This window comes from Miniopterus natalensis, chromosome 21 (genome assembly GCF_054644295.1).
Source record: "Miniopterus natalensis isolate mMinNat1 chromosome 21, mMinNat1.hap1, whole genome shotgun sequence".
In the NCBI taxonomy this organism is placed as follows: domain Eukaryota; kingdom Metazoa; phylum Chordata; class Mammalia; order Chiroptera; family Miniopteridae; genus Miniopterus; species Miniopterus natalensis.
Window position 1 is genome coordinate 2,206,020 of NC_142101.1, and position 576,716 is coordinate 2,782,735.

Consider the following 576,716-nt stretch of genomic DNA (forward strand, 5'->3'; position numbering starts at 1 on the left):
CCACTGACGTTTCCTCTCCCTCTCCCTCCCTCTCTCTGAACTCAATAAAAATATTTTTTTAAAAAGTCACAGCAGGTGAAACAGAGTCCAGCGCCTCCCAGATGCCCTTGCTGCCGGAGCCTGTAACTCTCTGAAGCGGGCTCGCCTGCAGGAGGCCGGCGCCCAGCAGGACTTCAGGCCAAACCCTTCGTCCTCCTCCGGCCCTGGCGAGCCCGGGGCCGGGCGGAGAAGCTGGAGCCCGCCAGGGGGCGCAGTCCTGAGAGCGGAGCCCAGGCGTTTACTAATCGCTCGCCTCACCAGCCGCAGATAAGCAGCTTTCTTCCAGGCCCCGGGAAGCTGGAGGGCGAAGCAAGGCTGTGAAAGGTGCGATGCCTCGGTGGGTCCATCACTCAGAAACGAAATACATTCCGAGAGCAGACCAGGGGCAGGACGGGCCGGACTGGGTCGCTGGCCCGGCCCCAGGACGGCGGGCACGGCTGCCCCAGGACGGCGGGCACGGCTGCCCCAGGACGGCTGGCACGGCCTGCCCCAGGACCGCGGGCGCGGCTGCCCCAGGACCAAGGGCATGGCCTGCCCCAGGACGGCTGGCACGGCTGCCCCAGGACCGGCGGAGCTGCTTGTGGCATCACAGGCGTTGGGCCACCTGGTCGTCGGGCTGTGGCTCCCGAGGGCGGGCTGCGGACCCCCCCCCCCCCCCGTTGCCCCCGCAGCTGCGGCCGCCCAGGTACCGGCTCCTCACGGGTTTGTGATCACAGCCGGGAGGGGGGCGCAGCAGAGTTTCCGGGGCGACCCACTGCGCTCCCACTTTTGCCAGCAGTAATGGAATAAACGCTCACATAGGGTTCAGCCCTGTCTCTGCTTCATTCGGCTCGTGGTGACCGGCGCCTCGACCCCTTGCGCCGGTTGCAGCCCCTGTGGCTGGACGGCTTTGTCCACGGGAGGCGGCGGCCCCTTCCCTGGGCCGAGAAGCTACCGGCGCAACAACTCTGAGAAATAAAAAGTGAAACGGCCCAGGTTTCTGGGAAGCATCGCCCGCCTGCCCAAGAGGGAGGTGCCCGGGCCCGAGCGCGCAGCCCGGGCGCCGAGGGGCCTCGCGGCGGCGGCTGCTCCTGCTCGGGCAGCAGCGGAGGCCCAGGGCTCGGGGATCCGGGATCCGGGATCCGGGATCCGGGATCCGGGATCCGGGATCCGGGGAGCGCCCCCCTCCTCCGTCCCCCGAGCCCTCCGCCCCTTCGGGAGCCCAGCCGCCGGCGCTGGAAGCCAGCCCTCCAACTGCGCATGCGTAGGAAACCGGCCGGCGGTCCTCAGAGTGCGCCCCCGTTGCTAAGCGATGATGAGTCAACAAACGCTAGGGGAGCTGGCGCGCCCTCTGGTGGTGGGCAGGCGCAGGCTCAGGCGCCGGCGCAGGCTGGGCCGGAGCTCCCAAGGGCGCAGGGGAGGTGTGTTGATGGATGGACAGAAGAGAGGAAAGATGAATGGGAGAAAGGAAGGAGAAAGAAAGAAAGAAAGAAAGAAAGAAAGAAAGAAAGAAAGAAAGAAAGAAAGAAAGAAAGAAAGAAAGAAAGAAAGAAAGAAAGAAAGAAAGAAAGAAAGAAAGAAAGAAAGAAAGAAAGAAAGAAAGAAAGAGAAAGAGAGAGAGAGAGAGAGAAAGAAAGAAAGAGAAAGAAAGAAAGAAAGAAAGAAAGAAAGAAAGAAAGAAAGAAAGAAAGAAAGAAAGAAAGAAAGAAGAAGGAAGGAAGGAAGGAAGGAAGAAAGAAAGAAAGAAAGAAAGAAAGAAAGAAAGAAAGAAAGAAAGGAGGGAGGGAGGAAGGGAGAGAGAGAGAAAAAGAGAGAGAGAGGGTGGGTAGATGGGTGCTTTGGGATTCCAAGAGTGAAAGAAGCTTGGGCTGCCCAGGCTGACCAAGCAAGATCAGAAGCTCTGTGGCAGTAACTCTCCTGAGACTGGCCTTGAGGATGTGCCTGACACTGTCCCCAAAGGGACCTGACCTGTGACCCTGAGCTGGGATTGCCTTGTTCTTCTGGGCGGGGTTCCTCCCTCATGGGCCTCAGTGCCTGGAGTCCCACTGGGAGGAGCTGTTTGCGCAGGTGGAGGGATGTGGCGGCACCCCTGGGTCTGGGTCTTAGTGAGGTGCCTGTTCTCTCCAGGGACCTTGGGGCTGTGTTGCTGTGTTTGGGTGTGGCTGACTGTGACTTCTTTTTTCTCTCCATGTCTTTGTTTCTGGATGTTCCTGAAGGTTTGCCACTACTTATGGGAAGCCCCTCTCCATCCTGAGAGGCCCTTGCCAAATACAAGAACAGAGGAACACCTTATCAGGAACTCATTTTAGACTGAGGAAACCTAAAGGTCAAAGAAGGTGGTCATAACACTAATTCCCAACACATGCACACACATTTCCACCAGTGCTAAACACTTACCTCCCCATAGAGCCATGATGAGCAACAGGAAAACCCCTCTGGGAAAGTATGCGCCACTCCACTGTGGACTTCACGGTAAACTCACCAATGGTCCACTTCGGTTTAGCTGCCAGTCTTGACCTAACGGCACATCCCCTTCTGACTCTCATTTAACTGGGAAGTCATTCTAGGGGTAGGTGTCCAGTGGGCAAGGTTGCTGCTTGGAAAGTGTCCTGTCTCTCTAGTTTCTGTTTTTCTCACCCAGACCCTGGTTTGGTGCGCAGCACATTGTCTCTGAGGTTTAGAAAGTTACTGGGGCCCTGCCAGGCGTGGCTCAGTGGTTGAGCATCAACCTATGATCTTAGGAGATCGCGGTTCGATTCCCGGTCAGGGCACATGCCCAGGTTGCGGGCTCAGTCCCCAGTAGGGGATGTGCAGAAGACAGCCGATCAATGATTCTCTCATAATTGATGTTTCTCTCTCTCTCCCTCTCCCTGAAATCAATAAAGATAGATTTTTAAAAAAAGAAAAAGTTACCGGGAGCCCATCAAAAACTGGGCCCTGGGAGTCCCCCTCCCTGGGCAGCCCTCACTGGCCTGGGCTCATGCCCACATCTCCAAGGAGTTGGGGGGACATCCAGAGGCCATGCAATGACCAGACTGACCCAGGATCTGGGCTTGATCCTGAGTGCCCTCTCAGGTCTCCCTGGCAGGCTCATGGCAGTGCCTCCCTTTGAGGAGAACTTAGAAACATTTTTGGAGGTACACCAATGACTGGGCCCATGCAGCACTGTAGCTGTGCCCACTCCACCCTCCCCTGCTTTTCTGTCTGTCTGGGCCAGCCTCTGCCAACAGAATGGGACTTAGGAGCACTTGAGCAGAGGCATCCGATGGCCAGGACCCTGGTGGGACTGTGGCAGGGCCCAGGGCTCCTCCCCAGAACTCCCTGGCAAGCTATTTCCACCTCAGACACTGGAGGGAGATTGAAAAAGGTTTAGGGAGACACCTTTATACTCTAGAGTCACATAGGCACCAGCCCAAGTTAACAGGGAGGCCCGAAGGGGCACCCCAGTTCTGCCATGGTCCCACTTGCAGACTAGAGGCTGGGTGCACATTTCAAAAACGTCTGTCTCCAAAGGGTGGGATCACCTGGGAGTCTAGGATGGCCACCTGGGGGCTGCCTGGGAAATGGTCTTTAGAGGCCCCCTCAAAACATTTCTAAGTCTCTCTCTGGCATGGAAAGGCCTGGGCAGGCCAGGGAGGCCTGGACTAGGAGCCTGGATGGGTACAGGATGGGGGCCCTACCCAAAAAGTTTCTAAATCCCCTTCAAAGGGCAGTACCAGCCCAGTTAGTACAGAAAAGCCTGGAGAGGGCACTCTGGGCTGGCCACAGTCCCACATGAGTCCTGGCTATTAGCTGTATCTCCCCAAAACATTTTCTTTTTTATTTTAAATATGTTTTTATTAATTTTAGAGAGAGAGGAAGGAAGAGGAAGAGAAAAACATTGATCTGCTGCTGCCTGCATGTGAGGATCAAGCCTGCAAACCAGGCATGTGTCCTGACCAGGAATAGAACCAGTGACCTATTGGTTCCTTGATGCTAAACCAACTGAGCCACACTGGCCAGGGCCCAAATGCATTTTCAGTTTTCCCTCTACAGGTGGGCATCACCTTGGGCTGGCCATGTATGAAGGAAGGATATTGCACCTCCCCAAAAATTGTTGTTTCCCATGGAAACCAGGATGAACTTGGCTGGGCATGTAGGTCTGTGGTAGGCATCCCCAGACAGGCACAGTCCCATGTGTGACAGAGACACCTCTTAAATACTTCTAAGTTCCTAAGAGGGGAGCATCAGACAGGCTGGACCAGCACTGTGGGAATGGAGCCTTTGGCTAGGCTGCAGTCATGCATGGGGCCTGGTCGTGGCCTACACACCCAGAAGACTTATCCAAGGGCCATTGGGAGGGCTGCACTGACCCAGGCCAGCAAGGGACAGATGGCAGTGTGCCCAGCCTCTTTGTTGTCCTGTCTTCATATGTGCTTCCCAAAAATGTTTCCATCCCCCCTGCAGAGGGGGTGACAAGCTAAGACCAGCCTTAGAGGCCTACAGAAGGTATCTGTAGCCCTGTAGTGTTTTGAATGGGGCTCATTGATCAGAGGCATCTCTAGAAAATGTTTTCAATTCCCCTTCCAGAAAGAGGACACTGGCCCAGGTTAGCCAGGGAGGCACAAGAGAGGGACTCAGTGCCTAGTGGGTCTGAGTCATTGGCAGCACTCTGCAGAGTTCTCTAAGTCTCCCTCCAGAGGCCAAGACCAACCAGTTGGATGGGGAAGTGGAGGAGATGCATGTAACTATATGTACATACTTTGATTTTCTTTAAATTTTTATTTATTGATTTGGCAGAGAGAGATCGATTTGCCATTTCACTTTTTTATGCATTCATTAGTTGATTCTTGTATGTGCCCTAACTGGGGATCAAACCCACAACCTTGGCATATCTGGAAGATGCTCTAACCAACTGAGCTACCTGGCCAGGACCAACATCACACATTGATTGGTTGCCTCTGGCATGCCCTTGACCAGGAATTGAGCCTGTGACCCTTCGGGGTTTGGGCTGATGCTCTAACCACTGTGCTAGGTAGGCTAAGACCATACCTTGACTTTTGAAGCAATTTTATTACGTATTTGGGATGCTAAGAAAAATGTGAGCCCTGGCTGGTGTGGCTCAGTTGGTTGGGCACCTGGGGGTTGCCAGTTCCATTCTTCGTCAGGGTACACAACTGAGTTAGGTGCTCCATCCCCAGTAGGCAGCATGCAGATGTTACGCTCTCACATCGATGTCTCTTTCTCCCTCTCCCTTTCTCTCTAAAAATCAATTTTTTAAAAACGAGAAAAATGTGAGCTATAATATTTGAGTTCTCATGCAGATGGTAGTGGAAACTGGAGAGGGTATAAATTCCCCTCCATAGGATCACTTCTACTGCTATGGTTTTCTCCTTTTAATGGGAGTTGTGCAATTGTGTGCAGTCTATGCTTTAGATAGATGCTGTGGTCTGAATGTCTGTGTTCCTCCAACATTTGTATGTTAAAATCCTAATGCCCAATGGGCTGGTATTAGGAGGTGGGCCTTTGGGAGGTGATTAGGTCATCAGGGTAGAGCCCTCAGGAATGGGGTTAGTGCCCTTATAAAAGAGGCCCAACTGAGTTCCCTCACCCATTTCACCAGGTAAGGACACAAGAAGTCAGCTCCCAGGAAGAAGGCCCTCTCCCAACCATGCTGACAACCTGATCTCAAAGTCCAGCCTCCAGAACTGTGAGAAGTAAACTTCTGTTGTTTATAAGCCCTCAGCCCAAATGAACCAAGATATTACCATGTCAGCTGTTTGTAAAACAAAAATCTTAATTTATTTATTTATTTATTTATTTATTTAATTTTTTGACAGGAAGTACAGTTTACTGGTGGGTGTTAGATGGGGGCAGCACCAAGACTCTCAAGAGTCCAGGGAAACACGATTAGGGATGTTTGTCTCCACAGCCATCTGGGATGAGCCGTTTTTCAGCCGCCATGTCTTCAGACTCATCCGCATTAAAGTTAGTAAAGCTCCACTTCTTGGAGATGTGGATCTTCCTGCGGCCAGGGAACTTGAAGTTGGCTCTGCATAGGGCCTCAGTCACATGCTCCTGCTTGCAGCTTGGTGCTGATGGTCATGACTACTTGGCCAATGTGGACCCTCGCCACTGTGCCCTGGGGCTTCCCACAGCTTTTCACCGTGTACTTGTTGGCACAAATTCGGGCAGCATCCAGGGCTTTGGAGGAGAGCTGCTTATATTCATCTGACACCATGTGACCACAGAGTGGGAACTTGTCCACTTTTGCCTTCTTCCACCCTAAATCAAAGATGCAGATCTTGGCATCAGGGACACCTCAGCAGAAGCGAGACTTTGGGTATGGCTGCTCTTACCATACCGGTAACACTGGGCCGGGTGGCAGCCCATGGCAACACCAGGATCTTCAGTGGCACGCAGAAGAGAAAGAGCTGAAAATCCTTTTAAAAGAATTTATTGAGCCATGTGCTAGCAAGGAAAAAAAGACCAGGTCCTGGGGCATGAAGTCTAAACCAGCAGCCCCAGCGCTAGGTGGGAAGGCAGGATGTTGGCCTTCTTGGAGTTGATGGGCTTTTTCTATACCTCAAGTACAAGTACTGGGAAGAAAGGTGTAAGTTGTTTTGAAAGAATTTACATTGGCTGCAGGTAAGGGGGGGAAAGATGAGGCAGGGCAGTTTTCTGAAGGGGGGAATAGTTAGTACTCTGCTTGGTTACAGACAAGAGTCAATAAGTTCGTGCATTTGTGGGATGCGGTGGCCCACACAGTGGTGTGGATTCAAAGCTCTAACTTATCTTCAGGAAGGTGAGCAGTCTTTTTGTTTTTTAAAAAAACATACCTTTTTTATGGAGAGAGAGAGAGGGAGGGAAGGAGGGAGAGGGAAACATCCATTGGTTGCCTCCCACAGGGATCAAACCCGCACCCTGGGCATGTGCCCTGACCAGAAATCAACCTGCGACCTCTGGGTGCGGGGACGCCGGTCACCCCGCTGCGCGCAGATCGGGGCGAAGGCGCGCTGCCCGCAGCTCCCGTTACCTGGCCGGTCGTCCCCGCCTCTCCCTGCGCGGCTGCTGCAGCTTAACTTAGAACATCTCGGGGTTTTATCTCGTCACGTGACCACAGCAACGCAAGGTAATAACCCACGGAAACCCAGCAGATCCCGAAGAGAAAAATCAAGGCGACAGGCTTCAGAATGGTTATGAGCAACATCCAACAGGATCAAAGGGGCAGCCCTGGCCCACGCGCGTACAAAGTCCTCCTCCGGCTACCGGAGCCACAGGCGGGGGCGCGCGGCGACCACCCGCTGCCGCCACCTGCCGTCGCGGGGGCCGCGGCGCGGCTGCGGGGACGGGCGGGCCCCTGGAGGCCGGCGGCGCCCACGGCGGGGGGGACGCGCGAAGGACGGGCGCCCCCCTCCGGTTCCCGGGCAGGCAGGTGCCGGCGCGCGGGTGGCGGCTAACCGGCTGCGCGCAGAGCAGCAGAAGCGGAGCCCCCGCCGACGGTCCCCGACACCGATGCTGGCCGGACGCGCAGGAACGTCCAGCCGGGCCGCTCCCGAACGCGCGCGGGGAAGACGCGAGCCGCGGCCCGGACCAGCCGCGCATCTCGGCGCCGCAGGAGCAGGAACTCTCGCGAGAGCAGCCTCGGCCTCAGAAACTACGCTGTGGGGGCGCGAACTCTCGCGAGAGCGAGTCACCCCCGCGCGTTCTCGGCGCCGGGAGTAGGCGGTCCTGGGGCCCGCGGGCCCCGCCGCAGGAGCGCGACGTGCGCGAGCCCGTGCGCCGTGTGCGGGCCCCGGGACGAGGCTGGCCGCAGCTTCCAGCTCCCGGCCCAGCTTCAGGGGCCCGGAGGGGGTCGCACGGTGCCCTGGTGCCCGGCTGGGTCGCGGGGGACGCGCGCCCGCGGAGGCGGACGGCGGGCGGGGGTGCGCTGCGTCTCCCGTAGCCCGGCCCGCGCTGACTGCGCTCGCAGCTCCGCACCGCGCACGGTTTTGAAGCGACGGGTCGGTGAGCTTTAGCGCGAATTGGGGGCCACGCCCTATTTACAGCTGCGTTCCCCGCCTCGCCGGCCCGGCCGGGGCTGTCGGTCGCCCGCACCCCGATCTCCCTTTCCCCTCCCCAGGGCTTAGCGCGCGCGGGCAGAGCCCTGGGTTCACTGGCGCCCCGCCCGCCCTCCCGTCGGAGGTCAGTTCCGCGAGGGCGGGGATCTTGGTCTGTCCCCTTCCCTCCCTGCCTCCCTGCCTCCCTCCCTGCCTCCTTCCTTCCCTCCCTCCTTCCTTCCCTCCCTCCTTCCTTCCCTCCTTCCCTCCTTCCTCTTTCTCTCTTTTTCTTTCTCTTTCTCTCTCTCTCTCTCTTTCTTTTTCTTTCGTCTTTCGGTCTGTCTTTCTGTTTCTTTATCTTTATTGTCGAGAATATTCCAGATGTCCCCTTTTTATCCCCATTGATCCCCTCACCCCGCATCTATCCCACCCCCAGGCCCTCCCCACAACAATGCCTCTGTCCGTGGGTTATGCTTATAAATATATAAGGTCTTTGATTAATCTCCACACCCACACCCCCGCCCCACCTTCCCTCTGAGATCCTTCAGTCTGCTCTATGCTTCTACGTCTCTGGATCCATTTTGCTCTTCAGTTTATTTTGCTTATTAGATTCCATATATAAGTGCGATCATGTGGTACTTGCCTTTCTCTGCCTGGCTTATTTCACTCAGCATAATACTCTCCAGGTCCCTCCATGCTGTGCCAGAGGGTAGGAGAGCCTTCTTCACAGCTGCATAGTATTCCATGGTGGGAATGTCCCACAGCTTTTTTATCCACTCATCTACTGATGGGCACTTGGGCTGCTTCCAGATCTTAGCTATTGTATATTGCCCTGCTGTGAACACGGGGTGCATATATTTTTTCTGATTGGTGTTTAGGGTTCCTTAGGATATATTCCTAGAAGTGGGATCACTGGGTCAAATGGCAGATTCATTTTTAATCTTTTGAGGAAACTCTATACTGTTTCCTTAGTGGCTGCACCAGTCTGCATTCCCACCAGCAGTGTACTAGGGTTCCCCTTTCTCCACACCCTGGCCAGCACTTGTAGTTCATTGATTTGTTGATGGAGCCATTCTGACAGGTGTGAAGTTGTTTTGTTCATTTATCTCAACTAGGAGAACAGAACAACTCTTGCCACGTTGTAACTAAGCCGCCTAAATACACTCCTGATACAGTTTCAGGCTTTATCTAGTTTAAATACTTAGATGAAGTCAGAGCTCCTATTTTTCTTTATGGGAGATGTAAATTAGACAATACTGTTATGATCATTACCAGCAATGGAATTCTATTACTAAAAGAATGTTAGTGTTAATATTCTACCAGTTTAATGTCAGTAGAAATCTTTTAGAATACTAAACAGTTTTTCAAAATCAGTAATCTTGAGGTTCCATCTTAATGATCATACATGAAGTGCCTCCTTGGTTTACAGTGAGAATAGACAATGAGGGAAAAGCCTTCCAAGTTTCTGAAATAATAAATTCAGTTCTTAAATGTAACATAAATATAACAATGTTTGAATAGGTCATATAAAACACAATGGTTTTTTTCCTACAGATTGAATTATTTTTTGCTTTTTTTAATTTTAATTTTTATTGAATTTATTGAGGTGACATTGGTTAATAAAACTATATAGGTGTCAGGTGTACAATTCTATGATACAGCATCTGTACACTGTATTGTGTGTTCAGTACCCCAAGTGAAGCCTCCTTCTATCACCATTTATTCCCCCTATACCTTCTTCTACCTCTCCCCTTATTTTTATTTTTCAATTACAGTTGACATTCAATATTATTTTATATGAGTTTCAAGTATACAGCATAGTGGTTAGATATTTATATAATTTAAGAAGTGATCTCCCTGTAAGTCTAGTACCCACCTGGCACCGTACATAGTTGTTGAACATTATTGACCATATTTCTGTGCTGTACTTTACATCCCTGTGACTATTTCGTAACTGCCAGTTTGTGCTTCTTAATCCCTTTCATCTTTTTCACCCAGCCCCCCAAACCTCTCTCCCCTCTGGCAAGCATTAGTTTGTTCTATGAGCTTGTTTCTATTCTGCTGTTTGTTTACTTTGCTCTTTATTTTATTTTTTTAAAATATGTTTTTATTGATTTCAGAGGGAGGAAGGGAGAGGGGGAGAGAGAAACATCAATGATGAGAGTTACTGACCGGCTGCCTCCTGCACGCCCCCTACTGGGGATGGAGCGCACAACCTGGGCATGTGCCCTGACGGGGAACTGAACCGTGACCTCCTGATTCATAGGTGGATGCTCAACCTCTGAGCCACGCTGGCCAGGCGATCATTTTACAGTTGGTAAAGACATTAGAAGTTACTGTCTCCTTTTACACGTTGAGAAACTAAATTATAATAGTGTGCCACTCAGCCATTTAGGGGATAGAATTAATGTTATTTAGTAGTGTACTTTACTCCTTTTAAATTTAGATTGTTGCCTTTGATACTAAAAAATGGAAAGCGAGTGAGTGAGCTGTACTATAATTGTATAGTGCTTTAATCCATCAGGAAAATGAACAATTTACATGCTTTTGAAAATCTGTGGTCATGTTATAGACCCTAGAAATTTAGAGATAGGTGAGATATAGTCTCTATCCTTAGGGAAGAAAGAGGCAAAAGTTGATTATATATGATGAGAACAGGAGTTCTGAACGTGAGGGCCTGAAGATAGAATTCAGGTATTCTGAATTTGGACAAGAAAAAATTTACACTAACATCTAACTAAAAAGTAGCATTTCTTTCCATTATGAATGAAAGCAACAAGCAATATTCACTTACCTGTGAGTATGTCACATGTAGAAATCACGTTTCATATCATATAGTTGTTGCAGATATTTATAAATATTGTTTATGTCACTTTAATGGCAGATCTTGTTAGTTAATGCTTTAATAAAGAAATGTCTCTCACTATATCACAAACTTTTAAAAATACTTCACAACTGTATTTCGCTATACTTGGTTTCCTTTGTATTTTATGATTTAAAAAAACATTCTGAGTGCCCTGCTGGTGTGGCTCAGTTAGTTGGGCGTCATTCAGTGCACCAGGAGGTCGCCTGCTGATCCCTGGTCAGGGCACATGGGTTGCTGGCTCAGTCCCCAGTAGGGGACATGCAGGAGGCAGCCAATTGATATTTCTAGCTCATCAATGTTTCTATTTCACTCCCTCTCCCTTCCTCTCTTGAAATCAATAAAAGCATATGTTTAAAAAGAACATTCTGAGAAGAGGTCCTGAATCTTCACTATGGCATAAAAAGATTAGGAACAATACAGGATGTGATATGCTGGGCTTAGGTATGGGGCATTATGGGAAGACAGAGGAGCCAGGGGACAGGTGGGGTTGGCTCAGGATGACCTGTGTGTCCTGCTAAAAGGCTGAGCGCTGGCTCTCTGAGGCGCAGTGGCTGTTCGCCTGGATGGCAGAGGTGATACAGTGAGGGAGGTGCACTCCTGAGTATAGCTGAGTGTAGGGTGTTCTGGGATGTGGAGGGCAGTGATACCAGTCTGCTGAGCTAGATGACACGACTGATGGAAAATTGCACTTTGTCTTCTAGATGTCATCATTTCTTGGATGTCAACAGTCACAAAGTAGAAAAGACAATATAAGAGTAAGTCAGTTTTATATGTAGGTATATATGTACATACTCAAAATACATGTATTTTTATAGATCTTTTTATTATAACTTTATAATTATCAGTTGATTTTAAAAAGCTTATGAAAAATTCATTCATTCTGATCTCAGTCAAGCTGCCAGTTGGAAGAGATCAGCTGAGGAATTTCTAAATGCATGCCTTCTGAACATAAAGGAAGGCATTATATCATGAGATCTCTGTGGTGTATTTTACATTTCCAGTCTGATTATTGTCAACTCGTTTGTGTTAATTAAACATCCATTTTCTCAGTATTGCTCACTGGCTAGAGCAGAATACCCTAGAGACTGACTGACTGAAGAGTTGCCATGAAGCCCAGTGTGCCTCAGGCTCGAGATGAAAGATGCTCTTGTTTAGTCATCTCAACCCAGCCTACTGTGAAAACAGAGATCAGATGGGCACATATAATAGCAGTCTTTTATTTATTTATTATTTAATGTTTTTATTGAGTTGAGAGAGAGAGGGAGAGGGAAGGAGAAGCGAAAGGGAGAAGCATCTATCAGCTGCCTCCTGCATGTGCCCTGACCAGGAATGGAACCAGCAACCTTTTGGTGCGTGGGACGATGCTCAGCCAGCTGAGCCACACCTTAAGTGTTTTATATATTTTGTTAATCCTCACGCAAGGACATTTTCTCTACTGATTTTTAGAGAGTGGAAGGAGGGGAAAGAGGGGGCCGAAGAGAGAGAGAGAGACATCCGTGTGTCAGTTGGTTCCTCCTGCACACAACAGGGATGGAACCTGCAACCCAGGTACCTGCCCTTGACTGGGAATCAAACTCACAACCCTTTGGTATGCAGGCCAATGCTCTACCCACTGAACCACACTGGCGACCAGGACAGTCTTTTAAATGTCTTCTCAGCACTTGGTAATAAAAACCTCCTATAAAAGACTCACTGGATGGCTAGGTGCTGTTGTAAGCACTTTTATATTCAGTCATGGGTCCCCAAGACCACCCTTGGCTCGAGAATTCGCTAGAGGGATTCACAAAACTTACAAAAAGCTGCTTTCCTCACTGTTACGGTTTATCACAGTGAAAGGATACAGTTAAAAATGAGCAAAGGGAAAAGATGCCTAGGGTGAGGCCCAGGAGAAACCAGCCACAAACTTTCAAATGTCGCTTTCTAGTGGAGCTGCATGAGAGTGCCCTTAATTCGCCCAGTGACAGTGTGTGACAGCACATGCCAAGTGTCTCAGACCAGGGAAGCTCGCCTGACCCTTGGTGTCCAGGGTTTCTGTTGGGTGAATCACATGGATGTGCAGTGATAGGAGCCTCACTTTAGCAACTCAGTCTCCAGCCCCACAGAGATCAAACCAAGACCTCCGGCGTTCGAAAACGGGCATGTACCATGTCACATTGTTAGCGTACATGGTCTGGGGTATGGCCCAAAGCCTCTAGCATACAAAACCCTCTTCTCGCCCTGGCCAGTGGTGCTCAGTGGTTAGAGCATCAGCCTGCCCATCGTAGGGTCGTGGGTTCGATTCCTGGTCAAGGGTACCTACCTGGGTTGCAGGTTTGATCCCCCGCCCTGGTTGGGTGTGTCAGGGAGGCAACCAATGGATGTGTCTCTCTTACATCGATGTTTCTCTCTCCCCTCCCTCCCTTGCTTCCACTCTCTAAAAATCAATGAAAACCTCAGGTGAGAACTAAAAAAAACACCACACACAAACCCTCTTCTCTGCAGGATATTCCATGGGCTCAGGTTCTCTCTTGGGAGCCAGTCAAAAGCCAGTCCTGAAGACCGTTGAGGTGTTCGCAGTTTGGGCGGCCTAGGCCTCCTGAGTTAACTTGTTTAACCTTCACAGTAACTGTTATTGATAGGTGACCCCTTTGTCTACACTGTGGGAATTGGTGTCCTAACGAAGAGTACTTTAGACAATTTAAAGAAGGGCTATAAAGGTATTTCTGGAAAAGAGAGAGCTGCAGTCTTCGAGTCCGTGCCAAGAGGGTGAGAAACACACCGCATGTATTATTCCTCCAAGAGAAGGAGGCAGATCTTTTTTTTTAATTCTCACCAGAGGAAATCGTTTCCATTGCTTTCAGAGGGAGTGGAAGGGAGAGAGAGAGAGAAACATTGATGTGAGAGAGACACATAGATTGGTTGCCTCCCACATGTGCCCCAACAGCTGAGCCCGAGCCTGCAACCGAAGTATGTGCCCTTGGCCGGAACTTAACCCAAGACCTTTCAGTCCTCAGGCCAACACTCTAACCACTGAGAAGACCAACCAGGGCCTAGGGCTAGATCTCTTCTTTTTTAAAAATATGTATTTTACTTATTTCAGAGAGAGAGAGGGAGAGAGAGAAACATCAATGATGAGACTCACTGATCGGCTGCATCCTGCACACCCCCTGCTGGAGATTGAGCCCGCAGCCCGGGCACGTGCCCTAACCGGGAATTGAACCTCGATTTCCTGGATCCTAGGTTGATGCTCAAGCAACTGAGCCACGCTGGCCGGGCTAGATCTCTTCTTGATTACATTTTGTATAGCTTTCTCGGTAGCTTGTGGAATTTAATAAACAATCCCTATGACACCATAATATTAATAATAGAAATAATGGCAGATGTTTTAGAGCGCTTAGTACATGCCAGGCACTGCTGGTCCATAACCACCACTTTTAGTAATTACTGTTACTCACTTGGGGAAGGCAAATGCCTTAATTGCAATTTCATCTTTACAATGAAAATGTCTATATTGTGCAGAATAATGAAATGAAACAGTGAGTGTTGCTTCTGATTTTTGTTTGTTTTTTGTTTATCCTCACTGGACAATATTTTTCCATTGATTTTATAGAAAGTGGGAAGGAGGGAGGGAGAGAGAGAGAGAGAAACATCGATGTGAGAGAAATATCGATTGGTTGCCTCCCAGGCTTGGGATCAAACCTGCCACCCAAGTACATGCCCTTGACTGGGAATCGAACCATGACCCTTTGGTGGGAGGGTCGATGCTCTAACCACTGAGCAACACTGGCCAGGGCACGCTTCTGATTTTTACTTTCACCTTTTCATTGCCACCTCCAGACATTTTTCTGTGCAGCCCTGGCAGCAGGGCTCCCTGAACTCAGCGGAACTTCATCCCCAGCTCCGCTGTGGCACATGCCTGGTGCTGCCCCCGCAGGCCTCCCCTCCCCTCCTCCCTGAGCCATCCCATCCTTTGTATTAACCTCAGGTATTGTCTCCATACATACTGTGTATTTCGCTTGTTTGTCATGTTCATTATTATTTCCCGTGTCTCCCTTTAACGTGAGTTTTACAATTGTAGGGCTCTGCCTCTGGTTTGTTCTTAGGCACATAGAACAGAGTACGCAATAAATATTTGTTGAAATAAGTCTGTGTGATCCTTTCTGCCTCACTGTTCCCCTCTGCCCTCTGCTCCCACCCCAGTTACACAGGGATCATAGGTCGACGCTCAACCACTGAGCCACGCTGGCTGGCTGGACCGGATTGCATTTTTTTTAAAAATATATTTTTATTGATATCAGAGAGGAAGGGAGAGGAAGTAGAATTGCTGACTCGTGGGGTCAGCTTCTGTTTAACCTTTTGCAACACTGCCAAGTTATTTCCCAAAGTGGCTGTATCATTCATGTTCCCACTAGCAAAGTATAAGGGCTCCAGCGTCTCCACATGCTTCTTTTTTCCTCTCCAGAGGATATTTTTTCTGTTGCTTTTCAGAGAGAGTGGAAGAGAGAGAGAAACATCCATGAGAGAGACACATCAATCGGTTGCCTCCTGTATGCACCCTGACCAGGGCTGGATCGAGCCTGCAACCAAGGTACATGCCCTTGGCCAGAATCAAACCCAGGACCCTTCAGTCTGCAGGCTGACGCTGTGACCCCTGAGCCAAACTGACTAGGGCTCTACATACTCTTGCCAACACTTATTGTTTGTCTTTGTGATTACAGACATCCTAGAGAGTATATAGTCATACCTCACTGTGGTTTTGATTTACATTTCCCTAGTGACTAATGGTGTTGAAAATGTGTTTTTTTTAGCCTCTGATATGTCTTCTATAATGTTCATTCAAGTCTTTCATCCATTTTTAAAAATATATATTTTATAAATTTTAGAGAGAGGAGGGGAAAGGGAGAGAGAGATAGAAACATTAATGATGAGAGAGCCATTGATTGGCTGCCTCCTGCATGCCCCTGACTGGGGATGGAGCCCACAACCTGGGCATGTGCCCTGACCAGGAATTGAACCATGACCTCCTGTTTCATAGGTCGACACTCAACCACTGAGCCATGCCAGCCGGGCCAAATTTTTATATATATACTATCTTATTTAACCTTCACACGAACCTTATGAGTTTTGCTGTTGTTATTTTACATGTTAGAAAACTGAGGCAGCAGCCGGTAGCTAAGTGACTTGCCCACTAAGTAAAAGGGGATGACCCGATAGGACCATTCAGCTGTCAGGCCACTGCCTCACGTGACAGGTCAGTGCTGGCCATGGGCTGGGCCACATTCCTGCCCCAGTGGCCTTGCCCTCCAGCTGGCTGCGCTGGCCGCCTTCGTGGTGGTCTTGGGTGGTCTGAGGGAGCTCCAGGCCTTAGGGACCCTCACTTTCTCCACATGCTGCTGTTGCTCAGACTGAGCCACGGGCCAGCCAGGTTCAGGAGTGGGAAGTAGACTCCACCACTTGATGGGCAAAGTTATGTGTTTTCAAACTGTTACACTGGCCTAGCCCCGAGCAGGCTGCTCACCAGCCCTTCCTCCCTGCTGAGCCGCTGGGCCAGGGCTGTGAGTCACTGTCTCTAAATGTGGTAGTGCTGAGACCCACCTCCCACCCTACCAGGCGGTCCTCGTTCCTTGCTTAGCTCCCCTCCCCTTCCCCTTCGACAGAAATGAGGATAATAGTTAATGTGGGTCACGTGCCACTTGAAAGCTTAATTTTCCTCACAGCCATGCTGGTTACTGACCATCCACTTCTTAGCAGAAGATAAAAGCATTCCTTTTACCTTTTTTGTTAATTCTCACCTGAGGATATTTTTCCATTGATTTTTAGAGAAAGTGGAAGAGAGGGAAGGGGAAAGAAACATCGATGTGAGAGAGACACAGCCATTGGTTGCCTCCCACACATCGCACACTCCCCAGTCAAACCTGCAACCCAGGTACATGCCCTTGAGCAGGAATTGAACCCACAACCCTTTGGTCCACAGGCTGGCGCTCTAACCACGGAGCAACACCAGCCAGGGCTCCATTGTGTTTTAATTAGGTAAAACAGCCATGTGTTTCTCAAGTTGAAATAGTTGGCACAGAGGTACATTCAGAGAGATCTGGCTCCCGTTTCTGTTTCTGCTCACTTTCTGCCTCCCCTGTAGGGAACCGTTTCTGTTAGATTTTCTTTTATCCTTGTTATGATACTTTTTGGAATGGAACACGTGTGCATGTATTCCTTTTCCTCTTTGCACGTTACATAAAATGCAGTACAAGCCGGGCTTTCCAACACCTGCTTGATTTTTTGTGGGTAAAGAACATGCCCAGCTTTTTCGCAATGGGTTTGCCGCCAAAACACAGGTGTCTTCAAAACCACCACTAACAAACCCAAAATGGGAAAGGAAAAGACTCGTATCAACATTGTCGTCATTGGACACGTAGATTCCGGCAAGTCTACTACTACTGGCCATCTGATCTACAAATGTGGTGGGATCGACAAAAGAACCATTGAAAAATTTGAGAAGGAGGCAGCTGAGATGGGGAAGGGCTCCTTCAAGTATGCCTGGGTCTTGGATAAACTGAAAGCTGAATGTGAGTGTGGTATCACCATTGATATCTCCCTGTGGAAATTCGAGACCAGCAAGTATTATGTGACCATCATTGATGCCCCGGGACACAGAGACTTCATCAAAAACATGATTACAGGCACATCTCAGGCTGACTGTGCTGTCCTGATTGTTGCTGCTGGTGTTGGTGAATTTGAAGCAGGTATCTCCAAGAATGGGCAGACCCATGAACATGCCCTTCTGGCTTACACACTGGGTGTGAAACAACTGATTGTTGGTGTTAACAAAATAGATTCCACTGAGCCACCCTACAGCCAGAAGAGATACGAGGAAATTGTTAAAGAAGTCAGCAAGAAAATTGGCTACAACCCTGACACAGCAGCATTTGTGCCAATTTCTGGTTGGAATGGTGACAACATGCTTGAGCCAAGTGCTAATATGCCTTGGGTCAAGGGATGGAAAGTCATCGTAAAGATGGCAATGCCAGTGGAACCATGCTGCTTGAAGCTTCGGATTGCATCTTACCACCAACTCGTCCAACTCACAAGCCCCTGAGTCTACCCCTCCGGGATGTCTACAAAATTGGTGGCATTGGTACTGTCCCTGTGGGCCGAGTGGGGACTGGTGTTCTCAAGCCCGGCATGGTGGTCACCTTTGCTCCAGTCAGTGTTACAACTGAAGTCAAGTCTGTTGAAATGCACCATGAGCTTTGAGTGAAGCTCTTCCTGGATACAACGTGGGCTTCAATGTCAAGAATGTGTCTGTCAAAGATGTTCGTCGTGGCAATGTGGCTGGTGACAGCAAAAATGACCCACCAATGGAAGCAGCTGGCTTCACAGCTCAGGATTATCCTGAGCCATCCAGGCCACATCAGTGCTGGGTATGCACCTGTGCTGGGTTGTCAAACAGCTCATACTGCTTGCAAATGTGCTGAGCTGAAGGAGAAGACTGATCGTCGTTCTAGGAAAAAGCTGGAAGATGGACCTAAGTTTTTGAAATCTGGTGATGCTGCCATCGTTGATATGGTGCCTGGCAAGCCCATGTGTGTTGAGAGCTTCTCTGACTACCCTCCTCTAGGCCGTTCTGCTGTTCGTGACATGAGACAGACAGTTGCTGTTGGTGTCATCAAAGCAGTGGACAAGAAGACAGCTGGAGCTGGCAAAGTCACCAAGTCTGCCCAGAAAGCTTGGAAGGCTAAATAAATATTGTCCCCAATACCTGCCACCCCAGTCTTAATCAGTGATGGGAGAACAGTCTCCGAACTGTTTGTCTCAATTGGCCATTTAAGTTTAATAGTAAAAGACTGGTTAATGATTACAATGCATCGTAAAACCTTCAGAAGGAAAGGAGAATGTTTTGTGGACCATTTGTTTTTTTTGTGTGTGTGGCGGTTTTTAAGTTATTAGTTTTTAAAATCAGTACTTTTTAATGGAAACAACTTGACCAAAAATCTGTCACAGAATTTTGAGACCCATTAAAACAAAGTTTAATGAGAAAGAAAAAAACAAAACATGCCCAAGGCTCAGCCCCTCTGTGGCCAGAGCGTGCGTCCTGACTCCTCTCCTGCTGACCGGCGTTCCGTGTCTGTGGATGGGCATCGGGTTTCTGATCCTTGCTCTGCATGTGTAAGGGGCTGAGCTTACACATTTCGCTCCAGTGTGACCTAGGAAAGATTTCTAGGACAGGGTGCAGGTGACAGGGTAAACGTGTGTGTCCTGCTGCTCCCACCAGATCCCTCAGCACCGAGGCGGTGTCTTCTCGATTCCCAGCAGTGTACAGAGTGGCTTTCTCCACAGCCTCACCGTGTTCACACTCATTTCCACACAGTGTGTCCACCTGCACAATGTGTCCACACTCACAACGTGTCCACCCGCACAGTGTGTCCACACTCACAATGTGTGTTTTTTTGCCCATCTGATAGAAAGAAATGGTATCTCAGTGTAATTTTAATTTACATTTTTTAAAATTATGAGTGAGCCCAGCCGGGCGTGGCTCGGCAGTTGAGCATCGACCTAGGATCCAGGCGATCGGGGTTTGATTCCTGGTCAGGGCACATGCCCGGGTTGTGGGCTAGATCAGTGACTCTCTCATCATTGATGTTTCTATCTCTCTCTCTCCCTCTCCTTTCCTCTCTCTGAAATCAATAAAAATATATTAAGAAAATAAAAATTACGAGTGAGTTTCGTCATCTTCCCAGATGTTTATTTCTGCATTTCTCTTGAAAACTTTCCACTTCTTTTGACACTATTTCTACCAGTATCAGGTGGTTGGTCTTTACTGTTGTTTTCATTTTTAGCAGCTCTTTAGTTCGGTTTCCCACTTTGACATTGGTCTTGTTCTGCTTATCGTATGACCGTTTTTTGTTGCTGTTTTGTCATGTAAATGTTTTTTGAGTTTTATAACATAACAGTCTTTCTCTTACTACTTCTGGGTTTTGAGTCATAGTTAAGAAAGTTTTTCTCCCACCCTGGCTGGTGTGGCTCAGGTGGTTGGAACAAAGCCCCACACACCAGAAGGCTATGGATTCCATCCCTAGTCAGGGCACCCGCTAGAGGCAACCGGTCGATATTTCCTTTCTCTCTTGCCCTCTCCCTCCCTCTGTCTCTAGAATCAATGAACAACTTATCCTCGTTGAGGATTAAAAGAAAAGGGTTTTAGCCTGGCTGGTGTGAGCATCAACCCAGGAACCCAGAGGTCACTGGTTTGATTCCCGGTCAAGGCACATGCCCTGGTTGCAGGCTCCATCCCCACTAGGGGGCGTGCAGGAGGCAGCCAGTTAATGTTTCTCTCTCTCCCTCCCTCTCGCTAAAATCAATAAAAACACTTTTAAAATTTTTTTAAAAGAAGAAATCTTTCCCACATTTATTTAAAATATCCCTTTATCTCTAAATTTCCATATGCATTTGGGTTTCTTTGTAGATTTTTCACTATTTCATTGTTCTGTTTACTCAGGTACCAGTAGCGTTTAATAGGGTTTTCCTGGCTTGTCTTGCTTATTTGTTTTTCTAGATGCACTTTATCTTCAAGTGTCTGGCTCCACCAAAACACACACCTCGATGGCATTTTTACCTCGATGGCATTTTTATTCAGATGTATTCACTCATAGGTTAATGAATTAATTAGGACAATGAGCCACCTCACTCTTCCTGCCGTGGCTTCCCTGAGTTCTAAATGTCTGTCTGCACCCTCAGGCTCCCTGAGTCCCAGGGAAAATCCTGGGTTCAGCACCAAGGCCAAGGCTGCTCTCCGCCTCCCCAGTGCCCCTTGCCCTCCTCCCACAGTGCTCATGCCTGGGGCACAGCCCTTCTCTGCTGATGGCTTCAGGGACCCCTGGTGACCTGGAAATTGGCGGTTTGCCCAGTGTCTGCACAGCCAGCACCTCTGACTGTGCTCGAATGTCATTGCATCCCTTTATCTCCGGGTTGTGCAGTATTGCTCATCCGAGAGCTCCTCTCCTACACCTCCTGACAGCTCAGCTTCTCTCCTTCCACTGCCCCCACGGCCCCCAAAGTGCCTGGGTAGACCAGCAGCCCCTGCCCCACATGCAGGAACCCGCTGTGGAGAAGGGGTGCTCCTTGCTGCATCTCAGTCCTCTGTACACATGGAGTCCTCCTCCCACACTTTCCACCTTGGGGGTGCAGGACTTCAGGCTTCCCAAAGTGTCCACGTCCTGCAGTGAGGTTTCCCATTTGCAGGGCCTGGCAGTGGTCTGCTCTCCTACAAAGCATTATGTAGTCTGGATTGGGCAGCATCCTGTGTCTCTCAGTGACAGGAGGGTGACTTGCATGGTTGCTCTGTGCAGTGAGCCCCGGGAAGCAGACAAGGGTTTTGTACGTCATCTGCTTAGCTTGGCACCTGATGAGGTATTCAGTAGGCGCCTAGTCAGTGCTTAGTGAATGCTTGTGTAGCAGACTTAGGAGCTAAGAAATTGTGACTAGGGCCTGGGACATGGAATGAATGGGCTAGTTCATAAATCGCAGGCTGCTGGCCCTGCCATCCACGTAAGCCTCGTGGTCTGCACCCAGGCTCATCCCTCAGGGCCCCTGTACCCTGAGCGCTGTGTGGTTTCTCCGTCCACTGGCAGGACGCTGAGGAGTGCGGACGTGAGACGCTATGTGCCCTGCACTGCCTGGCATGGGCATCCCCATGCACTGTGGTAGTTGCTTTCTTTCTGTTGAGAGTCACATTCGAACCACTGTTAGCAACATGTGGATAAAATGTGCGGGACACCTTGTCTTAGAAGCAGACCCTGCCCTTGTCGCTCACACACACTCTCAGGGTGAGTAAAAGTTTGCTTCTGAGCCTGTTGCCTGAATTTTTTCAAAATGAAGTGTCCTGCCTTCGTCTCTCCCTAATTAACCTACTGCCACCCTTTAGTGTCTCCTCTTTTACAGCTAAACCCAGTATTTGAAAATGTTTCCCTCTTTCTTATTTCTAAAACCAAACTCCTCTCCTGGAGTATATGCCAGGAAGTATGCTTTGTTGGCATATTTACACTCCTTTTGTGAAATCCAGGGTCTTGTTTGGGATACGGTGTAAATAAAATAGATGTGAAAGTGACCATGTTGTTTTAAAACAGCAGTTTTATATGAGCATAATATTTTCACAAACTAAAACGGAAACTTCTTTATCTAGTGTGTCTGTATCTTTTGAGAATGTGGACACAGCTGAGAAGAAACTCCCTGTTCATATCTTAGATGGTCTGACCCTGAGCTACTAGGTACGTGCTGACCCTCTTTGTAAGAACATTGTTTTCTGTTAAAATTGAAACGTGTGTGTAATGGGCTACTTTCTGTTCCGATTTTCTGTTTTTGTTTTCTTAGGTCCTATAGCCCATGGACATTGTTATAAGTTTGGAATGTCAAAAAATTTATAATCAGATGTTCCTTCTCTTACTACAAATAAAGTGGGCAAAATATAGCCTGAATGTTTTACTATTTGGGGGTAAGATTTGTTTTCAGCAGGTAAATGATAATTTAACCCTAAAAAAGAGGTGGGTGGTCTGGTCATTTTTCACGTATATACAAGTACTAAAATGACATGTATTCACAGCAGCACTTTTACAGATGTCAGAATTAATGTCCCAGAATGAAATACCAGAAGTTGTATATACAGTTAACCTGAAATACAATAACTTGATTAGGAATTTAGCAGAATAATAATTCATCTTAGGTTATGTGGAAAATTATTTATTTATTTATTTATTTATTTATTTATTTATTTATTTATTTATTTATTATTAATATGTTTTTATTGATTTCAGAGAAAGGAAGGGAGAGGAAGAGAGAGAGAAACATCAGTGATGAGAGAGAATCATCGACTAGCTACCTCCTGTATGCTCCTACTGGGGATTGAGCCTGCAACCTGGGCATTCGACTGGGAGTCGAATCAGTGACCTCCAGGTTCATGGTTCAACGCCCAACCACTGAGCCACACTGGCTGGGCAGTTATGTGAAAAATTTTAATGATAAGTTTATGTGACTTTCCCTTTAAATTTTGCCAGGGAAAAGTTCTTTATACATCACAAAACTCATCACATCCAACATACTAAACATACCTCTTTCCTAAACTGAATTATCTATCCTCTCATACCTACAGCTACAGCAGATGGTGAAACAGTCTTAGCTCCTCCCCAAATACACCCAAAATGTAACGCTGAAGGCCCGTTTCCCTCAGTTCCTTTCACCCAGTAAGTAAGTGGGTCACGTCCAGCTTTTAACAAAGAAATTACACAGTGTACTAGAGGACAAAAAACCAAGCAGCAGCAGCAGACTCAGATTGTACAGAGGTGTTGGAATTATCAAACTGGAATTTACACTGATGAGGATTAACGTGCTGAGGGTTCTAATGGAGAAAGTGGACACATGGGGGAGCAGATGGGCAACGTGAGCAGAGACAGGAGCCAGCAAGTGGACATTTATAAATTACTTCAACAGACTACACCTCAAGCCTACAGAACATTCACCAAGATAGGCCACATTTTTGGGCCATAAAACACACCTTGACAATTTTGTTGTTAATTCTCACATTGATTTTTAGAGAGAGTAGAAGGGAGGGGCAGAGAGAGAGAAAGAGAGAGAAACATTGATTGGTTGCCTCCCTCACGCTCAACCCAGGTATGTGCCTTTGATTGGGAACTGAACCCTTTGATGGGTAGGCCAGTGCTCTAACCACTGAGGAGCAGTGCTGGCCAGGGACACCTTGACAATTTTTAAAAATAGAGATGATACAAAGTGTGATCTCAAACCACAATGTGATTAGAAAACCACAGGTGCTGTGTGGGGTAGGCTTGTGGTGACCAGAGGTTGGAGTGACCCCTGGTTCCCGAAGAAGGATGCGATTGGCTCGTTTGGGTAATGCTGAGGATGTTAGGTAGAGGACAGGTGGGGGAAGTAGCTGGGTGGGGGATATATCTGGAGAGCGAGGGGCCTCCCAGCCTTCCTGAGGCAGCACATGAGGTTACAGGCCTTAGAACAGGTGTGAGGAAGGATCCAAACCCATTCTCACATGTGGATGTCCAGTGGCAGCAAGATTTGTTAAAAAGACTACTGTTTCCATTATATTGTCTTAGCATGCTTGTCAAAATCACTTATGTCTGTACCCTCAGGCCTATTCCATTCATCTCCGTCTGTTCTCAGGCCACTATCACGATGTCATGACTATTGTAGCTGCATAGTACGTTTTGAAACCAGGGAGTGTGAGCCCTCCAATTTTCTAATTTGTTAAGATTGTTTTCCATATTCTGGATCAGTTGCATTTCTGTATGGGCCTTATGATCAGCTTGTCAAATTTTGCAAAAAAAAATGATTCCAAGATAGCTGCAGATTGAATGGAAGCTACACTGACACTCTTCCAGGACCAAACTGGAATTACAACTAAAATAGAGGAAAACCATCCTGAATAATCAGCTGCAACTGAAGATGAGCTGGAGAGCACCCTTATAACCAAGGTCCTAAAGTGGAGACCACATAGAGACGAGTAGGAAGTGTGGAGGCCAAGAGGGCTGGCTGGGTTCCCACAGGCAGCAGCTGAAGGTCTGGAGGGAGATCTCAACTATGGAGGTTCCTACTGAGGACTCTGGGGCCTAGACCCCAGGCTGGGCTTCCCAGCGCAGAGCACCAGAACTGAGAAAGTTGCCCACATAACATCTGGCTGCAAAATGCAGCCGGGTTTCTGTCTGCCAGGGAGAGTCGGCTGGAAATGCAGGTAGTCTCTTAAAGAGCCAACACATAAAGTTTTGTGTGCAGCCACTCACCTTGGGCTCTGGCAGAGGGAGGGCAGAGTAGACTAGAGCAGTGTCAGAAGAATCTGGGGTTTCGGGCTCTGGAGATGGAGCTCAGAGGGCGGCCATTTGGATTCCTGTGCTGAGAAATTCCCCCATACATGCAGAGGACATCTTTCTCAGGCAGACCTTTGGTCCTGTCCAAATGCACCCAGCCGCAGCAGAGGGAACAACAGCCAGCCCAGCAGAGGGAACCACAAGCCTTGGGTTGTTGATAGCTCCAAATGGCATGTACATAAGGCCACTCACAAAATGTGTCTGACATTGGCCTGCACCAGAGATCCACCTAATACATAGAAACAACCCAAGAAACATAAAAACAAGCCCCAAGTTAAAGAATAATAGAAGTCTCCAGAAAAAGAGCTAAGTGAAATGGAGATAAAATATTTATCAGATATAGAGTTCAGAATACTGATTGTAAGGATGCTTAACAGCATGAGAAAAGATATGGAAACTATGAAAAATGACCAGTCAGAAATGCAGAATGACATAGCAGAAATAATACAATGGAAGGAATAAACAGCAGATTAGAGGAAGCTGAGGATCGGATTAGTAAATTAGAAGACAGGGTAGGAAAAAAATCAATCAGACATCCAAAAAGAAAAAAAACAATTAAAAAACAGGAGGACAGTTTAAGGGAGCTGTGGGACAGCATTAGCATAACAATATTTGCATTATAGGAATGCCAGAAGGGGAAGAGAATAAGCAAGGGATAGAGAATTTGAAAAACAATGGCAGAAATTTTCCCTAACCTCGTCAAGGAAAAAGTCATACAAGTCCAAGAGGCACACAGAGTCCCAAGCAAGAAGAACCCAGAGAGGCCCACATCCAGACACATCACAATTAAAATGCCAGAAATTCAAGACAAAGAGAATCTTAAAGGTAGTAAGAGAAAAGCAATCTTTTACCTACAAAGGAGCTCCCATAGGCTGTCAGCTGATTTCTCATGAGAAACTCTATAGGCCAGAAGGAAATGGCATGAAGTATTAAAGGTAATGCAAAACAAGGATCTGAAACCAAGACTACTCTATCCAGCAAGGCTATCATTCAAAATAGATGGTGAAATAAAGAGCTTCCCAGACAAAAAAAAAGGCTAAAGAAGTTAGTTCATCACCACCAAAACAGCATTGCAAGAGATTTTAAAGGGACTGCTGTAATAATAAGATGAACTAGAGAGAAACAGGCATAAAGAATTAAAATGGCAATAAATAAGGACCTATCAATAATAACCTTAAGGACTTTAAGGAAGAGATCAACTGTCAGGAACCAGCCTGAAAGATGAACAAACCTGAGTTCGAGCGGTGGGAATGAAACAGACAAAGTTATGGGATCAGGAGGACTGCCCTCTAATGAGGAACAGCACCAAATGGCTTCAGCGCCTTTATTATATAGTAAGTAACAAACAAATGATAATGCGGTGAGGGTGATACAAACTAGTTCCTTCAAAGCTGCATAAACACTCTTTCAGAGTAAATATCCTGCCTCCTGCATGAGCCCAGACCTTGGTAATTTCTTTATCTCGGCTCCTCATGGGAACTTGTGGGGAGGGTTGAGTCCTTGGCTCCAGGCCCTCAGGCTACGTGGACCATGTCCAAACACATAGCTGGCTCCCAACATTAAGGGTAATTGGGAGGGTCGAGTCCTTGACTCCAGACCCTCAGGTGGCATGGACCATGTCCAGACAAGTCACCGGCTCCCAACAATCAACAGCAATACAGTCATAGTCGGAGACTTTAACACCCCACTGACTTCACTGGATAGATCTTCCAGACAAAAAGTCAACACAGAAACAGTGACTAAATGGCACACTAGATAAGATGGATTTAATTGATATTTACAGAACATTTCATCCCAAAGCTGCAGAATTCCTCTCAAGTGCACACAGGACATTCTCAAAGATAGATCACATCTTAGGACACAAAACAAGTCTACAAGTTCAAGAAGAGTGAAATATCAAGCATCTCTGATCACAGTGGCATGAAATTAGAAATCAACTACAGTAAAAACACTCAAAAACCTTCAAACACATAGAGGCTAAATAACATGTTACTAAACAAAGTATAGGTTACCACCACGATCAAGAAAGAAAGAAAAAAGTTCCTGGAAACAAATGAAAATGAACACACAACCACTCCAAATCTATGGGACACAAGAAAAGCTGTCCTAAGGGAGAAATTCATAGCACTACAGGCCTACCTCAAAAAGCAGGAAAAATTTTTAGTAAGCTCTCTAACCCTACAACTCAAAGAATTAGAATGCTCCCCTGTGAAGCCATCTGGATCAGGGCTTTTGTTTGTGGGGAGTTTTTTTTATTACTGTGATTTCATCTGTTGTTACTGGCCTATTCAGGTTTTCTGATTCTTCCTGATTCAGTTTTCCATGATCTCACTCATATGTGGAATCTAATAAACAAAACAGACTGAAGAACCAAATAGATCCAGATTCACAGAAGCATGGAACAGACTGATGAATCTCAGTGGAAAGTCAGGGGGAGGGGAATGGGGGGAAGACATTAATCAAAGAACTTATATGCATATATACATAACCCATGGACACACACAATAGTGTGGTGAAGGCCTGGGGGCACAGATGCGGGGTGGAGATCAATGGGGTGAAAAAGGGGGATATCTGTAATACTTTCAACAATGAAGAAATTTTTTTTTTTTTTTAATATATCTTTATTGACTTCAGAGAGAGGAAAGGAGAGAGAAACATCAATGATGAGAGAGTCATTGATCAAGCCTGCAACCCGGGCATGTGCCCTGACCGGGAATCGAACCCCGATCGCCTGGATCCCAGGTTGCCGCTCAACCGCTGAGCCACGCCCGACAGGGCAATGAAGAAATTTTTTTAAATTCTGCAAAAAAAAAAGGATGTTGGAATTTTGATAGAGATCGCACTGAATCTGTAGATGAGTTGAGGGAGTGTTACCATTTTCTCAATATTTAATTTCTAGCCCATGAACATGGGATGTCTTTGTTTTTTATTTAGGTTTTCTTTCTTTTTTGACAATGGTTTTTTTCTTTTTAAGTATACTAATCTCTTATTTTTGTTAAATGGTTGTTTTTTTCCTTGATGCTATCTTAAGTGGATTTGTTTTCATTTCATTTTATTTTAAAAAATTAATTCCCTAATTCTACCACCCCTGGTCAATGTTTTAAAAAGGTTTTTTAAATCGATTTTTTAGAGACAGAGGAAGAGAGAGGGAGAGAAAAAAAATGAATATGAGAGCAAATACCAACCAGCTACCTCTTGCACCCCCCTCCCCCCATGGATCAAGCCTGTAACCCGTGGTGACCTGACAAGGAATTGGACCCACAACCCTTTGTTTCACGGAAGGACACTCAACTGAGCCACACCAGCCAGGGCTCCATTCTATTTTCAATTAGTCATTGTTTGTATACAGAAACTGATTTCTGTATGTTGATCTTGTATCCTGCAACTTTGATGAACTTGTTTACTAGACAAGATCATGCCTTCTGCAAAGAGATCATTTTCCTTCTTCCCTTCCAATCTGGACGACTTACTGCATTTACTAGCCTGATTGTCCTGGCCAGAACCTCCAGGGCAGTGGTGCATGTGGATAACAAGAGAAAATACTCTTGAAATCAAGAAAAATTGACATTACAGTTAATATAATGCAATTATGGGGGGGATCTTCATTAAAATAATTGCTGAAATCACTGCAAGAAAAAAAAGTGAAATAAAGATGTGAAGTTGTAAATTCTTTTTGCCTCTGTGTTCTTACCCAGCACTGCTTGCTCTTCAACAGAATTCATTCAACATGTGTCCTAAAGTCGTTTATATTTTGCTCACTTCCAGTTTTGTTGTTATGAAGGCATACTTGTCAATGTAAGGAGAACACACTCTACTGTTACTGAAACGCAGGCACCCAGCTCTGCGGGCCTCTTGCGCAGGCCTAATTCCGCCTGACCGGCAAAACACCTTCAGAATAAAAGGTGCTCCCAGTCCAGCCCCTGCCTCTCGCTTCCTTTCAGTTCTTGGAATGAGTTTTGTCAGCTGTCCCTAAGACTCCACGACTTCTGCCCAGCGTCGTGGCCCAGTGCTTGAGTATCAACCTAGGCTCCAGGAGATCGGGGTTCCACGCGCCTTTCGGGCTCAGTCCCGGGGAGGGGGGTGCAGGAGGCAGCCGGCCATTGCTGTTTCTACCTCGCCCTCTCCCCTCCTCTCTCTGAAGTCAGTAAGATGTGTATTTGTTGAAAAATTTACGATTTTTAAAGCATATTTTAACCAGCATTTTCCGTCGTTTTAAATGAAGTTTGTTCTGAACCCAGCCTGCCAGCCCAGACCCGCCGGCCCAGCGCGAGGTGCTCGGGAAGCGGCCCGGGAGGCGCCCGCCGTCGGTGGGCGGCGCTAGTGCGCGCGCGACGGTTTCACACTATTAGGAAGCTCGGAACGCGAAGCGAGTGTCCCATACAACTGCCCACCAACGCGCGCGCGGAAGGCGCCTCCCACCCAAGATTTTAAAAACTCTCCGAGCCCCGGCTGGGCGGCCGTTGGCTGGGCGCCCAGGGCACGGAGGTCGCCAGCTCGGTGCCCGTCGGGCACACGCCGCTTAGGGCTCCGTCCCCAGCGGGGCGCGGGCGGGAGGCGGCAAAAGTAATTTAGAGGACGTGGCAGGAAGGGGGAGGCGAGAGGAGAGGGAAGGGGGAGAGAAAACAGCCCGCGCGAGAGGCCGCCCCACGCGAGCGGTCACTCGCCATCAGCCCTAGCTGTGCGCCCACACCCGTTCCTTGAGGCGGAGGGGGCGCCACCCCGAGCAGGGCCAGGGCTGGGGCGGGGCTCGTGCTCAGCTCGCGGGGGCGAGGCCTGCAGGGCGCCGGGGGCGGGGACGCGCCTTCACAGGACCCGCGGGGCCCCCGGCGCGCATGCGCGACGCCCAGCGGGCCGGCTTTGCCCACGCCCCGCCTCCGGCGCGTCAAGCCCCGCCCCTCGGCCCGAAGCCCCGCCCACGCCCGCCCTCACGGCTCCACTGCGCAGGCCCAGACTCCGCGCGGCCGCTCGGCGGGCCTCAGGGCTGCGGGGGCTTCCGGCCCGCAGGAGGCGGCCCCCGGCTCCGGGCACGGACGCGCGGTTCCCCTCGGCACCAGCGGCGCCTGAGCCCCGCGCAGTCCGGTCATGTCCACAGCCTGAGGCCTGCTCAGCACACCTTCCGTGGGACGCCTGAGCCCGCGGGGCCGCCGCCGGCGCCGGAGGGGAAACTGGAAGGAGCTCAGGGTCTTACTTGACCCACGGCCCCGGGCCCTCCCGCGGGAGCCCCCGGCTGTGTTGCGCGGCAGGCTCTTCGCGGGTAGAGAAACGTCGTGTTTCGTAGGAACAGCTGCGCAGCTCCTCACCGAAGGGAAAGAACCCGCGGGATTTGACTGGGAGGGGCGGGGAGGGGAGGAGTCAGGCCGGCCTCGGTTATGGCGCTGGAGCCGGTTCGGGACGCGGGGGACAAAGGGGACGGAGCGGCTTTGGAGCGAGGGAGGCCGAGCGGCCGAGGTGCGGGCCGCGGCTCTGTGGGTCGGGCCGTCGTCCCGCCTGCGGGCTGCGGGCTCCGTTCCCCATTCCCCGGGCTGGGCGGTGCGGGGCAGCCGATGAGAGCCTCGCTCGCCTCGGGAGGACTTTTAAAAGTTTTACTTGCAGCCGCGAGCCTGGCCGAGAGAAACAGCTGGGAGGGGCGCGGGAGCGGCCACGGAGAGGGCTGGACGGGCAAGGTGGGTCCTGGGCGGCCGTGGGGCGCCGTCCGGGCCGGGGGAGGGCCCGGAGCCGCCGCCCGCGCGGCCCCGCCCCCGCCCCCGCCCCCGCCCCCGCCCCCGCCGCCCTGGCCCGCGCGGCCCCGCCCCCGCCCCCGTCGCCCTGGCCCGCGCGGCCCCGCCCCCGCCCCCGCCCCCGCCGCCCTGGCCCGCGCGGCCCCGCCCCCGTCCCCGCCGCCCTGGCCCGCGCGGCCCCGCCCCCGCCCCCGCCGCCCTGGCCCGCGCGGCGGCTGACGAGGGGTGCGCGGGGCGCGCAGGCCCGCCCCGAGGCGCGGGGTGCCGGGGTTCTGTGTGAAAGGAACGCGTAATAAAAACTGGTATGTTCTCCCTCAGAAAAGCAAGCGAAGAAACCAGCAGGCCTCGCGCCTCCGGCCTTCCCCGGAGCACCGCAGGACGCCGCGGGCCGCCAGCTCTACGAGGCAGGGAGGGCGGAGGCGCGATTGCCGCCGCAGACTCGTGGGCCCTCGCCCGTGGTTTGGCCACATACCGCGGACGTGGAAGCAGCGTGACGAACCAGGAGACACCGTGTCCCGCGGGGCCGCGCAAAGGGTGTCGCAGAGACGGCAGTGGGTCGGACATGGGGCTTGGGAACACCCTCCCAGTCCCAGGGCTCCCTTTTTCTCCCTTGACTGTGTCACTGTCAAGTCCAATGTCATGAAATTTTCCTCATGTTCTTCTGGGAGTTTTACTTAAGGTAATGACCCGCTCTTTCCTGTGGGTGTTACCCCTCGCCCGGCATTTCCCCATTGATTTGGGGCGGGGAGAGGCATCTATCAGCTGCCTCCCCGCCTGCAACCAGGGAGTGTCCTGAATGGGAATCATGCTGGCAGCCTGTTGGCACCAGGGGACACCCAGCCGACTGTGCCGCGCCAGCCAGGGCTATCCAATTTCTTTCGTTAAAAATTACAAAAAAATACATGTCTTTATTGATTGCAGAGGGAGGAAGGGAGACAGAGAGGGATGGAAACACCAATGAGGAGAGTCATGCATGGGCCGCCTCCTGCACGCCCCCTGCTGGGGATGGAGCCCGCAGCCCTGCCTGTGCCCTGACCCCGAATTGAACCTCCATCTCCTGGATCCTAGGTCAATGCTCAACCGCTGAGCCACGCCTGGCCAGGCTGATTTTTTGATTTTTAGAGAGAAAGGAAGGGAAAGAGAGAAACATTGATACACTGATCCACCACCTCCCATAGGTGCCCTGACCAGGAATGGAACCCATAAGATTTTGGTTTATGGGTCAATGCTCCAACCAACTTTTCTAATGAAAACTTTCTCAGCTAACATTTCTCTTAGCCCTTCTTTCCCTCTGTCTTCTAAGTTTTGGTAGGCTGTGTTTTCATTTCCATTTCTTTCAAGGTGTTTTCCAGTTTCCCTTTTTTTTTTTTTTTTTAAATATGTCTTTATTGACTTAAGAGAGAGGAAGGGAGAGGGAGAGAGAGAGAAAGAGAGAGAGAGAAGCATCAATGATGAGAGTCATTGACCTGCTACCCATGTGCCCTGACCAGGAATCAAACCCCATCTCCTGGATCCTAGGTCGATGCTCAACCACAGAGACACACCGGCTGGGCTGGTTTCCCTTTTGATTTGTTCTTTGACTCATTGGTTAAGAGTGTGATTTTTAGTTCTACATATTTGTGAATTTTCCTACCGTACTTCTGCTACTGATTTCCAGTTTCATTTCATTGTACTAAAAAAAGATGCTTTAGCCCAGCCAGGCGTGGCTCAGCGGTTGAGCGGTAGTCGGCCTAGGATCCAGGAGATGGAGGTTCGATTCCCAGTCAGGGCACATGCCCGGTTGCGGGCTCGATCTCCGGTCCGGGGTGTGCAGGAGGCAGCAGACCAATGACTCATCATTGATGTTTCTATCTCTCTCTCCTTGTCCCTTCCTCTCTCTGAAATCAATAAAGATATATTTTAAAAATAATAATGAAATAAATTTTAAAAGATGCTTTGTATGATTTCAATCTTTTAAAATTTCTTAAGACTTTTTTTGTAGCCTAGCATATGGTCTGTTGTAGAGAAACCTCTGTACGTGAGGAAAATGTGTATCCGGTGTTGATTAGTGTTCTGGATGTCTTTTAGGTCCAATTGATTAAAAAGACTTAGCTCTGGCCAGTGTGGCTCAGTTGGATGGGGCCCGTGCACCAAAAGTTTGCCTGTTTAATTCATGGTTGTGGCGCATACCTAGGTTTCCTGCTCTGTCCCCAGTCGGGGGCATGTGGGAGGCAGCTGGTAGATGTTTCTCTCTCCCTCGCCCTCTCCCTCTCCCTTCCTCTCTCTCTCAAAGTCAATTTTTAAATCTTTAAAAAAAACTTATTACAAAGTTACAGTAATCAAAACATACAGTATTCATAAGTATGGTCCTGGCATGAAGACAGACATACAGACCAATGGAACAGAATAAAGGGTCCATAAATAAACCCTCACTTAGGTGGTCAAATGACGTTTAACCAAATAAGGAAACAGAGTACTTGAACAAATGTCCTTAGCATATTAATTAGTTTAAAAAAGTGTGTGATCTGATAATTCCAACATGTCTGCCAGTCCAAGTCTGGTTCTAATGCTTGCTCTGTCTCTTAAAAGTTTTTTTTTCTCTTTGGTATGCTTTGTAATTTTTTATAATGTTTTTTTAAACTGATTTTAGAGGGAGGGAGGGAGAGGGAAAGGGAGAGAGAAAAATCATAGGTCAATGCTCAACCGCTGAGGCACACCAGCTGGGCACATTGATTTTTTTAAGAGAGATTAGGAAGGAGGGAGGGGGAGAGAGAGAGAAACATACATGTGAGAGAGATACATTGATTGGTTGCCTCCCACAGGTGCCCTGACACAGGCTAGGACTCAAACCTGCAACCCAGGTATGTGCCCTTGTCACTCTAACCACTGAGCCACACCCATCAGGGCCTTGCAGGAGTTTTTAACTCTCAGACTGGTTCACGCTGAACCTTCAGCTATTTGTCAGTTTTTGTTTAGGTTTTCTTACCCTGGTGTTGGCTGCAGTAGAGGTTTCTGTTCATAGGTTTCTGCTCTGTTAAGTTCTGATTCTCTGTAGCTTCCTGTTTGTCTCTCCAGTTTATGTGTCAGCAGTTTGCCCTGTGACCTCACTTCCTTAATGGACCTAAGAAGAGCTGTTGGTTTTCAGTTCATTTGACATTTTACTTATTAGGACAGAGTGACAAACTTCAAGTTCCAGACTTGAAACTGAATCTCTATAATCTCTGTCTTTGTTGATATTCTCATTTTGTTCGTATAGGAACCTGTCAAAAAAATTTTTTTTTCCTGATTTCCTTTACTCCTCCGTATGTGTTAGTCTAATGTAGCTCATTGACCATATTTATGACTGTTGTTTCAAAGTCTTTGTCAAGTAAGTCTGAAGCCTGTGTTTCTTTAGGGTGAGTTTCCTGAGATTTATTGTGTTCCTTTGAAGGAGTCAGATTTCCCTGCTTTTTTGTATATTTTGTGATCTCCCATTCAAAACTGGGCATCTGAAGAAACAGGTACATTTCCAGTCTTTGTGGACTGTTCATGGGGGTGGGGAGTGGGAAGCAGGGAGACCTTCACTTATGGGTGCAGCATGAAGGCTTAAGGTCTTCTCAGGGCTTTTCTGGTCATGCATCTTTCTCGAGCCTGTGTGTATGTTTTTTTGTCTTTCCCTCCCAAATTCTCCTGTATACATACACAGCTGCTTTTTTTTTTTAAAAAAAATACATATTTTATTGAGTATTTTTTAGTGAGAGGAAGGGGGAGAGAGAGAGAAACATGGATCATTTGCCTCCCACACTTGCCCTGACCAGGGATTGAACTGGCAACCTAGGTATGTGCCCTTCCTGGGAATCGAACCCACCACCCACAGGATGACACGCCAACCAACTAAGCCACAGCTGCCAACACTACACAGCTGCTTTTTAAAAAGTCTTATTTCCTCGGGGCCTTAGATGTTCTATTGTATTATTCTACCCATAATCTCTTGCCCCTGCAGCTCTCCACCATGCTCTGGCACCCTCCTGCTTTCATTAGCCTCCAACCTGCTATTCAAACTGATCTGCCGTCACCATGAGCACTCTGAGTCACACAAGACAGAAAAGTCCCAACAGCCCACAGAGAAGTCAGAGCAAAGAACTTCCACTTTTTCCTTCCACCCTGAGGAACCAGAAATCGAGTGGCTCCCTCCTGACTGTTGTTCCATGCCAGGGAGGCAGTGGGCCTTGAAGTTTTTGTTTGGAATATTTTGAGCACAACTCTTTTCTGGTTGTGTGTTCACTTAGTTGCTACAGATCCTTCACTGGTTTCTAGAGTTCTCACAAAGCTGCTTCAGCCAGCACAGTGTTTAGCTGGTTTCTGTGGTGGAACGAGAGCCTAGGGTTCCTACTCTGCCACTTTGCCCACACCAACCAGATGTCCCCTTTTCTCCCCCATTGACCCCCTCCACCCTGCATCCGCACCACCACCAATATGCTCTCTTTTCCTCTAGTAAAATTATGTAATAATTTTGAGATTCATTCATTTTGTCACAATACTTGGGTCATTCTTTCCTTTGTATTAATAATATTTCATTGTATGAATGTGCTATGATTTGTTCATCCATTTTCCTAGTTGGAGTTATTTCTAGTTTTTTACTGTTATGAATAAAACTCATAAGAATATGAGTTTTACAAGCCTTTGTGTAGAGATAAACTTTCATTTGTCTTGGGTTAGCGCATGGGAGTAGAATTACTATCCCATAGCTTACACAGGGGCACCTCGGTTTTTTAATGTAATCCGTTCTGGAAGAACATTTGAGTTCTGAAATGTTCGAAAACTGAGGCGCGGTTTCCCATAGAAAGTAATGCAAAATGGATGAATTCGTCCCAGACCTTTAAAATCAACCTCTAAAACAGCAATTTAACATGAATTTTCCTATCTAATGATACCACAGATCCATAAAATGATACACAATGAAAGCAATAAACACAACATACTGTAGTGTAAAAGCAATAATAAACATAGTGTAAAAACAGTACTGTACTATAGATGATAAAAATGAAAATGTAATTTTTTCTTACCTGCAATGATGATAGTCATGGTTTGGATGGGGGGGGTCCCCTTCAGTAATCACAACAGGTGACTGCTGCTCAGGTGTCTGTGGCCCTCTTCCAGAATCATTGTAGGTGACTCCTCTCCTGCCATTCCTTCCCTTGATTTTTTTATATCAATGACCCCTGGTTCAGAGTCGCTGGCTCTTTTCCTCACTAAAAATTTTTCAATTGACACTTGCTTTTCCCAATGGATTAAAATTTGTCTGAAGAGAGAGATAGAGCATTATCATTGACAGTGTTAGTGCCATGACTTACAGCAGCTTTATCAGGGTGATATTTTCCAACAAAAACTTGCACTTCAACCCACTTTGCACACATTTCTCTGATCAGTGCAATAGAAACACTTTCTCTTCCCTCCTCCTCTGAAGACAATTCCTCAGTTGCCACCTGTTGCTGCTCCGTCAGAACGTTTGGAAGTTCTGTGGCGAGTTCAGTCCTGTGGTCCCCACTGACCCCTCCACATCATCACTACTCACTTCCAAGCCCATGGACTGTCCCAGAGACACAGTATCCTCAGCAACAGGAGCATCCTCCTCAACACCCTCAAGTACACGTTCAGGGACAGCTTCTGGCCACAGTTTCTTCCATGCTGACCTCACTGTTCTGTGAGACACATCCCTCCCTGCTTTGTCTATGAGATGTAAGCAATGTGGGATATTGAAATGATTCTTCCAGACCTCTCTGAGGGTTAACTCTGTGTCTGAGGTCACTTCAAAGCTCCTTTGGAACAGTACTTTGGTGTAAAGCTTCTTAAAATTAGATATGACCTGCTGGTCCATGGGCTGGATGAGTGGAGTTGTGTTGGGCAAAAGCTTTACATTGATAAAGCTGAACTCTTCCATCAACTCGTCCTCCAACCCTGGAGGGCGAGCTGGAGCAGTATCCATAACAAGCAGGCACTTCCCCGGAAGATTTTTGTCTTGGACGTATATTTTTACACTTGGCCCGAACACTTCATGAACCCATTCAATAAAATATTGCCTGGTTACCAAGCTTTCTTGTTTGGTCTCCACATCACATGCAATTGGCTTTTTATGGCATTGTTTTTCTTAAATACCCTGGTTTCTCAGACTGGTAGACTAGCAAAGGGTTCAACTTGAAATCCCCACTTGCATTCCCACAAAATAAAAGGGTTAGCCTGTCCTTCATGGGCTTGTGTCCTGGCAATGATTTCTCCTTTGTTATGTAGGTCCTCTTTGGCATTTTCTTCCAAAAGACACCTGTCTCACCATAGCTGAAAACTTATTGGGGAAGGAAACCCTCTGCCTCTCCATAACCTTTAAGCTCCAAAACAAATTGTTCGGAGGCGTCTTTGTTGGCACTGGCAGCTCACCATGTCTCGCCAAACGTTTCAAACCGCCCTCTACTTGCCTCGAAAATATCATGCTCAGCACTTATTCCATGGGTGTTTTTGTGATGAGGTCAGCATGCAAATGAAAAGCTTTTTCACAAATCATGCTCTCAGAAATGCTGTCACCGGCCAACTGTTTTTCATTTATCCATATGAAAAGCAATTTCTCCACTTCTTCAATTGTCAGTGTTCTTTGTCTTCTAAGTGTTTTAACACCTCTTGCAACATTAGCTCCTTTAATGGCTTCTTTATTTTTTAAGACGGTACAAGTTGTAAATTTGGCCATACCAAACTGCATTGCCAGCTCACATACATGGACACCACTTTCATGTTTGGAAATAATTTCCTTCACCTCTATTGTTCTGTTCATGATTCTCTTGGCTTTGCAGCTTTCATCCATTTCTCACAACAAGGGGCGATGGGCAGAGGGCTCCTGAGATGACATGAACACAGATTGACTGCACACAGTCACAAAAACAAATTGGTTGCAAGACTGCTCCTGAGATGAGATGAGATGAGATGAGCACAGATTGATTGCACACAGTCACCAAATAAGCCCAAATATCATCTCCGTGTTGCGCGGGTGCTTAGGACTCAACAGCTGACACTGGGTCTCAGGATCTGCCCTCAGTGGGAGCCACGTGGCATATTGGGCTTCCGAGGCAGTTCGAAAACTGAAGCATCACCATTGGGGTTTACAGCGTTGGTAACCCGAAATGTTCGCCAACGGAGATGTTAAAAAACTGAGGCACCACTGTATATATGTCTAACTTCACAGGAGACTACCAAAGTGCTTTCTTTTTTGAAGTGTCCTGATTTTGGGGTGTGTGTGTCATTTTATTGTTGATTTGTAGGAGTTCTTTGGGTATTCCTTTTTAAAAAAATGTTTCTAATGGTTTTTGGAGAGGAAGAGAGAGAAACTTCCATGAGAGAGAAACATCATGGGTCTGCTGCCTCCTGCACGGCCCCCACTGGGGACTGAGCTTGCAACCTGGGCCCAGCTGTGATCAAACTGGCGACCTCTTGGGGCACGGAGAGATGCTCAACCAACTGAGCTGCATCTGCTGGGCACAATGTTCTTGATACAACTCCTTTGTCAGTTACGCAGATGCAATATTGTCTTCCAGTCTGTGTCTTGTCATTTCACTCTCTTAACCTTTGTCGGGCGAAAGGGAAATTTAGTTCTCAGCAAGGAGAGGGTCCCGCTGGCTGAATGGGAACTTTTGTTCCCACTTCGAGTTATTTCTCGCTCCTTCTATGATGATGGTTGGAGTGCGTAATGATGTCAGGACTATTTATCTCTTTTATTTATTTATTTATTTATTTATTTATTTATTTATTTATTTATTTATTTATTTATCTCTATCTCTTTTTATCTGCCGTCTTTTAAAGGTTAATATTGTCTTTTGATGAGAAGCTATACAATTTTGATCAATCAGTTTCTCATTTTTTTCCTAAAGATATTGACCAGCCCCAGTCAGTTTGGCTCAGTGGTTAGAGCGTCAGCCTGCAGACGGAAGAGTTGCGGATTGGAATCGGGTCAAGGGCACGTACCTTGGTTGCAGGCTCAGTCCCCGCCCTGGTTGGCAAGAGAGTGGGAGGCAGCACATCCATGTGTATGTCTCTCTCTCTCTCCCTTCCACTCTCTCTGAAAAGCAATGGAAAAAATATCCTTCAGTGAGGATTAATAGGTAAATACATACATTGACTCAAGAGGTTGGTACATTTCCTGTTCTATGAAATCTTTCCCTACTTCTACCCTAAAGTTGTAAAATTATTCTCTTACATTTTCTTCTGGAAGCTTTGTATCTCTAGCTTTCACACTTAGTTCCATAATCCATCCTGAGTTAATTTCTGTTTGGTGTGGACAAGGGGTCAAGGCTCAGTTTTTTCCACATGGCTATGCAGTTCTCTAGCAGCATTAAGACAGGACTTTCCCTTCGCTTTGAAAGACTTCCTCTTCCTTGATCTGGAAAGCCAAAGATCAAGGCGCTGGCAGACTTGGTCAGAGCCCACTTCCTGCTTCGTAGAGCTGTGTCCTCACACGCCGAAAGGGTGCAGAACCCTCTGAGGTCTCTCTTCTATAAAAACATGAATCCCATTTATGAGGGATCCATCCTTATGACCTAATCATTCCCAAAGGCCCCATCCCCAAGGACCAACACAGGGGTGTTAGGTTTCAACAAAGGAATTTTTTGTTAATCTTTACCTGAGGATATCTTTTCCATTGAATTTTAGATGGTGGAAGGAAGTGGGGGTGGAGGTGGGGTGGGGCTGGGGATTGAAACTGCAACCCAGGTGTGTGCCCTTGACACTCTAACCACTGAGCCACACTGGCTAGGGCTTTTACATTGATTTTTGGAGAAAGAAAGGGAGAGGGGGAGAAACATTGATATGAGAGAGAGAAACATCCCCTCATGCTGTGAGGGGCATTGGCTTGACAGGGATCGACCTGCAGCCTGGGCATGGGCCCTGACCCAGAATGAAACCCATGATCCTTTGGTGCCCAGGATGACGCTGGAACCAGCTGGGCCACAGTTGCCAGGGCTATGAGTGTATAATTTCATTGTGGTGGTCACAGTGGGGTCTATATGATTTCAACCCTTTGAAATCAATATATTGAGACTTGTTTTATTTCCTCCATATGGTATATTTTGTGAATGTTACATATGTATTTAAAATCTTTAATTCTTCTTAGTAATACCTTGAAAGTTCAGTATAAAGACTTTGAACACCTTTCATGAAATACAATGTGTTGTGTATTGTTTCCTGGGGGTATTATTTAGGTCAAATAAGTTAATTGCTTTTTAAATTTTTCTGTATCTTATTTTTGTGTCTCCCCGTCCTATCAATTACCAAGAGAAGACTGTTAAAAATCTCTAATAATGAGTGTGTGTTTGACTGTTACTCCTGGTTCTATCCATTTTCCCCGAGTATTTCAAAGCTTATTTGGTGTATGTATACGCACTATTACTTTTTCTTAATGAATTGCCCCCTTATCTTCATGAAATGCCCCTTTTTAGTTCTGGCAACACTCCCTGAAGTCTACTTCGGCACTGACGGGGCCACTCCAGCCTTCTGCTTAGTCTGTGGGGCGGGGAACCAGAGCCTGCAGGCCCAGGTCGCCCGGGAGCGCGGGGCCTCGGGAGCGCACGGAGAGCGCCCTGCGGGGAGACAACAGCCTCCGTCCGCGGAACCTGCCCAGTCCAGGGGACGCCGGGGTCGAAACCACACCTCCTGCGGTTTCCACAGTCCAGCGGCCACGTTAGAAGACCCGCCGCACCGCCGCGGTTCTCCGTGGAGCCCGGCGTGGGCGTGGGCGTGGGCGTGGGGTGGAGTGGGAGGGAAGCTGGGCGCAGTTTCCCCCAAAGCCTGCTCGAGACGCGCTCCCTCCCCTGGCGTGTCCGTGGGACGCGGTGCTTCGCTGGCCTCCGAGTTTTCTGCGTGCAGGCCGGAGTCACCGCCTCCTCCCCGCCGCCCTCACGAGCCCGGGCTCGCGGGGGCCCCGGCCCGGGGGGACGGTTGTGCCGCGATCTCTGCGGGGCCCCGCGGGAGCCGCTCCCCGCGTTAGGCTCTGACCCCCGGGGGGTCGCCCGGTGCCCGCCGCCCGCCGCGCTCCGGCCGCGGAGTGCCCGTGTGCGCGCGCTCGGGGTCCCCCGAGTCCCTTCTGCGGCTCATCCCACGCACCGCCGTGACCCCGCGGAGCCCCGGGTCAGGGTGCGGAGCCCCGCGGTCCCGCGCGGAGCTGCGGCGGCCGAAGCCTGCGGGAGCCCCCGGGGCAGCAGGACCCGGCGCGCGTCCGCTCCCAGCGCGCGGCGGGGCCGGGGGGAGGAGCGCGGGGCCGAAGGGGCGGAGGCCGCAGTTTCCCGGCGCTTTCCCGGCGCTTTCCCGGCGCATTCCCGGCCCGCCCGACGGACTCACTGCGGCTGGAAATTCCCCGCCCCGCGCGGGAGCCGGGAGCCAGGAGCCGGGAGCCGGGAGCCGGGAGCCGCAGGCGCCGCCGCCCCATCAGGACCCTGCCGCCGACCCTGCGGCCCCGCGGGCTCCGAGCCGTCCTCGGGGCCCGGAACCCGCGGGCGGCCGGGACTCGGCCTCCGGCGGCGCGGCCTCCCCTCCGCACGGCCTCGGCGGCCCGCACGACGCCCTGGGCCCGCGATCCCGCGGCCGCGCGCGGGGGAGTCCCCGCGGGGAGGGGCGCCGCGTGCCGCGGTCATTGTTGGAGAGGGAGGCGCGGACCGCTGGCCGTCGGGGGCAGAGGGAGCGCCCGGCCCGGCGGAGCAGTGCTGTGGTTCCGGGAGACCTGGGCTTTGTTGAGCGCGGGTGGGGCGCGGGGGCCGGTTCCCCTGACCCGCAGGATCCGCGCGTCTGGGGCGCCCGGACTTAGCCGCGTTTCCTTTCCAGGGGGACCCGGTCCCAGGGCCCCGGACAGCGTCTCGCTGCGGCGCCGCGAGCCCGCGGTGCGTGTCGCCCGCTTCCTAACCCGAGTCCTTAGCGCGCCCGGGTCGGAGCCGCAGCGACCCCGGGACTGGAGCTCGCGTCGCTCACGCGGGGCCAGCTGTCCGGCCGGTTCCCCCGCGCGGCGGGCGCGGCCAGGTGAGCGCCCCGCCGGCCCCGAGCCCGCGGGGACCCGGCTCTCCGGGCGCGGAGCGGACGTGCGGGCGCAGAGCCCGCAGAGCCGCGCCCGGTCCCCGCGGACCCCCAGCCGCGCTGCCGGCGTCCGTGGAAGAGGGGGGTCGGCTCCACACCGCGCCCGGTCCCCGCGGATCCCCAGCCGCGCTGCCGGCGTCCGTGGAAGAGGGGGGTCGGCTCCACACCGCGCCCGGTCCCCGCGGATCCCCAGCCGCGCTGCCGGCGTCCGTGGAAGAGGGGGGTCGGCTCCACACCGCGCCCGGGGCGTCAGCTCTGCGCCCGCGACGGACGGGGAGCTGCGGCGGGGACGCTTCCTGCGCTCGGCTCCTGTTTGTGCGCTGATAGGTCGCTCAAGGAAAACCTACCCCCCAAGTTTTGTGGGGGGTTTGTATGTGTTTACTTGAATTTATTTTTAAACTTACATATAGTAAAAGTCACTTATTTTCGTTGTGCAGCTCAGTGAGTTTTGACACAAATGCACCGTCTTGTGAGTGGCCCACCAGTCACGATGCAGAACAGCCCCGTCGCCCCCAGAGCTCCTCCCGATGCCCCCTTGCAGCGGGGCACCGCTCCCCGGCTCTGGACTCCGGGCTGCGGGCCAGCGGCCCCCCCCCCCCCCCCCCCCCGGCTGCTGCCTCCCGGCCCCTGCGCGGCCCGAGTGCGGCTCTGCGCGCAGCCGGTGCGCTCGGGCCTCGCCGCAACCCCGCTCGCCCCTGGGGTGCAGACTCAAGATCTGAGACGTGTGCCTCTAGGACGCACCCGGGAATATTCAAAGAATATGTATATATTCTTGTTAATCCTCCCCCGAGGATATTTTCTCCATCGATATTTAGAGAGAGTGGAGGGGAAGGAGAGAGAGAGAGACATCGATGTGCAAGACGCATCAAGTGGTGGCCTCCCAAATGCTCCCTGATCAGGACTGGCCGGGGATCGAACCTGCCACCCAGGTATGTGCCCTTGACTGGGAATCAGAACCCCGGACCCTGTAGTCAGCAGGCCAGCCCTCTCACCACTGAGCACACCACCACAGCCAAGTCATTTTCAAAAATAATATTTTTTATTTATTAATTTGAGAGAGAGACACGATTTGTTGTTCCGCTTGCTTAGGCATCATTGATTGACCCTTGTACATGCCCTGGCCAGGGGTCGCACCGGTATCGGGACAATGCTCTTACCAACTCAGCTGCCCGGCCAGGGTGCCAAGTCATATTGTTAGGTCATGAGAAAAATGTCAGAACTACAGCTCTTTAAAAAATATAAACAGTACAGAACTAATTACACTAAAAGCAAATTCCCTCAGCACTTCGATCATAGTACTTCAATCATGCCTTTTCTGTGCATACACGGAGTTTTGCGTGTGTGTTATTTTGGAAACAATGAGATTGTACTGGATATGTCAGCAGACCTTTTACGTGATCATCTTGGCTCCCACGAAGATCTTAGAGATCTTGCCCAGGCCAGTTTGCTCAGTGGTCAGAGCCTCGGCCCTCGGACTGAAGGGTCCTGGGTTGAATCCCGGTCAAGGGGGTTGCAGGCGGGATCCCTGGCCCTGATGGGGGAGTGAGTGGGAGGCAACCAATCCACGTGTCTCTCTCACATCATGTCTCTCTCTCTCTCTCCCCCTTCCACTCTCTCTGAAAAGCAACGGAAAAAATACCCCTGGGGGAGGGTTAAAAAACAAGGTCTTGGGGATCTTTACCACTGCCGTATACAATGTCTGTACTCAGACTGCTCTCGTTCTTTGTTGTTTTTCAATCCTCAGCCAAGGATATTTTTTCATTGCCTCTCAAAGAGAGTAGGAGAGAGAGAGAGAAAGAAACGTCTACTGGTTGCCTCCCACACTGGCGGGATCCAAGCCCAGGATGGAGTCTGCAACAGAGGTGCATGCCCTTGGGTGGAATCGAACCTGGGACCCGTCAGTCCACAGGCTGACGCTCTAACCACTGAGCCAGAATGGTTAGGGCTCCCTTATTCTTTTTAACCGCTGTATAGTATTCCATAATTTATTTAATCCCATGAATTGACATTGTTATTTCGCATGTCACCACCATAATCGTTGCTGTGTCTAGGTATCTTTGTGCACACACTCAAGTTCATCATTCTGGAAGTGAATTTGTGTTTAAATAACAGCTCACATTTCTTCACTGTTCCTTTTGCTCCAGCATTGTTTTAAGCTGGGGTTACTTTTCCCTTGGAGGTCCTGACAGTGAAATGTACGTCTTCGTGGGCCATGCGGCTGCTGTCACAACTACCTATTGTCGCATCAAAGCAACACAGACAGTATGTAATGAGTGCTGTGGTCCTGTTCTAATAAAACTATTTACAGAAACAGGCAGTGGGCTGCAGTTTAACTCCTATTCAGAGCACTTTACATACTAATTGTTCTCACAGCCCTCAAAGGCTGGTGCAATTATTATTCCCACTCTGTGGATGCGGAAATTGACAGAGATAAAGTAGGTGTCCAAGTTTATGTGGATGATGGGTGGCAGAGCCAGACTTTGAAGCCAACCATCTGACTTGCACATTCCAAGTTAAAAATTAGAAAGAAGCTGTTAGACTCCAAATTTTAGACCCTGGGACCTGACGCTCATATACTTACTGAGTCACTCACCTGTGATTCTTTGAAGGCACCGTGCTTGCTCAGGTACTGTTCCAGGAGTACCTGCTGGCTCCCAGGTGGGCCAGTGTTTCCTCTGTCCCCCTCACTGTGTGACTGTCTGTGCCCTGCCTTTTTTGGTGGTAGTGGTTGTCAATCCTCATCTGAGGATATTTTTTCTATTGTTTTTTAGAAGAGTGGAAGGAAGGGAGGGAGAGAGGGGGAGGGAGAGGTAGAGAGAAACATCAATGTGAGAGACACGTTGATTGCTTGCCTCCTGCAGGCAGCCCAACCTGGCCCAGTATTAAATCTGCAACTGAGTTATGTGCCCTTGACAGGGACCCTTTGGTTTGCAGCAGATTCTCTAACCACTGAACAACATGGGCCAGGGTTGTGTCCTGGCTTTTGCTCGGTTTTATTGGTATCAGCTTGAGGTCAGCTCAGCCAGTGCCTGGGGTCACCCCGCTAGCCAGTGGGAGGAAAGACAGAGACTTGGGCAGGTGGGATCACATTGGGTCAGCTGTTGTTAACGTGCTCCAGCATGGTCACCTGGGCCAGGTGGGCACGTGGCTTGGCCTGCCTTGGCTCATTTTCCTTCTTCAGCACCTGTTAGATTGTTATGAAGATGAAACGAGATAATACAGGAAAGGTGCTGTATCAAGGACAGTTACGTTAGAAAAATATCTTTTTGTTTGTCAATCCTCACCCACGGATATTTTCCACTGATTTTTAGAGAGAGTGGAAGGGAGGGAGGAAGGGGAGAGAGAGAAACATTGATGTGAGAGAGACACATCGACTGGTTGCCTCCTGCATGTGACCCCAACCATGGCCTGGAATCGAACCTGCAACCCAGGTATGTGCCCTTGACTGGGAATCGAACCCATGACCCTTTGATGAGCAGGCCAGTGTTGTAACCACTGTCCCACACTGGCCAGGGCAGAAAATGTCTTTAATAGTGTGAAATTTTAAGTCTCCAAACTGTCCCATCTACTCTCAATTTTTTTGCTACTAAAATTTAGCCAGCCCTTAGCACCCACAGGTTTAATGGATTAATTACATCTTCCTAATTTAAAAACTTTAGCCAGCGCAATAACGTCAGAAAAAGAAATAAAGGATAAATAAAGCTGTCCGTATCTGCAGGCAACATGATTATCTGCATAAAAAATCCAAGGAATCTGAAAAAACTGTTAGAACTAGTAAGTAAGATTAGCACGGTCACAAAAGAAAGTCGACACATGTAAGATTAATTCTGTGTATTAGCAACGTACAACTAGAAAACAAAGTTGTAAAAAATATGATTTCTGGTTGCTTCAAAAAAATCAAATACTTAGAAGTCTAATAAAACATGTATAGGATCTGTATGCTAAAACCATAAAATGGCTCTGGACGGTGTGGGCCAGTGAGGATTAACAAAATAAAAAACCTCACCTGGACTTGTATTGTGAAATTAAAAAGAAAATAGTAGAGCTTGAAAAGCACACAACTGAGATGGAGGAGGCAGTGGTTTGCCTGTTGGCTGTGGCCACCCTGTGGGAAGTGCCCTCCCCGGCACCTGGGGGGAGCCAGCAGTCAACTAGCTGGGTCTGGGGCTACTGGTTCTCCTGACTTCCTCCATCCCAGGACCAAACCTTTCCAGAGGATTTGTGTATGAGTCTTGTAGGGCTTTTGTGACAAAGTACCACAGACTGGGTGACTTAATGGAAATTTGTATTCTCTCAGTTCTGGAGGCTGGAAGTCCAAGATCTAGGAGGCGACAGGAGTGGTTTCACTTGAGGCCTCTCTCCTTGGCTTGTAGACGGCTGCCTGCCTTCTGTGTCCTCACATGGCCGTCTCTCGGTGCCTGACTGTGTCCTAATCTCTCTTCCTATAAGGACACCAGCCCTTTTGCAGTAGGGCCACCCAATGGCTTCATTTTACTCTAATCATCTCATTAAGTCACAATCTGAGGTCCAGGGGGTTAGGGCTTCAACACACAGGTTTGGGTTGGGGGACAATTCAGCCCACAGCAGTTCATTTAGTTCAAACTTGGTATCATTAGCATTCCCCAGTCCCCTAGGCTGGCCCTTAGAGCCGAGGGCCCCGCTGCTACTTGAGGACACTGGCCAGGGGCCAGGTGTGTAGCTGTCAGGGTGGCTTCATTCCTCGTCCTTGGGGAAAAATACTGTTGGTCTGTGTTTTCTTCCATCATTTCAGAGGATTTTAGGGTGCATCCACAAGGACTGGGGAGACTGCTGCCTGGAAAGAGTTTCTCAAACTGTGGGCCAGAGACTCAGAATTGAGAGTGTATGTGCTGGGATGGGTGCCCAGAGCAACCCAGCTCCAGAGTCGGGGTGAGGTCTGAGAGTCGGCATCTGTGCTCAGCCTTCCCGGGTGGGGGGGTCTGTAGTAAATTGCAGCCATCTGGGTGCTGGGCAAGAGGAGCCCCCTCTCAGGATTTTATGCTTCTGAATAAAGAACTCACCTCACTGTCTCTGTAACAGCCCGAGAAACTGCCTGTTTACAAAATAATTCTTACCTTTTTAAAATTAAAAAAAATTTTTTTAAACATATCTTTATTGATTTCAGAGAGAGGAAAGGAGCGGGAGAGAGAGAGAAACATCAGTGATGAGAGAGCCACTGATCGGCTGCCTAGCCTGCAACCCCGGCACATGCCCTGACGGTCTCCTGGATCCTAGGTCAATGCTCAACCACTGAGCCACGCCCGCCTGGGCCTTACCTTTTTTTTAAAATCCTCACCGGAGGATATTTTTTCTATTGCTTTTTCAGAAAGTGGAAGGGAGAGAGAGAGAAACATTAATGTGTCAGATCCCCAACTGGGGTGGAGGATGGAACCTGCAACCGAGGTACATGCCCTTGGCAGGAATCGAACCCCTGACCCTTCAGTCCGAGGCTCTAACCACTGAGTTGGCTAGGGCCAACTCTTACCTCCTGAATACTTTTTTGATTACCGAAGGGAAAAAAACGTAGACAAGTATAACTAGACAGGGAGGAACTTAAAGAGTTGGAGCACCATCCTGTACACCAAAAGGTGGCGGGTTTGATTCCCGGTCAGGGCACATACCCAGGTTCCAGGTTCAATCCCTTGGTGCGCATGCGGGAGGCAACCGATCCATGTATCCCCCCTCCCGCTTCTAAAAATCAATTAAAAATTTAAATAAATAAATAGTGGGAGGGGCAGCCAGGCCATCTGCCGGGTCTCAGGGCCCCTCAAGTTTGCAGGTGGAATTACTAGCTGCTGCCTCCAACCACAGGGACAAGGGAGTGACTGCACCTTCTAGCGCAGCCCCAAACTTGAAATCAGGAATCTTACACACAGGGTGGGCATAAGTAGGTTTACAGATGTGAGCACACAAAACAGTTTATTCTTGTATTATTTTCCATACAAACAACTATAAGCTTGTTTGCCCCACCCCCTGATGTATATATGTATACATGTGTGTACATGTGTGTATATGCATGTATACATATATATGAGTATATGAAAAATGCTCATTGTGGGCAATTCCACAATGTGCAGAGGCACAGAAAATAGTGTTAGTCGAACCCTCCACAGTGATCTTTGCTCATGAGAAGCAAGCCCCAAACGCAGCTTTTCATCTCAGTCATAAACATGCACGTACATGGTGTCTGCCTGCTTCTTTCTTCGAGCACAGAGAGAGAAACATCGATTTGTCTTCCCACTTATTCATACATTCATTTGTTGCTTTTTTTTTTTTTTTTTTTAAATGTCTTTATTGATTTCAGAGAGGGAGAGACAGAAACATCAGTGATGAGTTGTCACTGATCCTCAGCCTCCCGCGTGCCGACTGCTGGGGACGGAGGCAACCTGGGCCTGTGCCCTGACCAGGGATGAACCACAATCTCCTGGATCCTAGGTCGGTGCTCAGCCACTGAGCCAGGCCTGTCCGGGCCATTGGTTGCTTTTTGTATGTGCCCTGCCCCGGGCGTCAAACCCGCAAACTTGGGGTGTGGGGACGGCACTCTAACCATGGAGTACCCAGCCAGGGCCCAGTGTGCATACATCTTAATGATACAATAGCAGTGAAAAAAGTATAGCATGCTCTCCCTTTCATAAAGACTAAAATTTTAAAGTGCCTTTTAAGAATATGTGTAGATGAGATACAACTTGTAGGAAAGAAAGCAGGGGGTCGATGCCCTGCTGGGGTTCCCTGGTGGGTGACAGGCAGGACCCTAGCCTTTGCCATGGCTGAAGGCCTGTCTGTGTCGTTATGAAGCATAACCAAGTCCAGAGCAGGTCAGGGTATAAGAACTACTGTGCCTCTGAGGTCCAATAAAACAATTCCTACCATCAGTCAGTTTCCTGAACTTCTTATGGATCTCAGCATTCCTTCTAAGGTATATCTTCTGAGGTTACCTGTTGCCTCAGAGCTCCTTCTCAGGCGGGGTTCAGGGTCTGATGTGCGCGGGCCAGCGGTTTGCAGGGCGCTGGAGTGAGCCCAGCTCCGCGCCTGCAGGCCTGCTGCTGCTTCTGGGGACTTGCAAGTGAAAGGGGAAGGGGCTGAGAAGGCTCTTGTGGCAAAAACTTTAAACTGAATTTTCTCAGAAAAAAGCACGTGACATAGGCAAGTAGTCTGAGCTGGTGGAGACTGTGACACGGTGTGACTGTTAATATCTTATGTAGTGTGTCTGTGTGAATGCCGGGTCCTGGCGCAGGACCACAGCCCTACTGGTGCCCCCGGGCATGGCCTGGAGCCTTGGTGCGTGTCTGGGAGGGGCAAGGAGAGAAGGGTGCGTGCAGCCGGCATGGGGTGTCGGCCCGGTGGCATCTGTGGGCCTGTGGGCCCTTGGACATCTTGTATGTGGGAGAGCTGAGAAGACTGGCACCTGGGATCTGTACCCACTGCTGCAGGGCCAGCCTGTCGCTGTAATGAAGTTTTAGACACTTGTAGAAATATGTATACGATGCGGATGGGGAAAACTGTAGCACAATTTTCACTGCTAAAGGAAACTCCTGCTAACTATGTAAAACATGTTGTTACATTTACCTTCTGTCAATATCATTACATTATAATACTTGACAGAATATATGAGCATTCTACACATTGTTTCTGTTGTGTATTTCTTCAGGGATTGAAACATATTCCATATGTTGTGTGTATTATTCAATGATATAACTGTAAAATCAATACATTCATAAATCTTAAGAGCAAAACAACATTGGAACAGTGTAGTTTTAGGGATTCAATGAGCAGCTCATAGTGTAAAACTTGCTTGACCATTGTGAAATTAATTCGTACCAAGCAGGACTTTGGCAAAGTTTCGAGCATAGACTAAAGTTAATAAATAAGAAACTAACTACATAAAGAATGTCTGAACATACTTCTCCAGTAAGTTCCATTATATTAAAATATTTCACAGAAGACCTGAGCACAGGAATTCACCTCTGTATTACTTCAAAGATTGAAATATTTTCTAAATAGTTAATGTGTGTACTAGTCTCTGAAATAAACTAAAATCAATACATTTGTACATGCTACCTGCAAAGTCTATTGAGAAAAGCCTAGTTTTAGTGTTTGAATGAGTTCTGCACTGTTTGAACCTTTAGTGAAGTTTTTGTCCACTCTTAGAATTATGTGTACAAAATGTATTGGAAACACTGTTTTTAGCACTATCATAATTACTAAATGAAACCCCTAATAACTTTGTAACAATGTAGTAACATGCACCTTCCATAAACATCTTTATAATACAGCCCTGTACTTCACAGAAGATAAGAGCATTCTACCCAGTATTTCTCTTGTGTTTCTCTTCAAAGATTGAAAGATAATCCAAATAGTGCGTCTATTTTCTATGACATAATGTAAAATCAGTTCATTTGTAAATGGTAATGGCAAACCAATATTGGAACCGTGTAGTTTTCCAGTTTCAAGATAAGAGTATTCCACACAGTAATTCACTTGTGTATTACTTCAAAGCTTGAAGCATATTTCACAGTTAATGCATTTGTTAGCCTATGACATAACCTAAAATCAAGACATTTGTACATGCTACTTGCAAGGTCTATTGAGAAAAGTCTAGTTAGTGTATGAATGAGCTCTGCATTGTTTAAATCTGTAGTGAAGTTTATGTCCACTCTGAGAATGAGGAATACAAAGCGAATTTGGGACAGTTTTTAGCACAAACTGTAAGTTCTCAATGATACTCCTAACTGTGTGATGTGTTCCATGCTCTGCAGTAAATGGTGTTACATTATAACAGCTAAGGGAAGCCGTGAGTATTCTCTACATTAACTCACCTGATTGAACCCTATGCCAGGTAGTTAATGCGTGTACTAATGTGTGACGTGACATACTGTAAAGTCAGCACTTTTGTACGTGCTCCTAGCAAACTGTTGAGTAAAGTCTGGTTTTAGTGTTTCAAAAAGCTCTGTGCTGTTTGAGCCTGTCATGGAGTTTTTGACCTCTCTCAGAATGATGTGTGCAAAGCGAATTTGGAAACACCTTTTACCCCAAACTATAAGTACTAAATGAAACTTCTAACTATGTAGCAAATGTTCTTACATGGTTCTTCAGTAAATGGGATTACATTATAATACTTCACAGAAGATACAAGCATTCTACCCCATAATTCATCTATGTATTACTTCAAATATTGAAACGTATTCTAAATAGTTAATTTGTGTATTAGTCTATGACATAATGTAAAATAAATACATTAGTACATGCTGCTAGCAAAATCTGTTGAGAAAACCCAGTTTTAGTGTTTCAATTAGCCCTGAATTGGGTAAACCTGTAGTGAAGATTTTTACACTTTGAAAGATGTATGCAAAATGGATTTGGAAAGCCTCTTTTTAGCTCAAACTATAAGTACTAAATGAAACTTCTACTAATGATGTAATAAATATTCTAACATGCTCCTTCAGTAAATGGCATAACATATAATACTTAACAGAACATATGAGCATTCTACACAGTATTTCACCTGTGTGTTTCTTCAAATATTGAAACATATTCCAAATAGATAATGCCTGTTTGTCTATGACAAAATGTGTAATCAATACATTTTTAAATGGTACTAGCAAACCAAGATTGGAAGTTCAGTTTTAGTTTCCGTGTGCTGCTCATTGTGTAAAACTGATAGGGGCATTTACAATTTCCAAAGATTGAGCACCTGAATAAATCTGAAATATAATTATATTACTTACGAAATTGTAGAACACATATACTTATGTAAGCAGGGATTTGAGTTTTATTTCCCTTAGGCTTCTTTCTCCCAGGCCTTTGCACCCTGCACTCCCCTTGATCCAGAACTGAAGCAATTGAGAAGGTGGCGGGCACAGCTGTGAACAGCGGGTTACGATATCACCTTATGGAGACATCGCCAGGCGAGGAAGATCAAAAGAATGGCGTCCAGGGCTGCAGTAGCTGCAGTCCATTCCCAGCCTCAGTTTGCCCCATAGAACTGGATCCCTCAGGCCACTCCGTCAGCCAGGTTTTGGATGCTCATAGGCTCCCAGTCTTCTTGGTTGGCTGGCTTCGCAATAAAGGCCTTAGGTGATTCGACCCTGCCTCTGTTGAATTGGAGACAGCCGCAGGCAGTCCGAGCCCTACTGGGGTTTCCCGGTAACTGGGTTGCCCACCCTGGCTGATTTGGCTCAGTTGTTAGATCATGAGCCCACGGACTGAAGGGTCCCAGGTTGGATTCCAGCCAAGGACAGGAACCTCAGTTGCAGGCTGCATCCTTGGCCCTGGTTGGGGCGTGGGCGGGAGGCAACCAATCCACGTGTCTCTCTCCCATTGATGTTTTTCTGTCTCTCCCTCCCTTCCACTCTGAAAAGCAATGGAAAAGTATCCTCAGGTAAGGATTAAAACAAAACAAAACTGGACTGACCATTTAAAAATTAATTTGCCAAAGCAGATTTTGGCAAACTATGCAAAGGCTAAAATTATTAAATAATATAGTAACTATATAATGAATGCTCTGTTAATGTAAGAAACATCCAAACCTGTGAAGAATTTTAGTGAGTTTACTTGAGCCAAACTGTCCACACCTGCCGGGATGCAGAATCCGAACGGATTGAGAGAACGCTCTGGGGAATGTCACATTCGCACCTTGCTTTGCAGATTACAGTCCCAGGGGAGACGTAAATGGGCTACATGAAGTCTAGGGGTGATCAGTTAGGGAGACGGGGGAAGCAAAGCAGGGGAACCTCTGGGGCTGGGTAAAAAGCAAAGTGATAGACACACCTTCTTTTACTTAGCTGGGTGCGGGATCCTTAACAGTCAACAGTTAACAAGATAATAATGACAATTAAGGGGGTTTGTGATCTCAGCTCCGTGCTTTGAGGGCCTGGAAAAAAGGGGAAATTGCTTTGTTAATCAGGTAGGTATGTTATCCTAGATGCAAAAAACATCCTACAGGCTTAGTTAAGGTGAAGATCTTTGTTAGGGAAAAATACTGCCTTAGGACATGACTACCCACTAGAGATGGCTTTTAGTTAAAAAAGTTTTAATTTCAGACCATCCTATCCTATGTGGTTATTTTAGGTCTCTGAGTTTGCAAAGCTGTCACACAGACCTCCCCTGAGCTGTCAGGTTAGCATGTGGCCCCTTCTCATCCACAGGTACTCCTTAGAGAGGACCCAGAACACACACTGTACACATGTGCAAACACAGACTCACCATCTGTGATGGGAGAAGCCCTCTGCAGAAAAAACATAAAAATAGCTCTTAATTATACAGATCTATATGCACACATGTGCGCACACACGCACGCCCCCCCGGTATTGGCTGCCAGGCTGCCTCCGTCGCCTGCTCCAGGTCTTAAGCACACACACCATTTGGTGTCTAGAGCTTTCTCCAGCCCTCAGCATCCCTCTGGCTGAGTCCACTGTGTCTTCAGATCTCAGAGCGCCATGACCTTCTCTGGGGCTCCCACATGGAGTTAAGACCCTACTGACTCTGATGGTTCATGATGCAATGTGTTATCACCGCGATGCATGGTTATCATCGAGGTCAACGGCTGTGCCAGGACAGAGGCTGGGTTTTCATCTCTGAGTCCATGGTACCTGTCTTAGTGCATGTTCCAATTGAATGTCCTAGTGAGAATCTAGGCCACTGTGATGCCACTTGTTGGACAAGGGACAAGGAACTTGTGACTCTGACCACAGAATCTTCCGAAATCCTCCCAACAGTCTGGTCAGGTAGAGGTCACCTTACAGGTCCAGAGAGTTTAGTCACTTGTCACACGAGGTTATTTACATCCAAGCTGGTTTCCTCAGAAGCCCAGGTTAGTCCAGCATAACAGTCATCTCCACAGCATTCCTCAGCCTCAGGCAGTCACATCAGGCTCTCAGTGACTGAGAAGATAAAGGGGACACATGAGAAACTGCCTACGGTGGCCCCTGGGGGCGAGTCCTTAGGAGTGGGCTCCTGAGGGTGTCTCTCTAAAGGTGAGTCCCTGGGAGTGGGTTCCTGGGGCGAGTCCCTGCAGATGGGCCTCTGGGGGTTAGTCCCTGGGGGTGAGCTTCTGGTTTCTCAAGGGTAGTAGGGCTCTCTGTCACCCATCTCTGGGCCACATGTTCTTCTGGGCTGGCTCCTAAGACTCTTAAATAATTCCCTACATGGGGAATTCTCCCTAAATACTCAAAGTGACTCTAGTGTTCCTGGTGGTTGCACAGGGAAGAGAACATTTGAAAGGAGGTGTCAACAGCCCTCAGTGCTGTGAGAACTGAACAGGAGCCTGGGTGAGGAGAAGGGGATGAGTGTTTTATCCAGAGCTGCTCTGTGCCTGGTGACCAGGGGAGGCCGTGTGTGGAGAGAACCGGAAATGCAAGGAAGGACAGGCCACTCCAACAGGTTGGTTCTCTTTTCTGTGGGGGGAGGAGAGAGGAAGAAATAATGATCAGAAGACAGGCTCCTATTTCTGTTGTGTTTATTTGCATTCTGTTTAGGTGGCAGCCTGGAGCATGTGGAAGCACACGGGGTGTGTGAAGGGGAGTCTGGTGACACAGGCACCTGAGCCAGGAGGAAGAAACAGGATGCAGACTGGATGGGCTTCACACACGACACAACAAAGGGGATGGGGTGGCAGATTCCCATGGGTGGGGGTGAGTGTTGGGGAGCAGGGTTATGACCTGCAATGTGGAGTGTGCACCAGCCCGGGGTTGAGGTCACCACGTGAATCATCCCAGCGTCACTGTCCACACAGCCAGTGTGCAGAGGGACCACACCTCTGCAAGGGTGAGAGCCCTCTCCACTCAGAGTCGCTTGTCTGTGAGGGAGGTGTCTCTCTCCTCCAAGTGATGTTGGTTCAGGGGGCAGATGTGGCCTCAGGCCTCCAGGCAGGAGCTCCGGACCCAGCTCAGAGCAGGACAGGCATCTGGGCAGCTGATCAGGGTGAGCTCTGCCTCTGTGCTCATGACCAAAGCCTTTTGGACCTTCTGTCTGTACTCCTAGTCTTGGGGGCTCCCTGGCAGGTGTCTGGGCTAAATCATCTGCTCTGTGAGCTCACCCCTTCCCCAGCTTCTCTGAGAGGCTCCAGATGCAGGTGCTGATGGCCCAAGTGGGATGAGAGCCTCAGACAGTACTCAGTGTCATGCCCACTGACTGGAACTGGCACTGTGTATGCCTGGCTGGCCTTGGAAGGTGAGCAGTCATCAAATTAGTGTAGCCACAGTTCAGGTCACTGAGCTGTTTTCACAACCCCACCCCCAACTCCCAAAGGCCAAATGGCCTTCAACTCACAGTAACACCTGGAAGTGTGGGTGGGCTCTACCCCTGCCCCAGGAGCACCTGGGAAATTGGAGGTGGGCAGAGGTAACAGGTGATGTAGATGGAGCACATGTGCTGTGAGTCATGCTGCCTGGGCTTCTTTGGGGCTTTCCTTTCTCTGTAAGTTAAAGCCTGAGAAGTCCCTGGGGAAAAAAGGTGGCCAGGGCACATGCCTGGACACCAAGGTCATCCTGAGACCAGATTCCACCTATTGAGGAGACAAACTGAGGGTCCCACCCATTTCTTGCTGCAGGACAGGGTGCAAGGGTGCACATTCCACTGCCCCTTGTTCCTCTGGCTGCCAGAACATGCCAATCCCAGTCCCCCTGGTTCTCATGGCCTGGGATTCTCTGAAGGTGAGTGATGCCTTCATTTTAAAGACTGCTTGGGTTTCTTATAAAACAAAAATACGACAGGGCTGCAAGTTGTGACACAGGGCTGCTCTCAAACTTTTGGAATTCCCTGGGATCATACCTCCAAGGCCTCCTGGGCCAAGCCCACCAAGCCAGAGAACTAAGTCTGCTGTGAATTCTGCCCCAATGACCCACAGCACCCTACTCTGCCCAGGAAGCTCACTCAGAGGCAGACCTGGCCCACACCGGGGTCTAGAGTTCTCATTGTGCAAAGTCATTTCTCACAGTGAAGGAAAATCTGCCATTGCCATCAACTTACAAATAGCTATTACATTCTTAGGATGGTTAATTTATGCTCCCACTTGGCTGGGCTATGATCAGGTAAGTTGATTATTGGGTCAGGCCATGATCAGGAGGGTCGATGCTCATAAGGTTCATGCTTAGAAGTGATTATTCCCAAGATTCCAAGTTCAGGAGGGTCCATGCTCAGGTCATTCATGCTCAGGAGGTTGCACACTCAGGATGTCCATGCTTAGTGGTGTTCTTTCAAAGGAGTTTTATTCTGTAAATGAATCCATACTCAGAAAAGTCCATGCTCAGGAGGGCCGATGCTTGGGAGGGGGCTTCTATGGTCTAGGGGAACATAGTCAGCTAAGTCCCTACTCAGGCCTTCTATGCTGAGAAAGTACATATTCAGGGTTTAATCATGATCAATAAGGTACATGCTCAAGTGGCACTAAAATCAGGGTAGTTTATGTTCAAAGTAGCCCATGATCAGCAGGGTCTCCAATTAGAGGTCCCATGCTCAGAATGGTACAGGTACAGAGATTTTTAAATAAAGTCATGGGGGTACATGCTCAGGGTAACCTATCTATGATCAGGAAATTGATTATTGGGGCATTCCATAACCAGAAGTGTCTTTGCTCATCAGTAGTTCCATGCTTAGAAATGATTACACTCTGTGATTCCGTGTTTAGAAGGGTCCATGCTCAGGTTGTTCATGCTCAGGATGTTCCACACTCAGTCCATCCTCAGAGCGGTACATTCTCAGAAGGGTTTTGCTTAGGGTGGTCCTTGCTCAGCAAAATTTATGCTCAGTGGGATCTATGATACAGGATGAACATAGTCAGTTGGAACCATACCCAGAAGGTCTGTGCTCAGGAGAGTGCATATTCAGGGCATATATATTATTAAGGGGGTACATGCTGAGAAAGGGCTCTGACCATGAAACTGTAAAATCAGGTCAGTCTGTAACAAGAAGGACCACCCTTGTATAGTTACTGCTTAGAAGTGATAATGCCCAGAGATTGCATGTTCAGGAATGTCCATGATCTGGGTGTCCATGCTCAGGGTGTTATTTCTCAGAAGGGTTCCATTTTCAGAGAGAATCCATACTCAGAAGGGTCCATGATCAAGGTACCATGCTTAGGTGGGGTCTATAGTTTGGGAACAGATAGGCAGCTAGGTCCACATTTAGGCCTTCTATGCCCAGAAAAGTACATCTTCATAGTTTATACATGCTAAAAGTGTGCTAAGATCAGGGTAGTGTTAACCAAAGCAGTCCATGTCAGGAGGGTCCATATTTAGGGGTATCATCCTCAGGAAAGTATATGTAGAGGGGTTATACATAATAAAGTTGGTATATGCTGAAAAGGGGCTATCACTAGGGAAGATGATTCTTAGAGTAGTGCATGATCAGAAATGTTGATGCTTATAGAGTTGAGGTTTTGAGATTGTGCCCAGGGATTCTTGTTCAGGAGTGTCCATTCCCAGGGCATTTATTTTCGGGATGTTCCACACTCGGGGAGCATCCATGTTCCATGCTAAGTGGTATTATTTCTCAGAAGAGTCCCATTATCAGAGTGAATTCAAAGTCAGGACAATCCATACTCATGAGGGTTCATGCTCAGAAGGGGGGTTTATGGTCTGAAGGAACATAGCTAGGTCTATGCTGAGGCCTTCCATGCTCAGAAAAGTATATATTCAAGGTTTATACATGGTCAGTGGAATACATGCTCCAGAGGGGCTAAGATCATGGTAGTTCATAATCAAAGAAAACATGATTAGGAGGGTCTACAATTGGGGGTTCCATGCTCAGGAAGGTACATGTGTAGCGGAAAAGACTCAGGCTGTACACCGGAGGAGGCAAAAGGAGACCTTTATTTAACGCATGCGGTCCCAGAGGAGGCAGTCTCCAAATTCTGGGCCCCGAACAAAGGGCTTGGGTCAGCTTTATAGGGTCAGAGGTCGGGCCTGCTTGTGGCGCGAAAATAGTGGGCGCGGTTACAGAGGTCAGATAAGGTTACATATACATTCAGGCAGGTAAGCTGATACCTGAAATGGGGAATCTTCCTCAAATGGTGGCGGGTCCTGCCTCATTTCCCCCTCTGATGCTATTGTTGTTGCAGCAATTATTGCATCATGATCCACGTCCCTCTCCTCCGGGCCTTCAGTTTCCCGGAGTCTACGATACTGGACCTGCTGAAGGGCTAGAATCTTGGAGGTGGCCCATCTGGTAACAGTGGTTTCTAGGGTCCGGATGGCTGTTCTAATTACATAGGCCCGACAGATATTCCTGTTAGGATGATAAGAATGGGCCCGATTAACGGAACGAGCCACCGGAGCCAGGCCTCAGTGTCCAGGCCCCAATTCCAGCTCCTAGCCTCCTCTCTGCCTCTCTGTAGGCTTCCTTTTAATTCCTCATGATTCATGTTACTTAATGGCCATATTAGGTCCCAACATACCTGCTGCCTGGGTGGTCCATATCCTTGGCACTTCTGAGCCTGGTAGCCCCTAGTTCCCTGCATAACCCCTGTCCAGTGGACCTTATTATTCCAGGTACACTGAGCCTGTTTGGTTTTACACAGTCTGGTGGCCTGTCAGTACTATAGGAAAAGGGGTTTCCTTCAACTACATACGATACTATACCCGAGAGTCTTATTCTCTCTCTCGGGCTGCTGCACTGGCACCGGGGCACTGTGATAACGGCAGGGGCACGTATAGGAAGCAAACTATATACCCACACAAACAAGCAAAACTGAGGTATAGCCCCCCAAGGGCTACCCGCCCCCACAGGTTCCAGTCCTGAGGTGCCGTCGCCGCCAGTCCTACTCCGAAGATTGTGGCGAGGAGCCCGGCAGCTGCGAGGTGCCATGCTGGACAACGATCCGTTCGTGGGTCGGTCCTTTCCTTAGCTTCAGGGAGGGTAGCCGCGGCTGGGGCCGGTCCTCAGGTTCTCCGTTGACCTCAGGATCGGCTGCCCTCTGGACTCGGGTGTGATGGACCCAGGGCGCTGCTCCTGCAATCTTAAGGGCAGTGGGGGTTGTTAATATGACTAGGTGGGGTCCCGTCCAAGCCGGCTGGAGTGGCTCCTTCCTCCAGTCCTTAACCCACACGTAATCTCCTGGCCTAAAAGGGTGCGCTGGCCCCCCTCTAGGGACTGGGTCTGGGCCTAGTCCGGCCTTGTGTACCTGTTCTAGTGTCTTCCCCAGTTTCTGGAGATGCCTAGTCTGATTGGCTTCCCCGATTACTCGTAGTTCTCCCCTCGGGATGGGCGATATTGCTGGTGGTCGCCCGTACACAAGCTCGAAGGGTGTGTAACCTGTGGAGTTAGGACTGTTTCGAACCCTGAACAAAGCTAAGGGGAGTAAATCAGGCCATGGCAGGTCAGTCTCTTGATGAACTTTGCTAGTGTCTCCTTCAGAGTTCGATTCATCCGCTCCACCTTCCCTGAGCTTTGAGGTCTGTACACCTCCAGGTTATTCTTAGTTGCCTTGCTAGCTCCTGGATGACTTTGGCGACAAAGGCTCGCCCATTATCACTGCGGATGGAGATCAGCAGTCCAAAGTGGCGAATTATTTCTCTTAAAAGGGCTTTTACTACCTCTTGGCTTTTCTCAGTCTGGGTGGGGAAAGCCTCTACCCACCCCGAAAAGGTGCAGACAAGGACTAACAGGTATTTGTTTCCGTGAAGTCAACCTGCAGGTCCTCAAAGGGCTGCTGTCCCGTGTTGAGTGCCGAAGGTCCTTTGTGGGTGTGGAGCAGCGTTGTTCCGCGCGCGGGTTGTATGCCGGGCCACAGTTGTAGCGCCTGTGCTGGTCAGGTTGGGGAAGTAGTGATATTTCTTTAGCAAGGCCTCAGGGACGTTTTCCCTAGATGAGTCAGGGTGTGGCATTGCCTCCCTAGATTGCTCGCCTGGGTCTGGGGCACACACAGCCGCCCATCCGGCAGTTCCCAGATGCCAGTCGTAGTCTGAGTACACCCCGTCTGGGTCGCCCACTTTTATTCCTCAGAAGTATAGTCCGATTGCGTAGGGCTGAGATCTAACACGGCTCCTTCTAGAGCTGGAGCGGCGGCTGGGGCACTTGCACCCTGGGCTGCTTCCTTAGCCGCTCGATCTGCCCGCCAGTTTCCTTTTGCTGTTTCTGTTCCTTCTCTCTGGTGCCCTCGGCAATGGATTACTGCCACCTTGGCCGGAGCCCACACTGCCTCTAGCGGCCTAAGTACTTCAGCCCTATTTTTAATGTCCTTCCCCTCGGCGGTAAGTAGTCCTCTCCTGGTAGATGGCGCCATGGATGTGTGCAGTGGCGGAGGCATCCCGGGAATCTGTGTATATACTGACCTTCCTCCCTTCCGACAACTCTAGGGCCCTGATTAATGCCCACAGTTCTGCCCTCCGCGCCGACCACCCGGCTGGTAGGGGTTTTGCCTCTAGTGTTTCTTTCTAGTTTCTCGTAGGGGCAGTGCTCCTCTCCCCTGGGAGTGAAGACTGCCATCACAGACGGTGCCCCGACCTGTAAGTGGGCTTCCCCCGATGGCTGAAAGGGGATCTGGGCCCCTAGCTTGGCCAGCAGGTCCTGTCCCAGGAGTGGGACTGGGCACTCTGGGAGGTACAGGAATTCATGTCTTACTTGATGGCCCCCTAATTCTACTGTTCAGGCTTGGTAGAACCTCTTCGGGCTACTCAATAGTCCGGTTGCCCCTACAATGGAGATCTCATGCCCTGATGGGGGGCTATGGCAGTGGTTACCACGGAGTGTTCAGCTCCTGTGTCTACCATGAAAGGGAGAGTTTGGTCCCCCAGTTAACTTGACCATGGGCTCGTGGGGGCCAAGATTCAGGGAGCCCGGTCTGTCCTAGTCTGAGTCCATGCCCACCAGGCTGAGGACAGTTGGGGCGGGAGTCTCAGGCTGAGGAGCGCCCTGGATCTGCCTCTTCCGGTTGGGCACTCCCTTTTCCAGTGGCCCCTCGGGGCCAAATGGCGTATAAATTTGGTATGCCTCACACAGTCGCTCGTAGAAATCTCCCGGGCATTCATCTGGTCGTTGGGTCACATTAGCAACTTTAGACATACTGGTGGGCCTTCTGGCCCTGCTCGGATGCCCCGGAGGAGGGCTTCTCGATACCTCTGCAGCGCCACCCTGCCCTCTTCGGGGTGGTGGTCCCATTCGGGCTGGACTTCAGGCGCAGCCGTTCTAGCCCACTGTGCCGGGTCTAGGGTCCCCACTGGCGCCGTGGTTTCTAGGTGTTGGAGGGCCCCTGGAGTATGCGCCGGCGCTCCTCTGTACTGAACAGGGTGAGGAGTAGCTGCCGGCAGTCGTACCGCGTGGGCTGGTGAGTTTGCATAATCGACTCCATAAGGCTGATTAAGGCCCACGGTTTTTCAGAGTACGAGGGAGTGTGATGTTTCCAGTTGAGGAGATCTGTGGTAGTGAAAGGCTGATAGTAGACTATCATACGCCCTGGTAGCTCAGTCCCATCGGGCCCGACTTGCGGGGGCCCTTGGGTCTCCCTTAAGGGTAGCTGTAGGGCCAGCTTGGGACGGCGTCTGGTTGCTGTTGGTGGGGCTGGGGCTGCTTCCGCCTGACACTGTGGTGAAACTGACGGTGGGGGGGTTTCTAGCTCCGGGGCCTTTGGTTCCAGAGCGGTCGGTTCCGGGGCTCTCGGCTCTGGGGCGTAAGGCGGGGACGTGCTAAGTGGCGGCTCTTCCTCTGGGTCACTCCTGTAGATTGGCGGGTGCCGGCCTTCCCTAGGGCGGGCCACTAGTATTCGGGAAGCCTTCTTCTTGGCTCCGGCGACCCCGACGGTTTGGGGCGTCTGTTTCTGGCCCTGGCGAAGCCAACTCGGCAGCTCCCGGGCTAGTTCCTGCCACCTGTCTGTGTATGTGTACTGGTCGGGATGTCCTGGCTTCCCTGTCACTACTGGGTGAACTGCCCGGACGATCCCCAGATGAAGAGTTCCCTCAGGGGGCCAGCCTACCCCGAATGACGGCCACTCGTCCGAGCAGAAAGTGTCGAGCTGATCCGGGGTCACCGAGGGGTCCTGTCCCCTGAACCGGTCAAAGTTCCTAAGCATACAACCTAATACCGTTGACGAGGTGCCCCCCAGAGCCCTTCCTCCCACGTCGGTGCAGACAAACAAGGGAGGGGTATTCAGGTCGCCCGCCTGGCCACTCCCCTCGCGGGGATTTAGGTGCCTCTTAGCTTTGGCAGGTCAGTATAAACCCCTGACCCGGATCAGGCTCGCAGGGAGGGACGGGGTCCCCCAGAGCCTGATGCTGCCCTGAGCCATATGAGGTCACCACGGAACCGCAGGTTGGGGCCCACTCAGACTCCGTGGGCGAGCGCCCGTGGAGCCGCACAGACATTCACTCACTCACCGCACGCTCCAGTCAAGTGAGTCTAGACATCCCCGCCCGATAGGATGTCCCTGCCTGTGGCCAAAGGGCCAAGAGAGGTGACCAGTCTCTCCTTCCACCCTAGGGTGGGCCTGGTCTCGGGCTCCTGGTTCCCGGGGCACTCACCGATTCCGAAGAGATCTCATCCCATGTCCAGATCCGTTCGTCCTCCCCCAGCAGCCCGGGTGGGTGGACTCCGCGAGTGGCCTTCCAAGGGGCTCCGGACGGGCCAGGACCCGAAAAGACCGGGGCGCGCGCTTCCCTCCCGCCTCTGAGCTCCGCAGACGCCCCGCGGGTCCCTCACCGGTGGCAAAGCGCCTGCACGCATGAGTCGTTTCCCGGTCAGGGAACAAAAATGTAGCGGAAAAGACTCAGGCCGTATGCCGGAGGAGGCAAAAGGAGACCTTTATTAACGCTTGCGGTCCCAGAGGAGGCAGTCTCCAAATTCTGGGCCCCGAACAAAGGGCTTGGGTCAGCTTTATAGGGTCGGAGGTCGGGCCTGCTTGTGGCGTGAAAATAGTGGGCGGGGTTACAGAGGTCAGATGAGGTTACATGTACATTCAGGCAGGTAAGCTGATACCTGAGATGGGGAATCTTCCTAAAATGGCGGTGGTTCCTGCCTCACATGTACAGGGGTTACACAAAATCACAAAGGCACATTCTCAAGAAGAACAATGTTCAGGAAAAATGATCAGTAGGGCATTCCATGAATAGAAGGCTCCTCACTAATAAGGTCCATCCTTAGAAGTAATTAGGCCCAGTGACTTTATGTTCCGGATGCTCCATGCTCAGGTCATATATGCTCAGGATGTTCCACACATAATCTCCATGCTTAGTGGGGTTCAGTCTCAGAAGTGTTCCATTCTCTGAGTTGGTGCACACTCAAATGGGACCAGGCTCAGGAAAATTCATGCTAAATAAGATACAAATTCAAGTGTTATAGATAACCACGGGGCTACAGGCTAAAGTGGGGCTTTGATCAGCAAAAATTAAAAAGAATGTAGTTCACTATTAGGATGGTCCACGCTTAGGAGTTCCGTGCTCAGGAAGGTACGTGTATAGGAGTAATACATAATCAAGTAGTACATACTCAAGAAGGGCTTTAATTAGGACAGTTGGCTATTAGGGCAGTCCGTTTCAGAAGAGCCAACATTTATGGAGCTGATGCTTAGAAGTGATTACTCCCAAAGAGTCCATGTTGAGGGGGAGCCATGCTCAGGTCATTTATGCTCAGGCTGTTCCACATTCAGGGGGTCCATGTGCAGCACAGTATTTTCAGAACGGTTCCATAATTGCAGTGAATCCATTCTCAGAAGGATCCAGGCTCAGGAGTAGGAGTGCCTGTGCTAAAAGGAGGGGATTTTATAAAAAAAAAAAAAAATCATAATCAGCCAGGTCCATTATCAGGCTGGCTGTGCTCACAATAGTACATACTCAGTGTTTATACATGATCAGTGGAGGAACATGCTAAAGTGGGGCTAAGATAAGGGTGGTTTAAAATTAAAGTGGTGCCCCCTAGCTGGTTTGAGTAAGTGGTTAGAGTGCTGGTCCATGGACTGAAGGCTCGATTCCAGCCAAGGGCATGTACCTCGGTTGCAGGTTTAATCCCTGGCTCTAATCAAGGCATGTACAGGAGGCAACCAATGATGTGTCTCTCACAGCAGTGTCTCTCTCTCCCACTCTCTAAAAAGCAATAGGAAATGTATCTTTGGGTGAGGGTTAAAAAAAAAATTAAAGTGTATGATCAGGAAATTCCACAGTTAGGGGTTCAGTGCTCAGGGAGGTAAATATACAGGGTTAAACAGAATCACAAAGGTCCATTCTCAAGATGAACTGTGATCAAGGAAATTACTACAGAATTCCATGAACAGAAAAGCCAACCATTCTTGTGCACATGCTTAGAACTGATTGTGCTCATCGATCCCATATTCAGCAATGTCCATGTCTCATGTCATTTAAGCTCCGGATGTTCACACAATGAGAGTCCATGGTCTGGGGCTGGGGAGTGTTCATTCTCCGAAGTGTCCATAATCAAAAGGCTCCATGCTCAGAAGAATCCATGCTCAGGAATATTACACATAATCGAGAGGGTACATGCTCAAGTGAGGCTATGTTAAGGGGAGATTAAAATTAAAGCAGGTTGCCCAGCCGGGCATGGCTCAGCGCTTTGGCCTAGGATCCAGACGATCAAAGTTCGATTCCTGGTCAGGGCACATGCCCAGGTTGCCGGCTCGATCCCCAGTGGGGGGTGTGCAGGAGGCAGCCAATCAGTGACTCTCTCATCATTGATGTTTCTATCTCTCTCTCCCCCTCTCTTTTCCTCTCTCTGAAATCAATAAAGATATTAAAAAAAAATTAAAGCAGGTTATGATCAGGAGAGTGTACAATTAGGGGTTTCATGCTCAGGAAGATACATGGACAGGGCTTACACAAAATCACAAGGAACATTCTGAAGATGAACTAGGATCAGGGAAATTAATACTTACAGAATTCAATGAACAGATATGTCCACGCTACTTAGGTACATGCTTAGATATGATTGTGCTCATTGATTCCATGTTCAGGAGGGTCTATGCTCAGGTTGTCTATGCTCATGATGTTCCACACAATGGTCAGGGTGTTCACTCTCAAGAGTGTTCCATTCTCAGAGTGGGTCCTTACTCAAAAGGGTCCATGCTCAGGAAGAAACATGTTCAGGTATTCAGCAGCATCAAGTGGGTATATGCTCAAGTGGGGCTATGTTCAAGGGAGATTAAAATCAAAGCAGGTCATGATGAGGAGGGTCCATGCTGAGGGTTTCATGTTCAGGCAGGTACATGTACAGGGGATATGCATAATCAAGTGGGTAGATGTCCAAAAAGGGTTATGACGAGGGAAGTTGATTCTTAGTGCCATCCATGATCAGAAGTGTCCACGGTTATTAAATTGCTGTTTGGAAGTGATTACACACAGGGATTCCATGATCAGGAGTGTCCATTCATTGGGCCTTTATGTTCAGGATGTTCTACACTTGGGTGTTCCATGCTCAGTGGTTGCCGGGAGCCGTTCCATCCTTGCTGCTTGACACAGTCCTTCAAGGAGGAGACATCTGCACAGCCAATGCTCCTTGGGACTTGGCGTATGGCATATCCCTCTTTCTATGCCTGTTCCCCTTCTTGACACTCTGTGTCCTTACCCGAGTCACTGCACCAGGAAAGGGCATTGCCCTAGCTGGAAACTTTTCCCTAGCAAGGGAGCTGGATAGAACTGGAAAAGACAATGATTCAGTAAAAGCCCCAAGGAGTACAGGAAAATCATGTGCCGCTCATGAGGAACTCAGACCGTCAGCAGAAAGTTTAGGGCTTGTTAGTCCCATTACCACAGGAAGTTCCCCAGGCCCCTGCTGACTCACTGGGGCAGGGCAATCCACAGGGAGGCCACCAGTGAGTTCCCACTAAGGAATGTATTACCGGGGTATGTTTATATTAATGGAAAACTCTGGGAATACCCACAAGGAAAGAGCAGTCTAGGAAAGAGATGATTTCAATCTACACTTGAACCCTTGTCATACACAGGACATTACAGTGAGGACGGACTGCTGCAGGGAATGTAAATGGAGAGACTAAGGCTGGGTGCCAGACAGGCGGTCAATCACCATAGCTAAAAACAATCACGAGCAAGCTACAGAACCCTTACTTAGGACTTGCATAATCTTTACATAAGAAAAGCTGGCTTAGTTATTCTCCTTTTAGCTATGTGGTAGAGCCATAAAATAGTAACTTCAGAATATAAATAACAAAGTAGGGATTAACATGTAGAATAGCCTACAGAAATATAAACAATAGGTAAGAATAAAATTAACATACCTAAATATGTAAATTCTTTAGCAAAGGTCAGATAAGAAGGTATATTCATTAACTGGGAAAGGCCAAAACGGAAACCAGAACAAAGCATGATGTCATGTTGTTTAACCAGCAATAAAATCAAATATATAAATACAGTTGTAGCAAGGCAATGAAAGAAGAAGCTGATTGTCCTGATGCTCTGAACACTGTCTCCGTGTCCTTCCTTCATTCTTCGCCAATGCTATTTACACCTTTGGGGACCCCTGGACTGCTGGGGCTGGACCCCGACAAGTGGTGTTATTTCTAAGATGGGTTCCATTATCAAAGGGCATTCATACTTAGAATGGTCCATGATCATTAGGGTTCATGCTCATAAGGAGGGGTCTACGGTCTGAGGAACAAAGTAAGCCAGGTCTATGCTCAGGCCTTCCATTCTCAGAAAAGTACATATTCAAGTTTTGATAAATGGAATACATGATCAAGAGGGGCTAAGATCATGGTAGTGTATAATCAGAGAGTACCTGATTAGAAGGATCCACATTCAGGGGACCCATGCTCAAAAAGGTTAAACAAAATCACAAAGGAACCCTCTCAAGATGAAGTAGGGTCAGGGAAATTTATACTTACAGAATTCCATGAATGAAAACGTCCACGCTTCTTAGGTACGTGCTTACATGTGATTGTTCTCATTGATTCCATGTTCAGGAAGGTCCATGCTCAGGCTGTTTAGGCTGATGATGTTCCACACAGGGGAGTCCATGGTCAGGGTGTTCATTCCTCCTAGTGGGTCCTTACTCAAAAGACCCCATTCTCAAGTAGTTACATGTTCAGGTATTTAACATAATCTAGGAGTATGCTCAAGTGGGGCTATGTTCAAGGGAGATGAAAATCAAAGCAGGTATGATCCAGAGGGTCCATGCTGAGGGGTTTCAAGCTCAGGCACATACATGGACAGGAGATATTCATAATCAAGTGGGTAGATGCTCAAAAGGGGCTATGATTAGGGGATTTGTTTCTTAGTGCTGTCCATGATCAGAAGTGTCCATGCTTATTGAGTTGCTGTTTAGAAGTAATTACGCCCAGGGATTGCATGTTCAGAGTGTCCATTCCCTGTGTATTTATATTCAGGATGTTTCTTACTTGGCAAATCCATGTTCAGTGATGTTATTTCTAAGAAGGGTTCCATTACCAGAGGACATTCATGCTCAGAATGGTCCATGATCATTAGTGTTCATGCTCAGAAGGAGGGGTCTATGGTCTGAAGGAACATAGCCAGGTCTATGCTCAGGCCTTCCATGCTCAGAAAAGTACATATTCAGGATTTATAAATGAACATTGGAATACATGCTCAAGAGGGCATAAGATCATGGTAGTTTATAATGAAATAATACATGATTGGGAGGCAAGTCAGTTTGGGCTTCCATGCTCAGGAATATATACGTACAGGGGTTATACAAAATCACAAGGTACTTGCTCAAAATCAACAATGTTTTGTTATGTCCGAGAATCAGATCCCCTATGCGGCGGAAAGACAATCACTCCAGAGGTGATAATGTAACAGCAAAAGAGACTTTTATTCCAGCTAGCTGGGGTTCGGTTGTATCCAACGCAGTGGAATTCTGACTCGAACCCCGATCTAAATTTACCACAAACTTATATAGGGCTCCAGTGAGCAAGCAATCATTGTCAGTTACAAAGTTACGTGGGTTATAAATTCTTTAGGAAGGGTGGGCTCAGGATGTTTCTCAACCACAGGTGCCTGAAGCTTGAGTGCACCTGGTATTTGTCAAACCCACCGATTTAAGTTAATTCCTGGGACTGCCTCCACCCTCTGCAGTTTACTGAGTCACTCATGTACGGCTTTTGTCCTGCCCCGGGGCCTGGGGGCCTGCCTCTGTCTTGGTGGGTCCTCACAGTTTAGGGTAATGATTAGTAAGGCATTCCATGAACAGAATGGTCCACACATATTAGTCCCATTGTTAGAAGCTATTAGGCCCAGTGATTCGATGTTCAGATGGGTCCATGCTCATGTGGTTTATGCTCAGGATCTTCCACACAAAGTGAGTCCATACTCAGTGCAGTTCAATCTCAGAAGTTTTCCATTCTCTAAATGGGTTCATACACAAAATGGTCTATGCTCAGTAAAATCCATGCTCAGGAATTTACATGTTCAGGTGTTATACATTATCAAAAGAGTATATGCTCAAGAGGGGTATGCTCAAGGGGAATTAAAATCAAAGCAGGTCATGGTCAGGAGGGTCCACACTTAGGGGTTTCATGCTCAGGAAGGAACATGTACAGGGGGTATACATAATCAAGGGGGTACATGCTCAAAAGGGGCTATGAATATGGAACTTGATTCTTAGTGCTGTCCATGAGTAGAAGCATCTATGCTTATTGAATTGATGCTTAAAAGTAATTATGTCCAGGGATTCCATGTTCAGAGTGTCCATTCCCTGGGCCTTTATGTTTAGGATGTTCCACACTTGTGGTCTATGCTCAGTATGGTTCTTTCTTGATGCGTTCCATTCTCAGTGAATCCGCTTTCAGAAGGGTCCATGCTCAGGAGAGCCTGTGCTCTGGAGGTTGTTATGACCCAAAGGTCCACACTCAGGCCTTCTAGCTCTTTAAAGTACATATTCAGGGTTTATACATGTTCAATGGGGTACATGCCTGACGATGCCAGTATGATGGGGCTCCTAGCCCCCACCCAGCTCAGCCTCACTGAAGCACCCCTGTGAACCCACCTGACCTCTTTCCCTTCCAGTGCTGAGGCTTTGTCTCAGGACAGAAGCTCCACCCCGGGAGCAGGGCACAGACCCCCTACCACAGGTGCCAAAGATGTTTCTCTTCCCTCTCACAGCTATGGCCAGTGGCCTTGGTCAGCTACTACCACCCTTCTGAAGTGTACATTAGCGGCCCCTTCCTTCACCCCACTCCTCTCCCCTGTGTCTGCAAGTCCTCCCCCAGGCACTGTCTCTCAGTCTGGGTCTCTGTGTTTCTGTCCCTTTCTGTGTGTCTGTGTCTGTGTCTCTTTCTCTCCCAGGCTCCTTTCACTGAAGGCCTCCCTCACTTTCGGCCATGGGATACTTTCTGGATCCTGCACATACCTGGCACTGGTCAGAGTGGGCACAGAGAATCCTGAAGGCTTTTCTAAGGTCCACTCCTGGAAATCTATCATCCCTTTTGCCCAAACTCCAGTGACCTACTCAGCAACATGCAGATCAGACTGATGGTTGGCCCAGCAGTGGTCCAAGGAGAAAATCACACATGGTTTGGACCACCGTGATGTTGTTCTGAACACATCTGAACACACGTCCCCATTTCCTTAGGTGGGACCCATGGTCCTGATCAAGCTCACACCAGGGTCATGTCACGGTCTCACTCAACCATTGTGGCTCCTCACAGATGATTCATGCAGATGGTAGGAGCACATTCCCTGTGGAGATAGAGAATGGAAACGGAAGTTTGCCAGAAAAAGGAGAAGTAATTCCAGTGGAGTTCTGGGGGAGTGTAGCCAGTTCATCCCCTTCCCTCCTTCCCTGTGTCCAGCTCACATGGTGGCAGCTAGACAGGTGGAGGCAAAGATGCTGGAGGGAAGCCAGAGTGATGAAAGCTGTTGGGCCATTAGCACAGGTTCGTCCAGGATCCCAAGCACCAGTGCCTGTTGCTTCCAGTTCCAGAATCAATGTCCTTAAAGTAAAATGGTGACAGGATGGAAAGAGGGAGATAAATAACTGAGCCTGGTTCCCCCTCCCCCTTCCTCGTGTGTGAACTACAGTCATGAAGGAACTCACAAGCTCCAGGTAAAAACAGCCTCAGAATTCAATGTCTACACCCTTCATTACTTGCCATTTAGGCCACATTTAAACAAAAAAACAAAGACAACTCAGAAGATGGGAATTTCTCATAAACATGCATTTGAATGGTGCTACTCAGAAAGCATCTCAGTGACCCTCAGTGGCTGCAGGTGCCTGGGGACCTGTCAGCCCCAAGGAGGCAGGAGGTAATGAGAGTGAGGTGGATGGGTTGGTCCCACAGTGACACCTACCCTGCTATGACAGGAAACTAAGTACACAGGACAACAGCCCTCTTTATGGGGGAGGGGTGGTGGTGGTGGGGGGACCTTGGCTCATCCAGCAACCTCAGCTCTCAGCTCCCAGAAGAGACAGCTCTTCCTCTGAGGCATCCATGACACCTCCCTGTGGCTGGACTAAGGACGATGCGCTGGTGACATCACAAAGCAAAGATTGTGGACCAAAGACACTGACCCATGACCCTGCTTAGCCATGGGTCTAGCTGGTTCCTCAAGAGAGATGACGGTCTGTTTGTTCCTTAAAATCCCTGACCTTCATGAAGGCCACATCACCTCCTTAGCACATATAAATCTGCATCATGAGTGTCCTCGACAGGGACTCACACCCACATTCTCAGCTCTGGACCCTCCTGGGCACCTGGGAAGGACCTGACCCACCCCCAACGGGTCCTGGAGGCAGCTTTCAAACACCAGGTCCCATGCTGGCCAGGGCCAGGGGAGAAGGTGCAGAGGCCCTGGGAGGAAGCAGAGCCACTGGCACTCTTCTGACAGGCCTAACCTTGTTTTCTTTTGCTTTTGGCAAAATAACAAAAGTTGTTTTATTCCAAAAAAAAAGAAAAAAAAGTTCACACAGAACTCTTGGTACAAAATTGGTACAAAATATAGGTTTGTGGCTTCTGAGACCAGCTATGAATCCAAGAAACTAGGTAGAGTTTCTGAGAGAACAGCCTTCAATTTATTAATAAGCAATAAATCTAAGGAAAAACTAGTTCAAAACATTTCATCCTGAGTATTGTTTTGAAGTTTTGAAAACACATTTTCCTAAAAGCAAAAACATTTTAATCCCATTTACTTTGTTTCCACAATAGAGAAGCAAAGGGGGCACCTTACACCCTCTCTAATAAAATGGTAAATCAGAAGTGAATTAAAAGATCGCATCAGCAGCCTGGTTAAGAACTTCCACTTCCCACCGTTAATTAGTGACAAGTCCCAGTCACCGTGGCTGGGATAACAGGGAGCCCTGACTCCGGTGCCGAGTCTGAGCTGCTTTCATCATTGATTTCTCAGGGCAGAAATATGGCCTCAGAGCGCTGCCAGCATCCCCTAAAACTGGTGCAGGCTCCAGGGAAACCCAGATCTGTAACCTGGTCATCTCCATGGCAACTGAGCTCATAAACAACATACAATTGTGATGCGTGGAGGGACCAGCATCTGGTTAGTAGGTTTTCAGTGGGGAAACCACTCACAATCACCTCAATTCAATGTTTCCACCTGTGCTTTCCACACAGCACCGTCCATTGTCTCTCAGACTTTCTTACCTCAATAGCATCTTACTGTTTGGTCATGTCCCCAAAGGTAACTGCTTTTTCATTTGATGCATGTTTCTTACAAAGGCCACGTGAATGGCTACAACACTGTCACTAACAACTTGTGGTTGCAGGTGGTAAAATAAGACAGTTCACCCCAAGGCGGTTGGTGGCAGTTGTGAAGAGATATTTGGGCTTCAACTGGTCCAATGTGCTTGAAATGCATCCATCCTGAAGGCATGGTCAGCGCATCCATGTCCCTGGCAGCTGTTTGCAGAACTCACAAGTTTTATTTGATCTGATATCTGACAAGGCACAATTCTGATTCCCCAAAGGACGAGTCCCAATATTTAAAGGCCATCCTGAAAGAAAGGCTAATATTTGCATATTTATATTGCGTGGTGGACAAAAACAGCCGAGTCACTGGATCAGGATGGTGCGCACAGGCTCCAGCTTCACGTCGGCAAGGATGGCGCTGCTCACAGCCAGGCCCTCACAACCCCCCGGGTTCCTAACAGGCCTGGAGCTGCCTCTGGTGCTGTTAGAACATGGGGCTCTTTTTTAAGACATAAACCCCCAAATAAAGCTCATGTTTAAAACATGACCCCATTGAATTCACTCACAATGCAAATAATGTCACAGCCGAATTTCATCACCTGGCTCGCTCTGCTCTGCAGGTCAGCGGGGAATCCTGGGTTGTGGACTGATCGGCCCCTTCCAAGTGCATATCCCGGACAAGCCAGTCTGTGGGAAACAATGTGGAGAGAAGAACACTCTTTGCCATCAGTGAAAAAAGTTAAAATTCACGCCCAATCCTCACTTTCAGCAGTAATTGTAGTTGTCCAGGTCATAGTGTATCAGGCGCTGTGCTGGGCTCACAGTGTCTCTGGACGGGGACCTGAGCTTCAGAGAGGACCAGGCCAAGCAGAAGGACTGGAGGCTGGAAAGTGGTGGGGTGAAGACAGAGACACTAACTCACAGAGTGCAGGACAGCAGAGTCTAGACCCCGGAGTACCCCAGACAGAGCTCCAGCATGAAGCACATCCCACCTCCTGCAGTCACAGAGCTGGAGCAGCCCCGCCCCTTCCCTCCCGGCCCGCTCCAGCTGGAAGGCTCCAGCCCCAGCCCCTGACAGCTGGGCTGTGGCTGCACAAAGGGCCTGAGGGAAGTCAAGGGCTCCAAGGGAAGGTGGGGCTTTTGTTCCCACCAGTTGTCACTGGCAGTTCCTGCATAGTCAGGGGACCCAGGTGCTGCAGCGGGAGGCTGGGACCCCCATAGTCTAGGAGCCCTTCCCTGTGTCCTGTGAATGTGTGTCCCCCTCTCCGCAGGTCCCCACACACAGAGATGTTCTGAACTGCTCAGCTGTGTTTGACCTCAGCCCTCTCCTGCTCTCTGCCTCTGGTCTGGCTCTAGGTTCAAAGCCGCCATTGGATCCTGTCACCTTCCTGAGGAGAAGAGCCTTTCCTGAGAGCATGAGACCACTCCACCTGCCACTGCCCACACACTTGTTTAAGAATAAAAATTTAAAAACATTTCCCAAAGCCTGTTTTTGTGAAGATGCTCCCCAAATTCTTGAGCAAAAATTGGAGCCACACTCACAGAATATTACTGTATTTCTGTTTAAAATGTGAGCATGATCAATGGAACTGTGAGGGTCAGAAACTATTGTGTCCGCTTTCCTAAAACTGGGAAAGGTCCAGGCACCATGCACAGTTTATTCTCAGGGAGGTTTGTGAGCCTCAAGACAAAAGTTATACTTTGAGCCAAGAGCAGAAAAACCTATAACAACACAGACACGAGGGCAGCACTGGGCTGTGTGGAGACAGGCTTTTACAATCTGGGAGTGAGGGGCGCTGTGCAGGAACAAGCGTATGTGCCTGCATATCTAACAGGAGAAAGGGAATCACAGCAAATACACATTTTAAAAACCTGACAAATACTACACACATCACAATATCCCCCAAACAGTCTTTTAAATTAACTGCCTGACACTCTTCAAGCAGCCCATGTCCTGCACTTGCTCAGCTTCGTGTCCTCTCTTCAAGTGATCATTTTCATTCTTTTTAAAAAATATATCTTTATTGTTGAAAGTGTTACAGATGTTCCTTTTTCTCCCCATTGATCCCTCCACCCCACATCTGCCTCACCCCCAGGCCTTCCCCACACTATTGGCTGCATCCATGGGTTATGCCTATATGCAGATAAGTTCTTAGGTTAAGCTCTCCCACCCCACCCCCACCTTCCTTCTGAGATCCTTCAGTCTGTTGCATGTTTCTATGTCTCTGGACCTATTTTGTTCATCAGTTTATTTTGTTTATTATATTCCACGTATGAGTGAGATCATGTGGTACTTGTTTTTCTCTGACTTATTTCACTCAGCATAATGCTCTCCAGTTCCCTCCATGCCGTCCCAAAGGGCACGAGACCCTTCTTCACAGCTGCGTAGTGTCCACGGTATGAATGTCCCACAGCTTTCTATCCATCATCTCTGCTGTTTCCAGATCTCAGCTATTGTAAACTGTGCTGCTGTGAACATGGGGTGCATAAGTTCTTTGTGATTGGGGTTTAGGGTTTCTTAGGATATATTCCTAGAAGTGGGATCACTGAGTCAAATGGCAGGTCAATTTTTAATTTTTTGAGGAAACTCCACACTGTTTTCCACAGCGGCTGCCCCAGTCTGCATTCCCACCAGCAGTGCACCAGGTTCCCCTTTCTCCACACCCTCGCCAGCACTTGTAGTTGGCTGACTTGTTGATGGAGCCATTCTGACAGGTGTGAGGTGATAGCTCTTTGTGGTTTTAATTTGCATCTCTCTGTGATTAGTGACTTTAAGCATTTTTTCATATGTCTCTTGGCCATCTGTATGTCCTCTTTGGAGAAGTGTCTGTTTAGGTCTTTTGCCCATTTTTAAATTGGATTGTTTGTCTTCCTTTTGTTAAGTTGTATGAGTTCCTTATATATTTTGGATATTAACCCTTTATCAGATGTGTTGTTGGCAAATATGTTCTCCCATAAAGTGGGCTCCCTTTTCATTTTGTTGATGGTTTCTTTTCCTGTGCAGAAGCTTTTTATTTTGATGCTGTCCCATTTGTTTATTTTCTCCTGCTTCTCTCACCCTAGGAGATGTATCAGCAAACATATTGCATTGAGAGATGTCTGAGATTTTGGGGCCTATGTTTTCTCGTAGGATTTTTATGGTTTCACATCTTACATTTAAGTCTTTTATCCATTTTGAATTTATTCTTGTGTATGGTGTTAGTTGGTGGTCTAGTTTCATTTTTTTGCATGTACCTGTCCAATTTTCCCAACACCATTTATTGAAGAGACTGTCTTTACTGATTACAGTGGGTTTGTAGTATAACTTCATATCTGGTATTGTGATCCCTCCAGCTTTGTTCTTCTTTCTCAAGATTGCCTTGGCTATTTGGTTTATTTTTGTTTTTTGTTTTTTCAAACAAACAATGTTTGAATTGTTTGTTCTAGATCTGTGAAATATGCTGTTGGTATTTTAATGGGGGTTGCATAGAATTTATAGATTTCTTTGGGTAGTATGGATATTTTAATGATGTTAATTCTTCCAGTCCATGAGCATGGTATATTCTTCTACTTGTTTACATTTTCCTCTATCTCTTTTTGCAAGGTCCTGTAGTTTTCTGAGTACAGGTCTTTTACATCCTTGGTTACGTTTATTCCTAAGTATCTATTTTTTTTTTTTTTTTTTTTGCAATGGTAAATGGGGTTGTTTTTATAGTTTCTCTGAGAATTTATTATTTGTGTATAAAAAATGCATCTATTTCTGGGTGTTAATTTTGTATCCTGATACCTTGCCAAGTTCATTTATTAAATTTAGAAGATTTTTGGTGGAATCTTTAGGGTTCTCTATGTAAAATGACAGTTTTACTTCCTCCTTTTCAATTTGGATGCCTTTTATGTTTTCTTCTTGTCTGATCACTGTGGCTGGGACTTCTAGTACTTGTTCAATAAGAGTGGTGAAAGTGGACACCCCTGTCTTGTTCCTGTTCTTAGGGGAAATGATTTTAGTTTTTGCCCATTGAGTATGATGTTGGCTGCAGGTTTGTGGTGTATGGCCTTTATTATGTTTAGGTATGATCCCTCTATTCGCACTTTGCTGAGAGTTTTTATCAAAAATTGATGTTGGATATTGTCAGATGCTTTTTCTGTATCTATTGGTAAGATCATGTGATTTTTGTCTTTCAGTTATTTTATGTGATGTATCATGTTTATTGTACCAGCCTTGCATCCCTGGAATAAATCCCACTTGGTCATGATGTATGTATGACCTTTTAATATATTGCTGGATCCGATTTACTAGTATTTTGTTGAGGATTTTAGCATCTGTCTTCGTCAGGGATATTGGCCTGTAATACTTTTTCTCTGTAGTGTCTTTATCTGGCTTTGGAATTAGGCTAATAAAAAGAGTTTGGAAGTGTTCCTTCCTCTTGGATTTTTTGGAACAGTTTGAGGAGGATACGTGTTAGTTCTTCGAGTGTTTGGTAAAACTCCCCTTTGAAGCTGTTTGGACCAGGGCTTTTGTGTGCTGGGAGGTTTTTTTTTTTTTTATTACTGCTTCAACTTCATTGGCCGTTATCGGCCTACTCGGGTTTTCTAACTTGTCCTAATTGAGTTTTGGAAAGTTGATTTTTCTAGGAATTTGCCCATTTCATCCAGGTTGTCCAGCTTGGTAGCATATAGTTGTTCATAGTATTTTCTTACAATCCTTTGTATTTCTATTGGGCTGCTTGTTACTTCACATCTTTGGATTCTGATTTTGTTTATTTGGGTCCTCTCTCTTTGTTTCTTGATGAGTCTGGCTAAAGGTTCATCAATCTTGTTTATGTTTTCAAAGAACCAGCTCTTGGTCTCATTGATCTTTTGTATTGTTTTTTTAGCCTCAATGTCATTTATTTCTGCTCTGTTTTTTTTTTTTTGTTTGTTTTTTTAAAATTTATCTTTATTGTTGAAAGTATTACAGGTGTCCCATTTTTCCCCCCAATTGGCCCCCTCCACTTCACTCTCACCCCCTCCCCAGGCCTTCACTCCATCATTGTCTGTGTCCATGGGTTATGCATATATGCTTCTAACTTCTTTGGTTAATCTCTTCCCACCCTCCACCTCCCTTCCCTCTTCCCTCTGAAATATGATCTGAAATAGAATCTATTTAGTTCATCAGATTCTTTGGTTCATTAGCTCCTTGTTAAAGAAGACCCTTCAACATTTCCTGTAGTGCTGATTTGGTGGTGATGAATCCCTTTAGCTTTTCCTTGTCTGACAAGCTCTTTATCTGACCTTTCATTCTAAATGATAGCTTTGCTGGGTAGAGCAATCTTGGTTGTAGTTCCACGTTTTTCATCACTTTGAATATTTCTTGCCACTCCCTTCTGGCCTGCAAGGTTTCTGTTGAGAAATCAGCTGGCAGTCGTACAGGTGCTCCCTTGTAGGTAACTAACTGCTTTTCTCTTGCTGCTTTTAAGATTCTTTCTTTGTCTTTAACTTTGGGCATTTTAATTATGATGTGTCTTGCTGTGGGCCTCTTTGGGTTCCTCTTGTTTGGGACCCTCTGTGCTTCCTGGACTTGTAAGTCTATTTTTTTCCCCAAGTAGGGGAAGTCTTCTGTCATTATTTTTTCAAATAGGTTTTCAATTTCTTTTCTCTTTCCTCTCCTTCTGGAACCCCAATAATACGAATGTTGGGCCTCTTGAAGTTGTCCCAGAGGCTCCTTATGCTATCTTCATATTTCTGGATTCTTTTTTGTTTTTGCTCTTCTGGTTGGGTGTTTTTTGTTTCCTCATGTTCCAAATTGCTGATTTGATTCTCAGCGTCCTCTACTCTACTGTTGATTCCCTGTAAATTATTCTTCATTTCAGTTGTGTAGCCTTCATTTCAAATTGGTCTTTTATTATGTCATCGATTCTCTCAATTATTTTTGTCATATTCTTACTAATATCCTTGAGCATCTTTATGACCATTATTCTGAATTCTGTATCTGTTAGCTTGCTTGGATCTATTTCATTTAGTTCCTTTTCTAAAGATTTCTTCTGTTCTTTCCTCTGTGACATGTTTCTTTGCCTCCGCATTTTGGCTGCTTCCAGGTGTTTGTTTCTATGTATTAGGTAGAGCTGCTATGTCTCCTGGAATCTGTAGAGTGGCTTTGTGTAGTAGGTGTCCTGTAGGGTCTAGTGGCTCAGCCTCCCCAGTCACCTGAGCTGGGCCTTCTAGGTGCTCCTCTGTGTGGGCTGTGTGCACTGTCCTGTTGTAGTTGAGCCTTGGTTGCTATTGGTGTCACTCGGAGGAACTGATCCCCAGACCAATCAGCTGTGAGGACCAGCTGCAGCTACAGCCAAAGAGCTGCTGTGCTGGAGACACCCCTATGGAGCAGGATTTACTTCAGTGGGGCTTTGGTGTTCACCAAGTGCTCCCCTTGGGTGTGCCACTTGTGGATGTGGTAAGGTTGTAATCCAGCGTGGTCGAGTCTTACCACCAGGTGCACTGTCTCTGAGGCCTCCCAGGACGGGCTCAGTTAGCCTGTGGCAGTGCCTTGCCCAGGGTCACCCAGCATGAGCTACACAGCAAACTGTAGTTGGCTGCTACTTGTGCTGGGCTTGCAGGTGTTCAGGAGAGGCCAAGCTATGAGCCAATGCAGGCTGCTGCTAGTGCCAGGCCTGGGGCCACTTATCAAGCTGTATGGGGTGCGCTGCTGCTTGTTTGAGAGATTTTAGGAAAGGCTTAAGCATGAGGCTGGAGAGGCCACCTGCATAGAAAAGCTCCTGGAAATGGCCTGGATGAGCCTGCAGGTGGGGAGGGGTGAAGACTCCGGGAATCAAGGGGTGGGGCCGAAGGTGTGGGTCAGGTCCTGGCGATTCAAACATGGCGCCTGCCTGCTGGCTATGAGGGGAGGACTCGCCAAAGGAGCAATGGCCTCTACCAGCTCCTCTGACTGGGAGAAAGCTGCCCTGCCACCTCTTGCCCAGGTTTCAGGCAGGTTAGTTCCTCTCCGAGTGTCCCAGGTCCTTTCAAGCTGCTGCCCGGTGCTGGGCTCAGAGGGAGCGCATCTGAGTGAATCTGTGCACAGGCCCTTTAAGAAGAGCTGCTGGGGCTCCCGCAGCTTCTGCTACCCTCAGGACAGTCCTCAGTGATTTCACACCCGGGAGTTGTGGGGACGTCTCTTCCCATCCCTGGAGCCCTTGGCTGGGGGCCTGCTGTGGGCTGAGACCCCTCGCTCCTCCGGGAAACCCCCACCGCAGAGATTCCCTCCCGGGTTTAACCAGTGGCACCAGGTGTGGGCTGCATCCGTGTCTCCCTGATTCAGCCCCACTCGATGGTGGTTCTGTATTTTAGTTGTAATTTTGATGTGGTTGCAGGAGGCAGTGGGTGTAGCTGTTACCTACGCCGCCATCTTGTTTCTCTCCTCTGCTCTGATCTTTATTATTTCCTTCCTTCTTCTTACTCTGGACTTTTCTTGTTGTTCTCTTTCTAAGTCTTTAAGTTGTAGGGTTAGAGAGTTTATTAGAAGTCCTTCTTGTTTTTTGAGGTAGGCCTGCAGTGCTATGAACTTCCCTCTCAGGACTGCTTTCATTGTGTCCCATAAATTTTGGGTTGTTTTGTGTTCATTTTCATTTGTTTCCAGGAAGTGTTTGATTTCTTCCTTGATCTCTTTGGTAACCCACTCATTGTTTAATAACATGCTATTTAGCCTCCATATATTTGAATGTTTTTTAGTTTATTTATTATAGTTGATTTCTAATTTCATGCCATTGTGATCTGAGAAGATTCTTGATATGATTTCAGTCTTCTTGAACTTGTAGTGACTTGTTTTGTGTCCTAACATGTGGTCTATCTTTGAGAACGTCATGCGTACACTTGAGAAGAAAGTATATTCTGGAGCTTTGGGTGGAATGCTCTGTAAATGTCAGTTAAACCCATCTGATCCACTGAGTCATTTAGGGTCACTGTTTCCCTGTTGATTTTTTTGTTTGGAAGATCAATCCAGTGAAGTTCGTGGGGTGTTAAAGTCCCCTAATATGACTGTATTGCTGTTGATCTCTCCCTTAAAGTCTCCAGAAGTGTTTTTGTTTTAAAAAAAAATAAATTTAGGTGCTCCTATATTGGGCGCATATATGTTTTTCAGGGTTATATCCTCCTGTTGGATCGAGTCTTTTAGTATTATGTAGTGACCTTTCTTGTATGTTGTTATGGTCTTCAATTTGAAGCTTATTTTGTCAGATATGAGTATTGCTGCCCTAGCTTCTTTTTCATTTTCATTTGCATGGAAAAATTTTTTCCATCCCTTCACTCTCATCCTGTGTGAGTCTTTTGTTTTGAAATGGGTCTCTTGTGGACAGCATGTATATGGGTCATATTTTCTTATCTACTCAGCTACCCTATGCTTTGATTGAAGCAATTAATCCATTTACATAAGGTTATTACTGAAAGCTACTTATCTGTTGCCATTTTAATTCTTTATGCCTATGTTTTTCTCTGTTTCTACTTATTACAGCAGTCCCTTTAACATTTCTTGCAGTGCTGGTTGGGTGGTGATAAACTCTTTTAGCTTTTTTTTGTTTGGGAAGCTGTTTATTTCAACATCTACTTTGAATGATACCCTGGCTGGGTAGAGTATTCTTGGTTTTAGATCCTTGTTTTGCATTACCTTGAATACTTCATGCCATCCCCTTCTGGCATGTAGTTTCTGATGAGAAATCAGCTGACAGCCTCATAGGAGCTCCTTTGTAGGTAACAGATTGCTATTCTCTTGCTGCCTTTAAGATTCTCCCTTTGCCTTGAATTTTTGTCATTTTAATTACGATGTGTCTGGGTGTGGGTCTTTGGGTTCTTCTTGCTTGGGACTCTGTGTGCCTCCTGAACTTGTGTGACTTTTTTCTTCATCAGGCTAGGGGAGTTTTCTGCCATTATTTCTTCAAACAAATTCTCTATCCCTTGCTTATTCTCTTCTCCTTCTGTTACCCTTATAATGCAAATATTATGTTTCATGTTGTCCCACAGCTCCCTTAAACTGTTCTCCTGTTTTTAAATTTTTTCTTTTTGGATCTCTGATTTTTTCTACCTGCCTTCTAATTTGCTGACCCAATCCTCAGCTTCCTCTCATCTTCTGTTTATTCCAACATATTCTTTATTTCTGCTATGTCATCCTTCATTGTTTCCTTATCTTTTCTCCTGCTTTTGAGCATCCTTACAATCATTCTGATCTCTATACCTTAGAGATTGCTTATCTTCATTTCATTTAGCTCTTTTCCTGGAGACTTCTGTTCTTTCTTTGGGGCTTGTTTTTTGGCTCTCCATTTTGGCTACCTATTTGGGTTTATTTCTGTGTATTAGGTAAATCTGCTAGGGCTGTGTTTTTGGAGGGTCTCTGGTACAGATCAACGTCAGACTCTCTTTGTGACTGGCCTTGAGTAACCTGTTTGGAGGTATCAACGACCCACGGCTTGGGCTGACTCTGCTGGGGATGGTGGGTTTGGACTGGAACAGGATGTACACCAAAGTCTGATTTTCCAAGGCCCAGAGGTCCATGTCTGTCTCCTATACTCAAAGCTCGCAGAGGTCCAAGTCTTCCTGCCAGTGATTGATCTTAGTCTCTTAATGAGCCTCGGGCTGCAGATCACAGCAAGGCATAAATTCCACAGGGTGGGGAGAGGTTTTCCAGGGAGTGGGTCAATGGCTTCCCCCTCAGGCAAAAGCTGCTAGGCTGGCAAAAGTCTGCCTGATAAAAATGTCCTCTACAGTATGGGGGAATGACTCAGCACAGGAATCCAGATGGCTGCCAAAACCCCAGGTTCTTCTCACACCACTCTAGTTCATGCTGCTCTCCCTCTGCTGGAGCCCAAGGTGAGTGGCTGCACACAAAACCTTGTGCATTGGCCTTTTAAGAGGGTATTTGCATTTCCAGCTCTCCCTCCCTGGCAGACAGAAACCCTTCTGCTTTTCAAAACCATATGTTATGTGGGCACCTTTCTCAGTTCTGGTGCTCTGGACTGGGAAGCCCAGCTTGGGGGTTGGGCCCTAGAGTTCTCAATGGGAGCTCCCACAGCTGAGATATCCCTCCAGATCTTCAGCTGCTGCTTGTGGGAGCCCATCAGGCATCATTTTCTATGATGAGACTAGAACATATCATAGCCTTTCCCTGTGTTCTTATAGACTTGTATGCTTGTGAACAGCTCAGAATGGGTTTTGGTAACTTCACATCCTGTTACTGGTCTAAATGTCTAACTCTCCCTAGAAGGTATTTGTACCCCACAGGCAGTACTGTAACAGATGGGCAGCACCCCATGTCTGTGTCCCATACTAGGCCTGGAAGTGTCCTTGCCCAGTTCTCTGTCTCTGGATCCCCAAGTGCCTGTGTCTGCTGAGGCTGCCCACCAGAAAAGGACATGATGGACATAAGGTGCTGTCAGGGGAAAGCTGTCCTGTCAGGGCTCCACTGATCACTCACAGGCATGAGCGCTGACATGAAAGCCGTGGGATTCACGTAAAGTTGTGTGAGATTTAGGTGGTGGGGAGTAGCAGAGGAAGACAGGGAGGCAGCAGGAGGAGCCCCAGGAACGTCTGTACCTGGGAGCTTATGGAGGGGAAGCTGGGAAATGCAACTTGTCTCTCAAGTACACAGAGGCACAGGGAGAATGCGGGGAGGTCCTGATGTGTTAACAGAGTCAGCACCCACTGTCAGTCAATGGGGTGAGGAGGTGAGGAGGTAAGGAGGTGAGGAGGTGAGGAGGAGGAGGGCAGGTGGAAGAAGCAGGAAGCAGAGGCACCTGGGAGAAGCAGGAACCAGGAGGCAGCTTGTTAGCTGAACTTGGGCTTCACTGAGAAGGAAGACTGTGGTTGCAAAAGAGGCAGAGGCGATGCTGCAGGTGTCGTGCATCAAAGAGCCAGTGCCAAGCAGGCCACACAGTCAGTCCACGAGGCACGGACGGGAGGAGGGAGGTGAGGACAATGGTGGAGAAGAGATAGGAGTAAGGAGCTCCCCTCCCAGGCTCCCTGTCCCAAGACTGAGTGTATGAGGTTACATGGGAAAGCAAATTAGAGGCTTCCCTGGTGGAGCTCTGCCTGCGCCCCCTTTGTTCACAGACAGCAAATGAGAGGCAGGGACCACACAGAAGACACCTGTCACCTCTCCTTACTGACCAGGAAGTCCTGCCATGGCCCGTATGGCACCAAGTGCATTAAACCTGGTAACAGCTGGGAAGCAGGCACTAGAGTCTCCACCTTGCAGAGAAGGGGCTTGGGCCTCCAAGTTGTGGGATTGCCAACTCCCCTCCAACACGCAGATATTGGGAACCAGCTCTTGAGTCCAAGACAAAGTCACTCTCCTTCCTTCCACCTTGTCCTCCTTGGGGCCAGATGTCTGCAAAGTGGGGTCAGGCCACAGCCAGAAAAAAAGGCAGTTTGGCTCAGATGGGGTCACTTACAGGGTGCTCCTTGTCCCTGCCAGAATCTGAAATTTCCTTTATTTGCCTCTTGACAAATCCACTGTCCCACTAAGTCAGCCAGCAAAGCTGTGAGAGAAATGCTCCCAAAGCCATCAAAGGACAGTGTCCAGACCCACAAAGGCCCTGTAACCCCAGCTGCATGGCCTGGACAGCCCAGGACAACGCTGCCTGTGTGCCACGTCCCTGACCCTAACTGCAGCCCTCTGCATCAAGACGCTAATCCAGGCTTCATCTTCAGGCCTTTGAGGCCATTTTTAAAAGTCATTCAGTGCTGTATATTTGGGGACTTGAGACACAAAAGCTTGGCAGGAATGACCTTTGATTGATTCACTAACAGGTGAAGTTTCCAACTCCAGCCCTGACCATAGTGACTAATAACATGGAGCGAATCCCAAGGGGCAAACTTTAAAGTGGCCCTTTTAGACCTGGACAATGGCTTTTCCATCTGAACACAGACAAAGCCATCAGTAGCCGGTCTGTTCACCCTGAAATTGGCCTATGTATGGAGAGGCCCCTGGCCCTTTGTGGGAGGATAAGCGCTGGGGTCCCAGGATGAGGGCCTCTCTCTCTTGTCCACCTGTCCCTCGAGGGTCCCGTCCTGTGGCACAAAGCCCATGTGCTTCCTCCACTGATGCTGTCTGTCTGCTGTGCACATGCTCAACACCATCCTGTGCCCCAAAGGACTAGCTTTTGTTTCTGTTTGTCTTGCCTAGGACTGAGAGATGCCAAGTGACAGAGATATGGCCCACAGTGAGGAAAGAACGGACCTCCTGTCTGCACCAAGTCACCCTTGCTGGGTGTACTGGGGACCACTCTCTGGGCAGAGTGATGATGAGAGCAGATGACATGCAGGGAACCTGGGGCTGATGTGATTGCCAGCTGGGGAGGCTCAGGCACCAGTGGGGCTCACGTTCCTGGGTCACAGCAACTGGGAGTGGGCCTGGCAGGAGCCCTGTCCCATGAGCTGAAGGACAAAAGAGGGTTCCTGGAGGGCTTTCCCTTTGCAGGGACAAGTGAATAACTAAATTATAGGGCTCCCAACAGCACCAACCCCAAGGTGCTGTGGAAATTCAGGCCCCCATGGAGGAGCAGTGGGGGCAGGCAAGCCCAGAACCCAGGAAAATGAATGCCAGGACAGTATGGACGATGGCAGCTGGGGTAATGGCTGTCAGGAGGGCATGAGATACAGGCTTCAGGAAAGGTGCATGATGTGCAATCATTATGGGTGGCTCGGTGGGGACAGCCAGTGAAGGTGTGACTATGGCAGGAGGGGGATGCTGTGCACACACAGAGTAAAACATTCACTCACTAAATCATAATATGATTCTGCAGACCTGAAAGGCAAGAATCAAGCTTAGGATATGAAGTTATAGAGGAGAAAATGGATCTGTAGCATCTCCTCAGTCCTCCTCTCCTGCACTCTGCTGTTGCCACGGAAACCAATGCTTGTGGGTAGGTCCATCTTAACAGTAGGCATCTGGAAAGCTACATTTTCTACTTGCTATCTTATTTTCTTTTTAAAAGGGTTTAAGAAGTACTTGTGATGTCAATTTAAATTTACTGGCTTAATTTTTACGGATTCTATCTACCTGCCCGCATACCAACCTCTTCCACCTCCGTACCTGCCAGCTTTGTTCAAGAAGGAACTTGAGAAAAGAGACAATAAGAATCACCTTTGGCCTCACCCTGGTAATTCCCGGAGACCCCGCCCCTCCCTACCTACAAACTCATCCAAACCATTTCCAGTGGCTTTTCTATGCAAGAGGCCTCTTTAGCCTCATGCTTAGGACATTCCTAAAATCTCTCAAACAAGCAGCGGCTGGCTTTAGTGTGCACCAGGCCTGGCACTAGTGGCAGTCTGCATTGGCTTTTGACCTCTCCTGGACAAATCCAAGCCCAGCACAAGTAATAGCCACCTACAGATTGCTGTGTAGCTCATGCTGGATGGCCCAGGACTTTGCACCTCTCAGGAGGCCCCAGAGGTAGTGCACCTGGTGATCAGCTTTGACCATGCTGGATTATAACCCTACCGTATCCATGAATGACACTCTCAAGGGGTGGACTTGGTGAACACCAAAGCTCCACTGAAGTAAATCTCGCTCCATAGGGGTGTCTCCAGCACAGCAGCTCTTTGGCTGTAGCTGCAGCTGGTCCTTACAGCCGATTGGCCTGGGGGTCAATTCCTCTCAGTGATGCCAACAGCAACCAAGGCTCAATTACAACAGACAGTGCACACAGCCCACACAGAGGAGCACCTAGAGGCCCAGCTCAGGTGACTGGGGAGGCTGAGCCACTGGACCCTACAGGACACCTACTACACAAAGCCACTCTACAGATTCCAGGAGACATAGCAGCTCTACCTAATACATAGAAACAAACACCTGGAAGCAGCCAAAATGCGGAGGCAAAGAAACATGTCACAGAGGGAACAACAGAAGAAATCTCCAGAAAAGGAACTAAATGAAATGGAGCCAAGCAAGCTACTAGATACAGAGTTCATATTAATGGTTATAAGGATGCTCAAGGATATTAGTAAGACTTACAAAAACAAGTGAGACCATCGATAACCTAATAAAGTACCAATCAGAAATGAAGTTTACACGAACTGAAATGGAGAATAATTTACAGGGAATCAACAGTAGAGTAGAGGACGCTGAGAATCAAAACAGCAATTTGGAACATGAGGAAACAAAAAACACCCAACCAGAAGAGCAAAAACAAAAAAGAATCCAGAAATATGAAGATAGCATAAGGAGCCTCTGGGACAACTTCAAGAGGCCCAACATTCGTATTATTGGGGTTCCAGAAGGAGAGGAAAGAGAAAAGAAATTGAAAACCTATTTGAAAAAATAATGACAGAAGACTTCCCCTACTTGGGGAAAAAAATAGACTTACAAGTCCAGGAAGCACAGAGGGTCCCAAACAAGAGGAACCCAAAGAGGCCCACAGCAAGACACATCATAATTAAAATGCCCAAAGTTAAAGACAAAGAAAGAATCTTAAAAGCAGCAAGAGAAAAGCAGTTAGTTACCTACAAGGGAGCACCTGTACGACTGCCAGCTGATTTCTCAACAGAAACCTTGCAGGCCAGAAGGGAGTGGCAAGAAATATTCAAAGTGATGAAAAACATGGAACTACAACCAAGATTGCTCTACCCAGCAAAGCTATCATTTAGAACTGAAGGCCAGATAAAGAGTTTCACAGATAAGAAAAAGCTAAAGGAGTTCGTCACCACCAGACCAGCACTACAGGAAATGTTGACGGGTCTTCTTTAAGAAGAAGCTAATGAACAAAAGAATCTGACAAACTAAATAGATCCAGAGACATTGACACATGCAGCAGACGATCATATCTCAGAGGAAAGAGGGAAGGGGGGTGAAGGGTGGGAAGAGATTAACCAAAGAAGTTAGAAGCATATATGCATAACCCATGGACACAGTCAATAATGGGGTGAAGGCCTGGGGAGGGGGTGGGAGCCAAGTGGAGGGGGGAAATTGGGGGGGGGAAATGGGACACCTGTAATACTCTTAACAATAAAGATAAATTAAAAAAAAATACATGAAACACACACACACACACACAAAGACCTTGTAAAGGACAAGTCAGAAACTGGGAGAAATATTTGAGAATACACATAAAGGATTTTTATTCAAAATATACAAAGGACTCAACTAAACAATACCACTAAAAGTGTGTACAATTCCCAACAGAAACCTCATCAAAGAGATATACAGATAAAAAATAAGCACACAAATATTATATTCCACTAGGAAATTGCAAATTGAACCAACAGTGGGGTAGCGCTGCACACCTGCTAGAACTACTAACCCCAGGAGTTGACAATAGCAAGGCTCCCGTCTGGAAAACCCGAGAGGAGGCTACTGCCTCACTGTGGTCAGCAGCCCCTCCCAGGCCCCGATCACCAGGAGCACACACTGCTCTGTGCAGTCAGCTTGGGGAAGAACCTCTCTCCGTGCCTGCTTCCTTCCTCCCTGGTGTCAGTTTAAGTAGATCTATGCAAAATGGACGACTTAAAACTACTAATTTTTGGAAAGCTCCTAAACATTTTCTCTGCATATTTGTTTCACAATCTGGGGGCCATATTTGGTGTCTGTCCAGGCTGGGGAGCAGCGCCTCAGTGGGCAACCTGTTCCACACTGATTGGCCAACTGCCCTACCCCGTAGCTTCTCCCACTTGTCCTCTGCATCTCCCACGACTTCTGGTGAGGAACATCGGCCAGGCCCACACCTCCCACCTAGTGACCAGCCTTCACCATTAATTTAGGTTTTAGTGGGCCTTCATGTAAAAGCTGCCAGTGGCAGATGTAGTTGTAAACATGAAGTTTAATGAAGGACAACAATAAATAATGTGGACTTTATAAAATTAAAAGCTTCTACTCTGTAAAAGAACCTGTTCAGAGAGCAAAAAGACAAGCCACAAACTGGGAAAAATATTTGCAAAACACATATCTAATCAATGATTTCTACTTAAAATATACAAAGGAGTCTAAAACAAGCAACCCCGCCTCAGTGGATAAGGATCTGAACAGACACCTGGCCAAGATATACAGTGTGGATAAAACAAGGACTTCTATGGAAAGTAACTTCATGGTGATCTGGACATAGATTCCTAACTGCCAGGTCTTAGTGGGGACTCACATCCTAGGCACATAACTTCTTTTGTAAAAGGCTTATCTTGCGTGAAGCAAGCCCTGTACATTGTTTCTGTGCTCTGAGGTTAACACGCCTTTGAAATGCCCCTTTCAGACCCCTCCTTCTGAAGTGTGAACCCATAATCTTAATTAGTGTATAATCCAATCCTGGCCTTGCTTTCTTCCACCCTCATGCAATCTTTCTTATTTCTCCCCTTAATTCCAAACGTATGAAAGAAACTGCAACACTGATATTCTGTGGAACATTTGAGATCTTGTCCTGAGCATATGTTCTCAGTTTGGCTCAAATGAACTTATGAAAGTTCTGTGCAGGTTTGGATGTTTCTTATGCTAACATTAAGATTATAAATAAATTTACAAAAATGAGCTGAACACCATATATCACCAGGAAAATGCAAGTTTAAACAAGCAGGCAACACTACACACCTGTTGGAACTGCGAAACTCTCAAAAAAGAAAAAAGAAAATGTCAGCACCAATTGTGGAGGGTGAGAAACTACAGGAACTCTCATTCATTGCTTGTGGAATATATCCCACTTCAGAAGAGAGGTTGGCAGTTTTTCCCAAAGTTAAACAACTCTCACACTAAGGTCCAACGATCATGCCTCTAGTGTTTATGCAACTGCTTTGAAAACTATGTTCAAATGAAAGCCAGCATGCAATTGTGCACAGCGGGCCTATTCACAATGGCTAAAAACTAAAGAAATTAAGAGGTCCTTTGGCAGGTGAATGTATAAGCAAATTGGGGTACATCCATGTGAAGGAGAGAAGAACATGCCACCCCAAAATATTCTTTGGCATAAGGATTATTTTGAATTTATTAATTTAAAAAACAGCAGATACAGGAGAACCTTCGAAAACCAAGTACGAGTTGCCCTTCTGTGAGGGTCAGGCCCAGCACGGAGGGCCAGAGCACAGTCCCAGGATGACTTGGCGTGTGAGGGGCCACTGGGTCCAGAGCCTGAGCACCTTTGGCCATGACTGTCCTGCAACTTATGATTTGGAGCCATTTTCTTTTGGCAAGTTCACAAAAAACAGGTGGATCTAGAGTTTGCAAGTTTATCACAGGTAAAAAATGTAGCTAAAACTTTCTCATCATTTGATGGAAAACAGTTGCAAGAATAACTTTTAAGTCATCTAAGAAAAGTTGTCTGGATCATCCTGGGAGGCTCCTGCCCTCTCTGACATACTCAGAATACTAAGAAGAGAAAAGGTAACAGTGAGTATGACAGGCCTTCCAGCAGCAAAACATTTTAAAGCCACAACTGCTACCATTTCATCAAACCCAGGACACTCTCTACTTCAAGGTGCATTATCGGTTCATATACCACCAAGAAAAGCACTGCCCATGAATTTATGGGCAGTGTTAGATGCATCCTGACTGAAAGGCCTTACAAGTGTGAAGGAACATGTGCCTTAGGATGGTGCTGGTGCCTGGATTCACAGAGGGTAAGGAGACCAGCTCAGCATGGAAACGGCCCCAGTGACAGAGGAGCCACCATGGCACAGCGGAGAGGGTGGAAAGGGCTGGGCTCGGCAGATGGCGAGCAGTAACAGACCACCCAAGAGCCGGGCAGACCTAAGGGTGGCAGAGATGCACCACAGTGGCGAGGGCCAAAGAAATGGTCAGAGGTTGCCAGAGAAGAAGGCGAAGGGGTATGGGGAGGCTCGCGACCTAATCGGAGAATGGCAGAAAGAGACAGATTAGTGAAGGGTAAGAGGTGGCAATAAAAAGTAGAAAGCGGGTGGTGGAGAGAAGCGGGGTGAAGACTGCCATGAGGCGGCATCTCTCTATGGGCCTGGAAGGAGCAGGGCAGAGTGAGGAAGTGATGGGGAGGGAGGGGGGGCCAGGAAGGAGCTCAGCCTCGCCAGAGTGAGGACACAGGGTGAACGAGCAAGGCCTTCACCCAGTGGGACAGGGACGGACATTGACAGAGGACAGGGGAGGTGGCTGGAGGTGATGGAAAGAGGCGGAAAAGGCAGGGTCCGGGTGTTGAGCTGCAGCCAGCGGTGCTGCCCCGGGCATGCCTATTGTGTGACCTGCGTATGGGTTTGGGATCTCTTGGAGGAGCCTTGGCTTAATCTTCAGTTTTCCCAGATCTCCCATATATGCCTTTAGACCCCCCAAAGCCTAAGGTTTTCACACCAGGCCAGCTCTCTGAACCCGAGTGTCGCCCCAGCCTTGGACAAGACACCTTCTGCCGGCAAGGCTGACAGGCTCTGCCCAGCCTCTCAGACAGGTCCACTGCCCGTAGCTGCGCAGAGTGGCTGTTCCAGCAGAGCGCCCACAGCAGAGCCGTGTGTTTACTCCTCCTACACGCGCTACACCTGGAGTGCAGTCCTCACGGCCCCTTCAGCCCCAGGCCAAGGCAAAGGACCCCGTACAGCCTGCCTCCCCAGCTCTCCCTGGGTGCTGCAGGCTGGCTTGTACAGGCCCCTCTGTGGTCTTTCCCATCCCCAAGCTTTCTGCTCACAAACCTGGATTCCTTTGGGTCTAGTCCTCCTGGACTGACTCTTTTACCTGCAAAACGTATATTTGGTTTGCATCCCACTGCCCGGAGTTGCGGTGACTTACGGAGGCTCTCTAAGCACACTCTGTAAGTTCAAAAACTGCACTGGGGAATGTAGTCAACCAGGGAGGGTGGAGTAAGGCACGCTTAGGTAAGAGACAGGTGAGAAGGCAGTGGATTGATGGTGTGCCGAGCGGTCTGCCAGGCTTCATCCCCAGGGCTCAACATTCCAGTGGGCGGCTTCCAGGGCACAGCACCTGGGGCACCAAGCTGAGTCTGATGCCTTCATTGGCGCAGAAGCCTTTGGAGAGGGATTTTCCCTTTCACTGTGGTGCTATTCCCCAAATTCACACTAGAGGGCAGCAGAGAAGAGTGTTTTCCTGCCCCCAGGGCTCTGCCCACTTGACATCAAAATGAGAATCCAGTCCCCTGGTACTGAGCTCACTTTGAGATAAAGCCTGTCTCAGGCCCTTTACATGCCTACTGCTCCCACTTGCCATATGAGGCAAAGACAATTATCTCCCTTCTTCAGGTATTTAAACTGAAGACTGATTTCTAATACAGTTCGAAGTCCAGAACTGAGGCCTAAATGAGCCAAGATGAGCCAGCAGAGCATGCATACACATTACTCTGGGCAAACAGAATAATCCAAATGGTCCTTGCACCTTTGGGCTGAATCTTGGTTATTCTGTTTGATGAAACCTGCACATAACCTAACGCCCAGCTTGCCGTGTACTCATCCCAGCTGTGTTTGCTGTGGGACTTGGGCAGGCAGCTTGGGAAGGGGACAGGGTGGGGGGGGCTGCCCTTCACAGGAGCACAGCCAGCACCAGGTCCCTGTAACAGTGACTTCCCCACTCCTACACCCTGCCTGTCCTCTGGCATTTTAAAATCTGTTCTCAGTCAGGAGCGCAGGTCTGCTTCTGCCCAGTGTCCTTCCTCTGAGGTCTCAGCTGACAAGAGATTTCTACCTGCTCAGCATAGGGTCTAGAGTGACAGTTTCCTTATTGGGGAGTGTCTGAGCCCCAGACAGGTGTAGAGCTGATTCCTGGCTCCCCCACCTGCCAGCTGTGTGATTTCAGGCAAAGAAATGGAAACCAGTCTCCTCCTCTGTCAGATGGGGTAACTGCTCCCTCTCAGGTGGCTGCAAGGACTCAGTGAGGTGGTGCATGTTAGCCATGTCAGGATGTGATTGGCACTCCTTCTCCCTCCCTCTTCCCTTCTTAGCCCCTTCCTACCTTCTATGGGCAGATAAATAGGACCTTAAACCACACAGCAAGTATAAACCAGTCTGAGGAAAGGTTAGCTACCCACATGGAGTCCTGGGGTCAGATCAGAACCTATTTTGTACCATTCCGACTGTCACTGTCCACACTCATCCACAGTGTGCAAAAGTGGACCTGCTCGAGGGGCGGTACACACACAGCTCCTTCTACAGCCAGGTGCCTTTATGTTTTATTAGTTTTCTTTCTGTGGCCTGTTGCTGGTATTGTCGTTGACTCATGTGAGGTGCTGGTGAGTGTTACCTTTCATCACGCCATGCTCTAGAAAGTTTACAATGATAGCTCATCACCTCTGATGGCTCCCTATTTTATATAAAGCAATTCACATGAAAGCCTGTCAAAGATTTAAAAAAAGAGAGTTTAGCAAAAAATCTCCTTTTAGCAGAATGAGCTCTTCTATTGGTATCCAAATAGCCAAAGTACTCCTAGGCACTAGCTGTTGCACCTGTGCTGGCTGTATCCTCAGGACAGTAGTGACCAACTTCTCTCTGTCCTTCACACCTCAGCTCATGGGCCCTGCCTCAGCTCAGGCCAGCACCATCTCTCACCACTATTCTTGGTCTTTCTGATCCTGTTCCCTTCTCGTCCAGTCATATCTCCACACTGTGGCCAGCTTTCTAAGTCTGGGATCTAATCCTGTCACTTTCTGTGAGTAGAACCAACAGCTTCCCCTCAGCCTACAGAATAAAGTCTCTATAATTGGCTCAGTGTTGAGACTGTTTATCAAGCCCCAGTTTCTTCTCCTGGTCTTATTTCCTATCATACCACCCAATTTGGTCACCAGGAACTCCAGCTGTTGGCACTGAGCCCTCTGGTTGGAAGATGGATGGGGGCTTTCATAGACAGAGGCACCGGCACTGGGACTGCAGTGAGGAATCTGTGCCAACATTTGTTCAATTGTAACAAGTCTGTAAACTAGAAAGACAGGAGACATTAAAAGTAAATTAAGAGAAACCTAGTGCATCAAACTGGAAACCTAGAGGAAATGGGTGATTTCCTAGTAAAAATAAACACTTTTATAATTTTAAAATATGATGGACCCTAAAATAAGGGAAATAGGAACAGATAAACTGCCCACCCAGGACCTCTCCCTGCCAGCTCTTCTTTCCTTGTTCTGGGTTTTCCTTTCCTGGCACAGGGGAGGAATGGGCAGAGGTGCTTAGCAGCTCCCCTGAGATTTGCCACCCCCACCCCCCCCAGTGGCCCACATAGTGAGGACACCATGCAGAGGAAGTCACAGGGACTATTGATTCTGTGTCAGCCAAGGCTTTTTCATTTGCAAGGAACTGAACAATATAAATTGATAAACTTTATGATAGAAATAAATTAGTAGTTGCAAAAGGCAAATTTAAGAGTGAGTTTGGACCTGGAGGGTCCAGGTTCTCACACTCTCCTAGTCGGACCTGGTCCCTCTCCATCCTTCCACATGCTCAGTGCCTTTAGGTGGCCCCACTCACGGGCACAGTCTCTATCATTGCATTGAGGCCTCCAGCAACTCCTGGATGACACCCACTCACTGTCCCTTCAACTGGGAAGGGTTTATCCTTCCCTTGGTTTCCATGTAAAGTCATCTACCTGGAGATAACATCAGATCCTACAGTTTAAGGGTTCAGTCCTACAAGACTGCCCCCCACCCCCGACACACATTTTAGACACCAGCAGGAAGCTCATGCTCTCTGTACTTCTGACCAACTGGCTACAGACTGGAGGTTCCAATGACCTCTTCAACTCCAAATGCCAATTGGAAGTCCAGGTTGTTACCTACACTTCTGACAGACAGGCTATAAATCAGAGCTCCCTCCTTGAGTTCCATTAATTTGCTAGAATAGTTCACAGAACTCCAAGAAACAGGTTACTTACTAGGTCACTGGTTCACAGTAAAAGGATAGAACTCAGGTAAAGCACAGGGTGAGGTGTGTGGGAAGGACGTGGAACTTCGGTGCCCTCTAGGTGCCATGCTCTCTGAATCTCCATGTCTTCCATCCACCTAGAAGCTCTTCAAACCTCATCCTCTTGGATTTTTATGGAGGCTTCATTATATAGGCATTGATTAAATCATTTCTTATTGGCAATTGGTTCAACTTCCAGCCCCTCACCCCTCCTGGGTGGTTTTGGGGTGGGAATGAAGTTTTAACTCTTTTTCACAGGTTGGCTACATCTGCAACCAATTCCATTAACATAACAGACAGCTTTATTACTATCCACACTTAGGAAATTTCAAGAGTTCAGGGAGGTGCAAGTCAGGAATTGTGGACATCAGAATATTGTAGGAGATAGAACTGATGTTTTTTAAGATTGCAAACTTGCAACAGGTAGTAATTAACCCATAGATTTCTAATGTAAAATATAATATGACTATTGTACTATAATCATGTAATGTGATAGAGGTGCTAAATATTGCTACAATAGCAATCATATTACAATTGCATTAACACTGTATATCTTGAATTTATACAATTTTTATGGCAAAAATATTCAATAAAAATAAACAGAAAATAATAAATAAACAAATGAAAGTAAACATGACACCTGAAACTTTAAAACACCTAGAAGAAAACATAAGAAAAAAGCTCCTCAACATCTTTCTTGGCAATAATTTTTTGGATATAACACCAGAAATATAATCAACACAGATAAAATCAGCAAGTGGAGCTACATCAATCTAAAAAGCTTCTGTACAGCAAAAAAGCAAAAAATGATAACAAAAAACCTAACCAACAAAATGAGAAGGCAACCAGCAGAATGGAAGAAAAGATTTGCAAACCATTTACTATATACTATCAATATCCAGAGTGTAACAGTGGGAAATTATAACCTGTTCCATCATTCTTTTGACATTGTTTCTGTAAATACTGTCTGACTAATATGTAGCTTGTAGATAAATAACATGTATGTATAAGAATCCTAGGATCTAACTTCAGAAGATACAGTCTCTGAACTTCAGTTATCACAGTTCCAGGAGATTTGCTGACCTTCAACCATAGAACCAGGATGATGTAGAACCAGGATGAAGAAGACCAGCATGACACACCAAACCATCACGTGACCGGTTTCGAAGTCCTTATCAGAATGGACTGTGCTGGCTGCACAAAGAGAACTTTTCAACCTCCTCCCCTTGATTTCTTTGTTTTGCTTTCCCTCTCCCTCCTTATAAAAACCTCTGCCTGCACTGAGATGTGGAGATGGGCTTTGTGACATGAGTCCCCCGTCTCCTTAGATTGCCGGCACTTGAATAAACCTCTTTTCTTTTTCACCAGCATCTGTCTCATGAATTTAGTTTTCGTGGTGGCAGGCAGCCATACTTGGGTTCTGGTTAGAGTTTTGCCAAGCCAACCAGGCAAAGTGGGCCATGGTAAATCCCAGAGGGCCCAGGCTAGGGTCCCAGCTCTTGTGGCAGGCTGACCCCATGGCAGGGATTGCAGGAATTTCTCAGCAGCTGCCAACAGTTCTTTCTTTTTTTTTTTAACTTTAAAAAATATATATATATTTTTAAATATAGCTTTATTGATTTCAGAGAGAGGAAAGGAGAGGGAGAGAGAGAGATAGAAACATCAATGATGAGAGAGTCATTGATCGAGCCCGCAACCCAGGCATGTGCCCTGACTGGGAATCAAACCCCGATCGCCTGGATCCCAGGTTGATGCTCAACCGCTGAGCCATGCCCGGCCAGGCAATGCCAACAGTTCTTTACCTCATGGACTCTCCCTGCTGTCTCAAGGCATCAGCTACCTGAAATGCCAGACTCCAAAACTGAGCAAAAGTCCCCATTTTTAGGCATACATAATTATTACTGAAAAGCTTTATAGAAAACTCATTTTAGTTATATGGGTTAAATGATAAAAATTATTAAATATCTAGATATTTTGAAAGAACAGGATAGTGAAATATTAATTTATATGAATTTGCATACTTTTGGCTTCTTATTGCAGAGAAGCTAGAGGTTGGATTTGGATCCGTTAATGAATACATCATATATTTTATTCAAAATGTGTCTCTTGAAAATGTGAGTGTATTTGCCAATGGAAAATCCTATTTCTGAAAGTTATGAAATGTGTTCATTAATTTGCCAATCTAAAGAATGCTAATTATTTACTTTTAGTTGTCACTAAAAATTAAGGTTTCTAAGAATTAAGAATTTTAATTAAGTTGGAAAAAAAATTATATGGTTTTGCCCTAGTGAGTTTGGTTCAGGTTGTGGGCTGAAGGGTCCTGGGTTTGATTCTGGCCAAGGGCACGCACCTCAGCTGCAATCTCCATCCCCAGAGCTTTCCAGGGCTCATGCAGGAGGAGACCAATCACTGTGTCTCTCTCACATCCATATTTCCTCTTTCTGTCCCTCCCACTTCTCTCTGAAAAGTAATGGGGGAAAAATATCCTTGGCTGAGGATTAGAAAAAAAGTCTATGACTTTGGTAATAGAGACTTGAAATCGGGTTGTTCTAAAGCTGGCTATTTCTGAGTGAGTTAAAAACGAGCAAACTAGGGGAGGCGAGGGAAGCCCCAAAGGACTGTGCAAGTTGCAGGAGTTTGTGTGAGTCTCAAGGGATTCGTGCAAGTTGCAGAATTGTGTAGGGGGAAGAAGGAAAAAAGAAAGAATTGAGGAAGTGAAAAAGATGGAAAAAGTATAAAACAAAGGGACGTGCATATCACAGGAAAAAAGGACACTGGAGGAGGAATGCTCAAGAAGGCAACGGAAACGGGAAAGAGTAAGAAAGAAAATGAAAGGCACAGAGATGGTAAAGCAGTGTGGCATCTTAATGACAAATGAAAGGGCTAGGAAACTCCCTTTGCTTTTTCAAAACCAAGTGTAATTTCCTCACAGGAACCCCAGGTACAATTGACGGTGGGGGACAAGTTAATTGATTCTTTAGTCTGACATACTTTCATTTGTAATTCTGAATGTTATCTTAAAATGTTGTTACAAAATAAGCAAATTCCTTTGTCAAATGCATTATAATCAGATTTTTAACAATGTCATTTAAAGTATTTTTTGTCATTTACAGTCATTGTTTTACTTTGATGCATTTGCAAAAATGTTACATTTTCTGACTTATTCTAAAATATGAATTTCTGAGAATAAATTTTCAGGTCATACCTTTGAATTGAATAAATATTTATAGAACTCTAAGGAATAACTGGATTCATAGAAAGACTGGCAAATAAAATCAGGATAAACAAGGATTAATTATGGGACTCAATCAACTGAAGGTTATTATTATTATGACCTAATAAAAATATTGCTGATTTTTAAAAACTTGTTTTCTTAGAGAAATTTTGTAAATTGCATCTTGATAGACAATATTAAAGCATTTATATTATTCTCCCTACTTGATCCCTCCAGAATTTAACAGCTCTTAATGAGCGACTGTTATTTTCATGGCAATATGTTTATTTGCATGAATCCAACAGAAATCTGATTTCTTTATAACAGGACACATAGAGCCGCTTTCCAAGTGTAGTTTTATTAAGCAAGACTTTGACTGGAATGTCATGTTTGAGAGACACATGCCTAGACTCTGGATGCCAGCAAAAAACTTTTAGGAGTGAAGATTTACTTTGATGCCAATAAAAGCCCCTTAGAAAAACGGCCTGGTACCTTGCTTAGCCATATGGTTCATGGAAGTCTTTCCAGGTAAGGGATGAAGGTTGCTTTCCGGGGAGATGGCAAGGAAAGAACCTGAAGATATTCTGGGGGCCTCAAAAACTTGAGCTATTTACCCAAACATATAGGTATTGCAGGCAAACCCTGATGGCAACTGTGTGGCTGACTTCTTTGCCCTGAGAGACTAGTTAAAAGTTCAATCTGAAAATTTCTTGTGAGATTCCAGCAAAGCAGGTTTTAAAAAGCCTGTAAGCTCAATTGCTCTTCCTGTTGTGTTTATGCAAATAATCAGGCCAAACTGAAACTGGACTTGATGGAGTAAGTGAATTGGTATTGATTTGGCTCTTTAATAAAAATGAGGGTAATTTTAGGGAAAAATTGTGTTTCAATAGAACCTATAACACACAGTTATGGATATTAGACTGCAGTTGAGTTAATTGTCTGTAAATTTTTATTTTTCAGCTATGGACTAGACTAGATCCTGAATTTTTCTAGTTTTCTGAAATATGTTGGCTCCAACTCCTTAACTTCCATGGAAATGGAAGAGAAATTGACAGTGGGGGTTTTAACAGTGGGGAATTATCATCCACCCCACCATTCTTTTGATATTATTTCTGTAAATGCTCACTCTGACTAATATGTAGCTTGTAGATAAATAGCATGTTTGTATAAGAATCCTAGGAACTAACTTCAGAAGATACAGGCTCCAAACTTCAGTTATCTCAGTTCCAGGAGATTTGCTGACCTTCAACCCTAGAGCCAGGATGATGTGGAACCAGGGTGAGGAAGACCAGCATGACCCACCAAACCATCGCGTGACGGGCTGCAAGGTCCTTATCAGAATGGACTCTGCTGGCTGCACATCAAGAAATTTTCAACCCCCTCCTCTTGATTTCTTTGTTCTGCTTTTTCCAAAGAAGACATACAAAAGGCCAACAAGTGCTAGGAAAGTTGCTCAACATCACTAATCATCAGGAAAAATGAAAATAAAAAACACATTGAGATATCATCTCACATGGGTTAGAATGGCTATTATAAAAATAAACAGGCAATAAATGCTGTTGATATATGTTGAGATAGAGAGTGGGTCTTAGAGGGAGAGAGGCTGAGAAAGCTCCATCAGGAGGGTGGCAGTGTTTGTTTTCTACAGCACAGGCTGTGAAATTGTAAAAGAGCCACAAAGTAACCAAGCGAGCCATAAAAATATCATGTCTCTGCTGATAGTGACTTCAGTTTGTACCTCCACTTGCAGTAATTTTAAAGTCAATGCAATAAAACAACGCTTGATTTTCAGTAAGAAAACATTTTCTGATGGGTCAAAAAGTAACAAATAACAAGTCTAATAAAAGTGGAGGAAATAGAAACATTTCTTTTAAAAATAAAAATAAAAATGCCCTTTCAATGTATATATCTAGAGAAAAATATTTTTCCACATACACTCTTGGAAAAAGGCAATGTGTGAGGACGAAGCTCACACAGGCTTGATACAGGCACCTAAATACACAACTGTAAGTATTTGGAGTCATGACAGTAACATGTTGGTTGTTGAACGTTCTAGTCTCTGCGAATAAAAAGATAGACAAATGCAAATGACAATGTCTCAGAATTATCCCTTTTATAAAATAAGGAGCTGCTGCTATATTATAGGCTTTGGATTAAAAAGAAAGCAAACCACATTTTTTATTAATAGTTTTATATTCTTAATTCACTGTTACTCTTAGGAGATAGAATCACAACCACAAAGTTTCAGGCATTGTTTTAAAGTGCAGACATTGGCTTATTTTTAGGAAAAAGAATAAAACTGTTGTATAACACACCTAAAATGACTACTGAGACTGTGCTGGCCAGTAGAAAATAAAAATAGGTAAAATTCAGTGCCTGGGGATAGGAACACTATTTTAAATGCAACTATGACATGACTTTTGCTTACAAAGCAAGTATACAGCCATCTGGTTTTGGGCAGTTGTTTCTCTCCACATTCTCATGAATTAGAAGGATGTGAGCATCACTAAACATTTCATAGATAGTTCTCAGAAAGCTGCTTTACAAAGAAAAATCAATGTGCTTATTCACTTCAAAGCTCATTTTAATTTATCTCTTAAACCTGTACCAGAAACCGTGTGTGTGTGTGTGTGTGTGTGTGTGTGTGGAGAGAGGGAGAGAGAAGGGCATTGCTCAAAATGTTGCCTTCACATAGCTCTAAGCAGAGCCCCGGAGCAGTTCCCCGGAGCGCGGCCCGTTGGGGGGTGTAAACAACCAGGGTGAGGAATGTATACAAGGCTCAGTGTTTGTTTAATTGCTTGCAGAACAGAATGGATTCTCTCTTCACTTCCATGCCAAGCAAAACTAAATGCAAGTATTATTTTAAGCCAACCTACAGTCTTTCACCTGTACAAACAAAAACTTTATATTTATATACTCTCCAGGCTATCCCATGACCTCTCTTTTCAGGACAATCAGGAAAGACCAGGTAGAATTAACCAATCTGGTAAAAAGTTTCTGAGTTCTAGGGCTGAAAGAGGAAGTTGTACTTTTTCTTTCTGCACTGTTAATTATTTTCACTGCTTCAAATCTATTTAAAATATTTAAGCTTTTTCCTTAGTAATATTTATTAGATTACCATCAGACTATAAACCATTTCCCTTAAGTTACTTTCCCAATGATCACTAACTACAGTAGCAGCATGGGCACTGATGTGCACATTTTTAATAAAGAGTGCCAGCCAAAGGATAAATAAGACCCACTTCCTATTATCAAGGGACTCATAGAATCCAGGATAAAAATAGTTTGGAGTTTGGTATATAAATTCCACAATTGTTAAGTATGTTGGACTTAAAGAAAGAACAACAATAAACTCTAATATTCTGGGGACAATCTTTTTAGTTGAAGATGGGATTACTGGGTTCTACTTTGGGTGAGGAGAGTGTTATTAATATTTCTCTGTAAGGGAGGGTCTGGCACTCTTTCCCATTTGCCCTTTCATGGAGAACAGGGGTGGGGAATGTCTGGCCCAGCAGGCAAAATCATTTGGTCTGGCCCTACCAAGGCAACCACAGGCGGGACTCTAAATTCATAAATTGAGATTTTTTCAAAGCTAATTTTTAAGTTGATAATTTTGTATGGCCTATGAATGATGTTATAAATATCCAATGGCCCTTGGCAGTAAAAACGGTTCCCCACCCCTGATGTAGAATGTCTAGTGCATCTGAGATGTGAAGCACCTTGTATTTCCAGGACCTTGGTTAGGGTGGTGCCAGCCAAGGCCATAGCAATGGGGTCAGAGCTCTGTGCTAAATCTCTGTTTCTTACCAGAGCAACCACAAGCCTAACGTTTTACTACAGCACTTGCGTGTCTCTTGCTTATGTCCAGAGTATTGTCCATCTCAGGTGAAGCTGTGAATGAAATGTTTGCCCAGTTAACAACAGCACTAACGTCTGCCCATTTTGGAGCCAGTCTATAAAACATCCTGCAGTTAAAAACTTAGGTTTAGTATAATCACTTTATGAATTTGACATTATTTATTCATTTTGATTATCTCAACATGAGCCTCCTTTCTCAGGAGAAACACTAAATGTCCAGGAAAAAAAACTGGACTCCCCAGCTCTAAAGAGCGTGGGGATTCCTGCCCCTGAACCAGCCCCTTGGGTTTGGAGCACTTACTCACCCAGCATTAACCGTGGAAGAGGCTGAGTAACTACAGGTAGTGTCATGAGAACGCAAGGGAGGGAGCACAACTTAACCCTATGAAGGGAAGTAGTAAAATTGCCCTTGAACCTGTTATAGGCTGTAGCTTACACTACTGACCAAACCATGTTTGTTGCACTTTATATTTGAGAAAAACACTCCTTTCTAGGGGGTGACAGAAGGTGGGTTGTGAGGCTGAAAAAGGACAACTGCCTTGGGTGCTGCATTCCATAGTTTCGGTTCCATCATGAGACAGGAGATTGCAAAACCAAAACAAACCCCAACTACCCAGGGACTCGGCTAGGGTGGCAGCCCCCAGATGGCCCCAGCCTGAAGTGGCATTTTAAACAATGCAATTCCAGGTTTACCAACAGAATATGAGAGCTCCTTAGATTTTGTTGTATTGAACTATAATAAGCGAATGATTCCAATGGATATAGTCACAGACCACAAACAATGTGAACGACAGGCTGCATCTATGATTATAGTCCCATGAGATTACAATGGAGCTGAAGTTCCAGTTACAAATGGAAGCATTTGTGGTTCCTGGGAATTTTTTTCCTCTGATGGGAGCATATCTGTGGGCTTGGCAATAGATTCTCTCTCACGGCACCTCAATTTTGAGTGCACCGATGATATCCCAGTGCCATCCACTGTAGCCTTTCTTTGTTTAGATATGTTTTTATACATAAATACTTACCATTGTGCTATAATCGCCTACCGTGGTCAGTGCAGCACCACGCTGTGCAGGCCTGTAGCCCGGGAGCGCAGACTGCGCCCCACGGCCCAGGTGGCCCGGGCTGCACCATCTGGGTGTGCGTGAGTGCACTCTGTGATGTTCACACAGCAATAAAATCACCCAGTGACACATTCCCCAGAATGAAACTTCAATGTTAAGTGACACATGATTTCATAAAATCAGAAAATTTCAAGTTTTCATCAGATATCCCATTTTACATTCATCACTGTAATTACTTACCTAACACCATGCCTCAGTTTTGACCCGTTTACTACCAGAAGTCAAATTAGTGATGCTTTAGTGTTCTTGCTTAATTTAAGCACAAGGAAACAACCCAGAGAGTTTAAAGGCAAATGACATGCATGGCAGAGGATGTGTGACTGCTGGTGACAGACCTGGGCCAGGAACTCAGGGCTCGTCCTTCTAGGTTCAGAGCTTCTTTGTGATACTGTCCTCTGAGGCTGCTGTGGACAGTCCAGTTCTCAGTGTTGTGTCCCCACCTGAGAATGATTTCTACTCACATAAGTACAGGACCACGGGGGGATGCCCAGGCTCCATCTCTCTCTCACCATGGTCTACATCTGATTTCTCCCCGCCTGAACCTTGGCTTCCTTCTTCCACCCTGATGCAGCCACTGTTGTGTCAGGGCTCTGCCCCCTGCTCCTCACAACCAGCACACAAAGGGCTCCAGTCCCTCCAGGGCAATGAGCTTGCCTCTGCCCCACAGGAGGGTTGACAGAGAAGTGGGTCTGCCTTCCAGATCTTCACCCACTGCAGCTTCTAAGCTTATGCTTTCTCCTTTGTTTTCTTTCTGTCAGGGTCCAGAACTGTTATACATGAAAGAGGGAACAGAAATATAATTAGAGTCAAGGCTGGATTTAAGGCAAGGGTGATTCAGGATCATATGCAGGACTAGCAGAGAGACCACAGGTAGGGGTGGAAAGGAGAGAAGAGCCAAGGGAAATAGAGGCCCGGACAGCAGGTGCCTCTGACAAGGGCTGGAGAACAGAGAATGGAAAAGTGTGTGTGTGTGTGTGTATGTTGAGGGGGTGTTCCTGTGTAGTTTATTTTAGGTTTGAGTATTTTCCCCTTTTTATTAAAGTGAGTAATCACGAAAGCTCTGCAAACCTAATTCATATGGAATAAAGTAGTGTGACTTCCCACTTGGGGATGAAGACTTTTCGATCTTTTGTAAATGCCGAACGCCTTCTCTAATGACAGCCCTTTGGGAGACGCAGGTGCAACTACCTCCAGTTACAAACACTTGCTGCATCTTTGATTTCCCTTGTAAATTGTCCATAGTCAAAATAATGTGTTCTTCTTACCTTCCTTCTCTGTAAATGACCTAAAGTTGGACATACCTTTCTATAAGCACAGTCAGTAGCATTTTAAGGCTTTCATCCATAAAAGATGTGAAAACAATGATTTCATTAAGCCAGTAACAGAAAAGGAGGGCTAGAGTCTTGGAATTGTTTCTTTTCTGCTATTGTCAGCCTCATAATAGGACACGGGTCAGGAGATAACCATGTGTAAGAATTGTTGCTAGTCCTGGCCGGTGTGGCTCAGTGGTTGAGCTTCATCCGTGCACCAGGAGGCTGTAGGTTCGATTCCTGGTCAGGGCACGTGCCTGGGCTGTGGGCTTGATCCTCAGTTAGGGGCCTGCAGGGGGCGGCCGGTTGATGTTTCTCTCTCTTAAGGATGTCTTTCTCTCTCTCCCCACTTCCTCTCTCTCTAAAATCAATAAAAACATACTTTTAAAAAAGAATTGTTATTAGCCTTTGCAGCTCTTCCAAAGCTCAGGGTGTCTCCATTTCTTAAATTTAATCCCCTCATCGCTGATCTTGTTTTAAATACAAGAAACAGCCATTTGAAGGAAAGGCGGTTTCAAAGTTTCAAAAATGATGGGAATTACTGAAGAACAGGGAGACTTGGACCAGTGTTCACATATTTATTAGCACCAGGCAGACTTGGATATTTCAGTACAGATGCAGTTGCTCTGAGACGGCTCACAGGTGGATAGCGTGAAATTCTGCAGTTTGCTCTACATGTTAGAAAACAGTTTCTGTTTTTTCTTGTTCTTTGGTTAAATGTGGGCAAAAAAAAAAAGAATCTTTCAATTACACTGATTTGCTTTCCCCCCCTTGCATGCGATTTCTAAACACAATGGTGGAGAGTGCTTTGTCCAGTCCTGGTCAAGTTTAACTAGAGAGTGGTTTTAAACATTCATGGTGAAGTTACAGTGGACTTTTATTACCTAGAGTGAGTTAGGATCTGCTAACACCCATAGAATGGCATTTTTCTTCTTGGCCACGTGAAACTTAATGTGCTCCACTCATTGCTCAAGTGGGCTTTGGAGAGCCACTTTCAAGGCATCACAGCTGAAGGCTGAAGAGTCATATTTATTAACATTAAACAGACACTTGGTAAAGTATGCATAAATATTTCACCATATAAACACAACACAAAATTAAATAGTTCAGAAACACAGACACCACTAGGAACACACCCACTGTTGTCAAAGTCACCTGTAAACAGCAGCTCACACTGACTACAAAAGCAGCTCCTACCTGCTCGGCAGTGGAGGCCCTGTACAAAGGAGAGGTTCTCCTCGGCCCCTCCCTCCCCGCCCTCTCCCCACAGCCCCCAGAGGAAAATAAACCACCCCACAATTACAGCAGCAACAAAAATGACACCAGCAGTAGCACCCCTCCCTCCCCCAAATAGAACATTTAGCATTTTGGTCAATTCAGAGAAGAATAAAAAAAATTTTTTAAATGTAAAAAAAAATCAATTTGAAGCATTACTTCTCAAAGTGTAATTCTTTCTTTAGAGGGCATGTGACTTCCTGAGCCCCACCCACTAGGTGAAGGCCACAAGATAAAGACCAGGAAGCACTGGCCAGAGCTCAGTAACAAAGGGGTAAGTGTTTCATGTAGAAGATGCCGGTAGCGAGGGGTTAACCCAGCTTCTCCCTCACCCTCCCTTTTTTGTCCTTTTGCTTTTCCATGTACATTGCTGCATACGACATCCCCATGTGACACTATTATTGAGTTGTAAGCAGTTCAGGTAGCAGAAGTTTTGTTTGTACACATTCGGAACTGGACAATTAAATTCAAACATGTGGATGTGGTTCATTTTGTGAGTTCAGAGGGGCCCATTTGATTTAGCTCTGCTGAGGACATCGACAAGATCGTGTGCACTGAGTCCGGCCGAGTCACGGTGCTTGGCCCCAATCACGAGGCTGTCGACTCTGTGCAGACCCGGCTGGAGGGCTGGCTGCTCTCTGCTGCGTACTCTCCAGGGTGGCTTTGGTAAAACAGCCCTGGTGTTGAGAACATTACGCTGGGCTTTTTTCACCTTTATGTTGTGTTAGGATCCTAGAGAACTTCAGTTATGAAAGTACTGAAAGTGTATATTGCAGGAATAATGTGCCAGTTCAGTGATTCCCGTTATATTATATACATTATGTGTGTGTGACTCGCACTCACACACACACACACACACACATATATATATATATATATATATATATACTTATATATTTTTATTTGTACAAAACTTGAACTGCACCAAAAGTACTTTGCAGGAATCAAAAATCAAATCCACAAATAAGAGTTTCACAACACACCAAAAAGAAGACAAAAAACTCTGTTGGGACAAGAAGGTGCAGCTTAGCAGTGTATGAAATGATTCCAGACCCACAGATTCACTAGCCTGACCTTATCCACGAGGAATCTGGGTCAACACCTTTGGGATCCTTGTAAAGAACACGGCGTCCAGGGCAGCTAGTTATTTCTATCTGAGATTTCAGAACTAATGGGAATTAAACGAACCAAGCAGATCAATTTGGATGTATAATAGCTATGAAACAATTTTTTCTCTTTAAGAAAAAAACACTTTAAGTCTATTTTGGAATAAATTTCTTTATATTCAGTAATATGCTTTTTTAAAATTGATATTTCACTTTTTATGTTAAAGTGGGTTTATCCAATGGTTCAGCCAACAGGCAGCTTCTCTCACAACTGAGCGGTAAGAACGTTTTCATCGCAGGAGCGTCGCCCTCACCGGCCCCCCAGGGTCGCTGCCTCCGAGGCCCCTACAGGTCCTGCCCGGGCACGCGCCGGGGGAAGGTCACCGACTGTCTCTGCTGGAGCTGCTGCCGGCGCCGCCTCCGCCGGCCGCCCTGGCACAGCAGCAGCGCCTTGAAGGTGGTCCGGAAGGTCTTGTTGCACAGGGCATAGCACACGGGGTTCACGGTGCTGTTGATGTAGCAGAGCCAGTAGCCCAGGTTCCAGTAGGTCTTGGGAATGCAGCTGTTGCAGAAGGTGTTCACCAGGACCATGATGTTGTAGGGCGTCCAGGTGACGATGAAGGCGAGCAGGATGGCGCTGAGCGTCTGCGCCGCCTTCCTCTCCTTGATGAGCGACATCCGTTTCCGCTTGGTGATCTGGCTTCTGGTCTTCAGGGCAAACCTCTTGGCCAGAGTGGCTTCCTTGGAGGACAGAGGCCGAGTGGCCGTGGTCTTATCCACTGACGAGTTGGTGTCAGAGGTCTTGGCTGTGTCCACGGCCGACTCTAACTGGATGGGAAGCCTGGAGAAACTTTCTTGAAATCCGCCTCCGTCATCTGTGCTCTTCTGGGCCTGCAGCTTGCTGGCTGTCCTCTCCAAGTCCGCTGTCCCCGGCTCTTCATCGGGCACCTTCAGGCTGTCTGATGAGGGTAACTTGGTGGAGTTTAGGATGGTGCTGTGACCTGGAAGCTTGAGCACGATGGAGTAGATGGCTCTGGTCTCTGAGCCAATGTCGTCCTCATCAGAGGACGCCGAGTTCTCCAGGGAGGCGGCAGCGTCGTTGTTGTTCCAGCTGTCGCTGCTGCTGTGGTCTTGGTCTATGTGCTCGGCACTGGGCTTCCAGGGCTTGGCTGGGAACCAGAAGTCGCAGCAGCCGTACTTCCTCCCGGCTGAGCGCTTCACGCTTTGTTGTTGCAGTTCATAGCTGCTGCAGCTTCGAGAACTGCCTGTGGTTTGGACAAAGTTTTCTGCCTCTGCTTCTGTCCCAGAGGCTTGCAGTCCAGCCAGCTCTTTGGTACGTTTTTCGGTTTCCTTATAGATCCTCCAGTATAAAATAGTCATAATGGTGACAGGCATATAAAAGGCAGCGATGGCCGTGCCAAAGGTAATGGTGGGCTCACTGAGAAACTGAATGAAGCATTCTCCTGGGGGCACAGTTCTCTTCCCAACAAAGTACTGCCAGAACAAGATGGCCGGAGCCCACAGGATGAAGGATATGACCCAAGCCAGACCTATCATCATGCCAGCCCTTTTGGTTGTTCTTTTGGCCCGGTATGTGAGTGGCCTTGTGATGGAAAAGTACCTGTCAAAGCTAATCACCAGGAGATTCATAACCGAGGCGTTGCTAGCCACATAGTCAATGGAAAGCCAGAGGTCACAGGCCAGGTTCCCTAGAGCCCATCGATTCATAATGATGTAGGTAGTAAACAGATTCATTGAAATGACCCCAATAATCAGATCAGCACAGGCCAGGCTTAAGAGGAAGTAGTTATTGACAGTCTTCAGCTGCTTGTTGACCTTAAATGCCACTATCACTAGGATATTGCCAATGATGGTCACCAGGGCCAGGACACCTGTTAAGAATGCAATGAAGACCACCTGCCAGATGGTATGACCTCCCAGAGGGTCACTGATGGTGCCATTTGGCGGAGAGAAATTCCCAGCTGCTCCAGAAATGTTGTAACTGCCAAAATGAGTGGCTGTTCCTGGGGGCAGCCCTGCATCTGGGGAGCCAGGTGTCCAGAAAGAGCTGATGTTTGGCAACAGTGGCAAAGTTGTATTGTTATTATGCAAGTTCATTGTGACTCTGACATAATCTGGGGAGAAAAGAGAGAAAAAGGAGTTAGGGAGATTTCTGCCTTCGTCTGACTTATGCTTTGCATTACAAACTTTAAGAGACAGAGAAGACCTGCTGTAAGATGCTGCTTCTCAGAGAGGCCAAAACACAAAACTTATTCTCTTACTTTAAAGGTGAGGAGTCTAGCCCTGGCCAGTGTGGCTCGGTGGTTACACGTCGGCCTGAGGACTGAAGGGGCCCTGGTTCGATTCTGGCCAAGGGCACGTACCTCGGTTGCAGGCTCCACCCCCGGCCCTGGCCAGAGGTGCGTGGGAGGCAACCAATGGATATGTCTCTCACATCTATGTCTCTGTCCCCCTTCCACTCTCTCTGAAAAGCAATGGAAAAAATATCCTTAGGGGAGGATGAAAAGAGAAAACAAAGGCAAGGAGTTTCGGACAGGCAAAGACTGATTTGATTTGTTCAAGGTAACACAATCAGCCAGCGGCATGCCTAAAATATTGTGCCCTCCCCACACTTTCTATATTTCTAAATATATACCACATAGTGATGTTATCACAGAATCTTCCTTATTCTTTTATTTTAAAGAGAAGAGGGAAGGTATTAGATGCTTATGAGATACTCAGCCAGCATAGGTCCACCGCCATGCTAGTTGGTACACTAAGCTCTTTCATTTGCCTTTCATCCACCTATCGCAGGGCGTTTACCTATCACATGCTTTAGACCTAAGTAACTTTAAGGCCAACCGGCCATTTAAGCCTCACTGGGTGAGGAACAGCAACTGGGAGTAATGGCAGAAATACATGTGGATTTCTCTTCAAAACACAGAAGAAGAAATGAGTTGGTTTCTTGTAACAGTATACAAGGCACCGATTTTATGCTTGATAATAGGCAGAAACTTTACCAAGTTTTCAAAATATATACCCAGAAGTGGAATTACTAGGTCACAAGGGAGCTCAATTTTTAATTTTTAAGGAAACTGCATACTGTTTTCCGTAGTGGCTGCAACTGACCTGCATTCTCACCAAATGTGCACGAGGGTTCTTTTTTCTCCATGTCCTCATCAACACCTGTTGTTTGTTGATTTATTGATGATAGCCATGTTGACAGGTATTTTAAAACCAATATCTCATGGTTTTAATTTGCATTTTTCTAATGATTAGTGACATCGAACATCTTTTCATATGTCTATTGGCCATCTGTATGTCCTCTTTGGAGAAGTGTCTATTCAGGTCTTCTGCCCACTTTTTAATTGGATTATTTTTGGTGTTGAGTTGTATGAGTTCTTTATAAATTTTGGATATTGACCCCTTAGTGGATGTATTATTAGCTTTCTTTCATTCAGTAGATTCTTTTTGTTTTGTTGATGGTTTCCTTTCCTAGGCAAAATCTTTTTACTTTGGTGTAGTTTCATTTGTTTATTTTTTCTTTTGTTTTCTTTGCCCCAAAAGATAGATCAGAAAAAAATATTACTAAGAGTTGTGGAGTCAGTTGTTACTTCTCCTCTTTCATTTCTTAATATAATTTTTTGGGGTCCCCTCTCTCTTTTTCTTGATGAGTCTGGTTAAAGATTTACTACTATTGTTTATCTTTTCAAAGAACTAATCCTTGTTTTCTTTAAATTTTTGTTTTTGTATTGTATTTTTAACTCTATTTGGTTTATTTCTCCTCTGATTCTTATTTCCTTCCACTCACCTTGGGTTTTTTTGTTGTTCATTTTCTAGTTCCTTTAGGTGTAAGTTTAAATTGCTTATTTGTAAATTTTCTTTTTTCTTGCGGTAGGCTTATAATGCTATGCATTTGCCTCTTAGGACTGCTTTTGCTTGTGTCATAGATTTTTGGGTTGTGTTTTCATTTTCATTTGTTTCAAGGTATCTTTTCATTTCTTTTTTGATCTCATTATTAACCCATTAATTGTTCATTAACATGTTATTTGGCCTCTTTGTGTTTGTGTTTTTGGTGTTTTTTAAATTAATTTCTGGTTTCACACCACTGTGGTAGAAAAGATGCTTGATATGGTTTCAATCTTCTTAAATATATTGAAACTTATTTTTGTGGCTTAATATGTAGTATATCCTGTAAAATATTTCATGTGCACTTGAAAGGAATGTATATTCTGTGGCTTGGGGTGAAATGCTCTGAAAATATCGATTAAATCCTAATGTGCCATTTAAAGCTTCTGTTTCCTGTTGATTTTGTCTGGAAGATATATCCATTGATGCCAATGAGGTGTTAAAGTCCCCTACTATGACTGTATTACTATCCATCTCTCCTTTTATGTCCATCAATATTTGCTTTACATATTTAGGTGCTATCCTATGTTGGGTGCATAAATGTTTACAAGGGTTAACATTGATCCTGGTTGAATTGATCCCTTTATCACTATTGAATGTCCTACTTTGTCTCTTATTATAGTTTTTGTTTTAAGGTCCTTATTATAGACTTTGTTTTCATGTCTATTTTGTCTGATATAAGTATTGCTACCTCAGCTTTTTTGTTTACATTTTCATGAAATATCTTTTTCCATCTCTTTCCTTTCAGTTTGTATGTGTCTTTTGGTCTGAACTGTCTCTTGTAGACAGACTATATATGGGTCTTGTTTTCTTATCCATTTAGCTACCCTAGTTCTTTTAATTAGAGCATTTAATCCATTTACATTTAAAGTAATTATTGATAGTTATAAATTTATTTACATTTTATTATTTATGTTTATGTTCCTCTTTATTTCTTTCTTTTTCTTAAAGAAATTTCTTTAACTTTTCTTGGAATACTCTTAAATGACTGAATAAGTAGGGTCCATTTATAAGCAAGTTATTACAGGACAGGTACATGACCCTATATGGGAGTGTGCCTTCAATTCAAGATATTGTAGTAAGTGCCTAGCTATATAAAAAACATAAAATTCTAAATTTTAAATTAAGCTAATTGCATGTACACATTAGAGTTAACAAAATCTAGACCCTGTCTATACAGACTTAATCTAATATTTATACTGTATACTGTTTAATAACCACATTAAAAAACTTCCTTTTAAATGACTGAATAAGTAGGGTCCACTACTGTAGCAGCTTAACAATAAAATTTTATTGCTTTACTCATGTGGTGCTTTTGCAAGGCACTGTGGTATGGACTAGAAAACTTGGAATGACTCATGAAGAAACCTTGGAATGACACATGAATTATGATATGAAAAGTCATTCTGAAGCAGGATGATTTACTGAATTGTTTTTAACCAGGGTATCAAACATTGGGAATTACTTCAAGTTAAAATTCACAGGAGAGTGGAAACATCTTAAGGTCAGTCACTTCACATGCCCATCCTGATACTTTGAATAATCTGAAAAATCGCAGAACCACAAACAACAAAAATGAAGAAAGCCAATAACCAGGGTCCTACAGACTCCTCTTTGGGAGCATTTCTCGAGGTCTTGGCGATGTTGCTGCGCTGGGTGATGTTCTTGTTGTAGTTCTCCTTAGACATACGGATCTGCTGTTTGGCGACCATCTTCTCTGCAACACTACCTGCCCAAGCCCCTGGAACTCGCTTGCTCACCCCCTCGGGAGCTGTGAGGGGATGCTCCCGGTGCCGGTGCCAGTGGCCCCGGAACTAGCAGGCCCCCAGGCAGGGCACTAGCTTGGTCACAGCCTGAGCCGGTGAGCACCCCCGCCGCCACTGGCTGGGGACGCTGGGCTCACTGGCTGGGAGAGGTTGGTGCGTGGGAGGACAGCAGGCCAGGAACAGGCTCGCCACACTGCCATCGCCTTGAGGGTGGAGTGAAAGAGGAAGGAACCACAACAAGCCTATTGAATATTTCTTGATAATCTCTTCTGGCATGAAAAGTTTCTGTTGAGAAATCAGCTTATAGGAGCAGTCTTATGGGGGCTCCTTTGTAGGTAAATAATTGCTTTTCTCTTGCTGCTTTTAAGATTCTCCCTTTGTCTTTAACCTTTGCCATTTTAATTATGATGTGTCTTGGTGTGGGCCTCTTTGGGATCATCTTGTTTGAAACTCTCTGCACTTCCTGAACTTGTGTGTTTATTTCCTTCAACAGGTTAGGGAAATTTTCCATCATTGTTTCTTCAAATAGGTTCTGAATCCCTTGCTCTCTCTTTTCCCCTTCTGGAACCCTTATGATATGGATGTTGTTACACTTGATGTTGTCCCAGAGATCCCTTAAACTATCCTCATTTTTTTCTTTTTGCTGTTCCAGTCAAGTGTTTTCTGCCTTCCAAATTGCTGATTTGATCTTCTGTTTCATCTAACCCACAGTTAATTCCTTCTAGTGTATTCAGATATTCATTTCAGATATTGTATTCATTTCAGATATGTATTCTTTATTTCTGACTATTTTTTATGGTTACTATTTCTGTTTTTATGCTGTTGAAATTCTCCCTAAGTTCCTTCAGCCTCCTTATAACCACTGTTTTGAACTCTGTATCTGGTAGGTTGCTTGACTTCTTTTCCTGGAGATTTCTCCTGTTCTTTTATTTGAAACATGTTTCTTTGTCTCCCTATTTTGGCTAGCTCTCTGTGTTTGTTTCTATGTATTAAATCAATCTGCTATGTCTCCCAGTCTTGGTAAGATGGTCTTATGTAGTAAGTGTCCTGTGGGGCTCAGTGGTGCAGTCTACACTATCACCTGAAAAGTGTGCTCCAGGAATGTCCCTTAAGTGGGTTATGTGAGCCCTCCTGCTGTAGTTGAGTCTTGACTGCTATTGGTTCATCTGTGAGTAGGGCTGACCCTCAAGCTAGCTGAATGTGAGAATTGACACAGAACACAGTATATGAACTGCTGTGCTGGGGCTGATCCCAGGAAGTGGAATTTGCCCCAGCAGGGTTGGTGCCTGCTAAGACTTGCTTTTGGGTGTGCCACTTGAGAAGCTAATACAGTTGTATTCTGATGTGGCCTGAAGCCAGCCACTTGGTGCATTGGCTCTGCAGCCTTTTGGGTAAGACTCTGGTGCAGTCAATGTCAGATGCTGCCTGTGACCACCTGTGGGCTACCTATTTGGAACTACACAGCAATTCACTGTTGGTAGCTGCCTTTGCTGGGCTTGGATGTGCATGGGAGGGGCCAATATGCATACTGAGGCCAGCTGAAACCAATACTGGGCCTGGAGCAAACCAGCAAAAAGGTGCAAACGACCCAAGATTCACCTCCGCCTGCCAGCTTCCCATTAAGCTCAGCCTCTGAAAGAGCCTGAAGCAGTATGCAAGTTGCACTGAGGCAGGTTCTCAGTGAGTCAACAGGTAGGGGCAAGTGGTGTTCATTTGAACTCCGTGGCACTGCTGGGTCTGAGGCCACTGAGCAAAAGTTTCAGGGTACACCGAGGCCAGCCATCACCCACCTGTGGCAAGTGGCCTGTGGTGGAGTGGTGTCTCAGGAGTTATCAGGGTAAGGCCATTAGAGTACATCAAGCTAAAACAGATGAAGATTTGGCCATATGTGTGGAGAGCTGTGCACAAGAACAGTGCCACCTGTTGAGAGTTTTTCAAGGAAAACTGCAACATGGGCCCAGGCTGCTGGCTGCTGCCAGCAGATCTCTGCCAGGTGCAATCTTGGCAAGGTAAGTTTCAGGGTGTTGGAAGGGTGATTCTAGTGCATCTCCCTAGGCTGATGACATTAGGGTTGTGGATGTAGGACCAACGCAGGAATGGTGGCATTGGTTGGGCTGGTGGGAGAAAAAATGGCCCTCACCTTAAAGTTACACCACTCTTTGTGTCTCTGACATCTCATGAGTTAGCCCAGAATTCCTCTAATTTTTCAAGAAAAACTGTAATACAGGCCCAGAGAAGCTTCTACCAGGAGATGCCTCCAGCAGGTAAGAGCCTGGAGGGCAGGGCCTCAGATAGTCAGTAAGGTGGAGCTAGTGCAACTCTTCAGACTAATTCTACATGAAGGGGGGTGCTTCTCCCAGGAAAGATGGTCTGTGGGTGGTGCGGGAGAGGGATTCAGCACAGGGGCATTGCAACTGTCCCTTCAGCCCTCTCCTTGAAGCCGCACAACCCAATCTCTCCCCATATGACTCAGGTCTCCTCTGAGCCAGTGTCACTCTGCCAGAGCTCAGGGAAAGGATCCACAAAAGAGGTTCTGTGCATTGGCCCTTCAAGAGGGCACCTGTGTTTCCAGCAGACTCCTTATGATGACAGAATCCCTGCTGATTTTCACAGACAGATATTACGTGGGTTCCTCTTTCCATCACTGGTGCTACTTGCTGGTGAGCCTGACATGGGGTTGAGACCCCTTGCTCCTCCTGGGGACCTTTGCAGCTGAGCTATCCCGCTGGATTCTCAAGTGCCTCACATAGATGCAGGGCCTGACTTTTTGCATCTCCCACCTTCCCACAAGTCTTGATGTAACTTCTGTATATCTTTAATTATAAGATTTCTGTTCAGCTAGTCTTCAGATAGTTATCCAGATTGATTGTTCTATAATTTAGTTGTAATTTTGGTCCTTGGAGGAAGTGAGTGTAACTTCCACCTACTCCTCCACCATCTTGGATCCTTGAGTTTATTCATGTATATGGTGTAAGAAAGTGGTTCAGTTCATTTTTTCCATGTGTCTGTCCAGTTTTACCAACACTTTTTATTGAAGAGATTGTGTTTATCCCATTGTATATTCTTGGCTCCTTTGTCAAAGATTAATTGACTTTATAGGCGTGGGTTTATTTCTGCGCTCTCTGTTCTGTTCCATTGATCTATGTGTCTGTTTTTATGCCAGTATGCTGTTTTGATTACTATAGACTTGCAGTATAGTTTGATATTGCCTAGTGTGATACCTCCAATTTTGTTATTTTTCAAGATTACTTTAACTATTCAAGGTCCTTTATGGTTCCATATAAAGTTTAAGATTATTCATCCTGGTTCTGTGAAAAATGTTATCGGTATTTTGACAGATATTGTATTGAATCTGTAGATTGCTTTGGGTAGTATGAACATTTCAATGATGTTAATTCTTCCTATCCATGAACACAGTATATGCCTCTATTTCTTTCTTCAATGTCTTATAGTTTTCCAAGTACAGGTCTTTTATCTCTTTGCTTAAATTTATTCCTAGGTATTTCGTTATTTTGATGCAATTATAAATGGGACTATTTTCTTTTTAAAAATTTTTGTTAAATTTATTGGGGTGAAATTGGTTAATTAAAATTATATAGGTTTCAAGTGTACACTTTTACAATATATCATCCATATATTGCATTGGGATTGTTTACTATATTTCTCTCTCTGATAGTTCATTATTAGTGTATAAAAATGAAACCAATTTCTGAATATTACTTCTCCATCCTGATACTTTATTGAGTTCATTTACTAGTTATAATTGTATTTTTGAATCTTTAGGGTTCTCTCTACATAGTGTTATGTCATCTGCAAATAATGACAGTTTTACTTCTTCCTTTCCAATTCAAATACCTTTTTTTTTATTGTCTTATTGCTGTGGCTAGGACGTCCAATACTATGTTGAATAAAAGTGGTAACAGTGGACATCCTTGTGTTGTTCCTGATTATAAAGAAAAAGCTTTCAGCTTTTCACTCTGGAGTATGATGTTAGCTGTGGGTTTGTCATATATAGACTTTATTATGTTCCCTCTATCCCCATTTTGCTGAGAGTTTTTATCATAAATAAGTGTTGAATTTTGTCAAATGCTTTTGTCTGCATCTTTTGACATAATCATATGATTTTTATTCTTCATTTTGTTTATGTAGTGTATCATGTTAATGTTAGTTGATTTGTGGATAATGAACCAACCTTGCATCTCAGGACTAAATCCCACTTGATCATGGTGTATGATCTTATTAATGTATTGCTGAGTTTGGTTTGCTAATATTTTCTTGAGGATTTCTGCATCTATGTTCATTATAAATATTGACCTATATATTTTTTGGTAATGTCTTTGGTTTTGGTATCAGTAATGCTGGCTTTTTAAGTTAAGTTTGGGTGCCTTCCCTCCTCTTCAATTTTTTGTAATACTTTGAGGATAGGTATTATTTCATCTTAGAATGTTTGGTAAAATTCACCTGTAAGGCAATCTGGTGTAGGGCTTTTGTTTGTTGAGTTTTCTGAATACTGATGCAATTTTTTTTAGTAGTTATTGGCCTGATAGATTTTCAGTTTCTTCCAATTCAGCCTTGGAAGATTGTATGTTACTAGGGAGTTATCCATTTCTTCCAGGTGGCCAATTAGTTGGCATATAATTGTTCATAATGATTCCCTGTAATCCTTTGTATTTCTGTAGTGTCAGTTGTCACTTCTTTTCATTTTCTGATTTTATTTATCTGGGCCCTCTCTCTTTTTCTTTGAGTCTGGCTAAAGGTTTACCAATTTTTGTTTATCTTTTCAAAGGACCAACTCTTGTTTTCACTGATCTTTTCTACTGTTTGTTAGACTCTATTTTGTTCATTTCCACTCTGATCTTTATTATTTTCTTCTTTCTACTCACCATGGGCTTTGTTTGTTGTTTTCTTTCTAGTTCCTATAGGTGTAAGGTTAGATTGCTTATTTGATATTTTTCTTGTTTCTTGAGGTAGGCCTGTATTTATATAAATTTATGTCTTAGAACTTCTTTGGCTGTGTATCATAGATTTTGTTTGAGTATTTTCATTTGTCTCTAGGTATTTTGATTTCTCCCTGGGTTTCATTTTTAATCTATTTAGTAGAATGTTATTTAGCCTCTAAATGTTAGAGTTTTTATGTTTTTTTTTCTTCTAATCGATTTCTAGTTTCATACCATTGTAATCCGAGAAGATACTTTATATGATTTCAAACTTCTTAAATTTATTGAGACTTGTTTTGTGACATAACACGTGGTCTAAACAGGAAAATGTTTCATGTGCACTTGGAAAAAAAGAATATTCTGATGTTTGGGGGTGAAGTGTACTAAAATTATCAATTAAGTCATCTAGTCTAAGGTGTCATATAAAGCCACTATTTTCTTGTTGATTTTATGTCTGGATGATCTATCCATTGATGTCAATGTGGTGTTAAAGCTTCTACTATTACTATATCACTGTTGATCACTCCTTTTATGTTCATTGATATTTAATTAGGTACATAATTAGATGCTTCTACATTGGGTGCATAGATGTTTATAAGAGTTATAACCTTGTTAGATTGATGTTTATCATTATTAAATACACTTCTTTATCTCTTATTACAGTTCTTATTTTAAAGTTTATTTTATCTGATATAAGTATTGCTACCCCAACTTCTTTTTATTTCCATTCGTATAAAATGTTTTTTTCTATCCATTTACTTTAAGTTTGTGTGTGTCTTTTGATCTGAACTGAGTCTCTTGTAGGCAGCACATGTATGAATCTGTTTTTTAAAATTAATTCAGTGATCCTATGTCTTTTTTTGAGGGAGCGAAAGAGAGAGAGGAAAAAGAGAGAGAGAGAGGAAAATGTCAAGGAAAGAGAAACACTGATTGGCTGACTCCTGCATGCCCCCTACTGGGGACTGAGTCCACATCCCAGGCATGTGCCCTGACCAGGGACCTCTTAGTGCATGGAACAAGTGAGCAGCACCAGCCAGGGCTGAACCCATGTCTTTTGATTGGAACATTTAGTCCATTTATATTTAAAGTAATTATTGATAAGTATGTAGTTATTTCCATTTTATTGCTTTCTCATTGTTTTGTAGTTCATCTCTGTTCCTTTCTTATTCTGTTGCTCTCTACTCTTGTATGTTGATGACTTTCTATAGTGCTGTGTTTGGATTTATTTCCTTTTATTTCTTGTAAATATCTTGTTGATTTTTTGTTTGTAGTTACCATGTACTTCCTATATATCAAGCCATATATATATATATCAAGCCATGTTTATAGAATTCTATTTTAAGTTTATGGTCATTTAAGTTTGAACACATTCTAAAATCACTAAGGTTTTTCTTCATTCCCTCCATGTTTATTTTTTGTTATTATTTTTCACGTTTTTTATCTGTGAGCCTGTGTGTATCCCTTAATTTACTGTTATAACTACACATGAAAAATTCCTACTTTTGCCTTTTAACCTTTGTATTAACCTTATAGTTGGTTGATCCACTGCTTTCACTGTGTTTGCATTTGTCAGTGAGAATATTTTTCTTTCCTATATTTTCTTATTTATATTTTCATTTCCCCTTTTTTAATTAAAGAAGTCCCTTTAACATTTCTTGTTACTCATTTAGTGGTGATGAACTCCTTTAGCTTTTTCTTGTTTTCCAAACTCTATCTCTTCTTTAATTCTAAATGATAGCCTCTTTGGATAAAGTAATTTTGGTTGCAGTTCTCTGCTTTTCATCACTTTGAATATTTTGTGCCAATCCCTTTTGGCCTGAAAAGTTTTTGTTGAGAAATCAACTGACAGTCTTACGGCAGCTGCTTCGTAGGTAACTAACAACTTATCTTTTGCAACTTTTAAGATTCAATCTTTGTTTTTAATTTTCAGCATTTTATTATGATGTCTTGGTGTGAGCTTCTTTTGGTTTATGTTGTTTGGGATCCTCTGCATTTCCTGAAATTCTATGTCTTTTTTCTTCACTAGGTTAGGGAAGTTTTCACTTATTATTTCTTCAAATAGAGTTTCAATCTCTCTCTCTCTCTTCTCCTTCTGGTACCTCTATGAAACACATATTAGTATGCTTGATGTTGTCCCAGAGGCCCCTTAAACAATCATCATTTTTTCTTTTTGCTGTTCTGATTGGGTACTTCACTGATTCAATCGTCTGTTTTATCTAATCTGCTGTTGATTACCTCTAATGTATTCTTCATTTCAGTTATTGTATTCTTCATATCTGACTGGTAGTTATTTATGGACTCCATCTCCTTGTTGAAGTTCTCACTAAGTTCCTCTACTCTTCCCTTAAGGTCATTGATCATTCTTATAACTGATGTTTTGAACTCTGCATCTAGTAGATTGTTTGTCTCCATTTCATTTATTTCTTTTTCTGGAGTTTTGTCCTGTTCTTTCATTTGGGACATGTTTCTTTGTTTCCTTATTTTGACTATCTCCTTGTGCTTTTTTTCTATGTATTAGGTAGAGTGGCCTTATTAGTAAGTGTCCTGTGGGGCCAAGTGGCACAGTCTCCCTGGCCACTTGCATGAGTTGTGTGTGCCCTCCTGTTGTTGTTGAGTCTTACTTGCTATTGGTATGTCAGTGGGTTAGATTGACCCTCATGCTGACTGGTTATGAGGGCTGACCATGATTACAGCAGATGAGCTGTTGTCTGAGGCCTGACCCCACAGAACAATAGTCACGTTAGTAGGGCTGTGGTGCTAGCTGAGTCTGCCCTTCTGGTGTGTCATTTGTGGAAATGATTGGGTGATGCTCTGATATAGTCTGAAGCTGGCTATTAGGTGTGTTGGTTCCAGAGCCACTTGGAAGGGGTTCTGGTGTAGGCCAAGTTCAGCCACCATTTGTGCCAGTCTTGAGGCTGCCTGGTGGGAGCCAAAAAATAATCTGTAGTTGGTTGCCACTTGTGCTGTGTTTGGAGGCATTTGGCTATGCTGTGACCTGAGATTGGCTGCCATGAGTGTTGAGCTTGGGACTCTTTGTTGAGCACCATGATTTGATCTGAGGCCAGCATCCACTTTTGACGGGTTTGTGGCCACTTAGTTAAAATTACCTACCAAGCCAATACTGGCTGCAGCTTATGCAAAACTTGGGGCCACCTGGTGGGCCTTAAATGCAAGTTGAAAACCGTTGCTGCTTGTGCTGGGCTTTGAGCTCCTTAGCAAGGGCACAGGGCATGCTGAAGCCATCCTATACTTGTCTGGGGCTTGTGGGCCTTTGAGAGATTATAGGAAAGTCTGCAGCACAAACTGAGGCAGGCTGCTTGTGTGGAAAACTGCCGAAATCAGCTTGAGCCAGGTGTGTGTACTGAGTAAGGTGGGGTCTCAGGGTATCACCAGGGATGGGTGAATGGTATTAGCTAGCTTAAAGGAGAGCTCAGATTTGGCACCTGTGTGCACCTTCCAGCTGTGTAGGAGGAGGGCTCGATAAAGTAGCAAAGGCACCTGCCAGCGCTTCCCTCCTCCAAGAGAGCTGACCCTCCAACCCTCACTCTAGAGCTAGTCAATTCAGTTCCTTCCAGTATGTCTCCATCCTTTGTAATCTGGTGCCTCTGTTCTGGAACCAAGCAAGTTAGTTTGTGAGGGAATGAATCTAACTGTAGACCTTTTAAGACATGCAACACCTAGGTCTCCATCTCATTAGACACAATCCCTGCTGTTTTCACAACCAGATACTTATGGGGACTCCGCTTCCCAGTACTGGCACCTCTTGTTCCTTGGGGGGACTTCCACAGCTGAGAACCCAATTCTTAACCATCTCACCATGGGCGTGAAAACTGCCTGTTCCATGTCTCAGCCCCAAGCAGTCTGTCATGGCTTTTTCTTTATATTCTTAGCTGTAGTTCTGTCAGCTAGTCTTCATGTGGTTCACAAGGGTGGTTTTCTTATAATTTAGTTGTAAGTGTGATGTGGCCATGGAAGGAGGCAAGCATAGCATTTACCTACACTGTCTTCTTGACCAGATTCCTCTAGTATATAGATAACTTCAGTGATAAAAAAATATTTTAACACCATACACACAGTTGCATATTAATAGTTGCAAAACTGCAATTAATTCTTTTGAACACTGTTAACAAAATATATAAATAACTATGGATCATTACAATTAACGCATCACCAGTAAGACCCTCATGCTGTCATGGAAAGCCCTGGTTGGGACCTGCTCCATCCTCTGGGAACATCCAGGGTTGTACTTCCAGGACACAAATAGTCTGGAAATCCTCACATTGCCAACCTCTGTGGACTTTATTCAGCCCTCAAAAAATGGTATTCTATGAATTCAATATTTGATCATCATAGCAAAAATCTATTGAGAACACTTAGTTGTGTTTAGGATCTTGGTTAAAAAATGTTCAACTGTAAATGCTTCCATGAAATGTGTACACACATGCACAGGGTAGAGTCCTGATTCAAAGCTGTAGACATTGCATATCAGGGGTACAGTCAGAGTCACACAGAGCCTTCTGGAAAGGCCTTGGAGTGTAGCAGGAAGACTTTGGAACCTGAAAGACGTAGGTTCAAACTCGGTTCAACCACTTAATGGGGGTAGAGTCTTGGGTATAATTTAAACTCTTTTCCAGTTTCCTCATTGAAAAATGGGAATGAAACATGCTGTATAATGGAATAAATTATTGATAATTACAACCTACAATTTTTTAAAAATATTTTTTTTATTGATTTCAGAGAGAGGAAGGGAGTGGGATAGAGATATAGTAATATCAATGAGAGAGAAACATTGACCAGCTGCCTCCTGCACATCCCTACTGGGGATCAAGCCCACAACCCAGGCATGTGCCCTGACTGGGAATCAAACCAGTGATCTCCTGGTTCATGGGTTGACACTTAACCACTGAGCAACACCAACCTGGCACAACGTAGAATTTAATTAAGTGTTCAAAGATACTTTGTATCTCATCAAAATGTTTTAATATACATAAAGTTCTTAGATCAGAGCCTGGCATATAATATGTACTACATAAGTATAGTGTCTGCTATTATTTTATTATTCTTTTTATGAAACAATGATTTCACTTTGCTTTGTCTGCCAGGAGGCTCAGAACTCAATTCAGTGCAATAATAAATAACAGTAGAGAATATTTATTATCACCCTTATTCAGGTATTCTTCTTTTTCCTGCACCAGATCCTTGTTAATTTTTTATATGTTCTCTGAAAAGCCTTTATACAGGAGTTGGCAAAAGTCTGTTTACAGATATGAGTATGCAAAACACAAAGTTCATTTTATATTGTTATGTATTGTATCATTTATTTGTATTACAACTGTAAACCTACTTTTGCCCACCGCTGTATTCCCAACATCTTTCACTCCAGAGCTTCTTGGACATAGTAGCTGAGTTTCCTTGTGTTTGGGTTTTGTTACAGCTCATTTTACATTCCTTTTTCTTTCTGCTCAGCCAGCTCCCTTGCACTCTGAATCTCACATAACTTTCTTTAACACCTTTTATAATTCTTTATAAAACACTTTCTAAGTCTCTGCTCTCACATTCCATGGGATTTATGTAGTCTGCAGACTTATTTTCATCGCTTATGCCATGCTGATTTTACTATGCATAAGTAAATGATCGATAAAGAGAATGCTTCATTTTGTGCATGATCACACCTCTGTCTTCTTGATCTTTTTTCTTCTTGTCAAAACCATGCAGTGAATGTCTGTATTTGTCTTTCCATCAGCCATTCTTTTGGAAATGCCCTACCATCCACAGTATGTACTTGTGAATTGGTGTCAATCACATGGTCCAAACTTATTTAGCACAGCAACAGGCCTGAAGTTTACTGAAGCAGGAGCAGTAAGAGTAAATTTGGGGAATTGATATAGATGCTGGAAAGAGAGAGTGATTCTCTGTTATTTGGTATTCCTAGGTGTTGATGACCCTATTTATATCCATATGGGAAATTTGAGAGGTAAAAAACATAGAGGAAAAAACATGGGAAGGAAAGAGATGGCAGGGAATGCTAGGAGCAGAGACAGCTTGAACAGGATGTTCTCCTGAGCCTGGTCCAGCCACTCCTCAAGTCAAGTGTCCCTCCTTCACCCTGCCAGCTCTGAGAGCCATCCACTTACTTTGTAGTCTGGGCTACATGAGATAGATTATTATCACCTGCAACTGAAAGGTTCCTGATGAACATAACTGTCATCATCAACATCAATAATTCTCATTAAACCACCTCTAGCTTCAAGTCACTATGACTGGTGCCATTAAATGCACTAAGTCTCTCATAACAATATTTTTACCAATATGTCTCCTAGGCCAAGGGAAACAAAGGAAAAATAAACGAATGGACTACATCAAACTAGAAATTTTCTGCACAGCAAAGGAAACCATCAACAAAATGAAAATGGAACCCACTGTATGGGAGAACATATTTGCCAATGACACATCTGATAAGGGGTTGATTTCCAACATATATAAAGAACTCATACAACTCAACACCAGGAAGACAAACAATCCAATTAAAAAATGGGCAAAGGACCTCAATAGACACTTCTCCAAAGAGGACACACAGATGCTTAATGGACATATGAAAAAATTCTCAATCATTATTCACAGTTGCCAAAATATGGAAACAAACTAAGTATCTATGGATACTAACTTAGTTAAACAAACTAAGTATCTATGGATACTAAGTATTATGGATATCTAGATAACTGGATAAGGAAAATATGGCATGTACATACAATGGAATACTATTAAGCCTTAAAAAAGAGAAGGCAACCCTGCAATATATGACAATGTGGATGAACCTTGGGGACATTACGCACGTAAAATCACAGAAGGACAAATTATTCACTTATATGTAGTTTCTAAAGTAGAACTCATAGAAGCAGAGAGTATATTAGTGGTTGCCAGGTGCTGGGGGTGGGGGGTAGGAGAGAAAAAGAAGGAGTTAGTGTTCAATGGTTATAAAGTTACTCAAGATGAATAAGAGCTGCTCAGTGTCATTCCTATTGCTAATGACACTGTAGTGTACACTTAACATTTGGTTAGGAAGGTAGATCTCATGCTGTGTCCTTATTACAATAAAAACAAACAAACCAAAATGCCACCACCTACTCTCTGGGTTATAGAAGTATATTATAGTGGCGGGCTAATAATACTTTGAAGTATTAACTGATATGTTGCCTTCTTTCCATCAACTCCAAATTCTCATGTCCTCAAGACTGGGTTGTTACTGCAGAAACACAGGGAGAAAGAAAACAGATCATGCTAAATTTTTGCCTTTTAAAGTAGACTTTAAATTCTCTGGTAGACACAGCTTTTAGAGATAGAGTCTTTGAGCAACAAAGAATGGTGTGTTGGCCTAAACATTAGGCAAATAAAAAGGACCCCGATCACCCCCCTGAGACTAAATAAATTGATACAGATACTAAAATGTGATTCAGCACTACCAGTTACACCATGAGCCAGCAGCTTAATGACTAGGCTCTGTCCTCTAGAAACTCTGGCACACATCTGTACACAGCTTTGCATAAGGAGGCTTGCTGAAGCATCTGTAGTCATGACAAAGATTAGGAAAACTAAAAGACCAGTTTGAAAATGGATAAAATAATCTGGTAATACATAAAGGGGACTACTATATAGCAGACAAACGAATCAATTTGTATATATGGATTAACATAGAAAGTTACAAAAATACATTGTTGAGTAAAAAAAACCAAGTGTGAGGTGATGAATACAACAAGATATGACTTAGGTAACAATAAAGCACACAACAACAATGTATATAATGTGAATATTTATATATTTAAAATTATCTAAAAGAATAGGTGTGTGCAAGTTTTATATTAGTCATAATATCTTAGAAAAGGAAGATAATTAGTATTGAGTGTGATGGACAAAGAAGACTTCAGCTTCATCTGTAATGTTCCTAATGAGAAAAACAAAAAACCCCCCAAAATTAAAAAATGAGTTTTCCAAGCCAGAGGAATGTAAGGAAGAGATTTAAAAGGGTGATGGTCACCAAGAAGGGTTTGGAATCTTGACCATTTCTCTGATGTTGGTTCTAATTGAGGAGAGGGTCAGAGAATGAACATGGGTCTTATAACGTTGGTGATGCAAGATCAAAAAATACCTGTGTCCACAGCCCTCCCATCTGGTGCCCAAAAGTGGCAGTTGCTGTGTTCACTGGGTCACCATGGCAGAAGCTTGGACAACCTCTGTGCACTGGAAGCAGATTCTTCCTAGTGTCACCTCCAGAGAAGAATTCAGTCAGCCTGAGTCTTGAGTTCCAGCTCTGTGAGACTATGAGGGGATCCCAGCCACCGCCCAGAACTTTGAAAAAAAAGGGTGTAGTTACAAATTGCTAAGTAACTTATTATGCAGAATGGGGCCTAAAAATGCAGATTTAAGTCACTATACAAAGGAAAATTCCTTATCCTGCTCATAATATTGATGTATTGAAAAGATTATATACACTTTATATGTTAATTCCTAACACATTATCCAACACACAGTGAATCTTACTCCTCTGTCAGTCTTGGATTTTCTCTCCAATACCATGGGGGCCTTCTCTTTGTTCCTCAGAGGGTCATCACTGCCTCTGCAGACCACATGGTCTTTCTCCACAGCCCGGGGACATGCGTTATTGGTGTTCTGCACTTTATTCACAGCAAGGCTGTGCCCAGCTTTATTGAGCAAGAGAGTGTTTATATATGGCCAATAAACAAGACTCCGTACTCCCCACACCTTCACTTAGGTAGCTGGAACTGGACCCCATTTCCCGAGCCAGGTTTATCTCATTAAAAATATCCTTGAGCTCAGGAAGCTCAACAGTCGAGTTCTTGGTGCATTGTGACATCAGAAGAAGCTGGTTAGAGGTCATAAGGCCTTCGATAAAGAATATCTAAAAATACTTATTAGACGTGAGAGTCACCATGTCTTTCTCATGTTTAGGTATACTTTCATAAATAATATGTAACTTCCTAAAAAATCAGGCGTTCTAGGGGAGACCCAGATGAAGTAATGATAAACATGGGCCAAAAGCCTTCTGTTTAAGGGCTCTTTCTGAGAAGAGAATATCATTTCTATGCTCAATGCACCATTCCTCAACCTGACTCAACAGCCTATGTGCCACAGAGTTAGTATATTCTGGGTCAAGGTAGTTCGTATTCTACAGGCACTGAATTGACTTATATTGGCGCAGCGACCTAAGGGAAGACATGCTTTTTAATGCTCAGGGAGAAACAGATGGTGGACACAGACACTCCTGTAAGCCTTCTGATCTCCCCCTTTATAAGTAGTCCCAGGAAGAATGTAGCCTGTGTAAGGGGAAAGGGGGTTCCAGGCAGGAACAGAATGGGGGCAGGTGTCTGCCTCTAGTTCCTCTCTGGGATTTAGATCAGGTTCCTGTCTTTTCAGGTGGGCGCTGGGAGTTTGGTGGGACATTCAGGGCAGTGTCACTGAAGTGCTCCAGGATCCACAGCTCACACAAGGAGCACAAAACCAAATATGGTCCTGCTGGTTGGGAAATGAGCACCTCCAAGAGCTTTCCTGGAGTCTGGGAGGAGGCCTAAGTTTCCATGTGGGTACATACAGTTTGGTTCTTGATTTCAACTCTGAGTGCATATTTTCCTAGACCATTATCACTACACTTAAGAGTACATGCAGAGAGATCGGGGAAGACGGCAGAACTGTGACAAGAAACAGAGTGACCTTGCTTCCAGCCACAGACTCAATTTACTGCTAAAATACTGTGTAACCAGCTTGGGAAAACTAGATAAATATACCTGAGTGGACATATTTAGAGTAGGGAGAACTAAAAAACATCATAGAGTCTGGTAAGAGAGAGGGAGGTGTAGAACAGGGGAGTCCCCCCTGAAGCCTGTGCTGGGCTGCAAGGCCCTGGGGCTGAAGGCTGCAAAGCTCCCTCCCACTGGAAGTGTGAACGGGCAGCCAAAAGCTGGGATCTCAAACCCAGAGCAAAGGAGAAGGGAAGGAGAGCCCGTGCAGGGCAGGCAGAGGGACCCAGAGGAACAGTGTGTCTGTGAGGAGGGGACTGTGCCTTTCCAGTGAAACAATATGTCTAATGGTAGGAAATGGGACAGGACTTTTTCACCCCAGCACTGACCATGGAAAAGGCTGTCCCACAGTGTGTGGCTCCCAAATAGAAAGGGGCCGGAGGGCTGCACTGAGCAGCCACATACAGGGACCCTCTGCCTTCCAGTGAGGCATTGGGTAGAATCCCAGAAAGCATTTGATCTGTGTGGCCCAGGGAAGGGGAAGAGAGCCCTCCCACCACCAGAGAGAATCTAGAGCTGCCAGAAGGGCAGATCAAGACTCCAGCAGCCAGAGTTGCCCATGCGGTGAATCGGGTTTTTGACCTTCTCTGAGGGGAGCCCAGGTAGCATGCAAGGAGCTGCCCCAGCTTTAAGGAGATCAGCTGTGCAAGGGAGCTGCGTGGGGCTGACTTTGTGAACCCTCCTGCTTGGTGGTGGTGGTGGTGGGGTGGGGGGACCTTGCAGGGCAGGTTCTCTGCCTGTGTGTTGCTTTGTGCGATTTTGAGTTTTTGATCGCTGAAGGGGCGACCACCTTCCTGGCTTGCACTGGGGAGAGAGACCAGTGAAAGCTGGGATTTGTGTCTGCATAGTGGGGAGTTTGAAATAAGCACCCAGATTTGGGAAAGGAAGGCCCGAGCATGCCTACTTCTCCTGCAGGCTAGGAGCACCACCCCCAACAGGAAAGGGGCTGGTTCAGCTCACTGAAGCTCCAGATATACCCTGCAAGCCACAGTCCTGAGGGGGAAGAGAGATCAGGTCACAGGACAATATTACAAGAATAAGACTCTCATGGACTATACGGAAACTAGAGGAAAAGCTTAAAACCCCTTCTGGGGGCTAGGCAGGCAAAGTGCTCACCAGAATTTTTTTTTTAATTGAACCCACTGAGCCCAGGCTGATGAAACTGCTCATACAGAAAAGGCAACAGACTGAAGTCAATCTGAAGCTGCAGCAGGCCAGTGCATGGGGAACCAGAATTGGAGGATGGGGGAGAGACTGAGGAGTTGGCTTTGAAGCAGAGACTAAGTTCCTCCCAGTGCGTGCCTGACAGCGAAACTTCTAAGTAAGGGGAGCAATTTCCTGAGCTACACTGGCTGGCCTGCACCCTAGACATGCTTCAGAAGACTCGAGTAAGACTGGGCAACCACAACGGGGAAACAAACATGCATCAGCATACAGACAACAGTGAGCAGCAGACAACATAAGCTGTCCAGACGAAGCCCACCCAATTGATTTTTTTTTTTTATTAAAAAAGAGAGAAAACATTTTCTTTTAAAAATTTAAAATTTTTAAAAATATTATAATTATTTTTTTTAAACAACTTGTTTTGCTTTGCTTGTCTTTTTTGCTTTGTTTGGTTTTTTGTTCTATTATCAAGATTTTCTTTTTTTAAAAATTTATCTTTATTGTTGTTAGTGTTACAGATATTCCCCCTTTTCTCCCATTGATCCCCTCCACCCTGCATTCGTCCCCTCCAGGCCTTCACCACACTGTTGCCTGTGTCCATGGGTTATGCATATATGCATATCAGTTCTTTGATTAATCTCTCCCCATCCACGACTCACCTCCACCTTCCCACAGAAATTCATCAGTCTGTTCCATGCTTCTATGTCTCTGGATCTATTTTGTTCCTCAGTCAATTTTGTTTATTAGATTCCACATATGAGTGAGATCCTATAAAACTGAATCAGGAAGAATCAGGAAACCTGAATATGCCCATAACAACTAATGAAATTGAAGTAGTAATAAAAAAAACCTCCCAGCAAACAAAGCCCTGGTCAGACCACTTCACAGGGGAGCTTCCTAATTCTTTAAGATGTAGGGTTAGATAGTGTTGACTTTTTGTCTGAAAGATCTATCCAGTGAAGTCAGTGGGGCATTAAAGTCCACGACTATGGCTGTATTGCTGTTGATCTCTCCCTTAAAGTTCTTAAGTTTAATATTGATAAGCCCTTATTTATTGCCATTTTAATGCTTTATGTCTATGTTTCTCTCTCTATTTCTTATTATTACAGCAGTCCCTTTAACATGTCTTGCAATGCTTCTATTTCTACTTCTAATTACAACAGTCCCTTTAACATTTCCTGCACTGCTGGTTCGGTGGTGATAAACTCCTTTAGCCTTGTTTTTTCTGGGAAGCTCTTTATTTCACCATCTATTTTGAATGATAGTCTTGCTGGATAGAGTATTCTTGGTTTCAGATCCTTGCTTTTCATTACCTTGAATACTTCATGCCATTTCCTTCTGGCCTGTAGAGTGTCTGATGAGAAATCAACTGATAGCCTATGGGAGCTCTTTTGTAGGTAGCAGATTGCTTTTCTCTTGCTGCCTTTAAGATTCTCTCTTTGTCTTGAATTTTTGTCATTTTAATTATGATGTGTCTGGGCGTGGACCTTTGGGTTCTTTTTGCGTGGGACTCTGTGTGTCTCCTGCACTTCTGTAACTTTTTCCTTCACCAGGTTAGGGAAGTTTTCTGCCATTATTTCTTCAAACATGTTCTCTAGCCCTTGCTTACTTTTGACCTCCTTTGGCACTCCTATGATGTGACTATTGTTACATTTCATGTTGTTCCACAGCTCCTTTAGACAGTCCTCCTGTTTTTTAATTTATTTTTCTTTTTGGATCAGAAAAAACATTCGAAAAAATCCAGCACCCATTTTTGATAAAAACTCTCAGCAAAGTGGGAATAGAGGGAACATTCCTCAACATAATAAAGGCCATATATGACAAACCTACAGCCAACATCGTACTCAATTGGCAAAAACTAAAGCCATTTCCCTTAAAAACAGGAACAAGACAGGGTTGTCCACTCTTGCCACTCTTATTAAACATAGTACTGGAAGTCCTTGCCACAGTTGTCAGACAGGAAGAAAACATAAAAGGTATCCAAATTGGAAAGGAGGAAGTAAAACTGTCATTATTTGCAGATGATATGATATTGTACATAGAAAACCCTAAAGACTCCACCAAAGTACTACCAGATTTGATAAATGAGTTCGGCAAAGTAGCTGGATACAAAATTAGCATCTAGAAATCAATGGCATTTTTATTCACCACCAATGAACTCTCAAAAAGAGAAACTAAGAAAACAATACCATTTACCACTGCAACTAAAAAAGTAAGACACCTAGGAATAAATTTAACCAAGGATGTAAAAGACCTGTACTCTGAAAACTAAGGGACACTGGGAAAAGAAATAGAGGAAGATATAGACAAAGTGAAGAATATACCACGTTCATAGATTGGAAGAATTAATATCATTAAAATGTCCATACTACCCACAGCAATTTATAGATTCAATGCAATTCCTATTAAAATACCAACAGCATATTTCACAGAGCTAGAACAAATATTCCGAAAATTTATATGGAACCAAAAGAGAACCCAAATAGCCACAGCCATTTTGAGAAAGAAGAACAGAACTGGAGGGATCACTATACCAGATATCAAACTGTACTACAAAGCCATTGTAATCAAACAGCCTGGTATTGGTACACCAACAGACATATAGATCAATGGAACAGAACAGAGACCCCAGAAGTAGACACATGACATTATGGTCAGTTAATACTTGACAAAGGAGGCAAGAACATACAATGGAGTAAAGACAGTCTCTTCAATAAATGGTGCTGGGAAAATTGGACAGCTACATGCAAAAAAATGAAACTAAACCACTAACTTAAATCATACACTACAATAAATTCAAAATGGACAAACAACTTAAATGTAGGTTGCAAAACCATAAAAATCCTGGAAGAAAACAGGCAGTAAAGTCACAGACATCTCACATAGTGGAATTTTCACTGATACATCTCCTAGGGCAAGAGAAACAAAAGAAAAAATAAACAAATGAGACTGTATCAAAATAAAAAGTTTCCGCACAGCAAAAGAAATTAGCTTCAAAATACAAAGGAAACCCACGGTGTGGGAGAACATATTTGCCAATGATACATCTGATAAGGGGATAATTTCCAAAGTGTACAAAGAACTCATACTACTCAACAAGAGGAAGACAAACAACCCAATTAAGAAATGGGCAAAGGACTTGAATAGACACTTCTCCAAAGAGGACATACAGATGGCCAAGAGACATATGAAAAAAATGCTCAATGTCGCTAATCATCAGAGAGATGAAAATTACAACCATAATGAGCTATCACTTCATGCCTGTAAGACTGGCTACCATCAACAAATCAACAAATGACAACTGCTGGCGAGGGTGTGGAGAAAGGGGAACCCTGGTACACTGCTGGTGGGAATGCAGACTGGTGCAGACACTATGGAAAACAGTGTGGAGGTTCCTCAAAAGATTAAAAATGGAGCTGCCTTTTGACCCAGGGATCCCACTTCTAAGAATCTATCCTAAGAATCCTGAAACACTAATCAGAAAGGATTTATGCACCTCTGTGTTCATAGCAGCACAGTTTACAATAGCTAAGATCTGGAAGCAGCCCAAGTGCCCATCAGTAGATGAGTGGATAAAAAGCTGTGGGACATTCACACCGTGGATACTATGCAGCTGTAAAGAAGAAGGATCTCGTACCCTTTGGGACAGCAGGGAGGGACCTGGAGAGTATTGTGCTAAGTGAAATAAGCCAGGCAGAGAAAGACAAACATCACATGATCTCACTTATATGTGGAATCTAAAGAACTTAATGAACAAAATAGATTCAGTGACATGGAAACATGGATCAGACTGATGAATCTCAGAGGGAAGGTGAGGGTGGGTGGGTTGGTGGGGAGAGATTAACCAAAGGATTTATATGCATATATGCATAACCCAAGGACACAGACAATAGTGTGGTGAGTGACTGGGGAGGGGGCTAGGGGCAGTGTAGAAGGGTTCAATGGGGAGAAAAAGGGACATCTGTAATATTTTGAATTAAAAAAAAAGAAACTAACTACATGATGAATGTCCTAACATGCTCCACAAGTAAATGCCATTATATTAAAATACTTCAGAGAGGGAAAAAAAAAAAAAAAAAAGAGTACATGCAGAGGTGATTCTCTAAAATTTTCAAAATGTAAGTCAGGAGCCCAAAACTGGGCCAATAGAAGAATAAAAAAGAAAAGAAATAGAATTGAAAAGGACATATCAGAACACATACCACATAATAACAGTAAGTACTGTTTCATGAAATTTCTGTTTAAGATACATACACACAGCCCTGGTTGGTGTGACTCAGTTGGTTGGGCATTGTCCTATACACCAAAAGGTTGCCAGTTCAAATCCTGGTATGTTCCTGGGATTATGGGCTCCATTTTTGGTAGGGGCTGTGCAGGAGGCAGCTGATTGATGTCTCACTCTCACATTGATGTTTTTTTTCTCTCTCCCTCTCCCTTCCTCTCTCTGTAAAAATCAATTTAAAAAAGGATATACACACATATATAGTCATGATGTAAAATGTGTTTTGTGCTGTGGGTCATGGCTAACAATGCTTAAAAGCCACTGCAACAGATAGTTTGACATCTTTTATTAATATTTAAAATGAGAAAGTGAAACAAAAAATGTGAAGATATAATTTGAGAGTACTAAGTTTAGGGGAAAGTGAGAAATTGTTATGAGATATTTACTCCCTTCCCCCTAGTTATGGAATAAATTTTTCTGGGATTATAAATCTGTAGATAACTTTTTAAATTAAAAAATGTGTGTAAATATCCAACATGATAACACATGTGAAAATGCTCGGAGAAACCTAATGGGTGATATACTTAATACCTTTTTTCCTGTGATGAATGTTTCCAAGAAGACAAGCTCACTTTATTTCATCTAAACCATCCTGGCAGTGCCTATCCTGGAAAAAAAATATTGGGAGCTGTCAATTTTTAAACCTCCCAAACTAATTGAAAATGCGTAAGTCATTTTTTTATACATCTAAATTAATATCACTCTACCTGTTATTATTTTAATCATGAGCAGCCAGAAGAAAAATAAGTTTGCAGTCTACAACCAAGCTTTATTCTAAGAGTGATCATTACTGCTTCTTTCCTGTTCAGAGCCCAGTATGCTTCCCAGGGGCTTGTTTGGGTGTCTCTTTGAACTGCCTTCTTTGCTAAGAGAGCCTACCTTCTGTCATAATTTATTACAGGATTCAATAGCTAAGAGGAGTTGTTGGTCAGGCGAAGGCAAGGCCAGAGCCAGACACTAGGTGGCAAAGCAGACTTGGAGAACAGCCTCTCAGAGGGCAGGCCACATGTTTCCCCCAGGTGGTGGTCTGGCTTTCAACTTAGCTCAGCCCTGCAGTCCATGGAGAGTATCAAACATGGGCAACAAACCCTCTGCAATCAAACATGTCTTTAAAGGGAGTAAAACTTTTTCATACTTGCATAGTCAGAATCTAACTTGTTAACTGTGGTTACTTGTTTCCAGCTGCAAGGAGGAAAGATGTGCCCTAATATGGTGCACTTGCTCATGTTGTGCACAGAACATTCCAGAATGCCAGAACTGGAACAACACTTCATTTAAAAAGGAGAAGCTTGCTTTTAGAAAGTATCCTGCTGCCTTCCTTGGCTGCCTTTCATAAGTTTTATTCAATTTGACAACAAAAGTGAAGAGTGTTTGGAATAATGCTTCATCAGTACTGCTTATCACAGCAGGTCCTGCTGAAATCCCATAAAATTACCTCAAAACACAAGTAAATTGAACTAATGATTATCTGCATTAGCACTCTGAAGAATAAAAGCCTTTATTGTTAGAATTCCTAGAGAAATGGCAAACAGTGAAAACAAATGTTAAGCAGTTCTTTTTCAGCATTCATAAGGTCCCTTTGCCCAGAAGGCCTCTGCTCTTCGGTGGGAAACGATGGAAGATTTAGTTGTTAGTTTTTCAACATTCTGAAAATTTGTGGTTATTTATTTTGAAGACTGCTTTTGTAATGGAGGATTATAAATGATTCATTTTAAATGTTATCACATGATCTCACTTATATGTGGAATCTAATGAATAAAAGAAACTGATAAACAAAATAGGTCCAGAGACATGGAAACATGGAACAGACTGACAAGTGTCAGAGGGAAGTGTGTGTGTGTGTGTGTGTGTGTGTGGGGGGGGGTTGGGCAGAGAAAAACCAAAGAACTTATATGCATATATGCATAACCCATGGACACAAAAAATAATGTGGTGAAGGCCTGGGGTGAGGCAGGAACTGGGTGGAGGAGGCAATGGGGGGAAAAAAAGAGAACATCTGTAATACTCTCAACAATAAATATAAATAAAAATATAAATAAAATGCTATTAGAGCTAAGGTAATTGTAGAAATAATTCTAATTAGCATCCAGTTAAGATGGTGGTGTAGGTAAATGTGGTACTCACATCCTACCACAATCACATCAAAATTACAACTAAACTACAAAACAACCATCATTCAGAACTGCCTGAAATCTAGATGAACAGAAGTCCTAAGGATATAAAGAAAAAGTGACATCAAGACTGGCAGGAGGAGCAGAGACTCAGAATGGGCTGGCCCTACACCCAGGCATGGCAGATAAAAATTGAGAAGGATATCTCAGATGTAGAGGTACCCCCTGAGGAGCAAGGGGTCCCAGCCCCACACCAGGCCTCTTAGTTTAAGGTTCCAGCACTGAGAAGAAAAGCCCTCATAACTTCCGGTTGTGAAAATTAGCAGGTATTGTGGGTGAGTGAGGTAGAAGCTGCTGGAGTCACAGGTGTTCCTCTTAAAGACACATGAACAGACTCACTCGAACTCACTCACTCTGAGCTCCAGCACTGGGGCAGAAGCTCAAAAGGCATCACTGACATATAGGAAAAACTGAATTGTTTGGCATCAAAGCAAGTGCTGGAGGGGCATCTTTATCCCAGGCAGGAGTGCTGGTAGAGGCCATTGTTGCTTTGCTGAACCCTTCTCCCACAAAACCAGCATTTGGCCTCAGGTTGGGGCCAAATCTGAGTCTCCATCAACCTGGCTAACACTGTTCACCCTGCCCTGGTGATTCTCTGAGATCCTGCCCCACCCAACTAGAGGACCTACCTAAGCTGTTTCCATACAAATGAACTGTCTTGGCTCATGCTTCAGACTTTCCTAAAATCTCTCAAACAAGCCACATCTGGCCTCTGTGTACCCTGTACATCTCACTAAGTGACTCTAGGCAGCTGGCCTTGGCTCTCAGTTTGGCCTCTCCAGGGCACCTCCAAGTCACACAAGTAGCAGGCATCTGCAAATCACTTAGTAGCTCATGATGGGTGGCGACAGGTGGAACACAGGTGGTGGGTGCATCTCCCAGGAAGGACCATAGCCAGCACACCTGGTGAACAGCTTCAGAACATGTTGAAGCACCAACCAACCACTAACACAACTGACACACTCAAGGTGCAGACACAGTTAGTATCAGAGCCCCACTGAAGGAAGTCCTGGTCCAGGGGTAGGCCCCTGCATGGGTGATCCTCCACAGTGGTTTTAGCCAGTGGCCAGTCCATGCAGCCAATCGGTAAATCCTTTCCACTAACATGCCAACAGCAATCAATTTTCAACTACAACAGGAAGGTGCATACTGGCCAAACAGAGGGCAGACCTGAAGTGCCAAGCTTGGGTGAGCACAGAGGCTGTGCCACTGAGCCCTACCTACTACATAAGTCCATAAGTCCATTCTACCAACCGTGGGAGATGCAGCAGCTACCTAATACATAGAAACAAGCACAAAGAGGCAGACAAAATTAGGAGACAAAGAAACACGTCCCAAATGAAAAAACACAACAAAACTCCAAAAAAAGAACTAAACAATATAGAGACAAGCAATTTACTATATGCAGAGTTGAAAACACTGGTTATAACGATGCTCAATGAACTCAGGAGAAGAGTAGATGAACTTAGTGAAGACTTCAACAAAGAGATAAGAAACATAAAAATGGAATTAGAAAACATAAAAAAGAACCAGTTAGAAATGAAGAATGCAATAAATGAAATAAAGAATACATTACAGGGAATCAGCTGTGGAGTAGATGAAACAGAGGATCAAATCAGAGATTTGGAAGATAAGAAATCAGAAAACACCCAATCAGAACAGCAAAAATTAAAAAAAAAAAGAGAGGATAGTATAAGGAACCATTGGGACCACTTCATGCATTCCAACATTCATATCATGGGGGTAACAGAAGGAGAGGGGAAAGAGCAAGAAATTGAAAACCTATGTAAAAAAAATTATGACAGAAAACTTTCCTAGCCTGGGGAAGGAAATAGACATACAAGACCTGGAAGTACAGAGAGTCCCAAACAAGATGAACCCAAAGAGGCCCACACCATAATTAAAATGCCAAAGACACATCATAATTAAAATGCCAAAGTTTAAAGACAAAGAGAATCTTAAAAGCTACAAGAGAAAAGCAGTTAGTTACCTACAACGGAGCTTCCATAAAACTCAGCTGATTTAGAAACAATGGCTTTGCAGGCCAGAAGGGAATATCAAGAAATATTCAGTGACAAAAAGCAAGGACCTACAACCAAGATTACTCTACCCTGCAAAGTTCTCATTTAAAGAACTTCCCAGACAAAAAAAAGTTAAAGGAGTTCATTATCATTAAACCAGCATCATATGAAGGAGAATAAAAATAAAAAACTATGAACAATAAAATGGCAATAAATATATATCTATCTATCAACAATTGAATCTAAAAAACAAAATAAATGAACAAGCAGAACAGAAACAAATTCATAGAAACAGACTATATTTTTAAGTAAGGGATTGAGCCCGAAACCTCCTGGTGAATGGGATGATGCCCAACCAGTGGAGCTACACTGGCCAGGGTTACAGAGAACTTTTTAAAAATTTTCTTTATTATTAAGAGTATTACAGATGTCTCCCATTTCCCCCCTATTGCACAACCCCACCCGGATCCCATCCCAACCCAGGACTTCACTGCACTATTGTTTGTGTACATGAACTATGCATATATGAATATAAGTTCTTGGGTTACTCTCTTCCTGCTCCCCCCTCCCTACTTCCCTCTGAGATTCATCAGTCTGTTCCATGTTTCCATGTCTCTGGACTTATAATGTTTGTCAGTTATTTTATTCATTAGATTCCACATATTAGTGATATCATGTGATATTTGTCTTTCTCTGACTGGCTTATTTGGCTTAGCATAACAGTCACATAGTATTCCATCGTGTAAATGTACCACAGCTATTTTAGCCATTCGCATCTTGATGGGCACTTGGGCTCTTCCCAGATCTTAGCTATTGTAAATAACACTGCTATGAACACAGGGGCACATCTATTCTTTCTGATTGGTATTTTGGGATTCTTAGGATATATTCATAGAAGTAGGATCACTGTCAAACAGTAGTTCCATTTTTAATTTTTTGAGGCAACTCCATGCTGTTTTCCACAGTGGCTGCAGGAGTCTGCATTCTCACCAGCAGTGCACAAGGGCCCCCCTTTTTCCACTTCCTCTCCAGCACTTGTTGTTTGTTGCTTTATTGATAGTAGCCATTCTGACAGGTGTGACGTAATACCTCATTGATGTTTTAACCTGCGTATCTCTGATGAATAGTGATCTTGGGCAATTTTTCATATATCTATTAGGCATTTGTATGTCATCTTTGGAAAAGTGTCTATTCAGGTCCTTTGCCCACTTTTAATTGGATTGTTTGTCTTCCTGGTGTTGAGTTGTATAAGTTCTTTATATATTTTGGAAATTAACCCTTTATCAGATACGTAATTGGAAAATATGTTCTCCCATACAGTGGGCTTGCTTTTCATTTTGCTGTGCAGAAGCTTTTGGTTTGATGTAGTCCCATTTGTTCATTTTTTCTTTGTTTCTCTTGTCCTCGGAGATATATCAGTGAAAATTCTGCTACATAAGATATCTGAGATTTTTCTGCTTATATTTTCTTCTGGTATTTTTATGGTTTCATGACTTACATCTAAGTCTTTGATCCATTTTGAGTTTATTTTTGTGTATGATATAAGTTGATGGTCTAGTTTCATTTTCTTTGTATGTACCTCTCCAATTTCCCCAGCATCATTTATTGAAGAGACTGTCTTTAGTCTAGTGAATGTTCTTGCCTCTTTTTTAGAATATTAATTGAGCATAATGGCTTGGTTCAATTTCTGGGGTCTCTGTTCATTGAGCCAGTACCAGGCTGTTTTGGTTACAATGGCTTTATAGTATAATTCGATATCTGGTACTATGATATCTCCAACTTTGTTCTTCTTTCTCAAGATTGCTGCAGCTATTTGAGTCTTTGGTTCCATATCAAGTTTTGGATTACTTGTTCTAGATCTGTGCCATTGGTATTTTAATAGGGATTGTGTTGAATCTATAGATTGCTTTGTGTATTATGGTCATTTTAATGATGTTAATTCTTCCAATACAGGAATACGGTATATGCTTCTACTTGTTTGTATCTTCCCTTATTTCTTTATTCAATGTCCTGTACTTTTCTGAGTACAAGTTTTTACCTCTTTGTTTTTCTCTAAGCTACCTATTTTTTTGTTGTAGCAATGGTAAATGGGATTTTTTTTTTTTTTTTTAGTTTCTCTTTCTTAGAGTTCATTATTGGTGTATAAAAATGCCATCGATTTTTCAATGTTAATTTTGTATCCTGTTACTTTGCCAAATTCATTTATTAAATTTAGTAATTTTTTAGTGGTGTCTTTAGGGTTTTCTATGTACAATATCATGTCATCTGTGAATACTGACAGTAGATTTCTTATTTTCCAATTTGAATGTCTTTTATTTTTCTTCTGTTTTAAAATAAATATATCTTTATTGATTTCAGAGAGAGGAAAGGAGAGGGAGAGAGAGATAGAAATGTCAGTGAGGAGAGAGTCATTGATTGGCTGCCTCCTGCATGCCCCCAACTGGGGATCGAGCCCCCAACCCAGGCATGTGCCCTGACAGGGAATCGAACCCCAATTGCCTGGATCCTAGGTTGATGCTCAGCCGCTGAGCCATGCCCGGCAGGGCTATATTTTCTTCTTGTCTGTTTGCTGTGGCTATGACTTCTAGTACTATGTTGAATAAGAGTGGTGAAAGTGGACATTCTTATTTTGTTCCTGTTCTGAAGGGAAATCCTTTATTTTTGCCCACTGAGTATGATGTTGGCTGTAAGTTTGTCATATATGCCTTTATTATGTTGAGGGATGATCCATCTATTCTCATATTACTTCAAGTTTTTATCAGAATGGGCACTTGATTTTGTCAAATGCTTTTTATGTGTCTATTGATATAATCCTGTGATTTTTATCTTCATTTTTTTAAATGTATGTTGTAGGATTAGTTAGTTTTTAGAGATATTTCTTGGTGTGTGTGTGTGTGTGTGTGTGTGTGTGTGTTTTTGAGGTAGGCCTATAGTGCTATGAACACCCCTATCATGACTACTTTCAATGTGTCCCGTATATTTTGGGTTATTGTGTGTTCATTTTCATTTGTTTCCAGGAAGTTTTTGATTTCTTCCTTGATCTTATTGGTAACCCATTCATTGTTTAATAACATGCTATTTAGCCTCCATGTGTTTGAATGGTTTTGAGTGTTTTTAGTGTAGTTGAGTTCTAGTTTCATGCCATTGTGACTGGAGAAGATGCTTGGTATGATTTCAATCTTCTTGAACTTAAGGAGACTTGTTTAGTGTCCTAACATGTGGTCTACCTTTGAGAATGTCCCATATGCACTTGAAAAGAATGTATATTCTGCAGCTTTGGGGTGAAGTGTTCTGTAAATGTCAATTAAACCCATCTGATCTAGTGTGTCACTTAAGGTAGCTGTTTCCTTGTTGATTTTTTGTCTGTAAGATCTATCCAGTGATGTCAGTGGGGTGTTAAAGTCCTCAACTATGACTGTATTGCTGCTGATCTCTCTCGTAAAGTCCTCCAAGAGTTTTGTGTTTTCTTTGGTTTTTAAATATATTTAGGTGCTTCTATATTGGTTGCATATATGTTTACCAGGGTTATATCCCCTTGTTGGATTGATTCCTTTAGTATTATTTAGTGACCTTCTTTGTCTCTTTTATGGTTTTTGGTTTGAAGTCTATATTTTGTCAGATATAAGTATTGCTACCCCTGCATTTTGTTTGTTTGTTTCCATTTCCATGGAAAAATTTTTTCTATCCCGTCACTCATCCTGCTTGTGTTTTTTTCTGAGGTGGGTCTCTTGTAGACAGCATATATATGGGTCATGCTTTCTTATCCATTCAGCTTGGATTGGAGCATTTAATTCATTTACATTTGAGGTATTATTGATTGGTACTTATTTATTTCTATTTTTATTCTTTATGTCTATGTTTCTCTCTCTTTACTTCTTATTACAGCAGTCCCTTTAACATTTCTTGCAATGCTGGTTTGGTGGTAATAAACTCCTTTAGCCTTTTTTGTCTGGGGATCTCTTTACTTCACCTTCAATTTTGAATGATAGTCTTGCTACATAGAAAAGTATTGGTTTCAGATGCTTGCTTTTCATTACTTTAAATAGCCCATGACATTTCTTTTTGGTCTTTTGTGTTTCTGTTGAGAAATCACCTGACAGCCTTATGTGAGCTCCCTTGTAGGTAACTGTTTCTCTTTCTTGCTGCTCTTAATATTCTTTGTCTTTAACCTTTGTCATTTTAATTATGATGTGTCTTGGAGTGGGTCTCTTTGGATTCATCTTGATTGGGACCCTCTGTGCTTCTTGAACTGGTGTGACTTTTTCCTTCACCATATTAGGCAAGTTTTCTGTCAGTATTTCTTCAAACAAGTTCTCTACCCTTTTCTCATTTCCTTCTCCTTCTGGTACCACTGTGATGTGAATATTGTTACTTTTCATGTCCCAAAGTTCCCTTAAACTGTCCTCATGGTTTAAGTATTTTTTCTTTTTTGGTGCTGATTGAGTGATTTTTTTCTGCCTTGTCTTTTAATTCACTTATTTGATCCTCTGCTTCCTCTAACCTACTCTTGATTACTTCCAGTGTATTCTTTATTTCATCTATGTCATTTTTCATTTTCAACTGGTTGATTTTCATTTTTTCTCTTTTTCACGCTGTTGAACATTCTAAAAACCCCTAATTTATACTCTGTTTATGATAAATTGCTTGCCTCCATTTCATTTAGCTCTCTTCTTGTTCTTTCTTGGGGGCCCTGTTTCGTTTCCCCATGTTTAATGTTTCTTTGTGTTTGTTTCTTTGTATTGGACAAATCTACTATGCCTCCCAGTCCTGATGAAGTGGCCTTCTGGTGGGGTCTGGACACTCTAGCATGTCCCTTGTGTGGGTTATGTAGGCCCTTTTGTTGTATTTGGGGCTTGATTGCTTTTGGCCCACTGTGGGGGGGCTCAGCCCTCAGTCTTGGGGACTGTCAGGCTCAACTTCCTCCAGGTCATGTTATACAGATGCTGACAAAAGAAGACCAAATGAAAAACAGAAAAAACAAAACAAGCAAAAGAACAACAAAGAGCAAGACTGAACAAGAAAAAGGAAATAAAGAAAAAAAAATACTGACAGACTGGAGACCAGAAGAATTAGAGGGAAAAGAAAATTCAAGAGGAGAGTTTGAGGGGAAGGAGGCTGGTAAGAATGAAAAAGAAAAGGAAAACAAATGGAACAATAATAGTTTTAAAAAGTAACACTAACAAAAACATTAAATATCAAGTAGGAAAAGAAAATTGGGAAAGGAAGAGAAAAGAAAGAATAAAATAAAGAAAGGAGCAAGAGTTAAAAAGAACAGAATAAGAGGAGGGAAAGAAATAAAAAAGAGAAGAAAGACTAAAGACCAAGAAACACCCCAAAGCCTTGGGATTCGCTGTTTGTGGGACGCGCTGGTCTTGCCCGGGGCCCAGCCAGACCCGGCCGCCCGGCCCACTCCCGGCGCCCTGCTCTGCGCCGCCGCGTCCCCGTGGAACCGGCCCCGCGGGGCCTGGCCGCGGCAGGACGGTGCGGAGGGCTCGCGGGGGCCAGCTCGGCGCGGGCGGCCCTTCCTCCCCCGGCGCGCCCCGCCTGGCCTGCGAGCACCCGGTTGCCGCCGCCGCCAGCGGGAGGGAATAAGAACCCAAAAAGTAAAAATAAATCACCCCGCGTGGCAACCCCGCGCACCTCTTCCAGCGCATCTGGCCCCGCTGGCGGGCCCCGCCCGGGCTCTGCCCAGGCCCCGGGCGCAGGGCGCGCGCGCAGCTGTTCTCGGGGCGCGGCCCGGCCAGGGCCTCCTGCGCTCCCCCCAAGGCTCCCGCGGGGAACCGGGGCCCCGCCGGCCCGGCGCTCCCCCCAAGGCTCCCGCGGGGCACCGGGCCCTCCCGCCCGCCGCTCCCCCAAAGGCGCCCGCGGGGAACCGGGGCCCCCGGCCCGGCGCGCAGAGCGCGGCCTCCGTGGCCCGGCCGGGCGAGTGCGCCGTCTCCGTGAGGCCGCAGTTCCGTGGCCGTGCCGGCGCGGAGGGCGACTGTCCCCTCGGGGCAAACACCAGCTCCAGCCAACTCCCGTCCGGACCAGCTCGGCCGGGGCGGGGCGGCGCCGGGGCCCCGCAGCCCCACGGGGGTCAGAAGCAGCCGCTCCGCCCCGGGCGCCGGCCCCGGGCCCCACGCGAGGCGCTGTCGCCGGCGCACTGGCCCGCTCCTGTCCTCAGAAAAGTTCTGAGGGTCACCGACGGGAGGGGGAGCTGGGGGAGGGGAGGAGGGGTGAAGCGAGGCCGGGGCACCGCCCGCAGGACCGCGGCAGGTGCGCGCCGCGCCGAGCACCCGGGTTCTCGGGTGACCGCCGGGTGGGCTCTGCGCTGTCCAACCACTGGCTGTGCACCTGAAACTAATACGACAGTGTATGTCAACAGTCATTGAAAAATAAAAAAATATTTAAAGTAAAAAAAAGAAATAATTCTGATTAAATCCCTTCTAGTGAAAAGTCACTTGGACTACGTATTTCTAACATGTCATTTTATATAGTATACACCTGGCAAAGAAAATTATTTTGCCTTGATATTTGTGTTTTATTATTAATGTCAGTTGGGCTATTTATTTTTTTCAAGGTCCATATTTATCAGAGTTTTTAATCTTTGGATCTGGACATATTCCATACATCTCATTTCCTTTAAACTTCCGCCTTCTGGCACCCTCCAGGTCACACATGTACAGGAGACGGTGTTTGCAGAGAGAGAGAAGTAGCGTAGGTGACAGGCCTGCCATCAGGCAGGGGGGTCAGGAAACGCCCGGAGTCTGCCTCGTGGGCACAGTGCCTGAGCGCAGCGACCCCGCTCTCAGCCACGCAGTGCACAGCATCACACCTGAGCTGCATGGATTGCACAGAAAGCACTCAGTACGGCCTGCCTGGTGCATAGCAGCTTTTTAAAAAATGGTAAGATTAATTTAAGAATTTTCCATGATTGTTTGATTTCATAGAATGGTCTTTTTCAAAGGTAACCAGATCTAATACTTGTTGAGCATAGAACATTTGTTGGGTTCAGTTCTCAACCCAGGGTAACTGCCCTGAGGGGACTTTAACCAGTGTCTAGAGACATTTTTCTTGCCATAACTTGTGGAGAACATACTCCTGGTCACAAGGCCAGGGGTATTGATAAACATCTTGTTATGCATAGGACAGCCCCCTACAACTAGGAATGATCTGGCCCAAGAGGTCAGTAGTGCTGAAGTTGAAAAACTTTAGTGTAAAGAGAGATTAGAGAGATACAGTGATATCTCTACAGCGATATGTAGCAGCATTCCATTTGCCAGGAAAATCTGGAAAATGTCCTTTCAGTTACTTTAAGTCTCTTCAAGAATCATCTCACATTTAATTTCTCTAGAAATCACAATTTCCACTCTCCATCAAGGATGAATCTCATAAAAAGTCTTCCATTGCTATTTCAGATTGTCAACTCCTATGAGGGCACCCTCCAGGCCTCCTCATGGGGACAGAGCTCTTCCTCCCTTGGAATCACTTGTAGACACCACCAACTACACAGAACCATTGTAGCAGGTCCAGGAGTGTGAATATCCAGCTTTGCTCGAGTCAAAGAGAAGGGAGCAAAGTAGAGGATATTTTGTGAGTCTTAAGGAATAAAACTCTGACTGCCAAGCAGTGAAGAGAGAACACAGTGTCCCAAACAGAGGACAGGCTATTGGAAGTCCGCCCTCCATACAAACAGCTTTTCAACTGGTCTTTCTCAGTACATTAAAGGTGCCGTGAGCCCTGGCCGGGGTGGCTGAGTGGTGAGAGCATTGGCCAGCACACCCAAGGATCGCAGGTTCAGTTCCTGGTAAAGGGCACATACCTGGGTCGCAGGTTTGATTTCAGGCCCAGTCGGGGCACCAGCAGAAGGCAACCAATCTATCTGTCTCTCTCACATCAATGTTTCTCTTTCTCCCCTCCCTCCCTTCCAGTCTCTCTAAAAAAACAAAAAAACAAAACAAAACAAAAACAATGGAAAAAATACCCTCAGGTGAGGATTAACCACAAAAAAAATAGGTGCCTTGAGAGGAGCTTCCATCTCCTCCTATGGAACTGTTTACTCTGAGATCTAGCAGTTTTTTCCCGTAGCAGACCCACAGCTATTGGCATTATCGGGATGAACATCATTACATTTTTTTTTTTTTTAATATATCTTTATTGATTTCAGAGAGAGGAAAAGAGAGGGAGAGAGAGAGAGAAACATCAATGATGAGAGAGTCATTGATCGGCTGCAGCCCACAACCCGGGCATGTGCCCTGACCGGGAATCGAACCCTGATCGCCTAGATCCTAAGTCGATGCTTAAGCGCTGAGCCACGCCCGGCCGGGCAACATCGTTACACTTTTGACAGGACAAATGATAACAGAAGGGCTCAGGAGATAAAATTGGAGAAAAGGTAAAGCCATGTGAAGGCAGAAATAGAGGATGCATTTGAGCAGCCAGCCACTTGAAGGAAATGAGAGTAGCAGGGTGGGGTACTCAGAGGCAAGGGTAAGGAAGGCAGAAAAACTACACTGGGGTTTTCAAAATGATGTCAGGAAGAGTGGCATTCACCTGGGACTGACCCCCAAAAAGGAAGAACTCAGTGGAATTCATTTTTCAGGACAGGAAGAAGTCGCATTCACGTGATAACTGGGCCACTGTAAAGGACCACATCAGCCTCTACCATGTCCAAGAAAGAGAGACAAGTTCTCAAGCAGCCACTCCCTCTCTTCCAACATCCCTCTGGTACACTACAAATACAGAACTTTCTGAGAAAACAAGCATCACATAACACACAAATTATTTTGTAATTGCTCTTTTCCACCCAAGCATACTCTTGACCTCACAATGCACACTGTTCACACCTGGTCACATGTGGGCGCTAAGGGCTGCCCCAGGGGGAAGCAGCCTGGGTCTGAGCACCAGCTCATCACTGACGAGCTGTGGGACCTCAGGTTCGTGAATAAAGCTCTGAGATCTCCCGTATCCACACCACAAAAGTAAGAAGAGTAATGCTGGATGGTCATTAAGCACATTTAATGAATTAGTAGGTAAAGCATCTGACAACTTCCATCACTTAGTCAGTGTTTTATACATGGGGATATGCTCTCTCCTGCTTCATGGTCACACAACTCCTAGATTAGCCTGACCCAAGGTTTGCTCCCAGCCCCTGAATATGTGTTACATTCTCCAGCTTGCTTTTGAACACCTTTCTCATTCAGTGCAAAGAAATTTACATCACACATGCTTTAAAGAAACCCCCAAACAAAGAGGGGCTTTCCAGGATTCAGTAGTTGGCACATGAGGTCCTTGGCTCAAATAGAATTCTCAGGACAGGAAACTGCATGAGACATTATGATTGTTGAAGAGTCTTTCAAGAAAAATATTTCTGAACTCAGCATCAGTGCAGCCCATGCAAATCCCTGAGACACCAAAAAGGAAACATCTGGTTTCCAGACCCCTTTTCTTCACCAGCTCTGCTGAAACTTTAGTAAGTGGAGGACCATGCTCCTGTTTAAAGGAGCTCGGCATCGACTGTGGCCCACAGCACAAAACTGTGTAGGAAATCAATTCAGTGAATACATATGAAAGACTTCAGTGACGTGTAAGATGGATGGGAGCTGACACAATTCTTCTTAACACACTGAATTCCGGGCCAATTGCAGATTTTGATTAAAAATAAAATGGAAATTATACACTTTAAATTTGATACAAAAGTTCTACCTATCTGTTGAAGTGAAACAATGAGAACAGACACTGGGAGAATCAAAATAAAATAATTAAATGTATATTTTGGCACAGTCTGTATAATTAAATGTTCAAAAAAATTCTCTTGTTTTGACTTTCCTGAAACTAAGGAAACTAAAGCTCCTATCACTATTAATTCTGGCTCTATAGGATTAAAAACAAAGGGGCAAAGCAATGAAGTTTAACCAGCCCAACCAAACAGTGTGAATCCTTATTCTAAAATGTGACAGGAATATGAATGAAAAAACTTAAGTAATGAAAGTGTGAAGTCAATAAAATTAATGATTTATTCAGGCAGAAACTAAGCGAAAATTAACTGCAGGATGAGTGCTGGGCATTGGTGCCTGGAATTATTTTTAGAAGTCCCTATCAAACAGCACTTCCTCTGCAATACAGCGTTGGTTGCCTGGGCCTTAGCTGGGGATCTTGGTGTGGAGAGTGTTTTTTTCATTTTTTTTTTTTAATCGTCACCTGAGAATATTTTTTCCATTGATTTTCAGAGACAGTGGCAAGGAGGGGGGAGGGGAGAGAGAGAAACATCAGTGTGTGAGAGACATCAATTGGTTGCCTCCCGTACGCAGCCCTGGGGTGTGGGATCAAACCTGCAACCAAGGTACATGCCCTTGACGGGGAATTGAACCTGCGACCCTTGGGTGCCCAGGCTGATGCCCTAACCATGGAGAAACGCTGGCCGAGGCAGTGTGAAGGGTTTTTTGCCCTGATGAGCTCAGAGTATCGTATCTCCCCCACTTGCCTCTAAGTCCCCTGAGTGCCAGGAATGCGCATAAAACCCAGATACACCCGGCGGCAAACTGTGTATCTGACTTAACGGGCCAGTTGACTTCACCCTCGGAGGCTTGTATTTCTCTTTCCTGGGATAATACTTGTAAAACATATAATTCAGTGGCGGAGATGTGAAGTCTCTATCAGTGATATATATTATTAATGATATCTTACTGCTGATAACATGCATCAAACACTTTATAGAATTAATACACTACAGTGGAGTGAACACTCCTCCAAAGGAATTCTTTTAACAATTGCCAATCCTCACATTCAAAGAATTTTAAAGTATTTATGATGTCCATGATTCAACATGGCACCTCACATTCATACTGGAGAGGGCACTGCACGCTGCTGATATATTCGTACAGCATGACCAGCTCTGTAATAACTGGCAGTGCCCTTCATATATGGCACAATATAATCAATATACTATGTTATGGAATACTATAATAAATATTATGTTCATTATATATGTTATATATACTCAGAGAAAATACAATAACTCTGTAAGGCAGATATTCTCAGTGATTTATGTTTGAGGAAACTGAGGCACAGAGGGGTTAAGAACGTGCCCAAGGGGCACTGGACTAGTTAAGTAGCAGTGCTAGGAATGTGCCTGACCCTGAAACACACTCTCATTTGTATAACCTACACTGCAGGGGAGGTCCTCTTGCAGTTGGTATTAAGCAGGTGATCACTGTTGAGCTCATACAATGCTATTTCTAGAGTAAATGTTTGATTCCTCATTACTTTGTGATAAGATGAACCAGGAATCAGGTCATAAGAGAATTAAAGACAAGATAGGGTTAAGCTCTTCCTGAATTTAAATTCTTACTCTTTTTTTTTTTTTAATATCTTTATTGATTTCAGAAAGAGGAAAGGAGAGGGAGAGATTGCACCATCAATGATGAGAAAGTCATGGATCGGCTGCCTCCTGCACGACCCCAACCGGGGCTCGAGCCCACAACCCGGGCATGTGCCCTGACCAGGAATCAAGCCGCCATCTCCTGGATCCCAGGCCGTCACTCACCCACGGAGCCACACCCGGCCGGGCTAAATTCTTACTCCTGGATACAAGCATTGTCTTTTCCGTCTTATCTCCCTCATTATGCTTGATAGCCTTTGGAGCGAGTCTTTGAGAACTGGTTGTTTCCGACACAGCTCGGTACCCCAGTCCAGGACTGACGGCCACTTGTGAAGTGAATGAAGCTGCTGTGTGGTGGCAGTGTTCTCACTGCTCTCTCCCTCCCTGCCTGGCCTGGCGACCCTTTCTGCGCAGGCCTAAACTGGGGATTCTGTGCGCTGAGGTGAGCTGGGCCTCTGGCAGGTGTTGGCCATGAGAAGAAGTAACACTGGGGTCACTGTTCCTTCCCTGACCCTTGCCAAGTCGGAAGCATGGCTCTGGGAGGCTACTGATGAGAATTAATTGTTCAGGCAAGCTGGTTACATCACCCCTTGGCTGCTCCGTGAAGGCACTGACACTTGCGTCGCAACAGGTAGCTTTACTCCGTCTATTTTTCGTTGCCATTCTAACTAACATATGACTGTTGGCATTTGTCTGCAGAGAAAAACACCACAGTGACCATCAACACCACCTCATCAACAACAACAAATCCTTTCAACTATAAAAACAGGCTATTAAACGAAAAAGCTTTTTATACAAGTTATATTTCAATACAGGGGTGGGCAAAAGTAGGTTTACAGTTGTTTGAATGAAAGACACGCAGGTAATTATTATAACAAGACAAGAATAAACCTTGTGTTTTGTGTACTCACAACTGTAAACCTACTTTTTCCCCACCCCTGTATATTCCATTCAGAGGCAGATATAGACTTGTGGATACTGAAGCATCTATGACTTTATTGTCCCCCCTTTAGCAACATAAATATAGAATTGTGACTATCGAACGCTATCACTCTGTCTTTTGATGGCCTGTGTGAGAGAACTTGAAATTTTAGCTTTATTAGCTTCACAGTAAATCTTCTGATTCTAATAAAAATCAAGATGATCTAGTTATGACTGAGATACTGAAAGTTTTAAAAGCTTTGTATATAACAAAGTAGCTCATGTTGAGAGGTAATGAAATTCTCCTCAAAAACATCTCAACAAACATATGCAACAATCATATGGAAATTCTGATGCTCCAAGGAAGAAAATTCATCTCACCCAGGTAAAATGCAGTCCAAGAATTTAGGCTTTTGAAGGTTTAATTAGCTTTTGAAATTGTTTGAGAACCCATGAGTTCCCACTGTATGCCACTAAATGATCACATTTAAAATAGGCGAAAATAGCACTAGCTGGTTTCCCGCCAAGGGCACGCACCTGGGTTGCAGGCTCGATCCCTGGCCTGGGTTAAGGCTTGTGTGTGAGGCAACCAATTGATGTGTCTCTCTCACATCGATGTTTCTCTCTGTTTCTCTCTTTTCCTTCCACTCTCTCTGAGAATCAATGGAAAAAATATCCTTAGGTAAGGATAAAATAAATAAATAAAATAGGAGAAAATGTATTCTTTTCAATACAAGGCTTTTATTGCATCTTTAAAATATTGCAAATAAGTGTGACAAATCGTTCGGCATCTTGGTGTTTCTATAGCTGGGCAACTTAGACCTTCAGCCTGCTGAAGTGCTCCTTTTTCAGAAACACAGACACCATCTAAAAATGTTCTGATATCCTTGTTGTTAACTGTGTGGCTCACTGAATCAAAGCAGCTGAATTTGATATAAGTTCAATGTTGTTTCCTTCAAGAATCAACTCCTTTTTCTGGCTTGAGATACTGAACAAGCAACGCCTGACCATCCGAACTCTGTGGATGTATTTTTTGCCCAATAAATTTCTGATTTCAACAAGAGAACCATTCTCCTGAATAATGACATTGATGGGGAAGTGACTGTACACAGACCTCATCTAACAGAAGCCCATGTAACACCTTTGATCACATTCTGCACATGACTTCAGATGGCCAGTTCTTATTTCCTCACCATTTGTCAACCCAAGCTTCTTATTTTTCTTTCCAAGGAGACGGAGTTCTACATCAATGTGCCTGATGTCCCTCCACAGGTGCCTCTGGGGCCCTTCACAGTAACTGTGTGTCCTTTCAGAGTGATGTCCACATTTTCTGAGATGTCAATAGTCTGATTGCTGAGAATGGTCTTCATTCTCGCAGTAGATGTGGCCAAGGGGGGAAAATAATTTTAAATGAAAGAGTGAATTCACTCCTCCAGCAAGTCACTGTCAATGTAGAGCCAGAAGTCTAGGGGCCCATCTGAAAACTCAGGGAGCATCTGGAATCAAGTCACAGAAGCAGTCCTTTTATGACAAAGGGACAAATCAGGACTTGCAAACATCACATTTGGAAGATTCAGTTTTTCTGAGACTGGTAATGACAAAGAGGAGGTCACTTTGATAAATTCGTATGTCAAAGGACTGTTTATGGGAAAATTTCTCCATGTATTTGGCACAATGTTGCTCACATAGAGGCCCAATAATGCTTATTGGAACCCAGTTAGATACAATTAGCATATGTGTCACAAACAGAACTGTATCCTGCGCAGGGAGGTGTCTAGTGTGATTCTTGAAGAAATGTTAGGTTCAGCCAGGTTAAAATTATTCTTAACTAGAGATCTGGAAGTAAATGTTAATGACATTTTCACATGATATTAGGTTTGCAACTGTTGTAAGCATAAGCAGACATATGGACACTGATGAAACAACCTACAATTATACAATTTATTTAAAGAAAACCTCTGGCCAGAGGTTATGCTATTCATGGTCACTGAAAATAGAAGACATACAGAGCATTAAGTTTGAGCTGATTCCAGGAAATATTTAGATAAGATATGATGATGACACAGAAGAGCTGGCCCTGAAAGAATGTTTCCATGGGAACATCTATCTTTTTCCTCCTTGTGATATTTTAAACTAGAATAATACATATCCATCTGGGTTGGAAGTTCTCGTGCACATACCTGAAACATCACTGGTGTTGTGCATGTCTCCACTGCCGGGCTGCTCTTCCGTCGACACCTAATCTGTTTTGTGCTGCCGACAATGGCAACCCAGGGCTTTCCTCTCTCCTTACAGCAAGGTTGGGGAATTAGAGCAGGTGAGATTCAGGGCTCAGACTCTGCTTCAACAAGCTTCAGGAACCCTTCCTGTCTTCCTTGCTTTCTCAAAACTATTACCATCATGTGACTTATACTGGCTTGAAATATCAAAGCACAGTTAACGAGAAAATATGGGAGCAGCTTATGTGGATTTAAATATCATAACAGAACTCTGTTGATCACTTTGAAATAGCTTTGAGAGTATTTTAATTACATTTCCGTCAATAATCAAGTGAGGAATGAGAGAGTTAACAGATCAGAGAGGAAGAGAGACCTAGGAACAACTTTAACACAGTGCACTTGGATCAGTTAGCTATTTAGCGTAGAGTTGCCTTCTACTATATTAGAATAAAAGCTGCAGATTCTCTCTGTGGCTTTTAAGCGGAACACCACTGCAGGTGTTGCACTGACAGAGGGTTATGGCTCAGGCACTGCATGTTTGCCGTGCAGTACGGAGCAGGTGCTTAAAGCACAATGTGTTTGCCGGAGCACAATGCAGAAGGCCACTGCTGGAACTCTAGCTTGGTCACGGTGTTTTTTATTTGCATTAGGAAAAAAATTAAGAAGAGAGAAGCATTTTCAATAATACTTCAAAAAAAAGTTCAAAAGTTTAAAGGTGGGGATAAATATGGATATGCAGGGTGTCCCAAAAATATATATACAGACATTTTGAATAATTATAAAGGCAGTGTTTACTAAAATACATTTCATTTTCAAAATTGAGCCATCAGCTGTTACAATGTGTGTACATTTTTGGGACACTAGATGAGAGCAACGAGTGACAGGAGAGCAGATGCAGTGGCTGAGAGACTTCACTCTCAGTTCCTTGTTCTATATTTTTATTCCTTTAACTTATTCATATGTTCAACAGATAAGAACTGAGTATGTACATATTTGTTAAAAGTAATGGGTGAACACAGACCCAGGGTGAGACTGTGTGGGTTCAAACCACACACTAGTTTTGTGCTTCTAGGCAAATTACTGAACCTCTCTGTGCCTCAGTTTCCTGCTCTGTAAAACATGGGGCTGAGTGTGGGACTGTAAAAAGGATTACATTAATTAATAAAGCATTTAGAATGCTGTTTGCTAAATAAATAAATACGCCAGGTTCTTTGCTAGCTTTTGGGATGAACAAGACAAAGGAAAGGTTACATTCTAGTAGAAAAGAAAATTCTTCAAAAATAAAAGGACACAATTGTGGTTTTTTCAAAGGAAATGAACAAGGCTCTGAGTTGGGGTTAAAAGGTGTGTAAATTGGGGGGTATTTTAGATGACATGGGAAAGGGTTTACTTCTATCTAACAAGATCAACTTTAACCTAGGGACTAAGACATAAAACAGTGGAGCCAGGCAAAAAGTCGGTGGAGGAGCATTATGGACCTTAATGTTGCTTATTGATTAAACAAATTGTTCTATGCCTTACAGTGATGAGTCAGAAGGCATGGGGGGGGGGGGGGAGGACTGTTCTATTGAGTAACTGGTTAAATACTGTCATTTGTATGTTTCAAGAAAACCTAGATTGCAGGGGCTGGAAACAGGCAGGCAATTCTCCTGAGTCACAGGGAAAACATCCCACCACGAGGGAAATACTTAGATATGCATTTCTTAAGCTACTAAAGCAAAAGGATCCTCAATCTTGAAGAGACTACTTTCTATGCAAAAAAGTAGCCTCCGAGCAGTGGAGTCTCCTGGAAGAGAAGTCGCACCCATTTCACATCCCGCCGTGTGGTTACCCACACTCCTTCCGGCACAGCCCACGCAGCGCCGTGGCCTGCAGCAGACACAGATGACACTACAAAGATCCGTGCATTCAGGTCATCAGTTAGCACGCTCCTCTTACTGTCCCCATGCCAGTTAGCAATTGAGTCAGTCTCATTTTTCCTAAATATGCAACAGTATACTTGAAAGATGTTGGGCAAATTACTCTATCTCTGCACCCAAGTTTCTGATTCTATAAGTGGAGATGATAATTGCACCTCCCTCCTTGTGTTTTAAACAGTGTCTGGCATATAGCAAGAACCCAAAAGTGTTGAACGATTATAGGTATTGTAACTAGTATCACCAGGAAACCTTTGAATTCAAAACAAAGTAAAATCGGATGAGATAAACAACAATTAGAGCAGTTATGCCCTAATCAGCAGATGATTTGGGGTTTTCCCCGTAAACTTCCGTTTTCTCACAGGTAAATGAGGACAGTGGAGGTGAGTTGTTGAAACTGTACTTTTGTAGAAGTCTGTGCTTCTGCATTGCTCTGTGCTCCTTTTCCTCAGTTGCCTTACCCTGCCTTTAACCACATTTCCCCCAAAGCTTCTGCCTGGCAGGGAAAGAATCATAAAAAGATTTTCTTCCATTAGTGAAGCTAGAGTCAAACAACTTACTTTAAATAGTTATTCAAAGGGCATAGGAAGCAGATGGTTGAGTGTGAGTTTCAAGTTAGTGGTTTGGGAAAGAACACTGGAAAAATTAAGGTAAATTTTGGAGATGTGAATTTTTCTGTTTGATTTAGGATGTAAGAAGCTTTGGGGGAAGCGTGGTTAAAGGCAGGGTAAGGCAACTGACAATCATCTGAATGGTAAGCCTGGTGTATTGCTGGAGGGAGCCAAATCGATTTGCACTTTTGTCTTATTTCCCCCTTTCTTCCTTCTTTCCTTCCTTCCTTTCTTTCCCTTTCCTTTTAATTTTCCTAAATTTATCTTTCTTTCCTTTCTCCATTTTCCTTGTTAGGCCATTTGTGGGTAGCTTTAGCAACCAGCACTAACTCCCTTCTGGGTCAGGGTTCTTTTCTCCATTGGTTGCCTGTTGCCTTCACTAATGAATACCTCAGTCTTGGCTTCTTCAGCTGAAAACTAGGACAGCTGCTGCTTCCTCTTCTGAACGCACAGGAATAGCATACAAATTAATAGCAACGAGCAGATGTTTGAAAATACCCATTGTATTTTCAAGGCCCTCAGAAACAGATCTAACTCCCAGGATGCCTAGTGCTGTTCTTATGAATAAGGAAGGAGATAATTTTCCTGAAGCAGAATCACCAGACGCCAAGCTGTGGTGAACCTGGAGGTGTGTGTGGTGGACTGTCTGTCTTGGACCACCAGGTACTTCTCTGAGGGGCTGGAGGGCCCAGGGGGAATGAGACAATTTTCTCTCCTTCTTTCATCTCTCTTAGCTTCTTCCTTCTAGGCACTGTGTGCCTGTGGCCCTGTGCCTAGAGCAGCCAGTTTATTCAGGAGCCCAATTTTTGACTCAGTGATTCATGGTTTCCTTCTCAGTGGTTTTTCAGATCGAAAAAAGAATACCTGGCAGATTTGTGGATGTCTTAGTAAACATAAGCAACTCAAAGTTGGTTTTTGTGGATATAAATAACACCAAATTGATAATGCCTGGAAAGCACAGCCCACTTTGAATGACCTACAGAGGCTGCCCAGTTGTGATGTTTAAAGCAGTGTTTCTCAAAGGGTGGGCCAGTGGCACCTGGGAGTTGGTTAAAAATGCATGTTCTTGGAGCCCACCCCAGACCTGTTGACTCAGGAACTTTGGGGTGACACCCAGCAATCACTGGTGTTGAACCAGCCCCCAGGGCATTTGGGGGCACACTCAAGTTCAGGGACTCTTGCTTTAAAGGAGTCTGGATTCCTACTCTCTGCTGTATCTCCACACCTGCACTCTTGGCCTGGAAAGTCCACCTGGTCAAGCCCAGGAAGATGCTGCTGGGTCCCTCCTCCTCCAGCTGGGTTAGATGTTCTTGTTGGGCAGTCACAGAGCACCAGCACATACTCTCACATGGCAACGATGAAACCAAATGCATTTTAACCATCTTTCTGATTTCTCACCTCCCTTGGTGCCTGTGGACATCTCAGGCACAAGCCTGCTCTTGGTCACCCCACTTTGCCTAACGTCTGACAAGACAACTGCCTAGTAGAGGAAGTGGATGGTTGGACATGGGGTGGGGAGAGAAAGAAGATAGATTTTATTTTTTAAATCTAACAATTTAAAAATACTAAGAAGTTAGTCATCACATAAAATTTTCTGTTAAAAAAATCTGAATTTTTCCTCTCATGGGAACAGTCATTTGAACCTTGGGTTTGAATTCTTTCACAAAACTGTTCATCTTTTGTAGCTTATAGTCTCTTTATCTGCGAAACAGAGAGATTACCTTTATTGTAGGAGTTTTCAAAGTTAGAAATAATGTATCTAGTACATAATAGGCATTAAAGAAATAGCAACTGGTGTTAGTCACCAGTTATAATTTATTTATTATGTAGTTGAAAGCAATTTATTTCTTTTTTTTTTAACTTTAAAAAAAATCGATTTGAGAGAGGAAGGGAGAGTGAGAAAGAGAGAGATATAAACATTGATGTGAGAGAGAAACATCAATCGGTTGCCTCCTGCACACACCCTGACAAGGGATCGAACCTGCAAGGTATGTGCCTTGACCCAGAATTGAACTGGCAATCTTTCAGTGCCTGGGATCATGCTCCACCAACTGAGCCACACTGGCCAGGGCAATTTGATTCTTTTTAAAAAATAGGACTGCAGTTCCCCTAAAATCCCCAATTTCCTATAGGATTTTAAAGAAAAATACCTTTATATTTCAAAATAAAAATCTTTCAATTAGGTTCTGGAAAAACACTTATTATAAATCTGTAACTAGAATTTAAATTACCTACGACTGCCTTTTATAGCTTAAAATCTGCAGGCAAACACAATAACTGTGTGTGTGTTTCTGGGAGAGAGTAAGGGAAAGAGGAGGACAATTCTAACATAAATTTGTTTTCATTTTCTATGAGCCCCTCTTATGGAAGATATCAGCTGTGATTCGTGGAAGGTGAAAATAAAATGAATTTCTGTCTCTTCCTGAGAGTTGTTAACAATCAACTTCTTGCAAATGTGCTTGGTTGGTGAAACCCTTTGGTGACTCTGCAAGCTAAGCTGAGAAAGGTTGGGGTCATGACATGAGTGCTGAATAAACACTCTAGGGAATTGATTGTTGGCATAACCAAAAAAGAATTTTGAATTATATAGCATACCTCAAAGGTAGAGTAACTTCAATAAAAATCTCTCTGGCTTCCTAGTTTTTGCTGTTGAACCCAGAGGTGCCAGCACATTTGATGGGGGGGGGGGGGGGGGGGGGACGACGACAACTGACTAGCACAGGTCAGTAGCGTTCTCCTTTGCAGGAATGTGTATTTGGGATGCTCAGTGGGTCAGTGGAGGCTAGTCTCATGCACAATCTCCATTCAGGTATGGATGTCATCTTCCTCTCATCATTTATATGGACACATAGAGGGCTTGGCCTGCAGAGGGCATTGGGGCACAGCCAAAGACACAGTTCTGATCAGGGGTTAATGGCTTTCCAAGTCCCAGTTGGGGCTCCACATAAGCCTGGCCCTTTTCCAGCCTTGGGTTTCCTGTGACACCTCACTACCATGTTGCGAATGCTCCCTTTTCTCACACTACCTCCAGCTGCTCTCTGAAACTGACAATACCAGGAGCCATAAGCAGTGTTGTTTGAACAGTAAGTGCAATATTTTAACATTTAGAAATCAGATCAATATCAAGGATGTGGGGATCTTTATCTCTGGGTGTAACTAATAGTTATGTCAGTAGACCCCTTAAAATGAAGCTGGTTATTTAAACGATTCCTCTCTAATGGGCTGATACTCCTAACATCTAAGGAGAGCTGACACTGAGCTGCTCTGGTTTCACCACTCTTCAGTTTTGAATAACACACAGAAGTGGAGTTGTCCAGCATGTTACCAGTGGGAAAGGTATGGAAATTGGCCTTTTGATGCCCTCTATCTGTACAGTGTAGGGATTAAGGTTTGGCCCAGTGAGATGCTATGTAGTGCTCCTATTATTGTATAAAACTACCTTTGGGGGGAAGGGTAGAGTTTGGGGAGGAGGTTGAGGTGTCAATGAGTGCAGTGATTTAGGGATGGAGGAAGCAAGTTTCTGTCTTTTAATTCATTTAATATTGTCTTGGAAGAAGCAATAGGAGAAATCATAAAAAACATTACATACAAAAATAATAACTTTCAGTTAATTTTGACCAATTGCTACTAATTTCCCCCAACATGCCAAATCAAACACCATAAAGACAGCCAACTGTTTGGGGCAGAATGAGCATAAAATGACAATGGCCATGCAACACTGTCTTAAGTTACAACCCCTTACCTCATTATTGTCAATAAAAAACACTGTTCAGTTAGGTCCCAATTATAATATTGTCCTATAGGTCAGGGGTTGACTGTGAACTAAATCTGGCAAGCTGACTTATTTCATAAGGCTACGAGCTAACAACGGTCTTTGCATTTTTAAGTGGTTCAGAATAAAACCAAAAGAATAACATTTTGTGATGTATGGAAAGTTTAGTAGAACACAACAAGATCCATTTGTTTATCTGTCCTCTATGGTGGCTTTTATACTACAACAGACTTTAATAGTTGCTACAAAGACTCTGACAGCAAACCTAACATATTTCCACTCTGGCCTTTACAAAAACATGTTTACCTTCTTTGTTTACTCACCTCCTCTCAAGTCTTATCTGTCCTGAATAGCAGAAACTGTGTCCATCTTACTACTGCCATTCACCCAGAACATGACACGTTATCTACATAGGTGGCTTTAAAATATATTTGCCAAATAATTGAACCATGAAAAACTATCTTTTGGGCATTTTGCTAGTCAGATGTCAGACAGATACACAGATATACAGGATGTCTCAAAAAATTGTAAATACACACTGTGAATAATATGAAGTCAGTGTTTTATAAAATACATTTTATTTTTGGATTCCAAGATGGCAGCAGATTAAGTGGAAGTTACACGACACTCTCCCAGAACCAAACTAGAATTACAAGTAAAATATAGAAAAACAATCCTGAATTATCAACTGAAGATGAGCTGGAGAACACCCTCACAACCAAGGACCTAAAGCAGAGACCATATAGATACTGGTAGAAAGTGTGGAGGCATGAGAGGGCTGGCTGGGCTCCCACAGGCAGCAGCTGAAGGTCTGGATGGATATCTCAGCTGTGGGGGTTCCCCACTGAGGACTCTGGGACCTAAACCCCAGGCTGGGCTTCCCAGCCAAGAGCACCAGAAGTGAGAAAGGTGCCACATAATATCTGGCTGTGAAAAGCAACTGGGTTTCTGTCTGCCAGGGAGAGAGAGTTGGAAATGCAAGCACCCTCTTAAAGAGCCAAGTTTTGTGTGCAGCCACTCACCTTGGGCTCCAGCAGAGGGAAGGCAGTGTGGACTAATGCTGTGTGAGGAGAACCCATAGTTAGGGACTCTGGGGATAGAGCTTGGATTCCTGTGCTGAGTCATTCCCTCATACTGATGAGGACATCTTTCTCAGGCAGACCATTACCATCCAGGCAGCTTTGGCCTGGAGGGGGGTGGGGGGAAGCAATTGTCCCACTCTGCTGGAAAACCTATTGCCCCACCCTGTGGAGTTTACCCCTTGCTGTGGTCTACAGCTTGAGTCTCCTTAAGAGATGGAGAATAACAATTAGCCTGCAGGCAGAGGCAGATCTCTGAATGCTTTGAGACTTTGCCTGATCTGCTTCTGGATTGGGGGCTAGGAAAAGCAGATCTTGGTATGCATTTTGGTCCTTACCAAATGAATCTAGCCTCAGCAGAGGGAATCACACGCTATGGATTGCTGATAGCTCCAAACTGTGTACACAGGGTCAGTCATAAACAGTATCTGGCATTGCCATGCACCAGAGACACTCCAAAAAGACTGGGAGTCGTAGTAGATCTACCTAATGCATAGTAAAACCTAAACAGGCAGCCAAAATGGGGAGAAGGAAAAAAACCCCAAATGAAAGAACAAAAGAATTCTCCAGAAGAAGAGCTAAATGAAATGGAGATAAGAAATTTATTAGATATAGAGTCCAGAATAATGATTATGAGGATGCTCAACAGCATGAGGAAAGATATACAAACTATGAAAAGGGACCAGTCAGAAATGAAGAAAGACATAGCACCAGTAAAGAACAGATTGGAAGGAATAAGCAGCAGGTTAGAGGAGTCCGAGGATTAGATCACTGAATTAGAAGACAGAGTAGAAAAAAATCACTCAATCAGAGAACCAAAAAGAAAAAACAATTTAAAAACAGGAGGACAGCTTAAGAGAGCTGTGGAACAACATGAAATGTAACAATATTCCCACCAGAGGAGTACCAGTAGATGTAGAAAATAAGAAGGGGTTAAATAGAGAACCTGTTTGAAGAAATAATGGCAGCAGTTCAAAAAGCACAGAGAGCCCCACATAAGAAGAACCCAAAGAGGCCCATGCATTGACATGTTGTAATTAAAATGATAAAAATTCAAGATAAAGAATCTTAAAAATAGCAAGAGAAAAGCAATCTGTTACCTACAAAGAAGCTCCCATAAGGCTATCAGCTGGTATCTCATCAGAAACTCTACAGGCCAGAGGAATGGCATGAAGTGTTCAAGGTAATGCAAAACAAGGATCTGAAACCAAGACGACTTTATTCAGCAAGGCTATCATTCAAGATAGATGGTGAAATAAAGGGCTTCCCAGACAAAAAAGGCTAAAACAATTTACCACCATCAAACCATCAGTGCAGGAAATGTTAAAGGGACTGCCGTAATAATAAGAAATAGAAAGAGAAACATAAGCATAAATAATTAAAATGGCAACAAATAAGTACCTATCAACAATAACTTTAAATGTCTATGTAATAAATACTCTAATCAAAGACATGGGTAGCTAAATGGGTAAGAAAACATGACCCAAATATATGCTGTCTACAAGAGACCCACCTCAGAACAAAAGACTCATATAGGACGAGAGTGAAGGAATGGAATTTTTTTTTCATGCAGATTGAAAGAAAAAAAGAGCTGGGGTAGCAATACTTACATCTGACAAAATAGACTTTTAAATGAAGGCTATAACAAGAGCCAAGAAAGATCACAACTTAATATTAAAGGGGTTGATCCAACAAGAGTATACAACCCCAGTAAACATATATGTGCCCAATATAGGAGCACCTAAACATATAAAAACTTCTGGAGGCCTTAAAGGAGAGATCTACAGCAACAGAGTCATAGTAAGGGATTTTAACACCCTACTGACTAATATGGATAGACCTTCCAGACAAAAATCAACAAGCAAACAGTGACTCTAAATGACACACTAGATCAGATGGATTTAATTGACATTTACAGAACATTTCATCCCAGAGCATCAGAACATACGTTCTCCTCAAGTGCATATGGGCCATCTCAATCTACAAGTTCAAAAAGGCTGAAATCATATCAAGCATCTTCTCAAATCACAGTGACATGAAACTAGAAATCAACTACAGTAAAAACACTCAAAACCATTCAAACATATGGAGGCTAAATAGCATGTTATTAAACAATGAGTGGGTTACCAAAGAGATCAAGGAAGAAATAAAAACTTCCTGGAAACAAATGAAAATGAACACACAACAACCCAAAATCTATGGGACACAGTGAAAGCAGTCCTGAGAGGGAAGTTCATAGCACTACAGGCCTACCTCAAAAAACAAGAAAAAATTTTAATGAACTATCTAAGCCTACAACTTAACGAATTAGAAAGAGAACAAGAAAGGTCCAGAGTAAGAAGAAAGAAGGAAATAATAAAGGTCAGAGAAGAAATAAATGATGTAGAGACTAAAAAAAAATACAAAAGATCAATGAAACCAAGAGCTGGTTCTCTGAAGCTTTAGCCAGACTCATCAAGAAACAAAGAGAGAGGACCCAAATAGAGTCAGAAACAAAAGCTGTGAATTAACAACTGGACACCACAAAAAATACAATCTTCCAAAACTGAATCTGGAAGAATCAGAAAACTTGAAGAGGTCATTAATAACAACTGATGAAATTGAAGCAATAATAAAAAAAAAAGTCCTAGCAAACAAAAGTCTTGGAATGGATGGCTTCACAGGGGAGTTTTGCCAAACATTTAAAGAAGAACTAACACCTATCCTCCTCAAACTATTCAAAAACATCTGAGAAGAAATAACACTTCCAAGCTCTTTTTAGGAGGCCAGCATTATCCTAATTCCAAAACCAAATAAAGATACTACAAAGAGAATTAGAGGCCAATATCCCTGATGAACATAGACGCTAAAATTCTCAACAAAATCTTATTGCCTGGCCAGTGTGGCTCAGTGGCTGAGCATAGCCCTATGATCCAGGAGATCAGAGTCTGATTCCCAGTCAGGGCACATGCTGGGTTGTGAGCTCAGTCCCCACTGGAGGTGTGCAGGAGGCAGCCGATCCATGACTCTCATTGATGTTCCTCTTTCTCTCTCTCTTTCTCTCCCTTCCTCTCTCTGAAATCATAAAAAAAGATATTTTTTAAAAAAATCTAATCATATTGGATCCAGGATAAACCATAACCAAGCAGGATTTATTCCAGGGGTGCAAGGCTGGTCCAATATTTGCAACTCAATAAATGTGATACATCACATAAACAAATTGAAAGACAAAAATCACATGATCATATCAATAGATGCATTCAACAAAACCCAACACCAATTTTTGATAAAAACTCTCAGCAAAGTGGGAATAGAGGGATCATACCTCAACATAATAAAGACTATACACCACAAACCTACAGCCAACACCAGGCTCAGTGGGCAAAAATTAAAACAATTTCCCCTAAGAACAGGAACAAGACAGATATGTTTGCTCTCACCATCTTATTCAGCATCGTACTGGAAGTCCCAGACACAGTAATCAGACAAGAAGAAACCATAAAAGGCATCCAAATTGGAAAGGAGAAAGTCAAACTGTCATTATTCACTGATGACATGATATTGTACATAGGAAACCCTAAAGACCCCACCCAAAAACTACTAGGCATAATAAATGAATTCGGCAAGGTAGCAGGATACAAAATTAACACTCAGAAATCAATGGCATTTTTATACACCAATAATGAATTCTCAGAAAGAGAAACTAAAAAAGTAAACCCATTTGCCACTGCATAAAAAAATTTAAGATACTTAAGAATAAACTTACCAAAGTTGTAAGAGACCTGTACTCAGAAAACTACAGGACGTTGCAAAAAGAAATAAAGATACAAACAAGTGGAAGAATAGACCATGTTATGGATGGAAGAATTAGCATCATTAAAATGTCCATACTACCCAAAGCAATCTATAGATTCAATGCAATCCCTATTAAAATACCAACAGCATGTTTCAGAGATCTAGAACAAATACTCCAAAAATGTATATGGAACCAAAAAAGACCCTGAATAGCCACAGCCATCTTGAGAAAGAAAAACAAAGTTGGAGGGATCACAATATCAAGTTATACTACAAAGCCATTGTGATCAAAACAGCCTGGTACTGGCACAAGAACAGACATATAGATCAGTGGAACAGAATAGAGACCTCAGAAATTGATCCAAGCCATTACTATGCTCAATGAATATTTGACAAAGGAAGCAAGAGCACACAATGGAGTAAGGATAGTCTCAACAAATGGTGCTGGAAAAATTCGACAGGTACATGCAAAAAAAAAAAATGAAACTAGACCACCAACTTACACCATACACAAGATTAAACTCAAAATGGATAAAAGACTTAAATATAGGTCGTGAAACCATAAAAGTCTTAGAAGAAACTATAGGCAGCAAAATCTCAGACATCTCTTATGGCAATATGTTTGCTGATACACCAAGAGAGAAACAAAGGAGAAAATACACAAACGGGGCTGCATCAAAATGAAAAGCTTCTGCACAGGAAAAGAAATCATTAACAAAATGAAAAGGGAACCCCCTGTATGGAAGAACATATTTGCCAATGATACATCTGATAAGGGGTTAATATCCAAAATAAATAAGAAACTCATACAACAAAAGGAAGACAAACAATCCAATTAAAAAATGGGCAAAGGACTTATATAGACACTTCCCCAAAGAGAACATACAGATGCCAAGAGACATAAAAAAATGCTCAAAGTCACTAATCACAGAGAGATGCAAATTAAAACCACAATGAGGTATCACTTCACACCTGTCAGAATGGCTCCAACAACACATATTTTTATGTTGTAGGTATTATACACTGTTTACAATAAAGTAAGCTAGAGAAAAGAAAATGTTATTGAGAAAATCATAAAGAGAAAATACATTTTTAGTGTTTACTGAAAAAAAAAACCATGTGTAGGTGGACCTGTGTAGTTCCAGCCTGCACTGTTCAATATATTCTAAATAAATTTTACATTTTACAAGGATACTGTTCACCATTTTTGTTTTTGTTTCGTTTTTCTTTATAAAAGCAGCTTGCTGTTGACTCAGGCTCAAAGTGGTCTGACTGAGGACAGGATGGGTGTTGTAGGCGGCCATTCTCAGTGGTTCTGGGTAAGTCATTTTCCCCATTGCTCATTGGTGGAGCTGTGTTTGGTCACACTGTCAACCTCAACCAGCACGCCAGTTTGTCACCTCATTGTACAGACATGAAAACTGAGGCCTAGGATTTCAGTTTAAGACTGAAAAGTGGCAACATGGCTGAGGTTCAGGTCTTCTGAGTCACACTCTGCTACCACCTTTCTAAACACGCAGGTCTCCCATTGGCCTGTGTTCAGTGAACAGCTCCAGGTCAGAGTAGGGGAAGCCCTGGCTTCATCTATATAATAAACACCAGGGCTTCCCAAAGTGACCAGGGACTAGGATGGGGGTGAGGTGTGTTGGCCACCTTATCCAGTTTATTGGAACAACCAGACTAATATTTTCTTGTTTCAATTTTCAGGATTCAACCAGTGCAATTCTTCAAATTAGTTAGCAAGAAGTAGAAAAGCTGCATATAAATATGGGCATAATTGTGGCGTAAGAAGTTTTTCATTCTTGGACCCAGTTAAAATTTTCTGTGTCCCCCTCATATTGACAATATTTGGGTATGCTGCCTTAGGTTAAGTGCTTATATAGTCTAAAGCAGTAATATCAGAGCTCCAGACCCCTTTCAGCTCACAGAACTCCAAGTATCTGCACAAAATATGACAACAGGGGCACATGACAATCGACAAACCAAAACAGAGCTGAAGGCAGAAGAAACAGAACACTAACACGTATTCCGGCTCAGCTTACCGCAGTCCTTACTTCCATCCACATGGTATACAAGCCAGAAAAACAATGCAGCGACCCCATATGCACGTCTGTAGTACATCCCAGCCATCCTTCAGTCTCTCAACCCCAGACATCCTCTTCATATGTGACTGTGTTTAAATAAATATCATTATGATATTAACTTTCACTTTCTTGATCACATTTTCTCACTAGTAAATCTGGAGTGATTCCACCATCATAACTTCACAGAACCCACTGGAGTCTGTATGCCTTGAGTCTGGATGACCCAGGAAAGAAAGAGATTGCCTCCATAGTTTGTTATTATTTGTATCCCTGCTCACATGAAACTAGCTTTCAGGAATGACTCGGGTGAAAACTAACGACTGACACTGGAGTCAAAAAGAAGATGAACTCACTCAGCAATGGTGGTCGCTCACTCACCTAATGCACCGGTGAGCATATAGAGGGCAGGATCTGCTCTAGACAGATTTTAATATTAAGGCTAATGAGTCTGACAGCTGTTACAACTGCGGAGTGAATGCCTGGCACAGAACATGCAGGAGGAGTTTTTTCCTTCCCTGAAGACCAGGTTACATTGGGGGAGAAATATCTGGAGAACAAACAAGTAATAAAATCAGCTCGCAAAACTCTGAAGCTGCTCACCTCTGACACTGAGCCAGCTCGTCAGCTGATCTATTTTGTGGTTGACTTGTTCAGCTGTTTAGTGCTCCCAGAAAGGGATGGTGTCACATGTCTGACAGATTGTTGACACTCAACAAACAATATCAATCCTTCTCATATGACTTAATTGAGAGCCTGCACAGGAAACTAAGACAAGGATTCATCTGTTCTCCCTGGAAGGGGTGATTAATTCTACTTAGCAGAGAAGTGTAATGTACCTGGGAAATGGACGGCCACACAGCTCTTCACTCCTGACCTCTCTTCATGTCCACAGGCATAAACATGTGACTGTGTAGAGAGGTCACTTCCAGGTCTATTTCCTTGTCAGCACTGCATACAAATGCCCATTCTTTCTCCCTTTAGATAGTAAACTCTGTGTGCACAAAAATTGTGCCATTTATGGAGGAGGGCAGATGGCGGCCCTGTGAGAAGCAGCAGAGCGCCCCTGCTCCCAGCCACGGACTTGATTTATTCCTAAAATAGTATGTAACCAGCTTGGAAAAACCAGAGAAACATACCTGAGTGGACGGAATGCGAAGGGGGAGCACTGCAGAAACATCACGGAGTCCGGTAAGAGAGGGGGGGCGTAGAAAGGGGGAGTCCCCCTGAAGCCTGTGCTGGGCTCTGAGCCCGGAGCTTGGAGGCTGCAAAGCTCCCTCCCCCCGGGAGTGCAGACGGCATCCAAAAGCGGGGATCCACACCCAGAGTGAAGAGAGGGGAAGGAGCGCCCCGCACACAGGGCAGAGGGTCCCAGGAGGGGACAGTGCCTTCCTAGGAAACAAAGCCTCTAGTGGCGGCTGCGACCGGAGTCTGGTGCACGGGGTGCCCACCATAGGGAAGGCTGTCCCAAGGTCTGTGGCACCCAAGTGGTAAGGGACCAGAGGACTGCGCTGAGCAGCCGCACACGGGGACCCTCTGCTTCCCTGTGGGGCACTGTGCTGAGCCCCAGAAAGTGCTGAATCTGCGTGGCTTGGGGGAGAGGAGGAGCCTCTCACCCTGAGCTCCCACTGGGAGAGGCTGGGATGGGTGACCAGCCCTGAGGGGCACCGTGGTGGCGCATGAAGCCGCCGCAGCTTTGCTGAGACCAGCCGTGTGGGGAGCTGCGTGGAGCTGACTTTGGGTCCCCTCCCGCTGGGGGCCTTGGAGCGAGGGCGGCAGGACCTTCCAGGGCGGACTCTGCCTGTGTGTTGCTTTGTGTGTTTGCAAGTCTGATCACGGAACTGGCTCCCACCTTCCTGGCAAGCACTGCGCGGACAAACCAGAGGAGGCTAGGACAGTAGACGGTCTGAGGGGTGGGCCTGGTGTGACCAGCCAACCAGAGCTGAGCAGGGAGGGGCAGGGCCCGCTGGCCTCTCCTGCAGCCAGGAGCTCCAACCCCAACAGGAAAGGGGTGGATCCAGCTCACTGAGGCCCCAGACACCCCCGCAGGGCACAGTCCTGAGGGGTAAGGGAGAGCAGCTCACAGGAGGACTTTACAGGAATAAGACTCTCAGGTACTGTTGTTTGGGAGCTGGAGGAAACGCTGAAAACCCTGCTGGGGGCTGGGCAGGCAAAGGGCTCACCAGAATGTTTTTTAATGGAACCCACTGAGCCCAGGCTGCTGAAATGGCCCAGACAGAAAAGGCAACAGGCTGAAATAGATCTGAAGCAGCAGCAGGACAGAGCCTGGGGAACTAGAACCAGAGGACAGGGTAGGGACTGAGGAGCTGGCGGTGGAGCAGAGACTAACTCCCGCAGAGTGAGCGCCTGACAGCGACACCTCTAAGGGGAGTGACACCCTGGGCTACACTAGCCACCCTGCACCCTAAAGACTCTACAGAAGACTCTGGAGCAAGACCAGGCCACTACAAGGTTGCAAAATAGCTGACAAGAGGAGGTGGTCCATGGAGAGCCTCAGATCAACCATCTACTTAAGGACATGGGAGCCAGACCTAGACGGCTCCTCACATTGGCTGATACACAAGCACTTCCCAGAAGAACTGAAATCAGACACAAAACAGTGACCCTCAGACAACATAAGTTGCCCAGAAAAAACTCACCTGATTGACTACCTTTTTTTCTGCTGTTTTTTTTGTTTTTGTTTTTTTTTGTTTTTTTAAAATTTGTCTTCTGTTTGTGGGTTTGTTTATTTTTTCTCTTTTTTCCTTAGGAAGAAGAGAAAGGGGAGAAAATTCATTTTTTCTTCTTTTTTAAATTTGATAATAATTAAAAAAAATTTTTTTTAACATTTTTTTAACTGAATTTTTTCTCTCTTTTTTATAAAAGAATTTTGTCAATTTTGTCTTGCTTAGCTTTTTTTTTAGTTTTGTTTTGGTTATTTTCATTGTTTTGTTTTATCCTTGCTTCTAATATCAAGACTTTCTTGATATCCCTGCTTAATGACTGGAACTTTATCATTATAACCAAGTTTACTGCTTTCCTCTATAGTTTCCCCCAAATCTCTTACCGGACTCCCTCCCTGCGTTGGCTTTATCTCTCTCTCTCTCTCTCTCCTCTCAATCCATTGGCATAACATTTTTCTTCTTTTTCTTTTTCTACTTTTCTTTCATTCTTTCATTATGCTCCCTTCTGTCTTCCTGTCCGATTGTTAGTTTCTCTTATTCTCTTTATTGTATTTTTGTTTTCTCATTTTCAACTATTATACTATTCCTATTCTCTCCCTTAATTTTTTGCTGGCCCTTCTTTCAGAATCTTTTCTCTGTTTCTGTTATCTCCCAGTAGCTTCTCTATTTTTTACATTTAAGTTTATTATTAGTATCTAAATTTTCACTAGTATTAACAAAAATATACGTCTCTCTCTCTCTAAGCGTTACTTTTCTTTCTCTCTCTTTTTTAAAGCGTTTTTTTTTTTTTTGTGTGTGTGTTCTCCCTTCACTCTCCCAGTTCTATTTTCACATGGGTTGTTTTCATTGTGACTGTCAAGATGTTTTGTAAGATACCTCTTGTTTCCTGGAAGTTTAGTTGTGTATTGTCCTGACTTGTCAGCACCCGTACAACAGCTTACATATTGAGGTTGGGGCTGGGACACAGTTAGCCAACCTGAGAGGAGGGTCCTTCCAAGGACTGATCAACAACAATCTAGGCCCAACCACAACAGGAGAACATAAAGAAACCACAAAAGGGGCACCCACAAGAGGGACATGCCTAGAGCAAAGAGCTCAGAGGTGTAAGGAAAACACACCTCTGGGCTGCACTGGACCCACAAGACAAAATCCCATACCACAAGACTGGGGGACAACAAATATATCTAATATAGATACAAACACTAAGACCTACCAAAATGGGGAAACAAAGACACAACCCCCAAATTAAAGAAAAGGAAACATCGCCAGAAAAAGACTTTGATGAAATGGAGTTAAGCAAGTTATCACATATGGAGTTCAGAGTATGGATGATGAAGATGTTCAAGGAACTTAAGAAGACTCTAGATGATAAAATTGAGGACCTTAGTGAAAACATGAAAAAAGAAATACATACCATAAATAAAACTCAGAAGAGATAAAGAATGCTGTATCTGATATTAAGAATGCACTGGAAGGAATTAAAAGCAGGCTCAATGAAGCAGAGGATAGAATACGTGACTTAGAAGACAAGGTAGAAAAAATCACACAATCAGAGCAGCAAAAAGAAAAAACACTTAAAAAGCATGAGGACAGTTTAAGGGAGCTTTGGGACAACCTGAAGCGAAACAACATTCGCATTATAGGAGTGCCAGGGGGGGAGGAAAGAGAGCAAGGGATAGAGAAATTGGTGGAGGAAATAATTACAAAAACTTCCTTCAGCTGGCAGAGAAAACCACACAAGTTCAGGAAGCACAGAGGGTTCCAAACAAGAGGGACCCAAAGAAACCCACTCCAAGACACATCATAATTAAAATGGCAAATGTCAAAGATAAAGAGAAAATATTAAGGGCTACAAGAGAGAGACAAGCAGTGACCTACAAGGGAACCCCCATAAGGCTGACAGCTGATTTCTCAACAGAGACTCTTCAGGCCAGAAGGGAGTGGCATAAAGTTCTGCAAGTAATGAAAAGCAAGAACATGCAACCAAGATTGCTTTATCCAGCAAGGATATCATTTAAATTTGAAGGTGAAATAAAAAGCTTCCCAGACCAAAAAAAGGCTAAAGGAGTTCAGTACCACCAAACCAGCATTGCAAGAAATGCTAAAAGGACTGCTTTAAGAAAAAGAAGGAATACTGAGAGAAAGGGACATCAGCATAAAGGGGAAAAATGGCATTAAATAAGTGTATATCAATAGTAACCTTAAATGTAAATAGAATAAATGGGCCTAGCTGAATGGATAAGAAAACAGAACCCAAATATATGCTGTCTACAAGAGACCCACCTGAGAGCAAAAGACTCACACAGGCTAAAAGTGAAGGGATGGAGTAAAATATTCCATGCAAATGGAAAGGAAAGGAAAGCTGGAGTAGCAATTCTTATTTCTGAGAAAACAGACTTCAAAATAAAGACCATAACAAGAGACAAAGATGGTCACTACATATTACTAAAGGGATCAATCCAACAGGAGGAAATAACCCTTATAAACATTTATGCACCCAGTACAGGAGCACCTAAATATATAAAAAATTTCTTAGGGGACTTTAAAGGGGAGATTGACAGCAACACAATCATAGTGGGGGACTTTAACACCCCATTGAAAGCATTGGACAGATCATCAAAACAAAAAATCAACAGGGAAACTCAGACCTTAAATGAATCACTAGACCTAATGGATTTAATTGACATTTACAGAACATTTCACCCCAAAGTAGCAGAATACACATTCTTCTCAAGTGCACATGGAACATTCTCAAAAATAGACCACATGTTAGGGCACAAGGCAAGTCTCTACAAATATAAGACTGAAATCATATGAAGCATCTTCTCGGATCACAATGCCATGAAACTAGAAATCAACCACTATAAAAAAACTCAAAAATATTCAAACACATGGAGGCTAAATAGCATGTTATTAAACAATGAATGGGTTACCAATGAGATCAAGGAAGAAATCAAACACTTCATGGAAATCAATGAAAATGAACAGACAACAACCCAAAACCTATGGGACATGGCAAAAGCAGTCCTGAGAGGAAAATTCATAGCATTACAGGCCTATCTCAAGAAATAAGTAAAAGATCTAATGAACTATCTAAAAGAACTAGTACGAGAAGAGCAAGAAAAGCCCAGAGGAAGTAGAAGGAAGGAAATAATAAAAATCAGAGCAGAGATTAATGACATAGAGACTAAAAAAACAATACAAAAAATCAATGAAACCAAGAGCTAGTTCTTTGAAAAGGTAAATAAGATTGATGCACCTTTAGCCAGACTCACTAAGAAACAAAGAGAAAGGACCCAAATAAATAAAATCAGAAATGAAAGAGGCGATATAACAACTGACCCAACAGAAATACAAAAGATTGTAAGAAAATATTATGAGCAACTGTATGTCAAGAAATTGGACAACATGGGTGAAATGGACAAATTCCTAGAAGCATACAACCTTCCAAAGCTGAATCAAGAAGAGGCAGAAAACCTGAATTGGCTGATAACAACTAATGAAATTGAAGCAGTAATCAAAAAACTCCCAGCAAACAAAAGTCCTGGACCAGATGAATTTACAGGAGAGTTTTACCAAACATTCAAAGGAGAATTAACACCTATGCTATTCAAATTATTCCAGAAAATTCAAGAGGAGGGAAAACTCCCAAGCTCTTTTTATGAGGCCAGCATCACCCTAATCCCCAAACCAGATAAAGACACTACAAAGAAAGAAAATTATAGGGCAATATCCCTTATGAACATACATGCTAAAATCCTCACTAAAATACTAGCAAACGAAATTCAGCAATACATTAAAAAGATCATACACCATGACGAAGTGAGATTTATTCCAGGGATGCAAGGCTGGTACAACATCCGCAAATCAATAAATGTGATACATTACATAAACAAAATGAAGGACAAAAATCATATGATCGTATCAATAGATGCAGAAAAAGCATTCGACAAAATCCAGCACCCATTTCTGATAAAAACTCTCAGCAAAGTGGGAATAGAGGGATCATACCTCAACATAATAAAGGCCATATATGAGAGACCTACAGCCAACATCATATTCAATGGGCAAAAACTAAAGCCATTTCCCTTAAAAACAGGAACAAGACTTTCACCACTTTCACCACTTTCACCACTCTTATTCAACATAGTACTGGATGTCCTCACCATCAGATAGGAAGAAAACATAAAAGGTATCCAAATTGGAAAGGAAGAAGTAAAACTGTCATTATTTGCAGATGACATGATATTGTACATAGAAAACCCTAAGGACTCCATCGAAGTACTACTAGATTTGATAAACGAATTTGGCAAGATAGCTGGATACAAAATCAACATCCGGAAATCAATGGCATTCTTATATACCAACAATGAACTTTCAAAGAGAGAAACTAAAAAAGCAATACCATTTACCATTGCAACTAAAAAAATAAGATATCTAGGATTAAACTTAACCAAGGATGTAAAAGACCTGTACTCAGAAAACTACGTGACACTGAAAAAAGAAATAGAGGAAGATTTAAACAAGTGGAAGAATATACCATGCTCATGGATTGGAAGAATTAATATTAAAATGTCCATACTACCCAAAGCAGTTTATAAATGTAATGCAATTCCTATTAAAATACCAACAGCATATTTCACAGACCTAGAACAAACATTTCAAAAATTTATATGGAACCAAAAAAGACCCCGAATAGCTGCAGCCATTTTGAGAAAAAAGAACAGAGTGGGAGGGATCACATTACCAGACTTCAAACTGTATTACAAAGCCACTGTAATCAAAATGGCCTGGTATTGGTACAACAACAGGCATATAGATCAATGGAACAGAACAGAGACCCCAGAAATAGACCCACGCCATTATGGTCAGTTAATATTTGACAAAGGAGGCAAAAGCATCCAGTGGAGTAAAGACAGTCTCTTCAATAAGTGGTGCTGGGAAAACTGGACAGATACATGCAAAAGAATGAAACTCGACCACCAACTTTCACCATACACAAAAATAAACTCAAAATGGATAAAAGACTTAAATGTAAGTCACAAAACCATAAAAACCCTGGAAGAAAACAGACAGTAAACTCAGACATCCCACGTAGTGGAATTTTCACTGATACATCTCCTAGGGCAAGAGAAACAAAGGAAAAAATAAACATATGGGACTACATCAAACTAAAAAGCTTCTGCACAGCAAAAGAAAATAGCCTCAAAATACAAAGGAACCCCACGGTCTGGGAAAACATATTTGCCCAGGATGTATCTGATAAGGGGCTAATTTCCAAAGTGTACAAAGAACTCATAGCACTCAGCAAGAGGAAGACAAACAACCCAATTAAGAAATGGGCAAAGGACTTAAATAGACACTTCTCCAAAGAGGACCTACGGATGGCCAAGAGACACATGAGAAAATGCTCGACATCGCTAATCATCAGAGAGAAGAAAACTAAAACCACAATGAGGTATCATTTCACACCTGTCAGAATGACTCCTGCTGGCGAGGGTGTGGAGAAAGGAGAGCCCTAATGCACTGCTGGTGGGAATGCAGACTGGTGCAACCACTATGGAAAACAGTATGGAGGTTCCTCAAAAATTAGAAATGGAGCTGCTGTTTGACCCAGTGATTCCACTCCTAGAAATGTACCCTAAGAATCCTGAAACATTCATTAGAAAGAATATATGTACCCCGATGTTCATAGCAGCACAGTTTACAATAGCTGAGATCTGGAAACAGCCCAAGTGCCCATCAGTAGATGAGTGGGTAAAAAGCTGTGGGACATTTACACCGTAGAATATGCAGCTGTAAAGAGGAAGGATCTTGTACCTTTGGGACCGTATGGATGGACCTGGAGAATATTATACTAAATGAAATAAGCCAGGCATCGGAAGACAAATATCACATGATCTCGCTTATACATGGAATCTAAAGAACTTAATAAACTGATGAACAGAACAGATTCAATGACATGGAAGCATAGATGAGACTGATGAATGTCAGAGGGAAGGGTGGATGGGTGGAGGGGGAGAGAGTAACCAAAGAACTTATATGCATATATGCACAACCCAAGGACATGGACAATGGTGGGGAGAGGGACTGGGGAGGGGGAAGGGACGGGGTGGAACGGGTCATTGGGGAGAAAAAGGGACATCTGTAATATTTTAAACAAAACAAAAAAATTAAAAAAAAATTGTGCCATTTACACATTTAGAACCTGCCAGGAGCACCTCGTAGAATATGCCTAATCCTCTTCAGCTTGAGTACCAGGGACTCACTCATGAACAAGGATATGAGAGGGGCTCCCCTATTTAAAGGGCACATGGCAGGACAAACAGTGAGCTCAGAATGACCTGTTCTGAATAGGAGACTGGAAACCAAGTAACAAGTTGAAATGGCCTCCAAGTGCTCCCTCCCTTCCCCACTCTCTGCTCCAGCCACTACGTTTCTGGCACTCTAACAATCAACAACAAGCATCCCATCAGTGAATATTCACCAAACACCCACATGCAGCAAAGTGTAAGAAGAAATTTAGACATGGCCCTTCCCTAGAGGAATTCACAATTTGGGCAAATGCAGACAAATACACGCGAGGTGCTAATATTTAATAAGAGGCAATAAATACTGTAATGGATACAAGTTCAGAGCTCTGGGGGGGAAGGAACCCCTGGGGAATATGTGGGTCTGGGATGTTCTCTTTCCAAAGTGTGGTCTTTGACTCCAGGGTGAGCCAGACGCCAGGATGTTGCCTGTTGTTGATCCTGCAGCCAAGGGAGAGACCACAGGAAGGCTCAGGTGAATTCAGTGATCCACTGAACTGCCCAATCCTTGTGCTCCAGGCTTACAAGGCTGCTTTGGCTGCATGTTCTTTCAGGTGGAGAGGGTCAAAAACTGGGAAAGAACTGCTGGCTCATTCCCAGGGCTTGAATAAGCACCACTGACCTGCCTCCCACGTGTTTTAGGATTGATTCGCAACTCCTTCCTTGTCCTTGGAGCCTAAGCTTCAGTTTTGTCACAGTGCCTCACACCTGGTTGGCATCCTGTCCTGCACAGAGTATGAATGTGGATAGCACAGGTTATAGGAGTGTATTATTGATGAGACACAGAAAGTATATAAAGTTGATATATTTGCTAACAGCAAACTTTCTTAACAGCATCAAAGCACTGCTGACCTTGAAAAACTGGTCTCTACAGCACTGGGAGAGTTTGAAAGCTCATGGAGAAATCAATTCAGCTGGGCCAACTTAATTCAATGTACTTATTAAATATCCTACACAGGAATTTAATTACCATGTTTCCCTTTTGAGGGCTATTTCTTGTCTTACATAAATGAGAGAAAAAATAGGAATCATGGAACTTAATTTTCAAATCATTTTTGTAGTTCTGTCATTTTTTGGCTCTCTCTTTGATTTTAATTGGAAAGGAATGGCACATGAATGATTTTATATTTGCTAATTTACTCTTATGGTAAATTTTATGGTATTCACAATATATAGCTGGTTCTCAATGCATATCTGTCCTACATTCCTCCAAATAACCACTTTTACATCTGGTGACCTTCTTAAATGGTCTCTAAAGTGGCACATCAGGAGGTTCCAAGATGGAGGCAGACTGAGTGGAAGCTACACTGACACTCCCCCAGGACCAAACTGGAACTACAACTAAAATATAGAAAAACCACCCTGAGTAATCATCTGCAACTAAATGAGCTGGAGAGCATCCTCATGACCAAGGAGGAAAAGTGGAGACCACATAGAGACTGGTAGGAAGTGTGGACCTGAGAGGGCTGGCTGGGCTCCCACAGGCAGCAGCTGAAGGTCCTGAGGGAGATCTCAGCTGTGGGGGTTCCCACTGAGAACTCTGGGGCCTAAACACCAGGCTGGGCTCCCCAGCCCAGAGCACCAGAACTGAGAAAGGAGCCCACATAACATCTGGCTGTGAAAAGCATCAGGGTTTCTGTCTGCCAGGGAGAGATGCAGGCATCCTCTTAAAGGGCCAATGCACAAAGTTTCATGTGCAGCCACTCACCTTGGGCTTTGGTGGATGGAGGGCAGAGTGAACTGGAGCTGTGTGGGGAGAACCCAGGGTTGTGGCCTCTTGAGATAGAGCTCAGAGGGCAGCTATCTGGATTCCTGTGCTGAGTCATTCCCCCATACTGTAGAGGACATCTTTCCCAAGCAAACACTTACCTTCCAAGCAGCTTTTACCTGGTGGGGGGAAATGGCCCCACCCTTCTGGAAAATCTCTGTTCCATTCCTTGGAGTTTCTACAGTCCAAGGCTCATTAAGAGACTAAATAATATTTGGTCTCTGGGTGCTTTGAGTCTTTGCCTGATTTTTTTCTGAACCCAAGGCTTAGAAAGGCAGACTTTGGTGCATATCTTAGAACTTTCCAAACACCAAGCCCCAGAAGTGTAAACTATAAGCTGCAGAGTGCAGAAAGCTTCAAACAGGGTACTCAAGGCCAGCCACAAATGACGTCTGACATTGGCCTGCACCAGAGACCGTCCAAAAGACTGGGAGTCCTAGAAAATCTACCTAATACATAGAAACAAATCCAAACAGGCAGCCAAAATGAGGAGACACAAAACAAGTCCCAAATGAAAGAACAAAAGAATTCTCCAGAAGAAGAGCTAAATGAAATAGAGATACATAATCTATCAGATAGAGAGTTTAGAATACTGATCATAAGGATGCTCAGCAGCATGAGAAAAGAAATGGAAACTATGAAGAAAATTAAGAATGATATAGTAGAAATAAAAAACACATTGGAAAGAATAAATAGCAGATTAGGGGAAGCTGAGGACCAGATCAGCAAATTAGAAGACAGGGTAGAAAAAAAATCACTCAGAGAGCCAAAAAGAAAAAACAATTAAAAATCAGAAGGTTAAGGGAGCTGTGGGACAACATGAAATGTAACAATATTCCCATCATTGGAGTGCCAGAAGATCTAGAAAGTAAGAAAGAGTTAGATAGAGAATTTGTTTGAAGAAATAATGGCAGAAAACTTCCCTAACCTGGTCAAGAAAAAAGTGACACAAGTTCAAGAGGCACAGAGAGTCCCACATAAGAAGACACAAAGAGGCCTGCATCATAATTAAAATGCCAAGTATTCAAGACAAAGAATCTTAAAGGCAGCAAGAGAAAAGCAATCTGTTACCTACAAAGGAGCTCCCATAAGGCTGTCAGCTGATTTCTCATCAGAAACTCTACAGGCCAAAGGAATGGAATGAAGTATTCAAGGTAATGAAAACAAGGATCTGAAACCAAGACTACTCTATCCAGTAAGACTATCATTCAAAATAGATGGTGAAATAAGGAGCTTCCCAGACAAAAAAAGGCTAAAGAAGTTTATCACCACCAAACCAGCATTGCAGGAAATGTTAAAGGAGCTGCTGTAATAAGAAGTAGAAATAGAAAGAGAAACATAAGCATAAAGAAATAAAATGGCAATAGATATGTATCTATCAATAACATTAAACATAAATGGATTATATGCTCCAATAAAAAGGCATAGGATAACCAAATGGATAAGAAAACATGACCCAAATATATGTTGTCTACAAAAGACCCACCTCAGAACAAAAGACTCAGGCTGAAAAAACAACAACAAACTTCTGGAGGACTTTATGGGAGAGGCTGACAGCAATACAGTCATAGGAGGGGACTTTAACACCCCACCGACTTTACTTGATAGATCTTTCAGACAAAAAAATCAACAAGGAAGAGTGACTCTAAATGACACAATAGATCACATGGATTTAATTGACATTTACAGAACATTTCACCCCAAAGCTGCAGAATATACATTCTTTTCAAGTGCACATGGGACATTCTCAAAGATAGACCACATGTTAGGACACAAAACAAGTCTCTATAAGTTCAAGAGGATTGAAATAATGTCAAGCATCTTCTTGAACATTTACACAAGTGGAATACTATGCAGTGCTAAAAAAGGATCCCTTACCCTTTGGGACAGCATGCTGGGACATGGAGAGATTATGCTAAGTAAAACAAGCCAGTCAGAGAAAGACAAGTATCACATGATCTTACTCATATGTGGAATCTAATGAACAAAATAAGCTACTGAACAAAATAGATCCAAAGAAATAGAAGCATGGAACAGACTGAGCAATCTCTGAGGGAAGGCAGGGTTGGAGTGGGTGGATGGGGAGAGATTAACCTAAGAATTTACATGCATATATGCATAACTCATGGACACAGACAACGGTGTGGTGAAGCCCGGGGGTGGTGGTGCAGGGTAGAGGGGATCAATGGAGGAAAAAAGGGAGATTTGTAATACTTTCAACAATAAAGAGAAATTAAAACATAAAAAAAAAGTAAAGTGGCACATCAGGGCTTGAAGTCAGTTTCATTATAAAGCCATGTGAAGTGTATTTTAGAATAAGTTATTCTTATTAAAAATTAAAAGAGCAATAAAACCAAACATTCCAATTAAAAAATGGGGAGAAGATCTGAATAGACATTTTCCCAAAGAGAACATACGGATGGCCAACAGGTACATAAAAAAGTGCTCAACACCACTAACCATCAGGGAAATGCAAATAGAAATCATGGTGAGATATCATCTTACATCTATTATTATGGCTATTATTAAATAAACAAAACACAATTGTTGGCAAGGATGTGGAAAAAAGGGAACCCTTGTGTGCTATTACATTGGTTCAGCTACACTGAGAAGCAGTATGGAGGTTCTCAAAAATGAAAAACAGAATTACCATAGGACCCAGCAATACCGCTTTTGGATATTTATTCAAAGGAAATGAAAACAGTAACTCAAGATAAATGCACCCTATGTTCACTGCAGCATTATTCACAGTAGCAAACATATGGAAGCAACCTAAGTGCCCATTGATAAATGGATGGATAAACAAAATGCTACAGCCTGGCTGGCGTGGCTCAGTGGTTGAGCATCGACCTAGGATCCAGTCAGGGCTCACATGCCCACATTGTGAGCTCAGTTCCCAGAGGGGTGTGCAGGAGGCAGTCGATCAATGGCTCTCTCATCATTGATGCTTCTCTCTCTCTCCCTCTCCTTTCCTTTCTCTGAAATCAATAAAAAATATTTAAAAAAATGAAAATGCTACATATATACACACATATATGATATATATACATATATATCACATATATGAATACATACATACACAATGGAATATTATTCAGCCACAAAAAGAGGGAAATCTTGTCACTTGTAAACACAAAAAGCTTTGAGGGCTGCACATTAAGTGCCGTAAGTCAAAGACAAATACCATATGATCTCAATTATACATGAAATCGAAAACAAAAACAACAAAGAAAAACACAATAAATAAAGTAAACAAACAAAAAACTCAAATACAGAGAACAGATTGGTGGTTGTCAGAGGTGAGGGTGGGGGATGGGTAAAATGGTGAAGGCAGTCAAAGGTACAAACTCCCATTTTCAAAATAAGTCCTGGGGATGTAATACACAGTGTGGTGACTCTAGTTAACATTGTATTGTATTTTTAAAAGTTGCTAAGAGTTGATCTTTAAAGTTCTCATCATAAGAAAAAAAAATTGTGACTGTGATGATGGGTGTTAATTAGGGTCACTGTGGTGATCATTTCGCAATACATGCAAATATCAAATCCTTGTGCTGTGCTGCACATCTGAAACGAATAATGTTTTATGTCAGTTACATCTCATTTACAACAATAGTAAAAAACTTTTTAAAAAAATAACTAATTTACCAGGCCGGGCTGAGCATCGACCTAGGACCCAGGCGATCGGGGTTCGGTTCCCAGCCTGGGCACATGCCCGGGTTGCGGGCTCCATCAATGACTCTCTCACCATTGATGTCTCTCTCTCCCCCTCTTTTCCTCTCTCTGAAATCAATAAAGATATATTAAAAAAAATAATTCAACTCCCGTTCCACACTCTTTCCTTATTTATTCAGTAACTTATTACTGTGTATCATATGGTTGCCTACGATTGTGACTGGAATTCCTTCCTTTTATACCCTTTTTCATGTGGAATTTCAGGGGTAGAACATATTGCTGTGTGTTCTTTCTGCTCACAAGACCACCCACGAGTCACTGAGGAGGGCGTTTCTTTTGCGGGTGCTGCATCCCTAGCTCTGAGAACGGTGCCTGTCGCAGGGGGGCTCAGCCAGCCTTGGTCAGTGAATGACTGAATGGGCACTGTGAGTGAGTTGGTAATTATTCCATTTTCAGAGGGACTGAACAGAACAGTAGCATCATAACCTAAGGCATGGACACTGTTCCTGGTAGAATCCTTAAAAGTCTTGTCATTTATGTTGCCTATTGTAGCTGATGTTTTTTCTGTAAATTTCATAAAAAGATGAGTTTATGTTAATAGGGTATTTATTTTAGATTCCACATCATGACTTATGCCTTAAATAAAATATCACATATACCACCTCCCCTGAAAAGCTACATAGATAAACTTTAAAAAAGTCTTGAAAACAGAGAGCATTGCAATTCCTAATTTCTCTACCAAGGTGGGACTTTATCAAAACTTTAAGGATTTCATATCAAATACTCTCCCTTTTGTCTCCAAAATTTCTTTCAAGTTTTAGTTCTAGTCCTTTATAATATGAAAATGATAGAAACAAAGATCAATGTAATCACTTCTAAAATTAAGTTTTCTTATCCACTTGGAGGTGATGTAACTTCTTTCATTGTCCCTTCTCCTTTCCACTTAATCTAACTGGATAAATATTGATTTTCTATTGAGCTTTACGTAAAGGAGGGGAGCACACAGGTGGACCAGGCTTATCTTCCAAAAGCAGGATTTGCTGCCCAGACAGGGAGACATGCACACACGGACCAGCTTTTTAAACAAACAGACAAACAGGTATAAAGAGCATTCACTTCTTTTCTTCCTTTCAAATTAAAAAAGACAATTAAATTCTACAAAAAGGTTTTATAATGTTGGAACTTAGAGATATATTTCATTTAAAGGAAAAAGTAACATATTAATTTAACAACAAAAATAGCTGTTACCTCTCTTGAATAGAAATTTCATTTTGTAAGTTATTGATATTTTGTTGGCATTGAAATGAAAATAAGGTTTCAAAATGTTGGATATACTTTTACTTCTTAAATTTTAAAATAGTGTCAAATTACATTTTACAACATAATCTGCCTTTAAATTAACTCTGATACAACTAGAAATTTACAATTTTTTTTTTTTTAAATTTCCAGCTCTTTAGATATTTAAAACCACTACCCCAAGTATTCGAGTCATGAAGGGGATCGAATTAAAAATATAGGTGAAAGCTCACAGGATGAGACCCAATCTTTGTAAGAGATTAATTTTTAGTTGTAAATGATTTCAATACATTAAGAAAAGCAAAGAAAGTAAAGACCTAGCATTCAATTAGAAGACAAAGAACAAAGATGTAAAACTCATGGAGTAGAAACATGTATTTATGAAAATACATAAGAATAAATTTGTAAATTTATTTGAACACAGGAAAACAAAAACCAAAGTATAATACGGTTCAAAAAACCCAACAACAGAAAATATTTTCTCTTTGTTTGAAAACTAGTTTCCTGACTTACACAGGCGAGAAGCGCGGCCGCGAGGCAGCGCCGGGCCCTCCGCGCCCAGGGCCGCGGGCGCAGCGGGCGCAGCGGGCGCAGCGGGCGCAGCGGGCGCAGCGGGCGCAGCGGGCGCAGCGGGCGCAGCGGGCGCAGCGGGCGCAGCGGGCGCAGCGGGCGCAGCGGGCGCAGCGGGCGCAGCGGGCGGGGACCAGGGCGCCGCCCCGCCACGCAGGGGGCGAAACACACTAATTTCTTATGAGAGACGAAGAGAAAACAACGGGACGCGTGAAAGCGCCCACGGGAGACGCGGCGGCTCGGGCAGGAGAGCGTGCGCGGTGCGAGCGGAATTCCCTTTGTGGCGCCGCCAAGTGATCTTGTTTTCATTTTCATTCAATTTCTTGAAAACATTTTTGAGTATGTTGTTTCTTTTACTCACTCACCATTTGTTTCTTCCAGTTCTACTGAGATATAAGGGACGCACATTACTGTATAATTTGAGGGCATAAAGCTTAACAGTCTGACTTACACCTACTGTGAAATTAATACCACAATATGTCCAGTTAACAGTTATCTCATATAGATACAAAAAAAGGCGAAAAACGTTAATTTCCTTGTGATGAGTGCTCTCAGGTTCTACCCTCTAAGTACCTCTCAAACATACCAAACAGCGTATTTGTTGCAATTTCTTAAAAATATTTTATGTCATGAATTGAAAATATTTGCTGAATAATTTCGGAGTATGTGAAGAATTTATAAAATCAGGCGCCTGGGCCGCTCGAGCTCCGTGGGTCACGGTCCAGGGTTCCCTAGCGCCTCCCCACCCGCTCGCTGTCCCCGCGCGTCCGTGCGGCGCCCGACACGCCCGCGGAGCTCGGGTCCGAGTGGAAACTCCGTCTCTGGAAGGACGAGGTTTTGCTTGTATCTGAAATTCTACTCAAAGGATGGTACCGGGGCCTTGGAAGCGGAGCCCGCCCCGGCTGACCCCGCGGGAGTCGCCCCACGCGGGCGCTCGGGTCCCCGTCAGGCCGAGGCCGGGCCACCGCGCGGCGCGAGCCCCCCTCCTGCTGCGTCTCTCCCTCCCTTTCTAAAACAATTTTAAAAATTTAAATATAAGAAAAATATGCCTGATGTTCACAGGTGCAGGATCATGGCCGCTGCTTAGAGGGGCCCGAGGGCGCCCGGGGGGGGGGGGGGGACAGGCTGGGCGCCGGGCCGCGGGGGAGGCGGCGCCCGGTTCGCCGCCGTCTTTCAGACTCGCCGGCTGCTCCCTCTCCCTCCACTTCGCTTATGAAACAAACAAAGGCTTCAAAAGTAAGTCTTTTCCAAAAAACCCCACCGTGATCCCGACTGGGCGCGGGAAGAAAGCCCCTTAGGAGCCGCCCACGCGCGCCGTGGAAGGACGCACAGGGGCTCTTGTCTGTGCGGCTGCTGCGCCCCCGAGACTGAGGCCGACGCTGCGCATCCGCGCCCCGCCCGTCGGGGGCCCGCAGTCCCCGGGGCGCTCGTGGGGTCAGACTGCGGCCCAGCTCCGCGACAGACAGACTGCGGCCCTAACGGGACAGACTGCGGCCCAGCTCCGCGACGGACAGACTGCGGCCCTAAGGGGACAGACTGCGGCCCTAACGGGACAGACTGCGGCCCAGGCCCTCGGGCCGCGGCCCCAGCTGGGGGCCCGGGCGCCCTCGGGGCGAGAAGCGGTCCGCGCCGTCGGGGGCGGGGCCGGCGCTGCTTCGGGGGAGGAGCCGGGCAGGAGGCCGCGCAGCGCCGGGAGGGACGCTCGGCTCCTAAGCCGTCCAATTTCGTTTTTATTTCCTATTTCAGAAGGGCTGTGGGTGTTAAAAATATTTCAGGAAGGATTTTTTAATCCAACACGATCACAATTAAGTTTGGGGTGTCAAGTACCCGCATTCCGCCGGCTGGACGGGCTGGAAGGCGCGGCCCGGACGCCCCGCAGCAGGGAGACCCGCGCTCTTTTCTTCAGACCTCCGCGGTCTCTCCCAATGATCCAAGTTCCCACTCACATGGTTATTTCTAATGAAGGATTAAAAACCTTCAAATTCTTATTAATTCCCGAGATCAGGGATTAAATTTGCTAGGTAGCCATCACTCCTCAAAATTAATTATAACTTTTTATTTATTCAGCTCATTTTATATATTTACTAAAATGTACTAGGAGTGAGTTTTCCTCATCAGCGTTATTCTTCCTAAGCCCGGCCGCCTTGCTTGGTCTCGCTTTTTCCTAGAACTCCCCAGGCCTTCGGGACACAGGGTCTGCATCTTAGGGCCGTCGGGTGGAAGGACGCAGCAGGTGCTGTGCTGCCCATAGTCTGGGAAACACAAGCTATTTTTCCTCGGCTTGACGTAAGTATGTGGGGTGTTAGAGCCACCACGCCCCCCTCCCCCCCGGGCGGCCGTGATTTCATCTCTACTAGAGAGGACAGACAGCCGACAGACAGCCGACAGACAGAGGCTCTGTGCACAGCCCGAAACTGAAACCTACTCTTCGTAGATGGCTGCTTAGAACATGTTTCTCAGTGATAGATTTGAAAATACTCTATCTTTCTTAAGTATTTTCCCAGGACTTAAAACATGCTTATATTAAAACAGTACGACAAATATTAAAAAAGGAGCGGGTACATTACAATAAGGAAACTAGGGTTCACGAGCTGAAGATACCAGTTACACTTATTACTAATATTAACAAAAGGAGTCAACATTTAGTGAGGTCTTCCAAAGAACTTTACCTATAGTAACTTCCTTATTTCTTGGAAAATCTCATTTTATAGATGAGGAAACAAGAGTTTAATCAACAAAGTCACACAATTAATAAAAGCAGCAGCATTTTAAAAATCAGCTCAAGATCAACCTACTACCTTAGAATATGGGGGAAATGTTAAAATATTTTAACATCTGCAATTTGCTGCACAATAAATACCTATATTTTATTTCTTGTAAATTTTATCATTTCATATGACAATTTTTGTAGTTTTCAGAGAGATGAAGGAAAAAACCCCATGCCAGTAGGGACTTTATGTCTGTTTGAAGACTCAACTCCCATGCAGTCACTGCACTTAAAATAGAAACTGTCTCTAGATGAAAGAATGTAGCTGTTGGTCTTAATCTTTGTGCTACAATGATACATGAGTCATCACTAGTAACAAAGATTCTTGGGACAGTGAAGTAAATATGCAAAATCAGAATGGTATTCAGCTTCTCCCTCCATTGATGTGTTAGCTTTGCTAAAAACAGCCCAGATTTAGCTTGAATTGTAAACTAAGCAAATATGACTGGAGGATACATAGAAACAGATGTTGACTTTTAAAAAATCACTTATCCATCTTCACTTATATAATCAGCTGAAACTAGCATTCAATCTCTTAAAATTGTTTAAAGTCTACCCATAAGAACTAAGCCTCAAAGTTTCCATGGTGAAAACAGAATAATTTATTTTGAAAACTCTATACTCCAACAATGCTTTGATGAAATTATCAAGTTATTTTCCATCTTATAGGACCATGGATGTTCAGTGCTGTGGAAACATGACACATTTATACCACAGTTAATTTAATGAGTCAAGGTGCATTCTACCTATTCTTGATAATAAACAATAGGTATGGGTTGTTTGTTAAACATAAACATGGGATATTGATATTACTTTGCAGAAATAAATTCAAATAGTTATCTCTTCAAGTACTTCTGAAGAGATGAATAGTATCTTCCTAAATTGGAGAAATATACCACAGGGATTAGAAACTAAGACCAAAGCCTACACCTGCCACCTCCTAGATGTGGACATTTGCCAGATTATTAAATTCTCTTCAACTCAGTTTCCATTTAAAAAATGGAGGTAATACATTATGAGGATAAAGTGTCAAAATGTATATAGAATAGTTAGCACAATACCCAGCTGTCAGTGAATTGCAATTGTTTTCTACAAATTTTTTGAAGAATCTTTAAAATCACATAAAATCACCTACAGCACTAGGATGTTTAAAATGTATCAATAAGTAAAGCATATTGTAATTTGCTATGGGTTTCACCTTAGCAGAACAAATGACTGAGCCAATTAGAATAATTCTGAGGTCCACCTATTTCCAAAATAATTTTGAATAGCAGAGAAGATTACTCGCAGCTCCTCCTCTTTGAAGCACGTGGGTAGGGGGTGCTCCTCCCCAGAAACACAGCTAATTGCATCACTGGGTGGTAGGAACATTTTCTGGATTTGGGCAATGTCCCCCTTGCCATGGACGGATAAATATATCTATTACATTAGACAAATTTATGCACAAAAGTATTCATAAAAATTTACTTTTAATATGAGGGTGAAGGCTGTGTTAAATGGTGGTTATTGCTTATATATTTTAAACAATGAGATCAGCTTCTCGCTACCAGGAGTCCCTGTTTTAATTTTGCATTTTTAAATTTTCCCCATGTAGTAATTTTTCCTACTTTTTTCCTTTTTCTTCCTTTCTTTATTTTTTTAGTCATGGGTACAAGAAATCTAAGCTTTAAAAAAAAAAACCTAAGCTTATGTAAATAATTCTTAAATATATCTAAGTCAAATCTAAATATCCATGCTATATATATTATTTTGATGATCTCTTCAATAATTTCTGTGACATGGCATAGATTCTAATAGTCTACAAAATAAGCATTCTCCCTTTCTCTCTGGAATGAACATCCTCGATTTCAGCTGTCCACATGACCAGCAAGCTGAAATGATTGTATTTCCTGTCTTCCTGGCAGTCAGAACTAAGTCTTGGTCAATGAGAAGTAAAAATAAGTGTGGACTGTATTTCTAAAACATTTTCAGAAAAGATAGTGGAATATCACACCCACTTTCATCTTATTTTTGAAACATAGATGTGCTGGTGGGAGTTACAGCAGCCATCTCTGATCATGACAAGGGTGGGCAGCCCAGAACCAGAGGGTCCCCGGGAACCAGTCCTGGCCTGCTCCTAAACCTCCTTTACATGCGACAGAAACACATCACTATTACTGAAACTTAGCGTTCCTTCCTTGCAGCTAAGCTTAATCCTAATCAATATACAAGGTATTTTATAGAGAGTACTAATCCAAAGAGATGTTCTATGCGAACTGAGTTTCTTTCTGGAAATTCACCATTCACATTAATATAACAACATGATAAAAACACACATAATCCCATAATAAAAGAAAATTTTTGACATCATTAATTCATTGTTTCCTAAACTTCTATGACCACAGATTTTTTAAAAAAATTAACACCTATTAATATCCTGGGTTATTTGTATTCCTTCCATGCAATGCACTTGGGGAAAGCTAATATATGTTGCTGTTCCCCTGAATTAGCATTTACTATAAATTTTCCCTATTGCTCAGCCTTTTACTCCCTTGCTGCTTGGGGAGACATGCCCCTTAGTTTTTCTTCTCAGATCTGGGCAAAGTTGGCACTTCTGGAGTATTTTTCATCATCTTGGCTGATGATGAATTTAGATAAAGTCTGTTAAATTTTCTTGAGTTTATAACAAAAAAGATATCTAGTTGAAGTAATAATTTTTCCTTTATATCTAGCTAAATGCTCAGGTATCAAACAGTCAATGCTACAGAAGTCCCTAGAATATAATTTTTGTCATAAGCTTTTCAAGAAAGAGCATTTTGTGAAATTTACTTCTAATATGACATGAACACTGCCATCTATGTCAGAAAGAAAATGTACAAAGAAACAAAGCACATGTATTATATCAACAGGTGCCCAGACCCAGAAAATTCCTATTAAATCATAGCTTTTAAAAATGTTATTAATATTAACTTTTAAATAGCTGAACTTGAGATAAATGTATCAAGATAAAATTTCTTCAACAGTTAAAATTTTATTAGTGTTTATTTAAAAACTGTTCCAATCCCTCTACTGACAAATTACTTTCTGCCAAACCTTTACTCTGTAAAATCAATATAAATTTAAGATCCACTTTGATAAAGGCAATGTTTAAGAGTGATCTTTCTTCAGAAAAGCAAAAATAAAGTTAAAAAGAGTAAGCAAGGGCCCACCTGGAAGTATATGGCTTCCAGGGATAACAATGTTTACACTTGAAGTGGGTTTGGCATAAATCTGGAAAGCGGGTCATAAGTCATAATCTGATGCAAGAAGCAAGCTTTTAACTGTTTTGTTCTTTACATTTACTGACAGTTCTTTTCCTTTAAAGCTTCTTCATGCAAAATAGTTTCAGAAATAAAAGTATGCCTTGTTCATTTAGTGACCTCCAACAGCTTAAAAAGTATTCTTCAAGTTGGTGTAAATGGTAGGTTCATGCTCACAAGAGTGCAGGACCTGGGCAGATGACATACAGAGTAAATCAGATAAAGTATAAGACAATCAGACATGGCTGGAACCTTCTGGAAATGGGACTGTGAACCTGTGGATTCAGGGCCAGCAGTGCCAGATTTGACCCTTCAAGAAAAGCATGCAAATATTGGCAACTAATTATTAAAAGCAAAACAAACAAACAAACAAAGAAGTAGACTCCAAAAAACTACCAGGGTAAAAATCAAGTAAAAACTAAAAAAAATAAAAATAAATCTGTGTTCAATTCCTAATTTGACCAAGGGTTGCCAGTTTGCTACAGCTTGTTTATACCATCTCATTACCTGACCTCATTGAGGAAGCACTCCTGACAGCGTCTGATATCTCCTTGCTAGCTGGCTATTTTATAGGCATTAAGTAACTTGTTTATATTACTTGGAGTGTAAGGGAACTGTGGACTGAGTACAGCCTCTTATCTGCTGATATCATGTTGTTCAGCCTATCTGTGATCTCTGCTATGTTTAAATACCATATACTTTAACGGTAGATTAAATCTTACCTTCATCTGGAGGTTGGAATAAAATTAAGACATCCTATAAGCCCCTTTCCTCTGCTTGCATTGCATTCCATCTACAACTTTCTCCTGCCATCTTCTGTCCACCCCTCCCTCTCCTCTACCTCAATTACCAAAATATTTACCAGGTTCTTGGTTAAGAACCTGGACTTTAAAGTCAAAACATGTGGTTAACTACCTGCTCTGCCACCAAGTAACCCAGGATAAATTACTTAGTCTCCTTGCATCTCAATACACTTATTGGTAAAATAGATTGATAGAAACAGAACCTACTTATGAGAAGATTTAATGGAATAACAAATTGCAGTTCCTGCTGTTGTAAAGAGGAATATTACTAAGGACCACCCATTTCATCCTTACATGGTTCTAATTCTCAGGGAATTGTCCCTAAATTTGAGTTAAAATGTCATTTATTGGTCCCAGTGCTATTGCTTAGAGCCTAAGCAATCAGGCTTCTTTTTAAATGTAATATCAAAGTGATTTATTTGGAGAGAGGATGTACTGTCACCTCTTTTAATTGAGATGTTGCATTTATTTTCCTGTAGTCTAGGATCACATCAGTCAATAATAATGATGGGTACATCATATTAATGAGTCATATTGAGCTCACAAATACATTAACTCTCTAAACCTTGATTTTTATATTCAAGTATTTTATCACTCCCAAGCCTCAGTAAAAAATATATATATAATTTCAGAAAACTTTTGGCAAATAATCTCCTCTAGATATAAGTTATCTCTCCATAGTCTGTTGAAGGGGAAACTAAAACTAGTATCTTTATGTTTTGGCTTAAAAAAATGATCTGTTTCTTCTTTTTTTTGGAGGGGCATAAAACACTCAGTGTGGACAGAGTGTTTTAGTAGGTAAAGTGTGACAATGCTAAAGGTACTGGGTTAAACTAAATTTTAGTGTGGGATACATATTATCTTTCATTAGTAACTAAATTGTTTGCTGTATTTCTTCCTCTGCCTATATAGAACCACTGCTGAATCATTCATGCCTCCAGTTAATCTACTATATCAAGACAAATGATAAGGCCTCAAATAAATGCCAAGAAAAATGAGAATCCAATGGCATATATAATCTAATAGAGTAGGAAAGAAGTATCTATAAATAACTGTAACACAGGGAGCAAGGCATTGTTACAGAATGGTTAAAATATGTGAATGTCACATTGTATATTTGTGCTAAGTTTTGAAGGATGGGCAAAAGTTTGGTAAATGGGATTTCTCATAAAGATGGTGGCCAAGGTAAAAGCTATGCTGTCTCCTCCCACAACTACATCAAAATTACAATTAAAGTACAGAATAACAATCATTGAGAACCACCTGAAATCTAGATGAAGTCCTATAACTAAAGATAAAAAGAAGAAGCCATATCAAGACTAGAGGGAGGGGCAGAGACTCTGAATGGGCTGGTCCCACACCCATGTGTGGTGGATAAAAATTGGGAGGAATATCTTGACTGCAAAGGTCCAAATGCCAAATGTTAAATTTTAGAGAGAATTTTAAAAGCACCAACAGAAAAGCAGTTAGTTACCTACAAGGGAGCTCCCATAAGACTCATTAGAAATTTGCAGGCCAGAAAGGATTGTGATGAAAAGAGATGAAAACCAAGGACCTAGAACCAAGATTACTCTACCCAGCGAAACTATTATTTAGAATCAAAGGGAGATAAAAAGCTCCCCAGACAAGAAAAAGCTAAAGGAGTTCATCACCACCAAATCATGTTTGTATGTAATGTTGAAGGGACTTCTTTAAGAAGAAAGATAAAAAAATTAAAAAAATAAAATAAAATGGCAATAAATATATACCTATCAATAATTACTTCAAATGTAACTGTATTAAATGATTAAATAAAAAGACAGAGGGTGACTGAATGGATAAGAAAATAAGACCCATGCATACGCTGCCTATAAGAGACTTACTGCAGATTGAAAGACACACATCATCTGAAAATAAAGGGATAGAAAAAGATACTTCATGTAAATGGAAACAAAAAAGAAATCTGAGCCCTGGCTGGTGTGGCTCAGTTGGTTGGAGTGTCGTTCCATACACTGAAAGATCATGGGTTCAATACCTGGTGAGGGCACATACCCAGGTTGTGGATTTGATTCCATTGAAGTGGGAGGCAACTGATTGATGTTTCTCTCTTATATTGATGTTTCTCTCTCTCTCTCCCTCTTCCTTTCTCTCCGTCTAAAATTAATTTTTTAAAAAAGACAAAAAAACATATCCTCGAGTGAGTATAAAAAAAAAACCCTGGGGTAGCAATACTTATATCAGACAAACTAGACTTTAAAACAAAGGCTATAACTGGAGACAAAAAAGTACCCAGCAATTTCACTTCTGGGTATTTATCTGAAGAAATCTGCAATACTAATTCAAAAAGACATGCATCCCTATGTCCATTGCAGCATTATTTATATAGCCAAGATATGGAAGCAACCTAAGTATCCACTGATTGACAAATAGATAAAGAAGAGGTGGTATATACATAAAATGGGATATTATTCAGCTATAAGAAGGAATGAAATCTTGCCATTTGCCACAAATGGAACTTGAGGGCATTGCGCTAAGTGAAATAAGTCCGATGGAGAAAGACAAATATATGATTTCACTTATATGGGGATTCTAAAAAACCCCCAAATTAAACTACCAAACAAAATAGAAAAAACTCATAAATATAGAGAACATTTTGATGGTTGCCAGATGGGAGGGGTGTTATGGGGATGTGTGAAAAAAGGAGAAGGGTTAGGGTTAGGGTTAGGATGTCCAAATTGCCAGTTATAAAAAGTCATGGGGATGTAAATTACAGCATAGGGAATATAATCAATAATACTGTAATAACTATGTATAGTGTCATATGTGTACTAGACTTATCAGGGTAATCACTTGGTAAGTTATGTTGATGTGTAATCAAAAAAATCTGAGCCCTGGCTCATGTGGCTCAATTGGTTGGAGTGTCGTACAGCGTATTCAGGTATACACTGTATACCTGAAACTAATTTAATATTGTATGTCAACTGTAATTGAAAAAATAAAAAAAAATATTTTAAAAATAAAAACTCACTGCCAAACCTAAAAAAAATATAGTTTGGTTAAAGGAGGTAATGAGTAGCATAAGTTTATGGGTAGAAGGATTTATATGAGTAAAGCCACTAGTCACCAAAGCATGGGCCTTGTTTTGAGGCAGGAAACTTATATTACCTGGAACGTAAGAAGTTAAAAAGCCTAAAAGGCAAAAAACCCCAACTTGGAACCAGAAAGCTATATAAGGGTCCTGTCCTTATTCAGTAAGTGGTGGGGTCAAATCCATTGACTTTTACCTAGGAGAGGGGCCAGATTGTCACCATAAAACCATAGACCGTCAAAACAAGGATGTGTCTAAGGCAGGAAGGCCGTTTAGGAGTCTGATGATATTCATAGCCTGGGTGAGGGGTGATGAAGATCTGAATCCTGAATGGCTGCCATGAGAATGGAAACCTACGAATTCTTGAGATACTATGATATCATTTTAACATTTTCCAAATTTGTTGCTATCTATCCTTTATGTTTAAAGCACACGTGCGTGTGTGTGTTGGGATGGCCTAGATGATCCTTCTAACTTTGGGATTTTATAAAGACACTTGGCTTCCTGATACCCCAAAATGATCAAAAGCTGGGGCAAAAAAGGTACATATTGTTCTTTCTGTATTCTTCTAATGTGTTTGTCAGTTCTTTGTCTTTCTTTTTTTTTTTTTAATTTTCTTTTCTTTCCTCCTTCAGTTTTTTGCACCCATCATCAATAAGGAAGAAGAAAATAGGATTTAAGGTGAAATGTTATAATTCTATGATATGCAATTCTCATAGGATTTGGTGGTGGACAACATGGATTTGAATTCTATCTTTGTTATAAATTGTATAACCTTAAAGAAATATTTCAAGATCTCTGAACCTCACCAGTAAAATGAGGGGTGGCCCATTTTCACATCACCTGATATTTAAAAACTACACAGGCTCAAGATTTTGAATTAGGCATCTCTTCCCTGACCCCCTCAGCTGAGAATCCCCTGGAATAAATAAACTCCAAGTTTCCATCAGATGTAAAGTTTATTATCCTATAACTGTATTTTGCATAATTTCTCTCCAACTCTCTTCTCATTCTATACTACTCACTTCTAGTTTTCAGTCTCTAGAGATGGATACAACTTTCTGGGTGTTTGAGGCTATCCTTTGGGGACATCTGTTCATCAGAAACAAAATTAAGAAGCCAGTTATGCTAATGTCTTGAAAGGTGTTAGTCAAGAGTCACACACTTCTCAAGACTCTAAGTGGAGAATGAGGTTAAGTCTGGTCAGCTCCCTGGACCTTGGTGGTCTGACACTTGTAATTCAAGTTCTGACTAATTGCCAATGGACTAAGGATACAGAAACCCACAGCCGGGTTTCTAACCACATGGACTTCTCTTTGTGGTGAAAATGTTTGGGGCCTGTGGGCATAATGTAAAATAGCATGTCAACAAAGACAGAATTTTATTCTTTATTTTACCCCCTTAGAAATCGCTGGAAGTTTGTGAATCTGTACACAATAAAATTTTCCACTGAATCCCAATATATCATCAAAAGTTAACATAAGTCTGTTTTACCAAAATTCATGATCAGGTTCAGACATGTGTCACCAAACCCCACATTCCTTCTAAAGTGGGGGTGGGGAACTTTTTTCTGCCAAGGGCCATTTGGATATTTATAACGTCATTTGTGGGCCATACAAAATTATCAACTTAAAAATTAGCTACGAAAAAAATCTAGATTTATTGAATTTTGAGTCCCACCTGAAGGTTGCTTTGGCAGGGCCAGACCAAATGATTTTGGCCTGCAGCCCAGACATTCCCCATCCCTGTTCTAAAGTCCAGAATATACTAAGAACTCATACTGAAAGTCCTGGGAAATTCCACCCCCACCCCCAGTGCCAGTATCTAAGATATACTACATTGTATTATTCAAGGGAGAGGCTAATTTCATGAGAAAACTCAGAGTCAAATGTACAGAGTTTTATCATATCTGAAGTCATTTCTTTGCTTGTTACTGAAGAAGATTCTGCAGGTGAGGTTTACAGCCCACAGACAGGCAGTTGTCTTAAGTATGGGATAGGTAGTGGGCCTCTGAGCAATCTGTCCTGGTGTCGGACCTTTGTAAATGGCTAAAATTATGATGTTTTCTCAGTGTCTGCTGCTGCCCACATGTGCACCATGAATCAAGGGACAAGCACATCATAGGTCAGGGTGACAGCAATGAATATTGATCACAAACAAATGGAACAAGCAGTGACTGTGCTCCATTGTGTACTAGGAGATGAAATAATCCAGGGAGTTTTGAAGAGGAAATCCCAAGGTAAATTTTTCTTATTCTAACTGGTGATTATTTGAGTAATATAAAAGATGAGATTTCTATTTTGTTTGGTTTGACTTTTAAAATAAGATCTTTAAAACTTTACCCCAGAATAACAGTCTGTACCTTGGTTAGTAACAATTCTAAATCTAACATCCTGTCATAGATGAATGGTGCCCACTTTCACTACCCAGGCCTATCTCTCCAGGCCAGTCAACCACATTTCAATATCGCCATTGGCTTGTATATATAAGTGGAATATTCTTCTTTTAAAAAACAAATATGTTTTTATTGATTTCAGAGAGAGGAAGGGAGAGGGAGAGATAGAAACATCAATGATGATAGTCTTCATTGATCGGCTGCCTCCTGCACACCCCCTACTGAGGATCAAGCCCACAACCTGAGCATGTGCCCTGACTGGGAATCGAACCATGACCTCCTGGTTCATAGGTTGATGCTCAACTGCTGAGCCACGCTGGCTGGGCAGGTGGAATATTCTTTGTCTACTATCTGTCACTTTCTTCCAAATATCAGTTCAGTAGGAGTTACACTGGAATTACAGAGCCAGAGTGCCTCTTTGGTCAGGATTAAGCATAGGAAATCAGCTCTAGTGGGTTTTTTTTAGTTCAGTGGTTAGAGCGCCGGCCCTTAGACTGAAGGGTCCTGGGTTTGATTCCGGCCAAGGGCACGTACCTCAGTTGCAGGCTTGATCTCCGGCCCTGGTTAGGCACGTGCGGGAGGCAGCTAATCAATGTGCTCTCTCTCACATCGATGTCTCCCCCCCCCACTCTCTCTGAAAAGCAGTGGAAAAAATATCCTCAGGTGAGAATAAAAGACACAGAAAAAAAGAGCAGAAAATGAATGCTGTGTGAAGTGTCCGAGTACAATAGGCCAGGGATTGGCTAGTGAATGACTCTTGGGGCATAAAGATCAGGTTAATGAGTTACATTTTTTAATTTACACACTGTCCCAAAGTAGTTGACCTCTTAATACCTTTAATGAGATTAAAAAAGACCACAACCCAAACAAACCTATGTGGGGTTGACCCTTGACCAATACAAGTTTGAACTGCATGGGTCCACATATACACAGATTTTTTTTCAATAAATACCTGTACTGTTTTCAGTCCACAGCTGCAAGTCCATGGGTGCAGAGGGCCGACTGTATGCATTGATCTATGCCATTTTATACAGGGGACTTGAGCGTGATGGATTTTGGTACCTGCGGGGTCCTAGAGCAAAACCCAAGGGTAGAAACCAGTGTTTTTCACCCTCATGGTATCTACATACCTTGGCCCAATTTGTCACACTTAATAGAGACTCAGCGAATGAGGCATGGATGAATGAATGAGTGAATGAGACTGCATTCAGCAGGTATAGATAAAGGAATATCAAAAGGAGATCCCTAACTCTAACCCTCTTCAGGAGATTGGGAATCAGATAAACAAGTAAAATCAGCAAGAATCTATGAAATTTGGAAGGAAAAATGTCTAGCAATCATTGTGTAATTGTGTAGTTAAGTGCTTAACTGCAAAGATATTTTGCAGAAACTCAAATTCACTACTTTCATACAGTTCTTACTGGAAAACACTAGACAGGAATAACATAATCACAGGGTTTATATTTTTATCAATTGATATATATTTATATCCTGCCTATTTGTTTAAAAAAAAAAAGAGAGGAAGATTTGATATGGCTTCACCTTCAGTTCTGTGGAGTCTAACCTAAAAGTTAACATAACGTAGCCATAAGCCTGTGGAATTAATTGGCTGAAAATGTCTGTCAGGGTTTGCAGCTTTCTAAGGAGAGCAAGGCTCAGAGAGGGGAACAGTGCTGACTGTACTGGCCCCACTCCAGGGTCCCTCCCTGGTCAAGACTAATTGGTAATGTCAGGCCCAGGAAGATCTGGAGAAGGGGCTGGATTGTATGACCTCCACAGCTTCATTCTAACTTTGCAACTCTAGACCCCTGGATATTTTTCTAGCTTTCTCAAGCTATCATTACAGATGTGTCAAATGTATCTAATGTAGGATTATTTAGAGGAAGGATTATTTAATAGGCTGAATTATTTAGAGGAAGACTTCTTCTGAGCTGATGATGACACATTAGTAGAGAAGGGGATCAGTCCCATGTGTTCACAAGCAGGATGGCATTTCAGGGATGTAGCTGCTACAGATACCAGCCAACACCTGGTATGACCTCCTCTTTCAGCCCAGGGATGTATTAGCTTCATAGTGATGAAGCCTGGGTGACAAGTTCCCCATTCCTGATGTTTAACAAAACGTCAAGAAATGCAAGTGGTTTTAGTCCCATCTCCTCAGACCAAGAGAGGGGTAGCTTTAGAGGAAGCTCACTTTTCTTTTTTTCCCTTTTTTTAAAAATATATCTTTATTGATTTCAGAGAGAGGAAAGGAGAGGGAGAGAGGGAGATAGAAACATCAATGATGAGAGAGTCATGTGCCCTGACCGGGAATCGAACCCTGATCGCCTGGATCCTAGGTCGACGCTCAACCGCTGAGCCACGCCCGGCTGGGCAGCTCACTTTTCTATATGCTGTTGCCTAAGTGAAGCTCTAAACAGAGTCTGGCTCTAAACAGACTCTTCAAAGGACAAGCATGGGAATGAAAGAAAAGTAAGATGTGAGGCAGGACAGATTCTAAATTTATGATTTAGCTAGCATTTCAGTGGGTAATCCACAAAGCACAAGGCAACATGTTTAATTTCTTCTAACACCCCCACTTACGGATTTCTAACAGCAGGAACTGATGTGTGTGCAAGGACTCCCCGTCCTCTACACATCTCACACCTCAAGAAACTTCCCCTTAGCTCTGAGGCTGCACGCCTTGGAGTATTCCAGGCCCCCAAGGAGGTTCTGCTCTCAGGTGAAAGGGACTTTGGGGTTTGGTTTTGGGGATGGTGGGAATAAATTTGGATCTCATGCTTCTAGCAGAGCTGGATGTTAAAGACAGAATCAGCTCCTACTGCAGCTCCCCAGCCAGGAGGAATACTAGAATAGGACTGATGTCATCACAGGTCTCCTTACATTTTTATCAGTGGACACATATGTATATTCTGCCTGTTTGAAATGAGAGAAAGAGTTCACATGGCTTCATCCAGCAAACACTGTGCCAGGCTCAGAGCTTCACTTAGGCAACAGCATATAGAAAAGTGAGCTTCCTCTAAAGCCACCCTTCTCTTGGACACTGAGTCCTCTCATTACCACATCTCTTCTCAACTTCAATTTCTTAAAACCTGAGCTGCAGTGATTTGTGTACACGCTCACTGATTCTCCTGAATCAGTGGGTCTCTAACGTTTCTGTATCTTACATAAAAAAAATTCATTCTACACTGAGATCCAGTGCACACACAACCCAATCTACTGAGAATTAATTTCCTGTCAAAGACCCTCACTTCACGGGAGATACTTTGTTGTTTTCTATTTTATACTATTACACATAAATAAAAACACTTTTCCTAATCTAGTAAATTGATTTCATGACTTGAAACCTGAAAACCATTGTTTGAAACCCTTAGGGCTTTGAGGTGAAGAAACACAATCGATTTCTGTCTCTTACGTGTCCTTCTTGTAAGGGAAAATCAGGAAAGGTGGTTACATTTTTCTTTCCCAAGTAAGAAAAGTCTCCTTGACAGCGCTGCCCAAGCGGCCCTTTGGCTTCCCTCACTGCTCCGTGCACGCAGGGACACGGAGGGCACTGAAGGCCTGAAGAACTCAGCCCTGCCAGCGTCTCCCGAGGGGTGAGGGGAGCGGGGAGGAGGCAGAGCCAGCTCTGCTCATCCTCAAGCACCGCGCAGGACGGGCTGGCGGAGAAGCAGGGACGGAAGTCTGCTGAGTCTCAGGTGGGCCAGTGAGAAGTCCATGCTATGTTATTGCTTAGACAAAAGACCGCTAAAGGGGAAACACATTTAAATCAAAATGGCAATTCAAAATAACACAGTCCTTCTCCCTCCATCTCCAGCCCCACTGCCCGAATCTTCAGCATATTGGTCCTCGAACCTTCAAGTAATCAAAGCGAACTAATGAGCCAGGAACCAAAGCTTGCCCCTGTCTTCATTGGCCTTTCCTATAGCATTGACCTTACATTTATAGCCATGTGTATATATTAAACTGTAGCTTAAATCGATTTATTTTAGAGACCTTTCCTTAGTGGAACTTATTGAAGTTGTACTTGACAAATGTCATTGAGAATTTGCTCTATGGCAGGAGTGGTGCTAGATCAGGGGGCAGGAAGGGGAGTGAAAGCCCAGAGCACTCCGTCTGTTTGGCTGAGGCAGCCACGCACGCAGAGCGAGCACACACAGAGCCGTGGCCACCAAACAAGAGAGCCACTGTCTCTGCCAAGGGTGAGAGGCCAAGTCCAGGGAGAGGGCTCACAGAGGAGGTGACTTCTGAGCTGGGCTTTGAAGACTGAATGGAGTTACCAAAAGTAGAAAGGTTAGGGACATTCAGGCTCCTGGAGACCATGTGAATTTGGCAGCAGGAGAGGTAGGTGCAGGATTGCTGTGTGGTTTGTGGGGCAAGTGCAGCAGGGATAAGCTGATATTAAGTTGAGAAGAAACTTGAGTATTATAGTAGGGAGTTAGGTATTTATTGGGCATTTAAACAAGTACTATTTGTTTGTTCTCTAATTGCTGAGTGTGTGCAAACCTTGGCCTCCCCAGAATATCTAATGTGGATTATATAGCTGGAAGGGAACTCAGGTGATCTATCCCTACACCATTAATTTTATACATGAGGAAATATAAGTCATTTGGTTAAAAAGGTCTTTTCCCAGCACTTGGAGAGAACTCAGCTGCCTATTTGCATATAGATAGAAAGCAATTCTCCTGCCACTGTTGTATAGACCGCCTTTCAGTCAAAAAGCAAAACAACTCACTGTTTATTGAAACTGAGCAGGAAGGAAGTGTAGGAGCAGGTGGGTGTACCTGATAATCTCACTGTTCAGGAATCTGTTGTGAAGGTGGCTTGGATTTGGACACCTAATTCTCAGAGAACGGCTGCTTGTCAGGCTAACTGTGCAGTGATCAGCTACCCTGAAGGCCTCTCAGCAGCCCCATCAGCCTCTCTGATGCCCTTGTCACTGGAGACAAAGCTGTGAAGGGTGTGTCCTCAGTTTTCTGTTCATGTCTGTTGAACCTGTCAGCACAGTTACAATCACAGGGTGAGGCATAGGAATGCATTTTAAAAATTCATACACAAAGAAAAATGGTTGCTTCCGGTATTCTGATAGTGTGTTTGTTCCCTGGGGTTGGTCAAGAGGATATTTATAAAGCAGGTGCTGCCAAAGGCTTCGCTGAAGGAGTGGCCCTCGCAGACCCCAGGCTGCCACTTCCTCTCCTGCTCCAGCCAAGTCCCGGCGCGACCACCCCGATGTGCACCTCTCAGGTAATCTGATCACAGGGAATCTAAAGATTATGGATGGAAAGAAGAGCTCACAAAGTGTCTCACTGAATGTCTTCCACTTAGAGTTGAGAAAATGCAGAGATTAAATGACTCATCTAAGAGCCTTTGGCCCAGGGGTGTTCTGGGCCCCTCCTGCTGGCATCAAGCTCTTTTCACAAGGCTGCTTGTCCCTCTTTGGGTGACATTTAAAGGAAAACTAAATAATGCAAGACTGTGTAGCATTACTAAATGTGATTTTAAAATACAAAGCCCACGTTAAAATAAAGCTTTAGACACAAAGAAAGACAATTTTGAAAATCTCTTCATGAAATGAACACGGAAATGTTCCGCCTCCTCAGCTGACTGGTACTCAATGTTCTGCAAGTGGGACCGAGAAAACACCAAACAAAAAGCCAGGTGCTCCGGCTGCCAAGAGGTCCGGTGGAGTGCGCCTGTGCAGTGTCCACCTCGCTGCCCACTCCCATGTGGCCTCACTTTCCTGCTCCCACGTGTAGGCCACAGAAACATTTCATTCTCAGTCCTGGGAGATGGTGCTCAAGTTCACATGTGCTGCGGGACCTTGCACACGTTTTTACTCAGGGTGAAGTGGTCAAGGGTGTATTTTCCTACCCTTTATATTCATTTCCTCTTTTAATCTTTATAACAACTCTGAGTAGTACATATTTTAATCTTTATTTAGCAGATGTAGTAATAGAAACTCAGAAAGAATCTCCTCAAATACATAGAGCCAGTAAATAAGCAGAAGAGATCAACTGAATTCTTTCTGATTTGAAAATCTATAGTGTTTCAAAAGGCACATTTCGCAAGCGCCTGTCTTTAATCATAATTCTGGGGCCTGGGTATTATCTTACCATTAAAACGAATTCCTTGAAAGAGACCTAGAGATTTGTAAACATTCAGCTTTTCTTAATTCTTTCAGAGTAGAGGTGGCGCAGTCTCTGAGCAGGAGAAGGAATAGGAATGCTAAGGAATGACAGTTTAGCTTGTCCGCATGGCAGGCAATGTTCTGACTGCTTATCAGGCATTCATGCCTTTGGTCCTCATAGGAATCCTGTAAGGAAGCACTATTGTTATCCCCATTTTAGAGATGAGCAAACTGAGCACAGAGAGGTGGAATAATATGCCCAAGATCACACAGCTACTAAGTGGAAGAGCTGGGTGGTCAGGCCCCAGAGACCCTACTCTACCACCTCTCGCAGGCCCCTCCAACCGGCAGAGACAACATGGGTCAGATATTTTAGTAAGGCTGGTATGAGAACATACACCAAAGACTGATATACTAAAATTTATCTGAAAATAAATGCTGTTTAAACATGGAAAGTAAAAGTAAAGTATGGTTCTGGATAGCAGGGGTTTTAGAACTCCATGGTTGCTGGAACAATTTTTTTTTTTTTTTTAAACGTATCTTTATTGATTTCAGAGAGAGGAAAGGAGAGGAAGAGAGAGATAGAAACATCAATGATGAGAGAGTCATCGATCAGCTACCTCCTGCACGCCCCCCACCAGGGATTGAGCCCGCAACCTGGGCCTGTGCCCCGACCGAGAATTGAACCCAATCTCCTGGATCATAGGTCAATACTCAATGCTAAGTCATGCCAGCCTGCCTGGAATAATTCTTGACCTCAGTTAAAAACGAGGAGTCAACTTGAAAAGTTCTAAAGTTTGTTGGTGACAAAAACGAAGACAATAGAAAAAATATCCGATTAAGCTATGCCTTTGAGCCAGCTGCAGTTATAGCTTCTGGGAGGAGAGTCACATAGACTCTCAGAGGCAGCAATTTTTCTTACTTTATAATTCAGGAATTTGAGTCTCAGAGAGGCCAAGATTTCCACTGCTGGATTTAGACTTAAAACAGTTTTATACATCTCTATGGTTAACGAATCCAATTCACCACTTAGGTTTACGTACTTCACAAAAGGATGAAAATAAGTTAAAACCAAACTAAATGACAACGAAAACAAAAGCAACGGACATGAAGAACATTTCCAGAAAGCAAACGTTTGCATACCTGTTGTGGCAAATCACATCTGGCTACATCCCACGGAATTTCCATGGGCATCTGCTACCCTCAGTTCCTCCAACCCGTCAGCAGACCCCTTTGGCTTTACTTCAGACATGTCCAGAATCCTGTTCAGCCATAATTGTCTCACACAATAGTCTCCTGAGGCACCTCCCTCTTCTATCTTCCACCTCCTACTGTCTGCTCTATTCACAGCAGCCAGAGTGGCATGTGTAAAACATAAATCATATCGCCACTCAGCATGAAATCCCTCCAATCTCCTCTCATTTACTTAGAGCAAAACCCAAATCCATGCTATAGCTCCCAGATACCTCCTCAGGTTTCTCTCATACCCACTGCTCTCTGGCCATACAGTCTTTGTGCTGTTCCGTGAACACTCCAAACACGCCCCACCCCAGGGGCTCTGCACCACCTCTCCTCTCTCCTTGAACGGGTCTCTTCCCGGAGAGCGCCATCACACCATCGCGTCAGCAAGCTCTCTGTTTAACGTCATCATCGTATTCGAGTCCATTCTTGACTATACTAGATAAGCCGCCTTCCTCATGCTATGTCCTCTAGCACAATTTTCCTTCATGATAACTGTTGCCCTATAACATTATGTGTGTGTCATGTATGTGTGTCATTATATATATATGTGTGTGTGTGTGTATATGTGTATCTGTTTATATGTGTGTGATTATACATATGTTAAGTGTATATATGCACATATATGCATGTGTATATGTGTACATGTGTGCATTACTGTGTATATATAGGATGGGATAAAAGTAGGTTTATAGTTCATATGGAAAATAATACAATAATTAACAATGATATAAGAATAAACTGTTTTGTGAACTCACAATTATAAAACTACTTTTGCCCCACCGTCTGTGTGTGTATGTGTGTCATTGTATATATATGTGTGTGTGCATTATTGTATGCATGTGCATGTCCTTGTATATAGGTGTGTATATATGTATGTGTATGTGTGTCATTGTATATATGTATAGGCGCATGTGTATATGCAGGTGGTATGTAATTGTACACGTGTGTACATGTATGTCATTGTATATGCATGTGTGTATATCTGTGCATGTTTGTGCATATATGTGTATATGTGTGTGCATATGCATGTGTATACCTGTCATTGTATAGATATGTGTGTATATGTGTATATATGGGTGTATGTGTGTGTGTGTGTGTGTGTGTGTGTTTTGCTTTTTCTGGCAGGAATATAAGCTGCATGAGACCAATGACTTTGTTTAATTTGCCATTATATTCCTTGTGTCTAGAACAATGCCTGGAACTTAACAGATGCTTAATAAAAGATTTTTAATAGGGAATGAATAATTTATGATTATTATAGGGACTTTGAAATGCAGAGAGAAAAATTAAATTATCTACCTTACATTCTGAAGAAAATGTAAAAAATTATATGGTGCATTTTATAATGATTTTTTAAAGCATATTAAAATTATCCTAGCATTTACTAGGTTAGATATTATAAAAATCTTTCCAGTTCAATATGATACACTGCTTAACATTTATGAACAGTTGAGATTTTAGGGTTTAGTGAAAATGTTGAATTTTTAAAAGTAGTTTAAATTTGTATTTAAAAAACTTTTATTCTCCATGTAGTAGTGACATTTATGACGGTTACTGGGTTTATCGATCACTTAGCAAAACTAATATGAGAAACAGCTAATATTTAGTGAGGTGTGCCATTTCCAAGCACTAATCTAAACTAATCTTTACCTGTTCTCATTTATTTAATCCTTAAAAAGCCTCTGAGGTAGGGATTTTAATCACATCTGACTTACCAATGAGGAAACTGAAATATAGAGAATTAAAATGTCTTAATCAAGCTCACAAGGCTAATTAGCAGTGGAACAGGACACAAAGAGCAACCGGTCCACTCTCCATTTAGTCATTCATTTTTAAGTTACAGAAAACAGCTTTTACGTGGCTACAATGTGCCAGACGCTGAGTAAAGTACAATAAGGATACACCGCAGTGATGTAACCTCCACCCTCCTGTGGAAGAGAGGAGTGGACAGGACGTCAGGCTGCTTGGGGGCCAATTCCAGCTGGGAGATGAAAAGCAGGGATGCCGCTGTGATCAAGGAGTCATTCCTTTCTCCCATTTTTATTCCCGCTTTAATGGTGGGTCATTAAGCATCAAAGAGTGATCCAGGCTCTCCCTCCTAGTTCCCTGGAGTCTTTTACCGAACCCAGAAAAGAAAGGGACTATTCCAGTAGGAAGTTGCTTAAGCCTTACTGTCTGGTCTGTGAGGGGCCTTGAGTTTATAACTTCGTCTAGGATTTTCTAGACATCTGAAGAGACAGTGGCCAGGGAGTACATTTTTGTACTTCTCCACATGCTGCTTTTTGTCTCTGTACATATATGGCCATTAAAACTTGTGACTTCCAGCACAGGCCAGCTCTGCAACTTGTGTTTAGCACTGGCCTGGGAAGAAATATGCTATTATTTCCATTTATTTGTGTCTTTCTCTCTATTGTAGAAACATTTTCTTGCATTTCCCTTCAATATGTTGATATACATTCTCTCATCTTATTTCCTCCATATTTCTTATACTTCTCATAGCTTTCTTTTATTCATGATTGTATGTTTCCATCCTTTATCAAAATCTATTTAATAAAGTGCCCTACTTCCATACTTATCTGTAAGCTTTTCTACTGATTACCTGATTCTTTTCGTTTGTCCAATCCTGTGGATTAAAGTAAATTTTGCTTATCTAGTTCTTTGCACAGTTCTCTTCTTAAATGATCGCCTAACTGACCTTAGTTTAATTAGACTGTGATGTCGCATACACTGAAGCCAGAGGAAGGTGCTCGGTGGAGGGACCGCTCCCCCGCCAGGCAGTCCCCTGCGGAGACACGCTCAGTGTGCCTGCCGAGCGCGTGGTTGCTGATGTTTCAGGTACAGAGAACAAATGACAGCAGCAGACAGGAAAGGGCAGGGTCCCTTAAATGCTTCCCAGGTGAATGAGATGGGGAATGGACATGAGTAACTTTTTAAACATATTTTTGTGTTAAAATATCCAAAATATAAAATCTACCCTCTGAACCATTTTCTGCACAGGTCAATGCATTAGATCCATTCACACTGTTGGGCAACCATCCCCACACCCCCTCTCCAGAACTCTTTCCATCTTGCAAAACTAAATTCTGTCCCCAGGGAAAAAATAAACAATATATTCATTATCTTCTGTTTATCCAGGAACAACAGAGGTTTCCTTTTCTCGCCAGGAGCCACGGTGGCGGAGGGTGGCGCCTGTGGCGTCCCCCGCGTGCCAGGGGACTAAACGGAAGATAAACACGGTTGCTGACCAGTGTTCTCTACAGTGTTTAATCCTCAGCAAGGTGTCTTCAGTGATAAAACTCACAAGTTCTCCAATCGCAGACTCAGGATATTAAACAAACAGACGTGTTTTGGAGTAAATGGGTCTGAGGCGGTCCCTGGGCACGGGCACAGGTGCCAGGGCGCTGGGCAGGCCCGCCCCGGGCCCCTAGCCTTGCCCGGGCGCGGCCGCCCACAGTCGCGCAGTCCCGGGCCCTTCGCTGCACCGGCCGCGCGACCAGCCCGCATTCTGTCTGCTCGCAGTTTGCTCTTCCGTTTCTTTCGGAAAACTTTCTTTTTTTCCTAGTTTGTCATTTGACGTTAGAAATAACCACAAAGGGTCCTCCGCGCCGCCAGATGCCGCCACGCCCCCCGCACCGGCGCCCGCCCCCGGGCCCGATGTCGTCGGAGTCACAGCCCGACGGCTGCGCTGCGAGTGGTTGTAAGTCACTCACTGCGGACCATCTGAAACAATATTACATTAGTGAATAATATTCAATATTCAATAATATTGAATAAGAATATGTTCAGTAATGTAAGTTATTCGGGGGACACCGGGGGAGCGAGGCTGCTGCCTCTCGGGGGCCGAGGGAGGCGCCCCTGGTGCGGGGGCGCACGCGCAGAGGCCAGCGGGCCGGGCCGGGTCGGACCGGGCCGGGCGGACGCCGCTCTCCCGCAGCCAGGCCCGTGCCGTCCGCGTCCCCCGCGGCCCGGCGGCTTTCCGGGGAGCCCTGGGGACGCCCGCGTGAGGGCGCGAGGCCTGGCCGGGGGCGCCCTCGGCGCGCGCTCAGGGCGCGGGGGACGGGCTCGCTTGGCCTCCCGTCCCTGGCGAGCGTCGGTTTGCGGGGTTTCAGGCCCCGCTCCGGAACCGCGCTCCCTGAGACCCGCTCACCCGGTCTCCCGTCTGGGCGCGGGGCCCGTCTGCTGCGCGGCCGCCCCACAGGCGGGAAGTCCCGCCGCGGGCCCGGCTCCAACCACGCGTGTCCTCTCCCTTTGCTCTTAACTGTGTTTCCTGTTTCGCGGCCACTCCGGGCGCCCACCTCCTTGGGTGGCGGGGCGCGGCTCAGGCCCCCGGCGGCCCAGGGTCAGGGCCGTGGGCTCAGATGGAACCGGAACCTCCCCTCCCGGCTGGTCTCTAAACTCTGCAGCAGCCTCCCAGCCGCGAGAGGCACTTGGAGACGCGCGGACGGGGTTCCTGGGGTAGCGGGTCAGCAAGCTCAGGCTCTGGGGGGCCCGCCGCGCACGGGCGCCCAGCGCTGAGGAGGGTGCTGCGGGGCAGAGGCGCCCACCGCGCAGGAGCCCGCCCGCCCACCCAGGCGCCCACCGGCCCAGGCGCCCACCGCGCAGGAGCCCGCCCGCCCAGGCGCCCACCCGCCCGCTGGCTCAGGCGCCCCCCCAGCAGCCGGCTCCTCCCGCGGCCGGCTGGGTCCCACGCAGGCCCCCTGCACTCGGCCTCTCGCCTGGCTTCAGAAACACGAGTTGCAGGACACTCTTTAGGGATCCCAACATCAGAACAAAGTTATACGTATTGTTGGGTGGTTAAAAACTAGCAACTATGATGAATCGTGTTGGTTGTGCTGCCATAATATTAGAACAATATTATAATTTGGTTGTTTAAATTTCTATCCAGAAATACTTCCATTAATGCTTCTCCCATATCTGTTACCTTCCAAACGTTCAAAGCGCAGTTTCAGAAAACTATATTCTGATTCTGGAATTTAAAATTTCTGTTCCAGCTAAATTTAACCTTCAATAAAGCAGTTTCAAATCTGACACTTGATATTCCATAAGGAACTGAGCGTTGGTGTGCATGTCAAGGGGAACTTTCTCTATCCAGGGCCTGGGAGCCTGGCACAAAGGAGGCCTGTGACACCATCCCTGGCCCTCCATCCCCTGGTCGCTGACACTCCCCTGGAACCCCAGGCTTGCTTCCTATTTACCCCCAGCACCAGGTGCCACATGCCTTCTGTTAAGCCTGGGAAGCAGGTATGATCAGAGAGTTTCTGAGAATATCCTGATGACCGATATGACTGGAGAGTCACTTGAAGAAAAGCTATGACGTCAAAGTAAAGGAAGCAGGGGGCCCTGTTTGTCCTGTTTTCAACGAGACAGCTCAGATCTGCTCCACATGCTAACATGGGTTAAATGGGGCAGGGCATCCCAAGCACCAGTTTTATTTTAAACCAAAAGTTCAATGGTATGTCACTGATCATAGTGCCCAATCATAATGTCACTGAAAGTGTCTGCTGACTTTATGGTGCCTGATGAAAACACCATAAAGTAAGACACTTTGAATTTTAAAAGCAACTGTACCAGAGATGTTTTGTTTTAGATTTGGAAGAGCACTTAACCCACTGAGTAAGAATACTGTCCACCTTGGATGGTCTGGGGCACATTGTGAGATAGTAACAAGCCACATCACCACCACAGGCTGACTCGTTTATTTGCCCTCTGAAAATGTAAGATAATATAAGGAGAGAAAAAAGTGTCATTCAAGGCCCCACTGTGTGAGTCCATAATAAACAACATTTGGAAATTCAGATACAATTATTCTGATGGCTATTTTCTGAGTAGCATTAATACATTTTTTAAAAGAAATACACCATTTCTTCTGAACGCAGAACAGCAAAGGCCCACTCCTTGGTCACTTGTTTTGCTGTCCTGAACTCCAGTATCTTTCTATTTACTGTGCTTTTGAATTATTGGTTCTTTTGCGCACAGGGATTTAAAAATGAATTATCTGAACACCCTGGAGGGCTCACCCATGTGCTAAACTGGGGTGTGGCCTCACCCACCTCCGCACTGACCAGTGGGGACAGGGACAGGCCTCCGAGTCTGGAGCAACCCATGAGGCTGTGCCTAGAAAGTGGGGTCAGTGAATGCAGCTGTAAGCAGGGTGCTGACCAGTGTGGGAGGGGAGCAGGGACACCAGATCAGTCCCACAGAGCCTTCTTTTAGGAGACCCAGGAGGTAATTGGCAGGGAGAAAGCTCTTCAGGACCTCTGGTGTGCTGCGTACCTCGAGCCTCACTATCCGCAGCACATTCGCACAGGCTGCCATCTGGATCGCTCCGTCATGTGACTAAGCTCAAGGAAACAGTGCTTCACTAGGATTTTTATCAAACAAGTTTCTTCAATGAAGGTTTAAACACAGCAAATGCTTCCCACGGCCACCTTACGTCCTTATGTAATCTTTACATTTACCTTTCCTACGGGCTTTTGTACATTTATTTAACTTTTTGATCAACTTTCCCTGATTGTTTAAATGTGTATGCAGCTCAACACTTTAACTGTTTTTCTCAATACTGCTAGGAAATAACAGAAGTTTGAGGCCAAATGCAGGCTGAGCAAGGAAGGAACTATGAACTCATACATCTGCTACTCTTCCTCCTCTGAAGAGTCCCAAGTTCCAGAATATACCCAGGTCTCCAGAAATATCAGACTCTCCACACTACGGAAAGAGCTGGCCCGGCCCCTTCCTATGCATATGATAACCTGGGACCTCTTCAACGGGACTACAGTATCCACCTGCGACTGTGCAGTGGTCTGTGCTCACCAGCCTTATTTATCTGGGTGACACTGGTGGGAGGGAGGGCAGGGGCACGAGAGGGTGAGGCAGAGCTGCCACAGGGCACAGTCCGGCCTGCCCGCTGAGTGGCAGGGAGCTGCGGGAGGACCGAGACAGGCAGCAGATGCCCTGGGACAGCACGTGCTCTCAGGAGCACAGAGGACCCCACAAGGACTTGACCTGCTGGGAGGCAGGGCTGCAGCCACCCGCCGGTCGTGCTGCTGCGTTTGACGTGGGAGCCCAGGGTAAGAGGAGCAGTGCATTTGACGTAAAGACTGGAAACTGAGGGGCTGGCAGGCTGGCAGGCTGCGGCAGGAAGGGCAGACGAGTGTCACCTGTGCACAGATGACAGGTGCCATGGGCTGACCTGTGCCCACCTAAATCCTACGTGGAAGCCCCAACCCCCAATATGACTGTGTGGAAATGGGGCATCTGAGGAGGTAATTAAGGTTAAATGAGGTACTAAGGGTGGAGCCCTAATCTGGTAGAATTAGTGTCCTCATATGTAGGGGAAGAGACACTGGAGATCTGTCTCCACACGTGCACAGGGAAGGACACCGCAAGATGGCCATCTGCAAGCCAGGAAGATGACCTTGAACTCTGCCCTCCAGAACTGTGAGGGCAAAAATAACTGCCGTTTAAGCCACCAGTCTACGGTGCTTTGTTGAGGCCACTTGAGCAGACTGAAACAATGTGTTGAACATCATGTGGAATATTAGTTTAATTCTCAAAACCTCTGTGCGAGGCAAGCTTTATTAAGCTCCATTTTATATATGCAGAAACAGGCTCAGAAAAAGAAAATCATTTCTCTAATGTCCCATGGCCAGTGTCTGCTGACATTTCAACAGGGGAGGGGGTGCAAAAATACAGGAGCTCAATTTTTGACTGAATCACTGTTCCCTGAGTCTGGAGAGGGGAATCTCATTAGCATTTAAAGATCTGAGTTTAGGGATCTGTGTGAGTATGGGGAGCAGGGAGATGGGGTAGAGGTGTGTTGGGGAGAGGAGAGAGGTCTGTCTGGGTGTGCTCTAGTACTCAGGGGAGGCATGAGCTTAAAGATCTGGGGAAACACTGGGGCAGAGGAAACCAAAGGCAGTGCACCCAGGAGCTGCAAGCCTCTGAGAGATCATAGGAGGCTGCAGGACCCAAGGGGAGCTCTGGCCCACGACCATCTCAGTGGGGCTGAGTTCATTCTCTATGATTTGGGCAGTTGGAGGGGGGCAACTAGGGAATATGACTCACATCAAGCTCTTTGAGAAAACCGTGTAAGGAAGGGAACAGTAAGAGAAAATGATAGTTTTGCAAATGACTCAGGGAAAGAGAGCTGGCAGAAAGAGCTAGCTGGAATTAAGTGTTTTCAGGGTCAGACACAGACTTTACAACTACTCTGTGGGTGTCCATGGCCCCCGGACAGCCCGTGGCCTTCAGAGTGTGGGTCTTACTGTTCCCACAGGGCAGTACAGTCAGTGATGGGTGTTCCTGCCCTGCAGAGAGGGTGATAGGCAGGAAACCCTTGGGTGGCACCATCTGTGTCTAGGTCTTGTGCAAAGCTATTGGCATACATCAGCTCATTTACCCTTAATGTGTTTTGTGAAGCAGGTACTCATTCCCCTAGTTTATATATAAAGAAACTGAAGCACAGAGAGGGCATTTCTCAGGACACATAGCCAGGAAGAGGGCCAGGCTTTGAGCCCAGGTGGTCTCATGCCCCTGCTCTTTACCGCTAGATTGTGCTGTTCAGTGACTTCCCACTCTGCTCGGTACTCCTGGACCAGGAGGAGGGCAGGAGGTGTGGCGAGCAAGTTCTGAGCTGGGCTCAGAAGGGCTGAGACTGAGTCCTCTCTTACCTGGCTTTAAACACTGTCACTCATTAGAGAAGTTGGCAGGGATTAGTGAGGAAATGCTTAGGGAGTTATTAACAAAGCTCCTCATGAAAACAGGATACGTGGATTACGAAACCAGAGCAGTACTGCTGGAGTCGTAAGTGAGACTGTATTAGGGAGAGCACCTCTCTGAAGCAAGACAGACAAACTGTCACCTGAATCAGCACGCAGAAGGCACCGCAGACATCAGTCATGCTGAGGCCTGCCTCTTCTGCATTCTACATGCTTCTCTGCACCCTAACTACCAGAGCCCCTAGAGGGACATGTGACACTGGGAGGGGGGGTACTGAGCTCACATTGCAGCCTGTTTTAATTGTTTTCCTGAATGACAAAATCTTAGCCAAAAAAGAAAGAAAAAAATGTATCAATGTCTGATGAACTGCAGTGACCTACCGTCCAATTTATCATGGAGACAGAAGTGCTGCATTGATTTTGCTGAAGGGCTGTTGCCACACATCACTCATTTGGAGAAGACTCAATTAAGAGTGCAACTTAAAAATACATAAAGCCCAACCGACTGAGTGTGTAGCCTTAGGCTCAGACAGCCTAAGGTTCAAATACAGGCACCAAAGTCAATTTACCTCTGTTCGTTGTTCAAATGATATCATTTTGTTTTACATTTGACTTGACTGACTGTAGGTCAAGCTAAACATACCTGTAGTAAACATTCTGCAAGTCTATGGCTTCACCCCCTTCCACTTTTCAAATTAGTTTTTGCTGCAAGCTTTCAGAAATGCTATTCCTGGTTGTAATTTCTCTAATTCCAAGAGGAGTACCATTTGCAAGAAGACACATCACGCACAGTTTACAGAATCTGAGAAGGAGGCAGAAGGGCTCTTAGAGCATTTTAGATAAAACTCTAAATTTTACAAATAAACAAACTTGATTAAAAATGAAAAAAATTCCAGAAAACAAAGTGAAGGAAGTTTAAATGCCTAGTTCCAAGACCCAGGTCTCCTTTGCTGTGAGCCACGAGGGTGGGCACCCGGCCCGCCAGGACGGGGCAGGGAAGGGTGGGTGGACCAGCACAGCTGCCGTAAGGTTTATTCTTTAATCCCTTTGAACTGTCACTGATTTGGCAAAGTTTGCTTTATTTCTACCTTCTGATAACATGCTGAAGTGCTAAAATGTATATAAAAAGCAGTGGGTGGTTTGCCAGAGGAAAGGGGAACACGAGCAAGTGCTCCGAATTCGAGCGCTCGGGCGGAGCGGGCCCCCTGCTGCACCTCCGGGCTTTGGGAGCCTGCAGGGCTGGAGCCCACCTGCCATTTATAAAATCTTGTGGTGTCTTCTGTGGACCATCCTTCGCACCAGCTCAGTTGCTAATCAACATGCCTCATGCTGGGATAACTTAATCAATATTAAAGGCAATTTCATTGGCATCCATAATGCCAGCGTGGCAGTTACCACGGATCAAAGGAAAACAGGTGCATCCCTACTGGTGGGGGACAAGAGAAGGAAAAGGAACTGGGTGCCTCTGAAATGGACATTAATTCATCTCCAGGCCAGGCCACTTTCACATGACTGTCGTGTGTGACTTAACAGGAAAAGCAGCCAACACTGTAAAGCAGAGGCGGCTGGGTTTGTCTTGTCTCCGATTTACTTACACATGCCCTTCTTAAAAAGCAAACTTCGTCTCCCATGAGCGAGACCTAGATAACGCATATGAATTTTATAATATTGAGAGTGAGAGAGTGAGAGAGATCGCATTCACACATTTTATTCTCACTTTGAAATTAACCGTATGACTTTTAGTCCAGGGAGAGCTAAAATGATTATAATCCTGCATTTAAATTTGGTTTAAATAGCCAAATTGAGATAGTTTCATCCATGGTGTTTTAATTTGCTTTTTAAAAAACTGATGAAACAATCTCAATTTGGCTATTGGAATACTATGCAGCTGCAAAGAAGAAGGATCTCGTACCCTTTGGGACAGCATGGATGGACCTGGAGAGTATTATGCCGAGCGAAATAAGCCAGGCAGAGAAAGACAAACATCATATGACCTCACTTATACATGGAATCTAAAGAACATAATAAACTGATGAACAAAATGGATCCAGAGACAACAGAAGCATGGGACAGACTGAGGAATCTCAGAGAGAAGGCGGGGGTGGGTAGGTGGGGAGAGATGAACCTAAAACTTATATATTTATAAGCATAACCCATGGACACAGACAATAGTGTGGTGAAGGCCTGGGGTGGGGCAGGGTGGAGGGGATCAATGGGGAGAAAAAGGAGGAATACCTGTAATACTTTCAATAATAAAGGTAAATTTTAAAAGCAAATTGGTCACTTTCTCAGGATTGCTGTGGAATCGGCTGACGAGAAGGAAGGGCCTGTCTGCAGGAAAGCTTTGCAACGACTGGGGTGACCATGCTGGGACCTCAGTTGGCTGGGATTTCCCGATGCCTCCCCTCCATTTAGAAAAAGACTGGGGAGTAGGAGATAAGGTATTTGCCAAAACAGCTTAGAAACATGAATATTTACCAATATTAATTCATGGAAAAAGGTTTTTTTGTTAAACAAGTGTTTAAAATGCTGGTTAGTCCATGGAAGAATGTTTTGTTTGATTAAACAAGTGTTGGTTAGTCCAAATTATTTTTTCCTCCCTTTTTACATGTGAGTTTTACTTCTTAGAACCATTAATATACTGATATATATTCTGAATCTCTGAACAGGAGAATATAGTGGGTATCCTTTATTAAATAGGTTTTTAAATGAAATTTCATGGGAATCTTTTGCAGAAGATTCTTGAGGAAGTGGTGCAGCAATGGGAAGAGGGCAGGTTGGAGGCGGTGCCCTGGAGAGCAGATCCTGACTCTCCACTTCCCTGCGGGGCTGTGGGCACGTCGCTCCTGTGAGCCTCGGCCTCCTTTGTAAACTAAACACCATGTATGTCCAGGCTGCCGGGCTGGGAACTGCTCAGGGCCAGCACAGGTAGACTGTCATTGTTTTCATTTACATGCTGGATTGATGTTTTGCTTATGATGATCATATTGATTAGAAATAGACATTTTTTGCAATTGCAGACAAATGTGATTTGTTGCCAGCTAAGTCAGCCTTTCTTAAACATTATATAAATTCATATTAAGTGGAATCATTGAAATTAAGCCACCCTAAAGATCACTCCTGCTTGTACTTAACTATGCAGAAACCCTGGAATCTCTTGGTTCTCATGTCTCATTGTGAGGTATCCTAAGTGGTAGGGAGAGATGTCTTTCTTGTCATCACCTAATGCTGTCATTGATCAAGTCGAGGAGGGCACATCACTCAGATATGCTGAATCATCTATAAAAATTATCAAATTAATGTATTTTTTCCTCTGTGGAAAGTTTCACAATATACTCTATAGTTTCTGGGAGGCCCTGTCATGTACAGCTTAAAGTAAGCACATGCATGCTTGCCAGAACACTCTTCCTTTGCTATGGGAGATTCAAACAAATAAAAGTGGTTAAGGGAATTCCCCCAAATCTCACCATCAGTTGGGGCTCAGGCCCTGTTGCTCAGCAATTACTGGCCCACTGCTGCCACCCCACTGCTGGGGGTGAGTCACCAAGCAGGACTGGGTCACCTTTCCCCTATTAGATACTAGATTATAGCTAGACTCCAGGGGACACATCCTCCCCAGGATGGCGGCAACCAGCCAGTTCATGCATGACTGAGAGGAAATCGAGCTTTACCCTGGTGTTGATCCCAGGATCTGTGCTGCTGAGCTGGTAGCCATGGTTCAAGCTCAAACATGAAGCCTAGGTGTATCTATACCCAGCAGATATCTGAAGCTCTGAGAGATGGGCTGAAAAATAGTGCCCGATGTAAGTGAAAACAGGTTAGATTTTTAAAATAAAACTTTCCCATAAGTCTTCTTAGTATAAATCATGAATCTTAAATAGTATTAAAAGACATAGACTCTCTCCTGTATATAGGCTTCCACGGCAACCCCATCACGGTGTCTGTCCACACGTGTCCTACGTCTTTTCTCCTGGGACCAGTAACTCATTTTGTTAGTCTTGGAGGGTAGAGACCATGCCTTTTTATCTATCATCTATCTATCTATCTATCTATCTATCTATCTATCATCTATCTATCTATCTATCTATCTATCTATCTATCTATCTATCTATCTATCTCTATCTATCTATCTATCTATCTATCTATCTATCTATCTATCTATCATCTATCTATCTATCTATCATCTATCTATCTATCTATCTATCTATCTATCTATCTATCTATCTATCTATCTATCTATCTATCATCTATCTATCTATCTATCTATCTATCATCTATCTATCATCTACTTTTATTTTTAAAAATTTATTGTTGACACTATTATAGATGTCCCCCCTTTCCCTCACCTTTGCTCACCTCCACCCCACTCTCCTTCCTCTCCCCTGGCCATCACCACACTGTCGTCTGTGTCCATGGCCTATGCACATAAGTTCGTTGGCTACTCCCTTCACCTTTTCACCCAGAGCCCCAACTTCTCTTCCCCTCTGACAGCTGTCAGTCTGTTCCAAGTATCCATTTCTCTTTTTCTATTTTGTTCCTCAGTTTATTTTGTTCATTAGGTTACACATATAAGTGAGATCATATGGTATGTGTCTTTCTCTGACTGGCTTATTTTGTTTAGCATGATACTGATCTCTAGGTCCCTCCATGCTCTCACAAAGGGTAAGAGCTCCTTCTTCTTTTACAGCTATGTAGTATTCCATTGTGTAAATGTACCACAGCTTTTTTAGTCTCTTTGTTTTTTGAATTCCATCTGACATATATCAGGCTCTTGATATTTTTGTCAAATAGATGAATGAGTGCATAAATAGATGTGGCTTAAAAACTGATCTGTGTGAAAGAGGTGAAGGTGTTAAGAAGTACAAGTGGGCAGTTACAGAGCAGTCACGGGATGTAAAGTACAGCATGGGGAATATAGTCTATAACACGGTCATAACTATGTATGGTGCTTGGGGGCATCACGTAAATTACATAGCTGTCTAACCACCATGCTGTCCTGGACTCGACCCTCCCTACAAGTTCCCATGGGGAGTTGAGATAAAGAAATTACCAAGGTCTGGGCTCATGCAGGAGGCAGGGTGTTTACTCTGAAAGAGTGTTCATGCAGCCTTGAGGGAACTACTCTGTATCACCCTCACCTCATTACCAATTGTTTGTTACTATATAATAAAGGCGTTGAAGCCATTTGGGGTGCACCTCATTGGGGGGCAGCCCTTTGTTTGTCTCTTTAATTCCCACAGCTCGACCTCAGGTTTGTTCCTTTCTCAGGCTGGTTCCCGACACTGTCCACCTGAAACTAACCTAAAATAATTTTAAAATAAAATAAACAAAAAGAATGGCTGTGTGCCCTGAGCTCCATTCCATGTCACTTACTGGCAAAACCTGTCCACTGATTACTGGATAGCTTTTCCTTCTATTCATTTTGGTGGTATCCTCACTTGTAACACTTTTTGCTGCTATAAGTTCTGTTTATTATATCTTGTCTTCAAGTGGTTTTAAAACGTCCTAAAGTGTGCTTAAAGCAATACAGAGTTCTCCCTTCTCTCCCAAGACCTCCTGTGGAGCAGCTCTGACATTAGGTGCCCAATGACCATGGAAAGTGTGCCGAGCATGAATCCACGTGGAGGTGTCATCGAGGTGTCTCTTTTCCTACCTCCTAAAGCTTAGGAAGCCAGGGGAACTAGCACCTACCAGACAGACACTCTGTTGGATGTATCCTGATTCTATCTGTAAATTGGACTAGTAAAAGCAGGCATCAAAAGTGTCAGGCTGCATCAAAAGAGTCTGAGAATGGCTTTGTTTGGCTGGAGTGAAGGAGAAGATGGGAGACCAGGGAAAGGCAGGAGAAAACCTGTTGTTAGGAAAGGGTTGAGCTGCAGCAGCCAGGGTGAGGAGGCTGAGGCACTGGGAGGGGCTTTAGGAGAAACTTCTGCTGCAGGGGTAACAAAATCAAAGTGGCTGTCCAGGAGGATAGCTCAGCAGCCCTGGATGGCTTGAAAGGCAGGCAGCAGGCCTTGCAGTCAGAATGCTACCAGGTGCCAACTGAGCTGCCACATCATAAGGGATAAAATAAACCTAATCACAGACTACCTGGGAAATATAAAGACAGAGCCGCACTGTAACGGTGATCTGTTCACTGTTCATAGGACGAGGTCTCCATGATACCTGGAAATGTTATCCAGACTGTGAATCCAGATGCTTTCACCAGCAAAGTAAAGTCATGGGCAGTGCAAATTCATAAACTGTGCCTTATTAGGAAGGAGACTTTAACTCACATACATATATTGAATCTGTTTATGCCTTGAATATGCAAGATAGCAAGGTTGCTCTAGGCTCTTAAAAGCAAAAGTTATCGCGATTCTAAGGACGCCTTTCAAAACTGTGACTCAGTTAGAAGCACACGTGGGTACAGGTACTTGGCAGTGACCTTACCGTTACAGATGGCGTTTTCCTCAAACGCTGTGGGACATGTTACAGGGTATGAATGGTCAAAAGCGGACGATGACTTCTCTTTACCTCGAAGCACTGATAAGCAGGTTGCAGTGTTTGACCACGACTCAGCAGCACAGCTCTCGTGCTAGTTCTTACTAACACATGGCCAAGGTGCCTTTGGACTTGGCCAAGGACACACTAATGATAATAATTGTAATTACTCTGAAATTTAACATTTGTCACTCAGCCCTCAAGTAAAGTTATTGGGAAATAAAACAGTAAGTAACAGAGAATTAACCTTTGAAATAATTGGCAGAGGTTTAAGTTCTAAGACCCTGAGTGCATGATCTGGAAATCCTGCCCCTGGCCAGGCCTCTAAGTTTGCGCCCCTTGACGATCACAGGCTGTTCCCGGGCAAAGGCATTTTCCTGGCCTCACAGCAGAAGTCCGTGTTCCCCACCAGCTCACTTTCCTCTGAAGGCGTGGGGCAGCCAGGCGGTGACTTGGTCCCATGTGTATGTGGGCTCTTCCTTCCTGAGCTCAGAGGACAGCAAAGCCTGACTTCAAGTCCTGCAGCATCCATCCCTTTCACAGCCTGGGGGTCCCACACAGCAGATGCCTCTCTGCTGAGGATGACCTCACACTGGCCTTGATCACAGCCCCAAGGATTTCAAAAGGCGACTTGGAAGAACAGTCCTTACGTTCTGGCAGCTGCAGCACAGTATCAGCCCGCCCCCAGCCTGTGGCATGGGCTGACCGGTACAACCAGGACGGCCACATCCCACGCGTGGGCCTGCTGTGAGGGGCTGCAAACATCTGCCACTCCTTCCTGACCTTTCTGAACCCAGGCTGAGAAGTGCACAGCTGCTTTACCTTCTCAGGTGTAAAGCAACTCAGTGAAAGGGACAAAAGGAGCCGTTGTGAAGCAAAAAGAAAAAAACACCACCAGCAGCTGTAAGTGGGTGAAGACCTGCTTCTTGGAAGGGATGGGGCGGCAGAAGGGGAGAAAGGGGATGGGGAAAGCTGATTTTCCAAGAGATTTGGAGAAAAAAGTGGACTTTAGAAACACAGGCCTGGTACAGACCTTGATGAGATGAGGGAAGCGTCAACTCAGGACCTTCGTTACTACCTCAATTTGTAAAGATTAACATGCAATGCTCAACTGCACCCTTGTCAAGATGTTACTAACATGAAAAGGCAGAATTACAAATAAACCTTCTCCGTAACTGCTTGTCCACTGCTGCATCAACACAAGCAGTCATTTATGATTATGATTAATCAGGTTTTAGAGAAGACCTGATTACTTCTTTTTACAATCAATGTATTCCTAGGAAATGCAACTTTTTTGGGCAATTGCCTGGAGGCTTATTCAGAGTCTCTGTAAAGTTAAAGGTCATGAAGAAAACCCGAGGGCTCAGCGTAATTCTTTCTTCATGATCCATTCACAGGTTTAGAAAACGGGAAGGAGACAGTGCGGTCACACTTGCTTAATCAGCCCCACAGACGAAGAAAAGATTATCACTAGGCACACTCCAAGTGACAAATAGCAAACTTTCTTTTATATTCCTCCAGTTTTGATTTATCACTGCACCTAGAAAAGAGCACCTGCGTAGTGGCAAAAAGCAGTTCGCAGATCGTGGCATTAAGGCAGCATCAGGTTCTTTCCGACAGCACAATTCTAGGGCAAGTTCCACTTGTGCGCCGCTGTTCAAGCGCCCAACAGGAAACCCCACCTCCTGCTCGCCGCACAACCTGGCTTTCGGCCGAATGACCCAGGGCCACGCTGACGCACCTGCCTGAAGGCCGCGTGGGGAGCGGAGGAGGGCTGCCACTCCTTCCTGCGCCTTCCTGCAAGGCTTGTGGGCACCTGCAATTGCGACTTTCTCTGAGGTTGTTTATGGAACCCCCATGGAGCAGACCCTTCATAGGAGCCTGGCTGCCACCGAACTTTGGGTCTATTCAGATTTGGGCCAAAACAACCAGTATCTCAAAATGGCAAAAGGTGAACAAGAATACAAGTGATGTTTGGAAAAGGTTTCTTTAAAACACCTTCCTTTTTTTTTTTTTTTTTAATATCTTTATTGATTTCAGAGAGAGGAAAGGAGAGGGAGAGAGAGAGAGATAGAAACATCCATGATGAGAGTCATTGATCGAGCCCACAACCTGGGCATGTGCCCCGACCGGTCGAACCCTGATCGCCTGGATCCCAGGTGGATGCTCAACCGCTGAGCCCCGCCCGGCCGGGCCATCTTCCTTTCTTATCAAAGGGACGCACAGTCACTGTGGAACAGCTTGAAAGGAGGAAAGAAAAGGAGAGGCTGCACCCTGACAGCCACTCGGCGCTTCTCCAGCAGCAACTGCCCCCTCATCTGGGGTATGTCTGTCTGGGTCGCACGTGGGCAAGTCAAATAACTACACAAACAAACTGGTTCCATGGACAGGCATTTCCAACGTCTTACAGCAAATATGCCTCTCTTAACATACATTAAATTTTTTATTTGGTGAAGCTGAAGAGTTAAAATACAACAGGGCATAGAAAGATCAAAGACGAACTGAGAGCAGCCGTAAAACATTTCACTTAAACATTTGAAGTCAACACATGACTATTAAGCCAAAGAAAAACTATTTATTTGCCCTGAAGAATGTTATTTAAATCCCAGACTCATTCATGCTAAACAGAGGCAACATTTTCCATTCACTTCTCCAAAGCTTCTCTTCTCCTGGAAGTAACCCCTCCTTTCCTCTCCAGCGTTCCTATTTAGGGCCTAGTGCCCACAACTGAGAAGGGTAAGTTTAGAAGCTGGTCGTTGCCCAAATGATGACATCTAAGTGGTAGGTCAATTTTAAACAAGGTGATTTTTAAGGTTGTGCCAACCTATAAACATCATTCTTGCAACCAAACCATAAACTAAAACCCAGTTATAAAGGCAGAAGAATAGTTACAAGGATGTCCCAAGGAGTTTGAGCTATTTTGCTTTTTCTAAAGAAGTAAAATAGAACTGATTTTTTAAAGATTAAAAAGTCACATGATTTTCTACCCAAATAAGACTTTTGTTTCTTTTCTTATATTTACATTGTGCTAACAGCTAAAACCTGCAGAAGAATGTTTGTCAAGTCCTCACCTTCGCTAGGTGCGCGCATCCAATACTAAGCTCAAATAAAGAAATTGTATCAATGGGGATTTTCACTGTCATCCCCATCAAAACTCATGCAGTGGAGCCACAGCCACTTAGGATGTTCTTTGACCTGGGAACAGCCTGGGGAGTGATGACAGGTGCTACTCTCAAAACAGAATACAAGCTTCCTTTTGGTTCCCCTGTGAGTTATCATCTTTATGTCCTGAAAAATAATTAAAGTACATCTAATTTGCTAGACGCCTCGTATTTCTCATTTTTTCATTGTCTCTCTTTCCTTGCCCAAACCGCCTCCCCCAGACAATGAAAGGAAAAAGAAAGCCACCGTCCGTCCGCTTCAGAAGGGGACCGGCCGGCCTGAAGGCGGCGTCCTTCTCTGCAGCGCAGGCGCGTCCGCGAGCGCCGGGGAGGCTCGTGCCGAAGGACCGCTCGGCCCGCAGCCCGGCCCGCAGCCCGCGCCCGCCCGCAGCCCCCGCCCGCAGCCCCGGCCCGCAGCCCGCGCCCGCCTCCGCGCCCGCCTCCGCGCCCGCCTCCGCGCCCGCCCGCAGCCCCCGCCCGCAGCCCGCTCCCGCCTCCGCGCCCGCCCGCAGCCCGCGCCCGCCTCCGCTCCCGCCCGCAGCCCGCTCCCGCCTCCGCGCCCGCCCGCAGCCCGCTCCGCCTCCGCGCCCGCCCGCAGCCCGCTCCCGCCTCCGCGCCCGCCCGCAGCCCGCTCCGCCTCCGCGCCCGCCCGCAGCCCCCGCCCGCAGCCCCCGCCCGCAGCCCCCGCCCGCAGCCCCGGCCCGCAGCCCGCGCCCGCCTCCGCGCCCGCCCGCAGCCCCCGCCCGCAGCCCGCTCCCGCCTCCGCGCCCGCCCGCAGCCCGCTCCCGCCCGCAGCCCGGCCCGCAGCCCGCTCCCGTCCGCAACCCGCTCCCGCCCGCAGCCCGCTCCCGCCTCCGCGCCCGCCCGCAGCCCGGCCCGCGGCCTGGCTGAGCTCCCAGGGGACTCAGGAGGCGCACCCCGGGCGTCCCCAGCGCGCGTGCCGGGCCCGCTGATCGCCGCGCACAAGGAATTTTTAGGGGAATACAGGCCAGGAAAGGCGGGGCCCGCAGCGAGGACAGCGCGGGGCAGACGTTCTCGGTGTCCAGTCCCCGCGGTGGCCTTTGCTCGGGGCGAGCAGAAGCTGCCGCGAGCTGGGCCCCGCGCAGGCCCCGCAGCCGGGCGGGGGGCCTTCGGGGAGCTGCGCCACAGCGTCTGCGGAGCTGGGCTCCCCCAGGATCGAGGGAACCAAAAGCGGCCGAAATACAGAACCACGCTCAGGACGGGTCCTTTTTAAAAAAATGTGATACAGAAATAAAAATTAAGATGCTAGAGAGAAACAGAGTAAAAGCAAACCTCTTTTGGCTTAACCAGTAAGGGAAATCAAGTACTCTGAAGCCGGTACCGTTAATAATAATAATAATAAATGACAATGCAAATTATAAACTTCCTTGGAGAGGCTTTACACTTCACGAGGCATTTCAAGGTGCCCTAGTTCATTTAGTGCTCAGTGATGTGACTGGACACGTGCACCAGTGGCCTCACTACCCAAAGCGAGGGGCTCCCAGCGGGACTCCCACCCAGGCGTGCTTTCCACTAATGTTTATCCTGCTTCTTATTTCATTTCATTTCTTTTTTTTTTTTTAACCAATTTAATGGTCCCATGATGGTTTTGGCTTTCCACTGGGTGAAAGTACAGCTGAGGGGAAGAGAGTCACAGAAAGCTACCCATTCCATGCTGGCGTGTCAAGGTAATATGATTTTGCACTACAGGTGTGTACTGTACCTTTTGATTGAGAACCAATCTTACGAATTTTTATACTTAGGTAAGTCAACTTTATAGGTTAAAACAATATTCTAGTTTTCTCCACAGCAGGGAGGACGCCCCTCCAGGCTCAGGCGGTCGATCCGTCCTCTGGCTGAGCGTGCCCATCTGCTCCCCATCTGGGGAGGGTGAGCAGGACCAAGAGGCTCAGCTGTTACTCCTCTCACCACTTTAAGGCTCTGGCTCCTCATCTCACCTCCCATCCTGGCCGCAGATTTCCAGGGAGGTCAGCTGGAGCTGAGGCTTTAAAAGTATAGAGAAGCCAGTTCTTCTCTGTCTTGTTTGTCCCAGATGCTTCTGTTGCACCCTCCTCTCCTCTTTTGGCTCTCAATCCACAACTCTGTCTGCCTCTAACAGCTAATTTTATGAGCTTCTTGTGATAGTCAATATATAATTATTGACAGATTTGCAGTGAAAGGAATGTGTTTAACTCTTGCATGTCAGCCACCAACATGCCATCCAGACCGAGGAAGACCTGGAAACTTTGGGGCGACATGAGCCATGGCCACAGCCACATCGGCAAGCATGGGAAGCCCCCAGAGGCCGAGGTAATGCTGGCAGTGTGCATCACAGGACCACCTTCAACAAATATCACCTGGGTTCCTTTGGGAAAGTTGGCATGAGGCACGCCCACTTAGAGGGGACCCAGAGCTTCTGCCCAATGGTCAACCACGATAAACTGTGGACCTTGGTCAGGGAGCAGACACGGGCACATGCTGCCGAACACAAGACTGGAGCTGCTCCCGTCACTGCCCTGGTGCGATCCCCGCTAGAGTCGGGGAAGGGGAGGCTCCCCCACTGGCAGGAGAGCTGCGGAGAAGACTAAGGGTTTGGGGAGGGGTGGCTGTGTCCTGGTAGCTTGAGTCACATGGAGGGAAGTTCTTTAAATGCTCACAAGTGGGGAAAAAAGAATGTGTCTTAATCAATGGATACGGGCCAGTGAATGACCCTGAGAAAAATGAGGTGAATATTTGTCAAGCTTTGCCCGAGGCCCATGAGCTACAGCTCATAAGTAAGCAAGCCATATTCTTTTTGCCCACATAAGTCATGTAAACTGCTGTACAAACAGCTCTGTCAGCTGGTCGTTGCATGAACCTCATCAAGTCTCATTAGGCAAAGGGTGTCACGCTGCCTCTCATCTGCAGGAATTAAATGAGATGCAACATGTGAAGTATGTAGCCCAACGTGTCTGGAAACACAGCAGCTTCAACACACAATAATTATTACTCTCAGAATTATGGATTACTAGGTCTAGAAGATAGATAATGTAAGAGTTCAGGAAGTGAGCACAGGATGATTTCAAAATCTGGAGAAATAGGAGCTTGACAGGGGTTAATAATCTTCAGGGGAAATGAAAAGAGATTAAAGAGTAGAAATATTGATAAAAGGAGGTGATAAAAGAGAAGATTTTAGAAAAGAGCTTGTACAAGTCACAGTCAGGCAGAGAGAAATTAAGGGGAAATATATCAGCCCAAAAAGACACAGAGAGACAAAGGCCAAGTGAGAGGCCGGGGAGAGGACTTTGAGAAAGAACAGCTCTGTGTGCAGCCGCCGTCCCAGCCCGTCAGGATGACGGAGCTCACTTAGCTTACGCGGAGTCGTAGGTCTGGGGGACCAACTTGCACATGTCCTGTGGGCCATGTGACTGCAGGAAACATGCTGTGGAGTCAGACTCACCATCCCATCGGCTTGTTTCCCTTAGAAACGTGGTGGCAAACAAACTCCCTTAGAAACAAGGGGCGGCGCTGCTCCATAGGAAGACGAGACTCGTAGCAGCAAGAAGCAGCAGGTGGGCCCCCACCTGGGCTAAGTGGGAACAACGCAGCTCAGAGCCACTGAATCGGAGCATTTCCCAGGAAAGAATGTCACACAGTAAAGCCCAGCACTGGGCCACAGCAAGAGCAGTTCCCTACTGTGGTCCATTATGAGTGAGCACCACAGCCGTGGTCCTCGAGTACACAATGATCCAGGGACAACAGCCACTCTGCCCTTAGGGTGTGACACCTCGCCTTTCACTCTCCAGCTTCTGCTTCATGACCTAGTTGCTGTTTCCTGTGCCATCATCCTTGGAAATATTTGGAAAGACCCTTGATTTTGTAAAAGCATCTTCCGATTTTCTCAGTAAAATCAGGAAGCTGTCATCACTTAGGCGAGAACAGCTTTCCCTGAGGGGAACACGGCCTCTGTCCTGTTACCACAATGCCTATGCTCCCAGAGGCTTGGTCCTCTGTCACCATCACTAAAAGGTAAATCGGTTTGGTTGGCAAGTCTGGCAAGTTGTAGAATGCCAAGATACCAGTCTGTCTGCTGCTGTCTCCAAGGCTACATCTGCAGAGTTAAATTCAGGCAAATGGTGCTGTGACTTAAGCAGTTAAGGGATCTCTAGCAGGCTGTGCTGAAGGGACGGTTGGGCTTGGGCTTCAGTTGAGAGCGGGCTCTGCTCGGCAAGTGGTGCCTGTCTGCATCACTGGACGTGTTAGCTACAATCTCCTACGCTATGCCTTTCAGATTTATTTTAGAGGCTAAGACTATAAAATTCATACTAAGAACAACTTGATCTTCAAGAATTTAACCTATAATTAAATTAGACACTGAAATGATCACAGTGTTGGTGATGAATGGATGGGTAGAGAGACCAGCTCAAAACTGGAAGCTCTTTGGATTAGCTCCAGCTGATGAGGAAGGTGAGCTTCGCCCAGGACTCTTGCATGACATAGCGATATAACTTGCTCTCAGGAAACACGCGTCTTCTGAAAGGGTGTGGTAAACCAATGAACGGTTTTGAAGGCAGTGTGATGATAGAGGTACTTGCCTGTGTTTTAAAGTCCTGTTCTTTCCATTTCCCACCACAGCTAAGCTAGTAAGGAACAGCTAACATGCACCTCTACTCGTCTGCGGGACAAGTTCTAAGAACAGTGTTCTCTAGGTTTGTGGCCGCATGTCAGTCTTCGTGCCGTGATAATGGACTGTCAGGGCAGACTGCTGAGTGGGAGCATGCCTCCCTCGGAACTGGCAAGAAGAGAAGACACATGGGCGTCTCCTGACTCCTGCTGCTGAGGGAAATACGCTGTCCACTCTGCTACCCTGTGAAGGTGTGCAGAGGTGTCTTCACACTTCGATGCTGGGAAACTTGATGTGCCGCCATTCTCAGGGGTATTGGTGTTTTAAAAACCACAGGAAGAATATAGTAAGATTTAGCATGAATCATAGACTGCATATGGTAGATGGGAGTCTTCACTAGAAGAAATATTTTCCTGTGGGGAAGTTCCCTACCGTTCTAAAACCAATCTCAGACTGAGATTTGGAGATGACCACACATGACATTTACATGTAAAGTGAGTCTTAAAACCCTCAGCTTCTTTTCCTCACAAATGCTGCGTTTTACTTCACTGCTGCTGCCTCCACACAGAGGCCGCCTCTGAGCCTAGGGGGGCCCTTTGGCGTGTGGCTCACAGGGGCAGTCGTGCTCTCAGCTGTCCCAGTGTTTGGTCTTTTCAGCTCCCTTTATATTTCTTGCTTAATAAACTGTGTTCAAATTTTACGTATTCTCAACCATGTAAGAAATAATTTTCAAAATGATGCTATCATGCATGTCAGAATAATATTTTTTCTTTATCATATGCTTAATGGTTATTAACTTAAGGAGGGAGATACAAAACACAAGGGTTTTTGCTTGCCCTGGAATCCACTAACGGTCTCCGTTTATCAAACCCAAACCTCTATGAAAATCTCACTTAACAGAAATGATCCAGAGTTTCTCCCTTTTGGAAATGTCAGGGATTCATTATAAGAGAACAAAAGTTCATCTCTCTTTACAGAATGGAGGGCCATGATACAGCAGAGAGTGGCCTGCTCTGGGCAGTGCTCCGGCTGCTCCACCCTCGGTCATCAGGCAGATCTGAGGGCAGCGGGCATGAGCTCAGTGCAGGTTTGCATCACAAACATGGACGCACTAGTGTCACAAAAGGGAAAAATACAGCAAAAGCTGTGTCTGGGACTGATAGGAAATGCATAGGAGTAGAAAATTCATTCTTTATACACTCCAGGTGCTACTCTTTAAAATTCCACTTGTGTGAAGAATGACAGCCACTAACTGTCACTTTGTAATGCAGTTTATAAAAGCTCATTACAGACACTCCTTTCCTTCAACTCTAATGGCTGCTTGTTAGGAAAAGTATGAATTAGTGAGAATGACTGGTTTTCTATGAGTCTAGAACCTATCCAGATTCCTATAAGGCAATATCTATAGTTTTTAAAGGCACTCTTTGGAAACACTAAGTGCTTCCAAATGCATCAACCTGCTCTATCTCAGCTCCTCCACAAAGTCCAGGACAAAGTGAGATGGTCTCAGCTTTTCCACAGAGTCCTGGACAGAAGTGACATGGTCTGGGTTAAGCCCTGACTCTACCTACTTCAGGGGGACCTGAACCACCACAGCTGAGACACAGACTTTGGTGTAAGATGGATGTGTATTCTGGGGCAAACTACCCAGCTTTTCTAAGCCTTAGTTTTCTGGGATCCAAATGGAAACAACAGGAAAATGTACTTTGGAAGACTGCCACGAATATTAAATATGGTAATAGATGTACTAAGAGCTCAATAAATGGTAGTTGTCATCAATGTGATTATTAGGCTAATGATGTATTGGAACCTCCCTGCGTCCTTGTTTCCTTACTGGATTGCATCAGTGCTTCAGAAACTTTCCCTGTAAAGCACCCTGGTGGCATCTCATCTGAATGCATCTTCTGGAGGCCACCTGGGAGAGTAACCTAGAAGGGGAGATCTCAGCTGCAAACTCTCTTACATTTTTAGTTTACATATTTTATCTGTTACATATTTTCTTACATTTTGAATTCTACTTCATAATAAATCTTTGTTTCAATATTTAAAAAATATCAGAATTCAAATGATCTTCAACTGCATTTGACACTGCAGGACAATGACTTTTGATCAGCCACCACAGTGGTAGGTGGACCCCAGCAGGTCCATTCTGCCAGAACCCTGCTATTCAGTGTGGTCAGTGTGTCAGTGTATTGGAACTCCCCTCCCTCACAGAGCTTGTGAGAAGCACAGAATCAAGCCTCACCAGAGACCCGCAGCGTCAGGGCTGCATTTCATCAAGGTCCCCGAGTGATGCATGTGCACATTAAAGCAGAGAAACACTGAATTAGATGGGCTCCAAGGAACTGTGGGTGCTAGCCTACTATGATTAAGTGAGGTGAAATCAGCAAACATTCAATGAGCATCTAATAAGAGCCTAACTAAATTGTGCTAACTAAAGTGAGGAACATAGAGATGACCAAGATATTGGGGCAGGACAGTAAGACTGGGAAAATTCCTTGACAAGTGCAATGAGGGAAACTGAGACAAGACAGTTAAATAGGCAGAGCAATTAATGCCTCCTAATAAATCCCAAGATCTTATCTTCCCTGACCAAGGACACTTAGGAGCAGATGATTTATACCTCTCCTCTCCAACCAGAGAGTGAGTAGCTTAAATCACTCTAATCAGGGAGACAGATGACAGAGACCAGGTTAGTGCCAATAGTGCCAGCCAAATCCCAGGATGGATGAAGTCAGGGGTATAAATAACAACAGCAAAAACACACAAAACAATTAGAGCTATACAAATGCAAGATAAAAGTAAAACAGTGAAGCTGACCAGAGAATGATCCCAAACTTCCCTATACACTCATTTTGATGCATCAGCATATCAAAGAACACACCTGGAAAGCTGTTGATTATTCTGTTGAGATCCTCCCCTGAGACCGCCCCTAAAACTTTCACCTTTAAAAAAACAGAAACCCTTAAGACAAAGGACCGAGTGCTTGCCCTCCCTGGAACACACCCATGTCCTCCCCCTCTTTCCTCAGGCGTGTATCTTTGCTTTCTTTCTCCAAAGCTCTAAAGGTTCCCAGGAGACTTGCAACCAAGGGAGCCCCAGGCAGTGGCAGCTTGTCCAGACTAACCCCATGAACCCGTCTCCCAGGGCCCTCCTTTTGCCTCTTTAACTGGTTTCCTGAGTCTGCCCCGCCCAGAGTGGCTCGCTTCTGTTCCTGTGGCTTCCTTTCCTGAGACTAGGCAGCTCCATGTAGGCTCCCTCCTGTTACTGTTATTTTGCCTCTTCTAAGTCATTCCTTTGTTCCCCTCTCCCAGCTTTAATAAACGTGCTCTAAAAATCACCTGGACTTGTGTCATAAAACCTTTCCTGCACAAAGTCAAGAACCCACACATTCCACACTGTGTCAGGGCAAACCTGTCGCAGTCCCAGTACCTTTCAGTGACAATATGTTCCCGTCTCTTGAGGGTTTTCTAACTGGGAACAAGAAAGCAGCAAAAACTTGGCCCCAAAGGAACCTGTCTTCTGCTCTATTGGAAATTTACTCAGCAATTCTTTAGAGATTGTCCAGTTTTAAAGAGACGTGAAAGTAAAGGAGACTGGCAATCTTAACCCAGAAATTAAAAAAAAAAAAGTCCTCTCCTTCAATCCCCTTCTCCACCTTCCTACTATCTCCAGCACTATTAAAAATTCTCCAGTGTTTTAATATATTATTCTTACATTCCTACAAATTAGTGTTGAGAACATAAACTACCTGGTGTAAAAATCCACGTTAGCTAGACTGGCAATAAGCGGTTTTGTTAGGCAGCCCTTAGGTGCTGAAGGAGCTGTTTGCATTACAGACACCTGTCTGCAGTTTAAGCTTCCCACATGCTCCCGTTGACTCTGTTGCTAATAACTCAAGGGTTCATTGAATGTTGAGAGGGAATACATGCTTTTTCACATTCACAGGGCCCTTATTTCTCCTGACACGGGGCCATGTCCAGCAGCTAAAGTTGGATGTTGTGCAGAGTGACATTCTCACCTAGAGACCACAGGTGCTGCTGCATTGTTAGGAAAGTCTGTCGAGGCAGAAAAAGCAAAAGCTCACTGAAAGCCTGACAGCTTCTCCTGATGTTACAAGTGGAATGATGTCACTAAAAGTGACAGCAGTGGCAAAGGGTCATCTGCAGGCTTGGGCACAAGAGGAGGAAATAACAGAGCCAGAGGGCCACCTGAGAGGGTGGCTGAGGGGCTCTGGAGGAGGCTGCTGGCTCTCTGAGCCGGGGCAGAGGGAGGGAGAGAGGGAGGGAGGGAGGGAGGAGGGAACGCTGTTCTGCCGTCAGAAGCAGGCCCCAGCCCTGGTGGCGTTTCTGAGGTCTTGGCCCTTTTCTGGCCTAATGTCATGATCATGTTATGAGTACCGGCCATGTCTCTCTCCTGCATGCGCACTTTCAAGCCCATTCCACCTGCCTCATGCCCCCTCCATCATGAATTGCCTGAATTCTACCAATGATCTCTTAAGTTTCAGGTCCAATGGCCTTTCAAAAGATCTTCTTTACTTCAATATTTGAAACACTTAAATATTGAGAGAGAGGAAGAGAGAAACATCAATGTGAGAGAAATATTGACCAGTTGCCTCCCATATGTGCCCCCACCAGGGACTGAACCCACAACCTTTTCGTATACAGGACAACACTCCAACTAACTGAGCCACCTGGCTAGGCTGCTGGTTCGATTCCCTCTCAGGGCACATGTCCAGGATGCGGGTTTGGTCCCCGGTCAGGAGGAGTAAGGGAGGCAACTGATTGATGTTTCTCTCTTGCATTGACGCTTCTCTCTCGCGTTGATGCTTCTCTCCCATGCTGATGCTTCTCTCCCACGTTGATGTTTCTCTCCCACGTTGATGGTTCTCTCCCATGCTGATGCTTCTCTCCCACGCTGATGCTTCTCTCCCACGTTGATGTTTCTCTCCCACATTGATGCTTCTCTCCCACATTGATGCTTCTCTTCCACGTTGATGCTTCTCTCCCACGTTGATGCTTCTCTCTCACGCTGATGCTTCTCTCTCACATTGATGCTTCTCTCCCACGTTGATGCTTCTCTCCCACGTTGATGCTTCTCTCTCACGTTGATGCTTCTCTTTCACCCTGATGCTTCTCTCCCACTTTGATGCTTCTCTCCCACATTGATGCTTCTCTCCCACGTTGATGCTTCTCTCTCATGTTGATGCTTCTCTCCCACGTTGATGCTTCTCTCTCTCAGTCTTTCTCCCTTCCGAGGTCTTTTAACATTCGCTCTTCCTTTGGAATCTCACTTTCTGCATCTTTTCAGCAAAGCTGGTCTTCTTTTCTGTGTTTCCTTTAATGCTTGACTCCTATACTGTTGGTTAAGTCTCTGCCTCTTCCCACTTGTAGATATTCATCCACTCCAACAGCTCCAAATAACACTTCTCTGAAAATGCCCTGAATACACTGTCAAAATCTGAGGTTTTTATCCCCAGGATCAAACGATAACTCTCCCGATGCCTGCCTGGCATATAACTGAATACCCTTGCCATCCCGGGCTGAGCCTCCAGTGACTTCTCTGCCCAGAACAGTCTCTCCCTACTGAAGTGCCCCTGAGACCTGCAGGGGTGCTTGTTCTTTGTATTTCACAGAGCGCTTTCTCTCCCCAAGACCATGCAGTATTTAACATTCGATGTTGTACAGAGTAAGATTTCTGCCTTGTATCACTCATTCATTTAACAAATATTTGTGGAGTGTCTACTGTGCGCCAGGCACCACTCCATGTGTTAAGAACAGAAGAATCGGCAAAAAAGGGTTTTCCACCAAGCAGCTTTTGTTCTGGAATAAAGTAGAGGGAAGGAAATGACATGTTTGCAGAGGAGGGTTATTTATTTAGAGTTATCAAAGGGGGCCTCTCTGATAGACCAACGTTGAGCAGAAATCTAAAGGAAGACCCAGTAAGTCATAAAGACAACTGCAGGGAGGCCCTTCTGGTGCCCGGAAAAGCAGGCGGCAGCTGTGTGTGGGACACAGGGACGAAGCCAGTGTGGTCCAGGCAGGGAGGGAAGGGACAGTGGCAGGAGAAGCAGCAGGAGCGGCCCACTGAGGAACTCAGGACCAGCAGACTCAGCCTTGACTCTGGAGGAGAGGAGCAGCCACGGAGGGTGTTTGAGGTCATGACCTGGCTCACGTGTCATAAGATGCACGCTGGCTGGTACCGAGGAGCCTCAGGCAGGGCGTGTTCACAGACAGCAGCAGGGACCTGGGGAGCAGGCTTGTGGCTGCCAGAGGCGGCCAGACAGCTACACTTTTACAAGATAAAGCCAACAGCGGCAGGAGAGGAAGAAAGAAACAAGGGTGACCCTGGAGTTTTAGCCCAGAGCAACTGGGGAAAGGAGGTGTCAGAAGCCAGGAGTAGGCTGGGGCTGTGGGAATGTGGAACTTGGTTTTGGACTTTTTAAGTTTTAAATGCACATTAGGCATAAAGGTGAAGAACCAAGGAGGTGACTTTTTACCAATGCCTCACTTTTAGACAAGCCCTGCGCCAGAAGTACAGCTGCTCAAATGCTGAGTAGCAAAAGGAAGCAATCCCACACAGCTCGCAAACTGCACTGCTTTTCTGGAAAGAGCCTCCGCCGCAGACAGTGGTTCCGGTAATGCCTGAATTAATTGCCATTTCCACATTTTAAGCCAATATTTTGGAACAATTCAGTAAGTCTTACTCATTGTAAAAACTATTAGTGTAGTGTAAGGTGAACTATTCATAGGGTTGATAAGTTTATTTATTTTGTTTACAAACAACAGTGGATGAAATATGCTATAGTATGACTTGGATGTCAAGTAGGGACAATGGGAACATGCTCAGCGTTGAGAGAAAGCCTCCGAGAGGTGGGTCAGCCAAGTGCTCTGATCACAGACATCGGCCAGGACACGAGTCCCAGCATAGAGCTAATTGCATCAAAATGCACATGAAGCCTGCACTACTGAATCCTGTTTCTGTAAACACAGAACGAGTCCAAACTGACCTATTTCTAAGGAGATGCTGACTTGTTTTTCAGAGATAACAGAACGAGGCCGCAAATTGTGCAGTCAGACACGCGCACAGAGAATTCCCGTCCCGTCGCCAGCTTGAAATCCACCACCAACTACACACTAGTCCCCCTAATTCAAACATTCAACCATGACGAGCCGTGATCCCCTAGTGCCCGCACAGCAAGCTCTCACTATGCTGGAACAACACAACACTACAGAATCTGCATCGCTTCCCCGCTTCTTCCTTTAAATGCAACTCAAAACCCCTCTGTTGGGGGAAACAGATTTGAGCCTTTGTCTCCTGTCTCCTGCGGGTGGACTTCACAATAGAGCCTTTTCTTTTCTCAGGAGCCGACGTCACAGTTCCGATGTCACTGCTGGCCTGTCTGTGTGTTGGACCAGCAGCTCGTTAACATTCCCAGTCATTATATGAACTAACTGGAAAGGTATATGAAACTGCTTATCTGAAGGGCGCATGCTCGTTTTGAGACCTCTGTTCCTTGAAAGGTGTTGTGATTTTTTCTCTCACCTTTAAAACATCTTTTTTGTTTAATCCCCATCTGAGGACAGGCACAGAGAGAGGAGAAACACTGAAGTGAGAAAAGCATCCACTGGTAGCCTCCTGTACAAGCCCCCGCCAGGGACCGAACCTGCAATCCAGGTAAGTGCCATGACCAGGAATCAAACCAGCGACCTTCTGGGCACAGAAGGGGCCCTGAGCCACCCGGGCGGCTCTCCCCTGACATACAGGCAGAGGCACTGCTCCCACTGCCCTCGCCCCCGTGACGCTTCCTTCTTATCCATGGTACTCGGCCTACTTCTTTCTTCCACTCTGACGGAGAAGACAGGGTGGAGGAGAGGGGAGCATGGGGACCCTGGCCCTGGGACGCTCTCCTGCACAGAGGAGGTTCCATCAGGTGCATATTTAATATACACTTGTTCAAAGCAGAAATTCATAAATGTCTTAAAACAAACTATAATAGCAATATGATTTTCAACATTTTGCATTCCTTTGATAAAATTATGGCTAGCCAGAAGACTCCAAGAAATATCTCTTTCATTTTCCCATGCCAGAATGTAAATGTCACTGTAATAAAAACACAGTTGACGTAAAAATATCAGCATAAACTCCCCTTACACCTTAGCATGTGAAATGACAGTCTATTTATACTCAGCTCAGACTGAGATGAACTGGTGAGACCCAATGTGCTGCAAGCTAAGCAAACAAAAATGTTCAGTTATTTCAAAATGTGATGCTTCAAATCTGAAAAAAGTCCCCTGTTCATGAAATGCAAATATGACCAACGCTCAATTAAAATTATGAATTTTTACAATGTTTTCCTAACTTCTGAGGCTATAGTAAATCCATTCAAGAAGTACATTATTATCAGAGATTAACAAAGCATTTTACATGAAATAATTAAGAGAAAGGCTGTCACCTTTATTCTCCTGCCTGACTTTAATCAGCACACAACTGGTGAGTTAACAAGGACCAAAAGCAGAAACGCACACAGCATGGGGATCTACTTCACACAGGATTAGTCAGAAAAAGCCGCTGAGACACTGCTGTCCTCACTTACAGCATAAAGGGTTGAAAGGACCAACAAGTCACTTGATGCACTTAATCTCGATTGATGAACAAAATTTTGTTACATTAGTCAAAGTCATATATTCTCTTAGATTACTGTAAGAAAAACTACTTTTTAAGGATAGTAAATAAAAAATCTGTTCTCAGGTATAGATAATTAAGCAATTTTGGAAATTATCCAATAGTAGATATTTACAGAGTTATGATAACAATTTAAATACTGTTATCTGGCAAACATGACTGTTCTGCTGTTTAAAAGACGTACTAAGTTTATTGATATGATCAGAAACACCTTGAAAATATAAAATGAAAGAGAAAAATAATGGAATGGAGATATATTGATGTAATATCATTTAGTTGCTTAATATTAGAAGTGGTTTAATATCTTATAAAACTTGAAATTTAATAAATGGAAACACTACTGATTGTTCACAGGATGGTAATTAAAAGAACAACTGAAACAAACCTCTGGATTCATAAACCTCTGAATAGCTTAATCCTCACATTTTACTGTAGGGAAATAAAAACATACAGAGAGATTATGTAAGTGACTGACACTAATTAAAACAAAATGCAAAGTTATAGAGCAGACTCTTGGTTACCACACCTCTTGCTCTAATGTCTGAAATCTGGCGTGTTACTGACACATCCATTTCAGTCATGTGACGGTCACACAATAAATCTAATAAAAATTACAGGTCAGCCTGAGGGAAGACAAACTAATAAGCGGAAGAGGCAAAACTCAAGTTAATTCTCAGTATTTGCTCTCTTGGAGGTTCCCCTCACTGTGCACCATCGTCGCAGCAATGGTGAGTCTGCCTGTGGCCTCACTGCGTGCTCTGCATGGCCTCCGGTCAGAAACGTCAGAGCTGGTACCTGGCATGTTACTTATTTTACTGCATCCTCTGCATCTGCCATTCAGAAATATCTGTTGTACGTAAGATAAACATTTGACAGCAGGTGATCGGAGGAGGAAGTTCACATTTCATTTCCCACAAGTTACACATTTGCTCACTTCGTACACAGAAGGTTGTAATTAAGTGAGAATTCCCTACACTGCTCAAAAAGCAGGGGAGATATGCCCCAGTCCTACCACTTAGGGCATTCTGCCCGATCCTCGGAGGTGAAATGTCTTCAGGCATGAAACTCAAAAGGTGAGAGCTCGGACAGCAGCTCTCCCCCCAGGACGCCTGACCCGATGCCCTTCATGCTTCTCTGTGAGCAGTTAGGTAAAATCTTGGATGCTTCCAGGAACCATTTGGCTTCAGATTTACACTATTACTGCTTCCCATCAGTTTCCACAAAGTCCCTAATGTGGGCATGGTCCCCTCATGCTTTTCTGGAACTGTGCTAAGTTTGGGAGGAATCCTAGAGCAAAGCCCCATCCGAGGGGCAGTCTGGCCAGTGCACTCTGACAAGGTGACCAGGTCGCTCACTGTAAGTTTACTCATCACTCTTCCAGGGGCAGACAAAAATCTTAACCTCTTGAAACAAAATATACAACCATATTAAAACAAGCAAACAATCATGAAGTAATCCCTAGAGAGTTAACAAACCATTCTCACAATACCTTTCAGAATGACTACTCATTGTCAAAGGCCAATGAAAAAGACAGCCGAGCTTTACTGAATCTCAATAATTCACATTCTAATATTGGGAAAATATCCAAGTATGTGACAAATAACTAGATATGACTAAAAAATATTTGTAGTATTTCTTGAAAAATAGGTGCGAGTCAAACTCTCTCTCCAGGCAGAAAGAGCAGCCAACATGCTCAGGACTGCATCCTGTTGGTACTTACGGCCTGTGAGACAATCACTTTCTATCTAATAACATCTGTAATGAGGCCACTCATAAACACAGCTTGGCCTTCTGCAGAGTACAAATCATAGCTAGTCACTCAAGCATGCAATAACTTACTGAGACGCTGGCAACACCATACTTTGAGGAACTGACCTTAAGCCCAGGGTCCAGCTCAGTTTTAAACTGGACTCTGTTCCACTATTTAATGCCCTTGGAAAGAACTAGTCATCTTATCTGAGTCTTGAACTTAACCATCTTTAAAATCCATTCAAGTCCTAATATCCTATAGCTTGACAAACTGCTGTAAACAAGAGAACAATGAATTTAAATAAGTCATCTTATTTATAGTTTGTTGAATATGAGGACATTTTTATAAAATTATACCCATTTGTGAACATTAAAATACACGTTACTGTTGAAATCTTCTCAGGGTTTGCGTAGACCCTGCCCCGCACGAGAGCAGGGAAGCAGCGTCTCTGTGTGTTCCCGGGCTGCGCCCAGAGCACAGGATTTACTTGCTGATGTCTGGACGTTAATTCTGCACCTCAGAAGCTTTTTTATGAACAGACTGAAAGCTCTCAGTGGCAGAGGTTTCTGTCTTGTTCACCATTGTTTTCCAGGTGCCTGGCACATAGTAGGTGCTCAAAAATGCATAAATAAAGAAATAAATAGCAGAGCTTTCTCTCTTCCATGACCCTGGCAGTGAAAATCAGAGAGAAAAAAAGGGTACAGGAAAAAAATGGTTTTGGTTTTTCTATTAGCCTGCGACTGAAAATAGAGGCTGGAAGAGAGCCCAGGCGGAGAACAGCAGCAACTGTGACATACCTCCGCTTCTCACAGGCCTCGGCCTCTCCTTTTAAAACTGGTACTCTGAGTAGCATTTGTAAAGCTAACTCTGTGTATTTGTAGACACGCTAGGCCTCCCGAGCCTGCCCCCACCAGTGTGGCTCTGCTGCCCCATCTCCACCGCTGGGCCCACTGGCCCTCCGCCCACGAGGACCCGCTTCCTCCTTCCACGGCCTTAGTGGCTGTGAGGAGAAACGGCTTTTCCCAGCCCCTCAAACCCGCAGGCTCGCAGGTTGTACTGGGCCTTTGATGTGGTTTGTGATCTCCCAGGATGAAGTAAGTCTCAGGATGGCTGGGAAAATCTGCTGTTACCAGACCCCGAAACCTGGAATTGATCAGAAAAGCAGATGCCGACGGGAGCACCCCATGGCTGCTGAAGGGGCCAAGGTTCCCGCCACCTCACGCTCCTCAGCCGTCCCTGCTCAGCTGATCCTTTAACAGTATCACGGACTCAGCTAAATATGTCTCATTTAAAGAAATTCTATTGATCTTGACAAGCTGTAGGACATGCTATTTTTTTCTTCAGGAGAGGCTTCGGCAGATATTTCCCCTGTTTTTGTGGAACTTTACTAATAATACAAAACTGAATAATTTTATTGTACATTTTCTGTTGTTTGTTAACCCTCACCTGAGGATACCTTTTCCATTGCTTTTCAGAGAGTGGAAGGGGGGGACGGTGAGAGAGTGGGAGAGACGTCGATGTGAGAGACACACATCAACTGGTTGCCTCCCTCACACACCCTGATCGGGGGGAGCAAACCCACAACCCAGGTGTGTGCACTTGACTGGGAATCGAACCCATGACCCTTCAGTGGCAGGGCCGATGCTCTAACCACTGAGCTACCCTGTACATTTTCTAACAATTCTTTTCACAAGCTACACCTTTTGTAGAACCACAGTCCTCAGGCTTTGCCCATCAGCTGACTTTGAGGTCAATAAAGCTGCCTGTGAGGCTCCGCCGACCACATGCTCCAGGAGGTGAGAGGGATGTGCCAGAGGCGAGGGTGCGCCCCTCCCCCTTCCCGTCCTGCTACTAAGAGTTCTGCCTTGGCCCCTGTTCAGGTCTGCGCAGCTGCCAGGCTAGAGAAAGGATGTTTGTCTTAGGTAATACCTAGATGGGCTAACTAGGATAGTTGGGAAGGTGGCATCCTGGTTAACAACTGTAAAACATATGCCTTATTTCTTATCACTCACACACTGTGCACAGACAGACTGGCTGATTCGCACCACCCCGATTCTCTCTTCCTTTCAAGGCGACAGCTAGAGGCGACTGTCCAGGTAGGAGGGTCTGAGTGCTGCCAGGGGACATGCGCACCCTCAGGCCCGGCCCACAGGACCTCCCACGGCCAATCCCACATTCTTTTTCCCTCTCCCTATGTCTGCAGTGGAGATACCATTAGGGTGGTCGTGGAAACCAGATCTGAACTTGATGGAGCCAGAAGATGGAATGATCTTCAAAACCTGCTCAGGAAAGAGATTCCTGACCAGGGAGCCCCGAGTGGGCTCTTGCATAAGCAAATTAGAAGCTAACACTGTTTATCAATTACATCAGCTAGAACAGCCATAATCAATGCTATTCCATATCCTTTCAAAGAATTAAAATAGCATAAAGTATACTTTATAATCAAGTATAATTTCATCTTTCTTTGGTGATTTAGCATGTACTGCAGTTCCTCATGTGGGATCACCCAAATAAAAACTATGAAAAAGCTGAGCTGCTGGAGCTCAGTGTTGTCTGACAACCCAATATTATATTTTCCTGGTCAGGATTCAGGAGAAGATAAACACTTAGCTATTTAATCTAAGAATTAAAATAAAAAGAAAACTATTCACATTAACAATGTACTTTAAATATATATATTTATATACGTTATATATTTATATGTTTGAATATGTAACATTTTATATGTAAGACCTTTTACATATGTTGGCACATTTAATCCCTAAAATATTCTTTGAGATACATGGTATTAAGTCTACGTGTTAGAGACCTGTGGGTGAGGTGTGTTGTCACTTAGCTGTAATGTGACCTCAGTTGTGATTATGTTTGTTCTCATTAAGAGTCACTGGAGACAGCTGCTAGTGTCCTCGGCACACAGGCCAGCATGGAGCACTGCAGTCTGCATCTGTCTGTCTCACACCACCGAACCCTCCGAAGATCACACAGGTCTCTGAATGGTGATTCCTGCTACTGGAAACTCTTGTTTTGGTTTCTAAAACTTGATTCTTTCCTGGTTTTCTTTCCTCCTTGCAGGCTCCTTCCAAGCTTCTACACAGCTCCTGCTGCATGTCTGCCGGTGACTTCTCACTGCATGTGTGGGTGGCTTTGCTTAATTGCCCCAACCCTTTGCTTTACCTGCAACCTCAAGGCGGAGCTCCATTCCTTCAAATCCGATGTCCTCTGAGTTCCAGGTACAACTGAGTGACAGCCTGATGCACCAGGACTTCATGATGCTAGCCCTTCAGCCTCTAGAGACCCAGACGTGCACCCACCACCTTTCCTGTCCCACCTGTCTTCCTGCGTTCTTTCACTCAGTTCATTTGCTTTTTACAAAGTCAACAGATTTAAATCTTGTCCTCATGTTCCCTTTGGTTTATTGCAGTCACACACAAACTAGTCTTCCTGCTTCTGTCTGGCCCCTCTGTCACCATCTCTACATTCAAGGCAGTTTGATCTGTCTGAAAAATAAAGCTTATTATTGATTTTGCATGTGTAATAGCCTTTAATGGCTCCCTGTAACTTCAGACTCCCCGACTCAGTGACATGACTTTTCCATGACCTGGCATATTGCTCCACAAGTCCTCCCATGCTCCTGTTCTCTCAGTTCTTACCCTGCCCTCCACTGTGCTAAGTGGTTTCCTGAAGTTGGTCCAGACGATAGCATTGTCTCTTTGCCTAATGACAGTGTCTATCTCACAGGGGTGCAGTGGGATTCAGTGAGGCCCTACATGGAAAATGCTTAGGATGGTGCTTGGCACATAGAATATACAAGAGTTGGTAATAATTATGACTCACTTTGCCTCACCAAAGCCTAGCAGAGTGGGCAGATGTGTGAATGTAACAGATTATACTCCCTGGGGAGGGAGTGCTCTTAGGGTATATTTTAAAAATAAAATTAGATCAGATTGCATCTTGACTAAAGCACTGCCCAGTCCTCCTGAAGTTAAATGGATGTCAGGAGAGTGGGCTAATGCTATTATAGAGGGAATAGAAGAAATGGGTCAGAAGTACAGCTGAGGACCCTGTAATGGACAGCAGAGCCAAACAAGTAACCGAAGATGATATGTTTAAAATATTAGATTGGTTGATATCATGAAAGCCCTTGGTCCTACCTCCTAATATTACTTCTACCCTTATGCCCACATGTATATACACACACACGCACATGCACACACATGCATGCACATGCACACATAGCAGGAAAGGCTCCTAAGTGCCAAATCAGGAAGGATCCACAAACTGAACCTTTCCATGAAGACTGAAATGAAAACCACAGTCTGTTGGTGATATCTGCTTCCAAAATCAGTTTAATCCCCATTTTTTATGAAGGAACTAACCCTCATTAATCTCAGATGATACATGTGGGGTCAAAAGGCAAAAATGAACTGAGAAATCCACAGAATATCAGCAAAGATAATAAGTAATCAGATGGACATTAAAACAAAATAATAAAATAAAATAAAATCAAAAAAGAAGGAAGGAAGAGAAGGAAGAGAAAGAGAGAGAGAACTAAACCTTGTGGGAAAGAAGAGAAAGTAGTGGCGCAAACACCGAGCGGCAGATGACAGAACACAGGGAAGCCGCCAAGACTGTCAGGAAAGTAAACAAGCCATCTAGGTGGTCTCCACACAGCCAGACAGAAAACCCAGGGCTTTACATGATTTATTTTTCTATTTTTAAATCCTCAAATTCTCATCTCAACTAAATTCCAAAATCAATTTAAAATAACACAGCCTTAATAACTCAGGATTTAACTTTAAGAAGTTATATAATCAGGTTTTATATTGTTTTCCATGTCACGATTTCACCTGATCTATGCAAATGAAACCCTCCTGACGGCAGTGGCCAGGCTTCCTCCACAATCCCGGGCCAAGAGGATGCTGGCCTTGAACCACAGGGCTTCATGGAGGAGGCTGGAAAGCTTCCTCTGCCTCCTTGGTTCCATGTACACAGAGACCCTCAAGTTGTGCAGAAGGAGCCACAAGCCTGGCTGAGAGACTGCAAAGCTGGCAGACAGTAAGTGGACGGACATACTGCCAAGTCAGCAAGTGGACAGACGGCAAACTGGAACGAGAGCAGAGCAGGCATGAGATGACGGGAATGCTAGACCACTGTAGGGTAAAATTCCATTTGGCTTTAACTGACAATTTGCTATGCAAATCTAGCAAGTAATAAAAAAAGGAAAACCACTAAACTAAAAGCACTGAAAAACACAGCTGGAACAGATAGAAAAATTAATTTCCCCCTCCCCAAATATTTATCAAGGGAGGAGAGTTGGAGAGGCTCAGATGAGCTGTGCAAGGCCTTGCTCTAACAAGTTAATTCAGATTATAATGAAAACAAATAAAAGCAAATAATACGAACCCATAAACTAAGACTGATTAGTAAGTGATTACTGTAAATATAAAGAAAGGAATAACTAACTGTCCCCTTATCCTTCTGACGTGTGACAAGCAGATACAGCTAAACTGCCCTTTTGAAGGCATAAGAGCAGAACGGAGCCACGGTCACCTTTCTGAAACTGCAACTGAGTCTCCGTTAAGGACAGGACTTTATATGGTCATTGAGAGTGTTTACAAATGGGAGAAGGAAAAGTTGGACAAAAAAGGCCAAAATGAATAGGACCTGGCACCCCTTGTAACTGCGGCTCTAGGAGAGGAGTTACGGACCGTGTGTGTGTAACGTCCAAGTCATCTTTGAATCAAACTCAAATCTCCAACCACTATCAGGAAAACACTAGCAAACCAAGGGGCTCACGGTTACCCACCCACAGCAGGGCCTGTGGTCCTTGTCACTGCCCTGCCGGGATCCTGCGATGTCACTGGCAGTGGAAATGACCAGGGTCAGGAGGGAGCTGTTAGATCTGTACACACTCTCATTGGCCAGGGTGACGTGGAACAGGGAGCTGATGGAAGTCTATACGCTGGAAAGGGCGCAAGCAGGGTAAATGTGGGACTTTTACAGCCAGATGCTACTGAACCAGAGCCGGGGACAGCGTGGTGGAGGTGCTGCCTGAAAGATTACAGGAGTAAATTTAGGGTTAAATAAACGTCGCATTTAATTGGTACATAGTAAATGTCTGTCACTCATTACTTCAGGAATCATTAAAGGTTAAACATATATAGAACCTCAAAAGATGGTTTGCTTAATATTGATAAGTCTAATAGTTCACTTTTATGTTTTTAGGCTATATCCCTATAATGTTGGGATGCAGATTATATTCTTTCTATTTTAATCCTTGCTGAGTATATGTTTATTGGTTTTTACAGAGAGAGGAAGGGAAATAAAGAGAAACATCCATCGGTTGCCTTTCGTCTGTGCTACACCCCAGGATCAAACCCATAACCTAAGTATGTGTCCTGACTGAAAATCAAACCCGAAACACCTTGGTGCACAGGATGACGCTCCAACCAACAGAGCCGTCCGGCCAGGGCAGCAGCCTGCATCCTTATATGTTTGAATTTAAGGATATGGCCTTGCTTGGTGTGCTGCTTGACTCTGCTGAGAGTGGACGGTCAAAACTCAAACCAAGTCTCGTATCTTAAGAACAGAAATTGGCCAAAGGCATATTATATAGGTGTCCAGAAATATGTTTGTTGCTGATGTCTCACATAAAACCTAGAAGACGGTGCGCGTGTCCCTTGGTGTTTGTGTGCGCTTCGTGTGTGTGAATAGCCTTAGACCTACCTGCCCCAAGAGCAGGAGAGGCTGTGCTGTTACGCCTTGTGCACCACTCAGCCTCGAACTTACTTAAACAAAAGCTGTGCCCAAATTTGGGGCTTAATGTTTACTGACTTAAATGTGATATATTTAATGTTTTATCTATCTGCAGATTTCATTGCAATCCAGCTGATTATAACTATCTCATCCCAAACAGCAGTTTTCAGAACAAAGTTTTATAGAATAATGTCAGTTTTCTTTTTTATAGCTACTGAGCTAATTAAACATCCACCTCATTGGATGTTTAAGCAATATATAGACATACACATACATATACATACATATATACATATATGTATATGCATATATTTTTCCAGTCACAGTACCTTGGGAAATTGTCAAATTTCTTTCTGAAACCAAGATGCATAATGTCTGCTGCACTCACCTCTTGTATCAAGAAGATGATGTTGGTTTGGCTTTACTTCCTTTGGCTGTAAAGATCCCTAGGGACACCTTTTATTTTCCCATTGTTCACAACTGTCTGTTTTACAACCTTTTCTCTGCATTTCATAGACAGTGACAAAATCTTTGGTAGAGATAATTATTGCTCAAGTTCATGGATGAGGGATGCACTTCATGCTCCGCTGTTCGCGCAGTCCCCGGGCACGGTCCTCACTCAGCAGGTCCTTTTCCAGGGGCAGAGTCCCCCTCCCTCTCCTTCTCCTTCCTCCCTTCCCGCCACACTGCTGTGTGACGGGCTTGCTACCCGCGGGGACAGGGGGCTATGGAAAATGGCACCCAGCTCCGAGGTGCAATGTTGAGGGAAGTGAGACTGTTGGAACAACCCTTTGTATTATTACCTTTAATAACTGGCAGTATGTTCTAAAAATCTATTTAAGATACACTTACATACTGTTCACTGTGTTTTAAATAAAGTGGGGGTGCCTGGCAGAGGAGCTCCTGGGAGGCAGGCCTTGTTCTACACCTTCATGAGGTGATGTGGGTAGTGCTTTCCTTGTGCTGTACATTTGTATTTTGTTCATTTTTTCTTTTGTTAATCCTCACCCAAGGATTTTTTCCATTAATTTTTAGAGAAAGTGGGAGGGAGCGGGAGAGAGAGAAATGTTGGTGTGAGACAGACACACAGACTGGTTGCCTCCTGCACATGCCCCACGCAGGACTGGGGGCGAACTGCAACCCACGTGGGTGCCCCTGAGCAGGAAGCAAACTCGTGATGCTCTGACCACTTAACACTGGCCAGGGCTGCTTTTTATGTATGTGTGTTATTATCGTTCATAATAAAAAATATAAAGAAAAAAACAGATAAATATTGTTTTAAGGACTATATATAATTAATTCATAAAATCTTTATAAAGTAGGAACTATTATTATCCCCATTTTACAGATGAGAAAACAGGCACTAAGTTGGTAACAGGTGGAGTATGGATTCAAACCCAGGCAGTCTGGCTCCAAAGTCTGTGGTTTTAGCCACTGCTATGCTGCTACGAAAGTAACAGGAGAAATGACCACAGTGGCCAAGCCATCATTTGATGTCCCTTCAACAGAGGAGATGACACGGAAAATGAGTGGAGAAACAAATACACAACATACACAAATGAAAGCATGGATGGGCAAAATAAAATTTCTCTTATTACAACATATATGAACATGCCAGGACTTCAGGTCCACAATACTTAGGCAATTGCAAAGCCTCTGAGCACCGAGATGCTGCACTATCCCCAAATCAATCCTTCCTAGAAATGTCCCTTCTTATAAATTCACCTGTACTGGACTAAAAACTTTCCCCCTGCCCTCTGTGTTATCACCAGCAGCAACCCTAAATCTCAAGCTGGTTTTCCTCAAATCCTCCCTATATCAGTCTATTTCTTCATTTCCCAATGATTATGTTAGGACTGGTGCAATATGCCACATGTTTAACCACATGTTTATTTTTGCAATACCTTGAGCTTTCTTTCACCAGGAGCCTAATGTGGAGTTTTGACCAAACACACTAAGGCATCACCATGCTGTCCAGCCAAGAAAAGCAGAAACCACTGTTCTGTGCTGAGAATTTGGAAGTTCTAAAAGTACAAGTTAAAGCTGAATTGAATTTTCTGATTAAGGAGACCCAGGACACTTCTCTATTCATATTACAGAGCATAATGTGTGTTTTTAAACCCTTTTCACAGCAGAATTCTTTTGGGGAAGAATTTGAGTGTTTCACAGAAAGTCCTGTTCCTCTCAAAAAGCTGGCTGTATGAGATATAAAAAGAACACCTGGAGTTTCTCAAATAAGCACTTTTCAAAGTAACACTTAATAGTAAAAGTAAAGATGGAAATGGCAGCATTAAGCATTTAATTGAAGGTCAAAACCACCTTTCTCAGACTTCTTCATATTTGAAACAAGTGAGCACCGGGTCACCTCCTAGGCCATTAGCAGGTATTCTATTGCTTGCAGCTGAACACATTCACTAGGAACATAGCCAGAAAGCCAACCTGGTAGAGTAGCAGGTGCTGATTGTTACACAACACAAAAACTTCCATTTGTGTTGGCTACTTAGATGTTGCTGAAAATACCTGAGTCTGTTAAGCAGGAAATCAGACCCAAATGTGCAACCTTCTCTCACACAGCGTTAATGTAAAGCCCGTCCTAAATGGGGATAATTAAAAACTTTTGCCATGTGAGTTTATGTTTTAGACTCTCCTGTACATTTGAAATTTCAGTGTAAAAATCTCCCTGTCATATCATTATGTTAGTATTTCCTTAAAAGCCTTTAAGTGCACAAATTGAATTAGTGTTTACTGTGTGTTAAACTCTGTGCTGGGCGTGGGGATTTAGAGATAAGACAAAATCCTTACCTGAAGAAACTCAGTCTAATAGTGGATATGAAAAAATGGAAACCAGTATACATTAAAATAAAGTGCTGGGAGCAACTTCTGCCTGTAGGGGATAGCAAAGATATGAGAGAGGAGAGAGAAGGGGACATCTAGCCAGGGCTCTGAAGTATGCTTAAGAGTTTGTTTGGAGGAGAAGCAGGGCAGAAGCCACTCAGACAAATGGAAGCAGTATTTGTAAAAAGAGAGAGACATAGATGCATGTAATCTCATGGGAGGCAGGCTGGGCAGGTTGTGACCTGCCTTAGGTGCTCCATAAGCCACTTGGAGTTATTCTGTAGACAACCCAGAACAACAGAAGGTCCTCAAACAGTGGCAAGACAGAGTCAGAGTTTGGATGCTATTCCTTATTTCAATGTTTTTCTGTAATATAAATACAATACACAATCGTACAAAAATTTAAACTATACAGAAAGATAAAAATAAGTACAGCCGTGGCTGGTGTGGCTCAGTTGGCTGAGCATCACCCAGTGCTGCTGCTCGATTCCCAGCCAGGGCACATGCCCAGGCTGCGGGTTTGGTTCCCAGTCAGGGGGAGTAAGGGAGGCAACCGATTGATGTTTCTCTCTCACATTCTCTCTAAAATAAAAAAATATTTAAAAATAATGAAATAGAATAAAATAAACAGTATATAGAAATGGAAAGATTTTTAGCCTTTACACCTACCTTCTCCAGGAAAAGCTCCAGATAACATTTGGTGTGTATTCTGTAGGCTATTTCTTTTTCTACTATACTGTGTTGTCTCTTTTGGCTATTTATTTCTGTCTCTATCTTCTTCTATGTATCTATCTCTTTAACAAAGATACAACCACAAAGAAAGACAGGCTAACACACATAGGCTGGATCTGTAGCGCACATCCTTCCCTGCCAGCGCATGCAGTTCTATCTACAGTAGAGCTTAGCAGCCTTTGGGCCTCTGGGCCAAATCAGCACGCTCCTGTTTTGTAAATGGTTTTATTGGAACACAGTCACACCCATTTGTTTACGAACTGTCTATAGCTGCTTTCTTCAGTAATTATGATAGAGACTGTAGGGGTGCAAAGCCTAAAATACTACTATCTAGCCCATCACAGAAAAGTTTTTCTAACTCTTGGTCTATAATATCTATGTAGCAGGGTAAATTTCATAATTTTCATATTGAGAGAGATCACCCAATTGGTTTTTCTCAAATAAAACCATAGTGAACATTTTGATACTTAAATTATTTATCCTTTTAAGTGAGTATTTCTATAAAAGAGTTTTCTAGAAGTGGATTTGCTGTATTAACAGAGTCTTTTTCTTGCCTGGTGAGAACTCTGGTGGCAGTGTGAAGTGTTTGGAGTACTAAGTTTTTGGGCAAATGGGTCAATTAGGAGGCTCTTCCTAGCATGTGGGCTGCAGATATAAACATCCAAAGTGGGGATGGCCAGTGGTGTCAGAATTGAAGAGACATTCAGGAGGAAACATGGAGAATGCACCTTGGATAAAGTCGAGGTGGAAGGGAATGGGGGTTAAAATGCTTCTGAAGTCAAAAGGCTGGGTAACTCACCCACTGAAGAAAGCCGATGAGGACCAGAAACATGAACTGAAGGAACTATATTTTATTTGAATATGGCTTTTCTGACAAATTGATGTAAAACTCACACAAGTCCTTTCATCCTGTGATAGAGAAGAATGACTGTGAACAACAGTGTGTATCCTTTATGTTACCAAGGCCAGATGGTGAGCCTTCCCTCGGTCCCCTCTGCAGCCATCTTCGCTGCGGTCCCCTCCCTCATCCCCCAGGCCGGCAGACAACACTCCTAAGGCAAACATCTTGAATCCTTAACATTATGGTTATTGAAATGTTTATCCCGGCACCTAGGTTTCTTCTGAATCACATTTTCATAGGAAGTCACATATTTCCTGTGTATATCCTCACACCACAAGTTAAACATATTTTTTACATTTTGCTAATATTATCTCTTTTACTTTAGGACGATTTTTCCCAAAGAAATTTTCCATGTCACAGGCTTTACTGATTAAGCTAAGATTACCAGAGGGCCACAGTCACAGAGCATATAAACACGGGTACTGTCCGGGCTCCTCTGTGGCCTTGGAACCTGTTCAGGTCTAGTCTCCATAGGCTGACACTCATTGAATTTGAGAGCAACAGCACCTGGTTGAATAAATCTCCCAAATCTGAAAATGCTGCAGGTCAGCTGTTCTTCCCAAGCACTGTGGGACATCTTTCAATAGAGAGCTTTTGTGAGTCTTAAACCAGAGGCTCTAAAATTGAATAAGTACTTTAAAAACAAGGTAATATTATTACATCTGTGGTTTGCTTGTGTGTTGTTTTTTTTTTCCCTATTTTTAAGAGGAAAGGAGCCCCCATAATAGAATTTGAGCAAAAGAAAGTGTTGCCCTGAAAGAAATGGGGGATGGGGTCCCAAATAAATGACTGAATCCTGAGAAGAAAAAGTGATGGAATTATTGAGTGCTCTAGAAAGAGAAGAGTGACAGCAACAAAACTGATACTAAATGTGATGATCCCTTTTGGACATGGTGCTTATGCAACCGTTCTACATGCTGAATAGGTCAGTGATCACATAACACACCAAAGTTCACATTTTAAAGCAAAGAAGATTTGGGGACTTTCAGCCTCTGAGAACCAGCAACTCTGATACTGATGTCCATAGACAGTTCTTAGTGATATAACAACAGATGTCTTTGCCTGAGACAGTTGAGGTCAGCCCCAGGTGGCTGCAGAGGGGACTGGTCAGAGCTTGTGGAGTCTGCCGAAGGCTCACAGGCACAGGAGGCCACACACGGCTGTCCTTTGACACAATCATCTAGGTTCTCCTCATGCCAGGAGGGAAGAGCAAATGCATCACAGACTCACCACTTCTCCAGAAAGCAACTGAATTAAAGAAGAAATTCAAACACAAATGTGCAAGATCATTCAAGGTGCATTCTGAAGAGCAGAATTACCGGTGTTCTAGCCAGGCCCTCATGGAGAAGCAAGCAAGGATGAAACTTAAAATGTGGAAAAAACTTAAACATGGAGAATGTTCTTGGCCTCTTACATCTTTCCACAAGCAATCCCCACAGTGTCCCTAAGGATTTCAATATAGGAAGGATCAGAAAAAGAGAAAAAGGAGACATCCAAACTACTTAAAAATTTAGCAATAACAATTCCTCTATCTCTTACAGCATGTTTTTTTCAACCTGCATTTTTAATTATGCCCTGCCGTTAATTTTTTACACGTTTATTTTCACCAAGTTGAGTTTTCCTTGAAGACACAGGTCCTGCTGTATTTATTTTGTATCCCCTCTTCACCCATCCCTTCTCCAGGAACATGTATTAGGCGCAAAAATGGTTACATAATTTTACCCTGTCTTAACTACTGTCAAGTCTTTATTTCAGCATTTCCCCCCAAAAGTATTATGTTCAAACAACCAACTTGATGGAGTGCAATGATTCCAAAGCTAAAATCTTGAGGTATGCGTTATTAGAAAATATTTCTACTGCCAGATAGGTTTGAATGGGGTACATGTTATTTCTAGTCTCCTTTCAGGAAGTGGCAGTGCACATTAGAATTTAAAGGCTCTGAAAAAAATCTGCAATGAAGAGATCAATTTGGCCTGTTTAGCCCAGTCTCTCTTACATTGAATAGGAATACTTTTGTTTTAGTGATTTCCATTGACATACTCTGGGATATGAACTTCAGAACATCACTACCAGCAGCACTGACATCTCCTGGGAGCTTGTTAGAAATGCAGAACCTCAGGCCCACCACAGCCCTGCTGGACCAGAGGCTGCACATTAAAAGACTCTGATATGTGTGACTCACACATGTATCAGTGTTCACAGAACACACGTAAAGAAATTCTAGTGCACTAGACTGGGCTTGAGCTTCGGAACCAGAGAGATCCAGCTGATTCTCTGAATCACAAATTATGCTCTCCTGCAAGAAAATATGTATTTTGCACGGTTATTGTGAAGATGAGAAAATATATATAAATCACTTGGCATTATGGTAATTCATATTATGGTTATTATTCATTCTCTATATATACTTCACTCATTATATATTATATGATATATAATTACAGCTATTTATTTCAAATGATCACCAGAATTGATTTGTTGATAGTTTTGGTTCTAGAAGGTTAGTATAATTAATGTTTACTTCAATAAAAGGGGAATTTCACAACCCCGAAAGGCCCCTTTACTTTTTCAAACGAGTTGTTTTTATGAGGGACCTATAGTTTTAGAGAAATAGGAAGGCACCTGACCTGGGTCTGAGATGTTTTCTCCTGACTGCTTCCCCTCCCTCTGCAGGAGGAATGGAAGACACAGAGCTGGAATTTACGTCTCCCACCTAAAATGCTTAGATTCCCGAGGACCAAGCGTAATACTTAATTAGCGATTCAACTTCAGTTTGTATTAGGCATGTATAAAAATATCCATTTTATATAAAAAATAATCGCCCCAGCCTTATTTTCATGCTGCATGTGGCAGACATTTCCTGAGCTATTAAATTAGGAAGAAAAATATACAAGTCAGTTGAAAAATAGGTGAAACTAAATGAAAATAAATTTGATTAGTAAATGAATTCTTTCCACATTTTCTATTTTTGCCACATTATTAAATATGCATATCCTATGAACTCCGTTTGTATTTTGTACCCACATGTGCCTGAATTTTTTTTTTTAATTGGCTTTAGAGAGGAAGGGGGGGGAGGGAGAGAGAGGAAGGAAGGGGGGAGGCAGGGATTAGTTGCCTCCTAGAATCAAACTGGTGACCAGGTCAACGCTCAAACAACTGAGCCACACCTGTCAGGGCAACAGCCACACATGCTTTACGTGGCCACAACTTTTTTCTTAGGCGTATAAAGTCCTAGAAATTATGTTTCAATCTCCATTATACATTTGTACTCTACACGCTGTAACACGCGCACGCACCGCGCGCTTACACGCTTAGCCAGCCCTTTCCCGCCCCCTCTCCTCTCCCGCAGCAGCCGCAGGGGCGGCGCGGAGCCGGCTCCCCAGGGCGCCTCCGAGCCCGGGCGGGAACTGGGCCCGCGCGCGTCCGTCCCTTCGCTGAGCCTACTCGTGCGACACCGAGTCCCCTGGAGGGCGAGGCTACAGCGCGGCGCCGCGGGCTCCCAGGGCTGCGCCAGGCGGAGGCTCCGCCGCCTCTCTGGGGAGGAACGACTCCCCTCCCTCTCGGCGAGGACGGTGCGCGAGCTCCCCGTGGGCGCGGAGCCTGGGCGCTGGGCCCCTCGCGCTCCCGCCCCACGTGCGCGACCCCGCTCCGCCCCTCGCGCTCCCCGCCCCACGTGCGCGACCCCGCTCCGCCCCTCGCGCTCCCCGCCCCACGTGCCGCGGCCCCGCTCCGCCCCTCGCGCTCCTGACCCACGTGCCGAGGCCCCGCTCCGCCCCTCGCGCTCCCCGCCCCACGTGCCGCGGCCCCGCTCCGCCCCTCGCGCTCCCCGCCCCACGTGCGCGACCCCGCTACGGCCCTCGCGCTCCCGCCCCACGCGCCGCAGCCCGCTGGGCCCCTGGCTCTCCCCGTTCCACGCGGCGCAGGGGGCGCGGCGCGCTCCAAGGCGAGGGGCTGGGGTGTGTGCGATGCGCTCCGCACGGCGCCTGTGCCTGCGTCCCGGTGCGAAGAGAAAACAAAAATGACATGTAGCGTGTAGCACACCCCGAGGCCGGGGCGCTGTAACCCTGCCTTGCAGTGCTGGTGGTCTCTGTTCAGCTACTACGCTCGAAGGACTCGTGTTTTGCAGCTGTTTCCACAAGCCCTGGCGCGATCTCGTGCTGGTTTTCTCCTGTTTTGCCCATTTTATTTCCCTGCATGGCACTGCACCCATTTACAGTACTCCCACATTTGCTGATAGTCTTAGAATTTCAGGTATTTATACACGCCATTTCTTCTTACTTATCGCTCCATTTCTAGCATTTATTTTTGTTTAAAAATACCCATTCATTTTATCAAGTTTATTTCATTGCCAATTTGATTTCACCCCCAGTTTGATCATATAAATGATGCTGAATATACTGACTGCTTGATCACCTTTCTAACATGTTTCAGTCATATCTATAAAAATAGATAAAAGTCAGAAATTAGTCTCTTCCCCTACAAAACTGCCTTTTGTATAAAGCAAGACGACAATTTTAGGACCGATCTGACACCAGCACATCAACAGATTCACCTACTGGTCTTGCCTGGCCGGTGTGGCTCAGTGGTTGAGCATCACCCCAGGAACAAGAGGCCACCAGTGCTGGAGCACATGCGGGGTTGCTGGCTCAGTCCCCAGTAGGGGGCGTGCAGGAGGCAGCCGATCAATGATGTTTCTCTCTCATCCACGTTTCTATCTATCACTCTCCCTTCCTCTCTCTAAAAATCAATAAAAACATAGTTAAAAAAAAATTCAACTATTGATCTTTTGACCTAAAACTGTTTTCAGTTTATTTCTGTCAAATGTCACAGACTGTCAAAATGAAGTCTGCTTCAGTTCCTACTGTCTGTTGCTATAAACAATTAGCATTGCAAATGTCATAACTAGAAAATAATAAAGCATTAACCAGACCTGACCCTGAACAGCACTTGTTGCCATAGTGATGAGAACTTAAACAGCAAGCTAAGTCCAGGGGCCAACATCAAAGGGACATGCGTGTTTCCTGGAGGGCAATGAAGAGCCACGGGGAGGAAGAGCAGGCCCCGGCTCCGCAGAGCAGTTTGCTGACTTCCCCAGGGAAAGATCAGTGTTTCCCCGGAGAAGCCGGGGCAGCAGCGTGCAGCTGGGTTAGCAGCTCCTGGGACGCTCTGCCGGCTCAGTCTCCTCATCTCTAAAGCGAGGGAATGAAGCGATGATACCTAGGTCTCTTTCATTTCCAGACTATACTAAGTCTGTGGTTCCAAATGGGCCTAGGGATTTTTTTCTGGAGCATTCTGAGTTGTAGAGCATTGGAAATGGCAGAGGAGACCTTCCAGAATCATGTAATTTCTCCGCAGTGGTAGCCACTCAACTGTTAAGCTCCTTCACACGATCACACTTATTACCAACAAAAGGCCATCTCAGGCTCATTGGACAAGACTGTCTTAAACAGTAACGATGTGGAATATGTCTGTAGCTGTCCAGAACATGTCAAACCCACAGAGGAATCTGGTGAGAAACTGCTAGAAAATAGCCTCTCTTGCCACAAGCATTCTGATTAACGTGTCTTACTTTATCAGCCCATCATGCTGTAGTTGGGCACTCAGAGGCTGGCAAAACTGTCTTCTGTTGTGAAAACTGTGCACACAGAGGGATACGAGGAGTCAGGGGTGGGCTCCACAGCCACTGCTGAAACCCTGTTGGACTGACACCCCTGCTCCATGTCTGCACCGTCCGCACAACCTGGTCTCACGCCCAGCGCAGCTGAGCGGCTGGCCTGCTCCATGGGGTCTGCGAGACCAACTGCGCAGCGCTCGCCCGCCACGGAGCTGCTGTGCGGATTCCTTCCTCTCTTCCACATGCAGACGAGAGTTCTTTCAACTCAGCATCAGTGTTGCCCTCTTTTGGCCAACTTTTCCCCTCACAGGGCCCCACTGTTATTACTCTTCAAGAGTAATAGAAACAGTGTAAAGATCGATGAATGAATGAGGTTGCCTGGGGACATCACCACTAGCCCCGCACACGGGAGACGGGCGTGGCTGCCGCAGCCGGGAGCATCCACGGCCCCTCACTGTGGGCTAATGCGACAAACGCTCACCGAGGAAGAAGGTCTTAGGCGGCGTGTCTTTCCTATGCCTAGTGCCGGAACACAAAAAATATTGTGTTTTTCTGAATGTTGAAGGGATCCATGGCAGCACTAGTTCAGGGGGCCCAATCCCCAGCCACAGAGAAGAATACTTACTGCCTTCCCTTTCTAGCACCTTCGCGCTTTCAGGTCGCTCCTCCACAAGTTCCATCCTTTGGGGCTATTGTTTGCTGACCAGAGTATTGCAGAGACCTCTGTATTTGTCTAGACTATGTTGCTAATTAGCTACCTCACTTGAAATAGGCTTCACGTCTCTGGAACCACTCAATTTTATTATCTGCAAATGTGATGATGCTTCACAGAATAGCTCTGAGGTTTAATCGACATTATATATTCATGAGACACTGGAAAGTCAAAATTGCTGTTTGTGATGCATTCTTTTGTATGCCTCAAGGCGTTTAGTACAGTACCAATTAAAAACTGAGTAAATGTTAATAATAGTTGGTCACGTTTTTCACTGACTGACTCCCAATACTAAGGTTTCTGTTTCGGGTAAGGCAGTGGTTATTTTCATTTGTGTGCGTGTTTCCTCTGTTATAATCTGCTAATTTTCTGTATATGCACCTTGTTCTCACAGAAAAGTACAAAAGTGAAAGGGAAAAAGGACCATGTTTCTCCAAGGGCTCCCTCTGCACCATTTTAACAGCTCTTCATAAAACCCTATATTTATTAATGCTCTTAAAATAAAAATAGACCTAAAAAATACCACATAATTGTATAGGGTTTTATAATTATGACCATAAAAGGATAATTATCATTGACTCTCATAGATAGCATCTTATAACTACAGGCAATTTCATTTTTGGTGCATTTTCAACTTGTGGTTCACTGTGGCTCCGACAACCTTACTTGGCTCCACCCATTTCTGTCATGATATGCAGTTTAGTTTCTTTCTAAAATTTAATATGTTGTAGTTTATTTGTGATCATTCCTCCTATATGCCAAGGATATAATTAAACTCTAATCTCATATTTTGAGGTTATGATTCCCTGTGGATTTAGGTTCCATCTACAAATTTAATGAGCTTTCTTATTACCCCCTCATTTCTGTCACTGGTAAAACTGCAGAAAGACTAAAGGGGCAAAGCAAATGCAAACTGTGGAAAATGTATTTCATTTATTTCAGTGATAAACACACTCCCAAATTCTCACATATTAATTAGTGTGAACATATTATAAAAGCCTTTGTGACATTTATTCACTGATTCAATCCAGCTTTACTAAGCACCATACATAGCACACTTCATTATGTGCAATGAGAGACTTTAAAAAAGGATTCTCAGTGGATTTGACTCTCAAGAAGCCTGGAATTTATGGAGAGGTAACTTGTAAACCTCGAAGATAGTACAAAAGAGAGCAGATGTACTTGAATGGTAAAAGAGGTAATACACTAGAAAACTAGATGAAGTCACAATCAGTTCTCCCGAGGAGAAACACGATTCACAAACTTTCTTCAGGGATGTGACAATTAAACTAGGATTTTAGGAGCCACAAAGGGTAAGTTATATTTCTGCTTCTGGCTGTGATGGAGTAACAGGAACTGAATTTACTGTCTCATGTTAACTAGAAAACTGGACAAAGTATAACAGTGGTGAAACTGGACAACAGGCAGTGCAGGGCAGGAATCCCCACAAGAAGAGAAACAAGGGAAGCAGCCCCCTTACTTCCCCAGCTTCCTGCCTGGAGAGACCTTCCAGGCTGCAGTGCCTACGAGGGACACCCAGACAGAGCCCAGGACTCCCGTGAGTTGACGAGAGCGAGCCGGGAATCCCTGGAGACCAAGGTGACAAGAGTCGGCAGCACAGTAAGGAGAGGGCTTTGCAGAAAGAGTCCAGAAGGCTGTCTGGTGTGACTGGTCAGTGCCTGAGTGTGAGGGAACTCCTGAGGCGAGGAAGGCGCACGAGGGCAGGAAAGCAACGTGCAGAGCGCATGGCTCAGAGGGTCCTGCTTCCTCAGCGGGGGTGGACAGGCCTCCCTGCTGCGCAGGCGTCGGCAGTGCACCCGAAGGTCGCTGCTCCGTGCACGGCCACCGCGGCCTCGGGGTGAAGGCTTCTTGGTCCCTCCTGATGCTTAAAAGCAAGTCTCAGAAAGACTGAAATGTTCCAAACTTGAGTGCATCCCAGAGCAGAGATGAAACATTCCAGAGGAGTACAAACTATGCACCAGGACTCAATGATGTAAAATACGCAAATTAAAATATCCTCAGATAGGCAGACAAGCAGGAACATACAATACACAATGGAGGCAGGACAGTAAGAAGCTAGGAAAATTCCTAGGCAAGTGGAATGGGGAAACTGAGACAAGAAGATTAAACAAGGCCAAACAATTTAACCAATTTACAGACAGCAAGTGAATTGTAAGACATTATCGTCCCTAACCAAGGACACTTGAGAACAAATTGTTTATACCTCTGCTTCCTGACCACAGAATAAACAGCTTGAATCACCCTGGCCAGGGACACAGAGAACAGGGAGCCAATTAATGCCATTGGTGCCAGCCAAACCTAAGGACAGATAAAGTAAGGGGAACAAATAACAAAAACCTGATTAAAGCCAGACAGACCCAATATAAAAGCAATGAAGACGACCAAAAAATAATCCCCAATTCCCCTATATGCTCATTTTCATGAATCAAAATATTGAAGGATGTACCTGGAAAGCTGATGAATATTCTGCTGAAATCCTTCCCTAAAATTCTCTCTCACAAAAGAGAGATAAAACCCCTCAAGACAAAGGATACTGGCACAAGAATTCTTGGGGGCCTGCCCATGCCCATTTTGGACATGAACTTTTCACTTTCTTTCTCCTAAACTCCAAAGGTTCTCATGAGACCTGCAACTGATAACATTGTAACTGGCTAGTTATTAATAATAAGAAAAGAGCAAAAGGAAGGCCAGGCATTATAAGCATGGCCACCTGGGCAGCTTCACTAGCAAGCTGCAGCTTCACACTCCCCAGGAACCATGAGCCTATTCCCTGCAGATCACTGGGGGGAGGGGTTGGACAAAGGAGAAGATGGGCGCATGTGCAATGAAGTTGGGGTGATATAGGGAAGGTGCCTGTCAGTCTAACCTGGAACAGAGATCAGTGTCCAGAGGGCGTGGGGCCACTGCAAGTGCATGAAACCTTAGAAGGTTAAACCCTAGCAGGAGGAATTCTCTCCCTCTCATACCTTGTTTCTCTGGTTTTGCTCCTGCCTCCTTATGTTTGCACGTGTTCTTAGAGGCCACATGGCCCGTGTGGACCCCACACACTATGGACTGATGGACTGCAGCTGGAAACACATGCTAAGCTAGCCTGACGCAGGACGGGACTTTGCAAATATGGAACGGAAACTTTGGGCATGAACTTTAATCCCAGGTCTGCTAAGGACACAGCTGGGCTTCTTCCATGGAGGGGTAGAGGGGAGGGGACCTTGGAAGCTCAGGGATTTAATTCCAGGCCAATAAATGCCACTCAGTCTCCTGTACAATTCGGGAAACTCCTTTTCTCCTGATATCGCAAGAAGCCCACTTCCACCGGCAACTGGTGGGGACACAGAGAATACCCCATGGATAACACAAACAGGGAGCAGTGGGAAGCAGCAGCTCATCCTGGGCATACCCCCTGAACCTGTATCCAAGGCCCCCTTTTCTCAAACTTTCCAGTGAGCTAAAAGTGGCCCTGCCTTGGCTCACTTCTTCCCTGTAACATTTATAGGGAGCCAAAGCAGGGCACTGCCTGGGTTCCCCCTGTTGCTTCTGCTTCCCTAGGCCCTTCCCTGTGTCACTGTTCCAGCTTAATAATCACCTGGACTCATGTTGTGACTACAGGCCAGTCTGAGGAATACCTGCTCTGGGCCTGGCCCCCATCCGGTAACATAATGAAAAGAAAATGGATAGCAACGCACCCAGACGTGAGCTAGAGATATCATTCATGCACAAGGACATTAAAGGAGATCACACACACACACACATACACATTCAAGAAGCTAAGGGAAAGTGTGCATATGATTAAGAGAATCGTAGAAGATATAAAAGAATAAAAATAGGACTTCTAGAGATAAAATTACAATGGATGAAAAACAAAAAAGAATGGATCACAATGGATCATCAGTGAGCAGTGGGACATTAGATGGCCCAATAAATGGGAACCTGGAGCTTCATACGAGGAAGGGGACAGGTAGGAAGAGGGAAATAGATTAAATATTTAAAAGAATGCTGACTGAAAAATTTCCAAATTTGATGAAAACTCTAAGCACAAGTGTCTCAACAAATACCAACGATAAGAAATATGAGGAAAACGACACCAAGGAACATCATAATCAAATTGCTTAAAATCAGTAATGAAGAGGAAGGCTTAAAAACACCCAGAGAACAAACACAAATTATGCAGAAGAACAAAGGTACACATGACAGCAAACTCCGGTCAGAGACAATGCAAACTGCAATTAGATGGCACAACCCGTGAGCCCAGAATCAAAGTGGAGAAACATCTCATGACTAGAAAGGTGAAATGGAGAGGAGAGGAAGCGCCTGCAGGGACGAGGGCTAGTGTGAGAAACGTGTGTGAGTAGGACGAGGTACTGTGACCTTACGGAGCAGACACGGCAGGGGTGTGCAGGACAGTGAATGGAGGGCAGAACCGGAGGCAGAGGGGTACAGGTTAGCAGCAGATCAAAGGGCCCCTTGTCTTTCAAGCTACAATAAAGAAACTTTTTTCAAGCAAAGTGGGGCCTTCTGTGAAAAATTTTTAATGGGATGGTATGGTGCATAGTATTTTATAAACCTTGATGATAATTAAGCCTGGAGGACCAATTGGCAAGGCAAAATTTGGAGAAATTATACATATATGTTATATATATCTATCTAATTATATGTTATATAACAATATTGTATTGCATAGACTATATCTAATTTTTTAAAAACATAAGTATGAAATATAAATATATCAACAGACACTAAAGAACACATCTTAGAAGGTGGTTATAAATTATTCAACTACACCTATTGAGGTGCTTTAAAAAATAGTGATCTTACTCCTTAATCGACTAAGTACTCAAAATTTTGTTACATGAGAAAGGGCAGGGGGCCTGCACTCACTTCCTCGGTTACTTCCTGTCTGTATAAATGGGCAAAGCGTGGCATGACCTCATCCATTATTTTAATTTTAAAATCTTTTAATTTTACAGTTTATTTCAAAACAAACTTAGAGCACAATATGATTCTTTTTATTTTTATAGAGATTGAAGAACAAATTTAGGTATCTAAAAAGACATGTCTGCCCGGCCGGGCGTGGCTCAGCGGTTGAGCGTCGACCTAGGATCCAGGCGATCAGGGTTCGATTCCCGGTCAGGGCACATGCCCGGGTTGCGGGCTGCAGCCAATCAATGACTCTCTCATCATTGATGTTTCTATCTCTCTCTCTCTCCCTCTCCTTTCCTCTCTCTGAAATCAATAAAGATATATTTAAAAAAATAAAAAATAAAAAGACATGTCAGTGTCGTTTCATCTTGGATGGTACAAAAGGCTTGTTTTGTGGTTACATGGCAAAGGCTTATTGAACACACCAAAGAGCCTGTCATTTCCTTTGCTTGCAACTTCTTATTTAGAGTATAAATGGTATCTACATTCATCCTCACTTCCTCTTTGATAAATTAATATGAAATGAAATCCAAGGTAAAATTAAACATATAATATATTAAAGAGTGTGTTCCAAAATAACATATTTTTATTGAGTTAAAATTCAGCCAAAAATGTAGATGCATATATTTTTGATATGAGTTTCCTCTTTGCTGAAGCCAGCAGTCACTCTGGAGAAGCCTCTTAAACTAAACACCGAGTTCGGAAGAAAGTGTTCCAGGGCTGGTTGCCCCTCCACTTCTACTGTTATGATTTAGGTGTGTAGCCATTAAATAAATCTCAATGCAAACACTGGAAAACCTACACATCTGAGCGGTACATATCTTATTATGAGACAGTCTGTACTGCTGATGCCCTGACTTGTTAGGGAAGATGTTGAGGCTTCTAGTTTCCTGGAAATATCCAGATATATGAGAATTAGGAGTCTCATTCCTCCAATGTGAGCTCTATTATATGAGTATTTACAAAATTAAGTTGTCCACTTCTGCAATTCATCAACAGCTATAATAATTTACCAAAAAAATCTCAAGAGGCTTTGTAAGAACAGTTTTCCTAAGAAAATAATCATACAACTATTAAAAAAAAATCGTTCCTTTGAACTAGTTATATTCAGAACTGCTTTTGATAGACAAGCCAATTTAAAAAAAAAAGCAGTTCAGGCACTTAACAATTTCAGTTACCTCAAAAATTATGAAGCATGAAGACAGCCCCTAAGAGATGGATAAATTTGGAATCGTTTACATATATTTCTTATAGAGTCATAAGCGATTGCCCACCATTTTCTCGTAAATGTGCTGCTGCTCCCACAACCTCATTACATTCATCACACAGCACTTTGTTTGCTGGAAGAGGGAAGGGGACCACTCCCTGAGGCATCAGTTACGAAGACCTACTATGTTGCAGGCACAGAGCTAGATGCTGTGGGGAATACATACAGGAAAAAATATGTCTCTTATCTACCACTTAGGGCTTAGTTATTAAAAATACTAAATATAAAAGTCTCTTTGCTAATTACTATTTTGAGACACCTATTTAAAGTGTCAAAAGCTACAGTCCTTGGACAGTATTATATTAGGTCAAGGAAAGCTTTCCCTAGCCCCTAACCCCAACTGGGGTCTTAAATCTGGCTTCTCTTTCTATCAAAAAATCTAATTAATTTACAAAAATTTTATATTCGTATTCTGATATTTTTGTGATGAAGTCAGAGCCTAAATCTATACTGGTAACAGGCAAGAGGAAAGATTCCTCTGAAATGTATTATTTTTTACTCTAAATGGCTCATGAGACTGGAGAGTTGGGTAAGATACTCAGTGTTATAGACCAATATCAATAGTTATTTACACAACAAACTGCTAAGATCTAGCACTATCTCGATAGGTTGTGCTGGGCATTACTTAATTCTACAAATTAATTTGGATTTCTTAACCACACATAAGACATTTGCAGTTGACTGCTTCCTTTCTACCTTGAGTCACTCAGGATGAGTAAGTTGCATTTTATTTATTTATTTATTTATTTATTTATTTATTTATTTATTTATTTTTGCTAATCTTCATCCAAGGGTATTCCATTGATTTTTTAGAGAGGGTGGAAGAGAGGGGCAGAGACACACAGAGAGAAACATCGATGTGTCTCTCACAAAGATTGGTTGCCTCCTATATGCCCTTGGCTGGAATCAAATCAGGGCCTTTCAGTCCATGGGTTGATGCTCTAACCACTGAGCAAAACTGGCTAGGGCCAGTGAGTTGCATTTAAACATCTTCAAATCACCAGGATTAAGTGCTTAAGTTGCTATTGCTTTTAGTAAGGTACCTGCTCCCTTTTGTCTATTTCATGAGATGGGCAAACAGAATGCATTAACATTCAACATCCCCTTACCAAGTATTTACAGAGCTTTAAAGTTAAGAAAAGCAAAGAATTAAATGGATTGCTTGTATTGAACTTCTACCTTATCTAGCCACCAACAAGTACATAAAAATACTTTCACATCTACCATTCAGACATCCTTAGTAAGGATGTCTTCCTTATAGCTATTTAAAAATAGTTGTATATACTGAATGGAGAAGATTTGTAATATACATTCATTAACTAGGCAGGATAAGATGAGAAATGTGAACAGCTAATCTTTCAGTATCTCGCCCCTTGAATTAACAACTACATGAAGTTTGGGATAAACATGAGTTGGAAACATGGACAAGGGAAATAAATGAAAATTGCAACAGTATTTATTTCTGTGCTAAAAACATTTTTAGTATCTTTGTCATGAAATTCACAAAGCTCTTAACAAATGATATCACAACATTGTCATGTGAGAGAAAGATGACATTTTATTTTCAAATGAGAAAAAAGAGGCTATGGCAAGGCACGTGGTCTACTTTAGATTCCATTAAATAAACTATGTATAATTATAAAACTCTTTAATGATTATGTCATTTGTCTAATGCTTAAAAATGCAAGTGATAACCTACATCTCAGAATTTCCTCATAAACCAAAAGATAAACAGTCTAAAAAACGTGCCTGCCTGCAGTAAGAGGGCAGGAATGCAATGCGAGCGCTCGGCCGGACTGCAGAGGCCGCCCTGGGTGAGGACGTCGGCTGCCTGGGCTGCCCACCTGGGCATCGAGTTTAACTACAGCTAGATGTCCTGGCACCCAGAGCTTCCCACAGAAAACAGAGCAGCACCTCCTCCCTACCATTTTTTTTTTTGCATTCAGAGCATCCAGTTCATTCTCTCAGGTCACCCCCATTTTATTTATTTATTTTTACTTTTAAAATATATCTTTATTGATTTCAGAGAGAGGAAGGGAGAGGGAAAGAGAGATAGAAACATCAATGATGAGAGAACCATTGATCGGCTACAGCCCACAACCCGGGCATGTGCCCTGACCGGGAATCAAACCCTGATCGCCTGGATCCTAGGTCGATGCTCAACCACTGAGCCACGCCCGGCCCACCCCCATTTAAAAAAAAATATATAAGAGGAAGGGAGAGAGAGAAGCATCAATGATGAGAGAGTCATTGATTGGCTGCCTCCTGCAAGCCCCCTACTGGGGATCGAGCCCGCAACCCTGGCATGTGCCCTGCTGGTTCACAGACTGACCCTCAACTGAGTCATGCCAGCCTGGGAGGTTACCCCCATCTTTTATCATTACTTATATTTTCCTTCTTTACTAGACACTGTGGATTAGAACACGATCGAACCCATATATACAGACATGTTAGAGCTATGCATTTTACGCTATCAACTAATTGATAGGCAGAAGCTTACTCTATAAATACAAATGCAACGATATTAATCTAACAATTATTAATAAAGAGATACAAGTAGTCTAACACATAAGCTTTAATTTTTATGTAGCAGATATTTTCCATTTGGGCAGCATCCAACACCTCAGTCCTCTATCCTTACTAGTGACCAAGGACCAGGAGACAAGTCCGCTCCACTTTTGTGAGTGCTGGGAGGTTACAGTCTCTGCCCCACTGTGCACAGTAGCATGAGACTGAGTTATTATGGACCCAAATGTGTGTACAAGGAAATCAAGTGAACTGCATACAGCGATAAGTCTGTGTACTAGAAAGACACACGTTCTTTCAGGGGCATAAGGAAATACAGAATTTCATGTTTTCAGCTTTTAATAGTTTTAACTTTCAAAGTTGGATTTCTGAAGTAAATTTCACATACAATTGTCTGATTGATCCAGTTTTAATAAGGTATTCTAAATAAAGTGGGGTTTTTTCTAGACAACTATAGCTTAGTCTTATAATTAACACAACTTTAAAATATTACAAATATGAGAGGGAACTTATAAAACGTGCTACAAACTTCTCTCCAGCTGGGAGCCAGCAGTCCTCTGGAACGGCCTCATGGATGGATGCTCTGTTGTAGCCTCGGAGCCCCGAGGTTTTGGGGTTCCTTTAGTGTTTTCAAATCAAGCTTTGGTACCTCTCCCCCAACCTTTCCTTGCTAGGTCTCCTGCTGCATTCCTCTACCTCAACTAAACACAGGTATAGCTGCTCATTTTTCAATCAGTTGCAAGCTAGAGACCCAGATAACCGAGCTTCTTCAAACTGTATGTAAACTGAGAATAAACTGACTCCCAGGAGAGCCGGAAAGTTTCTGTTTTTGGCACAGAAATTGGGGAAAAATAAAATAAAATAATAAAATAAAAAAGGGGAAGAAAGGAAATTGTCCTATACATTTGAGGTTCACAGATAAGGCAATTTCTGATGAGTGAGGCTTCACTGTGCTCCTGAAATAAAACACAGCGGCCTGGGAGAGCCGCCGGGTGCCTGCCTGCAAGCCTCGGCCAGGCCACAGCGCCGCAGAGCCGCGTCCCCCAGCGGGCCTCAGGGCCCGGGGCTCGCCCGGCCGCGAGCCGCGGTAAGGCCATGTTTCGAATGCAGTTTTAAGAGAACAGAGAAAGGATAAATCTCATTAAAATCAAAGAGAGTTCAACCTCAGTAAAGCAGGGAGCTTCCTGTAAATTTCCGCGGCGCAGAGAAGCCCTTCACCCAGCCCTGGTCCTCCGGAGCCGGCCGCGGCGGGCACGGCCTGCGCCCGGGCGCACGAGCCTCGGCCTGAGCTCTGCCCTGGGCGCGCCAGGCCGGCGGGCAGGGCCTTGCTCCCGCCTTCCGCAGCCCGGGCTGCTCTGACCCACAGGCCGGACCTTTCCCTCCGCTGGCCCCTGGGTGGCTGCGGGCGGCGCGCAGCGCCCAAGGGCACAGCCGCAGGCCCACCCCTCCCGCCGCCCTGCGCCCTCTGGGCGGCCCTTCTCCTGTGCCCGCGGGACAGGCGCCCAGGCAGAGTCTCCAGAGCACGCACTGGGGAGACGGTGACCTGCTCCCTGTGCAGCCCCGAGGAGCCGGGCGTCGGGGGACCATCCTGCGCGGTGCTGAGCTGTCCCGGGTCCTGTCCTGAGCTGTCCTGCACTCTCCTCAGGTGTCCCATGAGCTGTCCTGAGCTGTCCTGCACTCTCCTCAGGTGTCCCATGAGCTGTCCTGAGCTGTCCTGCACTCTCCTCAGGTGTCCCATGAGCTGTCCTGAGCTGTCCTGCACTCTCCTCAGGTGTCCCATGAACTGTCCTGAGCTGTCCTGCGCACTGTCCTGCGCTGTCTCGTGCACTATGGGACACTGAGGAATCTTGGCCCCTGCCTGGTGTCCACAGATACTGTGAGAAGTTAAAACGCTACAGCATGTTTCCAAATGCTTCCTGGAGGGCGTCCAGTTGAGAGCGCTTTAGACACCGGGCTGTGCGGAGGGGCCTGTAGAAACAGCCTCCAGCACTGCCGCCAGCAGAACTCACCCGCTGCGAGGCCAGCGCTGGGGGTCCCATTCAACAGCCTGGCAGTCAATATGCGCGAGATGTTTAGGTTCTAAATGTTTTGTACATATGGAACACAAATATTTATAGCTTTTAATTGTGGTTCTCAGGCACATTTCCTCTCTACCAACCACTGCAATTGACAGGCGCTTCCTCGGAGGCCCTCTAGTACATGGTCTGCACATGCCTAATAGCCTGTTGTGTCTGAATTTGCCTCTAAACTATAAGCTCATTTGAGGAAAGGTGTCTTGTCCCCTTGTTCATCACTGTAATCACAGTGCTAAGCACAGTGTCTGGCACAACTAAACATTAAGAAAACATATACAAATAAATGAGTAAACATATGAACATAGCAAAGCTTCTACCAATGATACAAGGTACTGCAATCAAACAGGAATAGGCTTTGTCACACACGATTTATGGTGTTTAAAAGGTCACCAAAGAAACTGTCTACTTCTACTGAGTTACTTTTCTTATTCTTTCAAAAACATCTTTTGAAAAATTCTCAGAAAATATACTCTGTTAACTTTAACAACATAGTTATTTGAAAAATGACATCTTCTAAATATGCAGGTGTTTATCTCACCCAGGAGTCAGCTGAGGCCTCTCTGATGCTCAGAGGTCTATCCCTCATTCATTCAACAAAACAGGAAGACGTACTATCTATCAACTGTATCTTATCTCTATCTATTTAGGTATCTATATCTTAAGTGTATCTATATCTAATTTATATCAATATCTCATCTATGTCTACACCTAAATCTACACCCACATCTGTATCTACATCTACATCTGTATCTACACCTGCATCTGCATCTATATCATTTACATCTACATCATCTATATCATCTACCTCTACATCTACATCTGTATCTGCACCTATATCTGTATCTATTGCACATTCCTCTACATCCTGAGATTGTACTCTGGTGAACAACACAGATGTAACTCCTGCCTCCAAGAAACTATAATAAAATTTCTATATTTTTGACCCAAAGTCGTTCTAAGTGCTGGTATCCTTGGGGGAGGTTTGTACGCTAATATTTGAATGCAAAGTTTGCATCTAGTGGATTTCAGAAAGAACATAAATTATTCTAATCTTATACATAGTAGTTTATATCTTTGCAGTCTTAGGCAACTTATCAAAGTAGTTCTTCCAAATAAATACTGTGCTGCCCAAAAGAAAAGTTTTAAAAAACATCACCTATTTCCTTGCATGTAAATATCAATCTTTATTTATGTATTTATAAATATATATAAAATATATTTGCTCTTTATTGGTGTGATTTTCTAATATTTGTTTAGGATTTTTTGCTTCTGTGTTCATGCATGATATTGAATCCTAGGTTGCATATTTTCCTTCTAATGTTTTTGTCTGGCATTGATATCAGGATAATTCTGGCTTCATAAAGATTGAAGTGTCTTCCCTTCCTGTATTTTCTGAAAGACCTATATATTATATATGTACAATAAAACTTCTCTTTCTCTTTATGAAGACATAAAGAGGCTAATCCTAACCCTGATCTTAATTCTTTTTTTCCCTTTGATTTCTGATACAAATCCCACAACAGCTGAAGCCTAGTGAGAAAAATTAAAAAGGTATAATTATAGCATCTAATAGACAATTGTAGGAATTTCAGAATTTTCAAATTTAGAAAAACAGCTTAGGAAAACTGGCACTGTTAAACTATTCCGTTTGTTTTGAAAAATATTTGAATTCAAAGTTTGTCATAACTTTCCTTAATGTTATTCACATTTGAAAATGGAAAATAAAAAATAAACCCACAGAATATATACTCTACATTTTTGTAGGTGATTTTTCAATTGGGAACAATATTTAATCAAGATGGTATTTTACTAAAAGTCAGTATATAAAGATCTGAAAGTGCTCCTATAAACAGTTTATCCCCACACCCTCATATAATAAAAAGAGAACCACAAAACTCTGAACTGTAGATAGGCTCAACTCGTAAACTCTAAAAGTAGGCCATTCCCTTAAGGCCTGTGTGCTCTGCCCACCTCCCACAGGAGACCAGCAGGTCCAGGAAATTCATTCTCCTTCCTTCCATGGAAGCAGATCCATGGTGAGAGGGGATATTGATTATTTTAAGCTGGTTATTTTTAAGAAACACCTTTGACCTCCCCCTTAACTGTCTAAAAGAATTTAGACGGAGGACCTGCTTCAGGGGGTGGCCGGCATCACAGAGAACTATAGTTTACTATGAACTAGGTGAGACAGACAGGGAGGAGCCCAGCAAGGCCCCTGGATCAGTCTCTGTGTCTCACTGTTAAAGAGGGCCCAGCAAATTTGTGTTTACCAAACTTTTGCTTTCCCATCCCCATGTGAATTGCCTTCCTCCCCTTTGAAGTCCCAGACCACTCCCCTCCTCTCTCCTTAGCCTAAGAAGGAACCTGAGCTTCAACCGCCCGATTGGTTCTCAGGTCCCCTACTCCCATGGAACACTGCCCCACCATGCACATATATAATTAAATCCGGTTATTTTCTCCTGTTAATTTAAGTCTTAGGCTAAAAAAACTAAGAGGGTTAAGAGGGGACCTGTTCCCCCAACACTGGCATGGGGGTGCCCCAAGGCATTCCCGTCCTACCACCCTGTCAGGTGGGGAGCTTTGTGACTGCTTCCTGAGTGCAGTGTGAGTGGAGCTGACAGACAGAGGCTACTTCCATGTCTGACCCCAAATCCCCCACATGTGCTGTTCCATGTTTTTTTGTCCTTTCCATGAGCAGAAATGCTTTGAAAATGGTGACACGAAGTAGAACTCACTAAGGCGGAGCACCTGCTGAGCAGCTTTAAGTGAAGGGCACATGAACTTCCCTACCCCCTGAGCCACTGAGCTGCAGGGCTCTTACGCTAGAGCAGCGCAGTGTTCCTTGTCTAACACCTAGTCCTGATGGACTCTCCAGCAAATTCATTCTCTCCTGTCTTCTCACATTCCTTTAAAATACCAACATGTTGATATTAGGATAGTTCCTATTTTTTATGTGTTTTACCCAATGTTCAACACTTTACCTGAATCCCGTTACTCACCACAAACTCTCAGGTAGATTCTATCACTGTCCCCATTTTGCAGGTGGGAATATTAAGGCTTCTGAAATAAGTTGGTGGGAGTGAGATGAGAATCCCAGTCTGTCTGACTGAGTGCATATGCTCTTCCTTCTGACCTGATATTCTTTGTTCCTTTGAAGTTACCCTAGCTAGTTGTGTAAATGAGCAGTGGCCACAAGTCCAGCATCTAAAAGAAATGGTGTTATGAGTAGTAAGAACATTGTAATAAAATTATTCATGAGAATTCCATCAACATGAACAGTATATAGACGATCAATGTTCATTTGTTCTTATTTCAGCAGTCGAAGTTGGTCTAGGATGACTGATGTGAACAGCAGATTTGCTTTGCAGAAATTAAATTGCAGAAATTGACTGAGTGGTGAGCACCGTTAGCCCAGAAACCTTGCCTTTGTTTTTCCTTAGAGTTAACACAGAGGATGCATATAGGAGATGGCAATTAGTATCTCATCAAGAGGTAATTAAATGATCTTATATATCTTCAGGTTAGCAAGAAATCCCAAAGGGGCTCTTCATGCTTCACTAAGGATGAGATAAAAGAATCCATCAGGACATGCTTGGCAAGGAAAACAAACACTCGCGGTGGTGGCAATACCAATTCCTTGAGAGGGAAATCTCCTATGGAAATGAGATTTGAAGAGTTGATTGGATACAAGTTATCCAAGGAAACAGAACTTCTAAGTAAACTGTGAAAATGCACTTGGCTACAACAGACAGATGCCACCGGAGATGCCTAGAGCGTTCGTTCGTTGGAGAATGTTTTGCATTTCATTATTTTAGCCTTTCATGGACTTTCAGCCAAGAACATTTATATGTATTTGTCTGTCATTTTTCTGATTATATCAGCCAGCCTGTGAAGCAGATTGCAAACTCTAATGCTGAGTTACAGGTGCAAAGATGGAGGTGCTTACAGGTCAGAATGGTTGGGAAGGGGAGTGCTCAGAAGAGAGTGGTGAGAAGTGCAGGCCAATGGGTGATATTTAAGATAAAACTTGATGTACTAAGACAATATTATCCCCGTTAATAAAAATTCAATCTGTGAATAACTATTTCTTAAACAGCAGTCATGGAGTATCCTCACTCAGTTAATGTTACACAACTCCTTATCTTTACTCCTGGGCAAGTACATTGTACCCCAAGTGGACTATTTTATAATCTGAGGTCAGGGTATCCTATGTAACTTTTAACTTGTTTATAACAGAAACTCTTTCTGAACCAAACACACTCATTCTGGTCAGTGATTAAACTGGCCTCGTGAAAATGGGCTCCAGCCCCTGCAGCTCAGCCACTCACAGGGCATGCAAAGCTGCCCTCAAACCTCCTGGCTGAGCATTTCACAATTTAGAGAGAGGAAGAGAATACTTTGCTTTCCTAGTTTAGGGTTTATCTGGAATACTAGAGCCACGCACAGTGGTCTGATCAAAACCAGTCTCCTTAAAGGCAAAAAAAATTTTAAAAAATCCATGCAAATTCATTATGGCAAAGTTGTCAGTGAAAAGGTAGTTTCCACACTGTTAAAGATTCTTCTTTCTGTACCAAATAGAACCCGACCCCAAATTTTACTAAAAGGAAAAGCAAACATGGGGGTGAGAAAAATAATGTCCTTGGCCTCCTGAGCTGGTAGAAATGGCTGTGGCCCTGGGCCTGGAGGGCACTGCTCACCACCCAGGGCTTCCTCCTGCACATCATGGAGGAGCCATTGTTCTGTGTGTTTCATTTTGATGCTTATTTCAGCTCCTGCTTCCAGAGCTGAACATCCTGCAGGAGCCAACAGTCCAGCCTCAGTATTGCATGAGGTGAGTGTCGCAGCGCTGCATGGATCTCGGGGGGCAAGCATGAGACAGAAGGCACACCAGGGTGTGCACACACCTCCTCTGTCTTCTACAAACTGTTCCTCCTTTAATGAAGTTGGTGTTTAAAGTCTAATTATATTTATCACATGAATTGTTTGTCCATTTGCACTAATCACATATCCCCCACTGTTCCTTCTTTCTTTTTCCCCAACACTGAGGTAACAATGAAGCAAGATTGGAGCAGACTGATTCTGGTTAAGAACTTCAGAGTTCCTATTTTTCTGACCTAGAAATCGGGTTCTGCACAGAATTTACTACTCAGCTGTCCAGGCATTTCATTAACTGAAAAACACTGCGTATTTACATGTTTGGGGAATTAAAGAGTCAAGGGCAACGGGCATTATGACTTATCCTTTACCACACAAGAGGCTGAGCACAGGCGACGGGGATCGGCCTGGCCGCGAACTAGAAAGAAGTGCCAGTAAAACTCAAGTCCCAATGAGAGAGAGCGGAAGTCTGTAAAACCAAAATAAAACAAGAATGAGGGATGTATTCTCAAAATAAGAATTAAGGATAAAATAGTTACTATTCAATATTTTAAATCTGTGTTGATAATGGGTGAGTGTGTGTACACTTGTTTCTTAAGTGGTGGGTTAAGATACCCCAATCCTTGACAATCCAGTACATTTTAAAAAACGGTGGGCCTGGCCAGCGTGGCTCAGCGGTTGAGCACCAATCTATGATCCAGGTGATCGGGGTTCAATTCCCAGTCAGGGAACATGCCCAGGTTGCGGGCTTGATCCCCAGTGGGGGGCGTGAAGGAGGCAGTCGATCAATGACTCTCTCATCATTGATGTTTCTCTCTCTCTCTCCCTGTTCCTTCCCCTCTCTGAAATCAATAAAGATATATTTAAAAAAATAAAACAAAATAAAAATGGGGAAATCTATAGGTTTCTATTCAAATTAAAATAAGATCACTTCCTCATCCCTATTGTGATAGTGTTCCTTGGCACATCAATATTTCTAATGGATTAGAGCGTTATTCTATTTGTAGGACTGATGAAAAACATTTAAAATACAGAGCAAACCACACACCGTCAAAGCAAGAATTCTGTGCCCTGTGTTTTCTCAAATTGCTCTCCAGCCTGACCAAACGCTGCGGATCTGGTAAGAGAAGCGAGGAGGGTCTGAACGGAGGAATACTCTGAGCATCAGCGTTTTCTTCTACGAGTTTCTCAGGGGGAAGTTCCTAAGCGGAATCCTCTGTGTACCTTTTAAAACATGCACATGTCCTAGGATCCCCCCAGGGAGTCGTCTGCATCTGCAGAAGCTCCGTGGGCAATTCTGACATACATCTTGGTTGAACATGTCGCAAACCTAAACCTAACACCTGCTCCAAAAAGACAGGGCCTTGTTTGAGCTTCCAGAATAATGCCTGGTAGACAGACAGCACATGCCAAGTAAATATTCGTGCAGTGGACCCTGCCTGTCCATGCACAGCTTCATTTCACACCGAGCATGTTTTCTCACGAGTGAGGAGGCAGAGGGGAAACGGTGATACACACTTTGGGTAAGAGCTTGTTTGTCCTTGGCCAAGTTATTGAAGTCTCTGAGCCTCAATTTTGTCACTAGTAAAATTACAACTATACTGTGGTGTTTTAAAAATAAAATAAAAATTCATGTGAGCCCTGGCCACTGTTGCTCAGTGGTTAGAGCATCAGCCCTCGGACCCAAGGGTCGTGGGTTCGATTCCCAGTCGAGGGCAGGCTCCACCCCGGCCCTGATCCGGGCTTGTGTGGGAGGCGGCCAATCGATGCGTCTCTCTCACCTCCCCCTTTCTCCCTTCCACTCTCTCCGGAAGGCAGTGGAAAAATATCCTCGGGTGGGGATTAAAATAAAATTCACGTGAGAGAGCCTGGCCCGGAATCGACAGGCGAGGCGTGTGGCTCTGCATGGGCGCCAGCAGCACCAGGAACAAGCTCCCGCTGAGCGCGGGCTCGCCTCCCATGAGGGGTGCCCATTCCTGGCTCCTGCGCCGGGGTTGGGGAAAATGCTCCACTGTTCTTCCAGAATGGAATGCTGCGTGTGACCAGGATTGGATGGGCGATATTCTGGATAGAAAACACGGGGCGTTTTCGAATTGTCACCTTTCCTTTTCATGTTAAACTGAAATGGAATTTAATCGCAAGTTATCAGTGTCTTAGGCACCAGGTGATTAGTTAACCGACACTGGAGGGGCTGGCTCTGGGGACAGAGTTGTGAATACGTACAAAGCGTCACACTTCAACCTAGAGTGTAACTTTAGAAGAAAGTTGTCAAGATAGGAAAAGCCTTCAGGAAAAAGAAGTCACCAAACCATGCTCTGAAAGGTGCCATACACACAGCCCCCTAGCTGTCCTTCTAGGAGCATTTCAACATAAAGAGGAAGAGGCGCACACCGTCTATCAGAGCACTTGGCCTGGACACGGTGTGACCGTCAGGCTTACCCTTGTCAGCAGCTGCGACGGTCATGACTAACCCCTCCCACTGAACCTTTACCGACTGCCAGGGATTCTCCTCAAGGGTGCACCTGATCCTGTCTCCTTCCTGTCACAAGCCCCATGGCTCCCCTCTACCTGCAGAACAAGCTCTACGCTCCCAGCCTGCCCTGTGCCGCGGCAGCACCCGGCCCTCGGGTCTGCGTCTCCACCAGCTCCTGCTCCCCGCACTGCGCCCGCCCGGTGTCCTGGCAGAAGCCAGTCCCTCCCTGCCGGGCTCTCTTCCCGTTTCTGCTCCTTCATCTCACGCAGGGTCTTCGGGCTCCAGCCCAGACAACTCCTCTTCTCGGGCAACTTGCCAGAAGCCCTTACTCTCTCCCTGCGTCGCCACATATTCAAACACTCTGTGAACCGATGCCACTCACGTACGGCACCAGCCCGGGTGTCCCCAGGACTCCCCATTCCTGTATCTGTCAGCGATCCCCATTCCTGTTTAACAAGCATCTTAGGATGAAAATGTCTAAAGCCAACCCCTTCCCAGCCTGGGCTCTTCCCTGTCCTAGCAGCCTCCCCTTGCTGGCTGCGCTCCAGCCCCCCGGCCTCCTTTTTCACCGTCTGCCTCAGGTGTTTGCACCTTTCATTCCCTCTGCCCAGCATCCTTCCCAGAGCCACGGGCCCCTCCTGCCACTCCTCCCAGCCTTTGCCCAACTGTTGTCTCAGGGAGCCTTTCCTGGCCTCCTGAGAAAACCCCGATTCTAGGGCTCCCATCACCACCTACCCACATACCCTTCCTTCTTCCTGTAGAACTTATCACCTATTTCCATGCTGTGTATTTTACTTACTTATTTGGTCTTTTTTCTGTCCCCTGATGGGAATGTGAGCTTAATGGCAAGGACCAGGTCAGTTTTGTTGGGCAGATAAGTGTTCAATGAATATATGTGGAATGAGTAGGTATTAATTTTACCATTAAAATGAGGGCACTGAGATGGGGAAATTGAATAATGGCTTCTGAGTAGCCCACTAAAGGAATTAAACCTGATGGTTGAGAGTTCAGGTTTGGGTCTGGGCTCTAATCCTGGTTCTGCTACTTACCAGACCTGTGCCCCACACATGTGACCGAACCCCTAGGCCTCGGTATGCTCACGTGAAGTGGGAGAGCTAAGACAGCTCCTTTGGAGGGCTGTGTGGGATGTGTATGTGACGTGCCACGTGAGGTCAGGAGCCTACTGCTCCTCAAGGTCAGCTGTCACTACTACCCGACCCAGCTCCCAGGACTCCCATGAAGCCACACCACCTACTTCTACTTCAGTTATTAAGGAATGTGGTCGGGGGCTCTGTTTCCTCAAAATAATTAAAAATGGAACTACCTTTTGACTTAGCAATTCCACTTCTAAGAATATATCCAAAGAAACCCGAAACATTAATTCAAAAGAATATATATGTCCCTATATTTTTTGCAGCATTATTTACAATAGCCAAGACCCAGAAACAGTCCAAGTGTCCATCAGTAGATGACTGGGTTAAAAAGCTGTGGTACATTTACACAGTGAAATACTACTCAGCCGTAAAATAAAGGAAATCTTACCCTTTGAGACAGAATGGAGGGACCTGAAGAATATTGTGCTAAGTGAAATAAGGCAGTCAGAGAAAGACTAATACCATATGCTCTCACTCATATGTAGAATCCAATGAACAAAATAATTTAACAAACAAAAGAGGAACAGAAGCATAGATAGATCAGATCGATAGCTGTCAGAGGTGAGGGGGGCTGGATGGCTGGGTGAAAAATGTTGAAATGATTAAGCAACTCCCCCCAAAAGATATATACACATATATGAGACACAGACACAGACAATGTGCGGTGATGACCAGAGGGAGGTGGAAGAGGGGAAAGGGGGATAAGTGGGGACGAAAGAGACTTTGCTTTGGGCGACGGGCACACGAGGCAGTGTGCAGATGACGTTTTGTTGAGTTGTACGCTTGAAACCTGTATGGTTTTGTCAGCCAATGTCACCCCAATACTCCCCCCAAAAAAGCTGGCCCTGGCCAGTGTGGCTCAGTTGGAAGGGCGTTGTCTTGTGCACGGAAAGGTTGTGGGTTCAAGGTCAGACACATGCCCAGGCTGTGGCTTGCCCCCCCTAGGGGGTGTGTAGGAGGCAGCGGGTCAGATCCGTGTTCCGCTATCACGTCGATGTTTCTCTCTCTCCCTTTCCCTTCCTCTCTCTCTAAAAAATAAATTAAAAATCTTAATAAAAAAGCAGCTGTGGGACATTTACACCATGGAATATACCACTTGGTTGTAAGAAAGGAGGGTCTCTTACCCTTTGGAGCAGCGTGGAGGGACCTGGAGAGCATTACGCTAAGTGAAATAAGCCAGGCAGAGAGAGACAAGTACCATGTGATTTCACTCACATGTGGAATCTAATGAACAAAATAAACTAACAACCTAGAAACAGACTTACACAGAGAACAGACTGACAGCTGTCGGGGGGGGGGGGGGGGAGAGGGTGGGTGAAAAAGTGAAGGGATTAAGCAAAAAAGAAAAAAGACACAGATGACAGTCTGCGACTGCCGAGGAAAGGGGGCCGGGGAGGGCGCAGGTTAGAGGGGGATGGACAGTGACGGGGGCCTGACTGGGTCGTGGATGCATAACGTAAATATAGATGGCGTTTATAGAGCTGTACGCTTGAAGTCTGCATAATTTCATTAACCGATGTTCACCCAAGAAATTCAATAAAAAAGAAAGAAATCACTGTAGCCTGGACCACAGATAAAAGCAGAGACCAGTCCCACACCCCGAGAAAAGGGAAAAGGGGAGAAAAGGGTAGAACCAGGCTCAGGGGTTCAGCTGTCCCCACCCTAACTTTGTTTTCCTTAAGGGACTGTCATTGCTGGAAGCTAAAAGCCCTTTTGTATTTGGTGTTAAGGGCGCTTTTTCCTTCTGAAAACGTTTAAGGAATAAGAACGCTGGTTGGAAGGCCCTGGACGATGATTACGTCGTCAGCTTGCAAAGGCAAAGCTCGGAAAGCAGAGGTGGCGAGGGGAAGGGGAAGCACTGACTCGCCACGAGGCACAGACGTCCGCAGAGCGAGACACATCGTAGTTACAATCCTAGCTGATCTCTTACTAGCCTGGACCTGGAGCACGTTGCCCGAGGGGCTGAGGCTCAGCCCTCTCACCTGACAGCACGAGAGCGCGCTCCCCCTTCTGATGGGAGGCGAGCAGAGTGTCTGAGGCCAGGTGAGCGCCGGCGCCAGCCCAGCAGGCGCCCATGCCCGGGGCCGAGGGGGTCAGCCCCCCGGGAGGGCGCCCGGGCTGTAGGGCGTGGTTACGGCATGAATGTAATAAAGTGCCCTTCTCTAACAATATTCTAAATTATTCAGGTTTAAGACACAATATTCAGATTTTTCACCGACTCAAACCGACTTATTAACATATGTGGTTGGAAGTAATAAATTTATAATTAAGACATCTTTAGTTCAGTGGTGCGAGTGGGGAAAAGACTTCTCGGTAGGTAAACATACACTGTTTCGTTTTTTATGGAGAAAATTGAAAAACCCTATTGACAATCTCCTATACACAATCCCCTACATGGAGAAATATGCCACGTTCATGAATAAGAAGATCCACTTTTGTAAACATTTCCATTCCCTCCAAATAGATTTTTTCTGCCCGGCTTCCCTGAGGTATAATCGACAAGTAAATGATGCCACATTTCTGTGTTGGAGCTGCAGTTTAACACGGGGGCGTGCGCCAGGGTCTCACACACGCAGGGGTCTCGCTGCCACTTTCACAAGACTGACATATTCATAGGTCTGTATGAATTTTATTAGGGATTGGTTTCCCCAGCAGGATAACACAAATGCTACAATGATTAAAGGATATTTGAGCTTAAATGGAGTTTACCAAAAAGTATACACTGAAAAAAACCTCTAAAATACCAAAAAAAGAAAAAAGAAAAAAAGATGATGAGTGGCTCCTCCAATGGTCACTTGGGGCTAAAAAAAACCTCTTTAAAGAAAAAAAAAAAAATTTCAATTTTGATTTCAAATTACAAATAAAATAAGTAGTGAAATGAAGGCGTCCTCATCGCCTAAACAACTGAGCAATTGTTAGAGTTTCCATTTAAATAGGATACTTTTTCCCCAGTCTAGCTGTATTCTGGGCTCCAGGGCAGCTCCATTAAATAATGCTAGACACTGAACATATCCTAACACTGCTTCTTCTTTCAGTAAATACAGACACTGGCCGCTTTCTAAAGAGGCCTGTGTTCAGCAGACGAGGGTCGGGTGAAGCCGGAAGAGGAAGGCGGCAGTGCAGCCTTTGGTTTTCTTCCAGCTATCACCGGGCCGCAGTTTCTGAATGAATCTTGTTAGAGATTTTAAAATGGCACAAGACACTTGTTTCCTTAATGTTCAGTCTTGCAACACAAAAATGTCATTTCTCTTATTTGCATGTTGACTACTAATTAAATGAATTTGACAAAAATTAAGACAAGGATCGGTTAAACAGGGTCACAAATTATTTCCTGCTCTTCCCATCACGGGAGTGTAGATCCTCAGCCCTCAAATCCGGGCTGGCCTGTGACTTGCCTTGACCCAGGGACAGGAAGGTCCTAGTTATGTGACCTGCAAGTCGGGGCCTCAAGAGGCTGCTGTCCTGCTGTCCCCACCTCAACTGGCAAGACTGTTCCATGAAACCTGGCTCTCCTGCCGAGTCGGCCACTAGAGGCCTTGGAACATCCACAGGTAAGTGAGACAGTCTTGGGTCACCTGCCAGGTGCAGCTGCAGGTGACCGGAGCTGCACGACTGACCCCAGGAGGGAGCCACCAAGTTCTGTCAGCTGCAGCCAGCACAAATTGCCGAAACGTGAACAATAAAGTTATGCTTTAAGTCATTAATTTGCAGGTGGTTGTATGGCAATAGATAACCGAGAAAACAGTCCTTAAAATCATTTAGATGACAAAATATCTTCTAAAATGTGTCATGTGGATATAAGGTTTCCCTTGTATCAAGTGCAGCCAAAGCTATATAAGCAGAGAAGGAACAGAAAATGTGGGCAGGCTGCCATGATAAGGCAAATGCATACAGCAAGTATTTTGATTTACTATCTTTTTTTTCCAGAAAAAAAGCTGGATTCATCATGTCACAGAAGAAATTTAAGAATTTAGAGAAATTTCTCCAAGGTATATTCTAAAGCCAACTCTTTTTTTAATTTTTATACTCACCCAAGGGTATTTTTTCCATTGCTTTTCAGAGACAGTGGGGGGTGGAGGAGAGACTGATGTGAAAGAGACATATCGATTGGTTGCCTCCTGCACGTGCCCTGACGGGGGCCGGGGACTGAGCCTGCAACTGAGGTACTTGCCCTTGTCCAAAATTGAACCCGGGACCCTTCGGTTCATGGGCCGATGCTCTAACCACTGAGGCAAACCAGCCAGGGCTAAAGCCAACTCTTATTTCAAGTCTCCACTAACTGAAATCAAGGGCTTTCTAGGGGCCTCCCAGTGCGCTGTGATCTATGACTCAGGAGACAGAGGAATCATACACATTTTACACACAGCATAATTAGAAAGCAGAAATACCAGCTTACTAAGGAGTAAATAATGCTAACTGCTAGGGCTTATCGATCAAAATAAAAATGCAGTGATCTTCAGAAGAATGAGAGAGGCCTGGTTTGGAGCAGTGTGAGAGGCTTTGGCTTCAGGACAGGTGGCTGGCTGGGGTGTGGTGAGAGGTGAGGGGATGGAGACTCACACAGAAGCCAGAGCCAGCAGGATGCGGGCTGCCTCACTCAGGCTGCGTGCGGGACAGGCAGGCATGAGGTTGCCGGCAAAATAAAATTAGATTTATGTTTTAGAAAGAAGTTTTCTGTTCTTCTAATCTGCCATGAGTTTATCTTTGTGAGGCTAAATATAGCTTTTGACCACTTTTACATATAAATATAAGGTTGTGTGTGGGTATAAGTATATATGAGTAAGGTGTCGGTACTGAATTGTAAAAAACAAAGCTGCTTTAATTGACTGAATTCAGTCAATATTCCGCTGGCTTCAGTGATGGAATCCCTTTCATTTACTTGTTCAGATCTAGGTGTCTGGGTTATGAAATGGCTCACAGGGTACAAGAAATATATGAATACATCAGGTAAAAATAAAAACAGTGGGAGAGCAGTTCTTAATTTAAATGACAGGAGTGATAACAGACTAAGGAAGTGAATCATTTTCAAAAACACAATTTATTGAACTTAATTTAACATCCCCTCCGTCAGGAGCCAGAGGGGCCGCAGACAGAGCGGATCCCTGCATCCTGCAGGAGCAGCTCAGCCTGGGGAGAACGTCGATCAACGTGCAAACCTCCTGCTCCAAAAACCGGCAAACAGTAGTAAGGAAAAAAATATTTTTCCTCAAATCTTAGGCAAAGCACTTCATTGTATTACTTTGAAGAGATTTCCAGTTGTGTTAAAAGACAATAGTCTGCTTAACTTCAGTCTTAACCTCTAAGGTTCCTGGGCCACAGAACATGAGATTCCCCGACAGAGTAAGAAGGTTGCGGGACAGAAGGCGGCTCTGCACGCGACCGTGAGTGCCACCCCTTCGGAACATTCCCTTCCCTCCCGACCTGGCACCTTTACTCCACCAGCAGCTGCGAAGTGAGGCCCAGCAGCCCGTCTCCCCAGACAGGGGCCCCACCAGAGCAGGTCATATTCTTTTTAGGAACAAGGTCGCTGTGCCTGGCCAGCGTGGCTCAGCAGTTGAGCATAAGCCCATGAACCAGGAGGTCACAGTTCGATCCCCGCTCGGGGCACATGCCCGGGTTGCAGGCTCGGTCCCCAGCAGGGGGCGTGCAGGAGGCAGTGGGTCTGTTACTCTCTCATCACTGATGTTTCTATCTCTCCCCCTCTCCCTTCCTCTCTCTGAAATCAATAAAAACATATTTTTTTTAAAAATGAAGTACATCAGGCTCCCTATAAAGATCAAATGCTATCACAGGCACACACACAAATTAAGAAAAAGAACAGATGCCAAGTGCCTACCAGCTGGCAAAGGATGAGAGAAATGAATCTCTTTAAAAAATATTGCGTTGCTAAAGAAAATAGAGACTAAGTTTTTTACATCATTTTGCTAGTTTTCCCGAGATGATCAGGACATGCCTCGCTTTGTTCAATATAATATTTAAAACAAGCCCATGTAGCTCCTCTCACATGAAACTGCGGCTCCTGGGCGCCGGGTGTCAAGCAGCCGAGTTCCTCGGAGCACACGATGCCCGGCTACAGCTGAGCTTCGCTGCCCAGGCTGGGGAAGCCTCAGCACTCGCCATCTTCACCCAATATTAATTTTATGATACCTTGTGCTCAAAGAAGCGTCTTGCCTAAAAGTGAATGTGACTTTGTTTGCCTGACTACAGTTTTAACAACCATGTGATGTGCTTGATGGGTACTGTTTTGGAAGAGAAAAGCTTTTGGATTTTTTCTCAGAAGAGGGCAGGTACATCTTGAGCTCCTGGGAACGTCCCCGCAATTGCACGAGTCGCCTGGGGCGGGCCCTTCCCGAGTGCTTCTGAAGGGCAGAGCTTTCAAACAGGTGGCAGCGCGTGTCTCCAGGGCTGAGCCGAGCGCCGTGCCCCGGCAGACACAGCGCCTCGAACCCCAGCCCGACGCTTTTTTGCTACAATGTTCTTGGCCGTTCCTCATCCACCAGGTTCCAAGACAATCTGCTCAGAGCGGCCCGTCCACTGCCAGGTGCTTGAAATCTCAGCATGGGCAGGGGGAGAGAGGGGCGTTGGGCACCCTCAGAGGAGACATGGCATGCAGGCTGCTCAGCTCTGACCCGGACTCTGCTCAAAACACGTCTTAAAGGAAAGCCCCCCTTTCCAGGCTGGGCGTGGATGGACATTTTCCACTCCCCTCCCGATGACGCACAGCGCCCCGCTGTCCCAAGTGCACCGAGGGCAGAAGGGGCGCCCACGTGCTTAATGTTCGCTTCTGTGCCCAGCAGCCCGAGGAGAGGGGCCGGGGAGCTCAGGCATCTGCTGCTGATTCCACTCATTCCACTCCTCGTGTCCAAACACCTACTCACCAGGGTTCCAGTACCAAACTGGTCACATCCACCCAACCAAGATCAGAGTCACACTTTGCCAGGGGAGGACTCGGTCTTTGGCCACCCTGGGATTTGTGTATGCCCACCCCCCATTTGTGCAGAATCCCTGCTCCTCAAATCTCTCTGAGCCTGACCCCGGCTGTCATGGCCATCTGGTGGCTGGGACCACCACTGTCCCCCGGATAAGCTCCAGGGCTTTCCGTGAGGGAGACTGCATGCCTGCGCTGAGGGGTCCAGCTTTCCTCTGACCCTGTAGGTGGGGTGGGTCCTACAACTGCAGGGGGCCTCAGAACGGGAAACGAAGGGCACAGGGCTAGGATGAAGCTGAGACGAGAGGCCAAACGCCGATTTCCAAATCGCAGGTGTGGAGCAGTTAAAGAAAAAGCTCAGTCACGCTGATGCTGGACAACAGCCACGGAACAAAACCCACACGAGTCCTATAAAGTGCTTCTCTTAAATCTTGCAATAAGTGAAGCAGACAAACCAGAGAGGCTACACCTATGAGTAACTGTGCTTTCAATTTGACCACGAGAAAGTAATACAAGGTTCACGTGTGTTCTGAAAGGTCAGTTTACGGCATCTGTTGACTCTGAGCTGTGTCTCTTGAGACACTCTGACAGGCACGTTTGTAACCCGCCACGACTCTCTCCTGGTCGGGGCGTTTCAGGAAGAGTTTTCTGAGATCTCTCACTTCACAGCCCGAGCAGCAGAGTCAGCAGCAGCGTGCGGCAAACAAAGCCGCCTCTGCTCTGGAAAACACTGCTCTGCCCAGGTCACCCCAGCACCGGGCCTCACTGCGGGAGTGACGCAGACGTGCCGGAAGAAATCAGTTATATCTTAAGGGTGCGGAGCAGAGGAGACCTGAAAAGAGCAAGCAAGGCGAAGCTCCTCAGCAGAGCTCCAGCACTGAGCCGTGCGTCTGGGACTTTGGTAAATGGCACCTGAAACATCTGATCAGCTGTACCTCTGGTCAGTTGTTTTGTCTTTTCTTTCAGTGATTTATAGCAATGATCCCAACAGTAACATTGCCACACTTTGCATGACTGATCTTGGATTTACTGCTTAGATTTAAGTTCCATTATATGCCCAGATTTTCTTCGAAAAACTCATGTTGTGCAAAGAGATCATGACAAAGTGGATATACTCAATACCCATGGTGATAAAGGGCAACAAAGTGTAACAGGTCTTTTGTCATTTTTTTAAAGATGTGGCTAAAAATTCTGCTAAATAATATACTAACGTAAATATGCAAAGATGACAAATGATTGTGAGTAGACTCAGGCACACCAGTCTCAATATGTATACTTTAGAGCGATTTAGTGGAGAAGTGACATGTATGGGAAAAGGTAGCTATTAAGCCAAATATATACTCAATTGCCCAGAAGTTAGCTTTGGGGGAAAAATCCCTGAAAAGAACCAACAACAATGACCTATTTAAAAATACTCTGCAGTAGCAGTAAGTCTATACAAATGTGTTATATAAATGTACGTATTTGTACACTTTCAGCAAGAGTGAACTTTCATGCAAAAGTAAACTAAAAGCAGAAAGCTGGTTTCTGTGATTACTCAATGAAATATTTTAAGTAGATGCGAAGTGTAGCCATTTTTTCAGGTGATTTCTTCAGAAGTTACTTTGTGACACTTTATTATGTTTTAAGGAAACAAAACATCAAATACTCAGTGCTGAAAATGTCAGTTTTATTGGCATCATAGGTTATGGAACTAACATCAGCGAGATCAGCCACTCATCTTGGAAAGACTTTAAAAATGAAGTTTGGAGTTTCAAATCCATAACATAAAGCAAAATCTCTCACCTTCTGTATTCTGACATTCACTAGGTTCAACATCTGGTAATACATCCTAAAATACATATTTTATTCCCACTGCAACATCTGTGGACATACCGACGCCCTTGGCACGAGGACCAAGGTGGGTCGCTGTGTCTAGGGCAGGATTAGCGTGGGGATGGAGCTGACAAGTTCTTGTTATATTATTGGTGATAGGTTGTGCTTTTAACTACACCTTATGTTTTAGCTGACAGTAATAGCCCACTGGGCCTCAAAGAGACCTGTCGAGTGGAGATTAAAAGGCAGGGCTGCCCTAGCTGCACCGGCGTGGCTCAGTGGGCTGAGCGCCGTCCCATCGGCCACCAGTTCCTCGCGGGTCGCGTCCGCCTGGAGTAATAAACGGCTCCGGTGAAGAGGACAGGGGTGGATGCACAAGAGCAGAGGGGCTACTCGGGCACTCAGAAGAGGGGCCCGCGGGGCCGGTCCCCGAGTCTGCCCAGCACGGTCGGCGCCGTCTAGTCCTCGCCGTCCAGGCAGCTCGCGGCCCGGGGGGAGCTCGCACCAGGTGTCGCCCACGTTCTGTTCACGGCACCTCCAGAGGGCGCCGGGCTGCTGAGGGGCAGTCAGGGCGCCTCCTCCCCTCTCGGGAGGCCCTCCCTGGGGGTCCCAGCTGCCAGCCCCTTTCCGTGTAACTGCTTTTCCGATGTATCCCGTTTGTGTAAATTATGTAGCAACGTTAATTTCTCAGCATTCTTCCTAGGGAGGCAGTTTTCTCTGGGTGACAAATTCTCAAGGACAAAAGAAGAAAGAAGTAATTGAAACAAATTCAGTCCTCAAGAGGTAACTGTCAAATAACAGGGTCAGAAAAAGAAATGTGACCGCAGCTTCTACCTCGAGCCAGAGACGGCTTCATTTATTATTTACTGTTTTCTCTGACTGCTTTGAATTGATTCGAAAGTAATGAATCCATGTGTAGGCAAGAAAAGTTTGACAGTGACTTGTTTGGACTAAAATATTCAAAGCCTTTCCATGATTTTTAAATAGGCTTCTATTTGAAAGAATAATAAAAGCCGGGAGGGACTGACTCCCATTTAAAGCCCGTCAGCTGCATGAGCCACGTGCGGGGCAGCAGACAGCGGGCTGAGCGCCCGCAGGGAGGGAGCCGCACGGGCGAGGGCTCTGGGCGTGGCCGGCAGGCAGGTCGGGCTCAGCCATCCTGGGATGGCAGAAACACCTGGCTTTTGCCCCGAGGGACGCCCCGCAGGGCCGCCAGAGGTCAGTCAGGGTGATCTCAGCCAGGGTGACGGTGGGGACGATGAACTCGCTACACTGATTTTATAATAAAGTGTTAGTTTCTATATCTCAGCACATATATTCAGCCTTTCTCCCACAAAAATTAAATTAAAAGTATGATAATTCCTCTCCCACTCTAACCTAACCACTTTTTTGAAGCAAACACAAATGTCCTGTATTTTAAAAGAGGGCACCCTATGGAATAAAAATAATATCTATTTTTATTTTAAATAATGGGAAATTTCAACATATACCAATGTAGAGATACTGTAATGAACCCCATTTCCCAGCCTCAACCACTGCCAACATATGGCAATTGTGCTTCATCTAAATTCCCACCTGAAAATCCTAAATACATAAGCACTCTACCAATATCACACTTAAAAAATTGTCAAAGATTCACTTAATGCTCACTAATAGTATTCTCTGATTATATAATAAATGCTATTTTATTATTGATTTGTTCAAATCAGGACCAAAATGAGGTCCACACACTGCATTATTTAGCTTTTGTTCTCTTAATCCACGAGTCCCCCATTTTCCCCTTTGTGGAAGGTCCCGCTTTATTTTTCATCTTTTCTGCTAATGTCTTTGACAGTGATTGATGATCACTGCCCACATTCATTATTTCTTTCAAGGGTTTTAAAAAGCAGTGATGTTCTAAGTTTATCATTTCTTCATCAGTTATTAACTGGAATTTTTCTAAAAATGTAACATTTCCCTCACCAATTTCTTGGTACAGCTGGAGACACACTTTGCAAAGGAAAGGCAGGAAAAAAATGCTTCAGTCTTTCCCTTTATTTACCAGTTTTCAGAATACAGAGTGAGTTCCTAGCATTCTCCAAAAGTTAACAATCTCATAGTATTACAAACCCACAGAATTGCAACACCGTTCCCAACAGCTGAAGTCCATCGAGGTTGGCTCAGAGTTTTTGGCTCCCTTGTTGTTGGTGAAGCAAGATGCTCCAGGTTCGGCCTGAATGTTTCCTGCCCAGACCTGGCATATTGGTCCCTGAGGAAATCTTTCCTCCAAATGGTAAATGGTTCTTAGATACCAAAATCTGCATGCCTGGGATGCTCACTGCTCTTAGGTTAGTTGCCAGAGATGGAGGTAACAGTGAAGTCACAGAGAGGAGAGTCTGGCGACCCACTGGCACCTCTTACGCATGCAGAAGTGTGTAAAGTCCACTGGACAATAATTTCTGTCATTTGAAAACTGCTTAAAAGAAATAAAATTTGGATCCACAACATCTAGAATCACTTTCACTTTGTGTTTAACATCTTACACAAAGAAGTGAAAGAGAGAAAATGCTTTATATTAAACTGAATTAGATGAAACGATGTCTGCAAGGCCCTGGCTATGTCTGACTGATCGCAGGTGCTTCCTCCGAGTGACGTCCTCTGGCCCACCCTCTGGGCAAGCAGCAAAGCCAGACTGGAAGCAACACTGCAGCTACCTCTTGACTCAGCCCAGCTTCGTATTTAGTTCACATACTGTAATTCAATTTTACTTCAAATTTTTTCTCTAAAATAAAAATAAATATGCTTTGAGATTAAACTATAATAACTTTATGTGCATCCACAGAGGCTGGTAGCAAAACAAGCATTTATTGACAGTCTGTAGCTGAACACTACCTTAAACATGACTGAATATGACTACTATTAATATAATATAATAAAAATAATAATGAACTATTTCTTGGATGCTTACTATATGCCAGGTATCTACAAATAGCCACGTACCCACTGTTAATAGAACTTTTTTTCAGTTCTCTCCTTTCTTCATAAATCTTTGAGACAGCTGGAGAAATACATATTCATGTCCTCTCTGCATCTTTCTTGCCCTGGGGCCCTTCCTACCAGGCACACTCTGGGGAGCTGTCCCGATGCTGAGTTGGACCCAGTCTGTGCTTTGGCTCAAGGCTGATCTGAGGTAGGTGGTGCTATGGTTTTGCATCAGAGGCCATGGAGAGGTCACTCAAACGGGTGGAGAGCTTGTAGGACAGAACTTGTCCAACTTGATTAAATGACCAGAAAACAGATGATTAAGTGATGTTGACATAAAATATTTACTAAATAAAATTTAGACAATGGAGGTATCTGGAGGGGGAATATCACTCCTAAGAATGCAAGCAATGTTGAGATGTCATTGTTTCTGTTTGGGGATAAAGTTAGCCCAATTAACCAAACAAAACGAGATGTTATTTATAATTATCTATATGTAGTATGTTTTAAACAACTTCACAGGAATCACTGAATTTCACATGTATGTGCTCAGGGGACCAACCAACTATGAATCTACTGGGTGGGGCAAAAGTAGGTTTATAGTTTTTCACATGGAAAATAATACAATGATTGATAAATAATAATACAAAAATAAACTGTTTCGCATACTCACAACTGTAACCCTACTTTTGCCCACCCGGAATGGAAGCAAGTCCCCTGCTAAGGCAGCCTGCCCCATGGCCACCACGGAGCATTATCTAGCTAGAGATTCTTCTGAGTTAGAACCAAAATGTAAAGATAGCTAAAAAATTGTGTTTGAACCCAGTATCTTACATTTACCCTTCATATTTTAGAACACAGTCCTCATGAAGTAGTTTAATACATTTTAAAGGGTAAAACCAGGCACACATAGGTAACTACTGGTTATTTTTTCAGTTTTGGACCATCATTTCTGCCAAATCATTGAGGCCAGAAGTAAAGATTTTTTAAGTGTTTTTGAGGAAACAATCTTAATGACTATTTATAGATCATAAATAGCTGGCAAAAGATGCATTTGAATGTAAACCAAAATTAAAATGTTTTAAATTATCTAAATGCTGCCAGATATTTAAAAAAAGATTTGTACTAGAAAATGTTGAGTTTCCATATGCACGTATATTCACTAGGCTCCCTCACTCCCTCTTTTATTCTCACTCACATTGCAAGAATGCATACAGCTCGGTATGGCGTATAAAACCAACTGCGACGGACAGTCACCGAGGTCTTCAGTGATGAACAAAACACCTGTTGGGATCTTCCTTAATCTCAGCCTTAGGTTAATGAGGTTGAAACAAAACTATTTTAAACAGAATTATGTGTACTACAATTGTCACTATCACTGCCATATATCCCTTCTGCCCTGCTCCTGCCTGAGCCCTGCCACGTGCCCTCCCATAGCTGCTGTGTGAAGGACCCATCAGTCCCGTGGACCCAGATGGCCCACATCTCTGGGCCTTAGTGTTTCTCTTAACAGATGTGTACATTCAACCGCCCACTGGCCCCCTCTACTTGATGATCCAGTCAGGTATCACTCAAAACATTAAAGCATATTTATCAGCACCACGCTTCCTCAATTTTCCCTGCTTTTATCTCTCACTCAAAAAAATGGCACCATTGCTATCCTACCATCTCAGCCAGAAACCTAAAGCTACATTTTTTCACTTTCTTCGTCACACTGTGCATTTCAGCCGGCTCCCAAGTCCTACATATTCAGCCTCATTCATGTTGCACAAACGCACGCCTTCATCCCAGCCCTGCCATGCCTCAGAGCAGGCTTGAACAATTCTCTCAGGCCACTGCTGTGGACCCGACATTCTTTCTCCCTCTCCAGTCCTTCCCCAACCCTCAAGAGCCTCCATGCTACAGCTGGCGCTCTCTTCCTATGATGTGAACTTTCCAGTTACCTCCCCCACCCCCGTGGTCAGAACCACGCGCACAGTCCGACGCCCCTGCACCCAGGGCTGGCTCAGGCGATCGACACTGGCAGTTTCCAGAACACAGCATGCCCTCGTCATCCGTGTCTGCACACACTGTTCCTGTTAGAAGGAGGCCCGCTCTCTCCTACTGGCCTAATGTGTGCTTGCGCTTCAGGATTCAGATCAACTTTAAGACTCAGAGTGACATTTCCTTCCTGAAGACGCCCCGCCCAGCTCCGTTGGAAGTCCCACCTCTCTCTTCCCACAGCCGGACAGACTTCCCTGTCAGGACTCCGTGAAATGTCCTTGCTGCCCGCCTGTTCCGCTTCCTCTAGCGAACTGTGAAGGTGGACACTGTCTTTGAATCTACAGTCCTTGTTTCTAACACATGGGTTCGCAAGCCTCATCCATTTCACTGTATTAAAATTATTGCTACACCAAAGACCTTTTGTTTATGGAGAGATCTATGATATATGTGTGTGTGTGTGTATAATATGATATATATCAGGTTAAAACTTAAAACAGAGAATTTAAAAAATAATTTAAAGTAATAGCAGTCCAATTACATACAAATAATATAATATAAAATAATATAACTATAATTTTGTTGAAAAGAGGTTGTATTTTCTAAAATAAAAAATTATTGGTAAGAGCAGCACTACTTTACAATTTTGCAGATTATATTAATGTCTGGATTTACAGAGGATGACTAGATTCTGGTTTCTGCTCCCAAATTCGGTGTCATGAGATACATTGTTTTCATGGAAATACATGAAGAAAATCCAGCTTCACACAGATATATAGTTAAAAGAGTAGTTTTTCAATAGTTTTTTTAAGACAATTGTGGGTATTTTACTTTGAAAATACACCTACACTTAACAGTGTGGTTTCTTAAACATGAGATCCACTCAGATGTGGGCTCTACGACTGTACCTATGAAGTTTTCACTCCGTGCCATATCAAAACCCACTGCATTTTGAGTGAATCTTCTGCCTGTGGATGAGCTGGCAGCATCGTGCATTTTTAAAAAACTTTGGTTCACTGAATTATGCTTACCTACCAAATTTCAACACATTTCATTACATAATACAGAAAGTCACATTAATTAATACTACCACCTGTCTCATCAGGAAACCCTTAAATATTATAATGCTGTCAAACTCACACTGTGGATATAATTTTTCCAAAATTTTAATTTTTTTACTTGAAAGTAAGGTTGAATTTTGCCTTTGGCAACAAGTACTGTCAACTATTTTCCTTGGAGTGACAGTTCATTTGATTCACTTTTGAGAAAATTCCTGCAAACACCCATCAGAATAACTAGCTTGTCTATTAGTGGTTTCCTCAAGTACAAATGGCCTTTGCTGAAAAAAGCAGCCAGTTCAGTTTGCCTTGGAAACAAGTGCTCTCCTTTTATTCAAGACAAGCATCTTGCTTCAGCATGAAACAGAAACTTATATACACCTCACACTGTGCACACAGAATATTATAGAGCTGCGTACTCAGGCCAAAGATTTAACAATATTAGTTGGCTTTTAAAAATTTTATTATTTTTCATTTATACTTGACATATAATATTATATTAGTTTCAGGTATACGACCCAGTGGCTAGACATTTATATAACTTATGAAGTGATCCCTCAATAATTTGCCCACTCATCTGACACCATGCATAGTTATTACACTATCATTAACTATATTCCCTGTGCTGTACTTTATGTTCCTGTGACTAGCTACCAATTTGTGCTTCTTAATCCCTTCCCCCCTTTTAACCATATCCCCCAGCCCTCCTCCTACCTGGTAACCATCAAAATGTTCTCTGTATCTATGAGTTTATTTGTTTTGATCATTCATTTATTTATTTATTTTTTTAGAATCCACATATAAACGAAATCATGTGGTATTTGTCTTTCTTTGTCTGACTTATTTCACTCCACATAATACTCTCTTAGCATAATCCATCCATGTCATCGCAGATGACAAGGTTTCATTCTTTTTTATGGCTGAGTCATACTCCATGGTATTGATGCACCACTTCTTTATCAGTCATTTACTGATGGGCACGTAGGGTGCTTCCATATCTTGGCTGCTGTAAATAATGCTGTAGTGGACATAGGTATGTATATGTCTTTTCAAATTAGTGTTTTGGATTCTTCAGATAAATACCCAGAAGTGGAATTGCTGGGACTTTCTTTGTCTCTTGTTATAACCTTTGTTTTAAAGACTATTTTGTCTGGTGTACGAATTGCTACCCCAGGTTTTTGTTTGTTCGTTTCCATTTACATAGAATACCCTTTTCCATCCTTTTACCTTCAGTCTGTGTGTGTCCTTCGAGCTGGAGTGTGTCTCTTGTAGGCAGCATACGTCAGGGCCTTTTTTTTTTTTAATCCATTCAGCTGCTCTATGTGTTTTGATTGGAGCATTGAATCCATTTACATTTAAAGTAATTGCTGATAGATAAGGAGTTATTGCCATTTTATTATTCATAGTTTTGATCTTTTTTCCCCCCTTCTTCTTAAAGAAGTCCCTTTAACTTTCTTGTAATATTGGTTTGGGGATGATGAACTCCTTTAGTTTATTCTTGTCTGCCAAGCTCTTTTTCTGTCCTTTGATAATTTGCTGGGTACAGCTTTTTTTCTGTCCTTTGATAAATGACAGTTTGCTGGGTACAGTAATATTGGTTGTAGGTCCCTGCTTTTCATCACTTTGAATATTTCTTGCCACTCCCTCTGGCCTGGAAAGTTTCTGTTGAGAAATCAGCTGACAGTCTTATGGGAGCTCCCTTGTAGGTAACTAACAGCTTTTTTGTTGTTGCTTTTAAGATTCTCTCTTTGTCTTTATCATTTGCCATTTTAATTATGATGTGTCTTGATGTGGGCCTCTTTAAGTTCCTCTTGTTTGGGACTCTCTGTGCTTCTTGGGCCTTGTGTTTCTATTTCCATTGCCAGGTTAGGAAGTTTTCTGTTATCATTTCTTCAAAAAGGTTCTCATTCTCTTGTCCCCTTTCTTCTCCTTCTGGCACCCCTTTGATGCTAATGTTGGTACGCTTGATGTTGTCTCAGAGGCCCCTGAAACTATCCTCATTTTTTGAATTGTTTTTTCTTTTTGATGTTCTGATTGCATGTTGTCTGCTCATTCAGTCCTCTGCTTCATTTCATCGTCTGTTTATTCCCTCTAATGTATTCTTTTTTTAAAAAAATATTTTTATTGATTTTTAGAGAGAGAGGAAGGGAGAAGGATAGAGAGATAGAAACATTGATGAGAGAGAAACATCTGTCGACTGGCTCCTGCTGGGGATCGAGCCTGTAACCCGCTCATGTGCCCTGACAGGGAATCGAAACAGTGACCTCTTGGTCCATGGGTCCCCACTCAACCAATGAGCCACACCAGTTGGGCCCCTCTAAAGTATTCTATATTGTAGTTATTGTATTTTTTATTTCTGATTGGTTCTTTTTTATATTTTCAATCTCCATTTTTATGTTTCCCACCTCTTTGTTGAAGTTCTCACTGAAGTCATTGAGCATCCTTATAACCAGTATTTTGAATTCTGCATCTGGTAGGTTATTTGTCTGCATTTTGTTTAGTTATTTTTCTGAAGTTTTTCTTATTGCTGTTCTTTCATTTGGGACACGTTTCTTTGCCTCCTCATTTTGGCTGCCTCCCTGTGTATGTGTCTATGTATTAGGTAGAGCTGTTACGTCTCCCAGTCTTGATAGAGTGGGCTTATGTAGTAGGTGTCCTGTAAGATCCAGTGACACAGTCTCCCTGGTCACCTGAGCTGAGTGCTCCAGCTATGTCCCTTGTGTGGGTTGCATGTGCCCTCCTGTTGTAGTTAAGCCTTGATCACTGTTGGCATGTTAGTGGGACAGAGTGACTGTCAGGCTAACGGATTGTGAGGACTAGCTGTGACTACAGTGGAGAAGCTGAAGTATAGAAGCTGACTTCATGGACCGGCCAGGTGTGGCTCAGTGGTTGAGCATCCACCTAGGATCCAGGAGATCGTGGTTCGATTCCCGGTCAGGGCACATGCCTGGGTTGCGGGCTCGATCCCCAGTCAGGGGCGTACAAGAGGCAGCCGATCAATGACGACTCTCTCATCATTAATGTTTCTCTCTCCCTCTCCCTTCCTCTCTCTGAAATCAATAAAGATATATTTTAAAAAAAGAAAGAAACTGACCTCATGGAGCAGGATTTGCTTTAGGGGGCTCTGGTGACTCAAGTCTGCCCTTAGAGTGCGTCACTCAGGGATGTGGTTGGTGGTACTATGGTGTGGTTTGAAGCTGGTCCCTGGGTATGTTGGTTCTGGGGCCTCTTGGGAGGTAGAGGCCAAGGTCAGCTGCGGCCTGTGCCCTGCCTGAGGCAACTTGATATGAGCTACAAAGTGATCTGCAGATGCTTCCCACTTGTGCTGAACTTGAGGTGCCTGGGAGAGGCTAAGTCGTGAACTGAGACCAGCTGCTACTAGTACCGGGCTTGGGGCTGCCCAGCAAGAGGTACAAAGTATGCCAAAGCTAATGCTGCTTGTTTGGGGTTTGTGAACCTTTGAGAGATTTTAGAAAAGTCCACAGCATGAACCAAGAGAAGTAATTTGTATAAAAAAGCCACTGGAAGTGGCTTGGGTGGGCCCACAGGTTGGATGGGGTGGGTCTCAGGGAATCACCAGGACAGGGCTAATAGCGTTAGCCAGGTCAGTGGAGACTCAGATACGGCACCTGTGAGGGGAGGGCTCAGCAAAGGAACAATGGCTCTGCCAGCACTTCTGTCTGGAAGAAAGCTGCCCCCCAGCTCTCCCCAATGCCAGACAGTTCCTCCCTGTGTGTCCCTGGTGCTTTTTGAGCTGCTGCCCAGTGCTGGAGCTCAGAGGGAGTGAGTCTGAGTCAGTCCATGCCTGGGCCCTTTAAGAGGAACGTCTGAGACTCCAGCAGCCTCCATCTCAGCCACAATCCCTACTGGTTTTAACAGCCAGAAGTTATGGGGGCTTCTCTTCTTGGCACCAGAACTTTGGGACATGGGGTCTGGTGTGGGGCTAGAACCTCTTGCTCCTCAGGGGGCACCTTGGTAGCTGAGATATCCCTCCTGATTTTTAATTCCCACACATGGGTGTGGACCAGCCAGTTCTGCATCTCAGGCCCTGCCTACCCATCTTGATGTGGCTTCAGCTGTAAATCCTGTTATAGGGCTTCCGTTCAGCTAGACTTCAGGTGGTTCTCAATGATGGTTGTTTTGTGGTTTAGTTGTAATTTTTATGTGGTCCTGGGAGGAGGTGAGCAGTGTTTACCTACTCTGTCTTCTTGACTGGAAGGTACCATCTTAATAGTTGGCTTCTTTTTAACTGCTCTGTCACAAACATTCTTAAATGAAGCACATGTGGGCAAGGTATAGTGGAGAGTTCACGGAGAAGTGCAGCCCATGTTCCTGCCTTGATTCCTGCTAAGGAACCAGCAGTTTGACTTAATATTGCTTTTATACCATCAGTGCAAATGTCCACATGGTAAATGTCATTTCAGCATTTGAACCTGCAACTCACAGCTCCCAGACCACACTTGGAAAACTGCCGATCTAGAGGACACCTAGGACATAGTGGCACTCAGAGCACTATGGACAAAGGGCTGAATGAGGAATCCCTGTGGGTTTCATCCATAACAACAGGATAGTCCTATTGCTTGTCCAGAGGACACATGGGAATGTGTACGTGTGTATGTGTGTGTGCACCATGGAGACCCTGAGTCAAAGTTAGAATAAAAACAGACTTTGTGCCAAATGTTTCCATTCTGATTTATGAATAAACTACACTGATAGAATTAAGTTACTTCATTAATTGCACCATTTTCAACTAAAAAGGGAATATAACATTTTTCCTCATATTAATGTAGACACTTGTCATTAATGCTATTTTAATTATTTTGAAAAGCAATTTATCTACATAATACTTAACTGAGCTACTGTTGTGAAATTATAAAAGATAGGATAGCTCTGGTTGGTGTGGCTCAATGGAAGAAATCCTTGGGGAAGGATTAACAACAACAATGATAAAATAAAATGAAAAATTGGGACGGACAAAGATGAAAAGATTTAAAAGAGCCACTCAATACTGAGTCAGGAATACTGACAGGTGAGCACGGTGTGTTGTAGGAGATACAGCCCCATCCCCTCACTGTGTCTATATTACTTCCTTTACCAGTGAGTTGGCCACAAAATAGGTAGATCTTACTGTTACATATATCAGAAACTCAGGATTTTTTGCCACAGCCCCTAAGGTCTCATTCTCTTACACACTCATCTCATTTGAATGGCCTGTAAACCTGACCACATGTTAAATTTAGCTTATAAGCATATGTCAGTGGCTGGCACTGCGTGTGCATGTCCAGAGAGAAGCGCGACGACGGCTCCAGTGTGGAAACACTGACTACACAGGCAGAGAGAAGGTTACCTCTATAATTTTGCTGGCACTGTGTGAAAGGAAAGCAGAAAAGCAGGTAAATTAACTTGTTTCGGGGGTCCCCTCTTCCAGAAAGGTATTGCATTTTGTACTATTACAGATTGACAAGTGCAATCTTGGGAAAGTTCACCAAGGAAACTTCAAAGGCAGCAAGAATTCCTGACAAAATATTGTGTAACATATTAGTGTAGTTTGTTTAAGGAGCCCTTGGCCTGGGACTGTCAAATTGTGCAGGTACAGACTAAACAGGTGCCAGGGCAGACAGGCGGGGACTGTCGGCGGAGGAGGTTGCCAGCAGCCAGCGTGGAGGCTCCTCTGGCCTTAAGGAAGCAGGCGCCCTCCGGCACTGAGAGCACACGCCGAGGGCGTGCTCCCCTCCCCTTCGCTAACACTTCCCTCACCGGCTCTTGAAAAGCCACTGTGACCCCTGCTGATCTGTGGAGGCAGAGTGCCCAATTAAATTACTTTCATTATAAAAGCGCATAGAGCCAAATACTTTTTATAGCACACAATTCTAAATCTATAATAGGAAAAGTAGCACAAAAGCTTTTTAAAATTAAATAGCGACTTTTGAACAATTGGTGATACACAAAAGGTCACAGAGAGCACTTCACTGTTAAGCATACAATTGGCAAAGAAATTATGAACCCGGCATTTTGAAATTAGAAAACATTTTAATATCTATTCTTTTGGGCTCAGGGGCAAACAACTCAGAATAACAATTATATCCAAACAGAAGATGAAGACCATCAAAGAAGGAGTGCCTTCAAAACAGGCTTCCCTCTTCACATAGGGTGACGCTAACACTTGACGGCACTTACCTTAGCTGGGAGCTGCCTAGAGCCAAGTACACTGTGGGACCTTTATTTGGATTTTACCATTTGATCTTTACAATAACTTTATGAAGGAGATACTCTTAGATCCCTATCATGCAGATAACAAAACTGTGGCTTAAAGTTTAACGTGTGTAAAGTGATTGAGGCATGAGCAGTGAAGCTGGTCTGCAAGCCCAGGGTTGCTGGCTTTGAAGGAACATTTGTAACTGTTGTTCTGGTAGCCTTCCAGTTCTCTATTTCATCATTATCAATTTAGACAGAATATCTAAGAAGCAGTGCTAAAGATGCCAACATCATGGTAATAAATAAGAGATGATTCTTTCTCACAAACACCAGGGTCACTGGTGCATCATTTCTTCGAGTTGGTTTGGTCTGCATTTACTATCATATCTGTTTTCACAGAGGGAAACTAGAGCAGAGAATCTCCAGGACGTCAAACTCAATCGCAAACAGAATTTACTGCTCCCTGAGTCAGCTGAGCATCCTGTACATGAGATACTCCCAGGTACAACCTTGTAGAGAGTCAGGAAAATCACTGTTGAGGCTATAAAGGTGAGCTCTACCCCCAACACCTGACTCAACTGCTTGATAGACCTCTCTGGAAAAAAGGAGATACTTTAATACTTTACACATTAAAGTATATGGTATCATATTTTTAAAAAGGTAAATCAGAATCAGTCAAAGTATAAGAAAGTAGAGAAAAATTAAATGGCGCACAAATGAAGCCTCACTTAGGGATATGGCACATTAACTCCATGGGTATTATAAACTTACCATCGCTTTTCATTCAAAACTTCAGTGCCAATATGGACATTATTTGTAATACAAACGTGAAACATTTATCAGTCACAATAGGCCAAAATTACATAATGCTATAACTACATCTAGACAAAAAACTGTAACAGCTAATACGCTAGATCAGAGGTTAGTAAGATTTTTATTAAAGGGCCTGAAAGTCTCTGTTTTACAGCCTCTGTTGCAAGTACTCAATTCTGCCATCTTAGCACAAAAGCAGCGTGAACAGTGTGCGGACAGTCAGCCTCTTCCGTAAAACTGACCGACAAGCCCAGGCAGTGGGCAGCTGTTGCCTGAAGGCCGTGCTTTGCCGACCCGTGAGATGCTGTAGGAGTATGGATGAGTTTAAAGACATGCATACTACCTTTCCAGTGATATTTTATATTGTTTAATATATTTTAAAAAGGGGAAAACATGCACATCTCAATAATCTAGCTACAATTTACAATTTGAATTCAAAACAGCAGCCATGTTTTTTACCCAATCCACCTGTACCCCCTTGAAACAGTTTGCAATTTCCAGGTGGGGTTTTAGGGAAAGAAGTCTTTCTAAAGTATTTAGCCAAACAGCATGGTCTCACCCTCAGGCAGCCAATCAACAACTCTTACCGACTGGTAAAAAATGTGTTCTCTTTTTCTAAGCACAGTAAGAATTCACACTTGTAAGAACTTTCCTGTCATCAAGAAGTTTAAAAATCTAACAGATTAGGCAACTGTGCTCTCTTTATTTATGTACTGCACCCCTTGGCACGAAAAGTGCGGACACACATAGAAACAACTGGCATGTCCGGCCACAGGCTACAAAATGAACGTCAGGCCCTGTAGGGAGGAATTACTCCAGTGTATAAAAAATACATGCGCTGGTATATTTTAATAATTACTCCAGTGTATAGTCTAGTGCATCTGTGTTCATCTTAAGTGGAAGAATATTCTGTTCTAGCTTATGTATGTACATTTCTACCTACATGTTGCTTATTTATTGAACTTACAATATTTTGGAAACTAACGGTAAGTAAAACACTGAAGACTCATTTTCCAAGTTTCAATTTGTTGTGATGGTAGAAAAAGTGAAGAATGCTAGTATTATACCACAAAAGCAAAGACAATACGGTGCCATTATTCTGCAGATAATGATAAAGCTAGAATTTTTCTAATTGGAAATAATTTCCTAAGTGTCTTTCCAAAGTGCAAAATACATTGTGGAAGGAAATTATGTTGGAGAGGGGGCAGCAGCCAGATCAAAGGAGATGGCACCCTGAAATGCACGCCTCCAGGGCAGGGGACAGGAGCAGGCGCGGTGAGCACAGGGCTGGAGGCAGTGCTGGGAAGCAGCCCAAGGGGAGGAGGCAAGGCCATGGCAGGGGAAGCCACAGGCTGGCCATCGGGTGCAGAGGTGAGGAGGGCCTGAGATAAGGCTCTGGTGTAAGAACGCAGGAAGGAACGTAGAATTAGGAATATTTAGAGAGTAAAATCACCAGGTCTTGTTAATTGATTACATGTGTAGGGCCAGGAAGGAAGTGTAAGCAACTAGAATTTCTAGCTTAGTTGATTTTGTAAAAAGTTGAAATGAAACAAACAGAAATTCAAATGGGCCCAGGGAGGAAGAGTAAAGACCCCGCGTTCATGCGGAGCAAGCGCCAGGCCCTGAGCCTCACTCTAAACCGCTCTCACATTAGCATTTACTACAGGCGCCCCTCGTCCCGGGCACTGTGCGTGCGGAACCTCCCCAGTCCGCACACGGGCCCTCCCGGTGCATTTACAAGTCAGGGGACTAAAGTCTGGTGATCAATTAAATAGGCGGCAAGGCCTGGACTTTAACCCACTACTTCATATTCTAAATCTGTTTCTTAGCCACTACTCCACCTTGTGATAACAAAGCAGCTCAGTCTGAAAAACGCTACAGAGACGACTCTTTGCCAACAGCAGCCCCGCAGGAGCGCTGCTTGGACTCTGCCACGTGTATTACGAACCAACAACCCGATAAAGAGAATCACATGGGCTACACTCCGTGAAAAGCTCAGGACGGGTTTCTGTAGATTGGGAGGTTTATAAGGACCAGGATGTACTCGCATCGCCTAAGTCACTTTCTCTCCCAGTCGGCCTTGTCCCAGCTCTGCAAAGGCAAGGCTTCTGCTTTGACCAGCACTGACGTGTGCAGAGAAGATGGGGCATATTTGTGGGTTTTCAACCCTGTGTGAAAGTAAAGGAGACTGTACATCTTGGCTTTGGTGAATATCAGCTAAGGGCCAAAATATACCCATTTATGAATCAGGGCTTGTTTCTGACTTCTTGTAGTGAAAGCCCCTGGATTTCCAGAGAAACTGCTCCCCAAGGCATCCCCTTGGGTTGGTGTGGTAAGTCTACACCCCAGGGCCTCATCCGATCAGCAGAGGCTAAGTGGGTGGTGAGAAGAGGAGGCTCCCAAAAGGGCTGTATTAGCTCGGGGCCAGTCACACTGACCACGGCAATTCCCAATCTAGTTCTAGAAACATCTCAAACAATCTGCACCAAAGGACAGAGATGACATTTAATCACCTACATCCTACGCACGATTGGTGTAGTGAGACACAGGGTATGAAATACCAAATGCTGCGTCTGGCGCTCCCCGATCGTCCGGTCTGAGCCAGCCACAGTGTGCTGTAGCATCGTGGTTTAGTGACAGAGGTGCAGGAGCTGAACAAACATTTGCCTAACTGTTGAAGGTGTCAGTCCTTATCGGCCCCATTATGCACTTAAAAAATAAAGTTGAGGATATAGAGCCCAAAATATGTAAAAAAATCTAATTCTGTTCATATCATCACTAGTCAAGATAATATAAAATTACTGACCTTTCAAAGAATAATATTGACAAGATGTTAAAAATTTTAACAATAAAAGCTATGATTCAATTACACTTTAGAAAACACTTAATTTTAATGTGTATCTGTTGAAATTACTTAGGCGCTGTCTTATACTCACTGAGGGAACGGCTTGCCATATTTAGTATGTACCTGAGTGGGGGTGCCTTCTATATAGCTAAATAAATTGAAGGAATCACCTCTTCCAGATGAAAGCAGAGTTACGTGTCACTGAGGCTGCAACTCAGAGATATTTCTCACATTACATAGAAGAAATAAGAGAGAAAAGTAAGTTCACAAGTCTCATTGCCTCCAAGTACTAACCTAGGAACAATATGTGCATCAATGAGGAACTGTCAAGCTTTAATCAAAACACATTAATGTAGTGATGACAACCAAACCAACCTAGTCTGACTTTTGTTCCCCTTTGAGGTTTTTATACTCTCTTAAGTGATATCTGCTCTATACCTACCCTGGAATGTACTCCTACTTACGACGCCAAAGCCATAGGAATATGAGACTGAGTAAAGCAGCACTGGTTCTGAATACTCACACAGTAAATGCTTGGTTTTCCCAGGCCACAAAGAGTTCATCTGAATGGTCATCATAAACGCCATTCTCACATGTGTTAGCTTAGCTCTAGTAAAATGTATTATTTGTAGAAAGTTGTATTTAATACTTTAAATAATGAAGATTCTTTACAATGCAGGCCTTGCAGACAATGCCCTCGTGTTGCTCAGTGCGCTCAGTGTGTAACATTCAGTGGAGGAAAGCGGAGGTGAAGCTCTGAAATGGCGCCAAAATCACAAATCCAGCAGCAACAGCGCCAAGACTGGACTCTAAGTCTTCTGATTTTATATTTTTGTCCTTTTCGCTATTAAACTATCAGAGGGAAGATTTTGTAAGTTGGTAAAAATAATACTTTTTGGGGGTTGGGTGGCAATAATACCTACTCATGCAACTAACTGGGTGTATGGGAATTGGGTACATGGAGCCAGTGGGTGCCAGGAACCTGTCCATCGGGTTCCTGTTGTTTCATTAGCTACCAAGTCAGCCTGACAGAAACAAAGGCACATCTCACAAGACTGGAAGAGAATAGGTTTCAGTCAATCCTCTGAGCATTTTCCAGGTGACTACATCAACATCAGGTAGTCACAATGCTTCAAGACTTTGGCTGAACATTAAAGAAGTTGAGTGACTTTTGAGGAGAAGATCAAATACATTGCACTGTATCTAAATGCTTGTTCCTTGAACCAAAAGCTGAGTGAGAATCTGAAATTAATTATTTTTCATTTTCTTCTAGAATTCCAGGGTCTGGAATGCCGTTCCCTACCCTTTGCTGAGGGGACAGATTTTGCCCATTTTTAAGGTCCATCTTAAAAATACCTCCTTGTCCTAGAAATCTGCCCCATCAGCTCGGCTCCGCCCTCACCTGCTGCAACATTTATTTTTTCATGCACCATTGTTATAGCTTTGTCTCCTTTGAATTTTCCTCCAGCTGATCATGAGTGTACATAATACACATGAGTGCGTATAATCTCCCACCAGATCATATGCTTAACACAGCTTCTGTATTTCCCATTATGAAATGTTTTCATTTGACTGATAATAAAGGTTTTCTCATTCTTTATAATCTGTTAGGAGGGTAGTTTTTCTGTATGCCATTAAAATATAAGCTCCTACTTTGACTTACTTTCAGGTTGAATCTTTGTATTGCCTGTTAATGAACTTTGTTTATTTCATCTGTCCTTTATTATTTTTAGAAGCCCTGAAAACATTAATGAGTACTTTAAAAAGTGCCAACCCCTGGGTTGACTGCTGTGCCTATCATTTAGATGTGCTTCTCCCCATGTGACCCTGAAGCGCCTGGGACTCTGACCTAAGCAGAGCTGTCCGCACTGGGCACCGGGACTCCTGCTGTGAAGGGAGCTGGAGAGGACACCTGTCTCCTCTACCACTAACCTCACCTCCTGTAGTCAGCATTCCTGCCACAGAGAGTTTCACACACAGGATCAGAGGGGCACTTGTTTACCATGTCTGTCCTGACAACCTAAAATGCACTGGGTTTTCTGAGAAATAGGCATCATTATACGGTATAGAATTTGGGCTTTTAATTGATTTCTTCAACTGAGTACTCCTTTAACTGGATAACTTGAATAAAATTATGAATATTTAAAATTCACAATATATAATTCTCATATTATAATAATTTATGGAGATCCTTGCTTAAATTTATGTTCTTCTCAAATCTATTTCAGTTGAGTGTAAATAAAAATGAAATTTAAAAATGCGTATTACCTCTCAATAGAATCACTCCCCGCCATAAACGCTTAAAGAAGAAAACTTATTCACAGGGAAAAAATACATTAATAAATTTACAAGGTTAGTGCTTGTCCTTATTTTCATTATATTCACAGAGATTTACCACACCGATCACATGTAAGGAGAATTAACAAGACATGATTTTCAACATAAGACTTTGTTTTCTCTTTAAATATGCCTGTCCGTGCACTTCATAGTAAAAGCTCTGGAAATCATGTAATACCAAACCCAAAAAAGAAAACAACACACACTCAAGTTTCTCATCTCTCTACAGTCAGACCCTTCAAGGCAGGCGTGGGGAACATCAGGCCTGCCCCGCTGCAGGCCAAATGCAAAATCACTGGATCTGGCCCTGCCAAGGCCTCACCAAAGAGCAGCAGTTCCAGCCATCACATTAGAGGGGAGTTAATTAAATGCCTGACATATATAGCAGGCTAATTTTTAAGTTGGTAATTTTCTATGGCCCACAAATGTTATAAATATCCAAATGGCCCTCTTGGCAGAAAAAAGTTTCCCCACCCCTGTTTTAAGGCTTGGAATTAAGCATTTGGAATGAAGAGCATTTATAATGTGTTCACTTTAGGTCTTTGTTCACGTGGTAACTATTTGCAACATGGAAACTCCTGATATGCTGTGAAAAAGCTGGAGCCAAATGGACGAGAGCATCACTGTTTCAACAACCTAAGCTTTGTTTTTATTACAACGTTTAATTCTATTTTAAATCTTTTTTTAAAATTTGGTGCTGTTTTGTCTCTGAATAAAAGACAAAATCATTAATTGCCAGTGTCTTTAAAACATGATTTGAAGAATATAAGCCAAACACATGGACAAGGCGAGGTTTTCAGTCTCAGAACGCACATTCCCGCTCGGCCCACGCAGGGCCCTCCTCGCTGACCCGCAGGCAGGACGCAGGACACAGGACACAGGACACGCCCAGTCCCCCTCGCCCAGCCCCAGCCCCGCGCAGCTACAGGTCCCCAGCCCGGCGTCCCCTCTGAAGCAACGCGCCCAGGTCCCGGTGTGGGCGCTCTTGGTGCCCAGGCCCGGCCCAGGGTTCAGGGCCCCGCCGGGCCTGGTGCCGGAACCCAGCGTCCGGCGACCAACCGCGCGCCATCACGAGGCCGAGCGCCCGCGACGTGCTTTGCTTCGTGGAAGCGCAGACCCTCCCCTCGGTGCTCGGGCGCGGGGCGCGCGGCCCGCGGCTCTCGGTTCTCCGGGCGCGGTTCCGAGTCCCGCGCAGCCCGGAAGCCCGCCTCACCAGCAGAGTGGGCCAGGCGGGCCCCGGACGCGGGCTTCCCTTCCCTCCAGCCCGCACAGCTGGAGGCGGGTCGCCGTCGGAGGCGCGTGTCAGGCGCCCGAGGGGCAGCGGGGCGCCTCCGGGGCTCACCATCCGCCCACGTGCGTCAGATCCAGGCTCAGGCAGCGGCCGAGCCGCGGGCCAAGCTCGGCAGGGCGGGCCCGCCGCGGGGACGGTGCTGGCGCGGCGGCCTTGCCCGGGTGCCCCCGGCCACCAGCTGCGGTCCCGGCGCCAGGGCGGCGCCACCCTCGCCCGGCTCAGCCGCAGCGCCCGGTCCCCCCGCAGCCTGCGGCCCGGGCCACCCGCTCCGCGCGGAAACGCGCCCCCCCCCCCCCCCGTGGCCCGGCCGCGGCCAGCCGGCCAGAGCTGCTTTTATTGGAAAGGAACAGTGTGAGACGCACTGTCTTTCTTGGCAATTTTTTGATACTGTAACAGGAGAATTCAGGAAAAACACTTCGGCGGGTGCCGCGCTTCCCCACGCCGCCCGTTTCCCCGCCGGAGCAGGACCCGCTTCAACCCGCGGAGGGCGCGGGGAGGCCGCCTCTGCCCGCTGCGCCCGGTGCCCGCGCGGGGCGGGCCGCGGCCCCACGTGCCAAGGTTGTGGGTTCCATCTCCACACACAAGAAGCAACCGGTGGATGCATAAATAAGTGGAACAGCAAATCTGTATTTCTCTATCTAAAAATCAATAAAATAAAATTTTAAAAAGGGACATCAAATTCAAAAACAAAACAAAACCAGAAACCACACAGGTTGCTGCGGTTCAGCTAGAGCCGGAGGCTTGTCCTTTCAGGAGGTGTCCTCAAGGAATGTCAGCTTTAGAATCGGAGGAAGGAGGGACTCAGGGAAGGTTGCTGGTTCTCTTTCTGGACAATGTTTAAGCCAGAAGTGACAAGGACCATAAAAGAATCAAGTAGACCTGGAGAAAGCAAATGACATAAGCACACCAACCCCGAATTTTCATCACACAAGGAGCTTACCACACAGGTGACTACTCAGATCTGAAGAACTGTAACTACAAACCCTAACCAACTGATAATAAACCACCACATTTAATTAGTGTTTACAATTGTTACAATTGACATAACAATTATAAATACATATGTTTATCCCTTCTTAAATTCTTTATTCGGATTTTCCAGTGGTGATGGAATTGTCTGTTTCCAAAGAAATGGTCACAACTCCCCTCTGTGACACTGAAATGTCCAGCAAGGCTCTTGCTAGTCAGTAGGATCGGTTCTAAGCTTTCCTGGGGCTGGCAGGTGCAGCACGGCCGGTGCATCCCAAGCCAGTGTTTTTTGATGCTCTGCTCAAAACCCCTCAAATCTTTTTTTTTTTTAATTTATCTTTATTATTGAAAATATTACAGGTGTCCCATTTTTTCCCCCAATTGACCGCTCTACCTCACTCCCACCCCCTCCCCAGGCCTTCACCCCGTTATTGACTGTGTCCATGGGTTATGCATATACGTATATAACTTCTTTGGTTAATCTCTTCCCACCCTCCACCCCCCTTCCCTCTTTCCACTGAAATATGATCGTCTGTTGCCTGCATCAATGTCTCTGGATCTATTTAGTTCCTCAGATTCTTTTGCTCATTAGCTTCTCCTTAAAGAAGACCCTTCAACATTTCCTGTAGTGCTGGTCTGGTGGTGACCAACTCCTTTAGCTTTTTCTTATCTGTAAAGCTCTTTATCTGACCTTCAGTTCAAATTGATAGTTTAGCTGGGTAGAGTCATCTCGGTTGTAGTTCCATGTTTTTCATCACTTTGAATATTTCTTGCCACTCCCTTCTGGTCTGCAAGATTTCTGTCGAGAAATCAGCTGACAGTCCTATGGGTGCTCCCTTGTAGGTAACTAACTGTTTTTCTCTTGCTGCTTTTAAGAGTCTCTCTTTGTCTTTAACCTTTGGCATTTTAATTATGATGTGTCTTGCTGTGGGCCTCTTTGGGTTCCTCTTGTTTGGGACCCTCTGTGCATCCTGGACTTGTAAGTCTATTTCTTTCTCCAGGCAGGGGAAGGTTTCTGTCATTATTTTTTCAAATAGGTTTTCAATTTCTTGGTCTCTTTCTTCCCCTTCTGGCACCCCAATAATGCAAATGTTGGGCCTCTTGAAGTTGTCCCAGAGGCTCCTCATACTATCTTCATATTCCTGGATTCTTTTTTCCTTTTGCTCTTCTGGTTGGGTGTTTTTGTTTCCTCATGTTCCAAATTGCTGATTTGATTCTCAGCATCCTCTACTCTACTGTTGATTTCCTGTAAATTATTCTTCATTTCAGTTCATGTAGCCTTCACTTCAAATTGATACTTTATTATGTCATCGATTTTCTCAATTATTTTCATCATACTCTTACTAATATCCTTGAGCATCCTTATAACCATCATTCTGAACTCTGTATCTGTTAGCTTGCTTGGATCTATTTCATTTAGTTCCTTTTCTAGAGATTTCTTCTGTTCTTTCCTTTGTGACATGTTTCTTTGCCTCTGCATTTTGGCTGCTTCCAGGTGTTTGTTTCTATGTATTAGGTAGAGCTGCTATGTCTCCTGGAATTGGTAGATTGGCTTTATGTAGTAGGTGTCCTGTAGGGTCCAGTGGCTCAGCCTCCCCAGTCACCTGAGCTGGGCCTTCTAGGTGCTCCCCTGTGTGGGCTGTGTGCACTGCCCTGTTGTAGTTGAGCCTTGGTTGCTGTTGGAGTCATGGAGGCATTGACTCCCTGGACAATCAGCTGTGAGGACCAGCTGCAACTACAGCCAAAGAGCTGCTGTGCTGGAGACACCCCTATGGAGCAGGATTAACTTCAGTGGAGCTTTGGTGTTCACCAAGTGCACCCCTTGAGTGTGTCACTCGTGGATGTGGTAGGGTTGTGATTCAGTGTGGTCGAGTCTGACCACCAGGTGCACTGTCTCTGGGGCCTCCTGGGAGGTGCAAAGTCAGCCTCTGCCAGTGCCTTTCCCAGGGTCACCCAGCATGAGCTGCACAGCAACCGTAGTTGGCTGCTACTTGTGCTGGGCTTGGAGGTGTCCAGGAGAGGCCCAGCTATGAGCCAATGCAGCTGCCACTAGTGCCAGGCCTGGGGCCACTTACCAAGATGCATGGGGCACACTGCTGCTTGTTTGAGAGATTTTAGGAAAGTCCTAAGCATTCGGCTCGAGAGGCCACTTGCATAGAAAAGCCCCTGGAAATGGCCTGCATGAGCCTGCAGATGGGGGGGGGGGGGGCCTCGGGAATCATGGGGCGGGGCCAACAGTGTGAGTCAGGTGCTGGCGACTCAAACATGGCGCCTGCCTGCCAGCTCTATGGGGGGGGAGGGCTCGCCAAAGGAGCAATGGCTTCTGCCAGCTCTTCTGTCTGGGAGGAAGCTGCCCCGCCACCTCTCGCCCGGATTTCAGGAAGATTAGTGCCTCCCCGAGTGTCCCGGGTCCTTTCAGGCTGCTGCCCTGCTCTGGGCTCAGAGGGAGCGTCCGAGTGAGTCTCTGTGCGGGCCCTTTAACAGGAAAGCCTGGGGCTCCCGCAGCCTCCATGACCCTCAGTGACAGTCCCTGATGGTTTCACCGCTCAGAGTCGTGAGGATGTCTCTTCCCAGCCCTGGAGCCCTGGGCTGGGTGCCCGATGTGGGGCTGGGACCCCTCACTCCTCCAGGAAACCTCCACTGCTGAGATTCCCTCCCGGGTTTACCCCGCAGCACCGGGGGTGGGCCCGTCGCCGAGTCTCCAGGATTCAGCCCGGATCTGCCTGCGTCTCCGCCCCTCCTACTGCTCTCGGTGCTCCTTCAGTTCCCTGGTTGTGGGGCATCTGTGCAGCCAGATTTCAGGAGGTTCTGAGGCATTTTAATTGTAATTTTAATGAGGTTGCGAGAGGCAGCGGGTGCAGCTGCTATCTACGCCGCCATCTTGTTTCCTCTCTAAACTCCTCAAATATTTCAAAAACTATTAACTAAGTTCATCAAATTCTGGAGAAAGTCAGTATTTTTCTGGAACATTGGGAAGGGGCTGAGAAGTGGGTCTGGGTGCTAGTGTATTACTAAGATGCATTGAAGTTAGTGTGAAGGCACTGGTAATTGAACAGAAATAAACTCTTGAGTAATTTCCAAGACTTGTAGGAAAAACTCTGGACTCTAAGAAGAGGCACATTTGGACAGTGTGGTGAATAAAGTTTACAAAATCTCAGAGGAGCAGAAAAACTCCAAGTTGTCATTAGGTTATAGACACAATCCACGCATGGCCCCAAATCCTGGTGTGGAGAGAGACAGACAGGCAACGAACTAAATGTAAACAATCTCCCCTCTGCACCATGGCTGCACCTCAACAAGGCCATGCGGCCCAAGAAGGGATCATTGATCCGACACTGGGACTCGCAGGTGTCACTGGGATGGCAGCATTTTTGGTAGGGTTTGCAGAGTGAGTATGAGTGGTCAAATAATTTTCAAAACTCAGGACAGTATTCCTTCAATTCCTTAAAAGGAAGCTGAACCAAACTGGAAAAGAAGAGCCTGGGCTTTCCACTCATGAAGGAAGAGTAAAGGAAGTTGGACAGGAACACACACAGGTTGTCCGGGGAGCAGTGAAAGGTGCTGGGTCTGTGGGCGAGGAGTACTCAGAGACAGTAATTAAAGGCTGTATTTCTCAGGAGTGGTTTCTCAAGAATGAGACCTACAGTACATCTGTCTCTAACAATCTTAATCATTTTCAATGCCACCTCATTACTCAGACTGCCCTGATGAGTTTTCTCGCATAGTCTACCTATGGAGACAAAACTGCTAAGACTATGAAATGTCTGTCCAACTTAGATTAGAGAATTTTGCAATGACTGATTTGCAAGGATATCAATATACTTATTGCTATAGATGATTAGATAGATGGACAGACAATTTATCTTTAGTCTTAAATTGACATTTTAAATTATTTCATTCACAATGGCTTGTTCCTGGGTTCTCATGACAAATTCAACAACATTGAACAGCCTTCAAGGTCCATGTTGGCAAAAAGAAATTGCCATTGTAAGTGTCATGATTGGTTCCTTTCTTACCTGGTCAGGGTGCAGAAGAACTGCACAGCTTCTTTTAGTAGTATCTCATGATACAGTAACATTTTATGCCAAATGCCAATTGATATAATTTTTAGCTTACACAGGTGAGTATTGTTTTGATTTATAATACTGACTTTTTAAACACTTAGGCTTTAAACATAAAAGAAAACAGTTTTGCTACCAATCACTTGTCAGTAATGAGGACTTTAGATAGACCCTTGGTTATCTCATTCTCTCTTTAAACTTATTTTGAATTTATTTTTTAAATTTTACTTTTCAATTACAGTTGACATTTGATATTACTTTATGTAATTTTCAGGTGTGCAGTATAGTAGTTAGAAAATTATATAATTTAAAAGTGACCCCCCCAATATTTCCATTACCCACATGGCAACACACAGTCATCACAGTATAACTGACTATATTCTCTAGGCTGTACTTTACTTCCCTGTGACTATTTTGTAACTACCAGTTTGTACTTCTTACTCCCTTCACATTTTCCACCAAGCCCCCAACCTCCCCCTCCCATTTGGCAGCTCTCAGTATGTTCCTTGTATCTATGAGTCTGTTTCTGTTTTGTTTGTTCATTTATTTTGTTCTTTAGATTCGACATATAAGTGAAATCATCTGGTATTGATCTTTCTCTGTGTTACTTATTTCACTGAGCATAACACCCTCTAGGTCTATCCTAGCTGTCACAAATGGTAAGATTCCATTCATTTTGTGGCGGAGTCAAATTCTACTGTATGTATATTTGTACCATATCTTCTATATCCCTCACCTACCAATGGGCACATGGGCTGCTTCCAGATCTTGGTTATTGTAAATAATGCTGCAATGAACATAGGGGTGCATATATCTTTTCAAATTAGTGTTTTGTGATTCTTCTGATAAATACCTAAAAATAAAATCGCTAGGCCTTATGGAAGCTCAGTTTTTAACGTTTAAGGAACCTTCATACTCTTTTTCATAGTGGCTGCATCAATCTCCATTTTCACCAACAGTGCATGAGGGCTCCCTTTTCTCCACTTCCTTGCCAACACTTGCTGTCTGTTGATTTATTGATGATAGCCATTTTGAGAGGTATGAGGTGATATCTCATTGTAGTTTTAATTAGCATCTCTCTGATGATTAGAGATGTTGAGCATCTTTTCCTATGACAATTGGCCATCTGTATGTCCTCTTTGGAGAGGTGTGTCTTCAGATTCTCTGCCAATTTTTTAATTGCACTGTTTGTTTTTTGGTGTTGACTTGTATGAAGTCTCTATAAATTTTGGATATTAACTCCTGATAGGATATATCATTGGCGAATAAATTCTCCCATACAGTAGGTTGTCTTTTCATTTTGATAGTTTACTTTGCTGAGCAAAGACATTTTAGTTTGATGTAGTACCATTAGTTTATTTTTTCTTTTGTTTCCATTGCCTGAGGAGATATATGAGAAAAAATATTGGTAAAGAAAATGTCAGAGTTTAACGCCTATGTTTTCTTCCAGGAATTTTATGGTTTGAGTCTTATGTTTAAGACTTTAATCCACTTTGTGTTTATTCTTGTATATGGTGTAGAAGGCAGTCTAGTTTCCCCTTTTCTGCAGGTACCTGTTCAATTTTCCCAACACCATTTATTGAATAGGTTGTCTTTACCCCATTGTATGTTCTTGCCTCCTCTGTCATACATTAACCATATAGGCATGGGTTTATTTCTGAGCTTTCTAGTCTGTTCCTTTGATCTATGTGTCTGTTTTTATGTCAGTACCATGCTGTTTTGATAACTATAGCCTTGTCGTATAGCTTGATATTAGGTAGCACGATATTTCTAACTTTGTTTTTCTTTCTCAAAATTGTTGTGGCTATTTGGGGTCTTTTGTGGTTCCAAATGCACTTTTGCATTATTTGTTCTAGTTCTATGAAATACACCATTGGTATTCTGATTTGAATTGCACTGAATATGTAGATTGCTTTGGGTAATATGGACATTTTAATGATGTTAATTCTTCCTGTTCAAGAGCATGGGATATGTTTCCAATTATTTGTATCTGCTTCAGTTTCTTTCCTCAGTGTCTTATAATTTTCTGAGTCTTCTACCTTCTTGGTTAAATTTATTGCTAGGTACTTTTTTATGCAATTGTAAGTGGGATTGCTTTCTTAGCTTTCCTTTCTGATAGTTCATTACTGGTTTTTAAAACACAAACAATTTCTGAATATTTATTTTGTATCCTGCTACTTTACTGAATTCATTTATCAGTTCTAGTAGTTTTGGGTGGAATTTTTAGGGTTCTCTCTATATAATATCAAGTCATCTTCAAATAATGACAGTTTTTCTTCTCCCTTTTCAGTTTCAATGCCTTTTATTTCTTTTTCTCATCTGATTGCTCTGGGTAGGGCTTTCAATACTATGTTGAACAGGAGTGGTGAAAGTGGACATCCCTGTCTTGTTACTGATCTTAAGGAAAAGACTGTTTTTCCCTGTAAAGTATGATATTAACTGTGGGTGTGTCATATATGGCCTTTATTATGTTGAAGTATGCTCCTTCTATTCCCACATTGCTGGGAATTTTTATCATAAATGTGAGCTAGATTTTGTCAGTGCATTTTTCTGCATTTATTGATATGATCATATGATTTTTATCCTACTTTTGTTTATGTGATGTGTCACCTTAATTGATTTGCAGATATTGAACCAACCTTGCATCACAGGAATAAATCCCACTTGACTATGGTGTATGATCTTTTTAATGTATTGCTAGATCCTGTTTGCTAATGTTTTGTTGAGGGTTTTTGCATATGTGTTTATCAGGGATGTTGGTCTTTAATTTTCTTTCTTTTTAATTTCTTTATATGGTTTTGGAATCAAGATTATGCTGACCTTGTAAAAAAAAAAGCTTGAAAGTCTTCCCTCTTCTTGAATTATTTTGGAATTGTTTGAAAAGGATACGTATTAGTTCTTCTGTGAATGTTTGGTAAAATTTACCTGTGAAGTCACCTAGTCCATGACTTTTATTTGTTGGAAGTTTTTTTATTACTATTTTGATTTTGTTGGTTGTAATCGGGCTGTTCGAATATTGTTTCTTCTTGATTCATTCTTGGAAGGTCACATGTTTCTAGTAATTTATTGATTTCTTCCAGTTTGTCCAATTTTTATAAATATAATTATTTATAGTATTTCATTGTAATCTTCTGTATTTCTGTGGTGTCAGTTGTCACTTCTCTTAATTTCTTTTTTGAGTTCTTTCTCTTTTTCTCCTGATGAATCTAGTTAAACTTTTATCAGTATTATCTTTTAAAAGAACCAGCTTTTCATTTCATTGGCCTTTTGCATTGTTTTTTAAGACACTATTTTGTTTATTTCTCATCTGATCTTTATATTTCCTTCCTCTGTAACTCTGGGCTTTGTTTGCTGTTCTTTTTCTAGTTTCTTTAGCTGGAAGGTTAGATTGTTTATATGAGCCTTTTCTTGTTTCTTGAAGTAGGCCTGTATTGCTATGAACTGCTTTTGCTGTGTCCCATAGATTTTGGGTTGTTGTGTTTTAATTTTCATTTGTCTCAAGGTATCTTTTGATTTCTTCCTTGATCTTATTGTTAACCCATTCATTGTTTAGCAACATCTTCTTTAGTCTCCATGTGTTTGTTTTTTTCAGGTTTTTATTTCTTGTAATTGATTTCTAGTTTCATATCATTGTGGTCAAAGAAGATGCTTGTTATGAATTCAATTTTCTTAAGTTTATTGAGACTTGTTTTGTGGCCTAACATGTGGTCTATTCCGGAAAATGTGCCATGTGTACTTGAAGAAAATGTGTATTCTGCTGCTGTGGGATAAAATGCTCCAAAATTATCAACTAAATCCACCTGGTCTAATGTGTCATTTAAGGCTGCTGTTTCCTTGTTTATTTAGTTTGAAGATCTATCCATTGATGTCAATGGGGTGTTAAAGTCTCCTACATGACTGTATTACTGTCAATCACTGCCTTTATGTCCATCCATATTTGCTTTATATACTTAGATGCTCCTATGTTGGGTGTATAAATGTTTACAAAGGTCATAGCCTGTTGTTAGATTGATCCCTTTATAATTATGTAATGTCTTTCTTTGTCTATATAGTCTTTGTTTTAAAGTCTATTTCCTCTAATATTAGTATTGCTACTCCAGCTTTTTTGTTTGCTTCCATTTGCATGAAATATCTCTTTCCATCCCTTTACTTTCAGTCTGTGTATGTCTTTTTATCTGAGCTGAGACTCTTGTAGACAGTATATGTATAGATTTTATTTTATCTCTTCAGTTACCCCATGTCTTTTGACTGGAGCATTTAATCTATTTACATTTAAAGTAATTATTGATAGGTACATAGTTATTGCCATTTTATTGTTGTTCCTCTTTTTATTCCTTCTTTTTTTAATCCTCACCTGATATGTTTTATTGATTTTAGAGAAAGAGGAAGAGAGAGAAAGAGGAACATCGATGTGAGAGGAAAACATCAGTTGGTTGCCTCCCATACACACGCCATCTGGGAATCAAACCCGCAACCTAGGTATGTGTCTTGACTGAGAATTGAACCTGCAACCTATTGGTTTATGGGACAATGCTCCAACCAACGGTGCCACCTGGCCAGGGCTCCATCCTCTTCTTAACAAAGACCCTTTACTATGTGTTGTAATCTGGTTTGGTGCTAATAAATTCTTTGGCTTCTTCTTTTCTGGGAAGCTCTATTTCTCCTTCTATTTTAAATGATAGCCTTGTTGGGTAAAGTATTCTTGGCTGTACATCCTTGCTTTTCATCACTTTTAATTTTCATGCCAATTCCTTCTGGCCTGAAAAGTTTCTCTTGAGGAATCAGCTGACAGTCTGATGGGAGCTCCCTTGTAGGTAACTGCCTGTTTTTCTCCTGCTGCTTTTTTCTGTCATTGTCTTTAATCTTTGGCATTTTAATTATGATGTGTCTTGATGTGGACCTCATTAGGTTCATCTTTCTGGGGACTCTCTGTGCTTCCTGGACTTGTGTTTTTTTCTTCATCAGGTTAGGGAAGTTTGCAGTCATTATTTCTTCAAATAGGTTCTCAACCTGTCTCTCTCTTCTCCTTCTGGTACCCCTAAGATGCAAATGTTGTTATGCTTCATGTCCCAGAGACTCCTTACACTATCCTAATTTTTTATTCTTTTTTCTTTTTGCTGCTCTGATTGGTGTTTTCTGCTACCTTATCTTCAAAATCACTGAGTCAATCCTCTGCTTCATATAATCTGCTTAAAACTATTTGGAATTCAGTTTCTTAACTAGAACTTCACAACAAATAAGAAATTGCCTCATAGATTAGATAACTCTTTAAAAACCTATTCCTGACAACATTATTTACAAAAGTAGCCAATAATAGGTTCAAGAGATCTTTAAACCCCTCTCAGTTGTTCCATGTCTATAGGAAGGACTTCATTCATTCATTAATTCACTCATTTACTCACTCGTTCATTCATTATTTCACAAGCCAGGACTATTCTAGCTTTGGTCATAGGGATAAAATAGACAGTCATTGGTTAAAATGAAATTTTCTAGTAGAGAATACAAAACTGCAACAAAATTAATGAGATAACATTAGCTGCTTTACTAAAAAAAAAAGCAGGGCGTGTAGTTAAAAGGAGCAATTGTCAGGAGTATGACTATTTTAATTGGGTAGGCAGTGAATGCCGCCTGAAAGGGGAGACATTTGGGCAGAACCCTACTCACCAGGGGCAGTTCCTGAAAGTGTTCCAGAGGGTGGGAAAGAAAAAGCAAAGGCCTGTGGTGGGAACAGCCTCACAAGTTCAAAGAGCTGCAAGGTCAGTGTACTAGCTCTAAGTGCTAAAACCTTTGATAAACACTGAATTTAGTTGCAGAACAATAGGAATCACGAGGAAATGTTATGTTTTTAAAGATATGCAAATAACTAGGCTCGACTAGATAGAAAAGAGTATGCTTTGGGTAACTTCTTTTTTTTTTTAATGGTAATTTCTTTTGGCACCATGGACCTTAAAGGCTGGTTAATGTTGTTGAACTTGTCCTGGGTCCCCAGGAACAAATCACTGTGAAGCAATTTAACAGTCCCAAATAACTTCCCAAAAAACCATTTCAGTACCCAAGGTGGAGTTAACGATGTGGCTCTTTGTCTTTAAGGAACAGCTATCTTCTTAAGTTACCTTGCCTATCTATATCTTACTCTCTTATAAACATGTATATCCAGGAAATAAGCAAAGCCTCTTTGCCTATTTTTGCTTAGCCCCCAAAGTAATATCCATTTGGAGAGCCTAATTTCTCAGAAAATTGATTTTACCATTTCTTCATGGAATGTTTAATGTTTGTTTACATTGCAGAGTTGTTGTTTTTTCTTCAACAATCCATACACAGTCATAGAAACCCCACTAAGACATCTGTATAATTTGAAATACTTCTTTTCTTGGCCTGAGAAGTGGAAACCTTAATAATCCAACTTCAGGAACTGCATTTTAAGGTTACACACATCAGATGAATTCTTAGCTAGATAAGAGGGAGCTCATGATAAATGGTTATTTATAATTTTGAAGTTATTAAAACATTGAGATTATAAAGGCCAAATAAATAAAGAAATATTTTTTGAAATATTATATATCTAATAAAATGATAATTATGAATCTAATGAAGCAATGTAAAAGTCCATGTTATGATGGGAAACTTGATCAAGTTTGCAAAATATGATGTACGTAAACTTAGCACATTCTCTCATTATATATAGAAAAAAGGGTAACAATGTTAATAGCTGAGTATTTTTTCTTATATTCTGAAAAGTTGTGTAGTGTCATATTGCTAGCATTGTTTTTTGTTTGTCTTTGGTTTCTGGTTATTTTATCAATCCATAAAATAAGGTAGTATTCCTTAGACACAAATAGCTTGCAGACCAGATCCTCTCCTGTGGTCCAGAATGACTACGTTCAGATAGCGCCATAGTCCACATTCAAGGACACAATTGGGTATTTCACTTAAGTAATATTCCAGAGTATTGATTTACCAAGTTAAAGGAAGATGGAAAGAAATAGCTACAACAGTATACAAAAGCAGTTAATGTCTGTAACTGTAGAAGAGATTGCTTCAAGGCCAACGATACCCAATACTTTCTAATCTGAAGTTATCCCAAGGTATGTTCATTTTTAATCTCTGCTTAAGTTCAGCTACAGAGTCAGGGATAAGTAGGATAAATGAAGGTATTTAATTATTGTTTTTTCTTCTACTTTCTCAACAGAATAATTGCTGACAAACTCTCTTGCCCAGACAATGTCTACTAGAATTACCAAGTACAAAAACATAGGAAAGCTATAAAACAGGAGGAGCCTTTATTTACATCCTGTTTCAAAACTGACGCTTCTGTCCTAGTATGTCTTTGACACCTAATATTACACATCTACTTAAAAAGTTTAGAATCCTTTCTTAAGTCTTCTTCCAATAAACATCAGTATATTCATTTGAAAATGTAGATTTTGACTTCCTAAGCAAGCATGTCATTATTCAGAACATACAGGGTTGCAGAGCTAAACAAGGAAAATTTAAACAACTGTTATCAGTTTTGCTGAGAATCATCAGTCCCTCCCAATAGCATGGAATTTTCTATCAAGAGATTCAGATTAATTTTTAAATAACCCAGCTTATTTATTTTCAATTTATGAATAAGGTAGCCAGTCGATCTGTGCATAAGCACTTTTCTATCTAAGGGGAGAAACGTCTGGAATCCATATGTAACACTTACTGTGTTTTTTACAGTTTGTTTCACGTAATCCTCCAAATAACTTATGACATATTTATCCCCACCTTACGTAGCACACTAACCAGTTAGTAAGGTTAGTTCATCTGTCCTTAGCCACCAGAGGACATGTGCAAGGCTGCCCGCCAGAGCCAAAGCCCTTCTCCTTCTATCACCATCGTCTTCACTTTTCTCATGTCAGTTGGAAAACGGGATCTTGTTTTTCACACTTTGCTGGAAATTTCTTACGACCATCAGTCTGGTTTTGGTATGCACCCTCAGCACTCCCCTCCATCAGGCATGAACACGCGGGGGGAAGGCGTGTGGCGCAGAGAGGAGTCACATTAAATGGTAAGTTGCAAGAAGTTAGTGGAATCTCATCAAACTCTGCTTCATGGGCAGCAAGTTCTACCCCTTCTCAAGCCCCGAGGAGACAGCCCACCCACGCCCGGGGACGGTGCCCGACTCGTGTGACACGCTTGGAAACGGTGTGTACGCTGGCCCTGGCATGTCTTGGCTGTGCTCAGTCTCTTCCATCTCTTGGGAGCCAAATGAAGATATTTTTTCCTCAGGAAGTTTTCCTTCAATCTCTTAAACACCTTGCTGGGCGGTCGCGACTGTCCCCGTGTTTCCTTCCCACATGCCGCGGACCGGTCCGAGATAACTGAGTCTGCGTTTGCATTAATGTAAGTAATTTGAAGGTCTGACGGCAGCTAGAGTTTCAAAGGAGCGCTCCAGGCGGTTTTCTCAGTTACTTTTGTTTAGGCCCCGACTGCAAGGGGTGCGGGACTCGAGCCACTTCCCCGCGGGGCGTGCACTTGTTTTGGCCGACCCTAGCTTTCCTCTCCGCTGTGCCTGCCTTTTTCTCAACTCGCCAGACAGTATTTCCACAGATGTGACGAGCAACACATATAATTCTTTCCATCCATCTCTTATTATGGCAGAAGTTTTAAGAAATATGTGTCACAGCCCGGCCGGGCGTGGCTCAGCGGTGGAGCATTGACCTGGGATCCAGGCGATTGGGGTTCGATTCCCGGTCAGGGCACATGCCGGGGTGTGGGCTCGATCAATGGCTCTCTCATCATTGATGTTTCTATCTCTCTATCCCTCTCCCTTCCTCTCTCTGAAATCAATAAAGATATATTTAAAAAAGAAAAAAAGAAAAAAGAAATATGTGTCACAGCAGAGAAAGTTTGAGCGAATTATGTGCAGACCCTGTCTGATGGGCCGAGTGACTTTGGTTGTCCCTGGAAGATAGGACTTTGTCGGAAGAGAGTGAAGAGTCTGACATTAGACCATCACCAGGCAAAAGAGGAATGTGAGCATCCGACAGGGGAGGGATTGGATTCTGCAGAAGGGGCAGAAGGAGGGTTATACAAATACTTCAGGCGTAACTGTTCAATGTGAAGAACCACAAAGTGTAAGTGAAGGAACCAATTTATTTTTTGATGAGGATTTTTTCCATCTCATTACTTCTCAAACCAATTTACGCCATCACCAAATGGAAAATACCACAAACCTCCACTAGAACTTCACTGTGGATGGACGTTACTTACATGGATATAAAGGACTTTCTTGGTTTAATTATATTGATGGGACTAACGAAGAAGCCAGAATGGAAAGATTACTGGTCAACTGATCCTTTACCTGAATCACCCATATTTCCAAAAAGTATGACTATAAAGAGGTTTGAGCAAATACATTCTTGCATCTGAAGAATAATTCACAAAAACACGTAACACAGACCAGACGTCTTTACAGCCAGACCCCTCCGGGATCACTGTACCTCGCAACTTAAACCCGTCCGTGTGGCCAGCAGCGGTTACCACTCAGGGAAGCAACGGTTCCACGGAGGGGACGCGTCAGATTCAAGACGCACCATCCGGCGGAAGTAATAAAGTAGAGAATCTTGGTAAGGATGCTTTGTGACAGCGAGAGTGGCTGTGCCGCAGCTTCGACATATGTGTGGGTGGCGGGAAAACGTTACAACAGGCCCCCTTCGTGTTAGGCCCGCCTTGGTTTGGGCATCATCCTTTCCCGGACGGTTACCACAGCGGAGTGCCCGCAGCCGGGCTGCCCTGGAGAACACCCTGGGCTGTGGGGCGGAGGGGGCGTGCGCTGCAGAGCTGCTCAGAAAGCCGAAGGGCCTTCAGCGGGAGAAACGACGCTTTTGTGGAAAGGGTCCGTTCTCCTCACTGGAGAGGTGACAGGCCAGCGCGTGTAACATCCACCTTGCACGAGGCCCCTACGACGGCACACGTCCCACCACAGAACCCGCGTGACTTTGGGTTACGGCAGACACAGGAGGCAGGTCGCCCAGAAGAGCAGTGTTTGGTACATGGCAGCACCTTGCCAAAAGTATCAAATGCTCTAAAAAAGTAGGTTTATTTTTGATAAATTGCCCCTTTTTCAATGTGTTTAAAATTTACTGCTACAGTAATAAAAAAAGGTACAAAAATTTTCTATTCAAAGTCACTAGAAAGCGGATTACAGAAAATTCAAGCGAATGCAGCACCTCCTCCTTTATGTTTAGAAAAGCTCCAAATAAAGATTTGCCATCCAGATTATCAGGAAAATTTAAAAAACACACAGGTTTTACAAAAAAATAGTAACCAGCAGTTAAAAAATCCCACTAAGGCATGTAAAGTATGTTTTTCTAAGGGAAAGCGTAGGGAAACACGATATGGATGTAAAACTTGTTTAGCACCATTGCATGTAGACGTCTGTTATACAATATATCACGCTCAAAAAGTTTTTAAAATAAAACATAAAAAATATTAAAATATATGCATTATGTTTAATTTTGACATATGGTAATATAAATATAAGATATAATAAAGTACACTTAAGTTAATTCAGATCTTAATATTCAGCCAATGTTCCTGATTTTGAGCATCAAGGTCACTTGATACACACAGTGGGTCTCTTTTCCAGACTAATTTTCCTTTTCTCTCCTTTACCTCCTATTATGGGTTGATTTGTGTCCCCTTGAAAAACATGTCACAGTCCTAATCCTAAGCACCTTAGAATGTGTCCTTACTTGGAGATAGGGTCTTACCAGAGTTCATCAAGAATGGGGTCATTAAGGTGAGCCCTAATCCAACAGGACGGGTGTCCTTGTAAAGAGTGGAAATTTGGGCACAGGCAGGCAGAGTGCCTCATGAAGGTAAAGGGACATCGACTAGCCAAGGAACTCGAAGATGTGGGCGGGAGCTTGGGGAGAGGCATGAAGCAGACTTTCCGTCCCAGCCCCCAGAAGAAACCCACCCGCCAGCACTCTGATTCCACCTCTGCCTCCAGAGCTTGGGGACCATCCCTTTCTGTGGCCCTTACGTTGAACTGTACTCAAGGAGGGCTATTTGCTTTTCCCCAACCATGTTCCATACTGTCGTCTTTCCCAAATTATTTCCAAATTATTTGGAGTGTCTTCTCTTATCATATATGCCTAGAGAATTTCTTGTCATTCATGATTAGCATGAAGATGATTTCTGTGTAAATTCTGCAAAATTCCAAACTGGAATAAATCTATTTCCTCTGTGCTCTCTCTAGTACTTTATTTGTATCTATTAATAAATTCTCCTTTGAATTCTTGCTATGTGTGTGTGTCTTTATTTTTTTAACCCTCACCCAAGGATATTTTTTCCATTGCTTTTCAGAGAGACTGGAGGGTGGAGAGAGAGAGAGGGAGATCAATGTGAGAGAGACACATTGATTGGCTGTCTGCAACACACACCCTCACCAGGGATGGAGCCTGCAACCAAGGTATGTGCCCTTGGCTGGAATCAAACCTGGGACTCTTCAATCTGTAGGCTGAAGCTCTAACCACTGAGCAAACCACCCAGGACGTGTGTGTGTGTGTGTGTGTGTGTATACTATCTCCCTCTAATAAATAAATCAAGTCCTTTGGGGCAAAGACTACCTCTTTGTCTGCACAGAGAAGGTACTTCACATTTATTTTGTTACTTGAATTGCAGGAGAGGCTCAGGCACTTGGGAAAATGTTGAATCAAACTGTGTTTCTGATTTTGTGATAAGAAGCTAAAACACACTTTTTATTCTTTATTCTCTTTTCAACTTTCTAGTCTACCAAATTTTCTTTTTTAAAAATATATCTTTATTGATTTCAGAGAGAGGAAATGAGAGGGAGAGAGAGAGATAGAAACATCAATGATGAGAGAGTCATTGATTGTCTGCAGCCTGCAACCTGGGCACGTGACCAACCTGGAATCGAACCCTGGTCTCCTGGATCCTAGGTCGATGCTCAACCGCTGAGTCATGCCCAGCCAGGCAAATTTTCTCTTTTTATAATCAATACAAATATTCAAGTCACAGTTCTGCCAAATATATTTTTGACTAATTCATCATTTAAATGGAAGAAAGAATTCCCCGTTTACTTATCATTTCCAAGGCGGGCGCTTCATTGTTTGGCGCCTGACTCGAAGGCAGGTTAACATTCACATGTGCACGGGGCTCGTGCGTGCCACTGTTCCTGCTGCTCTGTTGTGAATTATCTCACACTTATTTCTGCAAAAATTGCGGCTGATACAGAGTATGTCCAGGAAGCTGTGAAAGGGCATTTCAAAACCTTCCCCAACGTTTCTTATTTAAAATGAAATGTCCAGCTGAGATGCCAAATTTGATCCCAAAATAAGTTGTTCCTGCATTAATTAATATATTAATTCTGAATAGAAATGAACCAGACAATTTCTCAGTGGATTTACCAACTAATTCTTACAAGATAACAATATCACTTGTTAAAGTGATATCTATATCAATTGTGTTATAATTTTAAAAATTATTTCCAGCCCAAAGCTGAGGACATGTGTATCAAAATTGGATAGTTTGGCCCCGGCTGGGTGGTTCAGTCGACTGAAGCATCAGAAGGTGGCAGGTTCGATCCCCCATTGGTGCCACATCCAGGGAGGCAACCAATCGATGCTCCTCTCTTTCCTCCTCTCTCTAAAACCAATAAAAACATATCCTCAGGCGAGGATTAAAAAACGAATATTGACTAGTTTGAATTTAATACTTATTATCATCTCACAGAAGCAAGGAGACCGCTTGCTTTAGCTGAAACAAGAGGATATAAATTTGGGGGTAAAAAGAAGAGAAAATGAGACATTACCAGGTAACATTTTTGGGTGGTTGCCTTTATGAATTTCTTGATTGGTACTATGTCATTTCTCATACTTCTACCCACAACAAGAAAAATAAAGTCACATTAATAAATAGTAATGTTTAATGTTTTCCTTAACATGCCACCTCCCTAGCGGCAGGGAGAGCGGCCAGCTTGCCCGGAGGACTGCAGCTGGTGAGAATACGCCATCACCAGACAGTTTAGGAACTTCTCACCGTAGGAGACAGAAACCTGATCTAAACTTGCAAGACAATGAAGCAGAAAAGTGTTGCCCAGGAAGGGAACAGTACGGCTAGGATTAGGGGCCTGGCAGTATATTCCTGGGGTAGGGATGCAAGTCTGATGATTTATAAGAATCTGTGTCTAGGAGGGTGGGTAACACCCAGTCTGTGGGATTTTGGAAGCACTTAAAAATTTCATCAATTCACGTATGATATCTATTGAAGAGTGTAAGTGTTGCTAAAATAAGGACCCTATAAATTACGACAGAGGGATTTACCCATCGTATGCCACTCTCTGAATGCAGGTTTACGTTTCCATGGAAATATATAACTCAGTGGATTGAATTCAAGTCTTAAGGTGCTATTAGGTAGCAAATTAGGTGAATTTTATTTTTGTAAATGTCAGACAATTTAATTTACAAGACAGGACATTTCTAGAACTCTTATAATACTTAAGCTTTTATTTTGCATTCCTCTTATGAAACTAAAGTGGAAAAAAAAGAAAAAGAGAAAAAGAGAGAGAAAAAGACAGTGCTTACTTTTGTAGACATAAAGGGAAAACACGTGTACTATGTTGTGAGTAAACGCCTGGGGCATTAGCTCTGAGTAGTGCACTCACTGTCCACAAAGTGAAGGATTCCTGTTCAGTTTATAAAACAAGAACTCATTACAGTGCCCCTCTTTGATGGGAATGCCAGGAAAAGTGGTTTAGACCAAAGCATGAACTGACGTGGTGCCTTCTCAAGGCTTTTGCCTTAGCAGGAGGAGCACAGCACACCTGCAGCTACTAAGGATGTAATCATGTAATCGAGTCATCCTTCTCTCCACATTAAGAGTTGATTTAAGGTTGACTGGTGTGCACCAGAGTGAACAAATTACACAGAGGAAAGGAGATTTAATCTGACCTTTGAGAACAGATACAATTTGGGTAGTCTATAAGGGGAAGGAAGACTATTCCAGGTGAAAGGAATAGTGTGAGCAAGGAATGCAGTGAGAGTGAGCCAGCAAACCTGTTTCAGGCGGCAGGGGGCCGGGCTGCCAGCGCTGGGCCATGCCCGTCCCCCCTGAAGAGTCCACAGTTCTGACTGGGGTCTACTAAAAGATCAGGAGCAGAACACACATGCAGAGTGTGATATTTTAGAAAAATGGTCAGGCAACATTATGCAACATGGTTAAAATTCAGAGTAAAAGCCATCTGGACAAACTAGGCAATTACAGGCAAAGCTGGGGGCCTAATCAGCCATGCGAGTGTCGGGACCTGAGAGCCGCTTAGAGTCAGACCTCTAACGTGCTGGTGACAAGTGTCAGTAAAGGAGGAAAGAAGCAAGGAGAAGGGGCAGACTGAACTGGTCCTCGGCAGACTGTCCGGACAAGGTGGAGACAGAGCTTTCTGCAGATAGGCCCCTGTGAACGACGGACAGAACCAGGACTCAAAACGCTCCCAAAACTTTCCCCTTGAGGGTTGACTTTAGGAAGAGACCTCTGGTGGTACGTGCAAAGTCCTATGCTTAAGTTCAAAACACCAGCTGTACAAGTAAAAGACAGCAGAAAAGTCAATCCACAGGACGTCACACAGCGAAGACGAGTCTTAGGAACTGCAGCTATTATCAAGTAGGCAAATGAAAAGTAAACAAAAGCCAAGCGTATAAATGGCTGATAAAAGTATTAAACTGACTTTAAATCATTAGCTGAATATAATTAAAATGAGGGGATGGCAGCTATCTTTTCCTGGATCTGTTCAGACCAGCCCTGCACTGTGGGGTTCATCACTTTTTCTTAGAGCATTTTAATTGCCTCTGTTGTATGAACAATAACGCAGTTCTGCCTTCTCTTCCCAATTTTCTCTGCTGCCAGTTCTCACTCACTGTCCATCAGGATAACGGTTTTGATGCCACAGTATGAACGGTGATGATCTGGGAAACGGAATCGTCTTTTTCTTCCCGTTTTTCATGGGAAGGACTGGAGAGCGGTTTATCTGTACCTTCTGACCCTCCCGTCTGTCACCCTCTGTCGCAGGCATCCCGCCAGCAGGTCCACCGCCCGCTCTGGGTGCTGGGAAACTGGGCAGCCCCACCCTAAGCAAGGGGTCCCGGTTTAGCTTTGCCTCTGGACACTGGATAAATCCTCGGCCCTCGTTAACCTACCCTAGTTTCAAAAGTCTGTTGTCTCCTTCTCTCTCTCAGCCCCGAATGCCCCGCCCACACTGGCTTCTGCCCTCAGGACCCAGTCACGCTGCCACCAAGTCCACGCGCTTCTCCCTCCCGGTCAGGGACATACCCCGGCCGCAGCCCCACCCCGGTCGGGGCGTTTGGGAGGCAGCCTGTGGATGTTTCTCTCTCCCATCAATGTTCCCCCCTCCCCTTCCCCTCCCCTCCCTCCTCTTCCTCTCTCTAAAATCAATAAACATATCCTCAAGTGAGGATGTAAAAAAAATTGATGAAAGTGAAAGTAGTTTAAGGACTTTGTATTAAAATTAGCTGTACATATTAAAATTAAGGATACTATGCTTGTTTAAAATCGAAGGTACAGATCAAGATTAGTGTGATAACTTTAAGATGTTCATGTTAAAAGGCAAATGACAACTCAGGGTGTTTTCCTCAATTCCATTTTTATATGCTCATTAGTATGCAAGAGAATGGAATATAAAGATGTTTTAACTTGGCATCATGCAAAAGCTAATGTACACGCCATAGCATTTTACCCAACACGGCAAAGATCTCTGTTTACTTCTTGGAACAGCTAACCCAAGCTCAGAGACTGAGAATTCGAATGCTCCTCCACACAAGGCCACCTGTGAAAGCAGAGACGTGATCCTGTGCCCGTGTGGCTGAGCCCCCTCTAGCCCCTGACAGTGGTTTGTGCCATGTCCTTCTGACGCAGGGGAGCTCCCAGGTGCTAGGTGGGAAATGAAGCAGGAGAGGGTCCTGTGCTCATTGTGTGCTTTCATTTCTTAAGGGAATGTGAAGCTGTCTTCGCTGCAGCTGTAAAGTCTTGGTTCCGCAATGATCTGACTCTATCAGTAAGACTACTCGGAGAGGTCGTGAAGCTCACAGGGAGGCAGTCTGGACTATACACCGATCAGAACTGGTGAGAGGGAGGGTAGACCAGGAGAGGGATGGCCTCAGGCTGCTAAGGTTCCACTTCTATCCCTGAGATTTGCACACACAACATCTTTAGGCCTTAACTTTCTCATCTGAAAAATGGGCATGATGATCACAGTGCCTACATCAAAGGAGGGCTGCTACGAAGAACAGAGAGATTAATAAATGCAACCCCCTTAGGAACTTCTATGGCTCAATAAATCTAGGCCTGAAGATTCTCTAAATCTGCCATATCATATTGAATCCATGTAGTATCGTTAAAAGTGTTCTACATTCAATTACAAGCGCTGGTCTTCGGCCCAGTTCTTAGATTTTTATCTATTATTCATTTCAGCCTTGCATTCTGGGCACCCATTCCTTCAGCCAAGACACTGTTGCCTAAGTGCTAAGACACTAAGTTCTTAACAGTGATGACATACAAGTTCCATATCTCCAAGCAATCTTCAGAATAGCCCTGCTCTTACTCGTGACTTTCTTAGCTGAATTCCCACTGCCCTGGGGAAGCACCAGATCATTTAGTCTTCAATTGACAACCATAAGTCTTCAACTGGATTTGACATGCAAACCTTGTCTAACTATGTTTAAATTTTCTGAGTGTTGACTTTTGTTCTTAATTCTCTAAAAATTCATAGGTACCTTTAGTCTGAAACCTGCATAGCATATAAATAGCACAAAAGCTCACTGCATCCCAATTTGCAATATCTAATGTATAAATTATTGCTATGTCAAAAGGAATTTGAAATCATCTCTGAAATGCGGCTTTCTCATTCACATTTTGGCCAGAGGCTGACCCATTTTTTTTTTCATATTGGAAAAATAATGCTCCACCAGGTAAGACACACAGGAAAACCTACAAGTTTAATATCCTAACCTAGTGTCACCAAGGCATCAATGAGTCCAGTTCAAAGGGTGTTCCAGCATTTCCTATGTAAGGCATGACCCAAGTTCCTGTTCTACTCTATTGAGAAACTGTTACAATGGTCCTGCCTCAAGCCTTTCTCTCCACTTTCATTTTGTTTTCAGAATCATGAATCCCCCTGCCCCTCACCTCTATGAAAATAATCATGAGAAAGGACTTCTCTAATGTCCAAGGATTCTTCTAATTAAAACTAACTTAAGGCGGGTGAGATTTTGATTGTCAAGCAGCAAACTTCCCTTTGTGTATTAGTCTGCTCGGGCTGCCACACAACCAAATGCTATAGACTCGGTGGCTCAACAACAGACATTTATTTATCTGGAGGCTCTGAAATCCAAAAGGAAGGTTCCAGTGGACTTGTATCCTGGTGTGGAGGTGGGGAGGTGGGGAGGTGGGGAGGCGGGGAGGCGGGGAGGCAGGGAGGCGGGGAGGCGGGAAGAGGGAGAGCTGTCTTTTTCTTCTTTTAACAGAGCCACCCACACTATGGATTTAGGACCATCCTTATGATTGTGCCTAACCTTAATTACATCCTAAGAGCCCAAGTCTGGATAACTTCACATTGGGGATTAGGGCTTCAACATATGAATTTGAGGACACAATTCCCATGGCACTCTGAAAGGTCAAAGAACTATTGTGATCTCGTGAACAAAAGAAGGTGGAGAGAGAGCCTGTTTTGAACTATGCGGCCATGATTCTGCAGAGAGCTGAAGGCAGCAATCAATACTTTTCTTATGAAGCTGTACTGCATCCCGGCAATATAAACACTGCACAAGACCTGATGAAGGTCGAATGATCCGATTTCCTCCCAAATGCACTGAAGTCGCATTTCTCTGAAGCACATAAACTCATAGAAATGGCTAGAAGCCTGGCCGGGCGTGGCTCAGCAATTGAGCGTTGACCTAGGATCCAGGAGGTCGGGGTTCGATTCCCAGTCAGGGCACATGCCCGGGTTGCGAGCTGCAGCCGATCAATGACTCTCTCATCACTGATGTTTCTATCTCTCTCTCTCTCCCTCTCCTTTCCTCTCTCTGAAATCAATAAAGATATATTTAAAAAAAAAAAAATGGCTAGAAAAGACTAAGGAGGAGATCTGAGGTCAGAATTTACTGAAACCAAAACATATAGATGAAAATATATCTTCTCCTGACCTGCCTGAATCCTTTGAACATGTGGAGGAAAAGGGGCCATATACGAAACCTGACAAGCTCAGGGGAGCCGTGTGTGGCAGCCTTGTAAACTCAGAGACCTAAAATAACCACAAAGGATGGTCTGAAATTAAAACTTTTTAACTAAAAGCAGTTTATGATGGGTAGTCATATCCTAGGCTAGACACTCTTCCCTGACAAAGGTCAATTTTCACCCTAACTGAGCCTATTGTGTTTTTACATTACCATAACATACCTTTGGAATGTTAAAGTAATTTCCCTTTTTAGGATCCCTTAGAGCCCAGGCACCGCTCTTTGGAGACCACAGATCTCCTCGTTGTATTCCTTGTTGACTGACAATTAATAGGTACCCTCCAGACCTACCTACGTGAAAGAAGTATGTGTCTATCATTTTACTTTTTGTCCAATCCCAGGGGTCGCCCCCACCACCACTTCGCTTTCCACCGCCTCCCAAATCTATCACCAATGAATCTCATATAACCCACTCAGGTCTTCTCTTTTGATGGATGCAAAACTGCCATTCTCTGAAGCATTTTCTCAATCTGTTGAGATTTTGCCTTCTGGAAAGTGTGGACAGTTTGGCTCAAATAAACTCACAAAACTTCTCTACAGGTTTGAATGTTTCTTACATTGATAAACAAGTAAACTTTACAACTGTTAGCTCCAGCTCTTGCTATTTCCCAGATTTCACTGTCAAAGAAACGGATTTCTTCCTCCAGTGCAGAGCTCCCTGCCCCTGGCTGCTGCCTGCTTTGTCCTACAGGAGAGTGAACAGGGCCTCCCTCTTCTCTCAAGAGTTTACAGGCTGTTCAAGTTCTTCTTGAGAAGCTCATCAGTCTTCCTACCTTTTCCTACCTTTTGTTCTGTTGCTCATCTTTATGATTATGCTTTAAACCTCTTCAAATCCTCCAGCCTCCCCTTGAGTTGGAACCAACACTACTCATCAAGTCCCCTTGGGACTGAGCATCAGGGTGGGTTCCCTTGATGTTCTTGAAGTTTGCTGACAAATTTTCAAAACAGAGGCCCAATAGTGCCTCACTGCACCTCCGCTGCTGCTTCTTATTCCAAGAGAGCCTGTCTTTCAAAATTGTAACTAACAACAAGTCTTCAATTACCGTTGCCATAGAAATCATCTCTAACTAGAGTTCACATTCTGGATTGTTGATTCTTGCACCTTAATTATCATAACTTCATAGATACATGGCCCCCACAGAATCGCTTGGCCCATCATGTGCAAAATTCTCTCGAAGACAAATGGCACCATCCTCAAAAGGGTCAGTTTCTTCCAAAGACAGATGACCTATTTTTTTCTCTGCCTGACAGATTCCAGCCTCTGCATAATTGTCTGGAAGATATTTGTTTTGCTTAAGATGCCTAAAAAGAGAGACTACCTTTCAGAGTCAAGAGGATGAACTTGGAACAGGCTTCAGGAAAGCAGCCTAGAGGGAACTGACCTAAGATCTGGTGACATTTGAAACTACAAATTTATTTTGAGATAGTTGTGTTCCCTGGAGTCTCTTGCCTCAGGATCCTTGTCAAAACATTGAAATAAGTATTCTTTGATTTCATTACTTCACAGTGGATCTTTCCATACACTGGGTCTTGGGGGACCCCTCAAGTGGTGTGCCTGAGGGAGCGCGATCCACTCCCCAGTCTAGGAGATCTAGGAGTGAACATTCTATTTTACATCCAAATATGGAGAGGTCATTTCATCCACTGTGAACACACACAAATTGAACAGAAAAGGTTCATGATTGAACAGAAAAGGTTAATACAACATAAAACACTTAAGTTCATTGAAAATTAGGACTGACTATACTCTCCCTAGGAAAAATATTTAAAACTTGAAATGAATGAATCACTATATGATGAGATCCTCACTAGACACGAGGGGGACAGCTTAAGGTCATTCTGTATCTTCAGATCATTGCTTAGCAGTTACTCCCTCGGGCTGACATTTTATTTAAATTAAACTGAATACATAGACTATATTCTCTGTGTCTCTCTGCTAAATAATGAAAAGCTTGTAGCCTCTGACTTTTAAATTATTTTCTTTTTCTTTTTTGGATAAGAATCAGGAAAATGTTCTAACAACAGGCTGAGTAAGGTAAAATTCTCTGAGCAAACACCAGATATATCCACAATATTGGTAAAAATTACTCTTAGAAACAAAACTTGGAAGTTCTTAATCGCACTTGCTAATGTCTCTCTTTTCAAGTCTCACAGGCTCCTACAAGTTTAAAATGAAACCCAACTGCTTCCTTGAGATCTGGGGTTGGCCTTTAAGCTCTTCACTGCCCAGCTCCCCCTCTGCAACCTTGGACTGTCCAAACCCTGCACAGGACTATGGCCTGGTTTTTCCAAGCCCAGCATGGCTTCCTCTGGCTAAGTATAAAGGGCCCAGCCCCTGAGAACCCCCATCCAGGCTGGCAAACTTTCCTGAGTGATGTTAGTTCCTTAGCTCCTTTGTTCTCACCCAGAACCATTAGCTTTCTACTGCTTTCAGCTGAGGTCCAAACAGCTTTACTACTTCAACTACAGTCACTCCACAGTGTCTCAACTCTCTGGATTCTTCTCTCTTGCATTTATATCTATCTCTATCTCTATCTCTATCTCTATCTCTATCTCTATCTCTATATCTTTATCATCTATATCATCTATATCTATATCTATATCTATATCTATATCTATATCTATATCTATATCTATATCTATACCTATATCTATATCTATATCATCTATATCTATATCTATATATCATCTATATCTATATCTATATCTATCTATATCATCTATATCTATATCTATATATCATCTATCTATATATCTATACTCACACACACACATGCTTAAGGTGTTGTGTTATGAGCAGATGAATTAGAAATAAATATATATAAAAATTTTTTCAGCTACATGTCACACAAACATTTTGAATATTAAGAAATACTAACAAAAATAACTATAAGCAACTCATTTATTTATTATTTATTTATTTACTCCTCACCTGAGGATAACTTTTATTGACTTAAGAGGGAGAGGAAGGGTAGGGGGAGGGAGAGAGAAACATTGATTAGTTGTCCCTGTACACACCCAATGGGGGAACGGAGGGTGGAGCCATACCTAGGTCTGTGCCCTGACCGGGAATCAAACCCAGAACCTTTTGGGGTACAGGGACGACACTCCGACCAACTAAGCCACCTGGCTAGGGCCCACATGCAAGTCTTTTAAACAATGGTCCTTTTCCAAAGCAGATAGAATTTCCATATAAGGGACAGTTTTTGAGAAACACAGTTCTATTTTTAAGTGATTTTTTTTTCTTAAGATGGGAAAGTACTTTTACATGAAATATGCTCAGTTTATGTTAAGGTAGCCCTTTCTTTTGGTGATTATTTTGCCTAGCTGGGATCAACTTAGGAATTTCAAGCACTATGTCTCTAAAACCTTGCTGTCACATGAATTGGAATGTGAAGCCATAGGATGCTGGGTGCTGAGGCAAAAAGGAAACGTATTGACTTCGGGAAAAAAAAGACCCCACCCATCAACCCTTCTCTCCCTCGGGGTCAGGTGATGCTCCGTGTATATTCCAGGGCCCTAGGAGCTGAGGTGCCGGGCGGTTCCTGGGGTGCCTGTCTCGTCTGGCTCTGCACGTTTTCATTTCCAGGCCCGGCCCGGACCCACCACAGGAATCCCTGAGCAGACAGCTCCAGCACAGACCTCCCGTGGAGTCATGCGAGCTTCCCCGACTGTTCCTGTTCAAATCTTAATCCATGCCTTCTGTCCCACAAACCTGGCCCTCTTAGGTCATGTTCTGTCCCACGGACGACACCTATATCTACTCCCTCAGACACTTAGCTGGCCACACGGCCACCGTCCTGGCAGCTGGTGTGGCTGTGCAAGAAGACAGCTGGTCCCACCCACCCTCACACTCTCACACACACTGATGAACTCAGCTCCTTCCCCCAAAAGCCACAGTGACTCTTCTAAAATGTGCTTCCATGTGGTCACTCCTTCGCTCAGTTTTCCAATGGCTCTCAGGTCACTTAGTGTAAAATCCAAGGTCCCTGAAGTGGTCTAGGTGGCCTTGGGTGATCTGTTCCTCCCTGACAGCCACTGGCATGATTCCCTCTCTCACCATAGTCCTGCCCTCTCTTCCAGGCACATGGGCTCCTCTGTCTCTCCCCCAACACCCAACCCTGCTGTTATCTCGGGGCCTTTGCTGATGCTCTTTCCCTGCCTGGGTTTCTGGTCCCTCTTCCAATGTGAGCTTATGGAAAAGGACTTTTAAAAATCTTTATTGATTTTTAGAGAGACAGGAAGGGGGGGATAGAGAGAGACAGGAAGGGGGGGATAGAGAGAGACAGAAACACTGGTTTGTTGTTCCACTTTTAGACATTCATTGGTTGATTCTTGTGTGTGCCCTGACCGGAGATCAAACCTGAGATCTTGGCGTATCGGATGATGCTCTAACCAACTGAGCCATCTGGCTAGGGCAGGGAAAGGGCTTTTTTGAGTACGCACTAAAAAAGCACACTGCCACCCCCCTCCCTCTTACTGGCGTCTTCTTTAAAAATGATGCCCATCTCTCTCTGCTCCAGCAGAGCATACCAGATACGGTCTCAGACTTGATGAATTATCATTTATTGCTCACTATCTTATGTATCTAGTTCATGGATTAAGTCAGCTCCTGGCTTTGGTATAACTTCATTTGCCTGTGTCTAAAATTAAACTGTATCTAAACTACTTATTCACTCATTCCACAAATACTTATCAAAGGGTCAGGGCATGGTGCTAGCACAGAAGACCCCAAAGAATGTGTATCTTCTGATCAAAGACAGTCACTCTCAGAAGTCAACACGAGGTGCCAAAGCAATGACAGGATCAGAAAAGGTTTGATGGAATAGTCAGTATATATTTTTTAGATCCATTTGATATGTTAATATAGAATAACACAAATCATCACAAACAACTCAGTATCGCCAAGAGGCAACTGCCCTGTAATCAACACGGCACACCCATCCCCCACTTTAGATTCTTAAATGAATCCTAACCAACCACATGTCAGTTAAGGAGCTTCTCTGATTAAAGGGAGTTAATGGCAAATGACAAGTGTAGTGAAAATGCAGTGAATGCCCGTAAGCCAAGGTTCACTTCAGACACTATTAATTTCCCTCCCCATAGCTGTGTTGTGTGCTGGCAACACGGTGGGTTTCAAATAGATTTCAGTCTTCTTCTGTCCAGCACCCGGACGCTCAGGATATAAGAAATTTAGACAACAATGATGTTAAATTATTTGAAAAGCTCTGCCTCTACTAACGTAGAGCTCGAAAAGAGAAGGGGCATCACTGCTTGAATCCTCCAAGCACATTCCTAAAATGGGCTTATCGCCGCTCTGCTCCCCACAGAGCAGACTGTGCAGCGCCCAGCACCCGACCCAAGGGGACACTCAGCGTGTCGGGCCGCCGGACGCTGGCGGGGTCCCCAGCAGGTCGACGCGGTAGGCTTGTGCCTCTCTCTGTGTATTTTGTTCTTCATTTTCCCCAAAAATCAATATTTAGGAGAAAGTTTAAAATACCAGCTGTTTTCTTAAATGTAGGATAGCTATGCCAGGCTTATTATTTGGGTAAACTGGGTCTCCAAACACACTGTAGGTTCATTACTGAAAATAATTGACGGTAAAGAAGGTGGCTATGCCGCAGGCGCTGACCCAGGACCTGGGTGGCTGGGTTGCCGCACCCTGCTGGTCTGCTTGCCCGGGTGGCCCGCGCACATTTCATTATGTCCCTAACGCAGCTCCGCGTCCTCTGCACAACGTGACGGGTGAAACGCTGTGGTCTGTACTACAGACAAATGTCTCCAGCACGAAATCAAAGTTGATCCCGTGCGCAAGGGGTGCCGACATGGACCCGAGTTCCCCCTCGGCTTCCATGAGCCTTGCATTTACTGATTTCTTTTAAAACTCTGATTAAAGTAACATCAATAAACCTCGAAGGGTGTCTTTTGATGAAAACGTTCTGATGATACCCTGTCTTTTCCCTCCAACGGGAAGTGGGACAGTGATAGTGACAGCGAGGCCGGAGTCTACGTGAGAATGTCAGTGGCTAAAACAATGGTCTGTACAGTCACTGTTGTCGCCATGAAACAAAACAAAGTCTCCACTGCGCTCCAACCAGTCACCAGACTGAACCACTCACTGGTGAAGGAAGGTCTGTGTGTCTGAGCAGCCAGAGAAAAGACGCCAGCTCCGACCCCACCCTGACAACACCTCTGATTCTGCTATTCTGCCTCAACATTTACCAATATCAACTTACAGTGCTGAGTAAATCATGCTGCGATGAAGGAGTGGCAACTAGTAAGCTCTGGTAGCCGTGCCATAAGTTAATCTTACCATAAAGCCACTGTCCAATTACGAAACCCTGAGAGGAGCGGGGGATCCACGCTAACGGGGCGCCCCTGGGAGAGGTCGGCGCACTCCAGGGTCACCTGGAGCAGCAGAGAGGGGAGGGCACTGAGCAGGGGATGGAATGAAACGGCCTGGGCACCTTCAGCTGCATCTTTCATGCCTTTCCCGCCATCGCCCCCATGGAACTTAACGCCTCGATGACAGGGTCCTGCAACAAGCCGGACCCAGGCTCTTCATGCAAACAGTGGACCGACAGTCATTAACAGTCATTACCTTACTCCTACTGCTACTGAGGAGGCTGAAGCAGGAGTTCACCAGCTACTTTCCTATTTAAAACAATGACTCTGGCTGTCGGGTGGGGATTGGACTGAACAGAAATGAGATGATGAGGGGCAGATGTAGATGAGGCAGGGGACAAGGACAGAGACAGAGGAGGTGACAAGGACAGAGACAGAGGGAGGTGACAAGGACAGAGACAGAGGAGGCGACAAGGACAGAGACAGAGGAGGCGACAAGGACAGAGACAGAGGAAGGGATTCAAGCCGTGGTTCCAAACCCTGGCTGCACATCAGAACCACTGACAAGCTGTTTAAAAACCATCTGAAGCCCCACCCTTAGATGCATGATGCTCATTTTGCGGATGCAGCGTGACCCGTGTCCTGTCACAGTGAGGGCTGAGGACATGGGGCGAGAGCGAGGCTCTGGAGGACGTGACGGGCCAGCTGTAGAGGCTGACGGAGGGAAGAACGTCCTCTGACAATGTGATTTCTGGTCCAACTAGTTTCACTGTAGCGCCTTTACAGAGCAGGAGAAGACTGGGAAGCCAGATTTTTATGTGAACTCTCTGGATGTTTGATCTGGCATTTTTTAAACATATGCATGTCAGTGCTGTGTGGGCCAAAACGCCGCAAAATAATCAAACTGAGTAGAATATGCAGGTAACCATTGGCGTCTGCCTTAAGTCAGGGAGGTTAAACTCTAATCCTGGATTTCAGACTCACGGAAAGTATCAGGAAACTCTTTGCAGACTCTCGGAAGCACGCCCGCTGTTGGCCGATGCTCCATGAAGAATATAGGTGACCTGGGGCACTTGATTCATTGCAATACGATTGATCATTTCCCTTCTCCTCCCTCCTGCTCCCTTCTTTTCTTCCAAATTAAATAATAATACTCTTTCTAAAAGAAAGCATAAAAATGATTCCCAAGGTCCTAGGTTAAGCAGTAAAGCGAGGTCTCACACGTAAGCAAGTCTCAGGTCTGTGCTATTCCCCCAACGTGGTTTCCAGCACTTCTTTCGGGGGCGGGGGCAGCAGAGGAGCTGTTACAGAGTTTATTTTTGAAAATACAATTTATATAGATGGGAAACTTTTCTAAACATGTACCAGCATTTTAACAAACCAACCATATTCTTAAAAATATTTAAAAAGTCAAATACAACGAAACAATGACTCTTATAATAAATGTCCCTGAGTGACAACATCCCCCAACACACAACACCATTTACCTAAGGAGTCTGAACTGAACTATATGCTTATATCTTGGGGGAATCTCTTTCCCTTCAAGAGACTTCATCAATAAAAGAAACCGTCAAATACTGTATTTTTTATTTTATGTCATATTTATGTCACAATATACCAAGGGAGTAACTTTCACAAAACCCTGGAAGTCAAGGGATCATTAATTAATTCATGTGTATAGTCATTTAGCTTATAATTTAGCACTTAGTTTTGTCTAAACCTAGACTAATGGATAAAATAAGAAGTTTATGTCTTTCTGTTAGAATTTTGAACCACAGAAATTACACTTATAAACGTACCCGGGATCAGTCTTATTCCATATACTTGATTTCCATGGAGTTGTACCTAAGTCTTATTATTTTAAGAACCACACGAGCATAGAATTTCCCCTCTCCTGGAATGAACACACTCTTAATTTGTATATTTCACATAACAAAGAAGATAAAGAGTCCTCAGGACCTCGGTGTCACACTATAAACACATACTTCTAAGAAGACAAGACAAAGGTCATCTCTGACACGAGTTCTACTCCTCAGAACAAATTCCATTCTCAGAAAACAACAAGAACAGTAGGAATGGATGTGCACCCACAGGTACAATTCAAAGGGCAGATAAGACTCCAAACGGAGGCCTCACGTACCTACACCAGGTAGCTCATCAAACCGATCCACGTGTCAAGGGCTGAGCTGTGTGTCGAACTTCCCATGAAGAAAGAAGCCAGGTGCCATGTCACCACAAAGGCTGGAAGGCAACAAATACGAGGTGGTAAGTAAATGTAAACAAGATAGAAAGCAGAGCAGGGTCTGGATCTCTAGACTGTGAGGAGGTATTTTAATTAAGTGCTAGATTTCATAAATGGAGATTTATCCCAGCATTTTCCAAATGTGCCTCACCAAGAAACACTTTTATTTTGAGCACCAGCCGGCATCCCACTGAACAGTGAGTTCGTGCGGCCTGCCTCTCACACAGAGGTCACATCCCGGGGTCTGTCCCATGGTCACAGGTCCTCAGTGTAAAACTTCCAGTAATAAATAACATTGGTGGTACTTTATAAGATCCCCCCTTAATGTGTATACATAACACACATGTATTTATATTACTTATAGAAAGCTAGGTGTTGAGTTTCCTTCACAAGTTTTACAGCAAATACACACAAAATCATGTTACTACTTCAATTTATTTTATGGCAACAAATATTTGACATTCACTCATCTTTATGATCAATAGTCACTGAGCAAATAACGTGAACTAAGTACTAGGTTGAACAAATGAACAGGACTAGGTCCTGCCCTCCAAACAGCGCAGTCCACCCAGCAGGGCGCAGCTGGGTGCAGGCCACCCCACAGAGGGTGCCAAGGAGTAGCAGTTGCCATCACTGTGCAGAGAGCTCAGCGGTGGCTGCCAAGCAGAGGGTCTCTCGGCTGAGTCTGAATGCTGACTAGGGGAGTGCCAGGCAGACATGGGGAGGTGGAGGCAGGAGGGTGGAGAAGGGCCAGGCAGCTGGCTAGGAGGACGGCTCGTCCCAAGTGCTGCCTGAAGAGGCCGCCACAGTGTGGGATGTGGCCACACGTGATCCGGACACAGGGCTTCTGCATACAACTCAGATGACTGTAAATCAGTCCAACAGCACAAACAAATCGCCAGCCCAGTCGCTGGATGCAATTGGAACATTTTTCCAAATCCTTCCAACATTATCTCATTCTGGCTCCAGGTAGGACAGGTGGCTGTGCCTGAGGGGCTCACCCAGAACAACTGAGGGCGCTGCACAGACTTGAGGCCAAGGTGGCATCGGGCCCTCTGCTGCAGGGGGAACTTCTGATGCCAGGACTCAGGGAGACATGTGTGCCAATGACAATGCCCTGTGGCCACCTCAGTCACTGTGGTTTCACAACAAGTGCTGCAGAGTGGGCTCTGGGCCAAACTGGACTGTGTCCACCATCCCCCCCCTTCCCACGCCTAGCGTCAGGATGCAGGCACGGGGTAGGAATCAAGGCTGTGATTAAGGTCATACTTTTCCACCTTGTGAGTTCTAACACTTTCCATAGCAGAGTTTTGTAAAGCCACAGGGAGACACGCCGGCTACTGGCCCTGCCCAGGAAAGTGAAGAACTGGCCACTCTGTAAAGCCAGGGCTGAGCCTCAGTCCCTTTGTGTTCCCGTGAGCCTCTCCCAGGCCCCGGCCTCACCTCTGGCAGCTGGTGCTGCACCGTGGGTGCGTAATGCGCCTGAGAAGGTAGAACTGTTGCATCTATTCAGGCAGAAAAGGAGGCCCACGCTCATTTGTAACATGTAAAAACGGGGGGAGCAGGCATGGAGATGGGGGAAAGCAGGTTTAATAACATAAAAAGGAAACCTTGTTCATGATACATACAGGCTTATGTAAAAAAACAAACAAACAACTAAACAAAAAACCCACAAACACCTAAAGGAGCCATGGATTTCCCAGAGGGTGAGACTACGCTGCTGCGGCTGGAAGGACACACAGTGTGTCCCCTCCTCCCGTCCCCTGGAGTGACGCTGCCAGATACATCCTGGTTCAAGTTCCTGTCACCAAGGAGAGAGGGACGGTCCTTCAGGAGCTCCCAAACTGCCCTGCCCTAGTGAAAGAAGACAGACGTTTATATTTTCAGTGCTTTTCCAATTCAGAAACTGCACCTTCTGACATGTTAGGGGTCATTTGACTTTAAAGACGGAAGAGGGTGTCATGCCAGCAACTCCTGCGACAAAGGCAGTCAACACCGAGACCAGCTCAGGCACGGAGGAGCAGCGATGCCCGGACACCAGGTGTAACACAGACAGGCCCAAGGGACAAGGTCATCCAATTTTATGTACTGCTTTTTTGTCACTTTCCATATTAGAACTTACTCATTACTTTAATATCTACTTAATAATATACCATGTCCTTGATATACCCACACTTTTGCATATGCCCCTGTGGGTACACTGATAGTTTCTGTTACTCACTATTGTGAATATGCTACAGTGGGCATTTTTCTAAGAATACTATTTTCTAATTTTGAATTTTTCCCTTGAGATAACTTGTAAGTAGGATTACTAGATCCAAAGATATGACTATATTTAAGGGCTCTTAAAATAAGTGTGGGTCAGACTGGTGATTCAATGGGCTCACATATCTACAGACCACCAGAAATATGAGTTTATTGTTCTTTCCCCAATAGTCTCATTTGCATTTTACTATTTATAATTGTGGTTAATGCAATCTGTGTCATTTTAAAAATTACGGTTTTGCCGGGCCGGGCGTGGCTCAGCGGTTGAGCTTCGACCTAGGATCTAGGCGATCAGGGTTCAGTTCCCAGTCAGGGTGCATGCCCGGGTTGCGGGCTCGATCAGTGACTCTCTCATCATTGATGTTTCTGTCTCTCTCTCTCTCCCTCTCCTTTCCTCTCTGAAATCAATAAAGATATATTTAAAAAATAAAATAAAATAAAATTATGGTTTCTTTGCTTGCCATGGAGATTTTTACAGTTTATATATTGCTTACTGTTTGAGAATTAGTGTGGCTTAATTAGGGAAATCACTTAAGTATCGGACAAGCATAGGAGGTTCAAGTCCCAACTCATTACGTAGGAAATGAATTCACCTCTCAAACTTAATTCCGTTACCTGTAAACTGCGGATAGTGGCAACTGCCTCACAGGGCTGTGGAAATGGGCAGGTGAGTTCATCAGTGCCTGAGGCGTTCGTGCCTCACAGGGAGTTGTTACCTCTACTTCCCTCTGTCTGTCTCCTTTGTCTGTCTGCAGACCCTCCCTGACTTCTTGCCAGGATCATCCACCCAAGTTCTTTGGTACAAAGCTTCAAACAACCTGTGTCCTCACCCAGAGTTTCAGTCCCTGCGGCTGACTATCAGCTTCTCCAGGGAACTGATCTTCATGCCACGAGCACCAGCTGAAATACGTTGTGAATCTCTGAGGTCATATATGTAGGACCCCAAGAACTACCAAAGTGTTCACACAAGTGGGAAATACGCTCACATAACTTTTCATGGAGTCCTCATTTTAGAATTCGGTGTATAGCCCAGTTTCTCTCTGCAATGTCTTATCCAACATTTCTTCTGTGTGGTTTCTCAGAGATATTTCAATTCATTTATTTGCTCTTTGTTTGGGTTTTGGGTAACTCTTCAGCAAAATCTTCTATCTGTTGGGTCCTACACAGGAACAAGCTTACTTTTTTTTTTAAATTCTCACCTGAGAATATGTTTATCGGTTTTAGAGAGAGAGAAAGGGAGAGAGAGAGTGAAATATCGATGTGACCAGAACAAAGAAAATAGTGGTGTTAAGTTAGAGTAATCGGGAATGCATTTAAAAAACCGTAATCAAATTCTCATAATGTAATTCAAATTGTACTCATTTAGAACATCCATTGAATAAAAATATAGCCCCACAAACATGACATATTTGGAGTCTGAGTTTACATGGTTAAATGGTTTCCAGAATAAATAACATTATTTTGTTACATGATTAACTATTTGATACTGGAGGAGGGAAAAGGAGATATATGTAGAATGATGCCGGAATAAAATACAGGGTGGGCAAAAGTAGGCTAAAAGTTGTTCATATGGACAAAGGTGTGCAGGTTATGATTATTACAGTAGCTTCATTAACTCAAAAATGCCACTCACAACTGTAAACCTACTTTTTCCCACTCCTGTATATTTAAACAGAATAATGAAAATCAATTTATCATGACAATCCATGGAAAAATAAGATAAAGTTGCAATAATAGGAAGATTTGTTGACGTGATTGTTCTTGACTATGATTTTAAATGGATCTGTGATTTTATTTTTATTATTATTATTTTTTAAATTTATCCTTATTGTTGAAAGTATTACAGGTGTTCCATTCCCCCCACCCCCCCAATTGACCCCCTCCACCTCCCTCTCACCCCCTCCCCAGGCCTTCACCCCGTCATTGTCTGTGTCCATGGGTTATGCATATATGCATATAACTTCTTTCGTTAATCTCTTCCCACCCTCCACCCCCCTTTCCTCTGAAATATGATCATCTGTTACATGCGTCAATGTCTCTGGATCTATTTAGTTCATCAGATTCTTTTGTTCATTAGCTTCTTCTTAAAGAAGCTCCTTCAACATTTCCTGTAGTGCTGGTCTGGTGGTGATGAACTCTTTTAGCTTTTCCTTGTCTGAGAAGCTCTTTATCTGACCTTCAATTCTAAATGATAGTTTAGCTGGGTAGAGTAATCTTGGTTGTAGTTCCATGTTTTTCATCACTTTGAATATTTCTTGCCACTCCCTTCTGGTCTGCAAAGTTTTGGTTGAGAAATCAGCTGACAGTCATATGGGTGCTCCCTTGTAGGTAACTAATTGCTTTTCTCTTGCTGCTTTTAAGATTATCTGTCTTTAACCTTGGGCATTTTAATTATGATGTGTCTTGCTGTGAGCCTCTTTGGGTTCCTCTTGTTTGGGACCCTCTGTGCTTCCTGGACTTGTAAGTCTATTTCTTTCTCCAGGTAGGGGAAGGTTTCTGTCATGATTTTTTCAAATAGGTTTTCAGTTTCTTGCTCTCTTTCCTCTCCTTCTGGCATCCCAATAATACGAATGTTGGGGCTCTTGAAGTTGTCCCAGAGGCTCCTTATGCTATCTTTATATTTCTGGATTCTTTTTTCTTTTTGCTCTTCTGGTTGGGTGTTTCTGTTTCCTCATGTTCCAAATTGCTGATTTGATTCTCAGGGTCTTCTACTCTACCGTTGATTCCCTGTAAATTATTCTTCATTTCAGTTCTTGTAGCCTTCATTTCAAATTGATACTTTATTATGTCATCAATTTTCTGTTATTTTCGTCATACTCTTACTAATATCCTTGAGCATCCTTATAACCATTATTCTGAACTCTGTATCTGTTAGCTTGCTTGGATCTATTTCATTTAGTTCCTTTTCTAGAGATTTCTCCTGTTCTTTCCTTTGTGACATGTTTCTTTGCCTCTGCATTTTGGCTGCTTCCAGGTGTTTGTTTCTATGTATTAGGTAGAGCTGCTATGTCTCCTGGAATTGGTAGATTGGCTTTGTGTAGTAGGTGTCCTGTAGGGTCCAGTGACTCAGCTTCCCCAGTCACCTGAGCTGGGCCTTCTAGGTGCTCCCCTGTGTGGGCTGTGTGCACTGCCCTGTTGTAGTTGAGCCTTGGTTGCTGTTGGCATCACTGGGAGGAATAGAGCCTCAGACCAATCAGCTGTGAGGACCAGCTGCAACTACAGCTGGATCTGTGATTTTAAATGGATCTGTGATCACAGTGCCTTCCAATCTGCCCTTGCCTCCATCTACTCACATTCCCCCCATCCCACTTTCTAGGGATAAAAGTTGAAGAAATTGGCCGAGCAGTAGATTCTCCCACTTCTTCATTTCCTGCTTTAAGGCACCACTCACCTCCCAGCAGGGCCTCTTCCACCTCTAGGAACGTATTTTGTCTTTGGCTGGGCAGGAAGAAGGTGTGTTTGAAGAAACCAAAGCTAATGTTTGGCTGCTTGCTTCTGTTTCTTGTAAGAATGAGGGTGAGGCAGCAAGTGTGCACTGCCTGTCTCAGGCAGCATCCTCCTCAACCTCTCTAGTCTTGGTCTCAACCTGGTTTTAGGAAGTAAATTCTGAGCAATTGCTGTTCCAAAATACCCATTTTCTGAAATTGAGATGAAGATGCAGAAAATCCACTGCCTGTCTCCTGGGTAACAGTACTTGGAAGGCAAAGGAACTTCCTAAATTTATCAATCTCTCAAGTCTTTAGGAATTCACAAACCACATCCCTTGCATTGGGTTTATGCATTTGTGTATAAAAAGAAATGCAAAATTAAATGTAGTTTGAGTTCTGTTCAATATCTTTTGATGAATTAGCCTCTCCATTAGCCTTCTTCTCCCACTCTTTCCTTCAAGGAGAGAGAGGGAGAGGAGGAGGGGAATGGGGAAGGGGAATGGGGAGAGGGGGAGGAGAAGGGGAGGGGGATAGGAGGGGCAATGGGGAGGGGGAAAAGGAGGGGAGGGGAAGAGGGAGGGGAGGGAGACTGGGAAGGGGAGGGAGTGGGAGATGGGGAGGGAGAGGGGGAAGGGGAGGGGAAGGGGAGGGGGACAGGGAGACAAGAGTGTGGCCTCAATAAGCTCAGGAACAGAAGACAGAGTCTACATCTCCAGACTTTACTTTGTCCATCTCCTCTGACCTATGGGCCAGGGCTCTTTAGCCACCTGAGTGTCCTTAGCCCTGCTGACATGATTAGTTACATTCTCCACTGGCATGCATGCCATCAGGTTTTTCTTGACCTACTATGACTAAGGAGCCCTCTCTGTTTACCTCAGCCTCATCTTGCCTCCTGTCTCAGGTTTGGCTGTGATGCACACTCAGTCCTGAGTGCTGGGCCCTCAGGTCAAAACCCTCTTCATCCTGGGAAGGCCACACTCCAGCCCAGTGGCATGTTCTGCAGCCATCTCGGGGTCCTACGGAGCCCCACCAGAACCTCAGTTCCAGGGCTTCCCTCTGACGGACCAGGTTGAATGGCTAAGTTCATGACAGTGTTTTAAAGGGCTGCATGTGGAGCAGCTCCAGGTTTCCACATACCTCCTTTTCACCACATGCCTCCAACTCCCTGCACTAAAACTTCAGGAGGGAAAATGGGGAGGCACGTGGCAGACTGACGGCCCTCCTCCTGACCACTGTCATCCCTGCTTTGCAGGATTCCTCAGGCTCAAGGGCCATGCTTTTCCTGTTTTTTTCCTGATGTCATCTTCTCTTTCTACCAGAGAGTGAGCCTAGATATAATAACTTGAAGGTCTTTTGTTTTTTGTTTTTCATACTATATGACTTGAGTTTTCTGGGCTTGGCCCTTGATAAATTTCAAAAATGCAGAAAATTCTTTCTCAACAAACTAGCCTAGATTTCTACTTACAGCCATTACAGAGTAACAAAGATAAAATATAACCTACATCCCTGGCATCACCTCCAAAGAACAAAACAAAACAAGCCTAGAATGCTGTACAAAATAAATAACTGTTTCCAGGAACTCCTGGACAGAAGGGGGGCGCATGCCTGGGCTGTATCCGGAGAAGACTGCCTCCCTGGGCAGGGAAGGGGGACCAGGCAGAGCTGCCTGCCTCCCTGGGCTGAGGAAGGGGCAACGAGAGTTTGAGAAATCCAGTAACCTATGAAAAATATGCTCAACAACATGGCTTATTACGAAAATGCAAATGAAAACCACAATTAGATGCCATCGCACACCCATAAGAACAGCTAACACTGCAAAGACTGCCCATACTGACACTGGTGGGATGTGAACCAGGTCCTCGAGTGACCTTGTTCTGTTCAACGTCATTTCATTACAGCGCTGACGAGGTACCTTAGGAACCTAACTCTCGTTTATGTCCGTTAACCTGTAGGAAACCTGGTTTCACTATACATCAGTTCACTTAAAGTTGCAAGTGAAGATTTACTGTGCTGCTCCTGGGAAGGTAAAATGGTACAACCACTCTTGAAAACAGTTTTGCATTTATTATACAGTTAAATATGCTTAATGGATAGCTGTGTATTTATACTATTAGTTATTTACCCCAAAGAGGTAAAAATATGTATCTACAGAGAAACTTGCACATAAATGTTCACAGCAACCTCCTTTCTAATCCCCCCCGACTGGATGAAGTGTGAGTCAGGTGAGGTGCAGAAGAAATCTTGATGTGATCATATGATGGAATAAAATGCAATGAAAAGAGTGAACTACTGATATTCACAAACCATGTATAACCTCAAATTCTTATGCTGAGCAAAAGAAGTCAGGTACAAAATCCCTATCGTAGGATTCTATTATAAAGCTCAGTAAGAAAGCAGTCAAAACTATGGGCCAGGAAGCCCAGCCCTGTCTGGCTGGGGCGGGGCGGGGCTGGAGGAGGCCAGGATGTGTCGCTGACTGGGAAGGGTGGAAAGGAGCTTGTGTGTTGACGGAAATGTACTGACTGGACTTAGAAGAAACATGGTCAATTTGTTTAACTTCATCCAAATACACACTTACAATGAGTTCTCATTACTGTACGTACATTACACCTCAACAAGCTGATTAAAATAAAGCCTTCCTGGCTTCTTCTTCTTTTAAAATATCAGAGCTGATCTCTTCAAAATCCAGTATTTTAAAAATTTATTTTTAATATTAAAATATTAATGTAGGGCCCTGGCCGGTGTCTCGGTGGTTAGTGTCGGCCCGTGCACCAAAGGTTGCAGGCTTGATTCCCAGTCAAGGGCACGTACCTGGGTTGCGGGGTTGCTCCCTGCCTCTGGTCAGGGTGTCTCTCTCACAGCGAGGTTTCTCCCCCCCCTTCCACTCTCTCTGAAAAGCAATAGAAAAAATATCCTCGGGCGAGGATTAACAAAAAAATAAAATATTAATTTAGGTACATTAGGAGATCTCACACCTTGCGTTTGTTTTAGAACCATCTAGGGTCCGTGGGGAAAGGGTGTGCGCAACGAGGAACTGAGCTGCTGTGGGCTGCCAGCCCTGAAGCTGGGGGCGGAGGGCAGGCCCGCTGGCTCTAATTTTGAGCATGTCTGCAAGTTTTGATCTGAAACACTTAAACATCTAGTGGACTGCATTTCTTTAGTAAAACATTATGGTGAGCGCACTGGTTGGCGTCGGATGTGCGCATACTCCCATCCTGATGGTGGGGGTGGTCTTTCTGGGTCTTGCCTGCACTTTCTATGCTGACCTTCACTTTTCTCCTTTTATCTGTCAACGGCAGCTTTCACATTAGAATCAAGTTGTGTGACACATACAAGTTAAGATCTGAATGCTCTGAGGGAGAATTAGTTAAATCTGAGCCTGGTTCTATGAATTTCAGTGAGCCTGGCCGGCAGGAGACAAACGGCCTCTTCAGGGACAAACGGCTCAGCGGAGCCTCGAGAAACAGCGTTCTGCTTGGTGAAGCCGAGTAGCAGGTCGCATGAAACAGGCAGAACAAAGAAGCCAGCTCAGCACAAGAGCATGAAGAAAGAAAGCATAAACAATTCCAAAGGAAAAGGAAATTGGACTTATATTCATCCCGCCTTTCCCCTCAAGGCATCGGATGTTTGCTAACCCGAGGGAACGCCGACCAGTGGGTTGGCCGGGAAGTGTTGAGCTGGCTCCTGACGAGGTCCCGTGAGGGCAGGGTCCCTGCTGGCCCGGCCTCAGGCTTCCCCGTGCGACTGAGGCCCGGGTGGCACCGAGGGACGCTGCCGAGGCAGGGCGCAGCGACGCGGCGGGGGCCGTTAGAGTGAGTGTCCCCCTCAGTTTCCGGCGCCATTTAGATGGGTAAGCACTCCCCCCAGATCCCAGTCTCTAGAACTCCCCATTCTTTCTGAGAATAAGGCCCCTGACGGTGTTCCTCACGAGCAGAGTAGACGGGAAACATGCACTAGTGGCAAGGAGAGCCTGAGCCTCTGAACTCGCGCTGACAGGAGAAACCAGGGTTCTGTTCTCCAGGAACCAGCACATGACGGGCGAACTGGGCACTGACCCTAACGCTGAACCGGACATGGGAGCGCGGGGTGCGCAGGGCGGCGGGCGCAGGAGCAGCTCAGGCCCGTCCAGTGCCCACGGCGCGCCCCTTCCCGGCCTGCATGCTCCCGGGAGACGGCTCCCTCAGGGACACGAGCGTCAGGTCGCGCGAGGGGAGTCCGAGCACAGACAGGGCCCGCGAGCTCCCGGAACAGGGACACGCGCTGCCCGTCGGCAAGATGTCCTGTACCAGTCACCCTGAGGTGTCAGGCAGAGCGCGTGGCGCATGAGGCCTTCGTGGGACGAAGGGAAGTGGGAACCATCACCCCCGCCTTTGAGAGTTTTACATTATCTTTTGGTCATAAGTAAAATGGCTAAGTGCCGAGTGTTTACACAGATGCGTGTGACAGGCACCGCACACCTCCGTGTCTGCCCACTCGTGCCCAGGCGGCGCTCGGCGTGACTGGCAGTGCACTGCCCTGTGGGAAAGGCCGGTTCAGGGAGGAGAAGCTGGGAAAGAAGGAAACGCCCTGCGGGAGACACGCCAGCTCATAAACATGAGGACAGTTCACAAAATAGGATGAAGTGCTGCCGGGACGGGGACAGTAAAAACAAAGGCTAAGCCCCGGCCGGTGCCTCCGCTGGCTGGAGCATCTTCCCGTGAACCAAAAGGCTTCGGGCTCAGTGCCAGTCAGGGCACAGGCCCAGCTGGAGGTCCAAGCCCCGGTCAGGGTGCACACAGGAGGCAACCAATGGAGTTCCTCTCTCACACTGATATTTCTCTCTCTTGTCCCCCTTCCTCTTGCTCTAAAAAAAGTCAATAAAAACATATCCTCAGGTGAGAATTAAAAATAAAAATAAAATAAATAGGTAACAATGCCTCAAATTATAAGAATTTTTCAAGTAGAAATACTGGAAAAAATAGCTTTGGTTAAGAAATGAAGGGCTCACTGGTAACCATGATGACCAAGGTTTCAAGGTCATTAAAGAGTAGAATCCAAACAGTTCATTAAAATGAGAGGGGACAGCAGGGCGGAGCCAGTGACACAGGGGAGCCTGGCAGTGAAGGGACAGCAGGAGACACACTAACTGGGAGAAGGTACCCCGGACACGGCGGCCTCACGGCTTTGTGAATGAGTGACAGGCGACTAGAGGTAAGGTCAGGAGACATTTTTAGGGCCTGGCCAGTGTGGCTCAGTGGCTGGAGCGCCGTCCTGCACACCAAGAGGTGGCGGGTGTGACTCCCGGTCAGGGCACAGGTGTGTGCCAGGTTGTGGGCCGATCCCCAGTCAGGGCTGAGAAGGGTACAGACGGCAACCAGTCAGTGTCCCTGTCTCTCTCTCCCCCTCTCTCCCTCCTCTCCCCTCTCTGATATCAATTTTTTTTAAAAAAGAAACATTTTTAATTTTTAAAGAAAAAATGTTAATTTTTCTTTTAGGTATAATTGACATATAACATTATATTAGTTGCAGGTGTACAACATGATTTATTATTTTTAAATATGTCAAAGTGGTGATAACCACAACGGTCCAGTTAACATCCATCACCACACATAGTTACAAAACATGTTTTTTCTTGTGATGAGAAAAAGAGTCCAGGTAGAAAAGTGAGTGTCTTAGTTGAAGGGACGGAGAGAGGAGGGACAGACGTGCCCGCACTGGAGGGCATACAGTGCGCTCCGGATGCTCGAGCCGCGGGGGGGGGGGGTCCTGAGAGAGCTGCGGGCGGAAGGACGGTGCACGGGGCTAGGGGCGCAGGTGAAGGACTCCTGACGCGGCCAACATGAAGAGCAGGCGCAGGACGGCGAGATGCACGTGCCCTGAGAGGCCCGCATGGCCCGTCACCCGGCCCTTGTCTGCATGGCTGTGGGTTCCCCAGGAACGTCTCCAGGCACGGAAACATGGGAAGAGAGCTTTCAGGAGGGTGGCGGGGGAGCCCGAGGATGGCTGAGGAGCTGGGGTGCCGGAGGGGGCGCAGGGGCGTGCTGGCCATGGAGCCTGGTGGGCGCCGGAGGAGGGAAAGGGGCCCAGCTGGGTGAGGAGAGGAGGATTCCGAAGACGCGGGTGTGGGGGACCCGATCAGCTTCCTAAGCCACGAGTCCCTCTGCCAAAGGGACTAGGGTCACTGTTTTCTCCATCTCACAGGTAAATATGAAAGCGTTGGGAAAGCATTCTGGATATATATAGGAGGCCCATTAGTCCCAAGGAAGGGAGGCCAGGGTGTCTGCCACTTTCACCGCAGGGCGCAGGGCGCAGGGCCGGCGGGAGGGGAGTGAAACTGTGACCCTGGGGAGCCAGATACATCAAACAGGGCGCAGAGGACGCTGCCTTCCCGTTGCTGCCTGCGAGCAGCGCCGATGGCTGGCGGACCACCCACGGGAGACGACAGCGCTCTGTCTCGGGAACAGAGAGCTCTGTCAACATTCACAGCAAAGGAGTTTCTCAGACAACTGAACAGTCACCTATTGCTACCCGATGTCATCAAAATATTTTAGAGATGAAGGCTACATTAGAGTTTGGGTAGCTTTCGATTTTTCAGGGAGCTGGAAGACTAGAAAATAAATTTAAATATCATATTTGTGAAACTTGGTTTTATGACTAAGAAAAAATAAGTTAAATTGTTAAGTGTTGTATATATTATTCTTTATTTTTTCCCATCACCATTTATGCCCCATACCCTCTTCTGCCTCCACCCACCCCTCCCCCTGGCAGTCACCATGTCTACGTCTAGTTTAGAAAATGTTCTGATACTTAAGTGGTTTTCACTTACCACCCAAGATTGTATCCACCAGTCCCCTAACCTGGTGAAACTATTAGAATTTCCACAGGGATTTCTTTAAAAGGAAACATTTCTGGGTACTTACTTTCAGAGGTTCTAATTTAAGAGTCCTGAGGTAGGACCAAGGGATCTGCATTTTCACAGAAGTCTCAAAAGGAGTGCCGAGCGGGCCTTCTGCCGGCAGGGTCGACGGAGCGAGCCAACTGGAGCGTAAGTACCTTTTGATGGGCACTGCGCAGATTTCAAGAGTGATTGGCTTTGCTTGGTCCCTGTCTGAGGGATGTAATAGTAGCTGCTTGTTTCATTTAGTTTATTTATTCCTCCTTTAAATATAAACAGGCCTAAAGACAACTGGGCAGCACGCTAGACACTGATTTGCTACAGTGCACCGGCTTCCTCTCTGCCTCCGTCCGCTGACAGCTGGTGCTGGTTTGCCATGAGGTCCTTCAGCACCTCTGCACAGGGGCGCAGACAGGGAAGCGCGGCCGGGACCCAGGAGTTCAGCAGACTGTTGACAAAACTGAGTGTGCTAACTCTTGATATCCTTCTAAGTTTGCTGAGATAAAAGCCTGAGCTCTGAGGTCAAAGTGATCCATGCTTGAGGGGGGAGAGGAAGAGCACAGAGGCCAGGAGAGGCAGGAGGCAGTCAGGCGCTGCACCAGGGCCGCGCGGGCTCCAAATGAAGACCTGCTTCCCAAGCACAGGAATTCACGTGAGACAGAAAACAAACAAGCAGGCGAACAAATGAACAAAACCCACAAAGCAGAAAGGAGTGAAAGAGAAAATAACCAAACAACAAAAATGAAATAAAATCAAATAAGCATTTCAATGCTTTCTGAATATCTGCAGAAAATTACTACCTTGGGGCGAAGCCTGGACATGTACTCACTGAGCACCTGCACTGAGCAAGCCGGGGACAACCATGGAGCCAACTAAACAAGCCTGGGGATCAACGGTGGGAACTGAGTAAGCACAGTCTGAGTTAGTGGGTTAGCTCAAATACTTCCCAAGAGCTCGGCCTGGTGGTGTTTTGCGGCTATGACCCAGTTCTGCTGCACTATGAGGAAAAGTCAAGGTGCTCCCACTATCTTATCAAAACTTGAATATGTAACTGCCACATCCAACTGGGAACCTGGCAAACGTCCTGAGAGAATGACTGTCATCACGCCTCTGGGTGAGTCTGGTTACACCCATGGTTAGTTACAGGCTTTTGTCAGGTGTCCGGCTCCAGGCGCAGTTCATTCCCACGGAGCCGTGGAGGCTGCCAGAGCTCTGCCAGGCACCGCGTGTCTGTAATGACCTCTCAGTTGGTGGCTTTCACACTTTCTCGGCTTCTTATCCACAGTATATATAAACATATACTCACACACATGCATATAGTTATATTGCACCCAGTGCACCCAGGGAACACCCTTCGTCCAAAACAGCAACTAACGTTTCCCGAGCCTGCTTGCTCTCACAGCGCAGGGGTGCTCAGGGTGGCAGGCAGATGTTTTTTAACTAAAGGACTATTGCTTTTAGTGGCCCCGGTGACTGGAACATCTTCCGTACACCTAAAGGTTACAGGTGTGATCTCAGCCTGGCCACACTCCTGGGCTGTGGGTTCGACCCTGACCAGGGCAAGTGGGGAGGCAGCCGATCCCGATCACGTTTCTCTCTCACACCAATGTTTTTCTCTCGCTCTCTAAAAATCAATAAAAAACATATCCTTGGGTGAGGATTTAAAAAAATAAAATAAAGAGAGGCTTTATTCCCTAGGGTGGTAGTTTCAGGTTTGTAGAAAAACTGAACAGAAGCTGCAGAGATTCCCAAATACCCGTCCTCATCTCCCCTCACCGGGTTTGCCTTACCAACATCTTGCATTAGTGTGGTGCATTTTTTACAATTATTCAGCAAGTACTGATACATCTGTATTAATAAAGTCCACTGTGTCCATTAGAGTTCACTCTTTGTATTGCACTGTCATTTCCCCTTAAACCAGGGACACCCAGTGGGTGCCCGGACCCGGGCACCATGGGCAGCACCCAGCCCTGTTTATACCATGTTTCCCCCTAGACCTGTGATAAAGTTTAATTTATAAATTAGGCTCAGTAAGATATTAACAGCAATAACTAATAATAAAGTAGGACAGTCACAGAGATATCGTGCCACGGAAGTTGTGTAAATGTGGCCTCTCGCGGCCGCTCGGATGGCCCGGAGGGCTGCTCGGGGCGGGCGCGCAGCCTGGAGACGAGCCGAGGGCCGATCTGCGCCCGCGGGCGCAGGGAGGCTGGGCGAGGCTCCAGCAGGCCCCTCAGACGCTGTGCAATTTAATGTCTATGAATTGTTCACTGCTCAAGTTTTTACTTAATATTTTCAGACTGTGGTTGGCGAGGAGGGCTGAGCCTGTGGAATGTGAGGTTGTGGCAAGGCGGGGGAGCTGCTGTGCGTCCTTACAGGTTCTGACAAAGGTAGGACGTCTGTGCTGCAGGCACCATCCTGCGCGTCCCCGCCCGAAACCCTGTGCTCTCTGCCTTCATCTCTCGTCCTTCCCTCCCAGCGAAGCCCTGGCACCCAGGACCTTTCCCCGTCCTCATGGTCTTGCTGTTTCCAGGCCACGGAGTCGGAACCCCTCGCATGCAGCTTTCTCAGGCCGGTGCCTGTCACACCGCTCTGTGCACCGAAGGCTCCTCTGTGTGGGAGACCTCGTTCTTCCTACTGCTGAGGAGCACTCCACCGTGCGGGTTTACCCCAGCTTGACATTATTGCATTCTATTTCAATAAAACAATTGGGCTGTGAATTAGGTAAACAATAAACTGATTTCAGAACCTATGAATAGGTCATATCTGTAGTTTAAAAATTGTCGCCTAAAATATGATGTTAGGTGCTTGCTGGACACAAAGGCACAGACACCGTGGTCCCTGTCTTAAGAACTTAGAATGTCACTGACAAAAAATAAAAGAGATAGAAACACTAGAAATTTCTTAGTAATGCTGAAGACTAAACTCTCTAAGAATAGGACCTTTCTGTCATTGATTGATCATGAGTCCTGGGCACATCACTTTCATATGCCTCAGTTTCCATCTGTAAAATTCAGATAGTATTAGTATTTCTCTCATTGGGTACTAATGAGAATAAATAAATCACATACACATAGAGCAAAGAAGAACTGGCACATAATAAGATGTCAACAAACATTAATCTATTATTATTATTATTATTAACCACTCTTTATTCTTAGTCTTTTCCTAACATATACTAAGACATATATATATATATATATATATATATATATATATATAGTAAAGCCTGAAGGATTCCAGTCATCATAGGCTTATTTGGTCTGCGGAAGCTTCTTAGAAAAGCCAAGAAGTGAGTCATGGAGATGTGTACAGTTTGGTAGCTGTAGAGAGAAAGGGGGATGTAAGGGGATGTAAGAGGCTGAGGGCACAGCATCATGCCAGGCTGAAAGCAGAGAAAGGCAGCATTCAGAGGAGAGTAATCAGTTTTATTAAGGACAGTTAGGAGCCAGGAATGAGAAACCTACACTGGACCGCCTTTTAGAGATGCTAATGACCTTTGCAAATAACAGATACTTGTACCACCCTTGGGAGAACTGAGAAGATATTTCAATTCTTTTGAAATTGAAAATATATTTGCAAGACATTCAACTAATTGTGTTCTGTGGCTCAGATGAGAAACTGGTTGGGAAGGACTACTAACTGTACAATATTGTAACTATTTGCCATATATGACGGTTTCAAACTTAAAGTAAATGAAAATAAGTAACAATTCATTTTTTCATGTCACACTCATCACATTTCAAGTGCTCAATAACCACGAGAGCCTCGTGGCTTCCGCTCTGGACAGCGCAGGTGGGCACAGGACATGACATCACAGTAGAGGGTCTCGTGGGAGAAACAGGGTGTAGAGGTCACAGCAAAGAGAGACGGAGCAGCCAGGTGAAGGGACAGGGACACGGACAGGGAGATGGAGAGGAGTAGGTCTTTATGGAGGGAAGGTCCATGGGAGAGAAAGACTGCAGTGATTAGAAATCTTGGGAACAGCTGAGGTACCAAGACCCAGGGGCTTATTTGGAGGTGAAGGGGAAAAGTCCCTTCTCCCCAGAGACAAAAGGAGTGGAGGACCTGTGTGAAAAAAGGATTTGAAAGAGAAGATCTCGGAAATCATTCCTGCTCACCTTGAGCAGCAGGAGAAGCCACCACGGAAGACGGAGACGTTAGGAGACGTAATGATTTCCCAGAGTGGATACAGAACAAATGTACTTACTGAAAATCAAAATCAGTAAAGTTGTTTTTAAAGAAGCTATGGGGATACACAGATACTTTTTAAAACTTGGCAACTACTAGATGCCAAAACAGGTGTTAATTTGTATAGTGATTAATCAGCCAGGCAATTATTATTATTTATTGGGTCCTAATATACCAGGTTTTCTGAGCAAACTTATAATGAAATTACAAAGTCTGGACTTACAGAAGGAACTTAGAGGACAATATTCACAAATGCTAAATTACAGAGTACAGCTTAAAAACGTTCTAATTTGAATTAGGTATGGCAACCCCAGCACGCAGGCCAGAGCTCTTGGCTCTTGTCCCTTTGCCGACACCACAAACCAATCTTGACATTCATTCTGTTTGAGCCCAAAGAAGCCTTGGGTTCCCTTTCAGCACAATGCCCATTATTCAGTCTACTAGTTAGTAGGAGAAATAAAAACTATTTGCAAATGTAGTACAAATAGTGTTAAAACTGCACAGCGACTCATGCAGAGGGAACCCATGGTAAAGCTACAGACGGATTTCATAACCATCCACTTGTCTCATCAATCACTCATCAGAATAAGAGTCAGCCTCAAGAGCTGTTCTTACTGTATTAGATACTTAATGCCTGATCTAAGAACTTTTCTTTATTTGAGAACATGTTAAGAATATTAAATCAAAATTAACAAAAGGGCACCAACCAGACCACTTAAAAATAACCCAATAAAGTAAATTCCACTGTTCTGTTTTTCAGGAATTATGCAATAACAGAGCTATCAGTGTAAAAAGATAAATCTTGTAATTTCTCTCCAAGGAATATAGAAGGAAGGATATGGATATATTAGTGAAATCAGGGACAAAAAAAAGCCCACAAAGCAACCAGGACAATGAAGACAGATTATATTTTTAATGTGATTTTTTTGCTTTACTTTAAAGGCAACTCACCAATGTAAACATTTGTGAGGTCTAATGACTTACCTGTCCATACCTCACACCATAGAGTCAAACTGGATTTAAAGTAGCTTTACCATGAGATTTAGGGGTCAAAATATATTTCTGTCCCAAGGGAAAAATGGCAATTCAGGAAGGAATGGGATTCTCCAATGCCTGTTCTGGCACCAATCGTGATGCTAGTCCATACATACTGACGGCCTTTCCCTGCTAAAGGATCAGGTCCGTGACAACATGTTAGCCAGGGACCTGGCTCCTGAATTCCAGGCCCTGCGGGGAAGACCTGGCAGAGTGGTTGGTGATACCTTAGAACATCATAAACCGAGTGCAATAGTACTGAAGAGAATTGTTTCATTTTCCTCAAAATCCTTGTGTGAGCTAGATTACTTATAGTGGCAACCATACAGAGAACACACATTGTAGGTATTTCAGCTTCTTCTCCTCATGTTCCACTGTCAAATAGCTGTCTCCAGAATCATTTACTCATGATAATGTCATTAGATAGACTTTCAGTGGGTTCGAAATGGGAGTATACCATGAAAAATGTTTATACAAATATGCTTACTGCCTTTCTTGTGAAAATGCCTTTTTTTATTCTTAGACTAAATCCTTTGTGTTAGTTTAGAATTAGGATATCCTTTCCTTGTCTTAAAAAATGTTGACAGCAAAGATTAGTCACATTTTTAAAATAATCCCCATTTTCAAAACCAAGAATTCATAATTCTCTACCAATCTCCTAATCTATTTCAAGATCCTAAAATTTGAGAACTATTGCTATGGAAGAAAGTACCTCTTCGATGTGTACAATCATCAAACATTTCAAGGAATATACCTTTTAGAAAGAGAAAAAAGTATGATTACTTAGAAAAAAGTAATTTTAATACAAAATAATGTTTTTAGTGAAGTTTTCTTTTTAGCTCATGTAAGTAATAATTGTTCATTATGGAGAGTTTGAAAACAAGGAAAAATAAAAGTCACTTACAATCCCAACATCAACATTTTTGTCAGTTCTTTTCCTTTGCATTGTCTTAATATTTGGTTTTACGAAAAAGAAGATGGCATTAAGTGAACTGTTTCATTTCATATTACTTGGGAAGCCTTTACAAAGACTGTCCAGTTAGAAATGTCTTCTTGGACTGTTCCCAAGGGCCTATTTCAGGATTACACTAATATCAGGCCTGACTGTGCAGATTAATCAACTAACTTTAGAGGAGTCAGGTTGCAGCAAGGCTTGCAGTAACTGAAATGAAGAAAGCTAACCCTCAGGGTAAAGAATTGCAGCCCATGGATCAGGACATCTGAAGTATGTTTAATTTTGGACTCTACAAAAATGCCTTGAAACCAAGGAGTTCAAAAAGCCTTTTCTAGAAAGGCAGGGATAGTATGGCTCTCCCCATTCAACAAATGGAAAACCCATTTCAGCCAACAGTCCAGGAGGTCAAAGAAGGGACTGGCGTCTGATGCAATCTTGAGCTCTATGGTTAGATCTTGCAAATTTCTGTAAGAAACAAGAAAGTTTGACTTTGCTTGTCCTGTTGGTCTGCAAAAATACTAAGACAGGGTAACGTTTTGGCTACAAATTTTGAAGCTGTGTGATCACTGGAGTCTGGGAGACCTTACTCTACTCGGTTAAGCTCCTGAAGGCCTTTTGAGAACAAGACAATAAAAGTTTTAATTAGCAAACTGCCCTAAGTTTCCGAATACAATTCATGAACAGAGTTCTTCCTTTTTCTTTTCCCTGCACAAGGACATAAAAATAAAACAAGTAACCAGTAGGTCACTTCTATTCACATCGATTTTAAAAAAATATAGCAAAACAAAGAAGTCGGCAGGAGTGATGCCCAGTATGAAGCTAGTGGTTTTATTTTCTTCTAATATCGAGGCTTCTTGCTGATATGAAAGTCAAGCAGAACCTGTCAGGAAGGTGTTTGTTCCCAGCTGTCCCTTCCCTTCTATTCTGAGTCACAGATCAAGCTCTAGGCCTCATTACCGTTCCTGGGCCACTGAAACAGCGCCTTAGATCTGGCCTCCGTCATTATTCCTGATCTGGACCAACTCACACATGGATGCCAGACCAACACTCTTGACCGGGTCAGTTCCCAACTCAAAAACCATATGACTGCCCACCAGAGAGAAATTAGGAATTGAACAGTCCAGGTCCTTCCAGATCCGATCCCCGCCGCCCCGGCAACCCGACCCTCCTCCCCAACCCCATGCAGTCTCGACCTCCCACAGTGGGGTCTCCACCATTCCTTCTCCTGCTTCGAGTCTGCCTGACCACATTTCTTCTTGTGCTACTTGCTCCAAGGAGACTGCAGATCCCTCTCCAGCTTCCACCCACGCCCAGACCATCCGCAGAAGCCTTCCCTCTCACATGCCCTGCTGACACCCAACCACGGCGATCCTTCTGACCCCTGAGAAACTTCCCTCCTTGCCTACTTGTTCAATGTGGTCTTGCTCTTTAAGTAGATGTGTCTTGTTTTCCACTGCGATACACAGTAAAGAGCACAATCCTAAAGAATCCCTTGTATGTCTAGATCCTTTTATAAAAAGAGACTTTCTGCAATCTACATACAAAGGTCTCTGTCTCTGAAGACAGACTGCCTTGGCCACATCCCCCTCTGCAAGTGAGTCCCCTCCTCGCCTCCTGTCACGGGGAATGGCCACACCCACCCTTGATGTCGCATATCGTTGTAAGTGATGTAATTCAGCATTTTAGAATCTTAGCCGCTCATCTTGAGATGATTCTTTCTAACTGCTAACTCTACAAAACAGCTCTTATAATGAACAAAATGCTGTCTTATGAACCACTTCCCTGAGGTCCACGGCTCAGAGGCAGGCGGATGTGAGCACACTTAGTCCCAAGGAGGAAACTGGGGCTCAAAGGGGTCAGAGGACTTGTCCATAGCATCGTAAGTAGAAAGTTTTGGTGGCAGAAGAACAGCCAGAAAGGTTATCAGATCTTTTTGCAAGCCCATGCCTGCTAGGATTGGGAAAATGGAGAGAGCACGGCCACACTGAGAACCCTTCCTCCTCGCTGTTTCCCTTCTCCTTTGCTCTGCAGAAGGGAACTAACAGAAATAGCGAAGGCTTACTGAATGCCGGCTAACGGGCTGGGCCTCACAAAGGCTCTACACGGAACTGCTTGCCTCACCCAGCAGTTCTGAGGCCTCAGCGCGGACGGTGAGACAGGACCAGAGCACTAGCTTCCCACGTGGAGTGTGGATCTCAATCCAGGTCGATCTGCAGCAAAACCCGCACTTCTAATTGTTATGCCCATACTTGTCGCGTCTTCCCTTACCGTTCAGCGGAGCCACCTAGACGCTTGCTGACTGAGGTTCTGGCAGTGGGGCTGAGATAGGGTCTGAGACTGGGCGCTGGCAACGGGTTCCAGGGTGATGCAGCTGCTGCTGCTGATGGCCCGTGGACAACACTGAAGGACCAGATTCTTTATGTTCCCCCAGAAAGGGCTAGTCAGGCACTCAAGTCACTGATTTCTCACCGCTGGGACCAGCGGGGCAGGGACTCTGTCCTAGCCTAGCCAAAACGACGCTTCCCGCCAGTCTCAACACCCCTTCACTGGTCCCTGTGCTACGCCCCAGGCCTTCCCTGTTCTCTCAAAGGACGTTATGTTTTCCTTTTAAATCACATACAATGTTATTTCAGGTACTATGCGACGGCATGATTTTCACCAGCACCCCTCCATCCGTCTGGGACACACTCTTATCTGTACTGACACTGTGTGCTTCACGATGTCCTGCCTCTGTTCCTTGACTTGACACGCACCTCAACAAAAGTCCTCGGTTATCTAGCTTTCTGTCACTAAGCATCATGTGTTATATTTGTTTGTAAAGAAAATAGCACAACGTGTTGCTATTGTTTTCTAAGACGCAGCCCTCCTGGGAGCTCCACGCTGGAGCGTGAGGCTTCATTTGTTTGCTCCCATCGCTGCTCAGCGGCCGCCACAGACCAGGCGCGGTGCTGGTTTGTCCTCATGATGCTCTCGTTCCATTTGGAAATCAAAACACATAATGTATGTTTTTAAAACACGACTTTTATATTATGTGCATGATACTACAAAAAACTTTTTGTTAAATAAATTGAGCTTACCTAGTTTTAACTGCTGGGCACTGTTGTTCAGCTGATGGGGAACTCATGCCACTTCCCAGCACAGACTCACCCCTCAGGGAGCCCTGCAGCCTCCGCAACAGGGGCGCCGGTGCACACACGGCCCCTGCACTTTCAGTGGAGCGAGAATGAGTGTTTACTCATCGCCGGCCTCAAAGGCACGGCTGGTACTCAGCCATCGCCAGGCTGTGGCTGGCCTCCACTCCATTACAAATTAAGTTTTTAAAACTTTGCCTTCAAATCACCGTCTGTCTCCCAATCTCTCTTCCACTGCCAGTGAGGCCACTCCGAGGCACACTCACACTCTTTTTCTCTGCACACACTTGCTGGGACCTTCATGTGCAGTTTCCTTCATTGTCACAGCATCGTGGCTGGTGGAGGGGAAGGAAGGCTGGAGACTGCGCGATCACCGCCAGACGGACTGGGCAGGAGCTTGTCTGCCACCACCCACCCGCCTTGGAGCAGGTCATCTTCACCCTCAGGTCACAGGAAGGGCGCGTGCTTGACCAGGTTGACACAGCCGGTCAGGGAGGAGGCCTGGCCCCAGCACAAGAGTCCCGTCCAGAGCTGGGCTCGCACTGCGCCAGTTCACCTGCCGGGACCCCAAAGGCAGGAAGGTGGCCGACCAGGGCACAGAGGGCAGTCGCTGAGGGACTGGCTCTCTCCAGAGTCCTCCTTCTACACCCAAAGGGCCAGTTTAAATCTGTACCTCATTTGAACTCAACGGAGCCCCAGGGCCTTGCTGCTGGGCCCCTCAAAGGGGAGGAAGAAACCGAGCGACAGTGATGTGAGAGCCGTGCCCTTTTCTGACCACCATCCTGCCTGGCACCTGTGCCTGCAGGCCTGGCCTCACTCCTCAGGGGCCCCTCTCTTCACCCACTGTCAGTGTGCCCTGCCTTCCTCAAATTCGCCCATCGTTTCAGAAACAGGAGTCCACATCTCCTAGCTTAGAAAAGCCCCTACTTGGTCCCAGGTCCTATCTCCCTATGTGGACCAGGTTCGCTGCCAGCCGGGCCTCTGGTCCCCCCTAAGATCAAGCTCGCCTAGGAGGGTGTCTCTACCGCCTACCTCCACTCCGCACTCCCAACCAGTGTCAAGCCCAGTTCACACCAGACTTACGTTTTTCCGACTGCCAGTATCTCTGTAATACACATTGTGCTACTCTTATAATCAAAATATATAAAATGTATATGATATACTATTATATATGCCACACCACGCACACACAACATAAAGTCTGTGGTTCATTGAAACTGCTTGTATACGTTTATGTTACATCTCAAATTCTTGAATATCATGAACTTCTGTATCAGTCTTTCCTTTTCTCATTCCTGGGATTGAAAACCTCTCTTCTTTTGACTCCTTCCAGACTATTTCATGCCGATAAACTCACCACGGGCCAGCCCTGTGGCCTTGGAATCTCTCACCCCTGTGAACAGTGTACCAGCTGCTCCCTCGTTCCCCTCACCTTTGCCGAGCTCTCCCTTGATAGCGGCTTGTTCCCCTCTGTTTTCCTCACTTCAGATGCCCCTTCCCGCTGCTCTCGGCCTCCAGCGGAGGACGGGGCTGCTCCCGCTCTTCAGGGCCGTTTCTGCACCCATACCCGGACACTCTGCTGGTGCCCACGCCCCGTGGTGGGACCGCCTCTCCATCCATCCCAGGCGAAGACACAGCCCCTCGCCCATCAAGGCGCTGGCAGCACAGAGATGCCAGCGAAGAGCAAACAGCCTGTAAGACGGTGGCTCTCGAGGAGCACACGGAGGGAAGCTAGTTTAGGTTTGTCCGCTCTGATGGGCAGTGGACAGTATTGCAGCAAGGGGAAGAGCACTGAGCCTGGGAGGCTGGGGCAGCGCCTGGCCCCTTAGCATTTTATTTAAGGGTAGAGAGCGGCTGGGAGTGTTTGCTTACGTAGCTAGACATGAATAAAGGAGGGAGCAAAGGGACCAGACATCAAGCCTAACAAACCAGAGAGCAGAACTGACCCTAAGCCGCCTCACTAGGAAGTTACAGCCCCCCCAGTTCTCCAGACCTAATCCCCGAATTGGGCAGGGAGGGGCAGGAAGGATCATCACCGGTCATCACCGGGGGAGGAATAACACGGCCGGGCACATGCCCGTTAGAAGGCAGGATGGTGCAGGGGGAGGTGCTTCCACGGGCACGTGCAGGAGCCAGGATGGGGACCACGGAGGAAGGACTGGGAAGCCGGCTGGTTTGAAAGGGCACCTGGTCCTTCCCAAGCCTGAGGTACATAATTGCAGCTCAGCGAAGAGGTCTCTCCTCTCTCCCCTCTCTCCCTCCCTCCCTCCGTCACCTGCTAACTCCTGCTGGTCCTGGCTTCGGCTTTCTCTCCGCAGCAACAGTGCGGGTCTGGCAGCCTTGGGGCTCCGAGGGCGACACAGCGCAGCCGGGTAGGGGCAGACGTGGACCAGCCGGGCATGGCACCGCACTTGTGGACACTGGCCTCTGTACTGGGCCTGATGAAGACAAGGCTAGACTTTTTCCACAACTCGAGGGAGCTAAACCCAGGACAGACCTTTGCGTCCACTTCAAATTCAATAAACTTCACTACACCACAGCCTCCCAGGCGCGAATCCTTGGAATGCTTTCCTTGCGACTCAGTGCAAGTACCCCTTCGCACTGGCCAAAGAAGTTAGATGTGAGGAATGCACTTTCAGAATTAGACAAAAGTCAAATCACATGCTAAGAAAACCAGTTTTTTTCCTTTTTAAGTCAACGAGAGTCTGATTATTTGAAACAATGAAATGGTTAATATGTATCGAAGGCTTACAACGGTCATTTATTATCTTTACAACACTCCTGTGGGCAAGTGCTGCTGGTTTTCCATCTTATAGATAAGAAAACGTAGAGGAACAGCAGTGAAGTAATGCTGAAAGTCACGCGCTAGGAAGGGCTCAGTCTGAGTTATGATTAGAGTTTCATTTCAACAAGATAAAGGAATGCCCCAAGTTTCTGGGGTGTCCCTGGTTGTCGCACACAAGGCTCAGAGAGATACAGGGGGGGGGGGGAGCAGAGGAGCTCGGCTTCGCCGTTCTGGTCTGAGTGCGCCCGGCGAGAACCACGTGGAGGCTCCAGTGAGGTGTGCAGACGGGCGGGGTCTGGGCTGCAGGGAGGGGTGTGAAGGGCACCGCTTATGCCTGCAGGTTAAGTGAATGAAGAAGAAAATTCTGAACCAAAGGAGGGGAGGCAGGGATGGGGACCTGCTCAGCAGCAGCAGGGGGAGAGGAGAGGACTGAGGTGGGGCAGGCAGAGGGGAGGCGCGCTGGGCGAGGGGCGACGAAAGGCAGGTTCCTTGGGATCCAAGGAAAGAGAATTTCAAAAAAGTCAGTGGTAACAAAATTTGCAGAGAAGTCAAGAAAGTGAAAGATAAAAAACTGTGGGAGTTTATCAACTAGGAGACCTTTGCTCTTTCTGGTGAAGTAGCCCAGTCGGAGGCCAGGCCACGTGGGCCGAGAGAGAGAGAGAGAGAGAGAGAGAGAGAGAGAGAGAGAGAGAGAGAGAACAGCGTCCTGCACCGCGGGGCGGAAAAGCCAGAGGTCACCAGAGAACCCAGGCCCGTGCTGAGGGTTCTTTCACTATATGACGCATTTTACATTTACATACAAAAGGCAAATCATCAAAATAACTAAAGAGTGTGAAGACGCAGAGCCAGCAAAGAACACCTGAGGCAGGAAGCGCCTGGTGCTCTGGTCCTGCTCTCAGTCTCCTTTTCCCTGATTGAATTTATCTGCGTTTCTTCCCTCTGCGATCTGTTTTCACATGTGTTGCCCAGTGAGTTCTCCTCAGGGTATTTTCCTGCTCCTGCCCTTTCAGTGGTATTCTGTTATTTTAAAGAAACAATTTGGTTACTTGAAAAACACAAAGGCCTTCTCACTCAGGTGTTGCCCCCCCCCCCCCCCAGGATTCAGACGCTGTCCCCTGCCTTCTGCACAAATAAGGACCCTTGCAATGCCCTCCACATAAATCCCACCCTTTCTTCCAAGGGGAATCTCAATGCTCTTGGAGCCATATAAAATTTTTCTCTTTTATTCTACCTTGTAATGCGATTAACAAAGCAAACACCTTCTGAGACTTCTGTATGTTTATCACTGGAAGCATCCAGGATGTAAACAGATTGAAGACACAGCCCATGAAACAATGGGTCACAGTCTGCTTGGTACTTAAACTGCTTGGTTACATTCCTTACATCTGGTCTTACATTTAACACTTATAACATTGAAACTGGTATCGGAGAAACGTGCGGATGGTCCTTCTCTGTTGCTAGTGGGAGCAGGGTTCTTGGGGTACGACTGGACTAAGAATTTCCAGAGGTCCCCACGGGAGGATGAGATGTGAGATGTGAGATGTGGTAGAAAGCTTTGTTTTCGTGGATTTACATCTCTGGGTTTCCAAAGTCTCATTTCCCTTTACCCAGTCCTGGAAGATGTGCACGGGGGATCCAGCAGAGCTAGGAGCAAAGCCAGTGTCCAAAGATTCCATTCCATGGAGGAGCTGGGTCTGGTTTAGCGTTAGGCTAGTTGGGGTCCATCAGTCAATTATGTGGGGTCCACATGGCTGTGGGCATGTGGGTGAATGCAGGGAGCCGAGAGAGCACACGCCCTGCAACAAGAGTCCCAGGAGCGCAAAAGGCCAAGAGCAACAAGAGAGTGAACTCCTTTGTTTAAGAGCTCAGGTGTCTTAAATCTTCCCCTGCTTGCAGTGGCCACACCTACTCTGGCCAATGACCTGTTCCCAGGTGTGACTGACAGGCAAGTACCTTCCCTGTGTCACCCAGGCTTTACTGGGAGGCGTCTAAACTGCAGCTTCCTGACAAAGCTGCACAAACGGGATGCCTATCGTATTTTGCCTTCCCTTTGCTCCTTTCCAGTTATTAACAAAACCGTATCTAGGTAGCTAGTCATCAAAACTGGGCTGTAAGCGCTTTGCGGAGAGGAGCTAGGCACCAAAGCATCGGTGCGGCTCACTGAAATCCCGCGCTCGGGACCAGGCAGCAGGCATGCAATAACTATTTTGCTGGAAGGAAATTAGATAGTTTGCAGTCTCAGAAAAATAAGAAAACTGTAAATCAAGTTTTCATTTTCTCCTGTGATGTGCTGGGATGTAAATATTGCACTTCCACAGCTTTTGCCTGTTGTCACATTATGAGATTTTCCCTCAAGGCATTCTCACACGCTTTCTGAACGCACTGCTTACATTGCATGTTCACCGATGCTGTTTGCACGGAGATGGTGCCTCTCATTTTCACACTCAGTTCAGCCGTGTTTTCACTGTAAGCCTAAGAGCTTTCTCATTTCTCCTGGAATGTAGTCTAATTTCTCTATGTGATGGAACTGTGTCTAAAACCCTCTTTCAGGTAAAAAGTCTAACAACCTATGGCCTCCGAGTGTGGATGTTTATGAAGTTAATCCCCTCTGTCACTTCACCTGGTTGCTGTAGGTTCCCAGAGCTACTCTTTTACTGCCAGTGTTGACAGTCTTCCTAGTCTGTATTTCCATGTCTGTATTATTTACACGTCCGTATTATTTCCACATCCATATTCCGATGCTACTCGCATGTTTCTCTCACATGTTGACACTTCAATCAACTTACTTTTTGTATCATTTCTTGTGTATACACCATAGTACAAATATTTGTTTCCAAAATGTGATCTTTACTTGAAAATACTTTTTATGGCTCTGTTTTGTTTTGCTCATTTGGATTTTCCTTTCCTTTTAGCTCAAATGTCCCTCTGAACATGTGAATGTAGTTTAAGGCACGGCTTTCATCTGGGTCACCTCTGAAGATTTATTTTTTAATCTGTTCCCATATACTGTGTGACAGTCCTGCGAGACGACTCTTAAGTGCACTACTTCTACCTTGTGAGCTTTTCTGAACCTAATTGTAGGGCTTGCCACCCGCTGGGCTGCAAAGATACACACTGATGCCCCGAGAGCCTGTGGCCAGCAGGCCTGGGCAGGGCAGGGCGCTGGTCCTCTCAGGCAGGTGGTGCCAAGCTCCAGGTCTCACAGAAGGCGGCACAGTGGGGACACCCGGCACCTGGGGCTCTTCCACGATGCTCTGAGCACAGCGAGGTGGGCTCTGCCTCCTGGGTGCCAGGGCCAGTGCCCAGACGAGGGTTGTGGACAAGCAGCTGTGAGCTGATGGAGGAACAGGAGATCCAGGTTGCCAAGCGAGCCGTGCAGCCTGGGGAGGAAGGATCCAGGCCGGAGGCTGCGGTGGGCGAGCACAGCGCTCCACAGCAGGCTCGTGTTCCCACCCTCACCTAAAGCAGACCTTCTGACCAGTGCGTCATCTGCAGTCCCTGTTTCCTTGTTGGTTGGTTGTCTGGAAGATCTATCCAGTAAGGTCAGTGGGTGTTAAAGTCCCCTCCTGCGACTGTACTGATGTCGATCTCTCCCTGAAAGTCTTCCAGAATTTTTTTGTCAGCCTGTGTGAGCCTTTCGTTCTGAGGTGAGTCTCTTGTAGATAGCATATATTTGGGTCATGTTTTCTTTTTGTCTGTTTGTTAAATATATCTTTATTAGTTACAGAGAGAGGAAGGGAGAGGGGGAGAGAGAGAGAGAAACATCCGTGATGAGAGAGAGTCACTGATCGGCTGCCTCCTGAACACTCCCGACTGAGCATTGAGCCTGCAACCCGGGCATGTGCCCTGACCGGGAATGGAACCGTGATGTCCTGGATCCTAGGTCGATGCTCAGCTGCTGAGCCACGCCCGGCCGGGCTGGGTCATGTTTTCTTATCCATTCAGCTACCCTATGTTTTTACTGGAACATTTAATCCATTTATATTTAAGGTTATTATTGATAGGTACTTGTCTATTGCCATTTATTTCTTTATGCCTATGTCTCTCTTCCTCTCTATTTCTACTTTTTTAAAAAATATGTTTTTATTTATTTTAGAGAGAGGGAGAGACAGAAACATCAATGATGAGAGAGCATCACTGATCGGCTGCCTCCTGTATTCCCCCCACCCCCAAGCCCCTAACCTGGGCATGTGCCCTGACTGGGAATCAAACCATGATCTCCTGGATCATAGGTCAGTGCTCAACCTCTGAGCCACACCAGCTGGGCTGTACTTATTACAGCAGTCTCTTTAACATTTCTTGCAGTGCTGGTTTGATGGTGATAAATTCTTTTACCTTTTTTTTGTCTGGGAAGCTCTTTATCTCACCATCTATTTTGAATGACAGCCTTGCTGGATAGAGTAGTCTTGGTTTCAGATCCTTGCTTTTCATTACCTTGAATACTTCATGCCATTCCCTAGATCAGATGGGTTTGATTGACATTTATAGAACATTTCACCCCAAAGCTGCAGAATATACATTCCTCTGAAGTGCACAAGGGACATTCTCAAAGACAGACCACATGTTAGGACACAAAACAAGTCTCTACAAGTTCAAGAAGATTGAAATCATATCAAGCATTTTCTTGGACATCTACACCATGGAATACTATGCAGCTGTGAAAAAGAAGGACCCCTTACCCTTTGAGACAGCATGGTGGGACCTGGAGAGTATTATGCTGAATGAAATAAGCCAGTCAGAGAAAGACAAGTGTCACATGATCTAACTCATATGTGGAACCTAATGAACAAAATAAACCGATGAACAAAATAGATCCAGAGACATAGAATCATGGAACAGACTGACGAATCTGAGAGGGAAGGCAGGGGTGGGGGGAGGGGAGATTAACCTAAGAACTTACAGGCATATACGCACAACCCATGGACACAGACAATAGTGTGATGAAGGCCTGGGGGGGGGGGGTGCAGGGTGGAAGGGATCAATGAGGAAAAGGGGGACATTTGTAGTACTTTCAACAATAAAGATAAATTGAAACATAAAAAAGCAGATGCTTCTGTGCAGTATCGCCCTGAGAGCCAGGCAGTGGGACCCCTATGCATCACAGACTTGCTTCTCAGAGTGTTCGATGTCAGCACCAGCTTCCCTGGGAGCATGTCCGAGACAAGCCCCAAACTGCCAAACCAGACTCCACTTTAACAGGCGACTGCATACACATTCCTGTTTGAGAAGCACTACATCAGAGGGCCACTCGGGTTTTCCTCTGGCCATGATCCTCTCCAAGGTACACCCCACGATGAGTTGGGTTCCTTCTAGACCAGGCTTCATATACTCAGGTCCCCAGAATTCATTGCCCAAAAGCCCAAGTCTACTCACTTCTAGGGATTAGGTGGTTTCTTCACCAGACACACCTCTGGTGCCCCTGGGACCCCAATGACTGGCCACAGGACGGCTGTGACAGTGGGGAGAAGGTGTGCTGAACTGTCAGGCTGAGTGTCCATGTGCACACTCCAAGTGTAAGGCCCTTGGAAGAGCAGAAAGAGACGGGGGTGGCCCAGGGCCCACGGTTATACTTCTGCTCCTGGTTCTGCAGGTAAGGTCAGGCCTACCTTTGCCCATTTGTAGCTGATGTGCCCTTTCAGTGAGGTCTGAGCCACATGTGGAGTGACAGCTATAAAAGGGTACATGTTTCCACAATTTTTTAAAATAACACTTTATTAAATTTATTGGGGTGACAATGGTCAGTATGAACATATAGGTTTCAGGTGTGAGTTTCTATGTTACAAGATCTGTATATTGGTCTGTGTGCCCATGACCCAAAGTCATATCTTCTCCTGTCACCATATATTAGGACCCCCTTCACCCCCGACCCCCTTCCCTCTGGAAGCCACCACACTGCTGTTTCGTCCACGAGTTTCAGTTTTATATCCCACATATGAGTGAAACCATATGGTTCTTAGCTTTTTCTGACCAATTTCACTTAGCATGATATTCTCAAGGTCCATCCATGTTCTTGCAAATGGAAGTATCTCACCCTTTCTTATGGCTGAGTAGTATCCACTGTGTGCATGTCCCACATCTTCTCTATCCAGTCCTCTATCGCAGGACACTTCGGTTGTTTCAACAACTTGGCCACTGTGAATAACGCTGCAATGAACACAGGGGTGCATATATCTTTGCAAATACATGTTTTTGAGTTTCTCAGGTATGTACCCAGGAGAGGGATTGCTGGGTCGTATGGTAGCTCTGTTCTTAATTTTCTGAGGAACCGCCAGGCTGCTTTCCATAGGGGCCGTGCCAGTCTACATTCCCGCACAGTGAATGAGCATCCCCTCTTCTCCACAGCCTCCCCACGCTTGTTACTGCTCGTCTTGGTGATCACAGCCACTCTGACAGGTGTCAGGCGGTATCTCGCTGGAGTTTTTGTATTTCCCTAATTGCTGCTGAGGTTCAACGTCTTTCCACACGTCTGTTGGCTGTGCGTATGTCTTTTTGGGAGAGGTGTCTGTTCAGGTCCTCTGCCCATTTTTTAATTGGACCGTTTGGTGTTGAGTTTCATGAGTTCTGTATGTATTTTGGAAACTAAATCTTTGCTGGAGGTACTGTTTGCAAATATCATCTCCTGTGTGGTCGGCTGCCTGTTTGTTTGGTTGTCAGTTTCTTTAGCTGTGCAGACGCTTTTTAGTTTGATATGGTCCCATTCATTCAGTTTTGCCTTTACTTCCCTTGCCTTTGGGGTCAAGTTCATAAAATGTTCTCTGCGAACAAGGTCCATAAGTTTTGCACCTATGTTTTCTTCTATATATATAACTTATTGTTTCAGGTCTCACATTTAGGTGTTTGATCCCTTTTGAGTTCATTTTTGTACATCTGGTTTCATTCTTTTGCACGTGGCTTTCCAGTTTTCCCAGCACCGTTTATTGAAGAGACTGTCTTTACTCCATTGTGTGTTTCTGGCTCCTTTGTCAAAAATTATCTGCCCGTATACATGTGGTTTTATATCTGGGCTCTCTGTTCTGTCCCACCGATCCGTGTGTCTGTTTCTGTGCCAACACCATGCTGTTTTGATTACTGTAGCTCTGTAGTGTAATTTCAAGGCAGGTAGTGTGATTCCTCCAGCTTCGTTCTTTTTCCTCAGGATTGCTTTGGTTATTAGGAGTCTTACGTGGTTCCATATAAATCTGATGATTTCTCGTTCTATGTCTTTATAAAACGACATTGGGGTTTTGATGGGAATTGCACTAAATCTGTACATTGCTTTGGGTAGTATGGCGATTTTAACTATGTTGATTGTTCCAACCCACGAACATGGGATATTTTTCCACTTTGCTGTGTCTTTTTCAGTCTCTTTTAATAATGCTTTGTAATTTTCAGTATATATGTCTTTCATGTTCTTTGTTAAGTTTATTCCTAGGTATTTTACTCTTTTGGTTGCAATTGCAAAAGGAATTGTTTTTTTTCATTTCATTTTCTCAAGTTTCATTGTTAGTACACAGGAAGGCAGTGGATTTTTGTACACTGATTTTGTATCCTGCAACTTTGCTGTATTTGTTTATTGTTTCTAACAGTTTTTTGGTGGAGTCTTTAGGGTTTTCTATATACAGGACCATATCGTCTGCAAAAAGTGACAGTTCTACTTCTTCCTTCCCCATTTGGATGCCTTTTCTTTCTTTCTCTTGCCTGATTGCTCTGGCTGGGACTTCCAGAACTGTGTTGAATAAGAGTGGTGAGAGTGGGCATCCTTGTCTTGTTCCTGATCTTAGAGGAAAAGCTCTCAGTTTCTCACCACTGAGTATGATATTGGCTGAGGTTTATCAGATATGGCCTTTATTATGTTAAGATACTTTCCTTCTATTCCTATTTTATTGAGTGTTGTATCTTATCAAATGTTTTTTTCTGCATCTATTGATAAGATCATATGACTTTTGTCCTTTCTTTTATTAATGTGGTGTGTTACATTAATTGATTTACATATGATGAGCCATCCTTGTGCGCCTGGGATGACTCCCACTTGATCATGATGTATTATTTTTGATGTACTGCTGCATTCAGTTTCCTAGTATTTTGTTTCGGATTTTTGCATCTGGATCCATTAGAGATATTGATCTGTACTTTTCTTTTTTTGGTGTCCTTGCCAGGCTTTAGTATCAGGGTTATATTGGCCTCATAAAATGTGTTAGGAAGTATTGCCTTTTCTTCATTTTTTTTTTTTAAATATATCTTTATTGATTTCAGAGAGAGGAAAGGAGAGGGAGAGAGAGAGATAGAAACATAAATGATGAGAGAGTCATTGATCGAGCCCGCAACCTGGGCATGTGCCCTGACCAGGAATCGAACCCCAATCGCCTGGATCCTAGGTTGATGCTCAACTGCTGAGCCACGCCCGGCTGGGCCTCTTCCTCAATTTTTTGGAAGAGTTTAAGGAGGATAGGTTTTTAAATCTTTGAACATTTGGTAGAATTCACTGGTAGAATCATCTGGTCCTGGACTTTTATTTTTTGGGAGGTTTTTGATGGTGGTTTCAATTTCCTCACTGCTGATCAGTCCATTTAGATTTTCCAGTTCTTCATGATTCAGTCTAGAAAGGTTATATATTTCTAGGAACTTATCCATTTCTTCTAGGTTATTGAACTTGATGGCATATAGTCTTCCATAGTATTCTAATATGATCCTTTGTATGTCTGTGATGTCTGTGGTGACTTCTCCTGTCTCACTTCTGATTTTGTTTATGTGGGTCTTTTCCTGTTTTTCCTTAGTGAGTCTAGCCAGGGGTTTGTGAATTTTATTAATCTTTTCAAAGAAACAGCCCTTTGTTTTATTAATTTTTGTATAGCCTTTTTGTTCTCTATTTCATTCAATACTCCTCTAATTTTTATGATTGCCTTTCTCCTGCTGACTTTGGGCTGCTTTTGTTCTTTTTCCAGTTCTTTAAGAGATGTGATGTTAGGTTGTTTACTTGGGATTTCTCTTGTTTCTTAAGATAGGCCTGTAATGATATAAACTTCCCTCTTGGTACTGCTTTTGCTGCATCCCAGAAGCTTTGATATGTTGTACTGTCATTCTCATTTATTTTATATATCTTTTGATGTCATCTTTTATTTCTCCTTTGACTCATTTTTTAATAGTATGTTGTTTAATCTCCATGTATTTGTGGTTTTCTTTACTTCCTTTTTGCAGTTGATTTCTAGTTTTAAGGTATCGTGGTCAGAGAATATGTTCGGTACAATTTCAGCCTTGAACTTGTTGATGCTGGTTCTGTGACCCGACATATGGTCTGTCCTTGAGAAGGTTCCATGTGCCCTGGAGAAGAGTGTATAGTCTGATGTTCTGGGATGAAAGGCTCTGTAAATGTCAATTATGTCCATTTGGTCTAGTGTGTCATTTAAGGCTGATATTTCTTTATTGATTTTCTGTTTGGTTGATCTGTCTAGAGCCATCAATGGGGTACTAAGGTCCTCAACTATGATTGTGTTTTGACCTGTTTCTCCCTTTAGTTCTTTGAGTAGTTGCTTTATATATTTCAGTGCTCCCTGGTTGGGTGCATATATATTAGGAAGTGTTATGTTTTCTTGAGGTAGTGTCCCCTTTATCATTATAAAGTGTCCATCTTTGTCTCTTGTTATCTTTAAATCTATTTTGTCAGATATAAGTATGGCTATACCTGCTTTTCTGTGGCTGTTACTTGCTTGGAGAATCATTTTCCACCCTTTCACTTTGAATCTACCTTTGTCTTTGCAGCTCAGATGTGTCTCCTGTAGGCAGCATGTGGTTGGTTTTGTTTTCTGATCCATTCTCTACTCTGTGCCTCTTTATTGGTGAATTCAGACCATTTATATTTAGGGTAATTAGTGATGCATGAGGATTTCCTGTAGCCATTTTATCTTTTGTTTTCTGATAGCTCTGTGCCTCCGTCGGTTCTCTTCCTTGGTACTTCTCTCTGCTGTTTTTGGTTGGTGGTGTTTCACACTTCTTTCCTCTGTGTCCTCTTGTTTTAAGCTATGTGTCCTGCTTGGGGATTTTTGTGTGTGGTTACCATTAGGTTTATAAAAAATAAAGTTGTGTGTATATGATAGTTTTTTTTCTTTCGAGGGCATCTGATGTTCACCCCCCTTTGCCAGTTCAGACCTTTGCCCCCTCCCCTTTCATGTTTTTGTCATCACAAATTATCCCTGTTTATGCTGTAAGTCTTTGGTGATCTTACTCACAGTGTTGTGACCTTATGTTCTTCGTTTCAGGTAGAATAGCTCCCTTGAGTATTTCCTGCAGTGGAGGTTTTATGGTGAAAAACTCTCTCACCTTCTGTGTGTCTGGGAATGTACTTATTTCTCCTTCATAGTTAAAGGATAATTTTGCTGGATATATTATTCATAGCTGGTAATTTCTCTCTTTAACACGTTTGAATATTTGGTTCCACTCTCTTCTGGCTTGTAGAGATTCTGCTGAGAAGTCAGATGAAATTTTGATGGTTTTTCCTTTGTAGGTCACTTCTTTCTTTTCCCTGGCTGCTTTGAGAATTCTTCTTTGTCATTAACTTTTGACAGTTTTAATACAATGTGCCTTGGAGGGGGCCTCTTTGGATTGAAGTGACTAGGTGTTCTGTTTGCTTCTTGGATTCAAGGATCTAGTTCTTACCATAGGTTTGGGAATTGTCATCACTATTTGTTTGACTAGACTCTCTGTCCCCTTTTCACTCTCTTCTTCTTCAGGAATGCCTGTAATTCTAATATTGCTTTTTCTGATGGAGTCAGATGGTTCGCATAGAGCTCTTTCATTTTTCTTTATGCTTAGGTCTCTTCTTCCCTCTGTGTCATTTCCAGATTCCTATCTTTGATATCACCAATTCTTTCCATCTGGTTGGCTCTGTTTTCTATGCTCAGTAGCTCATTCCTAATCTCCTTAATTGCATGCTTCATTTCCAGGATTTCTGATTGGTTCTTCTTTAAAGTTTCAATCTCTTTGGTAAAGTACTTGTTTTGTTCATTGACTTGTTTTCTGAGTACTTAACTGCCTGTCTGTATTTTCTTGCATCTTTGAGTACTTTCAGTACTTTGAGTACAATGATGCATCTTGCATCATTGAGTACTTTCAGAACTGTAATCTTGAAATCTCTATCATTTATATCACATATTTTCTTTCTGATCATCCTCATTACCATGGTCGTTCATGGTATTTGCTCCTCTCCTTCATCTAGGCATAAATGTTCATCTATAGCAGCGTTCTCTGAGATCTTTCTACTATTTTCTAGTAGGTGGCACTGAATCACCAAATTTTTTTACCTCTGTGATCTTCCAAACTTGACCTTCACAGGCTTCCATAGGACAGTACAGTCATACTGCTTGGGGGTGGAGTTTCTTTTGCTGTCACCCTTAATGTGGCCCAAGTTTAGTTGGGTCCAGCTCCTAGCACCAAACCTGGGGCTCAGTCACAGAGGGAAACAGCGTTTCTACTGTAATAGCTCTTGATTTACATATAAAATGTTCCTCAACCTGATACCAAGGGCAACGGGAGGGAAGTTTGGGGAGCCCAAGGGGTGGCAAGGCTCTGTAGTTCAATTTCTTTGTCAGAAACACCCCTGCCGGATAGTGGGACAGCTGCAAGGCAGAATCCCATGCTCTGTTAGGTGTCTGCTGGCACTGTCACTGTTCACTCTGCTCACCTTGCTGGGCTGCCCCAAGCAGCTCTCTCTTCCTCCGGGCAAAGGAAGGATGTGCTCCCGCCAGCCCCCTCCCTTTCCCGGCCAGGCCCCAGCTCCCTGACGCAGGGCCGCACCTGAAGGTCATCTGCGCTTTCTTCCCTTCTCACCTCCCTGCTTATTACTGGTTGCTCACCTTTGGATATTTCAGCGTGCGGGTCTCTCAGGCATGACTCTGTGTTGAGTGGGGAATTCTCTGTTGAATTATAGTTGGTTAATTTGTTGAAATTTCAAGGAGAGTGGACGAGAGTCTCTCTCACACTGCCACTGCTCTGACATCACTCTCCACAAATTTTTAAAATAATTGATACTAATAAGTTAGGTTAGATTTCAACACTGCACTTGTCAGTGAAGGAAAGTAACAGCCATTAGATTCTTCAAATATAATTTCAATTGAGGGAAACTTCTGAATAACTATATAAAGGTTTTAAATTTTCTATCCTCTACTTGTTCTTGTGAAGCCTCACGCAGGAGAGACCACTGATCAAGAATTACAGGTCACTATTTCTCACACAATACCTGACCTATAAGAAAACATTATATGTGAATTTACAGTTCTCATTAAGATATTTGAAAATATTCGGAAATTTTATATAAATTCAATATTTAGTATTCTCCCCCATACTTTTAATTTCCTTTTCTTTTAATTCTAAGAAAATATATTGATTTTTTTCCAAAACATTCCATATAGCTGCCCCCAAATTCTAAGTCACCCATGTACCACTCAGAGCTGACAGGGCACAGAGACCTGGCGAAGGCGGGGCCCGCCCGACGCCACCCAGCAGAGCGGGCCCCCGCCCCACGCCACCCAGCAGAGCGGGGGCCCCGCCCGACGCCACCCAGCAGGGGGGGGGGGGGGGGCCCGCCCCACGCCACCCAGCAGAGCGGGGGCCCCGCCCGACGCCACCCAGCAGAGCGGGCCCCCGCCCGACGCCACCCAGCAGAGCGGGCCCCCGCCCCACGCCACCCAGCAGAGCGGGGGCCCCGCCCGACGCCACCCAGCAGAGCGGGCCCCGCCCGCAGGCTCCGGCCGCCCCGCCGCCGTTTCTGACTTCACTGGACGCACACCCTTTAGTAAGAAGATCTGATTCCTTTGCACAATTTTTAAAACTGTTTTTTCTCCTCGACAGATCAGCTGCAAACTTCTAACATTTTCCTAACATGTAATTACCATTTTCCAAGGTCCCCACGGGCCGTCCCTGTCGCCGAGGTACGGAGGTAAGCATCTGATGAACAGCTGTCGCCCTCGGCGGGGAGGGGGCTCCGCTCGAGCCTGACCGCCTCCGGCCACCGCGCGGAACTGCCGCAGCCGGTCTCCGCGCCGGTTCCCGCGGAGCCCCCGCTCCTTCCGCGCGGGTTCCCACGGTCCCGCGGGGAGCCGGGTGCCCAGCGCGCACCGGCACGGGCCTCGGGCAGCGCCCTTTCTAAGTCGCCGGTTCGCTCTCCACCCCCGCCCCCCGCCGTCCAAGGGCTCGCTGCCTCTCCCTTCGGGGCCTTCATTCCGCTCGGGCTCCTGCGCGTCCTGCGGCGCTTTGTCAAGAGCCCCACGCGCGGCGCGGGCGCGGGCGGGGGGGGTGAGGCGCTGCTTGGGGGGCGCTGGCTGCCGTGCCCCCAGGGTTCCCGTTTTTCTCTTTCCCTCTACTTGCGGCGCTTCGTTCCGGGCCAAGCAGCAGCCGTGCTGTGGCCTCCCGCGCGCAGGGCGTGATTTCTCGGGGCATCCGGAACTCCCTCCCCGCGCGCCCCGTCGGTGGCCCCGCGGCGCCCTCGGCCGGCCGAGCCCTGCCCGCGGCGCCCAGGTGGCACTGCGCAGGACACACACGGACTAGAAACCAACTGGCAGCAGCCGCCTTGTGTGGCCTAAATCCCTTAAGCCACAGGGTGGACAAAAGCAGGTTTACAGTTGTGAGCATGTGAAACAGGTTATTCTTGGGTTATTACTTATTATTGTATTATTTTCCCATATGAACTATAAACCTACTTCTGCCCACACTTGTCTACATGGGTATTTTTCCCTTAGGGCTGTATTTTAATACGCCTTTTAAAAATGCTCATTTAAAAGGAATTAATTAGGGTGCCTGGACGGTGCTCATCCTGTGAGAGTGGTTAGCAAAGGCTGGGGCTGCTGAGCTCTGCCGCCCGGGGCTGCGATGCCAGCGGGGCTGCGATGCCAGCCGCAGGGAGCACACAGGGAACCGTCCCGGAACAGAGGGGCAGGGCTGCGAGAGGAAGCAGGGGGACCTGCGGGTAGAAACCCTGCCTGGGCTGTAAGTCAGGGTCCTGCCCCTGGGCTTCACTCTCTCTGCTGGAGGAGGTGTTGTTTGAGCAGGTCTCTGAAGGCCACGGACACGATCTGCATCCCCAGGTGGGTTTGGGGAGGCAGGAATGGAAGCTGGGACCATCGGGAAGCCCATGCAGTTGTCCGGTCAAGACAAAGGATGGACTTGGAGAAGGGTCAGGGCAGAGAGACAGGGAGAGAGGAAGGGATCAGGGTGCAGCTGACAGAACAGAAGGGGCACCTGCAGGAAGGGCAGGTTCAATGGCCAAAGAGAGGAAGTGCTTTAGGAGACAGAAAGAGCGTTCCCTGCATTAGCAAAGGAGACCCACTGGGCCAGCTGCTAGTCTGTTCTAAGGCTCCTTTAAGCCTGAAAAGAGCTGACTGTCACCTGCGTTTCCCTCCTGGTATTTCTCAGCCCATGGAATCTTCCATCACCCAGCACCTCCTCTCTGACTCCACTGGGTACCTATTCGATACCTTGTTTGACTTTCTCTGGAAAGGAATTTTATTATATAATTTATCTTTTACCTGCATTTTTCTGAACCCAATGAGTTAGGTAAAGGAGAGCGTTAGATGGAAAATACTTAATATTAAGGCTGTAGGTTAAAAGTTGAGCTTGGGGGCCAATCTTAGAGCATTAGTTCTAAACTTTCTTTTCAAAAGAGCAAAAAGCAAAAGAAGAAACTTGAAATTAACGTTTCCTTCACCTGCTTTCATAGGTAATTCCCACTCTTCCCGGTTTCCCCAAACTGAGGTTTTTCTCTTACTTTCTGATAATAGGGACCATCGTTCCCTCCACCTTGCAAGTGGGCAGTAATGGAAACTGGGACTGAGGAGCAGAGGCAGAGTGAGCTGAGGGCCCCCCAACTCACTGTCAAGTGTCCTCTTGACAGTGTGACTTCCGTCCAGACACTGTTGGGATGCTGTAGGGACACTGTGGGGACAATGTCAGGACACTTAGGAAACTGTGGGGACACTGTGGACACTGTAGAGGCACTGTGGGGACACTGTGGGGACACTGGCGACACTGTGGGGACACTGTGGAGACACTGGGGACACTATGGGGACAGTATCATCAAGACACTGTGGGGACACTGTAAGGACTGGCACTGAGGGAGCAGAGCATAGCAACTGGCACACGAAGGACCCGATTTCAAACCCAACTCTGACATTCAGCTCACAGGACACAGCTCTTGACAGCTCAAAGCATCCGCTTCCTCAGTTTCTTCTCTGGGTCACACTTAGCCTGGTGGCAGCACTGTGAAGGCTGCGTCGGGCACAGAGCGTGTCTGGACAGGCCAACGCCCGGACATGAATGCTGGTGAATCTGCCAGGTTGAAACTGGCTCTGAGCCCCAGGAGGCCCCGCAGGAAATGTGACGCTGGCTCCCTGAGCTGCAGCCTGGCACAGAGGACTGAGCTCCTCTTACCTTCCTGCTCCAGTTCCCCGACTGCAGGTCTCCTGGAGATTACAGGCTGGGGGCTGTGCTTTGTATTAATCATATGTTTTGTTTTCTATGTTTTATGATGCTTTGACATCTTAAAAGATTGCTGGCTAGGGGGAGGCTGCCTCTCCTAGGCCCAGCCAATTCTTCAGAGATAGCAAAGGCCTTGGTCAGTGCATCTTTCATATGTAAACCTGAGTCTACAGTTAAAGCCACTTTCTTACCCAGCACTCACGCACCAAGCTAATACTTCCCCTGCCCTAACCTCCAGGGCAGGTACCAGGCACCCGGAGACCACCCCTGCAGCCCCAAGCTCACCGGCATTACTCTAACAGGCGGTCCTCCGCTGCTTTCCCAGCCTGCCTTGCATTTCTTGCAAAAATTCTGTGAAGACTCTGACCAAGGCTCTCTCTCCACTCCTGCCCCTGCCTTCTGACCAAACCTGGTGCCTCCCTATGTTTCCTCTCTCAGGAAATATAACTAACAAATTCAGTGGCATTGCCCTCTGGGTTGTCACTCAGCCACTTTCATAAATAAAAATCTTGCAGATGCAAATTTTCAAACAGCTTTCCAGGTAGAAAGATGAGGTAATGCAGCTCTGCCTCTGAATTCAGGCGGGGAGCCCTCCCCAGTGCCACCCAGCAGAGCTCACTAACCAGAGCTGGCTATGTGCCCAGTGAAGGAGTCAGGGAAAGCGAAGACTTTAAAGGAGGCACTTCACTGCCCTTGAGAGAACCAGGATGTTTTAGGAAGGAATAAGAGAGGACAGATATTGGGTAGTCTGTTAGCACTGTCTGCTGAGGACATTTAAAAGAGACTGAGCCCCGTCTGGGTGGCTCGGTTGGTTGGAGGGTCGTCCCATGCACCAAAGGTGGGGGTATGATTCCCAATCAATGTTTCTCTCCCCCCTTTCAAAATCAATAAAAACATATATTTGGCTGAGAGTTAAAAAAAAAAGATTGAGCCCGGCCAGCGTGGCTCAGCAGTTGAGCATCGACCTGGGTTCCAGTCCCAGTCAGGCAGGTGCCCAGGTTGCGGGCTTGATCCCCAGTAGCGGGCATGCAGGAGGCAGCTGATCAAGGACTCTCTCATCACTGATGTCTCTCTCTCTCTCCTTCTCCTTTCCTCTCTCTAAAATCAATAAAGACATATTTAAAAAAAAAAGATTGAGCTTTGTCACGATATTACTATTTTTTATATTTGCCATCAGATTTTCTACAGCATTCTGAACAATGCAATTTAAATCAAGGAATAATATTTAAGCTTCTATGAATTAGAAAAGCTGTGAGGGCCCATATATGCTAAAAATTCAAACGTTATACACTGCAGTCACGAGCTGCTTAACAACAGGATACATCCTGAGAAATGCGTTGTCGGGCGATCACATTGTGTGACCGTCACAGAGTGCACCCACACGCCCAGGTGGCGCACCCACGGCACACCCGGCTGTCTCGTGCAGCGGGGCGGCGTGCCTGTCGCTGCACTGGCCGCTGCGGGCGCCTGGCACACTGTGGTAAGCACTTGTGTTCATACCTAATCATATGAAAGGTACTATGCAACACGGAATAAAAGATAACAAGTGGTGCACCTGTAGCACAGGGCACTCACCATGGACGGGGCCCACAGGGCAGGCGGTCACTGCGTGAGTCAGCGAGTGAGGGCGTGGCTGTGCAGAGCTGGGGCGTTGTCACTACCACGGATCCTGGTCCACAGCCATCCCGCCTCCCGACAGGGTCAGAGCTAGAACCCTGCCGCCGTCAGCACTGCTCTGTGGACAGGGTATGGGCTGGGCTGGGCTGAGTCGGAAGTCGAGGGAAACTGTCTGGGTGAGGCGTAGGCCACCCTGACAGGGATCTGCGGGAGGGAGTGAAGGGTGGCCTGAGGGTCAGGAGGAATCAGGAATCAGGATGGAGAGATGAAGGGACATGGTGATGGTAGCAGGGAGTGTGGAGAACTGAAGGCTCAACAGACTTTGGAAATCTGGTTTTGGTTCCATTAACCTGGAACGAAGGGTCTTTGGCACTGAACTGACAAAGGAAATAAAACTAACCTATGCTTTACATCATCACAGCCTGAAAATATCTCCAAAGTCAAGGGTCAGGCTGGCTCCACAGGACACAGAAAGCTTTCGCTGAAGAGCAGGGACACTCACTCCTTGTTAGGTGGCTCCTGTGGACCTGTGTCCTTGTCCAGGGTCTTAGGTCTTAGACAGATGGACAGAATGTGCTCTGAAGACCGCTGGTATGTCACCCTTTGAATGTGCAGTGTTGGGGGGATGGGCTCCTCTGCACAGAACCAGGCCAGTGGCTGATGGACTCGGATGCCATCTGCGCTCAGACTTGAGGTGCTCAGAGCCAGAGGGCTCTATCACCAGTCCCCACAGATACGGCTCCCATCAGAGGAAAATCACAAAGCAAAACCTCCCAATTCGCATATCCTTCCATTTCTGACAGAAAATTCAGCTCCACAAATAAGCATAAGTATTGCTTTTAATCCCCCAAATATTTTCACATCCTAACCAAAAACACATTTGGGTGAATGTCTGTTACTGCTGCAAGAAGTCAGTGCCCTTGGCCTGTTTGAAAGATTAAGTCAACAAGTCAGCAGATTATTTTAAATTGCGTAACAAGATTAGAACACAGGTTTACATCACCTTGAAATGGAAATCCACTTATTAAAGATAACTATAATACGGAGACGTTTTTGCTTTCTATTATAATTCATCTTACAAATGTAAATATTTGTATAACACACTATGCCAGTAAAATGTTGCAGCATTTCTCACATTTTCCTGTCAATTTCATTTATTTTTATCCTATGTTTGAAAAGTCATATTACCTATATTATTTGATGTGTTCTTAACGTATGGCAAAATTTATATGCCTAATTAGGTTTTCTCCCATTCTATTTCAAACAGTACCAATAAGGTTAGTAAAGACTAAAAATAATGATGAATGTAGCCAATTAGAGTCCATCACGGGCCTAGGCCTTGATCTGCTACCTAAAATTAAGGTGTAGTCATCATTCTTTCTATAATCAAGGTAAAACATTATTTTTTAATGAAAATGTTTATGAAATGATAGAAGAATGCCATGCAGATAGTATGCTGCAGGTCAGACTTTGAGATGTGTGGAAATTACTCTGAGATACAGTGAAATTCTTCCATCCTACAAAGTTCCAAATGGAGACATCAGTAGATTTCCAAAGATATGGACCATTTTTGTTAGCTTAACCGTGGAAAATTCCTGTGGTGACCCAGAATTACTTGAACAGACTCTGAAAATGAAATGCAACCACAATTTTACTTGAAATCTAGCTTCTTAAAGAAAACTGGATAAGGTTTTCCTAGACTTCTATGTGACGCTCTCTGGGTTTATCATTTTAACATTGCTGGGTGCCCTGCTTTCTGTCAAGCACTGTAGAGGCCCAGAGGTAAATAAAACAAGAATGAATTCTTAAAAACACACACACACACAACCTGTGGGACCACCACTGCCCATGTCCATCAACCATTAACCAGAATGCCATTAGGCCACAAATTATTGTATTTCAGTTAAAGTACAAATGAGTATTTGAAATAAAATCTGCCTTTTTCATATTTCAACAAACATGGTTTCTTTGTAATTTTGAATCTGATGAGCAAATATGCAAAATATCTTTATTAAGACAAAAAACTGAGCATGACTGTATATTTACATTAAGATGCACAGTAACAAGTACAAACTGAAAAACACCAACTTAAAAATTCCTATTACTCATTACTCTGTTCTCTCAGATCAAGCCATAAGCCCCTCTTTTTTCTAAAGCTAAGAACTCAACTTTAAAAAAGGTCTTACCTTATAATACCTCAGCAGAAGTTCCAACTGGCATTTATTTGGCCTCTAATCAGAGCACAGGTGCTAGAAGAAAATAAAAAAATGAGGTTAACATATAGCCAAGACTCTGGAAAAGGGAAAACTAATAGGTTACTCAAGATGATTTGAGGAAATGCAGGAAGATCACAGAATTTTTATTGAAAGTGGTCTCCTAGGTCACGGCGCCTAACCACCTCATGTAACCAATGAGGACACAAGAGGTCAGAGAGCGAAGGTGCCTGTCACTGGCAAAGGAGATGCACCCATCAGCCCATCAGCGTCCTCTGACGGCTTCGATGGGTCTACTCCACGTATCCCCCAAAGCTCCAGTCACAGGATGGAGCATAAAGTGAGGAGAGGAGGAACCAAAAGAAGTTGCCCATCCGGTAACTTTATGTTGGAGATGGTGCTGTGTTTAGCAAGTGGGTTCCTATTGCCAACTTTAAGAGAAGTCACGGGAACGATGCCTCAGGAGTTCCCATGAGTGACCTTCTCCCAGACACTACTGGAAATATATACAGTTGTCTAATGATTAGTCTAATTCTCATACGGGAGAGCCAAATCTTAAAATGACACCTAACCCTATTTCAGACACCGATATCCACATTTTTGAAGTGCACAGAGCCTGACATTTAGGCCAGAAGAGCATCTGGGAGGAAAGCATCTCCTTTGGAAGGTGAACCCAAAGAAAGGAGAAGAGACATCGAGTTCCCCGAGGGCGCAGGAACATGTGTCCCTGCGGAGGGCGTCCCTGAGCACAGGGGGCCAGAATAAAGAGGGCATGCTACTAGAGAACTTGAGAGGGAACATGGCAGATATGACGGGATTTTTAAAAGGAGAACCTTGCAGTCTCCAGAGTGGTGAAGGTGAAGTCAGATGACAAGAAGACAAGGGGCTGCGGGGTGACAGGAGTGTTCCAGGGACCATCTCAGTGAGGATCGGAGGAGCTTAGTGCAGTGTCTGAGGGTCTGGACTGTGACAAGGCAAGTGCCTGGATGAACAGAAATGTTTAATTAACAATTACATAACATCTGTATTTTGCACTGTCTTTTCTTAAAGTATCAATCTGCAAAGGATTGGGGAAAAAGAAAAGAAAGGAAAGTCATTGGTCCTCCAACAATTTGAGAAGCACTATCCTAGAGAACATCAGCCACTTTGCTGCCTCAGTTTCCCTTTCTCCTTCTGCTGCTGCTGGCAGTGTGGGGACTGTTGATCAAGGGACTCTCTCCTACTTTCAGCACGAGGGGAGCACCTGGGTGGTTGGCCTGCTCCTCTCCTGGGTGCCCCATCAGAGAAGCGTGTCCTAGGAAACACGTGGCTGGCGCATGGGGACTGAGGCTGCGTGAAAGTGAGCAGTTGTCACCTGAATCCAGGCAGTCTGACCATTCCCCAAAACTGCCTTGCCTCTTTCTTACACCAGCATCTCCTCGGAAGCACTATGTGTTCAACTGGAACTTTAAGAGAAAACGCAAATGTGTAACAGTCCATCCCGCCAGGGGCAGTGAGGCCAGTCATCCGACAGTACTCGGGCGGGGAGCATCAGTTCCGCTCCTCATCGCCCTCTGACATGCGTGTTCTGCCACATGAGGCATACCCGTGAGCCTGGGGTTCATCTCTCACGCTGGATTCTCTGTAGAATCTAGACTCGGCAGGGCAGGTGCTCAGTGAGCTCCTGTGCGGCACCTCAGTCCTCTCACAGTCACCTAGTGAGTGTCTTGCACATCGCAGCAGCTCAGGAAGAACTCGTTACATGGCGTTTACCATAAGGGTTAACAATTACCCAGGATGCATTTGCCTGACTTACAATTGGGAGTCCCAACATGAATACATGCTGATTCGGGTGAGGCTAGATAAGTAAATCTCTCAGTAATATAACACTGAGTGCACCATTAATGAAAACAGAAATGAGCACTATCCAGTCATTAACAAGTCTGCTAATAAAAATACCGTGTTCACTAAAGGAACTGAAGAGTACTAACGGGCTGAATACCCTTCAGCATCTCTGTGTCTCTAGCGTTCATTTTGAAAACCGGCGAGGGACCTGGCTTTCATCCTGGCTCACACTCTCTCTACTGCAAATTATCACACATGACATTCACCTAGGGGTGAGCTTCAAGTCTCAATCTAGAGGACAAGCTCCTCCAAGTCCACGGAGCGGGACAGGAAAGGTTACATGCTCAGACTACGACGGCGACTCCAGACACTTGTCCTAAGTCATCCTTATGCAGCGGCCCAGTGACAGGGAAAACAGGCAGAGGCCACAGCGGCGTCCTTGCCGAGAAGCGCAGGCTCTTTTGTTGATGTCCTCAAAGTAGCAGCTCTTCCTGTCCGATCATCTGCATTTATGGAGGTGACTCTGAGAAGAGCATTAACGAGGGAGCCGTTTTGGACATTTAGTATGAGAATCTGAACTGTCCCATTTCCTGAAAACTTTTCCTAAAAACCCCATTTGCCTACTTTCTAATTCGTGCACATTGCTCTTATTGCCAGGAAGAGGCAGAGCTTTTGAGAGGATGTTTTGCAGATGAAGTGGATGATGAATGAACCTGTAGTCACCTGACTTGGAGAGCCTGACACACGCTCACAGTCTTGAAGTTAATGAATTACTTCTTGTGTTCGGCTGAAATCCATCCCAGTCTCAGGGAGGGCCTCGGTTATTCTGCTTTTAATTCCACAATGCATCTTTCTGCCTGATCAGAAGAGCAGCACAGAAAGTGCTTAGGCAGAGTTGAGCTTGCCAGCCTGCCCCACGGGTACAGGGTATGGACAGGAAACGCAGTTCCAAACATGTACACATTACGCTATGTCTTGCATTAAGTTCTCATTCAAACAGCTTCAGCTAAGCGTCTGTGCTCATTCGGGTGTCCCTCTGGGCTCCACCCGTTGCACCAGAGCCGTCTCCTCATTTCTGGCCATCGGGTCTCGCGGGCGGAGGACAGCACCAGCTGAAACCCGGGCAGTTCTTGTGAAGAAAAGAACTCATTTCCCTGTTATTGTTTTCAATTTGCACATGAGGCCCAGGGATCTAATAACTGTCTCAAAGCTGCCCAGTAGGTAACTGGGAAAGTTTACAAATGAGCTAGGATCACTTTGATTATAAATCCCTTATAATAGGAACAAAAACGGCAACAAAATGTAGTACGTAGCTCCTCAGCACGTCCCAGGCGCTGCCCCAAGCCCTTCCCATAGGCCAGTCCTTCATTTCCACTGTGATCTGCACTTTACAGGTGCAGAAACAGGTGTCTGTGGGTCGGTCCCCGCAGGGAACCACCACTCTGCAGGGGACACAGAGGCAAACTTGGTGCTACTTCCCCTGTTCCCTTTCACCGGCATTTCTCTGCCCTTCCCGTCATCCAATCAATGCTGAAGGTCCAACCGGTCCAGCGATCTCCGATGTTTGTAAGAAATTGTGAGCTGCCTGGTACTCGAGGCCTCGGTCAGAGCAGCACGGGAGTGACCCAGGTGCGCAGGCGAGAGCACAGCAGTGGGAGGAGCGCGCAGGGGGCTGAGAAGGCCATTCACTTTGGCCATCCTCAGGAGTGTTGCCACCACTCCCGGCTACATTGTCAAAGGAGACGGCCCCAAGCCAGGCTGGCGGACAGGGACACGGCCTCAGAAGCCTCCAGGCATCTCATACTTACCATCAGGGTGGGTCGTGAAGCTTGCAGGACGCACCCCGTGGCCGGATGTGCCATGTTTGATATTCTAGTGGGTGGACAGGTGATGGGATGTGCCAGCCTTCGGGGCAGGTGGGGGAGGGGCACCTACTTCAGATAAGCCTGGGGAGAGCAAACCGGGTGAGCCGCAAGTACCGACCGCACAAGGCCCTGCCCGGTCTCCTGGAGGCTGCAAAGCTCAGAAGCCATCACCTGGGGGAAGGGTCTCCTCTTTGCTGACAGACAGCAGGGTAGAGCCTTGTGGGGGACAGTTCTGAATGCTTACAGCTCCCCAACCCTGAGGCCTGTGAAAGTGGGTCCTGAGAGTCTCATTACACCAAGAGTGCTAGTAACCTGAGGCCATGTCAACAGACGGTTAAGTGAAAGGAAGGTACTGCTCCCCATTTCGACTCTGGCAGAAGCAGCAACGGGAGGGAAACGTTACCCAGGATGGGGAAAGAACACCTGTCGACACAAGTTCAGAAAACTAACCTCATGCTCTTGAGACAGAGGTTGGAGGCTAAAGTCAACTAGACACAGCAAACAGAGTGAACAGGATCACCTGAACTCTAATTCACAGTCCACTCCACGGCACGGAGGGGCTGGAAGGGGCTTCAGCAATGGTATCAAGGCTGGCTGGTTGGCTCTTCCTGCAATTAAATGTGACTTTAGTGTTCTTCTATATTTTATTATGTTTCTTATAAATCAGAACAAATAAAAAAATTTAATAACTCACTTATATTTCTACAGTGTCAGTTAAATAGCAGAAATTGAGGGTTTCTCACATTAATCTGAGGTTTAACCAGCTCTTTCATCATTAAGCTATTTTAAAGCAAAATAAAAAATTAAAGACAGTATTAAATATCACTTTAAAAAAAGATATATGTATATATTTTACATAACATGTTAAATATAAAGGCATTTTAACAATTTATAAAACAATACATGACCGTATGAAGTCAGACTGCAGATTCCGCCGGCTGCTGGGGGCGCGGCTATGTTGCTCAGTGTGCTGCTTTCACCAGCAGATGCAAAGCAAACTTAGGAGAAACTTAGCATAAAGTCAGATATACACGACTTTATATCCTACAGTAGCCTGTTTATTTTTCTCCTGTTATGGAATGAACTGTGTCCCCTCAAATTCAGGTTGGAGGCCTAACTCTCAATGTGACTGAAATTGGACAGGGCCATTTAAGGAAGGAAGTTAGGCTGCATAAGGTCAGAGGGTGTGGGCCCTGACCCAGTGAGCGCAGTGTCCGTAGCAGCAGCTCCCGTGTTCACTTGCTCTCCTTCCCGAGCTCTCTCTCCTCCTGCACAGAGAAGTGGCCACGTGAGGACACAGTGAGAGGCACTGTCTGCAAACCCACAGAAGCCTCCCCAGAAACCAACCCTCTGGCACCTTGGTCTTGAACCACCAGCCTCCAGAACTGTAGGAGGGGAAATTTCTGTTGCTAAGCCGCCCAGTGTGTGGTATTTTGTTACCATAGCCCAAGCAGCCTAATACACTCCCAATGTGATGTTCAGCTCTACAGTGAGCAAAAACCTATTGAAGGTTATTCTAAATACGTTTACCTGTAATTTTAGCTCTTATTTTTACTAAAATCATAGCCCTGGCCAGATGGCTCAGTTGGTTGGAGACTCATCCCACACAGCAAAAGGTTGTGGGTTCGATCCCCAATTGGGGCATATACAAGAGACAGCTGATCTATGTCTCTCTTTCACACCTCCCCCCCCCCCATTTCTCTCTAAAATCAATAAAACATGTCCTCTGGTGAAGATAAAACAAAATCATAGAATGGTGAAGCTGAAAACAATTAAAGAATAATTTAGCTCATGTCCTACCATTTCTGAACTTTTTCTTTGGTTCTGAGTGGTGCAATTAAAATGATATATGAACTGTAAGTAGAATATGTATGATGCCAACATCTTTCAGTGTAAGGACAGAAATAAACAGACAAAATCTGGAAACCCTACTTCCTTTCATAACATAGTTAATTTGTAGGTAATTCATAGTGTCTACGGCCATAGCACCCCGAGCGCGCCCGATCACACCTGCAGGCAATTCACAGAGACGGGCGTGAGGGGTCTGTACTGAATCAGAGTGAAAGGGTCACTTACTGCATGGGGTTCATCATAATATTTCCAAAACTTGTGAGGTAGGGGGTTAAAGACGAGCCTGTGCTACCGGCAGAAGCGAGGCGGGAGGAGGAGCCATGGGTTTGCACACTGCCCCTCAGCCTTAGCCCCACCGGACACAGCTGCCCAGGAGCCGACGGGCACCCGCAGCAAGCCAAGGGGGCGCACCCACCTGTGATTCTAAGGAGCCTCTGGACAGAGTGGGAGGCCTGAGGTGGGCAGGAGGCCTCTGTCTCTCCTGGTTCTGCTGCCCACACCCAGCCGAGCTAACGGTTTAGGAACAGATTTGAAAACTGACCAGTCACATAAAAATGTTTTCTCTTTTTTTTTTTTAGTTACCAAGATGATACCAAGATACTTAGGTACCAAATGATACCAAGATACTTAAAGGGGAAAAAATAAATGATTTTTGTTTTTCCTATTCTCACTCCCAAACTCCATCTTCTTGAATGTGAAGTCCGGTGCCCATCATTCCACGACGCGTCCCACCCACGACCCCAGTTTCTCCTGTCCTGCTCCTCCTGCTGAACAGCACAGCATTTCCCATCCACCGCGTGCACCTAACTCGAGCTCTGTAGGAGCTGGAGACCAGCCTCCGCATGGACGTGCCGCATTTATTCAGTCTTTCACCCTCCGTGGGATTAGAGTGTTTCCTTTTCTATTAGAAACAACTTAGCACTAACCCATGTGTATGTACAGGAAAGGGCAGTTTTGTAATTACATAAGCCTAAAACTATGATTTGTGGCCAGAGGACCGTCACAGTTTGTACTCTAGCAGATAATGCCGGTAACTTGTCAAAAATGTGTCGTAGTCTTGTTTCCCGCTTTCACCACGTTTCGATATTACCTCTGTCTGTCTATTGACTGACTATAAATCTGTCTGATTATTGGCAAGAAAAAGGGTCCTCAGCGCTACTTCTTTGCTCTCTGTCGGGCCGCGGATACTGACCTGCGCCGAGTGTCCCATGTTGCGGCACAGGAGGGACATGACCCCTGGAAAATATATTTTTGGAAAACAACAGCAACTGCTCTTCAGAGACAGGATTTAAAGGTTCGTGATGTATTGAGTGAGAAAGGGTAACTGCTCCATGGAGTCGGCTCCTCTACATGGAAAACATTCTGAGCTAAATGTCCCTGCTGTTACTTTCCCCATAAGACTATAATTTTAAAAATGTCTTGCTCACCAAATGGTTTCCTGTGTTCTTTAAAAGTTCAAAGAAATCTATCATAAAGAAAAAGGTCCAGGCCCTAGTTCCTGAATTTTATAAACAACAGAGTCTTTAACATGCTGCTCTTCAGCCAGAGCTCGTCTGGTTCCGACGCCTGGAAATGTTAATGAGCCTTTTCTTCAGGTCACCTTTCACCAGCTCCCGGTCAGGTGGCTCATAATTACTGTCCTTAAATCCCAGGCTTTCTCCCCCTCTCTCTCTGAGTCACAATGTGAATGTAAAATCCAGGAAGAAGTACTGCTAAATTTTGGTCCCCTTAAATGTTATAGCACCTGATCTAATAACAGTGTTTACAGGAGTTCAAGGATCGAATTTTATAGGAAAAATAGGTACCTGAAGTTTAGATTCTTATACATGGTATTATTCTGGGTGCTTCCATTAGGAATCAGAGAAGCATCGTAAAGGACCACTGGTGATTTGCAGTCTAAGATCCTCCCTGTAGTGGGACCGTCAGGATTAACAACTATGCTTTGCACTTGATGAAGAAGAATCAGTAACGATAGCGGCTTAGTGTAAAACTGTGTTCTTAAAGCAGTAAGAATAATGAAGGTTGTGCGCTGCCTGGGATTTGCTTTTTGGAGAATGGGGTTTTCTTTCCTGTTTCCTTTGTAGGAAACTTGCTGGCTGGGTCTTTAGCAACAGCTGAGTCTGGACTTGGGGCAGTCACTTCATTTGGTGCCTAAATTAAAACTGTGAGCTTTCCTCAGAGGAATATAAAATAACTACTCCTTGTGCAAAGAGAAAAGAAATACTACATCTACATGACAGTGCGGCTCTTTCAAATGATGGGATGGTGTGTGATTCTCTGCTTACACTCTAGTTTTCCAAGTTGTTTCAATGGGCATATATTACATTTTGATGCAAAAGTAACTTGAAAGCAAATCCCCTATAATATGAAGTCTGAGCTCCTCTCTGAGTCCCTTTGGAGCCTGCATGCCTGAGGCCCTGCTGGTCTTTGAGTTTCCACTGTTCCCACTCCCTCCCCACCTGGCTGCTAGCTTCTGTGGCCACCAAGGCCCTGTAATTAAAGATATCCCTACTTATCTGTTCATGTGTCTACCTCTTTCACAGGGTTGTAGGTAAGGGCTGTGTGTCCTGGAGGTGCCCTTAAGTCCATGCTGCAGCCCAAAGAGACAGCTCAGACCAGAGCAAATGAAGTCACACCTGGAAAATTCTAACAGCAGGCCCTGCTCAACTGCACTGCAGCCAAGCTGGAGTCCCGAGGGGACAGTTGTTGATTAAACAAATAAACAAAAAAATCAATGATAACAACAACGAAACAAAGAAACTGACAACTGCAGGCAGCAATTGAGCTTTATAGATGCTCTGAGGAGATAGAAGATGACCAGGGTCCTCAGGGACCCTTTGGTGCGGCAATCATCAGCACCATGGAGATGTCACCTACCTGGTGGAGATGTCACCCACGTGAGCACGAGCAGAGCAATGGAAAGGAACTCTCCGTTAGTCTCACGGGCTGCATGGGATTATGCTCATAAAAGCATAGGTACTTTAATGCTACATTGTGGATTCAGATTTTTTGATACCACATTGTATCATTTTTATGAAAATTAACTCTTGCTGGCACTGCTGTAGCGAGCAGTCTGGACGCTGGTAAGTGACCAGAGTGGCTGTTTATTTAGTGGGCAGGTGAAGCAATCAGGAGATTCTTCAAAGGTGTTTCCAATGTACCTGATGTCTCCAGAGCTCCTCAATACTCAAAAAGGAAATCAGGTGCTCAAGTCAATTTGGAAAGTCCTGGGTTAAATGCTATGTTGCCATTATGTCTACAACAGGTCACTCAGAAATTAAAGCTGAGGTGTGCACTGTGGACTTCCTAAGGGCAGACCTATCCTGACGCCTTTTCCCAGCCCGGGGCCCAGTGAGGCTTCCTGGGGGTCAGGACAGACGCTGCAGGGCACAAACAGAACAGGGCTCCCACCTCCGGACAGAAAGAGATCTACTCTTCAGAGCTACCCTGGCTTGAAAATGATTTTGCCTGTGGGTCTAGGTATTTCCCCCAAATTCACAGACCCTATAATATCATGACAAATAAATGTTTCTTTCTGAAAAGGGGATGATGCAGGCTGTGTTGCCCAACAAAACTACTTGGTTTGGGATAGGAAAGGCCATTCAATGAGTCTTTAGAAATCATATTTTCAAATACCACGTTTGAAATGCAGACATGACATCCTTAGGAACCTCTTGGAAATCTAATGAGCTCCTGAAACTATATTTAACTAAAATTTCAACCTCAAATATCTGGAAGGTCAATTGTGATGTGATGAATTAGAATTTTGACAATTCCTATTGTACAGCTGTTCTCGGGAAATATAATGATGTTGGTGGTATAAACAACATACTTAATCGGTTTCCCCGGAGTTTTTCTTGTTAAATATCTTTCAAATATCCTGAGTTAATACAGCTTTTCTCTGCTTAAGCAACACTTTGGTTGGTAAATGGTTAACACACACCATTGAACACAGCCTGCCCAGAGCCAGGACCCCTGGTCCATGAGCAAAGACACAAACAGCAACACCTGAGAAGAAAATCAATTAAAAATTACATTTTCAGAGAACAGTGACATGGCACAATGTCCTCCATATTATGCTAGTTAAAAAGAACATCTTGATATACAGTCTGGACAACATGTCCACAATCTTATAAATACAAAATAATATTTAAAAAGAGACAGAAAATGTAGGTTTTAACCAAATAAATTTGCTGATCAAGCAGGTCAAAACCAGTCAATTATCAGCAAGTTCTAGTAGTTCAACTTGCAAATCAAAATGTTAACAGTGGCTATAACTTGAAAGCTGAATAATTATTTATTAATTGTTGTGTATGTGTGTGGCTTTCACTTATTTTCAAAATTGTTCCTAATGAGTACTCATTGGTTTTAAATAACACACTTTACAACTTTTTAAAAAGAAGATACATAGAGGCAAAAGCATGCTAAGAAATTAGGTGTTTTTTGGAGGGAGGCTAAGGAAAGAGAAGAGCATGGCTCTGATTTCGGTCCTTTCCAGAAGCTGAGCTTAAGGCCGAGCAATCGATGCCTCAGATAACCCTGGTCCAGCTGTTGGCCCTCCCTCCCGGCGCTGAGCTGCGGGGAGGCCTCCCATCCAGGGAGCGTCTCCTCCCACCCGATGCTCTTCCTGGCTGATGGCTGACAGCGCGGGGGCCTGCATCTTCCCTGAGGAAAGTATTTGGATTTTATGTAAATGGTTTCATTCTGGGCAAAGTGGGGCAATGAGAAAACAATTAGATTCCAAGGAAGCTCTACTTGTTTTTTTAAAAAATGAGAATGATTCTCTAAGAAACAATCAACAAAGGAATGACCGATTCTTGAAAAAATCCGTAACTGTTTTCCATCTCCTGGAGACTCGAAAGGAGCCAATAATTTTCAAGCTGACTGGAGGGTACTTTTGTCTGAACGTATGTTTGTATTCCAGTTGGTTTTTAAAATTCCAGTCATCCCACTGAACCTGAAATATTCATCACTTTGAAAGAAACCGGGTTAATTTGTTGGCAATTAGACACTCGGATCCAAAACCACGCTAAGCGTGAATGTGTCCGCGACCCGCGGGTCTCTTCCTCCCCGGCGACCTGGGCGCCTTTCCTGCCATCGCGCCCGCAGCCGCCCTGAGCGCCGCCCGGAGGCGGCAGGAGGCCCGGGCGTCAGGGAGGGAGGACGCGCGGGGCTAAGTCAGGCTGCGTTTCTCCTGAGGCCACTACAAGACTGTTGGGAACAAGCATTAATGTCTTAAGAATGATTTCCACGTCTCCCCAGCGTGACCTGACGTCCAGTATCCCGCACACACAGTGTGCTGAGCCCTTAAACTCAGATCTTTACTGGCAGTTTCACATAACGTGTAACATTGTTCTTTTGTATCTTTCAGTTGTTTATCCAAATACCATTCAACTGACGCTCTGATTTGCGGCGTTGAAAGAGATCAGCATGAGCGCGGATATTTTCCAAGTAAGTAGCTGCAGTCCTGCCCGGCGCCCGCGCTGGTGCGCTGCGGATGGCGACCTCGGGCCCTGCGCGCCGGGCACGGCCCCGCCCCAGCCGAGCGCCGGCCCCCTCCGTGGCCGCGGCCGCCGCCACCGCGCCTCACTGACGGTCAGCCACGAAGGTGGGTCCCTGGGTCTCGTGCACGTGTGCACGTGTGTGTGACAGAAACACGGGGGCAACCAGAGGGTAAGAAATGCACCGATGCTGAAAGAAGCCTGACCGAGGGAGGCACACCCAGGCACACCCAGGACCACCCAGGCACACCCAGGACCACCCAGGAACGCCCAGGAACGCCCAGACACACCCAGGCACGTCCAGGCACGTCCAGGCACGTCCAGGCACGCCGAGGACCACCCAGACACGCCCAGACATGCCCAGGCACGCCCAGACACACTCAGGCACACCCAGACACGCCCAGGAACACCCATGCACACCCAGACACGCCCAGGCACACCCAGGAACACCCAGGCAGACTCAGGAACACCCAGACACACCCACTGTTCTTCCCCTCAGGCCACCGTTTCCACAGACACGGCTTGTCCTGAGGCCTGACTCTCAGGCTCCTGCTGTTGCGCGCGGGCGGTGACCCCGGATCATGTCTTACTGAGATTGCTGGATCTTTATTTTATTTAAAAAACTTAAAATCTTCATCTGGGGATATTTCTCCATTGCTTTTCGGAGAGCGTGGCAGGGAGAGAAACACCCACGAGAGACGCGCGGGCGGGCGGGGTCACGGCAACCGCCCCATCCGCGGCCTCAGCCCCGAGCCCCGGCCAGGGCTGCAGACAGACAGACCGACCGCCGGACCCTCGCTCCGCGGTAACCGCCAAACCCACCCTCGCGCACGCGCAAAGATGCACCTTGTCCTAATGCTGTTTCTTAAATCACCGCACCTTGCTGCTCCGAACCGCTCGCTCTGCGCCGCGCTGACACGCGGGGCGGGGCTGCGGGGCTGGGGGCTGCGGGGCTGCGGGGCTGCGGGGCTGCGGGCTGCGGGGCTGCGGCGCTGGGGGCTGCGGGGCTGCGGGCCTGCGGGGCTGCGGGGCTGCGGGGCTGCGGGGCTGCGGGCCTGCGGGGCTGCGGGGCTGCGGGGCTGCGGGGCTGTGGGCTGCGGGGCTGTGGGCCTGCGGGGCTGCGGGGCTGCGGGGCTCCGCAAAGCCGCCGGCCTCCCCTCGCCTCCGCTCCCGCTCCCGCTCCCGCTCCCCGCCGGGCGTCCCAGGGCTTCCAGGCGTCCCGCCCTGATCCTGCTCGCGTCTGAAGGAGAAACAGCAGGTCTGCGTGTGGGACGCTCCCCGCGTGGACGCCCCGCGCTCCTGCGATTCCCGCGGCGGGCGCGCTTCCAGCCCTGCGCTCCGGCCCGCGGGGCGCCGCCACCACGCGACCCCCCAGCTGCGTGGGTGTCGGCCGGGCGCGTGGCAGTGGACACGCGCCCACGAGCCGCAGGCAGCGATCCTCCCGGCGCACCCCGCGCGCGGTGCAGGGCCACGGGACCGGGCCTGGCGGGCGCAGGGCGCGGCGGGCTCATCGCCTTTTCCTTCCGTCTGGGGAACAGGGCGTACAGTTTACAGGACGGGAACGAAGACATTTCCTCATTCGAGGGAAAGCTCTGAGTCTGAAGGAGACTGCGGATCGCAGAGAGCCGCTTCTCATTCCCAGCGCCGCAACCACTGCGCAGAACACACGCTGCGCTGCTTATGGATTAACCGCGCTGCGCAGAACGCACGCTGCGGCTGCGTATGGATTAACCGCGCTGCACAGAACGCACGCTGAGGCTGCTTACGGATTAACCGCGCTGCACAGAACGCACACTGCGGCTGCGTATGGATTAACCGCGCTGCACAGAACGCACGCTGCGGCTGCTTATGGATTAACCGCGCTGCCTCTTGCAAGCCAAGCAAGGCCGCTACACGGTATGTGGAGTTATGTCCTGGGACATCCTAATTAAAAGTTAAAAGTCTGGCACGTGTCTTCGAAGGGTCTCTCTCCAAAGGCTGCCGGAGCCGGGGGCTGGCAGGCGCAGCCGCCTGGGCGTTCCCCTGACCGGGAGGCTGCGGTTGGGCTGCGCGAGGAGCGCCGCGCAGGCCCGTGGGCGGGGTCCCAGGTGGGGGCAGGAGCAGGAGATGATGCTGTGCTCTCACATGGACGTTTCTCTCTCTCTAAAAGTCAATTAACTTTAAGTTAATAATTCTTTTTTTTTTTTAAAGAATGTCGGAGCAGCAGAAATTGTGAATTGTCCCTTTGATAAAACACTGAGTTTATGACTAAAACAAAGGTATTTCCATATCTGAGTGACTTTAAGCAGAGAGAGAAAATCATTGCCAGGTTCATGAGAAGAGATAAAGAGAACACAATTATAAAACAACAAAAGCAATATTTGCTCCATGACCCAGAGGTGGTTATTTTACGAATAAGTCTATGTGTATACACTCATTTACATAAATTGGAATTTTATAAATTGTACTTAGAATTCTTAAGATCTATAGAAATTTCTTCATTTTTCATCAACATCAATATCAAGACTTCTTAAATATAACCCAATGATAATAAGTTTTAGGTAGATTCGTCTAAATTTTCCATGTAATAAAAATTGGTCTGCACAGAGAAATGACCAACCTTTAAATTTTTTTCTTAGATTCAAAAAACGTCGCTTACAAACTCTGGATCTGGTCACTGTGTAATGGGCGGCCTGTCCATACGAGACACTCTCTGAAGTCAGGGTGGGAGCCAGCATCAGTGCATCGTATCAGTGTAACGGGTAAGAGCTCAGTTTATAAAGAGAAATCAAACTGGATCAAGGGCTTACATGTTAGACCCCAAACCATAAAACTCCTAGAAAAAAACACAGGCAGTGAACTCTGACACTGCTCTTGGCAAAATCTTTTTGCATATCTCACCTCAGGCAAGGGAAACGATAGAAAAATTAAACAAATGGGACCACATCAAACTAAAAAGCTCTTGCAGAGCAAAGAAAACAATCAACAAAATGAAAAGACAGCTTACTGCACAGGAGAATATAATCACCAATGATACATCCAATGAGGGGTTAATATCCAAAATGTATAAAGAACTCACATAGCTACACACCAAAGAAACAATCCGATTAAAAAGCGGGCAGAGAGCCCTGGTCAGTTTTGCTCGGTGGTTAGAGAATCGGCCAAGGACTGAAGGGTTGAGGGTTCATTTCTCCGTCAAGGGCACATACCTGGGGCTGGGATGCAGGTTCTATCCCAGTCCCTGGTAGGATGCATGTGGGAGGCAATGAATCGATGTGTCTCTCTCACACACACCCCACCCCACCCTGGTGTCTTCACTCTCGCTAAAAATCAATGGAAAAAATACCCTCTGGTGAGGATTAGCATAAAGCAAAAACAAAAAGTAGGCAGAGGACCTGAACAGACATTTCTCTAAAGAGGACACACACATGGCCAACAGACATATTTTCAGTATCACTAATCCTCAGGGAAAAGGGAAGTAAAACCACAATGAGATATCGCCTTACACCTGTCAGAATGGCCATCACCAATAAATCAATACACAAATGTTGGCAAGGACATGGAGAAAAGGGACCCCTCCTGTATTGTTGGTGGGAATGCAGGTTAGTGTAGCCACTATGGAAAACAGTGTGAATTCCTTAAAAAATTAAAATAGAACTGCCATAAGATCCAGTAATTCTACCTATGAGTATTTATCCATAGAAAACAAAAACATTAACTCAAAGAAGTATACTCATTCTTATGTTCACTGCAGCGTTATTTACAATAGCGAAGATCTACAGTCCATGCCAGTGCCCATCACTAGATAATTGGATCAAGAAGATGTGTGGCCCAGCCGGGAGTGGCTCAGCGGTCGAACATCAGCCTGGGATCCAGGAGATCGCAGTTCGATTGCTGGTTCGGTGTCTGGTCAGGGCACATGCCTGGGCTGCAGGCTCAACCCCTAGTGGGGGTGCAGGGGAGGCCGATCGATGACTCTCACGTCATTGATGGTTCTATGTCTCTCTCTCTCTCCCTTCTCTCTGAAATCAATAAAGATATATATTTTAAAAGATGAAATGTTGCCATTTACAAAAACATGGATGGACCTAGAGGGCACTGTGCTGAGTGAAGTAAAGGAGACAGAGAAAGACAAATACCGTATGATTTCAAACATGAATAAACAAAATAGTAGCAGATGCAGAGACACAGAGAACATGATAACTGCCCCAGGGGAGGGGGCTGGAGGGGTGGGTGGGAGAAAACACAAAATCCAGTTCACAATTTAGAGATGTTTCTAGTAAACTTAACTTTGATTTCTTTCCTATTATTAGATACATTTTTGCAGTTTCATTGTTTAGAAAGGGAAATAAAGTAAATATTCAAATTTATTAATTTTTTTATACAAAGGTTAATGGAGGGGAAATTAAGGTAGGGTTTATAATCTGATGACAAAAATTACTGATGTCTAGAGCGCTTTGCAGTTGGTTCTCTCGTGACTTTGGACAAGTACCTCTCCTCTCTGTGACTCGGTTTTCTCATCTGTGAATGGTACCACAGTGCTACCCTCCTGTTGCTGCGCGGACAAAATTGTTTAATGTGTGTGAAGAGCTTAGAATAGCGTCTGGCAAGTGAAAGCGCTATTTACATCTAGCTATTACTATATCTATAAAAAGTTGTATCGTTTAAGGAGAAATTATAATGTATTCTGTATAAAACATATACATTAAAAAACAAGAGGCAGAGCTCTTGAAGCATGACTGCCAGTGCTGGCAACGACCCACATGTTGGGCGGCGCCTTTACGATCATTAAGAATACAGGAAGCGGGCGAGTTTAGAGATAAAAGGTGACTGAAACAGAGTCGAATTAGATGTGAGTTTTAGTTTGTAGAACCAAGCCTAGAACTGTTACACAATAAGAGGATGAACAGCCAAGAAAAATGTGAACAAAAGATTTCAACAGAAACTTCACTGAAGAATATATACAGATGGAGCATGAGCAACGTGAAAGATGCTCGAGGTCGTTGGTCACTAGGGAAACAGAGCAAACATGGCCACTATCCATCTGCTAAGGGGACTGAAATTTAAAATACGGACCATACCTGGAGGGGGGTGCAGGGTGCAGGGGATCAATGGCGGTAAAAAGGGGACACCTGCAATACTTTCAACAATAAAGATAAATTAAAACACTAAAAAAGTGCATATAGGTTAAAAAAGCTTATATATAGGTAAAGAGTGAAACTAAAATATTAGTTCAAGTGATCATAAGATTAAATCTATGGCAAATGTACTGTTAATGTAATAAATTAGGTAAGAAATGTAAGTAAGTAAGTAAGTAAATAAATAAGGACCACATGAAGCACTGGCCAGGATGTACAGCAACTGAACTCTTTTTTCAGAATGTAAAGATCGATCACAACTTTGAAAAACAGTTCAGCAGTTTCCTAAAAGTTAAATATACACCTACCCTCTGACCCAGACACACTACACCTGGGTGTGTGCCTCAGAGAAATGAAAGCATTTTCCATGCAAAGACATTTACACAAACATTCATAGCACATTTATTCTAACAGCTCAATGCTGGAAACAAGCCAGCTGTACATTAAGAGGTGAAGCGGTAAGCAGTAGTTGTGAGCTGGCACGAGATTACTAATAAACTTCGAAAATGAGCAAACGACTGATACCTACAAAAGTATGAATAACTCTCAAAATAAGTGTTATGCTGAGTGAAAGAGCTAGATTATAAGAGTACCTGTTACACAATTCCATTTATATGAAATTCTAGAAAATGCAAACAGATCTACACTGACAGAAGGCGTATCAGTGGCTGCCTGGCAATGGGCAAGGAAGGGTGGGTGGAAGAAAGGAGGGATTACAAAATTTTACACCACAACACATTACCAAAGTGACAGACTTACTCCACATGTCTTGCCATTGTTGCTGGGCTCACACATGTATACATAATGTGAAACTGTGCTCTTTAAATACGTGCAATTTATTTATGCGTCAATAAAGCTGAAAAAACAAACCACCGGTACATTTCAAGTTATAGTCTTTTTCAGTGCTGTGCCTGAAAAATTTGGAAACATTAATTTGTGAAGATCCGTACGGCCCCTGTTCACCGCAGCATCAGTCGTGGCGCCGAGACAGGGAGAGGCCCGTGCCCTGGGCGTGTGGCCGGTGACGCTGCGCGGCACACGGTACAGTCGCCCCGAAGAAAGGATGAGCTGGTTCAGCATTTGCAACAAGAGCGGATTTTGAAAATACCACACTGAGCGAAATAAGCCAGACAGAAAAGGACAAGCACCATATGATTTCCCTCAAATGTGATACAAGACAAAAAGCAACACAACAGAGAATCTCGGGGACACAGACGACGGCATCATGGTCGGGGGGGCACAGGGGGTCAGCTACGCGGCCACGGAGGCGGTGGGGACACGACACGATACAGACGGTGGGGACCATGCGGTGCTATCAACCGGTGCCACCCAATAGCTGCAGTAACAAGAAACAACGGGGTCTGCAAGGAGCCTGTCAGGATGACTTGAGGTTAAAAATCTTCCTTGATTAATGAGCATAATGTCTAATACTTGTATTTATTTTTAATCCTCACCTGAGGATATGTTTATTCATGAGACAGAGAGGCAGAGAGGGGAAACCCCAGTGTGGGAGAGACACCCCAGTGTGGGAGAGACACCCCAGTGGGAGAGACACCCCAGTGTGGGAGAGACACCCCAGTGTGGGAGACACCCCAGTGTGGGAGACACCCCAGTGGGAGAGACACCCCAGTGGGAGAGACACCCCAGTGTGGGAGACACCCCAGTGTGGGAGAGACACCCCAGTGGGAGAGACACCCCAGTGTGAGAGACACCCCAGTGTGAGAGACACCCCAGTGTGAGAGAGACACCCCAGTGTGAGAGACACCCCAGTGGGAGAGAGACACCCCAGTGTGAGAGACACCCCAGTGTGAGAGAGACACCCCAGTGGGAGAGACACCCCAGTGGGAGAGACACCCCAGTGTGAGAGAGACACCCCAGTGGGAGAGACACCCCAGTGTGGGAGAGACACCCCAGTGGGAGAGACACCCCAGTGTGGGAGAGACACCCCAGTGTGAGAGACACCCCAGTGTGAGAGAGACACCCCAGTGTGGGAGACACCCCAGTGGGAGAGACACCCCAGTGGGAGAGAGACACCCCAGTGTGGGAGACACCCCAGTGGGAGAGACACCCCAGTGTGAGAGAGATACCCCAGTGTGGGAGACACCCCAGTGGGAGAGACACCCCAGTGTGGGAGAGACACCCCAGTGTGGGAGACACCCCAGTGGGAGAGACACCCCAGTGTGAGAGAGACACCCCAGTGGGAGAGACACCCCAGTGTGAGAGACACCCCAGTGTGGGAGACACCCCAGTGTGAGAGAGACACCCCAGTGGGAGAGACACCCCAGTGGGGGAGAGACACCCCAGTGTGAGAGAGACACCCCAGTGGGAGAGACACCCCAGTGTGGGAGAGACACCCCAGTGTGAGAGACACCCCAGTGTGAGAGAGACACCCCAGTGGGAGAGACACCCCAGTGTGGGAGAGACACCCCAGTGTGAGAGACACCCCAGTGTGAGAGAGACACCCCAGTGTGGGAGACACCCCAGTGGGAGAGACACCCCAGTGGGAGAGAGACACCCCAGTGTGGGAGACACCCCAGTGGGAGAGACACCCCAGTGTGAGAGAGATACCCCAGTGTGGGAGACACCCCAGTGGGAGAGACACCCCAGTGTGGGAGAGACACCCCAGTGTGGGAGAGACACCCCAGTGTGGGAGACACCCCAGTGGGAGAGACACCCCAGTGTGAGAGAGACACCCCAGTGTGGGAGACACCCCAGTGGGAGAGACACCCCAGTGGGGGAGAGACACCCCAGTGTGGGAGACACCCCAGTGGGAGAGACACCCCAGTGTGAGAGAGACACCCCAGTGTGGGAGAGACACCCCAGTGTGGGAGACACCCCAGTGTGGGAGACACCCCAGTGGGAGAGACACCCCAGTGGGAGAGACACCCCAGTGTGGGAGACACCCCAGTGGGAGAGACACCCCAGTGGGAGAGAGAGAACCCAGTGTGGGAGAGACACCCCAGTGTGGGAGACACCCCAGTGTGGGAGACACCCCAGTGGGAGAGACACCCCAGTGGGAGAGAGAGAACCCAGTGTGGGAGAGACACCCCAGTGTGGGAGACATCGCCTGGTTGCCTGCCATTTGCTCCCTGACCTGGTATGGAGCCCACAACCTAGGCACATGCCTGGACCGGGAATCGAACCCGCCACCTTTTGGTGTGTGGGGCCATGCTCCAACCAACCGAGCCACCCAGCCAGGCCTGTCCAATACTTTCATATTTAAAACTTTCGTCCTGCTGAAAAGCACAACGTCTGGAACGGACAAACGTTGACTTTCCTCTGTTCCTGTGTGTGCTGCTGGGCAGTGTGCCGCTGGGAATGGACAGATACATGGCCTACTTTAAAGCTGTATTCAGGGAGCTGATTTTTCTGAGAATGCTTCCATTGATTAAAAAAAACAAAACTCAGCCTCAGTTTTCCCAGATGGGCTAAAAGTTTTCTAATCCATTTAAAGTTTTATTAAATTTCTAACCTAAATTCTGGTCTTAAAGTGTAAATAATTTACCATCTCTCAGCACAGGACACAAGCACAGGCACAGAGGGCTTAATCTACCATCTAAATCTCAAGCCTGATAACAAAGAAGATGTTTAATTGAAAGGATAAGAACTTATCCAAGGAGAGAAAAAATGTTTAATGTATTTCAATTTTTAAACTTACATGTTATGAATCCTCTTATTTTTACTATCATATAACTAGTTATCTTGTGGTTCTTGTCAAAGTTCATCTGTTGCTGCACAGCTGAAATTTCACACCACCAAAGAAAGCCAAATAGAATTGGGGCCATAAACTATCTCCATTGGCAAGTGACTAAGCTATAGAAAATGAGTTGTTGCTATAATCTTCACTCCAAACAGAACTTAATGTGAAACCACTTATTTTTTATTAAGAAATGTATCATCTGTATAAACTGTCCATAATTTGTCTGTGTCTGTCAGGGGTGTGTGTAAAGTTACAAGAAAGACACAGGCACCCACCACGCAGCTTACTCTCAGGCTCCCTGGGAGTCCCTTGTACACTGATCATATAGGGCTATTTTTCATATAAGGCATTACTTTATATTCTTTGATAAAGCAGAGGCTCAGTTTCTAGATACAGATTCAGAAAGACTAGAAGAAAAACCCTTGACTATAAGAAGGTCAAACCCAGAGCTGCCAGCTTCACTGTACACTCTCACTTCCTTCCAAGGACAAAGACCGAACCACCAGCTCTGGGCTAGAACAAGGCAATGGCCAGCTGGCACTTAGCGTGTGCCTACTTGGTCCAAGGTGACAAAATGCCCGCGGGACATGGGATACACTGGCCTTGCCAATCCTTCAATGGTAGTTTAGAAAAACTCAGATATTCCTGAAATATCGCTTTATTATTCATTCTTGCTTTACCTATCTATTGCAAAAAGTTAACTTGTCTAAGTTCCTGCCTTTAATTGTAGGAATTCCTTAGGAAAAAACAGAGATGAAAAATGCAAAGTATTTTTAAAAATTGTTATCTTACTGTGATAAAGGACTATTAAATATTTATATGCTACTTCTTTACTATAACAACAAACAATATGACAAACTAAAAGTAATATAATGTGACTATATTTGTACACTGTACACAAAAACAAAAATTTTTAAATAATTCTTAAAAATAGGCAAATTGAACTGTATTAAAACTTAAAATTTCTGTGCATCAAAGAGCATAATTAATAGAGTGAAAAGATGATCCACAGAATGGGAGAAAATACTTGCAAATCATGTATCTGTAAGGGATTAATATCCAGAACACATAAGCAACAACTATAACTAAACAACAACAAAACCCAAACAACTTGATTAAAACACAGGTAAAAAACCTGAATACACATTTCTCCAAAGAGGATATACAAATGGCCAACAAGCACATGAAAAGGTGTCCACATCACTAATCATGAAAGAAATGCAAATCAAAACCACAACGGCCTGCCACCTCATACCCATCAGGATGGCCACCATCGAAACACGGAAAATAGCAAACAGGAGTCAGCTGTTGCTGGGATGGCAAATGGTGCCGCCACTATGGGAAGCAGTGTGAAATCTCTTGGGGGGAAAAGAGAATTAACACGTGACCCAGCAGTCTCACCTGCGGGTACATACATCCAACATGCCTGAAAGCAGGATCTCAGAAGACACTTACACACCCGTGCTCAGAGCAGCGCCATGCACAGCGGCTGAGCTCCGGAGCCACCGCCGCTCGCTGGCGGAGCGTTTGGAGGAGTCAACGTCACAGAGACAGAAGTAGAGGGGCGCTTGCTGGGGCTGGGGGACGGAGCTGATAATTGGGGTATGGAGTCTGTTTTGTAAGATCAAAAGGCCGTGGAGATGGTGCGTCCATGTGCACGCACTTAACACACTGAGCTACACACTTAGCAACGGCGAACATTTCTTAGCCCTACTACTGCCAAGAGCTCCAAAAACAAATCTGTCCATGGACCTTTTAAATGGGCTCTAGTTCTGTATGGACACACTTCCAGGTTTATAAGTTTGCACACTGAGCATTAATTTAAAAAATACGTATGAAACACCTATTTGACTGCTGTTTAAAATGCTACTTTTTATTGCATAAAGATCAGTGGATACTTTTACTTATTTACTGGAGTATGGAGTGGGCATTTCAGGGCAGACAGGGAATCTGCTTTCTCCCCGCTAAATGCACCACTAATGAAAATCCCTTGTGAGTTCAGCACTTCACGATCCCAGACAGTCCTGCCAGAGTTTATAATCTTCAATGGATACTTCCTCTCCCACAATACCTAAAAGTGTCCAGGTTTGTTACTAGGATTTTATAATAAAAATGATAATCTAGTGTCAGAAGTGACTCTGCGCACTCAAAACATGATTCTAAAAAACAGGACCAACTTTGGCATTAAGATGCTTTACATAGTGAAGGTGTGAGAAGAAGGGAGGCGCAGCGGAAGCTTCAAACTGGACTGACACGGGGGAAATGTTACTGCACAGCTAGGAACGAAAGCGTAGAAGCAGATACGGAGAAAACTGCAAAGCCCGGAGGGTCTGGACGACCGCCACGGAGCAGCACAGACGAGCAGGCCTCGCCCATCCCTCTACTGAGCACTCACACTTTTCACTCTACTTCAGATGTTTTACTTAATTGTCACAATACGCAGGTGTCACGGGCGATTTGCCTTCACTTTAAGAGAAGGCTGAGGTACAGAGAAGTCAGGTAATGTGTCCGCGGTCACACAGCTGGCATCCTTGCCCTGACTGGTCTTGGGCCTATGAAACTGTGGTGGGCCCAGACGTCTGCCCTTTATCTGGCTCCAACCTCACTCCCATTCCTTCCCACTTTATTACTTAATACATTTTGCCAGATTTTCATGAATATTGACATTCCTTTATGAAAATAGAGTTTAAAAACCACTCCCATCCCAGGGGAATCAATGAGGTCACAAAAATTATTGCTTGTTTTATGGATCAGGAAACAACTCAACATTGTCATTAATGGTATCACCATCACTCGTATACCACAGATCTCTAAAATCTCCCATCAGTTACCAAACAACCCAGACCTCCGCAGGTTAACTGGGAAAACACAAGCTCGGGGGGGGGGGGGGGGGCAGGCTGAATGGTTCAGCATTGGACTCTCCCTTAAGATAATCAATACCATTCTTGAAATGTGAAGACCCACAAAAGAAATGACATAATCCTCGCTTTTGGATTCTTAAAGGTAATATTTCAAGTGAAAAAGATGAGTCCAGTCTCCAATCATTTGGCTTTGGAATTACTGTCATGCCCCTCCCCTATCCCACATAATTTAAATCAGTGGCCTCAAAGATCTCAAATATACTTTTAAAATGTGGGCAAACACTTTATGTCCAGAGACTAACGTAAAATGAAACATGAGAACAGAGAGAATGAAGGCGGAGATGGGGGAGGAGTGGGAGATGGCTGTGTGATCCACTGCGGAGGTTGTTGCTTATGTGAGAAAATGCCTCTTTTAAGCTTCCTTTCCACGAGGAACCCATCATTTCCCCTTTCTTGTCTTTGTGAAAAATAAAACATGTCTTCTTCTGAGGAGAAGGGTAATCTTCCTCCCTCCCATCCCTGGGTATTAACCCCAGTGGCATGATCTGAAAAAACACCTGTTAGCTCCCACTGGTAGCACTGGGATAGGCTGAGCAAGTGGCTGGAGGCCCCATGTCCCCAGAGCTGACCTGGACCCGCTCCCCCCGAGGGGCAAGGGGTGTGGTAGAAGCCGGAGAGGCCCTCAGCTAAAGCGCGTGAGTGTGCGGCGTTTCCTGCCAGGACCTTTTAACCTGCTCTGTCTTTAGCCCAGGCCTTCTCCAATCCCTCCTCCAGGCTTCTAGGCAGAATAAACTTTTACATGTAAATCTGAGGTCACCCACTCACTTAAAACCCTGCAACGACCCCCTCCACTCCCAGAACGAGAATGACAGCAGGAGACACTGCACACTGAAGGGGATGAACTCACAGCCTTCAGAGCGTGGGGTCCTTGCAGCGGGAAGACCACAGAGTGAAGGGAAAGCATCCAGGCTCCGGCAGCAATGAAAACCTGCCTCTGTCCCCGAGTAGAAAGGGGCAGGAGGGAAGGGCATTAGTGGAGTCTGGAGAGAACTGAGGATGGAAGAAGGGCCTCCCTGGAGAAGCTGTGTCCCTAGAGGAAGTCAAGCGAAGCCACAGCACGGGACCCAGCCTCTCTCCTCATGTCCCCACCATCCTCCAGGGCCTGCCACTGACCTGAGTCACACAGAGGAGCCCTCACGGAGGTCGTGGCCAGCAGAGAGGGCTCATCAAAATGGTACTGATACAGCACTGCTGAGAGTCATGGGCCTGAGTGAAGGTGGTGGCAGGGAGGGCAGATGGCAAGGAGAAGGTACCACAGGTTACTTGACATGGCTTAGTTTTGTGTGTGTGTGTGTGTGTGTGTGTGTGTGTGTGTTTAAATTGATTTCAAAGAGAGGAAAGGAGAGGGAGAGAGAGAATTAGAAACATCAATGACACCTGGCTGGGCGTGGCTCAGCGGTTGAGCATTGACCTAGGATCCAGGCGATCGGGGTTCGATTCCCGGTCAGGGCACATGCCCAGGTTGTGGGCTCAATCAATGACTCTCATCATTGATGTTTCTGTCTCTCTCCTTCTCCTTTCCTCTCTCTGAAATCAATAAAGATATATTTTAAAAAATAATAATAATAGAAATAAATAAAATACATAAAAATAATAGAACCCTTTGGAACATGGTTAATGTTTAAGGATCCAAGAAAGGAACAAAAATCACCAGCAGCCTGCAAAAGAGACTGACAAAGGGTGAGACAGAGTAGAAGCTATGGCAGAGGGAGGTCATGCTCCCTGCAGAAGAAAACTCGCAGAGAGAGGACAAGGGCTGCCCAGTGGATTCGGATAAAATGGTTCTTCTTACCCCTAGAAAGGGCAGTTTTATTGGGTGCGGAAGGGAGAACCTTCATAATCGTGGTGGGGCTGAAATGGGAGGCTAAGAAGTGGGGAACGCGAGGGCCCCCTGCCGCAGACACCTGCTCTCACAGGGCAAGGCCTCCTCCTAACATAGAGCACAGGCTGTGGGAAGGAGATGAGAGGGGTGAACATGCAGGGAAGACACAGATCCAACGGGAATGTCACAGGACGAAGGGCAGCTGGGAACAGATGAGGGATGCGAGGACCAGGAGTGAGGGTTCGTGGACGTGCAGGTAGCAGGTGGCAGGTGGCAGGTGGAGGCTGTCCCTCGGGCGGCGTCTGCAGAGAAGAACCTCTGCAGGTGGTCCATAGTCTCAGCTGTTCTGACTTCACAGCCCATTCCCCAATGTGGTAAGACAGAGCGGAGAAGGGAAAGGCTAAACTCAGAATTTAGGAGCCAAATTAAAGTGCAAAACATTGAAATCCCAAACAAGTCAGAGGTCCAGCACTGCTCTGTTATTTGTGACTTCGTTTTGAACCACATTTGTGTCTTATCCTTAATCAGAAACCTTAATCAAGCAACCCCCTCTTTAAATTGGGGACAAGGGTAAAGAAAACTTGGTTTGACATCACCTCAATCAAAATATAGTTACAAAGGCACGTATGACAAAGGTGCAATCTCAGGCTGAGAATCAGCCTCCTGAGCCCCAGGCCAGTGGCCTTCTAATTACACAAATTTCACAAGAACATAAACATACTAGGCAGGAAGGGATCTCAGGGACACTCCATGCAAGGGAGCCAAGAAATAACACACTACTATTGTCTCCGAATCAACAAAGATCCAGCTTGAAGCCTCTGTTCTGCTGGGCTGGCAGGGAAACCCAAACAATAACCTAACAATAGCCATCTCAGTCCTGAGGCCTTTCCCTGGGCCTGGCTCCCACAGGGGAGGGCACCCGCACCACCCAAGCAGGCCTTGCACCCTCTGTCCGCACTGGGCACACTGGGCTCTGTCTTCCGAGCCCCTCTGGCTGTGCAGTGCTGAAACGGGAGTGACTTTTACAATTAAGAATTGGATACCTAAGCTTTCTCCAGAGTCTCACCATGTCCCCAGGTACTGCCACTGTGACACAGGGACCCTTCTTCTCAGAGACCCTGCTTTTCCGAGTTGTATTTTAGGGGGGAAGACTTGTTTCTCTCTTCTGATTGTGCTCACAGACATACAGGAGCAAAATGCCCTCAACAAGCTTAGGCTTTTACAGGAGACAGGAAATAGTAATGACTGAAAAAAAGTAGAAAAAACGAAACAGGTAAAAAATGTGCTAAAACATGGGTGCATGCCTGAGTGGGGTCAAGGGAAAGTTGGGCAAACAAACAAGTTAACGTTGTAATCATCGGCCTAATTTTAATATGAGATGGAGGAAACAAAGCAAAGGTCCATTAGAAACAATTCCTGGTGAGAAAGCTAATCACAGTCATTTCATCAAAACAAAAACAAAACTCCACTCGGTCACAGGCTTGGAGACTACGTCCTGCTGTGGTTTCAGTGTGTGCCATGGACAAGGGTTGTCAGCTCCTGGCCACTGTGCTATTACGGACCATCACAGAATAAACTTCCCCTAAGAAAGCCACCGGAACAAAAGTAGAGGTGCAGTCATTTTTCCATAGCACAAAAAATAAAAGCAACATCACTAAAGGGTCGAGAACATACTATGCACCTTCTTTCTGTCTAGCACCTGCTCATAGGAAATGTCCAAAAATGCATTTATGAGAATAATCAAATAGTAGGATGTTGTAAAACATAGGAATAGTCCCTAAAAATATAAATTGAAGTGGATTATAATTAAATTTGTATCCATAAAATCTTTGAGTTTGATTTAATTTTACTTACTTAGATATGTTTATTTTATTCTACATTTTATTGTGACCCTTCTGTTTAAGCTGTGAGCTATTTGGAAAATCAAAAGTTATTCTCTCTGTAAAAAGGTTCTCGTTCTCAGATTCTCCCTCTCCCTCCCATAGACACACTTAGAAAAATTAGGCTTCTTTTGCTTTCTCAGCCTTGAATCTTGTTAAAAATTGTGGTCACTTGTGGAGCAATTACAAGTATATACAGGATTTGTATATATGTTCAGGACTCAAAAAATGTGTTCCCCTTTCCCGTTAACATTCACCTACTTCACAGTCACCCACAGAGGGCACACCCGAGGGACGGGCATTCGGGAACTTGGCTGCAAGGGGCGCTCTTCTCAGTGTGAGGACCAGGACGGGAGTCCACGCTCTCATTAAAATCATCAGTGGGTTTATTCACTAAAATTTACCAGGTGAGACACTGACCTTTCAAAATAATGTTTTATCCATCGAAAGAAGCAGCACCCTTATGCAGCAACTTTTTAACCCGGCGCCCCCCGTGAAGGAGCGGCCTGCTGCTCCTGCCGGGGTCTGAGCGGCCGTGCCCGGCCCGGGCTCTCCTCTCAGAGACGGTCTGACGTCTCTCCTCGGCACTGGCAGCAATCCTTTCGCTTAAAAAGTAAAATCAAACTGTTAGGGACATATGGCTTTTCTTCCACCTCCATGTTTCAAATTTACTTCAAAACACCTACGCACAGAGTGGAGGTTCCTAAAGTGTCAGCAGCTGAAATGTCGCAGGAGCTGCAAATGGTTTTCATGTACAGTCGGAGATGGAAAATCACTCGGCTTACAGAGGAAAACGAAGGCAGCTGGAGGAGTTATCCCAACATGACTTGTTTCTAAGAGATTTCAAATACTTTAGTGAAAATAGGTAGAAGAAACATTTGAACTTTATAAACCTGTCCAGGTGAAATACACTTGAAGATAGATTTCTTTTTTGCTCTAGTTAAAACTAAGAGCTACAGTACTTTAAAGCATGAACTGACACTGATTCTTAGCATGCTTTAGGCAGGGTTCTGTCTCCTCAATATAACATGTAGAAAGAAAGGCTGGTATGACTCAGCATTTAAAACCGTGGGACTGTCTGCAAAAACTCACAGCATTCTAAAAATCAACCTTAAAATTAAGGAAGTAAAGTACAAGAGAAAATAATAGGACTGAATTTTGGCATTGATGTTCATGTCTCCAGGAACACAATCCAATTTTCAACATCGGAGCTCATTTTACCATTTTATAGTGAAAGAGTTAATGTAGGCTTAAGATTTGTTTGCCCCAGCCTGTGGCTCACTTGGTTAGAGCATCCTCCCAATACGCCAAGGTTGCAGGTTTGATCCCAGGTCAGTGCACACACAAGAATCAACCAATGAGTGCATAGACGGGTGGGACAATGAATCGATGTCTGTCTGTCTGTCTCTCTGTCTCTCTTTCTCTCCCTCTCTAAAATCAATAAATAGAAATTTTAAAAAAATTATCTACAGAAAATTCTAATTTCTTCCACCCAGATGAATAAATGCTAAATATAGTTTCAAAGATTATTTAACTGCTCACAGTCTTGGAGAATTGGGTATTTAGAAGAGAAGATGAGAAAATGTTCTGATATAATAAACATCTTGAAAATACATGGTTTTCAAACACTTACATAAATCCAATGATTTTGTGTTTTATAAAAAATAAAGAATAAATGATCAAAATAGTGGAGGGCTAGCTGCATATGTCAATACCTTAACTTATGGGAAATAGTTCTGAAAACATTCTCTTCTTTCAGTTATCAAAATAATACTTTTTTTCTTAAAAGACCTTCTTTTATGCATGTGTTCCAGCGGTTTTCTGCATGCCACTGGAACACTGGCTATCAAAAATGAAATACAGAAATTCTGATCAAACTGAGAAATGGTCACCAATGTATCTGAAATTGCACTTTCTCAAAACACTTTCAAAGTCTGAAACATTAAAGACAGTCTTAAGCTAACTTTGAACTTAAGTGAATCTTGTCACCAATGACAAGTTGATTCCATAACAATATGTTCACAGGTTTTAGACTGGAATCTCTATGAAGAGACAACGATAACACCGCTGTATTCACAATAAAGAGATTCCTGTATAGATATAAACAGTGCTTCTTACAAACACAAACACCTTGCACAATGGGTTCTTTACCAATGTGTCTCACCATACACACCACATATGGGAAATCCAACCCTCTGGGGAAAAGCTTGGCTGCACCACTTCTTGTCTCCTAAAGCAAAAGTCAACAAACTCCCAAGCAGCACAACATTATAGATCAAATTTGTCTGGTTTCCAAATACAGTTTTATTATCTTGCTTGTTAATCAAATGAATCATTTGAAAAGCACTTCACTTCTGATTTCCAAATGTTAGAACTAATACTCTTAAATTGTGTCATTACACAGAATACAGAAATAGTTTATGCCAAGTGAAATAATTTAGATGTGAAAAGGGAGAAAAGGTTATCTATGTGCCCATTTTGCAAAACGTTTTGATATAGTCCATGCCTGATAATTAATACAGCTTACAAGGGGGAAAAGATGTCAATAACATGGAAAATACCCAAGAGTACAATTAAAGTGGCTACACAGAGCAGTAAATAATGAGCTTGCTTATCAGTGAAGTTGCCCATCAGAGTTTAATTACAATTCTGAAGATTTATTCACAACTTCATGGCAGTTGCGTTTGAGTGTGGGTTATGGGTGACGAGGCTTGCTTTTAAACCAGCTTGTAGTCAACTGTGGCAGGAATGAAGGTTTCTATCAGTGGGCACTGTGCTTACCCAGGTGGTTCACGGAGGGCCCGACGCTGAGTCCTCCTGTTGAGATGCCACCTGCTGCACTGCTCCCCAGAACTACCCACGGCAGCATTCACCCTAACTCAGGTCACCCCTCGTCCTGCCACCAGTGAAAACCTGAGCTTCATAAAGAAACATCCGCATTCTCTACAAACAGGCAACAAGAGCTCGCCCTTAAGTACATACTTTTAGAGAAATCAGTAAAACTAAGAGGAAACACAACAGAAGCTTGGCCCTTTGTTTTTAGAAATGGAGAGGGAAAATGGGGCAGCTGCTGAAATTAATATAGTTGTTACAGTTTTTAATATAATAAAATTTTTCCTAGATGATAGAAGCTCAATGTTGAATTATACTAACCGACTAAACAGATTACCGAATTGATCTCAACCAAATGAAATAAAATATTTTGTTTTTTGTTTTTTTTTTAATGGTCTAAGGTAAGAAATAAATCAAGTAAATACAATTGTTACTTTGGTCTGACACCCAAACAGATTTTGGAAATTAAAGGAGAAATTAGGGACTTCAAGCATTTAAAATGAACACACACAAAAAATTTTAACCTGACAATTTCTGATGAAAAAAATGGTAGGGCTACTATAGATGAAGAATAACATTTTATTTTTAAGTTCAATCATGACAGATCAGTTCACGCTCAAATAATTATAAGGGTTGATATTTCTAGACTAGACATATTTTTTTAAAATATGTCTTTACTGATTTTTAGAGAGAGAGGAAGGGAGAGGGAGAGAGAGATAAAAACATCAGTGATGAGAGTCGCTGATCGGCTGCCTCCTGCATGCCCCCTACTGGGGATCAAGCCCACAACCCAGGCATGTACCCCAACCAGGAATCAAACTGTGACCTCCTGGATCATAGGTTAACAATCACTGAGCCACACCAGCCAGGCTAGACTAGCCATATTTTTGAGGGGGAAAAAGCCACAGCCTCTTCACTGCAATGAAGCTTTCTGAGAGTAAAATTTACTTTTAAATACAGTTGAGCCACTATAGTGTCTGGAACACTAAGCAATGTATTGATGTCATGTATCAGGGACCCCATCTATTTTTAATGATGATGAGGTGAGAAGACCTCATTTAAATGAAGCAGCTCCACTTAAGAGAAAGCAAGCCACCCTGTAAGAAAGAAAATGAAAGACTGGATTCAGCCACCTCAGAGGTCTGGAGCAGGAGCTGGAGCTTCAGCGTGACCAACGATGTCAGGCCTTGTGACCTAGTCCTCTGAACTAGTCCTGGGCCTGGGCCAGACCAGTATTTCCCGTCTCACTCACAAGTTCTCTGAAGGAAGTGGGAATGCCCCTCCTCTTTAGAAAAATAGGCAGAATACTGTCATTTTCAGGACAACTCTGTGGCAGTTCTACCTAGATAAACTTCAAACTGTGTTACTCTAGTGCATTCTCAGACACAGGGCCCAATAACATGCTTGCTGGGGTCTCGATTAGTCTGAACCTTAACCTGATGCCCACACATTTACTTCAGTGGTTATAAAAACTCCAGTGCAGAATATAAGTTCAGAGTAGTCTTCTTGTTCCTTTCCTTTTTCCAATAAAGACTCCATGTGTGGAAAAATTTTCAGTAGTCTTTACTTTAAAATGAAAAGAAGTAACAGGTTCTAAGTTGCAGACGTGAGTCCTGGTCTCAGCCTGTTAAGACGGCGGGAGCAACTCGGTCCCTTCTCTGTGAAGTGATGCCCAGACACAGAGCCGGGTGGTCGAAGCTAAAGGCACCGCAGTGAAGCTAAGCACGTGCGCCCTGTCTCTGGCACCAGGGACGTCAGAAGAGCAGAGGCAAAGCGGAAGGAGGTAGGAAGCCCCAAGTCCCACTGGGGTGGATGTCAGGCTAGGACGGAAATGGGTGTCACGGGGGAGGCGCTCGCCCAGGGAGGAAGGTCACTTCCATTTTATAGAATCAGGAAGTGTGTGAGCTGACTGAACAATGGATTCCTGTGACAAACGAGAACGGGACGTCAGCAGCTGTGGGACTGAAGATCAGGGGGCGGCCGGGCCGGCCAGGGATGCGCGTGGATGTCTCCTCGCCTAAGCTTTGGGTTTCCCATGATTGTAAATGAGACACACGGACCAAGCCGATCACTTTTCAGGTGTGTTCTGACTGGTGCCCAACACAATGGTCATAAATAAAACTTACTGTGACGTGAAGTCTGTTTCCATAAGTGCCAGCTGTGAGCAAAAGGCTGACTGGTTTTTAGCAGCCACATCCTACAATGGGCTTATCTTTCAGTTTGTACTAAAATCCTCAGACTTTTTTTTCCAAGTAAGTGCATGTTTCTCTTTTTAAAATCTGTGCAACATTTTTAACTCAAATATAAGATTTACTATTTATTCCTGTTATATTTTATCTTTTTGGTTTTGACCCAGCAACTCAGCCTGCCAAAGGTTCCGAGGGCTAAAAAAGGAGCAGCAGCCAGGCTGCCTGTCTCCCCTGGGAAAGCTGAGGGCTTCAAGCTGAAATGCACCTGAGAAATCTGGTGGCACTTTCCTAAGGGGGGGGGGGGTGGCTAGGGATGCTAGAACAGATCCAGGGGGAAACTCTGATCTCTACATTTTTTTAAATTATCCAAATATTTAAAAATTATAAAGTTTCATCTTATTAAAAATGGTTAAAAAGTAGTCTTTTAATTAAACTTTTACCCCTGCCTCAAGGAGACTTGGCTACTCTTCCTTCGAGTCCCAAATGCATCAACTTTGCACAAGGGTCATAATACTGGTAAAAAGTATTGCCCTTCTTGGCTTATTTGCCCTCTTTTCAAGCTAGAATGTCAAGTTCTTCGGGATAGGAATCATCTTATTGGTCATATCCCAAGATATATAATGAGCATTTAACAGAGTTGAAACGATTGACCAAGTAAACTGAATAAAGCAGGAGGGAAAGGGAATCAGTCACTGCTTCAGCAAATAGCCAGTGTCCACCATTGCCCAGTCAGAGGCAGAGCTGCACAGGGCCAAGGCCATGGCCCGTCCCCTGGGAGGTGGGACTCAGACAGACGAGACCTGCTGTGATGGTGACCCTGAGCTTCCTGCGGGCCCAGCACATCCATGACTTTAGGTCCACGATCATTTACATATGAACATTATAATACGAACATTATAATACACCTCAGAGACAAATATGATCCTATTATTTTATATTTACCATTAAGGCGTTTTATGACATTTGTAAATAAATGTCCTTACTTCTAAAGTCATATATTTAATGGGGGCTTACACACAGCACTGCAGGTGCAACGTCAGAAATACACAGTTTTATGTAATTTTCATGCATAATATATTACTTTTTCCATCTTTGGCAGAGAGAGGTCTACACATGCAGGAGGCTTTATTTAGTGATTTATCACATATTAAATTTCATTCCTTGTTGTAATCAGTATATTGACTATTCATAAGTTAATATATTTTTAGTTCTCACTTATAATGGTGCTTCAGTAACTCACTAAGGTTTTAACTTTCCTGTAATATCTGCAGGTCTAGGCTTTATGCGCTGACTTCCTTTGCTACACCGTGGTCTGGGCATTTGTGAAACATCATATGCACACGGATCTATTCATCCACTACTCCTCGTAACCTAAAGCCTGTGCAGTGCTTGCTAAACACTGTTATGAGCAGTATTTTTCCCAGTCTGTGCACCCAATTCTGTTGCATTCTGGCTCCTTGGTCACAGAAAAGGACATTGGGACACAAAACAGCTACAAAATATGTTTTTCAAAGTTTTTTAATGCTCTCTCTTTTACTTTTCTTTGGATTTTCAAAATGATCTTTTGTTCACCAGAGTAAGAGGGCTATGTTCTCAGCCAGAACAAGATATTCTGGAAATGTAAAGGAAAGCGACAACTGAAATTCCAGTGGGGGCTGGACTCAGACCACACACTGAGAAAGGAGCAGACACTCACCAACAGTTCCCTGTTTAGCTGCTCCGACCTGCTGGGCCCTGCTGCAGGAGGGAGGCCCATGACAATAAAAACACCTCCGTGCAGCAGCAGGCACTTCCCAATGCAGGACTTGATCTCAGGTCAACAGACTTGTCTACTGCAGGGCGTGAAGGCTGGTCAGTCTCTCAACCCCAGCTTCACAAACACCATCCCCAGGCTCATCTGGGATCTGGGGGTTGCAGGGTGGGGTTCCAACTAGGGTGGTGCATGAGCTGATCTGCATACATGCTGAAATCAAGTTTATTTAAAATTAGAAAATAGCATAATGTATTCAGTTTTTATGCACTGTTTGCACAGAATTAAAAATATGCTCCATGACTTAAGAGCAGAGATGGGCCTGACAGGATGTTCAAAAACCAAATGTCAGGACCCTCTGTACTTGAATCAAACACGTTTACTGGCCTAACAATGTAATTAGCATGTGTTGCAAATACTATATCGGTTCAATCAGGTCTGTAAAATCTGCGTAACTGGAGCTCCTCTGTCTGCTTAGAGCATAAGGTCTCCTTGTATGTGAGCCTGAGGCAGGTTTCTCCCCCAGAGCGCGCTCCTGTGAGGGCGGCTGCAGGTCCTGAGCGAAGCCCCGGAAAAGTGACTTCTGCTCCTTCGGGTTAGAGGGAGGGAGAGAGGGGGAGCCGGGCAGGGAGGCGGGGTGTCCTGGGCCCCGCTGCCCCGGCCCCACGGCCTGCGGCGAGCGGTTCCGGGGGAGTCCCCTGCGGCGTGGGCTGGGGGCAGCCACGCCCCCTCCACCGCCCCGCGCACCCCCATCAGGAGGGAGGCCGCGCGGCACCGCGTGTCCCCCACGCGCCTTGGCTCCGCCCTCAGGGGGACGCCGTGGGTCCCGTCCCGGGGGCCGCAGGCCTGCGGGAGGATGGCCAGGCCCGGTCACCCGCGCGGACCCTGGCCGGCCCGTGAGTGGTGTGTGACCCGGAGCTGGGGTCGGCCCTGGCTCAGGGCGGGGGATGTGCACCCGTTTTCCCTACGAGCGCGGGGGCCCCGGGGGTCAGGGGAGCCCCAGTCCTCCACCGGCCGCGTCTGCAGTCCAGCTCCGCCCGAGGGGCCTCTGCCCTGGGGGACCCCAGTGTCCTCCCCCGTAGAGCTGAAGCTCCGGCCTCCCCGGCCTTCGCGTGTGCAGCCGGTGTGGGAGCAGGAGGCGCACCGCCGTGCCCAGCTCCCGGCGTGGGGCGCGCACCGCAGGAGGGGCCGGGACGGGGCGGGAGGGGCGGGGACGGGACGGGGCGGGAGGGGCGAGGACGGGGCGGGACGGGACGGGGCGGGGCGGGGGGGGGGCCGGCACCGGGCGGGAGCGCACCACCTGCGGCGCGGAGCCGGTGTCCTCAGAGAGGAGGGGGCTCCCCGCTCTAGAGCCCCCCAAGAGCGCGGGAGCTGAGGCGGCTCTCGGGGACCCCGGGGCTCCAGGACGCCGGCGGCAGCGCTGAGAATCGCCTCCCTGAGGCGCCGCCGAGCGGAAGGGGACGGTGCTCGGGGCTTTCGTTTGGGGCCTAAGAGCATCTAAGATCTTATTTCTGCCTCAGTTTCAATTCACGAGCCTCCAAAGCCCCGACATTCGCTTTGAGAAACGCCAACACTGCAGAGAACAGGCCCCGGCGGAGTCCAGCCGCGGGCCCCCAGCACGACCTCGGGGCCACGTCCGCGCCACGGGCTCCGGCGCCCTGCGGGCTGACCCCGGCCTCGCTCGCGGGTCTGCGGGGAACGCCGGCGTCCGCGCGCCTTACCTCGGACGGCGGGTCGGGCCGCCTGCCCGGCCGCGCGCCACGGGGCCGCCTCCCAGGCGCCCGAGGGGCGCCCGAGGGGTGCGCACCCGCCAGCCGGGGCGCGCCTCGCAGTCCCCCGACAAGACTAGCGGGCGGGGCCGAAGCAGGCTCACCCCTGAACCGGGAACGACGAATACAACCGACACTGCCGAGGGCGCTCTTTTGGACAAAAGGACGCCGAGCCCCGGGACGCGGCGCTGCCGTCTCCCCGCAGGCCCCGCGGGACCGCACGAGGTGGCGACCTCCTCCACGGACCCGGGACCCCACGGCCCCCAGCGCTCGCCCCCCCTTCTGCAGAGCACAGGGCGCCCCGGCTTCCCGACGCGCCTGGCAGGCGGCGGGGCCGTGCGGGGCGCCCGGCCCTGGGCACGCCCCGTCCCCGCGGCGGTCACTCGCGGCGCCGGTGACGGGGAGGCTGGGGGCTCCAGGACAGGGTGGCCGGGGGGGGCCCTCCTCCTCCGCACCCCGGAGCCACACAGGCCGCAGGGCGCCCTCCCGCGCCCGCCTCGCCCACGCCGTCCAGGAAGGCGCGGCGGCTCCAGGTACCTCCCGCTGCCCCAACCCGACGCGCACCTTCCTCCGAGCAGCTGGTTACCTCTGCAATCCCCGAACACCTAATGTTTCTCCCAGATAACTTGCTTGATGATTAATAATCAAAAGAAAGAACAACTACCCCTCATTCACAAGGAGTTTCCCAGTTGTTACCCTTTAGCACCAACCCCCCAGACGCTCTCGGAATGAGAATGGGTCGGAAAGTCCCGGTTTACACACATTCCCCGCGGCCGCAGGGTCACCAGGAGCTCTGCTCGTCGCTCTCAGGAGGAACCGCTGCGGCTCCTGCTGCTGGAACCGCTCCAGCCAGAGTCTTGTGCAAAAGTTCACAAACTTAATTTGGCTTTAGAATGAAAATATTGATATCTCAATAAATATGAATTAATCTTAATGAGCTTCAAGAGTGCCAGGGACCACAATTTAAGTGCTGCTATGACCACACAACCAACAGACGCTCTTCAGCTGGCAAAAGACAGTCCTGCCCTGAGGACAGACGTCACCGCACCGGCCCCTTGTGGAGGCCAAGCCTGGACCCTAATGAGACCTCCTCTAGCCCCAAACCTCCCGGCCGCACTCTCAGCACAGGCTTTAGCCACTCTCATCAGCTTCCCAAGAATCATCATTTATGGTGTAGCCTTTTTAATCTATTTCTTGTTTACTCCAACCCTCTCTCGCCTCTTTTCTTTTTATCTTTTTCTTTTTTCTTTTCTTTTCTTTTCTTTTCTTTTCTTTTCTTTTCTTTTCTTTTCTTTTCTTTTCTTTTCTTTTCTTTTCTTTTCTTTTCTTTCTTTCTTTTCTTCTTTTCTTTCTTTTCTTTTCTTTTCTTTTTTCTTTTTTCTTCTCTTTTCTTTTCTCTTTTCTTTTCTTCTTTTTTCTCTTCCCTCTTTCCTCCCCTCCCCTCCCCTCCCCTCCCCTCCCCTCCCCTCCCCTCCCCTCCCCTCCCCTCCCCTTCCCTTCTTATCAACCCTCACCTGAGGATGTGTTTTTATTGATTTTTACAGAGAGAGGAAGGGGAGGGAGAGGGATAGAAACATCAATTGGTTGCCTCCTGTATGTGCCCCTACTGGGGATCAAACCCACAACCTGGGCATGTGCCCTGACTGGAAATCAAACCCAGACCTTTGGTGCCCCAGACGACGTTCTAACCACAGAACAACACCAGCCAGGGCATTCTCTTCTTTTCTTAAATATACCACTAAATATCTGAATTCAGTTTAAGAAAACTATAAAATAGACACTAATTATCTGTATCTTTATTTTCTATCTCAGCTGCTGAGAATATTTATTCCAAGCAAACTGTGAGAAGTACAGCCTTGCCTCCACATTCTGGAGCCGAGCCTGGTCTGGGAGGATGGGGGCTGTGGGGCCAGGAAACCCCAGTTGGCAAAAGGAGAGGCAGACCTGGTCCATCACTCAAGGCTTAATCCAGTGGGGTCATGAGGTCTGAGCCTGTGCTGTGTTTGCTGGTCAACAGGCTAGGACAGAACCCATGATTTAAAGCATTTTTTCTAAATAGTCAGAAGATATTTGCAAAACTTCCCCAGCTAGAGTAAATAAAAATGAATGATTAGTAACCATTCTGACAATAAAAATGTGCTGGGTGATAAAAAATAAAACAAAGTCCTCTTATGGTGATTATGCTGATGACTTTATGCTGTCAGGAAGCCAAATAAAGGGAACTGCAGACATCTTACATTTGTGCTCAGAAAAGTGGGTGTAGGGAAAAGGGCAGAAAATAGCAAGTCAAAAATAGTAAAATTACTTTCAAAGTGATTCTTAGCTAAGTAACTAGTCAGTAAAAATAGATTCTGAGGCCCAGGGTCCCTACACTGACCTGACCGACATCCCACAGATCTCTATGTCTTGATCTTTCCAACGGCATTGTTCAAAACCTCAAAGATGCAGAGAGAGCCTCATGTCTCATATTTAACACAGCTCCAGGCCTAGCAGAGCATTTACTAAATTTGTTTTGAACAAATGCATTCTTTTTTAGTGCTTAGCATTTAGTAAGCAATTAATAGATATAGATATTTTTGAAACTGGTAATATATTTGACTATTCCATGTTTTACATACTCAATGGATCAATTATAATTAAGCTACAAACAAATACATACGCCTATTCAATACACCACACAAGCAGTATGAGCATACCAGCTTCACCCAGGGTTCACTCAGACACGTGCCTGCCCCTGTGTAATTTCACTCTCCCAAGAAAAAACGATACTAAACTATCAACAAATGTGGTGAATGGTGGTGTGGTAAACTCATGTGGTCTAGAGTGAGCAGAGCCTTACCGAGTGCGGCACACTCTAGACCAGCAGAGCCTTACCGGGGGAGGCAGCTCTGAGCGAGCGCTCCCCTCGAAGCTGAGGCCGCTGCCTGGCTGGAGGGCAGCAGGGAGAGTGTCTTGCAAGTCAAAGGAAAGCCAGTGGCCTTGATCCCCACAGAAGGCACTCAAGAGTACTGAGTGAACTCACACCTTGGTCCCGTAGGGAAACCCCTGTGACACTGGAAAGGTCACACAGTCACCCTGTAAAGGCTGATTCCAGAGGGCGTGACTTAGTGAAGGGACAGCTATGGAGCTGCCCAGTAGCAAGGTGACAGGGAATGGTGTCGGTTAGGACGGTGCTGGAGGGGTGCTGCGTGTGATATGCCTGTAGCACAAGAAATCAGTGAAACGCAGGGTTACATTCTAAGGTGCAGGAGACCTTCCTCATCAGCGACACCAAGGGAGAGTCACAGCTCACGGCAGGTAACTGCAGCTCTCGAGGACACGCGACTGGGAGATACGCCACTGGAGGGAGCAATTTTTCTACAGGTAGAAAACTCAATTAGTGATAAATAAAATACTTAAAAGGCAACAACCACAGTGCAGGGGAGCTGTAAAGGCCTGGGAGTGTCGGCCCCATCCTGCTTAGTTCAGTGGCGCAGGGGGGTCAGAGAGCCGTGCAGAGCTGGGATTTTCAGACTGTCTCCCAGGGAAGCTTCTGTCAGGAGCTGAATGCCGGGCTGCGTGGCTACAATGCAGAAGGCCAAATCCTGGGAGCTCAGCCTGCGCTACCCGGGAAGGGGAAGGAGTGGCTGTCCCACCCCTACAGGCCGGCAGGCCCCTGAATCACCACCTGAGGAGTAGCTGAGGAGACATTTGACAAGGAAGGTGGGGGGGTATCTTGGCTGCAGGGGGAAAGGGGCTTTCCCTGAGAGGGGTGAGGCCTGGACCCCAGGCTGGGCTTCCCAGTCTGGAGCACCCGAGTGGAGAGCAGCGACCCACTTATCATCCAGCCGGGAAATACGAGCACAGGATTTTCATTTGCAGCCACTCACCTGAGGCTTCAGCGGAGGGAGGGCGGTGTGCACTGGAGCCGCATGAGGAGAGGCTAGAGGGGGAGGCACTGGGGGGAGACACGGAAAAGCGGCTGCCAGGAGGCCTGCGACAGGTCGCTCCCACCCCATACCACAGTGGCCATCTTTCTTGAGAGGCACAAGCCCCTTCCAGGAGCAACAGCCTGGAAAAGGCAATCACCCCACCCTCAGGGCCCCACTAGCCCCAGCTGAAGAGACAGTGGCAGAGGCTAAGCCTACAGTTCCGCACGGTCTCTGCGAGCATCAGTGACTGGCTTTGGGGTGCGGCCATTCTCAACACTGTCGCGGGAACCTGACTGGTGCTTCCCCCTCACTGGGAACTGACAGAAACTCCCAGCACCCAGCAGACCCCACCAGACTGCTGAGGCCAGGGAAATCTCCTGGGGCAGGTGCAACAAGGGGCTCTGGGATGGGAGAGCACACCCCCACCTTCCCTGGAATCTGAATGGCACCTCCTCATCACCGGAGACCCAGAGGTCCCATACTCCCGATTCCAGAAAAGCCGTTTCAGAAACAGCCTTCTCAGGGACTATGTTTGGCAGCTGGCCGGAGACAGAGGCAGGTGGAGACGGAGTCCCAGGAGTCTAGGGTCATTTAATGAAGCCACCTGGATGCTGAGCTGCTGACAAGCCGGCCCTGGAGAGCAGCCTGACCCAGCCCGCACCCAGCCAAGCCCCGGGAGGCAGCCACACACCATGGATCATTGGACACTTAGAACAGGTAGCCAAGAGCCAAACGTGGACAGCTTCTGACAGTGGCTGGCACCAGAGTACTCTCGGGAGGCCCAGAAACGGCAGAGGAAACCCGGCCTCCGTCGCCAGGCGCAGGACCCCAGGGGCTCCTAGGAGGCACTGAACACAGCAGGACAAATGCCGCTCACTTTTTCCCTTTTCTGCATTATTCTTTCTTTTCCTTTTTAGTTTCTTTGTTATTATTTCTGTCTCTCTTTTTCTTTCATGTCTCTTATTCTCCTCACTCCTTTCCTTCCTCTTTTCTTTCCTACCATTTCCTTTCCCTGTCCTCGACTCTTATGTTTTTTCTCCCTTCTTCCTTCCACATTCCTTTTTCTCCCCCCTTTTATTTCTTCTCATATTTTTTTTCTTTTATGATTCTTTTCTTTTTTCTCTTTCCTAATTCTCTTTTGTTTTGTGCTTGTTTTGCTGTTGCTGTTGGGGGTCTTTTGTATGTTTTTGTCTTGTTTCTTGTCCTGCAGTGTTTTGTTTTGTTCTGTCAGCACCTGCACAACAGCTCTCAAGACGCAGTTGAGGTTGAGCACAGTCAGCCAGCCTGAGGGGAGATCCCACCCATGACTGAGACAACCACGATCAACACTCAGTTACAACAGAAGAGCCGAAATAGCCCACGCAAGGGACATTCCTAGAGCATCCAGCTCAGATCAAAGGGACTGCACCACAGGGTCCCACAGCACACTTACTAAGTAAGGCCACCAGCCAAGACTGGGAGGCATAGCAGTTCTAACTTACACATCAAAACAAATACAAAAGGACAGCAGAAATGGGTAAAGAAACAACCCCAAAGAAAAGAAAAAGAGGAAATTCCAGAAAAAGAGCTATATGAAATGGAAACAAACAATTTATCAAATATAAGAGTTCAAAAGTAATGGTTACAAGGATGCCGAGGAAGTTAATGAGAATTATAAGAAAACTCGTGGGAATTACAACAGCATGAAAAAGGAAATAGAAACAATGAACAAGAACCAATCAGAAATTAAGAATACCATATCTGACACCAGTAATACACTGGAAGGAATCAAAAGTAGATTGAAGCAGAGGAACAATTCAGTGATCTGGAAGACAAGGTAGAAAAAAACACCCAACTAGAGCAGCAAAAAGAAAAAAAATTAAAAAGCAAGAGGATAGTTTAAGGGAACTTTGAGACATCGTGAAACGTAACATCTGCATCATAGGGGTACCACAAGAAGAAAAATGTGAGCATGGAATAGAAAACATGTTTTAAGAAATAATGATCCTGGCCAGGCGTGGCTCACTGGTTGAGCATCAACCTAGGATCCAGGAGATCGAGGTTCGATTCTGGGTCAAGGCACATGCCCGGGTTGCGGGGTCGATCCCCAGTTGGGGGAGTGCGGGAGGCAGCTGATCAATGACTCTCTCATCATTGATGTTTCTATCTCTCTCTTCCTTCTCCCTTCCTCTCTCTGAAACCAATAAAGATATATTTTAAAAAAACAAAGAAAGAAAAAAGAATGACAGAAAATTTCCCTAACCTGGTGAAGGAAAAAGTCACACAAGTTCAGGAAGTGCAGAGAATTCCAATCAATATGAACCCAAAGAGTCCTATCCCAAGACAGTTCATAATTAAAATGACAAAGAAAGAATCATGAAGGCTGCAAGAGGCAAGACAAAAATTTACCAACAAGGTTGCTCTCACTAGACTGTCAGCTGATTTCTCAACAGAAACACTTAAGGCAGAAAGGACTGGCATGAAATATTCAAAGTAATGAAAAGCAAGGACCTGAATACAGGACTACTATTTCCAAAAAAGGCTATCATTTAAAATTGAAGGTGAAATAAAGAGCTTCCCAGACATAAAAGGGATAAAAGACTACATTACCACGAAACCAGCATTGCAAGAAATGTTAATGGGAGTGTGTTAATAATAATAAGAAATCAAGAGAAACAAGAACGTTAGGTATAAAGAAAAAATGGCAATAAATAAGTACCTATGAATAATAACCTTAAATGTAAATGGATAAAAATGCTCCAATCAAAAGACATACGGTAGCTGAATGGATAAGAAAGAATGGCCCATACATAGGCTGTCTACAGAGACCTACCTCAGAACAAAAGATTCGCACAGACTGAAAGTGCAGGGATGGAAATAAATATTCCATGCAAAAAAAAAAAAAAAAGCTGGAGTAGCAATTCTCATATCAGACAAAACAGACTTTAAAACAAAGACTGTAACAAGAAACATAGAAGTTCACTACATAATACTAAAGGGATTGATTCAACAAGAAAATATAAGCATTGTAAACATATGCACCAACACATAGGAGCCTCTAAATATATATTTAAAAAGCTCTTGGAGGACTTTAAAGGAGAGGTTGACAGAAATACACTCATAGTAGGGGACTTTAACACCCCACTGACATCACCGGGTAGATCATCTGGACAAAAAAATTCAGCAAGGAAACAGCAACCTTAAACAACGCAGTAGATCAGATGGATTTAATTGACATTTACAGAACATTTCATCCCAAAGAGGCAGAATATAAATTCTTCTCAAGTGCACATGGAACATTCTCAAAGATAGACCACATGGTAGGACACAAAATCAGTCTTAACAAATTCAAGAACATTGAAATCATATCAAACATCATTTTGTTCACAGTGACATGAAACTAGAAATAACTACAATAAAAAAACTGAAAATCATTAAAAGACATGGAGATTAAAAGCCTGTTATTAAACAATGAATGGACTACCAATGAAATCAAGGAAGAAATGAAAAACATCCTGGAAACAAATGAAAATGAACACTCAACAACACAAAATCTATGGGACACAATGAAAGCAATCCTGAGAGGGAGTTTATAGCATTACAAGCCTAAACAAGAAAGCAAGAAAACACACAAATAAACACTGTAACCATACAACTAAAAGAATTGGAAACAGAATGTCAAGAGAAGTCCAGAGTAAGTAGAAGAAGGAAATAATAAAGATCAGAAAGAAAATAAATGAAATAGAGACTAAAAAAACAATACTAAAGATCAATGAAACCAAGAGATGAACCTTTGAAAAGATAAACAAGATGATGAACCTTGAGCTAGACTTATAATAGGCAAAATCACAACTGACATCACAGAAATACAAAGGATTATAAGAACATACCATGACCGCTTATATGCCAGCAAACTGGAAACCTGGGTGAAATGGACAATTCCTAAAAGCATACAATCTTCCAAAACTCAATTAGGAAGAATTAGAAAACATGAACAGGTCAATAACAACCAATGAAAGTGAAACAGTAATAAAAAAACTCCCAACAAACAAAAGTCTTAAACCAAATGGCTTCAAAGGTAAGTTTTACCAAACATTGAAAGAACAAATAACACCTATTCTCCTAATACTTTTCCAAAAAATTCAAGAGGAGGAACGACTAACAAGCTATTATTTGAGGACAGCATTATCCTAATTCCAAAACCAGCTAAAGACGCTATAAAGAAAGAAAATTACAGGCTGATATTCATGATGAACACAGATGCTAAAATCCTCAACAAAATATTAGCTAATCAGATCCAGGAATACATTAAAATGATTACACACCATGACCTAGTGGGATGTATTCTGGGGATGCAAGGCTGGTACAACATTTGCAAATCAATAAACATGATACATCACATAAACAAATTGAAAGATAAAAATCACATGATCATATCAATAGATGCAGAAAAAGCATTTGACAAAATCCAGCACACATTTAAAAAAAAATTTTTTTTAAAAAATATATCTTTATTGATTTCAGAGAGAGGAAAGGAGAGGGAGAGAGAGAGATAGAAACATCAATGATGAGAGAGTCATTGATTGGCTGCCTCCTGCACGCCCCCTGACTGGGGATCGAGCCTGCAACCCAGGCATATGCCCTGACCAGGAATCGAACCCTGATCGCCTGGATCCTAGGTCGACGCTCAACCGCGGAGCCACACCTGGCCGGGCCAGCACACATTTTTAAATAAAAACTCTCATCAAAGTGGGAATAGCAGGACCATACCTCAATATAGTAAAGACCATTTATGATAAACCTATAGCCAACATCATACTCAATGGGCAAAAATTAAAAACACTTACCCTAAGAACAGGAATAAGACAGGGAATTCCACTTTCACCACACTTATTCAACATAATACTGAAAGTCCTAGCCACAGTGGTCAGAAAAGAAGAAAAAATAAAAAGCATCCAAATTGGAAAGGAGGAAGTAAAACTATGATTATTCACAGATGACTTAATATGGTACATAGAAAATCCTAAAGAGTCTACCAAAAAACTACTAGTTTTAATAAATGAATTTGACAAAGTAGCAAAATAAAAAATTAACATACAGAAATCAATGGCATTTTTACACACCAATAATGAATTCTCAGAAAGAGAAATTATGAAAACAATCACATTTATCATTGCAACAAAAATATAATATACCTGGGAATAAACTTAACCAAGGAGGTGAAAGACCTGTACTAGGAAAACTAAAGAACATCGAAAATGGTAAAAGAGGAAGATACAAACAAGTAAGAGCATGTACCATGTTCATGGATTGGAAAATTAACATCATCAAAATGTCCATACAACCTAAAGCAATCTATATTTTCAACACAATCAGTATTAACATACCAATGGCATATTTCACAGATCTAGCACAAGTATTCCAAAAATGTATATGGAACCAAAAGTGACCCCAAATAGCCTCAGCAATCTTGAGAAAGAAGAACAAAGTTGGATGAATCACAATACCTGATAGCAAACTATACTACAAGGCCAAGGTAATCAAAACAGCCTCACACTGGCACAAGAACAGGCACACAGACCAATGAAACAGAACAGAGTAAAGAAATAAACCCATCTTTATGGTCAATTAAAAATTTGACAAAGGAAGCAAGAGCATACAATGAAAAAAGATAGTGTCTAGTCTCTTTAATAAATGGTGTTGAGAACATTGGACAGGCACATGCAAAAAATGAGACAGGACCCCCAACTTACACCATACACATGAATAAACTCAAAATGGATAAAACAGTTAAATGTAAGTCACTAAACCATAAAAGTGCTAGAAGAACACACAGGCACTATAATCTCAGACATCTCATGTAGCAGTTTTTTCACTATGGGAATACATAAAACTAAAAAGTTTCTGCAGAAAAAGAAACCATTAACAAAATGAAAAGGGAACACACTCTATGGGAGAACATATTCTCTAATGATATATCTGATAAGGGGTTAATTTCCAAAATACACAAAGAACTCATACAACTCAACACTAGGAAGACAAACAATGCAATTTAAAAATGGTAAGCTCTAGCTGATTTGGCTCAATGGTTAGAGCACTGACCTGTGGACGGAAGGGTCCTGGATACCTCAGTTGTGGGCTCAATCCCTGGCCCTGATTGGGGTGTGTGCAGGAAGCAACCAATCGATGTGTCTCTCTCACATTGATGTTTCTCTCTCTCTGTCTCTCTCCCTCCCTTCCACTCTAAAAAATCAATGGAAAAAATATCCTCAGGTGAGGATTAACCAAAATAAAATAATAATAAAAATAAAAAATAAAAATGGGCAAAGGACCTGAAAAGACACTTCTCCACAGAGGACATACTGATGGCTAATAGACATGAAAAATGCTCAACATCACTAATCATCAGAGAGATGCAAATTAAAACTACAATAAGGTATGACCTCTCATTTGTCAGAATGGCTACCATCAATAAATCAAGAAACAAGTGCTGCAAGGATGTGGAGAAAAGGGAACCCTAGTACACTGCTGGTGGGAATGCAGACTAGTGCGGCCACTATGTAAAACGATATGGAGTTTCCTCAAAAAATTAAAAATGAAACAGCTGTTTGACAATATAAAGAAAAAATCCCAAAACAACAAAGTGTGAAACCCTTGGAGTCTATTTTCTAGGGCTGGGATAAAATGCTTAGCTCCATTTTGCAGGCTGGGCTGGCATCTTCCCCAGTGGGAGACGGTTTTGATATATCACTCTGAGCCCAAGGGGACTGAGCTTGCTCAAGCAGAGTGGACTGACTGGCTGCACCCAAATTGAACCTGCAGTGAGCTCCCCTGGGGGGCACTAGAGTTGGAGACACTAGCAGAGACTGAGTGATTTGCATTAAAGCAATGGCCACTTTCCCCTCACTGAGTGCCTGACTACATAATCCTAGAGGACCCATTAGTCCTGTCCTCCCACCACCAGATGTCCCGCCCTACTGAGCTCTCAGCCTGTGGAAGGGGCCATGGATTGTGACTCATCTAGCCTCTTCCTACAGTCTTTCTTCAGAAGGCTCTGGAGGAAGACCAGGCAGCCTTGGGGGGTGGGAGGAGAGGGCAGAGTAACTGACAGGTGGAGGCAGACCTCAGGGAGCCTCAGTCCATTTAGTGATCTGTTCTTAGCTCTAAGCTTAAGGAAGCCAACCTGTTACAAAGGTTGGCCCCTCACATGCACAACCAGGTCCAGTAGATGCAGATAAAAACAGTAAACTGTGTGATAGCTCCAGACAGGTAGCCAAAGGGCAATTACACACAACATCTGATAGCGACCTATACCCGAACCCCACCCAAGTGGGCTAAGAACCAACACAACCAATGATGGGCTTCAGACCCATCACACCAAATCTCAACCTAACTAGCCACACAGGTGGTACACCCAAAGGAAGATTTCGGCAGGCAACAGATCCTGCTGGGAACAACACCACCTCAAGGGCAAGTCCCTGCACAGTGTTTTGTACATGGTAATTGAGATTTACCGTTATAGTCAGCCAGCCTCAAGGGTAAACTCCACCAAAGAAAAGACCAACAACATTCAAGAATCAACTACAATAGGATGTGCACATAACCCACAAGAAACATTCCCAGAGCATGGTGATCTGGAAGATTGTGCCACTGAGCTCAACAAGACACCTTCATCATAAAGCCATCATGACAAGTTTGGAAGTCATAGCAGATCTACCTCATACACAAAGACAAATGGAGAGACAAAGAAAAATGGCCCAAATGAGAGAACAAGAAAAATCTCCTGAAAAAAAAATAAAATGAAATGGATAAAATGAAAGCAACCAAAATACCAGATGCATAGTTTAAAACACTAGTTATAAGGATGCATAAGGACCTTAGAGGAATAATCAATGACCTCACTGAGAACTTAAAGAGATAGTAAGCATCAAAAAACATGTAGAAACCATAAAAAAGAAACAGTCATAAATGAAGAATACAATATCTGAAATGAAGAATGCACCAAAAGGAATCAATTGCAGGTTAGATGAAGCAGAGGATCGAATCAGCAAATTAGGGGACAAAGATAACAATAAACCCCCAAGCAGAGCATCAACAAGAAAAGAGAATTAGAAGAAATGAGGAAAGTCTAAGAAACCTCTGGGTCAACATCAATAGTAACAACATATGCATCACAGGAAAACCAGGATAAGAGAATGCGCAAGGGATAGAGAACAAGTTTGAAAAAATAGTGGCAGAAAAATTTCCTAACCTGATGAAGGAAAAAGTCACACAAGTTCAGGAAGAACAAAGTGTCCAAATCTAGATGAATCCAAAGGGGTCCACACTTAGACACATCATAATTAAAATGGCAAAGGTAAAGACAAAGAGAAAAAGTTAAAGGCAGCAAGGGAGAGACAGTTAGTTACCTACAAGGGAGCTCCCATAAGGCTGTCAGCTGATTTCTCAACAGAAACACTTTTCAGGCCAGAAGGGATTGGCATGTCATATTCAAAGTGATGAAAAGCAAGGACCTGCAGCCAAGATTACTCTGTCTAGCAAGGCTATCATTAAATATTGAAGGTGAAATCAAGAGCTTCCTAGACAAGAAAAGGGCAAAGAAGCTCATTACCACCAAACAAGTACTGTAAGAAATGTTAAAGTGACTGCCTTAAGGAGAAGAAAATATATTCCCAGAAGTGCAATCATGGGACATAAGGTAGTTCCATTTTTAATTTTTTGAGGAAACTCCACAATGTTTTCTACAGTGGCTGCACCAATCTGCATACCCAAAAATAGTTTACAAGTCTTCCTTTTTCACCATATCCTTGCCAACACTTGTGTGTTGACTTATTGAAGATAGTCATCATTTTAATATGCATTTTAATGATGATTAGTGATGTTTCTCTCTGTCTCTCTCTCCCTTCCACTCTAAAATCAATAAAAAATATTTTAAAAAGAAACAAAACATGACTCATATATATGTGTTCTTCAAGAGACCCACACACCTCAAAACAAAAGATACACACAGGCTAAAAGTGAAGGGATGGAATAAAATTCCACACAAAAGGAAATAAAAAAATCTGAGGCAGCAATACTTATATCTGACAAAATAGACTTCAAAGCAAAGGCCAAACAAGAGACAAAGAAGGTTACTACATAATACTAAAGGGATTGATCCAACAAGAAAATATAACCACTGTGAACATGTATACACCCAATATTAGAGCACCTAAGTATATAGAGAAAATCTTGGTGGATTTTAAGTGATGATCAACAGCAATATAGTCATAAGGGGAGATTTTAACATCCCACTGACTTTACTGGATAGATCTTCAAAACAAAAATTCAATAAGGAAAAAGCAATCTTAAATGACACACTAGATCAGATGGATTTAATTGCTATTTACAGAACATTTCATCCTGAAGCAGCAGAATATACATTCTTCTCAAGAGCATGCGGAACACTGTCAAAGAGAGACAGCATGTTAAGACACAAAATAAATCTTAACAAATTCACAAAGACTGAAATCCTATCAAACATCTTCTCAGATCATAGTGGCCTGAAACTAGAAATCAACTACAATAATAAACTCAAAAACACATGGAGGCTAAATAGCATGCTATTAAACAATGAATGGGTTAACAATGAGATAAAGGAAGAAATCAAAAATTACCTGGAGACAAATGAAAATGAACACACAACAACCCCAAATCTATGGGATAGATAGAGTGAAAGCATTCCCGAGAGGGATATTCATAGCATTACAGGACTAGCTCAAGAAGCATGAAAAAGCTCAAGTAAACAATCTAACTCTATATTTAGAAGAACTAGAAAAATAACAACAAACAAAGCCCACAGTAAGTACAAGAAAGGAAGTTATAATAAAGATCACAGTGGAAATAAATGACACAGAAACTAAAAAAAAAAAAAAAAATAGAAAAGATTAATGAAACCAAGATCTGGTTCTATGAAAAGATTGATGACCCTTAAACCAGACTCATAAAGAAAAAGAGAGAGGACCCAAATAAATAAAACCAGAAATGAAAGAGGCTAAGTAACAACTGAAATCACAGAAATACAAACAATTGTACGAAAATACTATGAACAACTATATGCCAAAAATTGGACAACCTGGGTGAAATGAGTAAGTTCCTAGAAACATACAATCTACCAAAACTGAATCAGGAAGAATCAGAAAACCTGAATAGACCAATCACAACTAATGAAATTGAGGCAATAATAATAATTTTAAAAATCCCAGCAAACAAAAGTCCCAGACTGAATGCTTTCACAGGTAAATTTTACCAAATAGTCAAAGAACACCTACCCTCCTCAAACTATCCCAAAAAATTCAAGAGGATGGAAACATCCAAGTTCTTTTTACAAGGCCAGTATTATCCTAATTCCAAAACTAGATAAAGACACCACAAAGAAAGAAAATTATAGGCCAATATCCCTGATAGATGAAAATAGATTCTAAAATCTTCAACAAAATATTAGCAAATAAGATCCAGCAATACGTTAAAAAGATCATATACTATGACTCAGTGGGATTTATTCTGGGGATGCAAGGCTGGTACAATATCTGCAAACCAATTAAGGTGACACATCACATAAACAAAATGAAGAATAAAATCCACATGATCACATCAATAGATGCAAGAAATGCATCTGATAAAAGCCAGCACCCATTTATGATAAAAACTCTCATCAAAGTGGGAATAGAGGGAACATACCTCAACAGAATAAGGGCCATATATGACAAACACACAGTCAACATCATACTCACTGCTCAAAAACTAAGTGTTTTCTTAAGATCAGGAACAAGATAGGTTTGTCAATTTCCACCACTCTAATTAAACATAATACTGTAAGTCCTAGTCACAACAATTAGACAGAAGAAGAAATAAAAGGCATTCAATTAGAAAGAAGGAAAACTCTCTTTATTCAAAGGTGACATGACACTGTATACAGAACACTGTAAATATTCCACCAAAAACACTAGTAGAACTAATAAATGAATTTGGTAACATATCAGGATACAAAATTAATATTCAGAAATCAATGGCATTTTTATACACCAATAATGAACTCTCAGAAAGAGAAACTAAGAAAACAATCCCATTTATTATTGAGAAAAAAAAAAGAAAAAAGATACCTGGGAATAAATTTTACCAAGGAGGTAAAAAAATCTATGCTCAAAAAACTAGACACTGAAGAAAGAAATTTAGAAAGATACAAATAAGTAGAAGCATAGACCAGGTTCATAGATTGGAAGAATTAACATCATTAAAATGTTCACACTATCCAAAGAGATCTATAGTTTCAATGCAATTCCTATTAAAATACCAATAGCATATTTCACAGATCTAGAACAAATATTCCAAAAATGTGTATGGAACCCAAAGGACCCCAAGCAGCCTCAGTCACCTTGAGAAAGGAGAACAAAACTGGAGGTATGACAATACCCGATATCAAACTCTACCACAAGGCCATGGTAATCAAAACAACCTATTACTGGCATAAGAACAGGCAGATAGACATATGGAACAGAACAGAGAGCCCGTAAATAAACTCAGGCCTTTATGGTCAATTAATATTTGACAAAGGAGGCAAGAGCATACAATGGAGTAAAGACAGTCTGTTCAATAAATGGTGCTGGGAAAATTGTACAGGTACATGCAAAAAATGGAACTAGACCACCAACTAACACCATACACAAGAATAAACTCAAAATGGATAATTATAAAAGTCCTAGAAGAAAACATAGGCAGTAAAATCTCAGACATCCTTCATAGCAAAATTTTTGCAGATATATCTCATGGGGCAAGGGAAAAAAAGGAAAAGATAAACAAATGGGATTACATCAAAATAAAAAGCTTCTGTAGAGCATATGAAACCATCAACAAATGCAAAGGGAGCCCACTGTATGGGAACATATTCACCAATGATACATCTGATAAGGGGTTAATTTCCAAAATTTATAAAGAACTTAGGCTACAACTCAACATCAGGAAAACAAACAATCCAATTTAGAAATGAGCAAAGGACCTGAATAGACAATTGTACGAAGAGGACATACAGATGGCCAATAGACATATGAAAAAATGCTCAATGTCACTAGTCATCAGAGATGGAAATTAAAACAATGAGGTATCATCTCACACCTGTCAGAATGGCCCCCATCAATAAAGTAACAAACAAGTGCTGGCGAGGGTGTGGAGAAAGGGAGCCTAGTGCACTGCTGGTGGGAATGCAGACTGGAGCAACTACTGTGGAAAACATTTTGAAGTCTCAAAAAATTAAAAATGGAACTGCTAGCAATCCCACTTCTGGGAATACATTGTAAGAATCCCGAAACACCAATCAGAAAGAATGTATGCACCCCTATGTTCACAGCAGTGTTATTTACAATAGTCAAGGCCTGGAAACAGCCCAGGTGCCCATCAGTAGATAAAAAAGCTGTGGTACATTTATACAATGGAATACTATGCAGCTGTAGTAAAAAGAGGGAACTCTTACCTTTTACAACAACATGGATGGATCTGGAGATTATTATGCTGAGTGAAATAAGTCAGTCAGAAAAAGACAAGTACCACATGATCTCACTTATACGTAGAATCTAGTGAACAAAATAAACTGACTAACAAAGTAAAACCAGATACATGGAACAGACTGACAGCTGTCAACAGGGAGGTGAGAGAGGGGGACTGAGGAAAGAAGGTGAAGGATTAGCCAAAGAACAAATATGCACAACCCGTAGTCACAGACAGCAGTGTGGTGTTGTCCAGGGTGTTGGGGATGTGGGGGGCGGGTAGAGGTGGGCAAAAGTGGTAGGGAAGTGGGGACATCTGTAATAGTATCAACAATAAAAATAAAGTTTAAGAAAGGTGACTACCATAGACGTACTTATTTTACACAAAAATGGTTCATTTTTTCAATGACATGATAATATATCTTAGAAATAAACACTGCTAGCAGTCAAAGCAAGCCTGTTAATTCACTAAGCCTAGAGTGCAGTCTGAGTCCACTTTAGTTGGACATTCTCAGGCTAAGAGCACATGGGAAAACACTCTTAAAGGTTGGCAGGTTGGCATAATTCACATTACCCAAGAGTACCCCAAGTTTTTCACATAAACTATGGTTTTACTCAGCATACAATTTAGTTTCACTGTGCTCTCTTACAAGAAATCCAAAGTTTAGTTATTTAAATGACATATATTCGCAAAGTGGTTACATTAAAAATCCTACACATGTTGGATATTTATATGTATTGTTCTATATAAGTGATTTGCAACATTTTTCATCTCATAGCGCACATAAACTAATTACTGAAATTCTGTGGCACAACAAAAAATATACTATATTTTTTGCCCATCTGACCAAAAATAAAGAAGGTAATTTGATTCATTCACACCAGACAGCTATTGTAGGCTGCTGTCTTTTTTTTCTTATTTGAAAATCTAAGGGGAAAATGTCAGTGCCCCTGATTAAATAGTCTGGTATTGCAGGTTTTAATAATTTTGCAGGCCTCTGTTGAAAATCCATTGTTTTCATCACAACATAATGGCAGAGATGAAAAAGCATAGAGAAAGATATCACAAATCATTTGTAGAATGAATTTTTCTCTTCTTTCTATATACTTGAAATTATGACATTTTTTCTCTTCATTTCTTTTCAAAATAACAAAGGGGTTTGACACATAAGCTTGGAGTTGGGCAGCCCAGGTTCAAGCCTTAGCTTTTCCGCTTACTTGTTAAAGGACAACCTGACCTTATAAGCCTCAGTTTCATTACCTATAAAGTGGGACATCACCTACCTTTCAGGATGACTGTGAGCATGAAACGAGATAAAGTAACTAACACAGCAGCATTAAGTTGGTCACTGGTAACTCACTCAACACAGCGACCTGGACCGAACTGCATCAGTGCCCACAAGGTGACTGGCACAGAAGTTCAGTTTTGAAGGCTGCCAGGAGAAACTCTGTAAACATTACACACGTGCACACACACGCACCCACACATGTGCACACACACAAATGCATCCCCCAACACACACACATGCACCACACACGCCTCAGCAGCAACCTCCCTAGGAAAGAGGCCTGGACTTGAGTTTTGCTTTGCACTTCACAACTGTGTGAGCACAAACAAGTTCTTACCTCTAAGCTTTGTGCTTTTTCATCCCAAAGAGAAGAATGACAAAACCTACTTCATAAGGAAGTTTCCAAATTTAAATACAATGACTTTTTATTATAAGTCCTCAACGTGTCCTCATGTTCCCGATGTTCCCTTCAGGTAACGCAGCCCGCCGGGAGAGCACACGCTGCGGGGGCTGTGCCGACCCCCGCCCATCCTCCTCCTCGGGCATGAACACCACGGGCCGTCTTGAGGGTGGAGAGCGACAAAAGGAACCGTGCCTCGCTGAAGCGGGAGCAGGGCAGGGACGGGAGGAAGAGTCCTGAGCTCTGGTTGTTTTTTAAGCATCACTCTGGCTGCTCTGCTGAGAGCAAACAGCAATGGGACCAGGAACAGGATGATTGAGCAACTCCGCCCTTTACCAAAAGCAGGTGTGTCCAAAAAAGCCTGCCTCCTGCTGCCTGTCTGGGCAAGTGAGGAAGCCCTACTTTTTCATGGGACAATGTCAGGGTCATCCTTGTCCAAAGAGTCCTGGAGCAAGAGACCAGAGGTCACACCCAACCTCCTGAACTGACTGCAGAGCTAACCAGGGGCCATTCTAGAGTGTGATGGGACCTAGTGTGGACGACAGGCTCCAGATGATAAGTCCTGGGAGAGACCTGCATGAGAAATTAAAAGGACTAGATGAATATAGCTACAGAATGGGGATTTCAACTTTGAGAAATGCTCTGAGCAAAACAGTGAAGTTCTTTAAAAGAGAGCAGGACAATTACAGAGAGGAGAGATTGGACTGGGACCTGAGAGTCAGCAGAGGATACGTCGGCCAGAATGACTATCAGCAGGAGAACTATAGGGGATACAAGGGGGTGAGCGGGACCTATCCTGCATTGTTATATGAGATTGTGCACATTGCTGTAACTTGTTTTTCATACAGGTTATGTGCATTTAGTGTAATTGTGTTCTTAACTCAATAACTCTTTCCTGTGCAGAAAATCATCAAAGGACTTTAGCAATCACTTTGGAAGAAGGTGACTTAGGGAAGAGAAGTTCCCAGGACATGCCAGGGAACCAGGCCAGTGTTAGGTCAATGAAAGTCACTTTCTGCAGAGAGTCTCTCCTTGCCTCTATTTCTATGCTATTGCCCATGTCCTTGATTTCACCCCACAGGAGGCTCTTGGTAAAGCTGCCTGGCTAGCTCAGCAGCACAGCATGGGTGGGTCGAAGTAAGGCTTATAGGTGGAAAAGGGAAGTGATGCCAAACCTAGGGAAAAATTGGCACTAAATGGCAGTAGGGGAGAGGATGCCAGAGAAAGACAAGCCTGTAATGGGAAGGAAGGACCAGGTAGAAGAAGAGATCGGGGCTCTTGGGCTCCGTGTGTTCACAGAGTACTAGGGGCAGGTCAGAGCCCTCAGAATGCTGAAGAGCTGCAGGAAGCTTGGGGGAAATGGGAGGTAAGTGAGCAGAGAAGAAAGAGCACAGACCTGAAGGCTAAATGCTGTACAAAGAGGGATCTGAACAATCAGACAGGGAGCGCCGCATAGAAAGGACCCAGGTCATGTTGCTCTCTGTACTTTGAAATGTTATGTAGAATCCATAAAAACATGATTTTATTTGTTCTCTGAAATAAAAATGATCACTTTGAAAGAAATTAGAAACAACAGATTTGTGTATATAATGCATGTCCCAGTTCACCCATTAAGAACTGGCATAAATTGTTGCTATTTACTGTGCTGATCCAGCAGGGGACATAAATAATGTATAAGGCCCCCGTAATCCTTGACATAAAAGTCATGATGTATTGAAAGTCTAACGCAAACAGAAACCACCAATCATTTCAATACAACGGTTTAAAAGACCAGTGCAGACAAATAAAAATTTACGAATTTTTTCTTTGCTGATGATTACTAATTATGATAAATACTGGCTGGAAAATGTGCATTATCCTGATGCAAGTTTATAGTGAATTAGGAAAATGTAATTCAATGTAACCTTCACCCATATTACATTTTTAACAATAATTTACTGACATACAGCCTAGAGGTAAATTCAGTTTCTCAGTTTCATACATAAAATTAGCACTATCTGTCATCCACTTAAGAGCTTCAAAAAGAGGGCTGAAATTGTTAAAAATGTGTACATTGGAATCTCTTCTCCATCTCAACAAAGTGGCCCAGGAATTGGTCAGCAGTCATTGTGCAAATCCCGGCTCAAGACCATCCTGGTCAGAGGGTTATTCCCCAGCACCTGATCTATGAGCCCTACACTGCAACTCACAGGAGCTTTGGGTGGGAAAAGGTAATAATACACCTTTAGGTCAAATCCAAGGTAAAATGGGGAGCACTGCAACTTTCCTACAGGATGTTTGTAAAGGTAATTTCCTTAGCATGGCATGGGGCACATGGTCATTTTAGAATCCAGTGGCAGCTGGCAGGACACGCTGCCTGGAAAGAGCAGTTCTGCCCCACTGCACTGGCCAGTATCCAGAGGTGGGAAGAAAGAGGCAAATGCCCAGTGCCCACTTATCTATTTCATTTACGAGTTGGCAGAATGGTTCCTCTTGAGAGCACAGGAACTGGAGCTTTCAGCACCTCCATTGGGAGGCCTCACTGATGGGGGGGCACTCCCCAGCCGGCAGGAGAGAGGGAGTCACTGACTGTCAAAGATCTGAAAGCAGTGTCCACTGCACAAAGCTGCAGGCCCCGTGGGTGCTGCTGCGGGTCAGGGACAGCTGGCTGGTGGGCGCTCTGTTCTGGCCCCATCACCAAACAGACTGGTGTGCACAGAGGCTGCTACGGCACCAGAACTCCAGGCTGCTCTGGATGCCCAGGGTCTCCAGGGCCTGGGCCACCACCGCCAGGCACTCCCTGTGCATCTTAATGCATTCACGGGACAGGCTTGTCTCTCCATTCTGGAGACTCTTGTCCTCTAGTCCTGAGAAGTGCTTCCAGAAGCACTGTTTCCTTGTGAAGACTTTTCCCTGCACTCTCCTCTGCACTGCATTTGCGGCGGGGGGCGGGGGGTTACACTGGAGGCCTCCAGGGTGCAGGTGTGAGCCTAGGCCAGCTGCTCTCATTTACATGCAAACCCCCCGACTCCCCCACTTTCTAGTATGAGATAGAAGTAGCAGGGCCACTAGCTGTCATTATGTTTAGGTCATTTCTCAAGGCAGATTTTGTTTCTCCAGAGGAAGCTCCCCAGCCTCCCTGTTCAAGCAGCTGCGGTCGCCTACAGCCGGGCAGGGAAGGAGGTGCAGGCTTCGATTTCACACAAAGCCCCGTATCTAATCCAGCGCCTGCTCCTCTCCCATTGCCCCAGAATTATCAGCAGCTCCTACTAGCAGAGCAGATGGAGTTTAAGTTCAGTTTTTATTCACTTTGTGAGCAAGTGACTGTCTAGATGATAAGAGAATTTCGGAAACATCTTTGCTCCATCTCTGAGCTGGTGGTTCAATTATTCTAAACCCATGCGCCCCTCACTAAGGTGCTTCTGAGCCACTTACTTCTCTCCAGAGTTTAGTTCACATTAAACTGCCTTACATTTTTTAAGCAAACATCCTACACAATTTCACCATTTTTACTTCATAAGTGTTCTCAACTCAGTCATTTGAAACAATGGACATATCAATGCTCAGCCTCCACCAAATAAAACTGATCTGCAAGCCTTAGTATAGATTTGAGCATGAACCATGAACTGGCCATTCACAAGTCACTGTGCTATATTTGTGGGGACAGACTCTAAGGAGACAGAAAGAGGGAAGAGGTTTCCCCCTCTAACCCAGTTTGCTCCCCTCTCCCAACAAGATTTACCACCCTAAACTTTTTTTGTTTTGCTGGGTGTTTTAATGTAAAACATAAATGTCCCTTCTGATTTCCCTTGAAGGGAACAAGTAGCCAATTTCATCAGAATTTAAGTAAACTAGTAAAATAACACACTGTGGAAGTAACTGTAAACCTACAGAAGTCACCCTAAATTACAAACCTCTCAGGCCTACAGTGCAGCAACGTCTGCTCCACTGTACCCCACTCTTGCCGTCCACATGAAGAGCTGCACCCCTGCGGGGACCTGGCTGTGCTGCTCTGAGGGTCAGTACTAGGGCACCCACTTCAGCACCCACATAAGCCAACATCTTCCTGCGTCAACTTAGAGACAAAGGTGATGTTTTGTTCTTCTCACTCAATTATTTTCTTTATTCCTTATTAGATTCAGAACTCATAGTGGGAAGATTCTTAAACCTCAACCAAGACAGTCACTTTCCTAGGCACAGGCTTTGATATCATTGTAATTAGGTATCAATAATAGGAAAGGAGCAAAAGGGAGGCCAGACATGATAAGCACGGCCATCTGGACAGCTTCACCAGGAAGCTGCAGCTTCCCACTCCCCCGGACAACACTGCCCATTCCCAGCAGATCACTGGAGGGAGGGACCAAACAAAGGGGAGACAGACGCATGCACAGTAAAGTCGGGGTGACGTAGGGAAGATGCCAAACTGTCAAAACCTGAAAAGAGATCACTGGCCAGAATAGGCAGGGCCACTTCAAGCCTGTGAAAATTCAGGAATACATAATCTCCTGAACAAAGGAATTCTCTCTCTTGTGTGGCAATTATGACTCTTGGCTCTTGGCTTTCTCTGGGCTCTCTTGCATTCATCCGTGTTCCCTCCATAGCCATGTGGCCCTGGGGACCCCCCACGCAAAGGACTGCTGCAACTGGCAACACAAGCTAACCTAGCCTGATGCTGGGCTGGACACTGCTCCAATGTGGAGCAAAATTTCTGGGCACTGGCTTTGATTCTAGCTCTGCTGAAGCCACAGCTACACTTCAGCAGTTTAATTCCACAGAAACAAAGCTTTCTACAATGCCTCACCCTCCTATGGGGCCTCAGAAAGTTCCTTTTCTGCGGATATCACGAGAAGCCCACTCCCAGGACCAACAGCTGGCGATGAGGACCTCTTCCCCCCGATAACAGTTTGACAAATTGAATGAAACAACTAATATATTACAAATACATACTTATGTATTTCATAATAATTTGTATTATCACAATATTTAAATTTTTCTTAGTTTAAAATAATGACAAAGAGCCTCTGAACAGTTTCCTTAGCAGCCATCTGAGTGCCTTGGGAAACGAATCTCTGAGGAGACCTTTAGGAGATCTGTGTCTTAAAAGTTTTGAAGCCTTTATCTGTCCATTCACCTATTAAACACTGTTAACTGTTTTGAAAAACATTCCTGTGATGCTGTACTTTTATATGCACATCTTAGAGAGATCAAACTGAAGCTTACAGAATAAACCCCATTCTTACTGTCTTAGAGCTAACAAGTGACAGGACTATTACATGTTCCTATGTATGTACACACACACATTACATATATACTTAAGTATCAAAGATAATGTGACAGTAAATACTGAACACATGTATTCTACTTTTTCTCCTTCTAACACGTTCCAGTGCCGCTTTCCCTTTCTGGCAAGGGCACAAAATGGAAAGAATCTGGTTACCTGAACCTGATTAGCAGGGGGCACTGAGAGCTGCTGAATTCCACTTGCTCTCATTCACTTCATCAGGAACTAAACTGGGAACTTGGATTCCAGGTCTCCCAGTGAGTCAAGACTATGCTCCAGTTCTCCCTTGGGGCTAATTATTAGGCTGACGTCCAGAAGAAGTATATGGTCTAGAAAAATGTGCCCTTTGTGGGTCCTGGGAAATAGTGAAACATGAGGGGAGGCCAAGGAGAGGAGGGAGGGCTGAGGGTGGGAAGAATGGATCCTAGTTTGCCCTTTGCTGTCCATGGGATAGGAGGAAAGGTGGTATTTTTCTTAGAATACGCTCTTCCAGTCATTGTAAAATAAAGATCTCAATTTAATTCTATACAAAGTTGGTACATCTGCAGAGAATTTTTAATCTATCATTGCTAATACACTCACACACAGACACATTCCATTTATTTGTGATTAATATTTGTGATTAGTGAAAGGAACCATATCTGTTATTAGGAAAAGGCTGTCTTTCTTCTTGGGGCCACTTCTCTGCAACTGGACCTCTCATTCCTACTGCTGTGGAAGCCTGGGGGTGATGACGAACCCAAACGCAATACTGAACTGCAAACATATCTCCATGAATGTGGGGTCAAGGGAGAGCAAGTAACTTCCTAGGTCTCCTTCCAATCCACATTCCAAGGAGAAGCCTTCACATCCCAAAGGGAAGGAGTGCTCCATCACACCTCACAGCAATTAGGATAAAAGCAAATGATTAACCTGGGCCCAAAGAATTCTTCAAAGATAAATCATACACAGAAGAACCTGACTCAAAAGGAACTGAAATTAGGCAACTAAGTAAAATGAACCAGTCACACAGAACACATGATGTGCTGTAATCACTCCAGCTTCCCTTTCCATTAGCAGGTGCACGGTGCTACTAGGGACCTGCATGCCTTCGCAACCTGCTATTACTGGGATAGATGATGGTAGATTCCTTCCACTGAGCAAAGTCTTGCTGGACATCAGTAATTCACTTAAACTGAGGCACAGTAACATATCCTCAGGATTCTCAGTCTCTACAGCTCAGCCTGCTCTTGTAGAGAAGCTGCTGAATGGAAATTAAAGATGTCTGGAACAAGACCGTGTTTTCTCCCTGTGTTCTTTTAACATACATCATTTTCTCAGTTGGTCATATTACAAAGCAAAGCCAGTTCAGAGCTCTTATTTTATCTTCTTAATTTCTTTGCCTGCGTTAGTGTCATAATTAGCTAGTTTATTAATATTAGTAATAGGAAGAGAGCAGAGGGGAGGCCAGGCATCATGAGCATGTCGTCTGGGCAACTTCACCAGGAAGCCAAGCTTCACACTCCCCAGGGAGCCACTGGTCCACTCCCTGCAGATCACTGGGGGAAGGGGTCCTACAAAGGGGAGATGGGCACATGCACAGTAAGTGAAGCTGGGGTGATGGAGGGAAGGTGCTCGCCTGAGTGTAGCCTCGGGAAAGGATCACTGGCTGGGAGGGTGGAGCCACTGCAAGCGCTTGAGACCTTGGAGGGTTGAAATCCCCAAAGAGTTCACTCACTCTTGCTTCCTTGTTCCCACTTTGCACTCTTCTCTCTTGCTTTGTGACCTGCACTTGCCCAAGTGCTCACCTGTTCTCTCTCCATAGCCATATGGTCTTAAGCAGCCATGTGGACCCCACATGCAGTGCACTGTAGCTGGGAACACAAGCTAAGCTGGCCGGATACTGGACTGGACTGGGCTTTAACATGGAACAGAAACTCTGAGCCAGGGCCTTGATCCTGGCCAGCTGAAGACAAGAATCGACTGCTTCCCTGGTGAGATGGTGGGAGATGGGACCTTGGAGGGGAACCTCCTTCATGTTACATCATCAATAAAGTTTTCCATGAAACCCCATCCTCCCAGGAGGCCTCAGGAAATTCTTTTCCCAGTTGCACCCCAGGAACTCCACTTCACCAATAACACCTGAACATGAGGAAAATTATCACCAGAAAACATAGTTATTCACCTAATTGTGGGATGTTAAACATGCCCAGGAGCAATTGTTCCAGTCTACTTCCAATATACATCACAAGAACTAGTTAGGCAAAATGTTTCAAGGAACCTCATAAAATAAACTTCTAGTAAATTAAATCGATTTTACTGAAACATTTAAAACTTGATTTCTACAATATTTATTAGCCCAGAATGATAGAGCTTTACAGCATGACCTCAGTAACTGAGAACAAATGAAGTATTTGGGATATAAAGCGATTTGGGTACAAAGCTATTTTTTTCACCCAAAATACCTGCTACCTCGCTCTATTACAGCTCTGTTGGCTTTGATTGGTTTTATCTAACTGCAAGCTCTAGTTAACGCCTACATTCCAAGTGATTCCTCAAACTGCATTAGATTTACAACTATTTGAGGAAGTGACCTGTTCAGTAGGATGAATAGTGCCCCCCCCATATCCTAACCTCTGGAATCTCTATATGTTACCTTATTTGGAAAACGGGTCTTTACAGACGAGATTAACTTAAAGATCCTGAGGTGGGGAAATGAGCACAGACTCTCTGGGTGGGTCCTGGATGCATCATGTGTAAGAGGAAGGCAAAGGGAGGCTGATCTACACAGAGAAGGAAGTGACATGAAGATGGAGACAGGATGCGGCCACAAACCACGGAAGGTAGCAGGCGGCCACCAGGAGCTAGAAGAGCCTGTAACAGACTCTCCCCGGGAGCTGGGGGAGTGAGGCGCCAGCCACGTCTTGATCTCAGACTTCTGTCCCACAGACTGAGACAGAGCCGCTCTGCTGTTTAAGCCACAGGAGTTCGTGGCTGGTTTTCACAGCTGCCATACAAACTCACACGCAGCCTTGCATGTTTGTTCCCCCAGCCCAAACCGAGTTTGGAATCAAGGACAATCTTATATGAGCAGAGGCATATCTTTTCAAAAGTGTTTAAACATATTTTTTGCCTAGTTGTGTCTCCTTAATGACTCTGGAACAAGACAGAGGCAAAAATTCCAATGAAACATGTATTTTGTTACTTAAAAACATGTATCTTAATAAATATGGTTCTTAAAAATATATATCCTAATATATATGGTTTTATTGGAAACCATGTGAATAGAAAATGATCTTAGCCTGGCCGGGCGTGGCTCAGTGGTTGACATCCACCTAGGACCCAGGAGATTGCAGTTCGATTCCCGGTCAGGGCACAGGCCCGGGTTGTGGGCTCCATCCCCAGCTGGGGGCGTGCAGGAGGCAGCCGATCAATGGCTCTCTCACCATTGCTGTTTCTTTCTCTTTCTCCCTCTCCTTTCCTCTCTTTGAAATCAATAAAGATGTATATATTTTTAAAAAGAAAATGATCTTAAATACTTAAATAATATTTTGAATGGAATAAAAGATTTCTGTATTATTAAGGAAAATGGAAATCTTTTCCGCATTGTTGTTGTTTGGTGTGATGAGGACACTTACGGTCTACTCTCTTAGTAAATTCCAAGTACTCAATATAGTACTATTATCTAATGGTGCATATTAGATCCCTAGAATATATTCATCTTATTAACTGAAAATGTATACCCATTTTCCCCTCAGCCCTGGTAAAGAATCTTTTTCTTTGTGGGACTTTATAAAGAGATTACATTTAAATTTCTTAGAATGATTTAAAAAACGATAGTCCTACCTATACGCAATTAAAATGTTTTCCATGTTTCCTCTGGATGTACTTCTCCAGCTTCTAATTTCATGGTTCCCTTGTCTGTTCTTTGTTTATCCTCACCTGAGGATACGTTTTCCATTGGTTTTCGGGGGGGAGAAACATCGATGTGAGAGAGACATATTGCTTGGTTGCCTCCCGCACATGCTCTGACCAGGGCTGGGGACGGAGCCTGCAACTGAGGCATGTGCCCTTGACCAGAATCAAACCCGGAGACCCTTCAGTCCGAGGCCCGATGCTCTAACCACTGAGCAAAACCACAGGGCTTCCTTGTCTATTCTGGTTCTTGTATCTCTTGGGATTCCAACTACTATTTATACCAGTCCTGCTACTTCCATATTTGGAACAATTAAGTGCAGTTTTATAAAATGTTATATATATATTCTGCTTTAATTAGGTCTTGGGATTATTTTCTCAATGTTTAGCTAAAAATCTTCATTATTCTACAAAATTTATCCTATGGGTTGAGTTCAATATTTTTTATGAATGACATAAACAGAACTGTGTTTCCTTTTTTTCTTTATTCTATTTGAAACTCTTCATTCTAGGATAATTTCTAAGTAACTAAAGTTAGAAATATATGCATCATCTCATTAAAGAGTAACCAAAATGGCTAAAAACTGAGTTTTAAAAATCACTTTTTGCTATTAAATTTTTATAGAAATCTGCTACAGGAAAGTCAGCATGCTTTTTCAACCATTTCCTGTCCTTGTTCCAAAGCTCATGGAAAAGAGGAAGCTTTAGATAAACCAGCTGCTGGATTTCCTAGAATAGTAAGTTACGCTCACACTCCTATTTGATGTGATCCTGCCACACTTTTTTTTCCCATCAGGATTTCCTCATTTTTCATAACTGTTTGTTTCCACTCTAAATTAATTTCCTACAAATAGCAGTCTGTCAAATGTGCAGTTTCCATAAATAGACTCTCCAATTATTTATACCCACTACCCTTTAATTAAAAAGGCAGAAACGCAACTTTTTAATTGAAATTTTGCTTCCTTGCCTTAACAGAGACACTGCTACAGGATAAAAAATAAAGTTCTGTGAACCTACTTGGCATCCTTCATGATTATTGAATCATATATTTAAGTGTTCTGGATATTAAAAATAGCAATAGTGAAAAGGTTACTCATATACCTTGAATACTACAAAAGTAGCATAAAAGTAATTCAAATCTCTTTTCTTTAGCATAAGCCATTCTTACATTGCCTATATTTTCTTACTTTCCCAATTTGGTTATTTTAATGACATTCAGATGACTACCTACCTGAGAAACTTCAACAGTTTCATGCACACTCCAAGCTGACCTCATCTCCCTGATTTGAGGTGAGCCGTGTCTGTGATCTTCTTATTTTCAGAAACAAATAAATAATTATAATTTTTTAATTTATTTTAGAAAGAGGAAGGGGGGACAGGAAAGAGAGAGAAACATCAATGTGTTGTTCCACTTATTTATGTATCATAGGTTGCTTCTTGTATGTGCCCTGACCGGAGATCAAACCTGCAACCCTGGTGAATCTGGCCGATGCTCCAACCACATGAGCTACCGGGCCAGGCCTCCTAGTTTTGACTGTATAAACTAAGACAGAGAACTTGGTCCTGGATGGATCTCCTCATGGTCTCTTTCCTTGTTGCTCCACATCAACCCTGGAATATAAACATTGCCCTTCGGAAAACGTCGGGAAGTCTCTGAGGTTGTAAGCATTTCCAGAAGATTATAATATAAAGTTATCTGTACAAATTATAATGGTGTAATTATATTAATGGCATAAATAAAAGGTGTATTGAAACTTCCAACAGCAATTTATCGTCTCTTTGCCTATGTAAGTGATGAATCCCAGCCTTTTCCATTTCACTACCTGTGACACTTGCCTCTACACTGTTAAACAAATATTTGAGTCTGTTGAAATCTCCTAGAGGAATGACATTTGTTTCTTTTAAAAATTCTCTGAGTAGAACACTAATATCCAGGATCTACAGTGAAACTTCATCAGAGTCTCAGGAAGTCTGGACGACAGACACAAACCCTTTGTTGTTACGATGTCACGTGGACCATTTGGGGCTGTGGCAACAGCCAGGCCCGGGCGTAGGGCTGGGTTTCATAACTTATTAGCTCCATGAACCATAATGTCTCAGAGGGGGCCTGCTCACCTGAAAAACGGGGTGGTATCTATTTTGTAGGGTTAATAGGAGGGTCAAGTGTCTCAAACGTAAACATGTAAATGAAAAGCAGTGAGGATGGTCCCTCACGGAATCTCAGGAAGCAGGTCCCCACCTCCTTTCTCAAGTCCAGAAGTCACCAGATACTGTGGCTTCTAATGAGAAAGGTTTTCAAACTTCAAAATGTCTTGCCCCATTAACCGACACTAACATGACACTGAAAACAGTTGGTTAAATGCCGCACATTGAGCTGGCGAAGCACAGTGTGTGTCCTGCTGCGCTGGGCAGCTCACGGCCACATAATAGTGGGGGGGGGGGAAGCTGGCATTTGGGGGCATGGCCACCATGGATTAACAGACAAAAATTTTTTAAAAAATCTGCCTGAGAAAGTCTAGTTACACAGTTTATAGTAGTAAATCTCCACGGGTTTATTTATTAACTTGGTAAATATTTAGTGTCCACCACACAGTCAGCGCTATTCTTGGCTCCGGGGATGTGACTGTGTGGACAGCTGAGTGTGTTCCCTGCTTCCCTGGGGCTGACATCAGGATGAGTAGACGTAAAATAAACAAACACATGAGTATTTAAGAAGAACCACACATACGGAGGAAAGGAAACATGCAGGGCTTGCGGGAGTGACAACAGGGCTCCCCTCTCTCAGCAGGCAGACGCGCCCAGGGGCATTTCCACGGAGTCCTGAACAGAGAGGAGGGGGGAGAGGGAGAGGGGGCATTGCGGCCAGGGAGGCAGAGGCAGCCAGCTGGGAGAAAAGCAGGGGGGGGGGGCAGGGGCCAGGGGCCAGGGGGCGAGGCCAAAGAGAAAGGGCGGGCTTCGTCAGGTATTCTGGAAAGCCCCAAGGTTTGCAACCGTGTGAGGGTCGCAGCTGGCGGGGGGAGAGCCGCCCGGGGGGCCAGGAGGGTCGGGGCAGGAGGGCAGGTGCGCAGGGGGCAGGAGGGAGGGAGGAAGGTAACAGGCTTTGGCCTAGATCTCCCGGGAAAGGAGTGGTCTGGAAAACAGACGAGAGGGTGGGCAAGGAGCAAGTTTGGGGTGGGCTGTGAAAAACCTACAGTTCTGTTGTGAGCATGTTAACTGAAAACTACCCATTGGGCATCCAAGTAGAGATGCCGGGGAGGCTGGACGGCGTCTGGCCCGCAGAGAAGGGATCGGGGCTGCAGCTGCCATGAAGGCCCAGGCACAGCTTCCCAGGCAAGGGTGTCGGAGCAAAGTTACAACACAGGTGGAGCAGAACAAACTCCATGGCCACTAGTGCGTGATAAACTATCACACGTCCAAGCAACATAATGGTATTTATCCCTCAAGTTATCTTTTAAAATAATATTTAGAGGAATGGGAAAATGGTAATTTATTATTATACTACTAAGATGGAAAAGGTATGAGTAATGAAACACATTTGTATAAATATATGTAAATTTTAAAAGTCAAGGATATAAAAATATTTCAAGAGTTACCCTGGAGTTTTTCAGCGTTAAGTTTAGAGATGTTCTGCATTACTTTTTGTTTCTTTTTTGTATTTTCAAAATTTTCAAAATTATAAAAATATTGAAATATTATCATAAAAGTAGAAATCATTAAAAATAGTAAGCTTAGGAGTTACAAAAAAACAGCTGAAGGTATTTAAGAAAGGTTTAGCAAAAAATAGTTTAGCAATATTTAATTTCCCAACATTACTGCAAATTTATTAACTGAGGAATGGAAGTATTGATATATTTTCTAATTAATGTACTTATATAAAGGTATTGTCTAAAATTAATTTTTTGCAAAACAAAAAATTTCTCAGTATGTTTTTTTCCTATCCTCTGCATACATAAATTTTGGTCCTAGAGAATTTTGCATACAAATGCTGTACTTCACCAACTGTACCTTTTATTATGAATAAGTGGTATACAGTCCATCCATTACTCTTAAAATTTTTTGGAAAAAATGCAATGTGACATTCACTGCTATTAATTCCAAAACAACTGGACTAGGGCTATGAAATGTTGTGTTTCCCCTACCGGCTTACTGGATGGCACACTGGGACCGACCAGCTGTGTGAGAACCGGGCTCTGCACTGACAACGGGGCAGTGTGGGTAACGTACACCCCAGTCACTGGAACAGTGTTCTGCAGACCTGCAGTTATGGAATGAAGGCAAGATTGCCCTCATCAAATACACATTCTCCTCACCACTCAATGGAATGTAACAATGTAATTAATTCAGGCACAATAAATGTTGATTAGCTCCCTGCAACTATAGGTGGTGTCTTATTTAACAAGTTAAATCAATCACTGTGCTCTCTCTTGACATTCTTCCTAATTTTCCTTGGAACCTTATGAAGGAAATGTTATATTTCAAAGCATCGGTTTCTCATAATTTGGTGCTAAAATCTGATGCAGTAGTTAAAATGCATCAGTTTGGTTTGATAAAAACAAAAGTCAGTAGTTGACATCCAATTAAACATTTTTTACTATAATCAAGCAACTAGAAAAAAATGTGTTCTATAATGGTATTCCAGGTCAAGGTTAAGGTCAAGGTTAAGCTAACACCCAAGATTTGATCTTTTTTGTATATTTTTTATTATTATTATTTTAATATGTTTTTCTATTGATTTCAGAGAGAGGAAGGGAGAGGGAGCAAAAGATAGAAACATAGGTGAGAGAGAAACATTAATCAGCTGCTTCCTGGATGCCCCCTACTTGGAATCAAGCACACAACTGGGCATGAAAGGGAATCGAACTGGTGACCTCCTGGAGCTGGGACAACCCTCAACCAACCGAGCCACAGGCTGGGCCCAAGATTCGATGTGAAATGCAAGTGTTTAAATAAGCATTCAGGCCCATATTAGAACATTCCTTTAGGAAACACCCAAGTCCAGAGCACCCCTGGTTATCAAGGGCTTTCTACTAACTGAAAAGGGGAGACAAATTGCTTTGCTTATATGACCTTTTTACAGGTTACAAGACTCACAGACTTAGGGAAAGGAAGTCAAAGGAAAAGTGAAGGGAAAGGCTGCTATGTCACACGAGTCTGGAAGAACCTGTACCCGTGGCGCTGCGAGCCGGGGGATGAGGAACACCTGTCAGTCGAGGGGGACCGGTGACTGTCTTGGTCATTTCTGGGGCAGCATTCACTGAGCACCCTGCCAAACAGTGTCAGGTTCTATCTGGGTTATAAAGGAGAACTGGCAACACATACGCATGGCCGATTCAGGTGACGCAGGCCACGTACACGAGGCAGAAGCTGTGACTGACACTTTAAAGGATGTGTAGGCATTTTTTCAGGAGAAAGAGAAGGCGAAGGTGCTCTGGGCAAAGAGAGAGCACGGACGTCCACTGGTGCAGAAGCTCAGAAGGTGCCAGCATGTTTAAGAACCGAGGGTGAGGACCTGAGTTCAGGTGGCGGAGGCTATGGCTGGGTGTGTTTGGAAAGCACTTGAAATCAGATATTGTGGGGCCCGTTTTTCTCCTTCAAATGTGTCTGGATTGTAATCTCAAGGCAAAGGGAGTATGGCTGTGGGAGACATTTACACAAAGAGTAAAATATCCAGATTTGTGCGTTAGAAGAAATTCCAGTGCCAAGGACAGTGGCATAGCAGGAGACCGACAGTAAACTGTCTGTGGCAGTTAGGTATAAAACTGCAGGGCCACGCAGTGCTCATGGCAAGAGAAGAAGGGGTGCCTTCAGGGATATGAAGCAATACAGTCACCTAGGTTGGTCATTTGTTTTGATTAAAGAGCAAAGGGAACTTAGAAAATGACTCAGAAGTTCTACTAGCCAGCATATGGTGGCAATTGTGGGTAGCCATAACAGGGTTTAAGGAGAGATAAAGAAGGTGAATTAATTCGTAAGTTGACATTTGGACGTATAAACTTATATTGCTTTTAGAATGCAATTAATTCATCACTTCAAACAACATTTAGTGAGGGCTTCCTCCAAAGATCACAATACTAAGCATTGATTATCAAGAGGGAGACACTGAGAACCAAAGGGGCCATCCAAACTGACAGAAAAGCGTAAGGAAGATTTTAGAAAAATGTCTTAATTACAAAGGACAAATGAAGATAAGTGCTAAGGAGAGTAAGGGATCAGGTTAATAATAATGGTTTTCTAACTGTTTTACTATGAACCCCCCTCGAAAAGCCACCTTTTACCATGTAACCCAGCTCACATGTAAATGAAATAACAGCTTTATAAAATATAATGACGGGATGTACTCAGGTCTCTTTATTTTATTGTATTTCATTTAATAATGCTGGTGGCAATCTACGAAAACGACTGTATAACTGACTCACAGGTGGCCTGGGAGGTGCAGCAGCATTGACAGGGGACTTAGAAAGAAGCACTAACTGTTTAGGAGGCGGCTGAGCAAAGAAGCCTGGACGCCCCGCGAGCATCTTAATGGAGCTGCCTTTCTCATTCGCAGGAAAAGTCAGAACTAGGAATGAAGGGGCCTTCCTTACTCTGCAGAGCCCTCGGGGTCTCCCAGCCCAGGGCAAGAATAAAAGAATGAGATTAAAGTTTAGGATCCAGTTGCTTTTTTAAAATTAAGAAAACACCTTTATTAACACATTCTAAACTTGTCATTTGATCTCTCAAGTGGATAAGCAGATGCATCACTCAGTCCCACTACATTTGCTTGCTCCCACATACCTGCTATTTGTGTTTATTTCCCAGAGATAATAGCAAACCTGAAATAAACTAACAACCTGAAACTCCTTTATAATGTTTATTCCTTGCCTTAGACTTTCTATTTTTATCTTGCAAGTTATCTTATATGCCCCCTCCTTGAGGAAGCCTCTAACATTACTATAATCTGTTTAAGGAAGTTTAATAGGCTTATATTATGAGGAGGATCTGGCGTTGAACTGCATCTTTAATTACTGTATTTTATTACAGTGCTAGACTTTGCAGGTGGTTGGTACTTAGGGTGGGGAACCAGTGATAATTACTTTGTGAACGATTTTTACTTGGCAGAAATGTCTTTATTTTGCTCCTACATGAAGTAGCAGGCAAAGGCAAAATTAGCACTTAAGTTGGATTCATGCTCCTCCACTCTACACTCTCTGCCCCACTGTCAGAAGGTCATTAGATATTATTATTTGAGTACATTTTTAAATCTAAGATTTCTTTAAAAAAACATTAAAGTAAAAAGGAATTATAAAGAATGATTGCAAAATCTTTTGTGCATTTTTGTGCATAGAGCACTGATTTTTACGTCAGTGGCATGGAAGTCGAGTGATCTTGATTTGGGAAAGCCATCAAAATCATGCACTCAGATAACCTCAAAAGTAGTGATACTGTTGTCATTAACTAATTATTAACAACAGAAAAGGGACAAAGGGAAGGCCAGACATTACAGACATGTTCCCTGCAAAACACTAGGGGAAGGGGTCTGGACAAAGTTAGAGTGACATAGGAAAGATACTTGCTTGTCAATCACACTTGGGGACAGAGACTGTTGGCCAGAATGGGTGTAGACAGGGCAAGTGTGCAAAAGATCTGGGATATTTAATCCCCTGAACAAATAAGTTCACTCTCTTGGTTCCTCTTGGCACCCTTGGCTCATGCTTGGCTTCCAGGCACTCTCCCCCATGTGGTCAGGGCCATGTGGACTCCATACACGCTGGGCTAGTGGATTGTAACTAGCCTGAGGCTGTACTGGACCCATTTGCAACATGGAAAGGAAACTCTGGACACTGGCTTTGCTTCTAGCTTTACTGAATGTATCCCCAGCTATACTTCTTCTATGACCGGACTAAGGAAAATGGGACTTTTGAAACCCAGGGATGTAATTCCACACAAAAAAAGTTTTCTACCCATCTCATCCTCCCAAGGGAACTTCCAAAAATGCTTATTCCAGCAGGAACCCAAGAACCCCACTCCCACAGACACCAGAAGGTAGTTTTCAAACATGAACCTGCCTTTATGAAATGAAAGTACTTTTTTAATGAATGCACAGTTTCCATGTTTTCCATGTCTCCCAAGAGGAACAGGCTACTTTAACATTGCAATCTAAGTTAATGGACTTTATTTAATTATTTGTTTTTCTCCTAAAGGATTTTTATTAAATACAATGTAGCACATAGTTTCAACTGCAACTTTGAATTAAAGTTAAACTTTATTTGGAATTTACAATTTTCTATTATGCTATATTTGTCTTCCAACGAAACACTGAATTTGTAGTAAATGCTTTTTTATTTTAATTTTTTTTCAATTACAGTTGACATTCAATATTATAGTAGTTTCAGGGGTGCAGCATAGTGGTTGGACATTTATAATTACTCCTCAGTGGCTACTTAGAATATAAACTTCATCTTCACAGCCCCAGGGCCTACCACACAGAAGGAGACACATAAATATTTGTTGAATCAATACATGTAATACCTGAGTTCTCCAGCTTCAAATATTTAACTAATGTAATTTAAAACATGGCTTTTAGATAACTTAATTCTGCCAAATTTCAAATGATTTAAAAATTATAATTATCTTCTTTATTAAAAATCAGGTGTTAAAACACTGCTTCTTCAAAACTACCTCTGCTTCCTAGCCTTATTTGTTGTTATGTTTCTGTTTGTCTGGGTAAGTGAGTCAGTTGAGTGCACATCTAAGGAACACTAAAACGCTGGTTATATCTGTCCATCATAGTGATTAGCAAAATATGAGATGAATCAGCAAAATTCTTTTCAACCAAATTGAGCTGAAATAAGAGAGTTGATGTGAAAGCATTGGGTGGGTGCCTGGTGTACACGGAGAAGACACTTTTTGAGACCAAGTCTTCATCTTGCGGAATCAACCACTACCATACATGCTTGTTCCATGGTATTTACACTGACTAATAGGGAAGAAAAAGCAGACATAAAAAACATATTAAATGAAGATATTATTTGACTTTAAGGATAAACCATCCCATCTTAAAAATGACTAATGCATTCCCCTGAAAGACACCTGCCCTACCTGCTACTGACACACAACTTAATAGATACAGATTCTCAGATTTATTCACATCTGTTGCTGTAGAAAAACAAGAAATCTTTATAATTTTATAAACTATGTACTCTCCAGGATGGCTTAAACCTTGATGCATACTGTATTTTCAATTAATTTTATTTCAAAAGTAAAATTTATTTTCTAATTCCACATATAAAATATTATATGCCTGCATATTTACATGTCCGCCCTATAGTGATGAGGCTGTCACGAATTTAGGTTGTGTAAACGTGTGTAATCAGTAGTGTTCACTGCACATCACACACCGCCTCATTTGTGGAAAGAAGAGAGCTGCGCCTCCCTTGCAGCGCTGCTGTGCGGATTAGAGAGGGCGTGGCCCTGAGCCCCATGGCAGTAGCTAGCTCAGTAAATGGGTAGCCATTTTTATCCTGTTAAATTTTAACATTAAAGTCCTTCAGCTAAAAACAAATTCAGAAAATAGTCATCAAGATATCCTCATCTTAAAAAAAACCCAGAGACTTAAAAAGTCATTAGGAAACAACCTGGAATTTTATCAAGTGTACCCTTGGGAATAATTCTTAAAATGCCCACTCCTTTCAGGACCATATTATTCTTGCTGTATTGCTCTACCTACTTGAGCATATCAAAGCTTTCATACTGTGTTAATACCAAGATTACTCCTTTATGTTTCTGCTTACACAACAGGATTCCTGTTCTTAATATATGATTCTTCCAAATATGATCCCTTTTTACTGGAAGCATGTCAATCTAAAATAGTTCATCACTGAGAACTCATCCACCCTGTCAACGGTTTTCCTCCCTGTAAAAGATGCCTTTCTTAACTTAATGCTTTCCTCTTACCTACCTGCAGCTGCCTGTGAGAGCTGGAAGGCTCTATCCCCTGTGTACCTACGTGTATATGTTCATATAATTTTAAATAGTTGTGATGAATTCAGGTCTCAAGTGTTGAACAAAATTAATTCAAAATATATATAATAATTACTCTAATGAAATTAAATTTACAGAACCACTGTCTTTATTTTTTTCCTACTAGTTTACACAGAAGAAATCATTCCAGTCTCATGAGGTCCAGGTGAGGTCAGAAGCCCTCATCCCCTCTGAAATGCTCTAAAAACGATGTGCTTGCTGACCCACTAACAAGGCGCTGAGCAGAGCCAGGGACACATTTTCAAAACTCCTATATTTTGCTAAAAATATTAAAATGCTATAAATAACATGTTATGTTAAAAATTGAAATTTTTTCTTTTTCTGGTTGTACTTTTTACAAATTTATATTAATAACAATTTTAAGTTAATATTTATTTGAAAAAACATTTACTAGAAATCTGCTTGTCATGGTAAATGCAATTATTTCCTGTTCAATCTGAGAACGAAGGATGTTATTTCAATCATTAATTGAATCAAAAGCTACACCGAGAGCTATATACTAGACACACCAGACTGAGTAAGACAAGCCTGCTGTTGGCAAGCCAAGAGTATAATTGCATAGATGGGCACTTCTACAGAATGTTTGTGTCTCCCCCAAATTTATACACTAAATCCTACTGCCATAGGCTGGTGTTTGGAGGTCGGGTCCCGGGAGGCGACTGGGTTATGAGGGTAGAGCCCACATGAGTGGGATTGGTGTCCATGCACAGAGACAGGCCCCACAGGGACCCTGGGCCTTGCCCCCAGGAGGGCAGAGGGCGAAGGTGGCCCGCTGGGGAGCAGCCCCTCGTCAACACCAGCCTGCTGGCGCCGGGCCTGGACTCCCGGCCTCCAGGACCGCGCAGAACTGTCCCTGTCGCCTGTGAGCCAGTCAGTCCGTGCTGCGCCGCCAGCCCCGTGAACTGACCAGACGTAAACCAGTTACTGCGAGAGACGTGAGCGTCGGCCTGTCACAGGGGCGGGCACGCAGCGCACGGGGAGAAAGAGGAAACTGTCCATTTTAGGCGCCGGATTAAGGGTGTTTTCGTGGATGGCAGAGCAGGTAAAAGGGCCCGAGAGGACCGACGGGAGTCTGATGCCCAGGACCTGCCGGCGGGCGGCCGGGCACCGCGGCCACAGGGCGCTGCCCACCGCGAGGGCCGCGCACCACCCGGGCTCCGGCGCGCTCTGCCCCCTCCTCACTCCCCCCGACGCCACGGGGCTCCGGGGCGCTCTGCCCCCTCCTCACTGCCCCGCTCTGCCCCCTCCTCACTCCCCCCCGACGCCACGGGGCTCCGGCGCGCTCTGCCCCCTCCTCACTCCCCCCCGACGCCACGGGGCTCCGGCGCGCTCTGCCCCCTCCTCACTCCCCCCGACGCCACGGGGCTCCGGGGCGCTCTGCCCCCTCCTCACTCCCCCCCGACGCCACGGGGATCCGGCGCGCTCTGCCCCCTCCTCACTCCCCCCGACGCCACGGGGCTCCGGGGCGCTCTGCCCCCTCCTCACTCCCCCCCCCGACGCCACGGGGGCTCCGGCGCACTCTGCCCCCTCCTCACTGCCCCCGACGCCACGGGGCTCCGGGGCGCTCTGCCCGCTCCTCACTGCCCCGCTCTGCCCGCTCCTCACTGCCCCGCTCTGCCCGCTCCTCACTCCCCCCCGACGCCACGGGGGCTCCGGCGCGCTCTGCCCGCTCCTCACTCCCCCCCCCCCCGACGCCACGGGGCTCTGGCGCGCTCTGCCCCCTCCTCACTCCCCCCCCCCCGACCCCACGGGGCTCCGGCGCGCTCTGCCCCCTCCTCACTCCCCAGCACAGCCCACGCCGCAGCCTGACCGAGCCCACCCGTCCTCGGCGTCCCACTGAGGAGGCCCCCCCACGACTGTCCCCAGACGGCGGCCCTCGGTTCTGAACACCCCACGCCCCAGACCGCGGGGACAGCGAACGCGCCCCGCGCCCCCGGCTCCTCAGAGCCCCCGTGTCATTAGGACCAGACGGGCAACTGACCCAATCCGGCTCCTGTAGGACAGAATAAAAGGCAAGCACTTGAAGAATCGCAAGTGAGCAACGGCCTGAAAGTCAGCAGGGGCCACGGCCGGCTGCAGCTCCCGCGGCCGCGCGAGGATGCCCACGCGGGAGGGAGCGGGGTCCGGGTCCGGCGGGGCAGGGCAGCGCCGGGTCCCCTCGCCCGGCCCCCAGCAGCGCGGCCAGGTCCCGGGGCGCGGGCTCCCGGCGGAGCGCACCCCCAGAGCCCGCGCCCCGGGACCAGGCCTGTCCGCGCGGGGAACGGCCCAGGCCAAGGCCAGGCTGCCGCGGGGGCAGCAACGCGCAAGGCCGCGTCCCGGGCCCGCGACCGGCCTGGAACCCGCGGGCGGAGCCTCCCGAGGGCGCGGGCGGGCACCGCTGGCCGGGCACCGGCTGACCGGGCACCGCCAGGGCCCAGCCTGCTCCGGCGACGCGGCAGCCTGGCGGCCACTCTGGGCTCAGACCCCTGTCCGGTTATCAGCGTTCCCCACCTTGGGAACAAACGATGGCTCTCTGGGAACACCACCCACCGCACCCCAGCCCTGCAGGCCGGGACCAGCGCGCAGGGTTACTCAGAGCCACAGGGCGGGTCCGACCCAGACCAGCCCTCCGCCCCCATCTCCCGCCACAGCCCCTCACCCCCTTCTCTGCAGGAAAAGAGGGCACTCGAAACGGGGAAGCAGGTCTGCCTCAGAGCAAGTTAACCAGGGAGCTCAGGACATCCCTTGATAGCAAAAAAAGCCAGTAGATGTTTGCCATTATTTTTTAAGTCAAGATGCCACATCTCAGTTATGTTTGCATTTTATAATTTGATTTTAATCATATGTCTGTCTTTGTTTGAAATTTTGGATCTCTTAAATTGAGTCCATTTCTAAAAATATGCTAATTATAATGTACGGCAAGGCCATTTTCATAATCAGAGAATCTCTCATTTCTTTCACTTTAAAATGACATCTGCAATAATGTGATTGTACTTCACAGCGGCCAGGGAAGACTATGGCTACCACTCCTTGACACACTGCATTAGGCCATCCTAACAAAAGCAGTATGGAGTATATCTTAATTATTTCTATTTTATTTCTCAGAAACTGAGACATAAAAAGATCCAACCATAAATTAATAAATAATTTTGAACCTAGGGTTTTCTAATTCCAAAGTCTGTAATTGTCACAATAATCCCAATTCACCCAGTGAATAATAATTACTGACACTGGTTATTTAGCAAGCATCACACAGTGTGCCTAAGCACGTGACCATATTAACATGCAAAATCCACACAAGCCATACTGTCAGACCCATTTTACAGATGAGCCAACTGAGGCACAGGGAGGTTAAATGACTTGTCCAACATGGCAAAGCTGGAAAATGATACACTGGCTTGCAGCCCTAGGCAGTGTGACTCTAGGCATCCTCCCCACCCCACCCCATACTTAAGGATTATGTTACAAATCAGCAAGTGAATATAAGTTACATGTTATAAAGATTTTTGTTTCGCTTATATGCAAACATTTTAGTCATTTAGTAAACCACTGATAATCATATCTATGTCTGGAAAAGAATCTGCAAACCAGTTTTATTGCATTGGTCTTGTTACATAACTTATTTAATTTTAGTGGAAAAAGTCTCATTATTATTAAACATATTTATTAAGGTTTCAGTTTTAGTCTTTTATTTTATTTTTTTGTTTGTTTTTGTTTAAAATATTACAGATGTCCCTTTTTCTCCCCAATGACCCATTCCAGCCTGTCCCATCCCCCTCCCCAGGCCCTCTCCCCACCGTGTCTGTGTCCTTGGGTTGTGCATATCTGCATATAAATTCTTTGGTTACTCTCTCCCCCTCCACCCACCCGCCCTCCTCCAGCCCTCTGATATTCATCAGTCTGGTCTGTGCTTCATGTCATTGAATCTATTCTGTTCATCAGTTATATTATTTTTTAATTTTTTTTATATATCTTTATTGATTACAGAGAGAGGAAAGGAATGGGAGAGAGAGAGATAGAAACATCAATGGTGAGAGTAATTGATCAAGCCAGCAACCGGGCATGTGCTGTGACCAGGAATCGAACCCCGATCGCCTGGATCCCAGGTCGATGCTCAACCGTTGAGCCACGCCCGGCCGGGCAAGTTCTTTAGATTCCATGTATAAGCAAGATCATGTTATGTTTGTCTATCTCTGCCTGCCTTATTTTGCTTAACACAATACTCTCCAGGTCCCTCCCTGCTGTCCCAAAGGGCACGAGATCCTTCTTCTTTACAGCTGCGTAGTATTCCACGGTGTGAATGTCCCACAGCTTTTTTATCCACTCATCTACTGATGGGCACTTGGGCTGTTTCCAGGTCTTCGCTATTGTAAACTGTGCTGCTATGAACATAGGGGTGCATATATTCTTTCTGATTAGTGTTTCAGGATTCTTAGGATATATTCCTAGGAGTGGGATCACTGGGTCAAACGGCAGCTCCATTTTTAATTTTTTGAAGACCCTCCACACTGTTTCCCACAGTGGCTGCCCCAGTCTGCATTCCCACCAGCAGTGCACTAGGTTCCCCTTTCCCCACACCCTCGCCAGCACTTGTAATTTGTTGATTTGTTGATGGAGCCATTCTGGCAGGTGTGAAGTGATACCTCATTGTGGTTTTAATTTGCATCTCTGATGATTAGCGAGGTTGAGCATTTTCTCATGTGTCTCTTGGCCCTCCGTGTGTCCTCTTTGGAGAAGTGTCTATTTAAGTCCTTTCCCATTTCTTAATTGGGTTGTTTGTCTTCCTCTTGCTGAGTAATATGAGTTCTTTGTACACTTTGGAAATTAGCCCCTTATCAGATGCATTCTTGGCAAATGTGACCGTGGGGTTCCTTTGTGTTTTGAGGCTGTTTTCTTTTGCTGTGCAGAAGCTTTTTAGTTTGATGTAGTCCCACATGTTTGTTTTTTCTTTTCTTTCTCTTGCCCCAGGAGATGTATCTGCGAAAACTCCACTACGTGGGATGTCTGTGACTTTACTGCCTATGTTTTCTTCCAGGATTTCTATGGTTTCGTGACTTACATTTAAGTCTTTTATCCATTATGAGTTTATTTTTGTGCATGGAGAAAGTTGGTGGTCTAGTTTCATTTTTTTGTATGTACCTGTCCAATTTTCCCAGCACCACTTATTAAAGAGACTGTCTTTACTCTACTGGATGCTCTTGCCTCCTTTGTCAAATATTAACTGACCATAGTGGCGTGGGTCTATTTCTGGGGTCTCTGTTCTGTTCCATTGATCTTTATGCCTGTTGTTGTACCAATACCAGGTCATTTTGATTACAGTGGCTTTGTACTATAGTTTGAAGTCTGGTAATGTGATCCGTCCCATTCTGGTTTTTTCCCTCAAGATGGCTGCAGCTATTCGGGGTCTTTTTTGGTTCCATATAAATTTTCAAAATGTTTGTTCTAGGTCTGTGAAATATGCTGTTGGTATTTTAATAGGAATTGCATTGAATTTATAAGTTGCTTTGGGTAGTATGGACATTTTAATGATATTAATTCTTCCAATCCATGAGCATGGTATGTTCTTCCACTCGTTTATATCTTCCTCTATTTCTTTTTTCAGTGTCACGTAGTTTTCCGAGTACAGGTCTTTTACATCCTTGGTTAAGTTTATTCCTAGGTATCTTATTTTTTTAGTTGCAATGGTAAATGGTGTTGTTTTTTTAGTTTCTCTCTCTGAAAGTTCATTGTTGGTATATAAGAATGCCATTGATTTCCGGATGTTAATTTTGTATCCAGCTACCTTGTCAAATTCGTTTATCAAATCTAGTAGTACTTTGATGGAGTCTTTAGGGTTTTTTATGTACAATATCATGTCATCTGCAAATAATGACAGTTTTACTTCCTCCTTCCCAATTTGGATACCTTTTATGTTTTCCTCCTGTCTGATGGCTATGGCAAGGACTTCCAGTACTACGTTGAATAAGAGTGGTGAAAGTGGACATCCCTGTCTTGTTCCGGTTTTTAATGGAAATGGTTTTAGTTTTTCCCCATTAAGAATGATGCTGGCTGTACGTCTGTCATATATGGCCTTTATTATATGTTGAGGTATGATCCCTCTATTCCCACTTTGCTGACAGTTTTTATCAGAAATGGGTGCTGGATTTTGTCGAATGCTTTTTCTGTGTCTATTGATATGATCATATGTTTTTTTTCCTTCATTTTGTTTATGTGTTGTATCACATTTATTGATTTGGGGATGTCGTATCAGCCTTGCATCCCCAGAATAAATCCCACTTGGTCATGATGTATGATCTTTTTAATGTATTGCTGGATCCGTTTTGTTAGTGTTTTAGTGAGGATTTTAGCATCTATGTTCATCAGGGATATTGGCCCGTAATTTTTTTCTTTGTAGTGTCTTTATCTGGTTTTGGGATTAGGATGATGCTGGCCTCATAAAAAGAACTTGGGAGTTTTCCGTCCTCTTGAATTTTCTGGAATAGTTTGAGGAGAATAGGTGTTAATTCGTCTTTGAATGTTTGGTAAAACTCGCCTGTAAATCCATCTGGTCCAGGACTTTTGTTTGCTGGGAGTTTTTTGATTACTGCTTCAATTTCATTAGTTGTTATCGGCCTATTCAGGTTTTCTGCCTCTTCTTGATTCAGCTTTGGAAGGTTGTATGCTTCTAGGAATTTGTCCATTTCACCCATGTTGTTCAGTTTGTTGGCATATAGTTGCTCATAGTATTTACTTACAATCCTTTGTATTTCTGTTGGGTTGATTGTTATAGCGCCTCTTTCATTTCTGATTTTATTTATTTGGGTCCTCTCTCTTTGTTTCTTGGTGAGTCTGGCTAAAGGTGCATCTTATTTATCTTTTCAAAGAAGCAGCTCTTGGTTTCATTGATTTTTTGTATTTTTTTTTTAGTCTCTATGTCATTAATCTCTGCTCTGATCTTTATTATTTCCTTCCTTCTACTTCCTTGGGGCTTTTTTTGCTGTTCTCATTCTAGTTCTTTTAGTTGTTATGTTAGATGGTTCATTAGATCTTTTTCTTATTTCTTGAGATAGGCCTGTATTGCTATGAATTTTCCTCTCAGGACTGCTTTCGCCGTGTCCCATAGGTTTTGGGTTGTTGTCTGTTCATTTTCGTTGCTTTCCATGAAGTGTTTGATTTCTTTCTTGATCTCCTTAGTAACCCATTCATTGTTTAATAACATGCTATTTAGCCGCCATGTGTTTGAATATTTTTGAGTTTTTTTACAGTGGTTGTTTTCTAGTTTCATGGCATTGTGATCCGAGAAGATGCTTGATATGATTTCAATCTTCTTATATTTGTAGAGACTTTGCCTTGTGCCCTAACATGTGGTCTATTTTTGAGAATGTTCCATGTGCACTTGAGAAGAATGTGTATTCTGCTGCTTTGGGATGAAATGTTCTGTGAATGTTAATTAAATCCATTAGGTCTAGTGAGTCATTTGAGGTCTATGTTCCCCTGTTGATTTTTTGCCTTGATGATCTGTACAGTGTTGACAGTGGGGTGTCAAAGTCCCCCACTATGATTGTGTTGCTGTCGATCTCCTCCTTAAAGTCCCCCAAGAAATTTTTTATGTATTTAGGTGCTCCTATACTGGGTGCATAAATGTTTATAAGGATATTTCCTCCTGTTGGATTGATCCTTTTAGTATTATATAGTGACCGTCTTTGTCCCTTGTTATAGTCTTTATTTTGAAGTCTATTTTGTCAGAAATAAGAATTGCTACTCCAGCTTTCTTTTCCTTTCCATCTGCATGGAATGTTTTACTCCATCCCTTCACTTTTAGCCTGTGTGAGTCTTTTGCTCTCAGGTGTGTCTCTTGTAGACAGCAAATATTTGGGTCCTGTTTTCTTATCCATTCAGCTACTCTGTGTCTCTTGATTGGACCATTTATGTCGTTTACATTTAAGGTTACTATTGATATCCACTTATTTAATGCCATTTCCCCCTTTATGCTGATGTACTTTTCTCTCACTAGTCTTTCTTTTTCTTAGAGCAGTCCTTTTAGCATTTCTTGCAATGCTGGTTTCATCAACCTCTTTAGCTTTTTTTTGGTCTGGGAAGCTCTTTATTTCACCTTCAATTTTAAATGATAGCCTTGCTGGATAAAGCAATCTTGGTTGCAGGTTCTTGCTTTTCATTACTTTGAGAACTTCTGTTGAGAAATCTACTGTAAGCTTTATGGAGTTCCCTTGTAGGTCACTGCTTGTCTCTCTCTTGCAGCCCTTAATATTTTCTCTTTGTCCTTGACATTTGCTATTTTAATTATGATGTGTCTTGGAGTGGGTCTCTTTGGGTCCCTCTTGTTTGGAACCCTCTGTGCTTCCTGAACTTGTGTGGCTTTCTCCCTTCCCAGCACAGGGAAGTTTTCTGTCATTATTTCCTCCACCAAGTTCTCTATCCCTTGCTCTCTTTCCTTGCCCTGTGGTACTCCCATAATGTGAATGTTGTTTCGCTTCATGTTGTCCCAAAGCTCCCTTAGACTGTCCTCATGCTTTTTAAGTGTTTTTTCTTTTCGCTGCTCTGATTGAGTGATTTTTTTCTACCTTGTCTTCTAAGTCACGTATTCTATCCTCTGCTTCATTGAGCCTGCTTTTAATTCCTTCCAGTGCATTCTTGATATCAGCCACAGCATTCTTTATCTCTGTCTGAGTTTTGTTTATGGTATGTATCTCTTTTTTCATGTTTTCACTAAGGTCCTCGATCTTATCATCTAGTGTCTTGTTAAGTTCCTTGAACATCTTCATAATCAATACTCTGAACTCTGTTTCTGATAACTTGCTTAACTCCATCTCATCAACGTCTTTTTCTGGCGATGTTTCCTTTTCTTTAATTTGGGGGCTGTTTCTTTGTCTCCCCAATTTGGTAGGTCTTAGTGTTTGTATCTATATATTAGGTATATTTGCTGTTTCCCAGTCTTGTGGGGAGGGGTATTGTATTGTGAGACCAGTGGAGCCCAGAGGTGTGTTTTCCTTATACTTCTGAGCTCTTCGCTCTAGTAGTGTCCCTTTTGTGTGTGTCCCTTTTGTGGGTTCTTTATGTTCTCCTGTTGTGGTTGGGTCTAGAGTGTTGTTAACCAGTCCTTGGGAGGACTCTCCTTTCAGGTTTGCTAACTGTGTGTCTCAGCCCCAACCTTAGTCTTTTGTTTTAAACATGCTAGCTGTATTGTTAGCTAAACAGAACGTTCATATGAGGTGTTACAGAGATTTCAGTTAACAAAGGCATTAAATAATATTAAATTACATTAGTAACATCTGATCAAGTTTCTATATTGTTTCCTTAGTATACTGAAATTAAACTATACATAAAAAGTACTTCGTGTATCTTTTGTCTTCTAAGTGTAAATATCTAAAACTAAAATCTAATAAGTGAGTAAATACCTGGAGATCAGAAGCAGAAGCCTAATTCTTATGGTTGGTGGGGACTGGTATGTACAACAGGTAAGAGAAATATGTTTTTCATATTTCACACAAACATAACTATCTCAAGTACAAGAAATGAATATGAGTCATGAGTTACAATTAAGTATCATTTTATCACTTATCTTTTAGACTGAATCTTCCAATTCGAAACCTAAAATTACAGTCAAAACCTTTCACCAGTTCTCTACTTGTCATGTTAGTCAGTCACAGATAATACCATCTATTTTTCTGGGGTTTATATAGTTAACTAATGGTTTCTGAATTAGGTAATGCAGAAATTGTTCCACTCATTTTGCAGATGGGGAAACTGTGGCCTAGAGACTTAAGGGACTAGTCAGATGATAAATGTTGGAGCTGAAGCTAAAAGGAAGGTCTTCTGACACTAAGTATAATTCCTTTTCAATGACACCATAAACATCATATGTCAATCACTATATGGTATTTGTGTAACTGGAAACATGTCAGATACCCTGTTGGATAAAACTACAATAATAACTGAACTGTTTCAAAATGTTAAATTAACTGAAATTATTAGGCTTACGTTGCCAGATTTATGTGAACTAAAAAACTAAAAGAAACTTTCCAGTGACTTTTCATTCAGTTAAAAGGGAGGTAGAGCCTACACTTCTAAATTGTGCCTGTATGGACACATGCAGGGTGGGGTAAAAGTAGGGTTACAGTCATTTACATGGAAAATAATGCAATAATTAATAAATAATACTGTAAGGATAAACTCTGTTTTGTGTACTCACAACTACAAACCTACTTTTCCCCACCATAAATATACATATACATATACATATACATATACATATACATATACACATATACATACACATACACATACACATACACATATACCCTAACCTGTTCTTTCATTTGGTACCTGTTTGCTAAATAAACAGACTAAACCTGGCATATTTCATAATCGTACACATTTTTCATTGTAAATGTAGACTCTTAAAACCTCGTATAGCCACGTAAGTGACACGGAGTGAACGCCACCCGCTAGCGACGCGCCTGGGCCGGGCGGTGCGAGAAGAGCTGCAGCGCCGCCAACCCGCCCGGCGCCTCGCCGCGCAGTCCCCACCGTCCCGACCAGACCTAGACACACCCCCCAAGGCGAGTGGATGGTATCACTGCATCTCGTTGGCACACGAGCATCTTTCCAACCTGTACCATGAGAAAAACAGGCCGGGACACGCACCCCCAGGGCCGCGCCCTACGCCGCGCTGTGCCCCGCCGGCAGGGGGCGCCCGCAGGCACTGAGGGCTGCGCCCGGGAAGCAATGAATTCAGCGGGAAGCTGGTCGAACATTCCTGGAAGGTTAATTCTTATGCACAAGAAACAACGCAAACAAAGAAGCAAATGCAATGCCCTCTCCGGTCCCGACGCTTCGTGCGGGGCATGAAATTTCACCTGTCTCAACCGCAAAGCTGCGATGCGGGCCGGCTCCCTCCACAACACTGGGGGCTCGGCGCCCGCATCGGTGCCCAGGCTCCGCACCCCACAACCTGCGCTCCCTCCGCCAGGCGCTCCCTCGGCCAGGCTCTCCCTCGGCCAGGCTCTCCCTCGGCCACGCGCTCCCTCGGCTACGTGCTCCCTCCGCCAGGCTCTCCCTCGGCCAGGCGCTCCCTCGGCCAGGCTCTCCCTCGGCCAGGCTCTCCCTCGGCCAGGCTCTCCCTCGGCCAGGCGCTCCCTCGGCCAGGCTCTCCCTCGGCCACGCGCTCCCTCGGCCAGGCGCTCCCTCGGCCACGCGCTCCCTCGGCCAGGCTCTCCCTCGGCCAGGCGCTCCCTCCGCGAGGTGCTCCCTCCGCCAGGTGCAGTGCAGAGCACACGCTCCAGCCGTTCTGGGCTCCAGCAACAGAACAGCAGACATGTAAAGGGTGCCTGTCAGCCTCTGCTCGCTGCAGGTCCCTGGACGGCAGGTGTCTCCCTCGCCCTGTACCACGTGCACAGCGAAGTCTCATTCTGGACACAGCAGCTGGCCCATGCAAACACTTGCTGAGTAAGGGAATGAACAAACAGCAATAAGGACAGTAGGAACTGCCATGCTCGCGTCTCAGTGCACACTCTTGCTTCCTCAGCCCTCTTACTCGCTTGCAAAGTCACCTTCCTGTGTGCCACCCACTCTCATGAGGAAAATGCAGAAAAACTACGAGGTTTAGTTACGTTTGTTCAAAGAATTACACACTAGTTAGCAGTCAGTTTAGTTTCGTTGAATTCGAGAGAGTCCTAAAGAACAGCAAAGGTGAAATACCAAGCAACTGTCCAGAGATCCAGGAAAAAATCCGCCCTCCACTCCCAGGTCAGGCGTCAGCTTGCCTCCTTCGGCACAAATCCTGCGCCAGGACTGCACACGGAGGAGAAGCGGAAATGGCTAAGGCCCTGGGCGGAGGCTCATGACCTGAAGGACGGAGGAGAAGCTGCTCTGGGTTGAAGATGCTTTAGAGAAACAGGCAGACAGGGGACCCCAATGGTGGGACCCTAATGCCCCACAGAAGCAGCTCGACATCAGCCAAGAGCAGGGTGGGCACATGACCCCTGCCACCTGTTTTTGTTTTGTGGTTTTTTTTTTTGGTTAATCTTTACCCGAGGGTATTTTTTTCATTGATTTTTAGAGAGAGTGGAAGGAAGGGAGAGAGGAGAAAAGAGAGAGAAACCTCAATGTGAGAGAGACACATCGACTGGTTGCCTCCCACACACGCCCCAGCTGTGGCCAGGGATCAAACCTGCAACCCAGGTACATGCCCTTGACTAGGAATCAAACCCATGACCCTTCAGTGCGTAGGCTCATGCTCCAACCCCTGAAACACACCAGCCAGGGCTGCTACTTGTTTCTATATAGCCTGTGAGCTAAGAATGCTTTTACATTTCAAATCGTGGAAAGAAATCAAAAGAATCATGTAAAGTATTTGAAATTTAAATTTCAGATACTAGAGATGAGGTTTTATTGGAACAGCCACAACCATGCATTTCCAGACTGTCCCTGAGGCAGAGCCGAAAGGCTTCGAGGGAGACAATACGACTTGCAAAGTTTAAGGTATTTATTATCTGACCCTTTAGAGAAATGGCGGGCTGGCTTCTGGTCTGGGTAGTTCTCAATTTGGAGGGGGTGATATGAGAGGGGGGCATGCTTTAGGGCAGACTGGAAGCAGGGGGTGGGACCCACTTCTTGCAGAGGATCCAGAGCCCAGGGCAATCCAGCAGTGACCCTGATAGGAAGGGCTTCTCCCCAGAGGCGGCCCCAGAGAGGTTAGACTCAGCCACACTGTCTGGCACTCAGCCCAGGCCAGAGAGGACTGGCCACCAGGGCAAGTCCTCCCCAATGCGGCGGAGGGTGTTCTCATCCATGAGGTCCAGCTCTGGGGCCCTGATCCCTCCCTAGATGCTCCAGAAAGACAGACAGCTGAGGGACCCAGCCCGCCTGCCAAAGGTTTGGAAAAGAGGTTACCAGAGCAAACAGACACACCTGAGAGGCCAAAGACACTCCGTCCACCACACCGGAGGGCACACAGTGGCCACGTCTAAGAACGGGCCAGTGGTGATAAAGCAGCACAGCACGAAGCACACAGGCCAGAGGAGGAATCTGGCACCCACCCACAGACACCAGGGCCTGTTTATGGGAAGGAGGCATTTACGTTTGAAAGCAAAATTCGTTTTGTACATCTATCTGCTTTGTGCTCTCAATGAATTTGAGGCAACACAGAACAAATCCAAAAATTTATCCTCAGAGAAGTTAATTAAACCCAAATAAATGAGAAGACACTTTATTTTTCATTTAACTATTAATTGCATCTCAGTGGAGAAAAACGATCTTGACCTTGGCCTGAACACCAGTTCCAACATTCTTGCTCTGTGACCTTGAACAACTTACTTCAAATTCTTGTTTCTATCACCTCTAAAAGCAGGTTATTCTGAGAATTATATGACAAAATATACTTAAAATGTCCAGGACACTGCCCATCCCACAGGAGGTACACAACACTTACCAGCTTCCTGTCTTCTGTCAGCTCTGCCGACTCACTCCCTCTCCTGTCCTGCTCCAAACCCCTGCCAGGAGGGCCCCAGCCCCAGGGAAATGCCCCCAGACAGGCCAGTCCCTCTGCAGGCGCCCGACTGCATCTTCTGTGTGTAGACTCCATCTGTTAATTTTGGGCCCTTATTTATTTAACTGATAAGTTGGTGTCCACTTGAAAAAATTTTTATTTCATAAGTAAATTCCGTAACCATCCTTTATTCCTTAGGCAATGTCCTGCTGCAACATTTTGTGCATAAATCTATTATAATTCATAGTGTATCATTATCTGTTTACACGGGTCTTTCCCAGGAGGCCATGTCTTGGTCATCTGATTGATATGCCACGATATCAAGATGATCAAATATGGCCTCATGGGGCAGACAGACCAGTACACGCGCACACGCACACAAGTGCACACTCGCACACGCACACAAGTGCACACGCGCACACACGCGCACACACGCACACCTCTGCCTGTTCACTGGCCCAGCAGCGGAGACGGGCTGAGCCTCTGAACCTGTGGAACAGGGGACGCTGCCTCCTTCGTGCCAGTTTCAACAGCGGCTTCAGAAGTGCGAGGTGCACACTCGCTATTATTTGTTGAAAGAACGAGTGAGAATAAAAAGAGGAGGAGGAATGATGAAAAAGTAGACTTGGTGAGGATTCAGTGTACGAACAAGGAACACAGCATATTGTTGGTGGCACTTACAGCTTAATTTCCTAAAAGTCCATCTGAAAATATGCACAAAATACTATAAATCTCTGTATTTTATAGATTTGGGTAAATCACTTTCAGAAGCAGTTCCCAACAAACTTCCTCATTTCTTGAATACCCACTAAGTGCCAGATTCTGGCAGGTACAACCTCTCAGGCAGCTATTATTTTCTTTTTTTTTTTTTAGAGGAAGAAATTGAAGGTGAGGAAACAATAGGATTTTCTTTTCTTGACTAATGACATGCATATAGTAGAAATCTTAGTATATTAAATTCTCAAGTCTAGGCTTTTCCACATAACAAACTAAGCTTGGTCTCTACTTTGTTAACAGAACACCTATTGTGTAAACAGTTAATAAATGGCAGTTGTTATCACTGCTATTGTTAGTGCTATAGCCCAACAAAAGGAAAGCAGTGTGGCTGTGAAACGTTACATTGTTAAACTTTCATTATGTTTAGTTGCTGCAAGACATATGGAAAGTAAGCTAACATAAGGAAATGTGTATATAAATGCAGAATACAAAATGTTATGTATAGGTTCATTGAAATTACAGACATTTTAATGTAGATTAATATATATTAGGCTATAATGAAAATAGTAAGATTGTGTGACCATAGAAACCTTACTTGAAGTTTATCAATTTACCTGAGAAAGTAAAAACTTACCTGAGTTAAAATTTATGTTTTAAAATAAACCAGATATGTATGTATAATTTACTAAAAGTACTGGTAACATCCCAGACTTTCTCCATATTTGAAATGTATTTTTTTCCTAAGCTAATAAAGTACTGTTGTTTCAGTAACAGTTGTTTGTCTATTTATTTATTTTGTTATTGGGAATGGAAACATTTAGAGGCAGATGTAAAAAACATGAATTGTTGAAGCTAAGTTTTCTTTGAAATGGAGTTGTTTAAACTATATACTCTACCTAAAATAGACATAGTTTACCTCAATGTTTCCAATTAGCCTAAGCAGTCACCACACGATGACGCTAATTCCTGTACTGAAAGGTTTTATGTATCTCTCATGCTTCATATACACATTTATATAGAGAGAACCCCAGCGAGCAAGAGAGAGTGCTATTTTAGCAAAACCACAAAAGAATAGCGACAGAAGTTATTACCCGAAAAAGGGCAAGACTATTTGACAAGAGCCACAGGTGAGAGCCAACTATGCGTTGACTTTCACTCCTGGGCTCCGGGAAATCTAACCCGGCCCAGGCCTCCCACGCAGTCCTGAGAGCTCCTCTCTCACTTCTGAGAGTCAACCAGAAACCAACTGAGCATCTCTGATTTCCTTCGCATTGTAACAGAACAAAGGCACAAAAAACTGAAAGAATTCTGTTTAATCAAAAATATCTCTTATCCAAAAAGTACAAAAAAGTGACCATGACCGCACAGCTCTGAAGCCTCATCACCAGGAAAGCGGCCCACCCAGAAGGCTCCACGCTGCTTTCCTGCGGCGGTTCTGCTCGGAGCGCACGGCTGATGTGTCCACCGCTTGGACACACGGTTGGGCCCAGGGCAAATGGTGAACATGCACATTTCAGCCAGATTTTCCATAATTTGAAGGGTTATCTGAAGAGAATTTTTGTTTTTCTTTAATAAGACTCTAGAATTAAAGATTTTAGTGTGTGACAATCACAGTGGTAAGGTAGGAAATAATAAAAAAGGACAGCCTTGGTGAAAAGGGCTCAGGAGTAGCCCGTGCAGGAGGCCTACCTGTAAGTCTGTTTAAAATGGTAGCGGGCAGCCTGGCAGCATGGCTCAGAGGTTGAGCATCGTCCTGGGTCAGGGCACATGCCCAGGCTGTGGGCTCAGTCCCCAGGAGGGGGCGTGCAGGAGACAGTGGGTCAATGACTCTCATCATTGATGTTTCTCTCTCCCTCCCCCTCTCTCTCTCTGAAATTAATAAAAATATATTAAAAAATGGTAGTGGGCAGGTTCACACGTGTGTTTACATATAGAAGGAGTCACTTCATGGTTTTATTTATTGGCAATTAAACTTGAAGATGAAGTTCTATGGTTATTCTACATTTGCTCTTGGGGTCTTCTAGTTACTCTCTTCTGTTAATTTTAAGAACATTAACTAGACAAAAATCAGTCAACTTTTTTCATGTGTAATTTACAGAGAAAGTAGCTTCTAACTCTATTTAATTTTTAAACCTAACTCTAACATTATCTCAGTGGGCTGAAACATCCGTTCTGCAGGCTGTGGACAAAGATCTCTCCCCCACGCCAGGGCTGCCAGGCAGCACGCCGGCGGCCGAGCTGTGTGCCAGAGGGGCACTGCAGAGGGCAGCGAAGGGTCAGTGCCAGCAAAAGGGCCGCTAGGGAGAGTGAGAAGCGCTTCTACTGGCATTTTCTGGAGAGGAAAATAAAGGAAGGAAAAGAGAAAAACATTTCTCACCCTGCTTTGTATGTAACTGCACTGGAGGTGAGAACTGTGAGAGTTAAAGGCAGGGAGCTTGTAACATCCTGCCGCCCGGTCTCATTATTTTAGCCGTTACAGGCTCCTCTCTGCATCTTCCTCCAGCTTCTCTCCTCCCTTCCGCCCCCCTTCCTCGTGCTTTTCAGCAGCAGCACAATCAGTGTTGCTCGTGTACCCACACAGGCGCGCGCACTCTGATCACTGCTTTCCAAGCATACACGTTTTCTCAATCTTCCAAAACTGTTACAATTAACAATATTTTATAGAAGCTGCAGTTCGTATAGGCTGGATTTCAAAGCCAAACAGCCAGTGAGTGAACAGAGGCAGGAGTTAAGCCCTAATCTATCTGATTCTTTTGCTAATAAAAGAGAGGTTCCTGGCAGTAGGCCTCCCTGTAAACGCAGAAGCCATGGCCACACTGCAGACCCCGAGCACCTTAGGAACTACAGTGGGGGTGCAGGGAGGACGCTGGGAGCTGAGTTATGTTCCCCTTCGGGACTTAATTTCATAGAACTACTTGACTGAACATTCTTAAATGAAAGCAATAGGATAAGTAAATACGCTGCCAATGGAATTAATTTCTGCACCTTAATAGGAAGAACCATTCATCATTAGTGACAATGTGCCAGTTAATTTACAGGTAATAAAAAGAAAAACAATGGATATCAGACTAAGAGGTATCTAAGCGGAGGGAATGGTTAAAGGGGTATTTCTTCACCAAACTGTCACAAAATTAGCAACCACGACTACGTGGGCCATTTGAAAAATGCTATGGAAACCAGAGATGGTGCCCAAGAAAGCAAATTAAAAGTCATCTTTGAAGCCTAGAGCCAGGCTTTCCAGCTCGAGCTTCTAAGTGAAGGAGTAAGAGAACAGGGCCCTCAGTGCGAGGGACCAGAAACAGCCAGCGGCAGGGCTGTCAGCTGCCTCCCACAGGTTCGCGCGTGCTGTTTTCTTTTCCTTCAGTTCAAAATACTTTCAAATTTCCCTTGCGGTTTTTTTTTTTTTTTTTTTCCCCTTGTGAAAATTTCTTTGACCCATGGGATATTTAGAAGTTTTCTGTTTAACTTTTAATATTTGGGGATTTCCCAAATTTCTTTTGGTTGTTGATTTAATTGACCATAATATATAATACTGTTATGGTCAGAGAACACAGTTTATGTGACTTGAACCCTTTTAGTTTAGTGATTTATGTTTTATGGGCCTACCTTACAATCCATCCTGAAGAATGTTCCATCGGCACTTGAGAATAATAAGTGTTTTACTGTTTGGGGATAAAGTGTTCTACAGATTTCTTTGATTTCCAGTTGGTTGACAGTGTTCAAGTCTATATCCTTGCTGATGTTCTGTCTCTTTCTTACAATTATTAAGAGTAGAGTAGCCAGCTCCAACAATTCTTGTTGAATTGTGTATTTCTCATTTCAATTTTGTCAGTTTTTCCCTCCTAAATTTTCGGGCTCCATTGTCTATATATATTTTCAATTGTTTCACTTCCTGATGAATTGACGCTTTCACACTGTAAATGTCCCTTGTTGTCTTAATAAAGTTCTTTGACCTGTCTTTTTGCTATTCTACACTCAAGATTTTTCTCTTTTTGTCTTTCAACAGTATGACCATAACGTGTCTAGGCGTGGATCTCTGTGTTCATCTGACCTGGAGTTTGTTGAGGTTCTTGGATATGTAGTCTGATAGGTCTCATAAAATGTGGAAAATTTTGGCCACGATTTCTGACAATATTTTTTCTGCTTTCTTCTTCTGGAACTGCCATATGCTGGGATGCTGATGCTGTACCACAGTCCCTGCGGCTCAATTCACTGTTCTTCATTCTTCCTGTTTTCCACAGAGCCTCCTCTTCGTAAATCTGCTGGTTGGCTGATTTTATTCTGCCATCTCAGCTCTGCTCTTGAGTCCCTCTAGTAAATTTTCATTTGGCTCTTTTATATAATTACTATCTCCTTGTTGATATTCTCTACTTGGTGAAAGATCTTTCACATACTCTCCTTTAATTCTTTAAGCCTAGAGACCTTTCGTTATTTTAACATATTTATCACAGCTCCCTTGAAGTCATAATTTTTATGTTAAGTTCTACACCTGGGCCCTCACACTGACAGTTTCTATTAAATATTTTCTTTATATAGGTCACACTCTGAAAATCTCACTTTCTTAATTAACATTTTAATTATTGATTTTTATAGGCACACTGCTTAGAGCTGTTCATTTTTTAAATTTCAACATAACTTTTAGTGGATGAGGCAATATAAATAAAAATACATCATACTTGTTTCAGTTAATTTGTTGGGATGGAAGACTGAGTTTGCGGAGCTGAGGAGGCAGTAGCTAATTCAACAGTGCCATTAATTAATTTTATATATTCTTGAGACATTTATTATCAATAGTATCGAAAGACATGACAGGCCTGGCAGGTCATGAGTAGGGCCAAGGAAAGAGGTTTTCACTGAAGAAAAGGACTGATACTAGCACCTGCAGCTAAGACGAAATCTGCTACATGACTACTGGATTGGTGTAAAGATGAATGCTGAATGGACGGAGATAGGAAAGTATGTAATTACATAAAGTAACAAATAACTAACAAGACGTCTCATAGTATGCCAGCTAAGTTCCAAAATGAAAGACATTTAAAATCCGGACTTCATATAGCCACCTCCCAGAGCAGCCGGGCGTCACCGCCGGGAAGGAATGCTACGCTGCCCTCTACCATGGATCGTCGCAAGGAAGGCTTGCAAGCATTTCTTCAGTAATGATTTTTAAATCTTATTTTCTTTCCTGAAAGGCAACCATTTCCAAACATTTCTTCAAATATTAGAGAAAGACATCAGTGGGTAAGAAGTGAATGGCGGCGAGGAGCTGGTAAGAGTGCGCTGCTCTCTGAAGCCTGAACAAGACGAGAAATATCCTTATTGTTTTTTGTGTTATTCCAGAAAAAAAGAAAGGAATTCATATGGTCGTCTCTACACCAAACTGAATAAGCGCCCTTTTATTTCCGTCTCTAACCTCTGCTGCTCCAGAATCAGAGGTTCTGTTTGTAACACAGGTTGCCAGTGCCCTGCCAGGCCGTGCTCGGGCATCTCCCACTGCTGGGTGAGTTTTCAGGGGTGCCCCTTACTTACTCTGTTGCCATTCTGCTCTGTACCTTCAAAGAGATGGCAGCCAGAAGCCCACGGCAGGAGAGAGAAGATCTGTGGAAAGGGATTATCCTTCTCTCAGAAGACGTTCAACAAGATTCTCCAGGTGTCTCATTACTCCCTCCCTATATGACAACAGAATTCAGTCCTGCTCAGTATTAATCAGACAAAACCTCACATGACGAGGCCTATCCTGGCGACAGCTGGCATGGACAGCTATGAGTCAGCACCATCTCAGCATAAGAAAAAGGAACTGGGACCAGTACTATCCCCTGCATGTACTCCATCCCTTTACTCAAACTTATTAAATAATGATAGTTGCTGATAGGCTATGTAATCAGTTTTACATTTTCTCTTAATCCTTATATCAGCCCTGTGAGGGTCTTCATTTAGAGATGGAGGAGTTCAGTACAAGTTCCCCTTCTCTGCTGAGCGTTCTGCACAATATGGAAATACATACACATGCCCATCCTTGCAGCAAGTAGCCATGCAGTACAACTGATTTTTTAAAAAATTGTGTTATAGTGAGATGTTAACAGAAAGTTAATATTTTAAAAAAGCTGACTATACAACATGCAGTAAAGTATCTTACATTCACTTACTCCTTTAACTCTCATAAGCCTCTCAGGTAGGATTTTTAATTATTTTAGTAGATGAGAAAACTGAGGCTTACACAGGTTAATTAAGTCATCAAAGGTCACTAACAAGTAAAAGGTGGAAGCTGTGCTGGGTTATGTACCAGAGGCTCTAAGAACACAAGAAAACAGCAATTCACCAACTTGGGCCTCAGTTGAAGCTTCACAGATTGTTTCACATCTGACCTGAGGCTGGAAAGTGGTAGGTGGGAGTTCACCTTGAAGAAAAGAGTGACACCTCACACCGGAGGCACAGCTCGTGGAAAGACTCAGTTGTCATAGTTCAGCAGCAACCGGGTGGTCAGCAGTGCCCGACGGAAAGAGACAGTGAGGAACACAGAGGATACAAATGACGGTTGGGAGTAGCCCTTGGAGGGCCTTGCCTGTTTTCCAAGAAGTTCAGTTTTTACAAGACAATGGTTAACCGCTGAGGCTCTGCAAAGTTAACTCCAGACTGGAATCCTCTTAGTTCCGTCACTTATTAAATATGTGACCTTGGCCATGAAACTTTATCTAACCAACTGTTTCTCCACGTACAAAACTGAAATAAGTATAGTAACTATTTTATAGGCTGTGAGAGCAGTAAATGAGATATGGCATGTAGACATAAAAAGGATCCAATGGAAGTTAGTTCTAATGATTATTAATATGGTTATTATCATTATAAATGAGACAGACTTAGTTTATAGCTGGTGGGAAATTAAAATAAAACAGGAAAAATCTAATAAGTGAAAATTTTCTGTTTTCTCCTGCTCAGGAGTAGGTCCTATCAAATGCAGCATCTACACAGATACATTCACTTGCACTTAGTTGCAGCAAAAGAGTCAGAGCAGGAATGTGTTCGCTGAGACAAGATGTCTTACTTGTTGAAGATGTGGGGAGACAGCTTGCCTCTAGCAAGCACTGGTGCCCAGGTAGCAGCCATACTCATCACAGGGGTCAAGCCAGGTGTGCTCCAGTAGCCAGTAAAAACATGGGTGGAGGAGAGTTGTGACTCTCAACTCAGGTAAAAAAATTAGTTATCCACTGAGTGCATCACATCAGCTAGAGGTCAGTGGTTCAGTCAACACGATTTAGCTCTGCGGGGAAAGGATCAGAAAAGCACGCACGTAGGAGATGGTGCACTAATGGGAGTGACCGTGGATAAGAAGATCTGTCCAAAGGGCTCCTCCAACACTGGGCAGGCAGGCCGTAGGCGGTAAGAGCAGGCGCGGGTCAGGGCGCGGTTTGCTCCCGCACAAGACAGCAGTCAGGTGGGCAACTCAGTTCCGTTGCCCGACGTAATGGAGCTAAGAAGACCTCTCCTTCCAACCCCACCTTACCCAGCTGGAACTCCGCCACCAGCTTAGCCCAGGGCTTCCAAGCCTGGCTTCCCGTGGAATCATTTGAGATTAAAACCATACCAATGCCCAAGTCCCACTCCTAGGGACTCTGATTTCATTGGAGTTGGGTATCCTGGGGGCATGGAGGTTTCTAAAAGCCCCGAGTTGGCTGTCATATGCAGTCAAGGTGCAGAGTGCTGGGGTAGGCAACGTGTTGTGCACAGTAGCTCATCTCCTGCCCACTTGCCATTATTCTAAATAATTAAATAGAGAAAGTTATCCTGTGGAAAATGCATCACCCTGGGAGTGATTGAAGAGTCACAGACTTAATCTACTTTCAGGCCTTAAAATTTTTTAAAAATAGGCTGTCCTGAGACAGTGGGTGGGGGCAGGTGAAATGCTGGTCACATAAACACAGTTCCTTCACTTTCTCTAAAGCACATTCTGGGGACATGCTGTAATTTGTATTCTTCAACCTCAGTTGAATTTTTGTTAATCCCCAAATAAGTAGCCTAACCTGTACATAAACGTTCATACTATATATATGATTATAACTTAAAAAATATGTATAGAGAAAACCAAAAATGATCAATAATACAATAACTGCTCATCAGATCACGAAGCAGCGCCATGGTATCATGTAGTCAGGAAAGTAAAAATTAATGAACTATTTTCATACATGGGAATTTGTATAAGAAAAGTAAAGCAAAGCACATGATTACACACCCAGGTAGCACTGAGTGAGGGTGTGCATGGCAACTGCCTGCAACGCTTGAACCTGCCCTGTTTTTCACTTAAGAAAATGAATATATGAAAAGTTCTTGATTTATACGAGTATTATAACAGGGGCTAATTAAATATTTTCCGAGAAATGAAAGATTTGGGAAAAATCAGTGAGTAGTGACTGGAAGCAGCACAGCCCCAGGGATCACAGTGCAGGGCTACAGCTTAAAGAGTCCACTCATATTTTATCATTTCTTTTTTCAAACTTACAATGTTTATTTAATCATTTAATTTTATTTAGTTTTATTTGAGGTAAAACATGGTTCATCCTGATTAAATTTTAAAAATGGAAAAGAAACCTGATTTTCATGCTCAGGTTATAAATTCAGCCTGTGGAATTCATTGATTATATTTAACAGAAAACCTTTATGATAACAATTATCTTAGCTACATTTATCAAATGTATCTAGGATATGTAGTTAGCAAACCTCAAGGATGAACTTGGCAACAAGTAATTGAATAATCTGTCCATGTTTTGGAAAAAGCCCCCTCTATTAGAGATACAGAGCAATCTGATGGGGGTAAGAGCTCAAGTTTACAAACTGGAGAATTTTACCAAAATGTCAGATTGCTGGAAAGAACAATGAAGAAACTGTCTCCTTGAGAAGACAAAAATATATGTTGTCAGTAAAATCTGTATTTATTTTTAAAATCACAAAAGGCCTGTTTTTGGGGAAAAAGGCAAATAGTAATATAAGAAATTATCAGTAGGAATCTGAAATTATAATCTAGGTGGGCCTATTGAGTTTTCACAACTATTAAAACAATGGGATGCAGGTAAAATGTTTTTGGTAGGTTTAATACTTAAGAACAAAGAAATGTGATTTAAATTTTCCAAGAGAACCAGAACGCAGGCCCTCTGGGTTATCAGCTCCACCCACAACTGAGGAACTTGACCCTGCGACACAGAGGTGGCCGCCCCACCTGAGGGCAGTGGCTGCAACGTGCATGTTAATATCAGAAGCAGAAAAGTTAACAATCCCACAGCCTCTAACTATACGCACCTCACACCAGGCAGTCAATTATTTCTGTTGGTTTCAAGGTCTGTGACTAACAGGAGAGAGAATGAAATAATTGAACAGTTGTAATCTAGTAGGAATGACCTGAAAAGCGATTGGTTAGCCATCTCAGGAGAAACATGGTTTACTGATGGGGTAGCTTTATAACCAGTGGGTTAGGAGAGCAGGGTGTGCCTGATGCCCTGGTTCAACACCACCGAGGAGCCCTCCTCCCCTGGGACTTCTAAAAACTGGCCAGGAATAGAGCTAGGGCCTTAAGGGGTGTTTGATAAATGAACACAAAAATATGCTTGTTCCTCAAGGGTCAGCTTGGGAATAGTAAAAGCCGCTCATGCCCCCCCACGTGGCGAGGACGCAGGGTATGAACACTTGGTGCAGGTCACAGTGACGGGCTGAGGAGGCTGCACCAGGAGCAGCGGCGGGCGAGACCTCTGCGGGCGAGACCTCCGCGGGCGAGACCTCTGCGGCGAGGCCGGGGAATGCGGCCTGGAGAGGGCTGGCAGGGAGACTGCACAGCAACCTCCCGGCTCCGGGGGCTCCAGTGCTGCTGTTGTACTAGCCTGGCTATTATTTAACAGCAAAGGAGCGAAGGGAGAACTAGACACGGGCGTGCCATTTATACAGCTTTGCCAAAAAGCTGCAATTAACTTTCCCTGAGTCTGGTCCCTGCTGATTGGTGGGGAAGGGACTAGACAAAGGCAGCTTAGACACATGCCCGGTAAGGTCTTAGTGACATGGAAAGGTGCCTACTGTCTGCCAGTCATACCTGGGAACAAATGGTTGGCCAGGATGGGTGTGGCCACTGCAAGTGCTCAAAATCTAAATATATAAACTTCCAACCAAAGGAAGCTCTCTCTCTTCTCCCCCCCTTTTTTTTAATCCTCCCAAGGATATTTTTCCCATTGCTTTTCAGAGAGGGTGGAAGGAAACAGAAACATCGATGAGAGAGACACATCGATTGGTTGCCTCCTACATGGGCCCTGACCAAGGCCGCAGATGGGCCTGCACCTCGAGGTATGTGCCCTTGGCCAGAATCGAACCCAAGACCCTCCAATCTGCAGGCCAATGCTCTAACCACTGAGCCAAACTGGCTAGGGCGTCTCTTTCCCCCCACTTATGTGCTGGGTTCCTGGCTCTCCCGTGGCAGGACGACGGGCTCCCCTCTGCCCACATGGCTCAGGGCCACGTTGGACTCCACACATGGACTAATAGACTTTAATTAGCTTGGATGCTGGCCTACACCCAGCAGCAACATGGAACGCACACCCTGGACACTGGCCTTGTTCCTGGCCCTACTGGAACCCTAGCTGCACCGTTTCCAGGACTGGCTTACGGGGCAGGGGACTCTGGAACCCGAGAAATATAACTTCACATAAATAAAGCCTTCTTCCACATCCCATCCTCCCGTGGGAATCTTAGAAAATGCACGTTATGAAGATATTGCAAGAACTCACTCCCGTGAGCGGCAAGGGAGTTTAATTTTCTAGTGACATTAACAGACACCTTTACTGGATGGGTGGAAGCGTTCCCATGCCAAACTGAGAGGAGCTCTGAAGTTGTGAAGAACCTGCTCAAGGAAAATACTACCTAGGATTGGACTCTCTGGGACCTTTCAAGTGGCAATAAGCCAGCTTTCACAGCGACCATAATAAAGGGAGCAGAACAGGCTATCGAATTAGATGGGTCTTCCATTCCTCATAGAGACCCCAGTTGTCAGGAAAAATGCAACAACAGAATCAAAAGCTCAAAAAGAATCTGGCCAAACTGGCAAGAAACCCTGAGAACTGTCTCAAGTTACTGCCTACCAACTGCCTAGATCAGGGCGGCAGCTAAACAGACACTTAAACTGAGTCCTTTGAACTGATGTGTGGCAGGTCCTCTCAGGGCTCCTCTCGAATTTTAGGACGCCCAGCCTATTCATAGAACAGGCTGTTAAATATATTTTCTAATTAGAAAAGGTAACTAAAAATTTAATACACTAACTTGATTTTACCTGCACCAATAGATACTGAGCTACATCTATATGACCCAGAGAACTGGTATTCTTAAAAACGTGGAAATCAGGATCCCCACAAATCCCTGAACCCAACATGGACAGGTCCTCACTTGGTGTTATTAACAACTCATTCTTGTCTCAAACAACAAGACAGAGCTTCCCAGATACATCACTCTCAAGTGAAGCCAGTGCCGCTCCCCAGGAGCCAGATCCACAGTCCGCCTGCAACCCCCTGCTAACCTCGACTGCCGTTCTCAAGAATCCCAGGGACTAGGCACCCCAAAACTTTCATAAGTCAGGCAGCCAGAGACCTTCACTCCTCACTCCACCCAGTTCAGCAGGAAGCAGCTACACAAGTCTGACCCTCATCCCCCTTCCGTCAAGAATGGGGAGCGAAAGATCTCAGATGGCAACTGTTAGACAGGACAAAGGTCTCAAGGTCTGGGCCATTCTTACTAAATGCTATTCTTGCTGAGTATTAAAATGTAGCACAGTATTTTTCAGACTCGGCTGTAAATGGGATGAGCTTGACAGGAACCTGATGGAATAAGTATAGACAATTGCAAAAAAAGAAAGCAACCAGTAATTAATTAACCAGTGTACAGTGGTGGACCAAAGTTAATAATAATAAATAATACAGTAAGCAATAAATAAATAACACAAATGTAAACTTACTTTTCCCACCCCTGTATACAAGCCATGGCTAACTCCCTTCAGGGAGGCAGAGCTTGGATGTGAACCCCCTGCCTCCTTTACCTGCTGCAAGTAAATAAAACTACCTTGTGACATCACATCTCATTCTTGAATAAAGCACCCAAGTGATGAACTCTTGAGTTCAGTAACACTTCACGAATATTTCACTTATTCATTCATTCTTGTATTTATTCACCTTCCTGATCTGATGACTCCTTTCCTGAATGGAACCTCTGTACTAACTCAGAAAAAGCTAAACAAACATGTTTTATTTGACCCCATCATACTTTTTTCCCATTAATTTCATTTTATATTCTGTCACTCAGCTCTGCGCTCAGCCCTTCTAAAACTCTGTGCAGACACACAAGTGTCCTGCTAACGGACCTGACACCTCCATGGTGCTCTATGTTCCTAGTTTTATTTTGATCAAGAAAACAGACTGAAATCGGAATTTCAGAATAACAATGTGACAGTAACAGAGACACAGCAAATTGGAATGTATAAAAAGAATATAAAACATTTTCACATGTTTCACAGGGGACAATGAATTCTGGTTTTATTTTTATCTTAAACCACATCTGTTACTCTGATTATGTGCATTCATCAGCTTATCTAATTTTTAAATGATATTTTCATTTGCAAAACATCATTGCTGAGAAATTCATTTGCTAGCCCCTAGAAATTCAGTGCTAGACCCTAGAGCAGTGACTCCCACGCCCTGTGTGCCCACCTGTTACTAATGCTGTATTACCCGGGCATTTCCCTGGTCTTGAAGGCCTCCTACCTCAACCACTGAATGACAGAGCAGGACCAAAGAGATCCTAAGCCTGCTTCAAGCGTCAGGATTCTCAGATTCTAGGATTCTCACTACACTGCCCTTCCCTTACTGAGAAGGAACAAGCCAACGTACAGTAAACATGCCTGTTTTACTGTAGAATATTGTGAGACAACCAGTCAATGAAACAATGGGCTCAAATTAAAGGTGAATATTCATTTCATTGATTCACCAAACACTTAATGATTATCTACTGTATGCCTGCCCTCTGCAAGGAGCTGGGGATCTGTCAGTGACTAAAGTACACACGGTTCTGCTGTGCGGAGCTGAGCCGCTGGCGAGGAAGACAGACGATACCCAATAAACAAATACATCAAGGCAATTACTCTGTGACAACGCCTAGGATGAGAAGAAACAGGGAAATGCAAGAAAGCAATGGGATGAGGTGACTTCTGGAGGATGCCTTGGAAAGGCCTTTTTATGGGGTGGACATCTGAGCAGGATCATGGAGGGCAGCGGTCAGCTGGGAATGTGCAGAGGTGGGGACACTCTCCAGGAAGCGGGCAATCAGACAAGTACACACACCTGTGTCCGTCCACACTGTCACTTAATTGCCAGATCTCATTAATGGCCCTGATTGAAAGGTCCATAATGCAGGCAATACAAAAATTAACTGGATCACAACTTCTTAGAGAAATCAGCTGATCTCACTCTGATATGCTGAGCTTACAGAGACAGTGAGGCATTCCAAATTAAGTCTCAAGCACAATCTTAACTATGCTAAAAGTTATCTTCCAGCACGTCGGTGGAAGGCAGACTCGGAGAGCAGCACAGCCTCGCTGAAGCCCTGGACAGCAGCGGCAATGACTGCAAAGGAAAACAGCTCTTCTGGTGCAGAGTCAAACCTCCCACAGGTATTCCTTGGACACCTGTTACGTGCTAGGCACAAAAATAAAAATGAAGTTCCTTAATTTATTAGAAGAAATAACAAATACAATTATTTCTTGATGCTGCATGATACAATTCTGAGGCATAGTAGGAAGATTTAAAACTCAGGTTGGTTTCCAATTATAGCTCTGAAATTGTCGTGGGATGGGTGTGGCTGCAAGCGGTGCTGGTGGCCCCCAATGGCTCTCTCCTTGAAAATGTCCACAGGGTGTTCTCACTCCACAGGGCTTCTTCAAGGTCCTCATTTCCTGGCACTGCCTCCTCCATGACAACAACCCAAGAGTGAGGATGGACAACGCAGAGAAGCTCCAGCGACACGCCCTGGAAGTCAACACCTCTTGTCTTAAGGGTGAGGCTGTAAGGACAGTCAACCCAGGTTCAAGGAAAGGGAACACATTCCATCTTTAATAAAGGCTTTTCAATGTCACACTGTAGGAATAGTACTATTGAGACAGCATGGGGAACTTGGGCCCAGGAACTGAAAATGCCAGGTGGCCAGGAACCCCAGTAGAGACCACCAGATGGGCAGTAGGAATACAGGCAAAAATGTCCCCACCCTTCCACTCCTTACTCAAAAATGCAGAAGTAGCCAATTGTATCCCTTCTAACAGCCAGGCTTAAACTCCTGACCTGCACACCCAGCTGACCAAGGTCCCGCTGCTATACAACCTTTTTAAGGTGGTAGCAACGAGCAGTGTGCACCTTGCCTCCAACACAGGCACTGAGGTTGCTGCCAAGAAACCCAACAGAGGGAGGAAGTAACTGTACCCTAACATGGAAAATTCTACTCCCGAACCTTTCACAAGCCTGCTTTTCAAAAAGCCATGTTGTCCCCAGCTTATAAAAGCGCCAAGCAGAGCAGCCCCGGGGCCAGTTCCGAGGACCTTCTTTCCTCTGTGCCGCCTCCCTTGTGCTCAAGCATAAGCTTAATAAAATCTGTCTGGAAATTTCTCTGGGGTTTCCTCTTGATTTCTATCTTGGGAACCCAAAAACCCCAATGCCAGTAACACCATGGCTGAAACAATATAGATCCTGGCCATGGAGAAAACATATAAACATAGAGTATAACACACATGTCCAGCTGTGCAGTAAAATCTGACCATTTTTCTATAAAGTTAATGCAGTGAGGAAATCCTTTGACAATTTAGTGGAATTCATGTTACTCACTGGATGTTTGAGGTAACATTTCAATTTTTGTTACTGGATGTAACAAAAAACACGCAGGGTACACCCATTCTCTTCATGGGAACCATTACTACAATGTCAGTGCTGGAGAATTTCAGAGAACTGTTTGGAACATAAATTATCCATACGTAATTCTGGAAGGAAGCTGCCTCCAGAGGGAAGAAGGCCCACTGTCTCCCCGTATCTCTCATAGAGACCACGCTCTTCACAAACCACCTGTGGCCTCTGGCTTCCCTGGAGCCCTAACTCTAAAGGCGTAACGGCCAGGAAACTCTTTGTCTACATGTCATGCGGGAAGTGGGAGCAGGGCAACACTGAGCTTAGTAATGACCAGCCGTTGGCCACTGAGAGCTTCACACTGGTCTGTGCGTTGACAACTACGGAGGAGGAGCTCGGCTTTGGCTGATGGACAGTCTAGGTTTGTCGCTGTGGCTGAGAGTACAGGTAATGGCTCTGCACGCTGTGCCGCAGGGTCGGAGGACCATCTGACTCAATGGTTTTTAATACAAATATAACTGATAGAACACGTTTTAAAGGACTTCCTGCTTATGTCTTTTTGCACAATCACTGCCAACCCTGATTCCTTCAGGTTCACTTTAGGTCAAATCTCTGGGCTTTATAATTATGTAACTCCAAAGAGACAGGATTTTTATCAGGATACTTTGAAACCCTTCACACATTTTTACTAACGGTTTTCATGTATGTAGAAAATCCTTTGGATTGAAGTTGCTTTTGAAAGTCAACAAATGCCTTGGCAAACACATCGAAGCTCCCCTAGAACAGGGTCAATGTGAGATCTGCGTGGGGCTGCTACTGAGAGGGGCTGAAGGGCCTGAGGATGCTGCCTTACGGACTGGACCTGAACCACGGCACACCTGTTTTCATCGCGAGCACTGGGGTACTTTACGGCCATAAAACATTTCCAGCTCCCAATATTCCTGATTTCAACCTAAATCGTTGTATGTATTTCTTGGATGCAGCAATATTAATACACATGGAAACTAAACAGAACAGCTTTTCCTCAGCAATAACTGAGTACATTGGAACATCTGATACTCGACATGGGGGATAATACATTCTGAACCTTAGAAGACAGAAAAAGTGAGAAAATAAGAACCAAGGAGCTCGTTTTTCACCATTTGAAAAAGAAAGTAAGTTCAAATGGCAGGAACTTAGCGGAACAACTCTGTTATGCAGCAATATTCGAGAAGTCAAAATAAATTTGATGGACACTGACTTTACTCTGTTAAAGTTTCTCTGCTGACAACTGTTTATACTTATTTTAAAATAGGTCTTGTTTTGTCGATAAAAAGAATATTTATGCTTACTTTAACCCAACTAATGAACCATTTAGCTTATGAATCACTAACATTTCAAGTTGCAAACACAGAAAGCCATATTTCTCATATCAATGAATACCAAAAACTTTGCAAGTTAATTTTGGTATGTCTTAAAACATACAGAAGATGCCATATACTTGTTAAGAATGTCTCATCATGGATGCTTTATATGAACTACAATATGTAATGTTAGCATTTGAATTTAAATTACTACAGATAAAATTTTGTATAAATTTTATTTATCTAGATAAATGTGCACATTTAAAATGTTATATTTCCATTGAAGAAACTATTCAAATTATGCCTAAATTATACTCAAATAAAAATATATGTTTATGACTTTTCAAAGGCAAATTATGATGATGCAAATACCATTTGTCCACTATTCTATGGTCAGAAGCCTAAACTCAAATACAGGCTGGGCTACATTCTAAAGGAGAGGAGTGGAGAGGGCTGGCGGCCCTGGACAGGAAGACGTGCCCGGCCTGCAGCCCAGCCACCATCTGGTTTCCCTTACGTGAGACCCACAGGCAACAATTCACTATAAACTTTCTCCTCTGAAGTCCCAATGTGCCCATTTCCCTGTGATGGCCCTAAGTCATGAAATTGTCATCACTGTATTTAAAGGTTAATTTCTAATATAGTTAACTTTCTGGAAACAGTCTCTGATTTCCTCCCTCTGTAACCTCTGATTTTGAAAAATTTAAAGCGTATAGAAACTTGAAAGGACCTTATCCCAGGGAGACAATGGTCTACATTGGCCACAATTGCTTCCTCCATCTCCCACTAAGAGCACCTCATGGGATGTTGTAACTGGGCAGAAACTTCAGTTCTTTAATCTGATTTTTCCTTTTGATTCTAGATGACCTCATCCAGCCCCCGGCTCACCTGCCTCCTTCCTTTGCATGTCCACCCCGTCAATCATTAAGCCCTCAGGACAAGGAGGCCCTGGTCTGCATTAAACAACCTTAGGAACAAAGCCTTGGGTCTGCTGACCACAAAGGCAGAGTTTCAATCAAACTAGAGATGACATGGAAGCCTCAGTTGTGTTTCAGCTCCAGGCCCAGAAAAGCTTCACTGACCACACCTTTGTGAAGCCAGGAAGAGCAATGCCGTGGCTGCCATCAGGACCAGGTACACTGGTCAACTAGCACCTACCCTAGTGCTGACCAATCAACAGGGACCACAGCCCTGACCATGACCCTAACTCCCTTAGTTGCCTATATAACTCACCCCGTACAAGCCATGGGGAGCTAGATCTTGGAGTAATGGCTCACCTGTGACTCTGGGTTTGGTGCCATTTTATTAACTAATAAACCCTTTATTTTCTTTGCTGCAAATTCCTATTTGCATTTGATGGGGCTTTGATGCACACAGGCAGACAAACCCTTTTAGTTAGTAACAAAGTGTCTCTTGTGAACCTCAGTTTGGGAGATCACATAGCATGTCACTGAAACCAATCAACTACCCTTTTATTTACAGTATATGTCCAGTCAAGCTGTCAAGTTAAGAAGATCTGGGGGCCGAGGGGGGCAGTGCGGTTAAGAGACAATTGGACTCAAGACAGGTTCAGTCCCACATCCACTTGATTCTCTCCATAAGTGGATGTAAAGACTTCATCTGTAATTACTATTTTCCAGTACACATTTAATGAGCTGATTACTTCTGCTTATTACAGACAGCCTGGAAAATTTATTTGACTGTTTAGTCTTCCCTTGTGCAGTTTAAAAAGCAATTAAATTAAAACACGTGGAAACTGTCTTTATCTTACTTTATATGCACTGATTATGCATTCCCAGTTAGCAGCAGTTAATTTTAAAGTAGAATATACAAGACAGAGACAATCAAAATAGTGCTTCCTAAAATGTGTCAGAAATGCTTCAGAAATGCTCATTCCTAGACATAAAAGTAGTCCTTGGAGAAAAAGAAATCATCCGGATGGTGAAACTGTCTGAACTGCATGACTCCCCCGAAGGCCCACGAGACACTGCCCGGCTTCAGGCACCGCGCTCCACCGTCCCGGGCGGCCCCACGAGGCGGGTGCGCTGCCCACTGCTCACGGCCAAATGCAAAGCACGGCAAGGACAGCAGGTGCCAAGGAGGGGGAGAGCGGAGACCTGAGGACCAGGAAAATTCTAGCTCTTTGCTTAGTCACATAGTAGTTGCATGACCTGGGCAAATACATATTTTGCTTCTTTTTACCTCAGTTCTCACAACAATGAATTGGGAGAAATAAGCAGTCCCAGTCAGAGCGCCAAGGTGTGCTGAGAAAACGCAGGCAGTGGCAACGACGGCTGGTGCTCTCTCCACGAGCCCGTCTCCTCCATTTCCGAGGGAGGAGCTGAGGCGGCAGAGGCCTGGAAGCTTCTACGACCTCAGGGGGCGGAAACCACCTGGGTGTGACCGCCCCCTTGATGCGGGAATAGCAAAGCCTCTGACATGAGAATGAGGCTCAAAGTGCTCACAAGCTGGTGCCGTTACTGTTCTAGGGCGACCTGATGTGAGAGGCACCTTCACAGACACCTGGGCCCTCACTCTCAGGGCAGCCTGCAAGGTAAATATGCTGCTTACTTTACAGACACTGAAGTTGAAGGTCAGAGCTTTTAAGCAGTATTTTCAAGGTTTCAAAAACTATTTGCAAATATATCTCCTAGCATATTTCTCTGTTTCCCTTTATTTAGTATGTTTGCATAATTGCTTACATGCTCCCCTTGCTAGGAATGTCCTTCTTTCATGCGGTAAATTCCTCAAAAAGAGAAGGTAATAGTGCACAAGAAGGACTGGCCTGTGAGTGGCTCTTGCAAAGAAGCAAAAAAATTAGCAAAACAGAAAGCTCTGAGCTTTCTGGAAATATAGACTAAATGGGGGCAGAGGGGAATAACAGCTATTAAAAGGAATGTTAAGGGGAAGAAAACCAGGAATTATACTCCCTGGTCCCATTCACCAACCAGGCCAAATTTTTGTTCCTATAAATTAATGAGCTTTTATCTTAATAAACATAAAAGTCATAAAATATAGAGTGCGTGTATTTTAGGTATCTGGTTATTAATGACATTACACTTTTACTGACTGTGAAATGAATACCTCACAATCATTTTGTGCTATTTGGCGAAAGGATGACAGAGAGCAGCTGATGCCACTGGGTTTAGTCATTTGCACACGGTCTCTGCTGAGAACATGAGGTGAGGGGTTAGGCACACGACCACCTCTCATTTCTCACAGTCCCTGTTTGTCCAAAAGGCTTCTGAAACCACATGGCGTTTCTAGAAAAATAAATCAGTAAGTCCAGAAAAATAATTATCCCTCTGTTTATGGCACAAAAAAGAGTTTGCAACAGACTCTGCTCTTCTTGAAGTATAAATATTGTGAAATTCTTTAAGCTAAGCTAAGTCTTCCCACCAGCCATCCTTAATCCAAGAATTTAAAAAATTTTTGAACAATTAGAAATTATTCTAGTGTCCCCATTAATAGTAATAGATATTTTCAGCATCTGATTCATATATATATATACACACACACACATATGTATATATATACACACACATACATACGTATACACACACACATGCACACACACACATGCATACACATATGTGTATACACGCATGCATATGTATATACACATATGCACACATAAGCATACATATACACATACATATGTATGTGCACACACACATGCATACACACATATATGCACGTATACATGTGTATATATACATGCATATACATACGTATGTATATACAGGCATGTACATATATACGCACACATATGTATGCACATACACACATATACATACTTATGTGTGTATATATACACACACACAAACTTACTAAATGTTTATTTGTAAAGTCAATATAAGATTTAAAAGCCTCATGGAGTCTTCCTGAATTTTTAAACAAATTTTTTTTTTTTTTTTTTTATTAACCTCACCCGAGGATATTTTTTCCACTGCTTTTCAGAGAGAGTGAAAGGGAAAGAGAAAGAGAAACATTGAAATGAGAGAGACACATAGATTGGTTGCCTCCCACATATGCCCCAACCAGGGCCAGGAATCGAGCCTGCAACCACGGCATGTGCCCTTGGCCAGAATCGAGCCTGGGACACTTCAGTCCACAGGCCTATGCTCTAACCACTGAGCAAAAACAGCTAGGGCTATGTATTATTTTAATAAGCACTTTAAAGAACTTTGAATTTGAATATTTAGTTTATTTATTTCCCGAACTATGTAGAAACATTTTAAACATTAAAAATATAACAAGTGAAGATACATACTAATAGAGAAAATGATTATAATTCCATGTAAAAGTCAATTCACATTTCTGTTATATCTGCAAATATGATGTTGACACAGGAAAATCTTTATCAGTTCTCAAATATTTGATGGGGTAATTTTAATCTTAATTTTTTTGGTGATTTTGGAGTCAGGAGCGTATTTTACGATGGATTGAGTCCTACAAATATGAAATTTTTATTTCTGCCATGGTCTAACACCAAATAATTAAATACTTCCATCTGCAAATTTTCTTTATGATCAAGTTCAAAGATGGTAGTCAGAATGGGAGGACTTAATCAAGTGATGCACATAAAACACTTAAATTCTTCCCATAGAAAATGCTCAAAAACAGTTAGCTTTTAACAGGCACCTTATGAAAAACTAGAAGCTTTTCCAGTAAGATCAAGAATAAACAAAAAATGTGCCCTCTGATCATTCCTTTTCAACACTCCACAGAAAGGCCTGGCTAATTCAGTAAGAAAAGAAAAGGAAATAAAAAGTATAGAAATTGGGAAGGAAGAAATAAAACTGCCTTTGTTTGCAAATGACATGACTGCCTATGTAGAAAATCCAAAAGAATAAGTTAACTCCTTTACTAATTAAGTGATTACTGCAAGGTTGAAGAACTCAAGGTTAATATACAAAAGTCAATGACTTCCCTACATACCATCAATGAACAAGTGAAATGTGAATGTAAACACACAATACCATTAACAAGAGCATCCATGAATGAAATATTTAGGTATAAACTTACCAGAAAAAGTACAAGATCTGCATGAGAAAAACTTTAAAACTCTGGGTAAATGTAATCAAAGATATAATTGATAAGCTGGACAGAATTAGAATTAAAAGTCTTCTGCTCTGTGAAAGCTGTCAAGAGAATGAGACGACAGCTACAGACTAGAAGGAAATATTTGCAAAAGACATTTGATAAAGGATTGGTATCCAAAATATCCAAAGAACTCTTAAAAATCAACAATAAGAAAATGAGCAACACAATTAAAAATGGGCAAAATACCTGAACAGCCTCCTCACTTAAGAAGATATACAGATGGCAAATAGGCATTTGGAAAGACGCTTAGAATCCTATGTGATTAGGGAACTGCAAGCTGAAATACACATCTATTAAAACAGCAAAAATCTAAAAACACTGACACCACCAAATGCCAGTGAGGATGTGGAGCAACAGGAACTCTCATTCATTATTTGTGAGGATGCAAATAGTACAGCCACTTTACAAGACAGCTGGGTGGTTTCTTACAAAACTATATATACTCCTACCATATGATGCAGCAATCAAGCTCCTCGGTATTTTTCCAAATCAGCTGAAAACTACATCTACACAAAAATATTCACACACGGGTGTGTATATCAGCTTTTTTCATAATTGCCAAAACTTGGAAGCAACCAGTAGGTGAATGAATCAACAAACTGTGGTACATCCAGACAATGGAAAATCATTCAGTGCTAAAAGGAAATAAAATATTAAGCTGTGAAAATATATGGAGGAACCTAAAATATATGTTTTAAGGGAAAGAAGCAAATCCCACAATCTACATATCATGATTTCAACTAAGCACCATTCTTGAAATAGTAAAACTATGGAGACACTGGTTGTCAGGTTCGGGGCGGTGAAGAGGGCTTTTAGGACCGTGAGACTAGTCTCTATCGTACTCTAATGGTGGGCACATTTCACACTTATCAGCTCCGAGTAGACCCTAATGTAAACTAAGGACTTCAGGTGGCCATGGCGTGTTCATGTAGATTCATGAACTGTAGTAAGTGCATCATTCTGGTGCGGACGGCGCTGTGCAGAGGGCGAGACATACGGGGAGTCTGTGCTTTACCCTCCATTTTGCTGTGAGCCTGAAACTTCTCTAAATAATAAAGTCCACTTAAAAAATAAAGACACCTCATAAGTAAGCTGTACTTTAAGGCACAATTTCCAACAGTATCATTATTTTCATTCATAAAATAAACTCTAGTTGAAACATGTAAATAATATGTTTGCTCCAGAAAAATGTAAGTGCTGTGATATCAGGGAATTTAAGAACTGAATCTTCAGTGCCTGGAACACTGCCTGCCCACTGCTAAGAATATCTGTTAAATGACGAATTGTCTGACTGGGTTAGTTAATTAGTATCTTAAATAATAGGAGAATGACTTATAAAATGATAACTGAATATTTTGTAATTTTGTATGTCTAATTTATAGAAAATGTTCTTTTCCTGATTGTTAGAAAGCTTATAAAGTTTGTAGAAAACAGGAAAAATACAGCATCGATGGATATATAAATAAGTTATTTTGAAAAACAAAGACAAAATTAAAATACATAGATTTAAGTTAATTTTATCAAGATCCAAAAAAAAAGGGGGGGGGCAGGTTAAGATGCCAAAGACTAATAGTTCGCCCTTGGTGTTATCCTCTATCATGTTTTTACAATACCCATAAAAACACTGAAAATAGATCACTGGAAAGTCAATTGGTCTTTCTTCCACAATATAGATTTTTGATATCAGATATATGACCTAAAATGTACAATCCCTTTCAATATAAAACACCCATCAATGCTGGAGGTGGAGGGCATCTCTCAAATGCAGGGCTTACCTCACAGCAAAGAGAGAGAAGGAACCAGAGCCAAAGTGAAGGGAAGCTGACAGCCAGGTTGTTGGGCTGGTGCAGAATGCACAGATACTCTGGGCCATCTGCCTCTCTGCCTCACCCAGGGTCTTGAGTCCAATGGTTTTCTCAGGGAAACACTATGGGGTTGGTTATATCTTCAAGAAACTAGGGTGTCAAAAATGAATGTCCATTAGCAAAAGGATGACAAGGGGCAGGGGAGAGAGCAACCAACAACCTCCAAAGAAAGTACACAGACTAGGTGCTCCTCAAGAACACATCCCCGATGTTCTTGGTGAACAAAACAGACTTGGGGGGGGGGGTCAAAGAAATAGTCCTGGGGCTCAGCCTCTTCTACTTCTGATATTTTCACTTTTAGTCCCTCCCAGGAGATCTTCTAAATAGAATAAGCATTCATCTGGGTAAAATTAGTTGAATTGAATTGAAATCCTTTAGCCATCATGAAAGCCCAGATGGCTCCCACATCTCTGAGCCCTGAATTCTACCTACAGCGTACACACCTGGACTTGGCCATCCCACTTTTACATCAATGACTATCTAGGAGTGAACTGGGGTTTCCATAAAAACCACACCCCCTCTGGCCTGCACTTTTTCTGGATTCCTATTTCTCTCTTAACTCACCCTACTGCTCATGTGAAAAGTCAATCCATCACCTCTCATGCTGGTTCCTTACATCAGTTGCCATCCCTGTCTTAGTACAAACCTCGCCTAAACAAGCAACTCTCCTCTGTTGTTAGTGGGGAGCTCTCCATGTCCCCATGTGTTGCTGGGGAAAGTAAGCTTCTTGCGATGTCACAAGAAAAGGAACTTTCTGAGATTCACATAGGAGAATGAGTGGCATTTATTTGTGTGGAATTAAACCCCCGAGTTTCCAAGGTCCCCTCTCCTTCTACCCCTCCATGGAAGAAGCATAGTTGCATCCTTAGCAGAGCTAGGATTAAAGCTGCTGCCCAAAGTTTCCATTCCATATTTGCACAGTCCAATCCCACATCAGGATAGCTTGGCTTGTGTTCCCAGCTGCAGTCTATCAGTCCATTGTTTGTGGAGCCTACATGGCCGTGGGCCATGCGGCTTCTAGGAACATGGGTGAATGCAAGGAGGCAGGAGCAAAACCAGAGAACAAGAGAGGAACCGGAGTGTGAGAATTCCTTCGTCTGGGGATTTTAACCCTCTAAGATTTCATGCACTTGCAGTGGCCCCACCTCCTGTGGTGAATGATCTTTGTTCCAGGGTAAACCCACAGGCACCTTCGCTATGTCATCCTGACTTTACTGAGCACATGTCCATCTCCCCTTTGTTGGACCCCTTCCCACAGTGATTTGCAGGGAATGGACCATTGTTCCCTGGGGAGTGCGAAATTGCAGCTTCCTGGTGAAGCTGCCCAGATGGCCATGCTTATAATGTAAGGCTTTCCTTTTGCTCCTTTCCTATTATTAACTAGCTCATTATATGGTATCACTTCCATATCTCCTCTTTCAACCTTAATCCTCCGATGCAGGCAAATATCATAACCAATTAATATTCCTCTAAGTTCTTCTTTAAATAAGCGATTGTAAAATGCACTTGCAATAAGAATGTGAAGTGCTCACTCATTACAATTTGAATCACTTCATGAAAAGATTACTATGCTTCTGGTAAGCTGTTGATTTGGCAATGAAAGTATTTTAACTTTATAGTCATCCTTGTAATTTCCCATGAAACACATTTCATTCCAGTCAAGGAGTAAATCTGAAAGCATTAGTCTATTCTTCATGGAATTAAACTTAATCAAAATAAAGATTTAATTTGTTATATGTCAGGCAAAAATTCTCCAGCATAATCTGGTTGAACTCTCAAACTAATTGAGCCTGATTTATTTTTAAATCCCCCATAGTTTAAATCGTTTAACAAAGTAAAAACAAAAATGTAATAGACATATATAATCTTTTTAGAAATTAATTTTTAAGGAGAAAAATAACCATAGAAATCAGATTGGACACTCATTTTTTTAATCCTTCAAAACCAGCTTACCAGAAGAAAATAAACATTTATAGTAAATTCTCACTTAACATCCTTGATAGGCTCTTGGAAACCCACTTTAAGCACAACAATGAAACCTTTAACCACAAGCTAATTGATAGAAACAAGAGTTAAGTTCCTACAGCATATTTCCTGTCACAGAATATCACCAAGCTTCTAAAATAAAGACCCAAAACACTTCTAATATTAAACACTGAAATAAATGTGAGTTCTAAATACATTTAAGAAAGATTAATAAAAACAAGTAAGGCCTTCCTTTTCTATACTTATTCCAGTTCAGGGTTGTTATTTTGGGGAGGTAGGGGGCAGAAGCCTCTCCCGGAAGCTCAAGGCACAAGGTGGGACCCGCCCTGGACAGGATGTCCTTCCATCGCAGGGCCACACACACACACACACACACACACACACACACTCACACTGGGGCAATTTAGACACGGAGCCAATGCGGCAAACTGCACATCTCTGAATGGGGGAGGAAACCAGAGTCCCCAGAGAAAACCCAGGCAGACAGGGGGAATGTGCCAACAACACACAATGGCCCCAGCTGGGAATGTGATTTTTTTCTCATCAACTTTATAACAAAATGACATTATTTGAGGACCTTCTGTACTTTCAGTTACAGAGTAACACAATTATAAGAGCAAATTATGAATCTAACCCTAAAATGCCTTGATCTTAGATACATCTTCTGAGTCTGAACCCCTGCTTTGCTTATTGGCCTCAGCCTCAGGTTGTGATTCAGGATATGTTGAGGGAAGCACATGGATCAGAAATTCCAACAAGCTGCGCCAACGGCCTTGGTAAGCATCACATTTAAGAGACCAAATGTTAACTCCAACACAATAAGGCCTGTCAGCCTTGTCAAGTGTGTGTCCTTCTAAATGAAACTGTGCTGGGACATACTAACACGTTCAGTAAATATTTTCGAATGATGTTGGGCAGAGGAGACGGATGACTGTAGGAGATGATTAACATAAGCCTTAACACCTTGTTCAAAAGGCTGTATCACTTTGACTTTCATACTCTGCAAAGGAGCACCCACATGGGAAACTTTCTCGTGCTCTTGATAGGCTTCAGATCCTTTTCACAACTACATGCCCACTAAAATTACAAATAGGAGATTCCTGGGATTACACTTGAAGCAGGATCATCAGCATGAACCAGACTTTGGTGAGTTGAGGAGGAGGTTTACCCTAAACCTTAAAAGAGGAAAGAACATTACAAGTATTAAACTGCAAACAATGAAAACAAAAATAATTAAAGCATGGCCAAAACAGAATTGATGCTGTAGTTAAAAACAAACAACTATAATTGGGTGTTTAATCATGTTATTTATATCTTAATGAGAACTCCTGACATTCATGATAATTTACCCAAATTCCAGAAAATATTGAGGCATACAGTCTGAAGTCCCATTTCATTGTGCAGACTGCCCAGCTTTGTAAGTGCCCTTTCATATTTAACTGTAACCACTTTCAAAGTTTGTAGCTTCACCTCTGATCTTCCTCTGAATACTAACATGGGGAAAGCTAATTCCTGTCTTTGGGAAATAAATTTGCATATAATTGATAGATATTTCCAATGACTCTTCAAGATTTAAAGGGGACATGTGTCCAGTGCCACTTCTCTGTGAACCAGCCTCTGTCCTCGGCATCACACTGTGGGTGGAAACAACCACTGCACTGCTTGTATCCTATGTACCATGAAGATGTTCTCCACTTGTGTCTTCAATTATTACTCAAACGTATGCTTTTCCCTTAACCACAAAGCTCGTATTTCCAGGGGTGTCTATATAAATGATAGGAGTGTTCCCCTCACATATTAAACCCCAGAGTCCAAAACACAATTTCTCTTTCTCACTCTGACGCTTGTCCTTCAACAGTGCAACAAGCAGAGCTGAGTGACATGCAAAATAAACGAGGCCAATCCCTGAACTCAGGGAGGGATTGTCTATTCACAGAGATGGGCCCCTAAGCACATCATTAGCAGGTGGCGCAGTAAGTTCTTAGTCCTTGCAAAGCTGGCTGCGCCATGTTTCCATCCCTCATCAGCCTTATCAAAGTACCATCAGCAGCATCACCACAACACACCGTGTCTCTATCACGTCCTATATTTTGTCCCACTATTTCTCACAACATGAAGAGGTAATGCCAGCATGATCCCCAGTTTTAAAGTTGAAGAAACCAAGGTCAAGGGAGGTCAAGAATTTTCCCAAATGCAGAGCTGGTAAACAGTGAAGTCTTTAGTTAAACTGAGTTAAAATGTATTATCAATTATAATACAGTATGAATATTAACTATGTATTAATAACTGTTATACTATTATATAAATTATGTATACATATAGAATACAGACTATGTATGGTTATTAATATATGGTATTAATATTAATTAATAAAGCTAAAACTATTGAGCTGTTATTAAACTCACTTTAATACTGAATCATCAAACACTAAAAACCCATACAGTGTTTGGTTTGGGCGGGGCTCAGTGGGGCGGCTGGTCTCTGCTCAGGAGCCCAGGCCAGAGCAGCTCCCAAGGTTGGAAGACTCAGGCCCCGTGACTCACTCAAGGGGCTGGTGGCTGGCTGCTGGCTGCTGGCTGCTGGCAGCGAGCTGGGAGCTCGGTGGGGCTGAGGGCAGAGCACTTCTCAGGCTGCCTGGTAGCTGAGTTCCTGGCATGAGCATTTCAAGAGAACCAGGCAGCAGTCATGTCATTTTTGTCACTTTTCCTGGGAAGTTTCTTCCACTTTTCCATTGGTCAAGTAGTGACAAAGGTCTCCCCAGGTTCAAGGGAAAGGAACACAAACTGTACCTCTGGATAGTGGTGGCTGTGGCAGAGTTCAAGAGGAGCAATGGGATGGGGGCACGTTCCTTCTTAGTTGTGAGATACAGCATCACTCACCCCCGCCTCACACTGCCACTCCCCCCCCTCCTACCTCCTTAGGAAAAAGGAAGAAACACAAGGGAGGTTATTAAGTCCCTCAACCTTCCACTTCTCTTTCAAGAGGTAACTTTCAGGTAGGGAAAGGGAGACCTCTGGACAAAACTGGTCTGCTTCCACCACTTCCAAGCAAAGTGCCAGCAAAGAGTTCACAAGCAAGCAAAGGAAAGAGATGGGGAAGGAAGCCCAGGCAGACACTCAGACGATGTCCCGGCTGTGCTGTGGTGACACTCAGGCTCCGGGGTGCGCTCCCCATCACTACCTGTCACTATTGTTACCCCACAGGAAATTGCTAAAGAATGCATCGGTGGATTCATTTTCCCCAAAGTCAGTTAAACTTAAATGTATATTAAGTTTTACAATCCCCAGAGAACACTTAATGAAATGAAAAGTAATTGCAAAATCAGAGCATTGAGCCACTACCCAAATTATAGAAAGAATCACCATTTCTTCGTCATTGTCACCAATAATGTTCCAAAAAACAGTAGCACCGCTTCCCAGTCCTTGGGATAATATCTCTCTCTCAATACACTGTCTGGAAACGATTCTGTTACTGTTTTCAATAGATCATATTTGGGAACTTCAATGACACGCTGTTTTCTGGGCTGCTTTGTTATTTTAACATTTACCCAACTCAAAATACCCCTCAGCCAAAGGCATCAGAGCTCTCAGGCCAGCGTAGGTCTGTGGACACAGACACATAGATGAGAGGGCTGCGAGGGCCGTGGGGCTTCCAAATGCAATGGCAAGGCAGAGAGAATGAATGCAGCTTCTCTTCAGCAGAGAACATCAATGATTCATCAAACAGGGAGGGCCCTGACTGCCCTATTTAAAGGTTAAAAAACAAAATTAAAATAAATCTTCAGATGATATGACTACTGTACACACATAAAAGCTGTGTGAAGTGATAGTCAGAACATCACCATGATGAAGAATTCTAAATATAAAGCACAGGAGCTACTCAAAATTAATTTGTGGTGTAATCAGACATAAAGAGACAAGAGCTGCAATTGCACAGAAATCATTGTTAATAAATTATTGTGACTATTTTAAAATGTATTGGGGAGGATACATTTGGATTTTACCCAGCTTTAATCTGTAAAGTATCACTTAAATATATCCCATAGCAACAAAAATAAATAACTACATATATAAATAAATAAATTCTGATTTCTTGTTTCTTAGTCAAAATATCTTATTAAACTCTGCTTTTTTTTTTGCTTTTGCTTTTTTTTTTCAGAACTTACTTTTTTAAAAAAAAAACTTATCTTTATTGTTGAAAGTATTACAGGTATCCCATTTTTCCCTCCAACTGGCCCCCTCAACCTCTCTCCCACCCCCTCCCCAGGCCTTCACCCCGTCATTGTCTGTGTCCATGGGTTATGCATATAGGCATATAACTTCTTCGGTTAATCTCTTCCCACCCTCCACCCCCCATCCCCCTTCCCTCTGAAATATGATCATCTGTTACATGCGTTGATGTCTCCGGATCTATTTCGTTCATCAGATTCTTTTGTTCACTAGCTTCTTCTTAAAGAAGACCCGTCAACATTTCCTATACTGCTGGTTTGGTGGTGATGAACTCCTTTAGCTTTTCCTTGTCTGAGAAGCTCTTTATCTGACCTTCAATTCTAAATGATAGCTTTGCTGAGTAGAGTAATCTTGGTTGTAGTTCCATGTTTTTCATCACTCTGAATATTTCTTGCCACTCCCTTCCGGCCTGCAAAGTTTCTGTTGAGAAATCAGCTGACAGCTGTAATTAACTGCTTTTGTATGTAATTAACTGCTTTTCTCTTGCTGCTTTTAAGATTCTCTCTTTGTCTTTAACTTTTGGCATTTTAATTATGATGTGTCTTGCTCTGGGCCTCTTTGGGTTCCTCTTGTTTGGGACCCTCTGTGCTTCCTGGACTTATAAGTCTATTTCTTTCCCCAGGTAGGGGAAGTTTTCTCTCATTATTTTTTCAAATAGGTTTTCAATTTCTTGCTCTCTTTCCTCTCCTTCTGGCATCCCAATAATATGAATGTTGGGCCTCTTGAAGTTGTCCCAGAGGCTCCTTATACTATCTTCATTTCTCTGGATTCTTTTTTCTTTTTGCTCTTCTGGTTGGGTGTTTTTTGTTTCTTCATGTTCCAAATTGCTGATTTGATTCTCAGCGTCCTCTACTGTTGATTCCCTGTAAATTATTCATTTCAGTTCATGTAGCCTTCATTTTAAATTGGTACTTTATTATGTCATCGATTTTCTCAAATATTTTCATCATACTCTTACTAATATCCTTGAGCATCCTTATAACCATTATTCTGAACTCTCTATCTCTTAGCTTCCTTGGATCTATTTCATTTAGTTCCTTTTCTAGAGATTTCTTCTGTTCTTTCCTTTGTGACATGTTTCTTTGCCTCGCCATTTTGGCTGCTTCCTGGTGTTTGTTTCTATGTATTAGGTAGAGCTGCTATGTCTCCCGGAATTTGTAGAGTCGCTTTGTGTAGTATGTGTCCTGTAGGGTCCAGTGGCTCAGCCTCCCCAGTCACCTGACCTGGGTCTTCTAGGTGCTCCCTAGGTGTGGGCTGCGTACACTGTCCTGTTGTAGTTGAGCCTTGGTTGCTGTTGGCATCACTGGGAGGAACTGAACCCCAGAACAATCAGCTGTGAGGACCAGCTGCAACTACAGCCAAAGAGCTGCTATTCTAGAGACACCCCTATGGAGCAGGATTTACTTCAAGTGGGGCTTTGGTGTTCACCAAATGCGCCCCTTGAGTGTGTCACTCGTGGATGTGGTAGGGTTGTGATTCAGTGTGGTCGAGTCTAACCACCAGGTGCACTGTCTCTGGGGCCTCCTGGGAGGTGCAAAGTCAGCCTCTGCCAGTGCCTTGCCCAGGGCCACCCAGCATGAGCTACACAGCAAACTGTAGTTGGCTGCTACTTGTGCTGGGCTTGTAAGTGTCCAGGAGAGGCCAAGCTATGAACCAATGCAGGCTGCCGCTAGTGCCAGGCTTGGGGCCACTTATCAAGCTGTATGGGGCCTGCTGCTGGTTGTTTGAGAGATTTTAGGAAAGTCCTAAGCATGAAGCTCAAGGGGCCACTTGCACAGAAAAGCCCCTGGAAATGGCCTGGGTGAGCTGCAGGCAGGGAGGGGCGGGGCCTCCGGGAATCTCGGGGCAGGGCCAAAGGTGTGAGTCAGTTGCTGGTGGTTGAAATATGGTGCCTGCCTGCCCGCTGTGTGCGGGGAGGACTTGCCAAAGCAGCCATGGCCTCCGCCAGCTCTTCTTCCTCGGAGGAAGCCGCCCCTCCAGCTCTCGCCTGGATCTCAGGCAGGTTAGTTCCTCCCCGAGTGTCCCGGGTCCTTTCAGGCTGCTGCCCGGCGCTGGGCTCAGAGGGAGCGTCCGAGTGAGTCCGTGCTCAAGCCCTTTAGGAGGAGCTGCTGGGGCTCCCGAAGCCTCCACGACCCTCAGAGACAGTCCCCGCTGGTTTCACAGCCCGGAGTTGTGGGGACGTCGCTTCCCGGCCCTGGAGCCCTGGGCTGGGGGCCTGCTGTGGGGCTGGGACCCCTGCTCCTCTGGGAAACTCCCACCGCCGAGATTCCCTCTCAGGTTTCAACCCCGGCACCGGGTGTGGGCCTGTGGCCATGTCTCTGCAATTCAGCCCTGATCCGCCCGCGTCTCCACCCCTTCTACTGGTCTAGATGCTCCTTCAGCTCCCTGGTTGTGGGGCTTCTGTGCAGCCAGATTTCAGGAGGTTCTGAGTGATGGTGGTTCTGTATTTTAGTTGTAATTCTGATGCGGTTGCGGAGGCGGCGGGTGCAGCTGTTACCTGCGCCGCCATCTTGTTTCTCCCTGCACAGAAATCTTTATCAGACCCACAGCTGTGTTACAGACACATAAAATCTTATACCTGTATCTGTTAAATATTCTGCAAGGTATGTATCCTATATGTTTTACAGCCAAAGAAACTGAAGCTTAGAAAGTTACAATAAGCCCCTAGAACTAGTGAGTACAGGACTAGAATCTGAATGTAGGTGATGGTCCGGCCTCTCTGCAAGCCTTAGAATTTAACGTGTGAGATGGATGTACTGGCCTGTTCCCGATGCACAAGGCCAGCTCCCGAAACCCCCCTAGATGACACCATCACTCTCACTGTTCTAACAGGTTTGCCCTTCAGTGACTTCCCCTTCTATGTACCCAAGGAAAAGGGAAACAGAGACTCCACACAAGCAGGGGAGGTGCTGGTCTGAGGTTCCATGACGGACAGGGCATGTCCTCAGGGCCCAGCACTGCACAGGCCTGGGCACCAGTGAGCAGTCACAGAGACATTGCCACAGGATCCCTGGCCCCTCCAACCTCCCAACAGCAGCAGATACACACTCCACCCCATCCGCCTAGTAACCCTGTTACTTCACAGGTTGCCAAAGGCAGGGAGGAAAGGGTACAGGGGGCCCTAGAGGACTGTGTGCCTGCCTTCGGTGGAGGGACCCAGGAGCAGTGGGAGGGTGAAGAGCAGCAGTAATTAGTCACAAGCGCTCTGAAGGCTCCCTGTGTGCTGGGCACCGCACAGCTTCCTCAGCATCCTACGACAGCAACTACTGCTACAGCTTCAACCCCTACACGAGGGATGGAGCTGATGGCACTCGGCTGGGGCTCCGCGCAGTGGGCTGACTCTCAGCTGTGATCTCCTGCTTTTATGCAACATCCCATCCCCCACCCCACTGTGGCCACAGACCACACCCCGCCTCAGAACAGGTAAGGAGAGGTAAACAGAAGTGCATTAGCAGTTGGACTGACAGAGTGCTTGACAGAAAAGAGACAAATTTGCACTTTGCAGGTTGTGGTGGGGAGGGCTGCAGGCCAAAGGCAGGCTAACTGGAGGAGGAGCGGGGCTGCAAGTCCACTGCCCACCTGCTCCTTGGGCTGCTCTCTTGGTCATGACTTTTGCCATCTCAGCTGATGGTTCAATGTGCAGAAAACAGGAACATTTCTATGGATTCCAATGATATTAATTCTAAGGACATCTATGTAACCCCCCTTCTTGTTGGTAGACAAACTCAGTAACAATACACGAAGCAACATCAATACCGGAGTCCCGTACCAAACGTAAATTTTGAAAAATCGCAAGCAGAGAACTGAGACTCTGTTTCCCATTAAAATAGAAGCAGGAGATACAGGAGATAGCTGTCCCAGTGCAGACAGTCAGCGAAAATGGGGGGGTGGGGAACCAGGACAAATATATTATCTTTATCTACTTGGAAGAAAGGTTTCCCAAGGGAGACAAGGTGGAGTGAAATCTGAGTGTTTTGGGTAACTTGCTTAGCAATCATTTGTGTAAATATCCACATATATATTCAGTATCAAGTGAACTGTCTATGAACTGAATATAGTGTGAAGTCAGCCAAGTACCTGGACTAGGCAATGTCACCTGAACATAAATAATACTCAGGGTTTGAATTTCAATGTCCCCTTACTCAAGTGAAATCACACTGCAAGTCTGGGATGTTTCATTTTCTGTTCTGTAGGAGCCCTGTTAACTAAACACAAACGCTTACTTTTGTTAGCCTTGCTGTTTGTGAAATCCCTACTCTGTGTCTAGCAGTCTATCCAAATAATTTTTTAGCTTTTTTTAACAAATTTTCAAGAAACTTCAACTATAAATAAACTTCCGTCTTATAAATATGTGATAAGAGCAACTTCCCACAGAGATTAATTTAACTGAGATATTTTCAGTACAGGATGGATGGGGGTTTTTAAAGCTCATCTGATAGGACCTGCCAAGTAAAGCCTGGCTGTGTCCAGTTTAGCAACTCAAGGTCAAGTTCCGTGAATTGAGATCAGACACTGATACATTTAGCAATGTGTAACTTCACCAACTGCATATTTCTAATATTTAATTACATTAAAACAAACACAATTCCTAAGAGTCTTTTGTTTTTAGTATTAGTTTCCCCCTGCAAAATCTTTTAATTACTGGAAAAGTACCGAATCTGTGTTCTGGTTTGAATTCAGTTTCTGTCTTAAACTGCAAAGGTCTCTTCACGCACTGAGTGACTCACAGTGGTGAATTTTCAGGACTATTTTCATTCCTAAATAGGACAACTTTGGGGTTTTGAGAAGACTCAATAAATATCCTGTCTTCTCAGACAAGTTTTGGACAAATGAACAAAGAGTAAGACCAAAGAGTCAGAATGTGGAAGCCTTTGTTCCCAAGTCTGACTGGAGAATGGGCCCATGGGAGCCACTTCCCTCAGCTCTGCGGCCAGGAGGTCCGCTTCCAGGGCAGGGCTGCCCAGGTCCGAGTCCTGGCCCAGGGAAGGCCTGCAGAGAGGAGGGGACTGCGGGGCAGAGTCCGGGCCAGTTCTGCCCATGGCAGAGAGTGAAGGACCAGAGAGGAGGTGTGTTTGGGCAAAGGTACCTTCCAGGAAATCAGGAACAGAGAAGAAAGTGTCCTTTAACAAATTAAACTGATTCCTGCCATATCCGCTAATGGCAGGTGGTCCTAAAATACGTCTCTGTGGGGGTTACACTTGTTAGGACACACTATGAGTGATTCACAGCATAGAAAGTTGGGTTGTTTCTATATCAGCATCTATTAAACTATTTTTAACAACTGCTTAGTAATCCAAAATAGGGATTTATCATAACTCAATTGGTCTCCTGTTAAAGAACACCTAGGTCTGATCATTGTAATTTCAGTATCTTTCCTTTACAAGTTTTTAAGGAGAAAGTCTTCCTAGGAGGGGAATTTGGCTCTTTGAAGAGTCAAGGAGTGTGTACATTTCACACACTTAAAGTCAGCAAACCGCCTACAGGTGGGTCTGCTCCAACCTAAGTTCTCACCAAGAGGGCAGGAGAGCATCTTTCACCTGCCCCTGGTGTCCTTGGAACCGCCCCAGGTTTCAGGCTGAAGAGGCGCTCATCTTAACCTTCTCTCTTTAATTACTAATGAGACTGAGGCTCTTTTTTCCCCACATGGTTACTGACTATTCAAATTTCCTTAACTGTGAATTGCTTTTTGCTTAATTTTCTATTGTGTGGTTTGTATTTATCTCTTTGCATTTTACGGATGTTTTGCCTTTTTCCACCTTTTTGCAATTATTATACAATCATGTTTCTGTCATTTGATTTTGCATATTTACTATATAGGTTTTTATAAACTTTTAAATATTTTACTGCACCTTTACCTCTGTTTTTGAGAGAGTATCAATCGACTTAATTTTATTTGTTCTCAAATACAGTTGCTTTCTGTTTTGCTTTCTGCTTTTTAATGTTTTTTCAATTACAGTTGACATTCAATTATTACTTTATATAAGTTTTAGGTGTACAGCATAGTGGTTAGGCATTTATATAACTTATAAAGTGACCCTCCCGATATTTCCAGTACCCACCTGGTCCCATAGTCATTACAATATTATTGACTGTATTCCCAGTGCTGTACTTTACATCCCTGTCACTATTTTGTAACCACCGATCTGTGCTTAACGCTTCACCTCTTTCATCCAGTCCCCACACCCCAGTCTGGCAGCCATCAGTTTGTTCTCTGTATCTACGAGTCTGTTTCGTTTGTTCATCTGTTTTTTTTAGATTCCATATATAAGTGAAATCACCTGGCATTTGTCTTTCTCAGACTTATTTCACTCAGCACAAAACCCTCTAGGTCCATCCGTGACATCTTACGGTGTCACAGACGGTGAGACTCTGTTCTTCCTTACGGCCGAGCCGCAGCCCACTGTGCATACACACCATGGCTTCCTCGCCCACTCCCACTGGCGGACATTTAGGTTGCTCCACATCTTAGCTACTGTAAATAATACTGCAATAAACAGGGGTGCATATGTCTTTTTGAATTGAGTGTTTGGAATTCTTCAGATAAATGCCCAAAAGTAGAATTTATGGGTCATAAGTTAGTTTTATTTTTATTTTTTTGAGGCCCCTCCATACTGTTTTCCAGTGGCTGCACCCATCTGCATTCCCACCAGCCGTGCACGAATCCTCCTCAACACTCATGGTTTTGCTTTGCTGATAGAAGCCCTTCTGACAGGTGTGAGGTGATACCTCATTGTGGCTTTAGTTTGCCTCTCTCTGATTAGTGACACTGAACATCTTTTCATGTCTGCTGGCCATCTGTATGCCCTCTTTGGAAAAATTCAGGTCCTCTGTCCATTTTAATTGGATTATTTGGATTTTATTTTGGTTTTTGTTGTTTCGGTGCTTTGCTGTATAAGTTCTTTATAAATTCTGGATATTAACCCCTTATCAGATGGATCATTGGTAAATACCTTCTCCCAACTGGCAGGCTGTCTTTTTGGTTTTTGACAATTTTAGATTTTTTATTGAATATTTTTTCTTTTATACATTAAGGTTCATGAATTTGATGTGATTAATAAAGCTAGTGGTATCTTAGGTTTATTTTTCTGGTATTCTTGTAAGCATTCATAAAATGGTCTTTTGTTGTTTTGATTAGGAATGTAATAGTTACACAGCTGCAACAGTTATAAATTAATTTGTGGAGAACTAACATGTTCACAATACCAAATCTTCCTATCTAAGAGCATGCCATGTGTTTCCATGTATTCAGTGACTCTTTCATGCCAGCATTGGAGGGTTGAAGTTTTTCACATTGGTCCTACACATTCCTGACTGTATTTCTTTCTAGATATGTTACCCTTTTTCACTGATATTTACTTGGGGCTCTTTGTCCAAAATCTAAATGGTTATTTGTTTTGTGTATGAAAATTTAGATTATGTTCTGCACAATATTTTTTAAAGTAAACTCTGCCCTGGCCGGTGTGGCTCATTTTGTTGGGGCATTGCCCTGTACACCAAAAAGTAGCAGGTTCGATCCCCAGTTGGAGGCAACTGATGGATGTTTCTCACATTGATTATTTTTCTCTCTCTCTAGATTCATTGAAGAAAAGAATCCTCAGGTAAGGATTAAAAAAGAGAGAGAAAGAGAAGGAAAAAGACAGACCAAGATTGTTGCATGTTTCAAGCAAAGAAATGCAAGGCAGCATGTGGCCTGAGACTTACAACCCACCCCACTGACTAGCAAACTCCCGGCCCACAGCAGGGCCCTGTAGGCAGCTGTGCTTTCACACCCTAACCCTACCCTTGCAGAACACATGGGTAGGGCTCTCGCTGGGGTCCCAGGCATCCTAAGATGGCCAAATTCATCTATGAAGTTTCCATAGCTTGATAAAACAGATAAATGCTATAGTTAAAAATTGACAACGCTTTATTTCAGAACATTAAGAAAATACGAAAGGCCCAATGATGAACCTAAAGGTCATAATGATGGGGAAGCTTTTAGCAAAAATCAACATGATTGCAAGCTTGCCACAACAGAGGTGTGCACTACCTGCCCCTGACCAGCAGAGCTACACACATGAATGTGTAGGTTCAAAAAACTGGATGGATGGTAGTTTACTTATAATATTCTCTCATATGAGGTTGTACTTTACAGAAGGTGTTGTAAGGCTCACACACATCACGGCCTCCGTCCCTGCAGACCCCAGCTCAGTGTCCACTCTCTCCCCTGCCCCAGGTCTGACTCTCTTCATTTCTAACCACCATGTTCTACATGTTGGAATTATATCCTAGAAACATTTAAAATAAAGGTCCTGAAGGGAGATCCTGAAGGGATGTTTCAAAGCTGAAGCGGCTACACATTTATTTTGTTAATGACATCATGTTATTATTCAACAAAGTGGAATTACACAATACCCTGGTTGTGTAAAATCCATATTTGCTGTGATACCAAATTATCTTTTTAGCCAATTTAAGGGCAGACAAAAGCAAGGGCAAAGTTTTACCTCTGCCTAGTTAAGCAGCCACACCAGGGGCCCGATTTGCCCCGACCTTGTCCCCGCCACCTTCTGTTTCCACAGATGCTGAGGTGTACCATTTTCCAGACAGAATCCAACTCATCTCTTTCTGTGTAGGTGGCAGCATTTCAGATTAAATTATCTTCCAGTCCCTCCCTTATTAAAGAAAGAAAAAAAGATGTCAAGCATATGACTAAGTATCTTGTCAAAAATGATTTACCTTCCAAAAAGCTTTAGAGAATCCAGGCCAACGGCTGCCATGGCTCCTGCCTGCCGATCTGCGTCCCAGCCCACTGCTCCGCCGGGACCGCAGGTGGGCACTGGGAACCACAGTGAGCCGCCTCTCTCGGGTGATGTGCGGGAAGCCAGGCAGGGGAGGGCGAGTGAGTGCTACAGGAGCCACAGAGAGCACCCTGGAACGACCACGAGAGTCTCCTGACGCTTCTGGGAGGAGCGGTGTTCTACTGGGCCTCCCTGCCGAGCCTCGTCCTGGTGAACCTGCCACACCTTCCTGTGTAAAGAAGGTTACAGTCTGCACAGATATGATGCGGTGTGTTTGGGCAGGGGTGTGGAAGCCATGCTTTAGAATCGCATGAATACAAAAATATTAAGGGCATCACAAAAGTTCTGAGGAATTTAGTTATATGAAAACAATAATGAAGTATCTCACTACATTTCTGTATCACTGATTCAGTTTTTCATTTGACAGATATTTACTGAGTCTGCTAAAGTTCTGCTACTGTGCTTGGTTCTGGCCATGAAAGATGAATACGGCGGATAGGATATAAACGTGAAGACACTTCCAGCTCCGTGGGGACACAGACACGCGGGCCCTGCCCCTCAGAGGACCAGCGGGCACAGAGGCCCGCTCCCCAACAGACCAGAGAACCGTGCAGCTCAGGCTCCTGGCGGCAGCGCAGGCTCGCAGGGGAAGCGATGTCTGACGTGACAGAGGGTGGGCCGGGAGGCAGGGCCGGGCGGGCAGAAGCAGCTGCAGCTCACGTGGGGCATGTGCTTCTCCACGCGCAGGCCTGTTACTCTGTAGAGTCAAAACATCAAAACGGTCTACCTGGCTGCAAGTCCTCTGGCGTTACTGCCCCGAAAAGGCTGTGGTGCCTCCTGTCGCTTACAGGGCCACGTGGACAGAGGCCAGGAGGAGGAGGAATCGACCTTCAGCCCTCTCGTGAGAGCGCCTGTCCTGTGAGTAGGCCCAGCGCTCAGAAGAGGGCGCGGGCGTCTTGGGCTGTTACCGCCACACCCACAGAGGCGCAGAAGAGCAAGGGGAGAAGAGCATGTGACCGAGAACACAGGAGGGTGGCTGGGAGAGGAGGGGAGCAGAGGAGAAAGGGGGGTCCCTATGATGGCAAAGGACTGCCTTCAGAGTCTGCTTCAAAGAAAGGCCCCCGTGCCAGGTGCATTTCCCAAAGCTGTCATGTTCGAGGTACACCCCAATCAGAAACCATCAGTGAGCCCCCTTTACTCCTCACTCTGGCACCAACCTACCTTCCCCCAAAAGACTCCATTTATCCATCTATGCATGTATCATTCTAGCCTATAGCGATATATCTCATATCTCACTCCTCCAAATATTACACATCCAGCAAGTATCTGATTAAATATTACATATTATTCTAAGCAGTCCTATTTATTTACATTTGTCTCCCACAGCAATATTTCAGTGAAGTTTTACCCTTTAACATGACCAATGTCCTTCTAATTGCAAGTTCAACAAATATTAATGCCTATATACCCGGACACGATGCTGGGTAGAAGAAATTAGAAATGGCTGTGCTGCTCACAAGCTTATGTTGTGAGTTCTCCATCAATCTTGTGCAAAGAAATGAGCAAAAGTCATAGTCATTTAAAACCTAGGCCTTTCAAAAGTGGGCAGGGAGGATCCTAGTACGTAGTAAAAATTTTAATAACACCAACTTGGTGCTGTAAAAAAGTAGGTCTTCCTTTCAATCCTGACCCTCGAGTTTTAAAGCACTTATGAGATTCAAAACCTCTTAGCAGTTCTTTTACATTATGAAGGGCTAGTCTCTGTGTGTGTGTGTATGTATGGGTATGTGTTTGGGCATAAAAGCATTAAAACATGCATCCACACCTATATTCACCTCTACGCACATGTAAGTAAGCACACTAGTCTCACGTTATCCAGCCTGACTTGTCCGTAGAAGTTGCCATGGATGCTGTTCCAGGTCAGCGCATTTGGATCTACTGCACTCTACTGAACAACTGCGTGATATTCCATTGAACAATTTCCTGTTGATAGAGTTGAGTGAGCTTCTGAGTTCTGTTCATACAAATAGTGTTCAAAACCTGTTCATGCATTTTGGAGTATTTGAGAGCAAGGGCTGAATTGCTCCCTACAGGGTATTAGGCAAGTTACTTCACTCACCCGAGCCTCCGTTTCTCAGTCTATACAGTAGGTTTAATGTGTAAAATAAAGTACCTGGCATGCAGGAGCACTTAGGCCCACCTCTCATTTTCATAGATGTTTTATAAGGTTGTATTCAGATGCTGCTCATGTGCCATAAACTCACAGTACATTATTGAATATAAACTTTGAACAGTGGGTGTTTTGGAGATGAATATAAGAAATTATATATAAACCAGAAAAGTGCTTTCTTTCTATCCACATACTTACCCTCTGTGTGCCCTTCACTCTTTTCTGTACACCCGAGCTTTCATCCGGTATCATCACACAGCAGTGAGTGGGCTCTCAACTAATTATCTCAGCTTTTCTCTGCCTGAAATGTTTTTAGTCCTCATGTTTGAAGGGTGTTTCTCTACATGTAGAATTCTAGGGTGACAGATATTTTTTCAGCAGTTTGACAATGTCCCATGTGTTTGGCCTCCACATATCTGATGAGCTGTTCACTGTTCTTCTCGTCTTTTTCTCCTGTAGGACACGCATCTTCCAAACTGGCTGCAACCAGACATGAGGAAATCCTCCTGCTGTTGAGTCCGTGGGAAGAATTCTCCATATCTTCTCTAGTTTCCGATGTCTTTTTTATAGTCTTTATTGTTCTCCTGAAATCCAGGTGGTGATTCACATTGTCTACCTTTCTACTAGATCTTCTGTCATATTTGTTCTGGTTATTTTTAATTCTTTATCTAATAATATGAACATCTGGACTACTTCTAGGTTGTGTCTATTGAGTCTTCTTTTTACTGTCAGTCACTTCTTACTGGTTCTTTAACATTTTGTTATCGTTTATTTTATGTTGACTATTGTAAGCAAAGAATAATTAGAACTGAAACAAATGGCATATTCTTCCAGAAAGGGTGCACCCTTATTCCACTGGGCCGCAGTGTGGGGACAAGCCAATCTTACCCGAAGCTGAGCTCTGTTTCACTGTCCACCTCTCTGATTAGTTAACCACTGAGGGAACACAGGGCTTCCTTTTCAACAGGACTTGAGACCTTTCACCAGCAAGACTCTCGATGTTTAATTCTGCTTACTGACTGACCACCCACCTGGTTTCATACGGTGAAAGACCTTTCTCTGCCTTGTTAACCTTCCTGCCAGCTCTTGGTTTTCTCTCCTGCTCCCAGTTTACTGCACATGGGGGCAGAAAGGGATTTTTTTCTGTCCTGCACCCACAGTGCCTGCAGTGAACGCCTGCAGCCTCGAGGGGACATCTCTCTGGGATCCTGCTCCCTCCAAGCTCTCAGCAGTCTCCACTTGCACTTGACAAAGTCTGGAGTGCTCCCAAGAGGTGTTCTCAGCTCTCCTGCACCTCCACTGCCCTGTACCCAATGAAGACCCCCAGTTCCAGAAAGGGTCTGTCCTCAGCCTTCTCAGACTTCCCTGAGCTTCCCAGCCACGCCTCAGTGAGGCCCACGGGAGTGAGTGGATGGTGGGCACACTCGTGCTGTGGCTGCCGTTCCCTGTGGGAACCGAAACCACCACCAGAGCTCTCACGCAGATGTGCCAAGTTCATTAAAATGTAGCCGGTTTCTGGATTTTCAGTTCATTTAAGTGTCTTTGCTTCCTCAGGTGTTGGGTGGGTTTAAAAGACTAGGATTTTGTAGCATACCTGATTGTTCTCATTGTTGGTGTGGTGACCAGTCTCTTATTATGATTTTCTAAATCTTGACTGTATGTGGCAATTCTCAGGCACATAACTAAGTTCTATGTGTTAAAGGTTCCAATTCTCACATCCATGGGATCACTGATGGCCTCGCCTCACTTTTGGAGTTGGAAGGTGACTCACAGAGAGATTGAATCACTTGCTCAATTTGTACAGGTAGTAAGTGGTTAAGTCAGGGTTTTAACCAAAGAAGCATTAACCAAATTTATTTTTTCCTTGTTTTAACAAGACCTTAAGTCAATCAGAATTAGGTGGGCTTCCACGAGTTTGCCATCGTATTGTACCCCAAGCCCCTTTACACTTGCTGTTTCCAAAGCCCAGACCTACTGCCCTCCCCTGGATGGTCTTCCCATCAAACTTCCATTCTTCTACCCTTTTTCCAAAACCTAATCACTCAGTTTGTCCTTTTATATCCCCCATTCCCTTAAAATTTATTTTATTTTCCCTGTGTTTCCAGACTATTTGATTGTTTGGATGTATTTATCTTATTTTTTTAGTTTATGATGGGACTGATTGCCTTAAATTTAAAGGTACTTTTCCTGAAAAGGTATCTGGAGTTGAAGAAAAACATATTGAGCATATTGCATGAAAATGTAATCAACATACATTTTTATTTTAATTTTTAAAAAATATATCTTTATTGATTTCAGACAGAGGAAAGGACAGGGAGCGAGAGAGATAGAAACATCAATGATAGAGAGTCACTGATCGGCTGCCTCCTGCAGGCCCCTGACTGGGGATTGAGCCCGCAACCCAGGCCTGTGCCCTGACCGGGAATTGAACCCCGATCGCCTGGATCCTAGGTCGACACTCAACCGCTGAGCCACGCCCGGCCGGGCTCAACATACATTTTTAAAGTAAAGCATAATGAGACACCAGCTCCCATCTGTTAGAACGGCTGCTGTCAGCAAGACCGTAACCAGTACTGGAGAGGATGTGGGAAAAAGGAACCCTCCCAACTGCCGGAGGGAACGTAAACTCCACAGCCACTACGAAAAACAGTAGGGAGGTTCTTCAAAAATGAACAACAGAGTTACCGTGTGACCCAGCAACCTATAAGGACTCACAGGCACGGCAACAGTGGGCATGCGGAGGCAGTAAAGGGTAAAGAGGGTGAAAATATGGTGCTGGAAAGAGACGTGACTGCGGGTGATAAACACACAACGCAATAGAGCTGTACACTTGAAACCTATATAATTAACCACTGTCACCCCAATAAATTTAATAATATTAAAAAATAAGTTTATTCTGCATAACTAAAACTTTGTATCCTTGACCAACATCTCCACTTCTCCCTACCCAGCCCCTAGTAACCACTATTCTCCGCTTCTATTAGTCTATTTTCTTTTTATGTTTATTTAAACTTATTATTTACTTTATTTATTTAAATTTATCTTTATTGTTGAAAGTATTACAAATGCCCCATTTTCCCCCATTGACCCCCTTCACCCCACACTCACAACCCCCCAGGCCTTCACCACCCTATTGTCTGTGTCCTTGGGTTATGCATATATGTATATAAATTCTTTTGTTAATCTCTTCCAGCTCCCCTCCCCTTCCCTCTGAGATTCATCAGTCTGTTCCATGCTTCCATGTCTCTGGATTTATTTTGTTCATCAGTTTATTCTGTTCATTAGATTGCACATATAAGTGAGATCATGTGACACTTCTCTCTGTGTATGGCTCAGCACAATACTCTCCAGGTCCCTCATGCTGCCTCAAAGGGCACGAGATCCTTCTTCTTTACAGCTGCATAGTATTCCACGGTGTAAATGTCCCACAGCTGTTCCATCCACTCATCTACTGATGGGCACTTAGGCTGTTTCCAGATTTTAGCTATTATAAATTGTGCTGCTATGAACATAGGGGTGCATATATTCTTTCTGATTGGTGTTTCTGGCTTCTTAGGACAGATTCCTAGAAGTGGGATCACTGGGCCAAAAGGCAGCTCCATTTTTAATTTTTTGAGGAACCTCCACACTGTTTTCCATAGTGGCCGCACCAGTCTGCATTCCCACCAGCAGTGCACTAGGGTCCCCTTTCTCCACACCCTCGCCAGCACGTCATTTATTGATTTATGAATGGTAGCTATTCTGACAGGTGTGAAGTGATACCTCATTGAGGTTTTAATTTGCATCTCTCTGATGATTAGCAATGTTGAGCATCTTTTCTTGTCTCTTGGCATCTGTATGTCCTCTTTGGAGAAGTGTCTATTTAGGTCCTTTGCCCATTTTTTAATTGGATTGCTTGTCTTTCTTTTGTTAAGTTGTATGAGTTCTTTATAAATTTTGGGTATTAATCCATTATCAAATGTATAACTGGCTAATATGTTCTCTCATACAGTGGGCTCCATTTTCATTTTGTTGGTTTCTTTTGCTGTGCAGAAGCTTTTACTTTTGATATATTTAGGTTCCACATATAATCCTGGAATTTGATAAGTGTGTTAAGTGCTCTCACCACAAAAAAAAGTGTGTGTGGGGGGTAATGTTAACATGTTAGATGAGAGAGATATTGTGGTGATCAGTTCAGAATGTATACATAGTTTATCACTGTTGATGTTGATATAACTATTAATGTTTAAAGTTATTTTACTAATAAAGCTCCTATTTTCTTCATGTCACATTTTAACTTGCATATATCTTTCACAGATACAACACGGATGGTGTGTTCTAACCTAATCTACTCCTAAACCAGACTACACACAATTCTGTCAACTTAATTTTACTTAGCAATTCAATCATTCCTTTGTCCTAATTTTTTCATTGTTCTTCACAGAACTTGCTCCAATTCCAGGGTCCATGAGCTGCCAGAGCCCTTTGTTCAGGCTCCTCCACAGGAGAAACGGGTGCTGACCCCTCTGACTCTCAACCAGGCACCCCTTCATGAGAAATGGGACAGGCAGAGTGGGCACTTTCTCCAGTTTCAACTGCTTCTTGCACCATCTCAGTAGGGGATTACAGGTTTAACTCTTTTATCTTTGGCTTTTTGCTTTATTCCAGCTACTGAGACACTTGCAGCTCAGCTCTTTCTCTTCTACCTCTGCTGAGTTCCTGACAACACTCTTTGGTAGTAAAGAGGGAGGGAGGGAGGGAGGGAGGGAGGGAGGGAGGGAGGGAGGACAGAAAGGAGGGAGGACAGAAAGGAGGGAGGGGGGACAGAAAGGAGGGAGGGAGGGGGGAAACAGAGAGAGAGAGAGACAGAGACAATGAGATATTTAAGTAAAATTTAGTGTCATAAATGCATAGTTAAGTTGAAATTTTAAAACTCTTCAAAGTACAATTAATGAGTCACTGTGTTATTTTATGTAATCAATACAGTGAATTTATGCCTATTTCTCAGAAATCATTAGCATATTAGAAAAATGTGTAACCTTCAAATGTAATTACCAGAAATCTTATTATTTATATAAATGACATTTGATTTTAGGCTGGTATTTCAGCCCCTTGTGACTGCCTCTGCTAAAAACTATTTTATTTCACCAGGAATTTTTCAGGAAGTGAAAGTGAATTCTGTAAAAATTAGAGCCTCCTGTAATACTTCAACCTGAGATATGGGCTCCCTGGGCTAAGCCTTCTAGGAAGCAGAGCCTGAAGAAGGTAGGGAAATACTGATTTCAGGGTTAGGTGCAATTCCTTCCGTGGTGGTGACAGTGAGGACAAAGGAAATGAGGCAAAGTGAAAACACAAAACAGTACCCTATGATGTCAGTCTAGTGCTGGCCACCAGGAGGAACTGGGAGGAAACAAGATTGGGGGGCTTTGTGAGTGTAACAGGCAGGCACAGAGGTGTCCCTCAGAGCCTGAGAGAAGAAAACACATCGTGGTGTTGTCCACGGAGGGAAGGAGAGGGCCATTTACTGGCAGCTGCTCCTGTTTTCAGCTGGTTAAAATTCAGGCTCTCAGGCGCTGAGGCGTCCACACCTTGGAGGTGCTTTCCTGGCCCCTCGACAGCCACTCTGCCGCAGCTCCAAGCCCACAGTGCAGCGTCCCCTCTAACGGAGTGGGCAGGTGTTCATCAGTTTGCTAGGGCTTCCATAACAAATTACCACAGTGTGGCTTAAAACATTTATTCTCAGCTCTGGAGGCCAAAGGTCGGAAATCAAGGTGTTGGGAAGATCTGTTCCTTCTGCAGGCTCTGAAGGAAAAGCTGTCCCAGGTGTCTCCCAGCTTCTGGGGCTGCCAGCCACTCCCCTGCCACTCCTCCACTGTCTGTGTTTCTTCTCTGTGTCTGCACATCTCCATTCTCTCTCCTCTTTCCTCTATAAGGACACCAGTTATTGAATTTAGGGAGATGATCACATCTCAATATCCTTAACTATATCTGCAGTGACCATAAATCCAAATACGGTCACAATTACAGGTACCAGGGGTTAGGACCTGGACATACATTTTTGGGGACCATTATTCAATGTACTCCTGGGTGAATGGCATGATAGGGCTCCGTGGGTGGGTGCAAGGGTCACAGGGCTTTAGGGTTTCATCTTAGACCCTAATCTGTTCGGGGAACTTGACAAGGGCCAGGATGGGCACAGTCCCAGAAATGGGTGGGGGTTTGGGAGAGAAGGCGGCCAGCAGAGGAATCTGAGAAAGTGCTCAGGACCTGTACTCAGAGCAGACACCACATTTAGTTAATGTTTAGGGTGAAGATTTTCATGTGGTGTTAATGATATGACATTAGTGCTTGTTCCTCCAACTGCACACTTATTAACAACTCTCGGCGTGCGTGGAGCTGTGGACAAACAGGCAGAGAGGAACATGTGAAAGGGGCAGGATAATCAACCGCATGCACAAGGAATGGGGCGGGGGCCGGGTACAGGCATCTTCACTTCTGGTGCAAACGCCCTCTACCTGCTATGCTGCCTGACCCTCCACCACCCTGTAAAATAGGCGAGTTTGCGGGAAGCAAATGCTGAGATCCAGGTGCCATAAATTACCCAGAACCCCTTGTTAGATGGGTGTGAACTGTCGACTAGAACTCAGGACTTTTGACCCCTCGTTCATACTTCTCACTACACTTGCCTTTCACGTAAATTAACACCCTCTGGTCTTCCCTCATTCATTCTGGCTTTATGACCCCAATACAATGTTCCCTTCTGTTGAAACATGTTAGTAAGTTGATAATACTTACTAATAATGTAATGTTAATGAATTTGTTGGACCTGTGTACATTTGTCTCCTGCTTTATTTGGTCATCTGTTCATATCTCACCTAATGGGGCTAAGAGAGCGTGTTTAAGAAGACACACAGTAGGCATCTGAGTTTCATAGTTTGCAATCTGCGTTTGAAGATCCCAGGGAAAGAGTTCTCAAAGTAGCAAGGTGATGCTAAATATTTTCAATGTTTTTTGTACATGAAAATACATAGTAATTACAGATCAATTATTTAAAACACATTCTAACACTAAATCTGAAGGTGAAGGCAAAGTAATGATGCCGAATCCACTGTTTTTCATTTCAGTATGTCAAATGTTAAATAGTAAAATGGTAGCGTTCCAAATATTTGAGTGTACCACCTGAAGCAAAGAATTAAAGACCTTACTTCTGGCCCTGGTGGGTGTGCCTCAGTGGTTACAGAGCAGGCCTGAGAACCTAAGGGTCACGGTTCGATTCCAGTCGTGGGCATGTAGCTTGGTTGCAGATTTGATCCCTGCCCTGGTCGGGCTCATGCAGGAGGCAGCCAATCAATGTGTCTCTCTCACATGGATGTTTCTCTCTCCCCTCTCCCCCCCTTCCCCTCTAAAAATCAATGGAAAAAATATCCTCAGATGAGGATGAACAACAGTAACAACAAAAGGTCTTACTTCTGTTTCCAGGAGCTAACAAATGACCTCCCTTAAAACAACAAATTTATTCAGGTAAGATTGGTAACCCTCACTTTGCTGAAAACATCACGCCAGATGTTAACTTGAACACACTGTCCAGAAATAAACAACTCTATCTTAAAATTACTACAAGGTCATCATTTATAGGAAATATATACTATTTATGTAATGGCCAAAGTATACTCCATTTACGAAGGCAGCTAAAAACTTTTATCACCAAAAATCAGAAGCTTCAAAGATAGCTTAATAATAATTTTATAACTTAATGTACTTTATTTCCCTTATCAATAAAATTAGGAATCATGGTCACTTTTTTCAGCAGAGGCAACGAGAGTCTATTAGGTCAGCATTTCTCAATGACTGGCCCAAGTGAACACTGCTCTCTGGGATGGCAGAGTCAGAACCGGAGAAGCAAGTCCGTCTGTTGACCACTCACAGCTTTTAACCCCCTCAGACTCTATGGACACAAATGATCACATTTTGTCATCTTTTCTTCTTGGAATAAGTTGGGAAGGGTAGGGAAAATTGGTGGAGAAAATGACAAGTTCTATTTAAAGGATAGTACTAAGAGAAATATAGAAAATTAAAGGGATCCAACTCCCTAAGTAAGCAAAGACAATGACATTAATTATAACTAACTTTAACCAAATACAAGCTATCTTCACAAGCATTATGTGCTATTCAGTGTTAGCAGTCAGCTGTATACTTTAAAATAAAGCCAGTAAGTAAACCTTATAGAATGTATTTAATGCCATAGCAATAATCCACCCAAATATTGTTCCTCTTAATGTTTGTGGTCTCTTAGCATTTAAAGGCACTTACACTCAACAACCTGCACTCTTTCACCCGTCACTAGAACCTGTTCATCACAGAGAAATTTTAAACAAAAATAAAAAAAAGAGCACTCATTTTCAAGGTATGTGATCTGCTTTTGAGTTCTGAAAGTGACTTTTTTGTTTGTAAGTGTAAAACATTTTAGAGATAATATAAAACAACCAGATTTTTAAGTCAGTATATTTGATCACCTATTTTAAGAGGACAACAACAAAACGTTTATTGTTTTTAAAAGTGTATTACTCTACCTACAGGATTACCATCATCCTAAGGTGATGAGGAAAGGCACAGGCCCTGACGTCACACCTGTACTTCGTTCCCCGTCCTGCACTTACTCAGATAAGGAAGCGGGAAGGTGACTGAAAACTCTTGGGCCCACTTTCCTGATTTGTGTAGTACGAATAATATCATCCTCCCGCCCATATTATAGGATTTTTACCAATCCAAATAATTTGAATAGAAGTGTAATTTATAAATTAAAATAATAAATGCAACATAATAATGAATTAAAAGTTAAGAATCTTCAGAAATAGACTTCAGCCCTCAGATCTGAAGGTTAGGAGTTACAGAAACAGCTGAGCATTATTTGATTTTAAGTTTATCTGCACATCAATGTGGCCATACGAAAGTGTAAAAAGTGGCCCCTAACCTTACACAGCTCCTAGTTTGGCTTTGGAAGAACGGACAAACAGGATGCCACAGAGGGAAGCTGATCCACATATCCTGCTCAGTCACCTGCTCCACTGCACCCAAAACCACTTCCCCACAGAGGAATAAACTTCTCACCCTGTCAGTCAAGACTCTACACAGAGCCTATGCTTCAACCAAAATGAAAAAATTACCAGCCTACAAATATCTCAGGTCATTTCCAGGTTTGTGGTTTTCCTTATACCATCACATAAGCCTGGAGAGTTCTTTGTGACCTCACCTATCCTCCAGAGAGCCCAGAACAGAGCTCTAACATACTGCGAACTGAGAGGTGCAACCACACTTTCATATCTCTGTAACGTTGGCACCTAGCTCAGGGCCACTGATAATGGGTGTTCAATATTGATTTAATTACTGTATATATAAAAGAAATTTAGAAAACATCAAATATCCATTTTATATTTTGACATTATAAAACATCTATAGAGAAAATTTTGTTGGCACTTAAAGAAACTGAATTCAATTTTTGGAGAATAAATATAATTCAAGGCATAGATGTGGAACTCTTCAAGAAAGGCTTTGGCTCACCTCTTTTTTATTTTTGCATTCTCCACATTTCAGGGACTTGCAACATTGCATCAGAAATGATTACTCTTATTTTTGGAAACGCAAGTATGCCTGTACACAACATAGGCCCAAAACTGGTTTTATTTTTATAGACTCCTAGGTTTTGAACTTTTTAAAAATGCATTTTTTCATTAAAATATTTATGTATATAACTGGAATAGAAGCATATTTGTATATAAATTGCAACCATGTATTACATATATTACCAATATATAAACAATGAACCAAATGAAAATCTATAATTATGCAATGTTCAGAGAGAATAGATTAACTGAGTAAGAACTTCAACAAAGAGGCAGGAAATATAAAAAGAGAACCAATCAGGACTGAAGAATACAATACCTAAAATGAAAAATATACTGGAGGGAATCAACAGCAGAATATATGATGTAGAATACTGACTCAGCGACCTGGAAAACAATGTAGTGGAAATCATCCAATTAGAAGATCAAAAAGAGGAAATAAATTTAAATGAGGATAGTTTAAGGGACAGCATCAAACACTTCAACATCACATCATAGGGTCCCAGAAGGAGAAGAAAGGTACAGAAAACCTTTTTGAAGAAGTAATGGCTGAAAACTTCCTTAACATGATGAGAGTTCCAAACAAGATGAATCCAAAGAGACTCACACAAAGACACATAGTTAAAATGCCAACAGCTAAATATAAAGAGAGAATCTTAAAAGTAGTAAGAAAAAAAAAGCTGCTAGTTATATATAACGGAAAACCCATAAGATTATAAACTTACTTTTTAGCAGAAACTTTGCAAGGCAAAAGGAAATGGCATGACACATTCAAAGCGATGAAAGAAAAACAAAACTACAACAAAGAACACCCTGTCCAGCAACATTACCGTACAGAATTGAAGAAGACATAGTTTCCAAGACAAGCAAAAGCTAAAGCAGCTCATCAATACTAAACCAGCACTACAACAAATGTTAAAGGAACTTTTTTAAGTGGGTAAGAAAGGCCCAAAACTAAATATAATAAAGTTTAGGGGGAAAAAATCTCACTGATAAAGGCAAACATTTTCTAAAAGTAGTGGATCCAACCAATTATAAAACTAGTATGAAGGATAAAGGGCAAAAGTAGTAAAATAATGTATAATTACGACAATAAATTAAGGAATACACACACAAAAGGTGTAAAAATGATATCAAAGCATAAATGTGAGGGTCGAAGTAAAACATGTAGTGCTTTCAGAATGCATTTGATCATAAGTGACAGCTGAAAATAGGCTGTTTTAAACATAACTTGTTATATGTGAATCTCATGGTAAACACACACCTATAATAGATACATAAAATATAAAGAGACCCAAACAAACCTCTAAAGAAAGTCATCAATGTACAAGAGAAGAGATGAAAATAAGAAACAGAAAACTACAAAAAAAACAGAAAACAATAAAATGGCAATAAGTACATACCTATCAATAATTCATTTTTTTCATGTAAAAATATTTTTATTGAATTTATTGGGGTGACATTGGTTAATAAAAATATATAGGTTTCAGGTGTACAATTCTATAGTACATGATCTGTATGTTGTAATATATGTACAGTAACTACTTTTTTACTTAATGCTTACCCGAGGATATTTTTTTCATTGCTTTTCAGAGAGCGGAAGGGCGGGAGAGAGAGAGAGAAAGAAACATCAATGTGAAAGAGACATTGATTTGTTGCCTCCTGCACTTGCCCTGGACCGGGGCCTGGGAGCAAGCCTGTAACCAAAGTACATGTGTGCCCTTGACCAGAACGGAACCTGAGACCCTTCAGTCCATGGGCGGATGCTCTAACTACTGAGCAAAACTGGCTAGGGCTCAATAATTACTTTAAATGTAAATGGACTAAATGCTCCAATCAAAAGACACAGAGTAGCTGAAAAGATCAAAAAGCAAAACCAGTGCAAAAAGCAGGACCAGTGCCTGTAAGAGACACACTTCAGATCAAAAGACAAACACATAATTAAAGTGAAGAGACAGAAAAAGATATTTCACGCAAATAGAAATAAAAAGTAGAGGTAGCAATACTTATATCAGACAAAATAGACTTTAAAACAAAGATCATAACAGTAGGCAAAAGACATTATACAATGTTAAAGGGATCGATCCATCAAGAGTATGTAATACTTAAAAACATCTATACACTCAATATAGGAGCACCTATAAACATACAAAAAAGTAACATACATAAAGGAAGAATTTGACAGTAGTACAATAATAGCATAGAACTTTACCTCCCCACTTACGTCAATGGATAGGATCATCCATACAGAAAATGAATAAGGAAACAGTGACATAAAGAACACATAAGACCAGATAAATTAATAAATATTTACAGAATAGTTGACCCCAAAAGAGCAGAATACACAGAATTATGAGTAAATACAATGAACAATCATACGTCAACAAACTGGACATCAGAGAAAAAATGGGCAAATTCCTAGAAACGTACAATCTTCCAAGACTTAATCAGGAAGAAACATAAAATCTGAACAGACCAATTACTAGTAATAAAACTGAATCAGTAATTTAAAAACTCCCAATAAACTAAAGTTCAGGACCAGATGGCTTCACAGGTGAATTTTACCAAACATTCAAAGAAGAATATCTATCTTTCTCAAACTATTCCAAAAATTGAAAAGAAATCTTTCCAATTCATTCTATAAGGCCAGGACTACCCTGATACCAAAACCAGACAAAGACACTACAAAAAAAAAACAAAAAAAACCAGACCAATATACTTGGTGAACATAGATGCAAATACCATTAACAAAGTATTAGCAAACCAAATTCATCAGTATATTAAAAACACAGTACATCATACACCATGATCAAGTGGGATTTATTCCAATAATGCAAAGATGGTTTAATATCCATAACTCAATATGACAAATCACATAAAGAAAATAAAGGATAAAAATCATACAATCATCTCCACAGATGTAGGAAAAAGCATCTGAAAAATGAAGCATCCATTCATAATAAAACGTCTCAGCAAAGCAGGAAAAGAGTGAGCCTGCCTCAACATAGAGGGGACATGTAACAAACCCACAGCCAACATCACACTCAGAGGGGAAAAGCTTTTCTCTAAGATCAGGAACGAGACAAGGATGTGCACTCTCACCACTTTCATTCAACATAGTATTAAAGGTCCTGGCCACAGCAATCACACAAGGAAAAGAAACAAAAGGCATCTAAATTGGAAAGGAAAAAGTAAAACTGTTTCTATTTGTAGATAATATGAGACTATAGAAAACCTTCAATAATCCTCAAAAATATTACAACAAATAAATGAATTCAGTAGTTACAGAATACAAAAATCAATATATAAAAATCTTTTGCATTTCTATATGCTAATAATGAACTATAAGAAAGAATATTTAAGAAAACAATCCCATTTCAATTGCATCAAAAGAAGAAAATACATGGGAATAAATTTAACCAAGGAGGTGAAAGACCTGTACTCTGAAAACTATAACATTAATGAAAGAAACTAAAAAAGATACAATGAAAGGATATCCCAAAGTCATAAATATGAAGAATTAACATCATTAAAATGTTAATACAAAGCAATCTACAGATTCAATGCAATCCCTGTCAAAATACTGATGGCATTTTTCACAGAACTAGGACAAATAATCTTAAAATTTATATGGACACACAAAAAGACCCTGCATAGCTAAAGCAATCTTGAGAAAGAACAACAAAGTTGGAGAAATCACAGTCCTCGATTTCAAATTATACCACAAAGCTCTATTAATCAAAGTAGAATGGCACTGCCACAAAGACAAACACAGACCGATGAGCCAGAATAGAGCCCAGAATTAAACCCATTCTAATTTGGCTAATTAATCTGTGACAAAGGAGGCGAGGGAGCAAAGACCGCCTCTTTAGTAAATGGTGCTGGGGAAAGAGAACAGGTTCACACAAAGAAAAAAAAAGAGACTAGACTACTTTTTTATACCCTATACAAGAATAAACTCAAAATAAAAACTTAAATGTAAGACATGAAGCCAAATACACACGATCCAATTAAAAAACATACAGAGGGGCACAACTGAATTTTTTTCCAAATACATACCAGCCAACAGACACATGAAAACAGGCTCAACTTACTGATTACCAGGGTAATGGAAATCAAAACCACAAATGAAGTGACCTCACACCTGTCAGAATGGCTAGTAACAAAAAGACAAGAAATAACAAGTGTCGGCGAGGATATTGAGAAAAGAAAAACCTCATGCACTGTTAGTGGAATTGTAAATTGGTGCAGCCAATAAAAAATTTAAAAATAGAATTACCATATAACCCAGCAATTCCACTTGAAGATAACAAAAACACTAATTTGAAGATAACAAAAACACTAATTTGAAAAGCTATGTGCACCCCTCTGTTCAATGCGGCATTGTTTACCACAGCCAAGAGAGGGAAGAAGCCTAGGTGCCCATCACAGATGAGCGGATAAAGAACTGGCGCGGGAGCACACACAAGCGCGCACACACACGGTGGGATGGGATATTACCCAGCCATAAAAATAAAAAGATAAAAGAAATCTTAACATTTGCAACGACATGGATAGACACAGATTGAGGGGGTATTATGCTAAGTGAAATAAGCTAGATGAAGAAAGGCAAATATTGTATGATTTCACTTATATGTGGAATCTAAAAACAAAAATGCCAAAAAAAAGAAACAGAAACAAACTCATAGATACAGAGAACAAACCAATCATTGCCAGAAAGGGGACGGTATTAATAAGTACAAACTTCAAGGTATAAAATAAATCACGAGGTTGTAAATCACAGAGAATAGTCATTAATAATATTGTAATAACTATGTATGGTGACAGCTGATTGCTAGACATATTGCAGTGACCACTTTTTCATATATATGTTGAATCACTATGTTGTACACTGGAAACTAATATAATATTGTATGCCAACTATAATTAAAAATAAAAATATGCAACAAACATGCATGCAATGCCAACTATAACATTTACTTCCTACACTCAGATTCTTTTGCACTGTACTTTGGAGTCCACGGTTTGGACAGTCTCAAATGAAAACGTAAGTCTGCCCTGGCCAGGTGGTGTGGTTGGCTGGAGTGTCCTCCCGCGCACCAAAGAGCTGCAGGTTCATTACCGGTCAGGGCACATACCCAGGCTGTGGGTTTGGTGCCGGGTCAGGACGGGTGCAGGAGGCAGCCAACCGGTGTTTCTCTCTCACATTGATCCCCCCCCACTCCTCTCTCTCTAAAATCAAACAATAAACATATCCTTGGGAGAGGAATATAAAAACAAAACAAAACGTAAGTTTGAGTCAGAAACCCATTCCAATCCTTTCTTCAGTACAAGGAGGCAGGACTACCTCAGGCTCGTCAGGTGGCTTCCACGGAGGCCCGTGGAGAAAGGAGGCCGCCTGGAAATTAGCAGAGTCGCCCGTGCGGAGCTGCGCCGGCCAGGGCATTCCAGAGCCTGCCTGTGTTTAGGAAAGGGGACACTGACACACCTCTCAGTGGGGAAAATTAATGGCCCTCTTTAATCCGTCACACCCAGAAACAAACACAAAGCTGAAAGCATCACGGCCTAGTAATATACGGCTTCGGGAATGAAAACAGAGGGAACCTGAGACAAGGGGAGAGGTGGCCTCCTGGAAGCAGAGGCTAGAAAGAGTCCACGGGATGGAAGTCAGGTCCCAGGAAGAAGACAAGCCAGACAAGCAGAGAAAGGCTGCCGGGGAGAGGAGGGAAACAGCAAGCAGTGGCTTCAGAATCTAACTTAAGGCAAGCAGCTGGGCTTTTATTTGCGGAGAAGAGGCACTGTGACAGTCATATTCAAGAAGACGGCGATGGCAGTGGCAGACAGAAGGGCAGCTAGGTGCTCACAGGGGCAGACGGCAGAGACGTGAATTCTTCCAGGAAAAGAGCCGAGGAGCGGGCCGGGAGGGACGGGGGACCCAGCAGGGAACGTTTCCACGGGACTCCGCGCACACTCCGAAAGAGCTCACCAAGAAAATTTATGAAAATCAGACTACATGTGGGAGATAGTCTGACCTTGGTTTGAAAACAATCCTCACACAACTGCAACGCTGATACGATTAGCTCTTTACTTCCTCACCCACTTGTGCCAGCGCTAAGGCCCGTCAGATCCCGCGCTCTCACCATCGAGCCAACACCAGGGCGGTGCTAACAGCCTCCGCTTTGTGATGGACGCTGTGCAGTCAATGAACTGACTATAGGCAGTCTAGAATAATATAAGGTGTAGTCATGGATTTTGTCTACATAAAGAAACCTGCTTTTTCCAGGAATAATGATGAGGTTTCTCTGCTCCTCTCGTCATAAATTTACCGACTGGTGATGAGAAAACTAATTTTGTCAAAATAAAATAGAAGAAATATTAACACAAAATGTCCAAAATTGATACCATAAAATGTTTGAATAAACATAGTAAGTTTATTTCACATGGTGGAATTTTAAAACCTTACACCAATATAATGTAAGTATCCAAAAAAAAAAAAAGGCTGCAGAAATAGTTGTCAACAAAATGAGATAAAAATTCAAAACCTGCCCTGGCGGGTGTGGCTCTGTAGTGAGCTCATCGGCCTGCACCTCCAAAGGGTCCAAAGCTTGATTCCCAGTCAAGGGCACGCATCTCGGTCGCAGGTCCGCTCTCGCCCCTGGCTGGGCACCTGCAGGAAGCAGCCAGTCGATGTGTCCCTCTCACATTGGCGTCTCTCTTTCCCACCCCACCTCCCTCCTTCCCACTCTCTCTGGAAAGCAATGGAAAAAATATCCTCATGTGAGGATTAACAAAACGAAAACAAAAACAAAACAAAAAAATTCAAAACCTCACTGTATGTACATGAAGTTAATCTAAGGCTTTAATTTACACATTTTAAAGTTATCTCTCCTGGAGCATCTGAGTAGTTTAATACCAGTCCTCTATTTGGTTATCCTATCCTGCCAGAAAAGTATACTTATGATTGTGACTTTTACACATACTCCGCAAGCAGCTGTAAACGTGTGGATGTACAAAATCAAATATTGGCTGTTTTTTTATATCCTTGGTATATATTATATCATAAAAACAAAACCAGAGTATTTATGATCTGGCACATGAACATAAATACAAAAATTATGTCTTTGCTTGATGACTATGGACTTTCAGAGTCACAACTGTAGAACAAGTCCACTTTGGGCAACAAAACCTGGTTCCTGTCAATATGACCCCCCAGTGCAACCAGTGCACAGTATTTATCTACCCAGGGACGTAACAAGGCGCTAAGCAGTCACGCTCAGATAAAGCAGCTTGTGGGTAAGTAAGATGAAAGCATTCTCAGTTCTCCAGTTTAGTAAGTGCCCCCACGTCCCCACGTTTTCCACTTTAAGAAAATTCAGCACTTACACATTTTATGTTTTAGAGAAAAGGACCAGAATATCATAATTATTTATTAGCTAAATGCAGGCAGGAAACAGAAACTCAACTCATAATTACATTAAACATAATCTTAAAAATTACTATTTCCACTAATCGGTGAGGAGTGGCATTACCTGGGGGAGGGGCTGGAGGACTTGAAACAGAGGGTTGTTTTTTCCTGTCGTGTTATTTACTGCGGAAAAGGAGGGACGATGGGGAATTCAGAGGGGAAAGCTGGTAAAGGGGGTGGAGGCAGGTGGAACCCAGGAAGATGGCCCTGGGGAGACCAGAGGGGATAGGGTTCTCCGGGATCCCAGCAGGGGTGAGGGGCAGGGGACAGGGGGGCAGGAAACAGCATTAGTGACCTTTCAGGGGAAAGGTATATGTTTGCATGTACTGCATAAAAGTGCATGGAAAATGAACCGAAATACCACTGGCAGAGCTCATTCTGTTGAGAGAATTATCTACATCTTGTATATATGGAGACAAGCATATTATCTTTCTCAGGTTTGCTTGTACAGAATCTGCATTAACCATACGCAGAACAGAAAAGTAGCTGTAGAGGCAACATGGTGGCATAAAGGAAGCCAATCCTCCCACAGGTACTTTGTTAAAAATAAATAAACAAAGCCCTGGCTGGGTGGCTCAGCCGGCTGGAGCGTCACCCTGTCCACCACGGCAGAAGGAGGCTGCTGGTTCCATTCCGTGTCAGGGCACATGCCCAGGTGGCTGGTTCAATCCCCAGTCCAGGCCTGTATGGGAGGAAACTGATCGATGTTTCTCTTTCTCCTTTCCTCTCTCTCTAAAGAACATACCTCCTGTGAGGAATAAGTAAATGAATAAATAAATGAATCCAGCTTTTGCAAATTCTGACATCCATAAATTTCTCCCTGAGATGGCTTGAAATTCAAACATAACATTATCTATGTATATTTAACAAAATATGCATCTGTTTATATCTCTTTCAGAGGAAGTCATATACAACTTCTTTTTTTATTTTATTTATTGATTTTTAGAGAGAGAGAAAGGAAGAGAGAGAGAGATGGATCTGTTGTCCCACTTACTTATGCATTCATTGGTTGACTCTTGTATGTGCCCTGACCAGAAATTGCAGAGACTGAACCCACAACCTTGACATATCAGGATGACACTCTAGCCAATAAGCTACCTGGCCAGGGTGGTCATATACAATTTCTAAGTTATAATGCTTTGTTATACAATAAAGGAAAGTAACCATTTAATTTTAAAAATAAACTTGATCAGCCCGGACAGGCTTGGCTCAGCACTTGAGCACTGACCTATGATCCAGGAGGTCGTGGTTCGATTCCCGGTCAGGGCACATGCCCAGGTCGCAGGCTCGATCTCCAGTTGGGGGCATGCAGGAGGCAGCTAGTCAGTGACGACTCTCTTATCACTGATGTGCCTCTCTCTCTCCATTTCCCTTCCTCTCTCTGAAATCAATAAAGATACATTTTTTAAAAATAAAAAATAAAATAAATGATCAGAACCTATAACCCACACAGCATGCCCTTCACTGGCACATCACATACAGATTTAAAGCATTTGACAGAGGATATAACGCTGAATATTCTTCTCTAAATATACTAAATTTTATCTTTTATTCAAAACAAACTAATGAGCTGCACACACAGGCCACATCACTTTGGCCCCGAGCAGAAGTGCGTGGCTGATGTTTTCTGGGGTGTGATGCGCAGACCTCTGTAAAAGCCTTCTTAGGAAACAGCCAAGGAGCGTCACTGTTTACTGCGCGAGGACACTCCACGCCCCGCACAGCACCTGCGAGGCACCAGCGAAGCGCATCTCTGCCGCACAGGAATGACCACACTTCTCCAAGTCTTTTTTAACCCAGAGAGCACTCATTGTACTTTTGTGCTGCCAGCGGGAGTCTATAATCCTATTTGTTGCCCATCACTTTCCCAGTTAAGCATCGCCCCTCAACCATGACTAAAAAGCGAGCACTGGAAGCCATGCCCGGGGAGAACAGAGGAGAAAAAGCATGGTGGGCCCTTTTCTCTGTTTACCTTCCTTCCTTCCCCAAGACGTGCTCCTTACGCTTCCTTACAGAGCTAATGGAGAGGCATCCAGCCATTTTCCAGAAACACTGTCTAGTTCAGAACCACTGGGGAGCTGGAGTGCGGCGGGCTCAAGTCCCAGCTCCCCCGACTGTCCATGTGACCTTGGGCAAGTTACATAACCATCTGTATCTCACTTTATCTATTTGCATAATGCAGACGAAACAGCAGTTCCCCCTACCCGAGGTTTCAGCATCTCCGGTCAACCACAGCCTGAAAGCATGAAGTGGAAAATTCCAGAAATAAACAATCCACAAGTGTTATACTGAATGCCATCTGAGCACTGTGCCGGGAGCTGTGCATCCTGCTCTGTCCCCTGCAGGCCGCGACTCGGCCTCTGTCAGCGTCTCCACGCTGGACGCTCCCTTCCCAGTGACCACTGAGCAGCCTTCCCAGCTCTCAGGGAGAGACCCGCTCACAGAACTTTCATTACAGCATATGGTTATAGCTGTTCTACTTATTATTAGTTATTGTTGTTAATCTCTTACTGTGCTCAATTTATAAATTAAACTTTATCATAGGGATGTATGTATAGAAGAAAAACATACTGTATATAGGGCTTGGTTTCAGACATCCACTGGGGGTCTTGGAACATAACCCTGGTGGATAAGGCGGGACAACTGTAGTATCTTCCTCATAGGGCTATTCCAAGAAGTAATTTAATTAATAATGCCTCACACACAGTAAGTGCTAGATAATTATTTATTAAATAAAAGTGAGCAATCTGAACATAGGCATCTTTCGGATGACAGCTAACTAATTTCAAAATTCTGTTACCACATTTACATTACTTCTTTTGGATTTTTGGAAGTCAGACTCATTCACCACCGTGATTTGGTTCATACAATTGGTAGAAAAGTCTATCAGCTGTCTTAAAACACTGCTGTTAAGAAAGAAGGACCTCAGAGCACTCTGCTCAAAAATGCTCTCTAAAAACAAAAATAGAGTATATTTATTGATGCATTTTTCTATTTGAATATAAAAATCAATCTTAATTGAGCATGTGTAGCACTTGGCGAAATTCACTTTTATTCCTACAATATTCCTCTACATCACTGGTGCTTAAACCAGAATAAGGGTCGTGAAAAAGCCTGAAAGTGAACGTAAAACACAAATGACCTGCACTCATAGAAGACGCCCTCACACAGGTACAGAGAACTTCAAGAAGAATGAATAGATTCTTCCAGGCACCTTTTCTCTTTTTTTTTTAATTGTAGAAAGGGGGGGCATTGATGTGTTGTTCCACTTATTTAGTTAGTTATGTTTTTAAATATTTTCATTGATTTTATAGAGAGAGGAAGGGAGAGAGAAAGAAACATCGATGTGAGAGTGGAACACTGATCAGCCGCTTCCTGCACACCCCCAAATGGGGACTGAGCCACAACCCAGGCGTGTGCTCTGACTAGGAACCAGGCCAGCAACCTTTTGGTGCACAGGATGACCCCCAGCAAACAGCCACACCGGCCAGGGCTCCGCTGACTTCTGCAGTCACTGGTTGACTCTTGTGTGTGCTCCCCGCTGGGATCGGCCCAAAACCATGGTGTATGGGGATGACGCTTTACCAACTGGGCTACCCAGGCAGGACCCAGCCACCTCTAAAGAGAATAATTTTCAGCCATATCTACTGAAATGCAAATGCGCAGAAATGAATAGAATAAAATGAATTTTTCTGATAAGTCTGTCATTTTGTTCTTGGTTTATTCTTTGGAATAACTGGGAACTAGAAAAGATTCAACTCATGTAATATATTTTTTTTAATGTACTTGAGGAAACAGAAGACAATTAATACTTTTTGTTATTTTAGCCCCATTACATTCTCTTCTAGCAAACTTCAGCCCACTCAAAAGACTATCTTACTCCTTTTGGGGAGCCCCACTTCCAGGAGGCTCTCTGTCCTGAACCTAACTTTCCAACTATGTCACAGACCACTGAAGTCCTACTGAGGAAACTGGTAGGCTGCCCTCCTGCCGGGAAGCTGTCTGCCCCCAGTACAGCCGGTCCCCGTGCCAGGACCTCAGCAGCAAGGTCCGCAAGGCTCCCTCATGTGAAGATGCACACAGGGGGCTCTAAAATAGTTGGGGACTAAACAGTTATTTTTAAAAAGCCACTGATATTTCATTTGGGTTTGAGGAATAAAAGACTCCAGAGCCCAGATGATAAACTTTATTCTGCCTCTTTGGAAATACCATCAACTCCCCTCTACTCATGGTTGCATTACAAAATTCCACATTCAAAGCTCCCCTGTTAAAAGAACCCTGAAACCCTGTCACCTAGGGGAGAAGATCAGTTAATGGTGGGAATGATGCCTAACAGGTGAAATAAATTATTTTAAAGACACTCCTGACAGCTTTGTCCCATGCACTGTGCCATTTCCACACCAAGGTGTCTCAGTAAGACCAGCTGGTCCAAAGTGCCAAGTGGCGGACAATGCCCACCCTGGTGGCACCTGTCCTGTTCCTTCTTCTGCTCCCTGAGTGCAGATCACCAGGTACCTGCAGGCTCCTGTTTAAAATTCTGAGTCCAGTTATTATTTCCAGAACAGAATCAAGTATTGTCTTACTGTGTCTGATGAGGACCTTGCAAAAAAAATTAATCCAGGCTACTTGCCTGTTTTAGTACTAAGATAGTAGGGGCTTCCATTCTGGAAGATGCAATATGATTTTCGTGTCTGCAGTTTGCTCTAACAGCTAGAATCACTACAGTCCAGATGGTGCATCTCGCTGTGCTTTCCTGCCATACACCATGCCCCTAACCCCAGCCAGTCTCTTAAAGGCATCGGCCTTCGAGGCCGGTGGGCGAGTATGCCTGGAAAAGTTGTCACTCTTTATGGTGACTCTTGTCACCTTTAAAACAAGGCCTTCTTCATAGTTTTATTTTTCTCCATAGATTTATCACCACCCAAAATACTATATATTCTACTCTCTGTTTAAATAGTTCCTTTTATTATATTTCTATTCTTTTTTTTTTTTTTTTTTGGTTAATCCTCACCTGAGGATATTTTTCCATTGATTTTTAGACAGAGGAAGGGATGGGGGAGGGGGAAGAAAGAGAAACATCGATGTGAGGGAGACACATCAACTGGCTGCTTCCCACACACACCCAGCCCGGGCCAGGGATGGAACCTGCAACCCAGGGACCTGCCCTCAGCCAGTGGGAATCGAACCCGCAACCCTTCGGTTTGTGGGCCAACACTCTAAGCCACTGAGCCACACCAGCCAGGGCTGTATTTCTGTTCTTTTCTTTCTTCTCCCAACTGTAATGCAAGCTTGTTAAGAAAAAGATTTACTTTTGAGCTACTAATACTGAATTATCACTATAGTATGTAATTTTCTGGACAAAAAAAAGGGCAGCGTAACTGCAATTTAACTGACACCCACGAGTTTATACAAGTGATAAAACTGTTTTACAAAGCACTCAGTTTGGGCCGACGTGACAAGCTGTATTATTCTATGGCACTCTAGCTGAGTTTACAATCTCCTTCTCAAACTACCTTTCCCATACCCATCAAGAGCATTCTCAAGCAGTTAACAATTTTATGGTGAGCATTTCCCAAAAGCAACAAAGGTGGCATCATTCTAGATTAGTACCCGCACCTCAGTCCCAGCGCTGTGTAGACAGGCACCCCGCTTCCTTTCACCGTACGCCTCACAGCCCTTGACATTTATTTTGGTTCCTCAGAAATATGAAATCTCAGTACACATCACGGACCTTTGGTTTTGCTCATAAATAGGCAAAAAGTCCCATTTAAAATCTCCAGCACTAGCAGGGCCTTAATTTAGTGCTGTACAGATTTCCAGCAGCATTTCCTCTATCTGCACGTGAAGTTAAACTGAAGGACACAACTGGGCTTTTGGCACAAAGCTCATGGGCCACATGGAAGCAACATAAATCGTGACCCACATATTTCTGGAGAAGGGTGAAAATGCATTGATAACAGAAGGATCCTCAAAACTTAGTCACAGTAGAAACTGCTAACGCGGTTAAGGGTTCGTGCGAGAGGGCTATTCACGTTCTCTCGCCAAACCCTGACCTCCAACACTTCACATTCTTCTTCACATCTTACAGCTGAGAAAACGGAAGCTTAAAAAGTCAAGTAGTCCGCCTATGATGACACAGAGAAAGCCAGGTGAGGGGCTGACTCCACATCCCAGTGGAGTGGCTTGAACTGGGAAAAGACGACACAAACGGCAGCACAGAGCTGAGCATTTCTGCGGAACTGCAGTAGCAAGCTCTTTAGTCACGGCCCACCCTCAGACGCAGGGGCTGACGCGGAGAAGCCCAGCCACCGAGTGAAGATAAACATCTACAGACAGCTATAAGGCAGGTCAGAGACAGCTGAGCCTCCAAGTGCTGCTCATGTGTGAAGACAAAGTGTTGTCTTTACAGACTGGTCTGGTCGGGAAGGGGCCACGGCCCTCCACCCGTAGCCCCTGCTGCAGAACCTGCTCAGGAAGGTCACGCCTGGCAGCCTCTAGTTCTGTCCCAGGTGTGTTCAGCAGGCGACAGGCCCTTCCACCAGGCCCAACCCCACACTGCGCCCTCGAGCTACTGGGAGCCAGTGGTCAAACAAGGGCTAGAATCAGGTTCTTCCAGCCCTGCTTGGGCTCAGACTCCCACCAGCCTGGCCAGCACTGTGAACCCCGCTGTCACCTGTGGCCCTCCACACACCTTGCAGCTGGGCCAGACCTGCACTGGGGTCTGAGGCCTCCCGCCCAGTCCCCTCCCCTCTCCTCTGGCCGCCACAGGCATCTCCCCAGCACCCTCTGGAGCATCTGAATCCTTTTTGGTGCTGCTACTGAGCTGACAGGCTTGCTCCTGAGAGTAACACTTAACTGTTTCAAGTCCCTGCAGTATCTAAGATTGCCTGAGAGGATGGATAACCTGGTTCAAGGCATAATTTAAATCTACGACCAACCGACTCTTTTGAATGGCTAAACTGTCCATTTATTTTGGAATATATCCGTGTCCGCTGTGTGGAACCATCAATAGGCAACACCTTGTTTCTAATATGACGCTGAATGTGTTTGCACAAGTCTGTGTAAAACTGTACAAAGACGGAGCTTTGTCGTTCAAAATGAGAACATGGATGTCACTAGAGACACTGACACATATTTAGAAGAAAGCACATTAAAGAAATAATCTCTTTCTAAAAGTAGGCACTTCTGCTCAACTTTTGCTATAATAATCCACGGGGGAGCAAGAAATCATTTCTGTTTTTTACTTTGAATTAGCTACAATTTCACACTGACAAACACTGTGAGGTAGGAAGAAAAGATTACTAAAGGGCTCACTCTTTCTCATTTCTCACAAGTTAAGCTGAAATGAAACGGGGAAGTTAAACTATCTTCCTGAGGGCATGTTGAGCCCAAAGGTTTAAGGGCTGCTGAGCTGGTGCCGTCCTCCAGTTTCTTACCCACCCCCACCCAGCTCTCACATAGTTTAACTAAAATCCTAAGTAAGGAGTCTTTCACTTTCTTAACTTTGACTTCTTTCTGGAGAAAGAATGACTTTCCTTTTAAACGTAACTGTCAGATATTAATCTAGAGTTTATCTACAAGCTACGCCCCCTTGGGTAATGACTCTGGCACATTCCTTAACTGTTTGCTGGCATCAGGCGATGGAACCTGAGGGATCTTCCCTTCGTGCAGTGAACTACATCCTGGGGCGTATCTCTGCTGCAGTGGAAGGTGGAAACACTGCAGCAGTGATTCTCCAGGAAGGAATTTTTTAAAATAGGAAACCACCTTTAAATTCTGGGCTTAATGAAGCAGTAATTTCTAAAATTCCTGAGGTCTTTTTCTCACCTTAGTTGCAGCTCTTCCCCCCCAACTATCATCAGTCACTTTGCGCTGCAGGCATTCAGGGTTGGGTGATGAGAGCATTGTTAACTGCTCGTGACAAACTTCTTAAAGAAACAAACAAATTACAATGACCTTCTATAACAGCCAGTGACTTCTACTACATTTATGGAATTCAAACTCAGATTTAAAATTATACAGACATACGTATTCACAATTACTTTGACATGGAATTTTTCTTTCCTTCATGTGGCCTAAATCAAGGAAGAATGCAGGGTATCTGAATTATAACACAAACACCATCTTTTAAAGAATAAACAATATGTTATGGAAAGTATATTTAAGCAAGAATGTTGTGTAACTGAATTACATAAAGTGTATTTAAATTTATTATTTTCTTTTATTTCAAAATATATTGCTTTTAGTCAACTTACCACTTGACTTCTAAAGCCTAATGAAACAGGTGCTCTAGGGCATGTGGCCCGAGAACGGCCACTCCCGCCGAGGGCTCCTGGCGGCTCGCTGCACTCAGACGGGGCCGAGCGGCGCCTCGCAGGGCCGCGCACCTGGTCGGGGGCGACGGGCCCGCCCGCGCCGGGTCCCGCCCTGACTCACGAGGCTCCCGCTCTCCCGTTCAACCACCAGGCTGCCTTTCCGTCCAATCAGAGCTGGGCCCTTATAGCCCACCATCTTTACTGGCCAATCCGAACGGCTCCACCCTGACCAATCAGGACAGTGACCGTCAGACCGACCTTATCAACCTTCTCCTTATCTTCGTGAGATGGACCAATCAGGGACAGGGACAGGGACAGGGACAGGGCCGGGGCCCGCCCCTCCGGCATGAGGCGCGCTGGAGGCCGGAGGCCCGAGGAGCACCGAGGTGCAGCGCCCACGGGGTCTGGGGAGAGCAGCCGGGCGGGCGTGGGGCGCGGGCGGGCGTGGGGCCGGCGGGCGTGGGGCGCGGGCGGGCGTGGGGCCGGGTGGGCGTGGGGCGCGAGCGGGCGTGGGGCCGGGCGGGCGTGGGGCGCGAGCGGGCGTGGGGCCGGGCGGGCGTGGGGCCGGCGGGCGTGGGGCCGGGCGGGCGTGGGGCCGGCGGGCGTGGGGCCGGGTGGGCATGGGGCGCGAGCGGGCGTGGGGCCGGGCGGGCGTGGGGCCGGCGGGCGTGGGGCGCGGGCGGGCGTGGGGCCCGGGCGGGGCGGCCGCGGGTTCCCAGCTGCGCCGTGTCACCGTCGCGCTGTCTGCACTGAATAAAGCGGATTGTTCACCTTGCCCCAAACTGGGGATTCCTCTTGGTGATGAGTCGCTGTCAACAGCCTTTGGTTGACAGATACAGTATTCGATTTAAAAAGGCACTAGAATTTAGGGAGACAAGGTCGAATATTTTATGTACTATGTTTATTTTTAACCACTTCATATACTTTGCGTTCAATAATACTGCATTGTAAAATGTATTTTACTTTTTTCCATCCCTTGGCTGGATGTTTTCCTATTACTTACCAAGTCAAAATTATTAAAAAGATCTTACCGAAGTTTGCAATCCTGCTTCAGTGGGAAATCTGGGGGGAAGGGGGGCTCCGGGCCCTGTTTAAAGGTTGCCACATGCGGGATACCTGTGAAGTGGGTGCTGCTCTGGCCCCCGGTACACCAGCGAGGCAACAGGCACGTGGGCTGCAGGAAGGCCCTCAGTCCAGCCATGAGCTCCCAAGGCCAGCTGACCTTACAGGTTTCTTCCTGCCCAAATACTGATTCTTGGAGGTAATCTTCATGTTGTCTGATATTACTTGCAAATTTAATTTGCAGAATTATAAAAGATAGGGTGTTTTATTCAAATTCAGACTGCTGGGATATGCTCTGACTTGTAGAGCACATACGATGCCCAAATTTAAACTGCTATGGCTACTTGAACACTGATTTCCTCTAACAATTCATCAATATAGCCTAATTTTAAAAATCAGATCCACAAATGTTCTATTTTATAAGTAATTCCTCAATTACTGGCTTGAAAAGAATAATTAAAGGACTTGGAGAGAGGCCTCTAAGCAAAAATAAATGACCACTTCTTAAAATTCCACAGGAGCCCGGCTGGGAGCGGCTCAGTGGTTAAGCCTCGACCTAGGATCCAGGCGATCAGAGTTCGATTCCCGGTCGGGGCACATGCCCGGGTTGCGGGCTGCAGTCAATCAATGACTCTCTCATCATTGATGTTTCTGTCTCTCTCTCTCCCTCTCCTTTCCTCTCTCTGAAATCAATAAAGATATATTTTAAATAAATAAATAAATAAATAAATAAATAAATAAATAAATAAATAAAATTCCACAGGATACACATGGCGTATATAACTGATGTGGAGTTTATGAGACTGAGTTACCTGCGACAATCACACCAGCAGCATGGACTCCCACATGTTGTCTGGAAAGTCTATACCCTTTTTTAAAAACTGTTTTTACATCTAGCTTCATGAGTTTTTTTCCTAAATACTCAAGAATTTAAAGTGGAATTGATACAAACTCACTTTTCATGACCATATTTATTCTCTACACAGCTAGCACTGTGTAGGAGAGGAGATCTCCTGTCAAGGCTAAACAAAGCCAGGCCTAAAATCAACATACTGAAATCACAGGGTTCAATTGCGTGATAGAAAAGGCAGATTTTCGTATATTTAATACTATTAACAATTAAGAGTCAACTCATAGGAGAATATGATTAATAGATAGAAAACAGAAACTAGAAAAGTATAATTCAGTCTACAAATTTAACTCAGCACTATCTTCCATCGCAGGCTCTGCCCTGAGTAAGGAGCAGCACCTGCCACCTAGAGGGTGACAGACAGGTCCCTCCATCCTTATACAGCAGGTGGGGCTGCCCTGGCAGAAAGAGCACAGGGACAGCAGCCCCAGCATGCAGCTGGCCAAAGGCCCCACAAGGCAATATCCCTAGGAACCCATTTGACATTATATTTCAAATCATTAAAATGTGCATACCCAGAAATTCCTTTCTAGGAATCTGCCCTACAGAAATATTAGATGTGCACAAAATGCTTTGCTTATAAAAGCAAAATATGCTCACCAGTCTCAATGGGCCAACAAGAGAGGAACTATTGCATTAATTATGCTCCACCTCTGACAGACGATTAAGGTGACTTTAAAATCATGTTTCTAAGAATATTTAAAAATATGAGAGAAATGCACATGATCTAACGGTAAGTGAAAAGGGGAATATAAAAGTATATACATATCAATTCACAGTTTGCTTCTGCTCTTTGCTGCTTGTCATTCAGGAGGGGAGACTAGGTTGCATAATATTAATTGGATGAAGATATATTTAAATACTAATGACATTCATCTCTATTCATGGAGTTATGGTTGGTATATATTTCCAATTTGTTACTTCTGTATTATTATGCAATGTATTTATATTCATTTCAGAAGCAGTACATGTTTAAAACAAAAGGAGAGAACTGAAAGTACTTCGGAAAAGCTCTCCAGTAGAGAGCACATTTGGGATGACAGGCTCTCGCCTGGCGTGGGAAGGGAAGCATTCTTGAGAGGAATGGGCTGTGCAAAGGCGGAGCCCTGAGAGGCTGACACAGTGGGGTCTGTTTGTTTGGAGCGGAATGTAAAGAATAGTGGCGGAAGCGGCCCAGAATGGATAACTTGCAAAGGTTCCTGTATCATTAATGGGCACCCATACTCTCAATTAATTCTGAGGTAACGGAATCTGTGAGCCTTAACTAATAATTTACTAGTGCTCACCTACCTAACTCACGGCTAAGCAGGGACTTGAATGTACGTGCTATTCCACAGCGTCACTCCCCCCCAAAAAAGAAAAACACCAGAAAGGTACAATCATCTAAAGTAATAGAAAGCTGAGAAAATTAAGTCTGGTTAAGTAAATACTGTAAGTCACTAAATTTCTTGTCTTGGTGGCACCTATTAATACCATAGAGAATTTGGAACCATCTGCAAATCTCACATCCTGCTCCAACTCCTCCACTTTTACCCTGAGTCCAAACCAAAGCTGAAACCTAGATCAACTTGTGGGAAGGAGCATGAAAATTATTCTTATATATTACACATCCTTCCATTTAAATGTCTCTTCAAGCTCATATAGTGATGTTTATATTCACTTCCTTTGCAAGTCGATGTATGCTGGGTTGTGTTGGTTCAGGTTTTTGTTCAATAATTTTCTTTTGTTCTTTCTTCCTGAATGATCAGCAAAAAAAGACTTTGTTGATATCGCATTACTAATTACCCAGAGTTAAATATGCTAAAATTATACTAATAATGTCTTTGGGGTTTGCCAGATCAACTAAATTGAGCTGTCATAAGCCCTCTTAATTTATTTGCATTAGCAGAACTATAAATGCAGCAGAAAACAGCTTACTGTAACATAAACAGAGCTCTCCACGCGCTGCGCACAGGACACGTTTACTTAGTGTAATATATTACACTCACCCATCATCACTACCTTTCAGTTTATACTTTTATGGTAACAAACGGTTATAATAAACAGAGCTGTTGTGTTGGAAATCAAATAGAAGGTGCAGGGTTCATCCTGCAGTTGAAAAGCATCTGATAGTCCTCAACTTTATACTTTGTGAGAGTGAAGACCCACCCGCTAGAGCATTTTAACACTAGAAAGGCCCTCGACTCCTCAGATCGACCCATGGAGAATTTTGGTCTAAATGTTTTACATCCAATCTACCCTCTAGCACCCCTTCTCATGGTTTAGCTGATTTGTAACCAGACTGACAAAAAATTAACTATCTGCTTGTAATAAAATTTTGGGTGTTTTATTTCATAATTATTGCCAATCTTCTGTCTTCTTTTAACATTATCTTGTAATATCAGCAATATTTTAATCACGATAAAGTAATCTATTAATATATCACTTTGGATGTTTCTAAAGAAACATTTATTTGAACTTTTAAACAGCTTAGGTAATCTTTTCCTGTATAAGGTAAAACTGGACTCAATATATAAATTTATATTCAAGTTATAAACTTTAATATGTGTTCATGTTCTAAAAAATCAATTATCTTTACTCAAAGCTTATGACAAATACTACATTTAATTCCTCAGTAACTTGGCAGAATAATTCACTAAATTTGAGATATCCTTTAATGAAATATATGCCAGGCTCCAACCTAACATACTAATAATTTACCAAGCACATTACTCAGTGTATACTATTTTAAAATTAAAGGTAACAATTTGAGTAAAACTCCTGAGACTCTGATCTGGAATGTGAACCACAAAGGACCATGTGCCCACCTTTCAGAACCAGGAGCAGAGCAGACGGCACCTGACAGCAGCTGGCTTAGGAAACACACCTTTCCTGAGCATTATTATAAAGTAGACGCTTTGCTCCCTCTTCTATGTTGTTTCATTTAACCCCCCAAAACCACTTTATAAGATGCCGTGTGTCATTTAAAGGCAAGGACCCTGAGGTCTAGAGAGTTTGAATAATACCCAAGACCACGAAACAGTGAACTGACGCAATGAGGACCGGAACCCACCCAAGTCCGTCTGACCTGAAGGGTGTTTCTCAAGGACAAAGTGCTAGGTTTGGCTTACACCCAGCAGTGAAGCTGGGATGGACCGAGCATTAAACAATGACACACCAACCCAGCAACAATAGGAGAGGGTGTGAGAAGAGTACAGATACCAAGAAAAACATTCTAATTCATAATGTCAACTCCAGCAATGTCTTCTCAATTAATTCTAGCTGTAAGGCTCCTTTCCTCTCTGGACCGAAGACTCCCACTAGAGCATTGAGCATTTAAAATATTCTGTTTTACTGTCACCCAGTTTGTTTATTTATTTTATTTTAATCCTCACCCAAGGATATGTTCACTGACGAGAGAGAGAGGGGGAGAGAGAGAGAGAGAGAGAAACAGAGACAGAGACAGAGACAGAGATAGAGATAGAGAGACAGAAACATCAATTGGTTGCCTCCCATATGTGTCCCAACTGGGGACTGAACTCGCAGCCTTGGTTATGTGCCCTGGCCGGACACTGAGCCTGCAACCTTTCTGGTGTACAGGGCAACGCTCCAACCAACCAAACCACCCAGCCAGGGCTGTCACTCAGTTACTTTTGAAGAAAAAACAAGCATGCAACTTTTTTTCTTCCAGAACTTTCTTTCTGCCTTTCTCTCTCTCCCCAAATTCTTGGGATATTCTTAGAAGCTACTACATAGAAGCTAACTTAGAAAAGCTACTTTTACTTAGTCTTCTCTTTCTACCTATTTTTGTACAAAGATACTTAAGATATTTTCTAAAATAATATTTTTAATATTTCTGGGAAGCCATGAATCCCTCTTTATCTCTAAAAAGAAAAATATACAACTAGCCCTATCTAACTTACAAGTTATTCTGAAAAATCCAACTGAAATATTTAGCAAATATTTTAAAATGCTAATAAATTTTAAGTTGGTGATGAAATTGACTGCACACATACATACTCATGAATTAGATTATAATTAAATAAAATTTTAATATGAGGAAAAATTGGAAAAGAAACAATGCTTATAGAACTGCTACCCAAAGACTCACTACAATAAAAAATACATATTCTTTTTTCTTAATGGCTATATTTTTACGTACAAAATTTTTGTATTCTTTTTTAGACTATGCTTTATCTGTTTAATGTTGTTATGTGGGAAATTTCTGTGGTGTTAGATAACATTACTAACATTCTCCCAAAAGGAGGATGTTAGCCACTCCCCCACTTCTAGATGAACCTTTGATTACCCCCATTTTCTCTTCCTTTAAACAGTGTGGAAATGAATATGCACACTGCTCTCACCATACTTAATACACGTTAGTAGAATGGGCAATACAAGTGTACATACTGCTAAGTTGTTTTTTCAAGGAAATATACCATTTATATGGCTGTTGGTAACGCATGAGCTATCCCATTTCGCTGCGTATTGACAATCCCTGAAAATGTCTTAAAATTTGTGTCTAAGCTACAAAGGAAAACTTAACTCATGATTGTAACTTATATTTCTCTGATTACTGTTTAAGTTGTAATGTTTTTGTTCTTGTTTAGACATGTTGATTACTCATTAGTAAATGGTTTGTCACATACATTGATCGTTAATCTGTGAGATGCTTAATTTCTTAACAGTTTCACTGATATTATTATAAACTAAAGAAAGTTTCCCTTTCTTTATTTTGGTACAAATTACAGTCACAACTTAAGCAGCTCCTAATCTGATTTCTTATCTGTATTGAAAGTTATTAATACTAACACATTCGATTCTACTTGTCTTTCTTATTTCTTCTGTCTTCCAGGATTAAAACTAAAAGCATTTCCCCTAAGAACAGGAACAAGACAGGGTTGTCCACTTCCACCGCTTATATTGAACATAGTACTAGAAGTCCTAGCCATAGCGATCAGACAAGAAGAAAGCATAAAAGGCATCCAGATTGGAAAACAAGATGTAAAATTGTCATTATTTACAGATGACATGATATTGTATATAGAAAACCCTAAAGTTTCCACCAAAAAACTACTAGATTTAATAAATGAATTCGGTAAGGTAGCAAGATACAAAATTAACACCAAGAAATCATGGCATTTTTATACACCAATAATGAACTCTCAGAAAGAGAAACTAAAAAACAACATCATTTACAATTGTAACAAAAAACTAAGATACTTAGGAATAAACTTAACCAAGGAAGTAAAAGACCTGTACTTGAAAACTACAGAATGTTGCAAAAAGAGATAGAGGAAGATATAAACAAGTTAAAGAATATACTATGTTCAAGGACTGGTAGAATTAATGTCATTAAAGTCTCCATACTACCCAAAGCAATATAGAGATTCAATGCAATCCCTAGGAAAATACCAACGGCATACTTCACAGATCTGGAGCAAATGCTCCAAAAATTTATATGGAACCAAACAGCTGAAGCAATCTTGAGAAAGAACAAAACTGGAGGAATCACACCACCAGATATCAAGCTATACTACAAAGCAAATCACCCTGGTACTGGCACAAGAACAGGCATGTAGATCAATGAAACATAACAGAGACCCCAGAAATCAACTCAAGCCATTACGCTTAATTAATATTTGACAAGGAGACAAGAGCATATAATGGAGTAAGATAGTCTCTTTAATAAATGGTGTTGGGAAAGTTAGACAGGTACATGCAAAAAAAAAAAAAAAATGAAACTAGACCACCAACTTACACCATAAACAAGAATAAATTCAAAATGGATAAAAGACTTTAATGTGTCATGAAATCATAAAAATCCTAGAAGAAAACGTAGGCAGCAAAATATCAGACATCTCACTTAGGAGAATTTTCATTGATACAACACCTAAAAGAAGAGAAACAAAGGAAAAAATAAACAAGTGGGACTACATCAAACTAAAAAGCTTCTGCACAGAGAAATAAATAAGCATCAAAATGAAGAAAGAACCCACTGTATGGGAGAATATATTTGCCAATGATACATCTGATAATGGGTTAATTTCCAAAATATATAAAGTGCTCATACAACTCAACACCAGGAAGACAAACAATCCAATTAAAAACTGGGCAAAGGACCTGAATAGACACTTCTCCAAAGAGACATACAGATGTCAAGAGACATGTGAAATATACTCATGTCACTAATTATCAGAGAGATGCAAATTACAACCACAATGAGTTATCACCTCACACCTACCAGAATGGCTCCATCAACAAATCAACAAGTGCTGGCGAGGGTGTGGAGAAAGGGGAACCCTGGTACACTGCTGGGGGGAATGCAGATGGGTGCAACCACTATGGAAAAGTGTAGAGTTTCCTCAAAAAATTAAAAATGGAGCTGCCATTTGACCCAGTGATCTCACTCCTAGGAATATATCCTAAGTATCCTGAAATACTAATCAGAAATAATATATGCACCCCTATGTTCATAGCAGCACAATTTACAATAGCCAAGATCTGGAAACAGTCCTAGTGCCCATCAGGAGATGAGTGGATAAAAAAGCTGTGGGACATTTACACTGTGGAATACTACGCAGCTGTAAAGAAGGATCTTGTGCCCTTTGAGACAGCGTGGAGGGACCTGGAGAGTATTAAGCTGAGCCATACAGAGAGAGAAGTGTCACATGATCTCACTTACATGTGAAATCTAATGAACAAAGTATACTAATGAACAAAAAAAATCCAGAGACACTGAAGCATGGAAGAGATTGATGAAATCAGGGGGTTGGGGGGAAAAGATTCACCAGAGAACTTACATGCATATATGTATAACCCACAGAAACAGACAACAGTGAGGGGAAGGCCTGGGGAGGGGGCAGGAGAGGGGTCAAGGGGGTTAATGGGGAGGAAAAGGGGGTTTCTGTAATACTTTCAACAGTAAAGTTTTTTTTAAGTGCACACAACTTAAGATATTTTGTAATTACCTCAATTTTTTGTTTCTTTGTAACGATCAGTATCTTCTGTAGTGCCTGCTTTGCCCTCCTCCTCCTCCTCACTGACGTGGTCCCCAGTCATCTCTGAATCCCTGGTGCCCAGTAAACAGCAATCCATATTTACTGGCTGTGTGGACAGACAAATGGATGGATGGATGACGGTAATAATGATGGCCAATGTTACTGGACTTCTTACTGAGTGCTGTTCTAGTCACTTTTATAAAAACTACCTTGTTGACGCATTAAACTTTCTATTCCTAACCACACTTAGAGTCAGAAATCCACCTCGAATAGCCTGCTTTCTAATTAAGAAGCATTAGAAAATAACTGTCAAACTTCTATTTACACCCAAGTCTTAGATGATGGATGCACTTTCCACCAGCAACAGTAAAATAAAAATGAATGCTAGGTGCTGCAAACATGAACAATGCCCTCCACCCATCCAGCTCCTGCTGTAGGTCCGTCTTCCCATCACAAAGCCCGGATGTCTCAGTCTTGAAGCGCATCTGCCATGTGAGAATCACTCTCCATTACACCCCCGGGAGTCATTCCTTCTCCTCTGCCAAGCTAGATAACTTTCTGGAAAAAAATGATTTCATATGCACATGGTTCAAATTCTCCAGTTTTACAATTTCTTCAACATTACAATCGAATCATCTCTAATGTCAAGTATCCCCTCACTGCCAAATCCACTGGTCAGCTGCACGAAGCAAGGTCGTCGGCAGTCACCTCAATCCTTCCAAACCTTCTATCCCTGTCAGTAATGCAAAAACCTCAGCACCGTTCTTGTCCCCTCTTTCCATCTGCCCCACAAGCAAACGGTCACCAAATCCAGTTCCTCCACCTCAGAGTTCCTTCCTCTCCACCCCACTCTCTTAGATCACATCAGCCTCTAGCCCCTGGGAAACATTATTCTCAAGCCTCTTTGATTTGTAATTGTCTTCATTAATACCTGTTACAGTCTTTTATGAGTTACAACCCTATCTCCAGTTGATTTTCCCCCCAAAGTCTCTGAGATCAATTGAACCAAATGCGCACTGTTCAGCATGTCATTCCAGGTCCTCCACGGTCCAGTTCCAGCCGCACTGTTCAGCTTCCACCTCTCCACTCCAACCTCTTCCTCGCACTCAACCTTGCTCCTTGACAAAGTCCACCCACCCTGCGGAGCCACATCTGTAAGCCTCTAATGAAGTCTTTGTTATTCTCTAAAGCACAAATTGCTTCCACTTTTATAAATCCCTAGTATTTTATATATTCCTCAACTTATTGAAAACATTATTTGTATTACGGTTGTGTATGAAATGCCTTCTCTCCCACTGTATTGTAAAAATGCTCACTGATCTTTGTAGGACTAATCGTACCCAGTAGAGGAAGTGTGTGTATGTGTGTGTGTGTTATTCAACTTGTATAACCCTTAATTTGTCATCTTTTAAAAGAGAGAGCAATTTAAAATATATAGAGAAAAGGAAGGAACAGTAAAAACATAATGGGGTTTTGCCTGCCTGGTGTAGCTCAGTGACCTCACGCCGTCCTGTGCCCCGAAAGGCTGCCAGCGTGACTCCCACTCAGGGGCAGGCCCGGCCGCGCCAGGCGCCAGTGGACGTCTCTCCCTCATGGATGTTTCTCTCCCTCTCCCTTCCTCTCTCTAAAAATCAATAAACCAGTCTTTACAATTACACACGCACATTGTATATGTGTATGTCTGTCTGTGTAATGGGCTCCGTACTCTTTCCGATACACACGGATCGCAGGGCCCGGAGGGCGGGCCGGGAGCCGCCGAGGGCTCGGGACGGAGCGTCGGCTCGGCCGCGTGTCCCCGCGCTTCCCGCAGCGCCGGCCCGCGAGGGCCACCTGCGGCCACGCCCGCGGCGTCCGGCGGCCTTACAGGGCGTGATGAGTGTGGAAGAATGCTGAAAACTAAGAACTATGAAACACATTTACACAAACAGCTCAGCTAGTATAATCAGGAGGGAAAAAAGGCCTCAACAAATGTATGGGTGCATCTTCTCTTCTCAAGTCCTCTGTGATTACTGAAGTTTCTTCAGCTACGTTTGGGTTCTTATCTAGCTGTTGATGAGTCAAAATATTATGGTATTAATGCTCAAATGAGGAAAGCTCTTCCCTTCGCGTTTCCAGCCCCTGGGCGCTTCTGCAGATCCTGCACCCAGTGCGCGCGTCCGACGGAGCACCCCGACGTGCTCGGGGCGGGTTTCGGGGTCCCGGCGGCAGCCTCCCCTCGCAGGCGTTTCTTCGCGCCGGGACGTGACCTTCGCAGTTCCAACTTCTGTGCTAGGCAAGGCCGTTCATTCACGGTATTTCCCAGATCTGATGTTCTCATAGTTACTTATTTAGAAAAACTAACATCCATTTTCTACTCACAACGCTCCGGGAAGCGCCTTCCTCGGGACGCCGCAGGCGGCCTCAGCGAGAGGCACTCGCTTCTAGACCATATTAGGAAACCATTCGAGTCATGACAAATTACACAATCATCAGATTATCCCTCAAATGCTGACTGCGCCGTAAACGACTTTCACCCTGTGAATACCAGGCCTGCGAGTCACGAGTCGTGTGGAGGGAGATGTCCGCTCACTTCCAACGCTTCTGTCAGAGGAAACAGTTGCCTCAGGCTTTCGTAATTCGCTATTAAATGGAATGAAATAAGCTTTGTTATCTCACCATAAATTAAACACATAAAACCATCAAGCGGCAACACTCTGCACCATCAGACAGAACCGGTCGAGACAGGCGGCTGTGCTGGCGCTGCTGTTTCACCCGCGCCGGCCGGTGCTTTCAACGCGCTGACCTGGCGGCCGCGGCCGGGCGGCCAGCGCATTAACCGCGGCCAGCGCCGGGAGGAGCGGGCGCCCGCCCCGGGAGTGGCTCCCGCGCCCGGCCTGCGGGCCACGAGAGGAAGGTCAAGTCTGCCCGTCCAGGCCCCTTCTAGACCAAACCAAAACCTGTCGTAAGTGTACCTCCCTGTGGAATTCCCCGCTTATATTCTTGCTTTCTTCTCCAATCAGAGCACGGACCACAGCGTGAGCTGCTGGCAGAGCCGCAGGGCCCCAGCCCCCCAGGCTTCAGCCGCTAAGGGCAGGGTGAGCAAGCACAGGGGTCCCGACCGGACACCTGGCTGGCTTCAGCGACAGGCCTCACCTCGCAACCTGAAAAGTGCAGGGACTGAAGGGGAACGTCCTCTTTCACATCAGCAATTACAACCGCAACCAACAGGCAACCGCGCGACCGACCTGGGAAAGGCTTCCCTAGTCCCCCAAAGACTTTTGAAGGATCTGCACTTTACTTTATCACAGGTCATGGACCTTTTCAAAAGGTGCTGACAGCGGGTCTGAACGGGTCCCTGAGGCCCCCCTCTCCCAACCACACATCTGCTCATTCTTGCCCCTACATTTGTGCTAGAGAAATACTGGAAGCTCTAAATGAAAAATGTCAGCCCACCCCTCTGACTTTTTCTAGGGACAAGAGATTTTAAATGATCTCAGTGGACACGGATGGAAGGCCCCAGTGTCTGAGCCCTTACTGAGAACGGGCAGAAAATCAGCAAAACCAGCTCTGATTTAGGTGATGATGGTGCTGCGTTTGCTTTACTGTTTTGTCTGACTTTTGCTTAACTCAGGCAGGAACCAACAGCTCTAATAATTTTTACAATTATAATTGTTCTTTTATCATTTTGTTTCCATTCAGATCTATTCATCAGTAAATGATGATACATGCTTAAAATAATAGCCAATTATTTGGGGAAACTTTATAAATCCTCCCACTAATTACTAACAGCAATCAGGGGAATTTATTTTTGCTCAGTTTTCCATTTCTGTCCTATCTGCTGGTTTATGAGCTTAGCTGTCAACACTGAGAGCTCTAAGAGATCAAAGACAGTCAGAAAGAAGAAATGCCACCCAGAGGGATGTCTGCCTTACACACAAAAAGCAAGTGCAAATTCCACCATCCAGGGGAATCCAACAGGCTCCTGGAGTTTAACCATGAAACTGAGCTAATATTACAGGTTTCCAGGCAGAGATTAAGAAATTGTTTAATCAAGTACATTTTTGAGGTTGGACCATTTTAGCCCTGTTATAAAGGGTACATTTGTTCATTGGCAGAACCACAGAGCACCGAGACCTGTTCTCTGACAAAAAAAATAATACATTCAGCAAATATTAATATCAATTATGAGACAGGAATACTTTGAGACAAAACTAAACATCTCTTTAATGATAACTATGCCTTATATATAGATGCAGCCTTCTCCTAAAGCAGGGGTGGGGAACCTTTTTCTGCCAAGGGCCATTTGGCTATTTATAACAACATTCACGGGCCATAAAAAATTATCAACTTAAAAATTAGCCTGTTATACTTGGTCAAACATTTAATTAACTCACCCCTAATGTTATGGCTGGAACTGCTTCTTTTTGGTGAGGCCTTGGCAGGGCCAGACATTCCCCACCCTTGCCCTAAAGTTAGTACTTCTCCTAAATGAGATAAACATCATCCAGGGCCAGCAGCTCAGTGCCCTCCCTGGATTTTCTGGGCTCCTGTCTGCTTCCTCATTTTCTTTGTGACTCCTTCCAAGGGCTACTACCCTACCTACCTCTCAGTCATGTCTCACCTACCAGGCTCTGGTCCCTGTAGTGAAGTCTTTTCAACGCTCTGATATCAACTTCTTGCACATTACTTCCTAAACTCTAACAGGCTGAGGTCATGCCCGAGGAGGTGCAATGACCACCTTTGCTCCCACTGGATCTTCTCCACGCCGATAGCCCTGCCGTCTGGCACTGAGACGACAGCCAGGACTAAGTGTAAAGGAGTTCTGACCATGTACACATTTGTAAGTCAACTTTTTGCAGTGTGTTGGTTGATAGCCTTCTCCCCAAGTCTAAGAAAAACTATCAATAACTAGAATTTGCTCGACACAACATCTCTTACCCTTCCCTGAGCACTATTTCAATTTCTCCCTCTCATTTACTTCCAGACTTCAGGTGTCCAGTGTCCTCACTTGCAGTCCAAAGCTCTGACTCTGCCTACAGGCTACGCTCCTCAGAAGTACAGTCCCTTCCTGTGTACTTACATTTTCCCAGGCGTGACTAAATATAAGAGTTATGAATGCTGTCAATAGAACCGTTCATATTTAGGTCTCAGAAGACAGCCAGTGTCTTGAGCTGAACACCTAGGTTAGCCCAGGAGCTCCAATCCAACACAGAGGTACAGTTTCAGAGCAGTACTCTCACCAGGCACCATCTAACAGCTCAGTGAGGAACTGATAGTCTACCCAGAGCAAGGTCGCTTTTCATTAACTGCCACCAGCCTATCTAAATGTGTACGCTTTCTTACTAAATATGCCAAGAGAAGATGCTGCAACTATTTAAGAAATTGGATATTAAGCTAGGTTCAACGTACACAACCATTTAGAAACAGTCATTATGATCATGACAATTGGGTTGTACTTTAATTCCATATGAAATATTCTTTGTTTCTAGAACCCTGTCATCTTGATTTGGTTTCTATTTAATGACTGGTGCACATTTGGGCAGCATTTTCCTTAGGTAACAGCAGAATTCTGGAATAGGTCTCAAAAACCCCTCACTACTGAAATGCACACTACGAAAAGACCACTTTTTCTCAGATCACTCACTGAATCAAAACTCGAATGCCCTTTAGAAGCAATTCATAACTTCATAAAAGTAAGCATTACCTCTTCTACCACATAGATCGTTTAGAGCGTACACAGCTCAGAAAGGCTTCTTGAATCTCAAATACAGCCCTGTCCAGCTCATGGTAAACCACAGTTCACTGTGACTTCACATCACAGGCCACGAGAAGGGCACGATGTGACGCAGACAGCCAGGGTCACCACAGTCAGGTCAAAGCAGAATCCTGTGATTTATTAGACGGTTTATAAAGTGCAACTCCATTTTCAGTTGAACATGGGCTGGAATTACACGCAGCTTTACTTGAATGTGTGTGTTTCTGTGTGTGTGAAATATTAGCACTATTTACAGATTATTTATGTAAGTCTTACAACTCAAGACTTCATCTATAGTTTCAGAGAGTAAAAGTTTCTTGACTATTAAGAAAATATCCTAGGGTGGAAATAAGTGTAAATGTACTTAAAACATAGTATCACGAAAGATGATTTAGGTAAGAACTGTAGCATATTTTGTTATATTTTGAAATGGAACATGCTTATGGCTGAAGGAGAAATACAGTGAACAAGAAGTTGGCCCCGAGCTCCATGGCCTGTGGTCATGCTGCACGTTCCCCATGGGGTCCTCCGTTCCCTATTCCCATCACCCCAGTGATGGTCATAGTTGCTCACTAGTCAAAAACGCTTCCAGTTCTCATCTTAAACACACCAAATGCTTTGTTCTTGTTGTACCAGCTAACAACCCCACCAGTGGTCTCGTTTTCAGTTCCAGTCTGATTCCCAAGTTGTTGGGTAAACCTGTGCCCTCTCCTTTCAGTATTTGCCAGTTTCCATCTTCTGTCACTTCCATGATGTGCACAGGCCCCAGAAGGGCCACCACAATCCTGGAACAGAGGAAACACACCAAATGCTTTGTTCTTTGTTCTCTGGAAAAAGCAAGGCAAAGGCAGCAAGAATTATTTAAGTGGAACAGAAATAAACATGTTCTCACCCACTAGACTGTGAACTGCTCAAGGCCACTTTGAGATGTTGTGCCTAGTGAGCCATTCGTGTCGGTCTGGGCTGGACAGCCCACAGCAGGCCATTTCACTGGGGAATCCTTAATGATAAGGCCAAACAGAAACTCACACTTAGGACTGAATGAGAGAGCCCACAGTCAGGACTTCACCCAGGAGGGGTCTAGGGAAAACAGCAAGGCGTTAAAACCCTTCACTGTTCCTAAAATTAATAGGTTTTCCCTGGAAAAAGTAACTGTGTATTACTTTGAGGTTTTTCAATGTAAAGCAGTTGAAGGTAGAGGGTCACAAGCAACCCAGTACAGAAAAGGTATCTGAGCACAATGAATGAGTCTGAGAGAAATGCACACAGATTTCCCATTGCAGTTAAAATAAGGGCCAGTGACTGTTTGCCAGATTGGTTAGTGAACAGGTAGAACAGTAAATACAAAGGAACAGATAAAAGTGTTATTCTTGGGCTGTACAGCCACCGGGCTGCCCACAGTAAATGCTGCGGGGCAGGCCCCCACCCTCTTGCTTCCCAAGGGCCATGTGTGAGAACAGAGGACACACAGCTGTTTACCAGACGAGAGGGCCCTTCCCACAGCCGCTGCCCTGGAACCCTCAGGATCAGATGCACACCAGGACCTCCAGGTTCCAACGTGGCCGTGTCCCTCCAATTTGCCAATTCAGAAATGCTGCAACTGGCCCAAAGTAGTCCCTTTTACATGAACGTGTTTACAATCTGCTGGAAAACGCTTCTGGACCAACCTCACTGCCATTTAAATACTAAGCTCAGCAGCCAAGATCCCTGTCCCTTTTCTTCTCTGTGCCCATCAGCAAGCACACACAGGCACAGATTCACATTTAAAAGTCTGTCTCACATTATCATTATTTATAGTATATTCCAAAATTATTTACAAAAGATAGCACATACCTTTAATTCTCAAGAGAGAAATGTGATCCTCCTAAAAAAAAAGTCTTATATAAAGCCCTAAAAGCATAAAATATCACACTATGGAAATGTTGAAAGGGAAAAAAAACTATTAGATGTTTTCCAGGAAAATAAAAAGATCGTTTGAGTTCAAAGTTAAATCCAGGCACTGTATAAACGTTAGCAACAGAGGTTATCTGTAAATCATGGAAAACAGCACATTTGTTAAAGTAGGGACACTCCCTCACCTGCTTTCCTTCCTAGTCTGATATTTGGAAATCTCAAACTCCCAACCAAAATGCCCATCACTACTTCCTTTCAGAGCAATTACAACCCATCTTTACTCTCCTCCTTCCCTTCTCCATCCCTCCTCTTTGCTATCTCCTCTCCATCTATTATCTATCCATCACCTCCCCTCCTGTTCTCTCAATACCAAGCAAATAGTATACGCTAGAATATAAAATTATGTACACAGGGATTTTGGTCTGTTTTGCTCACTGTGTTATAAGCATTTAGTGTGTAGCACACAGCAGTTGCTCAATACATATTTGTTGAGTTGCACTGAATGTGTCCACTGCTGGGAAGAGAGTGGTGAACACAATGTGGGTTCTACTCTCGGGGTTGTCACTATGCATCTGAGGAGACAGACAGGACTATCATAGAAACACAGGTGATAAATGTAGAAGGCGGGCACCAAATTCTCTTGGATACAGAAGGGCAACTCTACTCTATGCAGATGGAGTATCTTGGGAAATATCAAGAGAAGGTGTTTCTCTAAGTTTAGAACAGAGGTGCAGAAATTAGCTGGACAAACAGGCAAGACAGGGCCTTCCAGGCAGAAGAAACAGGACATGGAAAAATGTGGAGCACTCTAGAGATGCTTGTTTAGGGACAGGGTCCAAAAGGCATCAGGTTCAAGTATAATGAATGAAATACCACTGAAGACTTTTAAACAAAGAAGCAACCTAATTAGCTTTTGTTCTGAAAAGTAAGTTTTGAGGTGGGGTAGGAGAGGTGGAAAAGACTAGAGGACTGAGCCTAACTAAGGAAGAACTGCATTTGTTTTGGCAAGAAGTGAGAAGAGCCTGAACGAATCCATTGAGGTGCTTTTAAAGGAAAGACAGGGGACAGAAGATACGTAGGAGCCAGGACTGGAAGGGTGGAAGGACTGTCCCAAAGGAGGCAATGGCAACAGAAGCAGGGACAGAGGCTGATCTGTTTTCAAAATCAGGCACCTAAGGGCCTAAGTTCCATTCACTGAGACCACGAATCAAGGTACAAGTACAGATTCCAAAACCTGGGGAGTGGCCAGTCTGTGTCCTGGGGTTGAGTTTCAGGTTTGGGTATCGGACAAAACTTGGACTGGAGGCGAGAACACTGGCACAGATGAGGACAGAGGTCCGAGCTGGCTAAAAAGTGGCAACTGATAAAGGCAAGACTGGGGATAGGTCCCCAGAGTGGGGCGGGGTAAAGAAGAGGAGGGTGCTCAATAAATAACAACTGAATTTAAAAAGGACCAACAATGGGAAGCCCCAATATTGTAAAATACAAGAACCTAAGAAAGCAGCTGAGAAAGTAATATTTGTATGTTATTTAAAAGACTTCTTATCTTCGGAGAGAAAATGCATTTAAAAGAATTTTGACAGTTTCTCTTTCAGTTTTGAAGTACCAAAGAAAACTCAATAGCCCTGGCCAGTTTGGCTCAGTGGTTAGAGCACCAGTCTGTGGACTGAAGGGTCCAAAGTTCAATTCCAGCCAAGGGCACATATCTCAGTTGCAGGCTCTATCCCTGGCCCTGGTCAGGGTGCAGGTGGGAGGCAACCAATTGACGTATCTCTCTCACATCAATGTGTCTCTCTCTCTTTTCCACTCTGTCTGAAAAAGGCAATGGAAAAAATATCCCCGGGTGAGGATTCAAAAGAAAACTCAATCTTCTCTTTAAATTAGACTATGAAATGATACCATAACTGATTTCCATGCACTCCACTATATGTTCATATAATGAACATGAAAACCAACTTTTCAAAGGAAACAAGGGAGGGAGACTAAAGATGGCGGTGGACTGCGTGGAAGCTACACTGACACTCACCTGGGACCAAACTGGAATTACAACTAAAATATAGAAAAACCATCCTGAATCACCAACTACAACTGAAGAGGATCTGGAGAGCACCCTCATGACCAAGGAGGAAAAGTGGAGACCAATAGAGACAGGTAGGAAGTGAGAAGGCAAGAGGGCTGGCTGGGCTCCCACAGGCGGCAGCTGAAGGTCAAGAGGGATACCTCAGCTGTGGGGGTTCCCACTGAGGACTCTGGGGCCTAAACCCCAGGCTGGGCTTCCCAGTCCAGAGTAACAGAGCTGAAAAAGGTGGCCACATAGTATCTGGCTGTGAAAAGCAGCAGGGTTTCTGTCTGCCATGGAGAGACGGCTGGAAATGCAGGCACCCTCTTAAAGGGCCAATGCACAAAGTCTCATGTGCAGCCACTCACCTTGGGCTCTGACAGAGGGAGGGCGAGTAGACTAGAGCTGTGTGAGGACAGTCTAGAGTTGTGGGCTCTGGAGATAGAGCTCAGAGGGCATCCCTCTGGATTCCTGTGCTAAGTCATTCCCACATACTGCAGAGGACATCTTTCTCAGGCAGACATTTACCTTCCAAGCAGGTTTTGCCTTGGGGGGGGAGGGGGGAAGCAATTGCCCCATCCTGCTGGAAAAACTCTCCCCCTGCCACTAGGAATCTCTACAGCCTGAGGCTCATTAAGACACCAATAATAATCAGCCGCCCGACTCCATAGAGTTTCTACTGCTGGAGGCTCATTAAGAGAATCAGATTAATCAGCCTGCTGCCAGAAGTAGACCTCAGAGTGCTTTGAGTCTTTGCCTGATCTGCTTCTGGACCCAGGCCATGGAAAAGCAGACTTTGGTGTGCATCTTGGTCCTCTCAAAATGCACCCAGCCCCAGCAGAGGAGATCTCAAGCCGAGGGCTGTTGATAGCTCCAAAAAGGGTACTCAGGGCCAATCACAAGCTGCATCTGACATTGGCCTGCACCAGAGACCCTCCAAAAAGACGGAGAGTCCTAGCAAATCTATTTAATACATAGAAACAAACCCAAAGAGACAGCCAAAATAAGGAGACAAAAAAAAAAAAAAAAAAAAGGCCCCAAATAGAAGAACAAGAGAAGACTCCAGAAAAAGAGCTATATGAAATGGGGATATGCACTCTATCAGATATAGAGCTCAGAATACTGATTGTAAGGACACTCAACAGCATGAATAAAGATATGGAAACTTTGAAGGAAATTAAGAATGACATAGCAGAAATAAAGAATACATTGGAAGGAATAAACAGCAGATTAAAGGAAGTTGTGGACTGGATCAGCAAATTAGAAGACAGAGTAGAAAAAACTCACTCAATCAGAGATCCAAAAAGAAAAAACAAAAAACAAGAGGAAAGCATAAGGGAGCTGCGGGACAACATGAAACGTAACACTGTTCACATTATAGGAGTGCCAGAAGGGAAAGAGAATAAGCAAGGGTTAGAGAACCTGTTTAAAGAAATAATGGCAGAAAACTTCCCTAACCAGGTCAAGGAAAAAGTCACACAAGTTCACGAGGCACACAGAGTCCCAAGCAAGAAGACCCCAAAAGGCCCACACCCAGGCACATCATAATTAAAATGTGATAAATTCAAGGCAAAGGAGAGAATCTTAAAGGAAGCAAGAGGAAAGCAATCTGTTACCCACAACGGAGCTCCCATGAGGCTGTCAGCTGACTTCTCATCAGAAACTCTACAAGGATCTGAAACCAAGACTACGTCTATCCAGCAAGGCTATCATTCAAAATAGATGCTGAAATAAAGACCTTCCCAGACGAAAAAGGCTAAAGGAGTTTACCACCACCAAACTAGCATTGCAGGAAATGTTAAAGGGACTGTTGTAATTAGAAGTAGAAATATATATAGAAAGAAATATGGGCATAAAGAATTAAAATGGCAATAGATAAGTATATATCAATAATAACCTTAAAGGTAAATAAAAAGACATAGGGTGGCTGAATAATAAAACATGACCCAAATTTATGTTGTCTACAAGAGACCCACCTCCAAACAAAAGACTCACACAGGATGAGAGTGAAGGGATAGAAAAAAATTTTCTATGCAAATGGAAATGAAAAAAAAAAGGTGAAGTAGCAATACTCATATTGGACACCAAAGGGAGGGATCCAACAAGAGATATAACCCTGAAAAACATATATGCACCCAATATAGTAGCACCTAAATTTATAAAAAAAAATTTATAGAGAACTTTAAGGGAAAGATCAACAGCTATACAGTCATATTAGGGGAATTTAACACTCCACGAACTTCAATGGATAGGTCTTCCAGACAAAAAATCAAAAAGGAAACAGTGACCATAATTGACACACTAGATCAGATGGATTTAATTGACATTTACTGAACATTCCACCCCCAAGTTGCAGAATATATATTCTTCTCAAGTGCACACGGGACATTCTCAAAGATAGACCACATGTTAGGACACAAAACAAGTCTCTACAAGTTCAAGAAGATTAAAATCATATCAAGCATCTTCTCAGACCACAATGGCATGAAATTAGAAATCAACTATAATAAAAACACTAAAAACCATTCAAACACATGGAGGCTAAATAGCATGTTATTAAAACAATGAGTGGGTTACCAAAGAGATCAAGGGAGAAATAAAAAACTCCCTGGAAACAAATGAAAATGAACACACAAAAACCCCAAATCTATGGGGCACACTGACAACAGTCCTGAGAGGAAAGTTCATAGCACTCAAAAAAACAAGAAAAACTTCTAATAGACTCTCTAACCCTAAAACTTAAAGACTTAGAAAGAGAACAACAAGAAAAGCCCAGGGTAAGTAGAAGGAAGGAAATAATAAAGATCAGAGCAGAAATAAATGACACAGAGACTAAAAAAAAACAAAAACAAAAGATCAATAAAACCAAGAGCTGGTTCTCTGAAAACAAACAAGATTGATGAACCTTTAGCCAGACTCATCAAGAAACACAGAGAGAGGACCCAAATATAGAGGACCCAAAATCAGAAACCAAAGAGGTGAAATAATAACTGACCCAACAGAAATACAAAGGACTGTAAGAAAATACTATGAACAACCATATGCCATCAAGCTGGACAACCTGGATGAAATGGACAAATTCTTAGAAAAATACAACCTTCCAAAACTCAATTAGGACAATTCAGAAAACCTGAATAGGCTGATAACTGCTGATGAAGTTGAAGAAGTAATCAAAGGGCTCCCAGCACACAAAAGCCCTGGTCCAGATGGCTTCACAGGGGAGTTTTACCAAACACTCAAAGAACTAACATGTGTCCTCCTCAAACTATTCCAAAAAATCCAAGAAGAAGTAATATTTCCAAGCTCTTTTTAGAAGGCCAGCATTAGCCTAATTCCAAAATCAGATAAAGATACTACAAAGAAAGAGAATTATAGGCCAATATCCCTGATGAACACAGATACTAAAATCCTGAACAAAATATTAGCTAAACAGATTTAGCAATATATTATAAAGATCACACACCATGACCAATTGGGATTTATTCCAGGGATGCAAGGCTGATACAACTGCAAATCAATAAATGTGATACATCACATGAACAAATTCAAAGACAGAAATCACATGATCCTATCAATATAAACAGAAAAAGCATTTGATAAAATCCAACACCAATTTTTGGTAAAAACTCTCAGCAAAGTGGGATAGAGGGATCATACCTCAACATAATAAAGACCATATATGACAAACCTACAGCCAACATCATACTCAATGGGCAAAAACTAAAACCATTTCCCTTAAGAACAGGAACAAGACAGGGGTGTCCACTTTCACGACTCTTATTGCACAAGTACTGGAAGTCCCAGCCACAGTGATCAGATAAGAAGAAACCATAAAAGGCATCCAAATGGGAAAGGAGGAAGTAAAACTGTCACTATTCACAGATGACATGATATCGCACATAGAAAATCCTAAAGACTCCACCAAAATACTACTAGATTTAATAAATTAATTTGGCAAGGTAGCAGGTTACAAAATTACCACCAAGAAATCGATGGCATTTTTATAAACCAATAATGAACTCTCAGAAAGAGAAACTAAAAAAAAAATACCATTTACCACCACAACAAAAAAATTAAGGTACTTAGGAATAAATTTAACCAAGAAGGTAAAAGACCTGTACTTAGAAAACTATAGGATGTTGCAAAAAGAGATAGAGGAAGATACATACAAGTGGAAGAATATACCGTGTTCATGGATTGTAAGAATGAACATCATTAAAATGTCCATACTACCCAAAGCAATTTACAGGTTCAATGCAATCCTTATAAAAATACCAAGAGCATATTTCACAGATCTAGAACCAACACTTTGAAAATTTATATGGAACCAAAAAAACCCTGAATAGCCACCGCAATCTTGAGAAAGAAGAACAAAGTTGAAGGAATCACAATACCAGACATCAAGTTATACTACAAAGCCACTGTGATCAAAACAGCCTGGTACTGGCACAAGAACAGACGTATTGATCAGTGGAACAGAACACAGAACCCAGAAATTGACCCACGCCATTACACTCAATTAATATTTGGCAAAGGAGGCAAGAACATACAGTGGAGTAAAGACAGTCTCTTCAATAAATGGTGCTGGGAAAACTGGACAGGTACATGCAAAAAAATGAAACTAGATCACCAACTAACACCATACACAAGAATAAACTCAAAATGGATAAAAGACCTAAATGTAAGATGTGAAACCATCAAAATCCTAGAAGAAAATATAGGCAGCAAAATCTCAGACATTTCTCATAGCAATTTGTTTGCCAATATATCTCCTAGGGCGAGACAAACAGGAGAAAATAAACAAATGGGATGGCATCAAAATAGAAAGCTTCCACACAGCAAAAGAAACCAGCAACAAAATGAAAGGGAGCCCACTGTATGGGAACATGTTTGCCAACAACACATCTGATAAAGGGTTAATATCCAAAATAAAATATGTAAGGAACTCATGCAACTTAACAAGAGGAAGACAAATAATCCAATTAAAAAATAGGCAAAGGACCTGAACAGACACTTCTCCAAAGAGGACACACAGATGCCAAGAGACACATGAGAAAATGCCCAACGTCACTAATCATCAGAGATGCAAATTAAAACCACAATGAGGTGTCACCTCACACCTGTCAGAATGGCTCCATCAACAAATGAACAAACGACATGTGCTGGCGAGGGTGTGGAGAAAGGGGAACCTAGTGCACTGCTGGTGGGAATGCAGACTGGGGCAGCCACTATGGAAACAGTAAGGAGTTTCCTCAAAAAATTAAAAATGGAGCTGTCTTTTGATCCAGTGATCCCACTTCTAGTAATATATCCTAAGAATCCTGAAACACTAATCAGAAAGAATATATGCACCCCTATGTTCATAGCAGTGTTATTTACAATAGCTAAGATCTGGAAACAGCCCAAGTGCCCATCAGGAGATGATGAATAAAAGCTGTGGGACATTCACACCATGGAATACTACGCAGCTGTAAAGAAGAAGGATCTTGTACCCTTTGGGACAGCAGGGAGGGACCTGGAGAGTATTGTGCTAAGCGAAATAAGCCAGGCAGAGAAAGACAAACATCACATGATTGCGCTTATAAGTAGAATCTAAAGAACTTAATAAACTGATGAACAGAATAGATTCAATGACATGGAAGCATGGATCAGACTGAGGAATGTCAGAGGGATGGAGGGGGGTGGGCGGGTGGAGAGGGAGAGAGTAACCAAAGAATTTATATGCACATATGCACACCCAAGGACACAGACACAGGGGGGAGAGGGACTGGGGAGGGGGATAGGATGGGGTGGAACGGGTCATTGGGGAGAAAAAGGGACATCTGTAATATTTTAAACAAAAATAAAAAATTTTTTAAAAAGCTAAAAGGAAACAAACCAAAAAAAAGTAAATGAGGTAGACATTCCAGCATAACGCTTATAAATGACATATTGTGGGGTCAGTGTAAATACAAATTAGTTCACTTTTGCCAAAGCAATTCTGCTCATTACCTACATGCAGAGCACCTTCCCCACTCTCTCCTCAGACAGGCACCAGAGCACAGCCGCAGCTGATCAGCCAGGTCAAACACAAATGCAGCCCAAGCGACTAGAAGAGAGGGATGATATGTTTCAACATAAATACAGAGTACAAATTAAGTTCCAAATCTATCAGGTGGGATCACAGGGGCACAGACTTGTGATTTAATACCCCTAAGAAGTTATCAACTAACAACACGTTCCCAGGGTTCTCCCAGATGACAAACTACTTACAGACAACTGAGGAGGAGACCACCAGACAGACCACTTCCAGAAGGATTGGAGTTTGAACCTCTCACTCGTCTCTCCCACCTTCTGCACCTGCTCCCCCTGCCCCAGTCACCATCCACCCATCAACCTCCTTTGGGTAGCGTCCCTGTGCACGACTCACAGCCACGCTGTTCACAGGTGAGGGGGACAGTGGCCCAGGAGCGTGTGCTGCGTCACGAGCCCTGCGCAGGCTCCTCACGCTCCCCAGGCAGGGTGCAGAGTCTGTACCCCTGGCCATGCTCCAGTCTCTACCTGTCTAGCAGATTTACCTCAGCAGAACTCCCAGAGTCCTGGAAGAGAGTATCTGGGTAGAGTAAAAGGAACTGAAAGTAGATTAGGATCGTGTCCCAGAAGTTAAGCATTTCAAATCCCTAAGGTAGAAAACTAGAATCCTTATCGGCTTAATTTCTCAAAGGTACAAAACTGCGCTCCTGTGTCTCTCCAGCACCTAACAAGCACTGAAGGAATGAGGGGCCCACTGCAGCCAAGTGCTGACTGATAAGATCCTCGACTAAGCAGCACAGACACAGCAAGGCACTGACACCCACAGACAGGACATCTTTCTCTTCAAAAGGACTGGCTGACCTTCAACTCTGGGTCTATTTTTGCTCAAACCTAAGTCCACACATAGTAACTTTTAGGCATATTTGTTTCCATGTGAGTAAAGAGGCTACTGAATCATGGAGAGCCACTGAATGTTGTGAATTTCATCATTTGGCACACCTAGTCCCATCCTCAGGCATGCTAATTGCTATTTTATAGCCTTTAAAATTCATTTTCTGAAAAAAAAAATCAAAAAAATCAATGCAGCAGATTTAATACTCTGCGCAGGACTGATAGAACCAAAAGCAATGTGTGATCCTCATGAACCTCACAAATTTAGTTTGGGGGAAATAAACCAGGTTGTATATATTTATCATGTAAATTAATTTGATTCCTTTTGTACCCCAGAGCATTTTATAAGCATAATAGGTGCCTATAAATATTTCATGAACAAGTGCATAAATGAGTTCATTTCATTAGATTTTTCAACATGTAAAGACTGGGGAGGTCATTCACAGTGAAAAGTTTGGCTCAGTAGTAAAATCCTGTATGGACTAGAGGCAGAGAATGGTTTTAAAAAAAACTTTGATGTCAACTGAAAATAACAGGTGTTGTCTGCAGTGTGTTGAACGTGCTTTTTCTATTGTTCACTTAGTATTAAAAGTAGCCAGGATCTCACTGGCCATTGCTCTCCACTCACGCTTTGAAAACTCCTATTTTACAACAAATTTACGTACTACAAAAATCAACATACCGGGCAATATCTCAATTTTTAAAAATTAAAATACCAGTAAGAAAATAGCAAGGAGCTAATCAGCCTCTGAATATAAGCTGACCCTTGAACAACATGCGTTTGTTGTCAGTGGGTCCTCGAGACACTGGAGCCGAGGCAGCAGCCACAGGGGGTGGCCGGGGGTTTGCAGCCGCACAGCAGGTGCCACAGGCAATTATTACAGCGGGTGTGCGGAAATCCATTGGTATGCAGATTTTTCAGTAAATATATTGTAAAACTTTTGCAGCTTTGCAACAATTTGAAAAAACTCACAATCCATGTAGCCTAGAAATACTGAAAAAATTAAGAAAAAGTTATGTCATGAATGCATAAACTGTATGTAGTGATAATCTATTTTATCATTAATACTATAAAATATTAATTTATAACTTACACAAAGCTATTATAAAAAGGTAAATACACACAAAGCTATTAAAAAAAGTAAAGATTTATCAAAATTTATGCACACAAACAGACGATAAGCACGGCGCCACTCGCAGGCGGCGGGGCGTGAAGGCGCCGTGCGCACCCCGCGCGAGGTCCGGGCGCCCGCCCGCTGGAAGGCTGCCTGCGGGCCTGCTGCCCGGGGCGCCGTGGCCGCGCGTGGCCGCCGCCGAGCCAGGTGCTCTGAGGGCCTGCGCCCACGCCGCGAGGCCCACCGTTTCCGGGTGAGCGGCCCGCGCCCCGGGCAGCTGCGCTGGGGAAAAGCGCTCGCGCTGCTCCCGCGCACGTCCCACGGCGCTGAGGGCAACGGCGAGCCCCGACCAGCCGGCCGCCGGAGCACCAGCAGCTGGGCGCGCCGCCGGGAAGCGGGGCCAGGGCGCGGCGGGAGCTGCGAGGCCGGGCGCCGCCCTTACTCCAAGACGGACGAGCCCACGCAAGGACGCCTGCCGCAAGGGGAGGGTTTGTGAAGCCACCGCTGCAGCTGTACCGGGGGCAAGAAAACCCTGCGCTTTCTGCAAAACGCCTTTTGTCTCATACGGAAAAGGCAGCTCCGAGAAAGGCTATGGTACGAATCGAGAAAAAGCCAAGTCACTACAGGAAGGTGCAGGATCTAAAGGTGGAGAATTTAATGCCAGCAAAGGATGGTTTGATAATTTTACAAAGAGCTGGGCTTTAAAAAATGTCAAGAAACAGGAGGAGCAGCTCTGCCGACCAAGAGGCAGCAGGTGGGCTCCCATAAGAAAGTCACTGAGGAGAAAGGAAAGCTGCCTGAACAGGCTCGTAATGCCGAAGAAAGTGCCTGTTCTGGAACAAAATGCAAAAGGGTATTGATTAGTGACAAAGAGAAACAGGCACCGGGATCTAAGGGGGGGCTAACTCTACGGTTTTGTGCAAATACAGTCGGGTGTATGAGCAGAGCTGCCCATCGCCGTGGCTGCTCAGCCCTAGTCTTTTTTTTTTTAAATATATCTTTATTGATTTCAGAGAGAGGAAAGGAGAGAGAGAGAGAAACATCAATGATGCGAGTCACTGATCGAGCCCGCAACCCGGGCATGTGCCCTGACTGGGAATCGAACCCCATCGCCGGGATCCCAGGTCGACGCTCACCCGCCGAGCCCCCCCGGCCGGGCTCAGCCCTAGTCTTGACGGGGAGGTAGACGCCAGCTGCCCGTCTCTGGCTGGACGACAAGAATGCTGGCCAACAAGAACCCGTTTCTGACTTGTTTTGTGATGCTCCGTCCCTGAGGTGAGGAAGGACCTTGCTGGTAAGCGACTGCCTTTGAAAGTTTTCTGACGTTAGACAGTGGCCCTGTCACCAAACGCCCCATGAGTTCAACAGGCATTGAAGAAGCCTACTTGCCCCAAACACGATGTCTCTAATCCAGCCTCCAGATCAGGGGCCAGGGGACCCTCAGAGCTCACCATGCATGGTCTCCATGGAGCGATGGTCAGCACTATGGACGAGCACCGTGGGGGAGAGCAGGGCATGAAGTGGGGAAGGACCACACCACAGAAGGCGCATCCTCGTTAGAGAACAAGCCACGAAAGCCACCAAGCTGGAAACGATAAATTCCGCTGGAGGAAACTGCCCCAATGAGCATGACTTCAAGGACTGACGACAGGGCCAATCCAGGAAATGGAGAGATCACGCCAAAAGGTGGGGTGGGGGGAAGGGCTTCAAGGTGTGGCTACTGGGAAACGCGGGGAGCTCACCGCACCCCTGGAGGCTAACGGAGGCGGCCAGGTGGAGGCGGCGTTTCCCTCCCAGGGCCGCCCGCAGAGACGCGCAGCAGCAGAGCCAGAGCGGACAGGCGGACCTGGCGACCTGGCAGACGTGTTCCCATCACTCAGGGCTGCTCCGTGTTTATTACATGGGCCCTTCTATGACACAGGCACTGAAACTAAAGCAAATGGTGGAAGAAGGATTGGTACCAGGCAGTTTTTAGAGAAATGAAAATACAAAAGGTAGTCTGCTCCTGCCTGCCCCTCCAGCCCTGAGACCAGCCCCCGGTCTTTCTACCCCCAGCCTACTCCACGGCACAGCAAGGGCCACAAAGCCCTTAACGACGACCCGCTTTGACCTGGGAGCAGTGAAAAGCCAGCATGCTGCAGTTAATAAGCTTATCTGCTGTGTTTGTGTGAAGCTCCAATAACTGTGCAGCAAGAACTATAGGGCATTTTGTGCCGTCCTCATGGCCTCGGATTCGTCCTGTAGAACATCAGGTGCAAGGTTCGTATTGCAGTGATCACCTACCCTTACACAGGCACACGGTGAGTGGTATTTAATACAAAGTTTATAATGTGTTAGTTTTATAACTTTGCTTTCAAAGAATCATATTACCATATAGTATGCGTCTCTCTCTCATAATTGAAGAAACTGCTAATCAACCTATTACCACAGGTCAGTGCTTCTTTTTTAATGTAACAATGTTTCCAAAACTGTATTATGAATGCCTGTAATACTGTAGCCATAAGTTTTACAAGGATTCATTCTCAGTGTATAGGCTCAGCTCCCCTAAAGCAATCACGTCAGCTACACTAGGCTAGCATAAAGCAGTCAGACTGCTGCTTCATTGTCAATGTATGAATATGCATTGCTTTTTCATGTTATCTTTCAATTTTTGATGTTTAGTGTTAGTAACACATATAACATCTGCAGTGTTTTGTATCACATAAGACAACAGTGATGCAGGCACTGACAGACGATCCCTCTTGTAAACAGGTGGTGTAAACACAGCGCAGTTCTGTGAACGTATTTCTTCTCCTTATGGTCTTGCTAATAACATTTTCATTCTCCAGCTCATTTTATTGTAAGAATGTAGAATATAATACATATAACAGAAAGTGTATTAATCAACTGTTTATGTTATCAAGTAAGGCTGCCAGTCAACAGTAGACTATATAGTAGTTACATTTTGGGGGATTCATGAGTTATACATAAATTTTGACTGTGTGGGGGGTCAGCACCCCTAAGTCCTGCCTTGTTCAGGGGTCAACTGTATACATACTTAGGGAAGTGTGTGTGTGTGTGTGTGTGTAGTAAATGAAAGCCTTGTGATTCTAGGTATGGAAATTGTTTTTTTGTTTTTTTAACTTAGTCTACACTGCACATCGTATGTCATCAGGGAAAAGTAGATTAAAACAACAGTGAGACACCACCACATACCCATTAGAATAGCTAAGACCCAGAACGTGGACAACACCAAAGGCTGGTGAGGATGTGGAGCAGCAGGAACCCGCATTCATTGCTGGTGGGAATATAAAACGGTGCAGCCACTTTGGAAGACAGTTTGGTGATTTCTTACAAAACTAAGTATACATCTACCCTACAATCCAGAAATCGCACTCTTTCGTATTTACCCAAAGGAGTTGGGAAATTATATTCACACAAAAACCTACACATGGATGTTCATAGCAGTTTTATTGATAATTTCCTGTGGTCCATCCAGACAATGGAATATTATTCAGTGATAAAAAGAAATGAGCTATGAAGCCATGAAAAGACATAGAGGAGCATTAAATGCATATGACCAAGAGAAAGAAGCCAATGCGAAAAGTCTACATACTGTATGATTCCTCCACATGACATTTTGAAAAAGGTAAAACTATGGAGGGTAAAAGGATCAGTGGATGCCAGGGGTTGGGGGAAGGGAAGGATAAATCCACAGCACAGAGGATTCTTAAGGCCGTGAAAATATTCTGTATGATGCTATAATGACGGATGCAGATCATTACACATTTGTCCAGATGCACAGAACGTACAATAAATGCCAAGAGTGAACTGTAATATAAACCATGGACTCGGCAATGATAATGTGTCAATGTAGGTTCATCAGTTTTGACAATTTACCATCTGATAATGGGACCGGTTGTGCGTGGGGCGGGGGGGCAATGGATCACTTTGGCCAATGAATGAAAAAGTATCCCTGGCCACACAAAGACAATGCTGATTAACTTACAAATGCTGAGCCTATCTTGGACAGATGCATGGTGGTAGTTTGTGAAAGTTTATGAAACAATATGCATTTTTGACATTTATTTAATTTGGAATCAAAGTGAAAAATTAAAAATATGTAAAGTTAAAGATTTCACCTGTTTTATACAGTACAAAAAGATTTAAAGGACTGCCTGGGTGTTTGTTTACTTAATCAAATGATTTTATATAATGTAAGCATGTATTTTTAAATTGTAATAAAATGTTTACTAAGTTTCAGAAGTATAAAGATGTCAGAACCCATGTGCAGGTAATTTGGAAAACTTGAACTACCACTGAAATGTTAGAGGAGAAAACTCATGGTAATGAAGATGGGCTGCAAATACTGACAGAGGGGAAAGTAATCAAGTGCCAAGAGAGGAAGACGCAGTCTGACCAGCCTGATAAAAACACCGTATGCAGAAACCGACACACAGGCAGAAGCTCCACAGAAAATGCGTGCGGCACACGACCCGCAGCTCAAGCAGGACCCACCCTGAGGGGGGCTGGACCACACTGCATCCTGCTCAGAGCACGCGCGGCTGAGCTCACAGCTGGCCTTTTTCATCTAATTTTAAGTATTATAGTAAATCACAATTAGATTGAAATAAATCCCAGGAATTGACTTAAGAATCATGTATTAAAACCTTAAAATTTTTCAGATCCAGTTCAGTGTTGTAAAGACTTGTCACCTTAACCCTTGTAGCCAGAGATAATGGGTTTTAAGTCACTTGGTTAACTTCCCTCTTACCCAGAGCTTCCACCCTATGCATTCCACAGGCCTAAAATAACCACTAGACTTAGGAATTTGATGGAGTTGTTAGAAAGGCAAAATGCGGAAGAAATTAAAATTGTATTTATTCAAAGCCAGCTTATGAAATAGCAGTATTAATGAGCCTTAAATTGCATCACGATCCATAGCAATGATTTTGCTCTTGGATCTAGTAATTTGATTTCAGGAAATCCAAAATATTTCCTATGGAAACAACCCAAAACTTGGGGAAAACTTCTGGGTAAGACCTCACCGTGTATCTGTCTACAAGAGTAACAACAGGAAACATCAACACCAGCAGTAACGGGGCATCAGCTAGAAGACCATCTTGTACCTTGCAGATAAGCTATGTCTAAGCCACCAAAAGTGATGAGAAAGTGCTGGGAGAACATCTGAATATGTAGCTAATAAGGAAATACTACACATAATTTTATATATATACGATACAGAAAAAAGTGTACAAAATATAATAGTCTTGAAAGAAATTTATCAAAGGGACTAATCTGGTTATGTTGCTGTATTACCACTTTTCGCTGTCGTGGTTTTGTTAACGAAAAGATAAATTACTAACTAATAGTGAGGATGCCAGTTTCGTGAGCCCCGTAGTGCGATGTCAGACAGTCCGATGAGAAAACACTCTCTCTGGCAGGTATTCTCACGGCCAACCTTGACTGCATCTCTGCGAGTTAGCGTGTCTCACTCACAGGCGCCGAGGAATGCGTGCGACCTACTGGTCCCATCGCTCAGGCGCCACACACCCGTCTCCTGACGCTCCCTTTTCCACACCACAGCTCCACCTTTTTCTGGTAGAGTGCCCTATGTGTGACTCCTGACGTGTCCCGACCGCCAGGTCATGTTTTACATCCTGTGCCACACAGCAGCAGTCCTGCTGGTTAACCACTGTTCTGAAGACAACACTGCGCGTCTGCTCGTGTGTGGGCTCAGCCGGGCCCCAGGAGGCTCCGGGGCAGCTGGCCACGCCTCCCTCAGTGCTGGCGCTTGCCCCGCGCCGCCTTCCTTTCCCGGACAGGACCCACCCTCCACAGCCTTCAGAGTCTGGGCGTGTGCAGTCGGGCGTGGACACGGGGAAGGGTGCACTAGTCAGGTGGCAGGCCCTCTACCCCTCCTCATATTCAAAGCAAGAGCAATGACACTGAATGTGACAAACCTGTCCCTGTGGCTGTCACCAGTTTCATACCCTTGTTTGGGCAAATTGCAACATGAAGTAAAAACAGTCACCAAAGACCCTAAATGGCAAACTTGCTGGGCGCTCTGGGCTCCGTTAATAGATTTTTCTCTCGCAGGTGATGATGGTGATTGTTTCCTTTCTTAGGACAGCCCCACCTTTCGGCAACACTGTGCCCGCTAGGTTCCCCCCAGTCTTTCTGGACGCGTCTCTCAGGCTACCCCTCTTCCCAGTGGTGCTTCTCAAGGCTCTCTCCTTGCCCTCTGTCTTCACTGTGGATTTGGTCAATGGGAGGCCAGAGGGCAGGGGGGGAGGAAGGAAAGTCCTAACGGGTGTTCCTGGGCTGTTTCCCGGCTGGGCCACGGGCTGCCTGCCAGTGGCTAAGCTCCTCCGCTGAGGGCCACAGGTCCCACCTGTGGGCCGGCGGCTGCTGCCCACCGCCAGCCGAGGACGGGCGGGCTCTCTGCCGGTACCGGCGCCCCATCAGCTCCGGCGGGGCCTGAACCCTGCCCATAACCTACAGGAATAGTCTCGTCGTCAACTTCTCCTTAATTACCCCATTTAGGTGGGACATCTGTTCCTGCTGGGTCCCTAACTGACTTTATCTCTCACTCTGTTTGAATTTCCACCGCATGGTAATGACTCCACATCACTGTCACCGATCTTCTTCCATTTCAAATACATGTTTCAAAGACTTCCTAAATATTCTAAAATAACTTTAGATAACACGCTCCAAATTAAACCTGTCTCCTCCCAACCACCTCTGCCTGCCCCACCCACACCTCCCTCAACCCATTTCTCTGCATTTCTGCCAGTATTTTCATTATAGAGATAGACAACCATCCACCCCTGCACAATCTAGAAAATTGGCAGCTGCCCTCCATTCTGCACCCTCTCACCTGCTATCAAGTGATCCTGCCTCTATCCCCTGTGGAATCCGAAGGTCCACGTCCGCCTCTCCCTGCATGGCTTCCACCTCAGGTCAGAATCCATCCTCACATATTGCTCAGGAATCTCTGCTGTCTCTCACCAACTAGGCTGTGAACAGCTTTAGGAAGACACGAGCCTGCTACATGCACCAATGACTGTGTTGGCTGAATGAGTGATTGAAAGAATCAAGTACGAAATGAAGATGAGAATAACAATTTCACTTTTTTCCACAGGTGTTGCAAGTAGCTCCAAATCACTTCAACCACTCACACACGCAGACACACACACACACGCACACACGCACGCACACACACAGACATGCAGACACACACATGCATGCACATAGACACACAGACACACACACAGACACGCACGCACGCACACATGCAGACACACACATGCAGACACACACGCACACACAGACACATGCAGACACGCACACGTGAACACACATGCACACACAGACAAGCAGAAACACACACACACATGCAGACACATGCACGAACACAGACATGCGCACACACACACAGACACAGGTACACACACATGCATACACACACACACCACAGACACACACAGACACGCAGGCACACACAGACACACACGGACACATGCAGACGCACACATGAACACACATGCACACAGAGACAAGCAGAAACACACACAGAGACACATGCAGACACACACACATGCAGACACATGCGCGAACACAGACACATGCGCACACAGACACAGGTACACACACATGCACGCACACACACACCACAGACACACACACACAGATACACACAGACACGCAGGCACACACAGACACAAATACATGCACAGACACACACAGACACACACGGACACAATTTTAAGAATTAAAATAATCCACTAATCTTATTTTTTAATTAAAGTATAATAGGAAATAATTAACAACCAGTCCTCAGGAGAAAAGCCAAAGCTCTGATTTAGAGCACGTGCCAGTTTTTGTGGTGAAAACATTGCCATCATTGCCAATTTCAAGCTACCGAACAGCCTCATTGACTCAGGAGGGAGGAAGATGGCACATCTGGCCCTGAGTGGAGCAGTTGGCTCCTGCACACTGCTGAAGTCACAGATGCCGCAGGGGAGGGCAGAGTGCCTGCACCACCAGAGAGTTCTGAAAGAACAAAATTACAAGGAACGGGGTCCTTTAAAATTATACATGAAAAATGTATGCATTAAAAGTCATTTACTGAAAAAATAGTAATATCACAAAGTTCTGGGCATCATCGAATCTGATCATTATTTGGAGGTAATTTAATTTTGTTTCATGAAAAATTTACTTTTGTGTTTTTTTTAAATATTTTTATTGATTTTTAGAGAGAGAAAGGGAGAGGGAGAGAGAGAACATCAATTGGCTGCCTCCTGCACGCCCCCTACTGCAGATCAAGCCTGCAACCCGGGCAGTGCCCTGATCGGGAATCAAACCTGCAACCTTTTGGCGCACAGGACGCCGCCCAGCCAACTGAGCCACACCAGCCAGGGCACTACTTCACTACTTTTGTTTTCTCAATTGAATAATCATTTACCATGTGCCTATATTTTGAGTCTCTGTTCCAGTGGGAGAAACGAAATGTGAAAAAGCTCTTACCCAGCCAGCACCATACAGGGCGAGTTAGAGGCTGGAGTCTGCTGTCTCCACGGGGAAGGAGGGGGAAGGCGGCTGCTTCTCAGTGGGAAGACCACCAAGCGCTCCTGGAGGAGGTGGCTTTGAGCTGAACTTTGGGGAGGAGGGTAACGACAAGCTGAGAGACAGAGGAAAGGGAAACTGAGGCCAGCAAGGGCACTCGGCATCGGGTCTGACACACGGGGGGCTCTCGGTACGCGTGCGCGAGTAGAGGATTCGGCGAGGGGAAGGCTCCCCGGGAGCACGCGGGGCAGGCCGCCCCGGGAGAGCTTGCGTGTGCCTGCAGCCTGAGGCTGCATCTTCTAGCACCTGGCCCCAATGCTGCACTTCCAAACTGAATCCTCAGTCCCCACACATCACTCGTAGTGACTTTATCAGTTCTTCTTTGTCCCAGCGCCCACCCACTCTGTCTCCATTGCTAGTACTATTGAGTACAAGCCTCCTACTCAATGTCCAAGCCTCCCAGACCCTCAGCCAGGACACAGTCTGTCCGGCACCAGCCTGCCACCCCTGCTGCGGCCAGACTGAGCCCTTCAAGGCCCCTGACTGAAAGCCTGGGGATCCCTGCACCCCTCCCCTGCTCATTTCATGCTCAGGGGGATCAACGGTTGGTTCGGACTGTTCTTACGTGAAAGTCAGCTCCTTACTGTGGCCACGAGGCTGCTGCCTCCCTCAGCCATAGCTGCTGCTTGGGGAGGGCTCCCCGCTCCCCACCCCCAATCTATATACACAGGGCGCCACAGTTACAAATGTGTCCCGACTCTGGGCTGTTTGATTAATGCTGACCTCTCCCATTCGTCTGTAAGTTCCAGGGAGAGAGGCTGTATCTGTTTATACTCAAGTATTTGGCACAAAATAGTCTGTTGAATGAACAAAACGGCAAGTTCATTTCAATTTCTACATCTTTAAAGATTGTTCCCATTCCTGAGCAACCTTACCCCCCCACCCCCTGCAACATCCAACCGTGAATGCAAATCTAACGTCTCTTTACAGACCCAGCTCAAAGCCCATTATTTAATCTGACAAATATTCATTAACAAATTTTTATGCTCCAGGTACTGCATTAGGGACACAGACTATGGGCCTGCATGAGAACTCAGCAGGTCCCCTGAGGAGCGCCTGGTCCACCCAGGACACACCAAGTCCCAGAGTCCCGGTCACGGGTGAGGAGACCCATGTCCCACCCGCGAGGCTGACGTGCGGAAGAGCAGAGGAAACAGCTTTGCAAAGGAAGAGGCTCTGCCAGGCATCTTTAGAACTTGCTTCTTGAATGTTTTCAAATTTCTTAGGAAAAATATGACCTTACACATATTTAGTACCTATTTATATCACCATAAATATATTTAAATATACATATTTCAGCCTGCTACTTATTGGGCTTTGGCATCAGTCACTCTGACTGAGGATGTTTACAAATTTACTAATTTAATCCTATCTCATAATCTTTTCTGACTCTAAATTTAGTGACAGAATTTTATAATAAAAGTCTGCCCAAGTATATATTGAATGATTGTTATTGAAATTTTCTCAATGTCTTGGCTTCCCAAATGCTGCTCCACAGCTGCCATCTGGTCTCCTTTCCTCCTTGGTTCCCTCTCCCTATCCCCCACTGCCGGGCGCCGGGCAGGGCAGACTAAGTGGTTAATGGGTACTTTTGGATAAATGGAACCCAGTTGTCGTTGAGCACACTGGTCAAGAATTTCTATCATGAGAATTCTAACTTCTTAATCGCATGCTTTTCTTTTAAATGCACAAGTGTGAGGATCAAGGCTCTGCACCTGCTGTACACATCTGTAATGCATGTCCTAAAAAGACCAAGAAAAAAGGTGAGGAAGAAATAGAGTTTCTTTGGAATTTCAATAAATTTCCCAAGAATGTCCTAGTGCAGGCACTGTGCAGGAGACTGCCTGCCTTCCTTCATCTGGTCCCAGCTACAGCCCTTGGAGCTTGATATTGCTATCTCCACTTTAAAGAAAACCAGGGATCAGGCAAAACATATGAAACTTGGCCAAGATCAAAAACAGAACATAGGGCCCTGAAGCCCATCTTCTCTTCATAGTTTTCTAACTGCAAAGCCATCTCCCCAGGGACTTGTTCTCTGTGACCACTGCTGTTCTGTATTAAGTGGTTTCATTCTTGACAAAGTGATTCATGTTATAATTGTTATAAAACTTTACCTCTTAGCTGCATGAGATTGCCTTTTAAAAATAAAAAGGTGAAGCTCAACCTAGTACAACTACAACTGGTGTTTTTCCAATGCTTGTTCTTAAGAAGCAAAGTAAAATGGGAAGAAAAAACCTCAAAAGACTGTTTCTTGACCTCCCAGAATCTCCCTAAATACATGCCTTGGGCAAGTCACTCTTTGGGGATTTATAGGGTCTAGAACACGAAGTTGCCACACAGAATATAACTCAAACCTCAGCTGAAGTCAGCAACAGGAAAGTTGTACTCTGGGCCCCAAAACTGTAACACCAGAGCTTCCTTAGGGTAGTGTTATTGAAATTGTGGATTATCTTGGCATTAAATAAAAACAGTTTATAAAATATAAAAGAAAGATACGCTCCCCCTTTTTTGCCATAATAGGTAAGCTGTTTCTTGCCTCACTTGTTATGTCTGGGCAAGGCTCACCTGGCCTTCATTTCCCTGCAACGTTCCCTGTGCTGTGACTCACAGTGGTGGCATGTTGTCCATGGGATAATACACTTCCATGCCTTACAGTTACTGTACTTTTCACATTCCACAGTATAATATAAATTATGACCTGCATTCTTCACAAGTTAAAAAAATTGTTAGCCAAATAAAAAATCTGGCATCAGTATGGTGTGGTTTTGCAGTGAACTCAAGAGCCTGTAAAACTAGCCTAACACAAAGAAATGGAGATAAAGAACACAGTAGAGGTAAAGCATTCCACAGGATAAGCTCCACACTGAGGGTTGGAATTTCTCAATAAACAGTTATGAACACTTAGCATTTTCTAAACTATGTTTTTGGAGGTGAAATCAAGAATGATAGATCTCTTTAGAGAAAAAAGAAACTATTTTTATAAATAACAAGTCACACATATTAAAGCAGTACGTAAATGCAATTTTAAAAATAAACATTATTTACAGGGTATCTTAAAGGGGAGTTTAATATTTAAATGTGATTAAATGATAAATATTTATTAACAAAAAGATAGCAAATATAAAACCAAATGCAAGCATATGCCTCTTAAGTTATGTTACTCTAATGAAAAGGTCACTGTCCCTCAAGTGAAGAACTTGAAACATTGTGGCGTCTCATACAAGGGAGTCAGAGAGTGAAATGGACACATAAGGTCCACCTATCACTAATGACACCACGTTTCCAAGACGACTGCTTACTAAACCTGAAAATTTTAAAGTAGTAAAATCAGGGAGAATTCTTAACACACATCCTAAACATCTTGCCACTTTATGACAGCCAAATGTCCAGTATGCCTAACAGATGCACAATAAATAATTATTGAACTATTAAAGAAAGTAGGTGCAGTCTTAAAAAATCAATAAATTAGAATGAATTAATATTCATTTTCTTTAAAAAGAAAAAAAAACAAACCTAACTCTACCTAGCACACCATCTATTTTAGAGGTTTTACTCACTCCCTACAGATTCTTTTGCCTGTTTTTCCATTAAAAACATGAATTCTTTTTTAAAAAAAATAAGAGTAACTTATAAGAGATTAAAGTTACCGACTGGCCATCAGACCTATATGTCAGATATGAGAGGGGGAACAGGATGTGTCACAGGGCACTGCTGTGTCAATGTGTCAGTGTCACGGTACACTTCTAAAACTTCCATTTTCTTTCTCAAAAAATAAAAATATACAGGGTGGGGCAAAAGTATGTTTACAGTTTTTCACATGGAAAAAATATAACAATAAATAATACTACAAGAATAAATGGTGTTTCGAGCACTCACAGCTGTAAACCTGCATCTGCCCCGTGTGGCCCGGGCGGGTGGGCATCGTCCCGGGCACCTGACCGTCGCGGTTTGTCCGGCCAGGGCAGTGCCTAGGCCGCGGCCTCCAGGCCAGGCTGGGTGGCGCGTCTGTCTCCGGCTTCTCTCTCTGGTTCTCGCTCTCCCCCCTTCCTCTCTGGAAGATCAGTGAAAGCGTACCCTGGGGTAAGGATCAAAGAGTAAAATAAAAACACACCCGCCCGGCGCAGCTCAGCAGAGCGTTGCCCAGGGCCCAGGAGGCCGCGGTTCGATTCCCGGGCAGGGCCATGCCCGGGCTGCGGGCTCCCTCCCCGGTCGGGGCCTGCGGGAGGCGGCCGGTCAGTGACTCTCTCATCATGGATGTTTCTCTCTCTCTCCCTCTCCCTTCTTCTCTGAAATCAATAAGGTATATTTAAAATATATGTAGTATTTTAAAAATAAATAGAATAAATAAAAATATATACATTAAGGTAAGAGATACATTTAAACCTTTGATCATTAGCATAGAATTTACTAAACAGAGTAACTGGGGAAGCTGTCCCAGGGGATTTATATTGAAATCAATACCTATTCATCAATCTTAAAAGATAGAGGGTATCTTTAATAATCTTACTGAGGATGAGTAAAACGGGAAAACCTAGTGAGAGTTATTATGAAACTCTTACATTAAAATTTAAGTGCTCCTTAATTAAAGTGCGTTGATACTATTAAGTTTACAAAAAATAAACATCCAGCTCAGTGGCTTTCCTATTTGCTGTAAATGAGGAACTCACAAAAATGAAACAAAATCTACTGAACCAAAGCCACCCAGGTGGAGTCAGAGGATCCGAATTTCTTTGCAGCTCCTGAGAATTGCGAGAGCCCTGAGAACTGCAGCTGAGTCTCCATTCAGCAGAAGTTCTCTGGTGTCTAATACCAAGGCCTTGGGTAAGCAAGGATGCAGAGGATATCAAGTCTTGTCTTTATGATGGGACAGTGGATTCTGATGAAGTGTCATAAGCATAAGATAAGCATTAGAGAGAGGGAAGCAAACAGAAGTAGTGAGTGCTCATGTCTCCAAAGAGCCTTGTCACTCTCTCCCTTTGACCACAGGCTCCACTCTTCTAGGAGTCTGAGGCCAGTGAAGGGAAGACCTCCCTTAAATCACATTAGACTTTGACCATTGGATGGAGTACGCAGTCTAGTTACTAAACTGAGTGCATGTGTGATAGGAGGACCAGAAAATCATTGCACTTTGAATTTTCATACAGGGGCAGGGACATAATCAGTCCCACTGAGATGACATGAACAGGCAAGGGGAGAAAGATATAAATACAATTTATTTTCACTGGCACCACAGTAGTTTCCTTGTTCAAAGACAGGCTTCCCTAGATCAAATATTGTCAAATAAGACCATGCAGAATGATATGATTTAGAGTGAAAATGTTGAAGTTATTTTAATTTTGATATTTTTATACAATAAACTACTCTCCATTTGCATGCTGATGGTTACAGGTGGACATTGTTAGCATCTGATTGTACTGAATGCTGGAATATATGAACAGCATGGTCCATAGGCTCCTCACGTCTGAAAGCCTCAGTCAGATACAATCTGATCCTTCTTTCAACAAACATCCTTCAAAATAACAGGGAGTTGAACTAAATATAAACCACCTTATATATTCTTTCTTTGTGACTTCCCAACATCAAATCTTAAATCCAATGTTAAGAAAAATCCAAACATCAAGAGAAGTTATATCTCCACATGGTTAAAGATACAAAAAGCGTAACATTTCTATCCTGTCTCTTCCAAAAGAAGTCAATCCATAAGAAAAGGTTGGGTGGGGCTCGTGGTACTAAAATGTGTTTGTTTCTAATAACTAGGCTATTTACTTATGAAAGCTGGGCATCTAAAGTCAGATCAAGTCAAATTGACAAGTTCACTGGCACAGTATTATGATTAGAGAGGGAAGGAATCGATGCCTCTGCTTTCAAACAGGAAAAGCCAGAGTGACACATCCATACAGCAAAGGAGGCACTGCACCTTGGACCAGAAGGTGGTTGTTGGTCTTGTCTTTCACCCCCTCCCCTCCCACTTCTATCCTGTTTCCCACAGACTGGGCTCTGCACGCACCCTGCCCCCAAAGGTGTCTCCCACAGCCCTTCTGCTCCTGACACCCTGCAGACCCTTCAAGGTCTCTTTCAAAGAGACTGTCATACTTAGTACACTGGGCTTTCTGCTTCCCTCCATAAAAGAGCCAGTCACTGAGAGGGACTGCACCAAGTCCTGTGTGGCAGCCCGAGGAATGCCACCGCTCACAAGGCTGACCGTCGGGGCCAGGCTGCTCCTGTTCCGCCACAGCACCAGATCCAAATCAGCAGCTTCTCCCCGAGACAGCGAGGGCGGAAGGAAGAAGACGTGAAAATTCTAGTTCCTTCATTTAAAGCAAACATTACCAAGAGCTGTTTGTAATAACTGAAGCCCTTTCAAGTTTCCAATAAACTAAAAAGAAAACCATAAAAAACAAATTTCTCCCCAATATATCAAAGATTATGGACCAATACATCTTAGACACAGTTTACAGCCCAAGTAACAAAGCAGCTTGTGCACAATACCATGGGGCACACTCAGATGCTAGTTCCTCCACAGGGGCACTGACAGTGCCTATCCAGAGGGCCAGCACTGCCATATGGAAAGACAGGTGCAGGGTGAGCACGGCGCCACCTTCAGGACAGGTGGCCGACTTGGCCTGAGTCCACACCCTCCCCCAAGAGCCCAGGGCACATCCCCTTTGCCCACTGTTCAAAACCTACAAGTACAAACTTTTAGCAAACATGAATGAACCATTTAGTAAACAGAGCAGGCGTTACAGTCTAAGGAATCTGACACTCAGACTGATTTCTTATTAAATGTATTGTTGCCCTAGCCTGTTTGCTCAGAGGTTAGAGCACTGGCCGGCGGACTGAAGGGTCTCGGGTTCACTTCCAGTCAAGGGCATGTGCCTCGGTTATAGGCTTGATCTCCAGTCCCAGTCGGGGTGTGTGCGGGAGGCAGCCAATGGATGTGTCTCTCTCACATCGCTGTTTCTCTCTCTCTCTCCCCCCAGTTCCACTATCTCTGAAAAGCAATGGAGGAAATATCCTTATGTGAGGATTAACAAAAAGAATAAAGACGTATTGTCATCTCATCTTTTATGGGTTTTATCTCAGAAGCAAATGTTTGGTGACATAAATAAACAATCCATTGAAAAGGAAAAAATATGTTAAAATTGGTTATCTGCTGCCAAATAGTTACAAGATTTAGAACCTGGGTTACATTTGTCTTCACTACATTCATTTGTCTGGTATTAAAGATCTGCACTATTTCTCAAATTGTCTTAAGAGGAAAACCTATGGAACTCAAAACTGATAGAAAATTCCTTGATAGAATAAGAAATAAAAAATTGATAGAACTCCTTGTTGACTTCTAAAATTTAAAAAGGAGAATAATTGAAACAGATGTCTTTAGATAGTCAAAAGTATTTTCTGACACCAAATTACATTTAAAAGAGATACACATAATTATGTTATGAAAGAAGCAAAAATTAACAGATTAATTTCACTTAAATTTTCAATTTCATATTCTTACTTAAAACATAACTTGTGATGTGCATCTAGAACGATGAGCTTACCCCACGCACACGGCTCCTGTGTCAGCCCGATGAGGCCGGCCTGGGGCGGGAAGACTCTCTCTCTTTAAAGAGCCACACGGAGCAAGCTCAGAGTCAGCCCAGAAATAAAGACCACTTATTCTAAAATAGAGCAGAGAATATTCTTTATTCTATCATGAAGACTATGAGTTTCATTTCATGAAATTCTTCTTCATTCACACATTTTTCTTTTGCAGACAGCACGTGCGAGCCTCACAGGCTGGGAGCTGAAGTGGCTGTGGGCACCTGCAGAAAGGCCGGGCTCCCTGACTGCCCCGGCCGGGCGAGGGCTGCAGCCTGGCCGCCCCAGTCTGCCAGGCGGCCTCAGGGCATAAGCTGTCCTCTCCAGGCCTTGTCTTATCCTGCACAGAGGCGCCAACACAGTCTCAAGAAGTTACCATTTATCCTCCTGTTCAATACCCTTGATCCATAAACTTGAGGAGCTACTTCCGCAGCCACCCTCCTCCCCTCTGGTTCTCGGCTTTGTATTTATCAGCCAACCGTGACCAGTCTTCGGTTTTCCTCGAGGCCGGTCCTCGGGTCCACGGAGTGGAGGCGGCTGCCTCGGGCGGCGGTCGTGGGCCCAGAGGACAGTGACTCGCTCGGACCCTCCCAGGAGCCGCGTCTGAAACGCAAGAGCCCTTCCTGCTAAACCCTACCCTTCAATTTAAGCTTGCTTCTCCTTGTCCTGACTCACAAATCATTTTCTGAAAAGAAAATATTGGCAGCAAAAAGAAAAAACAGTTCACAGCTGCTCCTGATGTCTCCTAGTCACTAGAATAGATGGGTGCATTTTCACTGGAAACAAGAAACAAGTATATTTCGTTTTAGTTCACAAGCTAAACATCACCCTTCAAGCAACAGGTTCAACAGAAAATGAACGAAATGCCTGTTGGAGGCTCTATTCCTCCCCCAAGAGGAAAACACTACACTGGCCTGGAGAGAAAATCCTCTCTTTCTTAAATTGTTTTTAAAAACAAATGGTATAAAAACCATTTTAAAATAAATAAAAACATTTTAATATAAATTTTAAAAATGTTTTCTCTTTTATGAAAAGAGAAAATTCCTCTACTTTATTACATACGTTGATGGTTGGTTCCTGTATTGATACATGTGGTCATTTGTTTGACTCTAAACTTTAAGGAGAAATCACTAATAGAACCAGATAAAAATGAAACCACGAAATTAAACTATCACTTAATGGAAACCAACCTATGATCACTGAAGACCTATGATCACATGAAGCAGCATGGTCTTTAATATGTTATTTCTTTAAAACAAATCAAGTGTGGCTTCCCCACAATAGTTAATTCTGTTCCTTAAGGGCCTCTCTTATTTCTCTCAACAGCTGAAGATCAGGGACCCTGGGCCCACGCGATGGGGCCGCCCCTCCTCCTGCCCACGCGATGGAGCCGCCCCGCCTCCTGCCCACGCGATGGGGCCGCCCCGCCTCCTGCCCACGCGCTGGGGCCGCCCCTCCTCCTGCCCACGCGATGGAGCCGCCCCGCCTCCTGCCCACGCGATGGAGCCGCCCCTCCTCCTGCCCACGCGCTGGGGCCGCCCCTCCTCCTGCCCACGCGCTGGGGCCGCCCCTCCTCCTGCCCACGCGCTGGGGCCGCCCCGCCTCCTGCCCACGCGCTGGGGCCGCCCCTCCTCCTGCCCACGCGCTGGGGCCGCCCCTCCTCCTGCCCACGCGCTGGAGCCGCCCCTCCTCCTGCCCACGCGCTGGAGCAGCCCCTCCTCCTGCCCACGCGCTGGGGCCGCCCCGCCTCCTGCCCACGCGCTGGGGCCGCCCCTCCTCCTGCCCACGCGCGGGCGCACTGATGCTGACCCACCAGCGCACGCGGCTGTTAGAACCGTCTGCCAGAATGCTCTTCTTCCGTTAATTTTAATCTACTTGGAAAATCTACACCAAATATAAAAATTAAGGATTGCTACTTGTCATCTTTACATTAATAAAGCGTTATTCACATACACCCCCGAGTGGGTCTCCACGTCTCATGGAGAACATCATACTCGGAGACCCAGACACCCCTCCGGGGAGTAAAATGACTACGGACATCTCACTGCAGGACTTTTCCCCTCTGGCTGCTGCTTAGCAGTCACTAGTGTTTCTCCCAGCTTCGCCTGCTAACGAAGCTTAGCTTAGCTGTGTCAGAGCAATGCAGTTAAAGAATTGCACTTTTAGATACTTTAATTTTCCCCTTTCCAAATCTGGGTCTTTTATTTGTTTATAACTTATTTGTTCCTCCTGTTCATTTTATTTCCCCACTTTTCATACTTTTATTATAATCTTAAATTTTTAATTTGATGAGTTTTTATTAATACATTTAGAAAGGAATATTTTTTAATGTTCCTTCTATAAAAAGAATAGATTTTTTTTCTTGCATCAGTCTATGAGAGTCATTTTTTAGTCCAGAGATTGGCAACACTTTTAGCCTGAACCAGTTACGCACCCTGCCCATGGTTTATTATACTCACGTATTAAGCAGAAGTACCTACCTTGCAGAACTGTGTAAGGACTACACGAGCGGCCGCAAAGGAGGTGCTGAGTGCTAATGTGACACAGAACGGGCGCAGAAATTTTTAGACATTTTTATATTGTTTTCGGTGAATCATTCTGTACAAAAGGGTCCTACAACCTTGTGGTATTTCCACTGTGAGCCACATGCCCCGTAAGGGCAGGAGCTCCCAAGAAATTGCTCACAAAGTAAAATACTCAAGTTCTAGTCTATAGTGAATTTACCCACCTTAATCTTAACTGGGCTGATGTCAGGAAATATATAAAAGTAGTCATACTGTCTGTGCTACTCCATTTTTTCAAAATGTATGTTACATGATCTAAAATATTTCATTCTGTGCCAGATTTTTTACTACCTGCTTTGGAGCAAACATAAGGTAGAGGCTGATGCAGTTTAACGTCATGGAGCTCAGGCAAATTGGAAAGGGTGGAAGACGGTTTGTTCCAAATAACATCAAACTGCTGTAGACACTCGCCTTAGGCTGACTGAAAACAAAGTGAGGAAGAGATTAACACCTTTTTAAAAAGGTGTGTGATTCCCTGTAGAATTATTCTTTTCATTTATGCCAAATACAACTATTTACATGTCACCAAAGCATGTGTTCAATACACATTAACTGTGAAAATAAAGGAAGCAAAGGAACAGAAGGGACCAAGAGCATAGGCTTGCAGGTGCCCAACACACACATTCAGACGCCCCCCAGAGGGATGCCGCCTGCTGTGACGGCAACACGGCACTGCTGTAAAATCACCAGGGAAGCGCCACACGAGATGGCCGCGGAAAGTCTAAAATTCAAGTTCTTTCTTTCAAAAATATGGTTTCTTTTCAACAAACACCTCCCCTTTGGGGTCTGTCTGGGTTTTCTTGGTTAATCCTCACCTGAGGATATTTTTTCCATTGCTTTTCAGAGAGAGTGGAAGGAAGATGGGGAGGGGAAGGGAGAGAGAGAAACATCGATGTAAGAGGGACACATTGTCTGGTTGCCTCCCCCAGGCGCCCCACCAGGTGCGGGGAGCGAACCTGCAAGCCAGGTATGTGCCCCTGACTGGGAACTGAAACTCAGACACTCCACTGCGAGGACCAATGCTCCACCCACGGAGCCACACTGGCCAGGGCTATATTACTCTATCATCACTATGACTTAAAAACACCAAAGCAAACATCTGCAATGGAAATAACAATAAAAAACAAACATTTCATTCTTATTTTTTAAATGTGTGTGTGTACCCCATACCCCAAAACCACACTAACTGCAAAGTTACATCCTAAGCCCACTTGAGTTGGAGCCTTTCCATTTCATTACTTAACTAAACAACCTGGGCCAGTGAGTCCTCTGCTTCACCACAGCCACTCGTTCTTTCACGTCCCATAGTTTTGTTCAAAGTAATATTGTAGTTGATTAAAGTTCACAAAATGTGGAACACTATTAAAAGACATCAACATATAATTTAAATTCAGATTCTGGCTCAGTTTCCAGCTTCCTAGGAAATGGGCTCATACCATTGCAGGTGTAAACAGACAATGAGGGGAACAAATACATTATGCAGGTGGTGATGAATGCTGAGGACAAAAACCGCAGGTTAAAGAGATGGTGAAGGATGGGACGGGGTGCCTCCTGGTTCAGATGAGGTGACCACAAAATGCTGGCCCACAGGTGATGTCTGAGGGAAGAGCGAAAGTAAGTGGAAAAGCAAGTGTGTCAATTTCTGGATGAAGAGCGTTCCAAGGAGGAGGGTGCGTGCAAGGGCTCTGAGCGAGCACAGCGCAGGCAGAAAACAGCCAGGAGTTTCACTTGTGAGAAAGGTTTTGCCTAAATAGTCCACCTTGCATCTCCATCTATTTATATCTTGTTGGTCCTTTAAAGTCTCTCTCAAGTGAAATCCCTTAAACTAAGCAGTTCCTGGGATGCAGCCAAAAGATTAGGCCTCTCCACCCTTTGAGTCGCAAGAACAACTTAGCTCAGATAATTCTATTTTACAAGGTAACGTATTTGTAGATTATAAACACTGAGGGTCAAGACTTTGCCACAAATTGTTATAACCCTCTCGTGTCCTAGCTGCTTAGGAAGTTAAGGCAGCCTCTGTAGTTGCCATGGGCGTTCCAGGGACCTGAGGAGTCAGTGGGCACCACCTCATAGCTTAGTCTGTTTGGACTTGGACAGCACCCTCGGTCTTGTGAAGATGCGCTGAGCGTCATGCTGTGGTTATTTCTTTGCTGAAAACTGGAGAGACAGGCGGGCTCTCCGTGAGCATGTCTTGGGCAGGCAACCGGTCCTGTAATCTTGGTTGATACATGTAACTTGCCCTGGACAACATCTGTCTGTACTTCATTTTCTTTGGACTCCTGTAACCAGTGGTGGATCACCTGACGCAGTCAGGTGGGGAGTTTCTAGTACCTCTGTTTCTCCTTCACAAGAAAATGAAACGTTTGTTTCTCACACATCTGGGAAGGTAGCCCACTCCCCAGCTCCAAGTGCGTCCATCTGCGCCTGGACTTGCAAAGCTTATTTTAACTTTCCACATAAACAGAACACTGGCCAAAGTACACTAGAGAAATTCTGTTACATCGTAACTTCACCAATATATGTGATTTCCAAAAAGGATTTAAAATATGGGCTATCCTGTGTTTGAAAACAGATTAAATGCCAGGGACTAAAAGAATGGCCGTACTTAAAGCACAGAATCCACAGAACATAAAGCCAATCCCTACCTCTCACTCATGGGAAACTAACATTTTTTTCACATCAAGTGGTTCATTTTGAACCTTAATTTTTCAAAATTTGGCTCACTCATTAAAGGCATAAATGCAGATGCCTGCCACCTAGTGTCAAAAATCAGTATTAGCACTTTAATTTTTCTAGAAAAGTCACTATTTTTTGAGAAAAACTCAATCTTAGCCACAAATTTAAGTGGTGGGGGTGGGGGAGTAAAGCCTAAGGAAGGTCATGCCACCCTATTCTAATACCCCCATGTCCCCTGATTGACACCAACAGGGAAGGCCTGTTAGCACCCCTTAAGACACCATTCCAGGTCCTGCGGATTTTCACAAAGAGGTAAGCTCCGTAGGGAGAGCATCTTGACGCTTACTAACGCCTCCTCTCTAGCTCCTGAACAGTGCCTGAGATGATTCAGAAGCTGAGTAACTGTAATGAACAAGCCAATGGCCAGCAGCACAGCTGGAAAGGGACCACAGGAATTTCTAAAATTCTAAGAACTAAGTGATTGATAACCTTGTTTAATTCTCTTAGAATTAATATAATACTTTACATTAAATTTGTGAAAAGTATTAATTGAATTGTGTATATATATTTTTTTAATTTTCCCCATTTCTAGAAGATCTACATAGGATGCCCTTTAACCAATGAGCAAAACTAATCTATGTCCATTTTTAAGAACATTCATAATAATTAAACTATTATGTACAGCCTGGCTGGGCATGGCTCAGCAGCTGAGCATAAACCTATGATCCAGGAGATCACAGTTCGATTCCCAGTTAGGGCGCATGTCCGGGTTGCAGGCTCGATCCCCAGTGTGGGGAGTGTGAGAGGCAGCCGATCAATGACTCTCATCGCTGATGTTTCTCTCTCTCTCCCTCTCCCTTCTTCTCTCGCTGAAATCAATCAAGACATATTTTAAAACCAAAAAACCCCCAAAAAACTATTATGTAGATACACAGTCCTAGATGGTTCTGGCTTTGCTTTCTTGACCTTCTGTTGTTCATGTCAATAACATATGTGATGTGCTTGCTCAGAAAGGTAACCCCTAAATATAGCATTGCAAATGTAGCAAAAATATGATCAGCTTATAACTGGGGACCTCCTGAAAGTGTTGAGGACTGCCTATATTTGAGAGAAAAATTGCTGTTTCTATGCCACCTTGTGAAGACTGTCACCTGTTTTTAAAAACACACAACTCTATATTTTGATTCATGGGATACATTTGATGGAAACAGTTTCATCTTAATTCTACACCCAAGATCTCAGTCCTTGCTCAATGTGTTTAAATTCCAAGAAAAAAGGGCATACCACCCTACTTCAAAGCCTGAGAATACCCTAAACTGAGTATGACTCATCTTTCCAGAGAAAACAGCCTAACATCATGTACCCTTGCCAATCCAGGCTATTAACCTACTCAGGAAAAATAGACAATGTCTCTCTCTCAATCTTTCTTTCTCTCAGCACCTCTCTCTCCCTCTCTCTCTCTCTGTTAAGCATCAATTAGTGGGTCTTAAAATTAAAGAAGCTATCTAAAATGCAGATGGAGAGACCCTCACCCGATTCTGAATCAGCTATTCTGGGATGAATCCCCAAGACTACATTTTCAACAGCCACCCAGATGATCCTGGTGCATATGATCTTGGGCTGTGCTTTCAGAAATGTCACCGTCAATCCCTGAGATGGAATTCTTTCCAGTGGTAACAAGAAACGCTCAGGAGAGCTGTTGACAATTACCATCCAGGAAGGATGATCACTGACCAACAATAACTACTTTAGAAGTACTGGCCACTCAAACCGGCTGTTGAGAGGGATGTTCTCTGAAAGACCACGCCTCTCAAAATAATTAGGGTCCCCAGTGTAACCGTCACATCTACACAGATACCACCGCAGGCAGGCAAAGTCTGAGTCTGACCTGAGGCAACTCTGCTCTGTGTGATGCGCGCCAAGAACGTTTACTCTATACTCATATATAAAGTATCAAGATGCCCTGAAAACTGCTAAATCTCAGATTTACTTCTCCCCCAAAGAAACAGCAAGAAGAAGCTCACTCAGCAATAATGTGTAATGGGAGTGTGCTACACGCCAAGCACCGTGTTCGGTAGGCCTTGGGGTATTTCAGTGAGTGACACACCGTGAGCATCTCTGCCTTCACAGGGACCCAGCACACGCTTCACTTTCGTGAGGTTCTCATTCAGATCCACAGGCGGAAAGTCCTAGGTATGGAGAAGTAATCGGAGGGCGGCTCCTGGTAAGAAGCTCAAATTCCAAAGGGAGAGACTGTCATTTACATAACTTATTGAAGTAGAGAGAGGTATGACCAACATTGTAACAGTCACAAGAATAACTCCCTAAAGGAGCACAGGATTGAAAAGCAAAATTTTCCTAAAACGTGTGGGATGCTAACAGGCAAAGGGGAGTGAGCTGTTTCAGGAAGCTCAGAGTCTGGACAGAAACCCAGAGGCAGGAGGAGACAGGCTCGTCCAGGCTCCTCAAGCAGGTGACAGAGCCACTGCAGTGGGACCAAAGGGAGGTGGAACTGAAATGTAAGTAGAAAGGAACTGTAGCGACATCATCTCATTACAGAACAGAGCAGGGCACAGAGATGGAGAGAGGAAGACAAGCTAGAGGTTACTGGAACTGCAAAGGGCAGACGGGAAAAGCCTATAGGGAGGGGCAGCGGGCACCAGACGGGAGGGGCTGAGACAGTTCCCGAAATCCCATCAGCATTTCCGAGGGCACCTAACCCTGACGGTATGAAGGAAGTGCACAGTCAAAGGGTTCAATCTGAGATCCTAGGGTGGCTGGGATGCGGTCGATTAATAGGAGGAATGGTATAATTGGAGAAAGGCGATGGGTTCCAATGCACAGGAACCTGAGCGATGCTCTGTGGAAACGCCCAGCCCTAAGTGCAGCTGAAACCACCAAGAGAAACAAAGTGGAGGAGAGAAGCAGCACCTGATTCCCAGGACAAGCTCTAACGTGAAAGAAGAGAAACCTGGACGTGGAGCCAAAGACCCAGCTTACTCACCATGTGCCTTGGTGAGTCTGTCAGCAGCTAGGACGGCAGTTTCCTCAGATGAGAGACCGAAGATGCAGGACGTTCTTTCTATAATCCACTCACTCGGCTGCAGAGGCCTCATTCAGCAGCCAAGTTTCGGCCCCTTATTGTCTGGCATTACACTTTTAATCTTTTTCTTCACAAAACATCACCAGCCTTGCTGACAACCCTAGGTTCCCCAAGCTGCATCTGCACCCCCATTGCCTGGGAGCTGGTCTCCAGAATTCCACCACAAAACGGCCTCTTCTTGGAAAATGACAGATGTGGCAGCAGGAACAAATATTCATCACTTATCAGTCCAAAGTTCTTAAGAGTGATGTGGATTCTGACTTCCACAGGAATGTTCTTTCTGACAAATGTTTTATATTGTGCATTCACTTATTGGCATTTTAAGACATGGCACATATGCCTTTTTTTTTTTTTGCACTTCTCCTTAAAATGTAGTTTTGTAAATATACAAAAACATTTTGTTAAATCTTTGTTAACGATTTCCTGTTTTTCATTCCAAGCTTATATTTATTCATGTATATG

The 576,716-nt window shown here is 44.4% G+C and overlaps 1 protein-coding gene, 1 long non-coding RNA gene and 4 pseudogenes across 2 annotated transcripts; 1 reads left to right on the forward strand and 5 right to left on the reverse strand.

Moving 5' to 3' along the window:
- Nucleotides 1-5,838: 5,838 nt before the first annotated feature.
- On the reverse strand, nt 5,839-7,328 carry LOC148090737 (large ribosomal subunit protein uL16-like; annotated as a pseudogene).
- A 9,902-nt stretch (nt 7,329-17,230) lies between these two features.
- On the forward strand, nt 17,231-18,621 carry LOC107542480 (elongation factor 1-alpha 1 pseudogene; annotated as a pseudogene).
- An 86,466-nt stretch (nt 18,622-105,087) lies between these two features.
- CHRM3 (cholinergic receptor muscarinic 3) lies at nt 105,088-106,860 on the reverse strand. The gene has a single exon (XM_016219795.2). The coding sequence runs from the start codon at nt 106,858-106,860 to the stop codon at nt 105,088-105,090; it is 1,773 nt and encodes a 590-aa protein (XP_016075281.1).
- Nucleotides 106,861-110,126: 3,266 nt separating this feature from the next.
- Nucleotides 110,127-110,363, reverse strand: LOC107542478 (stress-associated endoplasmic reticulum protein 1 pseudogene; annotated as a pseudogene).
- Nucleotides 110,364-127,037: 16,674 nt separating this feature from the next.
- LOC148090738 (uncharacterized) lies at nt 127,038-372,878 on the reverse strand. Its single transcript, XR_015716301.1, has 3 exons — nt 372,815-372,878; nt 328,805-328,905; nt 127,038-127,095 (listed from the first exon to the last, which is right to left on the reverse strand). It is a non-coding gene; the product is annotated as an uncharacterized LOC148090738 (long non-coding RNA).
- On the reverse strand, nt 147,809-148,451 carry LOC148090739 (large ribosomal subunit protein uL6 pseudogene; annotated as a pseudogene).
- Nucleotides 372,879-576,716: the final 203,838 nt, after the last annotated feature.

Coding starts and splice junctions, on each gene's coding strand:
- CHRM3 (XM_016219795.2), bottom strand. CDS start 106,860: ATGAACTTGCATAATAACAATACAACTTTGCCACTGTTGCCAAACATC.